The 541,073-nt window shown below is 53.3% G+C and overlaps 46 protein-coding genes and 3 long non-coding RNA genes across 80 annotated transcripts in view; 37 read left to right on the forward strand and 12 right to left on the reverse strand.

Moving 5' to 3' along the window:
• The first annotated feature begins 471 nt into the window (after positions 1-471).
• CAVIN1 (caveolae associated protein 1) lies at positions 472-29,346 on the forward strand. The gene is made up of 4 exons (XM_053964944.1): positions 472-1,822; positions 2,845-2,980; positions 14,431-14,881; positions 26,958-29,346. Exons 3-4 carry the CDS (start codon positions 14,462-14,464, stop codon positions 27,621-27,623), a joined length of 1,086 nt encoding a protein of 361 aa, XP_053820919.1. The 5' UTR covers positions 472-1,822; positions 2,845-2,980; positions 14,431-14,461; the 3' UTR covers positions 27,624-29,346.
• Positions 4,016-11,873, reverse strand: LOC128800062 (V-type proton ATPase 116 kDa subunit a 1-like). Of its 3 annotated transcripts, XR_008434904.1 has the most exons (8): positions 11,728-11,872; positions 10,752-10,837; positions 9,860-9,986; positions 8,289-8,371; positions 7,614-7,677; positions 5,336-5,486; positions 4,978-5,095; positions 4,016-4,173 (listed from the first exon to the last, which is right to left on the reverse strand). XR_008434904.1 is itself a non-coding variant. In XM_053964945.1 (7 exons), the coding sequence occupies exons 1-7, from the start codon at positions 11,749-11,751 to the stop codon at positions 5,453-5,455; spliced, it is 624 nt and encodes a 207-aa protein (XP_053820920.1). In that variant the 5' UTR covers positions 11,752-11,873; the 3' UTR covers positions 5,352-5,452. The 3 variants fall into 3 exon arrangements, 2 of the variants coding, with proteins under 2 accessions (XP_053820920.1, XP_053820921.1); XM_053964945.1 differs by lacking the exons at positions 4,016-4,173; positions 4,978-5,095 and adding an exon at positions 6,091-6,296 and having other exon boundaries at positions 5,352-5,486; positions 11,728-11,873; XM_053964946.1 differs by lacking the exons at positions 4,016-4,173; positions 4,978-5,095 and adding an exon at positions 6,091-6,296 and having other exon boundaries at positions 5,352-5,486; positions 10,752-10,834.
• Positions 29,347-30,081: 735 nt separating the features above from the next.
• Positions 30,082-43,097, forward strand: STAT3 (signal transducer and activator of transcription 3). 4 transcript variants are annotated; one of them, XM_053965512.1, is made up of 24 exons: positions 30,082-30,174; positions 33,860-34,006; positions 34,550-34,694; positions 34,842-34,940; positions 35,207-35,302; positions 35,386-35,467; positions 35,850-35,944; positions 36,153-36,304; positions 36,739-36,897; positions 36,997-37,089; positions 37,742-37,801; positions 38,075-38,104; positions 38,223-38,316; positions 38,399-38,446; positions 38,664-38,747; positions 38,838-38,936; positions 39,089-39,224; positions 39,454-39,506; positions 39,594-39,688; positions 39,961-40,100; positions 40,473-40,688; positions 40,915-40,957; positions 41,294-41,406; positions 41,485-43,097. In XM_053965512.1, the coding sequence occupies exons 2-24, from the start codon at positions 33,879-33,881 to the stop codon at positions 41,538-41,540; spliced, it is 2,316 nt and encodes a 771-aa protein (XP_053821487.1). In that variant the 5' UTR covers positions 30,082-30,174; positions 33,860-33,878; the 3' UTR covers positions 41,541-43,097. The 4 variants fall into 4 exon arrangements, with proteins under 4 accessions (XP_053821487.1, XP_053821488.1, XP_053821486.1 ...); XM_053965513.1 differs by lacking the exon at positions 30,082-30,174 and adding an exon at positions 30,233-30,447; XM_053965511.1 differs by lacking the exon at positions 30,082-30,174 and adding an exon at positions 30,956-31,223 and having other exon boundaries at positions 40,473-40,685.
• Positions 43,098-44,454: 1,357 nt separating this feature from the next.
• On the reverse strand, positions 44,455-49,179 carry LOC128800394 (uncharacterized). The gene is made up of 2 exons (XR_008434965.1): positions 47,436-49,179; positions 44,455-47,011 (listed from the first exon to the last, which is right to left on the reverse strand). It is a non-coding gene; the product is annotated as an uncharacterized LOC128800394 (long non-coding RNA).
• Positions 49,180-49,182: 3 nt separating this feature from the next.
• LOC128800392 (signal transducer and activator of transcription 5B) lies at positions 49,183-64,419 on the forward strand. Of its 2 annotated transcripts, none has more exons than XM_053965508.1 (19): positions 49,183-49,269; positions 58,825-58,962; positions 59,060-59,216; positions 59,299-59,388; positions 59,540-59,714; positions 59,783-59,913; positions 60,004-60,155; positions 60,226-60,381; positions 60,465-60,644; positions 60,781-60,868; positions 60,969-61,091; positions 61,241-61,333; positions 61,463-61,669; positions 61,832-61,926; positions 61,993-62,123; positions 62,784-62,954; positions 63,157-63,208; positions 63,388-63,495; positions 63,563-64,419. In XM_053965508.1, exons 2-19 carry the CDS (start codon positions 58,835-58,837, stop codon positions 63,687-63,689), a joined length of 2,364 nt encoding a protein of 787 aa, XP_053821483.1. In that variant the 5' UTR covers positions 49,183-49,269; positions 58,825-58,834; the 3' UTR covers positions 63,690-64,419. The 2 variants fall into 2 exon arrangements, with proteins under 2 accessions (XP_053821483.1, XP_053821484.1); XM_053965509.1 differs by having other exon boundaries at positions 62,784-62,939.
• A 527-nt stretch (positions 64,420-64,946) lies between these two features.
• Positions 64,947-68,019, forward strand: GHDC (GH3 domain containing). Its single transcript, XM_053965164.1, has 8 exons — positions 64,947-65,160; positions 65,245-65,375; positions 65,450-66,026; positions 66,285-66,468; positions 66,558-66,629; positions 66,738-66,871; positions 66,987-67,075; positions 67,177-68,019. The coding sequence occupies exons 1-8, from the start codon at positions 64,947-64,949 to the stop codon at positions 67,375-67,377; spliced, it is 1,602 nt and encodes a 533-aa protein (XP_053821139.1). The 3' UTR covers positions 67,378-68,019.
• Positions 68,020-69,118: 1,099 nt separating this feature from the next.
• On the forward strand, positions 69,119-78,936 carry LOC128800254 (inactive phospholipase C-like protein 2). The gene is made up of 6 exons (XM_053965330.1): positions 69,119-69,307; positions 73,538-76,027; positions 76,250-76,453; positions 77,048-77,123; positions 78,533-78,642; positions 78,739-78,936. Exons 1-6 carry the CDS (start codon positions 69,119-69,121, stop codon positions 78,922-78,924), a joined length of 3,255 nt encoding a protein of 1,084 aa, XP_053821305.1. The 3' UTR covers positions 78,925-78,936.
• Positions 78,937-80,103: 1,167 nt separating this feature from the next.
• Positions 80,104-81,344, forward strand: HCRT (hypocretin neuropeptide precursor). The gene is made up of 2 exons (XM_053965331.1): positions 80,104-80,185; positions 80,720-81,344. The coding sequence occupies exons 1-2, from the start codon at positions 80,117-80,119 to the stop codon at positions 81,161-81,163; spliced, it is 513 nt and encodes a 170-aa protein (XP_053821306.1). The 5' UTR covers positions 80,104-80,116; the 3' UTR covers positions 81,164-81,344.
• A 519-nt stretch (positions 81,345-81,863) lies between these two features.
• KCNH4 (potassium voltage-gated channel subfamily H member 4) lies at positions 81,864-91,620 on the forward strand. Of its 4 annotated transcripts, none has more exons than XM_053965100.1 (16): positions 81,864-81,939; positions 84,394-84,627; positions 84,759-84,890; positions 85,043-85,185; positions 86,075-86,318; positions 86,531-86,688; positions 86,985-87,192; positions 87,318-87,512; positions 87,703-87,902; positions 88,260-88,509; positions 88,613-88,827; positions 89,775-89,822; positions 89,908-90,275; positions 90,416-90,519; positions 90,605-90,702; positions 90,770-91,620. In XM_053965100.1, exons 1-16 carry the CDS (start codon positions 81,864-81,866, stop codon positions 91,229-91,231), a joined length of 3,135 nt encoding a protein of 1,044 aa, XP_053821075.1. In that variant the 3' UTR covers positions 91,232-91,620. The 4 variants fall into 4 exon arrangements, with proteins under 4 accessions (XP_053821075.1, XP_053821077.1, XP_053821076.1 ...); XM_053965102.1 differs by having other exon boundaries at positions 90,605-90,684; XM_053965101.1 differs by having other exon boundaries at positions 90,608-90,702.
• A 260-nt stretch (positions 91,621-91,880) lies between these two features.
• Positions 91,881-104,136, forward strand: RAB5C (RAB5C, member RAS oncogene family). The gene is made up of 6 exons (XM_053965104.1): positions 91,881-91,955; positions 99,919-100,163; positions 101,198-101,349; positions 101,634-101,756; positions 102,497-102,590; positions 102,988-104,136. The coding sequence occupies exons 2-6, from the start codon at positions 99,998-100,000 to the stop codon at positions 103,101-103,103; spliced, it is 651 nt and encodes a 216-aa protein (XP_053821079.1). The 5' UTR covers positions 91,881-91,955; positions 99,919-99,997; the 3' UTR covers positions 103,104-104,136.
• A 1,797-nt stretch (positions 104,137-105,933) lies between these two features.
• LOC128800087 (heat shock protein beta-11-like) lies at positions 105,934-106,820 on the reverse strand. Its single transcript, XM_053964989.1, has one exon. It carries the CDS (start codon positions 106,803-106,805, stop codon positions 106,083-106,085), a length of 723 nt encoding a protein of 240 aa, XP_053820964.1. The 5' UTR covers positions 106,806-106,820; the 3' UTR covers positions 105,934-106,082.
• Positions 106,821-107,369: 549 nt separating this feature from the next.
• Positions 107,370-108,455, forward strand: LOC128800088 (heat shock protein beta-11-like). Its single transcript, XM_053964991.1, has one exon. The coding sequence runs from the start codon at positions 107,708-107,710 to the stop codon at positions 108,314-108,316; it is 609 nt and encodes a 202-aa protein (XP_053820966.1). The 5' UTR covers positions 107,370-107,707; the 3' UTR covers positions 108,317-108,455.
• Positions 108,456-108,755: 300 nt separating this feature from the next.
• Positions 108,756-115,774, forward strand: KAT2A (lysine acetyltransferase 2A). Of its 2 annotated transcripts, XM_053964986.1 has the most exons (18): positions 108,763-109,570; positions 110,142-110,265; positions 110,344-110,489; positions 110,860-110,949; positions 111,097-111,278; positions 111,514-111,705; positions 111,790-111,896; positions 112,030-112,137; positions 112,224-112,360; positions 112,494-112,702; positions 112,773-112,899; positions 113,166-113,276; positions 113,352-113,495; positions 113,749-113,863; positions 113,958-113,994; positions 114,129-114,192; positions 114,396-114,480; positions 114,706-115,774. In XM_053964986.1, exons 1-18 carry the CDS (start codon positions 109,343-109,345, stop codon positions 114,897-114,899), a joined length of 2,400 nt encoding a protein of 799 aa, XP_053820961.1. In that variant the 5' UTR covers positions 108,763-109,342; the 3' UTR covers positions 114,900-115,774. The 2 variants fall into 2 exon arrangements, with proteins under 2 accessions (XP_053820962.1, XP_053820961.1); XM_053964987.1 differs by lacking the exon at positions 114,396-114,480 and having other exon boundaries at positions 108,756-109,570; positions 114,706-114,784.
• A 349-nt stretch (positions 115,775-116,123) lies between these two features.
• DHX58 (DExH-box helicase 58) lies at positions 116,124-120,442 on the forward strand. The gene is made up of 12 exons (XM_053964988.1): positions 116,124-116,404; positions 116,482-116,683; positions 116,782-116,972; positions 117,181-117,297; positions 117,514-117,640; positions 117,720-117,902; positions 117,986-118,242; positions 118,366-118,515; positions 118,754-118,915; positions 119,174-119,364; positions 119,551-119,647; positions 119,891-120,442. Exons 1-12 carry the CDS (start codon positions 116,237-116,239, stop codon positions 120,068-120,070), a joined length of 2,025 nt encoding a protein of 674 aa, XP_053820963.1. The 5' UTR covers positions 116,124-116,236; the 3' UTR covers positions 120,071-120,442.
• Positions 120,443-131,156: 10,714 nt separating this feature from the next.
• On the forward strand, positions 131,157-189,387 carry ZNF385C (zinc finger protein 385C). 4 transcript variants are annotated; one of them, XM_053965497.1, is made up of 8 exons: positions 131,157-131,228; positions 176,918-177,060; positions 181,546-181,656; positions 183,152-183,323; positions 183,775-184,104; positions 185,538-185,725; positions 185,890-186,003; positions 186,300-189,387. In XM_053965497.1, the coding sequence occupies exons 1-8, from the start codon at positions 131,192-131,194 to the stop codon at positions 186,522-186,524; spliced, it is 1,320 nt and encodes a 439-aa protein (XP_053821472.1). In that variant the 5' UTR covers positions 131,157-131,191; the 3' UTR covers positions 186,525-189,387. The 4 variants fall into 4 exon arrangements, with proteins under 4 accessions (XP_053821472.1, XP_053821470.1, XP_053821471.1 ...); XM_053965495.1 differs by lacking the exon at positions 131,157-131,228 and adding an exon at positions 148,967-149,213 and having other exon boundaries at positions 185,890-185,988; XM_053965496.1 differs by lacking the exon at positions 131,157-131,228 and adding an exon at positions 149,031-149,213.
• Positions 167,275-172,924, forward strand: C26H17orf113 (chromosome 26 C17orf113 homolog). Its single transcript, XM_053965491.1, has 3 exons — positions 167,275-167,372; positions 169,071-169,695; positions 170,666-172,924. Exons 2-3 carry the CDS (start codon positions 169,177-169,179, stop codon positions 172,196-172,198), a joined length of 2,052 nt encoding a protein of 683 aa, XP_053821466.1. The 5' UTR covers positions 167,275-167,372; positions 169,071-169,176; the 3' UTR covers positions 172,199-172,924.
• Positions 189,388-190,255: 868 nt separating the features above from the next.
• On the reverse strand, positions 190,256-191,117 carry NKIRAS2 (NFKB inhibitor interacting Ras like 2). Its single transcript, XM_053964890.1, has 2 exons — positions 190,884-191,117; positions 190,256-190,495 (listed from the first exon to the last, which is right to left on the reverse strand). Exons 1-2 carry the CDS (start codon positions 191,115-191,117, stop codon positions 190,256-190,258), a joined length of 474 nt encoding a protein of 157 aa, XP_053820865.1.
• A 213-nt stretch (positions 191,118-191,330) lies between these two features.
• DNAJC7 (DnaJ heat shock protein family (Hsp40) member C7) lies at positions 191,331-208,035 on the forward strand. Its single transcript, XM_053965492.1, is given in 15 exon segments — positions 191,331-191,710; positions 191,712-191,840; positions 199,247-199,335; positions 199,579-199,703; positions 199,790-199,903; positions 200,222-200,296; positions 201,791-201,909; positions 202,752-202,905; positions 203,643-203,807; positions 204,803-204,894; positions 205,968-206,041; positions 206,379-206,525; positions 206,725-206,877; positions 207,359-207,421; positions 207,738-208,035. Coding segments are annotated over 15 exon segments (1,887 nt in total). The 5' UTR covers positions 191,331-191,360; the 3' UTR covers positions 207,776-208,035.
• Positions 208,036-212,492: 4,457 nt separating this feature from the next.
• Positions 212,493-218,776, reverse strand: CNP (2',3'-cyclic nucleotide 3' phosphodiesterase). Its single transcript, XM_053965499.1, has 4 exons — positions 218,690-218,776; positions 215,968-216,637; positions 215,252-215,394; positions 212,493-214,714 (listed from the first exon to the last, which is right to left on the reverse strand). Exons 1-4 carry the CDS (start codon positions 218,690-218,692, stop codon positions 214,262-214,264), a joined length of 1,269 nt encoding a protein of 422 aa, XP_053821474.1. The 5' UTR covers positions 218,693-218,776; the 3' UTR covers positions 212,493-214,261.
• Positions 218,777-219,031: 255 nt separating this feature from the next.
• ODAD4 (outer dynein arm docking complex subunit 4) lies at positions 219,032-228,298 on the reverse strand. The gene is made up of 12 exons (XM_053965493.1): positions 228,139-228,298; positions 227,604-227,735; positions 227,181-227,334; positions 224,950-225,011; positions 224,119-224,275; positions 223,138-223,362; positions 222,610-222,817; positions 220,685-220,771; positions 220,293-220,489; positions 220,027-220,127; positions 219,739-219,817; positions 219,032-219,266 (listed from the first exon to the last, which is right to left on the reverse strand). The coding sequence occupies exons 1-12, from the start codon at positions 228,244-228,246 to the stop codon at positions 219,181-219,183; spliced, it is 1,596 nt and encodes a 531-aa protein (XP_053821468.1). The 5' UTR covers positions 228,247-228,298; the 3' UTR covers positions 219,032-219,180.
• Positions 228,299-230,411: 2,113 nt separating this feature from the next.
• ACLY (ATP citrate lyase) lies at positions 230,412-254,776 on the forward strand. Its single transcript, XM_053965490.1, has 28 exons — positions 230,412-230,501; positions 235,887-236,056; positions 237,240-237,362; positions 238,359-238,421; positions 238,980-239,170; positions 240,103-240,182; positions 240,627-240,761; positions 242,108-242,222; positions 242,716-242,852; positions 243,253-243,314; positions 243,486-243,603; positions 243,747-243,901; positions 244,280-244,370; positions 246,522-246,663; positions 248,388-248,556; positions 249,001-249,105; positions 249,350-249,546; positions 249,679-249,760; positions 250,108-250,218; positions 250,741-250,868; positions 251,042-251,135; positions 251,385-251,539; positions 251,889-252,039; positions 252,546-252,689; positions 252,869-252,982; positions 253,415-253,497; positions 253,732-253,808; positions 253,981-254,776. Exons 2-28 carry the CDS (start codon positions 235,898-235,900, stop codon positions 254,073-254,075), a joined length of 3,276 nt encoding a protein of 1,091 aa, XP_053821465.1. The 5' UTR covers positions 230,412-230,501; positions 235,887-235,897; the 3' UTR covers positions 254,076-254,776.
• An 803-nt stretch (positions 254,777-255,579) lies between these two features.
• On the forward strand, positions 255,580-261,765 carry KLHL11 (kelch like family member 11). The gene is made up of 2 exons (XM_053965500.1): positions 255,580-256,052; positions 256,266-261,765. The coding sequence occupies exons 1-2, from the start codon at positions 255,580-255,582 to the stop codon at positions 257,857-257,859; spliced, it is 2,067 nt and encodes a 688-aa protein (XP_053821475.1). The 3' UTR covers positions 257,860-261,765.
• A 203-nt stretch (positions 261,766-261,968) lies between these two features.
• On the reverse strand, positions 261,969-265,885 carry KLHL10 (kelch like family member 10). Of its 3 annotated transcripts, XM_053965502.1 has the most exons (6): positions 265,485-265,885; positions 264,563-264,750; positions 264,264-264,472; positions 263,553-264,170; positions 262,950-263,099; positions 261,969-262,434 (listed from the first exon to the last, which is right to left on the reverse strand). In XM_053965502.1, the coding sequence occupies exons 1-6, from the start codon at positions 265,784-265,786 to the stop codon at positions 262,063-262,065; spliced, it is 1,839 nt and encodes a 612-aa protein (XP_053821477.1). In that variant the 5' UTR covers positions 265,787-265,885; the 3' UTR covers positions 261,969-262,062. The 3 variants fall into 3 exon arrangements, with proteins under 3 accessions (XP_053821477.1, XP_053821478.1, XP_053821476.1); XM_053965503.1 differs by lacking the exon at positions 264,563-264,750 and having other exon boundaries at positions 264,264-264,510; XM_053965501.1 differs by having other exon boundaries at positions 264,264-264,750.
• Positions 265,886-265,942: 57 nt separating this feature from the next.
• Positions 265,943-271,529, forward strand: NT5C3B (5'-nucleotidase, cytosolic IIIB). 2 transcript variants are annotated; one of them, XM_053965506.1, is made up of 9 exons: positions 265,943-266,033; positions 266,785-266,883; positions 267,390-267,459; positions 267,868-267,914; positions 268,354-268,439; positions 268,627-268,716; positions 269,721-269,883; positions 270,018-270,218; positions 270,495-271,529. In XM_053965506.1, exons 3-9 carry the CDS (start codon positions 267,408-267,410, stop codon positions 270,603-270,605), a joined length of 750 nt encoding a protein of 249 aa, XP_053821481.1. In that variant the 5' UTR covers positions 265,943-266,033; positions 266,785-266,883; positions 267,390-267,407; the 3' UTR covers positions 270,606-271,529. The 2 variants fall into 2 exon arrangements, with proteins under 2 accessions (XP_053821481.1, XP_053821480.1); XM_053965505.1 differs by lacking the exon at positions 265,943-266,033 and adding an exon at positions 266,493-266,653.
• A 304-nt stretch (positions 271,530-271,833) lies between these two features.
• Positions 271,834-277,637, reverse strand: FKBP10 (FKBP prolyl isomerase 10). The gene is made up of 10 exons (XM_053965504.1): positions 277,350-277,637; positions 275,909-276,054; positions 275,354-275,543; positions 274,932-275,077; positions 274,638-274,827; positions 274,263-274,408; positions 273,958-274,147; positions 273,486-273,628; positions 273,179-273,342; positions 271,834-272,898 (listed from the first exon to the last, which is right to left on the reverse strand). The coding sequence occupies exons 1-10, from the start codon at positions 277,568-277,570 to the stop codon at positions 272,713-272,715; spliced, it is 1,722 nt and encodes a 573-aa protein (XP_053821479.1). The 5' UTR covers positions 277,571-277,637; the 3' UTR covers positions 271,834-272,712.
• A 1,511-nt stretch (positions 277,638-279,148) lies between these two features.
• Positions 279,149-283,227, forward strand: P3H4 (prolyl 3-hydroxylase family member 4 (inactive)). The gene is made up of 8 exons (XM_053965479.1): positions 279,149-279,655; positions 280,995-281,144; positions 281,260-281,431; positions 281,503-281,631; positions 281,736-281,881; positions 281,966-282,052; positions 282,225-282,366; positions 282,457-283,227. Exons 1-8 carry the CDS (start codon positions 279,149-279,151, stop codon positions 282,465-282,467), a joined length of 1,344 nt encoding a protein of 447 aa, XP_053821454.1. The 3' UTR covers positions 282,468-283,227.
• Positions 283,159-285,170, reverse strand: LOC128800372 (uncharacterized). The gene is made up of 2 exons (XR_008434964.1): positions 284,436-285,170; positions 283,159-283,293 (listed from the first exon to the last, which is right to left on the reverse strand). It is a non-coding gene; the product is annotated as an uncharacterized LOC128800372 (long non-coding RNA).
• Positions 285,171-285,471: 301 nt separating this feature from the next.
• Positions 285,472-302,982, forward strand: JUP (junction plakoglobin). 3 transcript variants are annotated; one of them, XM_053965274.1, is made up of 15 exons: positions 285,472-285,559; positions 294,934-295,166; positions 296,122-296,375; positions 296,587-296,825; positions 297,192-297,393; positions 297,803-297,947; positions 298,316-298,419; positions 299,393-299,731; positions 300,133-300,288; positions 300,433-300,552; positions 300,713-300,863; positions 300,982-301,103; positions 301,362-301,401; positions 301,743-301,910; positions 302,121-302,982. In XM_053965274.1, the coding sequence occupies exons 2-14, from the start codon at positions 294,941-294,943 to the stop codon at positions 301,886-301,888; spliced, it is 2,244 nt and encodes a 747-aa protein (XP_053821249.1). In that variant the 5' UTR covers positions 285,472-285,559; positions 294,934-294,940; the 3' UTR covers positions 301,889-301,910; positions 302,121-302,982. The 3 variants fall into 3 exon arrangements, with proteins under 3 accessions (XP_053821249.1, XP_053821253.1, XP_053821252.1); XM_053965278.1 differs by having other exon boundaries at positions 296,125-296,375; XM_053965277.1 differs by lacking the exon at positions 285,472-285,559 and adding an exon at positions 285,687-285,704.
• Positions 302,983-309,012: 6,030 nt separating this feature from the next.
• On the forward strand, positions 309,013-316,114 carry HAP1 (huntingtin associated protein 1). 2 transcript variants are annotated; one of them, XM_053965487.1, is made up of 15 exons: positions 309,013-309,120; positions 310,977-311,053; positions 311,140-311,256; positions 311,360-311,460; positions 311,701-311,809; positions 311,945-312,023; positions 312,134-312,264; positions 312,340-312,414; positions 312,500-312,637; positions 312,713-312,780; positions 312,858-313,025; positions 313,174-313,487; positions 313,573-313,791; positions 314,230-314,332; positions 315,100-316,114. In XM_053965487.1, exons 1-15 carry the CDS (start codon positions 309,024-309,026, stop codon positions 315,479-315,481), a joined length of 2,178 nt encoding a protein of 725 aa, XP_053821462.1. In that variant the 5' UTR covers positions 309,013-309,023; the 3' UTR covers positions 315,482-316,114. The 2 variants fall into 2 exon arrangements, with proteins under 2 accessions (XP_053821462.1, XP_053821463.1); XM_053965488.1 differs by lacking the exon at positions 314,230-314,332 and having other exon boundaries at positions 315,100-315,226.
• Positions 316,115-316,318: 204 nt separating this feature from the next.
• LOC128800003 (gastrin/cholecystokinin-like peptide) lies at positions 316,319-316,742 on the reverse strand. Its single transcript, XM_053964889.1, has 2 exons — positions 316,538-316,742; positions 316,319-316,455 (listed from the first exon to the last, which is right to left on the reverse strand). The coding sequence occupies exons 1-2, from the start codon at positions 316,731-316,733 to the stop codon at positions 316,331-316,333; spliced, it is 321 nt and encodes a 106-aa protein (XP_053820864.1). The 5' UTR covers positions 316,734-316,742; the 3' UTR covers positions 316,319-316,330.
• Positions 316,743-321,053: 4,311 nt separating this feature from the next.
• On the reverse strand, positions 321,054-322,178 carry EIF1 (eukaryotic translation initiation factor 1). Its single transcript, XM_053965483.1, has 4 exons — positions 322,056-322,178; positions 321,581-321,744; positions 321,393-321,494; positions 321,054-321,274 (listed from the first exon to the last, which is right to left on the reverse strand). Exons 1-4 carry the CDS (start codon positions 322,084-322,086, stop codon positions 321,230-321,232), a joined length of 342 nt encoding a protein of 113 aa, XP_053821458.1. The 5' UTR covers positions 322,087-322,178; the 3' UTR covers positions 321,054-321,229.
• Positions 322,179-339,102: 16,924 nt separating this feature from the next.
• Positions 339,103-344,029, forward strand: LOC128800123 (keratin, type I cytoskeletal 14-like). Its single transcript, XM_053965078.1, has 8 exons — positions 339,103-339,771; positions 340,918-341,000; positions 341,541-341,697; positions 342,197-342,358; positions 342,445-342,570; positions 342,662-342,882; positions 343,357-343,394; positions 343,743-344,029. Exons 1-8 carry the CDS (start codon positions 339,118-339,120, stop codon positions 343,838-343,840), a joined length of 1,539 nt encoding a protein of 512 aa, XP_053821053.1. The 5' UTR covers positions 339,103-339,117; the 3' UTR covers positions 343,841-344,029.
• A 4,363-nt stretch (positions 344,030-348,392) lies between these two features.
• Positions 348,393-352,744, forward strand: LOC128800138 (keratin, type I cytoskeletal 14). The gene is made up of 8 exons (XM_053965111.1): positions 348,393-348,910; positions 350,482-350,564; positions 350,840-350,996; positions 351,252-351,413; positions 351,500-351,625; positions 351,717-351,937; positions 352,243-352,292; positions 352,481-352,744. The coding sequence occupies exons 1-8, from the start codon at positions 348,425-348,427 to the stop codon at positions 352,576-352,578; spliced, it is 1,383 nt and encodes a 460-aa protein (XP_053821086.1). The 5' UTR covers positions 348,393-348,424; the 3' UTR covers positions 352,579-352,744.
• Positions 352,745-358,778: 6,034 nt separating this feature from the next.
• Positions 358,779-362,144, forward strand: LOC128800084 (keratin, type I cytoskeletal 19-like). Its single transcript, XM_053964985.1, has 7 exons — positions 358,779-359,303; positions 359,655-359,737; positions 359,979-360,135; positions 360,218-360,379; positions 360,677-360,802; positions 360,898-361,124; positions 362,057-362,144. Exons 1-7 carry the CDS (start codon positions 358,779-358,781, stop codon positions 362,142-362,144), a joined length of 1,368 nt encoding a protein of 455 aa, XP_053820960.1.
• A 6,774-nt stretch (positions 362,145-368,918) lies between these two features.
• Positions 368,919-373,822, forward strand: LOC128800256 (keratin, type I cytoskeletal 19-like). Its single transcript, XM_053965332.1, has 8 exons — positions 368,919-369,485; positions 370,398-370,480; positions 370,839-370,995; positions 371,202-371,363; positions 371,798-371,923; positions 372,028-372,254; positions 372,561-372,706; positions 373,474-373,822. The coding sequence occupies exons 1-8, from the start codon at positions 368,919-368,921 to the stop codon at positions 373,497-373,499; spliced, it is 1,494 nt and encodes a 497-aa protein (XP_053821307.1). The 3' UTR covers positions 373,500-373,822.
• A 4,551-nt stretch (positions 373,823-378,373) lies between these two features.
• LOC128800005 (keratin, type I cytoskeletal 9-like) lies at positions 378,374-395,646 on the forward strand. The gene is made up of 17 exons (XM_053964891.1): positions 378,374-378,939; positions 379,811-379,893; positions 380,399-380,555; positions 380,970-381,131; positions 381,571-381,696; positions 381,856-382,082; positions 382,537-382,652; positions 384,622-384,700; positions 390,488-391,145; positions 391,235-391,317; positions 391,946-392,102; positions 392,344-392,505; positions 392,783-392,908; positions 393,102-393,328; positions 393,634-393,935; positions 394,385-394,492; positions 395,328-395,646. The coding sequence occupies exons 1-17, from the start codon at positions 378,451-378,453 to the stop codon at positions 395,351-395,353; spliced, it is 3,288 nt and encodes a 1,095-aa protein (XP_053820866.1). The 5' UTR covers positions 378,374-378,450; the 3' UTR covers positions 395,354-395,646.
• Positions 395,647-402,238: 6,592 nt separating this feature from the next.
• On the forward strand, positions 402,239-408,029 carry LOC128800021 (keratin, type I cytoskeletal 10-like). The gene is made up of 8 exons (XM_053964905.1): positions 402,239-402,979; positions 403,760-403,842; positions 404,282-404,438; positions 405,046-405,207; positions 405,555-405,680; positions 405,897-406,123; positions 406,886-407,283; positions 407,725-408,029. Exons 1-8 carry the CDS (start codon positions 402,281-402,283, stop codon positions 407,748-407,750), a joined length of 1,878 nt encoding a protein of 625 aa, XP_053820880.1. The 5' UTR covers positions 402,239-402,280; the 3' UTR covers positions 407,751-408,029.
• A 2,850-nt stretch (positions 408,030-410,879) lies between these two features.
• On the forward strand, positions 410,880-414,613 carry LOC128800022 (keratin, type I cytoskeletal 16-like). The gene is made up of 8 exons (XM_053964906.1): positions 410,880-411,470; positions 412,263-412,345; positions 412,540-412,696; positions 412,896-413,057; positions 413,219-413,344; positions 413,437-413,663; positions 413,822-413,910; positions 414,329-414,613. The coding sequence occupies exons 1-8, from the start codon at positions 411,024-411,026 to the stop codon at positions 414,346-414,348; spliced, it is 1,311 nt and encodes a 436-aa protein (XP_053820881.1). The 5' UTR covers positions 410,880-411,023; the 3' UTR covers positions 414,349-414,613.
• A 4,912-nt stretch (positions 414,614-419,525) lies between these two features.
• LOC128800166 (keratin, type I cytoskeletal 15-like) lies at positions 419,526-423,517 on the forward strand. The gene is made up of 8 exons (XM_053965166.1): positions 419,526-420,077; positions 420,893-420,975; positions 421,129-421,285; positions 421,485-421,646; positions 421,808-421,933; positions 422,026-422,252; positions 422,805-422,890; positions 423,202-423,517. Exons 1-8 carry the CDS (start codon positions 419,631-419,633, stop codon positions 423,219-423,221), a joined length of 1,308 nt encoding a protein of 435 aa, XP_053821141.1. The 5' UTR covers positions 419,526-419,630; the 3' UTR covers positions 423,222-423,517.
• An 8,144-nt stretch (positions 423,518-431,661) lies between these two features.
• LOC128800365 (keratin, type I cytoskeletal 19) lies at positions 431,662-436,631 on the forward strand. Its single transcript, XM_053965472.1, has 8 exons — positions 431,662-432,174; positions 433,547-433,629; positions 433,945-434,101; positions 434,357-434,518; positions 434,652-434,777; positions 434,894-435,114; positions 435,841-435,869; positions 436,366-436,631. The coding sequence occupies exons 1-8, from the start codon at positions 431,734-431,736 to the stop codon at positions 436,383-436,385; spliced, it is 1,239 nt and encodes a 412-aa protein (XP_053821447.1). The 5' UTR covers positions 431,662-431,733; the 3' UTR covers positions 436,386-436,631.
• Positions 436,632-440,384: 3,753 nt separating this feature from the next.
• LOC128800364 (keratin, type I cytoskeletal 15-like) lies at positions 440,385-445,210 on the forward strand. The gene is made up of 8 exons (XM_053965471.1): positions 440,385-440,970; positions 441,455-441,537; positions 442,333-442,489; positions 442,776-442,937; positions 443,075-443,200; positions 443,338-443,558; positions 444,370-444,395; positions 444,893-445,210. Exons 1-8 carry the CDS (start codon positions 440,425-440,427, stop codon positions 444,970-444,972), a joined length of 1,401 nt encoding a protein of 466 aa, XP_053821446.1. The 5' UTR covers positions 440,385-440,424; the 3' UTR covers positions 444,973-445,210.
• A 3,339-nt stretch (positions 445,211-448,549) lies between these two features.
• Positions 448,550-458,903, forward strand: LOC128800363 (keratin, type I cytoskeletal 23-like). The gene is given in 8 exon segments (XM_053965470.1): positions 448,550-449,179; positions 452,658-452,740; positions 454,091-454,247; positions 455,699-455,860; positions 455,951-456,076; positions 456,824-457,044; positions 457,727-457,752; positions 458,401-458,903. Coding segments are annotated over 8 exon segments (1,509 nt in total). The 3' UTR covers positions 458,505-458,903.
• A 9,683-nt stretch (positions 458,904-468,586) lies between these two features.
• On the forward strand, positions 468,587-472,997 carry KRT20 (keratin 20). Its single transcript, XM_053965460.1, has 8 exons — positions 468,587-469,009; positions 469,789-469,871; positions 470,090-470,246; positions 470,753-470,914; positions 470,996-471,121; positions 471,286-471,506; positions 472,073-472,113; positions 472,791-472,997. The coding sequence occupies exons 1-8, from the start codon at positions 468,587-468,589 to the stop codon at positions 472,886-472,888; spliced, it is 1,311 nt and encodes a 436-aa protein (XP_053821435.1). The 3' UTR covers positions 472,889-472,997.
• Positions 472,998-474,764: 1,767 nt separating this feature from the next.
• LOC128800357 (keratin, type I cytoskeletal 12-like) lies at positions 474,765-478,422 on the forward strand. Its single transcript, XM_053965459.1, has 8 exons — positions 474,765-475,366; positions 475,716-475,798; positions 476,018-476,174; positions 476,448-476,609; positions 476,708-476,833; positions 477,182-477,399; positions 477,665-477,747; positions 477,956-478,422. Exons 1-8 carry the CDS (start codon positions 474,782-474,784, stop codon positions 478,051-478,053), a joined length of 1,512 nt encoding a protein of 503 aa, XP_053821434.1. The 5' UTR covers positions 474,765-474,781; the 3' UTR covers positions 478,054-478,422.
• A 1,644-nt stretch (positions 478,423-480,066) lies between these two features.
• On the forward strand, positions 480,067-486,931 carry KRT222 (keratin 222). Of its 2 annotated transcripts, none has more exons than XM_053965468.1 (6): positions 480,067-480,162; positions 481,806-481,934; positions 482,626-482,846; positions 483,377-483,453; positions 483,631-483,736; positions 485,030-486,931. In XM_053965468.1, exons 1-6 carry the CDS (start codon positions 480,067-480,069, stop codon positions 485,241-485,243), a joined length of 843 nt encoding a protein of 280 aa, XP_053821443.1. In that variant the 3' UTR covers positions 485,244-486,931. The 2 variants fall into 2 exon arrangements, with proteins under 2 accessions (XP_053821443.1, XP_053821444.1); XM_053965469.1 differs by having other exon boundaries at positions 480,132-480,244.
• Positions 486,932-489,790: 2,859 nt separating this feature from the next.
• SMARCE1 (SWI/SNF related, matrix associated, actin dependent regulator of chromatin, subfamily e, member 1) lies at positions 489,791-505,440 on the forward strand. 7 transcript variants are annotated; one of them, XM_053965461.1, is made up of 11 exons: positions 489,791-489,880; positions 490,614-490,664; positions 491,177-491,220; positions 494,137-494,241; positions 496,503-496,583; positions 497,693-497,824; positions 499,322-499,493; positions 501,133-501,305; positions 502,344-502,445; positions 502,964-503,174; positions 503,900-505,440. In XM_053965461.1, the coding sequence occupies exons 2-11, from the start codon at positions 490,658-490,660 to the stop codon at positions 504,109-504,111; spliced, it is 1,239 nt and encodes a 412-aa protein (XP_053821436.1). In that variant the 5' UTR covers positions 489,791-489,880; positions 490,614-490,657; the 3' UTR covers positions 504,112-505,440. The 7 variants fall into 7 exon arrangements, with proteins under 7 accessions (XP_053821436.1, XP_053821438.1, XP_053821440.1 ...); XM_053965463.1 differs by having other exon boundaries at positions 503,903-505,440; XM_053965462.1 differs by lacking the exon at positions 489,791-489,880 and adding an exon at positions 490,117-490,201.
• Positions 492,396-495,692, reverse strand: LOC128800362 (uncharacterized). 3 transcript variants are annotated; one of them, XR_008434960.1, is made up of 4 exons: positions 495,626-495,692; positions 495,459-495,537; positions 493,524-493,684; positions 492,396-492,572 (listed from the first exon to the last, which is right to left on the reverse strand). It is a non-coding gene; the product is annotated as an uncharacterized LOC128800362 (long non-coding RNA). The 3 variants fall into 3 exon arrangements; XR_008434961.1 differs by lacking the exon at positions 495,459-495,537; XR_008434959.1 differs by having other exon boundaries at positions 495,537-495,692.
• Positions 505,441-513,370: 7,930 nt separating the features above from the next.
• On the forward strand, positions 513,371-520,715 carry CCR7 (C-C motif chemokine receptor 7). Its single transcript, XM_053965475.1, has 3 exons — positions 513,371-513,380; positions 518,280-518,329; positions 519,651-520,715. The coding sequence occupies exons 1-3, from the start codon at positions 513,371-513,373 to the stop codon at positions 520,713-520,715; spliced, it is 1,125 nt and encodes a 374-aa protein (XP_053821450.1).
• Positions 520,716-540,113: 19,398 nt separating this feature from the next.
• Positions 540,114-541,073, forward strand: part of TNS4 (tensin 4) — a 17,544-nt gene continuing 16,584 nt past the window's right edge. For all 4 annotated transcript variants that reach the window (XM_053965522.1, XM_053965524.1, XM_053965523.1 and 1 more), the window contains exon 1: positions 540,114-540,192. The gene's annotated coding sequence lies outside the window, so the exon portion shown is untranslated. The remainder of the gene's footprint in view (positions 540,193-541,073) is intronic.

Raw genomic sequence — 541,073 nt, forward strand, 5'->3', positions numbered from 1 at the left:
CAAGGAGGCTGAGAGGCAGGGGCTGTCCTGAGGGACAAAGTGGGGGGTGCCTGAGGGTGACAGGTGAACCAGCCCTCACAGCACCCTTAACCTCACCCTTAAAACCACCCCTACAAGGGTGGAAAGTGCACGGTGGAGGTTAGGGGGCCACAGGACAGTGTCGGGGGGCTTGGGGTGACACACAGGCATTGCGGGCTGAGGGGCAAAAAGGGGGGGACTTGACAGGTGGAGAGCTGACCCTGAGGGTTAGGGGTACAAAGGACAGGGCACGGGGTACCAGGAAGGGTTAGGGTACACCAGCAGCCCTCACCCCAACCCTAAGCTCACCCCAACCCTAAGCTCACCCCTATGTTATGGTTTGATACTGGCGCAATGCCAGTGCTTTCATGAAAATGTACTTTCTTTAAATAAATGTTGTGAGATGTTATCAGGGACAGAGCAGAGCAGGCTTAAGCTTAATAACAAAGGAAAAAAACTTTATTAAACTACTACTAATACAGAAAACACATAAACTAAATTTAGGATGAAGACCTTTTAAAACTACACTTCCTCCTCTCAATTTTAAACACACCCAGTTATGAAACATTACCTGGGATTCTTGATCAAATTACTACCTTTCAGGTAATCTATGCTTAAACTATCAAGGGAGAGAGAAGTCTCTCTTGCACCACAGGCCCCCCAGGAAACACAGCTGCCTCCTTGTGTTTCCCTGTCACACATGGCAACTGCCCGGAAGAAAAATCTGCCAGTGTGACACTCTCCTTTCTATGTCACAGTGCTCTCACCACCGTGCATGGATAGACTGCTCATAGGGCTCTTTTAAGGATGCTTTGCTACGGACTTAAAGATATAAGTTCAGTTTTTTATCTTGGGACTACAGTCCCCCCTATTTTCCCCTGGGGCCGAGGGGTCTAAAAACAGGACTCATCTTCTTCCCGAAGACAGAGGGTATCACCATTCCCTCTTCAGCTCTCTTCGTTTCTCGCTATTCTTGTGCTGTTCGAAGCTGAAACAGGTCTCCCTGGGTCACTACTGCATCCCTCTAAAATGCAGTCTCTATTGCAGGAGATTTTGGTTCAGTCCATGGCTAACAAGAAAAGTCCAGCTAAAAAGCTACTTCATCATCTCCTCCTACCTAAATATTTCTTTTTCTAACATTTCAGGTCTCGGACTATCTCTTTTCTACTGTAAATTAAGGAGGAGTAATACTTTTAAAAAAGCTTTCATTCTCTCGAAAGGGTTAAAAGTTCAGACTCTCTGGACGGCCGATATCTCAGTCCTGCGTTCCGCCTCCCACGCTGGGCATTTCCCCCTCCCTTCTCCTTCTCTTCTGCCGGCAGATTTTCAGGTGCCGCCAGGCTCTCTGTCTCTTTCCCACCTGGGGGGGGCAAAGGTATCTCTGCTTCTCTCTATCCTTCCGTCCACAGGAGCTGGCTGGGTTCCAGACCCTCAGCTCCCTCGGCCTACCTGGACAAGGCCGCGTGGCTTCCCCTCCCCCACCCAGCCTAAGGCTGGGCAGGGGGGGAGTCTGCACTCTCTGACGACCAGAACTAAAAGAGAGAGTTCTCCTGGAAGTTCTTGCTTTTAACCCCCTGTGTTCTCAGAGGCGTGTCTATACTTTCAGTGGTCACTCCAGGTGCCAATATCTAAACCTGACCACTGATTGGTTTGACCCAACTTCCTGGAAAAAATTCACTTCCATGTCAAACCACGACACCCTAGAACACCAGTGTTCCTCAACAGCAGCTGCAGGCAGCAACCCTACTGCTGGGACAGCCCCAGAACCCTCCCAGCAGCTGCAGGCAGTGACCCTAATGAAAAGGTAGGGATGATGTTTGCTGGCTAGAGAGTGACTGGTAGAGGTTGGGGACTGAGCACTTTTTTAGGGGTTTTTTAGGGCTTTAAAATGATATTTTAGGGTTTTTTTTCACAGGAGCTTTTTAGGAATTTTCTGTGACTATTTAGGATACTTTTAGGACTTTTTTAGGGCTTTTAAAAGATTTTTTTTAGGGTATTTTCATGGCTTTCTTACTACTAATTAGAATTTTTATGGGTTTTTTTTGGGGTGTTCTTGGGGCTTTTTTAGGTCTATTGAGGGTATGTGGAGGACTCTTAGGACTAGGGTATTTTTAGGTCTTTTGAGGGAACTTTTCGGGTTTTTTAGGGTCTTATCAGGGCATTTTAAGTATTTTTGGGGTATTTTTAGAGCTCTTTTAGGAATATTGAGGGATTTCTTAAAGGTTTTTTAGGGATATTTAGGTGTGTTTTAGGGTTTTTTAAAAGTAGGGTATTTTTCTTGTATTTTAAGGGTATTCTGAGGCTATTTTTATGTTTTTGTGGGGCTTTTAGAACATTTTGAAGATGAGGGGTTTTTAGGGAAATTTTATGTTTTTTCATGGCACAGCACATAGAGGCTGAGGGCCACTGTGGGGGCTTGAGGGTGACAGAGGCTGGGAGCTGAGGGAGGCACAGGGAGAGGGGACAGTGGGTGACAGAGAGATGCTGAGGGGGGCAGGGGCAGCTGGAGCGTGACACGGAGAAGCTGGGGGCTGAGGGGCAAAGGAGAGGGATTAAGGGTGATGCACAGGAGCTGAGGGGCAGCTGAGAGGGGGCTTGAGGGGCAAAGGGGGGGCTCGAGGGTGACACACAGAGCCTGAGGGCTGGGGGGCAGAGGGAGAGGTTGAGGGGTAAAGGGCGAGGGCTTGAGGGCTGGACAGTGCAGTGGAGATCAGGGCTACAGGGTACAGCTTAGGAGGCAAGTTAGGGTACAGGAGCACCACCTCTCCCCCCAGCCCTAATCTCAGCCTAAGCAGCCCCGCTAACAAGAGCCTTTTCCCTTTTCAGCCCTGCCAGCAGCAGCACCACACAGCAACCCTAACAGCGAGAGCACACCGGAACGCTCCCGCTAGGACAAGGCAGTGACCCTCACACCAGGACAACGACAGAACCCTCAGAGGACAACGGGACCCCCTGGAGAAAGGTAGGGATGACATCTGTGGGCTAGAGAGCACCAGGAAGGGTTTGGAGGCTGAGCAGGTTTCCTTGAGTGTTTTTGCAGGACCATTAGGAATATTTAGGGGGTTTTGGAAGGCTTCTTAGGACTTGTCTGGTGTCTTTTAGGGCATTGTTACACCTTCCTAAGGGCTGTTTTAGAATTCCTTAGTGCATTTTCAGGGTCAGGATGAGGGTCAGACAGGCTGAACCACTGGAAATGCAGAGTATTACTGGAATCTAGTGTAATGCTTTGGAAAGGTGCCAGTGGAGGGCACATCCTTGCTTGTCGGGAATTTTTGGAGGTGTCCGGCCACTCAGGGCCACAGGCCCCTGGAGGCAAAGATCAGCCTTTTTCCTTGGGAAAGAAAAGTGGCCAGCCCAGGTTCCTGATGTCAGTTTGTAGGGTTCCCTGGGGACTGTCAGGGCAGCACAGGTTTGAGCTGGGGGCAGCTTGGGTCTGCGACACATCCTCGATCGTTTGGATTTTTGGAGGTGTCCAGCCACTTCAGGGCCACAGGCCCCTGGAGACAAAGATCAGCCTTTTTCCTGGGAAAGAAAAGTGGCCAGCCCAGGTTCCTGATGTCAGTTTGTAGGGTTCCCTAGGGACTGTCAGGGCAGCACAGGTTTGAGGTGGGGGCAGCTTGGGTCTGCGACACATCCTCAGTCGTTCGGATTTTGGGACGCAGCCAGCTACTGAGGGACAAAGGGTCCTGGAGACAAAGACCGGCCCTTTTTCCTGGGAAAGAAAAGTGGCCAGCCCAGGTTCCTGATGTCAGTTTGTAGGGTTCCCTTGGGACTGTCAGGGCAGCACAGCTTTGAGCTGGGGGCAGCTTGGGTCTGCGACACATCTTCGATCGTTTGGATTTTTGGAGGTGTCTGGGGACACAGGGCCACAGGCCCCTGGAGACAAGGACCGACCCTTTTCCCTGGGAAAGAAAAGTGGCCAGCCCAGGTTCCTGATGTCAGTTTGTAGGGTTGCCTTGGGACTGTCAGGGCATCACAGGTTTGAGGTGGGGGCAGCTTGGGTCTGCAACACATCCTTGTTTATTGGGATTTTTTGGAAGATTCCTGGATGTTGAGGGATTTGGAGAAGCAGTCGTTATAGATGAGGCCTGTGTACGTGGAGAACAGCCCCATCAGCAGGATGATGTATCGACCACTGAATACTGCGTAGAACATCTGGTGTAAAAACCCAAAAAGAACAAAACAATCCGTGAGAACAGGGAAAGTCCCTCCTAAAGCCAAACCAGGGAAATCAGTCTGTTGTAGGACAAACATTGGCCACATGGACCAAGAGCCCAAAATTTATTTCCCCTTGGCAGGGATTAAGGGTGCAAGAGGGAGCAGAGCAGCACAGATAATGAGGATAAAGGGGCACCGTGGATCTCCACAGAGGACCCAGGAGTAGCTGGAGAGGACAAACTGCACTGCACAGCCTGATGCAACTCCCAGCTGGCAGCACGAGTTTGGAACCAGGAGCACAGACACTGTCAGTCTCCTCCAGCCCTGCCAGTGTATCTTAACCCTGGTTCTGCTCCTGTCAGCCCTGAGCCAGCAAAACCAACCTTGAGCAGCAAATAGGAAAAATGTCAGGGATGGGATATATATGTACAGGAATTGGGAGTTTTGCAGTGGCTAAACCGCACTATGATCCAGCTAAATTTGAAGTGATTTTTTTACGCCAACTCACCTACTACACTTGATAATTTCCTTCAGACAAATTAAATTAATAATTTCCTATAAATATACAAAAGGAAAAATCAAGGGAACTCTATACTATTATGAAATTACACTACTCTGTGTGTGTGTGTGTGTGTGTGTGCGCGCGCGCGCGCTCTTCAGGCTTCCCAGCCTGTCCATGTGCTTCAAAAATTCCAAAGGAGGAGTAATGGGCATTGTCAATTCAATGGGAAAAGGATGGGAGTAAACCAAGCTGCAACTCTTTGTTTGAAATGCACAGCTCAGCATGATCTGCCACTTTACCTCATTGTCGCTCTTCCTCACCACCTGCAGAGTGCAATAAGAGTCATCAGGATTCCATGGCCAAAATCCCCAAACATCACAGCAAACAGGAATGGGAAGGTGATGATGGTATAGGGTGCTGTAAGGGAAAAGACAACATTTCCAGGTCACTGTGTGTTAGTCAGCCCAGATTCATCATGGTACAGTTCAGGCAATTTAGCAAATATAACTCCCTAGCTTCCCCTCTGTTACTGAAAGCTGATGAGTCTCTACTAGAATTCTCTAATAGAGATTTCCACACAGGACAGCCAATACAGATAAACATCACAACTAAAAAATTTGAGACAGAAGTCTTGGAGTTTTCTGCATCTGAATTTACCTGGATTTATTTCCCGTTATGTCCCAATGCCATAAGCATCAACAATGTTTTGAAAGCCAGAAGTAATCTTGTTAGTTTTGTTGTATGTGGGTGGGGTCTGATTGGTTTGCATCCTGTTTAAAATACATGGGACAGTGGATCCGCTGTGCTCCTGTTTGAGAAAAACAAAGAGAAGATCAGCAAACCCACCCTCAGAGCATTGGAGGACTAAGTCCAACACAGCTGTGCCATTGGCATTTGGAAAACTGCAAGCTTCAGTGCTTGCAGTGTGCTTGCACAATGAGACACTGGAGCAGCTGAGGAAGGCTGCCAGGATTCCACTGCTCTCCACTTTGTGTAGCAGGAGTAAAGGTGAACATTGTCTGTGTAGGACAGACAAGAAAACAAAAAGCAAGTGGAAGGACTTCAAGAAACCCAACTCTCTTGACTATCTCGGCAGAGGGTGAATTTGCCAACATCCTGGAGAGCTCCTCTATCCAGACACCAGGACTACAGAGCCCAGCCAGGGTAACTAAGCATACCAAAGGACTCACACACAGTAAACTCCTCACCATTCCAGCATTCACCTGAACTTTAACCTTCACTCAATGTATTTGTTACTTCTTTTATCTCTAAGTCATCATTCCTGCATGCTAAATAAGCTGTCCTCTGTGATTCCAACAGCCCAAGGGGATGGTGCTCAGAGGTTCACAATACAGAAAAGGCAATGAACCCACGTGGTGCTGCCTCAGCTGACTGGCACAGCATCTACTCACAGTGCCTCTCCTGAGAGCAAACTGGATGGAATCGAGGTCAGCAACAGGACACCAGCAATCAAGCACTTCTGTGTCACGTCGATGTTGCACAGGTTCAGGGTGTGGTAAATTGCCTTCATCTTCCGCACTTTGATGAACCACACGCGGATGTTTTTAGCAGCTGCCTGCAAAACCCTCTGGCGGTGATTCTCAGTTTGGTTCAGCACCTTTCAGAAGAGCAGCAGAAAGATGAGGCCAAATCATGGACCAAAGCTCAAGGTGCACCAACAAGAGAAGCCTTTCCCACAGAGGACTAACGACCAGCTTGCTCCCCCACCCAGGCACAGGCTGCCCCATGCCTGCGGTCTGTGATGTACCCCCAGAGTAATTAGCTCTGCTGAAAAGCTTAAGGGCTTTTTCCAGGGACACTTTCTGATAATTTTCCTCCTCCAGCTCCAAGGTCAGTGGTTGTTTCGAACAACGAACTGTGCCAAGATCACAGGGAACAGTTTTACCTCCACCCAGGTTAAAAGAGCAGAGAAGAGTTCTGCAAGTAAAGGGTGTGCTGCCTTGAAAAAACACACAAATTACCCTGGAAGACTTGTTTACTGAAGGGAAAAGGAGAAAGTGTTTCCTACTGAGGGCGTTTTCCAACTGGAACATATCAAACTCAGGCCAAGTCAGATTTCCAGAGTGGAAAGTCTTAGATTGCAGGGAAAGTGAGGACACAAGGCACATGCTGCCTATAGCAGTTACATTGCTTCTGAGTTCCTGTCTACTTTAAAATATACACAACTGCACAACTCCCCACTTGAGACAGTTTCTGTATCAAATAAGTAGGTCAAATTCAACCCTTTTTCCTTTTACTTTCTGAACCTTTTCTCAATTTTTGTTTTAAATCCCTTAAATCTTTCTAATTTATCACATACTGCCTTTCTTCCTTGAAGCAAGCACCAGGTATTTCAGAGGTGGCACCCACAAGATCTGGGTACTAATTACTTTTTACCAAGATTCAGGCTGCTGCACAAGAGATTAGCTGTAAAGCAGAAGCTCTTCAGGACAGCACAACATGAAAATATAAAGACAGGCAGAAAAAGGAAGAGCTAAATTAATGTTAGCATTGTTGTATCTCAGTTTGAAAAAAGCTTAAACATTTTCAAAGTACTTGCAGATGAAGCAGGCAGTTACACAACATGCTCTCAGAGTCAGAACCTACAGGATCTCCCTACATGAGTTCCTCTTTTCACTCTGGTGTGGAGTTCTCTGTAATTAGTTGTTTATAATGAATTGCTTAGCCCTACAGAAAGATCAAACCACCCATCCCAAATCCTGACACAGAAACAACTGAGCAGTCTCCAAACACCTCTCTTGCACTGCTGGTCTCAAGCTACCCGAAGCTGAAAATATGGTCATCTCATAGGGGTGAAAATCCTCCTGTTTGGACAGAATCTAAAGTTTCCAAATAGAGTTTTTAATCATATTATTAAAAAAAAAAAAAAAAAAAAAAACAAACTAAGAAAGTTCATTGGCTCCAGTTATTTTACCATCTGAAGATCATCCTTCTGCTCCTGAGGTGTTTCTGGGCATGGGTAGAGGGAGACCCAGAACCTGGAAGACAGGGAAGCACCTCAGTGACAGAGATGGAAAGAAGATCAATCAGTCGGGGGTGAGGCAGAGGCACCCTGAGAGAAGTTTCTGATCAGCAGAGACTGCCAAGCAGAGCTCCAGCCCCTACATCAAAGGGATGCAGAAGTGCTTTAGGCCAAAGCAGAAGTTCGAGTGCTAAAAAAAACAGAAGTGGGAGAGAATGCTCTGCTCCCTGTGCTGCCAGTGTCTCCAGGCACTGTCATGAGGCTGGTCAGCCATCCAGCTGAGGGGGAATGATGTCACACTAGTGCAACTGCTGATAGAAGCAGTCACTGTTGTCTCCACTGTGGAGAATGTCCCACTGATGTCCCATCAGGCCTGCCCCAGAAATCACCATTGCCTTGTTTTTTTGCATTCCCTAGCACAGCAGCTGTGTACTTTGAGCATTACAGGCTGGGGAGTGGCAAGTGTGACTGTAAAATGTGTTTCAGTTACTTATGGCACATTTCATTTGCTCTCTAAATATGTGCTCCTGCAGCCACTGTGAAACAGGGAGTTGAGAAATATCGATATAAAATAATGTCAGTGTGTTTCAAATAATTGAGATCTGCCCAGCTGTCAGACTTTCATACCCTTCACAGATCTTCTTGACTCTGTTCTTCAGCTGGTCACCTTGGAAGAAGATGATAAATACAGACTTGTGCACGTAATCCCCCTAGAACAAAGGAAAGAATTGTAGAAATTAGCATTGGCTAATTACCAGAATTCTAATTTTCCTTTCACTGAGTTTGTCCATCAGAGCTCAGATATGCAGAGCAGGTCAAGAAATGTACCTGATTAACACTGAAAAAGGAAAGCAATTTTATCACCTCAGTACAGAATACCTACACTGTAGTTGTGTTCACTGAAGCAAAATGCCCCAGGTTATCCATTATTGATTCTATAAAGTAAAGTAAATGGGAAAACCTGGTAAGAGCTCCAAAAATAATGATTTTGTCAGCACTTAGTTCAGTCAGCTCACCTACAGAATCAAGCCAAAAGAGTGAATGAAGATTAAAAAAAAAGTGGAGTTTAACCAGTGTGGCTCCCAGGGAGGCCAGAGGCACATTCCTTACACAGCTGTGTCCGTGGGGGCAGCCAGGGCCCCTTTCCTGCATTTGTTGACAAGTTATTGTTCTACCTTACTTAGGAAATTTTAACATAATGTTTCAAGAATAATTACATTAGGTGTAACCTCAATTTAAGGAAGTTCTGCACAATAAGAACAAAGTCTCTCCTAGCAGACAGATGATTCCACAGGTCAGCTACCAGTGGTTGGTGGGAGAAGGGAACACATCAGCCTCACATGAGAAAGAGAGGCCATTACTGAGCTTCACCTCCTGGGTCTGTGTTCCAGGGCAGCCCTTTACTAGGTAAGAGCAAGGGTGCCCCAAGTTTGGGCAGTGCCCACTGGTTTGAGCACAGAAGACACTGGATGTAAAACCAGGCCCAATCACAACATTTATTATTTGTTTCTATAGTAATGTGAACGATTCTGAGGTGGATGTTTAAACCACTGATTAGTGAATTATGAAAAAAATGAAAGGTTCAAGTTCAGAGAAATGAGCTTCAGATACTACACACCGCCCATGTCCCAAAGAGCATCTCCCACGAGGAATCACTCCTCATTGCAGTTTGGGCCAGAGAAATCCCAAGGCCCTGCTGCAGTCCATGTTTTGAGTTGTTTTCCCCCTTCCAACAGCACTCCCCATCCAGCCTCCTATTTTTGTTTTAATTAAACAGGAAAACATTTGTTTGCAGCTCAGAGGCTGCAACAGGTGCTGGGATGGACCTCACTGAGGAACAGTGTGGAAGAGGTTTTACAGTGACTTCTGTGAGCCAAAGAGAAGTCTGATAAGAGGATCCATGTTTAGCCTTGAAAGAAATTTCTACCAAGGTTGTTGACATAGAAACCAAGAAAGAAAGGATAAATAACCTGCAACTGCCTATTCCAATAAGAACTTTCTTTGTCTTTCCTGACCAATGAGTAAAGTGTAAACTTAGGAGTTTTGTAAGAATGTATAAAAAGCAAGCGTTTGAAGCCTTCTGAAAATGGAGTGTGTCGCTTTGTGCTGTCTCTGCCTCAACTACGACAGGACAGAGGCTTCTGTCTGAAGATCCCTTCTATGTTTAGATCCTGCTGCTGCAGCAGGAGCTCCGTTACCGTGACGGGGTCCTCCAGGGGGTTCTCGATCTCGGCCTGGCGCAGGAAGACGTTCCCGCGGCACACGCGCCACAGCATCCGCTCGAACGTGGGGATGCGCTCGCGGTTGATCACGCCAGCCACGAACCTGCAAGGGGACAGCACGGCCTGAGGGGCTGCACCTGAGCCACCCCACAGCCAGCACACCGTGGCACCTGGGGGTTGGCACCGCACCGAAAGCTGTCAAACCCTGTTTTGACATTAGTTCTTCAAGCAGAATGGAAGGTTCTCTAAATGCACACAGCAAAACAAGTGCACTATAGCAGAGGCTCTGTTTTTTAACAGAATGAAATATTATTTTAAAAATATATAACTCACTGCTTGTAGGAGAAACAAATGCATTTAGATATGCATTTTCTAGCCTTCATTCCCCTACATTCCTGGTACATTGGCTGCAAGGGTTACAGCAGCCATGGCTGCCAGTGAGTATGTCCTGGGCTCATACTTAGACCTCACTGGACCAAACCCCATGTCCAGATAAAGTATTACACATGTACAAGGAAGCCTGGAAGCAGCTGATAAAGAGGATGTAGAACTATACAGTTACTTCAGACCATTATGTGCCCACAGTAGTTACAACTTTCAACAAAGCTCTGAGATCTCAGAACATCTGAGGAAACAACCAGGCAGGCTTACACAGAATGAACTGGGTTAACTGTTTGGTGCAGAGAGAAATTTGTGAAGCACCAACGTGAACTGGGAAGTGAATATAGGCAAGAAAAGAGCAGAGAGCAACAGCCAGTTTTAGATCAGCTTTCATCTGCTTGGTGTGGAAAGTTCCACAACTGCACTCAAATCATTGCTGCTTCCATAGGCTGAGGATCCTAATCCAGCAATCCTGAACTGCAATTACCCGAGTCGGAGCGGGGCACCTCTTCCCATCTCGCTCGGCTCCAGCAGTGAAGAGGATTCCTCCAACAGGTCTGGATCTGCCATCTGCTGATGATGCAATTGCAATTCAGTCTGAATTCACAAATCAATTAATATCTAAGGAAACCAGTTAGTGGCATGGAGGGAATGAGGAGCCAGGAGATAGTTGTGGGAGACAAAGAAAGAAAAGAAGAAAGGAAAGGAAAGAAAAGGAAGAGCAAACATAAGACAGCAAAAAGAGGAACAAGATGACAGAAAAGACAGCAAGAATCACATATGGAAGGAGAAAAACAAGAGGAAAAATGGAATGGCTCAGCAGGGCTTCCATACAAGAAAGGCTTGAAGACTGTTGCAACAAAGGGCCTGGGACATATATAAGTCTGAAGAAAGACAGAATTAAAAAAAAAATTCAAGTTTTAAACACAAGTGATGTTCCCAATATCCATATTTGAAGGCACAAACCAGAGAAACACAACTGACTCATGTATTTCCCCAGATATTAAATTAATTTATCATTATTCACCGTATGGTTCACCATCAGTGACACAAACACTGCTCAGAGCAGGCCGGCAACGTGGCATGTCCTTTGGCCAGCAAGGCACTGAAACAGGACAGTTTTACACTGTCCTTCTTTGCAACCAATTTGCAGGCTAAAATTCTTAGGAATATGGCTTGTAAGTGTCAGAAATTCAGGTCAAGGATGCTCAAATCATATCCTCTTTTGCACCATCTTCACACTTGTTCAATCCCACCTCACACTTAGTTCTACCTCTGCAGCTTATAAAATGAAATGCCAAAGATTACACTTCTGAGCACAACCAGGGGGCCAAAGTCTACCCTCTGTGGAATGTAGGAGGTCTTTCCCACAAAGCCACCAAGGGAACTTGTTAAACCACACTGGAAGGCAGAGTTTGACCCACATCCACGCACACACACAGAGCACAGCCTTGCAAACCCACCCCATCGCATCGCGTCCCCATCATATCCAGCCCCGTTCCGTTCCGTTCCGTTCCGTTCCGTTCCGTTCCGTTCCGTTCCGTTCCCCGGCATTACCGGCCGCTGCCGCCGCCGGCGCCGCCTGACCCGAGCCGGCTCCCGTCCGCGCGTCATCGTCCGCGCGGGGCGGTGTCACGCGCGCGTCTCCTGGCGACCGCGCACGGCCCCGCCCCGGAAGTGATGAGAAGGGGAGGCCCCGCGCCGCCGTGAGTGACGTCATGAGCGGTGTGGTGACGGAGCTGTGACGTCACTGGGAGCGTGTCCTGGGCCCGGCCTGGTCTCGGTGAGGCCGCGGGTGCGGCCCCGTGCACGGCCCGGGGCAGCGACATGCGAGGAACAGGGAGAGCGAGGAGCAGCCCCAAGCGCAGCCCGGTGTTCCGCTGGGAGAGATCGGCTCCAGGCTGAGGCTCCCAAGGGGACGCTGCCGGTTCCCAGCCATGGGCTGCTCCTGGTGTGTCCCCGCCGCAGAAAAGGGGCTGAGCTGAAGTTAATCCAGACACAGAAAATGACTCGTGGTGTTCCAGCCCGTGGGAATTCCAGTCCAGGGCGATGGCTGTGGGCACAGGGGCACCAAGTGAGTCACTTGAGCTCACTGAGCCCCAGGAACAGATGTACATCCCTGGCCTGTGGGTTTGTCTGGTTCTATCCGCACTGACCTACTGACTCAGGCAGATTTTTTTTTTTATTATTCCCAAAGGCACAGAGATGTATTGGAGTCCTGTATGGCATGGATGTCGAACTCTTCAAATACTGGCTTTGTTCCACAACTAACCTCTGAAAGCTTCAGGCTTTGATCAAATGCTCAATTAATTAATTAATTAATTAATCAATCTATTACTTCAGTGGAATTTGTATTGTGACCCTGATGAGTCTCCACATAACACTTCAGAGGCTGAATTCATAAATTCAGAATTTCTGAAGAGAAATTCAAGGAGCTCTGGTCCGCGTGTGTCCTGTCCTGTACCTGAATCCCTACACGTTTACCTGTGGAAGCCCACCCTGGAGCAGGTGACCCCAGGGACAAACAGCTCTGGGGCCTTTTCGTGGAACTCTCAGCAGCAGCAAACACTGGAAATAAACGCTCTGGAAAAAGGTCCCTCTAGGAAAGAACAGTGTACAGAAAGCAGCCTGTTTTCACTACGTGACAGAATGGCTGCTGTGAGGGCACGTGGTACAATTCTGTGACCCCAGAGGCAGCAGGCCCAGCTCAGCGGGGACAGTGAGCAGTCACGGGGCAGGGATAGAGCAGGGAAAGTGCTGACTGCTGTGAGCATTGTGGATGAACAATGTCCCTCTGCAGCTGCAGGACACTGTCGGGCTTGCCCAGTGTGCAGCTGGGCTGGATCATTTCTCCAGCCTGCACCGAGGCAGCTGAGCTGGGAGGAACCCAGGGCTCTCCCTGCTGTTTGCCAGGCAGCGGCAAAGGCCGAGAGCAGACTTGGCCTTGGAGGTGCTGAGGATGAACACCCGTTGTCAAAGCTGTAGAATGAGGGAAGCTGCCTTCCCAGTGGAGCCCACAGCCTTCCCAAGTGGAGCTCTGTCCGTGGGCACCTGGTTCCCTCTGGCTGAGCAAATCCCAGAACCAGTGAAGGCTCTGGCCCAGGGTCACCCCCAAGATCTGAACTTTCCTTCTCCACATTCCTGGCATGTTCAGCTGGGTTGTTGCAAGGTCTGGTGGTGCCTCCCCCGTGTCTCCCTGTTTTGAACCATTTAGGGTTTTTACCACTAAGTCCACAAGTAATTTGGGCTATGCTTACAAGCAGTGTACACTGCAGTGTGTCCTGCATTTAAAGTCTGGTGACTGGACCTGCAGAAGGCTCAAGGATTGCAGAGCTGGGAGAGCTCCTTCAGGGGGAGTGCCCAGCTGCCTCACTTCAGCAGTGAATTATCCTTCTCTGAGTTAAATCTGTGTGGAGACATGTTGCACTCTGCATGTACTACGTGTGCCTCTTGTACATTCATGGGAGGGGGCATTCCTAACATACAGACTTGTATCTTAGAGAGATTCCAGCCCAGTTTTCATGCTGTGACTTCCTGAATTCAAATTGTAGCATTTCTTTAAGATACTGAAATTCATGCTCTCATAGACCTGGGAAAAAAAAAAAAAAAAAAAACAAAAACCCCAAACCTTATTATTGGCAAAAGGTCTGAACTTCCAGCTGAACTTCAGCATGTGCAGTTGTTTAAACCAGCCTTCAGTGCACACAGCTGTGCCCAGATAGGGCTGCTTGCTTCCCACTCTCTTCCCAGCAGCTTCCTGAGCCGTTTACTAAAGGATTTTGTTTTTTCTTCCTGTTACTTCAGTGCCTTTAGACTGAGAGTAAAGAAGGGGAGGCTGCAGTTCCAGGGCTTTGCATTCCTGGCTGAGCTGTGCTTGTGTTTGCATGCAGAGCCATCGTCTCCCCTCCAACTATTTTAATCATTTCAAAAGGGTGGGTCAGCAGGCATTTGGCAGCGGCTCCTTTTCTATGGCTGAGGTGGAGTCAGCCAATGACCTGCAAGCCTGGAAAATTTTGCAGGGCAGTTCCACTGGACGGCTGTGCAGAGCTGTGCCATTTGAATTTCAGCACAGACACTCACTCACTGCGCTCCCCATTCCTGGCGTGTCTCCCAGTGCGGAGTTTAGCTGAGGCTCGGGCTCAGTTTTCCCTGCTCTGTCCCTGCAGTGACAGCTTCTCCGGGTGAGCCTGAGCGACCATGGAGGACACCACCTTGCAAATCATCGAGCCACCCACTGTTTCTGAGACCTCGGAGGAGCAAGCGCCCGAGGAGCCCATCAAACCAGACCAGATCAACGGTGTGATGGTGCTGACCCTTCTGGACAAGATCATCGGAGCAGTGGATCAGATCCAGCTGACCCAAACACAGCTGGAGGAGAGACAGCAAGAGATGGATAGCGCAGTGACCAGCATCCAGGGAGAGCTGACCAAGCTGACCAAGGCACACACCACCACCAGCAACACGGTCAACAAAATGCTGGAGAAGGTGCGCAAGGTGAGCGTCAACGTGAAAACGGTGCGGCAGAACCTGGAGAAGCAAGCCGGGCAGATCAAGAAGCTGGAGGCCAACGAAGCAGAGCTCCTGAAACGCAGGAACTTCAAAGTCATGATCTATCAGGTAAGGAACTGTTTCATTATGTCTTTACATCCTGTTAGTGGGTGTTTTCTTTGCTGAGGGTCCTGTCACGATGCATGTTCAGCCCAGCCCTCTCCCAAACTCTCCAGATTGTCTGGCAGTCCAGACTGAGGTGGGTCCCTGGTCACCTCATTTGTGATTTAACATTTTCTGTGTGTCCTAAGACAAAGTTTGACACAGTTGTCCCATTTAACAGGAATTTTAATGCAGATAGGGAATGAGGCCCTAAGAACTCACTGCAATGGGCCAGAAGTATCAAAATAACCCGATTTAACTGCTTAGCTCGACAAAGAGCAATAGTGCTCTGGGATCTGGAAGGGGTTGTTGTAAATCCATCTGCCAATGTCTCTCCTACCAAGAGACACCATGTGTATGGCTATGTGGAGACCGATGATATTTTAAATTTGTGACATGCATCTGGTAACAAGTGATAGTAACCCCAGCCTCAGGGTTAATCTGTCCAGCCAGGGCAGATAGAGCTGTCAAAGAAAATCCAGCCCAGCCCCCTGAGCTTGGCAGTGCTCAGGGCAGCCTTTGCTGAGGGCTTGTACAATTCCCATCTTCTTTCTTCTGCATCCTGCAAGCCTTGCTGTTTGGTCTCAATAACAGCTTTGGTTTGCTTGATGTTCACCCCCTGCACGAAATGTTGGAATTTTCACTTAACATTAAACAAGGAGAGAGAGAGAGGAACGTGATTCTGTCAGGTTTCCTTCCTGGAGTTAGTTTTCCGCATCAGAGCAAACTCTTCTCTTGGGCCGGGGGAGAAAAGTGAGTGAAACAGTTAATGCTACAGTTGAAAGCCTCTGGGTTAATAATAGCCAGCGCTAGGAACAAATGGAGAAGCTTCGAGTGCTGATCATGGGAAGAAGAGCAGAATAAAAGGGAGAATGGTCCTTTCTGTGAGGTTTGAGGGCGAGTGGCTCATGACAGGCTCAGGGGTTGGACACGTACAGGGCCTGTGGGATTTCTTGGTTCAGAGCTTGAGCATTTGTTGTTTTCACGGCTGAAAGGCTGAAATACTTGAGCCTGTTCAGATCATACAGGAAACACAACCAGTTATAGCCAGATATATGTGTATGGATTTATTACAAGCTTTTTGCATCAATCTATCCATGGAAAAATAAAATAGAAGCAACAACTATTGCAAAATGAGAGGAGTGGAGGGAATTGTTTAATCATAACATTCCATGTCAGTTACAGAAATAGGTAGGAAGTTGGCAAGGTTCAAGGTCCTTGGGAAGCATCCCAAACATCTGCAGGTTAGTGTTTCATGAGCAGTTTGTTTTGGTTTGCTGTGGCTTATTGATATTGAGCAGTTTCTTTTCGAATGTGAAAAAGCGATCCTGCTTCTAAAGGCTTGGGGCCTGCCCTTGCTGCTGTGGTGAGGACAGAGCAGCCTCAGAAAGAATCGTTTGGCCAGGGGCTGTGCCAGGGACTTGAGGACTCATGGAGGCATTAGGGGAAGAAATTATGTGGGATTTGGGATAATTTCCCAGCATGGAATTTAGTGTGATTTGAATGTCACAGAGCACAGGTAAGGAATTCTCGAGGTTTGCACCATGTAAAATGGAGCCGTTTGTGCCCTCATGGACGTGCTGGCACTTCCATGGGAGTGGAGCAGACCCGGCCCCAGCGGGAAAGCATGCAGCGCTGGGGTCCACCCTGGGGGTCAACTGAGCAATTCACTGTGCTTTCCTAACCGTGTCTACAGTTACAACCAAATAATTGCAAAATAACTCTCATCTAATTCAGTGTCTCACTTCTCAGACCCCCACCTACCAAAGTGTCTGTTGGGTTTGTTACTGGTCATGAAATTATTTCTGCAGTGCTGAGCACATTATTGCTCCTCTCTGACTCAGGGAAAGCTACTTTCTCAAGCTGGGGATGACTCCTGTGTGTTTTCAGTTGCTGTGGCAAAAGGTCCAAAGATTTATTAGACTTTTGTTTTGGAAAACAAGAGAGAAACTCATCCTTAGAGATGTAAAATATTCCATAATCCCAGCGTGGCTGTTTTTGGGTGAAAGATCTGAGCAGAGCAAGAGTCCTGCTCTAATAAGGTTCCACATTGCACAGTTCTGCAGTTGGAAGAAATAAAAGAGGTAAAGATAAATGAGCTCTTTCCTGATTCTTGATGTTTGACTATTCTCTCAGCACTGAGTCCTGGGGCTTCAGCCATTGTGGAGGGATTATTTCGGGAGTGCAAATAAAACCTTTTGCACCTTGGAGGGAAGTCAGACTGCCTGTGAGAATTGTGTTTTGCTCACTGTAGATTAGGAGGAGATGAAAAGCAAATTTTTATCAGGGAAAGCCTGACCTGTGGCATGATCCTGAGCATATCTGCTGGGGTGGTTTCAAAATCTGGGGGAGAAAGTGCAGGGCTGGATATAACTCCCATGTCCTGGCTGAGGGGAGGTATTGAGCAGGACATTTACACTCATCACTCTCAGCTTGTGTTTTCTCACTTGCTTACCCTCTTTGAGCTGATTTTGCCAGGAGCTGGTCTGATTTCTCCAAGTTGAGTTTTTTTATAGACTTAATGTAGGGAATTAGATCAATTCTTTAGAATAAAACTTGAAAACAACCGTACCCCTCCAAATTGCCCCATCTTTCTCTTTTGAAAACTTGCCGAGCCAAAGCAGAGGTGACAGCTTTGACAGGCCACTGTGTACGAAGACGTTCAGTGCAGAACTTACCTTCCTAAAAAGTCTGATGTCAGTGAGTGCCTGCACTGCTCAGCAGCCCCTGGGAACAAAGCTCAGAGCTTCCTTTGTGTCTCTGTCCCAGGCTCCTGTCTTTCAGAGAAATCAGGACACCAAAAAATTCCGTGAGAGCGGTTGCTAATAAAAACAAACTAAAGTGACTTCATCCCAAATCTCCTGGGTTTAGGATCCTGAACATGGGGCTGGTTACTGCAGTTCATGGTTAAATAATGGATGTCCTGTGCAAGCAGCTACTGCTCTGAAACCAGACTTTGTGCCGTGTTCAGCTGGAGAGTGGCACGTGGCAGTTTATGTAAGCTTGGCATTTTCCTTCAAGCTGTTTTTGAAAATTAAACTTATTCCTGCAAATGCCTAAGGCTGATTTTGTTACAACCGGACAAACCCCTGCAGCACTCGGCATGCACACGGAGTATTGAATTTCCAAAGTGTGACGCTCTTTTATTTTGAGGCTCATGTGGGCGCTGAGCTCTGGGAGCTCTGGCTCGGGATGTGCAGTGTTTTTGTTGGGAAGAGCAGCCTTTGTCTGAGGGGTGTGGGTGAGTGCTCCCCACGCTGTCCTGTTGGGAGGCTCTCGTGGGGCTCATCTGCTCTTCAGGGGGCTTTGGTGGCCGCTCTGAGCTGTGTGAGATGTGAGTTTCCATGGGAAGGGCTGTGCTGTTGGGAGAGCAGGGTGGGACCTGGATCCCAGCCATGCAGTGTTGGGTGGGTAGGGCTGGGCAAGGAAATATAAATAGCCCTGCCTGACTTTGTGCTCGCATGGGCCTTATACGGATGGGAGATTGTACATCGAGAGAAGGAGGGGTAGATTTCAAACCCACCCATTAGTGTGACAGATTCAGAGGCCAGACCTGAACTGTCTCAGTTTTGGATCTCTGCTCCTCAAAAGAGTGTGGAAAAAGACATGAGCTCAGGGAGCTGAGGAGAAGTACAGGGCAGGGACCCCAGGGCATACAAACCCACTGCCCATGGGCTACAGCCTTTCTCCACTGCCCAGAGCTATGGTTTTGTTTCAAATTAATCATTCAGAAACTCATTCATGATGAGTTTAATGACAGTGGAACATTGACAAGAGCCAGCAAGATCCGTAGCCCTGAGGGACAGCCTGGATGGGTGACGTGCCTGCAGTTCAGTGCAGCTTGCCCAGCTACCAGCATTAAAAAGTAAATAGGAATTTCCAAAGCAATTTTGGTGACAGCACTGGGATAGTCACAGGCACCAGGTACCCACGGGGTGCTTTTCCTGCAAGACCAGCTGGCTCCACGTGGCTGAGAGCTCTCTGTGCTGGAACATCCATCCCTCTTCCCAGTGGGTCACAGCAGGGATTTGCATTGCAGCAGCCACTGTATTTATTTTCTGATAATACTTTAAAATAAAAAGTGGGTTTCACTTTCACTGCAAATCCAGTCTAAAGCAGCTCCTGTCAGTGCTGCCTCCATTGCAGGGGGACCACATGAATATCCCGATGTACAAAAATCTTGCATATTCTCTGCATATTATGGAACTATAAGAATTTCAGGATAATAATTCAGAGGAGACTGAGCCTTAAAAAGAGTCAGGCTGTTAATAGCTTTGACTCTGAGGATTTCTTTTAGTGCAGATTAACAGTCTACCAGTAGACAACTCTGGAGCATGGATTTCTCTGTTGCAGTCTAGTATCAACTGCATAAATATTTCATTGCTCAGCTATTATTTATAAGCAGTTGGTGCCATAAGTGTTTGCTTTGCTAAAATCCTTTCACCATTATACTTCCAGGCTGAGCTGTGCAGCCATAAATTGTCTCAGAGCAAAGGACCAGAGGCTGCCCAGCCATTGGGATAGGGTTAGATTGGATGAGTAGTGGCTCATGAAAACAAACCCAAGGTAATATCCCTCCTGTCACATATTCCTCCTTCAGGTCTCTCATGTGCACAACCCAGAAGACAAAGCAATGACTTATAAACTACTCAGCAACAGGCTTAGCCCTCTTTTTTCCCATTTGTGATTGTCCTCTTGATTCTGCAAGATCTCCTACAACTTACAGGGCAGCTGAAGAATTGTGGGTCCAATGTCCAGCTGCGAGATAGACAAAGAGCAGAAACAAAATGTGCAGTATCAGTAAAGGAAAATCAAATATTTAGAATAAAAAGTCTCAGGATGTTTAGTCTTCAGCTTTATGTGAGGATGCAAATGTCAGTGTCTGCAAACGATCTGTAATACAAACCCCGTCTTTGCTGCTTTGCTGTTCAGGAGCAGCTCCGGAGTCATCAATCAGCTGAGACAGAATTATCTGGGAGGAGTAGATCTGAGAACAAAGCCAGTGGTACAAACAGACTGATAATGGCATCAAAAAATTTTAATGCTGTCAGAGGGGGAAAAAGCTCCTTTTCACTCTCAATCTCTTTACTTCTCTGTTTCCTACAGCTCTTCTGAGTGAGTCTCTTCTGACTCACTAAAGGCAAAGCATTTTTCCAAGCACAGCCTCCTCCTCTCCCCACCCTCCCTCCCTTCCTTTGCACCAGCTCTGGTGCCTGTCCCAGGTGGCTGTTTCTCACAGCTCATGAAGCAGATCCAGCTTTTCAGACACAGCTTCCAGGACACAGGGTAACTGGATGTGCCTGATAGAAAGTGCCAGGCGGATTGCACAACACCCAGAATTATAGAGGCTGGGAGGACTCTACTACTCAGGGAGATGCTACTAGAAAATGAACTATTTAGCCCTCTAACATTTACCTAATCCCAACACGATTTGCTTTCTCCCCTCATATTTTAGATCTTTTTATCTCAGCAGTATTCCTTGGTGACTTCCAAAAGTCTCGTCTCTAAGGCTTGAGGCTTCTCTTTTCATGAACCTCTTGGCACTATTGGACACAAACTTTGTCCAACCCTTGGAACCCAGAGTCAAGGCCATGCCTGACTTTGATGTGTCACTGGGTGCAGAGATCTGGGAGCTGCTGGGAATTATCTGGCGCTGGTTTAGGGTAAGGTCAGTACGTGACAAAACCAGCAGATAGAGTTCTGGAGTTGCACCCGCCTGTTTCAATCTCTGCAGTCTCTGCCCTTGAATCAATAAACACAGGGGTTTAAAATCACCACCTTTTTTTTTCATGATCTTACACTTACAAGCAAACTCTGAGTTCAGCTACACCACAGCAAAGGGAGACATGTCCCCAACAGGTGACACTGAATCCCTGTGATTGTGAGCAGAGTCTGGCCCTGTGGCAGTGTCAGTGGGAATGTGCCTGAACCCACAGAAGGGATCCTGTGTCTCCTGGGGCCTTCTGAATCAGAGACGGACACTATTCCATCTCACAGATCTTTGCTGACTCTCTTTTCTGTCGAATTCTGCTTCCTGGCTTCTCCCTTTACTAAAACATACCCCTGTGCCTTTTCTCTCTACCTGTTCTCGTGCTAACCCGGATCACTGTTGTTCTTAATCAGATTCCTGGAAGGAACAGGTAAGTGTTTCCATTGTGCTTCCTTTCCCCGGCCATTGAAACGCAGTTTTCCTCATCTTAGCCCGAGAAGATGCCACGGGTATGCCTTGAGTCTTCGCCAGGGACTGCCCTCTGAGCCCACCCCGTGGAGACAGGCCCAGGGCAGCAGAAGACACGCGAGGAGGCAGCAGTTTAGGGCCTCGTCAGCGGCACCCCCTGAAGATCACTCTGAACCTCCTCGAAGCTCTGGGAGCTGCTGATTCCGAGCCTTTGCTTCTCGCCTGCTCGGGGCTGCCTCGGGCTCTCAGACCTCCAAGGCTGATCCTGCTGCTGACTAATGTGCTTGCTGCATGAGCGTGGGTGTGAGGAGCTGGGATTTTCTCTCAGGAGATCTGGGAGGGAGAAGCTGCTGGGTGGCTTGCATGAAGGGCAAGTGGCCAGGGGCAGTTGGCTCTGCTGCCATCTGCTGTGACTGGGCAAATCCCACCTGTTCTTTGAGCTGCCATTTCTTCCTGCAAAACACAGCCCTGGAACACCCACCTCCTCAGGCTTCTTGTGAGCATTACTTTGTGATTGTGATATGGTTTGAAGTTGTTGTTTTAAACAGGTAAAACAGGCAGAGACCACAAACTGTGACATAAACTTCCAGTGCCTCAGGCAGCCCCTGCAGCATCTCCCACTTCTGCCACAGCCCCTGGCGTTGCTTGCTCAGGTCCTCTACACCCTGACTTTAACTGCTGTTCATAAAACATTTTGGCCACAAGGCCACAGTGGCCTGTTGCCTTCCTGTCATTGTGCAGCTACTGGACAAAACACCCCAAGCTCCAGCTGCCCTTTGGGGGTCACCCAGCAGCGTGTGCAGCACTGTCCAGTGGGAATGGCCACTTGGGTGGACAGGACTATTCCAAGAGCCAGGTGAGGGTGAACCAAGTCCAGGAATTGTGATCTCTGGGCAAAGCTGACAGGGAAAATTTCTCCTTTTCAAGGAGAATGCCAGATGTAAGAAAAGCCTTTTTTTTTTTTTTTTTTCTTTTTTGATCTAGCAATAAAAGAAAAAAATCTAGCAATCTAGAAATTTCAGTCTCCACAGAAAAGGTCTGTTCTACCAAAGCTCTGGAGAAAAAAGCACAGTCCCCTCTGTGCAAGACACTCCTGAGCCCTGCTATGTTCAGGGTGCTTCTCAGGCATGCTGTTGTTACTCAGGAATAGCTGAATCCTCCTTCCCATGACACTTGGGAAGGTCAGCACAAAACAGCGTCCTCTGAGGCCTGGCACAGCAGAGCAGTTATCATGGAAACGCGAGAGCAGAACGTGTTCTCCTCTGGCACAATTTGACCTGACCTGGAGGGCTGTTTGCTGCCCAAGCTCCTCCTAATCCTCCCCAGGTCTCTCCGAGGCCAGGGCCAGGCTGTGCTGCCAGGAGTGGACAGAGGGAGGCTGGGGTGCAGGAGGGGCTACAGGCTCCAGCTCACCCAGCGTTGGGATCAGCCCGATTTGGTCATAGTGGAGCCCAGGAATGTGAGCTGGTCATTTTCTGCATGTTATGGCTGCAAACATCAACCAAACTCTCTGTTTGTGCTGTTGCAGTTGTGTAAAAATAACGGAGTGAAATGAATTGCAGATGTGATTTGCATGTGCATGTGAGAATCTTCCATTAAACCTTCCAACTGGAGACCAGAGTGGCTGGGAGTGCTGGGACTCTGTTTCTTACACACTGAGTGGGAATGCAGCTCAGCTCTGTGTCTCCTTGGCCTTTTATACGCCAGGGGAAGTGTTTACATGTGTTGTAGCAACCAGGCGGGTGTCCATGGCCGTGGGCTGCGGGTGACTCACTGCCAGGGAACTCGAAAACAATGTCAGATAAAAGCCCACTCAGGGGAGCCGAGGAGAGACTGCTGAGGATCCAATAGCAGGGAATTGTTTGAATAGGAGGACACAGAGCAGCTGGCAGCCAGCTGCCCTTGGGGCTGGCTGTGGGCACTGGGACCCCTCTGGGTGCCCACAAAGTCTACAGATGGACTGGCCCAGTGCCAGGGAGCTTCCCAAAGCACAGCTCATCCCAGGAGGTCTGTGTGGCAGGGATAATGCAGGCTCCCTGTCCCTGTCCTGCTGCTGGGTGCAGCTCTGCACTGTACACAGAGCAGGGCCAGAGTTTGCTGCTGCTGGTACCAAAATCTTCTGAAAAATGTTGTTTACCCGCTGTCCTTGTGCCAGTTGGATCCAAGCAGAGAGAACAGAACTGGTTTGCTTCTGCTGATTGGGAGTCAGGTTTTGAACACCCCAACAGGCAGGGATGCCAAGACCCAGGATTTTGGACTCACCCACTTCAGGATCAGTGTTTTCCAAGTAAAAATAGAATGCCTGGTGTTAAAAATGCGGCTTAACTAGATGAGTCATGAGTGAAATGAAGTGCAGAGAGCATAGTGCCTTGCTCGGACCGAGTAGGGACTTGTGCAGCAGCCAGCCTGGGATGGTTCTTGATTGTTCCAGTCATGTCCCATTATCCTCCACGCCTGTGTCTGCAGGCATGTCCTGCCCACACCAGGCAGTTCCCCTTCTCCTTCCCCACTGGAGAAACCTCCTGGGCAGGGAGGAGGAGACTCTTGGTGGCTTTTGGGCAGTGCCTGGGTACAGGGGGGAGGTACATGCAAGGGATGCTCAGTAGAACGTGCTGGTCCCCATTAAGATGTGCCAGAGCTGTGGATGTTCTTGCACCAGCTGTGCTGTACCTGAACGCACAGGAATAATCCCTGAATGCAGGTGAGCTTGGACTCCAGGGACTGTCCCTTAGCACACTGCTGAAAATCCTCCAGTGGTCCCCCGGCTGGTTATCTACTGATCAGATCAGCAATCAGTGAGGAAGAGGTGGGCTGAGGGTGGGAAACGCAGGAATTATACCATGCCTAGGAGAGAGAGAGGTCGGGAGCAGGACATGAAGGGTTTCCCAAACACAGCTGGAGAAAAGCTCTTGGAAAGAGTCCCAAGGGGGGAGGCTGGGATCCTCACGTATGAGAAGGGCTGTGCTCTCTCTGATCCATGGGTCTGATCCATAAGGTGCCTCCTGACAGAGGCAACAGCAGAGCTGTGAGTGCTGCGAGGCTGGGCTTGGGCTGTGGGGATGGAGCAGGGCCAGCAGAGTGGGAGAAGTGCCTGAGTGCAGCCCGTGGGATCATGGAGCTGGGCAGCTGCTGCTCTCCCTGTGAAGTGCAGGATTAGGGAGAGCTGCAGGCACCCCAAGAGGGGTTGCTCCCACTGTCCCATGTATCCAAAGCTGCTGCTGGCCATGTCTTTGTGGCTGTGAGGGAAGAGCTGCAGGATGCTGCTGAGGTTGGATGGGAGCGTTGCTGGTGCAGCCCATCCCATCCCATCAGAAAATTCAGTCAAGAGCTGGATATACTGGTGTAGTATGAGGAAAGGTTGTTATTTATGTGACAGACTGGAGTTTTTGAGGTGGTGTTTCTTTCTGCAAACACATATTCTGGAGCTCACAAGGGATGATAGGATCAGGGTTTGCAGGATATGGCCCATTTCCAGGGAAAACCCTGCCAGGCGAGAGGGGGATGCCTTTGTTCTGGCTCATTGTGTTGCCTCAGAGGGAAGGAAGTGGCTGGAGTTCCTGATGTTCTGCTGGCTGGGCAGGGTCCCTGGAATTTTCTGGGATTGCTCCGGCAGGTGTTGTTGTGGAGAACAGGATCCCTGCCTTCCCCATGGTGTGGGTTTGCCCTGGACTGACCTGGCCCTCTAGAGAACATGTGTATTGTTTTCTTGCTGAAGTGGCTCATCAAATGAAGAAAACACATGTTGGCCACTTCACCTTAATCTCCACAAAGTAGATGAGATCTGACCTGTGATCTGGAGGGTGAAGAACTTCACCCAGAACAGTTCTCTGCTCTGAAAAAAACCCAGAATGAAAGCTCTGCTCCAGCAAGCTCTGTGCTTTCACCACAGACACTGCAGCCTGTGCCATCCTCACTGAGCCCAGTGCTCCATGGAACTGGCTTTTCACTGCTCACAAAAGTTTCTCCAGATGCCCTTGTGCTTCCAGAACTTCAGCTGGCCCAAGGAACAGCACCTGTGCTTGGGAAAAAAATGAGAAAGCAGCTGAGAGCCTCTGGATTTCACGCAGGTGAAGCTGCGTATTCGGTGAATTGTGTCGCTTCTCCAGGGGTGCAAGGGAAGACAGGGCTGAGGACAGTGCAGAGGGCTGGGGACAGCACCCGTGTCTGCAGGGAGGGCATCTCCTCCAGCCTCTGTCCAGGAGCTCAGGCCAGAGCCACAGAGTGGCAGTGACCTTGGTCAGGCAGGGCAGTGGCGTGCGGTGGGACAGTGCTCAGGGTGAGGGCATGCACACACGCTGTCCCTTCCGGCGCTGAGCAGGGACCAGGATGTTCTGTCCCACAACAGCACCAGGAACACCCCTCCTCATGCCTGAGGGAATGACCATCCCCCGTGTCCTGGCTCTTGGCACCTGTGCAGCTCCTTCGTGCACAGCTGCAGTGGAGCAGTGGCAGCTGCTATGACACGCAGAGCATGGGAGGTGTCACAGCAAAGTCACCCTCCTGGGTCCCAGGGCACCTCCCCAAGCCGGGGCAGGCAAATCACTGCTGGTGTTCCAGGGTTTGCCATGCACTTCAAGCACTTGGGGTACACTAGGGACTGCCCCTTGATTTCCCTGGGCCTGGTTCCTGCCAGTGCAGATTAGGAATCCCATCCTTGCTCTGTTCTGCTGCTGCCTGCCCCAGGACTCAGAATGGCACCTGGCTGTCCTGCTGCCCAGGCTCTTCTCCAAACCTCAGCCCAGCAGCTCCGCATGCTGTGTGCCCGTTCCACACATTGCCCTTTGGCTGCTGCTGGATTTCTGACAGGCTGGTCCTGGCAGCTCCCACCTCTCCCACCCAGCTCTGTAGATTAAAACTGCTTGGGCAATAAATTTCTGAGCTTGAGCTGCAGCCCTGCAGTTGTGACACTCGGTACAGTGATGGGCTATTTCCAGCCTGTCCTGGGAACAGAGAGGTGAATCACTGCAGCAGGGACGCATGCTATGTGCTGCTCAGATGAAAACCAATCCCACTCCAGACCTGTGCCCCTCTCCCAGGAACATGCTTGTCCTCTGCCACTGGGATCAGGAACTTGGCTGCCTCAGGCTCATGGAGAAGCTGAATGAATCCCGCCCTGTCCCAAGCAGAGCTGTGTCTCCGTGCAGACCAGGCTGTGTGAGTTGGGACCACTGTCTCCACCATCTCCAGATATGGACCTGGGCAAATTCTCTAATTTATTCCCTAGTGGAGAAATAGGAAAAACAGGGCAGCCTGCTGCATCCCAAGAGATGTCCCAGCCCCACATCTGGATCCTGAGGCCTTGGGAAAGTCTGAGTGCAGCCTGGGGGCAGCCAGGACAGAGTGTGCACGCTGGTGCGGTGGCCAGACTCTCAGCTCTGGCTATGCCTCTGCAGCCTTGTGCTGTGCTCGGGGCCGCAGCTGGACCTGGCCAGGCTGGAGACCACTGAAAACCACTGTCCTGGTGGTCCACGTGTCCCTGGAGTGAGGGGCTGTGATGGCCAGGTCTGGGATAAAGATGAAACTGGAGGGCACAGGACTGTGACACGGGCAGAGGAAGAAGGGAAAAGCCTCCAGTTTCAGTGCTGGGCTGCCTTTCCCGTACTTCTGGCATCACAGATGAGTTTGGAGCCGGCCTAGGGTGAGCAGAGCTGGTGCCTGAGTCCTGGTACGGGAGAGTCCTAAGCAGATCCTCTTCACAATAACTTATCAGCTGCAGTAAGGGAGGATGAGCCCAGGCCTGAGGAACCTGGGTGTGTTTAGCTGGGTGGAGGCCGATGTCTCTGTGGCGCTGTGGGACGGAGGATGGGCTGGCTCCAGGGTTGCCGGTGTCTGTGTGTCTCACTGGCTCCGCTCTGTGTCTTGCAGGATGAAGTGAAGCTCCCATCTAAACTGAGCATCAGCAAGTCCCTAAAGGAAGGTGAAAAGCTGGAGAAGGAAGGTGAGGGTGAGGAGGTCCCTGTGGGTGAGGACCACACAGAGGAGGACCACATCCAGCTCTCCTCAGATGAGGAGGTGGAGATTGAAGAGATTATCGAAGAGTCACGGGCAGAACGCATCAAAAGGAGCGGCATGAAAAGGGTGGATGACTTTAAGAAGGCATTCTCAAAGGAGAAGATGGAAAAAACTAAGCTAAAGACCAAGGAAAACCTGGAGAAGACCCGTCACAACTTGGAGAAGACCCGCCACAACCTGGAGAAGAGGATGAACAAACTGGGCACTAAAATTGTGACTAACGAAAGGAGGGAGAAGATGAAGAGCTCTCGGGACAAACTGAGGAAGTCTTTCACCCCTGACCACACCATCTACGCCAGGTCCAAGACAGCCGTCTACAAAGTGCCACCCTTCACTTTTCATGTCAAGAAAATAAGAGAGGGTGAGGTGGAGGTGAAAGCAACCGAGCTGGTGGAGGTTGGTGGAGAGGAAGGAGAAAATTCAGATCTGATGCGTGGGGAAAGCCCCGACATGCACACCCTGCTGGAGATCACGGAGGAGACTGATGCGGTACTGGTGGACAAGAGTGACAGCGAGTAGGACGGGCTGCAGAGCACAAGGGTTGTGGATGACAGCTGAACACAATATCACTCACATTTCAAGCTCTCCCTGCCCTGGAGCCCCAGGGAAGTGTACACAATGCATCCTTCTTACCCTGCAGAGCCAATGCCGATCCCCTGCCTGCTTGTACAAGGTGTATTTTATATTTTAGTTTTAGCACATAAACATTAAGAACACGGAACTGTTTTTCTTACACTACTAAATCACCCTCAGAGATCATTCCTGCTGCAGCCTTCTTGCCCCACACCCAAAGATGTGCTTTGAGTGGCAGGGCCATGACCCAGCTGGAGAGTGCTGATCCCAAGAAGCTGTACAGCTGAAAGTTCAAGAGACCTCTATAAGAAAATCTCGGTGTCAAGAAACCTTCCTGCAAATAGTCCACCAGCCCACACCACCTGGCCCCTGTGCCAGGCTGTGCAGCCGCCCTGCAGGCAAGAAGATTCCCAGCACCCAAACCGGCTGCTCCTTCGGGGGACCAGAGGAACTGGGATGCAGCCGGTGCACGGGAGGGAAGAGCTGAGCAAATGCTGTTGTTGGGCAGCACATGGCAAAGCTGAGCTGGCGTGGGGCAGGTGGAGCTGCTCCTCTCTGCCCTCCGAAGGACTGGGTGACCTTTGCACGAAGCCACCCTGCAGCTGGGCCTGCCGTGGGTGCCTGTGGGGTGTCACACAGCTGGGGCCCACTGCTCCTCCCCGCTGTGCCCCGAGGCCATGGCAGGAACAGCGCAAGCTGCAGGCTTCCCACATGGGCCACGGATCTGCCAGAGATCCAGGGTCCATGGCGAGTCCCAGGGGCTGGAGTGCTGGATCTGCTCCCTCCACACCCACAGAGGTGGTGGCAGCAGGCAGTGGGGTCCACGCTTGCTGCCCTGGGAGAGGGGGACACCCAGGCAGCGATGCTGCAGCAGCTGCCCCAGCTAGGGACTTGTTTCCAGAGGGATGTGGGATGCACTGCTGCCATGTGAGGCTCTAGACCATCAGAAAGAGGCCTTGACACCTGTCTAGCACAGGACCTTGATCATTTCCGAGCATCTGCTTTCTGCAGGGGTCCTGGCACCGCTCAGGCTTATGCCCATGCCCACGTCCTGTGCTTTCCTCCCTGTGTCTTGCTTTCTGCAGCTTCACTCCATGCCCTGAGTGAGGCAGCACGAAGGCAGCACACGGTGGCTTGGGAGCTCTGCCTGGCTCAGCCCAGCTTGGCTCTTACATACTCAGCCCCCACTGCAAGCCCTAGCCCCGCATTCCCCATCCTGCTCCGCCAGCACAAGGCTGCTGCTGTTCACATAACCCAATATATAAACTTGCTTTACCTTTAAGAATTATTTTCCTTCAAATCGTCCAGTGCTGTCCCGGCCTCAGGGTCCTGCCACAGCTTCCCTCCCCACAGAAGGTGTGACCGGTCGGTTCCGTGTGCCGGCTGCAGGCAGCCCTGAGACACCGGTGGCCCCGAGGCTGCCTGTGTGGGGAGGCGCTGGGCACCGGCTCTTGGCTGCTGGTGGTTCCCAGCCCCGTGTGGGCCCCAGCCCGCAGGTCACCTGCCCTCACGGAGCCTCCTGCAGGCCCACAGCCAGTTTTCACGCGGGTTTTCTCTGAGTTGCGGGGCCGGGACAGCAGGGCCACGGCGGCAGAAGCCCGGGTGATCCTCGCCTGTCCCTGGCTGTGCCCAGGCAGCAGCGCAGCAATAAAGTCTCTTTTGTAAATCACCAGTGTGCGGCCTCTCCGTGGCACCGGGCGCTGGGGAGGAGCTGCCACACAGGCATTGATCCCCACAGCGCTGCGTGGGGCTGGCACTCAGAGCCCCACAGGGATCCATCGCCAGAGCTTCAAGGGGATCGAGCCCCACAGCCCTAGGGGCAGATCCTCACAGCCCCACAGGGATCCATCCCCACAGCCCCACGGGGGTGACCCTACAGTCCCATAGGGATCCATCCCCACAGCCCCACAGGGGTGATCTCTACAGTCCCACAGGGACCGATCCCTACAGCCCTAGAGGCTGATCCCCACAGTCCTATAGGATCGATCCCCACAGGGATCCATCCCCGTTTGCCTCACGGGGCCGATCCCCCTTTCCCCACGCGGGGGCGCTATTCCCAGCACGGCGCACGGGCCCGCCCGGCGTGGCCCCTTTAAGAGGCTGCGGTGGCGGCGACCGCGTGACGTCACGGCGCTGCCCGGAACTCAGCTGGGTTTCCCGCACGGCTGTTCCCGGCAGGCGCTCCCCCCCGGCTCCCTGCACCGCCTTTGCCTAGCGAAGCCCCGCGGCGGGAGGCGGTGCCATCCGGGAATAGCCGGAGGGGCAGCCCCCTCGCTGCGCGCCGTGACGCACCACGCGACGACCGCGCTGATTGGCTGTCGGAGGCCTGTCGGGGCGGGGCGGCAGGAGCACCGAGTCGCCATTGGCAGTAGGATGGTGACGTCACGACGGGGTGTGGCGGGGCCGGGCCGCGCCTCTGGAGGTCCGGTCCCTCGGCGCAGCCGGACGCGATCGCCGCCGTCACCGGGAGCCGCCGCCCCGCCCGCCGGGACCGCCGGTGAGCGCGGGAGGCGCGCGGGCGCTGCTCGTCGCCGGGAGCCGGTGTCCCCCGGGCCGGTTTGGGGCCGGGGCGGGAGCGGGGCCGGCATGGCGGGATAACGCGGGGGGGCCTGTCCCGGCTCCCCGTCACTGGAGGGCCGAGCCGCGGTGCGGAGCGGGGTCGGTGTGTGCGATCTTCCGGGCTGGCACCGCACACGGCCCGGCACGGGGACAGAACCCGAACCGGCTTCTTGGAGAGCGAAGAGCGTCGGTACCGGCAGGGCCAGAGGAGGTGCGGCCCGCCCGGGTCCAGCCGGGGCTGACACAGCCTCCGGGTTCCCGTGCGGAACGAGGCACGGGCTGGTGCGGCTCGTCGCAGCGCTGGTAGCATTGTGGTGATGGCAGGACTCAGAACCAGGATTGGGAGCCGAAAGGGTGGCCCGAGCACACCGGGGCTGAAGGACGCGGCTGGGATCTGCGGAGCTGCGAGCTCAGGGCTGTCACATGCCTCTTGGACTGCAGCAGCAGCTCGGGGCCTCCGGCCTGGACCGGTGACCTCGGGGCCTGGCCTCGGTGACAAGTCCCCGTGGGTGCTGGGTGTGACGAGCACAGCAGTCGGGTTGTGCAGCTGGGGAGAACGAGCCGCCCGAGAGCTCTGCGGGGGCCGACAGTGCTGCCCACCGCTCCTGCAGCCCGGCACTGCGCTGCCCGTGTGTGGGTGCCTCCTGTCCCACGGGCCATGGGACGCCCCCGCGATCCTGTCCCAGCAGCAGGACTGGCACTGCAGGTGGAGCTGGGAGGGTGGGCTGGCCTGGGCACGCCCCCTCTGCGCCTGCAGGGACCGGCCCTGCCTGGTGGGCACATCGGGGAGCAGACCCCGCTTCCACCGCAATCACTGTCACTCCCCCAGTCTTCTCCATCTGTTGGAGCTGCTGGAGCAGCGCTGGCAGAGCAGAGGAGGGGTGTGGGCTGGGTGTCCCGATGGTGACAGTGTCACTCACAGCTGCTGCAGTGGGAGTTCGGCTGGGATGGACCTTGGAGAGCTGTGATGAGGAACAGCAGGCTGTGGTATGTGGGGTGATCGGAAATCTGTGAGGTTGCCCAGAGCCATCTCCCTCCTCCTGTTGCAAATCTCTGCATCACTGTTTTCCACCTCCAAGGCTGGCTTTGAAATCGCTCCAAAGAAGCAGAGTCAAATTCTTCTAGCAGCCTTTCCAAACTGGCTCTTGTGCTGCCAGAGCTACTGGCTGCCATGTCGAGCAGTTTTCCATGGGCTGTTGATGGCTGTGTGGAAGAGGGGGCAGCGAGGTGCAGGGTGCCTGGTGCAGGGACTCTGTGAAGTGTTCTGTCATAACCCTGTGATGGCACCGTGATGATGTGGCCTGTGCAATGCTGTCAGTGACTGAGCTTCATCCTACTCCTGTCCCTGCAGGGGACATGGAGTCCCAGGGTCCTTCTAAGGCCCTTTCCAGTGACTCCCCCATACACATTGCCCTAGGGCTCGTTGCTTGTTCTAGGGGCACATGTGCAGAGTGTTCCCAGGTGTGTCCCAGAGATGAGAAGGCAGGCAGAAAGCAGTTGCAGGTTTGCTTCCAGGGCAGCCCCGTTCTGAGTGGGGTGGGTTGGAAGTGTGCAGAGCTGTCCCAGAGGCTGCGGGTGACACTATGCAGCTGGGCCTGACTCTTGTGCTCTGCCCTTGCAGGAAGATAAAGAAAGATGAACTTTAGCTCTTGAGCTACTTTTAGTAGCTCTGCTCTGAGCTCTGGACAGCATGTTTACCCGTGAGCTTGCATCATGCCGTGTTGGTCCTGGCCGTGTCGGCTGCTCTCTGGCTCCATTCCAGAGATGGAGGAGAGGCAGACCACAGAGATGGGCAAGCCCAATGAAATCAGAAAGGTTCAATCCTCAGATCTTTAACCGAGGCGAGGGTGGCTTCCCATTGGTGGGGCTGGCCAGGCAGAGGCTCCTGCATGGGGTTCCAGGGCTGGCAGGATCAGAGCTTCCCTGATAGTGGTGGCTGCTGCTGTGAGGAATGTCTTGGGGACCTTTTTCTCCAGGAATGTTGGAGTGCCTTGGGTGTATGCCAGGAGGAGCTGGAGTTTAGTGCTGCAAGCTGGCTTCTCCTGCAGCTGTTTGTGGCAGTGGGAAGTGGCTGAGTCCCGTCCAAGTGCTGCTGCCTCGTGGCAGCCTGGGAGCTTTGCTCTTGGCCCTTTGGTGCTCTCAGACTGGGGCTCCAGCACTGCTCTGAAATGCCGAGATTGTGGCTTTCAGGTGGAACATCTGCCTGGATCATGGGTCCGGATGTGGCATCTGGTTCAGTTTCTGCAGCCTGATGGGCAGGTCTGCCTGTGAGCCACTTGGCACCGGGCGCTGCAGGGGCTGCCCAGGTAACTGCTTCCTGTGCCATGCCGCTGCAGCACTGTCCTCCTCAGAGCTGGAAGCACGGCTCTGGCAGGAGCTGGGCTGGGGCAGCAGCTGCTGCTGTTTCCGGAGGGGCTGGTGCAGCCCCCCCGCCCCCGGGCCATGGCGCAATAGGAAGTGGTGGCTGAGCTCACCATCCAGGCAGGGCAATCCCTGCGGGACTGGTGGGCTTTCACTCTGGCCTGGCTTGTGCTTTTGTTGGGTTTCTCCCCGAGCAGCAGCACCACTCATGCAGCAGGAGTGGCCTCCAGGACTGAGTGGAAGGCTGGAGCCCTGCAGCTGTTGGAGCAGAGGGAGCATTCCCTGAGCTACAGCAGCTGAGAACTGGCCACAAAGGGCTGAAGCCCCTGTGGAATGGGGGCTCTGCTGTGCTGCCCCACACACAACCCTGGCCCACGGCTCACAGTCCAGCCCTTGGACTGCAGCATCACAGAGGCTCTGTCACATCAGCCAGGTCTGACTCCAGGGCTGTAGGAATCTGTTGTCTGCAGGACTTTGCATGGCCACTGGCTCTCTCCTTTTGTGTTCACTCGTTGCTCCATTGAAAGCAGGTTTGCTTCATGTGGACTTCTCTGAGGATTGCAGCAGCGGGTTGTAGTTCAAGGTTAATCTCCTGTGGAGGCTGCTCCTGCCTTTGGGGCTGTTCAGTGCTGTGAAGTACCAAAAACCTCTCTAACTCCCATGTCTGTGCCAATGTCTGTCCCCTCCTGGTGTCTCAGCCCACAGAGGATGTTTCCACTTTCTTTTTTCACATCTAGAGAAATGGGGAAAGAGTCCCTCAGGGGAGGAGACCACGTAGTGATGCTGCATCACTCAGCGCAGGGACCTTTGGGAAAAGCCAACCACTTTCTGCAGGGAAGTGACTGCTGGTGTCACGCAGAGCTGTGCCTTTATTTGCCAGCACAGCTGGAGTCCCCTTGTTAGTGTCAGTTTGATTTTCATTGATTCAAGTCGTGAACTTGAAAATTGCTCCTTCCTTGTTTCTGTAGCTTCCTGGCAGTCTCCGCCTTCCTCACTTACTGTAAGCTCCACAGCCACTTGCCTGCCTCCCAGCAGGGCCGACCAGGGGTGCCTTCGAGAACAAATTAAAGCCTCATTCCTACCTGTTGCCAGTGACCAGCCTGCCCGTGCCAGCTGTCCTGGAGCAGTGTGCCCTGGGCTCATTCCCTGGCGGTCTCTGGTTCAGGCCAGAGAACCCTTTTTAGGGCATTGCAGTAGTCACAGGGTCCTGGCAGGAGGGAGCCAGTAGCCAACTCTGAGCCACCTGTGTTGCCATCCCTCAGGTCTCTGGAGCTGGCCAGGATGGCGCAGTGGAACCAGCTACAGCAGCTCGACACGCGGTACCTGGAGCAGCTCCACCAGCTTTACAGCGACAGCTTCCCCATGGAGCTTCGGCAGTTCCTGGCCCCGTGGATTGAAAGCCAGGACTGGTAAGGCCTTTTGAAATGCCAGTGAGGGGACTTTGCTCATAACACCCATCTGCAGGGGCTCAAGTGGGCTGGAGGAGCTCTGTCACTTTCCCTGGGCCCCTGGTGATGGGACTGGCCTCTCTCTCTGGGGCTCATGTGGCATCAAGGGAAGCAGGACTGTGCATGGAGTAGCACTCTGTGCACTGTGTTAGATCCTAGGCCAGGAGCAGAGGTAGCTCTGAGGCAGGGGGATGTCCCCATCCAGGGCTGGCTAACATTGACCTCTATTGTAAAAGGGGCTGACACAGTGATTGCTGGATCCTGTCCATGAGCATGTGGGACATGCTCACAGACATCAGGTGCTGGTGTGCACTGTCTGCCTGGTCTACTTGACCAGATGGTGATTAGTCACAAGCTGGACTCAATCTTAGAGATCTTTTCCTTCCTAAATGATTCTGTAAGTTACACAGGGGATGGTGGGTGTGAGCAGAGCCCCCCTGCATGGTCCCCTGCTCTGCCCCTTGCCCCATGCCAGGCACTCAGGACTCTCCCTCCACTGAACAGGGCATACGCTGCCAGCAAGGAGTCGCACGCCACACTGGTGTTCCACAACCTGCTGGGGGAGATCGACCAGCAGTACAGCCGCTTTCTGCAGGAGTCCAACGTCCTGTACCAGCACAACCTGCGCCGCATCAAGCAGTTCCTGCAGGTGAGCTGGGAAGTGCCACCATGGTGGGGGAGCTGGTGAGAGTCCGAGCGATTCCTTGGCACAGCTCACCATCCACAGCCCTCAAGGATGTGGAGATCCTAGGGGTTGCCTTGTGTTGCTGACCGTGGGGTGTTTGACTCTTTACAGAGCAGATATTTGGAGAAGCCAATGGAGATAGCCCGCATTGTGGCTCGCTGCCTCTGGGAAGAGTCTCGGCTCCTCCAGACCGCTGCCACCGCAGCCCAGGTCAGTGGCCAGGTATCCCAGGGCCTCCATCCTGATTCCTGACAGCCAGGATGCAGCCTGGGTGTTCCGGGCGGGTGTGGTGAGCTGGGTGTCTCTGTCTTTCATCTCCTTGACCGTGTGACACCCTGGAACTGATGCTGAAGTGAGCAGCCATCTGCCACTGTGTGTTAGGGGTGGGCTGAGGACCCAGCAGAGCCTCCTCAGGCTGGAAGGGAGCATCCCCAGGTTACAGCCCTGTCCTTACACCCTTCTTGTCCCCTCTGCAGCAAGGGGGACAGGCAACACATCCAACAGCAGCTGTGGTGACAGAGAAGCAACAGATGCTGGAGCAGCACCTGCAGGATGTCAGGAAGAGGGTGCAGGTATGTGTCTGCCTGGGCACCTTTGGCTCGCCCCACCAAGGTTTTTGAGTGCTGTGAATGAAATCACATTTCTTGCCCTGAAGGATCTGGAGCAGAAGATGAAAGTGGTGGAGAATCTCCAGGATGACTTTGATTTTAACTACAAGACTTTGAAAAGCCAAGGAGGTAATGACAGTTCATTAGCATCTGCAAACCACAGTGTGTTCCTGCAAGGAAACTTGCTGGAGAGGTGTTCCAACCTCTCAGAGGGGATGTGCTCATTCTCAGGGCATTTCCATGGCAATTGGTTAAACCTGGTCTTCTGTTTCTGCCAGGGATGCTACTGTTGAGGGAGCTGAACTGAGCTTTGCTGTAAGCACAGCAGTGTGATGGGGAGGGATTTGCCTCTGTGGATGCAGGAGAGCCACAGAGGTGCTTGGAGGCTGTGCCAGATTCCTGCTTGGCTGTAGGGCGCCTGCACTTTTCTGTGAAAGTGTTGTGTTGTTGTGGCACTTGAGAAGGTGGGAAGAGTCCCTGTGTGTGGCTGAAGCTTCTCACCTCTGCACAGACATGCAGGACCTGAATGGGAACAACCAGTCAGTGACCCGGCAGAAGATGCAGCAGCTGGAGCAAATGCTGACAGCGCTGGACCAGATGCGCAGGGTAAGTGGGGCAGCTGGCTCTCCAGATTCACTCAGGTGCAGATCCCCCTTCTTCAGGGTCGGAGTTTGGTAGTTCCTGCATGGCCAGAACCAGGACCAGTGCAGCAAGCACAGCCCTGAGTGACTTCTTCCTTGCCTGTGAATGTGAAACTTGTGGGTCCGTGGGGGAAGTCACAGGGTGCTGAAGGTTCTGCTTTCTCTCTTGGCAGGGCATAGTGAGTGAGCTGGCTGGGCTGCTGTCAGCCATGGAGTATGTGCAGAAGATGCTGGCAGATGAGGAACTGGCAGACTGGAAGAGGCGGCAGCAGATTGCCTGCATTGGTGGCCCACCCAATATCTGCCTGGACCGGCTCGAGAACTGGTGAGAGCTGCCTGGGACTGTGTCAGTGCTCAGAGCAGTGGCATTCATACACCTGCTGTGGAAATGAGCTCTTGGTGTCTGGAAATGTCCTTGTAAAATGGTTTCTGATGCTTACACATGTGAATGTAGCCTGCAGCTTAGACTGAGCCAGGATGGTGGGCACTGTGCTGGAAAGGTGTCCCACTGTCCCCAGTTCCATGCCTGGGGGATTCTGAGGCTGCTGGAAAGTTTCTGGCCCTGGAGTCACCTGGGCACATCAGGTTTTGTTTGTAATGCATGGCCTAGAAAAATGCTCTGGGCTTGGAGCCACAGACACAGTTCTTGACTGGTTTGGCATGGAGAATGTGTTCTTGCATGGGAAGAGGAGGGCTCTGCAGGCTGGACAGTGCAGGCTTGGCAGCCAGAGCTAATGCTGGTTCTCCCTGCTCCCCTAGGATAACCTCCCTCGCTGAATCGCAGCTACAGACCCGACAGCAGATCAAGAAGTTGGAAGAACTGCAGCAAAAAGTATCCTATAAGGGTGACCCCATCGTCCAGCACCGGCCCATGTTGGAGGAGCGGATTGTGGAGCTGTTCAGGAACCTGATGAAAAGGTGCTGAAGGCAGGCGGGAGCTGCAGGCAATCCCAGTAATGGCTGTGGGTGGAGGGTGGGCAGTGAGGTCTGACTGTGGTCTCTGTGCTCTTCCTGCAGTGCTTTTGTTGTGGAGAGGCAGCCCTGCATGCCCATGCACCCCGACCGGCCCCTTGTCATCAAGACAGGTGTGCAGTTCACCACCAAAGTCAGGTGGGTCACCTCCTGTGCAGGTGAGGGAGGGGAGCTGAGCAGGGAGGGCAGCCTGGGATCACTCTCTGAAGATGCAGCCCCCAGCTTATCTGGGGAACACTGGTGCTGGGAATGGATGGATACCAGCAGGATAGATCCCAGAGGGATGATCCCAGTGGGCTGGAGTGCTGCCCACATGACTCAGTGCAGGGCTGGCTGGGGATCTGCCATGTTCCTGGAGGCAGCCGGGTTCTGGTAAATCCCGCTGTGGGGGTGGGAAGCATCAGCACATCCCTGGCCAGCTGCTGCTCAGCCTGGGCCATGTTCCCTGCCAGCCTCCATGGAGGGAGGCTGCTCTGACACCAGGCTCTGCCTGGAGCTTCCTTGCCCTTTCCCAGCTATGCCTCCCTGGCAGCCTCTGGCCCAGGGTAGTGTGGAGGGTGTTTGTTCAGAGCCTGGCATGGGCTGTCAGCAGCCCAAATGAGCTCCTTGGGATGCTCAGGGGAGTACCAGCACTTCCCTGGTTCTGGGGACAGGTGCCAGGACTAACATGTACCAGGCCCATGTGGAGGTGTGCCCAGGGCCACCAGAGGAGCTGGTCCATACTGCTGGCTGTGTGGAACAGGAGCAGTTTCTGTGCATGTTCATGCTCTGTGTCTGCTGATTCTTGCAGGTTGTTGGTCAAGTTTCCAGAGCTGAACTATCAGCTGAAAATCAAAGTCTGCATTGACAAGTGAGTCCCGTGCTTCTCTTCCAGTGGCACTTGGTGGGCTTACTGCTGCCCCTGGATTGGGCTCGATCTCCACAACAAGGGCCAGTGTGGCCCCCAGTTGAAAGGGAGGGTGCAGGGTGGTGCTGAGTCCTGAGGGTTCACCCCCATGTAGGGGGAAGGCCTGTGGGGCTCATGGGACTTGTGCTGGGATGCAGCTAGCACTGCACACCAGCTTGTCTGCATCAGGGTAGGAAGGCCACTGCCATGACCTGGTGTCTCTTTCCCGTTTTCTAGGGACTCTGGGGATGTTGCAGCACTTCGGGGGTAAGTACACTGTTTGCTTTGCTCCTTATTTCATGTTTCTGCTTTTCTTCCTGGCCAACATCCTACCCCGCATTCACTGCAAGACTGCCCTGTCAGCCACACTCTTTCCTCTTCCCAGGTCCCGGAAGTTTAATATCCTGGGGACCAACACCAAGGTCATGAACATGGAGGAGTCGAACAACGGCAGCCTCTCAGCAGAGTTCAAACACCTGGTGGGTACCATGAGCTCCTGGGCTGCTCCTGTACAGCCACGTGTCATTGTGGTGCTGCTGCAGCCTGTCCCTCTCTCTGCAGACCCTGCGGGAGCAGCGGTGTGGGAATGGAGGCCGGGCCAACTGTGATGTGAGTGTCAGGGGCCCTGGGTGGGTGACTGGCCACTGACAGGGGCAGCTGAGCTGGGGGGGGATGCAGGAGCCCTACCTTGAGGCAGGGGGTCCACCGGCACCAACTGGCACGTTGGCAGCTTTCCAGGCCAGCCCCAGCAGCCATGCTGGGTCTGGTGGTCGTGTGTTGGGCTGAGGGTGGGTGTCTTGTGCTCATGGTGTCCCCTTCTGCCCAGGCCTCGCTGATAGTCACCGAGGAGCTGCACCTCATCACTTTTGAGACAGAGGTGTATCACCAGGGGCTGAAGATCGACCTGGAGGTGAGGCACAGGTCACTGCCTTCCACTGCCGCGGGCCTGGGTAGAGCCCTGGGAGTTGTTCCAAATGATGGTGACATCCTCTCTTTGCAGACCCACTCGCTGCCTGTGGTGGTCATCTCCAACATCTGTCAGATGCCCAATGCCTGGGCGTCCATCCTGTGGTACAACATGCTGACCAACAACCCCAAGGTAGGGCTGGTGTGGGAAGGCAGCACGGCAGGTGTCAGGATGGGGGTGTCACGGTGAGAGAGGGAAACTGAGGCCAAGGAGCGAGGCTGAGGCAGTACCTGGCCCTGCTCCTGTCCCATGTCCTACTCAGGGCTGTGTGTTCCCTTGTGCAGAACGTGAACTTCTTCACCAAGCCACCCATTGGGACCTGGGACCAGGTGGCAGAGGTGCTGAGCTGGCAGTTCTCCTCCACCACAAAGCGCGGTCTCAGCATCGAGCAGCTGACCACGCTGGCAGAAAAACTGCTGGGTAAGTGTGGGGTGACGTGGTAGGGTGTCCTGCCCATCCCTGTTGTCCCCTGGTGTGATTCCCCACCTGTACATGTCATCCAAGAGTGAGGTCCTGTGTTTGGCCTGGGAGCTTTTGGCCTGAGTAATTTTCAGGTGCTTGGTTTTCTCCCAGATGGCACAAACCCTGGAGATGGTGTCTTTGGAAGGACAGCTCTATTTAAATGGTTGTGTTCTTTTTTCTCTTCTAGGACCAGGTGTGAATTACTCTGGCTGTCAGATCACCTGGGCCAAGTTCTGCAAGGTAGAATTTCCTTTCTTCCCTGAGCACGTTCCATTGGCTGTTCCCTTCTTCCAAGCTGTGCTAGCAGCCTCTCTGCCTTTTCCTCAGGAGAACATGGCTGGCAAAGGCTTCTCTTTCTGGGTCTGGCTGGACAACATCATTGACTTGGTGAAGAAGTACATCCTGGCGCTGTGGAACGAAGGGTGAGTGCCAGCCCAGAGCCGGAGGTTAGGCTGGGCCTTGGAAGGGGTCCCACGGGTTCCACCCTGATGGCGTGAGGTGCCTTGTCCATGTGCAGGTGTGCTGTCCTGGGATACTTTTTGCTGGTTCAGAGTGAAAACTCACCTGGGAATCCATAAAATGTCAGTGGCCAGGCTGTGTTCTGTTGTTGAGCAGAGCTGGCAGGACTTACATCCTGGAGGACCTGCTCCTGTGCCCTGACCCATATTTGTTGTTCTTGCTTCCTCCTGCCCAGGTACATCATGGGCTTCATCAGCAAGGAGCGGGAGCGAGCCATCCTGAGCACCAAGCCCCCAGGGACCTTTCTGCTGCGCTTCAGTGAGAGCAGCAAGGAAGGAGGCATCACCTTCACATGGGTGGAGAAGGACATCAGTGGTACGAGCTCCACCCTTGCTACCCTGGTAGCCTGGAATGCCTGCTTGGCATTCCAGGTTCCGGAGGGGTCTTGGATGCCCTGATAAGCACTTGTCCTTCGTCCTTGTCCCAACAAGCTGTCTTCATGGGTTAACCTCTGAGCCTGGCCGCCCTTAGCTGGTCTTTGCCTTCTGGGTGTCTGTGCCCATGTGCTGCCCATGGGGCAGTTTTCTATGGCACTGAACACAGTCAGGTCCCAGTCCTGCCCCGTGGTCTGCTGTGTGCCTGGTAGGGCTAAACACAGCCCCAGGCCCATCTTGTCCCTACTGCTCTGGGGGTGTCTGAAGGCAGCCCTGCCTTTGTTCTGTGCCAAAAATCTTCTTCCTTGTACAGGAAAGACACAGATCCAGTCAGTGGAGCCCTACACCAAGCAGCAGCTGAACAACATGTCGTTTGCGGAGATCATCATGGGCTACAAAATCATGGATGCCACCAACATCCTGGTGTCCCCACTGGTATACCTGTACCCAGACATCCCCAAGGAGGAGGCGTTTGGAAAGTACTGCCGCTCCGAGAGCCAGGAACACTCGGAAGCAACGGACTCAGGTAGTTGTTGACTTTCTGTGGCTCCTTTGTCACATGGAGGCTCTGGGGATAGCACTGTCTGTCACCAGCCAGGACCCTGTGCCATCCCTGGAGGGCACAGCCACAGTGTGGGACCAGCCATGGGGTCCCATTGAGTATGGGCAGAGGGTGGACACTGCCTGTGTTCTGGGGAGCAGAGAGAAAGATTCATCCTTGGGTGGCTGATGACAAAGCTTCTCCCTCCTTGCAGGTGCTGCTCCATACCTGAAGACCAAGTTCATCTGTGTCACCCCGTGAGTGTTCCTGGGGATTGTCTGCAGTGCTTGGGGGAAGTTTGTGTGCTCAGCCTTGTTTGAGGGAGAGGTTTCCTTCCTTTCTTTCCACCTCTCTCTGAGCTTTGCTTGGTTACTGTGGGGTTCCCAGCCTGGGGTGACAGTGGGGGCTGAGCTAGGCTCCGGCTGCTGCCCAAACCACAGCCCTCTTCTTCCCCTCCGGGGCCCCTTTCCTTTGGAGAGCTCTGGGGGCCGCTGGGCCATGCCCAGGGGCCCCTCAGCGGGTAGAGGGGGTGTTACATAGCTCTGGTCAGGCCCTGACTCCGGAGGTTTCTGTGCTTCTTCTCCCTCGGACAGCACCTCCTTCAGCAACACCATCGACCTGCCCATGTCCCCGCGCACCCTGGACTCGCTCATGCAGTTCGGCAACAGCAGCGAGGGCGCAGAGAGCAACGCGGGTGGGCAGTTCGGTGAGTCAGGGGGGGCTCCAGGGGGCCCTGGCTGCCACCCCGCACGGGCCCCGTAACCCTGGCTGTGTCTGCCCGCAGAGTCGCTGACCTTCGACATGGAGCTGACCCCAGAGTGTGCGTCCTCGCCCATGTGAGGGGCTGCGCCGGCGCGCGGGGCCCTCCCTGGGCTCAGCCTTCCCACCTCCAGAGCACTCCCCCGGATTTGTCCCACTCGGCTGCAGCTGCTCCGGGCCTGCCCTCAGGAACAGCTGGGGGCCAGGGTCCCTGAATGGGTTCAGGTCCTCACCTGACCCAACAGCGCAGCCCTTCTCTGGGGTGGTGCCGCTCATCTCTGGGGGAGGGGGATGAACCTTTTTCTATTTCCTTCCATAACAGTTTTCTATTATTTTTGCTCATTCAAGTGCCTATTTGCCTCCGATTGCAGCCACAGTTCCCACAAACGCTTCCACAGCCCCGGTCCCGCTGCTGGAAGCTGCTGCCCTGACTGCCTGCACCCAAACCCACAAGACCCTACAAGTCTGGAATTGCAGAGGGGATTGGCCACGTGGCAGGGTCTGCCCTGCTGCTCCCAGCACCTCCTAGAGCTTGCAGGGTGCTGGGGTGAGTCCCCTCTCTGCGCCTGCCTGGCCCTGGTTTTGGCCAGGATGACCAGTACAGGGCTTGGAGCTGCAGGTGGATGTATCCAGGTGCTCCCACCCTTGACTCTGAAGGCGCCCCTGCTGGACTCAGCTTAGGTTTGCTGGGATTCCAGCGGTTCAGGAGCTGCTTGTGCTTATCCCCATCTTCCTGCTTTGGGCACAGTGGTCATTTTGGGATGGCTGGTATCCCTGGGGTAGGGCAGTGCTGCTACCCAGTAATAGCACCTGTGTGTGAACAGCATTTGCAGCTGTGGCCCATTCTGGGAGCTGGGTGAAGCCACAGGGGCTGTCCTGTTTCCCTGTGGCCAGGCTGGTGCTGGGAGCTCGGTCTTGCTTCCAGCACTGTGCTGAGTTAGACCAGTTGGACCCTGGGGAATTGGGGGAACCAGCATGGCTGACAGTGGGGCACCTGGCCTGTCCCCTTCTCTCTGGGTTATGAGGGGCCAGGCATGGGGTCTGCAGCTTCTCGGGGGCTTCATGTGGCTGTTCTGTTGGAGGTTGGCCCTCACAGTTAAGGTGGGAAGGGGCAAGAGTTGAAGAGAGCAGGTGGATGTGAGGAGAGGAACATGCTGTGGGGAAGTGCAGGACAGTGACAGGGGTGTTGTGAAGGGCAGGTGTCCTGACTTTTGGGGGGTTGGTGGTTGTGGTCCTGCATTTAACAGAATTGGGGGAGCCCTCCTGCCCTTTCGATGCAGTGGGCAAACGGACACAGATGAGCAGTGGAGGGGTGGGGGAGGCAGTGGGAGAGCTGCTCCCCCTGAGTTGCATCACAGCTGGTAGGCAGGGAACCAGAGGGCAGGGGGGAAGATCCCCCTGGCTGTGGGGTCTGGGCAAGCCCCTCCAAGCTGTGTGGGAGCAGGATGGGGGGTCCGTGGCTGGCCCGGGGGATGCTCAGGGGCGATGAGGGCCCTTTGCCCCTCTGCTCGCTCACCATAGCTGCCTCCAGCCGCAGTCCCTGGCAGCATTCAATACTGTAAAAAAATTTATTTTTTGTATATTTTATTGCTGTATCTACAGGCTTTAACTTTCTCCAAAATAAAGGCCCTGAAGCGACGTGCTCTGGGGTGTGAGCTTGGCTCTGCCTGCGGCACCCGCCTGACCCTGCTCTGGGAACTGGGGCCTCTGTCAGCGCAATTCAGCCCCGGTGCCGCAGCTGCGGTTTGCTCGTGCGAACTGGCTCCAGCACCTGCCCGGCACGCGTGGGCAGCTGCCCCTTATCGGGGCCTGCGGGGCCCTTCCCCGGGCATGCGGGGGGCAGTCGCCGTGTCCCAGCCCACGGTTGCTCTCTCTGCCCCAGAGACGCGCCTGGGTCTCCTCCACTTGTGTAAAGGAAATGCCTGTGCCCGCGTGGGAGGACACGGCTGCATTGGGGCCCTGCTCTGGCTGCTCTCAGCCCGGGCTGTCTGGGGTTGCACTGGGGCCCCTGTGACTGCTTCTGCCCTGGGGTCGATGGACTGGGCTGGAGCTGGGGCTGGGGGCAGCAGGTCCCAGGCTCTGCAAGGCATGGCTGGATTGGGTGTATGAGTCTGGGGGCACTGGCTGGTGACAGTGACATGCTTTGCACACCCTAGCCTTCTGCAATACCATGGAGAACAAGATCATTCCGGGGTTTGTGCTCTGATGAGGCCTAGAGGGAGAGATTATTTCTCTGTCAGAGCAGGATTAGGGGGATTGTTCGTGCAGGTCATGTGGAACTGGCTGTGCTGCATCATTTGAAGCGCTGGTGGTGCACTGGAGCCTTCTCTGCCCTCTGTGTGCCCTGGAGCATCCTGCTCAGGTCTGAGCTGACCGTGTCCCTGCTTCAAGAACCAGCCTCACTCCAGGACCCCTCCATTTCACTGTCAAACCAAACCAGGGCTCTGCCCAGACCCCACCATCCCATTCCTGCTATTAAGGCAGCTGTGTTGGATCATTGTCTGTCTCAGTGGTGCAGCCCAGGGTGCTGCAGGTGGGGGGCAGTTCACAAAGGAACGAGGCCCAGCCCATCAGCAGGGACCCCCTTCTCCTGCCCTGGCAGCTGCAGGATGGAGTTGAGAACCCAGGACTAAGGAATTTTCTTACTCATCTGCAACCCTTGGGGTTGCCAGAACCATGTGGTGTCAGGAACACGGTGCTTCATTCCCTATTCCTGCAGATCAGGGGTTCCTTATCTCCCTGGGCCCACTGCATCCCAGTTGGCACCTGCCCCCTCAGCCAGAGGCCAGCCCTGAGTGGTGGGGTCAAGGGGCCACTGCTCCTAACTCTGAGTTCCTGCTGTGGGTAGCAGCAGGCTGGGAGCTCCTGGAGCCTGATGGGCAGCAGGAGAAAGTGCCCAGGGAAGGTCCCTGTGCTGGGCTGGAGAAAACCCTGCAGCACCAGCAGCAAGTGGGGCAAGGGACTCTTGCCAACATCCTGTCCCCCTCCTTCTGTCCCAGTCAGCCCCGCGGGGCTGCAGCCCTTGCTTTCTGCCTGTGCTGGGGCATAAGGTTGTTTGTGGCTCCAAAAGGAGGTCACGGGGTGGCTTTGCTCCTTGCCCAGGGCCGCAGCACAGTGGGGAGGAGTGGGGACAGTGTCTGAGCCAAGCGTGCAAACGGATTAGGGGTTTCCAAATGCAGATAATCCGCTTGGGATGTGGACACTTGCGTGACGGGTGCAGGGCGGCCCCATGGGGATGGGCAGCCACCTGCCAGGGCAGCCCTGGACCAGGGGCAGTCCAGAGCAGGCGCTCATGTAGGGTCCCACAGGTACCTGGGGTGTCTGAGCTGTGCAATATTAACAGGTCCTTGGGAATAAGGCAGCAGACAGGGATTAGAGAGGCCACAGCTTATCCCAGGGCCAAGCAACTGAATGAGCAGGGCTGCAGTGAGGGATGGGAGGCAGAGACCCCTGGGACTCAGTTGCCACCTGTCCAAGGACCTGTCTGAGGCTCGCCTCTGCCCTCCCAGGTGCTGGGTAGGATCTTCCCACAGCAACACATGTGGAGCTGCAGAGCACATGCCACTGCTGCCCAAGCCAAGAGCCATCCCAATCCCTGCTTCCAGTACTCAGAACACAACAGTCAAATAAATATTGCATCACACTCAGATAAATACACAGCAGAGAAGAACCAAGCAGTGGTGGCTTCTACTGCCACACGTGGCAGAGGTCAGACCCAGAGCTCCAGCACAGTGTGATCTCCAAAAACACCACCTCCTGCCTGTTTCCCTACAGGTGTCCCATCCTGGCTCAGAATGCAGCATCTGGCTGTGGTGGCACCAGCACCAAGGGCTCTGCTCACCCCGACATGGGGTGAAGGGCCCTGGCCCTGGTGCAGCCGCTGGACTGGGCTGACCTGTGGCTGCACGTTTGTGGCAGGAGTGGCTGGGACTGAGCGGTTACTGTGGCAACTGAGCTCTGCAAGGGAGAGCAGGGACGCAGGGAGAGGACAGGGATGCGTGGGGATGTGCAGAGATGTCGGGATGCACCAGCGTGGGGTGGGGGCCAAGGGTCAAGTGCTCTGCGTGTGCTCCTGATGCCCCCAGCCAGCCCCGGCACTGGGGTGGGCATGAAGTGATTGTGCCCTTGGTCCCAGCTGGGCTGTGGGTGCTGCAGGGCCCCCCGTGCCCCCTCAGGTGCAGAGATACTCACTGAGCTGATGGGGGGTTCTGGTGCCCTCTGCAGACCCAGTCGGGCTCTCGCTGTCCTGTCTTGGCTGTTTCAGTAGCAGAAACTGGATGTTCTTTCCTAGCTGGAGGAACTATGGAGGAAACAATGAGTCTTTGCCCAAGCAATGGCACTGCTTGGCTGCTGAGGCCAAATGTTTGCTGGGTTGTTCCCAGCCATATCCGAGTGGCTGGAAGCAGAGGTTTCCTGTGGAAATTCCCCCTTGGACAAAATGTCATTTCCAGTTTTTGCTGGAACAGATCATCCCCTCCCGCTGGCACTAGGCACCATCAGGCTGAGCCTGTGCCAGTGACAAGCATCTCTGGTGCCCCCCCTTTGCCCTGCCCATGGCTCCAAGTCGTGTGCTGTCCATGGGTGGCCGGGTTCTGGCAGGGTCTGTGCTGCTGCCCTGTCCCCTCGGCTGCTGGCCCCACTCTTCACAGGCTGCCTCTTGCACCAGCAGCAGGGCTGGAACCCCGCAGGGCCCATCCTCACTGGTTCTCCAGTGGGACCTTTGTGGGAAAATGTGAATCTGTGACTAATGTGGGGATTCATCTGTTTCACATTAGCTGGGCTGGATTATCACAACGGGGTTTTGTTTTGAGACCTGGGAGTGTGAGGGATGCAAAGCAGGGATGGGATGGGGCTGGGCTCCCCCATGAGATGTCCTGCTGCTTCCCAGGAAGCAGGAGGGGATGGAGCAGAGGCGAGGCGGTGTTCTTGCCCGCAGGTGACATGGTTGGGTGTTTGTGCTTTGCCCAAGCCCAGCACTCCGCACATCCCGGGAGCAGCAGGGAGGATTGCAGAGGAGCCTTGCATGCAGGATGTGCCCGGAGGGCAGTAGCCAAAAGCGTCAGGACCTCTCCAAAGCCGCCTAAATAAATGTTTCCACTCCTGAGAAATAATTAAGACCCTTGAGATGCCACTTAGGGAGGAAGGCTGTTCCGCCTGCACTCGTTGCACTCCTGCTCCAAACACAGAGGCAATTTTCTCGGAAATCCATTACGAAGCTCCAGACTCCCTCTGTCCCCGGAATGCGCAGCGTCATTCGGCATCCTGCTGAGCTCATGCGAGGTGGCCTTGCGTCCGGCTGCAGCTCAGCCTGGATAATGCTCACCTTCCCAGAGGCTTCCCGAGACTTTCTGAGGCCCAAAGAGAGCCAGGGCAGGGCTAAGATTGCTTTGGGGCATCGGTGGGATGGAGCTGGGGCAGTTCCAGGGCAGATCCAGGGGCAGCCTCTCCATTGGTCACTGCTTCAGTCACTGTTCCTCTGTTCTTTTCCTCTGGAAAGGAAGAATTTCTCCTGGTAACATCCCCACCAGCCAGCTTGGAGTTTTCCTTGGGACCTGGTGAAAACAAATTGTAATTGTGATTGGATTGGATTTTATTGGATTCCATTTGCCCTTTCAGCATGGAGCACTCTCCACTTTCTCTCCCAACACTAATTTATTTTTCCTTTTTTCCCCCTTTGTAGCAGAAGGGGAGGGAGAAAGGAGGGAAGTGAGAGGGAAAAGAGGGTGTTTTGCCTACATCTTCCAGCTCTCCCAAGCACATGTAGCTGTGCAGGTCTGGCACAGGGAGCGCTGTGTCCCTGGGATCCTCCAGATACCCCGGGATCTGTGGTGCCCAGACAGAGCCCCAGCAGCCACAGACATTGTGTGTGACCTTGTTTCTCTGGCCTGAGCAGCCAGTGCCCGCCTGGCTGACTGCACCAATGGGTTATGTGGGCCAGGGATTGTGAAAGCCGCATGTCCGCGTGATGCAACTCACCAGAGCAAGAGCGTCCCAGCCAAGCAGGGTGGGCAGGCACCAGGGCCCTGTGCTGCATTCTCCATTCCTTTTCTTCTGTTTCATTGCATACAGACAGTGTGGGAGCTGCTGGCTTCACCTTGGGTGCCTGTCCCCACTTGCCAGGGTCCTAGCTCACCTCTCTGTGAGGTCTGGAGTGCCCCAGGAGCACTGGGAACTGCAGCCAGGGCTCTGCTGGCAGTGGCTCAGCAGCGATGTGTCAGCCTTTGTGCGTGAGATTCTCCCAAGAGGGTGAGCACAGGCAGCAAAATATTTAGTGGGAGCTGAGGGCTGTTCGGGCTGGAGTCACTCATTCAGTCATTCACCAAGGCTGCTTCAGGCACGAAGTGGGGCTGGCAGTTGGAAAGCACCGTTTTGTGGCTGTTGTTTGCATGGAGCAGGTGCTGGGCTGGTGCCTGCCCAGCCCACAGGTATTTATCTCTTGGAAGCGTGGAGCTGGACGAGGCAGTGAGGAGTCTGAGCTGGAGCCAGAGGACTTTAGTTCAAGAGCAATAGATAAAAGGAGTAGAGAGGTGGGAACTTGGGGCTGTGCTCTGACACAGTGGCCAAGTGATTTGCAATTGCTGGTGCACCAGCTGTCTGAGAGCGATCCTGTTCCAGCACTGGCACAAGGAGAGACGAGCCCCTCCTTCCTGGATTCCCACCGGGGAAGGGTCACCTGTGCTTCTACCAGCCCGGAGCAGGAGAGGGACCTGTTTGCTGAATTTCCCTCCAGAGTTTTTTCAGGCCACAGAGGATGAGCTGGTAGCGAAAGTGAAAGCCCAGGAGATCCCATGCGGTGGGTGCAAGCGCTGGGGCAGAACGAGCACACCCAGTATTGCTTCCTGCCAGCACCTCTGCCCATCACCGCACAGCAGCCGCACCCCGGGTTGCCCATCACCTGGGCACCCCACTGCCCTGGGGTGACAGTGCTGCCAGGAGGAGTCTGCTGTGGGTGCCAGCTGTGCAAGAGCTCCTCAGGATGGTTTTCTTACGGCTGCTGTCAACTTTCCCTGTTTGAGCAACTGCAGAGGAGCTGGCAGTGCCTTGGGTCTCCTCACAGCTTGCAGGGGACGTGGCAGCTTGGAAGAAGGGGATGCAGCGTCTTGTCCCAGCAGGTGCTGGAGGCTGTGGCAGCACTGGGGATCTTGGCCTTGCACGTAGCTGCAAAGTGTCAGCCCAGGCCTGTGGTGGGAATGAGCACCACGCAGCCAGGGCTGCTTCACACAGAGGGCCCAGCACAAGGCAGCCCTGCAGCCACGTCTGTGGCCACCTGGTACTGATTTGGTCATTCCTACTCCCAGAACCAAGGCCTGGTGCTGCTTTGGGCTTCCCCGGTACTTACTGCTAAATTCTGGTGCTGGTTTCTGTCCTACCACAGCTGCTGGTGTTGAAGCCTCAAGCTGTTTTGAATTCTAGTGCCTGTGCCACTACTCACTTATGACACCCTGTGCCATTACCTCTTGCTGGTGCTGGTACTGGTGGCATTAACCTCTGCTGGTGTCCGGTACCTGTCACCCAGTGCCACTGCCTGATGCCATTATCCCGTGCCCGGTACCAGCACTGTTACCCGGTGCCTGGTGTCCGATGGCCAGTGCCGTTACTCAGTGCCATTACCTGGTGCTGTTGCCCAGTGACTGGTACCGCTCCGTTACCCGGTGCCGTTCCCGGTGTCGGCAGGGGCAGGCGGGGGCGGAGCCGTGGGGGGGCGGGGCCGCGCGGGGCGGACCGGGGCGCGGCGGGGGCAGAGCGGCGGCGGAGCTGAGCGCCGAGAGCCGCGGGAGCAGCGGAGCCGCAGCCGCCGCTGCGGCCGCAGGTGGGCGCGGGCGGGAGCGCGGAGCCATCATAGCCACCGGGGCCGGACCGGACCGGACCGAGCGGGCCTGGACCCCGTCCGCCTTCCTGACCGCAGGGCCGGGCGGGGTGCGGCGGGGCCGGGGCCGGGGCCCGGGCTCGGGCTCGGGCTCGGGGCGTTCCAGTCCGGTCCGGTCCGGTCCGGTCCGCGCTGTGGGTGTTTCGTAACCCCGGGCAGGCGCAGTTGGGCCGGGCGCGGGGCTCGGCGGGGGCCCGGCTGGGCCCGCGGTCTCTTGGGCGGGCGGAGGCGACAGTGGGGCCGCTCCGAGGGGGCAGCGGGTACGTCCCGGGCCCGTCCTGGTGCCGCGGCGCATCCCGGGGCGGGGGCGCTCCTCGCCCGGCGGAGCGGGGCCGGTTTTCGCACGCGGGCCCCGCCGGAGCGGCGGCCGCGGAGGGCGGCTCCGAGTCCCGGTCCCGGGCCGAGGGGAGGATCCGGGACAACGCGAGGCGTCCCGTGCGGTGCCGGGGGCGTCCCGCCGCAGGCAGCACACCGAACCGCGCTGGCGGGAGTGCGAGCCCGGTTGCTGTCGGTGGCGCACGCGGCTCGGCGCCGCGGGGCGGGTGGGATCGTTCCAAGGCGGGAGCGGCGACACCACGGGGACCGCAGCGCCCAGTGGCCTTTCACCCAACTCGGGCGCGGCCGGTGACTGGGAGCCCGCGGGAGCCGCGGCCACCTGTCCAGCGGGTTACGGAGCTGTCAGGGCTCCGTGCCCGGCCAGCCCCGGGCTCGTGCCAGGCCGGCCCCGGGCAGCTCCTGCCGAGCGGCTCCGTGCCTCCAATGCTCAGCTCGTACCGGCGCTGCTGAGCGCGCCCTGAGCTGCGCTGGCACCGCCGATGGGCCGGGGCTATTGGCTCGTTCAGTTCTCCGTGCGCCCTGCTGGGCACCCCGTGGCACCGGGCCGGTGACCAGCAGCAGTTTGGTGACAGTGCCTGGGGTGCGTTGCGGAGGGGAGACAGGGCTGGGCTCAGGGTAGCTCCGAGTGATTTACCCACAGCAGGGGCATGGCACACGATGTCCCTGTGGTGCAGGGCCCTTGGTTGGAGCAGGACATTCCTGGTTGAGGGCTGGCTCACTGAGCTGGCTGCCTGCGGCCAGCCCGGGTCCCTGCAGTGCTCGTGCCTGTGCCCAGAGCAGTGTGAGCCCCAGCAGTGGCATGCGAGGGGGCACTTAGTGCAGGCATAATGAGGTGCTCTGCAGAGCCTGACCACTGCCATGGACATCAGGATTCAGCCCTCCACGGTGGGAGCTCTGCCCTCCAGGTCTTGACTCTGGCCCAGGTCCTTGAGCTTCTGAAGCCATCAGGATTGTAGCCTGACCTGGTGTGGTTCCAAGGAGCTGGATGTGAAGATGGAGACTGTCTCCCTGGGTTTTATAACTGTTCCAGGGGAGCAGCTCATCCTTGGGGCTGGAGAGGGCTGTGCTGTGCCCTGCTGTGCTGTGGGTGCAGCATGAGCAGGAGGAGGAGCTCTGGTGAGGGCTGAGAGGTGCCAACAGCCTGTGTGCAGAGACATGGGAGAGCTGGGCTGGGAGCAGGGTGTGATGGGTGACTGTCACCCACTCTGTGTTTTGTGACACTTTGACAGTGCCCTGCTTTGGGGGTGTTGGGTCCCTACAGTTGTCACTAGAGCCACTTCACCGGGTCTGCTGCATCTGCCTTGTGCCAAGGCCAGTGCTCTGGGGCGGGATTAGGGATGCTCTCACCATACAGGGAGCTGCAGTTGGGGATGCTTAGCACAGGGCACACAGAGCCTCTGGAGGGACCTTCCCCTCTCGCAGCGGGGGAAGTGCTGACTCCAAAGTGACTGTGAAGGCTTTGCCATGGGGTTTCCCAGCTCTCTCTCGAGTGATAGCAAAACTCAGATACCCTGCTTGCAAAAAATCCCTGCTCCCTGCACTCTGCGACATCGTGGGTGGCGAGTGGCGACTGCTTTGGGCCGAGTACAGTGAAGCAGCCCCATCAGCTGGGAAATTACTTTCTAGTTTGCAAGGAATGACTGTAAGCTGGGCCGCACCCGACAGGCTTCACAGCAGCCCTGGGGAGCCAGTGGGAGCCCAGGCCCAGTGGGATGGCAGGTGGGGTGAATGGGACCTCCCTGCCATCAGCATCCCCTGGGTACCTGTGCTCCCTGCCATCAGCATCCCTCTGCCTGCCTGGCAGTGGTCACTCCCAGTGTCCCACACACTGTGAGTGCTGCCCTTGAAGCAGCCACTGCAGGGAAGCCAGGGCATGGCTAGGGTTAAGGTTAGGGTAAGAGTCCCCACCTTGCCAGGACGGGTCAGGACTCAGCCATGCAGGCAGCTCCAGCCTGGGAGGCTGTGCTGGCTCCGGGGCTCCGGCACGCTCCGGGAGAAGTAGCCTCGACAGCTGTAATGTTTCTGTGGCATGCCTTTCCTTTCATGGGGTGTCTATTTTGCAACCCCCAAGTGTTTTGACCCCGGGAGGAAGGGGGCGGGGGTGTTTACCCTGGCAGCACATGGCTGGTGCAGGGATCCAAGTGGTGCTGGGCATGCCTGAATTTCACATGCAGCAACAGTTCTAGCAACATCTGCTGGCTGATAAAAGGTAGGCTGCTGCATGCCGCTGCTCCCGCCGCGTTGGGAAACGTCAAGGGGGAGGGAGGCACACTGTGAACACGGCTTCCTGGCCGATAGGGCTGAGCTGGCTTGCTGATAAAGCAGAATCCACCCATCTGGCTGCACCAGAGGGGCCAGGAGCACGGGCTGCTCGCAGGAGCTTCATGCCCAGTGCTTCCCTGAGTGCTGGGTCCTGCTTCCCACTGTATCAGGAATGATGTGCCGCCAAGCTGGGACAGCCACAGGAGCATAGCTGAACCACAGCACAATCACAGCCCATTCCCGGTTCACACAGTCACTGGTGAGTTTTGCAATCCCCCCTTTCAGTGTAACTTTGTGTTATGAGCTGGTTTATAGCACAGCTCTGCTGGGGAGGGAACTGGGGAAAAGGCTGGTGCTGGAGAGCACTGCCTCAAAGAGCCAGAGCAGCAACCCAGCCCTGCCTGCCACGTGCTGGGTGCCCATTCTGTCTGGCCTCTCATCCCTATCACTCAGTGGCCCTGCAAAGCCTTTAGCAGAGGAAGAGGCTGCTCTTGCTGGCAGTTCTGAGTCCCTGCACCAGCAGCAACTGCTGTAAAATTATCTTTGTCCTCTCTGGTGTGAATACCCGACCCTGGTGCTGTTGAGCTGTGGGCCCAGGGGTGCAGCTTCTCTGGCCCTGCTTATGGTGGTGTGGTGAGGCTTACGGTGCAGCTCAGGGGTAGGGGCTCTGCTGCTGCTTCAGGGGCTGGAAAGCCCATCCCAGGGCCAGGAAAGCCAAAACCCACCTGGACATATTTGTGTGTGAATGGATGCACGCTGTGCTTCGCCCCCTCTCTCGATTTGACTGAGAATTTTGTTGCACAAACCACTGGTGTTTTGGTTGTTTTATTCTCTGACTAGTCCCCCTCCTGCCAGCACCCCTGGATGTCTGTGCATCCCCTCTTCCAAAGGCAGGGCTTTTCTCCTCTCCATCCTGCTCCGCTGGCTTGGTGCAAGAGCATCTCTGTGTGCAGAGCTGCTGCAGCTGCTGGGGATGAACTCTGGCAGTGGGGGGATGCAGGAGCTGCCCTGGTGTCCCTCTGGCTCTCCCTGCTCACCACACATCCAAAAAGCCTGTGCCGTGCCAGCTGGGCTGGCCCTGCAGGACAGCCGTGCCAAGGGTGAGGAGGCTCCTGCACCACGTCCCCAGCCCCAAGGAGAGCTGGAGCATGGCATCGATCTGAGGGGATGGATGCAGCCAGAGCAGTGCCGGTGGTGCCTGTGCTGCCCACATCTTCCCCAGCCCACCCGGGTCCTGCCCAGCAAATCCAGTCTGGCTGTGGGTGGATTAGTGCCATTGTGTGTGCTCACTGGAGCATGGGCAGAGAAAATGAAATTGTGTCTCCAGACCCCAATCGGGACTAATTCAATGCTGAAATGAGCTTAATCCTCCGGTCCTTCGCCCGGCCTGTCCCTCCTGGGCTGGAGCAGGTCTGAGCAGGGATTAGCACCGAGCCAGGGGCTGTGATGGATTTGGCCTCGGTGTAGGAGGCTGCTACAGAACCTGAGGGACCCCAGGGCTGTGCCCTCAGCGTGGCATTACAGGGACTTGGGGTTCGTCCTTATTAGTGTGAAGGGAAAATCCCTTCCTTGAGTGTCTTGGCACGGGGCAGCTGCACATCCCTGCTCGGGCAAGGCCAGAGTCTGGGATGCTGCAAGTGGCTTTGTGCCTGCCCTGGGATTCCCCCACCTAGCCAGGGGAAGCTCCAAAACAGTGAGTTGGCAATTCCCTGCTGTGCCAGCCTCAAAGCTAGTTAATTCAGCTGCTTGGCCCCAGGGAGCCAGGAGTAATTAAAGCTCTGCCCAGCCTCTCTAATCCTGTCTGGGGGTTTATGATGGGGGCAGCACCAGTGCTGGCAGGGACTGGGCTCCCCACGGTGCATGTCCTGCAGGAGCCACACTGGACTTGTGCCCATTGGGCTGGTTGGGCCCTGGGCTCTGCTGATGTGTCTGTACCATGTGTCCTGCCCACCAGTGCTGGTCCTGCTACATGCTCAGTGTCTGAAGGAATCCCACTGGTGCCCGGGCAGTGCCTGTATCTGGCTGTGCCTGCCCCAGGGTGGCTCTTGGTGCACTGAGGTTTTCTCGAGGTTCCAGCTGCTGGATTCAAGGGATTTTGCTGGGTATTTTGGTGGTTTTGGTTTGACGCGGGTTTCTGGGCCTCTCTGATTGGAAGAAATCTGAAGTGAGGAGGAAAACCTTTCCCAAGGGTGGCAAGTACTGGCAGGCAGAGAGCCTGGCCAGTGGTGTGAGATGAGCTGTCGGCAGCCCCCAGCACTGATGCCCCTGGAATCAGTCTCCAGCTGGGGCATCTCTGCCTGTGTGGGGCTGGTGTCCCCTCTGGGTAGCATCAGGTCATGCATGTGGTTTCCTTGTTCCTGTAACAGTGTGAATTCTCTGCTTTTGGCTCCCAGAGTTGCTGGGACACCTGGACAGTCCTGGTGCTACCACTTCCACCTCTGCCTACCTACTCTGCTGCTGTGGGGCCTGTCGCCTCTGCTCTTGAGGGGCACGTTGGATTACCAGAGCCAGCCATGCGTCTTCCATGAGTATCATGGTACCTGGCCCCAGATGTTTCCAGTGTGGGCTGAGTGGTTCAGCTGCCTCCTCCCTGATGCCACCAGGGCGAAGCCATCAGTTGCTGCCACTTTCTGTGGGAGACAAACAAACCCCATCAAAGCATGGAGCTTCTAGAAGGAGCTCGTTCCCGTGCCGGTGGGCGCTGCCACCTCCCAGCCAGAGCTGGAAACCACAGGCTGGTGTAAAACATGCGAGCAGCCCTTGGCTCTCTGTGCCAGCTCTACAGTGTGTCGGTGCCACAGCTCTGAGGAGCAGGGCTGGGGGCTGCTCACCATCACCCGGGTGCTCCTGCTGCAGGCTCTGCTCCAGGGCCGTGCGCTGGGGGCTGTGAGCGAAGCTGGGGGGTGCAGGTGAGCGGGTCCCGTCTCCCCGCATGCCGAACTCCTGCATGACTCCCTGGGGTCCCATCCCTGGCCCTCAGCCAGCCACGGGGGCTCAGTGCCACTGCCCTGCTGAGGACAGAGGCTGTGCCTGCTCTGGCTCGGGGCGGTGTGAGGGGCAGAGTGTGCCGGCCCCGCTGCCCGGCGGGCGCCCCGCGGGCAGCGTGGCAGAGGTGGCTGCAGCAGTCGGGGGCAGGCTGTCCCGCGCAGGCACCTGACATTTTGGAAGGAAATAGCTGCTCTCTGCTCCTTCCTGTAGTGCGCAGCCAGCGAAACGGCCGCCCGGGAGCCCGGCCGTGCCCGCCCCGAGCCGTAGCCGGGCTGTCCTGGGGCCGGACGCCAGAGCGGGGCCTGAGCGCGGTGAGTGCGGCTGCAGGACGGGGCACTCCACACCCGGCTCCAGCGGGGCCCTGGGGTGAGCTGGTGCGGACAGCCCTTCGCTGTGCCGAGCGGCCGCTCCCGGCTGTCGCCTCCACCGTGCCCGGGGCCCATCTGGGGGCCGGATCTTGCCCTGGAGGGGTCTTGCTTGGGGCCGCCCACCTTGGAGGGCTGCAGGACAGCTTCCCGCCGGGCCTGCCGGGGGCAGCGGCAGCGCTGGCTGGGGCAACACCGGAGCCCCTCGGCGGCACCACCGTAGGGTGCAGGGTCCGGCTCTGTGGCCACAAGCGGGGCCGGCTCTGACCTGGAAGCGATCGCGGGTTCCCGGAGGTGCCGAGAAACCACGTGTCCGTGTTTACTGCGGCGGGAGGCGCAGCGGCCGCCGGAGCCCAGCGCCGCGCCCCTGCGCCGGCAAGACACCGCTCCGGAAACCCCCGGGCTGCCGGAGCACCGGGCAAAGGGCAGTGCGGGAGCCGCCGCGGCGGAGGGACCGCGTGGGTCGAGGGAGTGGGGCGGGGGGTTACAGCCAGAGCCCGGCGGTCCCCCCCAGGCCTTTGCCTAGCCCTTGGCCCCTGCCTGGCCCTTCACGGCATGGGTCTGGGCAAGAGGCTGCTGTCGGGGGCTGTGCCAGCAGCAAGGCAGGGGTGTCCTGCTCACGAGGAGGTCTTCGGGCTGGCTCTGTGCGGGGAGCGTCCCGCGGCAGATTGCAGCGAGCATCCCGTGCAGGGCATGCTCCGGTGCCGGGGTAGCTGCTGCCTGTGCTTGGATGACACATGGGAAGCTGCTACTGCCGTCCTCATCCTGTGAGGCATTTCCCTCCTTTTGTCTGCCCACGGATGTGCTCTGGCTCTCCTGCAGTTTGGGACTTGCTGGTGCCTACTGCCACTGTGCCTTCGACCCTTCCTCAGTGTGATCACGTCAGTCCCTTGGTTGCCCCAAGCCCCAGCAGAGCTGCCACCTTTCCCATCTTCCCCTCTCCTCTCTGGCTGAGTGCCCTTTTTGAGTGGGTTTCTCCTGTTTTGCATTGGGTTTGGCAGTGCTTCCCCATCAGCAGTGGGCAGTGAGACCTTAAGAGGCAGAAATGATGTCTGCTGGCATCTCCCTCTCTCTGTTCGGTCCCTGTGTTGCTGGGGTCCCTCTCCACAGCTCTGGGGTCTGTCCTCAGCAGTGGTCCTACCCCGGGAAGCAGCTGCCTGTGCCCCTTCACAGGCAGCGTGTCTCTGGTGAGCGCGTTGCTGTGGCTTGTCGAGTGCTGCTGGTTAACCGAGCTGCAGTGACGGGTGGGTTCTAGCTCGCTGCCAGCAAGTAAATGCAAAGTAGCCTAAACCACGACAATTATCTGCCTCTTGCAGTTGTTGGAGTGCGCATGGGGCCGGTGGCTGCTGTGCATGGCTGACCCGTGGCAGTGCTTGAGGCTGCAGTGGCCCTGCTGGGGCTGGCCGGCTGGAGGCGGCACTGGGGTGGGTGAATGTCCCTGGACATGAGGGTGGATCCGTCCCTAGGTTCCCATCTCTCGGGCAGCTGGTGGTGCCACCGAGGAGTGTGATGCTGGAAAGTGATGTTAGCCATGGTCCAGGCCAGGGCAGTGGCTGCCAGCAGCAGCCAGGTGCAGGAGGCAGGGCTGCCTGGAAAAGCTCGCAGTGGCAGCTCCAGCTGTACGGTGGGACCATGCTGCTGCAGCTTATGCTGAAACAGAGTTGCTGCCCCAGCCGTGCTAAATCTCAGGGCCAAAAGTCTGCCCATGGCAGGTGACACTGGTTGCTTGTGCTGCGGTGGTCAGGGTACCCTGCAGCCCATGGGGAGGTTTGGTTTGTCCACAGGTGGGACACAGAGACAAAAATGAGACAAATTTCCCCGAGGAGAAATTGCATGTCCAGCTGCATTGACAATGTCTGTGGAGGTTGTGCTCAAGCCTGGTGCAAATGGTGTTTTGGGGCACACACCAGGTGAGCTCTGCCACCGTCAGCCACTGCACAGCCCCTTGTAGAGGCAGATATGATGCTGGTGCTCCTGTTCCCAGGCTGGCACTGGCCAAATGTGGTACCTGCCAGCTCACCACAGAGCAGCCAGAGACTTGTTGCTTAACAACATGCTAGAGTGGAGTAGGAAGTGTTTTGTCACTGTGAGATGGGAAGAGATCACCATTTTATCAACAGGCGGGGCAGTGTCTGTTTGCTCTGTGTCCATGCAGATGTCCCCACAGTACTGGGGACTTCGGTCACTTTGTGGTGCAGTGGCACTGGCATGGCTGTTCTTGGCTCTGCCCCTTATCAAGCGTCCGCAATTTCCAACAGCAGCATGTCCTGCTGTCGGCCATCCCACCTTCCCTTTCCTCCTTGCTGACGTTCTTCTGCCTCCCCAGGCCCCTCCTTGCCAGCAGCATTTCCAGCTTGGTGATTTCTGTGAATGTGGAAATGTTCCTCCCTTTTTACAGGGGAAAAATTCATTTTTAGCCAGCTCTTGGTTATTGTTCCTCTTCCTGTTCAGGGGCGGGTTTGCACAGCTCGGGGGCTCTGGCTGTGGCTGCTCCACTCGGACCTGCTGCCACTGTCCCCCAGCATGTCCCCCTGACTGTTCTTTTGGGGCCCCGTGGGCCGCTGGGTATTTCTGAGGCTGAACAAAATGCTTCAGGGAGAGGGGGAAGCACAGCCCTCACTGGCTCAGCCCCTCTGCTTGTCACCAGCCAGTGCAGTGATCGGGTTCTGGCCTGGTCACCTGGCCTGCCTGGCCCCTCTGTGTGGTGCCAAATCCCAGGTGGTTAGGGTGTGAGTGTATCTAAATGCTGTTTACTGTACTGCTGCCTCCTCACTCAGGGGGGGACCTTGAGCCCCCCAGACCCTCCTCTGTCACTCACCATTATATCACCCTCACACAGTCAGCTGCAGGTTGTTTCTCCAGCCCCCTCTAAGCACAGGTGACCCAGGGGGCACAATGATTTTAGTAGAGGTGCTGTTGCCACCATCTCATCCCTGCCTACCCCTGGGGGAGCCAAGGCTGTGTAGTGGGTGGAATCCCTGCATGGAGCCAGAATCACCCCAAAACTGCTTTGGGAAGGTCCATCATCTCCACCAGGACGTGGGGCACACAGTGGCCCTGGCACTGGGGACTTGTCAGGGACTGCGGTGCAACGTGGGCTCTTGGGGCTGGGGCTGCTCCTGCCTGCTGGCACTGCCAGGGTGTGGGCAGGAGCAGGGTGAATGCGGGGGGGGGGGCTCTGCTCTGCGTCACCCTGGATTTCTGGCCAGCCCTTCCTCCCCCTGGCTTGTTTCCTCATTTGCGTGGCCAGTGATGGCTGCGATCCCGTGGTGCCGTGAGGGGAAATGAGAACCATGTGGGGAAGCCACGCACAGGCACATCCCTGGCCCTGGGCACCCCCAGGGCTGTTCCTAGAAAAGAGGGGGTGATGCAGAGCCAGGGTCCTCTGCCCCAGCGTGCCCTTTCTTTCAGCAGCTGGAGACAGCGCTGGCAGCACCAGGGACTCCGGACACTCCTGCAGAGGGTGTGGGGACAGCCGGGGCCAGACCCCTTGCAGCACAGTGCCTGCCTGCGTCCCGCTGGTGCCCTGACAGTGCGTCTCCCGCAGGTGCTGAACCATGGCGGTGTGGATCCAGGCCCAGCAGCTCCAGGGCGAAGCCCTGCGGCAGATGCAGGCGCTCTATGGGCAGCACTTCCCCATCGAGGTGCGGCACTACCTGTCTCAGTGGATCGAGAGCCAGGCATGGTAGGTCAGGTTGTCCTCTTCCCAGGGGCCACCCTAGGGTACAGGTGGGTGCTCCCTGCTGCCAGGCTGCCCTGACACCACTCTGCTCCGCACGCAGGGACTCCATCGACCTTGACAACCCCCAGGAGAATGTGAAGGCGACACAGCTTCTGGAGGGGCTGATCCAGGAGCTGCAGAAGAAGGCAGACCACCAAGTGGGTGAGGATGGCTTCCTGCTGAAGATCAAGCTGGGGCACTACGCTACGCAGCTGCAGGCGAGTGGGGGACTGTGGGCAGGGGTGCAAGGCCAGGGGGGTCCCTGCCCTGTGCCTGGCTCAGGCCGTGCTCTCCCCACAGAACACGTATGACCGATGCCCCATGGAGCTGGTGCGCTGCATCCGGCACATCCTCTACCACGAGCAGCGGCTGGTGCGGGAGGCGAACAATGTGAGTGCGGGCTGGGAGGGGTGAGGAGAGGGTTCTGCAGGGGTGGGGGGATGCTCAGGGGCTCTTGACTCCATCATGATGGGAGCAGCGCTGAGGCAGGGAATGGGGAGCATCCCCTCACTGTGCTGAGCGCACCCTGTGCCCCGTGCAGAGCCCTTCCCCATCTGGCTCCCTGGTGGACGCCATGTCCCAGAAGCACCTGCAGATCAACCAGACCTTCGAGGAGCTGCGGCTCATCACTCAGGACTCAGAGAATGAGCTCAAAAAGCTGCAGCAGACACAGGAATACTTCATCATCCAGTACCAGGAGAACATGCGACTCCAAGGTGGGTGGGGGCCCGAGGGGCATGGGGCTGGGGTGCTGGCAGGACCTAACACCATGCCCTGTCCCCAGCCCAGTTCTCCCAGCTCTCCCAGCTGGGCCCCCAGGAGCGCATGTCGCGGGAGACGACGCTGCAGCAGAAGAAGGCATCGCTGGAGGCCTGGCTGCACCGTGAGGCCCAGACACTACAGCAGTACCGCGTCGTGAGTGATGCCGCCTGGTTCCCCGTGATGCTGTCCCCATGATGCCCTGTGACACTATCCCTGCGCCCCTGATGTTGTCCCACCTCACAGGACCTGGCTGAGAAGCACCAGAAGACGCTGCAGCTGCTGCGCAAGCAGCAAACAACCATCCTGGATGATGAGCTGATCCAGTGGAAGCGTCGGCAGCAGCTGGCAGGGAATGGGGGCCCACCTGAAGGCACCTTGGATGTGCTGCAGACCTGGTGAGTGCCTGGTTGGGTGGGATAGGATGGGGTGCTGAGCCCAGTGGGTGCTGAGCCCTGCTCCCCCCAGGTGTGAGAAGCTGGCAGAGATCATCTGGCAGAACCGGCAGCAGATCCGCCGTGCCGAGCACCTGTGCCAGCAGCTGCCAATCCCAGGCCCAGTGGAGGAGATGCTGTCAGAGCTGAACGGAACCATCACAGACATCATCTCTGCCCTGGTCACCAGGTACAAGTTGTGCCCAGCTGGGTGGGGGCCCAGGTTGGCCCTGCCCCCTTCCCAGCCCCCCTGATCCCCCTGTTCCCCCCCAGCACCTTCATCATCGAGAAGCAGCCCCCCCAGGTGCTGAAGACACAGACCAAGTTTGCAGCCACTGTGCGGCTCCTGGTGGGGGGGAAGCTGAATGTGCACATGAACCCCCCTCAAGTGAAGGCCACCATCATCAGCGAGCAGCAAGCCAAGGCCCTGCTGAAGAATGAGAGCACCCGCAAGTAATGCCAGGGGCTGGGGGTGTGTGGCTGGGGCTGCCAAGGCAATGGGAGCAGGGTGTGGGGCGGGGGGAAGGGCTGCACTTCGCACAGCTCCCAGTCCTGGTGTGCCCTGACTCCGTGTGCATTCCTGTGGCAGCGAGAGCAGCGGGGAGATCCTCAACAACTGCTGTGTGATGGAGTATCACCAGGCCACCGGCACACTCAGCGCCCACTTCCGCAACATGGTGAGTGCCCCTGGCTCCCTGTGCTGTCCCCTTGTGTCCCTCTGTGTTCACCCCGCTGTCCCCATCTATTCCTCCACGCTCACCCCTTGTGTCCCTGCAGTCCCTGAAGCGGATCAAGCGCTCGGATCGCCGCGGTGCAGAGTCAGTGACAGAGGAGAAATTCACCATCCTCTTCGAGTCACAGTTCAGTGTCGGTGGGAATGAGCTGGTCTTCCAGGTGAAGGTAAAGCTGCTATATCCCTTCTGCAGGCCCTAGGCAAGCCATGGGCACTATGCCCACAGGAGTGGGGCTGGGCTGGGGCCACATGGGTGCCCATGGGTGATGCTCCCTTGGTGCCCCACAGCCCATTCTGGTCTCCTTCCTCTCGGCAGACGCTGTCCCTGCCTGTGGTGGTGATTGTGCATGGGAGCCAGGACAACAATGCCACGGCCACCGTGCTTTGGGACAACGCCTTTGCTGAGCCTGTGAGTGCCAGTGCCGTGGGGGCAGGGCAGGCCCTATCTGCCTGGTGTGGGAGTAGGGCTCAGCCTCCCAGTGGGACATGCCTGGAAGCATCAGGCAGAGCTGGTGCTGACCACGCTCTCTGCCCCCAGGGCCGCGTGCCCTTCGCTGTGCCCGACAAGGTGCAGTGGCCACAGCTCTGCGAGGCACTCAACATGAAGTTCAAGGCAGAAGTGCAGAGCAGCCGCGGGCTGACCAAGGAGAACCTGGTGTTCCTGGCACAAAAGCTCTTCAACAGCACCAGCTCCCACCTGGAGGACTACAGCAGCACCACAGTGTCCTGGTCCCAGTTCAACCGGGTAAGTGGCCTGGACTCTGTCCAGAGGCCCCCCAGTGGGGTTGGATGGGGTGTACCCACCTGGGGGTCCCTGAGTTGCTGCTGCTGCACCCAATGTCTGTGCCGTGTCACAGAGGCTCAGAGGCTGGTGACAGGAGTGCTCATTATCTGAGGATTTCAACAGGAAAACCTGCCTGGGAGGAATTACACCTTCTGGCAGTGGTTTGACGGGGTCATGGAGGTGCTGAAGAAGCATTTGAAGCCGCACTGGAATGATGGGTAAGAGCCGCCCTGTCCTGTGCTGCCTGGCCCGAGCCCCAAGCCCTGACGCCCTACTCTGCCTAGGGCCATCCTGGGCTTTGTCAACAAGCAGCAGGCGCACGACCTGCTCATCAACAAGCCCGACGGGACCTTCCTCCTGCGCTTCAGCGACTCGGAGATCGGTGGCATCACCATAGCCTGGAAGTTCGACTCCTGTGAGTGTTTGCCAGGCACTGGCATCCCTGGACCGAGTGGCCCCAGCCAGGCCACCTCATGCCCTTGGTAGTGGCACTGCCACGGCAGGCACACTGGAGTTATCCTCAGGAAAGAGGCGAGCACCAGAGCCCCCAGAATGCCGTGGCTGTCCCATGGGGAGCGGTGCTGCCCTCGCTCACTGCAGCTGTGGCTGTGTCAGACCCGAATTGTGGCAGCAGCGGGGAGGAGGGACCAGGCTGAACCCTCCAACCCAGCCCTGGGGAATGATGTGGACTGTACAAAATCCAGTTACTCGGTGGTGCTCCCCAGTGCAGGGGTTGTATCCTGACCCCATGCAGGAGTCTGTTGCTGTTCACAAGAGCATCCTTTGGAGGGCCACATGACTGAGAAGCACCACAGAGCCCCATGGAGCCCCATGGTTGGGGAGCCAGCACCCCATGTGTCAGGATGAGGCCAGACCTGCCTTGGCTTCGCTGTACCTCCTACTTTATCCCATTTTCTGGTGACTTATGCTTTATCCTCAGCTGTTGCTGGGGGAGGGATGCAGTGTGGGACCTGCTGTTTGCTGCTTGATGTGACCTCGCAGCCCATGTGCAGAGCACAGCCAGGAGCTGCTGCAAACTCTGGGAGTCACCATGATCCTCACACTTGTCTTGCAGCTGAGAGGATGTTCTGGAACCTGATGCCTTTCACCACCAGGGACTTCTCCATCCGCTCCTTGGCTGACCGCCTCGGGGATCTCAGTTACCTCATCTACGTGTTCCCCGACCGGCCCAAGGACGAGGTGTTCTCCAAGTACTACACGCCGGTTCTCTGTGAGTCCACGCCAGGTAGCGCTGTCCCTTCATCCCACGTGTGTCCCCTCTTTTGTGCATCCAGCTGGGTGGAGCTGGTGTTCTCAGCAACCCCCACCCCGGGGCCACACTGGCCCCACAGGGGTTCTGCATCTGGCCACGTTTGAGCCCCCAGCACTGCCCGGGGTCGTGGCATGTGCTGGAGCTTGGGCCCTCAGTGCTGCTTCCTTCTCTCTAGCTAAAGCTGTGGATGGATATGTGAAGCCACAGATCAAGCAAGTGGTGCCAGAGTAAGTGTGACCCCGAAGGGAGGTCCTGGGCAGTGGTTGCCATGGGTTCCCAGCATTGAATTGGCTGGATTGGGTGGCTCAGGTCCACCACAGATGGCCACACTGGCGCTGAGCCTTGTGAGACATCTTGGTGACTTCACCCCCAGGGCACGCAGTGCTCATGAGACCCATCCCCACAGGTTTGTCAATGCATCAGGAGATTCTGCCCCTGGAGGGGCCACCTACATGGACCAGGCACCGTCACCTGCTGTCTGCTCCCAGCCTCATTACAACATGTACACCCAGAAGTGAGTATTGCACCCCTATCCCTATACTGCTGCAGCTGGTCCTCCCCTCACCGCCTGCCTCCCACAGCCCCGACCCTGTGCTGGACCCCGAGGGTGATTTTGACCTGGAAGACACGATGGATGTGGCAAGGCACGTTGAGGAGCTGCTGCGGCGCCCTGTGGACAGTCAGTGGATCCCCCACGCCCAGTCGTGACAGGCAGGCGCCTTGCCCCTGGCCCTGGCGCTGCGGGGACTGTGCTGTGTTTGTGTCTCTGTGCCAGGGGACAGCGGGTGGGCCCTGCCCCCAGGATTTGCTCTGTGCTGCCCCAAAACACAGGCTGGCGTCCAGCTCTTTAGTGTTTATGCCCTTGTATAAACAGCAGCGGATTTGTCGCATGGTTTTCTTGTATGTTCCTTTTAAGAGGCCCAGCTTCGGCTTTCCGCTTCTGCCAGCACTGGCCCTGCAGCCCCTCATTCCCCCGTGGGGCTGCTGGGGCGGGGGCCGCCAGCCCGGCCTCAGGTTCGCTTTCGCAGTCGTCACTAAGAATGTACATGTCGCCTTCTTGTTCTCCCCTGCAGCTCTGTTCCCAGGGGTGCGTGAGGGCAGAGGGCAGAGGAGGGGTTCTGCCAGGGCTCCCCTAGCCTGTGCTGGTGCTCTGCTCCACAGTGGCAGGGTCCCTGCACCTCATCTTCTCCTCTGCCCCCAAGGATGCAGGAGCCCCCCCTGGCTCCCGGCCTCGGTGTCCCCTCAGGAGCCGGTGCAGCATGAGGGTGGCAGGGTGCGAGGGCACCCAGAGAGGGCAGTCGGGTGGGCAGGGGATTTGGGGAAGCGGAGCCCTCTGCCCGCTGCTTCTCCCCTCGCCTGGGTGGGAAACTCGGGTCCTGGCCATGTTATTTTTCTATCACAGAGTAAATAAAGCACGGAATATTTTTGTAACACAAAAGCTCTGAGTGCCACGTGTGTCTTGGGACAGAGGTGGGTCCCTCTGAAGAGCTCCTCATCTCGGGTGCACCAGATGAATGCTGGGGCTGGGCCCGGTGTTCGGGGTTCCTATCCCCGAGGGCAGGGTGGTCCGACCTCCGTTAGCACAAACTGAGCGGATCCGGGCGGCTCTGTCCGGGCGGGAGGGCTGCTCTGAGGTGCAGGGACTGGGCTGGGGCTGGGGCCGTTTTTTCGGGCAAAAAGCAAGGTAAACCGGATCAATTGCCCTGTTTTTCCAACGAAGGAGCTTGCTTTTGATGGAGGGGTAGAGGGCGCTGGTACTCGGGGTTCAATTGCGGTTGAATTCCCCGCCGAGCGGGGGGCCCGGCGTGTGCTGTATAAAGATGAAAATGAAAATATAAGTGAAGCGGGGAGGGGGGCGGCGCCGGGCGCGATAAATCTCCGTCATTTCTGCCGGAGGCGGAATAGCCGGGTGGGCGAGGGGTGTCGGGCCGGATCCCTGCCCTGGGGCGGTGTCCGCATTCCGCGATGCTGCCGGCGGTGGCGGTGGTGGTGGCGGTGGTGGTGGCGGTGGTGGTGGCCGTGGCCGTCCCCGCCCTACGGCACCGCCTAGTCCGTTCCGCGCTGCGCCGCGCCGGGGGCCGGTACCGGCGGCGGCTGGAGGCTCTGGGCAGCGACGTGCGGCTGAGCCAGGAGCGGCGGCTGCGGCGCCTGCTGGGCACCGGCACCGGGACGGCCGGCGGTGAGCGCGGGGCTGCGGGAAGGGGGGCGGGAAGGGGTCGGTCCCATGGTTGCCATGGCTCTCAGCTTGTGACTCTCCCGGCAGGCTCGGAGGAGTTCCAGGAGCGGCATCCCCTGGGGCAGCCTTGTCGGGACGAAGCGCCGGGGTTTCCGGTTCCTCCGCTGCGGCTTTGGGCTCTGCTCCCCGGCTGCTGGGACACCGACCCCCGGCTGCAGGTACGGGGAGCGGCGGGCGGGGTGGGCGCGGATCCCCGCAGGCTCTGCCCTCCTGACCCGACCCTCCCCCGCAGGGGTCCCTGCTCTACCTGGATGCCCTCGGCGCCGCCTTTCCACGGGCATTGGTCCGCCGGGGCACGGCCGTGCTGCACTGGAGCCCCGGCTGTCCCCGCGCCCCGGCGGGGTGGCCGCTGCCCACCCTGTACTGCACCCCAGCCGCAGCGGCCGTCCTGCCCTCGCGGGCCGCTGCGCTGCGGGTGCAGCTGCTCTTTGCCCTGCGGCAGCGTGCGCTGCGTGTGCTGGAGGCCGGGCTGGCAGCCGAGCTGCACGACGCGCTGGTGGCCCTGCGCACTGAATGGCCCCGGCTGGCCCAGGAGCTGGAGCTGGGCAGGCTGAGCCCCCAGCCCGGGCTGCCCGAGGGGGTGCGGGACCAGCTGCAGGCACTGCTGACCCCCGGTGCTGCCCGGGCAGCCGAGCTCCGTGCTGAGTGCGCCCGCGGCTTCGAGGGCATCGTGTTGCGTCTGTGGCCCCAGCTGGAGGTGGTGGTGGTGAGGACGATGCATGGCACGGAGTGGCTCTACTGCAACTCCCTCCGCCAGGCGGACTGCCGGGGGCTGCCCTTCTACTACCCCTTCTACCAGGCAGCAGGAGGTGAGTGTCCTCCACACTGGCATGTCCCCATGGTCTGGCCTGGGTGCCCACAGGGAACTGCTGCCATATGGCAGCACAGATCTCCCTGCCCCAGCAGATGCTGGTGCATCTCTGTGCTGCATTCCCTTCCTGTGACCTGAAAACAGCTCAGTCCTGGCACCAGCAAAATTCTGCCCCTTGGAGAGGGGTGGGGCTTTCTGTGGGCAAGGATGGGGGGGGTCTGGGGAGCTCACATGGGCACTTGCTGCCTCTGCCCAGCCCTGCTTGGTGTAAACCTGTGGCCAGCGGAGCCAGTGCCCCGATTCCTGCTGTGCCCTGACTGGGCTTTCTGCGAGTTCCTGCCCTGCCTGGCCAGCAAGGAAACCGGGACGGTGCTGCTGGATGAGCTCTGGGAGGGCCGTGAGTACGGGCTGGTTGTGACAGCCCAGCCAGGAGAATACAGGTGCCTCCTCGCTGCTGTGTAGTCCTGGGCGGCTGCCTGCCCCAGCCCCATGCACCCATCTCCCCCTCACACTCTCCCTGCCCGTGCAGGTGCCGTACTGGGGAGGTGCTGAAGGTGACCGGCTTCCACAAGCAATGTCCCCTGGTGGAACCTGTGTACAGGTGGGGACACCCCAATGCCTGTCCCTCACCTTAGGGAGCTGGGCCCATTTACAGGCAGGGTCTTAACAGGAGGATGCCAGTGACCCACCCTGTGTCCCTGCACCGCAGGGAGAGCCAGACGCTGAGTGTGCGAGGTGAGAGCATCCCTGAGGAGCAGTTCTGCCAGAGCCTGTGCCACACCCTGAGGATGTGGCCGGGTGCTCGCCTGATTGACTACGTCTGTGTGGAGAGCAGCCTGCTGGGTGAGTTCCCCTGAGCTGTCCAAGTCCCCCTAAAAGTGTAGCTGGCACTGCATGGGGGTCTGCAGCTGCAGCACAGGAAGCTGGCAGCTTTAACATACTCACGGTGCTGCTCCAGGTGACTCTTCAGGGCCCTGTGCCCCCCACTACGAGGTGTTCATGGAGCTGCAGGGCCTGCGGGACCTGTCAGAGGGGCAGCGCTACAAGGTGAGCAGAACATGGGCTCTGCTCTGGGTCTGTGTGGGGTGGCTGAAGGACGCTGGTATGGCAGTGTGGGACCAGCACAGGCAGCTGCCCTCTCTTTGCAGCTGGACCAGTGTCTCCAGGAGGATTTCCCCATCTACAAATCCTTCCGCTTCAAGGGCAGCATTGGGCCCCTGCGCCTGCACCTGGTGAGGCCCAGGACCTTCACCCGGCTGCGGGAAGCACTGGGCTCCCCCATGCCCATGCCCCGGGTCCTGCGTGAAGAGCAGCTGCTGCGGCTCATCCAGGGATCAGTCATCTCCTAGGGCAGCCTAGGGGCCCAACAGCCCTTCCACCCCGGGGTTCACTTGGCATGCACCCTCTGAGGAGGGGCCGTGTCCCTGGGGTGGGAGGGTGTGGGGGCAAGGGTGCCCAGCCCAGAGGGTTTGGCTGAGTGGAGCAAATGGAGACAGTGAGCTTGACCGTGACCCGTGGCAGCAGCAGGCACCCGTGGGCACCACTCAGTGCTGCTGTGGAGATGGAGCAGGAGCTTGGGAGCTTCACGGGGCAGTGGGATCCTGCAGCTCCAGGTCCCACTCACTCAGTGCCTTGGCAGCACCTGCAGCCACAGTGGGATGGGTGCCTATGCTTTTCCCATTGTGCACCACAGCCCGTGGCTGATGCAGAGGGCTCAGTGGAAACCTGCAGGAGCAGGAGGAGCAGAAGAGCCGTGGCTCATCACTGAGCACTGGGTCCCTGTGGCATTTTGTCCCCTCGCAGGGACACTGCGGGCGGGGCTCAGGTGGCTGGTGGTGGTGGGTGTCACAGAGCAGCTCCAGCTGGGCTTCAGTGCATGTTCCACTGGTTTAAGAATAAGCTCCGGTGAGGGCTGCTTTTAATGTTTTAAAAACCAAATACAAAATAAAGGAGGATTATCTTTTAAAAATAAATAAAGGACTGCACTCCAGGATTGATTTTTTAGACTATTATTTTTAATCTTCATTAAAGAGATTGCTCAAGCAATCTGCTCTGGGGGCTGAGGAGTTGCTGCTGTTCTCAGGGGTCTTGGGGAAGGGGCAGGCATGAATATTTAACCAGCTGAGCACTCTGGGGACACTAGGCTCTTTGTGCCTTTGAGGCACATCAGGAGGGACTGGTCATTTCCCCTCCTGCTCATTAAGGGTTATTTCAAGGGCTGGTGAGGGCGTGTGGGGCACCTGCTGTGCCGCAGCTGCTGCTGGTGGGCGGCTGGGCCGTGGGCAGAAGATGATGTCTTGAACAAGATTCACACAAAGCAAAGCATTCCCCAGCACAGCCTAGACCCTCGCCAGGGATGAACCTGGCTGAGGCCTGCACTCCCATCCCTGCTGGAGAAACCTGGAGCAAAATTTCTGCTCCAGGTCGGGGAGAAGCTTTGCCTTGGGCTGGGAGCACCCTGAAACAAAAGCCTTGAGCCACCTGCGTGGCAGCGCGGGGCCGGGGCTGCACTAGGCAGCTCTGCTTGCACTGCCATGCCTGGGTACCACCCCGGTGGGAGGGGAGGTTGGTGGGGTGGAAACCGCTGGGCAGGGCCGGGCTGCTGAGTGCCTGCAGGGTGCAAGGTCGATTTGAGTGCCCGGCTGCAGGGTGCAGCTTGTTTTGGGTGCAGGCTCGTTTGTGCTGCTGATACCAAGGGTAGAGGGTGCGGATGCCCGGCTGAAGGGTGCCAGGCTGGGTTTGCGTGCCCGGCTGCAGGGTGTGGGCTCGGCCGGGGTCCCACCGGGATGGCGCGGCTGTCGGCCCCAGGCGCCGCAGTGCTGGGCGGAGGCCGGGGATGCCCCGGCGGCGGAAGGTGCCGGTGCCCGGTGCCCGTCCGCGCGCCACGCCGCTGCAGCCCGGGGCGAGGGAGCCGCGCCGTCCCCATCCCCATCCCCGCCACGTCTCCGCCCCCGGCCCGGCCCGTCCCCTCCTCCCGGCCGCGCCGCCTCCCGCCCGCTCCGCTACTGAGCCCGCAGCGGCGGCGGCGGCGGGCGCAGGCTCCGGGCGCCCCGGGGCCCCGCGGCGGCCGCTGCCCTGAGGCCGCGGGGGATGGCGGAGGGGCCCCGGGGCGCCCCGTCGCCGGGCTCGCCCCGCCCCGCCGCGCCGCTGCCCAACGGGCCCCGCGGCGGCGGCGGCGGCGGCGGCGGCAGCCCCGGCTCGGGCTCAGGCAGCAGCAGCCGCGAGGACTCGGCGGAGCGGAGCCCCGCGCCCGCCGCGCCCCGGGCCAGCATCATGAAGGTGAGAGCCCCGCACCGGCAACGCACCGGGCCGGCCCCCCCGCGCCCCGGGTCCGGCATCTGCGCAGCGCTGGGGTGCCGAGCCGTGTCCCCGCGCCGAGCCCCGCGTCCCGCCGCACCGCTTCTGTCCACCTCTCCTCGCTCCCCCTGTGCCCGTGCAGCGGCTCCGAGGAGCTGCAGAGCAGTCGCATCCCCGGGTGACCGAGGGTCGCCATCTGCCCGCGGTGCTGGTCACACCGGGACCGACAGGGCGTCCCCGCACCCTGCCGGGACCCAGGGTCCCCAAGGGCACAATCTGGCCCGGCCCGGCTCTGTGGAGTGTCCGTGGGTCGCCCTGTCAAGTGCCATGGCCACGCTGCAGCATCACCCGCTCCTGCTCAGGACACCCCCGGGCTCCCGTGAGAAGATGCCCGCTCCCGCCCCTCGAGCAGCTTCTGCTCTCCCGTGCTCTCTCCTGACAAGCACTGAGCCTCGGGCCTGGCCTGACCAGCTTGCAGTCTACTCCCAACACCTGGTGTTGGTGCTGCCGCGCCGTGGTGGGGCCGAAGTTCAGGGAGGGTCTCGGGGGTGTCCCACCTGGGTGGGCAGCGGATCACACGTGTGCTTCCCTAAATGAACGCCCCTGATTGTGCTGATGCCAGCGGTACTCACTGACACAATAGGTCGCGTCCGCCCGGGACTCGCCTCCTTGCTCCCGGCAGCCTATTTTAAGCTGGGATTGCTCCGGTGCTATTAATACCCCGTGAGGGGGCTGTTTCTGTGGTGGCCCAGCCCCACTCTTCCGTCCCCGGGATCCAGTTTTCTGGACAGCGGTGTCAGGACTCCAAGTTCCTGCCCGCGCCTGCCTGGGCTCTCGCTGCAAACTGTTGCGGGGGCGGCCGGGCTGTGCCCACGCGAGGACGGCACGGAGCCCTGCCGGTGCTCCCGTGCAGCCAGAGGCTGGTGCCAGTGCGCCGTCCGTGCCTAGTTTCCTTGGGGACCTTGCCAGGGTCTCCTGCTTCTCCCGGGAGGGACCAACATCTTTCCTTGCCCAGGGACCCTCTGTGGGCACCGCGGGCTGGGGGTGGTGAACCTCTCGCTTGCTCCCGGGCCGGGTACATCCCTGTCACCACCTGCGTCACCACGGGATTTGGCCTCACGTGAAGGTCGGGTGGCCCAGGGCCAGCGCTGGCACGGGAGGGTGCTGGCCCGGGGGAGGTCAGACCCGAGCAGTGTCCCCAGCTTGTGCTGATCCGTTGTGCATCTCCGAGTCCATCCGGGGCCCGAGAAGCAGTGGAGGCACATGTGGAAAGAGCTGCTGGCTCTGCTATTTTTTGGGATTTCCAGAAAAGGCTGGAGGAGTGAATCTGAAAGTGCAACTCACTGGCTGGTGGAGACAGGGGGCCCTGGGGCAGCGGGGTCCAGAGCTGTCCCCTGCAGTGTCCCTGTGCCCCGGCTAGAGGACCTGCTCCCTTCTTTCTTCTCAGATTGAAAGCAGAGGGGGCTGGTGGTCCTGTGGGCTGGGACGATGCTGGAGAGGGCATTGGATCTGTTCTTCCCTGCCGCAGGAGGTGTCCCCTGAGCCCCCTTCCCATCGTGCGCCAGCCCCAGGAGCTGTGTGGTGCCTCTGCCGGGATCTGACTCCATGGCCCCTCACCGGGGAGTGGCAGCTGGTGCCTCGGGGAGTGGATGTGTCAGTCGCTCTCTTCTTGGCAGGGAATAAACGACGGTAGAAAAGCCCTGACTGTGCCTGGTCTCCCACTGCCTCAGCTCCGGGGCTGCTGCCTGCCTGCACCCCTGCCCACGCTGCCCAGACTGGGATAGGGGTAGTGGGGAGACCCGGGACCTGGGGAATTCAGCTGCAGATGAATCACATCACGGCTAGATGGGGAGATAAAGGGAAGGGAGGAATGACTGATGGGCCCTTCTCCATCTCGTGCTTTGAGAGTGGGTTATGTGGCCGGTAACACGGTGGCTGTCACGTGGAGGCTGAGATTAGGGCATCAGCACTCACTAGGGCACTAATGCAGGAGATAATTGGCTGAAGAGGTGCTTAACACATGCTGCAGAGCTAGGCAGGACAGGCAGCTGGGCTGGAACGTGCCCTCCGTGTGAGCCCACGCTCACCACTGGCATCGTGGTGGGCATGGGCATCGTGGTCTGTGCTTTGCTCTGTGGAGCCCTGCCTACTCCCTGCCAGCTCGGTGGCACGGTGAGCAGGATTCCTGCTCCGGCCGGAGCTCTGCCCTCTGTCTGGGGGTGTTCCTTGCTGTCATGGCCATGGGCGCCGTGTCCTCCCGGCTCCACTGCTGCCTTACTCATCACCTGCCTGCGCTGCTCCTGCTGCGCCTCGCCCAGCACTTCGTGGGCTGTGCCTGGGGTTGAAGATCGCCTGGAAGAGCCTGCGAAGGGGCTGCCAGGGAGCAGAGACTCTTCCCTGCCGGTGCCCAGGCCGCACTGAGGAGTGTAGGGCAGCTGCAGACGGGAAACTCCTCGCATCCCCCGCTCGTTGCTTGCCCGTGCAGAGGGAGAAGCAGAGCCTGTGTGCTGCAGGGCGCTCTTGGGTCTGTGCCACACATCTGCACCCCAAAGTGCTGCAGCGGGCACCACGTCCCCTGTGTGAGCCTGGGAGGGTGGGAGTCTGCAGGACTTTCACCCCGAGCCGGGGTGGTCGGGGGACCGGCGGGGCTGGTGCCGTTGGGGTGTGTCTGGCTGCCTGCAGCGGGCACAGATGGAAGCAGGTCCCTGGCGCTGGGTGCACGCAGGCCCCCCGCCCGAGTTTCCTTTCCGGATGGATTTCCTGTTTTCAGCTGTGGGGCCCGGTGCGGAGCCCGCGCGGGGTGGGTGCGCCGGGCGGGGAGCGGGTCCGCAGAGAGGCGGGGGTCCTGCCGGGGGCAGGAGGTGCCCATCGGTGCCCATCGGCCCTCGGTGCCCATCGCCATGGGGCTGCCTGTCAGTGGGGCGCTCAGATTGCTGCGTGCAGGAAGCATCCGGCGTCGATTCCTTCCCCGCAGGGCTGGCCGATGGTGTGACCTGCCGCTGAGCGCCTGCCGACCCGGGACGGCTGGCACCGAAGCAGAGTCTTGGAGCTTGGCCAGCTCCCTGGAGCAATCTGGCAGCGAGAGGATGTGAACAGCCACCACATCCGAGCTCCAGGATAGTGGGATGTGCCTGGCTCTAACAAGGGGCTGAGGGCTGGTGCTGGTTCCTCCTTCCCTGGGCCTTTGTGTCCCGGGCATCCTTGGAGGTATTCCCCATTCCCTGAGGAAACCGTACCTCCATTTGTGCGACCTATCCCGAATGCCCTTGGCTGTGGCTGCCTTACCCCGTGGGGCAGATCCTGACCCTCCAGGGTCAGGCATGGGATGTGCTTGCCCAGGTGCAGCCCCGTGTGGGAGCTGTGGAAGCTCTCGGGGCACTGGAGGGGAGCAACCCCTCACCTCCAACCTGGGCAGCTGAGCAGGACCTGCCTCTGGCAGAGACACCACCAGATTAGAAGTGACTCACCATAATCTTGAAGAAGTGGATTAAATCTCCTCCTACTGTGCTACTTAATGAAATCCATCCCATAATACACTCCTAGCCCTGCTGTTTCCCCTTATCCCCTGCCCCTGCCAGCCCCGTGGCAGCTGGGTCCCCCCTCCCTGTAATGAGGCAGGGCAGAGTGTGGGCATGAGGTGCTGGCAGCAAACAGCCCATGCCGTCGTGACCCTGCGCTCTGTGGGACACAGCTGTGGCCGTGGTAGTCCCCAGCATGTGGCAATGGCAGGGGCTGTCCTGCCCCACTCCTTGCAGAAGAATGGAGGATCTCTCTTGGGCTCCCTAGGAGCAGCTCTGCTCGTGCATCACATGCCGGCTGTCTGTTTTCTTCTGGTCCCCAGGCCGAGGAGACAGGGGCTGTGCTGGGTTGCTGGCACATGGCTGTGCCTGTGAGGGTGAGCAAGCAGTGGGGAAGGATCCAGCTCAGGGCCAGGAGCAGGAAGGAAGGAAGGAAAACAGAGTTAAAATAAGCCAGGCAGTGAGCTGTGAGGGAATACAGGGCTGGAGCTGGCTCCCAGCCCCCAGAAGAGGGGCGGACTGGAGTGGACTGGGCTTAGCGTGGTGCTGGGGCACCTTGGGGCACCCTGGGGCAGTGCTATGCGCTGCTTTGGGCTGGGACAAGGAGACCATGGGGCAGGAGGATGCCGGGAACTGGTGGGGCATGTGCTGCCTGGCTGTCCCTGATGGCTCTGCCCCTTTCCCACCCTGGCAGGATGGCTCTCGGCAGCGGCCGCCACAGAAGAAGAAGACAGTGTCCTTCAGCTCCATGCCCAATGACCGCAAGATCAACAGCACAGCTGCCTGCATCTCCCTCATGCTGGAGGGCTGTGAGCTGAAGAAGGTGCGCTCCAACTCCCGCATGTACAGTCGCTTCTTCGTGCTGGACGCCGACATGCGCTCTGTGCGCTGGGAGCCCTCCAAGAAGGACTCGGAGAAGGCCAAGATTGAGATCAAATCAGTCAAAGAGGTGCGTGTGGGCAAGAAGACACCTGTCCTGCGCAGCAATGGCCTCTCCGACCAGTTCCCGGACGAGTGCGCCTTCTCCATCATCTATGGAGATAACTACGAGTCCCTGGACCTGGTGGCCAGCTCAGCAGATGTGGTGAGTGCCTGGGTGATGGGGCTGCGCTATCTGGTGTCCTATGGGAAGCACAGCCCTGAAGCGCCTGGGACTGGCCACCCCAGCCTCCGGACGTCCTGGATTTCCTCTGTCTTCGACCTGGCTGACCTGGAGAAGTCCGGCCGCATCCCTGTGTCCCGGGCTGTGCAGCTGATCAAAGCACTCAACCCTGGCATGAAGACCTCCACCATCGAGCTGAAGTTCAAGGAGCTGCAGAAGGCCAGTGAGCGTCCTGGCACGGAGGTGGCCTGCGACCTCTTCGTGGAGGCATACTGCGAGCTCTGCACCCGCCCTGAGATCTTTTTCCTGCTGGTCCAGTTCTCCAGCAACAAGGAATACCTGGGCGTGAAGGACCTGCTGATGTTCCTGGAGGTGGAGCAGGGCATGGAGGGGGTGACAGAGGAGAAGTGCTTGGAGATCGTCAGCAAGTACGAACCCTCTAAAGAGGGCCGGGAGAAGGGCTACCTGGCCATCGACGGCTTCACGCGTTACCTGCTCTCTGCTGACTGCTCCATCTTTGACCCGCAGCACCGCAAGGTCTGCCAGGACATGGCGCAGCCCCTCTCCCACTACTACATTAGCTCTGCCCACAGCGCCTGCCTGCTGGAGGACAACTTCTGGGGCCGCTCAGACATCACTGGCTACATCAGTGCCCTGGGCCTGGGCTGCCGCAGCATCGAGCTGGTGCTGTGGGATGGCCCTGAGGGTGAGCCCGTGGTCTACACCAGCCCCTCGGCTGCCTCCTGTGTGCCCTTCCGTGCCGTGGTGGGGCTGATTGACCAGCATGCCTTCACTGCCTCCGCCTACCCCCTCATCCTCTGCCTGGTGGTGCGCTGCTCGGCCCCCCAGCAGCGGCTCGCTGCCCAGTGCCTGCGCAAGACGCTGGGGGAGAAGCTGTACCTGGAGCCCCCCAACCCCATGGCGTCCTACCTGCCCTCCCCAGAGGAGCTCAAGGGCCGCATCCTCATCAAGGGCAAGAAGCTGCCACCCACCTGCGAGGACAGTGAGGGGGAGGTGTCGGACGAGGAGGAAGGCTGGGAGCTGGCGCGGCGACTGGGCCAGGAGGACCGGGAGGCACCAGAGGGAGGAGGACTGCGGCGGGTGCGCCTTAGCCGTGAGCTCTCGGAGCTGGTGAGCCTCTGCCAGGCAGTGCCCTTCCAGGACTTTGAGAGCTCGAGACGTGGGCAACGCTACTGGGAGATGTGCTCCTTCAGCGAGGTGGAGGCGGGACGCTTCGCCAATGAGTGTCCGGCTGAGCTGGTCAGCTACAACAAGCGGTTCCTCTCCCGCATCTACCCCAGCCCCATGCGCATTGACGCCAGCAACATGAACCCCCAGGATTTCTGGAAGTGCGGCTGCCAGATGGTGGCTATGAACTACCAGACACCGGGGCTCATGATGGACCTGAATGCGGGCTGGTTCCGGCAGAATGGGGCCTGTGGCTACGTCCTCCGCCCGGCCATCATGCGGGAGGAGGTCTCCTACTTCAGTGCCAATGCCAAGGACTCCCTGCCCGGGGTGCCTGCCCAGCTCCTACACCTCAAGGTCATCAGCGGGCAGAACCTGCCCAAGCCCAAGGGCTCGGGGGCCAAGGGGGAGGTTGTGGAGCCCTATGTCTGCGCTGAAATCCATGGCATCCCGGCCGACTGCGCCGAGCACCGCACCAAGACAGCCCTGCAGAGTGGGGACAACCCCATCTTCGACGAGAGCCTGGAGTTCCAGATCAACCTGCCGGAGCTGGCCGTCCTGCGCTTTGTTGTGCTGGATGATGACTACATTGGGGACGAGTTCATTGCCCAGTACACCATCCCCTTTGAGTGCCTGCAGCCTGGCTACCGCCATGTTCCCCTCCAGTCGCTGGCTGGGGAGCCCCTGCCCCACGCCACCCTCTTTGTGCATGTGGCCATCACTGACCGCCGTGGCGGGGGCAAGGGGCACCGCCGGGGGCTGGCAGGGCGCCGGGGCCGCCGAGTGCGGGAGTACACTTCCACCAAGGCCACTGGCATCAAAGCCATCGATGAAGTCTTCCGGACGGCCACCCAGCCGCTGCGGGAGGCCACTGACTTGCGGGAGAATGTACAGGTACGGCCTCGGCAGAGGCACCAGGAGACTTGGCTTCTTCAGGGCAGGATGGGGCTGGACTGAGAGTGGTGGGGAGCCAGGCTGTACCCCTTTTCCTGGGGGACATGAGCGAGGAGCCTTATCTGGAGCAGAGGGCTGTGGGAAATGGGGGTGTTCCTGTGCTGGGGGGCTCCTAGCGGTCCTCCCAGCTGAACTCCTGACACTGGACACTGGTCTCTGCAGAATGCGTTAGTCTCCTTCAAGGAGCTGTGTGGGCTGACACCCGCTGCCAATATGAAGCAATGCATCCTGACGGTGTCCACATGGCTGCTGCACAGTGACAGTGCACCCAGCGTCACCCTCAACCTGGCAGAGCAGTACCCCCCCATGGAGGCCCAGGGCCCCATCCCCGACCTGCTGCGCAAGGTCCTCACTGCCTACGAGACGGTAAGTGCTGTCCTGCTGGGGCTCAGCTCCCTGGGGAGGCTCCCTGGGATCAGTGGCACTGACACCAGCAGCCAGTGGTGGTGCAGGTTTTATGGGATGAACCTGAGTAGGTTTTGTGGGATGAACCCAGGCAGGTTTTGTGGGATGGATCAGAAGGTCCAAGGATGGGGAACCCTGAACTCACTGTACCCATCCTGGGACAGGGGAAGGTGCACGGCCAGGGGGCTGCATGAGGGCTGCCCAGGGAGGGGTCTTGCCAAGGCACAGGCTTGCCCTGATCAGTCCGACCCTCAGACACTGCAGCCCTACCCTGTGCCTGCACTCCTTGTCCCTTGCCCCGGTCCCACCAGGTGGGAGAAATCCCATTGATAGCCACAGCCAGAGCTGCTTCCTTCTTTTGTGTTGAAGGGAACCTGGCCATTGGCCACGTGCTGGTCACACCATACCCGGCCGTGTGTGGTGAGGTGGGAAGGGCCAGACCCCGGCACCGTGCTGGTGCAAGGAGCAGCCCCTGATGAGCTCTGTCTCCACATCCACTTGGCAAGGGGCACAGGGCCAGGGCTGCCCAGCTCCTAATGTTGCCCCTCTCCCTAGATGATCCAGACTAGCCGGACGCTGATAGAGTCTGCCGACGCGGTGTACGGGAAGCTCATCCAGGCACAGCAGGCAGGTGGGTCCTGGAGGGCAGCCCCAGCTCCACCTCAGCTCTGGCTGTGGACCCAGGCACATCCTGGGGGGCTCAGGGCTTCCTGCACTGGGGCAGGGTGTGGGTGGGTGGGCTGCAGAGCTGTGTGGTAGGAAGCAAGCAGAGTGGGGGAGGCTGATGAGGAAGCGGGGAAGAGTCATTAGTTGTCAAACGCCAGAACATAATTAGTGCCAGAAATAACAGGCTGGGGCTGATGGCAGAAATGGCAACTGAGTGTTAAGACTTCCCAAACACATGGCAGAACCCACACAGGCAGGTGCTGCCGCTGCCTGCCCTGGTCCTCCTCGCAGGTGCCCCCACTCTGGCAGCTGCCTGGGACCTCTGGCTCCACTCCAGGCCCCGATGTTGGCTGGGACCCCACAGGGATAGCCCCACCAGCTCCAGGGGCTTCTGTGGGCTCCCTGTGGGACTGTAAAAGTGTCAGGAGCTGGAGGGGCTTGGGAAGAAGGAGGGGGCCATGCTCTGCTGTCCCCGCCATGCCAGTCTGGCTGCCAGCAGCCGTGTTTGTTCCCTGCCTACATGGCAGACAGAAATCTCCCCAGACTCTTGGCTCAGCTCTGCCACTGCTGCAAACACTGGGGGAGTGGAGCAGTGGGGCACAAGCTGCAGGGCACAGATTGGTGCTGTGCCCTCCCGCTCTGCTCTGGCTGCTGCGCTGCAGTGCTGCAGAGCAGAGGGATTCTGGGGTGTGCAGCCCCTCGGGGTGGTGGTAGGAACCAATTTGGCAGCTGCAGCCCCCACGCCCATGCCTTGGTGCTCCCTGTCCCTGCTTTCACCCTGGCTGTGCTGTGGACAAGCCGCTGCGGTGCCAGCACAGCCGGTACCCGGCTGGCAGGATCAGGGGCTCCGGGGAGCTGCAGCGGGGGCGCGGGGCTGTGGGCGTGCTGATTGGCAGCGCGAGGGCGAGTGAGCTGCGTGGGAGCCCTCGCGTGGGCCCGGAGCCGCTGCTGCGTCAGGAGGGGTAAATATAGCACCCACTCATGGGGATGTCACGTGGGGCGCAGTGACGGGGCCTGCAGCGATGGCGGGGGGGTCTCGTGGCCCTGCTCTGACTCCCCCCCCATATGAGCCATGGAGTGCAAGTGTTGCCTCTGCCCAGGGTCCTCACTACCCTTCCGGACCTCATGGTGTCTGGGTCCAGAGGGCCACAGGCTGCAGCTGACCATGGGGCTGGGATGTTCAGAATTCCATTGGCCCGTCATTCGAGGCATGGAGGATTCTTGAGGCTGCTGGGGCAGTGGGGAGCCCACCCAGCCTGCATTCCCATGGTGGGCAAAGGGTATCCCTCTGGCTTGGTCCCTGTTGGTCGTGGGTGGTGGCTGTCCCTGCGCCAACATCCCTGCACACGCTGAGCACCTCTCCCGTCAATGCAGGGATGGATTTCCACAAGGAGCTGCACCGCATCGAGACCAAGGAGGGGCTGAGAGGCCACAAGCTGCAGAAGGCGCTGGAGAGCTTTGCCTGGAACATCACTGTCCTCAAGGTGAGGGGCAAGGGCTGCGCAGACACGCCTGCCCTGCCCTGCTCTGTCACCCTCTTCCTCCACCCTAACACACCTCCCGATGTCTCCTCCCCTCAGGGCCAGGCTGACCTCCTCAAGCATGCCAAGGCGGAGGCGCTGGACAATCTGTGGCAGATCCACAATGCGGGACAGTCCTGCGGCATCGGCAGGAATGGATCAGCCTCTCTGGAGCCCTCTCGGCTGCAAGCCCCACTGGAGCCAATCCCTGAGACAGATGGAGGCAGCGACACAGCGTCCTGCTGACCCCGGTCTGGGGCTCGGGGCCCAGACTCAGCACCCCTGGCCACAGGGGCCGGGAGCAGGGAGCCCCTAGCCTGCCTGGGGAGCGTGTGTGAGGCTGGGTGCCTGTGCTCTGCCATGTTGAGGGGCTTGCACCAGAATTCAGTGGAGAGGTAGGGGAGAGATGTCCCTGCTTCCCTCTTGCCTCGCCAAGCTCCCAGAGGACTCATCCATCCCCTCCATCTGCTTCTGGAGCCAGTACTCTGCCGAGGGGTCAGTGGGGATGCTGGTAGCCCAGTGCCCATGTGCATGTACCCCCACCCTGCTGTGGCAGATGCCACTTGGAAAAGCAGCCCCAGGTCTGGGCTCCTGCCCACCCTCTCCAGGGCTGCAGGTTTGACCTTCATCAGCCCTGGGGAAAACCTGACAGGAAGTATCTTGGCTGCTCCTGTCACCTCCACAGCATCTCTGGGGTCCCCACTATGCAGAGGGGCTGGGAGGCTCTCTGGTGCAGCAGATGTAGGGCCAAGGTGTCCCTGAACAGCAGATATGGCTTCTGGCATCAGGGAAATGTTTGGGTTCATCCCCAAAAGCAAGGAAGTTCAGCACAAGCAAAGGCTGGAGGTGGTCTGGGGTCAGGCTGGGGCTGTGGAGTGTTACAAAGAGTGCAAGACCCTCCCTGGTGCCCTGTGGCTCCCTCTGTTCCAGGCACAGGACCAGGATGGGACAGTGTCACCAAAGAGGATGGAGGGTGGCACCGGGTACGGGACCCTGGTGGCACTGTCCCTCCCTGGCACCAGCCAAGCGCAGGCTGACAGCTTCCCACGTCAGTCAGGGAGCTATACAGCTGCTGGCACCCCTTTGTTCAGGGGGTTAATTAGCCTAATGGGGCTCTGAGCAGTGGCCCCGCACACTGCGCTGCTGTCAGAACCGGCCAGCGCTGACCTTCAGCCCCTTTGTGCCAGCCCAGCAGCGCAGCCGTGGGCAATTACGGCCTCATTAGTGCCAGGCACCCCGTCCAGTGAGTACCCTCACAATGGGGAGCTGCAAATGAGGGGAAAGGCCTGGACGGTCTCCGGGCTACCAGCCACAGCGCTCCCACGTCTCCCAGACACCAGTTGCTCCCGCTGTCCCAGCGGTATTTTTGGCAGCACTATTGTGCTGGGCCCTATAAAGTGGCAGTGGCAGTGCAGGGTGCTGTGCTGTCAGCTGCCCGATGGGACATGCCCCAGAGCCGCTCGGCCACCTGAAGACCCCAGGAAGGATGGAGGTGCCCAACACCAAGGTGGGCCTGGGGAGCTGCAGCCCCTAGGGACAAGAGAACAGCTGTGGGTGGGAGGTCAGAATGTTGGGCTGGGGGTGTGGGAGGGCCTGGCCGGTTTCTTGGGAAGCTCCGAGTGTGCAGCAAATCCCCGGGTCTCTCTGACTGTAGCCAGCAGCTGATGAGGGAACTGCTTGGGAGGGAGCTGGGCATGCAATGCCTGCAGCATAGGTGCTTTCACTGCTTGTCCCGTGGCAATGGACAGCGAGAGGAGGGTGTTTGCCACAGCTGCTGTGTGCTGGAGCAGGGCAGGGGTGTGGTGAGGACACTCACATCTGGCTGCTGGCTGGGACACAGGTGAGGGTGTTGGCCGTTCCCCAGGGCAGCGAAGGGTGAGGCTCCAGGTGCGCCTCGGGTGTGGGGCTGGGCCCCTGCGGCAACAACCAGGGCAGGGGGGAGTTGAAACACCAGTGAGCACAGCAGAGAGGACAGTCCTGGGGCTGGGCAGTGCTCCCCCCCCTCTGCCCTGTCACTAACGCTGCCCCGTTGCTCCGGCAGCCCCGGCGAGCTGCCTGCCTCCTGCTCCTGCTCCTGCTCTGCTCCCTGGCTGCTGCCCGGCAGAGCCTGCCCCACTGCTGCCGGCAGAAGACCTGCCCCTGCCGTGTCTACGACCTCCTGCACGGCATGGGCAACCACGCTGCTGGCATCCTCACACTGGGCAAGAGGAAAAGCGTCCCCCTGGCCTTCCAGAGCCGGCTCTACCGCCTGCTCCATGGCTCCGGCAACCACGCTGCGGGCATCCTCACAATGGGCAAGCGAGGGCAGCACTCTGGCACCGTCTGCCACGACACGCTGGGCTGCCCTGCGGGCACGGTCGCCCAGCCGACAGCGGTGCCGCGAGGTGCCGCCACCAGCCATGGCGGCGCCAGGGAGTGCCAGGGACACTCAGGGAAGGACCTGAGCACGAGCCAGGCCCAGGGAGCTGCAAGGAGCTTTTACTGAATGGGATGGGGGCAGCGGGACAGAGAGAGGATCCCCGGCAGGATGGGCTCCGGGGACACACAGCCGGAGCTCAGTGTAAATAGCACTTTTAGATACCTCCTCCCAGCCCTGGCCCTGGCCCAGCCTGCTCAGGGCACCGCGGGCACCGCGGCGTTTTACAATAAATGGTAGCCTGATGTCAGCCGGCTCTGTTGTGTCTCTGGGGAGGGGTCGGGCGGGGGCAGCTCGGTGCGGGGCAGCTACCGGGGCAAGTGCCTTCCTCCGCGGGGCTGGGACTGGGCTCACCTGCGGCGCCTGCACTGGGGCGTGTGCGGGACCAGCTGCCTGGTGCACTACCAGCACAGAGGTCAACCGAGGGCGGCGCGTCCCGCTCTTTCTGCAGCTCCCGTGGGCCCGAGAGCGCCGGGGGCGAGCGGCTCCCGTGGCCCAGCGGGTCCCGGTGCCTCCCGGTACGGCGGCTCCAGCGCCGAGCGGGTCCTGGCGCCACCAACCCAGAGCCCCCCCGGCCGGATCGCCCTACCCGCGGGCGGGGGACGGTGCTCGACGGTGCCGAGGCCCCTCCCGGTGCCGGGGCGTGGCGGGGGCGGGGCGGGAGCCCCGGGCGGGCCGGGATCAGCCTGCGGTGCTGCGGAGGGGCCGGGGGCGGCGGAGGCAGCCCCGCCGCCGCAGCCGCGCGGCGGCCGGCCGGTCGGGCGGGACGATGCCGGTGATGAAGGGGCTGCTGGCGCCGCAGAACACCTTCCTGGACACCATCGCCACCCGCTTCGATGGCACACGTAGGACTGGGACGGGACCGGGGAGGGGCCGTGCCGGCGGCGTGGGGGGAAACCGGGTGGGGGAAGCCGATGCCCCGCAGGAGACGGCGAACGGGACAGTGCTCGGCCCGGCCCCGCAGACCCGGCGCCTCGGCCGGGTATGGCCACCCACGCGCTGTACGGGACCGTCCCGTACCTGGGCTCGGTGCTCCGGTACTCCCCGTGCGCGTGTCCCGGGCCGCCCCCGCGATGCTCTCCCCGCTGCCGGTGCCGCTCGGGGTCTCCGCAGCCGCGCTCAGCACCAGGGACAGATCCCAGTGTCTGCGGGAGGGGCGCGGGGCCCTGGGAGGGGCGATGGAGGTCCGGAGAGAGCACGGTCGGTCTCAATACGGCCGGGCTGACCTGGGATCCCCAGGCTCCCGCGCTGCTCTGTCCCGTGCCCGAGTGGTGCCGGTGTCACCGGCCGCTGAGTTGCTCTCCGTGTCCATGTGCTGGGGCCGGGATGGATTGAAGCCGGGATGGCTGATACCCATGAAGCCACCCGGGGATGGGCCGTGTTCACGACTGACCTCAGCTTCCCCTTAAAAACACCTGGAACAGGTGTCTCCCGGGCCAGCTGCCTGCATGGCCGAGCACCTCCTCCCTTGCTGGGTGTGACTGGCATGAAGATGGCACTGGGAGCCTGCAGCCACCTCCTAGGGCACTATCGAGGCACTTGGAGCACTCTGGAGCATGTGTTTGCTCCGAGCCTGGAGTGACACAGGGCAGCCCTGGTGGCACAGGGGGTCACTTGCCCAGGGAAGCTGAAATTTGGGATGTTACCCTTGGGGCTGCAATGTGCGAGAAATCTCTCTTCTCCAGTTCTGACTGAGCTGTGCCTGGAGGTGACAGGGCAGAGCCACACGTGCCTCATGATGGTGATCCCACTGTCCCTCCAGAGGGGCAGAGCTCCTGGATCAGACTATCCAAGGGAAGAATCCTCGGGGAAGCTGCCTGCAACACCATGACCAAAGCCTTGGGAATTTGCCCTGGAGAGCCTGGCCTTGCCTCCAGAGCTGTGGCAGTCCCTTGTCCAAAGCTGCCCAACCACCTCCACTGGGCACTTTTAAACAGTGTGGGGCTTTGTGGTTTGATGTGCCTCTTATCGGCTTTATCTGCCATGGAGAGGGGTTTAGGGCAGTGATACTCCGTGGGGAATTAACCCTGCCTCTCCCAGGCATCCACTGAGCCCTGGGCCCTGAGGCACCCGGCTGGGCACTCTGGCCACCATGGCTGGGGTCTGCCAAGCCTGCCAGGGTCACATCCTCCAGCTCAGTGAGCCACTCCCAAATGCAAACCCTTGTTTTCTGTTCTAATAACACATCCTGGATATCACCATAATCCCAGCTTCCCAGAGCCAAAATCTGGCCTTAGTCACAGTTCCAGGCTATTTTTGCTTCTCCGAGCTAATCCTGGGCTGAGCTGTGCTGTGGTGGCCCCACGGCACCTCCATCAGCCAGGGCTGCCTGTGGTTGCCTCCCTTCCCTCCTGCAGCCTCTTGCTGCGTTTGCCTTGCCCTGGCACCACTCTGCCCGTGGTGTGCGGGTGCTGGTATCACCGTGGGCTCCTTTCTTCTGTGAGAGGGGGCAGAGCACATCCACCTGATCCTGGATGTGTGGTGCAAGGCTCCTGTGCTGGGCATCCACCACCGCTGACCGTTTTGGGGCTGGGAATACCCTGGTGTGACCATGCTGTGTTCCACCACAGTCTGTGCCAGCTGCACACCCGCTTCCTTGGCACCCTGCTAACATGAGCCCCTCTGTCCCGCTGGCGCTGTGGGGCAGGGCTGGGGGCTGGGGGGCAGAACAGCTGTTCTGCGACTGGGCAGGGCATGGGGCTGGCAAGGATTTTCCTGCGGCTGGTGCCACCTCCTGCCGCCAGGGCTGGGTGATGCTGTGGAGGCTCTGTGCTGCTGAGAGGCTGAGGATGCTGCAGTTCATCCCTGGCTCATGGCACCTGCGTGCTGGCCCTTGACTTCCTGTGGGCTCATGGTGTTTCTCCCCCCCTCTCAGCTGGTGTCCCAGCACCCCACACCTCTGGGGATCTCAGCACCACAGCTGGGCACCTCTGGGCTGGATACGCCCAGCTGGGAGCTGCTGCTCCCACTAAGCTCCCTGAGCCCCGGCGGAGCGGGAGTGGCAGATGGTGAGGGGGAGGCGTGAGCTGCCTTGCGTGGGTGATGGGGACCAGGAGACGGATCCGGGCTCCTTCCCCTTCCAGAACCTGGGGCTGGGGTCCTGCCTGGGGCACTGGCTGGGGCAGTGGAGTAGGACAGGGGATGAGCAAGCTCTGGGAGCAGCTAGGGGCAGCCAGCAGCCACATGGAGATCTGGCTTCACTTCCCAGAGGGACACGTGGGGGGCTGGGAGGGCTGGGCTGCTGTTCGTGCCCCTTGAGGTGGTCCCAAGGCCTCGAGGGCAGCTGTGTCTCCTTTCAGACAGCAACTTCATCCTGGCAAATGCGCAAGGCCGCTGTGGCTTCCCCATCGTCTACTGCTCTGATGGCTTCTGTGACCTCACCGGCTTTGCCCGCACTGAGGTCATGCAGAAGAACTGCAGCTGCCGCTTCCTCTGCGGGGCTGAGACCAGCGAGCCCATCCTGCAGAGCATCGAGAAGGCGCTGGACAGCAGGCAGGAGTACCAGACTGAGGTCTGCTTCTACAAGAAGGGTGGTGAGTGGCACGTGGGGCTGGGTCCCTGGCCACAGCTCCAGCTGGGATTTGGCCCCGTCATGGCCTCATGACCTGGGGGTGAGGGAGCGGTGAGGGAGCCTGCCCTGCCTTCACCAAATCTCTCCACCCAGGAGCTGCCTTCTGGTGCCTGCTGGACATCATGCCCATCAAGAATGAAAAGGGGGAGGTGGTGCTCTTCCTCTTCTCCTTCAAGGACATCACAGAGAGCCGAGGCAGGAGCTACCCTGGTGACAAGAAGGAGGGTGAGCAAGCCATGGCTGTAGAATGGGGATGGGATTCGGGGAGCAGTGTGTGCAGTGGGCATGTGGCAAAGGGGCTCCCTGTTCCCTGGTGGGGAACACAAACACCCATGGCACAGCACTCTCACTAACTCAGCATGCCTCGTCCACTGCAGAGAAGCAGAGGAATGAGAAGCAGAGGAGCAAGAAGCCCGGGAACTCACACCTGAGGGCTGCACGGAGGCAGGGCCGGACCATGCTGCACCAGTTCAGCAACCAGTTTGTCCGGAGGGACCGTGGCAAGATGAAAATCAACCGTGTAAGGACCTGGGGGACACTCAGTTTTGCCCAGTGCCTCCCATGCTGGGGCTGTGGTGAACTGGCAGTGCAGCAGCTCTCCTGAGAGCAGCCCCCAGCAGAGCCCAGCCTCACTGGGATGCTGTTCCCATGCACGTCTCTCCCTGGCCTGCCAAATACTGAAATACCCCCCAGCTCTGGCAGCCATGCTGTAGCCAGGCTGCACTTGTGTTTGGTTGGCAGCAGGAGAACCCAGTCTGTGCCCAGAGCTTGTTGTTGAGACAGTAGACCTGGCAGCTCTGGCAGAGCTGTGCTTCTCATACACTCACTGTCAGGAAACCCCAGTGCTGGCTCTGAGCACAGCCGTACTGGCTCTGGGGAGTGCTGTTACCAGGGTGCTAGAGCTGTGGAGCTGCCAGATGGGGCAGGGACCAGAGTCAATCCTGTGCCAGCCCTTTGCATGGCTGCTGTGCCCAGTACAGGGCACGACCTGCAGTTTTGGGGCCAGAGAAAGGGTCTGAGAGCTGCTGGGTCCCAAAGTTCATAAGCAGGCAAAAGATATCAGTGCACCAGTCTTAAATTTTGGGAATTTGGGGGGAGATGGCCCTGGCTCTGCCCTCACCTCTCCCCTCCTCTGCTCTAGCATGTGAATTGAACCTGAGATGGTTCCAGGCAGCAGTTGGCATTGCCAGGGGATTACTGTTAATAGCAATGACAATGTGTTAATTGATGTGCTGTAATCGGGCCTTCTGTGCCCATCTCTGAGGGTGATCACAGTGCAGGAAAAGATGCCCCCTGGCATTGGGGGGTGCCAGCTGGTTGGCAGGACTCAGGAGAAGTGTGTGGCCTTCACCCCTCGTGTGGGATGGCCCCTGCACCACCCCCATCCCACCGCACTTTTGCTCCTGCAGAACGTGTTTGAGAACAAGCCGTCCATCCCCGAGTACAAGGTGGCCTCGGTACAGAAGTCCCGCTTCATCCTGCTCCACTACAGCATCTTCAAGGCACTCTGGGACTGGTTGATCCTGCTGGCCACTTTCTATGTGGCTATCACCGTCCCCTACAATGTCTGCTTCACGGGCACAGAGGACAGTCTCTCAGCTGCCCGCAGCACCATTGTCAGTGACATCGCCGTAGAGATGCTCTTCATCCTGGGTAGGTCTGTGTGTGGGGCTGAGCACTGATCCAGGATGTGGGACATGGTGGGGCAGGGATCAGGGGTGATGGAGAGGGGAGCTGGGATTGCTGTGCCCCTGCTGTTGGTCCTGGGCACACCAGAAATGAGACCAGTGTTGGCTGTGGACACTGGCTGAGCTCTACCAGCCACAGAAGGGGTGGTGAGGGCTGGTCCTGCTCTCCTGGGGTAGATATCATCCTCAACTTCCGGACAACATACGTGAGCCAGTCGGGCCAGGTTGTGTACGACCCTCGCTCCATCTGCATCCATTACGTGGCCACCTGGTTCTTCGTGGATCTGATCGCTGCTCTGCCCTTTGATCTGCTCTACATCTTCAACGTGACCGTGGTGAGTGCTGCTGGCACAAACGCAGCCCTCAACAGCAAAGCCGCTGCCCACCTGCCTGCCCCTCTCCAACACCCACATCTCCTGGGGATACTTGGTGCCCTGACAAGCCACAACCCTGGCTGCCTGCTGGGTGTTGGGCACAGGGGTGCAAGGCTGATTGGGGACGAGCTGCCTCTGGCTTGCCCTCCTGGCAGCTGTGGGGGTGACAAAGGGTTCCTGCACCAGGGGCGGTGTTGGGGTCCTTTCTTGTCCCTGCCTGCAGCTACACCAGGTTCCTTTTCCTTCCTGCCTCCCAGACCTCGCTGGTTCACCTGTTGAAGACAGTGCGGCTGCTGCGGCTGCTGCGGCTGCTGCAGAAGCTGGACCGGTACTCTCAGTACAGCGCCATGGTGCTCACACTGCTCATGTCCATGTTTGCCCTGCTGGCTCACTGGATGGCCTGCATCTGGTACGTCATTGGCCGCAAGGAGCTGGAGAGCAACGACCCCCGCACCTGGGACATCGGTGAGTGCGGGGCGGAGGCGTGCTAGGAGCACTGGGATCCCCCCTGTGCTGTAGGGCAGCAGTGCCGGGGGTGCAGCCCTCACAGCTGGCTCCTGCAAGTGCTAACCCCGGGCTGTGCTTGGCAGGCTGGCTGCACGAGCTGGGCAAGAGGCTGGAGGCTCCCTACATCAACAATTCGGTGGGGGGCCCCTCCATCCGCAGCGCCTACATCGCCTCCCTCTACTTCACCCTCAGCAGCCTGACCAGCGTGGGCTTCGGCAACGTCTGCGCCAACACTGACACCGAGAAGATCTTCTCCATCTGCACCATGCTCATTGGGGGTGAGGCGAGCAGTGGGGCTGGGCAGGGCGCTCACCTCGGGCTGCCAGAGCGTTGTGTCCCTGGCAGGGCGCTGGGGGAGGTGATAGGCATGTGAGACAGCCCTGTGAGACAGCCCTGGGCTGGGCTTTGGGGAGCAGTCCCCCCATGCTGTGCCCCCGGCCAGGCCTGACGCTGCCCTCCTGCCTGCAGCGCTGATGCACGCCGTTGTCTTTGGCAATGTCACGGCCATCATCCAGCGCATGTACTCCCGCCGCTCGCTCTACCACACCCGCATGAAGGATCTCAAGGACTTCATCCGCGTCCATCACCTGCCCCAGCAGCTCAAGCAGAGGATGTTGGAGTACTTCCAGACCACCTGGTCGGTGAACAACGGCATTGATGCTAATGAGGTAGGAGGTGTTGGTGGGGCTCAGCCAGCCCCCTCCAGCCCCGACCTGCACCTATCCTATCGGGGGAGCAATGGGGCTGGCAGGGCCAGCTCGGAGTGGTGCTGGAGGGACCAGGTGTGGGGCAAATTCCTGCCAGCACGGGGAGTGGGACGGGCATATGGAGCAGAGGCAGCTGATTACCACAGGGCCCGCCTCTGCCAGTTGGGACTGCTGAGCACTGCTGAGGCACCAGGGCAGCTCAACAGCGAGATTCCCCACTCCGGAGGGGGACCTGTCCCCTGGGGCTGCCGGGCTGCAGGAAAGCTGCTCCCTGCTCCCTGCCCCTCGTGCCCCGAGCCCCGGCTCCTCTGTCCCCAGCTGCTACACGACTTCCCTGATGAACTGCGTGCGGACGTGGCCATGCACCTCAACAAGGACATCCTGCAGCTGCCCATCTTTGAGACTGCCAGCCGGGGCTGCCTCCGCTCCCTCTCGCTCCACATCAAGACCTCGTTCTGTGCCCCGGGGGAGTATCTGCTGCGCCAGGGTGACGCGTTGCAGGCCAACTACTTTGTCTGCTCCGGCTCCCTCGAGGTGCTGAAGGACAACGTGGTCCTGGCCATCCTGGGTGAGGGCAGGTGGCGTGGGCTCTGCCCAGCCCTTCCTGCTGCCCGGCAGAGTGAGGGGCTCAGGGCTCGTGTCACTAGCCCAGCCCCGGTCCCCTCCTGCAGGCAAAGGGGATTTGATTGGAGCCGACCTGTGCAGAACGGACCAGGTGATCAAGACCAATGCGGACGTGAAGGCACTGACCTACTGCGACCTTCAGCACATCGGGCTGCGGGGGCTCTGTGAAGTGCTACAGCTCTATCCTGAGTATGCCAGCAAGTTCACAGCTGACATCCACCAGGACCTGACCTTCAACCTGCGGGAGGGCAGCGAGATGGAGGTGGGTGCGTGTCCTGCTCAGGCTCCTTCCTGTCCTCATGGCCCTGGGGCTGGGGCTGTGCACGGCCATGGAGAGGGAGTCCATGCACTCCCTGCCCGCAGTCCCCAGGCTCCAAGGTTGGGAAAGGGGCTGCAGCTCTGCCACCCTGGCACACAGGTATGTCCTGTCCTGGCTCTGTGCAACCCAGGGAATTGGCAGAGAGAGCCTTTGCAATGCAGGAGGCTGAGGTATATGGAAGGCCTGGGAATGGGGTTGGAGAGAACTGGGGGGTTACTGCAGGACAGATAGCCAGAGCAAAGCCCCCTGGAGTGCAGCACACAGCTGGGGGCTGTGGGTTTAGTCATGCTGATGGCTCCAGCATCCGGGGGGATGTTCTGCTGCAGAAATGGCTCTGCTGCACTTTCCCTCCCCTGGCTCTGCTGAGAGCGGCTTGGATCTCCTTTGGAGCATTTCCCTGGTACCCGTTTTCCCCCTGAGCCTGATGGAGGTGGTGTGGGAGGTCAGTCTCTAGGTCCCAAACAGCCCTACCAAGACCCACCATGTCCATAACACAGGAGGGGTGTAAACAAACCAAGAGAGGAGAATGCCAGGAGTGTGCACCAGGTTCTGCACCTGCGTCACCCTCCCACGCTGGCTGCATGCTCCAGACAGAGCTGGTGTTCTGACGGCTGAGTCGTGGCTGGGATTTGGGGTGCAGCCTCGGCTCTGCCTCAGGACACTCAGGCCGAGGTTGGGCAGCTCACCATTGACATGGCAGCAGCAGAGGAAGGAGTGGGTGAGGGGTTGTGGAGGCTGCTACTGCGGGTGATGTGTGGGGCTAGGGAAGGCTTGGTTGCCCAGGGGGGCACTGAGAGGCTGGGGGGGCTGCGGGCCCGTGACTGGTCCCCGTGGAGCTGTGCAGGGGCTCCCTCCTGCTGCTGAGCCGGTACCGTCTGCTCTCCCCGCAGGGGCTCTACCGCTACTCCCGGTCCCCGAGGCTGCCGCAGGCGCCACAGGTTCGTCCCTTGCCGAGGCGATGGGGGAGGACAGGGCAGGGATGGCTGTGGCTGGGACTAGTCCTGACCTCCTGCCCGCCTGCAGCCTCGTCCGGAGAGCGGTGCTGCCCCGGAGAAGCCCCTTCCCTCCATTGTGGAGGATGAGGAGGAGCCCGATGAGGTTTTCCAGCAGTCCCCTGCCAGCACCTCCCGCCGCAAGCTGCTGCTGCCCGCGCTGAGCAGCTCGGTGCGCCGCGGCTCCCTGAGCAGCCTCCTGGGCGATGAGCTGTGCCAGGTGTCAGCCCTGCGGCACAGCGGCCACTCGCCAGCCCGCGGCAGCCGCGGCCGCAGCCCCTCTCCGCAGCGCCGGAGGGACAACCGGCTCCCGGAGCGGGATGGTGGCGCGGGCAGGAGGCCGGCCAAGCTCCTCATCCCCTCCCTGCACTCGTACGGCCCGCCCGACCTCAGTCCCAGGTACGCTGGGATGTGCGGGCGGCTTATCTCGCTGCTGCGGGTTTGAGCCAGCCAGGCTGCGAGGGGCCCTGGGGGCTGCTCAGATGATGGCACAGAGGTGAGGGGGTGACGCGGGGCAACCCTCACCCCCTCCTGCTTAGAGTCGTGGATGGGATTGAAGACAACGGAGGGACTTCAGAGGCACAAACCTTCTGCTTCAGCATGGACCCGCTGCCGAGCGCGGCAAGGGACTCCCCCACCTCAGGTACTGCCAGCAGCCGCCGGGCAAGGCCACAGCGCTGGCCCTGGGGCTTGGCAGGGCATTCCACCGCCGTCTGTGTCCTCCCCAGCAGGGACTGACGCAGGTGGCCCAGCCCTGGTGATGGAGGCAGAGCAGATAAAGCAGAACATCAGCAGGCTCAACCAGGAGGTGTGGTGGGGACCAGAGGTGGGTGCATGTCCCCGAAAACCCCGGGGACATCGGCCGCTGCTCACTGCTGTCTGTCCTTTTCCAGATCAACCACCTCAACCAGGAGGTTTCTCACCTCAGCCGGGAGCTGCAGAGCATGATGGAGCTGCTCAAGGGCCACCTGGGCGCCCCGCAGCCCCCGGCCTGTCCCTCCCGTCTGCCTACCACCGTCTCGCCGCCTCCCCGGCTCTCTCCACCCGCTGCCCCGGTGCCCCCCTCGCCCCCGGTGCCCCCCAGTTCCCTCAGCTCCCCCACCGGCAGCCCCCGGGCCAAACGCTGCCCCGTCCGCAGCCGCTCTGCCCACGCCGCCGCCCTGCACCCCTGGGTGGGCGCCGAGGGGCCGCGCCCGCCGTGGGGGGACACCCCCGGCCCCGACCCTCGCCGGGGCTCGGACTCGCAGCCGCCCCCGCTGCCGCCCCGCTCCGCCCGGTCCTTCCCCGGCTGCTCGGCCGGGGCTTGGTGTCGCGCCCGCCCGCAGCCGCGATCCGGCTCCACCAGCTCCCACTGACCCCGCGGGCACCGGGGGCACCTTCCCCGGGGCTCTCCGCTGCAGGTGACCCTGCCCGGGGGGGCCGTGCCCCCGGCGTTCCCCGGGACTCGGAACACGCGCAGGGATTTTGATACGGTTTTATACTCTTCGCCCACGGGGCCTTTCCTACAGCCCGGTCGGGCCCGGCCGCCCCGCCCGGGGTCCCCCGCCTGTGCCTGGAGCCGGGGGACCCGCGGGGATCTGGCGGGGGAGCAGCCGGAGAGGATCCGTAGGGCTCTCCGGTGGGGTCACCGGCTTGCCCGGGGGTCACGGTCGCTGCCGCCCCTCCGCGGCTGTAGTTCGTGTTGTTCCGCCCCGCCTCTCCCACGCTCCCCGCAACACCGAGAAATAAAGGCTCTATTTTTGCAGCCCCGGCTCCGCTGAGTCTCCGTCCGCTACCGCCCCGCGCTGTCCGGGCCCCGCCCCGAGTCCCCCACGGGGCCGGTCGCGCCGGGGCGACCCCGGACCACAACTCCCAGCAGTCCCCGCGGGAGCGCCATGACGTCACGCACATCTTACCGGGGCGGGGTGCCTCAAGGGGCGGGGAAGGGGCGGGGCGGGAGCAGGTGATTGGCAGCTGTGTCTGCCTGTGGCCGGCGGGCGCGGGGCGGAAGGGGTGGTCGGGTCCGGAAGCGGAACGGGTAAAGGCGGAAGTGAGGGCCGGGGCCTGCGAGACGCACCGGCGGGAGCGGCGCTGCGGGCGGTGAGTGGGGCCGCGGCCGCTGCTTTCGCCCCGAGGTGGCCGAGCCCGGCCCGAGGGTGTGGACTCATTCCCCGGGTTCTCGCCCGACCGAGGGCGGCAGCCGGGCCCCGCCGTTTGGGAGGCCCCGTGGCGGGAGTGGAGCCGGGGCTCGGTGGCGCCGCTGTGCCGGGCGGGGCGATGCTGGGGCTGGACCAGACGGGCGCCGCCGCCGGCGGGGCGGGGGCTCTGGGCGGCCGGGTACCCTCCTCTCTCGCCGTGCGCCGGCCTAGCGGGCCCCTGCGTGTCGTGCGAGGCGGGGCAGCGGCGCTGCCGCGGGGCACCGGCAGCTCCGGCCTGGCGGCACCGGTGTGTGGTGAGCGGTAACGGGAGAGAGGAGCCACGCTGGTTGGGGGCAGCGGCACGGGCGAGGAGACGGTGCCTGGCTCAGGGCAGACGTCCCGGCGGCGCTGCGGGTGCTCGGGTCAGGCTCCTGTGAGCAGGAGCGGCTCTCGGGACAGTGGGAACGAGCCGGTACCGTGGGATTGTCCGGCAGCTGTGGCCCAGCTCCCGTCTCTCACAGCCGTGACTGACTGCAGGTTGAATGGGATTGGGGAAGCTGTGGCGCCGGGACAGAAGGGATTTTCATGGTGGGATCGTGTTTTGTAGTTGCTCAGCCTCTGAGGTGGGAATGGGAGCTCCAGGAGCTGGGGAGCCCAGCTGGGTTCCCGGGAACTGCTGAAGGGAGGGAGGTGACTTGATTTGCTGCAAATGGGCTCCAGAGGAGACTGTCCTGGGTCATTGCTGGTGCCAAGCACAGCCCTTGTGAAGGGAAACGCATGGTGCTGTAGGGCCCTGAGCAAGGCCCGTGGGCTGCAAGGACATTTTGTGGCTTGTCTGTAAGGGAATCTGGAACAAGGCTATCTTTGGATCTCTGTCACAGTGGGACAGACCCTGGTGTGTGAGCTGGGCGTGGGATGCTGGTGGGATTGCGCCAGGAGTGCAGGTGTGAGCGTGAGCAACACGCTTTTGCCCTGCTAAATCTTGGGGAAACTGCTCGGACCTTATTCCTGGTGATGCTCAGGGTGCTGAGAGAGCTCCTGGGGCTGGGCAGGATCTGGGAGTGGTGCTGGGACCTGCAGGGGGCCCAGCCCAGCTCTGACCCCGGCCCAGCTGACCTTTAGTTGCTGCCCTCGGATGTGGCTGTTGGAGCTCTGACCTTGGTTGTTTTCAATCCTGTAGGGAAGCTGGAGAGGAGAATATGTCGAGAGACTATTTTAAGTCTGCTGTGGAACAACGTGCATCTGCTATTCTTAGCTTTTTATGTGGAGGGTCAGCACACTTGAGCTGCCCTGTTTGCAGCCTGATGTTGGGCCTGTGCTCTGCTGGGCCTCCTGAGCCACCTCTGAGCCTTGGCTGGGGCCGAGAAAGCCAACTCAGTCCATTGTCTTGACATGCCATGCAGTCTGAGGGAGCTTCCTGGAAATGTCCACTGCTGTCCACTACTGCCTTGACTCTGAAAGTCTTTTACATTTATTTTCAGCTCACCTGGATAATAAGGTGAAAGATCTATGTCTGAAAAGGGCTAAGAATTCAGGATAGGACCTGTAGGCAGCTACAGGACAATGTTGATCTTGATGCATTCTTGGAGTGAGGCAAACAGGTAAAGCACAAGCCTGACTGGATCTGGGAGGTCAAGGACAGGAATGTTTCGGGTCATAGCTGGGTCTCAGTGTTGAAATCACCTCAGACCCCTCACGAGTCACAACAGTTTGCTGAAACAGTCAATACCTTCCGACCGAAAATCTCCTTCTGGGGTGACCTTCTCTCCTAAGATGCTCTGGCTGATTTAGCTGACATTTGATTGCAGGTTGTGCAGGCAGTGAGGGATCCCTGTAGGCTCTTTAAGTGGGTGCTGATGCCTCTTGAGGTGATGCATCAACCCAGGCACAGTGAGATGGACTCCTGGAGAGAGTTGAGTTACTGGAGAGCAGGAGGGAAAGGCTGGCTTGGCATGTGGATATGAATATAGCAAGCTAAAACACTTATCTGGTTTTGCATTAGTAGAGTACACTTTGCTTTCCTGTGAAACCAGTGATGTGTTGGTGTAGTGGTTTTGGTTTGCCAGTTTGAGATGTCACCAATTTTTAGATTTCCCAGCCAACTGGACAGTTGGGCAGTGTGTAAAGGAACTGTCTGGTGATGTGTGTGTGCTTGGCCAAACCTAATTGTTGTGCTGAGAGGTGGGATTATCTCCATCACAGCCAAGCTCTTCTGCATCTCAACAGGGATCAGCTTGAGGGTTGCTCTAGGCCTTGCCAGTCATCAGCTCTGGATCCAAACTTCTTCAGCTGTTGCACAGCTATGGATGGTGGTCATGGCATTTCCCTGAAGAGGAAGGGGGAAGGAATGCCAAGTGCTTTCAGACACAGGAAATTAAATGGGAACGCTTCTAATGAAGTGGGTGTAGCCCAGAGTATTCCTGTCAGCAGACTTAAAAGAGGATAGAATGTAGAAATGTTGGAGTCAGCTGTTTTCTTCCCTTGGGGTATGAAGTTTGCAGCCTCTTATGCAAGTCCTGAGAAGTTGTCGGAATAACACTGAAAACACTTAGACACTGGCCAGAAACAGGAAATCTTCCTGGATGTGACAGTATTGGGGAGGTATAAAATTCATCTGAGGTCTGGGGGAAATGCTGTCCTCCCCTGGAGCACAGGAATGAGCTACTGGAGCAACTCTGCATAAACAGATAAGAAAACACTGTTTTTCATGTTTGCTTTGGTTTGGTAGCACTCCAAATAAGGAGCTGCTTGAGGCAGGAGATCTTTGTGCAGTCTGGGAAAGATATTCTGAAGGTCACAGATTCTTTGCAGTGCAGGTGGCAGTTTGCTGCTTTGCATTGCTGATGTTGCCTTCCTGCTGTCTGAATAGTGGGTGCTATCCAAGGCATGTGTTGCTGAGTGTCTGGTCAAGTGAAGCTGTGTCTGTTGAGGGCATCTGAACAGGAGTTAAACAACCTTTGCTGAAGAATTAAAACCTTGATGCTTTTGTTCCATTTGAGTCAGTCCAGGCTGCATCCATGAGTTGATCCTCCAGCCTTGCTGTGCCAAGGATAACTGCAAGTAGGTGAGGGCTCCAAGAGGGAGCCACCGTGGGACAGGGAGCTAGTGGGCAGCTAATGGGAGATGAAGGTGTTGTAAAACTCTTCCACAGAAGTCTGTGCTGGAGGGATTGCCACAGCAGGATGGTGGCCTTGAAATCTCTGGGGATCTGAGTTGTTTTGGAAAAGCTGCTTTGGAAAACAGCTGGCTGCTGGAGCTGCTCCAGAGGCCATCGATGTGCAAATGTCAGGAAACAGATGTGTATCAACAGCATGAAAAGCAGATGGTACTAGTTCAGGTCTGTAGCTGAATGAGTAGTTCAGTTTTGGAATGGAAATCCTATTTACCTCTAAATTAAGGTGAGCATGTCAAAGTCTTTGTGAGTCTTGGATATGGGACTGCACAGAGAAGTTGTTACACTACCATAAGTTAGTCACAGCCATAGGAGTGCTGCTGAAACTGCTGTCTGAGCTGATTCGGGTCTGTGAATCTGCACTTTAGGGCTGTAGTGCACTCCTGCCGGCTGAAGTGGAGAGTGGCCCGGTTCAGAGCAGTTCCTGAACTCCAGACTGTGTCCTTTCTGATCAGGTCACTGAGGGCTCATTCTTTGAAGGGGGAGGAGGTAGGAAGGTAGAGTATTGAAACTTGTGAGACTTGATGGGACTGAGGTCTGTAGGTTGTGTGTTTCCTGGTTCTTCTCCTCTGTAACAGCTGGGTCTGTTCCTCCTTTCTCTGCAGCCTGGACCCCCCTGCAGTCAGGCTCAGGAAGTTTGTTCTGATTAATCATATTGATGAGTTGGAATATTAGGTTGACATTCCATCCTGTGCTAGCCTGGGCTAGTGTGGTTTGCATGTGGCTCTGGTGGGACCCACACTTTCTGCTGGTCCTGCTCCTGGAAGTCAGGAAGTTGCTCCTGACTCCGTGTCCTGAAGCTGACTCTGCCCCCTTGGGCTAGCTGCCCGTGCAGTGTGAGGTGAAGCAAAACCAGTGGGTAACTTCAGGGCTTCCTTTGCCAAGGAATTAATGTAATGCTGTCAGGTATTTAACGAGATAAATACTTCACTGGGGCTTTTGTCTTGAGTATTTTGGCTCTAAGCCAACAAATCACCAGTGAAGCAACTCCTTGCATAGCTAAGAGCAGCAGCAGTCCTTTGGGTAACCAGAGTCTTCAGGATTAGGTTTCTAAATATCCTCAGCTTTCAGAGTAGTTTTTGCTACTGGGTGAACACATGGCAAAAATACCAGATTCTCTAACTTCTGACACCTTAAATCAGCAGCTTCTCTGTGGTGGGGTGTCCTGCAGAGGTGAACATAGGAATCTGACAGTAATTCTCATGCAATGATTTGTGTTCTTGTCCTGGGTAGGTTTGTTTGAAATGGGCTCTGGTGCTATTCCCCAGCATCCTGAGGGTAATGGAGAATGGTCTTGCACTTGGGCAGGCAGGGAGTGCAGCAGCCATGGCATGTGCTTTCTCATTTAGGGCACTTAGATTCTTGAATTTAATATTCCTGGCTGTGTACAGCCCCCTCCAGCAAACCCTGGCAGGCAGGGGAGGGGTTGGAGGAGCACAAACTGCAGAAGTGATAGACCTGGACCTCACTTGTGGGACAGCATCAGGAATTGGTACTTGATTTTGATCTCAATGCAAATACAAAACTATGTTAAGAGTTCACAATAAAAAAAATCAGTGCTTTTGCTGTGGGATGCAGAGCTCCTGTGTGTGCTTCAGTGAGCAGGAGGTGGGTAGGGCAGGTAGACAAACCAGCATGAGCCTTTTCATGGGTCTTGTGATCTCCCAACTGCTGGGTTTCACTAGTTAAAAGGAAATAATAGGAAAATTAATGCCAATCAATCTTGATTACATGAGTACCCCACCATGCCCTTCCTTTTCATGGCCTTGACAACTTGAATTAGCATGGCAGGCTGGGACAAGCTGAGACTTCAGCTGCTTTCCCTTGTCTGTGTGCTACTGCTCTGATTATTTTGGTCTGCCTGACCTGTGGCTCGAGTGTCAGTGCTGGGGTTCTTGTGGGGAGCAGGGAGGAACCCAATCCTCTGCTGGAAGAGGTGGGAGGATGAACAGCTCCCCAAGCACCAGAAATGGCTTTATACAGCAGGAAGCAGTCCCTGTTTCTCAAGTCCACTGGTGGGTGTAGGCTGATCTAGCACAGGTTCAGGCTGTGTAGTTCAGCGCCTGCTGCCTCTGCAGAGCTGAGTTCTGTTTGACTGGAATCCTCAAACATCTTGGCATTGGCAGAAAGTTCCTGTCCTGCCACGGAGTCTGCAGCACTTCCTTTGCTTATTTGCTTCCTCCTGTGACCATCAGCTGGTTGTCCAGGTCTTGGGTAAGTCCTTAGCCCAAAGCCATCAGTGACCAGTTAGGGTCTCTAAATTCCACTCAAACACCTGAAAGATATGGCAACTTATCATGTGCACATGAAGCCATATACTCTTGTATCCAAGCATCAGACCACCCTTAGATAATGATCTGGTTCTCCACAATTGGAGCAGTTAAGGCTCTAGCTGCTGCTCTGCCTGCACTGACCAGTGGCTGTCCATGGTGAGTTCAATATAGATGTGCTCACCTAATTCTGTTGGAGTTCATGTAGCACAACCAGATGGCAAAATGCATCAAGATCTGTGAAATATAGGTCAGGCTAAGACTTGAGGATGTCAACAAGCTCATTTTCTTGTTTTGCTCTGGGAATGACCTCTATCAGATTTTGGGAGGCCGTAACTCAGACACACTGATTCACCCAGTGTTTGTGCAGAATGTTGGTCTGGAACAGCAGTGGAGCTGATAGACTGCCCAGGGAGTTATAAATACAAGGTTAAGCCAAAGCTGTTCCTTTGCAAGCTCTGTTTAGAGGGGAAACTCTAAAAGGTGAAGCCTCTTCAGGCTGGTAGAGATGCAGAGCTGGTGCTGAACCTCTTGAACCTGGTGGTCACCAAGCTGCTCCTGGCTAGAGCAACCAACGCTGTTCTCTCACTGTCCAGCAAAGCCAGTTGTTGGTCTGTTTCATATCAAGCTTTCTCATCCTGTCAAACAGTCTTTGTCCTTCCTCAGTAGAGGGAGGGGAGTCCTAACCGTGCTACTTGCAAGGACCCAGCTCTGAATTGCAGTATCTTCACTGCTTAACCCAAGACTGGGACTCAGAGCAATGACCCCACAGCACTCAGAAGTTTTACTTGTCGATTTCTGTCCTACCTGCCAGCTCTGGTGACTGGTACCATCTTAACAGCTGGTGTCTGACTGCCTCCTGGTCAGAGCAATTTGAGGTGAGATGTCTCTAGGTCAGCGTATGCTCAAGTGCTTTGTGTTGTGTAAACTGCTGGGCTCTCCAGCTGCTGGCACTCACAGGCTCCAGAGTGGCTCTGAAATGGCCAGAGGTTCCCTGTCAAACTGTGGGATTGTTTAAACTTGAGGCATCGTTAAAGTAACCTCAAGCAGTCACAGCTGGACAGGCCTTGGCCTGGAAAGCAGCTGTTTGAAACTCTTCTCTGTGCTGAGTAGGCTTGAGCTTTGCTCACAGGACACTCTGCTCCTGTTTGACTTGTTTTAAACTTCTTATTCATGGGAAAATGCAGGATGTACACAGAGTTTCTTTGGGGGTACTCTCCGGACAAGGAAAAATTGGCTTTTGGGGCATTTTCTTTCAACAAACAGCCTGTTTTAGGAGAGTAGAAGGGAGAGTGGTGATCCAGAGCAGATGCAATCAGCTGTAGCATTTATCATCCACAGGGAAGTGGGAGTTGTGAAGGGTACAGGAAATGTGCCTAAATCTGTAACTGTGTACTCAGAAAGCATTCCTGTTCTCTGCAGGCAGCAGAGCTTAGTGCTTACAGAGGCCCTGGGATTCACTTGTGGGTAACTCTGGATGCAAATCAGCTTGTCCTGCTGTTCCAACCTTGGTTTTGTGCTTCTGCACGACTCGGGAGGTTGGTGCTGGGGAGTGGCTGGCAGTGCTGATCCCAGGGGACGCTGTCTGTTCATGCTGGCTTTGAACAGTCCATGTGAGGAACGTGGTCAGTAGCCTGATGACCTGGAATGATGTGGGATAAGGGTGCTGAGGCAGTGGGGTGGGTGTGGGAAGCATTAGGTGCTGCCTGTTTGGATCAGGTTGGGTGGTGATTCCTGGTGTGCAGCAGGAATGGGAGGGGGGAGCTGCTGTCAGCTCCTGAGGGGACAGCCTGTGCCCAGAGAGCAGCTGCTGTCAGGTGCCTTTCTGAGGTGGGCACCTCCTCAGGTGCCCCCCCTGTGGCAGATCACCTGCCTGGCTCCAGGGCCATCCTTGGGCCCACTGGGAGATGCAGAATGTTGTGGTGTAAGTGCCTCAGGACAAACAGACAGCTCTAGAAATTCCTTTTGTCCAAGTGCCTTGTGACCTGCAGACTTGCCTCCTGCCACTGTGGCACTGGGATGGCTCTGTATAACATTGATAGTCTGAAGTTGCTTCCTTGTGAACTTGGGAAAGGAGGAAGGAGCTAAAGGTCAAGCTCAGTTACCTCTGTGAACTGAGTAATTGCTGTTTGAATAGACAAAGCTCTAGTAACACCCATTGTGTGCTGGGTGCTCCTTACCTACCTCACCCCAGTAAGGTGTGTGTAACATCCAGACAGGGTAAAAGTGCTGGAGGGCCCACTGGTGGGGAGGGGAGGTGTATTACCATTACCTCTTTTCCAGAGAGGCTCTGCAGACTGAGATCCTGCCGCAGGGATTGCTGCCTGGCAGGAACTGCTCTGTGGTGTTCACAGCCGATAACTTTGCGCTGTGGGAAGGAACCACCACCAGTCTGTGCTGATGGTGGCTGCAGATCAAACCACCCTCTAGAACTGGTGCAGCTGGTCCCTGAGCATCTCACTAACTCTGACCTCCTCTTCCAGTTGCAACCTGCCTACAGGTGGATCCCAGTGCAGAACCTGCAGCATCCTTAACTCTCAGCACTCCTGCACTTAGACCACAATGGCAGGTCGAGGTGGAGCTGCCCGACCGAATGGACCAGCTGCTGGGAACAAAATCTGCCAGTTTAAACTTGTTCTCTTGGGCGAGTCAGCGGTGGGGAAGTCCAGCCTGGTCCTGCGCTTTGTGAAGGGGCAGTTCCACGAATACCAGGAGAGCACAATTGGAGGTGAGTGCCAGCTCCAGATGCCTGTGGCCAGGAGGTGCTGACCTTGCTGGGGCAGTCTGGAGTGTCAGAAGCAAGACTGGCTATTTTAGGCTGGTCTGGGATTTTTGCTATAAATAGAGCCAAACAGTTAATGCTTTAACTCTTGGTTCACAATTTGTTTGTTGGTGTAATGATCAACACAGCAGAGAATAATGCTATGGCAACCCCACACTTTGCCTCTGAGGCTTTGTTTCCAGTGCCTCAGCTCTAGCTTCTAATTGGAACTGAGGCCTTCAGCTTGGTTTATAGCCCTTAATTATCTTTTCAGACGATGACCAGGGATTTTGGGGCTGTTTCTAGCCTGATTCTGTTAACTACTTTCACAGTGCTTTCAGGTGTTGTAGTTTATTAGCTTGAAATCATTAGCACGGTGTCATCAACCAAAGGCTGGTTAGCACATGGGTCTCTGAGCAACAATTCTGAGGGGTGTCCTGAGAAAAGGCTTGAGTTGTTCCTCTGTGACCTGTGCTGGAAGTAAGTACAGCTGAAAGTGTGGCTTGCTGGCAAGCAGGACCTAATGCCCCTCTGTGGAGGGCTGTGCTCTGCCTCAGTCTGTATCTGAGGCCTGTGCCTTTGTCCTGGGTGTAACACATGGTGTTAGACTCACTGGGACAACAACCAATTACTAAACTGGGGTGTGTGGTATAAGTGGGCTGAGTTGGTGCTGTTATTGGTGCTCCCCAGGTCAGATCCTGGTGGTGCCACAACTGGATTGCGTGATCCCTGTCAGGGGCTGCTGGGAGGGTCTGGCACTGTGGATGCTCCAGGGGCTGGATGCTGCTGGGCCCTCCGGGCCACCTTCCTGTCACTGTGTGATGGTTCTGGGTTCCTGTGAGCGGGGGGTGTGACACACAGAGCTGCAGCTGCCACAGCGAGTGGCACTGGCCTCTCCAGGGCTCAGCTCACTCCCATGTGGCAGCAGAGCTGCGCCGAGCTCCTGTGCTGGCTCTGGGCCCTGTCCTGCTGGAGCTGAGGCAAACCCCCTTCTCTTGCAGCTGCCTTCCTAACACAGACAGTGTGTCTGGATGACACAACAGTGAAGTTTGAGATCTGGGACACGGCGGGGCAGGAGCGATACCACAGCCTGGCCCCCATGTACTACCGGGGGGCTCAGGCAGCCATCGTGGTCTACGACATCACCAACACAGTGAGTGTGGGCAGGGCTGGGGGGCTGCCAGGAGGCTCCCGGCACTCTGGGAGCGTGTCCGGGTCAGAGCCCTGCAGGTACCTGGCTGGGGCTGCCAAGTTCTTGAAAACTGCTCACGGCCTCTTCCTCAGCTCCAGCCAAGGCTGTGAGCTGATAAAGGATCCTGCTGCCAAGTGCTGCAGAGGCAGGACACTTCTCACAGGAAAGCCTTGTTCTAATCATATCTGCCCTGAGGATTCCTGCATGGCTGCCCTTCCTGACTGCTGCCTCCTGTTTGCTTCCAGGACACATTTGTACGAGCCAAGAACTGGGTGAAAGAGTTGCAGAGGCAGGCTAGCCCCAATATTGTAATTGCACTAGCAGGAAACAAGGCAGACCTTGCTAACAAGAGAGCTGTGGACTTCCAGGTGAGTAGGAATCCAGAGAAGTTGTTACCCAAGCAGGTCAGGAAAGCATCTTTTTGCTTAAATGAGGGAGATGGCAGATATGTAAAATATGCTTTGAGGGAGAATGAAAGTGAAGTTTTGTGCTGAGGACTGCAGGATGCTACTGAGCAGGGTCTATGCCCTGCTCTTCCCTTGCTTCTGTCATAGCACATGTGGCCCTGGCTGGTGAAAGTCCTGGTGAGTGTGGAGGAGGAGGCCCACGTAGCACAAGCTTCTGTCCTCAGCCTCCTTTGCTGCATTATTCATCTGGGGATGTCTGCAGTGTGTGAAACAGCATCTTCTGGGTACGAGACACATGAGGAATCATTCCTAGCTTGTTCTCTGCTCTTCTCAGCTCTTACCTCATCTGGGCAAGCACTCAGGAGAGGTTCTTACCCAGCCCTTGCACAGGATTGCTTGTGGTGCCCTTGCAAGGGGTGGCACACTTCCAGCTGACCCAACTCCCAGGTGCTGTGTGTGCATGTGGCTCAGTCAGGCTGTGCCCCAGCCCAGCTGTGGGACACCGGCCATGCAGGGCTGCTGGTGGAGCGTGTCCCTGGGTTGTCCAGGCCAGGTGGGAGCAGGGACAGGGGAGGGAATTTCTGGCCCAAGGTGGAACGCAGCGTTTCTCTAGCAGTTAATGTGTTGACAAGTGAAGTGCATGAAGTCTGCTTGGGCCTCCTGCCAGGCTGCCTTTAGCACTCTGATGTGATTGTTTGTAGGATGCACAGACATATGCAGATGACAACAGCTTGCTGTTCATGGAGACATCAGCAAAGACAGCGATGAATGTGAATGAAATCTTCATGGCAATAGGTATGGCCTGTATGTAGGGCTGGAGTGGTTCTGAGCACCAGCACTGCAGCCCAAGAGGGTCCTGTGTCAGCCAGGGCTGGTGGCTCTTTCTGGGCCAGGTGTCCATTTTGCCACACTGGTGTGATTGGTCATTCCCTGAGTGTGTGGAGCCTTAGCCTTACAAAGCTGGTTCCCTGTCCCTGTGTCTGGGGTGGTGATGGAGATGGGAGCAGGTGTGATGCCAGCCAGGGCCAAGGATGGGTTGGTTTGGCATGCGGTGCAAACTGCATGTTTGTCCTGTCCCAAACTGTTGGCTGTGAGGGCTCAGGCCTGGAGCAGGCTGAACACAGCCTGGGGTGCACACTGGGAGGAGGTTGGCCTCTTTGGAGGACCCTGCTAACATCCTGTTTCTTTCTAGCCAAGAAACTGCCAAAAAATGAACCCCAGAATGCTCCTGGTGGCCCAGGCAGGAATCGGGTGGTGGACCTTCAGGAGAGCAGCCAGCCGAGCAGAAGCCAGTGCTGCAGCAACTGAGCAGCTGCTCCGGCCCACGAGCCCTTGGAGGACGTGACTGGAACCCACGCTAACGATCGCACTTACCGTAGGGTGGCTGCTGCCGGCGCCGCCGTGATTCTCCATCCCTTTCTGATCATAGGCTGGAGGGAGTTCTTCCACCTGCACCTTTCTGTACAAATACTAATTCAATTCTAAGTCTTAAGTCACTTTTTTAATATATGAACTTCTGCTCTTCCCTCTTCCTGGTGGTGGTGGATGCAGGACCTGGTGTCTGCCCAGCCAGTGTGGCCGTCCCGCAGGTGAGGCCAGCAGCACCCAGGTCCCACAACACTGTAGTTCACTATGGGAAACAAAGGGATATTGGGACACGTGTTTAAAATTCCCTGTCTGTAAGAGCTGAGGCTGATCCCGTATGATGCGCCCAGAACAACCACTAAACTGTAGCATTAGAGACAAACTCCGGCTCTTGGGCCACTTATTGACCAAATCAGTGATGAGTATTTGGGGTGGGGCAGAGGGAAGCAAAACTGGTTTCTTCTGTATTTTGTATTGTATGTTTCTCCATGTAACCAATCAGTATCTTGTCAATATAGTACATCCAACGAGCTGCCTGTTGTCTTTCTTTGTGTTGGACTCCAGCATGCCAACTCTTCTTTTCTCTTGGTTCTGTTGTAATGCACTAATCCTGTTGCAACTTTTGCAAAAAATCTTGTATAGAAATTTGTCCTTTTCTTGATGGTTGTGATGCCACTAATATTGTTAACCCTGCTCTGGTGGGAATACACAAGGTTTGCTGATGTACAGAGGTGGGGTGGGGGAAACCTTGGGTAACCTGTTGGTGGGAATGACATGTATTGCAAAAAGCCTGTAATTCCACAAAGAATGAAGGGAGGTATTAAATGGCTTCTGTTGCCAGACTCTAACTGATGTTGGCTGCTCCTAGTGCCTAATGCAGTGTCTTATGCATCCTGGTATTTAAGAGGAACTGTTGACTTAGTCTTCATCACAAACTTCAGTTTTGTGTGATTAAAACAAAATTTTTATAAACCTATCATAACAACCATGTTCATGTTTCTTAATGCAGCAGGGACTGGACCCGAGCACAACAGTTCTTGGTGGAGGCTGAGCTGTGCTGGGCTGCTCCTGGTGTGTCCCACATCTTGGTAGGGAAATGGGGCCCTTCCTTCCTGAGGAAGGAGAAATGGTGCTCTGAGCTTGGGCTGTGTGGCTGCTCGTGCACACTGCTCTCCTCACAGTGATGCTGCTGGTGTTTGCTTGGCTCCAGTGTGCACAAGGAAGCTTGAGGGAAATTGTGGGAATTATTCTTTGCTTGATACTTCTGGGGAAACTCTGCAATGCAAGATGGGCAGAGGTGGGGGAACAGTGTGTGGAAGAGCTCTGCTCTGCAGTGGAACAGGCTTGGGGATGGTGCTCCAGAATTCATGAACACAATGCCTCTGTCCCTGGAGCACGATGGCCTTGGAAGATGCTGCTCTCCTGTCACTGCTGCATGGACTATGAGACCCCAACACCCTGGGACCTGGAGTCAGTATGGAAGAAGGAGCAGCCCCTTGCAGCTCCATCCACACCACATGTGCTGCCAGCAGCACCATTTGTGCTCAGGAGAGGCTGAGGATGGAGATGTGCTGCATTTGGAACCCATTGTCCCCCCTCAGTTGAGGGGCTGCAAGAGGCTCGGTGACAGGAGAGCTGTGACTAGAGTTGTATGAACAGCCTTGGCTTGTGTGCCCTTCATCTGCTATCCAAGGTCTCAGTGTCTCTTCCTCATGCTGGATTTCCTTAAAATCCTGGAAGCAGGAAAGGTCTGGAGTGATTTGGTGATAGAGTGCCTGGGAATCATGCTGGAGCCTGGGCTGCCTGTGGGATATGGGCTTCGGTGGCCCCCACTACACCTCCTTGGTGTGGTGCTGTTTGTGCCTGGACTGCTGAGCTGCTGGAGGTGCTCAGGATCTTTGTGGGACCACCCAGTGCTTGCTGGTTTTCCCAGGCAGCCAGAGATGGACCAGTTTGGAGAAGAGCTTCCCTGATCCCTCTCAGAACAATTCAGGGAACACTGTATGCAGTGCTGTTGCCATCTGCTGGCTCCTCTCCCTAGGTGCCTGGTTTCTTCCTAGACCTGGGGTCTCTGTGAAAGCATCTGTGATGCCCTGAGGAGGGTGTTGCTGCTTGCAACAGGTGCTCAGGGGCTCAGTAGCGAGGCTGGGGACCTGCTGGTGTTCCTGGTGTGTCTGGGCAATGGGCTGTCTGATCTCAGGGCAGCTTTAGCACAAACAGGCGTTCCTGCCTGCATACCTGCTGCCTGCCCACACAGCTGCTGCCTGCCCGGGCCTGAGCGCGGGTGTTTGTGGTGGTTACACACCGCGCCCGGGGTTGAGCTTTTCCCTCCCTGCTGCTGGGAGCTCAGGGATGACTCCAGCAGCCCCTTGCCAAGCTGGGAAGGGGAAAGTGTGGCTACAACAGCCTCACACCACACCCTGCCAGTCAGCTTGATGTGGTTCCTTCCCTGTTGTGTGGGGATGGGTATTGGCTGAGGCTGTGGAGCTGGAGATGATGCTGGCAGCATTGTGAGGAAGGGGTGAGGGCACCCCAGCTGCTCCTGTACAGGTGAGTGGGACTGCCCTTCCTGCCTGCCTCCCTCCCTTAGCAGCACAGTGCTCCCAGATCCCCTCCCCTGCCGCAGAGAACCCTCTGGGTCTGCTGTCTGACCCCATTTTGTGCTGCCCTGAAAAGCAAGAGAGGTTCTTCCCTCTCTGTGCATCCCATTCCTCTGGCACCAAGAGCAGGGCGCAGCCTCCCCATCAATCAACACCCAGAGAACACAAGAAGATTCAATGCAAAAGTATTTTTATTGGATACAAAAACATTCCAGTTTAGTGAAAAAAAGTGACATCATTGCCGATGAAGCTTGTCTGGGCTTAAACCCGAGAATTGCTCCTGTCTGCTCCGGTCCTGCTGTGGCCACGGGGTCCCATCCTCTTACACCTGGGCTTTGTTGGTGGCTCCCTCCTCAGAAGCTGGTCCGGTCTGTGGGGCAGCAGGGCGGACCTGGATGGGCACACTCCTCTCAGGAGCGGCCGGCAGTGCCAGCTTGGGGGCCTCGATGCGGAGCTGCCCATCCTTGGACAGGGAGCAGGTCAGCGCTTCGGCGTCCACCTCCTCGGGCACGTCCCACTCCCGCTTCAGCACCTCGTACTTGTAGGAGAAGGAGCCCTTCTCATCGACATTCTGCGTCTCCTTCTGCCCCACCAGCACCACCTTCCTGCCCACCACCTTCACCGACAGCTCCTCAGGAGCGAAGTTCTTGACGTCCTGGCAGACAGAGAAGCCGTCCCCAGAGCTGTGGGTCAGGGTCATGCTGGTGCTCGGGGTGTGCTCCGTGGCGATGGCTCCGTGGTTGCTCAGGAGCTGCTCGAAGCTGCTCATGAACTCCCGAGCTTTCTCCATCTCCTGCTGCAGCTCGGTGAAGATGGTCTCTGCGTGTGGCCAGAGGGTCCTCACTGTGCCCAGCCGGCTGGCCAGGGAGCTGGAGGCGAATGGTGCGAGGTGCATCCGGCAAAGCATCGCTGCTGCTGCTGTTGCTGCTGCTATTGCTGCTGCTGCTTCTGTCCTCTTTCCAGTGGGCTGGAAGCGTTCTGCCCCGCTGCTGCCGTCGGAGGCTTTTATAGCCGTTCCCTGGAGGCGTGGCCTTGTCCCGCGCATTATGTCACCCTCTGGAGAAGAGCTCAGCTCTTTCCAGCCCGTTCCAGCTCATTCTTGTTACTCACCCGTGAGGAGTGGCACCGCTGACGTCGTGCCCGGCATACCTTCACCCTGACTCTTACAGCTCTGCTATCCTGGCTTATAATTAGCAGCATCACCTCAGCCTCCGAGCGAGATGCCTGAGCCACCCTTGCCAAAAATCTGTGCCCTTTGCTTTTCCCAGGCATGGAGTGAGTCTGGGCTCATCTCCTCCCTGCCTCCCCCCACCCTGCGCTGTGTTCCTTTTCCCCCCCATCTGTGCCCAGGAAGATCCCCTCAGGTGAGACCAGAAGTCAGTCCACGGCCACATGCCCAGGTGGGGTGCACAGTGAGGTGCTGAGGGGTCAGGACAGGATGGGGGTGGCCAACAGGGAGAGGGGTCCCAGAAAGTGAAAGGAGTGCCTGGCAGCAGATGACAGGGACATGTACTTTAGGGGTGGGACTAGTTCCTGTACTGGCAGAAGTGATGAGCTCCTGGCACAATGGAGCCTGCCTCCACCGACCCCCCCGGCGGGGGGGCCCAGGGAAGGGCTCTGTAGCCCCCCGGCCATGGCCCCATGGGCCCTGCTGCATCACGATGGCTCTGCAGAAACCTGAGCTCCCAGCAGTGACTGCGGCTCCCTATTTGTGGTATGTGACCTGTCCCCAGAAACAGGCGCTGCTATTTTGGCTGGTGGATAATCAGCCTCTCAAAAATAGGCGATGGCTCCAGGACGCTGCGTGGGGAGAGAGCGTTCTGGAAGGGACACACCCCTGGGCAGGGGAGAATAAAATCCGCTGCTCCCCTGCCCCAGCCCAACACGGCTCCAGCCCTTGCACCGAGCAGAGCTGCAGCACAACCAGGAGCACTCCTTGGAGCAGAGATGCTTTGCCGCCTGCACTTTATGCCGCCCATGTCCAGCTCGCTGTTCCCGTGGCTGGGACCCGTCCGCACCCTCTGGCCACATCCAGGCACCCTCTTCGCCGAGCTGGAGCGGGAGATGCGGCTGGAGATGGAGAGGGCTCGGGAGTTCATGAGCAGCGTCGAGCAGTACCTGAGCAGCGGGAGCAGCCCCGGGCGGCTTGGCATCGCCTCCGAGCACACGTCCAGCACCAGCACAGCCCTGACCCAGGGCTCTGGGGACGGCTTCTCTGTCTGCCAGGACGTGAAGGACTTTGCGCCCGAGCAGCTGTCGGTGAAGGTGGTGGGCAGGAAGGTGGTGCTGGTGGGGCAGAAGGAGACGCAGAGCACAGACGACAAGGGCTCCTTCTCCTACAAGTACGAGGTGCTGAAGCGGGAGTGGGACGTGCCCGAGGAGGTGGACGCCGAAGCGCTGACCTGCTCCCTGTCCAAGGAAGGGCAGCTCCGCATCGAGGCCCCCAAGCTGGCACTACCGGCTGTCCCGGAGAGGAACGTGCCCATCCAGATGGGGCCGGCGGTGGCACAGCCAGCTGGCAGCACTGAGGAGGGAGCCGAGCGGGCCAAGGCGTGAAGAGGAGCAACAGGGACCAGGCTGAGCCTGGCTACGGGGGCAGCTGCTGGCCGCAGAGCGGGACTGCGCGATGGCCCGGGGAGTGGTGTCTGCCCAAAACATGCGGCTTTTTTGATATGTAATAAATATTCCTAACTTTTATTTGTGTGGTTTTGGTGTTTCTGGTCTTGCCCAGCCCTGTGCTTTGCAATGCTCCTGCCTGTGCCCACGCAGCGAGATTGCAGGGTGGGAAACGGGGCTGTGCTGGCACCGGGAATGTCCCTGGCACCTCTCCCCAGCTCTGCCCTGGCAGAGGAGGTGGGGCGAGGGGCCATGTGCAGCACTGAGAATCCCCGGCAGGTCCTGAACATCCCCCTGGGTAGCCTTCGGACAACTGACTCCCATCTTTGGGATGGCGCTGGAACATTCCCGTGCGGTGCCCGCGTCCCCCGTGCCGTGCCCCCCCCCCGCTAGCACTGGCACCTTCCAGGCGCTGCCCGCAGCTCCGCGCACAGCCCGGCGCTAAGCCGCTGCCCCCGCGCTGACGGTGGCCGCGGCCTCTCATGAATGGCCCTGCGGGCGGAGCCGGCTCAGCGGTACCGGTCAGGAGGCGCGGCCACCCTCCACGCCGGCCGCTTGGCCGCACCCCGTGCCGGCTGCGAGCAGGCGGAGGGCGGGTCACACATCGCATTTGGAGAAGAGGGCGTGGCCATGCTCCATATTTGCTGGAGTCAGCGGAGTGCGGAGCGGTACCGGTTACCGGAGGGGTGGGAGGGCTCCTCCGGGCACCGACGGCTCAGCATCGCCCCGTGAGGGGCTGTCGCGATGGGTCGTCATGACCGGACCTCCATCCTCTCTGGACGGTTCACGCCACGCGCAGTCCCGAGTGGGAGCTCTGCTCCCGTTCGGGAGAGCGGGTGACGTGAACCGGCCCCGGGAGCGCCGTCCCGGGAGCACCGGCCCCACCTCCCCCGCCGCGGCGGACTACAGATCCCGGCGTTCCCGGCGCGCAGGCGCAGTGAGCGCGGGGCGCACGCCGGGCCCGGCATGGCGGAGCCGGAGGCCGCGCAGCCCGGGCGGCCTCCGCCGGGCCCCGGGACGGGAACGGCGGGGACGGCGGGGGCGAGCGGGGTGACGGCTGGAGGAGCGGGATCCAGCGACCCGGCACGGCCCGGGCTGAGCCAGCAGCAGCGGGCGAGCCAGCGCAAGGCGCAGGTGCGGGGGTTCCCCCGCGGGAAGAAGCTGGAGAAGCTGGGAGTCTTCTCGGCTTGCAAGGTGGGGGACAGCGGGACCGGGAGGGCAGGGAGGGCAGGAGGTGGGGTTCAAGGCTGTGCATGAGTGGGAGATGCAAGGACGGGCATGGGTGGGGGTGCAGGGGATACAGGAGTGGGGGTTCCATGCTGTGCATGGGTGGGGGATGAAGGACGAGGATGCTGACCTGAGTGGGGGATGCAGGAGGGTGTTGCAAGCACGTTTATGGGTGTAGGAGGGGAATTTAGGGATGCAGGAGGGTGAGTGCAAGGAATACATGGACAAAGGATGCGGGATTGGGATGTACACGGCGTGCAGGACGGGGGTGCTGGGCTGTGTGCAGGCGGGGGCTGCACGAAGGGAGTGCTGAGTTACCCAAGGGAGGTGCAGGGATGTCACCGGGCAGGGGCTGCAGAGTCCTGGGGCTGCACGGGGGAGTATTGGGGTGGTGGGTGGTGCAGGGTGGGGGCTGAGAAAAGCTGGGCTGGGTGAAAAGGAGTAGGTGGGAACCAGGGAAATCCTTTGGCCGCAGAAGGATGGCACGCATGTGGCAGCGCATGGGCCACTGCAATGAACGCTGCCTCCCTCTTCCCAGGCCAACGACGCCTGCAAGTGCAATGGCTGGAAGAACCCCAACCCCCCCACAGCCCCTCGAATGGACCTGCAGCAGCCGGTGACCAACCTGAGTGAACCGTGCCGGAGCTGTGGCCACGCACTGGGTAACTCCTGTGGCGCCTCTCGGGCAGGGCGAGGGCTGCTGATCCCTTGGTCTCACTGTGGCTTTCTCTCCGGCACAGCGGACCACGTGTCCCACCTGGAAAACGTCTCAGAGGAAGAGATCAACCGTCTGCTGGGCATGGTGGTGGATGTGGAGAACCTCTTCATGTCAGTGCACAAGGAGGAGGACACGGACACCAAGCAGGTGTATTTCTACCTGTTCAAGGTGCGTCTGGGGGTGTGCATGTCTCACTGCCCCACTCTGCACACTTGTGCAGAGTTTCTGGTCGTTGTGGGGGCTGCTGGCCCACTGTTTGTGTGCTCTGTTGGAGCTGGCACTGAAGCTGGGGCTGTGAACCATCCCACAGCCCAGAGACCTGGAACGCTGACCCTCTTCTGGAGTGACTGCTCTCCTGGCCTTGAATTCCCTAGGGGGGCAGTTCTAGGGGTGAATGGGTGTGCTCCAAGGGCAGCACCAGTGCCTTCCTGGCTGTAGAAATTGGAGCAGCCCCATGGTGGCATTCAGCCACTTCCACCATTCCTGGAGCATCTGGTTCCTGGGACTCTTTTGACCGTGTCTGTTGGTGTCTTTGTAGCTGCTGCGGAAGTGCATCCTGCAGATGAGCCAGCCTGTGGTCGAGGGGTCCCTGGGGAGCCCTCCCTTTGAGAAACCAAATATTGAGCAGGTGAGGCTGCTGTCAGGCTCATGCACTGCCCTGATGACTTGTCCTGTGTTCTGCTGCTCTTGTATGGTCCCCTCACTCTCTGGGAGGCAGCATGGAAGACCCCAGAGCAGCCCCTGGCACCCTCCCACTGTCCTGTCCTCTCCCCAGGGAGTCCTGAATTTTGTGCAGTACAAGTTCAGCCACTTGCCACCCAAGGAGCGCCAGACCATGTATGAGCTCTCCAAGATGTTCCTGCTGTGCCTCAACTACTGGAAGCTGGAGACACCGTCCCAGTTCCGTCAGCGCTCCCAGAATGATGATGTGGCCACCTACAAGGTCAACTACACCAGGTGAGGGCAGGGGGCCACTGAGCCAGCCACCCTGGGGCCCAACTCCCAGGACTCTCTCCAGCTCCCCCAGACTGTCAGTCCACTAGGAGAGCAGGCACCCAGTGGGGCCAGTGCTTCTAAATGTCATTGTGCCCTTCGTCCAGCCTGCTCCCAGCAGCATTGTCCCAGGAGGGATATGGTTGCTCTGGGGTCTCTGGTTCCAGCCCTGTCTCCAGAGCCCCTTCCTGTCCCACAGGTGGCTGTGCTACTGCCATGTGCCACAGAGCTGTGACAGCCTGCCCCGCTATGAGACCACCCACGTCTTCGGGCGCAGCCTCCTCAAGTCCATCTTCACAGTGACCCGCCGGCAGCTGCTGGAGAAGTTCCGGGTGGAGAAGGACAAGCTGGTGCCGGAGAAGCGGACACTGATCCTCACCCACTTCCCCAAGTAGGTGCCCAGTGTGGAGATGGCTGCTGGAGCATGAGGGATGCATTTGGGATGCTTGCATGCTGATGTGCCACTCCCTTCCAGGTTCCTCTCCATGCTGGAGGAGGAGATCTACGGTGAGAACTCTCCAATCTGGGAGGCTGATTTCACAGTGCCAGCTGCGGAGGGTGCCCAGCTGGTGTCTCGCCCAGGTATTTCAAGAAGCAGCTCCCCCTGTTTGGGGGCTGAGGGATAAAAGGTGAAGGTGTGGCAGAGCAGTGGCTGAGCTGCCATGGCGTGACGAGGCATTTTCCAGCGGTCACGGGCACCGTGGGTCTGTTGCAGCTGCAGTCAGCACCGTTGCCGTGCCCACCACTCCTCTCTTCAGCAAGAAGCTCAGCAGCAGCAGCTCGGCCACCAGCCTGGACGCCAGCACCCCAGAGCCCCTGCCAGGTAAGGTCACGTGAGCCCACACCAGGAAGCTAGAACTGTCCGTGGGCCATCCCAGCACTGGATGTGCTGCTCTGCTCCCATCCCAGGAGAGAAGCGGAAGCTACCTGAGAGCCTGACGCTGGAGGATGCCAAGCGGATCCGTGTCATGGGAGACATCCCCATGGAGCTGGTGAACGAGGTCATGCTGACCATCACGGACCCTGCTGCCATGCTGGGCCCTGAGGTATGGGCTGCGGATGCTGGGGTGCCTCTGGTCCTCTCCAGGTCCCACAGAGCTGCTTCCCCAGAGTGTCAGGGTGGAGTGGGGCTCTCCCAACAGAGGGTGTGCAGGGCCAGTGACCCCCCCATGCCCCCAGACCAGCCTGCTGTCGGCCAACGCGGCGCGGGATGAGACGGCGCGGCTGGAGGAGCGCCGCGGCATCATCGAGTTCCACGTCATCGGCAACTCGCTCTCGCAGAAATCCAACAAGAAGATCCTGATGTGGCTGGTGGGGCTGCAGAATGTCTTCTCTCACCAGCTGCCCCGCATGCCCAAGGAGTACATCACTCGCCTCGTCTTTGACCCGTGCGTGGCTGGGGGATGCAGGGGGGCCGGTGTGGGGGGCTCCCCTCACCCTCGGCCATGCTGCCCGCAGGAAGCACAAGACCCTGGCACTGATCAAGGATGGACGAGTGATCGGGGGCATCTGCTTCCGCATGTTCCCTACCCAAGGTTTCACAGAGATTGTCTTCTGCGCTGTCACCTCCAATGAGCAAGTGAAGGTGAGAGCAGAGAGAAGGGAGCTGGGCACACACGTGTGCCCCCCCAAAGCCTGGCGTGGGCAGGATGGTCTCTCTGTAGCTGGTGTAGGGCTGCTCCAGCCCCCTGGGCAGCCAAACCTGCTCGGCACTGGCCGGCCCCGAGCAGTGGTAGTTGCTCCAGGTCATCTTCCAGCTGCCATTTCCATGGGTGGGAGGGGGTTGTTTATCCCAGCTGGGGCTGCCTGGGGGGGGGGGGGGGGGTTCCTGTCTCACGGTACTTCCCAAAGGGCTATGGGACGCACCTGATGAACCACCTGAAGGAGTACCACATCAAGCACAACATCCTCTACTTCCTCACCTATGCAGATGAGTACGCCATTGGCTACTTCAAAAAGCAGGTGGGCTCCTTTCCCTGGGAATTGCTCCCAGCCCTGCTGCACACCTGCCTCCTCCCACCTGCCCCTCTCTCCTAGGGCTTTTCCAAGGACATCAAGGTCCCCAAGAGCCGCTACCTGGGATACATCAAGGACTATGAGGGGGCGACCCTGATGGAGTGTGAGCTGAACCCCCGCATCCCCTACACCGAGCTTTCACACATCATCAAGAAGCAGAAGGAGGTATGGCGCAGGGGTGGGCATGAGGGTAGGTGACTGCCAGCCACCCCCTTAAAGCAGAGGAGAGGTGTGGGGCTGTGCTGGCCCTGAGAGCAGACTTGCAGGGCAGCGAGGGGGTACTGCTGGCATTGACACTGGCTGGGGTTGTCTCTGGCCCTGCACGGTGGGTTTGTGGGGTCCCACATCACAGTGTGGCTCCCTGGAGCATCCTGCAGCCCCCACTCATCTGCTCCCTTCCAACCCCCATTCCTTGCAGATCATCAAGAAGCTGATCGAGAGGAAACAGGCGCAAATCCGCAAAGTCTACCCAGGCCTGACCTGCTTCAAGGAGGGTGTGCGGCAGATCCCCATTGAGAGCGTCCCTGGCATCCGTGAGTCCTGGCAGGGGGTCTGGCACGAGGCCTCTGTCCTCCCTCTGTCCATGGCTGCGGCGCAGACATGGTGACACTGACACTTGTCTTCCAGGAGAAACAGGATGGAAACCTCTGGGGAAGGAGAAGGGGTGAGTGCTGCATGGGGGTGGGGGTAGACCTGCAGCAGCAGGGCTGGGGGCTCAGCTCGCGCTGTGCCTCAGTCTTGGTGTTTTCCTGGCGGTGGAGTGGAGAGAGGCTGATGTGAACTGGCTTTGTCCTGCAGGAAGGAGCTGAAGGACCCGGACCAGCTCTACAACATGCTGAAGAACCTCCTGGCCCAGATCAAGGTGTGGGCAGGAAAGGACCCTCACTCTGGGGCGCCTGTCCACCTGACAGCCCTCAGAGCTCTCTCCCTTGGGATGGGCTGTACTGGGCTTTGCCCTTGGGGACTGCTGGGGTGACACAGGTGTGGGAGGAGCAGGACCCCTGGGTGCTGGAGCGGACAAGGGTTGTTTGTTCATTGCTCCAAGTGCCCCCCACTTCTCCCCAGACCCACCCCAGTGCATGGCCCTTCATGGAGCCGGTGAAGAAGTCAGAGGCACCAGACTACTATGAAATCATCCGCTTCCCCATTGGTAGGTTGCTGTATCCAGCCCCTCAGGACAGGATTGCAGAAGAGGGGGCTGAGGACCCCACATTAATTGTGGGGTCTGTGCTGGGGACTCGTGTTTAGGGTGGTGGGAGCCTCAGGATAGTCCAGAGTAAGAGAGGGATGAGTTGAGACCTGTGGCTGATGTCCAGCTCAGTGGTTGCAGGGGGGCAGAGGCCTGGGGAGGGGTCCTGACCTGTCCCACCTGCAGACCTGAAGACCATGACGGAGCGGCTGAAGAACCGCTACTACGTCACCAAGAAGCTGTTCATCGCCGACCTGCAGCGCATCATCACCAACTGCCGCGAGTACAACCCGCCCGACAGCGACTACTGCAAGTGTGCCAACACCCTCGAGAAGTTCTTCTACTTCAAGCTCAAGGAGGGAGGGCTCATCGACAAGTAGCGGGGGCCAGCCTGGACCTGCTGTGGCCACCGGCCCTCCCGTGGGAGGGACAGGGCTCCTGTGGGATCCAGCCCCACTCTCTCTGTTGCTAGGAGCTGCTGGAGGGATTGGTGCTGCTGAGCAGCCTGGGGAGCTGGGCTTTCCTTCTTGGGGAGCCCCAGGGGCTGAGGGTCTGGTGATTTTATCCCTGAGAGCTCAGGGCAGGTCTGGCTCCCTCTCCTAGGGAATGGGGGTGAGGCTGGAGCTGCCTCATCAGGATCTGCCCAGGGCAGGGAGAGCACTGAGCTCCTGCCTCTGCCTGAGGAGGGGGAGCCCCCTGAGCCCTGTGCATCCCCCTTACCTGGGATCGTGCCTTCTGCCCTGACTCCCTGTGACAGGGCAGGGGCACACAAGTGCTTTGGTTTCTGCTCCGTCCTCATTCAGGCAGCCCCCACCCCTCACACTGAATGTACAGCGGGGTCAGCCCTGCGCTGCCCGCAGTGGTGCTGCTCCTGGGCCAGGGTCCTGCTGGGCAGGGGGCCCTGCCCTGCACACCCAGCTCCTGCTGCCTCTGTCAGCTCTTCCCTCCCCCCGGGGCAGGTCTGCCTTCCCTGCCTGTACATCCTCCCTGCCTGCCCCTGTTGCCAGCTGGGGAGTGGGGGTCTGCCAGCCCCTGTCCTGCCTCTCTGAGTGCCAGGGAGGGTGGCTGCCTGGTGCTGTGCTGGTCTCTGCTCCCTGCTCTGCTCTGGCTGGCAGCCACCTCTGCTTGTCCCCCACCTTGCTCCCCGCTCCTTGTGCTCCCCACCCCTTTCCCTGCCCCCCACTCCCCCATTCCACTTGACTGGTGTTTTCGTTGGTTTGTTTGTTTTTTTAATAAATGTCCTTGTGCAGCCCCAGATCCGTCCTTGGAGCTCAGCCCCGCGTGGTAGGCGAGGGGGACCACCTGGGATGTTCAGGAAGCTGTTGGGGAGGGGAACAGGAACAGCTCGGGATGGGGAGAGAGTGAAGATCCCCGTGGATGGGCTGGGGCGCACTGGGCGGAATTGGGGTGCAGGGCTTGGTTGGGGTGTAGGGTGTTGACAGGCCGGGCGCAGGGGCGGTCTGGGTACGGGGAGGTTCTGTTGGAGCTTCACTCGGTTTTGGCTTTGGTTTCGGTTCCAGTTCGCAGCCGGGGCTCCAAGGGGATCTCCGGGCCGGGCGGGAGGCTCGGCTCGGCCCGGCTCGGCTCAGTTTGGCCCTAGCGCGGCCGGCGTGGCCCCCCCTTGCTGAGCCTTCCTCCTGCCCCGCCCGCCGGTCTCGGCGCCGCCTCCAGTTTCGTTTCCCGGCTGCGGCGGCTTCGGGACGCGGAGCGGCGGGGAATGGAGCTCCGGGAGTACCAGCGGGAGGCGGCGGCCCCGGCCCTGCGCGGCCGCAACAGCATCGTTTGGCTGCCCACGGGCGCCGGGAAGACCCGCGTGGCCGTCCATGTCTGCCGGCGGCACCTGGAGAGCCGGCGGGGCGCCAAGGTGGCCGTGCTTGTCAACAAGGTGCCGCCCTGCCCCGGGACCGCGGGAGACACCGGTGGTGGTCCTAACCGGTGCTGAGTGTGGTCCTGTGGGCACAGGTGCACCTGGTGGACCAGCACACCGAGAAGGAGTTCCACGCACTGCAGGACACCTTCAAGGTGACGTCCATCAGTGGGGACACCAGCCACAAAACCTTCTTCGCCGACCTGGTGAAGAAGAGCGACGTTGTCATCTGCACAGCCCAGATTCTGCAGAACGCCCTGGTCAGCACGGAGGAAGACGTGCACGTGGAGCTGACAGGTGGGCACCAGGCTACATATACTGCTGGCCCCGCAGCCCTGGCTGAGCCCCCAGCTGAGCAACCATCTCACCCTGCTCCCCTCCCTGGCCCGGAGCAGATTTCTCACTGCTGGTGATAGATGAGTGCCACCACACGCACAAGGACGCCGTCTACAACAAGATCATGCTGAGATACCTCCAGCGCAAGCTCAGTGGGGAGCAGGACCTGCCACAGGTCCTGGGGCTGACAGCATCCCCTGGCACTGGGGGGGCAACATCCTTTGAGGGGGCCGTAGAGCACATCCTACAGGTGCGTCCTGTGCCCCCTGTCCTGTTTCAGCACAGCTTCCCCTGGGGTTCAGCAGGGTGTCCCTCGGGATGAGGGTTGATGGTCCAGGTGTGTGGGTGATGGGCAGCCCGGAGGAGTCATCCATCCCCAAACTCACCAGGTGAGCACCACGTGCTGCATTGTCCTGGGCAACTGGGCTCAGGGTGGAAACAGGGTCTTTCCCTCTCAGATCTGTGCTAACCTGGACACTGAGAAGATCACATCGGTGCAGGATGAGTTGCAGCACCTGCAGAGCCACGTCCCCCAACCCAAGAAGCAGTATGACCTGTGCCAGGAGAGAGTCCAGGTGAGGGACAGCTGCTCAGAGCGCTGGGGCTGCTCACTGGGTGGAAGATGAGACCCCCCAAGCCCTGCTGGGTGAGGAGCCTTCATCTGCTTCGCTCAGGCCAGCGTGAAAAATCAGTTGACCCAGAGCCTTGGTGCTGGGGGATCCTGTAACTGTCTGGGTCCCACCATGCAAGCAGCCACAATTCCTGGATCCTGAGCTCCTCTCTGCTCCCAGGACCCCTTTGGTGAGCAGCTGAAGAAGGTGATGGTGCAGATCCAGCAGTTCATGGAGAAGCCGGATTTCCCACGGGACTTTGGCACGCAGATTTACGAGCAGCACATTGTGGAGCTGGAGAAAAGAGGTGAGGGTGTGGCAGTGTGGGTGTGGCAGGGCTGAGCCACGGGGACAGGCTGTGACTGCCATGTCCCCTGCCCTGCCAGCTGCAGAGATGTTTTGTCGCAAGACGCGGGTGTGCGCCCTGCACCTGCGCAAGTACAACGACGCTTTGCTGATCAATGACACCGTGAGGATGGTCGACGCCTTCCAGTGCCTCCAGCAGTTCTACAGTGCTGAGAGGGATAAGAAGGACCCCACTGAACAGTTCCTCACTGCCACTTTTGAGGGTAACAGAGGGGCCTGAAGGGGGGTGATGCTGGCTGCATTTGGGGTGCAGGGAGTATCCCTGACACCCTGCTCACCTTTGCAGAGAACAGGGCGAGCCTGCAGGCACTTGCTGGGGATCATCGCTATGAGAACCCCAGGCTGGCCAAGCTGGAGGGGATCCTGCGTGAACACTTTCAGCCCCTGGGCACTTCTCGTGGCATCGTCTTCACCAAGACAAGGCAGAGCGCCCACAGCCTGCTCAGCTGGCTGCAGACCACGGCCACGCTCCATGGGCAACACATCAGGGCCGCCGTCCTCACCGGCGCCGGCTACAGCAACCAGACCAGGCACATGACACAGGTGAGTGGAGGGTGGGCAGGAACTGGACCGACCCCACTTTGCACATTTTGGGAGTGCTGTGGGTGCTGCCTAGGTCTCAGAGCCCTACACAGCTGCTGAAGCATCACCCCCCTGTCTATCCAGAATGAGCAGCAGGATGTGATCAAGCAGTTCCGTCAGGGAGCCCTCAACCTGCTCTTCTCCACCAGTGTGGCCGAGGAGGGCCTGGACATCCCCGAGTGCAGCATCGTGGTCCGCTATGGGCTGATGACCAATGAGATCGCCATGATGCAGGTGCTGCCCAGACTCCCTCTGGCCCTGCCAGGATCCCCCAGAGCTGCGGGGGTGGGACATGGGGGCTCTTGCATTCCCCACAGGCAGCTCCTTGGGGATGAGCTCAGCTCCTGGCAGAACATCTCCTTGTGAAGGCACAGGGGATGGTGGAGGTAGCTCTGTCCTCAGAGGGTATAGCACAGAAGGGTTGACTTTGTCCCTCTTCTATTGACTGCAACATTTGGACCTTGCCCTGCAGGCCCGGGGCCGTGCCCGTGCTGAGAACAGTGTCTACTCTGTCCTTGCCAAAGCCAACACCAGAGAGGTGACCCGAGAGCTGCTCAACGAGGACCTGGTAGAACTCATGAAGAGGGCAATTCAGGCAGTGCAAGCCATGCCTGAGCAGGAGTACTGCCAAAAGGTGGGTGCTGCATGCTGCCATGGGCACTGGCAGGGCCTGGCAGTTCTTGCTGCCTGCTCTGTTTCAGAAAGCACCGGATCCTGGGATGGGGTTGTGTGAGGGGCCTGGGCCAGCGTGTGCCCATCCTGCCCTGCCCGTCCTGCTCTGTGCTTGTGCTCCTGGGATGATGCATCCCTCTGTAGTATGGCTCTTGCCGTGTCTGCCATCTGTCCTTGCCCACTGCCCTGTGCTGACCCCTGTCCTCCCCGTCCCCCACAGATCCAAGAGCTGCAGCGGGTGGCAGTGGCCAACTGGCTGACGAAGGAGGCCAGGATCAGCGAGCGGCGGCAGCTGCACGACCCAGCCGCCGTTCGCCTGTACTGTGTCAACTGCAACGTGGCCGTGTGCCGCGGCAGCGACATCCGCACGGTGGAGGGCATGCACCACGTCAACGTCAACCCCACATTTGGGTAGGACGCTCATGGGCAGGGCTGAACAGGCAGATGGGTAAGGGCAGCACCAGCCTGCTGCCAGCTCTTTCTCAGGGACCTTGGTACAGGGAGATTGCAGGAACTTTGACTACGGGAGCACCTGTGCTGCCCTGTTAGTGTCCCCTGGACCATCATCCTTACTGTCTGGTGGCGCCTTCCTTCCAGGTCGTATTACAGAGTTTCCTCTGGGAAAATACAGTTCCAGCGGACTTTCAAGGACTGGCAGCCCGGCTGCCGTATTTCCTGCAAAGACTGCAGCCAGGTGAGCACCACAATTCCCCTGTGTCTGCAGCCCAGTCAGAGCTGGAGGGACAGGAAGGGCTGTGCCTTGTGTCCCAGCTCACAGCTGCACATGCCTGTGTCATGTGTGTGCTGTGAGACACGGACACAGGCTGTCTCCAAAGGAGGGACATGCCTTGGGAGTAAGGAATTGTCCCGTCCCTGTGGTCCTGCACCCTGGAGACGCTGGGCATGCCTCGGGTAACTGTCCCCTCCCTGCCCACAGGAGTGGGGGATGGAGATGCTGTACCGGCAGGTGACGCTGCCTATCCTCTCCATCAAAAACTTTGTGGTGGAGACACCAGCTGAGAAGAGGAGGTACAAGAAGTGGGGCACTGTGACATTCCCCATCAAGGCATTTGACTATGTGGAGTACTGCTCTGGCATATACAGCCTGTCGCTCTAGCACAGGCTCTGTTCAGAAGAGGACTATTCATGGGGTACTTTCAGGTTGCTACATGAAAAGAGGAGGCTTCCTCGACCATCGGACCGAGAGCCATGGCTCTCTCCTCTCTTCCTTGCTGGTGTGAGCCCCAGCAACATGTCCCAAGCTGGAGCCCATGGCTGCTGAAGGAGTTTTGCTGCACCCATGTAGAAAGAATGAGATGCTGGGATTGAAAACCACCCAAACCCTTTCTTGCTCCCCATGCTGCTGCCTTCTCCTCCACAACCCTGCCAGGAGAACCATTTCTGTGTGTCCAGGACATAGCCCAGTGCTTCTCCACTCTGATTTATGAACTCGATGGGTCTTCATTAAAAGCACACATGCTAGACTGAAGGGGCAGGGTGGCTGCATCACTCGTGGCAAGAGCTGGTTGGGTACGGGAGGCTTTGAGGGGGGACATTGCCCCAGAGCCAGAACCCACTGTACCCTGTGCCAGCAAAACAGGGGTCTCCAGGGCTCAGTGGAGTCTGTGAGGCTGCCCTGGCCCTACCCCACCTGCAGACAGTGGCCTGAGCGACCCTTCTCACCCGCCCACCCATGACCGACCCTTCCTAACGCCCAGAATGAGCCTGAACCCCTCTGGGGCAGCCCCAGGTGTCTCTGCGGGGCTCTGAGCATCCCCTCGGTCTCAGCCGGCTTTGGCGCGGGGGATCCGGTGCCGAGGGGCGGGGGCCGGCTTTGGCGCGGGGATTCGGTACCGAGGGGCGGGGGCCGGCTTTGGCGCGGGGGATTCGGTACCGAGGGGCGGGGGCCGGCTTTGGCGCGGGGGATTCGGTACCGAGGGGCGGGGGCCGGCTTTGGCGCGGGGGATTCGGTACCGAGGGGCGGGGGCCGGCTTTGGCGCGGGGGATTCGGTACCGAGGGGCGGGGGCCGGCTTTGGCGCGGGGGATTCGGTACCGAGGGGCGGGGGCCGGCTTTGGCGCGGGGGATTCGGTACCGAGGGGCGGGGGCCGGCTTTGGCGCGGGGGATTCGGTACCGAGGGGCGCAGCTCCGCACCGCGCGTCCGCCTGTGCTGCCCCGCCACGGGCCGCTAGAGGGAGCCCCGGGCCGGGCTGGGGGATGCCCGGGGAACCGGGGAACGATCCGGGGGGACCGGAGGATGCCCGGGGAACCGGGGAACGATCCGGGGGGACCGGAGGATGCCCGGGAACCGGGGAACGATCCGGGGGGACGGCGGGATGCCCGGGAACCGGGGGATGCCCAGGGAACCGGGGGATGCCCGGGGAACCGGAAAATGATCCGAGGGGACGGCGAGATGCCCGGGAACCGGGGGATGCCCAGGGAACCGGGAAATGATCCACCAAGTACCGGGGGATTCACGGGGAACCGGGGGATGTTCGGGGAATTGGGGGATGATCCGGCGGGGGCCGGGGGATGCTCCGGCGAGTACAGGGCGCTGCAGCGCTCGCACCTGCCGCTCCACGCGTGTCCCTTCCCCGCGGGATCCTGCCACACGTGTTGGTGCTGGCCCGGGGACCCCCCACGCCAGTAAGCAGCGCGGATTCTCGGCAGGTCACGGGTGGGAGCTGCGGAAGGGCAAGGACATGTGCAGGAGACCAGGGGCTCCCGCAGTGTCAGGCACACATAGCCCGCTTTCAGGTGGACATGGCCCCAGGGAAACCAAACTCTTGTTCATCAGAAACTGGGTAATGAGGCCATTTGAGTTATTTGTAGCTCCTTGTGGGCTGGGATGGCCTCTCCTCCCTCTCCCTAGGCAGGATCCCTCCCGCAGGGACCCCAGAGCGTTTTGCTCAGCTCAAATTGCCCTGATTTGTGCTTGGAGAATTCAGGTTGTGAGTTAGCCCAGTGGGTGCCCACAGCACTGGGTGGTGCAATCTCTCACCAACCCAGGTAGATCTGTCTGTTCTTTTGGGACAGCCCCAAACCAGAATTTCTGCAACAAAACTTGCCCCTTTTTGAGGGGGTGCAGCTGACTTTATGGGATACGGGGCCAGGACAGCACTGTGAGTCTCTGGGTTTTGCAAGTGGGTCTGTATCCAGCTTCTGCTTATTCTTCCCTCTGCGTCCCTGCTTTAATGTCAGCTGCATCTGACTTCTCCTTCCCAGGGGCTCGGTCACCTTGGGCCTGGCGGCAGGGAGCAGCCGAGCTGCAGTGAGCGGTGCTGCGACCTTGCTTGGTGTCCTTCAGGGCTGGCATCCTCCTGAGCCTGCATCCTTCTGAGCCAGCATCCTTCAGGACTGGCATCCTTCAGAGCTGGCCTCCTGTGGCCAAATCCCCAGGCTGGAAGAAGTCTGTGGCTCGAAGCACCTTTGCTTATCTCAGCTCCCCAAAGCACTTATGTTCCAGCCATCGAGACTCGCTGCCTGTAAGCAGAGATGGGCACAGTTAGCCCCGCAGCAAACAGCTGCTGCAGCAAGTTCTGCTGGCAGAAGCACCCTGAAGGGGTTTGCCCCTTGCCCACAGGATGGGCACAGCCCCAGGAGCCCCTGTGACCTCCTGCCCCAGCACTCCCCATGCCCCCAGCAGCCGGGTGTGCTCACAGAGTCAGAGCAATGCAGCAATTTATTTTTCATAGCTCATTCCATTTGTCATCAGTGTGTCAGAAAGCACTGATTCCCTTCTCAGGGCACCAGCTGGAAAACCTCTGGCTCCTCCACCTGGCAGCGCCTCAGGTCAGCTCTTCCCCAGGATGGAGTTAGTGGGACTTAGTGCTCAGCCTGTTCGACTTATCGGGAAGGAGCCTGAGATGTGACTTGATTACAGCATGCAAGTGTCTTCCTGGGGAGAAAACTGCTGGGTATTAAAGGGCTCTTTAACTTGGCAGAGAGAGAAATAATGAGAACTGGGGCTGAAAGATGAAGTCAGGCAAATTGAACTTTGAAATCCAGGGCAGGTCTGCAGCAAGGAAGGCACAGAGCAGCTGAAGCAAACCTTCGCAAAAAGGTTCCCAAACCTTTATCAAAGAGATGCCTGGGGCTGGGGGTCCTGCCCCGCGGGTGGCTCCATCCTGCTTCGTGTTTCTGGCTCAGGCAGCAGCAGGATGACCAGCAGGAGTCCGGTGGCCTCCTGAGTGAGAGGGGAGGGGACTGAATTTTGCTTCCCAGGCACATCTGAAAGTCGGGTTATTGCACAGTATCTCTTCCAGAGCCCGGGAGCACATCAGACCCCGAGGTGACCTTTCCCGGGACAGCTGGAGTTTCCCTCTCTGTACCAGGGGAAATTCCGGTCTTCAGAAAAGTGCTTGCGGTGGAGGAATTCGATCCCAAAAACCAAAAGCCCTCTCCCCATTTTGTTCCTGCATCCTCTCTTCCCCGCTGCCGGGAGCGCATGGGAGCCTGCAAAGCGTGCGGGGGCGTCCCTGTCCTGCTGCAGCCCCGCCACCGACGGCCGCGTGTCCGGCGATTCCCGCAGGGAGTTAATCCTGACTGTTCGCATGTCAGGATGCTGGTGGATTAAACAAGGGGATTAGCATCAAACAATTTCCCTCGTGCCCCGACCGCGAGGCAGGAAATATAATCAGTGCAGGTTTATTCTGCTTAGGTTAAAACAGCTCCCTGGCATGTAGCGTGCGATGCCAGCTGAGCCAGTGGCACAGCGAGGCACCTGCCCAGGGCATTGCGGGAGCACCGGGATGAGGATGGCAAGACCAGGGGCTGCTCCTCCCAGGGGAATCAGGGAGGTGCCCCTGCTGTGTGGCACTCGGGTACCTGCTGAATCCTGTGCCTGGTGTGGATCCCACTTGCCCAGCCATGAAGTGCCAGTGCAGAGGAGCAATCCCAGCCTGGGGAAGGGGCTGCAGCCTTTCACTGGGTGTCCCTGGGAGGGTACAAAGCCAGAACTGGGGAGACTGGGGAGACCCACAGTCACTGAGCCCCCTGGCACTGTCCTTCTGGCTGCTCCTGCCAGCCTGGGCTCAGCTGTGGATGGCAGAGGATGGAACAGCCTCGCAGATGCAAAGGCTTTCCCCAACAGCTCGCAGATGCAAAGGCTTTCCCCAACAGCTCCTGGGTTCCTGAGCCAGAGAATGGTGATGCTGCTCTGATCTGATAGCAGCAGTGCTGCAGGCTGCCAGCTTTCATCCCAAACTTCATGCCCACCTGCGATCCCAGGCTCCCCTGTCCGCACTGGGGCACAACCCTGTGCTCTCAGCCACTCAGAAAAAGTAAAACAAACCCCCTAATCCCAGAGTTTTGATGGAACAAGTTCGTGCAGCACTGGCTGGAGCACAACAGTCCGATGCCTGGCAAAGAGACTTGACTTCTCTTTGGACCAAAGCACTGTGGGAGCAGCTGGACTCACATCCCCATGTCCTCACTGTCCCAGATCTTTTGGTCCCTGGAGGTTTCTTGGCTGCTTTCCTCTGAGGAACATTCCCAGGTCAGCCAAGTCCCTGGTCAGCTGAGAACAAGACCATCACACATGCCCACCTTGTTTTTCTAGGAAAGGGCTAAAAATACCATCCTAGGGCTGTGTGGAAAGGCCTGGGCAGATCCTCAGCTCCTGGGAGTCAAATGATTTACAGCCTGTGCATGACCCCAGCGACTGTACAGGGGCAGGGACAGTCCCTGGGCCAGAGCACATCTCTGTGAGGCAGAAGAGCAGGGGGACTGCAGGTCCTCCCTTCCTCAGCACTGCTTGGAGTGGCCACTCTCCTTCTTGGCATTTTTAGGTGACTCTGTTTGGGCTGGGCATTGGCAGGATGTGGCAGGGAGGGGACGCAGCACGGTGGGGTAAGACCCAGGCACAGCTGGCAGGTGCTGGCACAGTCTGGGGCCTGCGGGGACCCCTGGAACAAGCTGCAATATCCGAAAATTCCCAAACAAAATTTCATGCACTAAATCTTAGGGCTGCAATTCTGCTGAGACTTGGCTTTATAATTGGATCTGTCAGAAACCCGTCACACTTAATGTGCAGCTGCCAGCGTGCGTGCAACTCCTCAGCGACTGCGCTGGCTCTGCTGGGCAACGGGAAATCTGGTCCTGGGATTTTCCAGCTTGAGGAAAAGTCTAGTTTGTACCTACACCTCTAACCCTGGGAGGAGGGCAGCACAGGCCAGCCCTAGTTTTAACTCGAGGTGCCTCAGTTTCCCTCTGTGCCAGGGAAGGCAGTGGGACAGGGAGATGCTGGCGAGGCATGGGAGCCCAGTGTGAGTGTGTGTTCTTCACCTGAGTAATCAAACCAGTTATGCAGCATTTGATTAAAGGCCACAAAACATATTATCTTTGATTCTTCCACTTTATTTTTGTTGCCTTCATTTGTCCCTTGGAGATGAGAGTTGCGCTGGTACTTATTAGTCACAAAGCCCCAACCTCGCGCTGCGTTCCTGCTATCTGAGAAATGAATTATTAATGGTGCATTAAACAGAGACTGGAAAGGGGCCCTGGGACACTGATAATCAGGAGCTAATTGAGGAAGAAATGAGATACTGCTCCCATTGCAGAACAAGGACTGTGCAGCGCTGTGATACCAAAGGTGACCCTGCTAAAATCCCTGGGCCAACTGCGCCCGGCTCTGCCTGCTCAGCCCTCACAGGTGGGTCATGTGTGCACCTGGCTGGGATGTTCTCCCTGCCTGGGATGTTCTCCCTGCCTGGGATATTTTCCTTGGCTGGGATGTTCTCCTTGGCTGGGATGTTCTCCCTGCCTGGGATATTTTCCTTGGCTGGGATGTTCTCCTTGGCTGGGATGCTCTGCCCTGGCCAGGATGTTCTCTCTGACAGGGATGTTCTTCCTGACAGGGGTGTTCGGTCTCAGGCATCAGAAAGAAATCAGACAAATGCATTCACGGCCCTGGAAAGCTGCTGCATCCCAGATTTTGATGGCATGAAGCAGATCCTGGGGCTGGCCAGGAGTGTGGGCACAGGCAGCTCTCTGTGTCCCCAGGGATGATATCCCACCTCAGTGGTGGCTGATCAGGATGCTGGATCTTGCCTGGACCTCATCTGGACTCCTTCACAAGTGACTGGGGCTGAATAATTTCAAAAAATTTTGTTTGTTCTCCCTTACTGTTTTTCCATACAGCTTTCAGCTGGGGCCTGTCAGATTTCTCCTCTTCCACTCCGGCTGTATTAAAGGCTCACCCCAGCCCTGGCACCACGTGCCTCAGGGGTCCCGTGGGACATTGCCACAGGGCCTTGGGGGTGGAGAAAGATGGGAGCATGGAGGATTGTCACTGTCACTGGCCTCCCTGGGCTGCTCCCTGGCCGTGGGCTGCTGCTCTGACAATGTCAGGCTGACACGTGCCCAGAGTGTCCCATCACCTCCCCTCTCCAAACCCCAGTGGAGGGTCGGGTTTAGGGCTGTCCTGTTCCCCTCCTGGTGGGCTCAGCTTCCTCCCAATACCCAGCCAAGGTTCCCTGCTCCAGCTCTGCTCCGACGTCACACTGAAGCAGCCGCAGTTCACCCAGACTCCTTGCATAAATATTTATGCACTGATGCAACGCTTTTCTAAATATAAAGCTTTATCTGAAATTTCATTTAAACATTAAGTGTAGATAATTTATTTATAATTAATGTAGACATCAAGCCCCATCTCTGGAATGCCTGTGAGCTTTCATTTATAATTGGGAGGTAAGTCAGGAGCTAGAGGCTTGGCTCTTATCAGTTTCATTTTAATTTTCCTCCTACAGCAAATGAAGCTGGTGCAATTCATCTCTCATTAGGAGGAAGCACAAAACTCCCCTAAAATAACAGTTTTATGGGGAACAGGTAATAAACCCATCTTTGTTCGTCTTCTCACCTTTGATAAGGTTACTGGGGCTCAGAGATCCCTCCAAAGAGTTGCTCTTCCTTAAAAATAAGTCCATTAAAAATTAAAACCTCTTTCCTATATAATAAAATTTACTCCCTGCAATTATGCAGAGGGAGCAGTTATCGGCCTTCTGTAGATTTTAATTAAAAGTTACAATAGGAAGGAAATAACAAGGGCCATAAAATAACAGCCGCCTCTCCCCTAACAATGAATTATTGGTGCCTCTGTCACTCAGGTGCCTCTCGAAGTGATGCCCAATGCTGGTGAGAGGTGCTGGGGCCAGCAGGTTCCAGAGCAGTGCTGGGGGTCCCTCTTTTACTCCTGCAGCTGTGGGGAAGTTCCTGCACCCATGGGTGCCCAAATGGGCGCTCAGCTCAGCTCTGACCCACTTGTGCTCTTGTTTCTGCACCCCAGTTAGAGAATGGGGGTGTCCTGCCTGTGGTACCCGGTGCCAGGGTTGGGGTTAGGTGAGGGTTAGGGTTAGGGTTAGGGTTAGCATTGCCTTGCTGATGTGGCTGTGCAGATCCTGCGGTGCAAACCACAGTCCAGCTCTGTCAGGCTGGGGGGGCACAGCTTCTCCCCATTAAATCCCTCAGGGCACGTGGGTCCCAGCTGGGTTCATCCAGCATCTCCAAGTCCTTCCCTGCATCTGCCTGGCCCAGATATTTTACAGAGCTCATAGAGAGACCATCAAAGGCGCCTCACACTAAAAAGAGCAGGAGCCCGGGCTGGCACAGGGGCTGCTGGTGGGAACGCGGCTCCTCCATCCTGCAAACACCTGCTCATGTGGGAAGAGCTGCAGCAGTGGAAAATCTTATTCCATGTCTACAACTTCTCCAGAGTGCAAACCTTTGCTTTTGAGGACACCTTAGGCTTGTCTGAATTCAAACATGGGTGTTTGTGGGTTTGTGCCCCTCGCCCACACTGGCTGTGGTGTTGAACTTCCCAGCTGGCCATAGCTGGGTCACTGCTAATTGAGCTGATGAGAAGCAGGTGAGAGCCAAGACGCTGGGGCTGGTGCAGCTGCACTCCCCCCATGTCAGCTTTTTGCTCTCCTGGAGTCTGGAGCTGCTGTGGTGTCACATCCCAGCATCCCACAAGCCAGGTCAGCAGCGTGTCATGGCAATCAAGGTGAATTGAACCACCTGGAGCCCAGCTGGGCCCTTGCACCCAGGCTATGGGCTGGGGACCAGTCCTGCCCTGTGCAGGATGCAGGCAGGGGCAGTGCAGCCTGCCTCAGCTCCCCATGGGCTGGTGCTGCCCAGTGCCGTTGCTCCTTTAACCAGTTATGGCTGTCAAGTGTTCCACTTCTGGTCTCCTCATTGCCTTCCCTGGATTCTGGCTGTGAAGGTGCTAAACCCCCCCTGATCTGGCTCTGAAACGTTTATGAAATCTTTATGGCCTTTTGAAAAGATTTTAATTCCCTGACAGTGCTGCTTTCACTGGGAAAAAAATAAATTATGACTCAATGAGCAATTACAGCTCAACAGCTGCTGAATGGCCACGGCAGCTGCCGGAGCAGCTTGGCACGGCTCAGCACGGTGGCCGAGGAGCCAGTGAGCCTTCCTGGAAAGTGGTGCTGGGCCTGATCACCCCACATTCACCTTCCTCGGCTGGCTCAGCCCCTGAGCACAGCCCCTCCTCTGCCCCGCTGTCTCCCATGGCCCTCTGTACCCAGAAGCCTGAGTTCTGCCTGGTGCTAGCCCTGCCGTGCAGTGCCAAGGAAGGGGATAGCTCTAACTGCACCTGGAGAGCTGGGCACTGCAGCCAGCTGGTGTTGTGGGACCCCAGTGGGTGCTGCAGGAGGGATCCTCCTTCCCTGGGGTCTTGTGGTTCCACATTTGGGATTGGCAATGTCTCAATAGCATCACGTCTGGGACAGCTTGTCACCCCCACCCATCACCTGTCTCACTGGAGAGGTGCCACCACAGTGTCCCTGGGCAATGCCAGCACCTCCCTGTGTGGGGGCATGTCAGAGCTGCCAAAGGATGTAGAACATTGGTCTAATTGTAAAACTCCCTGTTTACTGAAAGCAGAGCTTCTGACCTCCAGAAACATGAAGAAAGAGGAAGTGTTGCCCTGACAGTACCCATTCCTTCCTGGCAGTGCCCACTCCCTTAGTTCCCTCCCTCCTGGCAGCACCCGATCCTGTCTCCTCAGAGGCTCATTTCTGCTTCTTCAAGTGTACAAAGTTGCTGTACAGAACTGAGAACGGGGTTGGGAGAATTTTTGTGAGGAACTACAGCGTGATGGAGGGGCTGGATGTGCTGTGCCTTCTGCTGCTCTGTCCCATGGCACTTCAGGGTGCTGCAGCTGGAGATGACCTTCTCTTTGTTTAGAGTTTTGTCTTCAGCTTTGGAGATATCTGCAACAAACCAAAATGTTTGAGGGTGACCGTGGTCTTGGCACAAACAGTGTCTCGGGGATGAAGGGCTGCCCTTGGAAGAGGGAAGCCAGAGTTCACATGGAGGGGAAGAAATTCATCCATGCTCCCCAGTGCTGGAATCCTGGGAGCTGTGGGTCAGCTCAGAGGCCTCATCCCTGCACTTCCTGATCCCCATGCCTGGAAGGAGAGTACAGTCCCTTCCCTGCATTGTGCTGGAGGCAGGAGGAGGCTGAAAGGGTTAAAGTAAATGAAAAATGTGTGGAGAAGCCCCAGCCCTGCCTCTGCTCCTTGGAGAAGAAGGCTATACCATCATCATCAGGCTCCTGATAGCCAAGGTACGGTAAAGTTTGAGATCCATTAGAGTGCCTGTAATTATTTATAGGGAGGAAAAAAACCATCCTACATTGTGAAAATCAGATGGCACAGCAAACAAATGCACTGAGCTTTGGCAAAAGGGCTCTGAAAACCCAAAGTGATTTATGATGAGCCAGGACAAGGCTCAGTGGTGCCACACTGCTGCTCCTGGGGACCTGACTCTGACAGCAGTGGGGAAAGGGACTTCTGGTGTGGACAGGTGGGATCTGCTGCTGCTGGGCCACCTGCTTGTGTTCCAGGATCTCTGGACCCAGAAGTAGCTCAGACTGGGACTCCCCACTCCTGGCTTCCCCCTCCCTAGCAGCTGGTGACCCTGGAGCCTCCTGCAGGTGTGGGCACCTGTGGGCTTGGAGGGGTTTGGAGCAGTGCGTCCTCTGCCCCCACTTCTGCAGCCTCCAGCCTCTGCCAGCAGCAGCACGGGGCCAATCACATCTCTGCCTCTTGGCACCAATTCTGTGTTTTAGTGGAGGCAAAGCAGTGAGCAGGCAATTGCTCTGGGAGACAGGAGCCCCTGGGTACCTGCTCCAGAGGAGAGCTCTTGGCCAGAGCACTTCCCTCCCAGCTGGGCTCCAAAGTTCAATTAGCAGTTTTGGGAAGTGCTTTGAGATCCTCTGCAAAGTGTCCTGGCGGAGGGCAAAATGTGATTATATAACGTGTCTAGACAGCGTATTCCTTGGGGCGGGCAGCAGGACGCTTTTATATCTCCTCTCCTGTGTCAGCACTGTGTGGCCCTGCTGAAAGGTTCTGGGAGCTGCTAAAATATTAACAATGATGACAGCGACAGGCCAGCTCAGACTTTTGCACTTAAAATTGTTGATCTTAGCACAAGGCTAAGCACGGCAGCAGAGGCGCTTTTGCCTGGCGGCACCTTGTGCTCCCGCTGCGATGACTGAGGAGCAAGTAGCATCTCCCTGCAGGCCCCCTCCCTCCATCCCGCCCCCGGCTCCTCTTCACCCTCTTGGAGCAGCCGGGCTGCCCGGGCATGGCCGAGGTTCTGTCCCTCCCTGCTGGGCCTGGGTCGGACCAGGGGCTCTGCCATCTGCAAAGAACTGCAGCCCCCGGCAATGCCACCTCCCTGGAGAGCCGCGCTGTCTGCTGCCACTCAGTGTGCGGCACTGGAGACCCTCGTCCTGGCGGGTCTGAGACCTGACCCGCCATTCTCCGGGAAGCTGGTCGCACACGGCATCTCAGTACCCCGAAATTCAGGTGCCCTCCCCGCAGCCCCGTGGTGTCACCCTGCTTTGCGCTCCTAGCCACACACCTTACCGACCCCCAAACCCCCTGGAAAGATCCTGGGGAGCCCCAGTGTTCCCTTCGTCCCAGCCCGGGGCAGCCGTGACCGAGAGGTTCGCGACGGGAGGATGCCCCCAAGCCCCTGGCGCCGCTGCGGGATGCAGCTGCGGGATGCAGCACCGGGATGCGCCGCCGCCGTTCCCCCTCCCACTCCGTGCGGGCGCGCGGCGCCGAGGGGGGGTTGGACCGCGGCGGCGCGCGAGCTGCCTTCATCCCCCCCCCCCCTTCCTCCTCCTCCTCCTCTTCCTCCTTCTCCTTCTCCTCCTCCTCCGAGAGCGCGCTCGCACGGCCGGGAGCGAGAAGCCGGCGGGAGGATGCTGCAGACGGCGGCGGAGCCGGGCGACTGGGCAGGTAGGGCGGGCGGGGGCGGCCGGGCTGCCGGCACCGGCGGCCGCGGGGCTGGGCTGTGGGCACGGGGAGTTGCAGGCTTAGGAAAGTTGTGGGAGGGGGGAGATGCGCTGGAAGGGCCCCGGGATTCGGGATCGGGGCCGGATGTTCGCCCGGGGCACGCGCCGCTCCCCGCGCTCCATCCCGGCGGCGCCGGGCAACGGGGCAGGGGCTGCGGGGATGGCGGAACCCCGGCCCCACTGACCACCCGGAGGGGTCAGGCTCGGAGGGAAACTTCTTGAGTGGAACTTTACCGAGGCCCCGGCGCAGCCCCTCTCCGGCGCGGAGCTGAGGTTCCCTCGCCGAGCGGGACCCGCTGGGTGCCGGTAACCCCGGCTCGTCCCCGCCGGGGTGCGCGCACTGTGGGGTGCACGTCGTGGGCCCCCCACGGGTGTGTGCTGGACCGGGGTCTGCGGCAGCGCCTGGCCGTGAGCGGCGTTGGCCCAGGTGTCGGGGTGTGCGGCCCAGCCGGGGCAGGGGGCGGTGGAGCGGTCCTTGGGCCCCTCTGGGCCCGGCTGTGCTGCTCGCTGTGCACAGCACACCCTGCGTGTCCCCTGGCTTGTTCGCAGGGTGCCTGGGGCTGCATGCGTCCATGGGATCGGGACTCGGAGAGTTGTGCTGGGAATGGAGCCGAGGCTCTGGCTCTTACGGAAAGGACCTTCAGAGAACTGTACAAAAGCGCTTTCTGTTGGCTGTGACTCCGGGTGCGAGCAGCGGGGTCCCCTGGTCCAGGAATGTGGAGACAGAAGCAGACTGACCGGTCTCCCCTGGCCATCACCAACAGACTTTGCTGTTAACTTAGTGCAGCAGTGAGTTATGGTGGAAGCTTTTAAGGAGTTTGCATCGGGGTGGGCAGGGCTGGGGCTTGCTCTGCCTCAGAGCAAACCCCACGGATCCCGGCACAGGGACGTGCCCGTGCCTGCCCTTGGCAGCGCCATGGCAGGGCGGTGAGCGCCGATCCTGCTGAATGGGCGTGTGGGAAAACAACATCTCGGCACAAGAGGCTGCGAATTGTTTTCGGAGCAAAATTTGCAGGTGCTGCTTAAATAGAAGAGATGATTCTGTGTGCAGGTGAGGCGTCTAGAGCCCGGAATTGCACTCCTGGAGGCTGTAAGGGGCTTCCAGGTTCATTCACCAGTGTGCAGGGATCAGCTCACTGGCACTTTGCTGCTGGAGCTGCCCCTGCGAGGGCTGGATGTGTCTGTGGGTCCCACGAAGTATGGCAACACCTCTGCCCCACAGGGACGAATTTTGGGTGAAAATGTCAGGCAGTAGCTGGTCCTGTCCTGCTCAGCACTGTGCACACATTGGCTTCACCCCCTGTTTACCTGGGATGTCTGACTGGGGAGTGGAGATGTTTGTGAGCTGCTGTGTCTGCATGTGGGGCACGGTGCCTGAAAATAGCACCAATGGGCAGTGCCACTGTGTGTGACAGCCTGTGGATAAATGAGGCTCTGTCCTGGAGCCAGCCTGGCTGGGAGTTTCTTCAGCCACCACCATCCAAATCCACCACCACTGACTTTTTTTAAAGTGACTGCAGGTGTTTTCCAATGGAGCATCCAGCCCAGAGGCTTTGCTGAATGATGTTTGTCACTTGGGTGGAAGGGCTCCGTGGGGATGGAGGAGCTGTGCTGGTCCCTTGGTAGCTGCCAGTGTGATTCTGTTAACCAGAAACTCTCCTGCCATATGCAGAGCTCAGGGCAGGGTGATGATACCGTGTGCTGTGGATTTCATGCTTGTTCTATAATCTGCCACGTGCATTGGAAAAAAAGGCTGGTGTGACCCTGGATGTGGCTCTGTCTGTGAATGCACAGAGCCAGGCTCTGCGTTAGCAGGGCTGTGACGTCATGCCAGGCTGTGACTTCCTGCTGCAAGTCTTGTACATGAGCATCCCTGAGCTCCCATCCCTGAGCTGGCACCCCTGAGTTCCTATCCCTGAGTTCCTATCCCTGAGCTCCCATCCCTGAGCTCCCATCCCTGAGCTCCCATCGTGCTTGGCTGGGGCTCCAGAGTAGCTGGTCTCGCTGCCCAAGTGCTGCTCGACTCTGACAGAGCAGCAGGCTCTGAATGGAGAATTCAGGAGGCTGGTTTAATAGTCCCAAGAGTAAGAAATATTTTTGGGGGCTGGTGCCTCACTGGCTTCAGGGCTTGGACCTCAGTGCTGGACTGTGGAGGACTGCATGTCCTGGCCATGGTAGGTTGGGGTCCGGCTGCTCAGGTGAGGAGGTACCATCCTGCTGGAGTGTGCACTGCCAGTGGGCTCAGAGCAGCCATCCCATCCCATCCCATCCCATCCCATCCCATCCCATCCCATCCCATCCCATCCCATCCCATCCCCCCCCCCTGCCTGGCTGACATTCTCTGCGCTGTTTATGGGGGCTCGTGTTCTGCCTAGCGTTCCCAGCTATCCCAGGACAAGGCTGCTGTCAAAGTGCCAGTGGGGACATGGACAGGGACATGGACAGAGCTGCCCCAGATCATTCTGCCTGCACCTGCCTGCTGTTCATCCCCATGGGCTGGCAGAAATGTGCAGAGCCTGGAGCGATGCTGTGGCCCAGCAGAGCGGCACCAGGAGCTCACCTGGCTGTGGCCATCTACAGCCATTCCAACCCAAAAATACTCCTTGAGCATTGCCCCAGCATCCTCAGACATCGGCTCGTAAAGGAACCCTGGTCTCTGGGCTCTTATTTGTTATATTTCTGGGGATCTTCCTCTTGTTTGGCTTTTCTCTAATGTTTCTGGGGAGATCGATGTATTTCTACGAGTGCACAACACAGGTTTGCTATTGACTGAACAAGGACCTTTGCACGGATGTTCCCAATCCAGCACTGGATATGTCAGTCACATCGCTTTACACTGGTAAATTTCCAGGGCTAAAAGGAAACCTGCCCTGGAAGCACTGGGCAGTCTCCAAAACGTGCCAGACTTACACATTAGAAGGGCAAAAATTCCCTTTCCGAGCCCTGCAGCCCTTCCAACTGCTTCTCCTCAGCTCAATCGGGACTGGAGTTTGAGTGTTCCAAAGCCAGAGCCCTCAGTTCTGCAGCTCTTTAATCATTTCTAGGGATGATAAAAATGCAAAAATGTGCTCCCAGAGCAGAATAATGAAGCCCATGAGGGTCTATTTGTCAATTTAGCAACGATATTGTGATGTACAAAGGCTGTTTCTTAGTATGATGTTCTAAGATTGCCTCCAAAATAGCGCCATAATTTCTGTGTCAGAAAGCCCCTGTCAGGAATTATGTCTGTGCTCTCAAGGAAACCCAGGCTGCAGCTGCAGTGTAACAACTGCTCCATTTCTCTTAGAAACACAACAATTTACTTGCCAGTCATCAAAGGGAACCTGCAGATTTAGGAGCCATGAGCCACCCCGCGAGCACGGGATGCCCCAGCTCCCACAGGAGCTTCCCCAGTGCTCCCCTGATGCAGGGGTTGGTGTTTCAGAGGCATCAGGATGCCCGTGTGCCCAGCCTGGCTGCACCCTGGCCATGGCAGCAGGGCTGGCACAGGCACACCAGGCTGGGGAGAACTTCGCTCTGCATGTCTGTGGGGCAGAGTGGGTGTTTCCCAAGCACTCCTGACTTCACAGGGGCTGAAGGCACAGAGAAACTCTTGCTGTCAGAGGGCCCTTTATGGTCATTTTTTTTTTAATAAAACCCACCACTTTTCCCCCTGCAGTGTAAACAGCCTTTTCCCCAGGATGAATTCCCGGCAGGGTGCCAGGGACAGGGGCTGGTGATGGGCTTGGGGCATGGGGCCCTGCAGGGGTGGGCCCAGGAGGAGTCCTGGTCATGGGGGAGGGTTCTGGGGGAACCTGGCTCTGTTGAGGGCTCTGAGCCCTTGATACTGAACTGATCTGTGCTGCTTTGAAATGGGAACGTTCCCGAGTCGTGATTTTCCCTGGCCTAATTATGGAAATTTTTTAATTAGTTGATAAGAAAGATCACTGGGAAATTGCAAAGGAAACATTTTGAGGTGAAGTCCTAATCTGTGCCTGGAGGCCTCCTGCCTGGAGTCAGGAGCTGCTCCAGCTGCTGGACCCTGGGCTCAGGGTGCTGAGGGAACTGGGCATCCCTGCTGCTTCCTTTGGTGAGGTTCTGGATTCCTCTGGCCAACAGGTTTGATCCTGGCGGCGTTGTGCCAGCTTTGCTCACTCCTCTCCCTGGTGCTCACCAGTCAGGGGATGAGCTGGGGCCTCTGTTGGGAATCAGGCTGATGCCACTCTGTCTCCACTTTGAGTATTTCTGCTTCTGACATCTGGCCACTGGCTCTTGCTCTGCATCAGGGGGATGAAGGAACTGGGGTGGGTTTTGCCTCTGTAAGATCATAGGGGGTTTTCATCTTCCTATCACCTCCCAGTTCTCTGAGAGCTCTGCTGCCTTGGAACTGGGAGAATTCTGCAGCCACTGCCCTGGGGACATCTTTGGTCACATCTTTGTAAAACCACATGGCAAAGATCTAAGAGCTTTTTGGAGGACATTTTCCCCTTTATCTGTTGAAGCAGGAGAGACGTGGAACCAATGACTTGCCTCTTGCCAATTGCCACTTAGCTCTTATTGGTGCCACTGTGATGCTGCCCTGGATGTCCCAGGACCAATGTGGCAGATATGCCAATGGCCACCACTGGTGGTGATTGGAAACCAGCAGAGCAGGACCCTAACCTCCTGTTTTTTGTGGATGTGGGTTATTTCTGGCAAATTTTGGGGGGCTTGGGGTTTTTTTTTTTTTTTCAAACTTTCTCTGTTACCGTGTGTGATTTGCTGCCCTTGGCCTCCTCGGCCACGTGCCCAGGGGATGTGGCGTCACTGCTGTTTGTCTTGGTCGGAAGCGCTGCTGCTCTGCATTCGTTTGAAGGGCTGAAGGCACAGAGCCGGTCTGTGAGCTGGGCTAGAGGCTCTTCTGAGGAGCCTGGAACGCTTGTAGGAAAAAAAAAAAAAAAAAAAACATTAAAAATCCCAAACAAGGGAAGCTTGTTATGGAGCCAGCAGGAGACTGGGAGTGGGCACAGAGCTGCTGCTGGCCGAGCTGGGGGGTAGAGCTGGGGTGGGGCAGCGGCTCCCCCCGGGGCAGGTTCCTCCACCTCAGAGCCCTCCCGCCCAGTGCTGGGTGTGCTTCGTCTCACGCAAGGCCAGAGCCTATAAATATCCCAACTCCAAATTTTCAAGAAGTATTAGGAACTCTCCAGGCTTATTTTTGAGGGCTGTTACGAAAGGGCTTTAGCGGATTAAAGCTCTCCCAGATTAATCTGTGCTCAGGAAGGCGGAGGGTGCAGGAAGGGCAGTGCTGGCACCCCAGGCGTGTGATGCAGGGGGTTCACCGTGACTCCTGGGCTCCCCACTCCCCACCTTGCTGGGAAATGGGGCAACAGCAGGGGGGGACACTTCCACAGAGCCATGTTTCCAGTCCCCCACTTCTCTAAACCCCACTGAGCCCCCCAGACCCGGCCATCATCTTTAGTGCTGCAGGTTTGCACAGGTCAATGTCAAATTTATGTGCCCTCTGGTTTGCAGAGGAGGTAATTAGCCAACAGGTGCAATAACAATTTAATAAGTGTGTCAAATAAGTGAGCCAGTTGTGGTGTAGAGCACACTGTACCTTTGGAGGAGTCTTCCAAGGGCTGGGGATATGCCAGATGGGAAAATAGCAATTCCCTTGTCCAGGCTGGGGTCTGCCCATCCTGGGTCTGTGCAGGAGTTCACTCCTGGCCAGGAGCTGCTGCAGAGCTTGAGGAGGGACCTGGGAATGGCACTGCAGGGTTCACACCTGTGCCAGAATCTCGCCTTCCTAGCCAGATGTGGAGGGAGATGATGACTTGTGTGCTCCATTACCACTGGAAGGCACAAAGCAGTGCCAGAATCTTGGGACAGGATGGGGACTGGCTGATGCTGACTTAGGCAGAGGATGAGACAAAGGGGTTTAGAGACACCTGGCAGCCACCTGCACCTCCAGTGCTGGCCTGCTCCCAGCACTGCTGCAGTGCCAGTGCTGCTCCCACGGGCATGGGGCTCTGGCCCAGGGAAGTGCCAAGGTGGGTTCTGGTGGCAGAAAACCAGCTCCAGCACCTGCTGGCTCTTGGCATCTGCTTGGTGTTGAGAAAGCTTTTCAGTTTGTCCTTGGAAGCACTTCTCCTAAGGACTTGGGCAACCCTCTGGCAAGAACGTGTGTGGCAGCAAGATGCTGGCAGGTGCCAGGATGCCCCTGAGCGCCCCAGGAGCAGCTCCCCACTGCCCACCCACCCCCAGCTGGCCTAGGAGCTTTTCCTTCTCCTGCCAGTGGTGGGAACCTAACCCCTCTGCAGCCCCCGCTGAGGGACGGCTGGCTATGGGAGTGACAGATAATGCAGGTAGGGCAGGATGCAGGATCCCTGGAGGGTCAGGGTGGTGTGATGCTGTGGTCCCAGGCAGGGTCCCTGGGGAGAGGCACTGCTTGGTGGTGAACTCCCTGCTGTATCACCGATAAACAGCTCCCCCTTCGCACAGCAAGCCTGTTTTGGCTGTGGGTGGAGCAAAGCGTGACCGATCCCGGGTGGCTCATGCAGATGGGGGGATGGGTCTGTTGGAAGGTGGTCTCAGGTCTTGAGGGGCTGCAGAGGGTTGTGAATGCCCCTGCTGGGACAGCGACTCTGCCCCCAGCACAGGGATCCTCATGTGGGCAGGGCAGGCAGGGTCACAAAGACACCTCTGTGGAGGATTTGGCCTCGCCCTGCCTGCCCTGGCTCCAGCAGAGCTTTGATGGGTGTAAATCAGTAACAGAGAGCAGGAAACCTTGCAGAACCCAGACCCAGCAGCGCAGGGCTCTCACCCTCTCACCACCAAGCCCCATCCTGCTGTGGGATCAGGCACTGGCTGCCCAGCACTGCTGGCTGTGCCCACTGCCAAGCTGTGTGCCAAAAATCCTGCCTTTCTTCACCTGCTGACAAGATGTTGGAAAAGGGAGAATTCTTTAAAACATAAAACAAATAAAATTAGGTCTTCTGGTAAGGGATTAAATGGGGGCCCTCGGCTTTATTTATAGAAGGTTCAAAAGTAAATCTGTTCCCAGACTGAATAAATATTTTGCTCAGGCAGGCACGATCTTCAGTTCATCTGTCTTGCAAAGACTTGAGTGAGAGGGGAATTGATTTTCTCCAGCCTGAACAAGGCAAGCGCCTCTCAGACCCAGATAGAGAGTGAAGTCCCATTATCGGCTGAAATGGGGAAGCAGCTGGGAAATCATTAAAGAGAAAGCAAAGACAAAGCTGCTTTAGGGAGGTGACAATTCGCTGTCCTCCGCGGTGGCTAAGGCTGCCACCCCTGACACTGCTTTGGGGCTGTGTCGCTCTGACCCCACGAGAGAGTTTGGTGGCACTGGGTGACCACTTGCCAGCATCAGCAGCAGCTGCCCGTGGGAGATGGGAGTGGCTGGCACCTGGCACTGGTTGTGTTGGTCACACCGGTTGTGTGACTGCACAGATCCGTGCCAAGGGATGGCATGGAGGAACCTGTGAGTGGCTCAGCTCACCCCCCTGGATGGAGGGGGATCCGTCCAGGTGCGGTGGCAGTGCCAAGGACATTGACCTCGTTCTCCACTCCTGCACGGATCACCTGGAGGTGCGGACATGCCGACAGCCAGGTCAGCGTTGCCGGACACGGAGTCCAGGGCTGGACCTGCTCTCACAGGTCGGGTTTCTGCACTAGTACGCCTGCCATGCTGTGGCTGCCCTGTCTGTAAGGATGAGAGGAAATTGCTGGCACATCCCTGTAACTGTTCCCAGCCTGCAGGATGCAGCCATTGGTCCTCGGGCTGATGCAGGTGGTCCGGGCAGAGGTTCCTCTGGCAGCGTTCACCCCAGCGCTGGGGTTACAGCACAATTCCAGCTCAAAGAGCTTCTTAATTCGGCACCTGGTGTTTGCAGACATTAGTTACCGACAAGACGAGAGCTCAGTGCTTTGCTCTTGATCAAGGCAGCTGCCGGGCCAGCGCCAGGGCGGTGTGAGCTGCGCAGCCGGGACTGCCGGGGCCGCCCAGCTCCCCGCGGCTGGAGCGCTCCCCTTGCCTTTTCCCAGGTCAGAAAGGAAACAATAAAAGGGAGAATGAAGAACAAGCCAAAGCCCATGGCAGTCTTTTCCAGCTTCTTCTCCCTGTTTTCCATGGCAGAACCACATAAAACAGAATACTTGCCTGCTAGAAGGTCCCCAGCCCCAGGTGGGTGCCTGGAGCTGGGACGCCGTGAGGGAGCGGTGGCGGTGCCTGGCGAGAGTTTGCTGTGTGAGCTCTGTCCGCCCCGCGCTAAAAAAAGGCACAAAATGAGCAAAATTATGCGCTGAGTCACTAATCGTTCACCCGCTGCTTTAGTCACCAGTGCTCCCACACCGGGGGACGTTTGCTGAGGGGGCACAAACTGAACTGTCACCGCGTTAAACGGATGTGGCCGAAAGCAGTGGAGAGCTCCTGCTGCACGCATAGCTTCTGACACCAGACAGACCATTGGGCTCCACGGCCACAGGAGCTGCTCAATTAATGACAACTCCCTGATGAATCCACTGATAAATCGTGGCCGTGTGCTGCGGCGCCGGGGCGTGCTGCGCGCGGAGGTGGCGGCATCGGAACAGCTGCCGCCGTGCCCCGTGACAGCCCGGGTGGCTGTCCTGGGCTCTGTCCTCCCACGGGCATCGCAGCTCCTGCCGAGGGACACGGGCTGCTGCTCCGCGGGTGCTGGTGCGGGGGTGGCACCCCCTCCTCAGGTGTGGTGGGCTGAGCCGGGGGGCTCTGTGCCTCAGTGTCCCGTCTGCCGGTGCTCTCCAGCGTCCCCCACCCGGCACCGGGCTGTTTTAGGCGTGTAACCCGCCGTGCCGGAGCCAAGTGTGTGTGAAAGAGCCTGTCTGAGCACAGGGAAGAGCCATAAAGGGCCTATTTATGGAGCTGGCTCCTCACAATGTTTTCAGACACAGCCCTCGCATGTTTTCATAACAGCAACGCCTCCACCTCTCGCCAGCTTCAGTGGCGCTGAGCCTCTCGCCGCTGTCCCCCGCCCGCCCCCGGGAGCTGGGAGCCTTGGCAATGGGCTGGCGACTGCGGGGCTTCCCGTTGGGATCCCGGCCCCGGTGCAGCCCCGAGGCAGCTCGTAGGGCCGTGCCTTGGCTGCCTCTCGCATCCTGGCGGCGACCTGGCACTATGCCCACGCAGGGACACGCTCGGACCCTTGGCACAGATGGGCTGCTTTGCGTGGCAAGAGACGGACTTGTCAGCAGCCCCTCTGCCTGGGCTGCCTCGCCACGATGTTTCCCATTGCCTGGAATTTGCTGGCGGGCAGCACGGAGCGCAGCTGGAGGAGCAGCAGCTGCCGGGCTTCACCCTGGGAACGCCCTAAGGACGGACCAGCCTCTGCCCCGGCCGTGGCCCCGCGCTGCTCACTGGTCAAATGTGCAGTCGATGTGAGCCATGCCCAGCCCGGCTCTGCTCTGCCCCCTGTGCCAGGTACCCTCTGGTGACAGCGTGGCAGCCGCTGCGTTGACAGCAGTGGCAGTGTCATGCACGTGTGGGAGGCAGGTGAGCAGAGAGGGAGTAGGGAGAGCTCTGCTGCTCAGCGCCAGTGAGCAGGAGGGAGCAGGAGTGGGGCTGTCTCCTGGCAGGGAGACAAGTAACTTTTCATTAGTCCAGTTTGGAATTCCTTTCAAACAGGAACGCTGACCCACCCGAGCTCGTTAAATAACGTCAGTGGTGCTGCCCAAATAAATACTCCAGCTGCCACCTGCACGTCCAGCCAACACTCGCTGCCCTCTGCCCTTCTGGGAGCAGAGGTTTCCCAGTCTAATTGGATACACGTGCTTCTCTCCTGACACCGGTGACCTCCAGCACAGCACAGGATTCTCACACTGCAGCAACTGGGTTCCAGCAGCTTCATCCCAGTGCTGCAGGAGCAAGGCAGTGAGTCCTGGGGCTGGCAGGAGCCGGGAGCTGGGAGAAGAGTGGAGAAACCAAACTGTGGTGAGAGGAGGGAATGAATCCAGGCCGTGTTTGTCACTGAACTGATTAAACCCGAGCTCTGAAACTCTTCTTCTGTCCTCTAGCCAGTGAGCAGTGTATAACTTCATTACTCCACATTCAGGAGACACTGAGGGATGTGGGCAATTCATTATCATCTGTCCCATCTCATTTCCCTGCCTGTCAGCTCTGGCATCCTAGTGTTCACAGACAAGTTAGGGTTTCAAGGTGTGAACTGAGGCTGAAGGCCAATGCTCCTGCAGCATGGTTCTGGACAGGACCCTTGCACCCCCATCACTCTTGGGGACCCCCCAGCAGCACCTCGGGGGGCTCAGGGATTTTGTGCCGCCCCTGGGTGTGGCACCACCATCACCAAGCTCAAGGCTTTAGGGGCTTGACTTCAGAGCTGCCACTGTCAGCAGGGACTGTCACTCAGGTGCTGGGCGTGCAGCGTCATTCTGGGGACCCCCAACCCTCAGCTGAGGGAATGCAGATGTGAGGGATGGTTTTAACCTGGTTTCTGATGCCTCTTCCTGATAGCTCTGGTGCCATTGTCCACCATCAGACAGGTCCTTCCTGTCCCCCCATGGCACACCAGGGAGCTCCTCCCCAACCCCAGGGCAGCAGCAGTGGGTCCTGCTTGCCTCAGATCCTGGTGACTAATTGCTCTGCAAAGAGCATTTCTCACAAGTTTCTTTCATAAGAAATGGTAACAAGGCTTTGATTTAGCTCTTCTTTTCCTTTCTTCCTGTCTTTTTTCTCCCTTCTTACCCCAAATGCAGAAGCCCCTTTGATCATGTGGGTTCAGGCTCTGTAATGAGCATCTCTGTTTGTGTCGGGGAGTTGTCAGCATGGTAACATGACAGCACAGTCTCCTTGTCACCTCACACACAATGAATTATTCCTTCCACTCTTTGCACCATCTCTGGGATAAATTACTGCTCCCAGATGGGCTTGTCACCCAGTAAAGCATCCTTAACCTCTGAGATGATCCCTGCCCAGCATGGAGTGCCGACCACTGTGGCTCACCCAAGGCTGCAGCAAAACGTCGGAGTGGGGAATTGTCAGCCTAGCTTGAAAGCAAATTGCTTTGCCAATTTATTTTCTTTCTTGTGTATGAACATATTTTTCTTAAAGGGATGCTGTCACATTAAATATGGAGCTGCCAACTGCAGGCATTAAAAAATCATGGGTCGTCCCATTTTCCTTCCTCCCACTCTATATTCTGAGAAAACAATAAATTCGGGGTTCTTTTTACTTGCCATCTGCCTTTCAGCTCGAGGTGCTTTTGCAAACTTTTCCCATCAGCTGGGAGGTTTGGGAGCTTCAGCACCATGGCAAGTGCCATGGAACTGGGGCAGATGGGGCTGGCCGTGGGGTGGCCCCTCAGCCACGTCGGGGTGTCCGGCTGTCCCTGGACCCATCTTTGCCAGAGCAGACCCAGAGCAGTCCTGGTGCTCAGGAGCCTCCCCTCCCACCACAGCTGATGGGACTGAGCCATGTGCTGGTAAGGAAATCTTCCCCAAATCTGTCCGTGAAGGGCATTCACTGTCAACAAGGTGCCTGGACACTGTGTCACTTTGTCACATCTCCTGTGACAGATGCAGAAAGTCCTTTTCAGCCTTTATGTTTCCAAGCCCTTTTTTAGGAAAGTAGTTGTGTTGCACATTGACAAAGTGTGTTTCCATGCAGCCTTGCTGAGCTGCGGAAGGGAATCGGGTGTTTGTCACACTGAGCAACTTCATGGCAGTTTTTGGAACGTGTGTCTGATGGATCTGGGATGGGAGCATGTCTGACCTGGTATCAGGTATCAGAAATCTCTCATTGAAAACAAGTTCCAGATGGGTCTGGGTCAGTGCTTTCCCTTTTTTCTGCTGCAGCAAATCTCCCTCCCACAGCTGCAGGTAGGGATAAGTCTCTTGCTACTCTTTAATTTTAAAGAAAAATCTCTTCCAAATCTGTACTGTACTGCAGCCTCACAGCTCAGCAGGGCTCAGCTGCCCCTCAGCCCCACCACGTGGGCTCCAGAGCCTCCCCCAGCAGGGTGTTTGATAACATTGATTTTAATAAAGCTCTGGGCTTGTTTTGATGGACGGATCCAAAGCACTACATGGATTTAAACAGATCCCGTTGCAAATATCTCTATCTGATACCCCTGGCGTGACCGGACTGCAAATGTCACTTGCTTAGCACTATCAAATATTTAATTTGCCTTGTAATAGAGGAGCCTTTGAGAGTTCCAGCTTAAGCTGGAGGTCTCCTGTTAGCCAGCAGCTCTCCACAAATTCACTTAAAAGCCAATTTCTGCCCTGAAAAGCTCCTGATGCAGATGTGGGAGTGAGGGGAGCTGGGAGGGAAGAGAGTGCCCACCTCTGCTGTGGGACCTGCTGGAACCCTGCTCATCACTGTAAGTGCTCGTGGTGGGTGTCCTCACCTTTGCCACGGGAACACGTGGGTGGGGGAAGGGGATTGGCAATGCCACCCCACAGTGCTTGTGCCGATGCTTGTGGCGTTGTGTGTCCAGTGGCACCGCTGCTGACCCAGCTGTCGGTGCCTGCAGTGGGGGTGGCAGCTCCCCAGGAGATGGCCTGGATCCCATTCTGGATCCTGCACTTGTGGAAAACCATCTTGTTTGAGAACTTCCCTGTGGCAGTTTTGGCGAACAGCAAGGGGAGCAGGAGGTGATGCCAGGGCTCAGAGGCTCCCTGTGCTTCACCTGCTTCTCTGTGTTTTATTTCCCAAGAGAACACAGTGGCTCCGTGAGACGTGGCTCTGCCCTCACTTTTGTGCTGACCACAAGAATCCTGAAGGATGATGTGATCTTGTCAGGTTCTCCTCTCTCCAGCAGAGAGGCTGGGGGTGCACGGCCAGTGGGGGTGATGAATCATGGAGCCTCAGTCCTTCCTCTCCCACTGCTCCCTGCGCCATGCTCACGCCGAGCCCTGGGACGGAATGTCTCACTCCCTGCCTCTGTTTGCTCTGCTGTTTCCCCTGCTGGAGTGAGAGCAGGTGGCACTGCCCAGGTTTTGCTTCCTAGAGAGGACAGGCACGTTCCCTGCCCCACTGCAGAGAAGCAGCATTGTTCTCTCCATGGTGTCTCCTTCAGCTGGGTTTCAGCTGTCCTCGCTGCCCGGGAGCAGGGCTGGGATCTGCTGATTCAGGGGACACGCAGCCCTGAATGCGGTGTTAATGATCTTGATGTGCAAAGGAGAGGACAGGCGCAGTGGCACCGTGCTCCGTGTGATGCTCCCTGCCCTCCCGGGAGGCTGCAAGATGTCCCACTGCCCTTCAGCCTGTGGGAACAGGGCTGAGGGGAACCCTAAGAGCATCTGAGGGTAAGAACTGGGCATTTGGGGGTTCAGAACTGAGGGCTGTGGATGGTCTGAGCCGTGTGTGCCCTGATCCCTGTGCCAGGAGCCAGCCTGCAGTCCAGAGCCCTTGAGGAGAGATGGCTCACAGTAATCCTTGCTCTGACAACGGATGGTTTATGGACTGATCCTAAAATGTGCCTCACTCCGGCATTAGCAGAGCATATGTCAGGGCTGGGGGCAGCTGGTTTGATGCAGTGTTATGAAATGCTGGGAGTGCTGCAGGCATGGCCAGGCCCTCCAAAACCTGCAGTCTGCCTGGATCTGCTCAGCTTTCAGGCCAGGACACTGAAGCATCTCCTGATGCTATAGCAGGTCCCATGGGCCACCTCCATGTCCAGGGCAGAGCCCCCTGTGCCCTTCCCATCCCTCCACCAGCCCGGTGCCTCTTTATGAAGTTACACAGGGAATTCTCTGGGCCCAGTCTTCGAGGCAGCCCGGAAAGCTGCCCCATTCCCCCATCTCCCCTGTCACTGAGAGCTGCTGTCAGGTGCATCCGCCTGCTCTTGGCTCAAGGTGGCTCCTCCAGTGCCACCCCCTGCCAGCTGGCGCCCGCTGCCCCGCGTGACGCTCTGGGCTCTTTGGGAACTTGCTGAGCCACAGGCACCAACTCGGACGTGCCGGCTCTCGTCCGGAGGCTGCTGATGAGGGCTGATTTAGTGGCGATCGAACCGCATTTGAAGTGCTCCTTGAAATACGAGACAAGTGTCTGCAGCTCTCCAGGCACAGGGGCGGCTGCGGTGCCCTGACGGCCGTGGCACAAGGGCAGGAGCCGGCTCAGCTCGGTGGTGCCAAGGGCAGGGCTCGGCGTTGTCTCCACCAGCACCAGGTAGGAGCCTCCTGTGCCAGGCTGGGGCACCAGGTGCTGCCTTGAGGAGGCGTTGCTGTATCCTGAGCCCAAATGGGTGGGTGGGCTGGAAATTGCCTGTGCCAGTGGTGAGGGGTCTGTGAGGAGGCAGGATGGTGGGGCTGCTGCTCCAGGGGGTCTGGGGCTCCCTGGTGGCTCTGGAGGGGGCACAGCCAGGGGCCCTGGTGCAAACAGGGATGGCAGTGGCAGGATCACAGAGCTGCTTAATGGTGCAAACCCTGAGGTGATGGGATGCAGTGATTTGAGTTGTGCTTGAGGTGTTGTGGCAGCTCTGGCTTTCCTGAGAGTCCTTGCAGGTGTGAACAGGGACCATGAAACTGGTCCTTACTCAGGGGGTTTGAGGGAATTTTGTGACAACTGTTGGTGGCCACTTTCATACCAACTTTCTTTTACTTCTGCTGCTTTTATTTACTGTTGTGTGCTCAGCTGGAGGCAAGGAAGGTGGACTCAGTAGAACATAACCTAGTGAACTCAAACAAGATTTTTTTTTTCCCCTTCAGATTTCTTGCTCTCTTATCAAGTTCATGCACTTTCTGTTCGGGTGATGTTTTCCCTGATCCCATATTGCTGAATGGAGAGATGTCTCAAATAGCTTTTGTCAGGTCCCCTCAGCTCTGTGGCAAAGGCAGTTTGAACTGGGGGGAGGTTCTAGTCCTGTGTGTTGGGTCTCTTGAATTCAGTCCAAATAAAAGTCCCATGGAACACAAACTGGTGCTGATGGCAGGAGGGAGCACGAGGGTCTCTGCTGGGGTAGGACACTGAGAGAACATCCCTGCACAGATGTTCAGGCTGCATGTGCATGGGAACCTCTGTCCAGGCTGGGATAACAGCACTCCCTGTGCCCAGGGTGGCCTTTATGGGTCTGCCTGAATAACCTCCAGGTTATTCAGAATACAGGAAATGTGGGAAAGGACCTGACCTGCATCAAACCTGCTCCTTCATCAGGATTTTGTAGCTTGGCCAGAACTCCACTGCCCTGCTGATGTATCTCATGCCCAGCCAGTGGCTTTTCTGGGATGCTGTGGGATACTGTGGGATGCTGTGGGATGCTGCGGGATGCTGTGGGATGCTGCTTCAGCACAGTGTGTGAGCATGGAGCCACTTGCAGTGACTGCAGCCTGTGCGGGAAGTTGTGGTTTCTGGAGTTTGCTTTGCATTCAGGAGCTGAGTAAAGGATGGCACACCATAGGTCTCCTTCAAAAAATCAGCAACCAAAGGGACATTCCCTGTGAGCCCTTGGCTCTGATGAAAGGGCAGCAAGAAGTGCAGGAGGTGTCATGGGGTCCTGGGAGGTGCTGTTGGTGCTGATCAGCAAGGTCAGATCTGGGCAGTGGTGGGTGAGTGGCAGCTCATCTGCCCCATCCAGGAGAACCCTTGGGAAGACTACCCAAAAATTTGCAACTGCTTGTGATCCTCCTGTATGGAGGAAACAAAACTTCATTGGTCCTGGGGTGGTGGAGCTGGGATGTGGTGACCCTGTGTTCTGAGCTGGGTTTGCCTCAGAGCCCCTGAGCCACCCTGGAGGTGTCACTCAACCTTCCCCTTGCCTTAGTTTCCCTCCTGTGAAAGGCAACAGCTCCCCATCCCCGGACCAAAAGTTCCTCAACACTTTGCTGAAAAGGTGAAATCTGCTCCAAAGCAGCCGTCAGTCAGGGCTTTGCCAGCCTGCACATGTGCCACGACCTGTCCCTGTGACCTGTCCCAACCACCGCCCCCGCTTTGTGGCCCTGACACCTGAGAAGCAGAACAGACGCAGAAGAAATTAAGTGAATGAGACAACAAGTGTGTGTGCAATTAGGACAGACCTTCAAACGCTGCCCCGGGAGCCGGGACAGGAGCTGCTGCCTAATCAGAGTAACAGCGGTGCCCGTTTTAAAGACGAGGGAGACTTTGGGGATACTTTGTCCACATAATGTTCCAATTTTAGCTCCGTGCCCTGGGATGTAATTGCATTAAAAATACCCGGGGAGGGGGAGGATGCCAAGGGCACCCGGCGACCTGCCTCGGCTGGCGTGTCCCCACCAGCGTGCCGCGTGTCCCGCTGAGTCCCTGAGGCCCCGTCTCACATTCCTGCTGCTGATCGTCTCCCAGATCTGCTTTCCGGTTGCTCTGTTAATGGTTATCCTGGGAAAGGCCTCCAGCTCTGATAGCAGCTAGTGGGAACACCTCCCGCTCCTTTGGGCTAACAGGACTATTGATGGAGACACTCGTGGCCGCCTCCGGGGTGCAGGAAAGCGCAGGATGGGGCCGAGACCCGCTGAGGAGAGGGGTGCTCACCCGGTGGGTGGGTGAGTGGCAGCGCACCCCTCCCTGGGACGGGGACCGCGCTGCCTTCTGTCCCCCCTGCTCCTTCTCCCTGTTGCCCCCCATCTCCGATGTCCCCCTGTCCCCGTTGTCCCCCCGTGCCCGCAGTTCCCCGGTCTCCGCCATCCCCGGTCACGGCTCGGGACCGGCGCGGAGCGGCGGCGCCACCGCGGGGCCGCGGCCGGGGCTGCAGCGAACCGAGCCCCCCCCGGACTCCCCGGTGGGCCCGAGGACCGAACCCTCGTAGCCTGCGGGGTGCTGAGCGCTGGGGCGCGGCCACGCCGGCACGACCAGCGGGGTTTTGGACAGCCTGAGCCGAAGCCCCCGGTGCGGTCCCTGCTGCCCGAGGAGCGTGCGGGCGACTGAGTCCCGCACGGGCCCCGGGCAGCCCTGCCGAGGATGCCAGGGACATCCCTGCAGGGCACCCTTGGGTCCTGCCCGGCCACCCACAGACGCCCTGGCCCCTGCCTTGGCCCCTTGCCGTGCCTGCGGGTATTTGTAAGCCGCAGCTGCCAGCTCCAAGGCGGTAACTGGATCACAGGGCTCGGGTGACCTTCGCGCCTCCGAGGCTGTTCTGGATGTCCCACCGATCCCCGGCTCGGGGTCAGGCAGCAGGAACAGAGTCCCTGCAAGGCAAAGGCCACTGGAGGGCTGTCCCCAACTGACCCCAGGCCCTCCATGGGCAGCTCTTCTCTGTGGTGTCGCTGTGTGGGTCTGGGGCTCCAGCTCATGATGCAAGTTGGTCCCGCAGAGCCCCATGTTCAGGACAGGCACCTGCTGGTGGCCAACGGTGCCAGTGCCAGTCGTTCTCCTGCCGTGGCTGGGACGGGCTCTGGGACACCCTCACCGCACACGAGTCCTGCCAGCCGAATCTCTTGCCTGCAGAGACCTGGTTCCATCCTAACTCTTGACTTGGGCCAACCCACAGTGCTGCCCACGAGTGAACAGAGAGACTGACCTGACACAAGGAGTATTGTCTAGAGCTGGAAACTTGGAAGAAGTGGGTTATTCTCTACTCCAGCACTCCTGGGAATGCTGCTGCTCATGTCGTCTTGCCCAAACGCTGTTGCACTTGCTCAGGGATCCCCCCAGATTCAGACAACCACAAGTGTGGGACCCGAGTTGGGCTCTCCTGCCTCACCTGGCAGCTGTTCCTGTCCCTCTGTCCTCACAGTGGGTCTGTCCTTCCTCCCGCAGGCATGAAGCGACCCCTGAGCCCATCCCACAGCCCCGAGAGCGCAGTGCAGCTGGTGGAGGAGGCCAGCTGCCCCCCCAGCCAGCCCGAGCAGCGCATGAAGCGGGAGAAGAAGCACCAGTCGTTCACACTTTGCGAGGTCTGCAATATCCAACTCAACTCGGCTGCACAGGCACAGATCCACTACAACGGCAAGTCCCACCAGAAGCGCCTCAAGCAGCTAAACAAGGGGAAGATGCCAGCGGCCCAAGGTAGGAGCCCACCCAGCAGGTCAAGGTTGCCCAAAGGCTGCCCTTGCTCTGGCACAGCTGCTCTGTTGGGCTCATGGAAAGTTTGGAAATGCTTGATTTTGTCCTTGGCATCTGTCACTTGCTGGAACTGCAGGGCTTTCAGTCCTCAAGTGGTTTTGGAGCCCAAGAGGCCACACTGCAGTGGCAGAGGGATGGATACATGTGGGTCTGTCCACGTGCAAGTGTGACTGTTGCTGCTCTGTCTTTGTGGGTGTCTCCTTGAGTTCTGTAGGTGGTTTGTGCCACGGGGACATGCGTGCCCAAGGCTGCCCATTGCTGGGCTACTGGATGCTGCTTTGCAGGTGCCAATCTGACTGTGTCCCTCCAGGCTCCTGCTGTGCACTTCTCCTGTATCTGTGCTGAGTTTGAGTCAAAATGCTGCTTAGATGTTGGTGCTGAGGCCCCTCACCCGCTGACTGCGTAGGGATGCCGGCACACGGAAGGAATGTTGGCACGTGCAGGTGCCGTGCTGCTGGGCAGGAGCTTGTGCAAGGGCAAGGACTCACTTGCCCTCTGTGCCATCTGCCAGCATTCACCTGGCTGGGCCCAGCTGGCTGCTGCAGATTTAATGCACAAAAGCAGGGAAATGTGCCCAGAAATGTCACCCTGTCACCATGGCTGACCTGCTCTGCCTGAGCCTTTGGCTGTGAGGGATTGTCATTAGCAGCAAACCAAGGGAATCGTGTAGAATCACAGAATGCCTTGGGATGAAAGGGACCTAAAAGATTAAATGGTTCCCTGCTCCTGCTCTTACTAGAGACTGGGCAGGCTGGAGCCATAAATTCCTAGCATGGCAATAGTCATCTGTGTGCCAAATCCTGCCCTGACTGGTGCTGGTTTTGTTTGGGTAAGGCCTGGGATATGCAAAGGACCAGGTCTCTTCATCAACATTACTGACAGATGGAAATATCGCCGGCTATTTTAATGGGGACAGGGCTCATAAATTCCAGCCTGCAGCTTCCAGCTTCTCCCCTCAATCTAGTTGTGCCCTGATGGGAGGCTGTCCAGGGATGCATTTCCTACTGAGCCAAAGAATCCTGGAGCATGCCAGTCTGCTCTTTGTGCTTCTGCACCATCCCTGACCTCTGCCAGTGTGGCACCCCTGGGGCCCCGTGCTGTTGGCCCCACGCGCTGCGCTCTGCCAGGCACGGCGCAGTCGCTCCTGCGTGTGCAGGGCTCTGATCTGCTCGTGCGGGGAAACTGCAGGCAGCAGCTGCTCCCTGTGCCTCCCTGTCCCTCCTGGTCCTGCCGGGGCTGACCTTTCCCTGCACTTTTGGATAAAAATGTCACTTCCAGCGTTGTCACTGTGAGCCTTTCCCAGCCTCCTGGGGCATGACCCTGGGAGGCTGGGAACTGACTGATGTGACTCCTGTGTCCCTTCTGCACCAGTCGTGCCACTGGCACTGGGGGTGCAAGTGCCACTGGCACTTGATGCCATGTACGTCCCCCCAAAATGCAAAGGGGACCAGCCCTGTCTTGAGGACAAGTGCAGGACAAGCTCCTGGCTGGGCTGCAGCGCATGGGCAGGGCTGGCAAGGCGATGGGGTGCTGGGGAGGCCCTGCCCTGCCTCATCACACTCCTCTAGGAGCCCTTCAGCGGCCAGACCTGCACCTTTGGGTGCTGAGAAAATGCATCTGCCTGCAGTCCTGGGAGCAGTCACCCCTTCTTGGGCAGCTGCCTGTGCTGGGGCTGGGCTCAGCCTGGCACAGCCCACAGACAGGAATGGCTAACACGGGTCTCCAGTGGTGTGGCAGTACTGGGGGAGTCTTGGGAGGTTAAAGACAGTGGATTAAATAAAGGAATTGAGTTCGACAAAGATGGGATGTTCCTCTGGGCTGGAATCTCTGTCTCATGCTGACATCTACAGCTACATCAAAGGCATCTTCCCAGCCACCACTCAGTCTCCCCGTTCCCCTCTGGCTCCTCGGATCTGTTCTTCTTGCACAGGCTGTGATTGCTGGCGTCTCGTGGAGCAAAGCTGCAGAGGAGCGGTGCTGGCAAACATGCTAATCAGTGTCATTACAATTCATTAGCTCTGTACCAGAAAGCCCCCAACTTAAAAACAAATTATTGCTTATTAGACATTTCATTTTGCAAGACAAATCCCAGATCCTTGTTGTCCTGTGTGGAATCATGGTGAAGGTGGTGATTAGATACAGAGTGGTCACAGATGAAAGACGTTTTCGTGCCGCAGATGCCAGTTCTAATCCAACTGGGTCACGAGTGATTTAATTACTGCCTGTGATTTCCCAGGGAGCCCAAGCGATCTCAGTTTGCTCTCAGAGTCCTCGGGAACCAAACCACTGTCTGGTGCTGAATGAGCAGGAAGAGCTGAGACACCCCAAATGGGGACCAGTGGCTGCAGGGGCATGGACAGGGGGCTGCTGCTTCCCCTCATCCTGGATCATGTCTGGGGCTCCCATCACAGGACAGGCTGAGCTGGAGCATTTCAAAACTTACACCCTGATCCATTGCTTTCCCCAAAAGTCCTTTCCACCAGTGTCTCAAAAAAGTAATGGGATTTAAAGAACAGCTCATGCACACTGCTACCAGGGCGTTGTGTCTGGGCTCTGCCAGCCCCCATGTCCCTGAAAGGCAGAGGGAAGCACTCTCCTTTGGAGCACGAGGCTCTGGTTTCCTGGCAAATCTGAGCTGACAGCAGCTCATACCCCTTTGGCCAGGGTCCGTGGGAAGGACACATTGTTCAGGCATCTCCTATGCCCAGGAGGCTTCACACAATCCCCGAGCCCAACTCAAACCACTTTTCTTGGCTTTGGAGGCTGCTGAGCTGCTCCCCCGAACCGAATGCCAAGGCAGGGCCAAAGCACCTGGAGGGAGCTGTGCCCTGGGGCTGATTTGTGTCACAAGCCCTTCCTCCTCTCCAATATCCCGTGGCATTACGTACCCTGACCTTCTCCCTGGCTTCCCAGTGCTGTCACCCTGCCTCACACTGGGGCTGCCTGGTGCTGTCCCCTCCCTTGGCAACACAGCCCTGGAACAACAGTTCTTTGCAAAGGGAAAGGTCCTGGTTTCCCAATTACCCGCTGAAATGTCTGTCCATGCGTGTTTGGGAGCAGAAAAGTTTGAGATGAGCAGAGAAATCGCTGTGACAGCTTCAGCATCGCTGGGCCTGCAGCAGAGAGCGGGGCCCCTGGCAGGGGGATCTGGGCCCCCGGGGGAGCCTGGGCTGCTCTGGGAGTCAGAGGGGGCTGGCAGCTGCTGGTGGGATTATCTTGGGTTTCAATGGGGGGTCCCAGATGAGCTCTCTGATTTTGGCAGCTGGCAGGGAACCCACTGGCCTTGAATGGCTCCTGCAGGGCTGGGGTGGCAGTGCCTGAGGCTGGGCTGTCGCCTGTTGCACTGACCAAGGAGCCCACGGTTGTTCTCTTGGCTGGTCTGGGAGAGCCCTGCTGAGAGACAACTCCTGAAAACCACCCAGAGCAGCAGAGGGAGGGGAACTGGTGGGTCTGACCATGGGCAGCCTGGCGGGTGTGTGATCCCATTTTATGCTGCTGCTCTGTGATCCTGGGCCATGTTCCTTTTCCATGACCCTGTTCTGTGTGCTCTGGCACCTCGTTCTCAGCTGCATTCCCTCCTCCTTCCCCCACTGCTCTCTGCTGTGGCAGCCTTTCAGCTGTTCATTACCCACCAGTCAGTTTCAGCCATGTTCAGTGGGGCTTTGTCTGCAATAATCCCAAGGTATTGATTTAAATAGTTTGCAAACATGTGGGATTAGGGTCTAATTGGGACTAATCGGGGTGCAGCAGTCATGTCACCGCTGAGCTGGGGCTGGGACATTCTCACATCTGCCCTCGATAGAGCTCCCAGCCGTGCCCAGCCTTGGTGCTGCCAGGGCCTGCTCCAGCAATGCCAGAGGAAATGCTCTTTCTTGCTTCCTCCTGCAGCAGTTTGCTGCTCTCCTGCTTTTGGGACTTTTTGGAGAAATTTGGCAGGGACAAGCCAGTACCTAGCCGGCATGGGAGCCACTTCACAGCGTCCATCACAGGTACACTGGCAGCACATTGGGCTCTCCCAAACTTCCCAATGGCAGATCCATGCCCAGCTTAAGTGTTAAAAGGAATTTAACATTTGGTTGGGACAGACCCTGCATCTGCCAGGTGCTGATCAATATCTTGTGCCCGAGCAGCACCAGGGTTCAGATTTTAAGCTTCTGTGAATTTATGAAGGACAAACATACGGAGTCCTCCTGCTCCATTGGCCTCGGCTGCTCCCTTCAGCTGTGAACAAAGATGAGCAAAAATAGCTTTTCAGATCAGATTTGAATAACCTGGAATCTCAGTGGGAGAAATATAATGGTTTTTTCATGTCTTAAAGATGCTGGCTGGGATCAGGAATAATTTGAAGAAGCTGAATTGGGTAATTGTACATTTTCCTTCCCTCTGCTCACTCCCAGGCTTCTCCCTTCCTGTTGGGGCATAGGGATGGGGTGCAGGGATGTCCCTTGAGGCTCCTGGGGGCAGGGCTGGGAGGGCTGAGAAGGGGAGGGATTTAGCCCTGCCACTGGGATCTGGCAGAAAAGCCCTGTTTCACTAAATGCTCTTTTTTTTTTTTTTTTTTTTTTTTACAAAAAAACCCTCCAGTTTCTGTGGGGGAAGGGACCTGGGGGTGCCGTGTGAGAGGCTGCACATGAGCCCAGACCCTGCACATCAACTTCGTGCTGGCCCATGAATCCAGAGCAAACTGCTCCCTTTCCAAATCCTCAGAAAATACCCCATTAGCTTGCTGTCCCTCTGAAACGCCCAGTTATTCAGCTTTCTGTGGATTAATAACTGTAGCATAATTAATCTCTGATTTTATTGAGTCAGTAGCTTCAAATAGAAAATGAATTGATCAGTGGTCAGCTTTGCCTTGAAGGTTTTTGTGGTGCAGAGCCTTCCCCACCAGGACTCTGACCTCTGGCTCTGCACCCCAGTTCTGGTCAGAGCTTCAGGGATATTTTTCCCTGACACACTTATTCTAAAAAGATCCTTTACATTTAAACTCTTGGCCATAAAATGACACAGAGAAGCTGCAGGGCTTTTCTTGTGCTGCTGGGGCATGAAGGAGGTGGGGGCCTCCCATGGCAGGGGCTTGGCTGCTCAGGTGGATCCTCCAGCTGCATCCATAGAAGGGGTTTGCCCTAAGAAATACAGAGATCAAGCCAAAATATATCAAGGTCGGATAATATAAATGAAGTATCATCTTTGTGTGGGCTGGTGGGGGCTGCCGGGCCATGGGAGTGTCAGGGTGCCACTGATGTGCTGGCAGAGGCTGTGCTGCACTGCTGGCAGTGGCGATTTTTCCCAAAAAAATCAGTAGGAAATTGTCTCGTGTTATTTTTAAGCCCTGCAGTTGTGAGCCATTCCTCTTGAATCGCGGATTTTGCTGTCACTTTCTTTCACTCGGTTTGCTGTCAAATTGCCTCAATAGTGTTTCACGGCCACTCAGCTCAGGGCTGAGACACACGTGACATTAATTAGAAGTGGATTAAGAACAACGAGGAACATGTAGCCATGGAATATTTCACGATTTCCCATGTAGCATCATCAGCTCAGCAGATTTGGAAGAGGAAACCTGGCATTTATTTTAAGCAGGGGAAAAAAGTGGTCAAAGCAGCAGCTAAACTGTGAGCATGCCCCAACTTGTCGGCACCCGCTGGTCCCCGTCCCGAGAGAGCTCTGAGCCTGAAGGGGCCTTTTCCAGAGCTCCATCGGCAGCTCTGAGCAGGGGTGGTGGGGTGATGTCCCCTAGGAAGGGTGCCCGGTGATGGGGATGCTCTAGGGTCGGGCTCCTGGCTCTTGTGGCCACCCCAGGCATCGGATCCAAACGCTTCCTGTTTGGAGGGCTTGGCTTTGCCCCCGAGCACTTGGGGGCTGCTGTGTCTTAAACATCCCCTGGGGGACCTCGGCACCCCCGGGGGGCTCTGCTGTTCTCAGGAGGAGGCAGCCACTGTCCTGCTCTGACACGGGAGAGAGGCGAGCATCCTGCTGCATCCCACAGCTGCATCCCGCAGCTGCATCCCGCAGCTTCCCGCTCCCCGGCTGTCACTGGGGATTAGAGGTGCTGGATGGAGCCGGTCGTGCCGGGCTGTGCGTGCGAGGGCTGCGCGGTCGCCCCGTGCCCCGGCGCGGTCCCAGAGCACCGGGACTGAACGGGGGGGACTGGAGAGGGGGTGACAGCCACGGGGAATTGACTTGTCCGCGTCTCAGTGATGGAAACGCAGCTCATTCCCCCCGGACTCCAGCCTCGGGCCCCTCTCCGTGCCCGCTGTGTCTCTGCGTGTGTGCGCACACGCGTGTGCTGCTCGCCCGGGGACACGGGAGGAGCGAGCGTTTGGAACCAGGCGAATGGGGAGAGGGGAGGCAGGTCGGGGGAGCTGGGGGAGGGCAAGCAGGGGGTTGTGGGTAGTGTAGAGCTGTCACTGTGATTTAGGGTCGGCTGCTTAAACTGTTTTATGTTCCCAGACAGTAAGTCGTAAGCAATATAAAATTTTCTCTGAAGAGATGATCTCCCTCCCCTCGTCATGCTTCTGCCTCTTTCCCAGAGTGAGCTCTCCTTTCCATAACCCCATGGTGTCAGGGCGGGTGTGCAGAGGGAGAAAATGGGATTCTGGCTTTTGGAGGCATGTCCACAGCCTGGAATTGGGGGTCCAAGGGGACCCAGGGCCCTGCTCTCTGATCCTGGTGCTGCTGGGAAAGCTGGTGACACTGGGAGCAGAGTGGTGCAGAGCTCTGGATGAGCTGGCTGTGAGGAACTGCTGTTCATAGCCGTGTGTCCTTCCAGCACAAGGACTGTGGCCTTTCCCTGCAGCCTCCCTGGGCTGCCCCAGCTCTGCTTTTGGAGTATGTGAGTAGGAGCTGTTGGAGCTGCTGGAGCGGTTGGAGCAGGGCTGCCTCTGCCTGCAGGCACTGCCTGCTCACCTCAAATTCAGTTCCCTTCCTTTTTCATGCTCCTGAGTTATCACTGCTTTTGGACAGCTTGCCCACAACACTGCTCCAGCTCACCTCTGGTATTTTCTGCAGCCACAGATTTATGAGGAACAGTTTCATTTATTTGGCCATTGCTGTGCCAGCCATAGGGTCTCGGTGTGGTCTGAGCTGTGGCACCAGAGCGTTTGCCCAGATGAGCTCCCTGGGCACCAGGAGCTCCTGAGGGGCCAAAGCTAAGCAGGAACCTGATGGGCAAGACCAGACACAGCATCACCCCATGCTAATTAAGCATCCAGAAGATTTTGGGTAGTTGGTTTCCATGCTAAACCCCAGTTGACTCCATATGGGCCCTGTGGTCCCCCAGGAAATCTGCACTGGGCTAGGGGGAACCGAAGTGTGGTGGCAAGGTGGAACCGTCTGCCCTGCCCCTTCCAGGAGGGCCCACGTCAATTAGATGGAAAATCTTACACTCTCTCTTTGAAACTATTTCCAGGTGTAATTTCCACCCCTTTTCTTGATAATTAAATATTTTTAGGTCATCCAGTTTCTCCACCCTATTCACAGACGTGTCCTGGATGCCTTTGTAATTAGCCTCCCTGGGAAAGATGATGAAGGCGGGAGGCACAGCCCATCGCCCCACTACCAAAGCCCTGCCCACCTTGGCTCATCCTTGGGGGTCAGAGCTGGGGGTGTGTGTCCCCCAGGATCGCCAGACCCCTCCACTGACACAAAGCTCCCAGGTTTGCTCCTTTTAAATGCATAAAAGCAGAAACCTGCAGGAAGGATTAATTAAAAAACTGAGGATTAATAAAAAAAAAAAAAAAAAAGGATCTGGGTGGGCACTGTGAACTCTGCAGTTTGGCAAGTGTCTGTTTATCAGGGGGGTCATGGGGGACTGTGAGCCACAAACCCCATTCTCTTTGTGTGGGAAGCCCCCTGGGGGAAGAGGATTCAGCCCTTAAAATATGTTACTTTAATCCTGAGCAAACTCAGGAGCAGGAAAGGTCAGCGCCTGCCTTCCTGGCCCGGCAGGGATGAACCGCCGGCGGCTGCTTCAGCCGGAGCCTTCTGCTTCTGATGGGGCTCAAGTTACAGAGCAGAAGAAAACCGATACACATCCTCCAGGTGTATCAGTCCTGATCCTATCTGGCGTCTTTCACCCCCAAATTATACCCTAAATCCTTGGTGAACAAAGTCAGCCAGAAAGGCTCTGGAAGGCTCAGCAGACTTGGGCAGGGGAGCAGTTCTGGCTGGGCTTTTATCCCTGTCTCCCTCCTCCTTTATTGATGTGTTCATTGCCCAGTTCTGGTCACTATTTGCCAGGTTGCCTCTGGAGTCTAAGGCTGAGAAGAGCCAGTCCTGGACGTCCCTCAGCCAGCAAAGAATTTAACACTGCCCTCAGCGGGGTTCGGAGTAATCCCTCTGTTGTGGTTCCTGGAGTCTGTTGTCACAAAGAACCCGGCGAATTGGTGACATTGGTGCCACAGCTGAGCCTGAGCACCCTCCCCTTCCTCCTGCCCTCCCTCGTCCTTTAAGCCACAGGCAGGATTCGAGCAGACCTGCCCAAGCAAGCCGGGCTTAATGCGTGTTTGGGATTTGCCTCTCCCGGGATGGGTGTGATGAGCTGCAGGCTGAGGGCTGGGGCCTGGGGCCATTTCACAAGAAATTCTCTGGCTCCATCCCCACACTCTTGGGATGTTCAGCCATCAGTGTCCCACACGTGGGCATCAACCTGTGTTGGAAAGTGGTGACCACGAGGGGCTGTGGCATCTGACCCGTGCTGGCTCTGGGGTTTTTTTAGTGCCTCCCACGGGAGGGTGGAGCTGGTTTTCATGGCCCCCGGGCACCCTTCTCAGCCACTCCGGGGTAGAAGCTTCAGCAGCTTCATCCCACAGAGGAGGTTTTGGGGAGCTGCAGCCACGGGCTTTGCTCCCTGGGATGGGGGCAGCTGGCAGCACCGCTGGGATGGGGATGTGGGTCTGGACCCTGTGGGAAGGTTTGTGCTGCTGCCCTAGGCCAGCTCTGGGGTACACGGACAAATATAGCAAGTTATGCACTGGACAGACCCACAGTGCAGAGTTGGGAAATTCCAGTGATGCGCTGGGCTGGGCTGGGAGGGCCGGAGGCGTTAATGGCAGGGGCTGTAATCAGCACCTGCAATTAGCCTCCGCTCCAGCTGGCCTCAAAGGCTCGGCCACAAAGTGCAGCATCCCACACCCCGTTCCTCCCTCCCACCCCTCCGTGTCACTCCAGCTCGAGCCCTTTCAGCCATGGCGAGGAGCTGCTCGCCTGGCTGGGATAAATGCAGCATGAACCACAGCTGGGAGAGGATTTATTGAGGGAATTGCTGGGTAGAACGGTCAGGGCTGGGTGTAAGTGGAGGATGCAGTGGGGGTCAGGGCTGCACATCCCGCCGGTCCTTGCCGGAGGTCAGGAGATGCCAGACTTGCTCAAGGCTTGTGGTTATCCCTGGGGAAAGGAGAACAGCCATCGTTCTGGGATGGAGGAGCCCCCTGCTCCTCCCAGTCTTTACATTTCCAGCTCCCTCTGCTCGACGCTCCTTGCAGTAACACCAAACTGTTGATGACATTAAACAAATTAATATCGGGTTTAAATAGCCTGCGGGAGGCCGGGCCAGGCGTGCGGGGCCAGCTGTCAATCCCGGATTAGCGAGTGCCCCGGCTAAACTTACTGCTGCTGTTAACGACCCTGACAGCAACACCCTGCCCGGGGCTCTGCCAGTGCTGCCCCGGTGCCAGCCAAGCCAGGGTGAAGTCTGGGAGAAAGACCCATGGTGTGCTGTAGCCCAGCAGCAGCGCCCAGAGGGGTCCTGATGGCTTTAGTGCTTTTCAGTGCACCAAAATTCCGTAACTTACCCCAAAAGTGCCTAGTCTGGCTGTGGCACACGGGAAGGGACTCAGGCATCTCATGGTTTAAAGATTAATTTTCACTCTGCTTATGGCCCAGCGGTTTCTGCCCAACTCCTTGTATTGTTTGACTTGAGAAAAATATTTAATTCCTTCCTTGTTCTTGTCTCCTATTCAGGGAGGCAGGGGAGGTGATTGTTTCCCCTTTTCACGAGCAAGTTTTTCATATCCCTGTTTAAAGGGCAGCAATGTAGGCAAGTAATGAGCCTCACCTCCTGAGAAGAAGCCAAAAATCAGCACAGAGAAGGTGCTGCCATGAGGAGCCCAGCTGCCACAGTCTTTGCTGATGAACTGATGGGGAGGGTAGTAGGCCCTGGGCTCATGAAAACCCCAATCATGGGGGACTGAGATGAGCACCCTACCCGGGCCAGGCTGCCCGTGTCCACTCCTGTCACCCCACAGGCTGATGACATGGTTGGGTCAGGCACTGTGTGCTTCCAGCACTCAGGGCTGGGGCTGAACGGAGCAGGGACCAGGCAGGGACACGTCCCTGCTGCCGGCGAGCCGCTCCTGGGGGTCGGGGTTGGTGGCAGCTGCTGAATCCTCTCTCTCCGAACAAACCTGGCAGCAGAGACCCACAAGGACATTTTGGCACGTGTCACCCCAAAGCAGTCACCTTAGGGGACTCTCCGGGAGAGCCCCGGGGGTGCAGCGGAGCCGTTGAGGGTTCCCTCCCCTCGCCCCAAGTTTCGGGGTTCGGGCAGCCCCAGCGCGGGGTCGGCTGTGCGGGGAGAGGGAGCGCCCGGTCCCCCCGCCCATTTCCACGCTGATACCCGGCACCTCCGGCAGCTTCTCCCCCCGCACTCCTGCGGGGCCGAGGCGGGGCCGGACGCGGGGCGAGGGGCGGCAGCGAGCGGGGTGCGCCCGCCCGGCCCTGCCCGCAGCTCTGCCCGGCGAGCGGGAGGCACCAGCAGCGCGGAGGCGACGCAGCCGCATCCAAAATGCTTCTAGGTGGGTAAACGCAACTTTCCCGCAGCCTCATCTCTCCCCGTCGCCCTCCATCTCTCTCCCCTCCATCGCTCCTTCATCCCCCGGCTCGCTGCTGGCGGAGTCGCTGTTCGGGGGTGCAGCGGGACCGGGGCAGCTGCGGAGCTCGGGGGCCGTGCGGGGGTCGGGGGGCCGGTGGGGCTCGCGGGGAGGGGGACCGGGGTATCGCCTCGCCGCGGTCCCGGAGCTACCGCTCCCCGCACGGCCCCGGCTTGAGCGCTCCCGTCTTCTGCCGGGTTCCTTCAGCTGGAGGAAAGGGCACTTTTTTCAGCGTCTGAGCTGTTCTTCATGGACAGAAACACACCGATGTGGTTATTTTGCTGGTAGCTCTGCGCAGACTGTGTGTGTGTGGGGGGGGGGGTCTCTTCTCCACTTTGGTCACTAACTTAACTCTAAATAGTGAAACAGTGAGGTGGGTTATTTAATGCCGGGAAAGAACCCCCGGAATAAGCGGTACTCAAGGAGTCCGGGCTCAGAGTGAGGGGCTGGGAATGGGCTCGGTATCACACTCAACTATTGATTCACCTGTGGGGTCCCCATCCTGTTCCCAGCAGGGCTCGGCACCCCAAATTATCCTCATGAGATTTTCCTGTTTCTAAGCAAATGATGTCGTTCCCATTCCTTATTGCCGTTCTGCCTGAAAACCCCGGTAAAGAGCTGCTCGTGTTATTTGCATCAGCTGAGGCTGTACCCTACACCCACAAAATGGTCCCTCCCCGCCCAACACAGAGGCAGCCTGTTCCCTCGGCTCCCAGCCTGCTAATCCTAATTACTTACGGGCTTCAAGCTGAGTTTGACTCACTGCATCTTATTGATTTCTCCCAGGGCTGCAAAAAGAGGAGGGAAAAGGTTGTGTGCTGACGGGGCTGGATTTTGCCCTTGCTCTTTGTCTGGGTGTCAGCTCCAACTTGTGTTTCTGCTGCACCTGCGACACAAACGTTCGATGCTGTTTGTGTGATATGAGGCTGGGGGAGAGTGACCAACAGTGTCCTTGTGAGGGTGGCCAGGTGGCCAGTGGTGGAGCTCCGTGACCAGGCTTGGCTGGCACGGACTGGAGAAGCGGAGCAGCGGCAGCAAAGAGAACATGATGCTGTTCTTGGCTTTGTGTGGATTCGGGGCTGGTAATTTTAGTGGTTTTGTTATAATCAGCGTTAACTTTGCGGCAGGTGCTGGGGAGGGAGCGTGGCCCCTGGCTGCTGGCAGTGATGGGTCTGGCACGTCCCTGTGGGCAGCGGTGCCGCTTCTCTGTGTGTGTGTGTGCCCGTGTGTGTGTTGTGCACATCTGTGTGGGCACGGGCACGTCTGCAGGCTGCCATGCACTCGCTTTCCTCTGGAAACGTGTGCTTGTGGGTGCCCATGGTTGCCCGAGGGCGACCAAGCCAGGAACATGGATGTTGTTAGCCTGCACATCAGTCAGGTGCCTGTGTTGGAGTGCCTGCCTCCCATGGATCAAGCTGGCCCCAGCTGTCTCCCGTAGATCAATTTAATTTTTCTAATAGTTTGAAACACAATCTTTTCTCTGAAATGTCTTTCCCTGTCTCTCTGGAACATGTAACACTACTCGGGATATTTATCTGGAGTACTCGTCAGGCAAAGCAGGCTTAAAAGACAAACTAAAGTCCAACCCCAGAGCTTGCTTTTCACTCTGTGGCTTCAGATATGGAGGAAATATTGAATAGCCACTAAAGCTTCAATTTTGACCCCGCAGTGTCTTGGGCTCACTGACGTTCCCCATGCCAGGACCATGTTGCTCCAGGGGGAAGAACGTGGTGGTCATAGTGCTTTCATGGTGATTCCAGCCCTCTTGGGACTTCTGGGGGTGGCAGTGTGGGGAGCCTGGTCCCACTGAGCTGCTGGGTTTGGGCTTTGGGGCTCCTTTGGCAGATGGTGGGACCAAGCTTTGCCTGTGCTTGTTTTGGGTGGATTTCCCTGTAAATGCAGCAGTTGTTTTTATTACTGGGGCTTGCTCCAAGCAATGTCCTGGGGGATGCATCTGTCCCCTGGTTTCAACCCTGAGCAACACTGGGGGGGGGCATGGGGGGCTCTGACCTCCTCCAACAGACTCAGCCTCCCCATTCAGAGTATTTTTAGACCAAGCTGTCATCTAATCTTGACCTCCAGGATGATGTGGGCTAAAAAATATCACTGCGTCTCCAGCATCAAGCCGAGGATATAATTCACAAATCTCTTTAGTCCATTTTTAATTATGCCTCACCTTGCTGCTAACTGCTAACTAGTATTTTGAGCAAATGTGAACTTTTTTTTTTAAGTTTCTCAGTGCTGATGCTCCTGGCAGGTGCTGGCGGCACTGAGGCTTTGATGGTTTGTTTCAGCACCCACCTGATGTCCCTGAGCTTGTAATGACTGCAGGGGCTGGGGATTTAGCAGATTGCTTTTTTTTGCCTTTCCTGAGCGGGATGTTGGAAGGAGTGGGCTGGCTGCTCCCACTCTCCTCCAGAGTGATTATATTAGCATGGCCTGGGTAGGAGTGGCGGAAATTACAATGAAATACTAGAGGTAGGAAATAAAAATCTAATTTAAAAATAATGACAGATGTGTGTCATCTCCCAAACCCTAGGCATGACCATCCTGGCCATGGGGCAGCCGTGGTTGCAGGGGGGGTTGTGTACTTCAGCTGTTGGGGAGCTGTGCTCAGGGAATAATGATGGGAGCAGAGAGCAGGCGAGGGGAGGCAAAAGGCTTTGGTCTCTCTAAAACTTGGGAGGGAAAATATGTGAGTGGATTAGGGTTTGAAAGCCCTCTTGGTCCCCCAGGACTTGCTCTCCTGAAGTCTGAGTTGGTGGGCGCCCTTGGGGCAATTCCCTTTTTCCCCCTACCCAAGCAAAGCTGGGACTGGCTGAAGCCCACATGGTTTCACTGCTTGGGGGGGTTTGGGGACAGCTGTGACACTGTCACATGCAGTGGTTTGGGTGTCACCATGGTGTGCAGTGCTCTGGCACGTCTGGGATGGCACTGTTGAGAGGGAGCAGCCCAACAGGGATGGCCACTGGCTGGAGCCTGGCTCTGCCGCTGCCCTACCAGGTGGCCCTGGCCATGTCACTTATCCTCTCTGAACCTGGCTGTCTTCTTCTGGGTCTTCTTGGCTCTCTGGGGGCTCTGTGCCAGCCCAGCCCCGGCTGTGTGAGGGAGGCACCTGCCTTCAGGTGCTTCAATAATAGAAATCATTAATTTTCACTGCTAATGGAAGAAATGCTGCACTATGAAAAATGTGCGTTGGCTTGGAGGCAATTCAAAAGGCTGGTGGAGACGGGAGCCCCTAATTTGTTCCAAATTGGTTATTTCACTGGAATGGTGAGAAAGCATCAATCTGAGGAGCTTTTCTCCCTTTTCATTTCTGTCAGCCGTTCCTCGGCTGTAATGAATTGGACTTGGCTGCAATTTTTACAATTTAAACAGTGTCCAGAATAAAGGCTGAACTGATCGGGGGCTCTGGTGCTCTCCTGAGCTCTCCATCTCTCCAGGGAGGACCCTGGCCTCTCCCCCACCACCCACGGAGGGGTGGGCAGGGCTGTGGGCAGTGGAGCCCATATCAGGGTTCAGTGCTTGCCACCTCCCTTCCACTGCCTCCAGTCAGGATGAGCCCAAATCCCTCCTGAGCCCCTCGGGACCTGTGGCAGAGGTTGGTGGGGTCTTGGCTGGGCTGCACTGGCCTGGCAGGACTGCTGGCTGTGACACAGAGGACACTGAGCTGATTGGGATCTCTGCTGCAGGAGGCATTCCTAAATGCTGCTTTTTTTCAGATCACTACCTGGCAAATGGGGAGCGTTGGGAATTAAAATCCAAAGGGAGTTGGGCTCAATGTTTGTGGACAAGGGAGGAAAGGATGCTCGATAGAGCAAGACTGATATCCAGTTTTGCTCCTCAGCAGCTGTTTTTGATATCAGTGCTGTGGGGTGAAGTTCCCTATAGCTCCTGGAGAGAAAGATAGAGCCAAGCTGCCTCCCAAGGACCAGGTGCATGGACTGGAGGAAGCCCAGGGAGCGAGATCACCCTGTCCCTGCTTCTGCTCCTTGACAAAAGGGCTTTGCCCTTCTCAGCTGCTGCTCAGAGGAGCCTCAGCCGGGAGCTGGGGTCGCCGGCGGGGAGAGATGAGCATGCTCCCCCTGTCCCCAGCCTGGCTCAGTAATCCTGTTGTGGCCATGTCCAGAGTTTGCAGGAATGTCATCTGAGTTTATTTCAAGGCTTGTTCCCTGCCAGCTGCAATCACGCAGCTGAAGGTTGTGACAAAGCTGTGCAGGGGAAAGAGGCACGAGGCTGCATCCTGCAAGCTGGCAGTGGGGTGTGTGTGGGGATCCCATGTCACCAAGCCGGGCGGCTGCTTCTCCAGTAGCACCCCATGGTTCCCTACCTATGGCCCACTGCCCATCCAAGCCCCTCCACCAGGTCCTGAGCGTGCTGGAGCCAGAGTCTTTGTGCCCACAGTGGTGCTGGAAGGGCAGCCCCAGCAGAGGAGGAACAGCCCCCTGAGTACCCTGAGCTGCAGGAGAGCTGGGACCCAGCTGGGAAACACTGAGGTCCCCCAGTGTGTGTCCCATCCCCTTCCCTGTGTGGGAACACCTTCTCTTCCCCACGTCCCTTCCAGTGTCTGCACATCCTGCAGGCCGTGTCCCTGCTAGATCCGCCCGTCCAGGCACCAGCCTGGGGGCTGCAGGAGTATTTTTAATTTGGCTGAGCTGACACGGTGCCGGGTGCTCTCTCCCACATGAGACAGCGGCTCCTCGCAGCCTTCCCCCTCCGCCACACACGGCAGAGATTGAACTGAGCTGTCACCACCTTCGGGTGCGAGGGATGCAGCCGGGCAGCTCCCATGAGTCCTCCCTCCCCTGCATGTTCCAGTTCATTTTGGGGGCTCTCACAGCTGGGGTTTTGGGTGCAGAGGGTGAGCAGGGACTTGCAGGGTGCTGGTTCTCTCCTACCCCGTGCCCTGTGATGGCCAGGGGTGAGAGGGCTGGTGGAGCCAGGCACAGCAAGGTGGGTGGGCAGGAGAACTGGGGGCTGAGCAGGGATGGGCTCCCTGGGGTCAGCAGCTCTGGAACACCAGCACCTCCCCTTCCCTGCGGGAAGAGTGTGCGTCATTTCCCAGAGCCTGACTGGCTTAGAGCAGGGATGGAAACAAAATCTCATAAATATCTTTGGACTCGGGGATGTAAAAAATTTTTGGGGTAATATTTCTGGGTTTGGTCTCTTCTGTTCAGCTTCTTATAGATGCAGTAAGAAACCCTCGGGGAACCCATCCATGGATGTGGGGCTGGAGTGCAGGAAGAGGTACCAGGGATCGACTTGGAGAATCCCAGTGGGGTCTGCTCTGGCTGCCAGAGGTGTGGGATGCCAATGGAAACTGGGACTCAGATGGAAACTGTGGCTCATGGCTGCTGCCTCCCTCGAGCCGAGGGGATGATGGATGTGCTGGTGCTCTGGGCACCTGCCCACCCAGCACGGCACAGTGGGGAAAAATAGCAACAATTGGCTCGAGCCAAGGCGGCTGCTGCTGCTGCATGGAGGTAAACAGGAGTATCTCCACTCCAGTTCCTTTAGGAAGGACGTCTGACATCCGGCAGTTATGTGAGGGCAGAGTGCTCGGCAGGGTCAGGGACATCCTGCAAATGCTGCCCAAAATTCCTGTTAAAGCTTGAGGCTTCCATCAGGAATGGGTTTGCAGGGGAGAAGGGGTCAGTGGTTTGAGCCTTGGCTCTTGCACGGGGCAGGCAGAACAAGGTGCTCTCGTCTGGAGTCCACTGGTCCCGTGGATTCCACTGCAGGGGAGGGGTCCCCATGGGAACTGGAGTTGGTTCTGGCCACTGCTAATTTGGGGTCGCTGACCGTTGCCGTCCTGCTCTGGGTGCTGGGAACCAGGGAATGGGACCGGGGGATGCAGCAGGCTCCTGCCTAAAAACTCATTTAAAAGGCTCAATCCTCTTTTCTCGCGGCATTAGCACAAGAATAAATCGGGTGTGTTTCACCCCAGGAGCCGGCTCTGGTTTCACCACCTCCTGCTCTCATTAACCCTGGGCTGACACTTCGGCAAGAATGTCCCCAGCGCAGGAAGAGCCTCTTGCCCCGGGATATGTGGAGGAGCCTAAAGAGAGGAATTAACCGGGGGCCGCCAGACCCCCCTGGTGCAGAGCCAGCCGGAGCCAGGTACAATGCAGCTCCTAATCCAGGCGAATTCCAGTGGGCCACGTCCCTCCTCATGGCCCAACTCCACACCGGGAGAAGGGCGAGTCTGGGTGGGAGCGTCCTTCAGGTCCCAGGCACAGGATATGTGCTGGGAAGCAAGGAGCCAGGTTCCCATCAGGGATCCCACGGGACACTGGTGCCCCTTGGGATTTCAGTGTTCAGGAGCCTTGTTCGGGGAAAGCAAAATTCTCTTTCTGGAAGTAGTCAAGAGGCTCTAAATTTCACCTGCATTTATTGCTGTAAGAAAGCTTTTTGGGATGTGAGGAACCCCTCTGCTCGTTAGGGAGCCCTGGGGCAAGGGGCTGGGTTTCTGCCCCAGTCCTGCAGCTATGGACCGGGAGTGCAGGTAAGCCTTGTGATCCTGCCGAAACTCCGTGTCCACGGCTGGGGGCTGCTCTGCCCACGGCTGCTTGCAGAACACTTCCAAAACCCAGAAACACCCGTCCTGGCTGGCTGCAAACTCCTGCAGCTCACCCTGCTGTGAGCCGAGGGACCCAGGCTAGCAGTCCCCGGGCCACCTGATGCCCACCGTTCCTTGCAGCCTGGGGGAAGGGGTCCCGGCAGGTGAGCATGCGGCAGGCACAGGGCACGGCTCCGTGGGCTCCCCCTCCCCAGGGGCCGGTGCGGCCACCATGTCCGCTGTCCCCGTGGCCCGGCCACGGCCGCGCGGCCTTCCCCATCCCGGCCGCCGCTAGTGGCCACTGCCGCCGTGGGCTGCCGAGAGCAGCCGTGCGGCAGCCAGCCCTCGCAGCAAGATGGCTGCTCCCGTGCTCCGGTGAGCGCGGGCGGCCGCAGGCTTTGTTCCCGCAGCCGCCGCGCTCGGGGCCGCGGGGGCTGCGGGGCGGGGGGTGGTGCCGCCTCCCCAACGCCCCGCTGCTTTTTGTTTTATTTTTGGCTTTGCGTTGTTTGGCTGGGTTTGGTTTTGGTTTGGTTTGGGTTTTTTTTTTTTTTTTTTTTTTTTTGTGTGTGTGGGTTTTTTTTTTTTTTTTTTTTAATTAGATGATTTTTTTTTTTTCCTATTTAAAATCTGGGAAGTTTGCAAGCCCCCCAGCCCAAAGCTTATGGCAGCCTTTCCATGGTACGTATGTAGGGGCGGGTGAGCGGGGTGGGCACGCTGGGCTGGGCGCTGGGGCTGCTCCGCTCACCCTCTCGGGCACGGCGAGACCGCAGCCAGGGCTGATGCGCCAGGGACAAGGCTCAGGGCAGGACTTGTCCTCTCACAAGTAAATCCTGATCCTGCCCAAACTTGCTGGCGGGGAGAGAAGCAGCTGCTGGGGGGACCGGAGTGTGACCCCCATCCCGAGCTGCTGCCGAGTCCGCCACGATGCGCAGTGCTGCTCTTGCCCGTGGGCAGCAGCAGTGAGGGGTGGGAGCCCCGCGGGTGCTGCGGGAATGGGTGCTGTGGGAAGAGGTGCCACGGCGCTCTGCTCCATCCCAACCCCCGCCCCGGCCTCGTGCATCCCACACACTAATTGCTGCTCTTTTTTCTTTTCTTTTCAAGGCAGCAGCTTCTGCTGGAGCAAGTGCTAGTGGGGGGCTGTGGGGATGGCTTGGGAGCGAATGGGGTCAGTGACAGGCAAAGAGCACAGGAATGCTCCCCCTGGGGCCATTGCAGCCAGGAGCTCGGTGCCTGCCCGGCGCAGGGATGGATGGGGTCGCTGTGCCAGGTCACTCCAGGGCCACCTGCCAGCGCTGTCCAGGGCACCCCGTGGGGAGCACTGGCTCGGTGGGGGTGGGCTTTTGCAGCGCTGGGAGTCGTAGTGTTGTTCTAACTCCTGAAATGTGAGGGTTCATTCCCCCTGCTCCCACAGTGCTGTGGCAATGGCTCTGGTTTGGGGGCTTGATCTTCAGAAAAACCCCAAGTTCATCATCGGTGTCTCAGCAAGTCACGTGGACTGATGGTATTCCCCAGTTTTCCTGCTGCTCAGTGTCCGTGTTCTTTCTTTTTCCCTCTGCATTTTGGTTCTCCCCCTTCCCCATGCAGTGCTGGATTCTTCCCCCTCCTGTCACCAACACCTTTATCAAGGCTCAGTTTGGATTTTCAGTCCGGTTCATGGAGAAATGCGAGTTCAGACTGAGCAGGCCTGAAGTGTAGGGAGGAGGTCAAGTGAATGCTTAAACCCTTCAAGTCCCGGTTTGGTTACATGCTTAAGTGCTTTGCAGCCTCTAGCTCAGTAGATATTTGGGAGCTTGGCCTGGAGTGGATCCAGTGTGTCTCCCCCTGGGGGGGACACTGGGATGCCACTGAATGTGCAAAGCATGGCTCTGCTGCCGTGGGACCTGCCACGGCTTCGGCAATTCCCTGGAGGAGGGACAAGCCAGGCAGGACTGAGAGCACACAAGCACGTGTGTCTGAGCTAGCTGCCAGTCACCCTTGTTCTGCTCCAGGGCCCTGGCACTCACTGCCAGCCGCGGGTGCTGCTCCTCTAGGGCTGAACGCTCTTTTTTGGGTGTTTCAGCCAGTGCTGAGCCTTCCTCACCTTCCCACTGCCAGCAGAGTGGGGAAGGCTGCTCTGAGGGGAAGCATGTGGGTGTTCCTGTGCTGATGGGAGCATTTGTGTGTGCGCCAGTCCCACCAGTGACACCAAGAGCTTCTGGTGGTGCCGATGAGGTGCTTGATGGGATCCCCTCATGTGGTGCTGGGGCTGTTGCACAGCCTGACCTGCCCTCAGCACCGCTGTCACCGTGCCACTGTCGCTTGTGCCACCACAGCCGAGCCCTGGCTGAGGTTTGCAGGGCCCTAATCCCATTTCCCTTGTGTCTCTTTCATCTCCAGTCGGACCAGGAGAGTGGTAATAGACCTTCTTACTAAATTAAATGTGCACGCTGCTCCTCAAGGCACGGTGTGGTTCAGCCGTGGTTGATTTCCCAGCCACAGCAGTATGGTGCCTCCAGGGAAAAAGCCAGCTGGGGAAACTTCCAATTCCAATAAAAAGTGTAAACGCTATTTCAATGAGCACTGGAAGGAAGAATTTACCTGGCTGGAGTTTGACTATGAGAGGAAACTCATGTTTTGCATAGAGTGTCGGCAGGCACTGGTGAAGAACAAGCACGGTAAAGCGGAAAACGCCTTTACCGTGGGCACGGACAACTTCCAGCGCCACGCGCTGCTGCGGCACGTCACCTCCGGCGCGCACCGCCAGGCGCTGGCGGTGAACCGGGAGCAGCTGGCCTTCGAGACCCGCGTCCACGGCCACCCCGAGCTGCGCTCGGTCATCAAGGTGGAGGTGAACCCGGCGAAGGTGGCCGTCCTCACCACCGTCTACTGGATGGCCAAGGAAGAGATCCCGGATGAGAAGTGCTCCTCCCTGCTCAACTTCCAGAAGTTCAACCTGTGCCAGGCGCTGCTGGCCTCGGAGCACAGCGAGCACTACCACCCTGGCAGCGTCAGGGAGATGCAGGTGTGTACGGGGGGCTGGGGGGCTGCACCTGGGTGGCCGCTGTGGTGCGTGGCCGCTGTGCCTGGCAGGGCAGGGACGGTGCCCGCGCCCACCGGCCGTGCGGGAGCTCCCCGAGCCTGCCCGGCTGCTTTGCAGGATGAAAGCTAATTGTCTCAGGAGTTCAATTAGCACATGAGCACTGTGGGTTTTGCCTCTTTTGCCCTAAACTGAGTGATCAGAAAGATCAAGTAGCTGGAGAGTTTAAGAGGGATTTCTGAATTTTATGAACGCTTCATTCCTGCTAAAATCAAATTAAAATTTTAGTGAGTTTTGGCTGTTTTCCAGGCTTTTCAGCTCTCTGTAGAGCTTTATTTTGCTACAGATAGACTAAACTCACTAATTAAGTTTCCTAGCCTGTGGAGATCCTTGCAGCACTCACACACAGAGGAAGTTTTCCCTCCGAACTGGGGAGTTTGCCTGAAATGGGGGGAGTGTAAATAAATGAGTAAAGATAGAAAAAATGTTGCTATTTTATTGCTGCTCCTGCCCCTGCTGGGCCAGTGAAGTGGAACTGTTGGAGTTGAATGGGGCAGGTGGGTTCCTGGTATCCTGCCTCACTGCCAGCATAGGTGGGGGCTTGGGAACGGGATTCTGGCGGCTTGAGGGGTCAGTGCTGCTGGTGGTGCTGTGTCCTGCTGCATCTGTGGGGCTCTGACCCCAAGCTCAGGACAAAAAGCTCTCAGCAGCTTCCCATGGTGCTTGAGCTGCCAAACGGGAGCAGGAGGAGAAAGCTTATTAGGGAAAAAGAAAGCGATTTCCAGCCTCTGTGTGTGCAACTAGTGTAAGGGCTTTTCCCTGGCTCGGGGCTCATGCCCTGCGGGGTGGGAGCCCACCCGCTCACTCTGTGCCCAGTGCTGCCCATCTCCCACTGCCTCTGAATCTCATTTGTGTTTCTCTCTCCCTCCCTGCACTCCTCCTTCAACTGGCCCAGGCAGCCATTGCCAAAGTCCTCCACAACGAGGACAGGCACAGGATCAAAGCCTCGCCGTTCATTGGGCTGGTGGTGGACGAGACGGTGGACGTCCTGGAGCACCGCAGCCTCGCCATGTTCACCACCACTGTCTCCCCCTGCAACGGGCAGACCTCCACCACCTTCCTGGGCAGCTTCGAGCTGCCTGCCGGGGAGGCCTCCACCGTGGCAGGCAAGGTGGGTGAGGTGATGCGCTCCTTCGGCATCCCCACCATGAAGCTCACCTGGCTCAGCGCTGGCAGTGCCTCACTGGTGGCCGAGTGGCTGAGCGGGGTGGGGACGGCGCTGACCTCGCTCTGCCCGCTCCTCACTGAGGTGCACTGCCTGTCCCACGGCACCTCCCTGCTGCTGGCCGAGAGCATCAGCACCATTGAATACCTCCAGAAGTATGAGACCACCGTGGATGCCGTGTATAGGCTCTACTCCAGCTTCCAGGGAGAAGGCGATAGCCTGCAGGAGCTGCGGAGAGTCCTGGACCTCTGTGAGATAGACCTCGGGAGCCCCAAAGCCATCCACTGGACTTCTATCTTCCCAGCTGTAGAAGCCATCGACTCCTCGTGGCCCACACTGGTGCTGCTGCTGGAGAGGGAGGCGGAGCGCTCACCCGTGGCCCGTGGCCTCTGCGAAGAGCTCAAGAAATTCCAGTTTGTGGCCTTCACCAAGATCCTCCTGGATGTTCTCCCCATCTTCCAGAAGCTCAGTCGCTTCTTCCAGATCGAGGACTTTGACCTCTCCATCTTGAAGCCCATAGTCTCAGCCACAGCCACCACTCTGCAGGCCCAGCAGAGCACCAGTGGCCAGAACCTCCGGGAGTTCCTCAGCGAGATGAACAAGCACCCGCAGGACGGCCGGGAGGGCGAGAGCCGCCTCTACTACAAGGGTGTTGAGCTGGCCAACTGCTCCCAGGTGCACCTGAAACACTTTGAGCACCTGAAGGACAGCTACCTGGAGAGGGTGCGGGGCAACCTGCTGGACAGGTTCCCCAGCAGCGTCCTGGAGGCCATCAGCTCCTTCTCTGCCATCTTCAACCCCAAGTGCTACCCCCAGTCTCTGGAGGACATTGGCAGCTATGGGGTCAGCGAGCTGAATTTCCTGCTGCAGGTGTACTCGCGCGTGGTGGTGAGTGAGAGGGCCCTGAGTGACTTTCCCCTCTTCAAGCGCATCGTCTTCAGCCTCAGCCAGCTCTCCTTCAAGGACCTCTGTGTCAAGCTGGTCTACAGCAGCTCTGAGATGCATGAACTCTTCCCAGACTTCGCTGTCCTGGCAGCTATTGCCCTGGCCTTGCCGCTGGGCTCGGCCCTTGCCGAGAAGATCAGCCGGGGCCGCGAGCTGCTGAAGCGCGGCCGGTCGCGCCTTGCGAAGGACGAGGGGCTCTCTGACCTCATGAAGATCGCCATCGACGGGCCAGCCATCAGCGAGTTTAACTTTGCGTTGGCCATCGAGTACTATGAGAGCATGAGGGAGTCTGGGTTCATCGTGGCACAGGTGAAGTGAGCGTGGCTGGTGAGGGCCGAGCCCTTGGGCAGGAGCCGGGGCCTGCGGGCAGCCCCCAGGGCCAGCTCAACGCAGCCCTTCCACATCACTGCTCACTGCTGGGGCCGGGCAGCCGCAGTGGATGGTGACCTGCTCTGTGCTGGGAAGAGAAAACAGGATCCTTTGCAAAGCCATGCTGGTCCCATGACCACCCCTCCCTCATGCCCCAAACCTCTGTTTGAATCGCTCAGAGTTCAGAATCCTGGGGCCACCTGAGATCCCAAATTGCAATGAGTTTTTTCTAAGGGTTTGTCATTACTTTGTTTTAGGGAGATGAAGGCAAAGCTCTTGAGCTCAAATGTCACATTGCCTTTGCACAAAGATACCCAGCAGCTTTTGCTTAATGCTCTGCAAAAATATGGGATTTCTGTTATTCTGGAGCCTGGAGAGTGAATGCAGAAAAGGCAGTGCATCCTCCGAGCTCTGCGCCGACCCCAACATGCCTGGCGGTGTCGTGTTGGTGTTCCTTGCACACAGCACAGCGTATTTTTAGTAGTGGCATCAAGTCACGATCATTTCAAGAGCAAGAGATTTAGGGAATGATATTGTAATGGCTGAGGAAATAGTAACTTTAAATGCATCATTGTGTACATATGTGTATGTGTGTATATATATATAAATATACATATATAAATATCTATATTTAAAAGGTCTATCTTAATTTTCCTAAAGTTTAAAGATATCTAAAAGGACTTTTTTTTTTTTTTTTTTTTTTTTTTTTGCAAGGACAGAATAAATTATGAGCAGGGGTCCAAAACCAATCAATAGCTAATTCTTGTTCTTTCCAAAACATCCTCACCTCCCCGAGCTCCCTTTGCACCCTGAGCTCTTGGCAACCTGCAGTCTGGGAGAAAGTCCTTCAACACCTGCTTTTGTGACCAGCTGGAGGTGTTCATCCTGTAGTTCTGCTCTGAAGTGTTACTCTTGATCCCAAGGTGGGCAGAGCTGTTGGTGCCTGCAGCAGCCAGGAGCTCAGGGCCCTCTGCCCACGGGTCTGGCAGTCCCAGCAGGGCTGGGGTGCTGCTGGTGTGTTCCAGTGTGGTGGGGCTTTGCTGGTTTTGACTTGGAGGGCTGTTTCCTTCACTTCAGAATTATTCTAATCAGCGATAAACCCAGTACAGCAGCATGAAGCATTATCTCAGTTGAATCCTGAGCACCAGGTCCTCTGCTGGGGCTGCCAAAAGCTGGAAATGGGAGGATGTCGCAGATCTGCTGCCCCACAGTCCAGGTCTGGTTGCTCTGGGAGTCCAGTGCAGTGCAATCTGTTTGTTACTAGTCCAGATTCCAGAGGTGCTGGGGCTGCACTGGTGCTGCCATCATGGTACAGCGTTGTGACTGGGGGTTGCTCCTCTTCTCTGGCCATCAGCCTTTGGCATTGGGGAGCCTCCTGGAAACATGCTTGGCCAGAGAAGTAAGGGTAAGGATTTAGAGACACCATCAAAAATTGCTGAGAATATCTCCCAAGCAGGAGGGAGCCTCCGTGTGAATAAACAGCTCCGACTCCATCTGGCCTGGGCAGACTCTGCACCAGATGCTCGCTGAGGCAGCGGCGTCTGCGGAGATGGGTCCTTGGCAGACTCGTGTTGGCATGAGAAACCTGCAGCTCGGGGAGGTTCACACAGGCAGGTGACAGAGCACAACAGTTGCTCTGCTCTGCCTCACAGGGACCAGGAGGAAAACCTGCTGCAGGTGTGTGTCCAGTGGCTGTGTTGGGTGAAGGGGTGGGGGACAGGCTTGGGGGGACAGCCAGACACAGTTGGGGTGAGTTTGGTTAAATGTAGGGCTGAAAATTCCTTTAAATTCCAAGGGACCCCTACAAAAGTCACTCATCTGTGGAACAGGAACTGGGCTGAGCTCCGGAGGGCTGGGAAGGGGCTGAGCCCCAGGTAGAGAATGTGCAGGCTCTGATGTCTCTGGCTGAGCCCCGAGCAGGGGACATGCAACACCACACCAGGGACATTGTGGCTTTGCCATCTCTTGGTCAGGCCTGGACTGTACCTGTGGAACTGGGGGGGAGGGGCACAGAGACAACCCCCCCAAACTGCAGCAGGTGCTCACGCCATGAACACGTGGGTCCTGTGCTCCTCTCCTTGTACCAGCCCCTTGGAATGCTCTGCAGAGCCTGGAGCGTGTCCTGTCCAGGAGGACCAGCAGTGCCAGAGCAGCAGCATTCGCTGTGGAGGTGGGGGCTCCTCTGCCAAAGCGGGGGGAGACAGAGCAGGGGCTGTGACAAAAAGCTGAACCACTGGGGGCCTGTTCACCAGCACAGCCCCACCTGCTGCTGGCCATGCCTGTCACCTTGCCTAAGGTTGTGTCATTCTATACAGACCTGGGACCCTGCCACTCTCCCAAAAGCAAATCTCCTTAATTGAGTGTCTAATTAATACCTAAAAATACTGCCCTCAGCTGCTGCTGGAATCTGCCCTGCAGCAAAGGTAAGGCAGGACCCGCAATGCCATGGCCCTGTAACCTTGGAAAGGTGCCCCAAGAGCATCCTGTGGGTGCCCAGCAGGATGTTGTGACATGCTGGGGAGCTTCACTGGGATGGCCTGAGCCCTCTTCCTGCTCCTCGGGGTCTTGTCTGCTTCAGGGACAAAGCCAAGTGAGAAAAGACCTGCCCATCTGCAGGGTCTCACGGGGGTTTCTGAGCTCTCTCTAACTGCCTGGTTTATCCCAGTCCAGAAATGTGTTTAATCCACAGATTTGAGCTCAAGGATGTGCCAAAGAGGTTGACATATCTTCTCTGTACCATTGGTGGGCAGCAGCCGCTGCAGGTGGTGGCTGATCCTGGGAGTCTGTGTCCCCTCAGCACTCATCCTGTGCCTGCCCAGTGCAGGAGCTGCTCCCCAGGGAGTGAACCCTTCAGCCCAAGCATTAGTTGAGCTGCAGCATCCCTTCTTGTAGTCACTGATTTTGGGGATAAGGTGATCACGCACCTCTTGTTCCTTCCATATAAATATATATAAAAATGTCTATATATACATATATTTTTTTTTACATGTGTATTTTATGTTTTTAAGGCCAGTGCAGTCTGTGCAAATCGCACTGGCTGTGACGAGTGCCACCCCTCATGATCCAGCCCCAAATGCCTTCGCTGCTCTCGCGTGGGGCCCCGGCTGCGTGTGCTGGGGGGTCCCAGGGCAGCTCCTCTGGCGCCAGCCCAGCCGTCTCAAATGATTTGATGTAGAAACGCTGTTTCACGCCTCAGAAGGTTAATTATGCACCCCTCACCCAGTCCTGCTCGCTGCTGCTGCGATGTTATTTATTTATTTTTAAGCGGTTTCACAGATTTCCCTTCTGGGCGACTCTGGAATTAACTCGATCAGTGCATGCCTGATGAAGCAAACTGTAATTCCTCCCCGGAGTCAGGCCTGGCTTGGGGATGGCTCTGGCGCCGTGGCAGAGCTTCTGTGTGCGCTCGCCCAGAAAGAGGTGCCCGTGGGGCTGGCGATGAACACTCGCTGCTCAAATCCAGGGAATCTCTCAAACTTTGAATTTCGGATGCGTGTCTCACATCCTGCACCAGGCAGGATCGGCGCGGGGCGGGTGTGGAGCAGAGTGAGGAGCAGCACCAGCCTGGGATCCTCGTTCTGCATAGCTGGCGTCAGGGTGTGGGGGCTGGAGGGGGCTCAGGCTCGGTGCTGTCACAAGAGGTGCTGGTGGAGAGTGTTTCTGCTGTGGGAGTGGGGACTGGCCAGCCAGCCTCCCACAAGAGTATTCTCATCTCCCGGGGGGTGGTGCAATGGGGCTCTGCTGTGCCGGGTCAAGGGATCCATGATGCCTTTCAGGTGGAAAAGGACCCAAACCTCAAAAAAATCCAAAGGACTGAGGAACATTGACCTTGTCCTTGCTGTAGGAAAAGGGGGCTGTGGGTGGGTTGGAGGGGTTGTGAAGCCATGTGGGTTGTGAATGGGCTCTTCTGGCTCACTGCACTCTGAAATAGTTTCTTATTTGTTGTGTTTGCTTAGTTAATTTTTTAATTTTAGCTTTCCCCCCTCCTTGCTCCCAGAGCTGGGCAGGGACTCCCCTCTGTCACTTGCAGGATGCCTTCCTGTGCTCATCATCTGTGATGAGTCCGAGTTGGGATGGGGAGCAAGCTGGAGACAGGTCTCTGCTTGGCCTTCCTTCCCTCCTCCCCTCTGTCCCACGGGTGTTTTCTATTGAAACAGAACATTATTAATAACTCTAGGCTATTTTTAAATCTCACGCTGGAGCGCGTGGTTCATTTGCAGGGGACGGGGAGTGGCGGCTGTGCCGCAGGAGTGTGGGCAGCTCAGCCTCTGCCCCCAGTCCTTTGGCTGCTGCTGGCAGCCAAAACCTCACCAGCCCTGGTGAGGAGCCCTGGGGGTGCTGGTGTGGGGGAGCCCAGGGCTGTGTGGCTCCATGGTGAAGCCCAGGGGAAGAGCTGCTTCCCTGGGGGAGGTTTGGACACCTTTTGAGGCTTCGGAGTCGTCCACGCTGTGATGCGGAGGCGGCTGCATCCAGCTTCAAACTGGGGTGCTGGTTTGGAGCCTGGAAAGCCAAGGGGTGCCCAGAGACACCTTGGACTGGGGGCTCTCCCTGGGGGGGTTCTGTAGTCCATGGCAGATGTCCCCGTGTGCCATGTCTGGTGTGCTCTGTCCTCCTGCTGCGAGCAGGGGTCACCAGTGCTAACTCTGCTCTCTCCCTCTGCCTGCCCAGGTCCCTCTGGACACAGCAGCCCCCTCTTAGCATCATTGCCCATCCCTGGCCGGCCTCTTCATCCCCCCTTGGACATCAAGCACTTTCTGACCTTCAGGCTCAACGGGACATCACCGCTCAACCTCTTCCCCAACTTCAACACGGTGAGTCCCCAGGGAGGATGGGCATCGGCTGCTGGATCCCTCCTCCCCTACAGCAGTCCATTGTCTGCATGGCACTACTCCTTGAACCCTACCAGGTAGTTTCTGGTTTAATTCCTGGGGTCTTTGGACGCCAGTTCAACATGCCCACTTTGCCCTTCACTCAGAGAGGTTCCTGCCCAGCCAGCGCCTGTCAGTACCAGAATTAAAAACATGGCTCATTTTAACCAAGATCAATTGGATTTTGCCCCTGGAATCAATACTAATAAAGTAGCTCTGGAGAGGAGTTCATTAGTAGAAAATTAAATAAGGAAAAGAAAAGAAAGAGAGAGAATGTACTACAGATATGAGGAATGTAGCCGGTGCTGTGGATGTTGGGGGAGTCAGAGTGCTGGGAGGCTGCTCCCACCCCCCATTTGGGCTCCAGGTCCTGACCTTGGACCACCAAGCCAGGTGCCTGGAGTGGGCAATGACACACATCTTTAGAGATGTTCCATTAGACAATTGAACTGCCATGGATGTGACCAAGGACACACCACCATGTTGGGTGTGAAGTGGTTTTCTCCCCATGCTGCACCGCTCCCCCAGGCTGGTCCCAGCCCCGTGGGGGTCTCTGTAACCCCTGGGTGCTGCCTAGAATTGTTGTGGAGCAGGCTGTGCTCTGGGAAGGGCAGCGAGCCCGGGGGCTGCCCCCCATCTCTGCCCCAGAGGCACTGCATGCCAGTGTTTTGGGGTTCAGTCAATGCCCATTGTTTTCTCTCATGAGCCTGGAAATGGGACTTTCCTGAGCCCCCTCCCCGCCCACTGGCCTTTTGTGAGTAGCTTTGAGCTTAAACTTGCTCGGAAGGTACAAATTATCACGTCGATCCTCAAAGACAGTTCAGAAATTAGGCGAAGGATTCCTGTTGCTGTTGAATGGGATTCAGGCTCTGAGTTCTTTAAGCTCTTTTGAAGCCCCAGCCTCTCCCAGGGCTAATGAGCTGGAACACAGGACAGGAGTGGTTTTGATGCCATTATAGTTCCTGCTTTTTGTCTGGACTCTTTTTTTAGTCGCTGGAGTCAGGAGTGAACTTGACCCAATGCCTGTTGTCTTCTCCTCTTGGCTCCCACCTGCCACTGCCTCAGTGCATGTTCACCCACGGTTGTTGCTTTAAAAAAATCAGTAACTTAGAAAATGAATCTGCTACTTGCTGGAGCCACGCAGTGTCACACGGCTGCTGTGCTCCATCTGGGCTCCTGCCACAGAGGATGGGTCAGATATGGACAGAGATGCTAGGGGAGGCTGTCCCAGCCATCTGGGGACCTGGAGTCAACCACTCTGAGCTCAGACCTGAGCCCGGTATGTGCTGCTGGCTGACGGGCCGGGGGCAGGAGCTGCCCTTTGGGGTGTGTCTGTGCTGGAGATGTGGCTGAAGGAGGCTGGGTGAGGTTCAGGGTGTGCCGAGCTGGTGGCTCTGGAGGAGCCAGAGCAGAGCTTCCCTCCCTCAGGATGTAGGACTGGAACATCCCTGCGATCTGAGCCAGGCTGGTCAGGCTCCACTTGAGCCTCAGTGTGGGGAGAGGGATGGAGCAGTCAGGGTCTGCCCCTTGCTGAGGTCACTGCCACATTGCAGCTGCTCTGCAGCAGGATCTGGGGGTTCCCCTTTTGCGCCCTGCATCGCTGGTGATGCTGTGAGGGCTCAGCAATGCCCTGTGGAGCGGGAGCTGTTTGCACTGCCCAGCAGAACACTCTGCACTCTGAGCAGGTCACAGGGCTCCCATGAACCCAGCAGATGTTTTACTCCGGAGCCAACAAAACCCTTCCAAGCTGCCTCCTGTCACTTAGAGCAACAAACGGGAAAAAACCCTTAACCGCACTGGAGACACGTTCCTTGCTCCAAAGGCCCTTCCCTTAGCTTGGGATGTTGCAAATCCCCAGGACCCAGCAGCGCCTCGTAAAACTCAAGTCAGCAGTCACGATCTGAAGGGATGCTGCATCCCTGTGAATTCCTGCCCCTGACCTCAGCGGCCGCAGGGAGCTTGGCACAGGGATCACTATTTATATCAGCAGGAACATCCAGGGATAAATAAAGTAATGTGAGTCAATACGAATTGACTATAAAGCTGGGATCTTTATTCCCCAAGACTGTGGTGCCCAAAGCCACCTCTGTTGCTGGCTCCATTCTTTCGGAATCCACCAGGAAGAGCCTCAATCCCTGGCTGCAGGCACTGGTAGGTACAGCTGCAGCACAGCCCCCTGCCAGCCCCGTGGGAGCTGGGGGTACTTTTCCATATCCGAGAGAGCTGTAAGGGCATGAGGCAGGGAGGGATAAAGGGATGTTTGTGTTGGTTCTCGGGGAGAAGCACAAGGGCTCTCAGGTGGCACCAGGCTTCAGATATGCTTAGTGTGGGCTGGAGCTGGGCTGGGCTTCTGGCAAAGCACCTGGGACCATGTGAGCTCCCATGGGGGTGGGCAGCTTGAGTCAGTGCTTGTGTTCGCTTTGGGACAGCGGGAGCAGCAATGGCCACCACGTGCCGTGGCTGGGATGCCTGGGGCTGGGGTGAGGAGCCAGGTCTGAGTGTGCTGGCCAGCCCAGCCCCTGGGAGCTCGTCAGTCCTGTGCCTGCCCAGAGCAGTAGCAGGTGCTCTGGTGGACACAACTCCTTGCTGTGCCACAGGGTGGAGCAGGGTGGACGTGGCAAAAGCACAGGGAGTGAAAAGACCCAGGCTCGTGCCATCACCCTGGCATAACCCCAGGAGGATGAGAAGACCCTGTACTGGGACTGTTCAGCACCACCACTGTGTAGTTGAGGCTCAGATGTGGCCCTGCTGCCACTGGCTTCACTGGCAGGTTTGGGATGAGGCCAAGACTGTCCCTGACCTCATTTGTGTCCTTGTGCCAGCATCTCCCTTTCCTCTGCATCCTCCTCTGATCTCCACCCTGCTCAGGGTGCAGATGAGCCCATGGGAGCTGGCAGTGCTCGGTGGGTGCCAGTGTTGTTTGGTGGGAGCTGGTGGGAGCAGCCAGCTGGAGCCTGGTGGCTGAGACCGCTGGGAAGGTTGGAGCCATTTTTCTTTTCTGCATGGAAAGGTGGATGTTTCTCTGGAAAACAAGTACTGACCCAGCAGCCCAGCAACACGGGGGTGCTGCCAGCAGCAGGTTGCAATGTTTGTTGTCAGGCGTGGAGCAGCATCTTGGCCATCTGTAGCTTCCTCCAGGTCTCTGCCGAACCCCAAATGCCTCTTCATTTATATGCCAGATAAGTGAGTAAAATTTCATAGCGAACAGGCACTTCATTAATCACCTGCTCTTACCATTCTGCTCACTCCTGGAAAGGAATTTGGGGTCTTGATAATGGTGCTGTTGTCCAGGCATGTGCCTCGAAGACTGATGCACCTGTCTCGGCAGTGAAATAGCTTTGCAAAGAAATACGATCGCTGAAAACCCCGGGCTCTCCTGACAGCAGGACTCAGATAAGATAATCTCCCTGTGCCACAGGGTAGGGAACAATACTTGCATTATAGATTGGAGCCACGCTCAGACAAAGAGGTTATTCTTATGTTTTCTTCCTTAATAAATGCATTTTGTTAAAAACAATTATGGCTTTTGGAAGCAGTTTGGTGCTTGGGCTGTGGAATGAGGCCGAGCCCTGAGGCGAGACAGAAGGGACAGGGCCTGGCACCAGCCACATGCTTGGCCCCACCACAGCCCTGGGCGGGCTGGAGGACAGACATGGCTCCTGGCAGGTCACTGAAGTGGTTCTGTGTGTGCCCAGCCTGGTGACCGAGTTGTCATTGCTGGGTTTGAGCGGGTGAAAAGCACATCTGGGCAGCAGTGGGGCAGCCCAGAGGGGCTTTTGTGGGCAGTGTGTCTTGGTTGAGCTGTGCCTGTGGCAGCCAGCACTGGTGTCCCTCCTGCCCTGGCACCCATGTGGGGTGTCAGCGTCCTGTGGTCTGGCACACATGGCCCTGCTCATGCCTTTGGCATTGCATGGGGACATCCCAACTCTCTGGCGAGGAGCACATGGAGAATGAATGGCCAGATGCTTGTTTTGGCCACCTCTGTCCCCCATTTTGGTAGTTTCTGCTCCTGCTGAGGTTAAGGGGAGCCACTGAGGTTCAAACAGAAACTGGTAATTTGCCACCTGTGACACAAATGTCTATGTGGGGGGAGAGGGGACTTGGGCACACATTGGTGCAGATGGGGTCTCATCCCTTCTGCCGGACCACAGCTGACATTGGGACCTGGTGGATTTGATGGGTTCAGGTATGGTTTAAGCAGGACAGGAGCCAGTGTTGACTCAGCACGTTGCCCTGTGCAGGGGAGCCTCCATGGCCACAGGGCTCCTCGGCAGATGCAGCCCCTTGCTCCTTCCAGCCACCCACTGTGAGTTCTGTGGCATTGGCAGTGGCTCCTTGGGAGTGTGACAGGCGTGGGGGTTACCAGGTCATGGTGCCACGCTGGGGCAGCCATCAGGATACAGCAGCCAGCCTTTCCTCCCCTTCCAGATGGACCCGGTGCAGAAGGCGGTGATCAGCCACACCTTCGGTGTGCCGGCCCCGCTCAAGAAGAAGCAGTTCATCTCCTGCAACATCTGCCACCTGCGCTTCAACTCTGCCGTAAGTGGGGCCACACATGGGGCTGGGAGTGAGGAGGGGGCGCAGGGCCAGCCCCTGGCAGGGGCATCCCCAGCGATGGGTCAGTCTCATCCACCGGTGCTGCCGGTGCTCGGTGTCCGGCAGCACGGGGGCTGTGGGCTACTGGAGCTGCTCTTGCCTGCAGAGGAGCCCTCCCAGCCTGGCCATGCTGGATCTGCAGTGCCTGGGGCTGATGCTGCTCTGCCAGCAAAAATCCCTGGTTCTGGGCTTCATGATTCCGCTCCATGGCCGGCCAAGCAGCTCAGAAAAAGCATTGCTTCCTTCATTGCTCATTGCCTCCCTGTTTCAGGCTGCTTCCCAGCTAGAGGTGCTGTGCCAGGAGGGTCGGTCCCACAACGTGCTCCCAGTGCCCCCACGAGCACCCAGTGCCCCCATTCCCACTCTGCCCATGTCCCTCCAGGTCCCCCGGGCTGGCCCAGACCCTCACAGCCCGCGGGTGTTCCAGCATGGAGGCTGTGACCTACTTTGACTGCACCCAGCCCCGTTCCAGCCCTGTTATCCAGGGGGAGTTTATTGTCTTTGCTAATGAGGCATCACGCTTGGACTCGCCCTTTGCTTTCCCACATACCAGCCACAGCCCCAGCTCCCATTCCCAGCCCTTAGAAAGCCACGGGGAGAGGGAAAGGAAGGGATGGGGTAGGATGCTTCCCCCTCCTGAGGCCAGGAATCCTCAGCTGGCCCCCAGGAATGCTGTGCAAATTAATCTGTCCTACTCAGGGGTACAGTGTCTAATTCATACTGGGGTTCCACTCTATAAATTGCCAAAACGGGGTTGTTTTGGGGGACAATGCAGCATTGTCCCTGTTGGGAGGACACCAGTGTTCAGGGGATTTTTTTCTGTGGTCATTTTTATCAGTTTGTTGCAGACATGAATCCATCAGAGTCATGCTTCATTATCCAGTGTTCACTGAGAGAGAGGAGCTGGGGACGTGAACCATGTGTTGGACACCCCTTAGGATACAGTGGGTGATGTGTCCTCCCCACCAAAAAAACCTCTTTATTTCATTTTTACAGCAACAATTCATTGTATGTTTCTGGAGTCATAAATTTTGCCTGAAAGCTGCTTTTAGGAGTGACTTGATGCATTTAATCAGAGCAGGGTCCTTATCTCACCAAGCAAGCAATGTGGTGATGTCTTAGAGAGTGATACCTTGGCCTCAATATGTTGGTGTCAGAGCAGGCTGGGGAGAGGAGGGAAATGACTCTGTGCTACACCAAACTGCCAAAACCCCTCTGTGCTACACCTCAGTCCAGCACCCGTCTGTGCTACACCCCATTGCCAACACCCCTTTGCAGTGGTTCTACCCTGGGGGTGGATGCCACCAGGTAAGGTGGCTGCACTAGAAACATGCCTGAGTGGCCACATCCCGGGTCTGAGCCCATGCCCTGCCCTCCCCATGTCCATCTGTCTGTCTGGCCACAGCAGTGACTCGGCCATCCCGCTCTCTCCCCCCAGAACCAGGCTGAAGCCCACTACAAGGGCCACAAGCACGCGCGGAGGCTGAAGGCCATCGAGGCCATGAAGAACAAGCAGAAGGTGGTGGGGGCTGCAGTGGGGACCCCTGGCCAGGACAGCACGGCCGAGCTGGCCCCCAGCCCTGTGGGCAGTGGGGAGCTGGGCAGCACAGGTACGAGGAGGGGGCGTGTGGCTGAGGAGGCTGCAGTCGGGGTGGCAGAGGTGCCACCTGAGCTCCCGTGCTCGTGGGGGAACGGGGGGTGTTTTCCCTGTGATTTGGTGTCTCTGGGAGGTGTTTCGTATGGGAGTGAGCCCTGTCCCGCAGATCCCCAGGGCTCTGCCACATGCAGGGATGGGGCTGGTAGGAGCTGTGGCAGCACTTGGATGCCAGAGGGGTTTTGAGCTGAGCCCAGCTTCCATGCACTGCAGGTAACAGCTGAAATAGGAGAGACCTGGGGAAGAGCCGTCCTTGGCAGGGATGGATGCATGCACACGTTGTCTGGGATGGTCTTGGGGAAAAGGGGGGTGCTCCCTGAAATCCAGAAAACCTGTTCAGGCACAGAGAACTTTCTGCCCATTTCTTTCTCTTTTCCTCTTTCCCCTTTTCTTTCTCCTCCCGCCAGCTGATGCCAGTAGCCCACAGGAGTCGGAGGGCGAGGGCAGCAGCCTGGGGCTGGTGCCCAGCACTGAGGAATCACCCGTGGAGCTGCCAGGCAGCGTTGCCCCGCTGGGCTCCCCGCCGGCCTCCGAGCTGTCGGAGGGCACCTCGGATGCCACCAGCGTGGCCTCCTCGTCTGCCCAGGCAGCTGAGGCACAGGCAGCAGAGTCAGGCAGCAGCATCAGCTCAGCCCCTGAGAGTGAGAAAGAGGGGAAAAAGAGCAAACAGCACCTGTATTGTCCCACCTGCAAAGTGACCGTCAACTCCCTGTCCCAGCTGGAGGCTCACAACACTGGTAAGGACATTATGGGGGGGCAGGGGCGTGGGCCCCATGCCACTTCATTGGGACTCTGAGCAAAGCCCAGCCATGCCCCATAACCAAGCAGCCTTGCAATGAAGTAGCAAGCATTAATGAGTGTTGCTGTAATTAAAAAATGTTCATTAAAATGACCTGCACAAGTAAGCCATGGGGTTTTACCTGGGCTGCAGCTTCTAGGGTGAATTTTTGCCAGGTCACTCATACTGTCCATGTCTCAATTAAGGACATTTCATCAAGTGATTGAGGCTACTTTATTTTCCATTTAGCTTGAAGCTGATAGCCAGGGCTTGCTCCAAACCCAGAATAATACTTCCCAAAGCAGCTTGGTGGTTTGGGCTTGTGGCGCTATGGGGAAGACCCCTGGGAATGCAGCAAGCCGTGGAGCCCCATAGCCCAAAATGACTGCTGGGCTGTGCAGGGCAGCCCTTTGGGGTGGGCTGCTGTGGAAGCTGCTGCGGTCCCCCAGGGTGGTAGCAGGGGGTGGCAGCCATGGTACAGGGGTCCCCAGTGGGGTCTGTGGGCCCTAAAGTTCCAGCTCCTGGCTCGCCCCTTTCTCTAGAGGGTGCTTAAGTTGGGTACCCAACTTTAAATGGAAGGTCCTTTTCTCCCCCTGCTCAGCAAATACTGGGAACCAATTCCTCCCACCCCACTGCCTGCTGGGGCAGCAGCAGCTGCCATGTGCAGGGTTGGCTCAGGACACTGCTCTGGCTTAGCTGCAGACGTGTCCTTTTGCTTTTGTCAGCTCCAGTTACAAATTCAGGAGCTGATTTGGGGAAAAAGAACAAACAAACAAACAAGCATTTGCGGGCTGGCGCTGCTCTGTGGCTGTCACACAGCTCCTTGCTTCACGCCTTAAAAAATAGAATGAATTAGCAGGGGCTTAAATTACTTGCTCCCCATGCACCCTCGCCATCCCGGCGCTGGCAGGGACAGGACAGCGTGCCCTGTCCCCAGGTGTGTAGGGATCTTGGGTTCCTCCTTCCCCACCTGCTGTGACCCCGCTGTGCTATTCCTGGCTCCATGGCCGGCTCTGCTCTGACCTTGGGCATGGCTCAGATGCTGCAGCGCGGCGAGCGACGCGCGCCCGACTCCGCAGACGGTGCTAACGCCCGGGGACAGGCGACAGGCTCCAGCGCACGCTCAAAATAGCAGCTTCTCCAAAGCTGGCACATGGAGGGAGGGTCTTTGGGAAGATGAGCATCTCTGCTCTGCCTGCGACGTGCAGTTTGGCAGGGTTTGGGAATGGGTTGCACAGCAATGGTAAAAGTCTGGGGTCCCAGGCAGCTCCCTGTCCCCTCTGCCTGCAAGTGCTGCTGGGCACGGGTTGGTGCTGTTGGAGGGCACTGTTCCTGCTGCTGTGGCACTGGCATGGGGCTGGGCTGGGTTTGCTGAGTATCCCCTCTCGCCAGGCGCCAAGCACAAGTCAATGCTGGAAGGTCACGGCACCCAACTGCGGCGAGGCCGGGGCAAGCTGCTCTCCCGGGCAGGGCACAAGTCCAAGCGGATCGGGAACAAGGGCAGCATCAACATCCAGAATAAGGCATTTCACTGCCAAGTGTGCGAGATCTACGTCAACTCCGAGACCCAGCTCAAGCAGGTGACAATGCCCTGGGAGTGCCTTGGCACTGGGTGTGGGCATGCAGGGACTCAGGGTGTGGGTACCTGATGGCCCCTGCAGGGTGATGGGTGTCCCCACAGACCTGAGCCACACCGTACCCCGGCTGTCCTGGCTCCCAGTGATCCAGCTGTTTTCCTCCCCAGCACATGAGCAGCCGGAGGCACAAAGACAGGCTGGCAGGGAAGCCACCCAAGCCCAAGTACAGCCCCTACAACAAGCTGCAGAAGAATGCTGCCCTCGCAGTGAGTATTCTCAAGGTACCTGTCTCCCTGCACAGCACTCGCTCAGCTTGCTCGCAGAGCCTCCCTCGCCATCAGCCATCCTTTCAGTGAGTTACAGGAGCTGCTGCTCTTAAACCTTGGTTTCCATCACCACAGCTCAGCTTCTCCCCTCAAGGAGGGTGAGCTGTGGTGGTGGGTTTTGAGTCTATTCCTGGGAAGGCCAGCACGGGGATAACTTGGGAGTGCTTTGGCAGCAGCATTCGCGATAGCAGCACTTGTGATTCCTCCACCTCTTCTGCAATCTCATGTTGTCTCCTCCTCCCTCCCTGCAGTCCAAGTTGGCTTTGCAGAAGCACCTCACCAAAACCCTGGCAACCCGTTTCCTGCCGAGCCCGCTCACCGCCGCCGCTGTCTGCGCCATGCCTGGACCCCTTGCCTTGCGACCAGCAGCTGCCACCACCCTGTTCCAAGCCCCGATCCTCGGACCAGCCCTTTTCCGAACGCCGCCGGCCCATGTCCGCCCCACGCCGGGTCCCATTGTCTTCGCACCCTACTAGAGCCGCTGGCCCACCGAGGGTCTGTCCACCGCGGCTGGGCTGGGCTGCGGGGGCTGCGCGCTGGGGGCAGCGCTCCTGGTACCTGCTCTCCTGGCTGGTGGGAAAACATAGTCATAGACATCAACCCCAGCTTCTCCTTTGCTTGGAGAGGGCTCCCACTGGAGAGAGGTGCCCCAACAGAGCCTGGCCAGCCCCGCCGCGCATCCCCACCGCTCCCCCAGCCTGTGCTGGCCCCCTGCTCAGCAGATGAGCCCAGGCAGTGCACGGAAGAGGACAGTGTCCAAATCAGCAGGACCATCTCATGGCCAGAGCCTGCCTGTCCTTGGCCTGCTGGCTGTTTCTTCATTGCCCTCCCAGTTACCAGACTGGAAAGAGAGGAGCTGGCTGGTATCTGGGACAAGGAGCATCCCTCTGGTCCCTGCCAGCCCAGTGGGAAGGGAACTGTGAGGGGAATCTCAGCCCAGCTCTTTCTGGGAGAAACAATCCTGGCACAAGTGGGAAGCTGGCAGTTTCTCTCTCAGCCTGGGCTGGCTGTGCCCTTGCCAGCCCTGCACCTGCCTGTGCTGGCAGGGGGTTTCTGTGCCACCCACCAGACCCCCATCCCCACGATTCCCTATGTCCCACCAGCCAAAGATCCCCTGCGGTGGCAGGCACTGGCCACACTGACCGTATCCTCACTCCGAGAGCAATAGCTGACCCCAGGGCCAGCGCCTCCTCCCTCCAAAGCACACGGGCCCTGCCCTGGCCCCAGAAGCACACGATGGGCATGTGGCCAAGCTGGGCCCCACTCATGCCCAGCAAGGCCGGGAGCGCCAGGCTTGTCTGGTGCTGGCTCCCCGAGGAGGTGACCCTGTGCTTGGCACCCGTCCTTGTTTCTGTCCCACCGCAGGGACAGCCCTGCCCCTACCTCCCGGGAGATGCTGTGAGGCTGAGTGAATGTCCGTAAAGCACTTTCAGTTCTCCAGTGAAAGGCAATGCTGCTTCTCACCTGCCGTGCACAGCCCTCCAATCCCATCCCAGTTAGGAGCTTCCAGGAAGTTACTGATGATTCCTGAAATCAAAGGTGTCTTCAGCAGCCTGGACAATCAGGTGGCAGGTGCACCCACAGCCTGCAGAGTGCCAGGCTCTGGAGGGACCCCGAGGCCATAGCTCTGCATTTCACTGTGCTCACACAGCCCAACCATGACCTGTCTGGGACTGTCACTGCGGCGCTCTGGGGGCCCAGCACGCTGCTGTACATAGAGAGAGTTGCATCCCAAGTGGACCTTTCGCTGGAGGAACACCCCACCCCGATCTATGCAATCCAGGGGGCAGCTCACCCGCCGCATTGGCCGCCTGCGATTCCCTTTGGTGCTGATGCATCCCTGCAGCCTGAGCAGTGGTGGCAGCAGAAGAACCAACGTGACACTGAGCTCTGTCCCGTCCCCGGCCCAGGGTGCTGGTTCAGACCTCTGCTGTGACTCCCATTCCCTCCCAGCCCTCGGGATGAGGCGGGTTGATGTGTGCACCTGGGAATCCACACGCACAAGCACACATACCTGACGTCTTGGCCATACGCAGCGCCTGGATTTCAGAAGGATTTTGCCCAGCGTGCTCCACCGATGCTCAGGATGGGTCCTGGCATGGGGAGGTGAACAGGAAGTGGCCAATGGGTGTCTCAGATGGCTGAAACATATCTGCTTCCCAGGGCTGGAGCCTTGTCAGGGCAGGAAAGCTGCAGGAATGAGCACACACCTGCAGGGTCTCTGGGCAGCACCAACTGTGGAGCCACCACTGCGCTCCTGCCACAGAGACAGGAGAGTGAGGGAGCCCCTGGGTATGAATTCACCTACTTAGGGCACCCCTTCCCCAGGGAAGGAGAGTGGAGAGGGGGCACCAGGAGAAGACTGAGCAGCTGTGCATGGAGACAATGGAAAGGTCTTGCAGCAGTGGTGGGATATGTGGCTTGGAGCGCAGCTGAGGGAAGCAAGGCTCCCAGCAGAAACGGCTTTGCCAGGGATAGGGAGATGGTCCCACAGCCCAGGGGACACGTAGGGACCCCACATCCCAGGGGACAGGAGCCTGTGCTGGTGGGGCCCCACGGGACAGGAGGGACGCTGTCCCCGTTCCCCAGTGCCAAGCAGCCCATGGCCGGTGTGTCCCCAGCCATCCCTGCCCGTCTCACTGTGCCCTTCCCAGGCCCTTGGGGTCACCCCCAGTCCAGCCACTGCAGCAGGACAATGGGGTCCCCTCCTGTGCCATGAGCCCCTGGTGCTGTGCCCAGCCCCTCGGAGGCTTGGGGAGCCTGGAGCAGCTGGGCTCCAGCTTGCAGAGCCGCGTGGCACCAGTGGGCCTGTTCCCCTCCATTGTTCCAAAAAGCCTGTGCTGGAGCCATGGCTGCTCCTTGCCCCTCACCAGTGGAGTCCTGAGCACTCCTGTTCTTGGCACTTTAACCCTGTGAAAGCCATTCCTTCTAGTAACAATAATACTGCAACGAGCTGCGTAAGAAACCCCCGTTATGGCATCCCCCCAAATCCCCTCCTGCTCTCCAAAGCATTTACTGCCTTTGACTTAGCACATGCTGTACTAGGAGTAGGGATAGTCCATAGCGCTCGGTAATGTGTGCCCCTCTGTAAATAACCTTGGAGTGATGTGAAATTTGATTCAAAACACCAGAAAAAAAAAAAAAAAAACCCAAAAAATACCAATCCCAAAATGGAATATCCAGACTCTAGGGACTTGGCCAGTACCCTCCTGTAATGTTCATTGTATATTTTTTGATGTACTATAACTGTTGGGAAAAAAAAAAGGAAAATATTTTGATAACCGAATCTCATCGCTTTATTGCGTTACTCGGTAAATAAAAGGAACAAGTATAAACACAGTGGGGCTTTTCATCAGTTCTTTTCCTACATCCAGACTACCTGAAGGGAACGAGTGTTGCTGGGTAGGGCTGGGACACCTGTGCCTTGTCTTATGGTGGTTCTGAGAAGAGGCAGCATTGTGACAGGTGGGCAGGGAGAGCTGCCATAGCCCAAAGCGTCTGGGGTGTGCAGGGTAAGTACAGTCCCAGCTCCTCCAAGGATCTAGGTATGCAGGTGAAGCACAACCCCATCTCCTCCAAGCTCATGGCTGAGTCTGCACTCAGGAAGAGGGCTGGAATGGTGGATTTGGGCACCCTGCCCTCAGGAACAGCACCTGCCCTGCCCTAGGCATTCCCTGGTGCAGCATGTCTGGATATTCCAGTGCATAAAGGAGCAGTGGACACTGCCAGGGTTAAGGGACAAGCTGCCAGGGAGCAGCACAGAGCCAGCTGGGGCAGGGCAAGGAGAGCTGCTTGGCTGGAGGCAGGGCCAGCAAACAGGCTCTGCCCACATGTTATCAGGAAATAGAAAAAGAGGGAGTTGTTCCCTCCAGATGTGGAACTGATGCCCATGTTCCAGCCAGCCTGTGCTGTGCCTCTGTTCCACTCTCCCAGCCTGCACCTGAGAGCAGAGGGGGTCACTGAGGGAATCCTGACCTTCCTGTAGCACCCCTGACAGCTGCAGGGGCTGGGCAGGGAGAGGAGTGGCTCCTGTCCCTCTGCCTCTCTCATCTGCCAGGACCATCCCTAACCCTGGGATGATTGTTCCTCCTGCCACCTGCTTCCCACAGGCTCCGTGACACCAGACAGGACTCAGCAGGAGGTGGGTGCAAGGGAAGCAGGAAGGTGAGGAAGAGGAGGTGGCAATGGAAGGGAAGGGGAAGCAGGCTCATCCGTCCATGGATCCGCTGCCCTTGTTCTTGCGGCTCAGGGGAAACGCAGACTTGCTCTGTGGCTGTGTCATCTTGCTGGCCAGGTAGATGAAGGGCTCGATCAGCGTGCGCCGGTCAGCCACGGACACCTCCCACAGCTTCACCTTCTCGCCCTTGGCCCAGTGCTGGGCTGCATCGTGGTCCACCCGCCGCTGCTCCTGCAGGTCACACTTGTTGCCCAAAACCACAATGGTGACCTGTTCCAAAAGGGTGAGAAGGGCCCCTGATGACCAACCACACAGCTGCAGGGAGACCCTGCATGCCATCTCTGCCATGGAGACCCTCAGTGCTGGGCCTGGCCCTGCCACTGATTCCCCGTCCATGTCAAGGCCTTTTGAAATCCAATGATCTCAGTGCTCCCTTCCCCTCCTGCTAGGGTCTGTGTGTCCCAAACCAGCCAAAGTGGAAGGAGCTTTTGAGCACCTGTAAGCTCAGAGAGCATCCCAGGAGACAGCCTGTTACTGTTGGGAGTCTCACAGATCAGGGACCCATCAGTATCTTGTGACAGGCTGGAGAAACCAAAGGTGAGAACCTGCCCCAGGGGAGCAGATCCCACTTCGCAGCCCCTCCTCCCGGGGGACTCACCTCCTTCTTGTCCTTGGACTTGTCGATCTCCTTCTTGAGCAGCTCGACACGCTTGAAGGACTCCTTGCTGTCGGTGCTGTAGACCAGCACGTAGCCGTCGGTGCAGGAGAAGCAGTGCTTGGGCAGCTCCAGCCCGTCCCGCAGTCCCCGCGTGTCGTAGAAGCGCACCTGCTCCCGCACGCCCCGGTCCGTCTCGATGGAGCCCACGTAAATGTCCTCCTGGGTCTCGATCATCTCCGAGCCTGCCGGGGGCGGGCAGCGGACACTGGGAACGCTGCCGGGGGCCTGGCCCTGGCACAGCGCGGGGAGCTGCCCCGCCGGGCGCGCTGTGCGCTCCCCGCGCCCGGCCGGTGTTTGGGGCCGGCCAGGGACAGCCCTGCCCAGGGGGATCCCCAGAGCCAGCACTGCCCGGGCCCGACCTGCCCGCTACCCCCGCACTCACCGACCACATGGTTCCCGTAGAGCAGCTGCTCCAGGATGGAGGTTTTCCCGACCGAGGCCTGCCCGCACACCACCACCTTGCAGCTCTTGCCCATCCCGCCTCACCCGGGCGGGGGCGGCCGAGCCTCGCCGCCGGCGGCGGGAGGGACGCGGCGGCACCACAGCGCCTCCCTGTGGGCGGGCGGACCGCGAGAGCCAGCGCCGCCCTGTGGCGGGAGGGGGCGTGGTCGACATGAGCCCCGCCTACCACCGGGTCAAGTCCCGCCCTCCTCCCGGTACCGGCCCCTCCCGATGCCGCCGCCCGGCTCCTCCGCGGGCGCCCCCTGCCGGTCGGGCCCCGCCCCGCCCCACCGGCGGAGGCCCCGCCCGTTCCGGCCCTCGCCCCGCCCCGCCCCGGTCCGGCCCAGCCCCGCGCGGTAAGATGGCGGCGGCGGCGGCGGCTGAGGCCGAGTGCGATGTGGTCATGGCGGCGCCCGACGGGCCCGGCGAGACCGACAGCGACGAGGAGGCGCGCAGGTAGAGCGGCGGCCCGGGCGGGGAAAGGGCGGCCCCTGTCCCTCCCGGTGGGCGGGCCGCGGCCCGGCGAGGCAGCGAGTGCCGCAGGGCCCGGGGCCGCGGTGCAGGGCGGCCGCCGGTGCTCGGCAGGGCCGGGAGCGCGCCCGGGGACTGCGGTCGGTCCTTGCCCAGGCGGACCCCGCGGGCAAAGTCCTGTGTGCAGGCCGGCCGCGAGCGGCGGCGCCCCGGGGCTCCGCGGCGGGGCCCGGCGGGCGCTGACAGCCGCGGGCCGCACGCGGCCGGGCCCGGGAGCCGCTGGATTTGGGATGCGGTGCCGGTGCGTCCCGGTGCGCTCCCGCCGCCGCCGTGTGCTCCGGGATTAGAACGTCCACCCGTTAGCGGGGCGTCCCAGAATGCAGCTCACACCCTGTGTCCCGAGGCCACACACCCTCACCGGTGTCGGGGAGCTGGAGAGGGAAGGATTAAACTCGTGGGAAGAGGAAGCTCCAAACTCCTGAACCCTTTGCTGCTTCGTCACCCCATTCCCCTGGTTCTGGTCGATTTTGAAACCTGCCCAGAGTGGGTTGCACTCCGTCCTGCCGTGCTGTGGGTAACGGGAAAGACCCCTTGGGCAGAGCGCTGCTCTGGGAATGCTCCATCATCCCGGAGCTCCCGGTTTGTTTGTGCCCTGCTCTGGTGCACCGTGCCCGGGGGAGCTGCCAGTGTCACCTGAGGCAGGGTAAGGTGGGATCCCCACCTCTCCCGCACATTTTCCCCCCAGGAGTGAGTGAGCTGTGGGAAGGTCCTGGAAACTCCACTGGTTTTCCATAGTGGCGGGTGCTGGATTCGTATCCCAGGCAGCTGGAAGGAAAGAGCTGTTCCTGGAGGGGCTGAGGCTTTTGCTCTGGAAGATGATTCAGTGGAATGAAGAAGAAACAAAACCAAAAGTGGCCTCTGAGGAATGCTGTTTTCAGACTCCCATTGATGGCTCAAGGGATTCTATGGAACTGAGGCCTGAGGAGCAGCTCCCTGGGGAGATCCTGCTGAGCAGGAAAGGCGGAGCTGCTGAAGAGGCACTTGGGGCTCGCAGAGCACCGGCATCGCCCAGCCTGTGGGGCTGGGACAGGCCTGTGTGGGCACATCACTCCTGCCCCCTGGGCAAGTGAAATGTGTTGTTTGAAATGTGGAAATTCGCTGAGGTAGAACCCTGGCTGAGGGCACAGGTGTCTGCAGGTGGTGACCTCCAGCTCCTTTCTTCATTCCTGAGGCTGTGCTGTGCACCGCTTTCATTAGGTGCCTTCCCTTTTCGTGTTCTTTTGGGAACGTTACACCTTTCCCTTGCTAAAATGGACCCATATGGGCAGGAGCTGATCCCTTGGTGTTGCTCTGAAGGAGCCAGCCCTGCACATCCTGATTTCCCTGCAGTTCTGTGCATTAACCTCTCCCTGCCCCAGCCCTTCCTGTTTCACTGTGGTAGCTCAGTTGCTCTCGTGGAAATCAGAACAATAAGTGCTGCACTGGGGAGTGGAGTTGGAGCCTCAGAAGGTGTCAGGTGTTAGTGAAACATCCCAGGCCAGGTAAAAGCTGGGTGCATTCCGCATGGGACACACTGATTTGGTGCAGCCTTTGGGCTGTATCTGCGTTCATTTCCGTAAAAATCAGCAAAATTAAGGAGAAACCTTTTCAGAATCCTTATGATAACTCAGCAATGAGGGTTCCATGTTCTGTTGTTTCCATTTAGGGATTACAGTACAGCAGAATATGGATACTTTGCTCAAGGATTCACCTTATTCAAATGCATGATTCTGTTCTCTGTGGCTTAATAAAACTGGAAAGTTAGACAACAAGCAAAAGGGGAGATCTGCATTTCAGAATGGCTGTAACTAATGCCCTGAAGCAGCTGCAGACATGCCAGAGGGCTCCCAGGGTGTCCAGGGCACAGGAATGGAGTGTGGTCACAGGATAATTATTGTCTGCTGCTGCCTCATGGATGGTTGGGGTCCTGGCAGAAAGTGTTGATGTAATTGTGTTAATTTTATCTGTTGGTACACCAGTGCAGAGCAGCTGATGAGCAGGACTGGGCCACCCCTAAAACTTCACTTGTTTCTTCATTAATTTTAAATGTTTCTCACCCATGGGAACAGTTTTTCCCTGCTCCCAGCTGCTTTATGAGCTTGGGCCCCTGGAGCTTTGCCAGGGAGAATTTCTTTGTCATCTTCCTGGCACCTCTGTGTTCTGGCTCCCGTGCATGCTCCAGGCTGGATCTTTCTCCTCCTTCTTCAGTACTGGAACATGTGGAAGCTTTCTCTTCTTAAAAAGAAATACCTCCAGCTGTTGGGAAAATACTGTTAGGAGATTGCAGAGGCCCTGCTGCAGGTTTGGGATGTGTTGGTGCCTCTCTGGGGACATTGACATTTCCCACAGCAAAGCGACAAGCACGGAGTGGCCCACACAAGAGCCCTGGAGGTTCTGGGCCTGGCCAGGCTGTGGGTCACTGGCCAGGTCTGCAGGTGTTGCCTGGAGCTTGTCAGATGTTGGTGAGCACCAAGAGGTTTTTCCAGTGCATGGAGTGAGGTGCATCTCGGTGAGGCTCCTCCAGAATAGTTGTCATTGCTCACCAGCTTTGGGGCAGCACTGGCAGGAGGGGGGTGAGCCATCTGAGGGGCACCAGGTCCTTCTGGGATAACCTGGAGAAGGCTCTCCTAGTCCTGTTCTGCCTGTAAATGGGCACTTGGACTTCCCAGGTGATAAACCAGCCCATTTTACTCATCTGGAATTATTTTATGATCTCATGATCATACCAGAAACAGCAGAAGGTACTCGAGTCGTTGTTTGCTTCCCCGTGAATCTGCAGAGTGTTTGAATATCTAAGTTAGGCAGTTGCTTTATCCAGTAGGGAAAGGTGATCCATACCTACAGTTTCAACCTATTTCCTTAACACGAAATGTGCTTTTTTGACGTGAATCATAATGTAGATGCAGTTGTTTTCCCATGGAATTCTTAAGCTGGTTGGCTTCCTTCATTCAAAAGGAATTGCTTCCTTCAAAAAAAGCAGTCTCAGGCTGATTCTAGACCCTTCCATGGGGTTTCACAAAAGTTACACTGTGGCCCTGGCAGGCGGGATGGGGCCATTGCTGGGAATTAGGTTAATTCTGAGCTCCGGGAATTACATAACAGCACAATTAAAGCTGGGGCTCGGCTGCTGTTCTCACTCATGGCTGCAGGGAAGGTTTGGGTCAGTTCTTGGATTTCTTGTGGCATATTTTGGTTCTTGTGGCTCTTTTGGCCTTCATGTTTGCCCTCAGTTATGAGGAACGTTCTGAGGGTTTGATCACCTTGTGTGTTCAGGTTCAGCTCTGCTCTTGGGAAGGCTCGAGGCAGCCCTTTGGGTGAGTCCTTGGCCCATCCGTGTAGATGCTTGCGTGTCCAGACTGTGATTTCCCGGGCTGGGGGACGCGTTGAGCTTCTGCCGTGGTGTGTGTGCCGCTCCCGCCGGGAGCGCGTTGGGGGGAGCTGATGTGCCGGGAATCGGCTCCGCTCTGCCCTCGGCGGGTCAGCGCTGCCCAGCAGGGCACAGGAGCCTGTCCCAGTGTCCACACACCCTCTGGGGGACGCACCTGTTCCTAAAATCCATCCTAACCCTCCCTCACCCAGCTCCAGCCATTCCCTGGGGTCACCAGAGAGAAGAGCTCAGTGCTTGCCCCTCTGCAGTCCATCATGAGGAAGTTGTAAATATATATTCCCTTATGCCTAAATCCTCACTCATTGTCAAATCTCACCTGAGGACCAGTTTCTAATGTGCACCCTGTGTATCTTTCTGGCACACGGAGTGTTTTGTTTCTCTTCCAAGTCCTGAAAGAAGGGTGGGGAGAGTATTGTATGTCCAGGGGCAAACATGATGGCTAATTTTAAGCTCTAGACATCTGCCTGCTGTAAACTGAATTGAGATCACCCAACTTATTTTACCCCAGCGGCTGAGTCACATCTGACAGCTGAGAATCTGGGTGGGATTTCACCCCCAAAAATGCCTGATAAAGGCACCATATCCTATTGATGGAAAAACCTCTGCAAGAACTGCACAAAATTGCCAGAGCATAACAGGAAAGATTACTTGGTCAGGACAGGATTTTGGATCCGTCCTTAAAACCTGGCTATTTTAGGGTTTTGCCACCGTTTCATAATGGAGGCTGGCAGTGAAGTGGGAGTGAGGGTCAGGAGAGCTGGGAGATAGTGACTCTGCCACCTGCTTAGGTGTTGGATTTCTGTCACTGCTGGTATTGCCTTGGCACATCCCTGCCCAGGGGCTGTGCCAGCACACCTGGATCAAGAGCTGCTGGGTTACAGATCCCTGAAGGTTCCCATGACAGAAAATCAGGTGTCTTCGGGAGTCTCATTGGGAGCTGGAGTGGGAGGTGGAAGCCACGATCGGCACTCGAGCGGGGGCAGCGTGTGGAAGCTCTGAGGAGGAGGCAGGAGCTGTTAGGCAAGCGTGGGATTGTGTCACTGTGTGCAGGATGGCTTCTCCGAGAGCTGCTGTGCTGAGAACGAGCAGGGGCTGAGCTTTCACAGGGCACGGGGAGGAGAAGGAGCCTTGTGCTGGTTCCTCTCTCCCCAGGCAGGCAGCGATCTCCATCGTCAGAGCTTGAGTGTGCGAGGGAATGTCAGCGCACACAGCTGCTGCTTGTGTCTTCAGCTGTGCCAGAAGAGGTTTGGGTTGGACGTCAGGTGGAATTTCTTCACAGAAAGAGTTGTCAGGGAGCAGTTGGAGTCCCCATCCCTGGAGATGTTCAAGGAGTGACTGGACATGACACTCACTGCTCTCTGGTCTGGTTGACAAGGTGATCATCGGTGTTGAGGCTCAAAGATCTCGGAGGTTTTTCCAACCCAAATGATTCCATGGTGGCAGGTTCTCTGGGGTGACTGGGACCAAAGTATTTCAAGTATTAGAGATGCTGAGAAATACCATAAAAGAGAAAAAAATAATTGCCTCGCTTGCAAGAAGAATCACTCCCACCAGCCCCTCCTGTGCCTGTGGTGCATGTGAGTGATGAAAGACAAGCTTCTTACCCAGCTCCTTGGTGCAGCTCTTCTCCATTTCTGTGTCCAGCATGGAGCAGCCCAGTGAAGACACCGACCCCGTCACAAAGCCACCCATTCAGCCGGGGGCGTATTTTAGCAAAGCACGATTCTTCTTCAGTGTCAAAAGTAGCAAGTGGGGAGTGCAGGCCCCAGCAGCGCAGGAGGCAGAATGAGCTCATTCAGGCCACAGCATCTGTTGGGGTGAAACAATCCCCAGTGAGATCAGGGGCTGCAGTTCTCCTTGTTGGAGCCAGAGCCATGGTAAACAAGGGCTGTGTGCTCTGTATGTCATCAGGGCACAACAGGGCAGAGCTGCTTCTGTCCTGGTGCTGGAGTCGAGCCCAGCCTGACAGCTCCAGCAGGTCCTTTGCCTTCGTGCTGTGGAGGTGATTTGCTTTCACAATCTTCATCTTAAGCCTTAGGCCATGTGAGCAGCAGAAATACCTGCGCTCTCCTTTCTGCTAGTGTCACCTGAGGCACTGTGACTTGTTGATACGTTGATTTGTATTAAAATGCTTAAAAGGAAAACAGACCAATAAAAAAGAGTAGAAAACAGTAATCTTTGTGTGGGAGTGTTTCTCTGGCATCTCAAAGCGTCGGTGCTTTCTGAAAATTGGTTTTGCTGGGGTTATGTTTTCTTTCTCCCATCTTCCAGCAGTTTGTGGCAGATGGGATGCTCTGGCAGACAGCCTTTAGCTGTGTTTATTAGATAGTAATTCCTCATGACAGGACAGGTAAAATGGCTAAAAGACTTGTGATTCAGCCCACTGTGCTGGACAGGTTCTGGTGGTGGCTCATGTGAGTCCTGCCACTAAGACTATTCACCCATTTCTTTAGACTGTACAACAAAGACCTGAGGGAAGGAATTTTCATAGGATCTGTGATTTTCTTTTCTATTTGTGATTACAGAAACAAGAGAACAGTGAAACTCTTTACTGCCCAGGTTCCAAAAGTGCAGAAGTGCTGAGTAGTTTTTTTCACTGTATTTAGATATTTGATCTGTAATATTCAAAAAAGGTGGTTGTGTTTGGAAACATTTTAATCATGCAGAGTTTGCATCCTCATGCTTGTGATATGGATCCATTCCACAGGTGTGTCCTTGTTGCACATCAGTGTAGCTGGGAGAGTGCAGAGCTCCTGGGACTCTGGTGGGTACTGGCTCCTGAGGAAAAGCCAGGCTGCAGCACCTGCCTCAGCTGTGATGCTGGGAGGGCTGTGGCAGAGGAGGGGTGACAGTTTCCCATCTCCAATGGGCCAGTTCATCATTTTCTGGAGCTGACCCAAGAGCCAGGACAAGGCCCTTGGGGCACAGTGGGTGTGTGCTACCCCTTGCTCTGCCACAGTTCTTACCCATCTCATCTCCTCCCAGGGTTTAACTCCCTCAGGGCTGTGGCTGGACTTGGCTGGGATGAAGCAAAACTTAAAACTGAAAGTGAAGAGCACACTTCCCAGCTCCCAGTGTCCATTGTTCTGCCAGCTGGGAAATCTGTGATGGCTCTGTGAAAACAACCCCTGCATGAGCTGCTTGTGTGGGAATGGCCAATGGCAGCCTGAGCAAGGCTGAAAACATGGGAACTTGTTCCAACACAATTCCCTTTGTTCTCTCCCAGGTCAGCCTGCTGAGCACTGCTCGCATTCGCTGTTCCATCACCGTGATGTGCTCTCCCTCTTGCCCTGTGCAGGTGAAAGGCTGAAGGGAGATGGGGGAAGAGAAGGGTTTTGGTTTCCCTCAGGGGAAGCTTTGCTTTCGAGAGTTTAAGGGAAGCTGCTTTAAACCATATGTTGTGTGTTTTTAAATGTCCCAAACTGTCTCTGCAAATGCTTGCTCTTGAGTGTGAGGACTATTTCTAGACCTGTTGCCAAGGCAGTGCCAGGCTTCTGTTGCAGGCTTGTACCCATATTTCTCTTTGATTTAGCTGTCTTTTGAATGTGGAAATTGTTCTTGGCTCTGGTTCGTAAGTATGTGGGACTCCTGAAAGAGCCAGCACTATCTCTTTTGCTCTGAGGTGCAGTACCTTGCAGGAGGGGGCTGTTGGATTAACTCCATACCAGGGTGTTCTACTGGACTCTGAGGGGACTCAAAGGGGGCTTTAGGTTTCTCTTGCATTCCTGTAAAATTTGGCCATATTTGGAAATATCACTGAGTATCCCGGGTAAAGCGCTGGAGTACCTGGGAGCCAGCAGGAAATGGGGTGTGCTGGGCAGTGTGTGCTGAGGAGATCTCACAAGAACCAGCTTAAATTTGGAGCATTAAACAGTTATACTGCTTGGGAGTCAAATGCTCATCATGGTCACAACCTGTCTGGTGCTCAGTTCTTCTGAAAATGTGGTGTTTTGCTTCCTTTCAGAGAAGCAGAAGCATTCAAGGAGCAGGGAAACGCATACTATGCCAAGAAAGATTACAACGAAGCGTTCAACTACTACACAAAAGCCATAGGTGAGAACAGCTGATAATATCAATCTTTACTGAATATCATGTCTAAAATTGGCGCTGGTTGCTGATTTCAAACACACCAGTGGGGTTTCTGACAGCACATGCTGAATGAAAACCTCTTGCCTGCTTTAACTACCTTGGGAAATGTCACCAGATCGATAATGCCAGTCAGGGCCAATGTTCTTAAGTGCCACGAGTTGTGCAGCTGCTGCATTACGCTGATAGCGAGTCTTGCATTGTCTCCAGATACATGTCCCAATAATGCCAGTTATTATGGGAACAGAGCTGCCACACTCATGATGTTGGGGAGGTTCCGAGAAGCCCTGGAGGACGCTCAGCAGTCAGTCAGGTTGGACGACAGCTTTATACGGGTACGTGGAGAACTTCAGGCACCTCATTCAGTCCCTTGTCTGCACCTGCTACAGCTCTTGCAGCTCCCTTTTCCCTGTGTTCCCAGGGCCATCTCCGGGAAGGGAAGTGCCACCTTTCCCTAGGGAATGCCATGGCTGCCAGCCGCTGCTTTCAACGAGTTTTAGAACTGGATCATAAGAATACCCAGGCACAACAGGAGGTAAGAGGGTCTTCAGATTTTACTATCCCCAGTAGATGCTGAGGAGACTGAGCTGGCCAAAGGAGAAATGGAGAGCAGTGTAAGGCAGTTGCCACTGTTGTGTCTCTTTCACAGGGTACATTTTCCTGGACTCTCAGTTCAGTCACTTTATTTCAAACTGATTTTAATGCTGGCAAAAGTGTTCATGTCATCTGCATTATTGGTCCATGGTCTGCAGTAGTTTTGGCTCTGACATTCAGGGATTGGCTGTTCAAATGCTGATTGGTGGCATTTCAGAGCAGAGACTGTCCTGCAGCACTTGTGTGTTCTGTCTTTCAGCTGAAGAATGCCACGACTGTGCTTGAGTATGAAAAAATAGCTGAAGTGGATTTTGAGAAACGGGATTTCAGGAAGGTGAGATTAACTTGTTTGGTGTGGTCTTTTATAAGAACAGTTGGTTTGACATGGCCTAGGCAGGTGTGTGGCTGGTTTCCTGGCTGGGTATTTGGGAGGTCCTGTGCCACATCTGTTGGAGCAGGGCTGACTGGTGAATTGTGTCAGCTCTGAAAGTGGCAGAGCTCGTGCTCCCTGAGCACTGACCGAATGACAAATGAGGAGGTGACTGGCTCAGGCCAACCCTCTGTCACTGTTTGCTTTGCAGGGTGAGTGGAGTCATGATTGAGCTGTTTGAGACAGATTTTGTTAGCAGCAGCATTTGATCACATTTCTCTCCTGAAATGCATATCCAGAATTCTTCTTTCTCAACTCTTTGAAAGAAAAAAAAAAAAATTTAAAAAGGCGTGCTGTGTGCCAGTGAGGGTCATGCAAGGAGGAATGCAGATCTGCATGGGACATTCACCTTACAGCTTCCAAATCTTTCTTCCCAAGGATTGTAACAGGATGCAGCTGGTACTGACCTGATAGAACAGGAAATGACAGCATGAAATCTGAAAGGCACCAAGCACTTCTCATGCAACTGTTTCTGTGCAGTGGATGCATGTAAGGCTCAGATTTATCCCAGAAAATAAATTGTCTGGTACATTGAGCTCATTGTTCAGGTCACTCTTAGGCTAAGCTCAAGATTTTGGAAGGGTAAATCCCAGCTTTGTATCACCTCTTTCTGAGGAGCAAATGGGATGTGTGATCAATCTGAATTTCCTGTGTAGGAATTGCCCTGCCTGTATTGCACGTCCTGGGCATCTGTATCTGTCCCTCACTTCCCCAGTCCTACTTCACTGGGGAGCCTAATATGAAACGTGATCTTTGTTTCTGGAGAGCTGCTCCTGCCTCACCCAGGAGCCCTTGGCTCTGGAGCACAGTGCTTCCCACAGCAGGGCCCCGTGATGTCACGGGCTGAGGAGCAGATGAACCTTGGGGAACAATGCCCCGTTCTTGCACAGATGTCCCCACCAGAGTGCAGGGATGGAAAAGACCCATTAGCTCACCCTGCCCATGGCTGTCAGGCCAGTGGAAGATCAGTCCTTGCACTGTACTTTTTTGTGTTTTGTCCAGTCCAAACTGTCTCAATCTATTGAATTTCTGTCCCTCCCACATGGCTTTATACTGCAGGAAACAGGGCCAGGATTGTCCTTCTTGGCCCTTTCTTTAGGGCTTGCAGTTTAGAAGAGTAGTTAAAGGGATGGACCTCCTACAGGTGTCCCTTGAGTCTTGTGTAGTGCTCTGTCGCAGTAACGCAGCAGATGCCTCAGACCTTGGCGCACAAAGCCCTTTGAAAAGCACAACCTGCATATGAGGAAAATTTTCCAATGCAACGTGTCTCCAGCAGTGGAGGTGGGTGTCTGCACGCTCGCCTTTCTGGTCAAACACAAACCTCAAGCGTGGGCCAGCTGTTCAGACCAGCCCCTTGGCTCTTAGCTGGGCTCACGACTGTGGTTTCTCCCACCCCAGGTTGTGTTTTGCATGGATCGTGCTTTGGAGTTTGCTCCCGCGTGTCACCGGTTCAAAATCCTCAAGGCTGAGTGTTTGGCGCTGCTGGGCCGGTACCCCGAGGCACAGTCTGTGGCCAGGTGAGTGTCCGAGGGCTGGGGCTGAGGAGCACCTGCTGGGGTGTCCTGGCTGCTGCCTGTGCTCCATGCCTGGAATAAGTGAAGGAATAGAAAATACAAATGTTCCTTAATGCATGTTGTGGTGAGGAGGGGAGTGAGTGAATTCATCCCCATTCATCTTCCTGGGAAGCTGCATCCAGACTCCATTCACAACCAGCCATCCTGCTTGAGGAGGCTTCTGTCCTTTTGCCTTATCTGTACCACAGACTTGTTAAAATAACTGGGTACCTCAGTGGAGGAAGATGCTTGTGGAGGTCAGAACTGTGTCCAGTTCTGGGCCCCTCAGTTTAGGAAGGACATTGAGACACTTGAGCGCGTCCAGAGGAGGCTACAAGGCTGGAGAGGGGCTTGGAACACAAGCCCTATGAGGAATGTTTGAAGGAGCTGGGGTTGTTCAGCCTGGAGAAGGGGAGGCTTAGAGGTAACCTTATTGCTCTCCACAACTCCCTGAAGGGAGGTGCAGACAGGTGGGGTCAGTCTCTTCCACCAGGCAGCACTGACAGAACAAGAGGACACAGCCTCAAGCTACGTCAGAGAAGGTACAGGTTGGATATTAGGAAGAAATTTTTCACCGAAAGAATAATAAAATACTGGAATTGTCTTCCCAGGGAGGTGGTGAAATCACCATCTCTGGATGTGTTTAAAAAAAGACTGGACGTGGCACTTGGTGCTACAGTCTAGTTGAGGTGTTGGGGCATAGGTTGGACTTGATGATCTTAGAGGTCTCTTCCAACCTCATGATTCTGTGATTCCGAGAAGGAAGTGGGAACAGGGAAGATGCCCTTTGTTGCTGTGTGTTGCAGCGATATCCTGCGGATGGACTCGACGAACGCCGACGCGCTGTACGTGCGCGGGCTGTGCCTGTACTACGAGGACTGCATCGAGAAGGCCGTGCAGTTCTTCGTGCAGGCCCTCAGGATGGCCCCCGACCACGAGAAGGCCTGTCTTGCCTGCCGGGTAAGTGGTGGAGATGGGGCTGCAAAATCACCGGGATTTGGGGTTTTTTAAACCCAACACATAGCTTGGTTCTGCTGGATCAATCCCTTCTCCCTCCCTCATCATTGCCTTTCCCAGATCTCCAGGAACAGGCAGTTTGTGCAACCCTTCCCAAAGACAATCAGCTGCTGCCTCAGATAAAACCAAGCTCCCAGAAACTGTTTCTCAGCAGATTGTGATTCTTTGAAGGAGCCTTCCCTTCACTCTTATTTGTTCCCTGGTCAGATAGAGGAGCAATAAAACCAGATATACTGGTTTTAAGGGAACTCCTGACTTTCAGGTCCAATATCCAGGCCAATACCCTGATTTTCATTTAACACTGTTCCTTCGTGTTGCTCCTTCCTTGGTGTGGTTCTTCAACTGACTTTAAATTTGTTCCTGTGCTCTCAAAAAGTGAGCTCCCTCCTCCTTTTATTTTAATCTATAAATTTGCTGCACTGTCATGTTCTCTTCTTAAAAATTAGGCAGCCTTTTTCCTATAGAGGATGCCTGGAACTGGCACTGGCTTTTCCTTAGTGCTTCTCTTGGAGGAAAGGCAAAGTGAGATCATTTCAGCTGCTGGAGGAAGGCTGTGACTTGTATCCTGCAGCCGTGTGTGAAACCAGATTAGAACTGTTGTGTCTGAGGACCCTTGTCTGGCTGAACAAGGCGCTTGGCCCCCTGACCTCATGTCCTTACCCAGGTGTGTTTCCTTTCAGAATGCCAAAGCACTTAAAGCGAAGAAGGAAGACGGGAATAAAGCATTCAAGAAAGGCAACTACAAACTAGCGTATGAACTGTACACAGAGGCACTAGGAATAGACCCAAATAATATCAAAACAAATGCCAAACTCTACTGCAACAGGGGGACGGTTAATTCAAAGGTAAGGGACGTTCACCTGGCAGGTATCTGTCACCATATCCCTCACCATGGCAGTGATAAACTGCAGATCAGTTATTCTGGAAAGCACAGGCTCCCTTGGCTGCTGGGCAGCTGCATCTCTGAGGCCATGGGCAGTGTTTTAGGGTTTTGTGCTTGCACAACACTTGGATCAGTTCCCAACAGCCAGCAGTCAACTCTTGCAGGAGCAAAACTCAAATACTTGGGCTGCACAGAGTGGGAGGGAGAGGAGGGACGTGCTTTAACCTTATCTTAGTCAGCAAAAAGCACTCCTGTCTCTGTTTGTTTCCTTCCCAGGAATGAACAGATTTATTTTCTTATTCTTGAAAATCATGTCTTGCTTTGTGTTTTTATGTTAAAAAAAAAAATAATTTAAAGCCCCAGTTCTTCAGTTTTCTGTTGAATTTTAGTCCTGCACTATCCAGAGAAACAGCCAGTCATGTGACAGTGCTCCCAATTCCCACCCTGTGTCCTCTGGGCACTTTTCTTCCTCGGCTGTCCCAGTGTTGATGCTGCTTCCCCAGACACCCCCACCTGGTCGAGAGACACAGGCTGTTCCCAAAACCTGGGAAGTGGGAGGAGCTGGAGGCCACATAATGGATGTCTTACGTGTTTGTGTCTGAAAACAAACAATGGTTTTTCTAAAAAAGATTTCTTTTCAATATTTTTAGGTTTATCTTCCTGCCCAGGAATTAGTTTGGACACAGAATTGGGACTGTTATCAGGAAGGCCCTTGGTTTGAGTGCATTTCTTACACAGAAGCACCATATAGCTCTGTCATGTCACTGGCCAAGCCTCTGAATTTTTTTCCCAGACAACAAAAGCTCTGTGTTTGGGGGAAATTGGAAAAAAATCCTAGACAGAGACACAGAAAACAGTGAGATTTTCCCAGATTCTTCACACCTTTCATTAGCCTAAAGTCATGGTGCAGAATTTGTTCTCTGTGTGGGGTTCACTCACTTGTGTCTGATGTTGTAGCTTAGGAAACTTGAAGAAGCAATTGACGACTGCACGAATGCAGTGAAGCTGGACGACACGTACGTCAAAGCCTACCTGAGGAGGGCACAGTGGTGAGTGCACCTTGGATCGGGCTCCTGGGCAGGAGTGTGGGCAGGAGTGTCCTCCTGGCAGCTCTGAGGCACAGGATCGCTAATCTGGAGCTTGACTGAATAGCAGGGGTGGGGCCCTGAGTTTATTCCTCTTCCTTATGGTGCTGAGGAGATGAGGGTAGCGCTCTGTGGCCTCTCCTGTGCCTGCCTGGATCTGGCACTGCCTCTTGATGGTGTATTTATAGCATCATTTGGGTTGGAAAAGACCTCCAAAATCATTGGCACCAACCTTTGGCCAATTACTGTCTTGTCAAGTAGACCAGAGCACTGAGTACCACATCCAGTTGTTCCTTGAACAGCTCCTGGCATGGTGGCTCCACCACCCCCCTAGGCAACCAGTTTGAATGCCTGACCACCCTTCCAGTGAAAGAATTATTCCTCATGTCCAATCTGAACAGGATTTAGGGAGGATTTGTTCTAAGACTTAACTCAACTTACTGTGTTTATAGACGCTGACTATTTATAGGTGTTCTGTCCCAGAGAGCCCCTCTCTCTCCATGTCTGCAATTGCAAATTTACAGTGATTGGAAAAGAGATTGAAAAAGACCTCCAAGATCAATCTTTTCCAACCTCCCAGCTCTGTAATTGCTACGTTACAGTGAGTAGATAATGTGTGAGTAAGGCTGAGGGGCAAAAGACAGATAGTGTCCCTAAGAGGTGCCAGGATTGTCACTCCTGACCAGCACTGCCAGTGTGAAGCTCTGTGCCAGCTCTGACCCTGCACCAGCTTCCTGGAGCTCAAGCTGGCTGGGATCAGTTCCTGCAGCTGCATATTGGAATTATCAGGTTGTTAAAGCAGAACTCGTGCTGCCAAAGGAGGTTACAGTGTCCCCTTGGAGCCCAGAGTGCAGGGTCCTGTGACAGGGTTTCCCACAAGTGTCAGGGCTCCCAGCAGTAGCCCTCTGTGGGTGGCTCTGAGGTCTGCTGCAGTCCAGAGCTCTTCTCTTAATCCACATCCGCCCAGACAGCCTGTACTGAACCTCTTCTGATGTTCTGTGAAGGACACCTTGGCCACCAGTGTTTTCTTTCCACAGTTACATGGACACAGAGCAATATGAAGATGCTGTAAGAGACTATGAGAAGGTTTATCAGACAGAGAAAACAAAAGGTGAGCACAAAGGCACTCTGACTGTGCACAAGTTTCCCTGAACTGGCATTATTTTTGTTGTTCCTTTTATCCCCCACAATATGTTGTGATTTGCAGCCTAATACCCCAGCAGGACAATATGGAGGAGCCCTCAGAAGCACTGGAAATCCCTGTCTCTGGTCTGGATTCTCTCCCAGCTCTGAATGCTGAGGTGATAATTCAGCTTGTGTCTGAGGCAGTGCACTGGGTTCAGAATGTCTGGTTTTGGTTCTTGTGTTGACAGTCCCCTTGCTTTTTGAGTGGCCTGAAGTGGAAGGGCCGGAGTAACTCCTCCCTCTGGTGTTGTGCTCCTTTCCAGAACACAAGCAGCTCCTAAAGAATGCACAAGTGGAACTGAAAAAGAGCAAACGGAAAGACTACTACAAAATCCTGGGGGTGAACAAAAACGCCTCTGAAGATGAGATCAAGAAGGCTTACAGGAAACGAGCACTAATGCACCATCCAGGTACCCACAGCAGTCCTTATGTGCCCTGTGAAGCCATCACTGCGGCAGAAATGCGTGTGGAAGAAGGAATTTCTGGGAATTAGCAGCTCTGACCCCACAGATCTGGAGCATGTTCTGTGACTGGAGCTTGGGAGTGTTTAACATTATCCATTTGCACTAGAAATTAAAAGCTTTTTCCTGCTTGTTTGTATACCCCCAGACCGACACAGTGGAGCAAGTGCAGAAGTACAGAAGGAAGAAGAGAAGAAATTTAAGGAGGTTGGTGAAGCCTTTACCATCCTGTCAGATCCCAAGAAGAAGGCCCGCTATGACAGTGGGCAGGATTTGGAAGAGGACGGATTAAACATGGGAGGTCAGTGTTCTTTACAATACTCTGCCATGGCAGCCTTTAACAAGATCAGACCCTTTAGAGTCTGCCTAAAGCAAGCCTGCTGTTGGGAATGGTCCCATGAATAGACTTGATTTAACATTGGGATGGCAGGGCTGCACTGAGAGGTTCTAGTTGGGAGCAGGCTGGGACACGGGCGGGTGTTGGCTCAGCTGGTGCGCACTAGCTGCCCCTGGACAGAAATCTGTCACAGGATGTGGTAAACAATGTAATTGTGAGTCCCTAAATGGTGCTTATCCAGATCCTTAGGCTGCCCCGTGGCTGGTTCTCTCTGGGACAGCTGCTTTACCTGTTTGTGGTCACTACATGGCCCCAGGTGCTGGGAGCCAGCCCTGTGTCCCTTTCTGAGACACTCTCTGGAGCCTCAGTGAGCTGACAGCTTCTGAACTGTGGGAATGCGATGGCTGTTTTGCTGCAGCTCATTAATTCCTTCTCTTCCCTGTAGAATTTGATCCAAATAACATCTTCAAGGCCTTCTTCAGTGGGCCAGGAGGCTTCAGCTTCGAAGGTAGGTGAGATGTTCTCCTCCCAGCTGTGGAATCGTAAGTACACAGATCCCCTGGCAGGGCAGCTGGGGCTCCCAGTGGATGTGCTGCTTGAGGAGAGCATTTGGCTGTTGCACAAATCTAAGAGCTATTTCCAAGTTCTGTCTGCACAGTGTCAGCTGGTGGCTGGTTCTGGTTCTTCTGGGTTCCAAAGCCACAAACTTGGGGACTCCTCATTCTGGAGCTGTATGTGGGCTGGGCCATCCATGTGCTGCTTAGGATTGCACTAAACCAATTTGGATTTGAAAAGTCCTGATTATCTTCCATTTTCTTTTTCAGCTTCTGGGCCTGGAAATTTCTTTTTCCAGTTTGGCTAAGAAGCAAACAAACACAAATCAAACCACACATACCTGATCTGCTTCTTTTAACCTCGAATACGGACAGCCCCAGACTCCTCCTCCATCACGTCTCGTTGTCCTTAGAGCAGTTTCATTTCTGGGTTGGAGCCTCTGTTTGTGTGTTGTGTGTGTGAAGAGGAAACCAGCTCGGGAGGGGAAGGCTTGTGAACTTTGTTTTACTGTTAACTTTATTAAAAAAAAAAAAAAAAAATAAAGCTTTGAATCTTTTGGTCCCTTCATGCTGGCCCGTGCTTTCAGCTGCTTCTGCCCCTCAACACAGAGGATTTCTTGGAATCTTCCCAGAATCTCCACATGTGTGAGGGAGAAAGAATTCCTGGTTTGTTCTGGTTGCTTCCAAAGCAGCATGTCCAGGGTTTGGAGTAACTTGTAAGTTATCTTAATCTTTTGGAAATACTGCCAAGGCTCAATCCAGTTTTGTACAATCACATTTCACCTGTAAGCCTGGCTTCTTGGCTCTTTTTATTTCTTTTTTTTTTCCCCACAGTTCTCCCAGCAAGGCCCAGTTGGGCATTAAACTTCTGTGATAACATGTGAGCTTACAATTCTGTATCAGAGAAACGCTGCTTAGAGTTTAAAGAGCAGCTTATGTGAGAATTCCCTGTGATGCAGCTGGAATTAAGGGCTTTGTGTTCCCAAGATTGTCCTGTTTAAGGGAATATTGAATTTGCTCTGGGCTGAATACCTTCACTGTACTTTTTTAAATTAATCCACTTGAATATTTTATATTTGTGCTAAACTTGATTTTGTTGAGCTTGATGTGTGATTTCCTGTTACTGATCCATGACATGGGTGAGTCTTTCAATGCCAGCTGAATTCCAGGCAGGGATCATGGGTGGTTTGGGATGTGCAGCAGCTGTGTGTTTAGTTAACCTGGTTGTGAGTGGTTTTCCTCTGGCAGTGATTTACTCCTCCAAAGCAGCAAGAAAATGCAAAGTCCAGCTGTGAACTGACAGTCTGTACTTCTCTTGTGCAGTGTCAGGACAGGAGCTGGAGGGATGGACGAGCTTCCAGCCTGGAGCTGTGTCCTGGTGGGTTTGGTGTGGGGTACTGCCTGTTAGCAGTTTGATTTTCACCTAAAAGGTGGTGTTACAGCAGAGTCTCAGCTGGGAGAGACCTCTGCTTCTGGAATTCCCCTTTTCTCTACAGCATGGACAGCACCTTTTTGTCCAGGTGCCCTGTGTGAGCTCCTGTCTGGTGAGTTCTGGAGCCTGGTGCTGTCAGGCCCAGTCCAGGGAGGTTGTGCTCAGCCTGGGATGTGAGAGGAGCAATGGGGCCATGGCTGGGGGTCGTGGGTTGGTGCTCAGTGAGGGGCAGAGGGGCTGTGGCCAGGGTCCTGGGCTGACACTGGCAGTGTGGGGCTGTTGGAGTCTGGAGTTTGCTCAGAGAATGGGTGTTTGTGCACACAGGCTGGGCTGTGCTGAAAGAGAACCTCCCAGTGACTCTGTGTAACACCTGCTTTGCCTTCCCGCGGCAGAACAAACACTGCAGGGAGCTCACTGCACGAGGTGATCACTCGGAATGCCAGGTCTTTGTCTTCCTCCCTCCTGAGGGCCGGGTGTGCCCTCCAGCAGGACAGGGACTGGTGCAGGGCCACGAGATCCCACGGTGTCCTGGTCCTGCTGTGGTGTTTGGTCAGGATTCTTGACAATCTGCTTTCTTAGAGGGAAAATTTAAGGGCTTTAAATTTTAGCACTGCAGAATAGAGTATTTTACAACTCGTTTGAAACTTAGCTTTCTAAGTGAACCAGTGCTGGCTGAGTAATACTTTCAAAACCTGACTCTCCCACGTTTGTTCCGAGGTCCTTCACATCGGTGTGAGGGATGGACCCACGCAGGTGCACCAAGAGCAGTTGGGTCCTGGCACTTTTCAGGCTCTGAAATGGTGAATACGTGGGCAACTGAAATACTGGTCTATGCACACTGATGCTTCCCCAGCTTTCCTGGCACTGTAATCAGAGTTTACAAGAGTTTAGTGGCATTTTGGTTCCATGACATCTCGTCCTGTGTGTGTGTTGATGTCCCTGTACAGTTTGGGCTGTTCTCAGTGTCCTGTTGCTGAGCAGAGCCATGTTCTGTGTCTGTCATTGGGTTTATTCTCATTTTCCCCTGCCCTAGGGAAGTGTGACCAGCTTCCTTCCTCCCTTCCTTCTCTCCAGGCTGAGTGAGCCCGTTCCTTGGAGCACAGGAGTGGAATGGCTCTGCTTCTGGGAGAGAAAATGTATACAGCAGCTATTTATAACCTGTACATGAATGCATGATTTAATGTAGTTAAATATTCATATGGTGAGTGCCAAGATTTTCTACAGCGCGTTGTTATGTGAATCAAGGTGAAGGCAAATGTATGGAACCATGGAATGGATTGGGCTGGAAAACCTTTAAAGGCTGTCAAGTCCAACCCCCTGCCATGGGCAGGGACACCTTCCACTAGCCCAGAGTGCCCCGGGCCCTGTGCAGTCCCTGTTCCCCCAGCACAGAGCAGGGCTGAGCAGGGCTTGGTGGCACCTGGCACCTCAGGGCAGCAGCAGTGCCCAGTGGCACTGTGACCTCCACCGTGTCCCAGCACGGCCTGGGGAGACAAAACTCTGCTTCTTTCCAAAAAATGGACTCAGCTGTGCATTGCTTGGAGTGTTGCCTCCGCACATGGTGGTTCCAGGACATTGTCCATGGGCTGTGGTTGGGTGTAGCTACAGGGAAGCTGAGTGCCAGTGCTCCAGCCACTCACAGCCCTCCCGTGTGTCCTGCAGCCCCACGGGAGCCACCAGCCCCATGGGGGCCACCAGCCAGAGGGATTTGCCACAGAGACCACAAATGAGCATCTTCAAGCAATGCTGTGCCTGCGCTGTTCTCAGAAGGACAAAGAGCACACGGAGGTGCAGGAGGTGGTGCTGTGGGAGCTGCCCAAGGCACAGGCGTGGTGGCATCTGGTATGACTCTCAGCCTGGCAACTCCTGCCTGGGGTCTCCAGGGGGGAATGGCTGGTGCTGTGAGAGCTGCTGCCAACAAGAAGGGCCTGGAAAGAGCAGAGCTGCTGTGGCTGAGAGCCAGACCAGGCTGGTGTGTCAGGGGGCGTCTTCCACCAGCTGAGTTGGGAGTAGATGCTCTGAACAGCTCGAGAGCTGGCGAGTGGCTGTCAGCTTCTCTGGGAAAGTTGTGAAGAGAAGTGTGTGAGGAGTGTGGCTGTGGGCAGAGCTGGCATGTGAGGGCTCTGCTGTAGGACTGCAGTTTTGGCAGGGAGATCAGGAATTGGTGTGGCTGTTAGGCTTTGCCGTGGATGTGTTTTTTTCTGGCCGTGCTCAGAGAATCATGGAATAGTTTGGGTTGGAAAGCTGTGAAGTCCATTCATAGGTTCTGGCCACCCTCTTAAGGTTCCTCATTGCTTTGGCTGCACAGAAACGTACCTGATTTATTCTGATCCTGAGAGTGTTCAGTGAGCAGGATCCCTAGTGCTGCTGGCAGTTATAAATGCAGAAATGCAAGTTGGAAAATGGGAGAAAGACAAGTTGTTCAGGTACAAGAGTATTATCCATGGAATAGTGGGCCCCTCCACTCTCTGTATCTGCTGAGATACAGAGTGGACGCTGCTGTGGTGTGTCTGACGTGGAGGCTGGTGCCAGTCCCTGTCCAGCCACACTGGCCCTGGATCTGCAGCCATCAAACAGCCACGGGGTTGGGCCATGTGCTGCTTTGCCATTTCCAAATGACCTCCTCAGTTTCAGTAATAACTCCAGATATTCTCTTATTTCTAATGGATGGTTTTCATCCTGTTTAAATTCGTGCCTTGTCCTTTCCCCTCCTCTTCCCTAGGGAACAGGACAACTGTGTGCTGCAGCCACCCGTGTCCCTGGAGCAGTGCTAGTCCCTGGGCAGCTGTGGCAGGGGTAGGTAGCAATAGCTGGTGGCTGTCCCTGCCCTTGGCTCTGTGGGGCCATTCTGGTCCCTGCATGACTGTGGGAGCTGATGTGAAATGCTTTGGCCTTCCTGGCCAGGCCCAGCTCTCCCCACTTCCACCATCATGGATGGGGTTATCCCTTCTTGGAGCAGTGCTGGGCATTTTCCCTTACCCAGATCCGAGTTTGGAGGGACAGCTCTGGTCTGTTGCTGGGAGCTGGGACACTGCACCCGAGCTGGAGCTCAGGGCTGGCCCAGGAGGGCAGGGTCAGTGGGGAGCGCAGCGGGACGAGCAGCCCAGCTGCCATCCCAGCCTGTCTGACTGCCCAGCCCTGTCCCCACTGTCCCCTAATGGCTCATGTGAACAGAGTGTGGTGTGAGGCAGCATCTGAGGGGCCACAGGGGAGCACCCAGAGCCCCACAGTGCACGTGTGTCACAACATTATGGAACAGTCAGGACAAATCCAGGCACCGATGCGAAGCCACTTGGAGAGGAGCTTGTCCCTGTGCTGCCGTATTTATCTGAATTGGAATTCGGAATGTTTACCTCAGTGTACATAGCTCAACCTTTCCCTGGGAGGAAAGGGGAATTGCATGGAGCAATCGCTGTCCCATTGCTTTGCCAAACTCCTCATCCTCTCCCAGCCGGGCTCCGCATCGGTACCAACTGTCCCTCTTGGACCTTTCTAGGATGTGAATGGTAAAAATGTGAATATTTGTTGTTTACTTCCTTAGCAGAACTCCTGATGCCGTGTTTGTATGGGAAATCAGCCTGAGCAGACCCATATGCAATCGGTTTTACTTTATTATAAACTGTATATGATGTACAAACTAATAAAAACTCAAACGACGACAATGTCACTGTTGTTCTTGAACAGGCAGATGAAGGAGATATTCCAGCTGTGTATTCTGGTGCTGGAGTGATCTGGGTGCTGGGGGTGTGGGCTCAGCCAGGTGCTGGCAAATACCTTGTAAAGCTTTGGTGGAACAAACCCTTGAGGTTGTGTCAGGAGAGGCCCTGGCTGAGCATTGGGCACTCAGCTGCTGCCAGTGCGGAAGCTTGGAGGGGTTTCTCCATGAAGGGTCACAGGTGCTCTGGGTGGGTTTATAGCTCACTATTTTATGGTATAATGAGAATTTATTCTTATCCTTTGCTTCTGATCAGCAGGAAGTATTTTGCTTTCATGGCAGAGTGTTTGGTACCAGAAAAGCACCAAAGCTCTCCCTGCTTTTGGCCTCAACAGTCAGAGAGAAATGCTCCTTGCCCCAGCAACATTGGACTCAGGGTGAGCTGTGCCCAGCACCAGCCCCAGCCCAGCCCACGCCTCAAACACAGTCAGTATTTACAGTGTTAGTGTGGGTTAATGTCACTCTGCTGCTCCCCAGACCCTGAGCCAGAGCAGGAGGTCAAGCTGGGACCTTACCTGGGGCTGTTAGTGGAGCTTTATGTTAAACAATGCCCAGGAGCCACCGCCTTGCTGAGCCAGGGCCTGGCAGAGCACAAACCCAAGTTTCAATAAAACAGATTTAATGACACAAGTGCTGGGTCAGTAACTTCCAGCTGGGGTTTAGGTTCGAGCAGACATGAGTTACATGGTTACAGTGCCTCCACTTCCTACACTACGGGGTTACTCCAGCCTAACTCTTAACATTCAAGTGCATTAGAGGAAGGGAGTAAAATCTTGCATGAAGTCAAGTTGTGTACTTCAGACATGATTTTAGTTTCTTTCAAAGATGGAAAAGATGTTAGTTCATCTCTTCCACTCCCTGCCAAGGCAGGATTGTTTCCTACAGGACACAGGATGGTGCTTGGTCCAGCCCAGGTGGAGGGAAGTGGCTGGAGCTGCTTTGCAGGAATTGGCTCCCTGTCCTGGTGTTTCACTTGATTTTGCCAAAGTTCATGGTTGGTGTCTTTAAGACATCACCTGGCACTGTGCCCTCCTCCTGGCTGTCCCCAGAGCATCTCTGCTGTGAGGGACAGGAGGTGGGATGGATCCCACTGGGCAGCTGTGATTAGGGCTGCCAGGACCCACTGCCCTCAGCAAGGTCTGTCCTTAGGGGCCAAACCCTTAGTAAGGGCAGGACTCCTGACAGGAGTGACCCACGCCTGGGTCTCACTAGTTCTGACCCTGTAATCAGCTGCCAAAATGGCCAATGTCAGTCCCCAGGTGTGGGAGGGGAGGGATATCCTGCAGTTCCCTTGGCTTCAGACCAGCGACTGGCAGGCTTTGGTCAGTGCCAACAGGTAAAGATCGAACGATTGTGGTTCAGAGGGAAGCAATAAAAGCCCCAGAGCTGATCTTTCTCCAAGGAAGAAAACAAGCAGGACACCCCAGCAGGTTCCCTCCAAAACTCACATTAAAATCCGTGACAGTTTCAGTCAGGAGTTGCTTGTTTTCTTCCTTTTCTGAGGCCGATAACTCCCCAGAGGCTTCATGCTGGGGTGGGCAGGAGGGTTGACTTTAGTAAAGGTAGAATTATTTCTCTTTACATTTTTAAGGTTACAGGAGTTACTTGCCTTTTAAAAACAAACCAAGGAGCTGCCCTGCCTGTGTTCTAGATGATGGTGCAGGAGCTAAAGGCAGCGCCCCGTTTGTTGGTGCTCTGCGTTGGCACGAGTTTTCCCTTCCCATAATATCCCGAGAATATTGCCCTCACATCAATCTTTTTAGACAGGACAAGCATCCACATACCATTATCAAAATACAGCAGTTTCCCTCCTCCAATTTCCCCCACTTGCTCCCCTTTGTTCCCTGCCTTTTCCAGCTTCACAAACTCCAGCAGGTCGAGCCCTGTCTGGACGGCTTCGACGCCGTTGGCGCAGCCGAGGGTGATGTGGGCCCGGCTGCCCCGAGGGAGGTTGTCCGTGGGCAGGATCTTGTCAGCATCCCCGGGCCAGAGCAGCAGCTGCTGCTCGCTCAGCTCGATGCGAGCCCCGACAGTCTTTGTGGTGATGAACAGCGCCGAGATGGAGAGGGTGAAGCCTTTGCCGTAGGAAGCCTTCACGGCCTGGAGGAGAGGGACCCGCACAGGGGACAGCGTTAGTGCCTGTGCGTGGTGCTGCACTGGGGTCCCCAGGCTCGGGGACAGCATGGCTGCTCGTGGCAGCTCTTGCTGTGACACGGTCAAAACACCCAGAGCAAGGAGAAGGTCAGTGCCTGATGTCCCAGCTCGTGGATTCAGAGCTGGTAACGTCTTTGTCCTTACAATATTTAATCTGGGCTTATGTGCTCTGAAATAATCGATAAATAATAATCTAAATACCTCAATTCATCATCATTCAGCTCAAGCTGTCAGAGATGATGCTGGAAGTCATGTGGGATTGGGGAACGTGAAAGTATTTTGTTTGGAAATAGGAAACAATCACCATGTCCACAATTTGGAGTTTTCTCTGCACAGGCCACATGGACGTAGTTCCTGTCCCTATATTTGGCCTCTTGGGTCACAGCAAAGCCCATCCCCAACCCTCTCCCAGGTTCATGGACACCCCACTGGGGAGGGAGGGGACATGGGGCTGTGGGGAGGAGGTTGGACCCCAACACTCACTTCCTGCTGCGCATATTCCTCAGCTCCGGCCGCTTTTCCAAACTCAGTGTATTTCGTGGTGCAGTGCAGGACCCCAGGTGGCCTCTTCACAAAGTAGCTGGTGAGATCTATTTTTATTTTGGGATCTTCGATAGCAGAAGGAACTGCAGATACAGGTAAACAATGTCACTGCCACAAAGTGATCCCCCTGATGTCAACCCACAGGCCCTGGTCCCATCTCAGCTCCCTTCCCTATCCCACCTGTCACATCTCCTGTCTCTGGCTGCTGGGGAGCACTGGGTAGGAAACCAAACCCCTCTCTCCTCCCAGGCTCACTGCAGATGGAGCCAGAGAACAGAAAGAAGCTCCTGTGCATCATCATGGCTCATCTCACACCTGATGATGTGAGAGTCCCCTAAGGGAAGGGATTGTTCAGCCTTTCCCATTTCTCTCTCCTTGCCTTTTTCCCACCCAACCCCCTGGAATCAGGGGACACCCAGGATCCCATGTCCTGCTGCTGCCACCTGAGCTCAGTGCCCTGTGTGGCCAGACCTAAACAGACTTGGGAAAAGCTCTTTAATTTATTTTTACTTAACAAAGCAACTTTGTCAACTATGAAGACCAGGTTAGTAGCTTTAAAAAGCTTTTCTTGTTGACAGTATTAGAAATTTACTTTAGAAGCTAATCAGACTTGTTAACATCAACAGCATCAGTGGTAAGACAGCATCAATACGTACAGTATTTACTCTCCTTTTTGAAGGCTTTGAGACTCCCTAGCTCATCCAAGAATGCCTGGCCAGCCTTCCTCAGGATCTCTGAACTTCTTTTGCTCAAAAACCACCCAAAATACATGGGGAGGAATTCCTTCTCTAAGCTTGGCTTCATCTTCTTCAGCTCTTCCACAGATAGTTTCCATTGATTCTTGTCCTTTAGCTGGGGACAATCCAAGCGCCACGGGGTTTTGGGCTCAGCGAAGATGACTTTGTACCGGTACTTGTCAGCAATGTCAAAGAGCTGGTCCAGCCGTTCCCGCTCATGGTGAGTGTCATCCAACACAATGACGCTGACCTCCCGTTTGCAATAGTCAACTAGATCCTCATCCACCTTGGAGTACTCTTCGGGAATGGAGCTTCTTATTAATGGTGTAATTTTATAGTGATCAACAGAGATGACCTTGCAGGCATCTTTGTACCGATCGTGGATGGCCTGGGCGAGGGTGGACTTCCCACTGCCAGGCAGGCCCCGGAGGATGAAAAAGGTTTTGGATTCTTTGAGCGTGGAGATGGTGTCTTCGTCGTCCAGGAATGGGAAATGCAAACTCTCGGGTCTCTCTTTCGCTGATTGAGTAGACATTTTTCTAAATATTTTAGGCAGGAAAGTGTGACTCTTCTTGGAGAAGCCTCTGTTCTGAAATGGAAGGAGAAAACACTTTGCAGGGCAGGAATCCCAGACACAATGTGGCCTTGCTGAGATATTTAATGGAAAGGATGGGGCAAGGGAGCATCTCCCCCACACTCCCTCACTTGGGTGCCCTGCTCAGCTGACACCTTCTCCCACAGCTGCTCTGGCTGGTCGCACAGCAGGGTTCCACTGCATCCCAACCAAGGGCTGAATGTTCAGCCCTGCTCCCCATTCTGGCCTCAGCAGCTGCAGTCCTGCCCCACTAGGAAGGGTTTCTCAGGCACCATGAGCTGCCACAAAGCCCCAGCCCGGGCAGAGCTCCTCGTGTGGCACATTTAGTCTGAACACTTGAACTAACACCTGTGGCTGCCGGACGCGAGGGGCAGTGACCCATGGAGGAGCCCAACGGGAACTGAAAGTCCCAGCAGGTTGAGAGCTGCCACACTCCTGTCCCTTCACCTGAATCACAAACTCTATTCCCAGGGAAGAGGCTGTTTCCTAGAGCAGCCCACAAGGATTGTGCTGTCTCTCTCTGAGCAGCACTGAGGATCAGCAGCTGAGCACCTGACAGGAGGGAATTTGGGCTCCTCTTGGGAAGAGCGACTGCCACAGCTTCCAGGAAAGCCAAACCCCGCCCAGCAGCAGCTGCAAGGCAGAACTCGAAAGTGAAACCTCGAGTGCTGGAAGAAATGAAACGCTCGTGGTTGGCAGCAGTGAGCGGGAGATGCCGCTGGGAGCTGGCAGGGCTGTCCCTCCCCTCCTGCCAGCAGCTCCGGTTAGCGGAATCCCAGATTAATTCCCAGTAGGACCCGGGAAAACACGGGACTGAAAGGAAACGTGGGGTTTCTTCAGCTGTGAGAGTCCTCAATAGCATCAACAAGGCAGACGTTTGTTGGGTCAATACATGAACTTTCCACCCCCCCAGCTGCCTGTGGGCCAGGCCAGCCTGCGATCCACTGGACCGTGGGAGGGATGTCCAAGAAGTGAGTTTTGCCTTTAATGCAAAAATTGAGAAGTTTTACAAAAACATAACTGCTCTGCCTGGGCCAGAAAAATGTATTTCCAGTTCACAGTTTTCAAAATAAACGTTTCAGATGTTGATTTCCCCATTTCTTTATTCCAGAAGGTGCAGATGGATTTTGGTTCCAAATGCCCTGGGAGCAGAAGGACCCCACATTTCCCACGGGCACTGCCTGCCCTGGGCTCAGCTGCGGCATCACACCCAGACGGGGACAAACGAGCCCCTGAGAGCAGCAGGCACCTACGGGCTCCCCGGCGACCCCCGTGCCGCTTTCCCCGCGGACTCGGGGCTCAAAGTGCTCGCACAGGAGGAAGCCGGTGAGTTTCCTGGAGCGCTGCTCCTTCTCGCAGCACAGGTGCTCCGCTTGCCAGGGGGTCGCACAGCCAGAGCTGGTGCTGCGGCGGCCCAGGGCCGAGCTGTCCCCGCACCGGGCTGTCCCCGCACCGGGCTGTCCCCGCACCGGGCTGTCCCGCGGGCGGGGACCGGGGCCGCTGTTCTGCCGCGGCAGCTGCTGAGGGGACTGAGGCGCTTTTCAGCCCCGTGAACAAAGGAACAATCGCGGCCCCCCCGGGCCATTGTTCGCCGCCGGCTCGGGGACAACGGGCGCCTTCACGGGCCGGGCCGGGTGGACAAAGGCCCCGCAGAGCCCGGGGGAGCGGGGTCTCGCCGGACAATCTCCCATTGAGCCGGGCCCGGCCCCCCCCGCCGCCCCCACAAAGCTGCCGCTTGTCTCCTGCTCCCCATGGAACAGGGGCTCGCGCGGAGGGACCGATCGCTCCCGGTCCCGGGCTGCCCGTGCCCCGGCAGCCCCCAGAGTGTCCCGGGACCCCCGAGACGGAGCCACGGGCCCCCGGGGCCGTTCTCGGGGCCCGGCGGCTTCCGCGCCCCCCACCCAAACCCAGCGCCCACGTGTCGGCAACGCCGCCAGCGCTTCCGCCTTTCTGGGAATCGCAACCTTTGCCGGGCGGAGCGGCAGCGGCAGCCCCGATCCCGATGCTCGTCCCGATGCTAGTCCCCATCCCGCCGGCCCCGCTTACCATGGTGAGGGCAGCGGCTCCGGGGCGGCCGCCGGTGCGGAGCGGCGCGGCGGGGAAGCGGCTCTGGGGCGGATGCGGCCGCAGCTCCTTTCATAGCCCCGGGGCCCCCCCGCCGCCCCGGGGAGGGTTCGGCCCGGCCCTCGGGGGCGGGCGGGCCCCGGGCTCAGCCCTCCGCCCCCCCGGCCGCGGAGGAGCCGGTCTCGGGGATGCTGCCGGGACAGTCCCGTGCCGCGGCGGGGCCGGGGCCGCGAGAGCGGGTACGGGGCCGGGGGAGGCAGCGCTCCGAGAACGGCGGCGGCTCGGGCCAGCTCCTTCCCTGCCAGGGAGACACCAGTCCAGTGCTGGGTACGACGCTTGCTCAATATTTATTTCAACTTCCCGCCTAGGGTCTACTTTACCCCACTGCTGTCCTTTATTTCCTTGTCCGTTTCCCCCCTTCCATCTGCTTACGTATCGTTTCTGTCTGTTTATATATCGTTTCTGGCTTCCTCTTATGGCTTTTGATCTCGATTCCTTTGCTCCTCCTCTTCCACATTCTCGGTGGTGGTTTTTATCTTTTCACTGCTGAAGAGGCGATCTGAGAAGGGAAAAGGAAACTTAAGCCAAGTCCTAGAACTCAGCAGTTGGGCACAAGAAAGGCCTCCGGGCTCCCTTACCCTCACCAGGAATCTCTCACTCCCGTCCAGGTCCTGGGACGGCAGGTGCTGGGCTGCACGGCCTGAGGGGAGCAGCCCCGGGGGCTGCGGGCACAGCGCCCTGCCAGGACCCTCCCCCGAACCCCAGGAGCGGCGGGGCAGCGCCGGGCTGTCGGTGACACCGACCGGGCCAGCCTGCAGGGGACACTCAGGGAGCGCTGCTGTCTCTTAAGCTGGGCACGGCCAGACCTGGGAGCGCAGCTGAAGCAATCCTGGACTTCCACCAAGATTTTTATTCAATAGTCGCAAGGAAATGGGTGCTGTGGGAATTCTAAGGTGCTGCTGATGTGCAGCAACAACAGGAGAGTGGGGATTTTTCCCATTTCTGGGTGCAGAGGTGTGAATGACAAGTACCTTCACGTGAGTGAACCGTGCTGTCTTTGTGGTCTTTGTTCAGCTCTGCAATGAAGCTTTTGCTCACGTTATCTAAGGCCTGAAAGGGATGAAATTCTTAATAAAAGCCCCAGAAATGCAGCTACATACCCAACATTTTCCTGTTTTCTTTTGCTGGCTGCTATCATTACCAAATCCTTTCCTACTGTAAAGCTGCATTTAGTACTACTAGCTGGAGTATCCCAGTTGGGATAACAGCTACTCACAGAGGCTGCCCAGAGCTCCTCCTCCCCTCAGCAGCCCCCTTACCGCAATGATGCCATTTTGAGCAGCTTCACTGGGAACAAGCTTTGCCTTCTCCAGAGCCCTTTCAAAATTCAGGATTGCAGACCGGTAATCTTTCAGTTTCACTGGAACAGACAAGGATAGCAGCTGGTTTAGCCCAGGATCAGGAGAACACTAAGAAGTAATCATGCCAGTCTTGATCTGAGCAGTTGCTTTGGCTGTTAAATCCTAGAGATGTTTTCAGACCGGCTTCTCCACCCTAAGAGCAAAACCTGTGCCCACATCTTTACCTTGCGCCTGTGCCACCAGCACAGTGGCGTGGAGCTGCCACTCCACATCTCCCTCTTCATCTGCTGACTGCAGGGACTTCTGGCCATAATCTTGGGCTACTTCAGCTTTATCCAGCTCAAGGTAGCACCGCCCAATTTCATGGAACAGCCAGGCCTTCTCCAGGCTCGATTGGGCCAGTGGAATCTTCTCCTCCCAGCTTCAAGCAGAGTAAGACAGACAAACCTTTACCAACCTTCACTGGGTACAGTTACAACTCAAACACTGATTTGACAGCAAAGCATTCAGGTGTGAAAATTTCCCCAGGCCTGGCTGCAGCGAGAACACACAAGTGAAAAACCCCCACCTGGGTCACTCCAACCCCCTGATGCCTTTGCTGCTGGGCTGTACGTACGTGTTGATGGCCTGCTGGAACTTGCTGATTCGGGCGTACACGTGGCCGATGTTGTCCAGGGCCCGGGACACGGCGTCTGTCAGAGCGCTGAGACAGGGAGACAAAGGGATTGTGGCACTGACATCCTCCTGTTCCTCACTCACTCTGGATTTCTTCAGCCTCATGGTCCCTTTGGGGTTCCCCATGCCCTCAGAAAAGTGTTGGGAAGTAAAGGGCCCAGGTCAGACTGGAAGTCGTGAAATCAAGGTTGATTTTTGATTTCATCTACAGCTCCAGCAGCTGACCCCATGAGACATAGGGGAAATGGTTTAGCTTTGTCTTTGATTACTGTTAATTTTTGTGCAAATCTGACAGTCCTTGGAAAAGTCTTTCCACTTTTCTTTGCTTCCCTATGTGTCCCTGACACTCATGTATGATTTCTGTCTTTCAAAGCAAAGATGCAGAAAGGTGCCTGCAGTGTGTCTGCAGACCCCTGACACCAGCCCTGACCCTGTGCTTGGACCGAGCTTTGCTCCATGCTACGGGCAGCTCTTTCTGTAATAACAGACCCTGTGGGTTTTTATTTTTTTTTCTTAATTATCCTCGTTCTCATCTTCAGAAGCAGCTTTGCCTACCCTTACCCTAGAGATGGAAAGGCCTGTGCGAGGAGCATATAAATGCGATGGGACTCATGGAATCACAGACCGCTTTGGGTGGGAAAGGACCGAGCTCGAACCCCCGTCAGGGGCTCATTAACGCGAGTCATTAACGAGTCATTAGCGGCGTCTCCAGCTGCAGCCGCCGGAGGGCGCAGCCCGCCCGTCCTTCCCGGCGCCTCGGCGTTCAGCGAGCCCCCAAACCCGGGCACCTCCTCCCCCTCTCCTGCCAATTCCTGCCTTTACCTGGCCTGCTCGGGGAGTGCGATCACCAGGAGAGAGGCAGCCTTTTCCTAAACCAACATCCATTTCCGAAAGGATTTTTGAAAATGAGAAACTGTGGTTGCAGCTCTCTAGCTACAGAGAGTGGCACACAACTTTCCCAGATATTGTCCTAAGGAAGGTTGTGAGAAGATTAGAGAAAAGAATGAGAAACAATTCTTATTTTCACTTGTTGTACTTGTTGTGAACATGTGGAATGTGTTATGGAGATTTGTTTACTAAAGGATGATTTTTTTAATTAGCTAATAATGATAGTGTTTTAAATTCAAGGATTAATCTAGTCTGTTTGTATTGGACTGTCTGCAAGGGCGATGAGTTTCTTAATAAGTGTAGTATAGTATAATAAAACAATTGATCAGCCTTCTAGAATCATGGAGTCAATGCTAATTATCACCACATCGGGGACACCCTACTCAGATAAGAAACAACCAGTCAGTGACATTTGAAAAGCTCAGTGCACTACTGCAAAACACAAATCACTTCAAGCCACTGGTGCATGATTTCCGCTATGCTTTGCAAACTCTTGCTAAATCTAAGACTACATTTTGCTCCACTGTGGTTCAGCTGGAAGAGCCGTGGGATGTGTGTGGTGCAGATAGGTAAGTGCTCCTGGAAGAGACCTTTATTTCAAGCCATGCTTAATAGTCTCTATGAAAAGAAGTTTAAGACAAAATGTAGCAGAAAACAGGAGCAATTTCACCCCCGATCTTCCTGAGAAGAAAGTACCTACTCAAGATTAAAGTGCTGAAACTGGGACTTGTGTTCTTTTGCTTTGCTACAGAAGAGGTTTTGATATGCCCTGTGCTGTGGGCCCTTAAAAATCTGCTTCAGGCACCTTGTTTTGAAATAGTGAAGATAAAAAGTCACCACAGACCCTAATACTCGGGCAGAGCTGAATGTGTAACCCTGTTAAACGCCCCCAGGTGAGAATTACATTATCTAATGCTAAAACACCCCCGCAGAGGCATTTTCCCCTTTCTCCACCCACCTGAACTTCCCAGAACTTACTTCTGCCTGGCACAATTCAGATCCATCTTATGGCTGCGCAAAGCTGCCTCCATCTGTCCCATTGCCAACTGGGCATTCCCAATGCAGCTGTGGAGGTTCCCAATCAGTTCATTCTTGTTGGGAACTTCATTCTCTGACCACGCTTGTATCTTTTTCAGCATACGCTCAGCTTTCCTGCAGCTTTCCTCAGCGGAACCTCTGGCCAGCACTGGGGACAGGGAGCAGAGTTTGACACTGGGGTGTGACACAGAGACATTGGGAAGCTGTGAATTCCCCATCCCTGGAAGTGTTCCAGACCAGGCTGGATGGGGCTTGGAGCAACCTGGGATAGTGGAAGGTGTCACTGCCCATGGTAGGAGGGGTGGAACGGGATGAACTTCAAGGTCCCTTGCAACCCAAACCATCTTGGGATTCTGTGATACTTGGGAATTGTGACCTGGTGAAGTGGCTAACCCTCAGACAAAGCTCAGGAATAGTTAGAGCCCCCCACAGCAGTGGGAGGCCCTCAGCTGGCAGCCAGGAACCTACACAGCTCAATATCCTCCATATTCTTTGCGATGGATCTGGCAATGTCGGACGGTTTCTGTTTCTTGTCGTGCATCCGGCCCTGCCGCAGGACCTTGCGCTCGTACACCCGGGCGTAAATCGGCTTCTGCTGCTGCCAGAAGTCCCGCCGCTGGTTCAGGTAGGAGATGCCACTCAAAACCAGGTCCATGACTTTGATCCCCTGCCTTGTGCTGCTCTGCATCAAGTCTGGAAATAAGATAAGGTAGAACGCAGGTGAGAATGAACAGACCTGAGCTGCAGCTCAGCGGGGAATTGATTTGGAACGTTTTTCTGTTCTGACACAGACAGTCCTGGAAAGTGTCCCGTGCTCCTCAGAGCTGAGGTGATGGGGGAGCTAACAATAAACTCTGTTACCCATGTGGTTCAGTGAGCTGAGCTGGTGTTCCAGCCTCATATCTGCTGCCTTCTCTGCTGACTAAAGCCAGTAAGTGGGGCCAGCTGTGCTGAGCACCTGTCACTGGGACAGAACATCTGTATGGCACATCTGTATTGACAGAGCATTTTGAACAGTGCTGTGGATCAGGCTGGCAGATGGAAACTGAGAGGGCTTTTACCTGCCTGCAAACCAGACCGCCCACATGTGTAATTAGTGCTGGCAACACTGTAAAACCTGTGAGCAAACCAAACCTTAACCACTTCTTTATTTCTGGGCGAAAACTTCCCTAGAAATATAAAGGAGCATCATCTTTGTGCCTTTTTCTAAAATAAGATACTTCTCCAATTCCTGCATCTTGACCTTAACAGCATTTATAACAAACCCACAGAGGAGTCACAGCCCCGTGAGCAGACATCTGCCTGTGTCCCCACCACTATGAGCACCATGTGCAACGTGAGCTCTGGTACAACTAACAAAGAGTCACAGGGACTTAAAAGGAGAAAAGAAATAAAGATGAATAAAAAAGGGATGAAAGAAAAATGGAATCTGCTGAGAAGGAGAAACACCTTCATCCTTGAGCAACTTCTCCAGGTATGCCTTGTCAGCATAAAGCTGTCCCAGAAGCTGTCGCTCTGTTTTTGGACTCTGCTTCTTTGTCTGTTTTTGATCCTTTTGATCCTTTGGTTTGTTTTGCTGTTTCTGGTTGGCTTTTTTGCTCTGCAGCTAGAAAAAAAAAACAAAAGGAGGTGGGGGACGTCAGTGGGGAGCACTGGAATGAGCAGAATTCTGTTTATACTCCATATAAGACAACTTTTTTTTTTAAATAAAAGCAGAAAGTGTCTCACCAGCTGCTTTGGCCATGAGCAACTGAAATTCTGCAGCCAGTTGTGCTCCCTGGGGACCACAAGGGTGTTACAGAAAGGGAAGAACTAGCTCTGGCTTCTCAGGGGAACAAGACACTACTGCAACCGAGCATCCAAAAGTGAAGCAATAAAGAAAGTGTCCATTATCAAAACCGTGACCCTTAAACATCAGGTAAACCCAAAGTCAATATTGGAGCTCACTGTGCCCTCTATGACCTCTGGGATTACTCATTAGATGGGTGGCTGGCAACACCCCAGACATGGGCTGGAGGAGAAATTCCAGGTTTTGTTCCTGCATGGTGGCTCTTCCTGCCCTTCTGCCTTCCCCTTTAAATTCTGGGTGGCTTGAGCCAGACCTGCATTAGAAGCAGGTGACAAATACTCTCAGGCCAGTGTGTTTTAATGCTCAAGAGGCCCTTCAGCAGGCCCACTGCTCCCACAGCCATGTCCCTGCAGGGACTGTCACTCCTCTGGTGCCCCTTTCAGCATTACAACAACTCCAGAAGCTTCTTCAGCAAGAGCCCCGTGCTGTACCTCTGCCTGCCTGCTCACAAAGCACAGCTCCTCCTTGCTCTCCAGCTTCACCGAGGATGGATCTGCAGACACACAGGAGTCTGTGTTAGTGCTGCACAGCAGCCATGCAGGCTGTTGTGAGTAAAATGCCCATAAATATGACAAGCCCAAAACGTTCAGTTTCAACCAAAGATTTTCTAATCCTTTCCCATGGAATAGGAGGTGTTGGTGTGTTCTGGGAGCAGGGAATGCAGCTCATCCACCAGCTCCTCTTGGGATTTCAATTCACACAGCACCAGGGGGCTCCTGTTGCAATATTCCTACAGACAGGGTACATCCTGCATGGAAACTGAAGGGGAAGGATGCAGATTCTTCTGGGGGATCACAGCTGGAGCATGAAATGGAAGGAAAGGTATTTAAAAGGTGCACGGATTAGGGCAAAAGGCCCATTGTGTTTTCACTTGACCCCCAGTACCACCATCTGTCTGCACCCTGGGAAGGAAGGGTGAGGAAGAGCTCTTTGTTTGGTCTGAGCGAAGGACAGAGCTTCTGAGGCTGCTGCAGAATTCCCTTTGGCAGCCCTGGGGCCCAGACCAGCAGCACAAACACAGGCAGGTCACAGGGGCAGGTGTTCCCATCCATCCAGGGGAAGCAGCCTGGGGATGTACCCTGTCAATGTGTGTGCGTTTCCCAACTGTTCAAACATCCAGATCCATGCTGGCGTGTTTCCACGCTTCCCTGCATCTCGCAGCTATTTGACTGATTTAAAATTAGAGTTTTCTATTTTTTAAATTAATTTTTTGTGCCTGCAGCCCAGGGGGTCCAAAGGTGGTTAGAGCTCTTGGGATATTGAGCTGGGAAGATTTAATCTGGAGCTTGTGATACTATCTGAGCATTGTGCTAAGCTCAGGAAGCAGCAGGAATGGAGGAAAGCAAGCCAGATCTGGAAAGCTTCCCTGTTTTTTAAATAACTATCCCATATGAAAGTGCTGCAGGCTCTGGTGCCACTGGCACGTGTTAAACCCTGGCACTGGGGGAGGGCTGAAGTTTTGAAATTTTGGGAGAGGGAGGCCCTGGCCTGCCTGGGAAGCTGTGTAGGGTGTGAGAGGGGTGTGCCAGGTGCTGGGCAGGGACAGGCTCCAACCCACCCCACAGGTTTGGCAGCCCCAGAGGAGCCCTGCACACGTGTTCCACTCACATGTCAGCGGTGGCAGCCCCAGGTGAGGTGTGTCTGTGCCCCACAGTGGGACACGTCCTGTCCATGCCTGCTGGCAGGGCTGAGAGAAAAACTAAGTGAAAAGGGTTTTCTGTTTGCTTTAAAACCCACGAGGTCCTTGGCCTTTCTTGTCTCTCCAGGACCTGCTCGGTGATCTGAGCCAGGAATGGTGAAAGCAGAGCTCGTTACAAAAGTCAACAGTTTCACTGCTCTTTTGCAATGAAAATTGGAGGAGAGTCAGGATTTCAGGAGGCCAGTCTGAGGTAGCATGGCACATTGCATTCCAAGCTTTGAATACAGGGATAAAGGTCTCAAAATGGATTCTGTAATTAGTGCTGGAAGTAGATCATAGAATCATGAAATCCCAGAATGGTTTAGATTGGAAGGGACTTTAGAGCTCATGCAGTTCCATCCCCTGGAATTGCACTTCCCATGGGCAGGGACATCTTCCACTATCCCGGGGTGCTCCAGCCCCATCCAACCTGGCCCTGGACACTTCCAGGGATGGGGCAGCCACGGCTTCTCTGGGCCTCCCCACCCTCATGGGGGAGAATTTCTCCCCAATATCCCATCCAACTCTGCCCTCTGGCAGTGGGAAACCACTCCCCCTTGTTCTGGCACTCCAGGCCCTTGTAAATAGTGTCTCCAACTTCCTTGTCAGCTCCCCTCATGTACTGGGAGGCCACAAGCAGCTCATGGATTAGATGAGCTGCTCTGGTCTGTATTCTCTGGAAAGTTTCCATGATGATTTTGGAAACTGGAGTGTCAGGATTTACCTACAGAACTCAAGGGATCAGGCACTGTGTGTGAACAGGTGTTCAGGGGAGAAAGAAAGAACAAAAGGAAAAAAGAGCAGGGTTGGCTCTTTGTGGTGCTTGCTGGTGCTCTGGATTTATCTGCCACAAGGAGCACAAACCCAGAAGCAGAGAGGCTCTGCTGTGGGGCTCTTGGGTCACTTGCAGAGCTGATTTGCCATCAGCTGTGCCCTGAACAGCGTTGTCCGGGCTCATGGGGGCCAGAGAGTGCCACTTCTTACTCCCAATGCAGTTGATAATGGCCTCCTCAGCCTTGTTGATGCCGAGCTGGAACTTGTGCAGGTCGGGGCGGAGCCTTCGGCCTCGGTGGTAAAACACCAGAGCAAACTCAAAGTCCCCCATGGTGTACAGCGTCTCTGCTTTCTGGTAAAGGCCCTAAAACCACATTTGGGGAAAGAAACTGGTAAAATGAGGGAAACTTTTGCTGGATCTCAAGTAACTCCTGTCAGGCACACTTGAGAGCCCAGGGCTGTAACAACTTGGGTACATTAAACCCCAGACTTGGAGGTGCCTGAGCACCTCAACAGCTCTGAGAGCAGCAGAACTCTCAGGAGTGACTGGAGTTTCCTCACAGCTCTGCCTCAGACCCCGCAGGATCCAGGCCAGCCCTTGGCCAACCCCCTCCTACCCCTTCAGCTGGTTACCTCGGAGAATGCATTGTCAATTTGGAGCGAGGCTTCAGCATCTTTCAGGGAGTTTTCTGTGTCTCCAAGTTTCAGAAAGCACTTGGAGCGGGTGATGAGGCAGTGCTTGTCTCCTGCTCTCAGCTTCAGTGCCTGCAACCACAGATACAGACTCGTCACCAGTGCTGGACGTGTCACCACACACGGGTATGTCACCTGTGCTGGCTCAACACCGCAAACACACAAGTGCAGGTATTTGATGCCACGGTTCCCACGTGGACCTTGATGATGGATGAGGATAAAACCACAAGGATTTTACTGAAGAGTCTTCTCTCGTTTTTCACGTGTTCTCTGTGCTGCAGGCGCTGCCCCGTCCCTGAACTGCCCCGTCTGGGTCACCCCTCGTGCCGAGACCTCCCGGGACACGTCCCTCCGTGTCCCCCCCTCTTGCAGCGGGGTCCCCCCGCTGCCTCTTCCCCCGCCTGAACCGAACCACATCCCGTGGGGGCGGCTGCCCCCGAGGCCCCTCCCGCCGTGGGCAGCTCGGCGCCCTCACGTCATTGAAGCAGCCCAGAGCCTTGTCGTGCTGGCCGCGCCGGCTCAGGATCGTCCCCTCGGTCATGAGGCTCCCGAAGGAGACCACGGGCAGGTCCTCGTCCGCCATGGCTGCGCTGCGGCGCCGTTGCCAAGCAACGGCTACAGGGCAACGCCCACTTCCGGTGGCCTGCCCCGCCCCGGAAGTGACGGGCGGCCCCGGCCGGTGCCCGCGTGCGGTGCCGCTGTCCCGCGCGGCCCGGCCCCGCTCCGCTGCCGGCGGGCGCCGTGCCTCTGACACCCGCCCCGGGCCTCTGAGCCGCCCCGAGCCCGAGCCCGTGGGGTTCTCTTCTCCCACCCGCGTTCCCGGAGCCCTGCGCGGCCGGGAGGAGCGGGAGCGCGGCCGCTCCGCACAGCCGCTGTGCCACGGCGGCCGCCGAGCACCGGGCAGAGCGGGTTCCTCGGCCCCAGCGGGCAATGGCCCGTGTGTTCCGCAGGGCAGCACGAGGGCAGCCACCGCCTCCCTACTCCCTGTCGGTTATTCGGTGCCGCTTTGGTGCTCGCCGCTGGCCCCGGTAGCGGTTTCACCGCTGTAATCCCGGCCAGATCAGTGACGAGCGGCAAGCGCCGCCGCTTCGCTCCCGTCAGCACTCCGGCCTTTATTCGGGCGCGGGCTCAGACTGCGCCAAGGTCTGCGCTGGAAACGCTTGGTCCCTGCCACGAGGCCCGGAGGGAGGGCGGGGGCAGGGCAGCAGTCCCGCTCGGAACCGGCGGCGTTCGGCGGCACCGCCGGGCGCTGCCGCTGGCCCGGCGCCGCCGGGGCGGGAGGCGGGCCGGGGTCACGCCAGCGTGGGGAGACGCGCACCGCCGAGCTCCGCAGTGGCGGCCGAGCCGCCACACCCCGTCCGCAGGGAGCGGGGCCGGGGACTGCGGCTTGGGCTCGGTGACTCCTGCCCGGAGAGTTTCCCCCGCCGGCACCGCCGCCCCCGGCTGCCATGGCGGGGGCTGCGGCGGCTCTGTGCCCGGCCCGGTGACGCTGCCGTGGGGACACCTCCGCCACCACGTCGGGACTGTGGAAAATGCCTGTTAGATCATTGGCTCTTCGCAAATATCAAAATGAATGCTATATGTGTTATGTTGGAGAGTTGTGCTGTATTAATCTTTTATAAGTTATGTGGTAAATATAGTTTTAAGCTATAGCGTAATATTAAAATAGAAACTGTGTGATGTAAGATACTTTTTGCAACTAGCTCAAGGAATGGATATGATAATTAAGAAATTAATAGATAACAGCAACAAGACACTTAAGATCTGAAGGAAAGAATTATTGCCTCCTTATCAAGACCTAGACTTCAAAGGACCAACACAATTGATTTACAAGATGAAGGAGGGAGTTGAAACTAAGCAGAAGAAATCTTTTGTTCGAAAAGAATTTTTGAATCATGTATGACATAAATGAATATGCAACAGGCTATTACTTTTAAGGATTAATCCTTTGTTAGCAAGGCACGTTTCTGTGGCAGAGTGCCACACACCCGGACGTCAGTAATTCTTCGCTTTTTATTGTCCTAACTCTAACTGTCCAAACTCTTATTGCTCTAATTTTTATTACTATTTTAATGAGTATTTTATTACTATGAAACTTTTAACATTTAAAAACAAGCGATTGGCGTTTTTCACAGGGACGAGGCCGCCCGTTCGCCGCGCCGGGCGCTCCCGCAGCGCCGCCGGTGACCGCCGGTGCCGGGGAAAAGCGAGCGTGGGTGGCTGTTCCCGGGAAGCCGGGGAGCCGTGGCGGCCGCCCCGAGACTCAGGAAACGGAGCAGCGAAGAGGCGGGACGCTCCCGGTGCTGCGGGAGGGTGCGTGAGCATCACGGCGGTCTCGCCCCGCCGCCCGCGTCCCCGCGGATCGCGGCACCGGCGACCCGGCTCCGGCAACGCCGCCGCTCCCCACGTGGGCACCACGGGGCACCGCCCGTGGGAGGTTTCTCGGCATGGCCCGGCGCTGGGGACGGAGCCCCCGTTCCCGCCGCCGGTGCCGTCGGGCGGTGGGCCTGGTGACGTCATCGTGGTCGGTGACGTCAGAGGCGGCGGGTCCGGAGCGGGGGGTCACGGCCGCGGGCGCCGCCGGGGGCGGGGCGAGGGTGCCGGAACTACGACTCCCACAAGGCTACGCGCGCGCACCCCACCGGCGGCGGCCAATGGGTGCGCTGCGGGCGCTCAGGCAACGCGCACGTGGTGGCGGCGGCGGCCAATGGGCGGCGGCGGCGGCCGTAGCCCGATGGGCCGGGGAGGCCGCGCTCCGCGAACAAAAGGCGGCGGCGGCGGCGCGAGCGGGGCCGGAGCGGCAGCGGAGCGGGGCGGGAGCGGCCGAGCGGGGCCCAGGTGAGTGCTGGGGCGGCTGCAGCGCCGGGCCCCGCCTGGCCCGTGGCGGGGCCTCGCGCGGCCCCCTCTGCCGGCGCTGCCGCGGCGCCCACGCGTCTGGGGCGGGAGCCGCGCTGGTTCGGGCCGGCCCCGGCCCCCACGGCTCGCGGCAGGGCGGGCGAGCCCCGGGAGCGGCCCGCAGCCCGCGGGAGCGCCGCGGGCTCGCTCAAGTAGCGGGTGTGCCGGCGGGAGCGGCCGTGCCGGTGCGGTCCGGAGGGAGCCCCTCGCTCCCGCCGCCGGGGCCGCCCCTGGCCTTGCGGGCGCCGCCGCTGCGCCGGGGGCTCCTGGCAGCGGTGCTGAAGCCCCGCTGGGTCCCGGTGGCCGGGGCGGCTCTGGGGCACGGACGGTGTGCGGTGGTCACAGCGCGGAGATTACCGCGGGGCTGGCAAAGCGGTCCGGCTTGACGCATTTTTCGCCAAGGGGACCTTGGACTTGCCTCCCCTGCCGCGAGGAAAAAAATCCTTTCGTGGCCATCCTGGCGGAGCAGCCCCGCGTCGGGATCGCGCTGCTCCCGCACCAGCAGCAGTGTGCCCTGCCCATGTGTTGCTCCCTTCCCAGGGCAGTCGGCTGTGTTCCAGCTGTCCTGTTTGCTGCTTGCAAACACCTCCTGTTTGTCTTGCTGCTTTCGAAATTCTCATCCCGCTCTGCAGACTGTTCCTTCTCTCTGTTGAACAGTTCGTTGTCTGCAGGCTGAAAACTGAGCTGCACCCTGGCTGTCCTGTTTGTAGGTGTCTGTACTCTCTCTGGTCCCTAACTGGGTTTGGAGCTCAGAGTATCAGCCCTGCTGATAGTGTCCAGTGCTGCTGCCCAAACCCCGCTGGGTTTCCTGCATGTGAGACTCTGCAGCTCTCTCCAGGTATCAGGGCTCTTCCCACGGTTCCCAAACAAGGGCAGCCACAGTTGGAAGTCCTGCCGAGCCATGGTGGCCAGGGAGCCCTTTGCTGCCATACGCTGTGCAAGTGATTTAAGGAATAAGCTTGTTAAGGAGCTGCAGAAGAAGAAGATCTTTAATGACAGGATTCCCAAATCCGTCCCTTGTGGTGCCCACCAGGTGTGGGGAGCCTGTGCGCTGCTCTCCGTTAGCCACAGGTCCGTGGCCCCTGCTCCTCCCTGGCTGCCGTGTTTCTCTCAGAGATTCTGGGTGTGCAGGGAGCCTCCCCCAGAGCTGGGCATGCAGCACCTGTTTGCATCACCCCGTACAGCATTTCCCAACCCCAACTGGGGGACCATGACCTCACGTTGGCTGCAGCACCGAGCCCTCACCATCCTCTGACGAAACACACAGGTCTGCCAGGTGGGAGCTGATGTAACTTTTTATGCTGCCATGGGCTGAAAATACTGGCTTAGCCTGAAGTGTGTTAATAAATTACCCAGAATGGAGGGGAGAGGCTGCTCTATGGTGTGGGTTTGTTGACACAGTTCTTGGGAGAGTGGGCGTCAAGTCTTCACTGGAGAGGGAGTCCTTTCCTCCTCGTCTGAAGTGTTGTTCAGGTACAACTGGAGCACGGTGCCATCGGGATCTCAGAGAATTCCATGTGTGAGCACCACGTTCTGTGTGAATGCAGATTGGTGAAGCTGAGTTACACCTCTTCTTCTGGTTAGAAGGAAAGCAAACTAAATCAATGTCTGTAATACTTTTTCTCCCCTTGCAGAGCAGACCATGTCGCACTGAGCAGTGCCACATCACTGATCTCCTGGGAGTCAGGGAGACTTCACCTGAGTTCTGTGTCAGGAGTGCCTCCCTGTTTCTCCATCTGTGTTTCCTTTGGATTTGTTGCATGCACCCTTCACTTGGTTGCTTATGTTGGGACAGATGTATCAGTTGTGTCACAGCAAACACAACATCCAGCTCGAGGACTCTTGCCTGCCTCGCCACCATCCTGCTGATTTTCTCTGTCAATACATTCAGGAAACTTTCCCCAAGCATCAACTTATTTGCATGTATTTGATAGGTGATGTTTTGAGGGAATAAGTGCTGCTGAATTCCTGAAAATATGATCTAATCCATGTCTCTTACTTGCTAGCAAAGGAATTCAGCTCTTTTTGAGTTGGTGGGTATGGGTGATGAGAGAAAGGTCTCTGAGGTGTTGCAGGGAAGTTTTTTGTGTTGGAGCCTCACTAAATGAACACAAATAATATATGGAAATCTGTGCCACTTGTCCTGCTGACATGAATCTACCCTTATGTGTGGTGGGTGCAAGGTCTGGGGCCTGAAGTGCTGAGAAAATTGCAGCTCAGTCTTGGCTAATGAATGCTGAACAGAGCAGTGGCAGAGAACATTGTTATCCCACAGCTTGTGTTTTGGGCAGAGAAAGGGACATTTTCCTTGAGTTTATCTTCAGAGGTGCAGCCACTGCTCTCCCCAGCTCTGCAAGTGCTAAACACGCCTGAAAAGAAGATTAATTCTGACAGATGAGAGTTTGAACCTGTCTCATTCCTGGGAAACTGAGGAGATTCAGTTCCTTTGCCTCTGTAGTGACATGAGTCTGTGCCCCTGCTTGGTGTTAGCAGAACAGATGCAATGAGTTAATGGACCTGCAAGAGCACACACAGCCAGGAATTGCTGATGCCCTATGGATTATTTTCCTGCTGATCTCTTAGTTTAACAGTTCAGCAGACTGAAGCAATAGCTTTGCGCTCTCTGTCCCATGAGAAAGGCAGGGTTAGAACGGTGGAAAAACTGAGTGAGGGGTGTGATTAAAGACTTGCTAATGCAGATAAGGTCAGAACAGCATCATTCCTGCTGTTCTGTTGCCATGACACAGGGATGTTATTTTTCATCTACTGCTATTGTAAGAATTCTGTGGTTTCCTTTCTTTACCCCAGTAGTGTTACTGCAAAAATGAGGTGATGAAGTTGTGAGGGAAACCAGGGGAGCAGCAGAATGGAGCAACATATAAAAGACCAGAAATGGTTCTGAGAGGGGAACAGCTCTGCTTTGTGTCCCTCAGGTTTAAGGAATCCCATGCATGTCACTTGTTCCCACTGAGGTTTTTTTACAGGACTATTCTTAACAAGACCTGAGGGACACTCTGGCTCAGTGTCCTGCAGTTGCAGGGTATTCGCTGGCATAACCAGCATCAGCCTGAGTGGTTTCATTTCTAATTGTGGACTGAAGTTCTGCAGTGCTGTTCAGAGGCTCTGTGACACCCTGGAGAAAGGACAAATACTTAGATTTCTTAAAGAAATATGTTTGCCATTTTCTTTTACCCATCTGCTTCTGCTGCAGTGAGATGTGACACTTTCTCTGAGACAGGCCCTGAGCAGATTGTGGAGTTGATGGATTTCGAAGGGGTTTGAAGCAGGAATATTGCAGCTCCCTCTCAGGCAGAACAAATGGTGGCTGCAGGTATTGTGGGAGCAGGTTTGCTCTCAGAAATAGCTCGCTTAAAGTACTAATTCCAGTGGAAAGTTTTGGGCTGCAGCACAGATGAGATGTGTGTGTGCAGCTGTGAGGCCGGGCAGGGGTGTGGTGCTTGTGGGAGCGTGTCTGTGTGTGCCTGCAGGATCAGGCTGGGGGCTTGGTTTGGGGTTTGGTGTCCTCTGGCTGCTCACAAGAGCTCCTCTCTTCTCAGGCCACCTTGGCTTTGCCACCAGGCTAATAACGAACAGGAGCTGTTTCAGTAGGCAGCGAGGGGCAAGTGTTTCTGGTGGCAGGGTGGGGGTTGAGTCTGATGAAAGATGGGGTGCTGCAGAAACATTGCCCGATCCTGTTTTGAAACAGGATTGAATTGGAAGTTGTGCTGCAATCCCGTTCAGGTTTTACATAAGAACTCTTTGAAAATGGGCCTGCTGTTCTTTGTCTTTGGCCTTTGTGATTTTCAACCCTGGAATTGCATTTGAAAAGATGGCAGTGGCAAAGTTGACTGCTGGTCCTTAAGCACAGTTATCAGCTTTCAGTAATAGCACTTAGTCTAACCTCTTTGGTTTTGGAAGCTCAGGGAATGCAACCTGCCTCCTACTATGGAGTAGGAGTTGGGATGGACCCACCTCCTCCTTTCTGCTCTAGGGAGAAGGGTTCTTTACTTCTAATTATGGCTAGTATTGCTGCCTATTCTGTGTTTGCTTATAGGATGAATAGCCCAGCTGACTACTAATGGTTATTACAAGAAATAGCTGGAATTTGTTAACTGTTTCCCTCTGTGGCTCTGAAGTGGGGTATGTGTTTTGTGAGGGCCGGTAGTCTTACTGAGCAGTTCTAGTACTCGGCTGTCCAGGTGCTCAGATGGAATCTGAACTCCTCTTTTTTTGTCTTGGTGCACCTCTGCTTTGCAGCTCTCCCTGAATCCATCCCAAAGGTGCTTTTGCTTCCTGCCACACTGGCAGTGCTTGGGGAACAGTGACATGACCCTGGTCACTCAAAATGCAGGAGGAGCTGCTGCTTGAGCCTCCCTGTCAGCAGTCTGACCTCCCCAGACAAACCAAACCTGCTGGCTGATCACAGCACTCAGTTCTGATGTGTGACACATGCAGACAGGGTCACTGGGATGAAGTATTCTTTTAAAAAGTGTCTATGGCAGCTAAAAATAAATGGATCTTTGACACCTATGACTCTTTTGCTGCATATCAGAAAGAATAGTTACACTCTTGAGGCCAAAAATCATTTGCTTACATCAGTTTGGAATATACTCGAAAAGAGAAGAAAACTATCCATAGGAAAGGGACAGAATTAGGATTTTTTCTTAAAAAAAACAAAAACAAAACAAACTGTCTAAACTTAATCTTTGTTGTTGTCTTGAGCATCTTGTTCTGGTAGATATAAAGCTCTTTCCAAGAAACCTGGTTCTGAAACAAGAAAAACAGTGATGTAAACCTATTCTAGTTTTGGTAATCCTGGCAGTGTTTTATTTTCCCATTAGAAAAGGGATGGGGATTGCTGACATGCCCACAGTCAGGCCTGTCTGGGACTATGGGATGCCTTAGAGAAGTGAGTAGGAGGGAGAGGATCCCTCCCTGGAAGTGCAGCAGAAAAAGGGGTAGGTGGGGTGCACCAGGAGCAATCCTGGGGTGCTGCAGCATTGGAGAGAGCTGGGCACTGCCCTGGATGGGAGGGGATGCTCCAAGCTCTGGGTTTGGGAAAGGCTTGGTGGTGGCTGGGACAAGCTGCAGGGATTCTGCCTTTCCCTGCAGACAGGGCTGGATGAAAATAGTGAGCATGGCAGGGGAACAGGGTAGAAGTTTTAAGCAATGTGAGTGGTTCTTGCTTATCAGGGTAGTTTTATGATCTCGCATGTAATGAGGAGACCTTGGTTTGCTTTGGGTTTGTGTTGAGCTGAGTGATGCAGAGTTCTTTGCCAGAACAGGGCTCCATTCGTGATGGATTTTTGGTTTTTTTCCCCCATCCAGACTAGGTAGCCATGTCAGCCAAAGCCATCTCTGAGCAGACGGGGAAGGAGTTCTTGTACAAGTACATCTGCGTGTCCTCTGCCATCCAGAACCGCTTCAAGTATGCCCGGGTCACCCCAGCCACGGACTGGGCACGGCTCACCCAGGACCACCCGTGGCTCCTGAGCGAGGTAAGGGCAGGGACAGCAGGATTTGCCTCCCTGGAGCACCTGAGCACTGCTCCAGACCCTTCCTCAAGGTCCAGTTGCTGCTGCTGCTCCACCACAGTCACTCCCAACCCTGATGAAGAAACAAGCCTTGCTTCAAGGCTCAGTATCACCTCATGGGGGGCTGATTACTCCTTTAAGACTGTGAAATACAGGAGCAGAGATAGCTGTGAACCAGTTGCTCATAACTGCACAGAAGGTAAAGGAGGTTGATTCAGACAGAGATGTCAGTCCCTATTCTCAAAGCTTTGCTTTCTGAAATAAGGGAGTGCTCTCTCCATGTCTGGCTTTAATGTCAAGTGAGGACACTGCTTAGTTTTCTTGAATCCAAGCAAAATGTCAGGGAAAACTACCTTTTTTAAATTTTTCAGTGCAAAATCATTTATCTCTGTGTCTCATATCCTCACGCTTTCTCTAGAGGAAAGCATACCCAGAGCTTTTTTTTTTTTATTAGCTGTCCAAGATGGCTCTTTTCCAGTGGTTAATTATATTAAGTCATTGGCTGGAGAACATGAATGTCTCATAGTCCTTGACTGAGTGACTGATAGAAGCCCTGCACTAATTAGATGTTCCATGCTCAAGTGCCTGAATGAACTGCAGGAAGAGATCAGCAATGCTTCTGCAAGCCTTGCAGGAAGCCAGAAGGGAACAAGGTTGTTCTCAGGCCTTTAGGGCAGGTTCTGTGAGGCTGGAAAGGGCTGCAGGGTCCAGCAGCAAGACCATGCACTGTACTGCAGCACAGTGTGTTCTGACTTGTAAGTTGCTGAAGTTCCAGTACATATCAGTGGTACAGGAGAATGACACTCGGTTCTAGTTTGGTTCTTTAAAAAGGTATTTGCAAGCTAGAGATGTGTGTAACCCAGGAGCAGCTATCCGTGGGTATATTACAAGCTATCACCTCAGCCTCTGATGTCTGCTTACAGCTGAGTGGAAACAAGGCAGCTTTTCTCAAAGTACAGTGTAAGAAAAGCCAAATTTGCAGGCATATTGTACCAGGAGCTTGATTTGCCAAGATTAAAGGAATTTTGCAGGGATGGGTGCTGTGCGTTACTGATTTAAGTTTTCACTTCACTATCTGCAGAGAACTGCTTGACCAAAGTCAATTTCTAATCCTTCTCCCTTTAAATCTCTTGCCCAACCTCTGTAGCGTTTAGTGGTGAAGCCAGATCAGCTCATTAAGAGACGTGGGAAGCTTGGACTGGTTGGGATTAACCTCACTCTGGATCAGGTGAAGGCTTGGCTCAAGCAGCGCCTGGGCCAGGAAACCACGGTGAGTGCTTCACTTCTGTTCCCAGGACAGGATAAAAGCTGTACAACCACTGGTCCTCCACTGCAGCCAGCCTGTGTGTTTTGGCTGGTGATTGAGTGTTACTTCAGGCCCTTATTTTAACTCAGTGCTGCCATGTAATATTTATTTTCCTGGGAATGACAGTGCAGTGCTAATGATAATGAAGTGCCTGCCATCCCTGCTGCTGTGTGCTGGGAGCTGATGGACTTGTGCTGCCTCAAGGAATTTATGCCTTTGGCCCTGCTGGGATTGATTTGGCTCTGGCTCTGAGCCGGTGCAGCAAGAATTGGGAAATAGCAGGAGCAGCATTGTGAGTGTTCCCCGTTGGGAAAACCATGGGTTTGGAAATTACTCCTTTAGCACAACACAACAACCATATCAAAAGCAAGGACTGGGCCACAGACTTGGGACCACTGGTGTCCTCAGAAGCAGGGAGTGTCCCCCAGTGTCTCTTGAGCCTGGAAACATGGGTTTGGATAACAGGAAAGTGCCTACACAGAACAGTTCCTGGACCCATAAGAAGAGGCTAAAGGACTCTCTTGCTCTTCTGTGCTCCCTGATACCATTTCAGGGTGAACACTACTCTGAGGCCTCTGCTCCTGCCACTAGCTCAGGAATTCCTCACTTCTGAATTTTCCACTACTCCAAGAGCCTCTCAAGCTCTTGTGTCTCACTGTGCTGAGCAGGGCCCAGTGACAGTGCTGTCTCTGGGACAGGAGAGGAGAGCAGCTGTCCTGGTGTAATTCTGATACCCCTCTGTCCTGTTAGGAATGGGAAAGGTGACCGACTCCTGTAACCAGATATCCTGAGGTGACAGTGCTGAATGCTGTGCTGGAGAGGAGGAGTGGTTCCCCAGGAGGCACGGTGGAGAGGGAGCAGTTTTAGAGCAGAGCTGATTAATTCTCAAAGCTTTCCCCATGCTGTCACAAATATGCTGGACAAGTGGTTACGGGTGTTTATCTTGTTTTCTGTCCCCAGATTGCTAATGCAAAGGGAATCCTAAAGAACTTTCTGATTGAACCCTTCGTCCCTCACAAGCAGGTTAGTACACCATTAAAGCAGACTTTTAAATCTCTTTGGACTTGCATGCTTAACTGGATTGTTACAGTGGAGAAAGCAGAAGTTTGGGAGTGTGCTGTTGAGCTGACAGTGTTGCTGCACACCCTGGGCAAAAACATCTTCTTTATTTCCATACTGAAATTTTAAGTAGAAAAGAAATTAATACACCTTTATATTCCTTATAATTTTTGATCAGTTTGCCAATGCAGTGAAAACTCCTAAGAGATACATCATAGCAAGGCCACTACAAAACAAATAAAACTGCAATTATAACAGAAGAAGGGCCTGCCAGACAGTTCTGCACACAGATCTTTTTGTTAATTATGGTCTTTGCTGAGATAATATCACTGTTTCCTTTTCCTGATCCAAATAAAAATGACTGGCAAGTCTTCCTCAGTGTCAGGGCCACTCCAGCACTGCTGCTCCTTGGGAAGTTTGACTTTGGGCTCAGCTGCCCCAGTGCCAGCACTGGCACAAAAGCCTCTCCAGGGTCTTCTCTGGGAGTCACTGCTAAATGCTTGTCCCTGCTCTGTGGCACAGGAGGAAGAGTTCTATGTGTGCATATACGCTGCCCGTGAGGGGGACTATGTGCTCTTCCACCACGAAGGGGGTGTGGATGTGGGAGATGTGGATGCCAAGGCTCAGAAGCTGCTCGTGGCAGTGGATGAGAAGCTCAGTGAATCGGATGTGAAGAAGCATCTCCTGCAGCATGCACCAGCTGACAAGAAGGAGTAAGTAGAGATGCAGTTCTGGGTAGGACCAGCCATGCAGCAGCTGCTCTCTTTTATCTCAGTGCCACATCCCTCTATTTTCTTAACTCTGAAGCTCACTCCCCTGCCCTTCTTGCTGCTCTCCAGAATATGCCATGCATCCTGAATCGAAGCTCTCTGACCTTATCTCAGCTGCCTGTAAAACCCAAAAATAAGGTTTCCTAGTGCTGAGCCTTTACTTGGCAGCAGCACTTGTCAGCCTGCTTAGGTCTCAACCTGAGACTGGAGACACGTGCTGAATTCTGATCCTTTGTGCCAGCACAGAAGATTCTTTTGTTTAGTGAACTGGTGATGAGATGTGGCTCTGACTGCTAATTCAGAACTTCCCTTTCCCTTGCTCTGGCCTGATCTCCAAAGTTATTCTCCTATTCTTCCTTCTGCAGTCTTATCTCAAGGCTTCTGCATCTCCCTCAATTAGATGCCCATACCTAGGTAGCCTAATATGAGTCATGATTTTTCCAAACACAGCTTAATCCTTGCTGACATTGTGCAGTACTGAAGGGTGAAGGAGCCTGTCACTCCACCAGTTCACTGCAGCCTCCTCCCCATCACAGCTAACGAAGCTCAGATCTGACAAAGATGGGTATCAGCAGGGAGGCAGCGATGTGCTTCTGTCTTGTAGGGAGATAAATCAGACTGCACAGCTCTGACAGTTGTGAGCAACTGTGTCCTCAGCAGAGTTTGGTGGAGGGTAATTAAGATGAGTCATCAAGGTCTTCCTTCCCTTGAGTCATCCATCACCCAGGCTCCATCCAGAGAAGATGAATGAGAATGAAAAAAATTGATGCCAAGTAGATTTACAGATTGCCACTAATACCAATGAACAGAGCAAACTGTACTTGGATTTGGCTTCTTTCATTAACTTGTGTTAATTTTTTTCTTTTTTTTTACAGCATCTTGGCCAACTTCATCTCTGGCCTGTTCAACCTTTATGAAGATCTGTATTTTACGTACCTCGAGATCAATCCATTAGGTAATGAATATTTTTGGAAGCAGAACTTTCTGCTCTGAAATACTGAAATGTGTTCTTGATCCTTCCTTTGGTTCTGTAATTCACAACAGCACCAGGTGCCATGTGCAGAAGTATGGAAGTGGCAGTGATCCATCTTTGAGCTGTTCATTCAGTGAATTAAAAGTGAGGAAATGAAAAATTCCCTTGAAGGGAATGTTAAGGCAGAACTGAAGAATGTAAAAATTGCACTGAACAGAATAGCCCCTGAGACAGAGCCTGGACCATGGCCACAGTTACTGCTTAATTCCTCAGGGAACTTGCTGGGGCTGGTCAATACTGCCCAGTGCCAGGGGAAACAGCAGCCACCCAGCTTTTGCAACGATCCTGTGTGGTACCAGCTGTTGCAGGAAATCTGTAATATGTCTTGGTACAACCCAGAGCTAATTGTGATGTTTTTCACTGCAGTGGTGACTAAGGATGGTGTTTACATCCTCGATCTGGCTGCGAAGATTGATGCGACGGCTGATTACATCTGCAAAGTGAAGTGGGGGGATGTGGAGTTCCCCCCTCCTTTTGGCAGGGAAGCTTACCCTGAGGCAAGTGACAGCTGGAATTCCTTCAGTGTGTCCTGAATTTATCATTGCTTGTGTGCCCATGGCATTGCTGTTTTCAGTGGTTTTGTTGCTGTGTCTCAAGCCCCTTGGCAGTGCTGTCCATGAGAACCTGTGCATGGGTAGCTGTAGTCCTAGGACTGCTCAGAATCACACTCTGAACTGCAGTTGCTTCCCAGCTCTGTTTGGTCATTTCTTTAATTCAGAATTGGCTTTTTTTAATGAAGGCTGATATTTAACTTCTGTCAGCTGTGTGCCAGAGCTCTGTGCCTGTGCAGAGCTTCCTTTTGTGGTTCCTGCCCACGTTGCTCCCCTCAGCATCACTGTTTTTCTCTTGGAGCAGTGGTTACTGGGAGCCCTGTGGACATTCCCTCAGTATTTCAGTGACAGTTCTGAGAGCAGAGCAGCAGCTGTGTGTAAATGCTGCATCCAAGCGTGAATCCAGAGAAAATAATCACCATTTCTGGAACTTATAAGTAAGAAGATGTTAATACACCTATTTTTTCCAAAAAGTGAGGACAATTTACAATGAGCACTTTATTGTAAAGCTAGCAGTGCCTGTTCCCTCTTCAAATTCCCTGGGTCTGTACTGCTGGATGCACAAGCACTGCTCCAGACACAGGTCCCTGCAGCTTCAGAGGCTGTTGGAAGTAGACCTCTCTCCTTAATTATTCTGTTACTTATTTCAGGGGTCTGTTCTTCTCTCTCCAAAAAGATTTCTGTCCTGACTTTTTCATTTTAATGATTATAATTATGCTTCAGTTTGAAGGTTTTTGTACTGTGGCCAGGAAATCCATTTAGCTGTTCCTTTCCATGTAGCTTGCTGGATGCCAACACTCAACTCAGTTTGCTCTTAAAAGGATTAGTTCAGTTTTTGTCTCTGAATCATCTCTCTCTGAGTCCCTGGGAAGGTTGTTATGGCAGAATCTTTGCTGGGAATGTTAATGAGCTCTGATGAAGTGCTGCTCAGCAGCCTGGCACACTGGGCAGCAAGGGCACCACGTTGAGCCAAATTACAGCTCTCAGTGATTATGTTCCTGGCTCCAGCACAGCCAGAGTGGTCACCATGGGTGAGATGATTTTTAGATTTGCTCAGGTCTCAGTCTCGGAGAAGGCCAGAACGGACTTTGCAGTTCTGTTCAGATTTTGTGCCTGTTGTGTGATGGAGGGATGGAGCTGGGCCTCTGTCCCTGTCAAATGCTGAGTTTGTAGCCCTGCTGTCCCTGAGGTGTGATTGCTCCGTTTGTCCAAATGCACCCAGCACTAGGAACCCTTGGGATGGAAGAGGCAGGTGCAGGAGGAAGCTGAGGTTGTTGCTGCTCTCTCTGTAGGAAGCCTACATTGCTGACCTGGATGCCAAGAGTGGGGCCAGCCTGAAGCTTACCATCCTGAACCCCAAAGGCAGGATCTGGACCATGGTGGCTGGTGGTGGTGCTTCAGTGGTGTACAGGTAATGGAAGCGAGGTTCCCAGAGGGGAAGGACTACAAGTGCTGGGAGGACATAATTGCTGCAGCCTCTGGAAAGTAGACTCTCCTAAAGCCATTTTTCCTGTACTGTGACTGTTTGGGATTGCTTCAGAATCAAGATGCTGTGCAGATTTTTCACCAGGCTATGGAGCATACTACGGATTTAATTTTGGAAGGGTTAGGGTTAGATACAGTTTCTTACAGAGATACAGTTCCGTTCTGACTTACAAAGAAACAAGCTGGCTGGAGGCTGTTGAGGGTAATATGATTGTTGTAGTGGTCGCTGAGTTTGCATCTGGGGAGCATGACAAGATTAATCGTGGCTGGCACCAAGATGAGAGCAGCTTTGTTTTCAGCAGACAGCACTGTCCCTCTGTTAAGAGTCCCACTTCCCCAGGGATTTGGAATACTTTAGGAACTTCATAGTGACTTAAATAATAGCTAATCTCATAAATAACTGCTTTTTGTGTTGTTAGTGACACCATTTGTGACCTGGGGGGTGTGAATGAACTGGCGAACTACGGGGAGTACTCAGGAGCCCCGAGCGAGCAGCAGACCTATGACTATGCTAAAACCATCCTCTCCCTCATGACCCGAGAGAAGCACCCGGAAGGTAAGGGAGATGCTGCAATGCCAAAGCTGTGAACCTGTCTGGCAGAAAAGCCTGGATAAATCTGGGTTGTTACTATGCTTAGCCTTCCCTGGCAGAGCTGTCAATGTACTTCTGCCTTCTGAACAAACCAGGGCTGGATTTCTGTCAGCTCTTGCTTCTAAGAGAGGACTTGTGGTTTTTCATGGGGCCTGAGAGATCCTTATCAGACATTCTTGCTTGGTACAAAGCTCTTATCTTCCAGGCTCTACTAAACTCAACTGCTTTAGGGTTTTTTTTTTTTTTCTACTAAACACAGCTGGTTACTCTGCAACTTTGTTTGACTTTATGTCCTTAACTGCTTCCTGATCTAGGAGTACTCTGCTCTTGAGATGGTTGTACTTACCTGTGTTTCTTCCCTCAGGGAAGATCCTGATTATCGGAGGCAGCATTGCAAACTTCACCAATGTAGCAGCCACCTTTAAAGTAAGTGACCAGTCTCAAACATCAGCAAACATGGAGTTGTCAGCCCCCAGTCCTTCTTCTCAATTCCATGTTTGGCTGAGGCTCATAGTCCATCTCTTCCAAGAGTTTGAGATGATGGGACAGGGTAAATGTCTGGCTGCCTGGGTCACCTGTCCTGTGTGTTTCTTTTAGGGCATTGTGAGAGCAATTAAGGATTACCAAGGCCCTCTGAAGGAGCATGAGGTGAGGATCTTCGTACGAAGAGGAGGCCCGAACTACCAGGAAGGGTTACGTGTCATGGGAGAAGTTGGTAAGGATCAAGCTTGTCCTTAAGATTTATTCTTGCATCTTGTTTCTTCCACTTGCTTTCTGCTGAGCTTTCCCAAGGTGAAACACTTCACTTTGGTAGAGCTTTCCCCTGAGGGTGCTGACTGCTCTTGTGTACTTCCACAGGGAAGACCACGGGCATCCCCATCCACGTGTTTGGCACGGAGACCCACATGACTGCCATCGTGGGCATGGCGCTGGGCCACCGGCCCATCCCCAACCAGCCGCCCGCCGCAGCCCACACGGCCAACTTCCTCCTCAACGCCAGCGGCAGCCCCTCGGTGAGCTCCTTCCCCACCCTCAGAGGAGACACGGTGAGGAGCCTCGTGAAGGCAGCTGCCCATACAAACAGGCTGGAAAGACATTTTGGCCACTAGTGCATTTGTAGGAAGCTTTAGGAAAACAAACATGGCTCCACTGGTGCAGTTTATCAGGAGAGGTCACCCCAATGCCCATGTCAGTCATGCAGAAAATGTGGCCTCTCAAAGCTGAACCTACTGGGTCATTCCATTTTCTGTCGCTTGACTGAAATGGTCCTATCTGAAAACTCATTTTCTTTGTAGTGACCAGTGTAGCCAAAGCGAGGCCACCTCCTCCTCTGTGCTCCAGGCCATACCTGGAGCACTGCCCCTCACTGACTTGGCTTCTGAATCTTTCAGACTCCAGCACCAAGCAGAACCGCCTCCTTCTCCGAGTCCAAACCAGATGGCATTGCTCCAGCTAAGAAGGCAAAACCAACAGCACCTCTTGGTAAGTCCAGCCCTGGGAGTGCTGCTGGCAATGCTGTGCTGTTCCCAAAGGCAGGGTGGGCATGAGACAAATGCTTTTTTTCTTCTGGACGTAAAGGGAAGGAGTTTTGTGGTACCTGCTTATCTTTGTTTTGAGTGTAGCTAAGTGATTTAGCAGCTCACTTGTGCCATGAGCTCATACACACAGCAAGTCAAGAGTTGTCCTGATCTGGGATGTTCAGGAACAGCACAACGAGAGGAAGTACGGTGAGAGGGCTCCAGTCTGCTTGTCTTTTAACAAGAGCAAACCCAAAAGCCCTGAGTGCTGTGGAGAGGAGAGGAGGACTGCTGCAGCACCTGCCTGGGTGCCTGGCCAGTGGGCTGGCAGCACTCAGCTTTGTCATACCATTGCATGAGTGATTCTCTCTTTAACAGATTCAATCCCAGCCTTGAGACCTGGTTCAGGTAGGACCTGTGTGACCTGCTGAATGTGCCTGGCCTCGCTGGCAGCTGAATTTAGTTCTTAGTTTTGTTGCTATTTTTTCTCTCCAAACGTTTGCTGTGTTGTCTGGTCCCTTCCTCCTGCCCAGCATATTTAGCTGTCACCATGTGAACTTCTTATCAGTTTTTTCAAGTGCAGATCACATATGCCTCTGCACAAATCCTTCCTATTTCTGAGGGAGAGAGGACCAGGTCTCAAACTTCATTTTTTCTCCCTTCCCCCACACAGCCATCACAGAGAAGAACAGCCTGAGGCACATAGTGAAAAGCTCTGTTCTCTTTGCTTTCCAAAAGGAGGAGTGACCAATAACTGGTATCTTGTTTCAAAGGGAAACAAGATAGTGCAGGGGCCCTGGTTATCAGGTTTGGAAAGTGCAGAAAAGTCACAAATTGAATAAATGTTGCCTTAACAGTCCAGCAAACTACTAAAGCTTGTGCTCAGTGAAGTTAGTTTATAGGGACTTTAAAGCTCTAGTGGGCTCTATGCTGTGTGAGAATAAACTGCTGAACTAGAGGCAAAGTAGAGCTTCAAGTCACCTCCCTTATCATGAGGAGGGACATTCTTGGGAATGAAGGGGAATTCTTGGATTGTTGCTTGCTTGCTCTCAGACAAACATCATTGCCTCTCTGGGTCTGCATTTTGGTGTTCCTGGGAATGCTCATGGTACCCCCTTGCAGGCACCTGCGAGATAAACAGAATTTTCAGTTCCCTAATAACAACTCATGTTTCAGTGAATCTGAGCTGTGAGTGAGTGTTTAAGGCTGGAGAGCAAGGACTGATTCTTCGTTGAAGCCAGAGGAACAGTGTCCTGTTTAACCCCTAATGCTGTTTACCTTTGATCCAAATCCAGGAAGAACTCAGCCGTAGCCCAAGTTGGTATCAGCAGATGGATCAGCTCTGAGTTTTTAAGAGTTTTAAAATTAATTCTGCTTGGAGTCAGAAAGAGAGACTCAATGTTGTGCTGTGACAAGTGGTGTAAATAGACTTTAAACCAACAGTCCATCCTCAGTGGCTGAACTGTTGCTTTTCCTGTGACTCTGTCCCCTGAAGCCAAGTTTTGGGCCATATATAAATTCTTGGAGCCATCAAGTTTGTGTTGGATTCTGAGCATTAAAAAAAAAAAAAAAAAAAAAACCCAAGTATGTTGAGCTCCTTTATTTTCTTTGTCCCCCTGCCATTTCCTGCCCTTTTTTTTTTAAGTTTCCTTCATTCTACTATAGTGCCCTGACCAGCCTCCCATGGTTTGCCCAGACTGTGGGCTACATGCAAATAAATACATGAAATTCAAAATTCTCTTCAGCTTTGCATAAGAAAACTGGTAGAAATATGAAAGGCTCAGGAGAGGAGAGGCAGAGGCAGTTTTTACTTCTCTCCTATACCAGCTCCCTCCTGTGATTCACTTGCCCATTTAGTGAACCCCAGAACCTGCCTGTTGTGTTCAGAGTCCAGGGAAGGGGTTGCTGGTTCATCTACACTTTCTTCCTTAATTTGCACAGTGTGGCTACTCCATCCTGCAAAGTGCAGTTCATCTCCTGGGTTCAGTTTGGAGCTGGGGGCATACACCCATCCAGGAGCCTTTCAGCAGGCATTTGGCAAGGTTGCAGTTTGTGTCTTGCTCAGGTGTAGAGTTTGAAGATGGTTTGGTGTTTTTTTTCCCCTCTTTCTGAGCAGGTAAAGCCACAACACTGTTCAGCCGCCACACCAAGGCAATCGTGTGGGGGATGCAGACCCGGGCTGTCCAAGGAATGCTGGACTTTGATTATATTTGCTCCCGGGATGAACCCTCAGTGGCTGCCATGGTTTATCCGTTCACGTAAGTAGCCTGTGACTGCATCGCTTTTCCATTTCCCTCCAACTCTTCTGTGACCTTCCTCCTCTCTCAGTCTCTGTGGTTCTTTAGTGGGGCTCTGCCCTGGTCTCTATCCCTGCTGAACACCTTCTCCTCTGCTCCCTTCCACCCCTGGATTGGCTTTGTAGGCTGCTTCAACCATTGATTTTTGGGCTGCGCTGTTGAAACAGCTGAGTGTTCACCACAGAACTGAAGTTCCACTTCATGTGTTTTTAAAAGATGTCCAAGTTCTGTTCTTCACTCAGTGAGGAAGGCTACCTGGGCTTTCTTTCCAGCCCTCTGTCTCAGCAAAGGCAGGCAGGCTCTGTAAGGCTTCTTCCACTCACTGCTGTTGGCTGTGTGCTTATCTAAGACACCTTGATTTGTGCCTGCAGCAGCAGAAATTATCCCTCCAAATATTATTCAGAATCATAGCAGCTCTGTTGACAAACCAAAGCAGGTATGTAGCCAAACAAAATCGAAAAAAAATAAAATCTTGTTCATATTCTTTCCAATAGCAGCAAGGATTTCTTAGCAGGCAGGAAGCCTGTGGATCCTTAAGTGGGATAGAGAGTTCCCTTGTGGTGTTTACCCTCTTTTACTCATGCCTACAGGGACGAGAAGGGCTATTGGGTGTGCATGAGCTGTTTTATTGTACCCCCTCAGTGGGGGGGGTCTCCCTGTGGGACAGGGCAAGTAGGGAGAAGGGAAACAGCAGATGTTGTTTCCAGTACAGTGAGGTGGGAGCCCAGAGCCAGGCAGGAGCTTTGGTTCATTCCTGTGGTATTTACAGACATCCTGGAGAGCTGATGTCTAATCAGCCTCTGTCCTACAGAGAATTTCTCCTCTTGACAATTAAGACCTTGCGCTGTTATTCTGCAGCTCTGATGGTAATTGCAACTCTGTAAATAACTTCTCAGCAAGTGCAAACCTCGGGGTACTGAGTGCAGGCACACCCATGTCCGTAGGTGAGTGGCAGCCTCTGGCAGTGTTGCGCTTGATTAAGGAGGAAAAAGCAATAGGGATTGAAGTTTAAGGCTACCTGTAGTTATCTGATTCTGCTTGACCTTTTGGAGGGAGCCAGGCTGGCAAAACCTGGAATGTTATGTCACAAAGGTATTGGTATGGGAGCACAGCCAGTATCCGCACACTTAAATGACTGCAGCAATGAGTCAGAGCATCTACTGTGTATGAAATACCAACAGTAAAACCTTCCCAGGTGCTTCCCCTGCAGTGCCTGTGGGATGGACAGAATCCCACTGTAGCAGGATTGGGAAGCTGACTGGCCCTCCCATTGCTGTCCTGGCTGTTCACTACAGATATTATATATACAGTCCAATGTTAGCACCAGCCCAGTGACACAGCCGTGCACACATCTCATTCATTACTCTTTCTGTGCCTCATTCTGTCTTCCAGCTTGGAGTAGAGTTAAGGCTCTGGTAACTTCACTGTGGGAGAGCTCATTCATCTTGCTGGATGCCTCTGTCCCCATTAGCCTGTCTCCTTCCATACGCTGCTCTGTCCTATTCTCTGAAGAACCTTCTGCTGTCATAAGGTCCCTCCCCAGACATGCTCACGTGCTCATGAGTGTCTCAGTCAGTCTCAGGGCTGAGAATGGGGTTTGTAAAACTCCTCTGTCTGCATGCGCTGTGTCCCCTTGCCTTTCCAGCAGCCTTCAGGTCAGGGCATTTCCCTCTTCTCTCCCACAGTGGTGACCACAGGCAGAAGTTCTACTGGGGCCACAAAGAAATCCTGATCCCAGTCTACAAGAACATGTCAGATGCCATGAGGAAGCACCCAGAGGTGGATGTTCTCATCAACTTTGCGTCCCTGCGCTCTGCCTATGACAGCACTGTTGAAACCATGAATTATCCTCAGGTGAGTGCAGGATTCAGAAGAAAGAAGACCCTGTCAGCAGGGTACTGGTGTTTTTTAAACCATGATGGCATTAGCAAATTGTCTTGGTTTTCTGACTTAGCAGATAACCCCCAATTCTAACCCTTTACAGAATGTAAGGAGGATGCTGGGGGTCCCTGGCAAATCCTAATGCTGGACTTGCAATTCGATTTAAGAGGAACTTGGTGCTTCTTGGTTAGCAGTAACTACTTCAGGCTGACTATAATACAGTGCTGCTCTGATGTGTGAGAGGGAGAAAATTCCCTGACCAGAGCATTGAACCTGTTGTGAAGATCATGACAGCGTGCAGATTCATGCATTGGGCCTTCCTGGATGAGAGTGCACATGCTCCCGTGCATGACCTCCCAGGGCTCTGACAAGAGGCAGCTTTGCAGGGTACCAGTGGTTTTCTTTCTCTCATGGCAGATCCGTACCATTGCCATTATTGCTGAGGGCATTCCGGAGGCCCTGACACGCAAACTGATCAAGACAGCTGATAAAAAGGGAGTCACCATCATTGGGCCTGCAACTGTAAGTACTGATGGCCACCTTCTCCTGTCTTTCTTAACCTTCAGATCAGCTTTCTCCAATGGATGAAGCGTATCCTACAATTCACTTTTTGTCTTTAGTCTCAGGAAGCGTGTGCTAATCTCTCATCTTAAAGTCATTGCCATCCTCCCTTCTCTATACAAATGCTGGCAATGCTGCCTTACACAAATGCTCCTCAGTTTCATGATTGTAAAGGGCTTTACACCTTTCTCTTATTCTCTTATAGGTTGGTGGGATCAAGCCAGGTTGCTTTAAAATAGGCAACACAGGAGGCATGCTGGATAACATCTTGGCATCGAAGCTGTACCGCCCTGGCAGCGTGGCCTACGTGTCCCGCTCTGGAGGGATGTCCAATGAGCTCAACAACATCATCTCCCGGACCACTGACGGGGTCTATGAGGGGGTGGCCATCGGAGGAGACAGGTACGAGTTGGCACCTTCAGTAAGCAGAGGAATTGTTGGTAATTTGGAGAAGGAAGAGCAGGTTGGGTGTTAATTTTTGTTTCAGAAAAGTATATGAAATAAATTTCTGCCATTTCCCCTGATTGCACACAGATATCCTGGTTCAACTTTTATGGATCATGTCTTGCGTTATCAGGATACTCCAGGAGTGAAGATGATTGTAGTACTGGGAGAGGTGAGTGAGACCACTTACCTATCTGAGAAATAGCTGTGTGTGGTTTTTGTTTTGAGAGCATCTGACCTGGTTGTAAGAATGCTAAATAGGAGCTTCTATTGTTCTTGAATATTCAAAATTTTATTTCTTGCTGCTTTTGTCAAAAGAAATTGAATGTATTCCACAGGCAAGCATAGTCTTCCCTATTTAAAATAAATAAAAGAAAAAGAAAAACCAGGAGGTTTTGTTCTGACACTTCAGACATTATTCTGTGAAAAAGGAGAAAAACTCCCAGCAGTGCTTCTTTGTATGTCTTGGAGCTGGTTTTATCAAAAGTGCAGCTCGGAACCATCTCTCTCTCCCTGCAGATCGGAGGCACAGAAGAGTACAAGATCTGCAGGGGCGTTAAAGAAGGCCGGATCACCAAGCCAGTGGTGTGCTGGTGCATTGGTACCTGTGCCACCATGTTCTCCTCAGAGGTATGTGCAAAAATGGGGGCAAATGCATAAAATAGGAATATATCCACAACAGGAAGAAAACCACAATTTCACTCATTGTACCTAAACCTTCCGGAACTGGCAGTAATAACTTTAATGTGCAAAAGTTCATAAATACAAATTATAAAGATATCTTGTGCTTCTATAGTTCTGTCACAGGAAATTTCCAGGGGATTCTGCTTACTTGTGAAGGGAGCCCAAAGATGCCAGGGAAAGCAACAAATTCCAATAGCTGCCTGTTTCTGGAGTAGGGATGGCGAAGATCTATGTTAAGCAGCTCTGAAGTGAGGCAGTTTAGGGAGGCAGAAAGTGAATGAGCCGGGAGGGATTCCAGATCAGAACATCCCTGTGATTGCCCTGTTGGCTCTGACTGCAACCAGGAGTTTTGGTAGCCCAGAGGAGACAGATGTGCAGCCACTGGTGTTCCCAGGCAGGGCTCTGTTCTGTTGCACTCTCTGCAGGTAACAGTCTGTATTCCTTAGTGCTCTCTTTTCCTCTTTGTAGGTGCAGTTTGGCCATGCAGGAGCTTGTGCTAACCAGGCCTCCGAAACTGCCGTAGCGAAGAACCAAGCCTTAAAGGAAGCTGGAGTGTTTGTTCCCCGGAGTTTTGATGAGCTGGGAGAGGTCATTCAGTAAGTCACAGTCACAAGGGCACCTTCAGCAGTGGACAAAAGCTGTCAGGACACAGATTCTGGCCTGATTTCTGCCTAAGGAAAGCAGATTCTTCTTATTGTGGGGTTTTAAGGTCCAGGTGAGATCACCTCTCTTGGAATGACCAAAGTTACTGAATGGATTCTCTCCCTAGGTCTGTGTACCAGGATCTTGTGGCCAAAAGAGTGATTGAACCAGCTGAGGAAGTGCCTCCTCCAACTGTGCCAATGGACTACTCCTGGGCAAGGGTGAGCTGTGCTGGTTTAGCTGCTTTTGGGTTTCTTGGAATCAGACAGGGCATTGGCTGTGATTCTGGATGCCACGTTGGGGTTACACCTTGTGCTTTGTAGTGTTACTTGTGAGCTGTGCTGGTTCTGGGCTGTGGAAGCTGCTCTGAGGGCAAGCCTGAGGTATTGCTGTTTGCCCACTCTGCCTTGTGCTGCCCCTCTCTGCTGGTGTGGGGTGTTTAACATCCTGTCTTTATGCTGCAATTCCAGGAGTTGGGACTGATTCGCAAACCAGCTTCCTTCATGACCAGCATCTGTGACGAGCGAGGACAGGAGCTGATCTATGCTGGGATGCCCATCACCGAGGTCTTCAAAGAGGAGATGGGAATTGGAGGGGTTCTAGGCCTGCTCTGGTTTCAGAGGAGGTGAGGCGGTTCTTGCAGATTCTTTGGAGTTTTTCTTGTTTATTAATAGACTTTTAAGAAAAAAAAAAAAAAAAAGTAACTCCAGGATTCCTTTGTGAAGGTAGATTCACTGGAATGCCATCTCTGTATTTCCTCCATGACATTCTATCAGCACTTTGGGTTGCATACAGTGTGTTTAAATCTCAGGATGAAGTTTTCCATGAGTCTTGTGGTACATTGAGGAAACTTCTGTATTCTAGGCCTGATTCACACTCTGACTGCGTGTGTCACCTCCACTCTGAAGAGGCTGGGGACTTTACAATCCTTGCATTTGTGTTCTGTTCCTGACTGATGTGGTGTCTGTGCCCAGGTTACCCAGGTACGCCTGCCAGTTCATTGAGATGTGCCTGATGGTGACAGCAGACCACGGGCCAGCCGTGTCCGGAGCCCACAACACCATTGTCTGTGCCAGGGCTGGCAAAGATCTGGTTTCAAGCCTCACTTCAGGCCTTCTTACTATTGTGAGTACCTGATATTCAGGAGGTTTCGTTTTGTTACTCATTACTCTTCTAGGTTTTATTACTACTATTTTTTGGATTAGCTGCAGACTCACAGACTGGTGGTGTCTGTCCACTCGCACTTTGAATTTCAACTCTAACAGTTTGGTGCTCCCTGTTTCAAATCTGGTCCATTTTTCCAGTAAGTCAGGCTAGTTTCTCTCCTTTGAGTATAGAAATATTTTGTAGCAGCCAAATTGCTGTCAATGTTGACTCTGGTTGCCTGAACTCTGACAAGAGTTACTAAAACAGACACTGGATTGCATTTTCCCCCACGTTTTCTCTAGCAGAGATGCACTGGCTCCAAATTTGCATTCGTGTGAGAGATAAGCAGATGCTTTCTTTCAGGTGCCTGCCCAACTCTAATGTCATGAATGCCAGAGACCAGGAGGGTGGATGGGGGAGATAATCTTGAGTTTGTATCTTAATTGTGGAGTGCTTTGATGTAATTGCCTTTGTTCTGCACCCAGGGTGACCGGTTTGGGGGAGCACTTGATGCTGCAGCCAAAATGTTCAGCAAAGCTTTTGACAGTGGGATTATCCCCATGGAATTTGTGAATAAGATGAAGAAAGAAGGGAAGCTGATCATGGGCATTGGACACCGAGTGAAATCAGTAAGAAAACTGCATTAGGACAAACTGGAGGGATTTTTAGGGATGGGTGCGGGAGAGCAAAAACAAAGGAAAGAAAATCAGCAAGTTTCAGAGGCAGCTATTGACCAAATTCTCCCAAATCGACAAAGAGTGTCAGTAAGAGGCAACATCACTGACTGTCGTGTGCTCTGAACTTGCAGATAAACAACCCTGACATGAGAGTTCAGATTCTCAAGGACTACGTGAAGCAGCACTTCCCAGCCACTCCACTGCTGGACTATGCTCTTGAAGTAGAAAAAATCACAACTTCCAAGGTGAAAGGCGACAGCACTGAACTGCTCTGGGCACTGCTTCTCATGGGAGGGAAAGTGACTGGGCCTTAGCTGTATTTTCAGTGCAGTGCTTCATAAATTGCTGCTGGGGATTGTGTCTGGGGTAGAATTGAAGCCAAGTACAGCTGCAGTTTGGGAAGGCTGAAGGCATTTGGCTATCAGGAGAATGCTGAACAAGCCAAAGCTTTGTCTGTGTGGCCACTGTCCACAGTAGCAGTGCTGGGTGTAAATCCCAGGCTGTTGGCACATGTGCTGGCCCATGGCAGGGAACCTCTGGGGGCTGACTCTTGTTTTGGGTTGATTTTCCAGTGTGTCCCCAGCTACAGGCAGCCCTCAAATCACCAGTGGAAGGTGCCAGGTGAACACCATTTGCACTGTTGACGTCTTTATTGGGGTGTGTTATATTTCCTGCAGAAACCAAACCTTATCCTGAACGTAGATGGCTTTATTGGAGTGGCTTTTGTTGACGTGCTCAGGAATTGTGGCTCTTTCACACGGTGAGTGAGGGAAAGCTGTTCTTGCATCATGGTCCTATGAAGCTGCACTGCCAGCTCCTGAGGGGCAGAATTCCATGATGCTGGGAAGGAAACAGCCTGGCCTGGCTTTTGGGGGCAGACAGCTGTCAGGGGAATTTGTATGGCTTCTGGCACTACAGCAGGTGGCAGCCCATCTGAGATTGATTCCTTAAATAGATGATTACCAGGAGCCATTTATTTTCCTTTGTTTTGCAGGGAAGAAGCAGATGAATATATTGATATAGGAGCTCTCAATGGCATCTTTGTACTGGGCAGGAGTATGGGATTCATTGGTGAGTTTGCCACGTCCTCCCTGCCCCTTCCCTCCTCCTGGGGCTGCCCTGCCTCAGGAACACCAGACAAACCTGAAACCCAGCAGGATTCAATGCACCCCAGAAATCCAGCTCGAGACAAAGACTAAGAGGAGGGGTGGGAATTTTGTAACATAAACCACTCTCCTTTCAGGACACTACCTGGACCAGAAGAGATTGAAGCAGGGTCTGTACCGTCACCCCTGGGATGACATATCCTATGTCCTACCAGAGCACATGACCATGTGAGAAGCTGGTGTTGCTTGGAGTGCACCAGGACAGAAGCCTGTCCAGGGGACAGCCACAGTGGGACTGTGATGTATAAAGATGATTATTGGGACAGAGATGTCGAGCTGCCTGGTCAAACTGTGCAAAGCGACTGTTTTATAAGGATAGAAACTTACTCTAATAAAACCAAAACTTGTGCTATTCCCTCTGTTACCTGCTGTATTTAATACTGTCTCTCACACTTTTATTTTTTCTATTCTCATTTCATTTTGTTTCCAGAAGTGATTTAGGGTTTGGGGGGAAGAATTTGGCTCATAGGTATGCCTTGCTGAACTCTGGTAACAAGCTGTACCTTTCCCATAAGCCAGCAGTTTGGATTTTTTTTTTTTTTTTGTCTGTTGTTTTTCAATTTGTTTATCATGTTCTTATCCTTGGTCTGACTGTACCTGAATCCTGGGACCACTGCTAAAGTATAACCAATGTTAGTCAAGCTGGTGTAGTAATTTAAAGTGTAAAGTTGTAACATACTGCTGTGAAAACTGTGAAATCCCTGTACTCCAGTGTCTGTATTTATGCAAACAAGTTCTCCTTTCCTCTGACTGCTGCTCTGTGCACTGTCACTCATGTAATCTGCAGCTGCAAAAATACCTCAGTAATAATTTCAGTGTCCTCCTTGTCTGTGTACTGTAACCAAATGCAAATAAATACACGTTACTAATTTATTCTTTTTCCATGTGTGACTTCTGCGAGTTGTCCCTAAGCAGTGTCTAAGGGGATGTGTGACAAGTTGTCATTTTACAAAATAACCTTCAAAGCAATTACTCCTCAGGGTCTGTTTCAGGTGATTTAAAAGGGGAGAAATAAAAATCAAACTGCATATATACTTCAACTTGCCTGTTTCAGGTCAAAAAGATAAAATTTAGTAAAGTAGAGAATAAACAGAAGGATACAAACTAGCTATGATACAGCATTGTACAAGAGTTAGGGAACTGCACTCTGTGTATAGAAAACATGAAATAACCACCCATAGAGCTCACTGCGTTCTAATTAAAAACCCCACGTACCATGGAGCGAGAGAATTCCTAATTGCTCAGGTGCAGCATGGCAGGGCCCCGGGAAGAAGAAAATGATGAGGAGTGTCTGAGGCCGCGAGTGCAACGGGGCCCGGCTCTGCTCCGTGCCACACGAGGCACCGGGAGCTGGGCGGGCCCGGGGGCTCCGGGCTGAGGGGATGGAGGGTCCCGGCCTGAGGGGACGGGGGACAGGGGGCAGTCCCGAGGGGTCTGGGGCGAGGGGCCGCGATGCGCCGGGAGGTCCCGGGCGCTCGCGGGCTGCGGGGATGGGGACGCACGGGGGTCCCGAGTTGAGGGGAGGCGGGCTCTGGTGGGGTGCCGGGCCGAGGGGCCGCGGGGTCTCGGCGGGTCCCGGGCGCTGCGCTGGCCGCGGCTCCCCTCACGGCGCCGCCGTCACCGCCCTGCAGTGCCGCTCTCCCTCCGCCAGGGCGCGGCGCCGCGCCCCGCCCGCCATGTCGGACAAGATGGCGGCGGCCGCGGCCTGTCCGCAGCCGCAGCCCGGCCCCGGCCCGGGCCCGGGCCCGCCTGAGGCGGATCGCGGGGCCCCGCGGGGCAGCGCGGCGGACGGGGAGGCTGAGGCGGAGGAGTTCGGGTGCCCGGCGCACTGCTCCGACCTGGCCTGGCGGCAGAACGAGCAGCGCCGCCACGGCCTGTACTGCGACATCACGCTGGCTTTCGGCGGCGCGGGCATGGCCCGCGAGTACCGGGCGCACCGGTCCGTCCTGGCCGCCGCCACCGAATACTTCACGCCACTGCTCTCGGGCGGGTTCGCGGAGTCGCGCTCGGGTCGCGTGGAGCTGCAGAAGTGGAGCTCGGAGGGCGGCCCCGACCCCGACACGGTGGAGGCCGTTATCGGTTTCATGTACACGGGCACCATCCGCGTCAGCCCCGGCAACGTCCATGAGGTGCTGGAGATGGCGGACAGGTAAGTGCGGCCCTGGCGGGGGCTGGCGGGGACCGGGTCACAGCATTAGAGGATCACAGACTGGTTTGGGCTGCAAGGGACCTTAGAAGTTCATCGCATTCCACCCCCTGCCACGGGCAGGGACACGTTCCACTATCCCAGGTTGCTCCAAGCCCCATCCAACCTGGCCTAGAACACCTCCAGGGATGTATAACTCCCTTGTTTGTCCTGCAGGTTTCTGCTCACGCGGTTGAAGGACTTCTGTGGAGAGTTTCTGAAGAAGAAACTGAACCTCTCCAACTGTGTGGCGGTTCACAGCTTGGCCCACATGTATTCCCTGAATCAGCTGGCCCTCAAAGCGCAGGATATGATCAGGAGAAATTTCCACAAAGTCATCCAAGATGAGGAGTTCTACACTTTGCCATTTCACCTTGTTCGAGACTGGCTCTCAGACTCTGAGATCACGGTGGACTCTGAAGAAATCCTCTTTGAGACTGTTTTGAAGTGGGTTCAGAAAAATCCTGAGGAAAGAGAGAGGTACTTTGAAGATCTCTTTAAGCTGCTAAGATTATCTCAGATGAAACCCACGTACCTGACTCGCCACGTCAAATCCGAGCGGCTGGTGTCGAGCAACGAGACCTGTGTGAAGTTGGTGTCCGAGGCCGTGGAGAGCCACGCCCTGCGCTCTGAGAACCTGCAGTCCGGGAACCTGCAGCATTCCGCCTGTCCCGCCGCGCTGCTGCCGCGCTTTGGCCAGAACATGGACGTCATCATGGTCATCGGCGGCGTGTCCGAGGGCGGTGACTACCTCAGCGAGTGCGTGGGCTACTTCATCGACGAGGACAGGTGGGTCAACCTGCCTCACATCCACAACCACCTGGACGGGCATGCCGTGGCCGTGACAGAGTCCTACGTGTATGTGGCTGGCTCCATGGAACCGGGGTTTGCCAAGACTGTGGAAAGGTACAATCCAAACAGAAATATCTGGGAGCAGGTTTCAAACCTAATCACCAGGAAGCATTCCTTTGGCCTTACTGAAGTGAAAGGCAACTTGTACAGTATTGGTGGACACGGCAATTTCAGTCCAGGCTTTAAAGATGTGGCCATTTATAATCCTGAGCAGGACAAATGGCTGAACCTGGAGTCGGCACCAAAGATCCTGCGGGATGTCAAGGCTGTCTCCGTGGAGGACCGGTATGTGTATGTGGCCGCCCGCACCCCGGTTGACAGTGACAGCGAGGACGGGCTGAGGGCTGTTATTATCAGATACGATGCTGAAACCAGGCAGTGGCAGGACGTGGAGTCCCTGCCCCTCATCGACAACTACTGCTCTTTCCAGATGTCTGTTGCCAGCACCAACTTCTACCACACGGCATCGTGCTGCCCCAAGAGTTACCCCATAGACAACGAGGAGGCCAAGGGAAAGATCTCCAGCAGGGCCTCGGATGAAATCCTGGAATCCTTGCCCCCCGAGGTCCTGAGCATTGAAGGAGCAGCTATTTGTTACTACAAAGATGACGTGTTTATCATTGGGGGGTGGAAGAACAGCGATGACATTGACAAGCAGTACAGGAAGGAGGCCTATCGCTACTGCGCCGAGCGGAAGCGCTGGATGCTCCTGCCCCCAATGCCACAGCCCCGCTGCAGAGCCACTGCCTGCCATGTGAGAATCCCCTTCAGGTGCCTGCAGGGAACACAGAGGTACCCCATGCCACAAAATCTTATGTGGCAAAAAGATAGAATAAGGCAAATGCAGGAAAGGCAGATGCAGGAGATACGATACTCCCTGAGCTTACGGAGGATGCCACGCTCCCAGATCGAGTGCTAGGGTCTGCAATATCACTCCTGATGAGCCTAGGAAATAAACCCATTTGTTAGGCTTGATGTGTCTTTATAAGACATGAGGGTGTGGATTTGATTTGATGCATAAAACCAGCATCTGTTGTGTACTGAAAATTCAGAAGCTCAGAAGTTGAGGGTGGGTGGGAATTGAGACACTCCGTGAATCCAGCAGTATTCCTTAATGATACCCAGGGAAAAGCTGTAGCCTGTATCGGGCTGTGAAATGTCTCTGGGAGCATTAAGCCTGTTACTTCTTTCCTCAGATCTTTGGTTCCATGGATTTCTGTAGAGTTAGTCTCTATCAGTTCTACTTGGAAAATCAAAGATCTCTCTCTTAATAATTTAGTGGTTATATTTGTGTGCGCTTGAAAGCACCTGTTTCATTTGCACTTATCTCTTGACATTCCTTTGATTCTCTCCTCAGTGACTAAACTTCACAGGATTGGTGTTGGTGTACTTGGCTTTCCCAAGCTGGAGGCAAGTGCAATAGTTCTGTATGAAACAAAAGCACAATCTTTCTTTATGAAATTACTTCAGGATGTTTCTATGTGTATTAAATATTTTTTATTTGTGTGTTGTAGAGAGGCTGCAGAGTTTGTTTATAAGTGGATGATTGGTTGGACACAAGACACTTGCTAAAAGAGAGCTTGAGGCAGTGGATTTTTTTTCAGGTGTACTTGCAGGTTTGAGTCTGTCTCTGACTCAACCTTAAGAACTTGGGTCAAGAGCCTGAACGAAGGAGTGACACCCAGCGATGAGCCACCCACCCACACTGGTTGTTCAGTTCTGTCAGAGTGGATCAGTGAGAGTGGATTATTTCATGGGAATAGAGTGAAACCTGAGCTACTCGTAGGTCTTTTCTCAAATGTTGCACGTTTTAATTCTAGTGAAAAGTGATGAAAGAGCCCCTGTTGTTCCCAGCCTCTCTCTGACAATCAGAAGCCTTTGCCCTCCTGTGCTGTCCCAAGGGACTCCCAGCAGCTGTGCTGCAGCTCTGTACTGAGCTGGCACATGTGCTCCTGCAGGGGGGAGAGCTGGGCTTTCAGAGTCTCCAACTATCTGAATTTCCCCAGTTGCTGTGGGGGCGAGATTTAAGCTCATTTAAACACCTTTTGGCATTTTGAGGTGGCTGTACATGCAAGTGCCCTGGTTGGCTCTAGATGGTTCCTGCTGCACTCCCAGGGAACAGAATGTGGGATAGTCTCTTTGGAGTATCCCTGCCTCTCTGTCCCACTGAGCACTCCTTCTCCCCAGTCCAAGAAGCTCCAGGACCCTTTCATTTACCTACAGTTTCAGTGCATACTTCCTACCTCCTTTTCTCCCCATCCTTCCCTTTTGAATGTTCCAGGTTTTTCCATGCAGTCTTAACTCAGGATCTTAGGGAAGGGAATGGGAGGAGTAACCTGGGTATTACAAAATTTGTGTAGACAAAACCTTTCTGGAAAATCTGTTACTGTTCTTGGTTTGTTAATGATTTGCTGATGGTTTTGATGTGGGTGACTTCTTTGCAAAGAACTTTTAACCAATTTGGGGTTTGTTTTGGTCTTAATTGTTTTGCTTCCTGAGCTGCTCATTCTCCTTTTCCAGTTCAACAGGCAGCCCAGATCATATCTGAAACTTGGGGTAAGTCTTTCCACCACTCAGTGTGTAAAGGTTTCTCTGATGTGTACGTCCCTTAATGCTCCACTTTGTGGTTCGTGGGCCACTTCGGTATCAACAGCTTGTCTGTTTGTGAGAGAGTCTCCAGCCTTAGTTAAAAAAAACACCAAACTTGAAATTCTGAACAGTTTGTCTTGGTTTACTCCTCTGTGGTAACCATGTTTTATTTTCTTTGCCTGTTTGGTTGTTGGGGCAGGTGAAGTCTATGCTACTGGCTTCATGCAAGAGGAAATAGGTGAGTTTAAGGTGATGTTTGCAGGTGACTGTTCCCAAACAGCTGCTGCAGGCTTGTAAGCTGGGGGTTGATCCATGGAGTCTTGCTCATGGACTCTTGCAGGTCTGGCTGGAGTAGGGGCAGAATTGCTGCTTCTGCAGCAGTTTGTGATAAAGTGCAAATGCCTCTGGTCTGAATCCATCGATGTTACAGCAATTTGTGGGAGCTGATTTTAAGATGCTTTCCCAGACTTTGCACCAAAACAACGGAGAGGAGTTCATGTCCTCCACCCTGCTGAGTCAGCTGGAGGGATTTAACAGGCAGTTGGAGAGTGGTAGGTCACCACCACAGCTCCCTCCAAGCTCTCTTGTAGACTGTCATCAAATACAGACAATTTGTAGGGAGAAACACCAAGATGGTTCTTTCAGTTGGAATAGGAGCTGAATATTTAATGCATGGCGCTGTGCAATAAAGAGGTGAGAACAAACCTTGCAGTCTTGCTTTTTCTAAGCAGAATTGATACTGCACTTCCCAGGAGGACTTTGGGCTGACAGACAAGCTGTGGGGTTTACTAAAGGCACTCCCCTGAGAGGCAGTGTAAGTCCAGCCCCATCCCTGGACAGGTAACCCGTGTGTGCCAGCCGCATGCTGTGTGTGCCTTGCTGTCCCTCCATGTGCTCTGGCCGGGGGCCTGGCAGCAGCACGGGCTGCTCTTAGTGTTTGCTCTGCCAGTTCAGGGATAGCTTTAAGCAGTTGGGGTTTTTTAGCCTTGAATCCCAGAGGACCAGTGGCACTGATGTGGTTTGTAACTGATAGGTCAAATGATCCATTGCATCACGTGAGGTGTTGGGAGAATTGCATTCATGGCTCTGGCTGCAGTTTAGCCCACAAGCCTGTGAATCCATAACAATTTCTTTTGCCCTTGACCACCATAGCTTGCTGGGTGTTTATCAAATGATCCCATAAACAAAAGCCTGGGAACTCCTCCGTGTGTTTCTAGAGGCAGGTCAGCGGTCAGCAGGATCCCAGTGTGTGTTCAGTAAGGGTGAGAAGGCTGACTGCTGGCCTCACTGAGGGAAAAGGACGTTGGGAGGAGTTTTCCTCCTCCTTAGGACAATCACACCTCTGCACCTGTCCTGATACCTGCCACCAAACACGTGTCATGTCCTGGCTTTCTGCTCAAAGTACCAGTGGCACCTGCCAGGTACTAGTGGTCACTTTAGTAACTCCCAGGGGCCATATGTGTACATAATATTTTATAACTACCTGGATACTCCATTAGTAGCCAGGGGTTGTGTTTTTAATGACTCCCTTGCACATAGTGGGAGTCCATTCCAGAGATGAAGCAAACAGCCCGATGTTACGTGTGCTGTGAACAACTGTACCCAGCATTCTGCTTGACTATTGCAATTACATTTTTCTCTATTACAGTAAATATTAAAATCTAAACTCTTGGCTCATCTTGTGTGTTGTGGAATACCCTGGTGGCTGACAACAAACCCAGTCCCAAAGAATTAGAACTTTTTATGTTCTTAATACAGCCTTGTAACAGGATGTTGTAACATCCAATGGGCTTTGAAAAGCAAGTGTAAAGAAAGTGGTTTGGGGCTTGGATTTATTTTCAGCTCTGTCCACCTTAGGCTGGGGTACAAGGCATCTCCCATTTGACAGTCTTGGGTGAAATCTGATAAAAAAGGTGCTCTTGAGGATCTAACCCTGTTACTAATATGAATGTAGAGTGTGGAACTAACGAGCTGTTTGATGACCATTAATAGTCAGATTCTCCTCATGGGTCCATGTCACCGTGGGTTGCAGCAGCTCTGCTCTCCTGGCTTATTAACATAGGGACAGCAGTTTCCTGGGGAGCAGCACTCCTGTCCTTACCTGTGAGGTAAAGTAGTGTGTGTCATAGGCCCTTTGAAACAGATCCCGCTGTCCTGTTCTTGACCTTAAATACACTGTACTAAAGTTTATTGTAAGAGGTGAATTAATGAAAATAAACCTTTTATTTCTCTAGCATTCTGTTGTGCTTTTGATTTTTTTTAAGTTGATGTATAGGGTGTGGCTGATACCCATGCTGGGTAGTGCTGTTGAGTGAAAATTTGAAATCCTAATGATCCTTTTGGCCTGTTATGATTCTATTTTAGAACAAGAGAAATTCTCCCTTGCTGTCATGGGGACTTTATTACCTAAAGAGAACTATTTACACAGGCATCCAGTGATGGGATGCTCAGAAGACTTTATTAGATACGCAGAACTATTTACACAAGCATCCACTGATGGCTGATCACAGCACTCCTAGCTAAGGGGAACTATTTACAACGGCGAGCTCCGAGTTGAGCTGGTGAACAAGATATCCAGGGAGGAGCTGTGCTGGTAGTAGTGTTGCCTGGTGATGTATTCCATGACATTGGAGAGTCCTGGCACCACGCAGCAGCTGACGGCGCTGCGGGTGATGCCCATGCTGTGGGCGTCGTACCACTCGTTGGTGTCCTCCTCGTAGCACTCGGTGGCAACGGTGGTGCTGAACCCATTGAAGCCCCCGACCACGAACAACAGGCCGTCCATCACCTCAATGCCAAAGTTGCTGCGTGGATTTAGCATGGAGGACACGGCGTGCCAGGCGTCGGCGATAGGGTTGTACGCTTCCACACTCTGGAGCCGGCTGTTCCCATCAAACCCTCCAACCTGTGAATGCCAAAGGCACAGAGCTTGAAAGGGGCCTTTCCTCAGGCAGATCCTGGCATGCACAGTGAGGTGGGAACTGCTCCTGCCTCCCTGGCTGTATTCTGAGCATGGCGGAGAGCATGAGATCTCCGAACATGGCTCTTGCTTATTGCTCCCTGCTCTCTGAGGAGCTTTCCAAAGCACTTCATGCAACTGTCAATTTTGACAGTTCTCCAGAGGTTGGATGCATTCCATAGAGAGGATAAACAATGGATGAACAGGCCCAAGTCCCTGCTGTGTGCTGCTGACACTGCTGGCAGCACCAGAAATTACGTTCTTTGCTGCAGCTGCTTAGACATTGCCAAACACCCGTTTTCATACTCAAAAGCGTGTAATGGGTGATAACATTCTCAGGAAGTGAATCACCCATTCTGGTTCTGACTTCCCTAAAGCTCACGTAAACACATGGCCACCCTGGAGGTCTGGGAACTGCAGCCACCCAAAGGACTGCAGTGCCGGGTGGTGTTGGCCCTTACCGCATACACCTGGTTCCCGTACGCCATCACCCCAACTCCACTTCTCCTGCTGCTCATTGGAGCGATCAGGGACCACTGGTTTGTGGAGGGGTTGAACACTTCAGCTGAACTGAGGCACTGATCGCCATCAAACCCACCACAGATGTACACCTGGGGACAGGAGAGGTGGGAAAGTGTGAATGGGGTGGTTAGACCCTTGTGAGGAAACATGTTGAAGAGAAAATGAATGGTGTAGCAGGATTTTTGGGATGTTTTGTTTTAGAATGGGAATGGTCTTGTCATCCTGGGTTCGAAGTAGCAGCAGTGCAAAGAGTTGATGCCAGCAAGATTTCGACTCTTGATTTTCCAAGCTGCATGAAGCAGACAGGCCTGGTACTGCACCTATGGCCAGGAAAAGGGCTGTTGGACACCAGGTCGGCAGCAGCTCTGGAAGAGTTTTTGTACTCCTGGTCGCATTTCTGCCACACCAGGCAGGCTGCTTTATATCTGTAGCTCCAGGATTTAGTGAACTGTTATGCATTTAAGTGTTACAAATTTAGTGAAGGTTTATGTGAACTTTCTTCATGCTGCAACCCCAACTTCTCTTAATTGGGGTTAGTTTACCTTTCCATTCAGTGTGGTTGCACTGGCGTCGCTCCTCTGCTCGTGCATGGGGGTGATCAGGGTCCACTGGTTGGTGTCTGGGTCATACCGCTCTGCTGTGTTGAGCCGCATGTACCCATCAAACCCTCCCATGGCATAGATGAAGTTGTCCACAACGGTGACGCTGACATAGCAGCGCCGTGAGTGCATGGGTGCTACCTGCTGCCATGTCTTCTGGAGTGGATCAAACCGTTTGACAATGTTGAAATAATCTGTGCCATCGAATCCACCGATAACATAGACGTGGCCTTTCAAATAAGCTGAGCCATGATAGGCAACAGGGCTCTCCTGCTCCCAGGGGATGTTCAGCCACTTGTCAGTGCGGCCGTCGTAGGTCTCGATGGCGCTGGTCGCGCCGCCCCCGCTCCAGCCCCCGATGGCAAAGAGGATGGCGTAGGGCAGGCGCGGCCGGGTGAGTGGGTTGGCATTGACTGAGGAACTCTGGCCGTAGGAGTTCAGGTCGTAGATTTCGGACAGGGCACTGATGATGAGATCTTTGCAGTTGGCATTGTCTTTCACGTACTCGTGAGCTTTGACGTTGTTCATGAAGTAGTCGGATTGTAGGAGTGCCAGTCGAACCTAAAACAGGCAAGGAGGAGTTTGGAGTACTAATACTGGTGGTTTCCCCCTCGGTAGCCTTTGGGGACAGCTCCAAACCTGTGCTGCACCCACCTTGCTGAGCAAGCAGGCGATGTGCTGCCTCCTGTTCTGCGGGTCATGAGCAATCCACCTCAGCACAGCCTCAAACACGGCTTCTTCTCGCCGCACGTTAAGCTCATCCTTCTCAATGATGTGTGCCAGCTCCTCGGCAGAGAGGTCTAGGAACTCCTCGGACACCTGGGACACCTCCTCAAAGTGATGCAGGATGTACACGCAGGCAGCTGCGCGCAGGTCGGGGCAGTGGTAATAGTCAGTGAGTCTGCAAATGCCAATGCAATTCTCAAAGCACAGCCTGGAACTGAGGAACTCACAGCACAGGCTGACGATGCCCATGACATTGAACTGATCTGCTGCAGCCAGCAAACTCTCAACATTGTCCTCTGTGATCGGTACTGTCCCGGTGTAGGCGTAATTGATGATGAGACCCATCATTTCAGCTGAAATGCCAGGGATTTGATAGACTATCTTGTCTGCGCTGTCCCAGTTGGTAAACAGAGTCCTGAAAACATGGTGTTGCTGTGTTAAACCCTGCCCCTGAATCCCTTGTGCTCTCCCTGCCTCCAGGGCAACACTTTTGGCACTGGTAGGAGGCATTCTGGGAAGCTCCATGGTTTATTGATTAATGTTTTACTTGCTGGTTGTTTGAAAAAGGAGACACAGCCTCTGGAGCATATCAGAGCTGGAGGCGGCAGGGCAGGGGGTTTCACCTGAGAGGAGCAGAGGGGCAGAATCCCCCCATTGCCTGCGGCCCACACTGTGGGGATAAGCCCAGGACAGTGGGGGGTTTCTGGGAGCCAGTGCACACAGCCAGGGCATGTTCAGCCTCTCACCCACCAGCACCCCAAGTCCTTCTCCCCAAGGCTGCTCTCAATCCATTCATCCCCCAACCCAGACTGACACTGGGGTGGGGTTGCCTCAACCCAGGTGCAGCACCAACACTTGGTCTTGCCCCCCAGAGAGGCACAGGGTGTGGGGAAGGCAAAGCTGCCCTGTGGCAGCTGGGCCAGGCTGGCCAGGCTCCAGCCTTGCACTGTGTCTGGGGCTCCTCTGACACCACTGCCAAGAGCCACTGATACGTGGATTAATCCTGGTGTTCAGGGAGGTGTGAGGACTATGGGGAAACACTTGGTGAGAGGTTCAGGGCAGGTGGAAGTCCTGGAGGAGTGCTGAGGTGTGGTGACCTCAATCAAGGCATACTGTTTGTCCCCATCCCCTTGTGTTTCAACTACTGACCTGAAGTAGATACTGCAGCAAGAGAGGATGAGCTTGTGAGCCTTGAATTCTACCCCATCTACACTGATGATCACATCACAGAATCTCCCTTCCAGGCGGAGTTCATTGGAGATGCTGCAACTCCTGTCGCTCATCTTCCTCTCCATGTTGGAGGATGAATATTTGGTAGGTGCCAAGCTATCCCGCACGTTGGGGCCAGAGGCAGTGGACCTTGCTGAGGTGTGTGGAGCACTCTGGTGTTGTCCCCAAACATCCAGCACTGAACCCCCTTGCTGGTTCTGGATTGTGCCCCATAATGACATCACAGATGCAGGGGTGACCCAGGCCCAGCATTCTGTGGTTGCCCCCAGCCTTTGCTTCCCTACAGCCCGGGGTTATGCTGGGTCCTGGAGCTGCACAGTGTTGAGGGCTGCTTGGAGCAAAACCAGCCATGTGATCGATCCCCTGGCAACCCTTCAGTAATATTTCACTGGGGTGTAACAGCCCCCAAATGTGGGCATGAACGACTGCTGAAGTGTCTTGTGCCACCTCGCCCAGGAGGAAGCTGAGGTACAGTCCAGCTCATGTCGGTCACACACACTGTCCCTGCTGCTTTGTCACTGACGTGCCAGGAGAGGTTTAGGCTGTATAGTGGAAATGTTGGGGATTTTTTTCCCGAATGGCCTGTTTAGCCCTGGCACAGGCTGCCGAGGGCAGTAGCGGTGGATCCTCATCCCTGGAGGGGTTTAAAAGTCTTGTGGATGTGGCACGTAGGGACATCGGTTAGTGGTGGCCTTGGCAATGCTGGGGGATGGTTCTTTGAGGGCTTCTCCCGCCAGCGTTCTGTGACTCAGCGCTCTCAGTGTTCCCGGGGCTGCGGAGTGGTTCAGTGCCGGGAGCCCTGCGAGCACGAACGCCCCGGCCGGCATTTTTTTTTTTTTTTTTTTTTAAATTAAAAAACCAAAAAATTATTTTTACTATATCTCGCCTTCCCGGCTCGTCGCGACGGAAACGGAGCTGCTGCGGGCGCGGGGCGGAGCGCGGGAGGATTCTCCGGCTCTCCGGCCGCAGCAGCCCCGGAACGCTCCCCGAGCCCCGCCCGGCCCCGCCGGGCCCCGCGGCCGCGTTCCGGTCCCGCCCCACGGCTGCGCGGCCCGGGGCGAGCGGAGCGGAGCGGAGCGGGCGAGATGGTGAGCGGGGCTGCGCGCCGGGAGCGCGGCCAGGACCGAGGGACAGAGGGGCCCGGAGGGTCTCGGTCCCCCCGGAGCTGGCTGCGGGGGGGGGGACCCGGGGCGGCACCGAGCGGGGTCTCTGCCTGCAGGTTCCCGAGCTGGAGAAAGCTACGGTCCGGATCCGGCAGCCGGAGCGTGTGCGGGGGATCATCCAGTCTCTCCGGGAGCAGGGGGTGGCCAAACTGCAGGTACCGGCCCCGCGGGGCTCGGCGGGGGAGGGGGCGCATCGCCCGTGCTCTGTCCTTTCCTCAGCTGCCCCTTCCTCGTCTCCCGGCCCCGGCCCGGCTTCTCCCAGCCCCGCGGGGAGGCACCTGCGGCCAGCGTGCAGCTGCAGAAGGAGAAGCCCCAGAGGAGAGGGAGTACGGGGCTGGTGGCTCCCTCCGGACGGGCCTTTTGGCTCCCGGTTATGAAGCATTAACCGTGCGGCAGTCCCCAGACCCCTGCTCCGCCCAGGCAGGATGAAGCCGCTATTCGGTGGCGATAAGAGCTCCGGGGTGGGAGGGTGAGGACATCGTCTGCCTCTGGTAGCCATCTGCGGCTGGTAGGAGTGGCCACGTCGTCACTGCCGGTCTGTGCCCACGGGAGATTAGTGGTGCTGGGTGCACGTTTCACAGGTGACAGCACCTTGGGCTCCCTCTGGCCAGTGCAGATAGCACTGGGTCACACAGGGATTTGGTTTTCTCCCTTCTTCCAGGTCATTTCTGACTTTGACATGACGCTGAGCAGGTTTGGTTGCAATGGCAGGCGCTGCCCCACATCTCACAGTGAGTGGAAGATGTTGTTTTTACTGTCGCTAGTTCTGTTTGGTTTCTGTGTTTATATTTGATGTGGTTCCTGTCATCCCCTGTGCCCTCCTCTGCCAAGCCTGGCTGCTCTGTCCTTCCCCACGCAGGTCTGGGCCTCACTGCCTGGTGCCAGGAGCTGCAGGAGCCAGGAGCCAGCTCCTGGGCTGGCTGCCTTCATCCCACTGCCCACGGGCACCGAGGCTGCTGCCTGGCTGAGCCAGGGGGCTCAGAGAGGGAGCCACTGCGTTGGGACCCCACAGAGAGCCTGTGCTCAGGCCACAGTGTCACCACGGCTTGTATTGGGAAGAGCCAGCACTGAGATGCTGGGGAGTTGCTTTAGAAAGTCTGTTTATGATTCTCTGCTACATCGTTTTATTTTCTTTGCAGACATCCTTGATACCAGCCGCGTTATCAGTGAGGATGGCAAGAAGAAGGTGGGTGCTGTGTGTAAGGCTTGGTGGCTGTTGTACCTGTCACCCGTCATCGGGAGGTCACACTGGCTGCTGAGGCAGCTCTCCCCGCTCTGGAGGCTGGCAGGATGGAGTGAGAAAGTGTCCAGGCTGTGTTTCAGCCAACAGTGACAGAGGAGAAGTTAAAAAGGGAACTCAAATTTGCATGTGCAGCTGTGGGTGTTTCAGTTTGATAAGAGGAGGAAGGGGAAGGCTGTCTGTACCTGCAGCATTTGGAGTGAGGTGAGGGCCAGCCAGGCTGCTGAGAGTTCCAGGTATGCTCAGAGGGAAGCCACTCAGTGACAAGGTTTTGGTTGTGTTTAGGAAGAGCAATGCTTTGGAGAACTTCAGAAATGCTAGTTTTGTTTAGTCTCTTCAGACCTGAGGTTCACTTTGTTCTTTTTCCCTCTGTGTGACACTCCAGCTGAAGGATCTACTCCACTATTACTATCCCATTGAAATAGATCCCAACCGGACCCTGGAAGAGAAACGTCCCCTCATGGTGGAGTGGTGAGTGCTGTTTGTGGTGATCTTGACCTTGTCCTGACAACCTGTTGTCCCTGAGGACTACAGGACATGAGGTTTGAATTATCCCTGGGCTTGGCAGCGATCCCACAAGGTTTAGTTGTTGTTTCAGACTGCTGAGGGCCTCTGCCTGGCAGCTCTGTCACTGCTGCCCTTCCCACATCACATACAGGTGGACCAAGGCCCATGAGCTGCTGGTGCAGCAGAAGATCCACAAAAGTGACATAGCCCAGATCGTCAGAGAGTCAGAAGCGATGCTCAGGTACGGGCACAGGATCTGATGCTGAGGTTTGGGCACGGGGATGTGATGCTGAGGTACAGGCTGGGGGATGTGATGCTGAGGTATGGCTTGGCTGCCCACAGCCCTTCTCTCCTGCCCATGTAGCCAGGGCTTTGCTCACTGGTTTCCAGCCATGTGACCAGTGCCAGCCTCCCTTCCTCGCTCCCTGGGGCTGAGTTCTAACGAAGTCAGAACACGAGACACAGCCTGAGCTCACTCCTTGGTTGCAGGCTGCTCCCGTCCTGCTCTGAAACCACTGCCCCTCTCTTGGGCCCTGGCAAGGAGCACTGAGGGGCTGGTGCTGGGCACAGCTCCCCATTTGCAGGGCAGGATGCAGAGGCAGCGTGCAGCTCCCTCCTTCCAGCAGAGCTGTGTTCTTTGCACTGGAACTGCCAAGCCTTATGCAGGCCCTTGGCTCAGCAGCAGATTTCACCCACAGCACAAAAATGTTGTGCTAGAACTTGCTGCTAAAGCTGATCTGGCAGCTGTGGCCCTGAGGCTGGCTCGGGGAGCTGGGCTCTGCCAGGCTGCTGCCAGGCTCAGGGAGGAGGTTGCTTTTCATGAGCCCAAGTTCCACTTCTACATGGAATTGTGTCCTGGCAGACTGGGTTGTTCTGATCATCCTCCCAGGCAGTCCGACCTATTGCACATCTCCACTCGCGTGGGTGTGTGTGGGCAGGCTGTGCCCTGTGCCCTGCTGAGCAGCTGATGTGCTCAGGAGATGCCAGGCAAAAGGCTGGGGTGCTCCATGCTCCCACAAGCACCCACCCAGGTGCAGCACCCAGAGCTCTGGGGTTCTGCACGGGGAAGGCCACGGGTGTGCTGGTGCCACAGAGAGCTCGTGCTGTTTGCAGAGATTACCTGTGTGTTTCTGTTTGGGAAGTGGTGGGCAGGAACAGGAGCTGGGCTGAGCCTGCTGCCAGCACAGGGCACCAGGCACCACGCTGGGGGCTGGTAACAGCCCTGTGCAAACACTCCTGCTCTAGGGATGGCTTCAAGGAGTTCTTTGATCAGCTGCATAAGAGCAACATCCCTCTGTTCATCTTCTCCGCTGGCATTGGTGATATCCTGGAAGAGATTATCCGTCAGGCCAACGTCTTCTACTCCAATGTCAATGTGGTGTCCAACTACATGGGCTTCAATGATGATGTGAGTTCTTGCCTTGCATCCGTGTGGTGAGTGTGTGAGGGGAGTGGTGTGGGGCTGGGACTGAGGACTGGGACATGATTAACAGCAACACCACTGGGTTAAGAGCTGTCTGCCTGTCTGTCCCATGTGCTCAGGGAGTCCTCACGCACTTCAAGGGACCCCTCATCCACACCTACAACAAGAACAACACCGTGCTGCAGGGCACAGGGTACTTCCAGCAGCTGAGCACAAGGACGAGCATCATCCTGCTGGGGGACTCCATGGGTGACCTGACAATGGCAGATGGTGTTCCCAACGTGGAGAACATCCTCAAGATTGGCTTTCTCAATGACAAGGTGGGTGAGAGGAGCAGTTTAGTGCTTCCCTCCCAGCCTTCCCCAGGTGCCAGGCCTGGGGACAGCAGGGAGGGGCAGCAGGCTGTCCCAGTGATTTGGGCATGTAAGAGATTTGTACGAGCTCCCGTGGGGTGTGTGGAGGGACCTGGGGGTGTCTGCTGAGCTCCTGCCGTGTCTGGGAAACGGTCAGGATAGTTATTGACCCCCTTTTTGGTAATGAGGGCTGTGGGTGGAACATCCTGACCCTCAGCTTTTGGTTGTTCACGGTCCTGGCAGGTGGAAGAGAGGAGGAGGAAGTACCTGGATTCCTATGACATTGTGCTGGAGAGCGACGAGACGCTGGACGTGGTGAACGGGATTCTGCGGTACATCCTGACTGAGACATGAGCTGGGGACATGCTGTCCCAGCTCCAGCCACACAGTGGGCACTGGGCAGGGAATGTCCTTCCCAGAGCTGGAGGGGACTGCTGGTTCTGGCTGGGCTCCATCCTGACCTCACAAATGCCTTCAGCCAGCCCTGGAGCAGGAGAGGTGAGGTGGAGGAAGCTTCTCCTTTCCCTTTACCCCAACTCTGCCTGGCTCTGCAATTTCCCACCCAGACTGACTCTATCTTGCTCGGACTTCATCCCACTGGGAATTCACCCCTGCCACTTCCTGAGGCTACAGCAAACCATTCTGTGTTTCAGACAGAGATGTTCTGCACTTGCTTCAGTAGCTGAGGGTGGAATGGAGACAGTTTACAGTGGGCTGAGGACAGACCCAGTTTAGATGTGTCACTGTGTTCCTGGCTAAGAAAACAAGTCTTTCTCTCGTCCTGTTTTCTGTGCGCTTCAAAGCTCCGGGGCTGACTCTGGTGCTAGTGTAGCCACTGGGCTGGTGTGGCCCTGCTGGCCATCACATCACCCAGCCCCATTCCCCATGAAAACCAGCAGCTCTCTGGCCTCGTGTCTCAGCTCACCTGTCCCTCTTGCACCAGTATAGCTCTTACTGTGAAAAAAAACCAACTTTTTCCAACCGTCCCTGAAGGCTCTGGAGCTTGGCTGCTGCTGCTGCCCAAGGCCAGAAGTAGGTTTGTCTGCCAGGGATCAGAGGAGGAGGGGTGGCAATGGGGGAGGAGAGGCCAATGGCAGAATTTTGAGTTTTAAGCAATGTTTACCTGACTGTGTTTGTGTACTAAATTTCTGGGCTGATCTTGGGCTCTCAGAACAGCAATAGGAAAAGAGCATTTTATTACTGTATAACTTCTGGTTATATGGGACTTTGGGAAGAGCAGATTTGTTCTGTTCTGGAATAAAAACACAATTGGCTAAAGCTGGGTCACGGATGATTTGTACCCAGCACTGAGGGGCTGGAGCTGCTCTGTTCCCTTGGCTGACGCTGGCAGCTGCCTCTTCTCCCCAACTCCCCATTCCACCAGAGCCCCCCAGCCCTCTCTGGGTGCTGGACCTAAAGCCCTCTTGGCTTTAGGATCCCAGGTGGGAATTTTGGTTTCTCCTGCCAGGCCCAGTGGATGTTGGAGCCTGGAATCCCCCTGGGCCCTGGTGAAGCTGGTCCCTGTGCTGCTACCCCAACACATGGGAACGTTTCACAGCAAAGTAACCAAACACAGTCAAACTCCTTGGAAACCTGGAGGAATTATTTATTTGGTGCAAGGCAGAGTCCCTGTTTGAGGGGTTCACTCTGCACTGCTGTGCTCCTGCATTCCTTCTGTCCCTGTCCAGGACAGACTGCAGAGGTTTTGGGAGCTGGCAGGTGCCAGAGCTGTGCTGGTCCCAGCAGGAGGACCTGAGCACTCCAAGGCTGTGACCTGCATTTAGGCATTGAAATTAAACGGGTCTGATTTGTCTCAATCACTGGGGGCTGGGAGGTGGGGAGGGTGTGAAAGGGGACAGTGCTGCTCCCTGAGGGCTGGGGGATGAGGGTCTGTTTCCCTTCACCCAGCTGATGAGGGGTTTGCCAGGTCCCACAGTTCCAGGGGGCCCAGACTTTTGTAACAGTAGATGACTGCCGAGTTCACCCTGGGAACCTGAGCCCTTTCAGCCTCTTGTCCCAGGGAGGATGGCAACAGGGGCAGAGGAGGGACCAGGACAAAGGCCTTCTCTTTCTTCTCTCTAAAGAATTTTAAGTGTATATATAAAAAACTCAATCCCCAGTCCTAAACTACAAAATGCTGTGGTGGAGGTGAGGGGGATCCCCCCCCTACATCCTGCCTGCACCACAGACAGGTGAGGGGGCTGGAGCTGGACCTGCAGTCACTGGTGGAGGAGGATGGGGCTTAGGGAGGGGGGACATCTTCTTGTCTGTGTTTATTAACTGGGAGCTGAGTTTTCCTGCTCGGGAGAACACATCAAAATACCCTCAGCTAATAAGAAGTGAAAATCAAATCCCGGCCCCCTGCAGGACTGGGGAGGGGCAGGGGCAGGTTCCCAGGGTGGGAGACCGGCCATGACATGGCGAGGATGAGTCCTGTCTCCAGAACTGCGGGGACTGCTCCTCAGAGCTCCTCATGAATCTTCTCCTGGTCCTCGTCCGACTTGAGCTTCAGCTCGTCGGGTGTGATCTTCCCGTCCTGGTTGCGGTCCTGGTTCTGGAACATGTCAGCAATGACTTTCTCTGGGTCGGAGCTGGGCATGAGGCGGCCTTTCCCCTCCGCCACCTGGGTCTTGATGAAGGTGGAGAACTGGAGAGGGGAGAGGGAAGAGATGCTGCTTGGCTCCGTGCAGCCAGCACCGGGCAGGGCAGGGAGACCACGGCCCATGCCAAGGACAGGCAGGGCAGGGAGCAGTGGTGGCCCTCGGGGACAGTGCCCACAGCCAGCAGCAATGCTTTGGCTGGGGTGTTCTTCCTGCACAGCTCTGCAGGCTCCCAGAGCCAGCAGTGCCCTTCAAGTGCTGCTGCCCAGGGTGGGGTCCCCTGCGCCCCCATTTCCTCCCACACCCAACCATTTGGGACGCACTCACCTCTTCAGCAGGGATCCCCCCATCCTTGTTGAGGTCCATCTGCTCATACAGGTTGGCCGGTGGGTCCCCGTGCCAGATGAAGAGGTAGCCCTCGGGAACCCCCTCCTCCATGGAGATCAGCTCCACCTCGAAGCGGAGCACGGCGCTGCCAGGTACCCCCCGGGCTGGAAACACAGCAAAGGCTGCAGCACCACGGGGAGCAAGGCAAAGCCTGAGCCCCACAGCCCTGCCAGGGTGAGGGGCGATGGAACAGGGGCCCAGCAAGGCTGAACCACCCGGTTTGCTTTGCACACATCAGCTCCCCTACCTCCGCTCTCCCCGTGGCCCAGGTGTGGGGGGACGATGAGCACCCGCCTCTCCCCTGCACACATGTCCAGGAGGCCACTGTTCAGCCCCTCGATCACCTTGTTGGCCCCCAGAGTTACCTCCTGGGGCTTCTCGTAGTCATGGCTGCAGGAGGCACAGAGGAAACAGCGCAGGTGAGAAAAGTCCCTCGGATCTAGTGGGCAGCCCTGAAATCCCAACCCCCTCCATCCCACCATGGGCCAGAATCCCACATCCACCATCCTGCTATGCCATGAAGTTCCACACCCTCCGTGCCACAGCCATGTCCATCCCACTGTGTCCCTTGAACCCTCCTCCCTGCTGCCCCATCCTGGCGGCCGATGCTCCAGCACTGCTTGTTGCAGGTGCCGGTGCTGCGCGGTGCCTGCCCACGCCCAGCTCAGTGCCAGCCAGGGCTTGGCCCCGGGAAGGACGGGAACGCTCAGGGCACGCACGAGGAGAAGAGCCGGGTGCCATCCAGCAAGGAGCAGTTGTAGTGGTAGCGCACAAAGTCCCGGTTGCGGGTGGTGACATTGCAGCCCTCGGGCCGGAACACGGTCTCAATCTCCACCGGGTCCGCAGGGTTGTGGAAGTCGATGACGTGGACATCAAAGACGAGCACAGCTGAGCCGGGAATTTTATCTCCTGGAAGAGGAGGATGAGGAGAGCTGCTGGAGCGCTGCAAGGCCAGTGAAGCCTTTCCCTGCTTCTTCCCACACCCCTTGATGTGCCTGTCCCTCAGAGCCCTCTGCACATTTACCTGCACCGTTCTCCCCGTAAGCCAGGTGTGGGGGGATGACCACTCGTCGGTGCTCTCCGACGCAGACCCCCTGCAGCCCCTGATCCATGCCAGGGATGATGTAGCCCTTCCCAATGTAGGTGTTGTAGGTCTGATTGCGGGAGTAACTGCAGCAAGAGAGCCCTCAGCACCATCCATCCCCCCAGCCCCTACACCCCAACCCACACCCCTTCTCCCAGCCTCTCCTGCTTCCCCAGGAACCAAACCTTGCTCCGAGAGATGCAACAAACAGATATTTTCCTCTTTAGCTTATTGCATGCCCATTGTCCCCTCTCCAGCCTTTCCTTGCAGCCGTGGCATCAGGGGCTCTCCCTGCACGGCCACTTCCTTCCACACCTGGAGTCAAAGAGTGTCCCATCCATGAGTGTCCCGTTGTAGTGGTAGCGCACAAAGTCCCCGGTCACAGCCCGGCGCTTGCAGGACTCCGGCACCTCCAGGTGCTCCAGAAAGACACCATCCTTGGGATTGTGGAAATCCACCAGCAGCACGCTGAACACCAGCGATGCCTGCGGTGGGATCACCGTCCCTGGGAGAGGACACGGGTCAGCCTGAAGGAGGGTGCTACACCAGGGGGCTCTGGTCAGAGCTGGCAGGGAAGGGGCTGGCAGGATGGGGTGGTGCCTGGCTCACCATAGCCCTTCTCCCCATAGGCCAGGAACGGGGGGATGATGATGCTCCTCTTCTCCCCAGCGCACATTCCCAGCAGCCCCTGGTCCATGCCCTTGATCAGCCACCCAGTGCCCACGTAGGTGTCATAGGTGCTGCCCTTGCTGTAGCTGGTGGTGGAGAATGAGGGTGGAGATGGCTCTGGGGACACACCAGCAGCCCCAGCCAGAGCACTGCTGTGCCAGAGGCTGTTTTGGGGGGTCATGGAGCTGCACCAGCCCTGCTGGGGAGCAGGGAGGAGGATGGGGTGAGGCTGCTCCGACTGCGTGCCCAGGCTGGTGTTCCCGGGTCCCAGCCACCCCTAGCTGCTCAGTGTCGAGGCAGAGGGTGCATCCCAGCCCCACAGCCCCCTGCCCTGAGGCCAGGTGCATCCCAGTGGCCCATACCTAGAGTCAAAGGGGGTCCCATCCAGCAGCGTGCCGTTGTAGTGGTACCGCACAAAGTCCGAGTTCTCCACCGTGCGGTTGCAGCGCTCGGGTTTGGACAGGGTGGTGATCTGCAGCTTGTCGTTCTTGTTCCAGATGTCCAGCATGACAACATCGAAGTACAGGGTGGCATCTGGGGGGATCAGCCCCGCTAAAGGGGCAGCAGCAAGGACAGAGCACCTTAAGCAGGACCAACACTGAGCCCAGGCCAGCCATGGGCTCTGCGCCCTGAAGCCTCCTCTGAACCCACCACTGCTCAGGGCTGCTGGAGACCCATGGCAGCCCCTGTGTTCTTTGCACTGGAAGTGCCAAGCCTTTTGGAGGCCCTTGGCTCAGCACAGTCCAGCTGGGGGCAGGACCCCTCATTCCCAGGGAAGCCCCACTTCAGCACCACTCGCCCTGGCCATGGAGCCACCAGTAGGCCACATCTGCCAGGAGGGCACTGGAGCCCTGTCCCTGCTAACGCCAGCCCTGGGGGCTTTGCTCCCTCAGCCCTCCCGTGCCAGGGCCCCTTACCCACGCCGATGCTGCCGTAGCCCAGGTGGGGCGGCACGATGAGGTGACGCCGCTCGTTGACGCACATGCCCTGCAGCCCCCGGTCCATGCCCGTGATCAGCCGCCCAACGCCCACCACACCGGCCACCGTGGCCCCTCGGTCGTAGCTGGGGCAAAGGGACAGACCCATCAGAGCTGAGAAAAAGGATGAAGCTCCCAAAGCTGCCAGTGCTGGTGGGGCAGAGCAGAGGGACAGCGTGCGGGTCTCGCATGCTGAGTCCCTGTGTTGCAGGCAGAGCCCTTAGCTCAAAAACGTGGATCCTAGCGGGCTCAATCCCATGCTGCTGGAGGGCAGCTGGCCCCTGGGGCACTGGTCAGGACTTCAGCCTGACCATCCAGCCCCAGAAGCCATACACACCCTCCCCAGATCTCACCCACTGAGCTGGGCTGGAGGCCAGCAGCTCTGGGGCTTCCTGCTGCTTCCAAATCATTTTGTATATGGCACATCGGAGCTTTACGCAGTGATGAGGAAAGACGACGTCCCGGCCTCATTTTTAAACTGCAAATTTGTTTTTATTTTTAAACCTTAAAATACTCCAAGAAACTACTGGGGCAGCAGATGTCCTCCTGACAGAGAATTCTTTTAGCAGTGAGTGTCCCCAAGCTCCCACTGCATTAATTTCTCCCCCATGGATGCTCACAAGAAAGATAAGACATATCAAACTGTGAATCCCTTTGATTTCTAGAGCTCCAAAAAATACCTGCCTGGGAAATTTTGATTGCTATGTGGCTTCAGTTATTTCTGTGTCCCCAGTGCTCCTTCCTTCACATGGTGCTGCAAACCAGGGGCTGCCCCAACCCTGATTCCCAGGCAGCATGAGCAGAGCAGGGACAATGGAAGGGCCAAGGAACTCTGAGGCCAGCAGAGCAAAGCCTCTGGTATAATGAAGGGTTTCACCGCTGCCACGTCTCAAAGTGCTTTAAGCATTTTCCTGCCTGTGCAGCACATGCAGATACGTGCTCCTGCGTGCAGAGCGTGCCAATTAGGGCCAAATCCTGCCTGTGCCCTGGGCAGGCTATCCCACAGCTCTGTAGAGCTGCAGAGGTGCAGGCTCCCTGAAGGGCTGGGAGCTTCTGCGGGACCAGGCGGGGCAGCCCAGGTTGGGGGGCTGCAGCCTGGGCTGGGGGTTCGCTTCAGGCTGACACGTGTACAGGGCTCCCGTGTTACCCCAGCACCCACCAAAAGCCCTCCTCGGTTCAAAGCCGGGGGCACTGGGCGTTGTCGGGCGCAGGCAGCCGCCCGCTCTGGCCCGGCTGCCCCTGCCCCGGGGCTGGGGGAGGCATGCGGGGTCCCCGCAGCTGCCCGCCTGCCCCGGCATGCGGGCTGGGGGCTGGGGGAGGCATGCAGGGTCCCGCCGCAGCTGCCCCCCGCATGCAGCCGGCACAGAGCCGCGGGCGATACCTGGAGTCAAACTTTTTGCCATCTTTAAAGGTCCCATTGTAGTGGTAGCGAATGAAATCCCCCATCTGCGCCTCCCGCAGGCAGATTTTGGGAATATAGTATCTGTCTATCACCACGTCTTCCAAGGGGCCGGGGTCGCCCAGCGCCGGGGCCCCCAAGGCGCTCAGGAGGAGGAGGAGGAGGAGGAGGAGGCAGCGGCGGCTGCCCCGGGCCATGGCCATGGCGCTGGGGCTGAGGCGGCGGAAGGGCCCGGCTGGGGGAAGGAGGAGGGCGGGGGGTTCAGGACGCCCCTTTCCTGCCCGGGACGCCCCTTGCCTTCGCCTTCCCGTGCCTTCCCCTCCGCCCGCCCAGCCCGGCCCTCTTGGAATTTCTGTAGACGTGTCCGGGCCCCGCCGCGCTCCCCCCGCCGCGCCGGGAACTGACACCGCGGCACAGAGCGATCCACGGCGGGAGGGGTTATTCTTCTTCCCTCTTTTGTTTTTCCTCTTCGTTTTTTCCCCTCCTTTATTTATTTCTCTTCTTCCCCCTTTCCCCCTTTTCCTCTTTTTTTACTTTCGTATTTTTTTTCTCCCCCCTCATTATTTACTCTCTCTCTCTTTTTTTTTTCTTTTTTTTCTTTCTTTTTTTTTTTTTTTTAATTTTTTTTTCTTTTCTCCAAAAGAAAAGCTGACGGAGGTATTGGGGAGCGGCTGTGCGGCTGCAGGCCCAGCCCGGCCCTGCCCTGCCCGGCCCCAGGTCCTAGCGCTGCTGTGCCTCCTCCTCCTCCTTCTCTTCTTCCTTCTGCTGCTGCCAGCTCATTGCACCCGGCCCAAGATGCTGCTGCTCAGTCCCAGCAGCTCGGGAGAGTAAATAAAAGGAATTAAGTGTTTTAATAACAAGTCTGCTGCTGGCAGAGCCTTTACTGAATAGAGATGATGAAAAATGTGAAAATCTCCCAGCAGTCCTTCCCAGACAAACACGGCCTCAAACGCTCATGGAGGCGTTGCCCTCACATCCCTGCTCCCCCAAATCCAGCGGCAAGAAACAGGTCCCGTGGCAAGAGCCTTTGGCGAGTGCCAGGTGGGAAATGCAACAGGCTGTGAACCCAAACCCAAATCCCAACCCAGCTCCTCTGAGGCTCGGTGCTACCCGTGAGAGCAACAGCTCCAGCAAAGCACCCTCAGCTCCCCCAGCTCAGCCCCGGGGTGCTGTGCAGCCCCCCAACACACACCACACCGGGCCGAGCGCCTTCAGCACTGCTCGGAGCAGCCTGGGGGGACACGTGGCTCTCCCGATGGCGCTGGGCACGGCCTCACTGCGCCAGTGAGTGCTGACACGGGTGGTGGCACCACAGCCGTGTGTGGCACTGGGCACGGCCAGCAGCCTCTGGTCCGCAGGGAGAAACCTCAGCGGCGTCCTGGCTCCTGCCCCGCGCTGTGACACCCCTCGGTGCCACCGTCCAGACAGCGACACAGCGTTGGGTTTGGGCCGGGGCCAGTGTGGCCGTGCCGAGGCCTGGCACGGGACAGCTCTGGGGCCGAGCCCTGGCACGGCACAGGGCGTGTGGCCTCGGGCTTGGCACCGGCCAGCGGCGGGGACACCTCGGGGCACCGCCGGCCTGGAGAGCCCGCCCGCGCGCGGTGCTGCTGAGGCTCCGTGGTGCGCACCCCGCGCAGCCCTGCGCGCCCCGCGGGGCCGGCGGAGCCGCACTAAGACCCTGCGCGGCCTCACGCACCGCCCGCCCCCGCGCCCGCCCCCTGCGCGGGGCCCGGCGCGGAGCGCTGCGCGGGGCGGTGCGCGGGCAGTGCGCGGCGGCGGGCATGGGCGGCGCGGTGCCGGTGCCGGTACCGCGGCCTCTGCCGGCGGTGCTGCTGGCGGTGCTGGCGGCGGGGCTGTGCGCGGCGCAGTACGAGCAGTACAGCGTGCGCGGGTTCCCCGCGGCCGCGCTGGAGCCGCTGCAGAGCGCCTACGAGCGGGCGCTGGAGCAGTACGCGGACGCGCAATGGGCGGAGAGCGCTCAGGGGCTGGAGGCCAGTCTGCGGCTCCACAGGCTGCTGCGGGACAGCGAGGCGCATTGCCACCGCCGCTGCGCCGGGGAGCCCCCCGCGGGGGAGGATCGGGCCGAGGAGCCCCGCGGGGAGCGGGACCCCGCGTGGGAGTGGGAGCGGGAGCTGCGGCTCTTCGGGCGGCTGCTGCTCCGCGCCGGCTGCCTGCGCGCCTGCAAGCGGGAGCTGCCCGTGTTCCAGCTGCGCTACCCGCCGGCGCAGACCCTGCGCGACTTCCAGCGCCGCCAGCCCTACCAGTACCTGCACTACGCGCTCTTCAAGGTGAGGCGGTGCAAATGGCAGGGGTCAGGGGTGGGGGGGGTCTTGCTCTTCTATCCTGCACCACTGATCTTTCCCCTCCATCCTGCACCCCTCCACTCTGCCCCCTGATTGTTCACACCCCTTCCCGTGTGTCTCATCCCGTGCCACTCATACTATCGGTCCTCTTTGACACCCCCATTCTGCATCCCCATCCTGTGCCCTCATCCTGCACTGTCAGCCTGCACCCTCTGATCTGCTCACCGTGAACACCACTCCCGTTTATCTCTGCGCTCCCTGAACCCTGCCCCAGTCCATCCTGCACCCTGCTGTCAGGTGCTTCCCCTTTCCTTCACTCCCCATCTGGTTTCCCCCGCCAGCTCCTCCATACTGCCCCTGAGCCGTGGCACGTCAGCATCATCTGGGACACATCAGGCAGGACAACTGGGGGGCCCCCTGTGGTTGCGTCCCTCTCCCCCACCTTGTCTTGCCCCGGTGCCCCAAGGTCTCCCTGGACAGGAAGAGCATTGCCTGGAGAGAGCACACAGGGAGTGGAGAGCCCCAGCTTGAGGGTCCTGAGCTGGAGGGTCCAGTGCCTCTGTGATTGTGATGGGACACGTGTCTGGATGCTCCATAAGAAAGAAGGACTTGCTCAGCTTCACAGTGCAGACGTGGAGGGACGTTTTGTGGAGGGAGGTTTCATCCCCCTCGGGTGCCCAAGTGTTGGCCAGCGTGCCTCAGGCAGGGGACAGTCCTCTGGTCAGGGTGCTGGTCCCTGGCCACCTGCCACTGCGGGTGCTGTTTTAGCGCTCAGCGCTGCAGCCCAACTCACCTGGCAGTGACCAGGACTGCCTGGCTTCATCCTTAATGCCTTTTCCTCTTGCTGCTCTGGCCCAAACCCATTTCATGGATGGGTCGTTCAAACCACCCTCCCTCCCTGCTCACTCCCCTGAAGCTGCAACCTGAGAGCCCATAAAGCAGCAGGGGCGGCAGCCAGGTCTGATGGCAGTGCTGGAGAAGAGCGGATGTGAGGGTCAAACCCACACCACGTGGACACCACGTGGATCACTCCTGGTTGGATGTGAGGGTCATGAGAGGCTGAGCTGTCCCTGTGCCCACCATGGGCACAGCCAGGAGGTTGGCGTGGCTGGAGTTACCAGCAATGTCCATGTTCCCAGACCCTGTCTGTTCATCACTGCTAGTGGACGATTGTGCAGCATGGGTTCAGGGCTGTTCCCCACAAGGATCACCCCTCTGTCCTGCAGCCCAGGGGTCTGGCTGGGTGCTGAGGCCCCCTTGGCTGCAGCGTTGGCTCAGGCTGCCCTGCAGCAGGTCTCTGCACCGGCTCCTCCTCCCTCCACAGTCAAATAAGATTGAGAAAGCGGTGTCTGCTGCCCACACCTTCCTCCAGAAGAACCCCAAGCATGAGATGACCTTGAGGTACCTGAACTACTACAGGACGCTGCTGGATGTGGATGAATACCTGGTCGACCTGGAAGCTCAGCCCTATGAGGTAAGGAGGGGATGGGGCTGGGGCAGGAGAGGGGCTCCCCAGGGCTCGAAGCACACCTGGTGCTGCCAAGCCCCGAGGGAAGCAGCTCTCCCTCACTAAGCAGTGGTCCTCGCAGCCGATATTTGTGCGGTCAGTGAAGCTGTACAACAGCGGGGATTTCCGGAGCAGTGCAGCCGACATGGAGCGGGCACTGGCCGAGTACTACAAGGCGTACGAAGATTGTCTGGCCGGCTGCGAGGGCGCCTATGAGCTCCAGGAGTTCAAGGACTTCTACCCTGCCATCGCAGGTAGTGGAGGGCTGGGGGACGGCAGACTTGGGGAGGTGATCAGGGGTGCAACACCCGGCATCTCCCCCCAGACCACTTTGTCAGCGTGCTGCAATGCAAGGTGGACTGCGAGACCGAGCTCACACCTAACGTGGGTGGCTACTTCGTGGAGAAGTTTGTGGCCACCATGTACCACTACCTGCAGTTCGCTTACTACAAGCGTGAGTGCCGGTGGGAGCGGGGGGCTGTGCCCTGGGGCACCCTGGGGTGCTGTGGGCCCGGGGAGGGGTGTCACCCCCGTGTCAGCCGGCGCTGCTCCCCGCAGTGAACGATGTGCAGGACGCGGTGCGCAGCGTCTCCAGCTACATGCTCTTCGACCCGGGCGACACCGTGATGCAGCAGAACCTGGTCTACTACCGCTTCCACCGCGAGCGCTGGCGCCTGCGCGAGGAGGACTTCGAGCCGCGGCCGGTGAGGACCCCCCAGCCCCCCGTCCTGTGGCCCTGCGCCGCCCAGAGAGGAGCTGACCCAGCCCCTCTCTCCCGCTGTGCCCAGGAGGCCGTGCGCTACCAGAACCAGACGGCCGCTCAGAAGAAGATGCTGGAATTCGCCCGGCAGTACCTGCAGGATGATGATGATGAGGTACCTGACACGGGGTGCAGATGGTGCTTTTGGGGGTGCTGGGTGGTGTGTGTGGGTGCTGCAGGGACCTTCCTGAGACTGGGGGGTCTGACCCCCCAAAGCTGCCCTGGAGCAGAGACTGCAGGTGAGGCTGCCGAGCCCCTGTGCCTCCTCCTGCCCTCCTGTGCTGCAGATGGAGGTGGATGGTGGCGAGGGGCCAGAAGTGCTGGACCTGCCCTCCGATGGCGAATTCGAGGGCGAAGGTGACTACGAGGAGGGCTTCTTCGCAGAGTGGTGGCAGGAACCCAAGACCAAAGGAGACAAAGATGACCAAGGTTCCTGATACCAGGGCTGGGGGTTGTGCTGTAGGGTCAGAGGCTCTGCTGCCCACACCCCTGGTGCCACCAAACTCTCCTTGTTTGCAGAGATCCTATGATGAGCCAGGTGAAGGGGGAGCCAGCACCAACTGAGCTGGATGGTGGTGGCTCTGTGATGCCATCTTGGGGACATCGGGCTTTGAGCTCCTCCCAGCCACCGGTAGAAACTCAGACTCATGGGGAGGGGCCAGTCCTGCCTAGCATCCTGCAGCAGGGCTGCTGTTGCCACCTGGATGTCTGCTGTCCTGGCACAGCCCAATTCCCATCCGTGGAACACCAGCATCCCTGAACATCCCTGCCTGCCCAGGAGCCTGGGCTACCCCCACCCCCAATGCCCCAGGAGCCCTGACCAGCAGTGATGCCCCACAGCACTGGGGTTTCCTGTGTCCCTCAGCTGCTCCCCAGAATCTGTGGATGATGCACCAGGATCGACCCCTATGTTGTCTTGAGGGGCTTGAAGGGCTACCCCTACTTTGGGAGCAAGGCACAATGCTGCTGGAGCTGGTCCTGCCCCTTCCTGAGGCTCCCAAGGCTCCTGCTCCTGTTCCTCAAGCCTCCCAAGCAATCTGCCAGCTCCCATAGCCCAGGTCCCCTTGGACTGGTGCCACAGGGGGCTCCCGGTGTGCCACGTCCCTGTGTCACTGCAGCCTGCTGAGGTGGTGCCCATTCCCTGCCCGTGCCTTGAATTTTTGCCACACCAGCCCTTTTGCCACACCAGCCTTAAGCTCCATTAATTTAAGATTCCCCCTCTTGCACAGTTGCTCTTTTTATATATTTACTGGTGCTGAACTTTTAATAAAATCCAGACTGGTCTTTTCATGGCTGCCTCCACCGTCCATGTACTGCTGCTGTGGGATCCAGGAGCTCAGGGTAGGAGAGGCCCTGCTGTGGGAGAGGAAGGGATGGCTTCAGGCCTGGATGTCCCCAGAGATGACCTGGGGGAACTTGTGGGGCTGGGGACCTATGGAGGCCACGAGGGCAGCCAGGCTCCTGTGAGGCTCTGGGTTCCATGAGGGGGACCCCAAATGGGATCCATGACCCCCTCATTGAGGCTGTCAGGTGAGGTGTGAGGGGGAGCTGCAGGGGGCTGGAGGGCAGCATGTCCTACCCCATGTGGGTCTTTGGGATGTAATATCCACGAGCTGATGGTTGTTTTGGGGTGCAACACTGTGACACTGCTCCTGGATCGGAGGGTGCAGCCTGCATCCCCCGATGAAGGTGGGGATGGCAGGGTGGGATGACCTCCTCCTGCCTGCATCAGGGCGTTTTGGGGCCCACCGGGGGTCTCTGTTGGTGCTGACAAACCTGTGCCAGTCCTAGGCACGAGGCGTCGGGCAGAGTGTGGCCGCTCACTCCTCCCTGCCGCGGTCCCTCCCGCTCCGCATGGAAATTGGCTACGAGGACTGAAACTGAGAGGCTGAATCACAGCGTTGGCCCCGGGGGAGGGAAGGGATGGGAATGGAAGGAAAAGGGTGGCAAGAGGCTGCCAGCACCCCACCCTGCCCCGCCTGGAGCCCCTGTTCACCGAGGCTTTTCCAGCTCTGCAGGGCACTGGGCGGGGGGCAGGGGCTGAGCCCCCAGACCCGTGGGCAAAGCTCAGGGCTCGGGGAGGCAGTGCTGGGAGGGAGCACCCACTGCACCCCTGCGCCGGGACTGGGCTGTCCTGTCACTTGGGAGGAGTTGGGTTTGTCACGGATGGGTCACAGCCACCTCGGGAGGGGAGTCCCAGCCTGGTGGGGTGTGGCCAGCGGCACTCGCGAACGGATGAGCGGAGAGCACTCAGCCCAGCGCTGGCACCGCAGCCTAGGGGACAAAGGCCTGCGGATCTTCCCAACAGCTGGGCGAGGGTGGCACTGGGCCCACGGGGCCTCCGCCCCGCTCTGACACACACCTGGGCACCGTGTCCCCTCCCCAGCCCCACACGCACGGGGAGAAGACAGCTCCTTGCTCCCACTGATCTACTGGCACCAGGCAAAGCTCCTTGCAGCTGTGAGCTGGGGTGCCCGGGGTCCCTTCCCTGCTCCCACCTGAGCCGCTGGATGTGCAGGCTGCATCCATCACGCCTGGGAGTGCGGGGCAGTGCCAGGGCTGCAGAGGTGGGATGCAGAGTGACTGGCTGGGGACATGGAGGTGGGATGCAGGAGCGAGGCTGCAGGAAGCGATGGGTTACATGGTGGAGGCATCGTCGCGCTTCCCTCGACCTTGACCGAGAGGGGAGCGTGAATGAGATTTCTGGCTGACGCCTCAGCCGCGCTCTGCCCTGCCCTGCCATGTCGTGCCGTGCTGTGCCGTGCGCCCATTTCCTTGTGCCGAGAGCTCTCTCGCTGCGCTCCGGATCTCCCGCTCGGCGCTCAGCCATGAATTCCCTTCTTCTTGCAGGGGCGGTGGAAGCTCTGTCTCTCACCTCCCTTCGGAGCTGAGAATCCCCGCCTGGCAGCGCTCGCTGCCAGACGTAGCAGGGAACCGTGCGGGCAGCGGGGGTGCAGGATGCTCCCTCCTCATCCTCACCGGGGCAGAATCCTCCTGCTCCCCACACCTGGGGGTCCCGAGGTGGGCTGGGACGTATCCCATGGATGACTCGGGCACTGGGTGACGGCGGCTTCGCCCGGGACGCGGCAGCAGCACCCGGCCGGACCGGTCCGGCGGGGACCGGGCTGACGCAGCGCCAGCAGCCCCGAGCCCTTCCCGAACGCCGCTTCCTGTCGCCCCCGCGCTCCTGCACGGCCCGGGGGACCCCGCACGGCCCGGGGGGTCCCCGCACGGCCCGGGGGGGTCCCCGCGCCCCCTGCCCAGGGGCGGGTCCCGGCCCCACCTGGCCGCGCCCACTGACGTCACCCAGGTGGTCCCCTCGTGGTCGCGCCCCGCCCGCCCCGCCCCGCTGTCCAATCACCTGCGGGCGGGGGGCGGGGCGGCCGCGCCCCCGCCAATGGGGAGAGAATAAACACGTTCGGCGGGGGCGGGGCCCGGCGGGCCCAGGGCTTGATGGGCGTGCGGGGCATCCAATGGCGGAGGGGCGGCGCGGGGGCGGGGCCTGCGGCGGGCGGGGCGGTGCGCGGGGCGCTGCTCGCCTTTTGTTCGGGCAGGAGCGGCCGGGCGGCGGAGAGCGGCGGTGAGCGGGGCCGGGACACCGGGCGGGCGGCGGAGAGCGGCGGTGAGCGGGGCCGGGACACCGGGCACGGGCGGGCAGCGACGGCGAGCGGGGCCGGGGCACCGGGCACGGGCAGCGAGCGGAACTGGCGCACCGGGCACGGGGAGCGACGGTGAGCGGGGCGGGGCACCGGGCACGGGGAGCGACGGTGAGTGGAGCCGAGTCAGGGAGCATCGGGCATGGGGGAGCGGCGGTGGGCGGCAATAGGCCGGCTGAACCGGGCAGGGGTCACTCCGGTGAGCGGAGACGGGTCCGGAGGACCGGGCTGGCGGAGGTCGCGGCGGGGAGCGGGCCGGTGAGCAGAGTTGGGGCGGCCGGGACGGGGCCAGGTCCGTGGCCGTCCGTCGTTCCGGGCTGGGCTGCACCGGAGCCGTGGGGACTCCGCCGTGCGGCGCTGGGGAGCGGCCGCTCTCGGGGCGGGGAGGACCTGCGTCCGGGCCGGGCAGCACCGGGCGTCCCGGCTCGGCCCCGCTGCCGTCGTCTGGGGCAGGGCTCCCCGTGTGCTGCCTGTGAGCTCGGCCGGTCCTGCGCGGCACCAGCTGGGCGGGTCCCCGAGGCTTCCCCCATGGGCAGCCGGGCTGTCCCGGCCCCTTCCCAGTGTCGCGGGAGCCAGTTTTGGGAGTCGCGGCTCCGCGCTCCTGTGCGAGGCGGTGACTCTGTCCCCGGCCCCGCCCGGAGCTGCCGCTGAGCGGGCGAGGCCCTGGCACGGCTCTTACGCAAACCGGGCTGCTCCGTGCCCAGAGTCACACCTGGGGACACCGCGTGCTGCTCTCGAGGCCGCCTCGGATCGCTTGGACATCGCCGTCCCTACCCGCGGGGCTGGGGCTGCCCTTCGCCCGCCACCTGGCCTGTGAGGGCTGGGGGCTGAGACGGATGCGGGTGACCTGACATCACCCAGACAGCCCCCCGCGGGTGAGGGGTGCTGGGCACAGTGCTCACGGGGGGGTCCCAGCTGAGCCCCTGCCAGCGGACATCCGCACCGCGAATTGGCGGGGGGAGCGAAACTTGGCTGTTTGTCTGATGTTTAGAGAGGAGAGAGCGCTCTAATTGCGTTAGCTGAGTGATTAGCTTAATTAATCAGGTTTACAGCACAGATGAAAGGATAACGCTGAAATGTTGCTGGGAGTTGCCCGGAGAAGGCAAACGTGGGCTGTCATACGAGCAACGTGGGGCGACGTATGCTGGGAGAGGAGCGTGAACGCTCAGGAGGGCTCGGCTGCTGCTGGGGCTGGGACAGGGTGACCTGCGCCACCGTTGTGCCTGCCCGAGTGTGAGGGCATCAGCCTGCACCCTCTCCAGCCAGGCTGAAAGTTCCTGCACCCCCGGCTTCCCTGTAACCCCAACAGGGGTGCCTGGGTGAGTCCTGTGTCTGGTTTCATGTTCCCTTGTCAGCTTCCCCATACCAGAAGGGTGGTGGGGGCTGGGGACGCCCCGTGACACAGCCCCTCAGTCCCTTCACCTCCTGCTCCAGCCCACGTCGTGCTGGTTTTGGCGCTGGTGCCAGCCCCGAGCAGCTCGCGGCTCTGGTGTCCGTGTGCCATCGGCTGGTGGGGAGCCGGGGGCGCAGCGTGTCCCTGCCAGCTGCCGCGGGGATGGGGCTGGAGCGGTGCCGGGGGCGTTTGCTCCGGGCTGTCAGCCGCATCCAGGGCAGGTGCAGTGTCTGCGGGGGCTGCTCCAGGCTCCGCTCTCGGAGTGTCCGGCCCAGCCGGAAACAGGGATGAGAAAATTACAGGGGTTCATTTCTGCCTGTGTCCTTGTCGGTGTCGGAGGTGGCTGGAAGGGTGCAGGGCACCAACTGGAACTGCGTTTGCACATCTGAAGCCTGTTATCACTCATTGTTTTGGAGGATTTCCATGAAGTGTCATGAAAAACCCATTTTACTGCTAATTTGGCTTAAACAAGTTGGCCATCAGGACGGGGACGCACAGAGCTCCTGGCAGCGGTGGCTGAGGATTGTGCTCCCTCCTTGCGCTGTGGCTGCCGTGCGGGAGCAGGGACAGACGTGGGTCCCCGGGGCTCAGGGCGCTGGGGAAAGGTGGGGCGGCCGTGCGGGGCCCTCCCTCAGACAATGGCGTTTGTCTATTGTCTGGGCGATGTGCCGTGTCCTTGCCGGCTCCAGGAAGAGCGCTCATCCCCGGGAGGGGGTGGGGGGCCGAGCTGGGCTGCTGGGAGGGGTCTCCTGGGGCCGGGTGTGCGAGTAGTTTGTGCACCGTGCCTGGAGCCTCCGGGGCAGCGCGGCTGAATCGTGGCCGGGCTGCAGCCGGGGGCCATGGGGGGGATGTCCCCTCTGGTCCTGGTGCCGCATTTCAGAGTATCATTCGGCGCTGCCCTAATCCCATTAACTCACCCCTTTGTTTCCCCCACCTGAAACCCTTACTCAGCCCTCGCGGCCGGGCAGGCACTGCGGTACAGCTGCACGGCTCCTGCAGCTCAGCCCGTTCCTGGGAGGACGGCTTCCCTTCAAGACTGTGGTTTGGTGTGGGAGCGCTTGATGGGATTTGGCTTTTTATCACACTTCCAGATCTCCGGGATTTAAGACGGCGCTTTTGCCGGGCGCGCTGCCGCTCGCAGATGGCAGAGCCTGGGAGCGAAGCTGCCCTTGGCCCCGCTCCGCAGGCTGGGGGAGCAGAGCCTCTGCAGAGAAAACTTGAAGAACTTTAATTGCAGCATCTGTACCGACGCTTGTGCTGGTTTTGAAGGTTTAAATTATACTGCCTTCTAATTAACAGGAGTTAAAAAGAAATGTAGTATCTATTACAGCAGTACAAGTCTACCTCCGAGTTCAGTTGGTGCTTCCCTACCTAGACAGGGTGTGTGGGCACCAGCATCGCCCAGGGCTGGGGGTAGGTGGTCAGTCTTAGTCCCGTGGGGTGTCTCAGGTGGGTCTTTTTGAATGGAAATGGCTGGGGATGGCAGCTCGGGAGGACACCGGGGCTGCATTGGTGCCTTGAATCGTGTTCTCTGCTCTGGGGGGGTTGTTTTTATCCCTCTTTGCTCATGGACATACTTGACCAAGTGGTGGACAAGGGCGTGGGAAGGTGCAGGTACTCCTACTCCAAAAAGGCTTAAAACTTGACCTCAACACCATGTCTGTGCTTAAACAGAGCTGCCTTTGCAGCCACACCCGGTTTGTCGATGGCTGCGCGGAGCTGGGGGGGAGGTGAAGATGTTTCTATTTAAGCAGAGGTTTGAAATACCCTTCTAAATCCACCATCCGCGATGGATTCTGCGGCGGCTGCTGGTGGGGGCCTGGAGGCATCCTGGCACGCCTTAGGACTCTCGGCTCCGGAATCGCTTTGGAAACAGGGCAGGATCCTCGTACCGCGGCTGCCGGGGCTTGTCGGGCAGCCCGTGACATCTGCGCTGTCTGTTCCCGGCGAGTCGTCAGCCTCCTTCCCAGAGCCGGAGCTTCTGGCGGGGTGGAGGCGGAATGCTCGGTGTTTGCCCAATATCCCACGCTTGGCTGGTCAGACCTGGCTGGGGCTGACGGTGGCCGTGCCCTCCCGGGGGGCTGCCCCGGTGCTGGGGCACAGACCCCGTGTGTGAGTGCGCTGGGGTCCCGTGTGGCTTTTGGGGGTAGGTCTGGATGAAAAGCGTGTTCCTCTGTGTGGGGGGAGAGACCTTTGGCTGCTGGCAGAGCCTGCCGTAATCGCGGTGACGCGCGGGCAGAGCCCTGGTGACAAATCATTAACTTGCTCCGACAGGCCGGGTGCTGACGGCTGTTGGTGATAATTTCTTGTGAAGCGTCTGAACTTTGCAGCTGTAATGCAACTGGATGGAGAAATTAAGCCGGGGCTCAGCACCTCTGTGCCCCTCCTCACTGCCCCAGCTCCTCTGTCAGGGCGAGGTGGCAAACCCTGTGTCCTGGACACCGTGGCTGGAGCTGGGGGCAGCCAGCAAGGTCCGGAGCCTGCAATTACAGTGTTCTTAAAGAACAACTTGTTCTTTGTGCTCATTGAAAAAATATAATGATTTTTGATTTTTTTTTTTATCCAGATGGAGTAATTGTGATTAATCTCACCATGCCAGTTCTCATTTCCATGGACAAGTGGCAAATTCCTATCTTTCCTGGACATGATTCTAATGAGATCAGCAAACTCTGAGGAGGGGATGAGCCCATGTGGGTCCTCCTGATCCTGGTGCCTCTGCAGGTGGAGGTGTCTGTGTCAACAGCTAGTGGTGTGGAGGGGTGGATGCGCTGCCAGAGACCCCACAGCGGGTCTTTGGCAGGTGGCTGTCCCTGGGAAAGCCTTCCCTGGGCTGAGGGTCCTGCTGTGGGCCGTGCCCCTGCACAGGAGCGGGGGGTGGTGTCAGGCTCAGTGCTGTGCATGCACTTGCAGCGGGAGAGCACTTGATGGATAATACTGTGTCGGTTTGTGATGTGAAGTGCCAAAACATCACAGCCTGGGCCTGGCATGTGCTGGAGCTGTCAGGAGCTGTTAATTCAGGTGCAGGCGAGGCATTTCGGGGACACGGTCTGTGTTGATGGAGAGCATCAGCTGAGCGCAGCAGGTCGTGGCAGAGTTGCTGCGTTCTGGGGCCGCTCTGCTGCCGGAGCCTGGTCTGGTGCTCAGGGGGATGCAGCATCCCCAGCAAGAGGAGCTGGAGCTTTGCATGAGGCATTCAGCAGCTCAAATGTAGCAAAATCATGGTGGCTGAAATATGAAAATGGTTTGGAGCCCCCTCCAGTGAAGGAGCCTGAATCTGAAGCTCCCCACACCCCACTGAGTGCCCTGAAGTTGTCAGAGCTGGTGGGGCAGCTGGGAGCCCTTCTGGACCATACAAAAAGGCCATGGGCTCCTTTGTGTGCAAGGCCAGGCCAGTGGTTTTGCCTGCTCTAACGAGAGGCTGATCCCCCGCCGCTGTCTCCTCCTCATTAAACTTCAAGCTGCTCTCGTTCCCCTTTGAATTCTTCCACTCATCTTCCCTGTAAAGCCCCATTGAAAGGGCTCCTGGTGCTGGGATCTAACTCGAACGCTTCCCATTGATGCTGGTGAGGTCTTGACAAGCTCCTTTCTCTGCCTGCTCCCGCTGCGTGTTCCTGAGGATGCTCTTCAAAACCACTGAAGCTTTTGTTCAGCGTCTGCGGGGCCTTCGTTAGCGGCTGCCCCAGCTTCGTCAGCCCTTGGTGTCACTTCAGAGCACCTTTGGGCAGGGGTTGTGGGTGTTGGGGGACTTGGAGGTGCGGCTCTGCAGGGTGCACAGAGCTCTGGGTGTCCTTGTCTGTGGGAAGACTCTGTGCTGTGGCTGTCCAGGCCAGGGCTGTCTGAGCGGGCAGTTGCTAATCCCCGGCTGCTCCAGGAAGGGGGGGACCGGAGATGGCTTGTGTGTAGTGTAAGTGCTTCTAAAATAGAGTCTTTTCTTGTGCTGCATTTATTGAATTGCCTTAACTGCCTCTTCCCTTTCCTTAAAAGCCTTGGCGACTGTAATTGCAGCCACTCGCACGCTCCCACCGCTGAGCTCAGCCCCTCACAGGCTGTGGCTGCATGAGGGGCCCCCCAGCGCTGTTGCCCTTTGCTCCTGGAGGATGTGAGTGAGGGTGGGGCTCTGGGGGGCTCTGGCAGCCCCCTGCTGGCACCCACACTGCTCCATGCTAGGCTGAGGGCAGGCTGGACCTGCATGTGATGAGCTCAGGCTGCCCCCTCACACCCACTGACCCTGAGACCTGGTGTCTGGTCTAGTGTAGCCCCTGCCTGGGGCTTGTGAGGGTGCCCTGTGCTCCCCACCTACTCCCCTTGGGGTGACTCCACACTGGGGATCACTGCTGCTCACCCCAGGGATTGCTGCTGCTCCTGAGCAGTAGATATTTCTGCTCCCCAAGAAGCTCCTGAGCAGAAGATATTTCTGCATGAAGCAGCACTCGCTGCTTTCCTGCCGCTGATCCGGGCAGCTCAGCCGTGTCTGCTGGCTGTGTCCTGCCTGGTGAGGCTGAAGGCTTCACAGCAGCTGGTGAGAAGGGCTAGTCAGGCCTGGGGCTGCATGTTTGCCAGAGACTTCCTCCGCAGACGGTGTCCCGGGGGGCCGGTGCTGCTTGGACGCTGATCAAATGGCTCCGGGGGCGGATGAGCTGCTGGCCGGTGCCCGACAGCCTGCGGGAGCTTCCTCTGCCTTCCTGGCTGAGGGAAGTGGTGGGAGAGGGATTAACCTTTTCCTGGCACTGCCCTGCTTGGGTGAATGAGGACTCTGCCCGTCCTGCATCCCATGGCTGAAGCCCCTCAGGTGTCTTGGCCCCTTCCCCATTGTGGTGCAGGAGCAGGCTGGAGGTTCTCCCCAAACCTGCTGTCCCCTCTGAACAGTCCCCCACAGCTGCCTCACTGTTTCCTGGGGGATTTCTCACTGTTCCCAAGAGCAAGTCTTGTTTCCCTGGGGTCTAGGTTTGTGTGGAGTGGGGCTCAGGTGAGGCCTGGTGGCACGGTTCTGCCCTCGCTGTTCTCCCCTTCCCACTCCACCAGCTTGGTGGGGGAAGGTAAGGGCTGGGCTCAGCAGCAATCATCCTGCCCACAGGCCTCATGTGGAGCCCATCCAGACGTGCCCCATGCTTGTGGCTGACCCTTCAGTGTGGGTATTTTCACATGTGCCCCAAACAACACCCTGCTTCTCCCTCCTGCGTGAGGGTCCTTTCCTACAGCACTTCCCTGGAAACATTGCCAGGAAATGGCTCCTGGTAAGGTGAACCCAGGTGTAACCAGCACCCTGCTGCCCCTCTCCTGCTGATCCTGCTGAGGAGGAGAGAGGACACCTGAGGACAGAGCCAGGCTGTGGAGGACGGAGGAGAAGCTTGTCAGTGTCTGCCCTTCACAGAGTGATGAGCAGGGCACGCTTGACACAGGGTTCAGAAAATGTCACTGCTCACTGTAGGAGCGTCTGGCATTTGCTCCACTGGCCCTGTCACCTCAGGTGCTGTTGGCCTCGCTGGCCCCTGTGGCCATGAGCAGATGCTGTTGGGGGGATGCTCAGAGGAAGGACAGGTGCCCATGTCCCTTCTGTGGGGCTCCTGGTCCTGCTCTCCTGCTTGGAGCTCGTCTGGGGCCGATCACCAGAGCTCGTGTCTGAGCTCGAGGAGCTGTGCTGGCTTTTGATGTCCCTGGGTGCTGTGGTGCAGACAGAAGGGGTGGCTCATGCATAATGCAGGGCTCTGTACGGTGTCTGAGCCCAGCTCCTGGAGGTTTGGAAAATTAAGTGCCTGTCTGATGCCTCTAAATTGTGGAGTGGATGTCACTGCTCAACAGTGGTGCAGCAGCATCAGCCCCTGCCAGATCTGTCTTGCCCTGGCCCTGGTCGTTGATCTGTACTGCCCTCAGCTCTGCTCTCCCCCTGCCCACCTTGTCCAGGGCAGCTTTCCAGTGTTTGCGTGGGGTGTTGGGGCCCTGCTGCCAGGGGTGGGATGGGTGCCAGCTCACCCAGCGCCACGGTGACGTGCCCTGCCGGTGCCACAGAGCCCTCTCCTGCCTACCACTTCCACACTTTGTAAGGCATGACTATTGCTGCTCTTGAGTTTCCCAACACAATTTGGAGACTCTCCCACCGCGGCCAGGATGACCCAGCTAAAGGACTTGCCCTCCCAAATACCGACGCAGCAGCGCCCAAGTGCGGGTGTGCGGCCCCGCGGCACTCCCAGCTCGGCTCCGGGGCTCTCACGGCCCATCCCTGCTGCGACGCGGGGTGGGGAGCAGAGCTGTCTCTCCTCTCGCCGCTGGCACCGTGTGTCACACACTGTCCTGCCCCAGTGATCCGACATCCCAGCTCCTACCCGCCCTGGGAAGGCTCTGCCTCCACCGTCCTCCGTTGCCTGACCACCGTGCATTATGCACAACCCATTATAGCTGCTCTGGGTCTGCCAGCGCTGCTTGACAGCTCAAAAAAAATCGGATTGGCAGGAGCAGCGCCCTGCCGCGGCTCCGGGAAGGCGGCTGGGGCTGGGGCTGGGGCTGGGCGCGGGGGCTGCGGGATGCCCCCAGCCGGGGGGACCAGCGTGGCCGGCTCCTGTTTCCCGCTGCTCCCGGGAATGAGGGCTTGGGATTCCTCCCTGCGAGCGCCGGGCTGTGCAGCTGGCAGGGGCTCGGCCGCTCCTTGGGAACGGCCGGCAGCGGTGGGACGAGCCGCGCCGAGCCCGTGCGCGCCGTGCCCCGCCGGGATGCCCCGCGGAGCCGCGTCCTCGGCCACCACCCGACGCCCTGACTCAGCCGCCGGCCTGGCGGGGGGCTCAACTCCGTGTCCTCGCTGCCCCAGGAGGGTGCTGGGGCCCGAGGCTGCCGCCCCTGCCCGGCCGGTCCCTGCGGGTCCCGCGCTGTGCTGGCGGCTGGAGCGGGGCCAGGGGTGCGCGGCCGCCCCGGTCCAGCCCGGCGCAGGAATCGGGGCCGGTGCAGGTGGTAATTAGGCTGTTTGGAAATGGGTGCTGCTGCGCCCAGGTATGCCGGGCGGCAGCTGCTCCCTTCGCTGCTTATCGCCTCTGAAACTCTGACTCATTCCACTCCTGCGCGGCCGGGAAGGGATAGGAATTCTGGCTGATGGCTCAGCGGAGGGCTGGGCGGGTGCTGTCTCCATCCCTCCTTCCCTGCCTGCCTGCAACCCTCCCTCCCCTCCTGCCTCCGTCCCTCCTGGTCCTGCCGGGGGCCTGGATGCAGGGCTGGTGACTCACAGCCCTGAGTGAGCTCAGGCATTAATCCATGAGCCATCCTCCCTCCCCCTGTATCTCCAAATTAAAGACAAGGAAATCCCAGCCCTGCTCCCAGCAACCTTGGCTGGTTTGTCCTGAGTGTTGGGATGTGCCGGGCTGCCCTGTCCTGGCACTGAGTGGGGAGTGCCCAGCCCCACACCACACCGTGGGCGCCTGTGGTGCTGAGCACTCATGGGAGAGCTGAGCCAGTGGCTTTGCCTGCTTATTTTTAGGTGTTTTAGGAGTGTCCCGGGAAGCTTCTAAAAAGGTTCATTTTATGCTTGACGCTCCAGCCATATGGAGCTTGGAGCTCCTGGCAGGTCCCCAGCTCTTTGCAGGTTGTGTCTCTGGAAAGGGTCTTAAAAAAGCTCATGGGCAGCCAGGGACCCTGGAGCTTGTGGTGTCCCAGTGTGCGGGGCAGAGCCTGCCCGCACCTTGGCCGTGGCAGTGGTGAGACACAGCGCTGCGAGACGCAGCCGCGGTTCATGTCTGAACACGAGCAACAAAGTGCTGAGCTTTGGGTTCGTCATCCCGGTGCCGCCTTTCATCTCCAGTGGGGGAGGAGGGCAGATAGGGATCGGCTCCTTCTGCTCGTGGGCTGCGCGGGGCCGGCTGCAGCGCGGGGCCTGCTGTGCCATTCAGGGGCAGGAGAGGAGCAGGAGGGTCCTGCGGCTACCTGGGCTCTCCTGGAGGTGTAACGTCTGCCCTGCCCACCCTGCAGAGCAGCCATGGAGGTGATGAACATGATGGAGCAGCCGATCAAGGTGACGGAGTGGCAGCAGACCTACACCTACGACTCCGGAATCCACTCCGGCGTCAACACGCAGGTGCCCTCCGTCAGCAGCAAGTGCCTCGGGGATGATGATGAGGTGTATGGGAAGCAGTACACCATCAAGAAGACAACCACCACGAGTTACTGCCAGGGAGGGAGCCAGGCCCAGAGCCAAGCGCAAGGTAAGGGGCTGTGAGGCCCGGCACATCCGCAGGCTCAGCTGCTCAGCTCCTGCCTTCCTCTTCCTCCCCCGCAGCCACGCTGCTTCTGGTTACTCCTCCATGCTGGCTTCCACACCCCGGGAGTTGTTGCTGCCTAAAATATGCTCCCTCCTGTCCTCCCCAGCGCCGAGAGGCTCTTGTGCGGGGGCGGCGCGCGGTCAGCCTGCGCTGGTGCTGAGCTGCGCACACATCCGAGCGCGCCAGGGGGTTGGCTTGGGAAGGGAACAGCTGATCCCGGATCTGCCACCTGCTCTACTGCCTGTCTGCCTGCTGGGAAACCTGTCCCAGCGTGGCTGCCAGAGCTGCCAGCGTGTGCCATAACACCGTGCCAGTGCCACGGCTTCTCCTGCTGAGGCGAGGACGATGCGGAGCCGCAGCCTGGAGCAGCCTGGAGTGAAGGAGATGCTTCTCCCAGCTTTATCCCCTCAAAGGGGGCTGGTTTGCTCTGCTTGCCTCTGCAGTTCCCTGCCAGCAGTAGGCTCTGGAAGGTTTATTGGCAGCTCCCATGGGGATCAGAACTCCCTACAGGACCCTGTGTAGTCCTTGTGCTGCAAAGGTGGGGACCATGGGTAGCCACTGCAATATCACACCTCAGCATGTTCGATAGGGAAGGCCTCAGTGTTCTCCTCTTTTCCAGTGCCAGCTAGTCCTAAGTTGCAAATATCCTTAATTTTTTAATTAATGGGCCTTGTGTGACAACTACCCCATCATGCTGCCTAATTGAGTGTTGTCTTATCTCTGTGCTGCTGGATCTGTTTACGCTTTGAAGCTCCAGCTCTGTGCAGAGTGTGCGGGGACTGCTGACGTGGCTGGTGCTGCTGTGCTAAGCTCTTGCTCATCTCGTTGGGTTTGGGAAGCAGGGCTGGGAGCGCTCCTTGGTGGGAGCCTTACGCTGCCTCCCTGTCCCCCCCTGCAGCAGACATGGAGGCTCAGCTGGCCATGACCCGTGCCCAGCGTGTGCGGGCCGCCATGTACCCCGAGACGGTGGAGGACCGCTCACTTCTCATCACCACCCAGCTGGAGGGGCAGCAGACCAATGTGCAGCGCCTGGCAGAGCCCTCCCAGATGCTGAAGTCAGCCATCGTGCACCTTATCAACTACCAGGATGACGCCGAGCTGGCCACACGTGCCATCCCAGAGCTCACCAAGCTGCTCAATGATGAGGACCCGGTAAGGAGCTATGTTTGCTGTGCTTGTCTCTGCTGCACCGATGGGCTCCTGTCCCTGTGCGGTTCTGTGGCCACGTCTCCTTCCTCTTGGCCAAACTCCCGGTTGCCTCCGCCCTGCCCCAGGACAGAGCCCACCCCTGCCCAGCCATGTCACCTCACATCCTGTCCTTGCTGCGGGACCCCTTCCCGGACGCCGGCTCCTCTCCCTCCAGGTGGTTGTCAGCAAGGCAGCCATGATCGTCAACCAGCTCTCCAAGAAGGAGGCGTCGCGCCGCGCACTGATGCAGTCGCCGCAGATCGTGGCGGCCGTGGTCCGCACCATGCAGAGCACCAGCGACCTGGACACCGCCCGCTGCACCACCAGCATCCTGCACAACCTCTCGCACCACCGCGAGGGCCTGCTCTCCATCTTCAAGTCTGGTGGCATCCCGGCCCTCGTCAGGATGCTGAGGTACACGGTGGTGGGGACTCCGGGGGGATGGCAGAGCCTGGCAGCCCCTCCTGGGCTGGGGGCAGAGGAGGGGAGGGCTCCTGCTGCCCTCAGTGTGGGTCCTCCTGCTCACCAAAGCAATGGGAGACTGTGAAGCTGTGAAAACCCCTGGGGTTTGCTGTGTATGGAGCCTGCGTGGGGGCAGGAGGAGGGGAGTGGCTACCTCACCCACACTGCCCTGGCCACAGAGATGGGGCTCAGGCTCTGAGGTGTCCGTTCCCTGGGGCCATGCTGAAGGGTGCTGGGCTTGGGGCAGCCCCAGGGGCTCTACTGCAGCCAGGTGAGTGCAGTTCCTGCCCTGACGTGGTGTGTGCTGCCCTCCCACAGCTCACCCGTCGAGTCCGTTCTCTTCTACGCCATCACCACCCTGCACAACCTGCTGCTGTACCAGGAGGGGGCCAAGATGGCCGTGCGTTTGGCCGACGGGCTGCAGAAGATGGTTCCCCTGCTGAACAAGAACAACCCCAAGTTCCTGGCCATCACCACTGACTGCCTCCAGCTCCTGGCTTATGGGAACCAGGAAAGCAAGGTGGGCTGGGGATCCCAGACTGACAGAGACGTGGGGAAGGCAGGAGCGGGGCGGTTGCCCAACGTTGCACCTCACAGGTGTGCAGGAGGCAGCAGTGGAGACCCCACCATCTCGTGTGTCCCTGGTGATGTGACCAGAGCATTCCTGCATGCTAAGGGGCTGGAGCTCCTGCTGGCTTGTGTCTTGGCATGAGCTGGGGAATCTGAAAGGGGGTCCCAGCAGCCCAGGGCTGCCACACCCCAACTCTACATTTTTAATGCCCCATCCCTGAAAGTGTTCAGGATCAGGTTGGACAGGGCTTGGAGCCACCTTGTCTAGTGGAATGTGCTGCTGCCTGTGGTGGAGGGTGGAACTGGATGGTGTTTAAGGTCCGTTCCAACCCAAACCATTCTGGGATTCTGTCTTGCAGCTGATTATTTTGGCCAACGGAGGACCCCAGGCCCTGGTGCAGATCATGCGCAGCTACAACTACGAGAAGCTGCTCTGGACCACGAGCCGCGTGCTCAAGGTGCTGTCGGTGTGTCCCAGCAACAAACCTGCCATCGTTGAGGCTGGTAAGAGAGGCTGGGGCAGAGCCACAGGAGGAGGATGAATGGTGGTGTCAGGGTGATAGGGGTGAGGGCACGTCCTCCCACAAGTCTGTGAGACGGGCAGAGGTCTGCACAGCCAAGTGAAGCCTGTGCTGGCCTGGATTCCTGCTCTGAAGGCCACTTAGGCATGTTCCTGGCACTGTGTGTGGGCAGGATCCATCCTGGCTGTCCAAGAGCTCTTCACACACCACATTTGGCCTCTGCTGAGCCATGAGGCTGCTCTGTGTGCAGGAGCATTGGCCGATGCCCAGCCCACACAGCCCTGCTGCTGCTCACTTCTTCCCCTGCTGGCATGGCCAGGGCTACTCACAGGACTGTCCCCTTCCCTGCAGGTGGCATGCAGGCACTGGGCAAGCACCTGACCAGCTCCAGCCCCAGGTTGGTCCAGAACTGCCTGTGGACCCTGAGGAACCTTTCTGACGTGGCAACCAAACAGGTGAGTCTGCAGGACCCCTGTTTGTGCTTCAGTGCCACGTTTTGGAGCCGTGTCCGTGCCAGGTGCTGGGTGGCTCATGCCAGGCTGAGCCCAAAGCCTCGTGTTCCCTGTTCCCTGAGCTGCAGCAGTGCTTGTGCCTGGCAGGGTGAGGGGATGCCCTGCTGTGCCCCAGTTACCCAGCAGCAGGGCTTGCCCTGCATCCCGGGGTGCTGCTCACTGCCTGTGGCCTTGCCCATGCCAGCTGGCTGCCAGCACTCCTGCGTGTCCCCAGTGCTGGGCCGAGGCCACCGCGGTCACTCAGCGGGTGCCACCAGAGTTTGCTCTGGCTCGGGAGCCCCATCAGCCTGTCCTGGGCTGGCTGCCCGCCCCGCTCCTGGGGGAGCTGCTGGCAGAGCTGCTGCCAAGGCTGTTGTGCCCCGCAGCCGGTGCAGAGGTGACCCCAGCCCTGCTCTGGGTCTGCTCTCCCAGCCCTTTGCTGCCTCCTGATGAGTTTCCCCATCTGCTGGGGCTGCTCCATGCGGATTAGCTCTGATGCAGCCTGGAAACTATTTTGGCTGTCATGGAACCGTCCCTGGCTCTGATGACTGAAGGGTTGAAGGAGGATGTGGCCATGGTGCTTTAACTCCTTCCTGACCCGCTGCTGGCTGCTGGCCAGCACAGCCAGGACTGGGGTCACTCCATCACCGTGTGGGGAGTGCTGGCAGGGGCATCGGAAGTGTGATTCCAGCAGGAGACATTAAACTCTGAGTGAAACTGCACATGTTAGAGTGGCTGGGGCTCACCGTGGAGGAGCAGCTCCAGCTGTGGGGGATGGAAAAGGGGCCGTGGGGGAATGGAAGAGGAGCTGTGTGGGAGTCAGGAACACAGTGGCCCCCTCATCACTGCCTGCTAGGGGCATGTGGGGCTGAATGTGGCACTGGAACTTGGGTCTGGCTGTGTGTGCTGCTCCCACCTCCCATCCCCACTCCTGCAGGAGGGCCTGGACGGCGTCCTCAAGATCCTGGTGAACCAGCTGAGCTCTGATGATGTGAATGTGCTGACCTGTGCCACTGGCACCCTCTCCAACCTGACCTGCAACAACAGCAAGAACAAGACACTGGTGACGCAGTCAAACGGGGTGGAGGCCCTGATCCACACTATTCTGCGGGCGGGTGACAAGGAGGACATCACCGAGCCGGCCGTCTGCGCCCTGCGGCACCTCACCAGCCGGCACCCCGAGGCCGAGATGGCCCAGAACTCGGTGCGCCTCAACTACGGCATCCCCGCCATTGTCAAGCTCCTCAACCAGCCCAACCAGTGGCCACTGGTTAAGGTAAGGGGCCAGAGGGGCCTTGTGGGCAGGAGGAGGCCGGTGCTCGGGCTGGAGCGAGCTCCTGCCTGCTGTTCTGTGGTGGGATGGGCTGCTGAGAACGTCAGCAGCTGGTGCTGTGCACAGAGTGATGGTGGCTGCTGCTGCCACAGCCCTGCTCCTGTTGGGTCATGTCCTTGACAGCAGCTGATGAGGGAAGAGGCTCATGCCTGCTGCTCATTGGAATTGAAGCTCAGCTTGGGGAGAGGATGGATCCAGGGCAGGGGGAGCTGAGTCAGTGTGCACAACAGAAGGGATGGGGTGGGACACATGGGGAGGGGTGCAGCCAGTGGGTCTCTTGTGGAACACATGCTGTTCTGATCCACAGTTGAGACAAATGGCTCCTTCCTCCTCCCCTCCTCCAGGCTACCATAGGCCTGATCCGCAACCTGGCCCTGTGTCCGGCCAACCACGCCCCGCTGCAGGAGGCCGCCGTCATCCCCCGCCTGGTCCAGCTGCTGGTCAAGGCTCACCAGGACGCCCAGCGACACGCGGCCGCTGGCACACAACAGCCCTACACGGTGAGTCCCCACCCCTTTGCCCTGCTCCCAGCACAGCCTGGCACCCCAGAACCCACCCTGCCCCTGGGGGTTCCCTGTGCCCACACTTCAGGTGGCCGTGCCCCGGTGTGTGAGGGCCCTGGCTGAGCTCTTGTTCCCTGGCAGGATGGAGTGAAGATGGAAGAGATTGTGGAGGGTTGCACGGGTGCACTGCACATCCTGGCCCGGGACCCCATGAACCGCATGGAGATCTTCCGCCTCAACACCATCCCTCTCTTCGTGCAGGTCAGGGCTGTGGGGACACAGGGGCTGCTCTGGGCCACCTCCTGCCCAGCCTGCACGGGCTGCTGCAGCCCTGGGCTGGTGGCCCCATGCATCAGGACATGCCCAGAGCACAGGGGCTCCTTGCTGGCTGCTTCACACGGCCGCTGATCTCTCCTGACAGCTCCTGTACTCGCCGGTGGAGAACATCCAGCGCGTGGCAGCCGGCGTGCTGTGCGAGCTGGCCCAGGACAAGGAGGCAGCAGATGCCATCGATGCCGAGGGGGCCTCGGCTCCCCTGATGGAGCTGCTGCACTCCCGGAATGAGGGGACAGGTGAGTGCTGCCACGCCGGGGGCTGTGCTGGGGACTCTCCTGGCACTGTCCCAGCTGGGGCTTCTGGGGCTCTGATGCTGCACGGCAGCAGGAGCTGAGGCTGCTGCCATCCCTACAGCCACCTACGCGGCCGCCGTGCTCTTCCGCATCTCGGAGGACAAGAATCCTGACTACAGGAAACGTGTCTCCGTGGAGCTCACCAACTCCCTCTTCAAGCATGACCCGGCAGCCTGGGAAGCGGTGAGCATCCCAAGCAGATCTTTTCCCTGGGGAAACCAGGGCATCAGGGGATGGCTCTATGCTGCTTCCAAAAGCTGTTGCCAGCACCTCCAACCAGAGCTCAGACGGGAGCGACTGTCAGACAGTGGGAGGTGGGAGGCAGATGGGCTGTGGCCTCAGCTCCTGGGTCATGGCACCACCTGGGACAGGGCTTGCCACCCCATGGCCCCTGAGCATCGTGAACATCAATCCCTTCAATTGTGCCATCTTCTTCCCTAGGCTCAGAGCATGATCCCCATCAACGAGCCCTACTCAGATGGTGAGTATGGCACCAGCCCTCCTTGCAGGGTCCCCATGGGCTGGGTTCTGGAGGGGCACTTGCCTCGTGTCACTAAGCCAGGCTGGTTTTAAAGCCTTTTTCAGGTGGCTGTCAGTCAAGTGCCAGCCCAGCCTTGTGGGGATTGGGGGTGCACAGTGAGCACACACAGCTCTCAGGGAGCACACACAGCTCTCAGGGAGCACACACACCTCGTGCCCTTGGGCTAGGGGACGGTGGGGCCCTTTTACAGCACCACCGTGTCACGTGTTGCCCTGGATGGGGGGACAAGGAGGCGGCTGAGATCTGATGGGAGCTGAGGTTGCCACATCCCTTCCCTGCAGAGCTGGACCCTGGTTACCGCCCCATGTACTCGGGTGACATCCCCCTGGACCCCATGGACATGCACATGGACATGGACGGGGACTACCCCATGGATGCCTACAGCGACGGCGTCCGAGCGCCCTTCGCTGACCACATGCTCGCCTAACCCGCCTGCAGCCCCACACCAGGTACCTGCCAGCACACCTGGCACGTGGGCTCCGGGGAGGCAGGGCTGGCTGGTGGCACCTGCCGTGCTGGGGGGTCCCTGGTGCCACCACGGGGTCCCTGGAGCTGCCATGGATCAATGTCACCGTCAGCTGTGGGCCCAGGGTGTCCTGCACTCTGGTCTCTTCCCAAGTCTCCCCTCGGTGGATGACAGGAGTTCTCTGCCATTGCAGGTGTTCTCTCCATGCAGAAGAAGGTGGCCCCAGAGCTGAGCATTCGTGAGAAGGACTTGGGAGACAGAAGTGCCTGAGAAGACAAAACTTTTCCATTCCCACGAGAGGTTTTATTTTTCGATTTGTTTTCTTCGCTGTGGGTCTGTGGAGAAGGTCCTTCCTCCTGGGACTGCTTCGAGCACCTACTGCCACATCCAGCATCCAAGATACTGTTTCTGAAGCTTTAAAACACAAACCTTGCACCGTTAGTGATCTTTCATTGGCAAAATAGTCTTTTCTATGAATATATATTTCTTTTTTATTTTTAATATGGTGCCAACGGCTTTTGCCGTCTTTAAGTTTGTGCTTTCTAACTTCCCCACGATTTGTTCTGCGTGTTAGTGTTCTAGGAGAGGAATCTGACATGGAAAAACCCTTTGCTTCCTGCAAACTCCAACTGAATCAGGCCAATCCAGAGTTTGCTGAAAACAAAGGGTCCATGTCTCAGGACCTTCGGGGTGTCTGAGGTTTAATTCTTTCCCATCAGCCGCTGGGAGCTGACTTTGTGTCCCTGTCCTGCCAGTCCCCATAGAGGAGTGATTCCAGCATTAGGAACTGTGTCCTTGTACTGATCTTTGTTGCACATTTTAACCCATTTCCCTTCTCTTTGGTGAGTGGTGTGTTTCCGTCCCCTCCTCCCTTATCTAACGCATTTTTTAAAAGAGGCTTTAGATCTGATGGTGGTTTAACACTCCGGCTGGAAAGGGATGGACAGTTACTGGAGTGTGGGTCAGGAATGGAAGATTTTATTATTTCTGTAAGTTGTTTTTGTATAGACCAAAGCAAAGAATAAAGTAACCCCTGCAGCCCCGTGCTGCCCTGAGCCTGTTCTTGTGTCGGCTGGGGACGGTCCCTGGGGCAGCCGGGGGAAGGCGCAGCCCTCGCCCTCTGTGAGCCCATGGCGAGTCCCTCCATGGGGCAGAGTGATCCTGGGGAGCTCATTCCCATGCTTGGCACCTGCTTTGCCTGGACGTGGGCCCAGGCTGCCACAGAGCACGGCAGGATACTGAGGTTCATGTGCCATGCTCGGGACAGGAGCAAGCGGGGACAAAGCAGCAGGAGCTGGCCTGGGAAGCGGGACTGGGGGGGACATCCTGCCTGAGCTCGGCGCTGTGGCCGCAGCCAACCCCGGTGCTCAGGGAAATGGATCTGCTTCCTGCCACAGCCCGTGCCAGGACCAGCAACGAGCAAAACAACAGCTGCTTTCCGGGCAGCCCCAGCAGAACCCGGTGCACTTCCCGAGGGCAATGGGGCTGGGGTGGCTCATGGGTTGAGGCTGGGGGCCACAGAGTCCCCAGCCTGCTGCAGCTGCTGCCAGAGCAGGAGACAATCAGTGACAGGCCTTGGCTCCAGCCCCGTGCCTAGGATGGGGGTTTGGCTGTGCTGAGCCTGGACACCACATCGTGGCTCCCAGTCAGATCTGCTGCGGGTCACAGGAATGTTCCTGCTGTCAGATCTGGCTGTCCCCAAAGTGCCAGTGGGTGTGGAGATATCCCAGAGCATCTGCCCTAGGAGGGGTGGGATCCTGCAGCCATCCTGGAGCCATGGGCAGGGGTGTGCCCCCCGCACATGATGGGGCAGGAAGGCACATCCTGAGATCCCCAGTCCCCCTGGGCAGAGCTGCCAGGGGCACGTGCGGGATTTTGGGGGAGAAGTGGAGCCAGAGGACGCCTGGACCAGAGCAACCGGAGGTGCTTGCGGGGTCCTCAGGGAGCGGCGGGACGGACTGCGGTTCCCGGCATCCTCGGCTGCTCTCCGCACCTGCCGGGAGCGGCGTTCGTTGTCGGCGGGGGCCGGGAGCGATGTCCGATGGCTCCGCAGCCACCGCCGCGCCGGGAGCAGCGCCCAGCGCGTGTGCGGATCTCCCTCCCCGGGACCGCCTGCTGCACCCAAACCCGGCAATTCCCGCACTCCCGTGTGCACCGAGCCCTGGGCTCCCGCGGCGTCCCACTCCATCTCCGGGCCACACCCGGTGCCCGCGTCCCCCAGTCTGCCTTCGGGCACCCCAAATCCCCGGGCAGCTCCCGCGGGCGAGCCCCGGGCTGTGCCCAGCTGGTCCCCTCCGTTTCCTTGGGGTTGTCACAGACAGCGGCTGCCCCGCAGCCGCGGGAGAATTTCCCTCGTCTCTCCCCTTCTCACGGCACTCGGCCGCTCCTCGGGAGGTGCCCGGGCAGGAGGTGCTGGACGGCATCGGGCAGGGCAGGGAGCAGCAGGCGCGAGTCTGCACAGGTACCTGGGGAGGTCTGAGCCAGGACCTTGCTCCTCCTGGCCCGTGTCCCACCGCTGCCCGGGACCACCGTCCTGCCCTCGCCCAGCTCCCGGGGCAGGTTCCCGGCTCATCAAACGCTGGTGGAGCGGGGACAGTGGCATCGGGGGGCAATGGGAGCGGGGGGCGGTGGGAGCAGCGGGCGATGGGAGCTGTTCGGCACGTGTCTGAACAAGGCTCCCCCGGGGAGAGTAAATGTACGTGCAGGAGCTGGGCCAAAAGCAGACGCAGGGCTGGCAGTCCCGGCTGAGCTGACTCACCGGCCGGGCTCCCGCCCCGGAGCCAGCGGCAGCGCGGCACCTCCGCACGGTGGGTCCCTGTCCTTCCCTGGGGAGAAGAGGGTCTGAGGGCTTGGGGCTGGGGAGCTGCTTTCTGGGCGGCACGGTGCAGGATTGGGCCCCGAGGTCTGGCGGTCCCTGTGCCAGGGGGCACAGGACTGGGGAAGGCTGTGGGTGTGCTTTGGGCTCTGAGTGTTGCCTTGTGCTGTCTCTGTGTGCCAGGGGGAGCAGGGTGGCCTGGCTGGGTGCTGCGCATGTGGTAGTGACCCTGAGCATGTGCCAGGAGAGAGGGCAGTCGTGCCCTGGCACGAGCCGGGGACGAGGGGCTGCTTGTGCCACAGCCCCACAATGGTGGAGGTGGGAGCAGGGCTAGAGACTCGTGCAGAGGCTCCTGCCTTGCAGGGCAGAAGGGCAGCAGTGTGGTTGCAGCCCGAGCCGGAGCCACTGGAGGTGGCCAGAGAGCAGGGATGTGCTGGATTTATGGCCCGTCTCATGATGTGTTTACGATTGGGATGAGGTGGCTGCAGATGCTGCCCGGCCCTGCCCTGCACGGCACAGCCGGTCCCTGCTCTGCATCCTGGTGCCCACAGGGTGGAGGTTCACAGGTGGACTTTGCTCTTCGAGGTGGAGCTCCCCAGGGCTCTCCCTGGCACCGCTGCCGTGTCTGCTCACTGCCGGGCAACTCGACAGCTCCTCCCTGTTTGCTCCACAGGCAGCGACCCAGCAGGGACCCTCTGGGGGGCAGGGTCCTGTCCTGTCCTGTCCGGTCCTGTCCAGCTCTGGCGCTGATTTGGTGCTGAGCCCCCCGCGTCACGTAGCAGCCAGCGCAGAGCAGGTACGCTGACCCCTTGCCTCTGCCAAACCTGCCCCATATTCAGGGGTGGAGCTGAGCTGGAGTCTGTTCCCACAGCTCTCCTGTGCCGTCGGCAGGGAGCAGGAACACCTGAGCCCTGGCTATGCCGTCCGGGCCCTGGACTGGCAGATGTTGCCTCCAGGAAGGTGTTTGTCCTGCGGCAGGATGCTGGGGATTTGGGGGTTCAGGATGTGTCCCTGGTCCCTCGAGCATCACCTGAACAGCTCTTTCCCTGCAGGCAGGGGACAGAGAAGGGACTCTGCTGCCCGCCAGCGCCGCTCCAGGGAGCCAGAGCGGACTCTCCTCATGGCAGCCAGGCCCCCACGTAACACCAGCCAAACTGGACACCCCGGTCCCACGAGAGACCCTCCCCAGCCAGAGCCAACCCGTCTGCCACCTCCAGCCCAGCCCGGACTCACCTGTCACTGCCTGTCCCCACACCAGCCCAGTGTCCCACCAGTCAGACACGGGCACACGCCGCGATGCCGTGACCATCACCGGTGGGTAGAGCTGAGGGTGGTGACAGCGGGCCCCTTGGGGGAACTGAGGTGAGGGGGGTGAGGATCTGGGCCTCCTTTGGGCTGTTCCTTCATCCTGTCACCGTTCTGTGGCCGGAGATGAACCATTGTCCCGGCATCCTTCACACCACGCTGCATCCCACGCCTGCTGTCCCCAGCGCCGCTCGGCCGGGCAGAGCGTGGCCAGGAGATGGCAGCAGGACCCTGACAGTGGGGCGATGCGGGGGGAGCAGGACAGAGCTGGGGAAGGGTCCCTGAGTGCCACCCTGCGGGGGACCCCCCAGTCCCTACAGTCGGGGCTCCGGGAACAGAGCCAGCTGGTGGCACCAGCCCCAAACCCCCAGGGGCCAGAGTGAGCTGAGGGGTGCAGGATGCACAGGGGCGCTCCCTGTGCAGCCCACTCCCCGCATATGTCCCCCACCCTGGGCTGACACCGTGTCCCTCTGTCCCCAGAGCTGTGCAGCGAGGATGTCCCCGAGGTGGAGATCGTCACCCTGCTGGGCGAGCAGCTGCCCCGCTACACGCTGCGGGCTGACACCGTGTTTGGCTATGACCATGGCGACTGGCTGCGAGCCCCCAGCGGCCCCCCGCAGCCTGTAGCCCCCCTCACCCCCCAGCAGATAGAGGAGACCCTGCAGTATTTCCGTGAGTGCCCGTGGGCGGCGGGGTTGGTGAGGGTGGTGGGCGCAGGTCCAGCGTCTGTGTGGGGTCGGGACAGTGAAGACAGCCTGGGCACTAATCACTGCTAATGGGATTGACAGGCTGGATTTCCTCACCCAGAACATCCCGGGCTAATTCTGGGAGCAGCTTCTGCTGAGCCAAGCCGGATGCTGGGAGAGAGCCCCCATCATTTCCCGGGACCCCCTGCACGTCCCTGCTCCCCTGTGCTATGCCGTGGCTCACAGGGCTGGGATGCTGGTGGGCTTGGCAAGATGTGCCAGCGAATCCCAGGGCTGCTGCTCCCCCAGACGTGACAGCCTGGAGCAGAGCTCAGGGCCCCTGCTGCCAGCAAAGCCCCCAGAGCTGTGAGGATCCCAGGGGGAGATCCCTGCAGCCCCTGTGGCCAGGCAGGGGCAATGCCCATGGCACTGTGACGTGGCCCATTCCTGGCACGACGTCGGGGTTCAGCGGGGGGCACAGACAGATTATCTCTGCTTTGTTTGTGCCTTCGGCCTGCGGGGACAGGATTAGAGCAAGGGGCTGGGGGATGGATGTGGGGCAGTGGGAGACAGATGGGGCTGAGGCCTCCACGCACCTGCTCACACCAGGCTGGGCTGGGGGTAAATCCTCACCATGCCTTGCGTCTGCTTGCAGCCTTCCCCTTCTGGCTGCTCCCCTCTCTGCTCAGCAGGTGGTGACCATCAGCACTGACCCCTGCAGTGGCAGTACAAGGGATTGGGCCCTAAACCCTGTCACTGTGCCATGGGGTAGGGAGCATGCAGCACCATAGGGCCCCAGCAGCCCAGTCTTGCTCCGTGGGGCCTGTGGTTCTCAGTCCCAGACTCCTGCAGGTCACAGATACCCAGGCCTCCAGTGCTGCTGGCACGTGCTGGAAGGGGCCCATGGCGTCATTCCTTTACTCAAACCTTTAAGCTGCCGTCAGAAATAGCCCCCTGTAATCTGCTTGTGCAGGCACAGGGAACCTGCCCAGAGGAGCAAATCCTGGGGCAGGGGATTAGGAAGAAGCAGTTCCCGCCTGTCCATGCTGAGACGCGTGCTTGAGTCCTTGGGGTCCCTGGAGGGTGGGTGCCCAGTTGGTGGCTGTGTCACCCCAGACCTTACCAAGGGAAACTCCAGCTCCAGGAGCAGGGAGAGGCTGGGACTGAAGGCACCTGCTCCAGCCCTCACTCCAGAGGGGACTGGTGGTTATGGCAGGATGTAGCTGGGGTCAGGATCCCAATGGGTAGGAGTCAAGCAGGCAAAGGTGTGCGATGCTGAGGGGCAGCTTCAGCTGCATCCATTCACTGATTATTTGGGTGCTAACAAGGACGGGCATTGGGGCAGGTGACAAGGACAGAGCAGGTTGGCATCACCAGCGTCACACCCACGTGGCCTGTGCTACGTGCCTGCCAGCTCCTCCATAATTCAGCACACCATGATTTATTCAGTTTTCCTGCTTCTGTGCTGCTTCTGCACCAGGGTGGTTGTGGGGACGAGAGGGTGCCAGCCAGGGAGTGTGGGGCATCCTGAGTGGGGCTGGGGTGGTGAAAGGAGAGGTTGGAGTGGGATGGAAAGGCCCTGATCAGGGACCTGGCAGGTCCCAGCACTGCAATGGGCGCTGCAGGGGCAGGGTTTGTGATGTGGATGATGACAGGGGGTCCAGCCCTGGGGTGGCAGAGCAGGGCTGGCCAGAAAAATGTACTCTGACCCATATGGGGACCCCAGTCCTGCACGGTCATAGCTTTGTGTGAAGGGCCCAAAATCTCTCCCTGTCCTTCCCAAGGGGCAAAAGCTCCTGTCTGTGCGTGACCCAAGCATCAACACTGCCGAGCTGCTGCTCAGGGACCCCCAGTGTCCCTCAGCAGTCATCACCACCCGTGGGTGTGTGATGTGCCCGGGCTTCCCGGGCTATGAGTTGGGACAAGAGGTGGGACACCTGCACCAGCCCCCAGGGCTGGGCAGGGTTTTCCTGGTGGGTTCCCCAACAAGGAGCCCAGTCCTAGGGTGCCTGATGGGGATCTTGTCCCTGGGGTGGCCCGGGAAAACGGGGGGAATGGGCAGCCCCGACCCCCGCATCGCCCCCGTTCTGCTCCCGTCCGGCCCCGCCCCCGTCCCGGTCCTGGCCCTGGCCCCGCCGCCGGGGGATGCGCCGGGCAGGTGCGCGGGGACCGGGCGATCCTATAAATAGGGGCGGGAGCGGCCGCAGCGGCTCCGCTCAGCGTGGCGGGGCTGGGCTGGGCACGGCTGGGTGGGCACAGCGGGCTGGGCGGCTGCGGTGGGCTCGGCGCGATGGAGATCTGGAGCAGCCCCGCCGCCTACGATGAGTTGAACGGGAAGGCGGAGCGCGGCGGCGGCGCGGACCCCATCGCCCGGGAGCTGGAGGAAGGTGAGGGCGGCGCGGGTGGTCCCGCCCCGGGGATGGGGATGGGGATGCGGATGCGGCTGCAGCAGAGCTGGGCTCCCCACGGGGTTGGTCTGGAGCGGCGGGGGCCGGGGTCTCCCCGGGGCCGGGGCTGGTCCGGAGCGGTCACGGCCGGGGTCTTCCCTCGAGAGGCGCCGTCTGCTCCCCACCTGTGCGTTCCCAAAACCCCGGTCTCCCTCGCCGCCCTCTGGCCCGGGGTTGCCGCCGCCCGGTCCCTTGGGGACCCCCTGGCTCACCCCGACCCTAAGGAGACCTGTCCCCACGCCGGGAGTGGCGGGGAGAGGACGGAGGGACGGGGAGAGGGGCCCTGGCAGGTCTGCGTGTGCCCGTGAGGAAGGGCGTCCCTCCTGCCGTGGGAATGGGGTCCTCCCTGCCGCACCCCCCCGGATCGGGCCCGTGGATGGATGTTTACATGTTCGCCAGCGCTGCAGCCCCCGTCTCCCAGGGCCAGCCGCTCGCTCCAACCGTAACGATGCTCATGCTCTAATTATTTCCAATTAATGGCTCAGAGGCCTGACGAGGTGCAGTTGGGGACCCCCGCGGGGAGCGGGTCCTGTCGGGGTGCAGAGAGGGGGGTGAGGCTGGGGCTGGCCCTTCTCCCCATGGCCGCGTTTGGGGTACGTGCCCTCTGGGGCGTGGGGCAGCACCCGGGCACTGAGGACTGGACAGGAGCGGGGTGGCGAGTGGGGGCATTGCCATGACAACACACTCACCATTACACAACCCCAGCTGGGGAGGCCTAATGGGATTTGCGTGGCTGAGCTTCCCCGTTAACCCACTTCCTCTGCACGACTGCGGGGTGGCTGTGACTGGGGACGCGGGTGGGGGCCCTGAGCGCAGCCAGCGCTGCTCTGCCAGGGGAAACTGAGGCACACACCCTCGGGGCAGCAGAGCACCAGAAAGGGCATGGGGAGTGCTGTGTGCTGTGGGCAGGGTACAGGCAGGTCCCGGGCTGTAAGCAGGGTCTGGGGCGCGGGCAGGGCTCGGGGCTTTGCGCCTGCTCCCGGCTCCCTCCGGCCGCACGGCTCCAGCGCCGCCGTCTGGGTGCGTGCCCGGCGCTGCCTGGCAGCGCCTGCGGCCGCAGTTGGCAGGATCCGCACCGGGGGGACCGACGTCTCCATGCTTGCACCTCCTCTCCCTGCCAGGGACCCAGGGAGCGGCGGGGGGAGGCAGAGCTGTCGCTGGGGCCCGGCCTGACGCGGTGGCGCTGCCGTGGGGGGCAGCTGCCCATTCCCGCGGCGTCCCGTCCGCAGCTGCCCCTGTGGGCTGTGGTGTGCAGCTGCACGGGCGTCGGGTGGGCGCGGGCTGCAGCATCCCCTCCCCCAGAGAGAAATTAGGGCAGGGGGGATCTGGGGGAGGGGGGCTGGGGACAGATTGGAGGGGACGCCGCCTGTGAGCCCGGCTCGGCACGGTGCCACCCACAGCTATTTATACTGGAGCTCCAGCCTGCTTTCTGCTGGAGATGTCACCTCCGATCCCGTCTCCACTGCTGCCCTTCCCTGTTCCCCCTTTCTGTCTGCGAGTCCTGCAGTGGGGCTGGCGCTGTCCCTGTGCTGAGGTCGTGGGGTCAGCAAGGGGGGCCAGCATTTTTCTTGCCACCCCAAGGTGCGGGCAGGGTTGGGGGTGAGGTGTGAGCCCCCCATTTCCCATGGTGCTGTCCCAGCTGTGGGGTTCTCTGCCCGGCACTGCGTGAGGTGCCACCCAGCAGACAAAAGGTCCTTTTTAGAGAACAGCCTGGGGCAGCCTTGGGGGGACAGTGCTGAGCCCCTGGGTCCGTGCTCCCACAGTGTGGGGGTTCACCTTCTGGCCCTCTCCCCCAGTCCTGTGTGCTGAGCGGGTGGTCAGGATCACGAAGACCTACCACGATATTGACGCCGTCACCAACCTGCTGGATGAGGTATGTTGGAGATCCCACCTGTGTGAGGGCTGGTGGGACCCTGGGGAAGGGATGAGTCCCAGCTGAGGCAGACCTGCCCCTTGCAGAAAGAGCGGGACCTGGAGTTAGCAGCACGCATTGGGCAGTCCCTGTTGAAGCAGAACCGGAGCCTGACTGAGCGCAATGAGCTCCTGGAGGAGCAGCTGGAATTGGCCAAAGAGGAGGTAACGGCTCCTGGGCACAGGTCTGGGCCTTGGCCCCCTGTGTGCCCCCCTGGGGGCAGCTGTGGTCCCCTCGGCCGTGTCCTGAAGCGCTTTGTCTGTCCAGATTGCGCAGCTGCGCCATGAGGTCTCCATGCGGGATGACCTTCTCCACTTCTACACCACCACGACGGAGGAGAGCGAGCCCACCACCACCACCTCCACACCGTGAGTGGGGGTCCCTGTCCTGCCACTCACCTGGGGCAGAACTGCTCCTGTGGGTTGGGCAGGAGCCATCCCTAGGGTAGCACTGGCCACATCCCCTCCCTCCCTTGGTGGCCGTGGGTCCAACCCCACAGAGCTTGGTCCCTGCAGACGCCTGGGAGCTGGGGGAGCGGGCAGGGGTCTGAGTGGGCAGCCCCGCCCTGCCTGCACTGCGGGTGCTCAGGCCATCCCTGCTGTCCCCAGGCTGCGCAGGCACGAGTCCTCGCTGTCCTTGCAGCAGTACTTCCAGTACGACACCTTGCAGCAGAAACTCAAGTGCCTGGAGGAGGAGAACCAGAAGCTCCGTATGGAGGTGAGCAGAGCCAGCCGGCAGATGCCCCTCGCTGCCCACCTGTGCCCTGCTCTCTATGGGGGGACCCGAGCTGCCCCTTCGGGGAGACAGGAGGTCCTGCCTGTCACACTCAGCCCCTCCAACCCTCTCCCCCAGGCCACCAACATCGCCACTGAGACCTGTCAGTACGAGGACCAGGAGCAGCAGCTGATGATTGACTGCGTGGAGCAGTTTTGTACGTAGGGCTCGGGGGTCTGCAGGCACTGCCCAGCGGGCACTGCCCAGCTGCGTGGGCTGGGGCCGGGGACCGTGCCCCGGCGGTGACGGACCCCGGCCCTCCCGCAGCCGAAGCGAGCCAGCAGGTCGTTCACCTGTCGGAGGAGCTGGCGCACAGGGCGGAGGACGCGGCGCGGCAGCAGGAGGAGATCACCCAGCTCCTGGCGCAGGTGGCGGACCTGCAGCAGAAGTGTCGCACGGTGAGGGTCCCCTGCCCGTGCCGGGGGGAGGGGGGTGCGGGCACAGCGCCCTGACCCGGCCGCTGCTGCCCGCAGTACGGCTCCGAGGTGGAGGAGCTCCAGCAGCACCTGAGCGCGGCCAAGGAGGTGCAGCAGCAGCTCCGGATGGAGGTGAGCCCGGGGGAAGCCGGGGGAGCCCGGCCTGGTGGGGGTCCTGCCCCGGGGCCATGCTCCAGCTGTGCCCCCGTCCTCGCAGCTGCGGGATCTGCAGGAGAAGTACGCGGAGTGCGGCGGGATGCTGCAGGAGGCCCGGGAGGAGGTGAAGAGCCTGCGGAGCCGCAGCCTGCCCAACAGCACCGTCAGCCGCTACAGCGCGGCCAGTCTCCTGCCCGTGGTGAGCGCGGGGGCCGGGCGGCGGGGGGGTCCCCGCTGTCCCCCCAGTACTGACACCGCGAACCCCGGTCCCCAGGACTCGCTGGCGGCTGAGATCAAGGGGATGATGAGGAAGAGGACAGACAGCTCCTCCTCAGACTACAAGTGAGTGCTGTCACCGGTGGCTCGTGCTGTGCCGTGGGACAGGGCTCCGGCTCAGCCTGAGCTCTTCCTGCCCACAGGAGCTACCAGCGCGTCTTTGAGACGGTGAAGGCCGTGAACCAGGCAGCCAAAGCCAAGTCCTGCTCTGAGTCTCCCCACCATGTTCCAGGCTCCAAGCAGTTGTCCACTGCCCACTCTGGGGGGGCCAGCACCCCCCACACCGACTGCTCCGGCTCGGAGGGTGCCCAGTGAGTGCTGGGGTGGGGGGGAACGGGGCCAGGTGGGACGGCGGCGGCTCCTGCACAGGAGCTGGGGTGCAGGGAGGGTCTGGCTGGGGCCCAGCACAGCCGGAGGTGCAGGGTAGCACTGCAGCCCTAACCCCGTGCCCGCCAGCAGGGCCGAAGGGGCCAGCGAGGAGTCCCGGGCAGCCCCGGGCCGGCGGGACCTGGAGGCGGCGGTGCAGCGGCTGTCGGCGCGGCAGCAGAGCCACGTCTCCGAGGAGCGCTCCTTCTTCGAGGCCGAGCGGGAACGCAAGCTCTGGCGGCTGAGAGATGGGGCGAGCTCCAGTGGCTTCCTCACCCCCGAGGGCAGCGTCGTTTCCACTGGGACCAACTACTCGGGGGGCTCGGAGCTCACCGCTGGCTCCAGCTTCTCCCTGGGCTCCCTCACCTACTTACCCGACAAACTGCAGATCGTGAAGCCACTGGAAGGTGAGGGGCAGGGGGGGTGCAGAGCTGCAGGTGCTCTGAGGGTCCAACACCCCCGCCTGAGTTCACCCCGGCCGTGTCCCCCCAGGCTCTGTGACACTCCACCACTGGCAGCAGCTGGCACAGCCCAACCTGGGTGGCATCCTGGTGCCCCGTCCCGGGGTGCTCACCAAAGACTTCAGGCAGCTGGACATCGACCTGGAGGAGGTCTACAGCCTCAATGACCTGGAGGAGGATGATGTGGACGCCAGCTCCTTCCAGCTGCTCCCTACCTCAACACCCGCCAAAGCCAAGGAGCACCCCAGGGGTGAGTGGAGGGTGAGGGGACAGAGGGGACACAGCCCCCGGGGTGCCCCTGCCCTTCTGTCTCGGCTGGCCCTCGCCTCCCCCCGTGCTCTCCCCTCTTGCAGCAGCCTGTCCCTGCCACCCGGCTGTCCCCACGGGGATGCTCCACCTGCAGCTGCGCAAGGGCCATTCTCGGGCAGCTGCCCCGGCGGGAGGAGCCCTCGCCATCGCCCTGGCGAGCCCCTGCTGCCCCCCGGCTGCCTGGAAGGGGCCGGTCTGGGACAAACGGCATCTCCTGGTCCCAGCTGTGCTGGCTGCCCCCTCTGAGCAGGCACCAGACGCAGTTGCTGCTGGAGCTGTGCCCCGTGCAAGGAGCTTCCAGCCCAGCTTTGGCCGTCCCGCCTGCCCTCTGCCGTGCCCTCCACCTGTGTCCTGACCCCTTGTCTCCTGTCCCTTCCAGTGTTCCTCTCTGTTAACAACCTCCCCCAGACCCCGTCTACCTTCACCATCACCACCTGCCACATCCTCCACCCCACCACTGCGATCACCACGGTGACACCCAGGTAAGGCGCGTGGCCCCCGCCGCCTGCGCTGCCTGCACCAGCCCCGGCCCCGCCGTGCCCCCCGAGCTCTCTCCTCCTCCTCCCGCCATGCCTGGCTCCCTGCAGCTCGAGAAAGGGGCAGGCCGGGGGGCACCTGCAGCCCCTGATGCTCTGAGAGGTGCCAGCACTAGAAATATCCCCAAATCTGGCTGCTGGGGTGTCTTTGTGCCCGGGGCTGGCACCCCGAGGGCGACTGGGACCAGCCCCCCTCCTCTGCACTGCAGCACCCCGATGGATGGAGAGCCTTCCTCGGGTGGGCTCGCCCAGGGGAGCAGCATCCCGGGCACGGAGCAGCGAGTGCTCCTGGCACTCTGGGCAACCGACACAGCTTTCCTCCCTCCACACTTGGGCAGCAGCCAGGAACTTTTCGCAGCCGGCTGCTGGGCTGTCCCTTCATTAGTGAGCACCGGTGATTAGCCCTAATGAGCCCCCCTAAGGCTCGTTGGGGGTTGGTGTGAGCTGGAGTTCACTGTTAGACAAAACCCTGGTGTCTGGAAATTGCTTGTGGAGCAGTGACTGTGTCCCAGTCTCTCCTGGCTGCTGAGGAGCAGCCCCCAGCACTCCTCTGTGAGCTTTGGGGCGCAGCACGGGGGTCTCCTGCAGCCCAAGGCTCTTTAGGTGAAGAAGGGGGTCCTGCTCTGCCTGCAGCCCTGCCTGGCCCCTTCAGCAGCATCCCCCAGGACAGGGCCCCCAGCTGATCCCCACTTCTGCTCTCTCTTCCCCTCCAGTCTGTATCATGCCGTCGTGCCTTCTTGTGGGCCCTTTGAGGGGCTGAGCCTCAGCAGCCCCTCACCAGAACAGACTCCCCCCACACTGGCGCTTGGCCCTGGACCCCCGAGCACCCCCCTGGGACTCTTCAGGCTCTTGCTGGGGCGAGATTCCCACTTGGCACCAGGGACTGGATCACGGTGGGCCCCCTCACTCTACCCTCAGCATTCTGAGCCACAGCCCTCCCCTGTGTCCAGGGGTCAGGATGGACCCAGGAGCAGCACCTTCAGCTGGAACCTGGTGGAGAAGCTGCAGCGCCTGGGGCTGGACAAGGTGGTGGCCAGAGGGGAGACGTCCTGTGCCCGGCCAGGGCCCAGAGGGGCCTGGGGCACCCAGAAGTGACACTGCTGCAGAGCCCCCAGGCTCAGGGTGAGACATGTCCTCTTCCTCATGCATCCATGGCGAAATGGAGACAGGACAAGCTTCAGGCTCAGCTCCTGGTGCTGCCCCGGCTCCATCAGCGCTCCTGGCACCAGCATGGGGGGGCTTTGCCCTGGCTGCAAGGACAGAACCCAGCACTGCTCCCCATGTATGGGGGGTACAGGGGGTGCTGGCTGACCCTGTCCCTGCTGGGGCAGTATGGACCCTTCACAGGAGCCAGTTTCTGGCAATAAAAACTGTTCCTGCTTCTGCTGAGCCTGTCTGCGGAGCGAGGGGCAGCTTGGCCCATTTGGGGCTGTCCAGATGCTGCAGCGAAGGGCGACGCCCAGTCTGAGCTCGGGTGTGTCCTGGGGCAACCTGCTGGGGCCAGGGGGAGACCCCTGCACCCTGGGCTGGACCCCTGGCCCGCACCTGGACCGGACTGGCTTTTAAAGGGAACGGTGATTTAGCTCTTTCCTGCTCACTGAATAGCAATAGTAGCAGCACCCACAGCTTGGGATGTTTCTGGGGGTGCATCTGTTGCTCCCCCCAGCTGTGTCCCTCCCTCCAAGCTGTGCCCCATGCCCTGGCAAATAAATGTGAATTCACAGAGCAGCTGCTGCGTGCTGTGTCTGCTGCCACGTTCTCTGTGTGCTGCCGTGCACGGTTCGGTCTCTGCCCTGTGCATCCCTCCGGGGCTGGGGGCAAATCCCCTCTGCCCGTCCTCCCAGGCTCTCCCCAGCACAGCCAGGCCGTAGTGCCAGAGTTTTATTGAGGGAAGGGCTCGCACTGAGTGTGGCAGTGCTCTGCCTGGCCAGTCCAGCCCAGCAGCTACGCAGCACCAGCCTCGTCCTCAGCACTGCGGCGGCCGAAGTCCATCCAGTCGGGGTAGTAGCGGTCGTGCAAAGCCTCCATCCCCTCATCCTCGTGCACAAAGGCCTTGTGCTTGTTCAGCTCTGCCAGGGCAAAGGCAGCACTTAGAGCTGGCACGGGGGGCAGGCTGTGCCCCGAGGGCTGCCCACCCTGAGCTCCCAGTACCTGTGAGGACGTGGGGCAGGAACTGGGACAAGAGGTGCTGCTGCTCCTGGGACAGGTACTCGGGCCAGTCCCGCCGGGCCAGGCTGGGGGGGTGCTGGTGGGGGTCCCCCCTGGCAGCTGCCTCTGCTGCTGGCCGGCTCAGGCAGGCAGCCACGGCGAGGGCGAGGACGAGCCCGAGGCACAGCGTCACCTTCATGGCTGCGGAGAGACCGAACGGGGTGGGGAAGTCCCCGAACTGGGACATGCTCAGCCTGTGGTGAGGGTGGCCTGGGCACTCAGCCCCAGCCCATGGACAGTCCACAGTCTCCTCTGGCCTTCCCTTTGTGCCCCCAAGTCCCTTCCATCTCTTTTCAGAGTCAAGGCAGGACCCGTAAGGATCAAGTCCCACTCCTGGCTCCTTGCAAGGATGCTGAAAACTACAGCACATTGCTAAGAGCATCACCCAGCTCCTCCTTGAACTCTAACAGCTGGGGAGCTGGGTGCTCCTCCCCAGGGCATGGCCAGGCCCCAGACCTCCTCTGTTCCTCTTAGTGGGTCTCTGAGTTGCTTTGTCCCTCCCATCTGCTCCTCAGGCTTTCTCCATCCCTCTCTCCCAGCTGATCCCCAAGTCACCTGCAGACAGTGCCAGAGCCCTGTGAGACTCACCTGTGGGTTCTGAGGCTCACAGGGTGTCCTGCTGGGTGTCCTGCTGGGTGTCCCAGTGGAGTGCCCTGCTGGGTCTCAGGGGGTGTCTCTCTCCAAGATCACCCCAGCTCAGTCCTGCTTTTAAAGGCCCTGCTGGGGCTGCCACACCCCAGGGTGGCTCCACACACATCCACCCACCCCCGGGGGGGCCCGCGGGCATCTGTGTGTGCTCACAGCCACACAGACACAAAGACACACAGCCAGACACACAGCCACACAGCCACACAGCCACACAGCCACACAGCCACACAGCCACACAGCCAGACACACAGACACACAGGGCACTGTGCCTCGGCTGCACATTTGTGCACAACAGTAGAGCTCTGTGTGCAGCTGAACATGCTCATGCATTATTATGATATAATTATAATAATTATAATAATTAATAAATTATAATAATAATTAACATTAGAATAATTATTATATAATTATTACATAATAGCAATTATACAGTATAATAAAGTATAGCACACTGCAATGGTGTATATATATATTTATATAAATACAGTATAAAATATAAGATTTTGTACAGTATAAAAAATATACATACATACATACATACATACATACATACATACATATATATATATATAAATGTGTTCATTTCTAATAGATAGCATAGGTGACGCATCCATGTAAATACATTCAGGTATCCATACATACACATGGGCACAGACTCACAGCCATAGGCATGGACACACGTGTGCACATGTGTGTGTTTGCATGGATGATGACTACATGAGGTAATTAATTGCACATCATGGAGTGATGGAGGGTGTGTGCAGTGGGATGGATGCATAAGGAATACCATGACATATCTCCATATATGTATCCCCACATACATGCACTTATATATTTATCTATGTATGTATAGGAACACATATATATGTATAAATAAATATGAATACTTACATAAATATACATATATACACACATATGTTTATAGGTATGTCTATATATGTGTGTATATACATGTATATACATGTATACATAAATTTATACATACATATACATATACATATACATATACGTATACGTATACGTATATGTATGTGTATATGTATGTATATATATGCATATGTATATGTATATGTATGTATGTATACACACACACATGTTGGACTCCATGACTTTTGGAGGTCTTCCCTAACCGAAATGATTCTGGGATTATGTATATATATGTATATTTGTACACATATATCTAAATGTGTACACATTAATACATACATGCACATGCATACATATCTACATTTATAAATAACAACATATGTGCATACATCTGTATAAACACACACATGTATATATGTGTGCACAGGATGATGTGTGTGTACACACGTGTATTCTCACACGTGTGTCTGTGTGTCTGTACACACACACACACACACACACACAGGTGTCCCCCCAGCCTGACACCCAGGTGTGTGCCGGTTTATTGCGTGTGCTGTGCCACGGCTCTCAGGGGCTCCGTGCCCCTGGGGCTGGGGGCTGTGCAGACATGGGGGCTGTGTCTGTGAGTGCGTGTGAGGCCCCTGACCAGGACACGGGCCCCAGAGCCGCCCATTCTGCAGCTCTGGATCTCTCCCTGCACCTCGAGAAGCTCTGGGCTGCTGTGGCAGGAGAGGGCCCCACTCACTCTCAGAGCCCCCTGAAGATCCTTGTCTGCTGCCACCCACGCCCCCACTGGATATTGATGGCTCCTGCTGCCTGTATTGACCCCCCATCAGTGTATTTGTAGAGACCATTTGTCTCCCTCCCTCAATAAACCCTGTGAGAGACATCCTGGGCTGGGGCCCGTCACTGTCCCACGTCCCGGTGTCCCTAATGAGCCGTGTCGCTGCTCCTCAAACACCCCCAAAACAAATGGGCTTTGGATGGCCGGGAGGCAGCGGCGCCCAGCACCCCGCGGCCATCGATCGCTCGCTCCACCGAGCACGTTGCACAAGGAACAAACAAATTGTTTTCCAATTTCTGGCTTTTAATGGCTCAATCTGGACCAAATGAGCCGGCAGGGTGACGGGGACACGGCGACCGCTCCCTCCAGGGCCACGGGCTCGGCATCACCCTGACGCAGGTTTGTTACCAGGCCTGTGGGCGTTCAGGCTGGACCCTTCTCCAAGGCTGAGCTGGAGGATGGACCGAGCTCCCCTCTCCCCTGCCTGGCTGGGGGTAGCTGTCCTGGCAGTGGCCAAATCTGCCGGCAGCCTGGCAAGTCCACCAGGGAGGAATCCGGGCTGGACGTGCTCGGACACACGAGGGGCACGGGAATTCTTGGTGCAGCAGAGCAGAGACTGGGCTGTGTCAGGTTGTGGGCACAAACGCACACCCTGGAGTGAATGCTGGCCTTGGAACTATCAGCACCTGCTCTTGAGTGCAGGGCTGGCCAGGTGTCTGCCAGCACCTGCTCCCCGAGGGACGGGCAGGGCTGGAGGTCACTCCAAGGCATGGGCAGGGCTGGAGGTCACTCTGAGGTACAGGCAGGGCAGGTCACCTCAAGGGATGGGCAGGAATGGAGGTCACCCTCTGTGCACTCACAGCTGTTTTGCATAATTGCAGCAATTTGGTTTCCAAGAGCAAAGTCTCCCAGGAAAGCGGCAGTGAACTCAGTGCTCGTGAGCAGCACATGGGAGATGGGGGTCGTTGTGGCTGTGGGTGAAGAGCCAGGACCTGCTCTGGGGGGCTGCCAGGAGCAGGTGAGCAGGGTGGGAGCAGCATCCCAGGACACCCCCGGCCTCCCTGCTGCAGGACGGATGGGCTGGGGGCAATGGGAGAGAAACCCAGGACTCCCCGTGCACTCTGAGGCATTTCAGGGCACCTCCGAATGCTCTTGTGCCAGCGGCACCTGCCAGCCCCCAGAACTGCTGCTGCCCTCAGCCAGTGCATTCTACTGAGGTGTCATTCTTGCTTGTTGAGCTTGAGCTCAGAAAATAAAGAGAGCACTCAGCCCCTGACCTGTGGCAGAGCCTGACCCGGGTGGCAGCACCTCCTCCTCCTCCCCAGAGCAATTTCTGGGAAGCAGAAGTGCTGACCCTGCCCACGGGACTGACAGAGCACAAGGAGCACAGGAGCCGGGCAGGGAATGACCCAGCAGCCACCCCCTCCTCTCCTCGGCCCTCCCTCAGCTCCCAGCAGGAGCAGCAGACACAGCACCAAGGGAACTTCCTCCTCCTGCAGCGGGCCAGAGTGGGGGGCAACCCCCAGGGCAGGGAATGCCACCAGGCCCCTGAGCACCGAGGCTGCGCCACTGCTGGCAAGAGGAGAAGGTGCTCTGGTCCCTGGGAGCAACGGAACCCACCACGCACGGGCTTCTGAAAACCAGTTTTATTTCAGTAACTTTAAACACATTACAAAAAAAGATTAGAAATTACTCCAAAGCCATGGTACTGCACAGGGTGCGAGGCAGCAGCCACAAGGCTCTGCAGCTCCAGCTCCAGGGATGCTCCTTACGTTAGTCCAACACCCAGCCCTTGTGGCGAGTTTTACCCATGGGACAGCTCCTCCATGTACCTGGTACCTCAGGGCTCGCAGGTAGCGGCACCTGAGCTGCAGCCATCGTGCCACCAGGTCACTCTTCTGGCACTCCTTCCAAGCCAGGCTTGCCCAGATCCCTCTGCCTCTGGGAGCCAGCAGTGCCCAGAGGGATGGCGCCGTGTCCTGGTGCCACCGGGCAGGACACGGCTCCCCTCTGGCAGGACGGAAGCACAGCTGGACTGAGGAGCCATCGGGACAGGCCGAGTCCCTGCGCTTAGCTGGGAACAGCTGGAACTTTTGGCTTCAGGCTGGATGGTGCCGGCGCCCGCGCTACCCCTGGGAAATGAGGGACAGCCAGACGAGATAGCATGGGCTCGTGTCAGTTTATTACATCACCAATTACAACAGTCCAGACTCAACGGTGGACCCAAGATCGTTACATTACACAAACCGGCTGGTTTTAAACTTATGACAAGGGACAGGTGGGAATTTCATGGTAAGGATATCTTCTTGCATAAAGCTCCAGTGGACCACAGGCACTTAAAACCCGTGGACTTTCAGCTGGTCGTCCTTAGCCAGTCCAATCTGCAAGACAGAAAACGCATTGACAGCACGGGGCGACGCCTCTGCACATCCCACGCCCAGGGACCCGTGTGCATTTAACGAACTCGTGCTGATTTCAGCGAGGCTGGAGCTGTCCTACCTCCACAAGGAACTGGCAGATGTTCTTGCGCTGGTCACCCTGCAACTGAATCACTTCTCCATACTCGGGGTGCTCAATTACAGTACCATTGCAGGCAAATTTCTGCAGCAAGGACACAAAAGCTTCCTTAGCACCATGAACATCCCTGCCGGGCGTGGCTGCTGCCCCCCCCACCCCCCGAGCCCCACCTTCTTGAAGGCCTTCACCAGTTTCTTTTTATCGTAGTCATCCGCGATGCCCTGGACTGTGGTGAGGGTCTTCCTGCCGTTGCGCTGCTGGATCCTTATATGGATGTAGTCCTCAGTGCCGGCCGGGAGCAGGTCATCACCCTTACTTGCATCCGCAAAGGGGTCTGCGGGGAGCGCCGTCAGGCCCCGCCCCGCCGCCGCCCCATTGGCCGCCCCGCCCGCCCATCACGCGCGGAGCACCCCCCATTGGCCGCCGCGCCCGCCCGTCAAGCCCCGGCCCCGCCCCCCGCCCGTCACGCGGAGCTCCCGCCCCCGCCCCCACCCCATTGGCCGCCGCACCCGCCCGTCAGGCTCGGGCCCCGCCCCCGCCCCCCCGCGGCTGACGCAACCGGGCCCGGAATAGCAACTGCGCCACGGGGCGGGGCCGGGGCGGGGCCCGCGCGCTCCCCCGGCCCCGCCGCACAAAGGGCCTCACCGAAGGGCTGGAGGTTCTGGATAGCGGACATACGATACGCTTCCCTTCCCTCGGCGGAGGCGGCGGCGGCGGCGGCGGGGGCGGCTGTGGCGGCGGGAGCGGCTCTGGGCGGAGGATGCTCTCGCGGCGGCGGCTCGAGGCGCTGTCAGGGGGGCGGGACTGTCGCCGACGGCTTATATATCGCCCCTCCGTGACGTCATCGCGCACGGCGAACGAGGGCGATGATTGGCCGCCGCGCGGGGGCGTCAGGACGTACGGGGCGAACGCGGCCGCGCCCCGGCTGGCGGGGGGAGCGGGGCGCATGCGCAGGAGCAGGGCCCGGCAGCGCGCGGGGCGGCGCGTGCGCAGTGCGGGGCCTGGGCCGGGGCCGGGACCCCCGGGACCCCCGATCCCCCTCAGGGTCGCTTCCGCCGCCCCCGAGACCCCCGGGGGCCCCAAAATCCTCCCGGGACCCTCCAAATCCTCCTGAGGCACCCACCCTCCTCCCCGAGACCCACAAAACACCCCCATGAACCACAGAACGCTCCCCGCGACCGCTCCAACACCTCCAGATCCCCTTGGGACTCCCATCCAAAGAACACGGTACGCCCCGAAGCCCTCACGGCGGTCCCAAATCCCCTCCAGCCCTCGCAGATTTTCTTGGGGCCCTCCAGCTCTCCGTGAAACACCCCTTGTTGTGCCCCCCAGAACCGCTCTGGGACCCCCGAACTTCCCTGGGAGTCCCAGAATCCCCCAACCCCTCCTCCACTTCCCTAAAATCTCCTCGGGGCCCTCTAACTCCCTGCAGTATCCCCTTGGGACCCTCAAAAGACTGATCCCCTTTCCTAGTGGCCCCTCACTGGCCACCCACTGTCCAGCCGAGGTGACCATCTCCCTGGCGCGGCTGCAGGAGCCGGGGGCAGTTTGCCCATTCCCAACCCTGCGTCCGTCACATCCGTGCAGCACGGCTGCCCAGGGGGCTTCTGTGGCCACTCCAGGTGTTTCACTGGCCACCAACACGTGTGGAGAGGCCCCGGGTGCTGCCTGCCCGGAGCTTCATCTCCCGGTGTCAGGAGCACACCGAGATCCCGCAGCCCAGCCTGGGTTGCCACGGCCGTGCCCGGCCCAGGGTGGTCGTGCCCGGCCCAGGGCGGTCGTGCCCGGCCCAGGGTGGCCTCGCTGGGCCTGGCTCAGCCTGGTCACCCCCCTGTGCCCGCAGTGCTCCGGGCACGGCGCTGTCCTGGGTCTCCTGGTGCTGGAGGCGCAGCCCGGGAACGCTCGGAGCCGGGGCTGTGCGTTTCCTGCCGGGGTTTGTCACCGGCTGTCCCCCGCTGGCACCTGCAGCACACGGGGAGGTGCTGGCAGAGAGGAGGGTGCTGTGCCCGGGCTGCTGGCACGGAGATGCTCACACAGTTCTGGAGCGGGCCTGGGGCTCTGCTGCCAAAGGGAAGCGCTGGAGGTGTCACCAGAATCCGACAGGAAAGGAAGGTTTTGCTCTTTAAACCAGGGTCAGCGGGAGCTGGTGATCTCAGCTTTAATCCTGTTCCTGACTCCTAATTTTAGGGCCTGCAGCCTGGCTCGCAGTGTTAGGACTGAGCTGCTAAACACGGCCATTCCGTGGCTTTCCCAGTGCTGCCGTGGATAAACCCCCAAACTGGAGGGCGTGTCCCTGCCGTGGCTCAGCCAGCACGGGGGCTGCTGCCACAGGAACATCACATCCCGCTCGGAGACGTGGCACAGGTGCTAAAAATACCCCGAGACTCCAGATACGAGGAGCAGTAAATCTCTGACAATTAACGGGGTCAAAAGGCACGTAGATCCAGCCAGAGCCTGAGCTCTCCTCTGGGAGCGGGTCAGAGCTGCACATGGAGCAGGAACATCACCCCGGGGAGGCCTGGGCCTGCTGGGCTGAGGACCTGTGTCTGGAGCTCCTCACTGCCCTTGGATCCCCTGCAGCCCCAGCTCCCTGTCTAGGTGCTCCTGCCCTGCTTCGGAGCCATCCCTGAGGCACGACGTGGGTTTGACAGGTTACTGGCAGCTGGCTGTGCTGCCATCTGCGGCTCTGGCAGACGCCACATGGGTCGGATGTTGCATCATTCTTGGGGGTTTTTATTTAAGATAAAGGCAAATGATTTCTCTTGCACCGGGCAGAGGGAATTGTTTGCGTTGCTGTATTTGTGTGTCTCTGTGTCTCTGGTGTTTCTGAAGCATCTGTCTCTTCTGTGTGTGACAGATCAGCTGGAGAACTGTCTGAAATTTTCATAAGAATATGAATTTGGTCCATGACCACCATAAACAAGCAGATGGTTCTTCCCTCTCCTCTTTTTCTGATCAGATTTTCCTCCTCTCCCAGAGAAGGAGCCATCTCTAGCTGCCGCATGGTGGAGTAGCCAGACAGGAGAAGCAATTAGAGGTTTGCACTCCGTCTTTCTGCTGGAGGCATTTCCAACTCCTCACTGCAGCCAAAGGGCTGCTCTTCATATTCTACATCAAACACTCGAGCAGAGCCATCAGTACCTTCAGTCTGATGTCAGCTCTGGGCAGACTGGCCCCACTGCTGAGCCGGGATACCCCAGAGAGTCGATTTGTCACTGTCACTTCTGATTTGCACAGTCCACACAACACATCCTGAATGTCCTCACCACTGGGCCCCCAGAGCCTTTGGTGAAGGCCAGAAGAGGCGAGTGTGTGTCAGACCCCAGAGCTGAACCCATCACTGGTGAGGGCTGAGAGCTCTCAGGGAAGTGTTAACATCCCAGTTTTGCTGTGAGCAGGATTCAGAGCTGGCACCTGCGGTCATGAGTGGCTTCGGCTGGGCCCCGCGGCTGAGCCCCTGCGCCCTCCTCCTCTCTGCCCGTCTTTGCGCGCTGGTCCCGACCTGTCCTGCCCGAGGAGGTGCCGCTCCTGTCTGTAATTTGGGCTCCCCACGAGGTGGCAATGCCGGTCTCCTGCAGGAGCAGCTCGGCAGGCAGCTCCGAGCTGCTGCCGTCTCCTCGGACCCAGCGCCTGGCAGACAACGCAGTCTGTCCCCCCGGGCTGTGCGGGGCTCCGTGCGCCGCAGCCCCGGTGCCGGGGGCCGTGCCAGGGGAGCTGGCAGAGGCTGTTCAGGGGCAGCTGGAGGAGCACAGGGAGCGCAGAGCCGCCTGTGTCCTGTGACACCCGTGCTGTCACTGCTCGCTGGACGGCATCTGGGGGTGCTCCTGGGGACCACTGTGCTCTTGGCAGCGAGTGGCGCTAGCGGCCCTGCGACAAGGAAACGTCCCGGTGGTGAGGGCAGGGTCTAGCCAGCAGCGGTGCCCCTGCCAGTCCCGGGCATCTCACGGGGAAAAGCTCCCTTGTACCCCTGCGTGTGTGCAGGCAGACCCGGAGACCCAGGGTGATTGTGAGAGACTGTGGGGGCCCTGCAGCAGCGGCCCTGGGGCTCTTGGTGGGTGACCAGCCTGTGCTTACTGCAGGTCTCTCTCCTTGTGGGCTCCTGCAAGGCCATTTCACCTCTCAGGTGCTCTCAGGTGGGGGGTCTTGGTGCCACCCCCAGTCCACCCGGGAAGTGCAGCAGAATGGAAGGATTCATCCTGGCATTCAGCTTTACTGCTTCTCAGCAATGCCCTCCGGGTTGGGACATTCCTAGAAACCAGCTTTTCTCCTCCAACATCCTTCCTGCAGCCTCTGTGTGACTGCAGGACGGGGATTCGGGATGAGCTGGATGTTTGACGGATATTTGATCCCATTAATCAGTGCGGGCAGCACTGACAGGCGTCAGCCCTGGTGATTAACCTGCTCCTGGAAAGAGCAGCAGGGTGAGCCCGGCTGTCACAGGGCCAGAGGCAGTGCGGGGATTCCCTGATCAAGTCCTACGTTCCCTTTCTTTACACAGCTATTCCTGGCATTCACATCCCAGGTTTGCAGACCCTGGGGTGCTGTTGAACTGACCGCTGCCCCCCCCACAGTCGGTGCCTGCGGGATGCTCGCAGTGGTCCCAGCTGTGGGACGCTCGGGACACCACTGGATGTGGTGTGACACACATTCAGAGGGACAGCAAGGGCCGGCCGTGGGCACATCCTGATTCCTGTCAACCCAGTGACCTGCAGGCACCGACGTGGCCCCGAGTGTGTTACGATCGCTGCGTTTAAGGGTATTTATTCACCCTCCCTCGCACTGCTCAGCTCCTGCTTCCCCTGGCAGGGCCCCCACCCTCCCTCCCTCCTGTGACACCGCTGCTCTCCGCGAGGTGCCAGGAGAGCTCCAAGCACAGGCTGAGCCCGCCCGTGCTGCTGGTGCGGCTGAGCAGGAACAGACCTGGGACAGGTGAGCGGGCAGGGACCTGGCTCAGCCCGCGCAGCCGCTCCTGCCGGCTCCTGTGCAGGAGCACGGAGCAGTGCCTCCAGGCCGGTGCTGGGGAATTCTCTCAGCGAGGTTCTCCAGGATCTTGGAGATGCCATGGGTTTTCCCCCACTGCAGCCCCGGCCAGTTCCTGGGTCATTCCCATGGACTCTCTCCTCCACCCATGAGGATTTCCCTGTCCAGGGTCGATGCCCTGTGCAGACATCACTCGGTGCTCACATGCCAGGGAATGTATCAAATAAACATCCACCTTGTGGGGGTCACTGGGTCTGAAAGCCCCAGCCCTCAGCTGGGGCCTTGGCATCAGCCTGGAGCAAACCTGACGTGGGAACAGGGATCACAAAGACCAGGAAGGGTGGGAGCAGCTCAGGGCAATGACTCTGCTCTCCATCAGCCACCCTCAGAACCCCTGGGAAGCACTTGCCCCTGCTGAGTGACAGGCAGCAGGTCCAGAGGGTTTTCTGCAGTGGCAGGGCCCAGACCAGGCATTGAGGGCAGCTTGAGCAGCTGGGAGAGATACAGGCACAGCCATGACAGGATTTTCATTCTGACTCCTGATGGATTCAGGAGCTGTCGGCACCAGGCACAGCCAGGGCTGACTCAGAGCCTCGGCATGGGGCTGTGCTGTGAGCACGGACAATCCCTGCACAGCAGCTCTGCCTGTCGGCCCCACACAGCCTGTTTGCACATGCCAGACACATCTTGCTTTGCTGTGGTTTGTCACACTTGGGCCATGGCATGCAGAACTGCTCCAGTGCCACAGAAAGTGGCAAAGGTACCAGGCTCAGCTCCCACAGCTCCCAAATACTGCAGCAAATCCAGTCAGCCAGCACAGCCAAGGAGCAGGCTGGGACACGGGGTCTAGCTGGAGACACAACTCATCTCCCACTGCTGCCCTGCACGGCTCCAGCCCTGCTCCATCCATTCTCAGTGCTCCATTCCTGGAAGTGTTCAAGGCCAGGTTGAATGGGGCTTAGAGCAGCCACATCTAGTGGAAGGCGTCCCTGCCCATGGCAGGGGGTGGAACTGGATGAGCTTCCCTTCCAACCAAAACCCCTCTGGGATTCCATGATTTTGTGATCTCTCTCGGCAGGGCAATGCAGTTTCCTGCCCTGCTGCCCCCTGCTTTCATCTTTCCCTTCCACTCTGCCTGAGTCAGGCAAGTACTCTCCATTCTGTAGGGAATTCCCTGCACCATGCCAGGGAGAGAATTTGGGCCATGGAGAGACCCTGGGATGAACCTTTGCTGGAATCTTGTGCCAGGCAGGGCCCTTCTGAGCTGGGCTCCTGGCATGTGCCAGCTCCAGCCATCAGCAGTGCCAGCACTGGCAATGTCTTTGGACAGAGGATGGGTGCATCTGGGCCCTTTCCTGCCGTGGTAGGTGCCCAGCAATGGGAACAAGCTGCATGCACTGGGAAGCACAGTGACACACACCTCGTGCTGCCAGTGCTGCCTGGCACAATGGGGATCACAGCAGAGTCCCCTGTCCTGGCACAGCGAGGGCAGAGGGGACAAGCCTTTCTGAGCAGCTCTCCATGTCCAGGGGCTGCGAGGCCCATGAGAGGAGCAGCCCCTGCCCCGCCTGGAGAATCAGTGCCCACTGTGCACTGCCCTGTGCCCCGCAGCTCCAGCCAGGGGAGGAACCAGCCTGGCTGCCAAACAGCTCAGCCGTTTGATCCTGCCCTGGTGGGACAGGGGATGGACACCAGGCTGAATCCAGCTCTTGCTGATCGGGGGGTAAGGGCCAGGAGATTTTTGGGGTAACAGCAGCAGGAATGATGAGCACAGGGCAGAGCTGTCCCCACTCTGCTGACTCGAGCAGAGAGAGGGGCAGGTCAGGCCAAACACCTTGGTCAGCACCTGCCTCACTCCAGCTCGTATTTCACTTACGAGGCAAAACCTGTGCGGGGTGTGAGCACATCCCCACGCAGCTCCAGCCGCAGCCCGGCCCCTTCCCTGCCCCGCGGGCGGGCACACTCATCCCTGCCTACACCAACTCCCCGAGGGCCAAACACTGGCCGCGGGCCAGCGCTCCTTCCTGCACGCTGCCAGCCCCAGCCCAGCCCCAGCTGCCCGTCCTGGCATGATGCTGGCACTGCAGGGATTTGCCTCTTACAAAACACTTGGCCATGGCACTCCCTTGCCAGGTCGGGAGTTGGAGCTGGGAGCAGGGGTGGGATGGCCACACTCCGGGGTCCCCGTGGCCCCGTTCCCAAAGCCCAGGCAGGCACTGGCACAGGCTGGCCCGGGAAGGGCACAGGTTGCCGTGGCAGAGGACACTCAAGGGGACATCAGCCCCTAGGGTGCTCAAGGTCCTTCAGAGGCACAGCTCATGTTTGCTGCCATGCTGTGCAGCTGCCCAGCCCCCTGTGCCTGTGCACACTCCTGGGGCTCCCCTGGCACCCTGAAGGTGCAGGAGCAGTGTGTTTATCCCACAGCTGCCTGGTCACCTTATCTCAGTAACCAGCAAGTGCCAGCCTGGCAGGGGGACAGGGAAACCTCAGCAGGCACTGCCTTGGGGCTGCAGCTGTAAAATCACTCGTCAACAGCCCCTGCTTTTGGTTGTGAGATGGCAGGGACCCCTAAGCAAAGGCATTTCCATGGAACAGCACTGCTCAGCTGCCGTGTTCGTGGCCTTCCCGGCAGCCACTGCACTCACCCCCTGGCATGCAGCTTCCTTGGAAAACCAGGTCAAGATGGAGCCTTTCAGCCTGCTGCAGATTTTGCTGTGCTTGTGCCACAGGCTCAGTCCTGCACTTGCCAGAGACAGAGCCACAGTGATTGAACCGGCGTGGGGCAGGAAGGGCTGGCAGATCAAGTGGATTTTGGGGGCACAGGGAAACCCAGAATTGGGGTGCCAAGGCTAATATTGTCCCTGAACCTCCCAACCCTACAGCAGGTTCTTGCCAGGCTGGGCCAGGTGTTCAAACCCTGTAGGGTTGAGATCAGAAGTGGGCACTGCCTGGCTCCCCAACTGTCCCCCTGCTCCAGGGCAGACTCTGGTTGTATTTCTCTTTTTTCCTTCACTCCTGAACCAGAAGCAGGAATAAACTCCCCACCACAGCCTCCCCTGCACAGGGGCTCTTCCTGAGCCTGCCAGCCTGGCTGGAAACAAACACGGCACAGGGAACAGGGGCTGCCCAGCGGCCCCCAGCACGCAGCCCCAGGCCAGGAGACCCCCGGGCTGGGGGTGCTGGGCTGAGCTGCAGGCGTGTCACCGGCGTTGTTTTGGCTGCCGGGGCCGCGTCCCTGCCACGGCTTGTCCCCACGCCCAGCTCTGGGCTGTGATTAGCGAGGCGGGTCCTGCCCGCGTTCCCATCCCCGCGTCAGCGCCGCCGCCCTCGCGGGCGCTGCCAGGCGGTGCCCGCAGCCAGGTGTGCCCCAGCCAGGTGTGCCCCAGCCAGGTGTGCCGCTCCGCCGCCGCCGTGCCAAATAAGGAAACCACCCGCGCCCTTCTGCTTGCAAAACACTTTGGACTTGGTGCTCTGCTGACGCCGGCTGTTCCCAGCAGCTCCTGGGGTGTGCTGGAGGCTGAAATGGCCCCTCTTCCCTTGCTGGGCTGCAGCTGAGAGCCCCGGGACCCTGCAAAGACAATGCTCTGAACCCCCACAGGGCTGGTGTGCCAGTGCCCCGTCAGCAGTGCAAGGGACACGGAGAGGGGACACAGGCAGGGACCCACAGTGTGAATGTGGGGCAGCCCTGGCCATAGGACTCACACCCCGCGCGTGGAGCTCGACTCCCAGGCCCAGGACATGAAGCAGCTGCTGCCTGGCTGGCAGTGCCACACTGTGCCGTGTGCCACACTGGCCTGGCTGGGGTCACCCGTGTCCCTGGTGCTGCCAATGAGCCACGGCACCAGGCACAGAGCTGCAGAGGTCAGGGCTCACATCCCTGCCACAGCTGCTGCAGCACAGCTGGGCCAGGGCCAGTGGCAGGAGGGCAGTTCCAGCCTCCCAGTGATCCCACAGGGGGGTCACCGGCACAGGGTGGGAAACACAGCGGCGGCTGGAGGAGGAGGCAGGAGGCTCTAGCAAAGCTGGTTCAGGAGCTGCCTGTGTCTCTCCATGTTCATGGGCAACAGGGAGAGGCTCAGCAACGGGGGGATCTCAGGTCTTTCCCAACTGGTTAAGCATCTGGGATGAACAGAATGTGTCCAAAGGGCTCAGTGGGTCCAGTCCTGTCTGTAATTTGGGAAAGATGTGTGTTGCCTGGGGGTGACAGAAATGCCCTGAGCAGATATGTCCCCTCACCCAGTGAGTCTCATGTGTCCCCCCAAGTCCCCCAATTCCTCAAAATGACCTGGGTCGAAGCCCTGGGACCCAGGCAGTCACTGGGGAGCCGTCCCTAGCCAAAGCAAAGGTGAAGGCACTCCTGACAAAGCACTAATTGAAGGGCCTGACTGGCCACCCATGTGGCTGCAATCTCTTGGGGACACTGGTGCAATCCCCCCCCACACCCCCAGCTTCCAGTCACCACAACCAGCCGCTCTGACCCCCAGGGAAGGGTGGTCAGACCCCATCCATGCTGGGCACTGAGCTGCACCAACCCCACACAGGGAAAGAAGGCACCAGCACCCTGGCCTGCAGGAGCTCTGGGAACAGCAGGAGGGAGTTTGGGGCTCTCTGCAGAGAGACAAAGCCAAAATGGGGCTGGCAAGAGCCCCCCAGACCCACTGGGCTCCCTGGGCAGGGCTGTGGCTGGGCCACGCAGGTGGAAAGTTATTTCTCAGGAACTGGCTGATGGTGAAAGTTCTTTCCCAGGTGTGGCCAAAAAGGAATGTAAATCCTCTGAAGTCCTCATCTCCCCTGTAATTATTGTCAGACAAGTTTCAGCTTGGAGCTGGGCCGCCCCGGCCCCAGGCATGGGAGCGAGGGGATGACGCACTGGCCTGTCCCTGCAGTGCACATGTCCCCTCCTGCCCCAGGAATGCATCCCATGACTCACGGGCACCGCGGGGACAGTGAGGCGGATGATGTGGAGGGGAGCACCCGCAGTCAGGGTGCTGGGTGGGTGCACACCACTGGGCTCATGCCCCAGGTGTTCTGCAGCCTGGACATGCCATGGGGTGACTGACGGCCAGACACTGCTCTCGCCAGGGGACACAGCCTTGCCTTCATCCCAGCAGTGTCCCAGTCCCAGGAGAAAGGTGCCTCCCTGGCTCTGTGAGGGGTCCGAGCATGCAGGGCACTGCTGGTCTGGTCTGTGCCCCTGCTGTCCCTCACCCTGACCAATTCCACAGGCATCATCCCTGGGACATCATCACATATTCCTGGCAGCTGTGGGCCAGTAGATTCTGAAGAGTCTTGGCTCATGGGGCTATCAAAACTGAGAGCCATTGCACAGGACTGACAGAGTCCGACCCATCTCCGGGGAGCCTGTGCAGGCGGAGCTGGAGCAGGAGCTGGAGATGGAGCAGTGCTCAGTGGCATCTCGGGGCCAGGGGCTCGGGGTGAGCCTGCTGGGGCATCCCCAGGGGAATCGCTCGGGAAGGAGCCCTGCGCAGTTCCCTCATGCCACGGCCGGGCTCTCACCCTTGTGCTGTGCTCCTGGGGGTCGGTCACAGGCACGGGGCTGGAGCAGAGCAGAGTCTACACTGCCAAGTGGGGGTCGGTCACAGGCACGGGGCTGGAGCAGAGCAGAGTCTACACTGCCAAGGCCGTGTTCCCCGGCAGTGCCCGGTGCCAGAGGGGCTCCCCCCGTAGCCTGTGTGTGCGGAGCAGCCTCGAGTGCGCATCAGAACTGCGCACGCCAGGCGAGCACGCGAATGTGCTCACCTTACACACCTTACACACCTGCTCACGCTCCTCTCCTCCCCGCCCCGCCCGGCTCAGCACCCGCCCCGGCCGTGCGGCCGCTCCGACCGCGGGCACGGCTCTGCGGCACCGGCACCGGGGGGCCGAGGGGGCTGAGGAACTGCTGGGGCAGCCAGCGGGGCAGCGCGGGCAGGGATCGGCTGCCCACAGGGCACCTTTGCACAGCCCAGTACCCCCGCACACCCCTGCACACATTAGTATCCCCCTGAGCACCCCAGATGTGCCCCACACTCCCATCCCCGTCCCCTTCCCCGTCCCCGTCCCCGTCCCCGTCCCCGTTCCCGTTCCCGTTCCCGTTCCCGTTCCCGTTCCCGTCCCCGTCCCCGTCCCCGTCCCCGTTCCCGTTCCCGTTCCCGTTCCCGTTCCCCGTTCCCCGTTCCCGTTCCCGTTCCTTCCCCGCCGCGCTCCGCCCCGTCCCGCCGGCCCCGCCGCTGCCAGCAGGGGGCGCCCGTGCGCAGCGCTCGCGGCCCCGGCGCGGCCCGGCGCTACCGGCCGGTGTTTGCTGCTGTCCCGCCCGCTCCTCCCGGCCCCACGGGGCACCCTCCAGTCCTCCCGCTCCCACCGGGTACCCCCGATCCCAGCCTGTCCCATTGGGTAGCTCCGGGACCCTCGGATCCTCCCGGCCCCACCGGTCTCCCTGTCTCACCGGGTCCCCCCGGATCCCCCCCCGCTCCCCGGAGGTCCCACCGGGTCCCACTGTCCCGGCCCACAGCCCAGAGCGGGATCCCAGCACCGTTCCTCAGGGCAGGTCCCAGCCCAGGTGCCCAGCTGCAGTCCGAGCACACCCGGGGCTCCCGCGGGGTGAGGGGCACCAGCATCACTGGGGCATTGGGACCACCAGCACCAGCGGGACACCGGGACTACTGAGCCACCAGGGCATGGGAACCATTGGGACCGTAGGTACCACCAGAACCATCAGGACACCGGGACCACCAGGACACTGGGGCATGGGAACTTCTGGAACCATCGGCACCACCAGGATCAGTGGGACACTGGGGCACGAGGACCACCAGGACCATTGGCACCACCAGGGCTCCCAGCTTTCGGTTCTGCCCAAGAGTCCCAGCCCAGCCCTGGAGGTGCAGAAACGCACCCATGTACTGAGCAGAGGACGGAGTTTATCCCAAGCATCCGCTGGTCCTGCAGCACTGGGCTGAGCCAGGGGTTCGGATTAACAGAATAATAACAGAGGCAAAGCTGCTTAGGGAGCTGCAGCAGGTAATTACTGTTACGTATCGGACAATCCGCCGTGCTCCGGGCGAGAGCAGGGCCAGCGTGTGCCAGGCCCAGGCAAGCCATCGCCTCCTGCCAGACACGGCTGATGGGCCTTGGCTCTGCACTCCCAACTCGTGTTCAGAAAATCATTAGTGTCATTAGAGCTCCAGGGTGGAGCAGGGGACCTTGGCCAGGAGTGCCGTGGGCATGGCGAGGCAGCGGGAGTGGGAACGGGGTCCCGACAGGGGCTTTAGCGGGGCTGAGGGTGGGGCTCAGGTCCCTGGGGGGAGCCAGGGAGGGATGGGGCAGGTTTATTGCCAGGGGCCTCTGGTAGGCACTGACTGTTTGAGTCTTGTTAATGACTTCATAAAACTTCCTGCCAAGCACAGATTAATGAGCAGCCAAGTCATTACCATCATGTGGGAAGTGACAGCGCAGCCCGGTTCCAGGACTGCTCTGGGGTGCATCTCCTGAGCACAAGGGCTGGGCAGCCCCTTCCCCTCCCAGCAGCTGTGGCGGCCTCCTGGGAGCATGGCCCTGTTGTCCCTTGAAGTGCACAAGGTGACAAGGCCCTGCTGCACCAAGGCCAAGGCAACACCTGCCACAACCATCAGCCCTCGAGGGGCAAGGGAGACAGAGGGCAGGAGGGATGCAGAACACACAGCATGTCCTACCTGAGGGGCCAGGCCACAGACCTCTTCCAGAGGGGGCTGAGACCAGAGCTGGGGTCCCAGCGAGGAGAGAGCTTCCCTGAGGGAAAATCACAGTCTGTGGGGGCTGGAAATCACAGTCTGTGGGGGCTGGAAATCACAGTCTGTCGGGGCTGTTCCCATTGCTCCTGCCCATCCTCTTGGTTGTCAGGGCTGTGCTGCTGGGAAGGGTCTGCATGGGGCCAGGACAAGGCCTGGATGCAGGAGGACACTTAATGCCACCAGAGGCTCCTGTGGAGGAGTCACAGGGCTGGTGGAGTCCCTGTTACCACCATCAGGTTTGTCACATCCCCCTGGGGTCTTTTGGTGTGACTGGCCTCACCCCAGAGCGGGGTTTAAATGACGATTCCCTTCTGTGAGCACAAGTGTCCCCAGGCCAATGCTGATACCTGCCTCACCCCACCACCAACGTCACAGGTGTCCCAAGCTGGGATTCCCACCTGGATGAAGACCTTGCCCTGGGGGTGCAGGATGAATGTGGGAGCCGCTGTTTGTTGCCCACAGTCAGCAGAATGTTCATGTGGCTCCCTGCCAGCTCTGCCGTGCTCAGTGAGGGGAGAAGAATGAGCAGACAGGGTGTGATTGTATTGCCACACCGAAGAATGAGACATGAGAAAATGCAAGAGCTGCTGCTACCTGGAAGACAGATGCTGAAAAGCTAACGTGGGAAACTCCGAAGGTTGGAGTTTGTCATGGGGATAGAGCTCAAGCAATTCCTGGTGGCTTGAGACTTTGGCTCTGCTCAGACATAAAAATATTCTTCTGTCTGAGTAAAGTGAGCCCTGAGGTGTGTCCATCTGTCTTTCTTCTGCCTGCCAGAGTGACTCTGGTCCCACTTCTGCAGCTGGGGGAACCCCATTGCCCCACGCTGCCTGGCCACTTGGATGAGCAGCAGAGCTGTGGACTGGCTGTGTCAGCAGTGCTGACTCCTCGGGAATCATTCCGTGAGGGGATCTCCTTGGCACACCCTGTGCCGAAACAGGCAGAGCGGGGCTCTGCTGAGGAGCAGGTCTGTGCCCTCGTGGCCCTCACTGGTGGAGGTGGCTCATGAAGCATCAATGACTCAGGGCTGGGATCTCACCTGATCCTCTGCAAACCACTCAGGACCTGGGCCAAATGGAGGAACATCACCCTCTTCCACGGAGAGGAGAGGAGAGGAGAGGAGAGGAGAGGAGAGGAGAGGAGAGGAGAGGAGAGGAGAGGAGAGGAGAGGAGAGGAGAGGAGAGGAGAGGAGAGGAGAGGAGAGGAGAGGAGAGGAGAGGAGAGGAGAGGAGAGGAGAGGAGAGGAGAGGAGAGGAGAGGAGAGGAGAGGAGAGGAGAGGAGAGGAGAGGAGAGGAGAGGAGAGGAGAGGAGAGGAGAGGAGAGGAGAGGAGAGGAGAGGAGAGGAGAGGAGAGGAGAGGAGAGGAGAGGAGAGGAGAGGAGAGGAGAGGTCGTCAGTAGCCCAGAGTGGCCCTGATATGGGGCCACCAATGGGGCAGCTGGAGGGTCCCACTGGCACAGCAATATCTGACTTCACTGCTCCAGTTTGGAGCCTGGAGAATGACAATACAGAGTCACTCCCCTTGTCCTTCCCTTTGCCCAGCTGCCTCCATTGCCACCTCTTCCCCTCTGCAGTGGCTGGGCTGGGCTGTGCTGTCCATCTCTCAGTGTCTTGGTGTGGGAAGGAGGGGATGAAATGGGGTGGCATCACCCCCACCCTGCAGCTCGGGCAGCCGGGGCTCGGGCTCGCTGGCTCTTGGCAATGTGCCCTGGGCGGCCCAGAGGGAGTTTCCATTGCACAAACAACCACTGTTTCCTTTCATGGTAATAGGATCTGGGATGGCTTTTTTCAGATAATGTGGGGGGGCCGTCAGGACACGTTCTGGCAGATGGTAACGAATCGACAGCTGAGATAGAAACAAAGACATCATATGTCACTCCACACCTTGATATATTTGTTACCTATTTTGTGTTGTTTAGACTTACAGAGAAAGCCCATCAGCAAGGGTAGAGCCTGTGCCTGCCATTTCTCACACGCAGGAGAGTGTTCCTTTCCCAGGCCTGCAACCCTCAGTGAGTTTCCACTGAGCTGGGAATTGCTGTGGAAGGCACCTGGGAGAAGCTGGCCCACAGGGGATATGCAATGACTCCTAATTAGCTCTTATTCATGACATTAAAAGCACAATTAGGTGTTACTGTTTGAGGTAAATGCAACACACTGACCGTGGCTGTTTCACACCAGCCCTCTCCACTCTGGGCACTGCCTGTGCAGTGTGGTCACCCCAACAGGTAATGTCACCTTCCCTCCAATGCAAACCCAGGTCAGTTCTTTCCTCCCTGCTGCAGCACATGAGGCAGAGATAGCATCTCCAGCGTGCTTCTTGCTGGAACAGACTCCAATACCATCTCCTGAACTTTAAGATGTGTTCTTTTTTTCTTTTATCTCAAGGGAATTTTTTGTGGGTGAGTGCTTCAGGAAAGCCTGGGAGATTGAATTCTTCTGGTAACATGAAATAGCTGAAGCAGTACTTCTCCTCTGTAACCTGATGTCCCATCAACAGCCAGCACAGGGGAGCTCAGTGCTGAGGGTTCCTGATGTCAGAGTGGGGCTGGTGTGGGATTGTTGTTCAGGATCTCAGTCAGGGGCCAGGGCAGCAGCTGACCAGCAAGAGCACTGGTCAGAAAAGCCCAGGGAAAAGCTGATATTGCAGGACAATTTCCAGATTGTCTGTGTGACATCTGCCACACGTGGTAAAAGAACTGAAACCTGGGCTGAGGTTGTGGTAGTATTCAAGAAAAGCTGTAAGGCCAGGTGTCCCCTTCCTGTGGGCTGTGGAAGGGCTTTGCCTCGTGTTAGGGCAGTTGTCATCTTCAGGCAACTTGTAACTTGGCCAAAAATGTGAGGGTGACCTGAGGGGGGTCAGACCTCACAGCACAGGTTTTAGCCCATGTGGGAGGCTCAGGGCCAATGTGGGAATTGCCTGGAGCAGGAGGGTGTTTGCTGGAGCAAACGTGAGCAGAGTGAGCACATTTGGAAGAGCTGGGAGCAGGGGTGGCCCAGGATGGCTCTGGAGCACAGCTCTCACACGACGGCTGTTGGGTAATCCTGTACCCCCCACTGCAGAGGGAAACGGGCCAGGAGCAGCTGATCTTGGCCCTGCCAGGTTGCACCAGGATGGTGCTGGAAGCTGAGCACTGTCCTCTGCCCACTCTGCCCTTTGCCAGTGTTGGGCTGTGCCCAGGTCCCCTCCTTCCCCAGCTCTCTGAGGCATTCCAGCCTCACAGTTTTTGCTGCTTGGGGAGTCAAAATTCCAGATCTGAAGCCCACGGATGTGAGGCAGTGCTGCCCAGAGAGCAGAGCCCTTGGATGAGAGGATCCAGAGTCTCTTTCTTGTTCAGCTGTTTCCGAGGTGTCTGCCCAGAAAGTCACCCCACACCCTGGAGCTGCTAAAGAGAGCGTGACTGCTGTGAAGTCCTGAGATTTAACAGGAGGCAGACAAATCCTTGTTACTGTGTCCTTCGGGGAACATGAAAGAAAGGAGGCACCATGAATTACCGAGGGTGAGGCTCTGGGAACATCTGAGCACCTCCAAAATCAGTTAGTGCATTATAATGTGAAAACAGCCGGAGGGGGCTGGGAAGGAAGGAGATCACAATGTGAGTGAGAACACAAAAGGGTTCCTAATCCCTATAACTCCTTCACTACCTCACAGGCACCTCTGCGAAAAGCAAAAAACAACTTCTTTTATTGAGAATGCCATGGCTGGAGCCAGGCAGGCCGGGCTGGATGTGCAATTTTCCACTGTGCACAACAAGAGCTGGCGTCACACCAGTGAAGGGCTTTTTTTCCAAGAAAGAATAAAACAGTGCAGTGCCACATTTCCTGCTTATTTTTTCACGCCAATACCTGTCCAGCTGTGTTATTGTAATCATTCTGCTCAGTCCTTCAGTAGCCTGGGGCAGGTGTGACCAGCACTGTCCCTCCCCTCTGTGCTGCCGTGGTCAAGCCCTTGGTGTTTGCAGGGTCCTCACCCCCAGTGCTGGATGTGCTGGGCTTTGGCCATCAGCACTTTCGACAGAGGTGATGCTGCTCCTGCTGTCATTGGCATCGCTGTCTTCAGCTGCAAATCTGTAGGAAAAAGCCTACAGCACAAACACTGATAAGGATTGATCATACTCTTCCTAGGAAGAGTAAAGATAAAGACTGATCACGCTCTTCCCATTGATAAGGATTGATCCTTCTCTTCTGATCAGGAATTGCAGGTAACCTGCCCTGGCTGTGGGTGTCTGATTTTCAGTCCTTCTCCTCTGATTTAGAATGTTTAAGCATTAAACCCTGCCTCAGTGTTGAGAGAGCAGAAATTGTGGCATGGGATTTTTTAGCTTCTACACGTTTTTTAGAAGTTACAAGCAGTTTCTGTGGGATTTGGGAAAGGTGATGGAGCAAAGCAGGTACTGCTGGGAAACATTACTCATCTGCTCTTTAAACTGACTGAAACCCCACCGCTGTAGGGACTTTCCAGTCTCTGTAGGGAGATTCAGACCAGGCTGGTACATAGCAGAAATTGCTGGAGTTTATTCTCTTTTGAGCTATAAGATTTCTGCCAAATCCTGTATCAGTACACAAATCCTGCCAGGTCTGTGCTTGTCCTGCAATAAAGGTCCTGACAGGAAAGTTTCCATTTGGTTTGGCTTGGCCCATATAAAGAATATGGATGTGCAGAGCTCTTAAGTAGCAGCTTTCCTTGGCTTTAGACTCTTTAAAAAAGCCAAATCAACAGATTTGTAAATTTTTGCACTGGTACTTGCAGGTGACTTGGCGGATGACAGAGGATTCACTTGCGTTACCTCATGAGGGATCAGCGGGTGGAGCAGGAATGGACACTGGGAATGTCAAAACACAGCCCCGAGCAGGGACCTGGATCACGCCAGGTGCTGGGAATCAAAGAGAAGGAAGGTCCCATGTGAGCCACAGTGTTGCTGGTGGATGTGACAAAAGATGTGAAATCAAGGAGAGGAAAATGATGATTCTGGAATTTGGCTTCGGCTGTCAGGGGTGTCGAAAGGCGCCGGCAACGCCTCCTGGCCGGGCTATAAAGGGCCCCGAGGCAGGGGAGCGAGCACTCGCTGCTGCTGCTGCGCTGCCGAGCCGCCTCTCTCCAGCTCCAGCCTCCAGCATGAGCACCACTGTCAGGCAGTACTCGTCCTCCACCTCCCTGAAGGGATTCGGGAGCCTGGGGGGAGGCTCCAGCAGGCTCTCCTCCGTGCGAGCCGGGGGAGGAGGGTACCGGGCCCCCAGCGTGCACGGGGGCTCTGGCAGCTACTCCGTCTCTTCCCGCGTGGTCTCGGGGCTCGGCAGTGGCTTTGGGGGCAGCTACTGCAGCAGCGCAGGAGGGGCCCTCGGCGGGGGCTTTGGGGGCAGCTATGGGGCCGGCTTTGGGGCCGGCTTTGGGGCCGGCTTTGGAGGCGGTGACGGCATCCTGCCGGCGGGGGAGAAGGAGACCATGCAGAACCTCAACGACCGCCTGGCCGCCTACCTGGACAAGGTGCGGGCCCTGGAGGAGGCCAACACCGACCTGGAGGTGAAGATCAGGGAGTGGTACAAGAAGCAGGGCCCTGGTCCTGACCGTGACTACAGCCCCTACTACAGGACTATCGAGGAGCTCAGGAACCAGGTAGGATGCTGGGAATATCACAGTGGGATGCTGTGTGTCAGAGAGGAAGCAGAAACAATGACTGTTACCTCTGTAATTAGTCAGCAGTAGTTATGTCGTAAAAAGTGTCCCCGTGGCATGTGTGCCTGGCTGGAAATTAGAGATGTCTCAATGTCAGTTTTTGGTTACATCCTCCTGAGTGGGACAAGCGGCAGCTTTCACTGGCAGGAACAGATCTAAGAGGACGTAACACAAAAGTGAAGAAAACAGACAAGTCTGCACTGATCATGTGTGTTCTTGGGAGTTTAAAATTAAGGTGCAAGGAAATTTGCAGCTGTGGGCAAACTGTGAAACACTGATATCATATTTGGAAACATTCAGGCAAAGAATTTGCAAACTTGTTTCAGCTCCTCCTGTTGAGGAGATTTAGATGATAAAAAGATGGACCTGACCAATAACGAGTTTTTTGCCTCTTTTGGCATTTGCTGCCCCAGGGCTGGAATTGGTACAAAGTTCCCAGCCCAGGCAGCTTGAGGGGGATTCCTCTCTGTTTGATTTGAGTCCCAGCATACAATTTTGGAGGAAATGCTCGAGTTTACATTGCTTTCTGTTACTTCCCATGTATGAATTGCCCCCAGGGATCCCAGAAGCTGTGGACAGCTGGAGCTGCAGGAGTGCTGGCAAAGGATGCAGGGAGCTCATTTCCCCCCCTCTCCTCAGCAGAGTTCTCCTCCCAGTAAGGGTTATTTGCTCCTGCTTTGGTAATATGAAAATCAGAATCTGTAGGCACCTGCTCACTGCCTTTTGCTCCATTTCTGCTGCCAACCAATTAAAACCGTCCCAGAACAAGGTGTGCCAAGCACAGACACCCCACTGGTCCCTCTGACCCTTCCACAAACAGCACCTGCCCTGAAGGATAGGAGCAAAGGCCACCATCAAATCTCACACATCTCATGTGGCCTCACTCTGCCTTTTGAAACACCTACTGATGGATTTTTGGAAAGGGAGGTCATGGAGTAACCAGCAGTCAGTCTCAGCTGCATCTCACTTGTCCTGATTCCAGACACACTTCTGCTAAGGAAATGCCAAACTTCCCCAAAAGTGTTGTTCCTGTCCCAACACTCAGCCAGGAGGAATTCCTGACACTCTTTATCTTTCACTGCCCAGGTGTTGGTGGTCACAGTGGAAAATTCCAACCTCCTGCTGCAGATTGACAATGCCAGGCTGACAGCAGATGACTTCAGGACTAAGTAAGACACATTTTCTGGAAAAAATGGAGCAAAGTGTGCAGGGAAGTTTGATGAAATGAGGAGAAAATCCCATCCAAACCCCAGAAAGGCGTTATGGAAGCAAAGCCTTCAAAAACAGGGCTTTCCAAAGCAGATGGTTCTCTCAGTCGTACAGGCACCCAGGGATTATGTTGCTTCCATTCAAACCCACTATTTTATTCCTGTTGCTTCTTTATCTCTGGTACAGCCTCTCCTGTGCAGAGACCTTGCCCTGTGCCTCGCTGTGCCCTTAATGTGTGTGTGCAACTCCACAGAGCCCAGGGCCAGTACCAAGGCCTGGTGGTCTCAGGAGCAGGGTGATGTTATGGACTCAGGTGGACAGTTTTTCATCAGTTTTCCCCCCACTTAGCTCAGAATTTCCCTAGGAAAGTTGTCAGTGGGGCCATGTAGTACTGCCACAATGCCAACAGCAGGGTGGAGGCACCAAACAGCAAAGCCAGGTGCTCTGGGCCCAGCTGGCAGGGGCTCGTGCAGCATTCCTGACTGTGTGTGTGTCCCCAGGTTTGAGTCGGAGCAGGCTCTGCGCATGAGCGTGGAGGCCGACATCAACGGCCTGCGCCGGGTCCTGGACGAGCTGACCCTGTCCAGAGCCGACCTGGAGATGCAGATTGAGAACCTGAAGGAGGAGCTGGCTTATCTGAAGAAGAACCACGAGGAGGTGAGCACAGAGTCGGGCTCTAAAAAGGCCACCCCAGGCACTGATATTTGAGTTCTGGTCCGGCCTTTAAGGCTACGCTGAGTTCTGAACTAGAGAGGAGGTGAGAAGTGCTGGTGAGGCAGCAGAGGGGATACACTCCGGACAGCAGCACATCCTCCCTGGAGCCTGTGGAACTCCCATTCACCACTTGCCACGTTAGTAATAACCTCTGTGGCTGTTAGAGGTTTGCTAACAACCCTTGCAGCTTGTGGCTGGGAAGGTCTGCTCCCTGAGAAATGAACCAGCTACGTGCATTGTTTATTACCTGGAGAATTAACTCCAGTGGGGATTTCACAAGAATTTTAATTATTTTATTTGTGGTCATGGAGCAAATACCCCAATTTGCTCTCTTTTGATCAGCCCCCAAATGCTCGCTTTCCTGAAGAACTCTCTCTCAAGAGGAACATTTTCTATGCTGGTTCTTGGATTGCATAATGATGTGTTTCTCTTTTTGTGTCAGGAAATGACTGCCCTGCGCGGGCAGGTGGGTGGGGAGATCAGCGTGGAGATGGACGCTGCTCCTGGCATCGACCTCACCAAGATCCTGGCGGACATGCGGGAGCAGTACGAGAGCCTGGCGGAGAAGAACCGCAGGGACGCCGAGCAGTGGTTCTTCAGCAAGGTGAGAGCTGGCGGCGAGCAGCGGGCACGGGGCCGGGGCCGGGGCCGCTGCCGGGGCTCTGAGGGCACGGCTTTGCCTCGCTGCAGACGGAAGAGCTGAACCGGGAGGTGGCCATCAACACGGAGCAGCTGCAGAGCGGCAAGACGGAGATCACGGAGCTGCGGCGCACGATCCAGAGCCTGGAGATCGACCTGCAGTCGCAGCTCAGCACGGTAGGAGGGCCGGGCTGCCGGCGGGGCGGGGGATGCAGGGCTGTGCCCACCCGGCTGTCCCCCTGAGCCCGGCCCCGTGCCCGTCCCGCAGAAAGCGGCGCTGGAGGGCACCCTGGCCGACACCGAGGCGCGCTACGGCACCCAGCTGGCCCAGCTGCAGATGCTGATCACGGGCGTGGAGGAGCAGCTGGCCGAGCTGCGCTGCGACATGGAGCGCCAGAACCACGAGTACAGGGTCCTGCTGGACGTCAAGTGCCGCCTGGAGCAGGAGATCGCCACGTACCGCCGGCTCCTGGAGGGCGAGGACGCCCAGTGCGTGAGGGGCTTCGCTGGGAGGGCGGCTGGGAGGAGATGGGTCATAGCCAAGGAAACAGAAAATGAACCACCTGCATCCCCTGTAGCATTCTCTCAGCCCATTCCCTGATCCATTGCATGCAACCGTGTCTCCCTTTTCAGTCCCACCAGTCCACAACAGCCCAGTGGTTGTAACACCCCTGCAGCATCCCTGGGTTCCACCTCCCATCCTTCCATGTCTCTGTGATCCCAGGCAGGGAGCAGGTCCTGGCTGCTTGTTGCACTGGTGTCTGAATTCCTGTGTCACACACCCATCCATAACAGTTTCTTCCTTCAATTGCTTCACTGGCAGTTTCCAGAAGAATTTGAATCATCTATTGGTACAAATAAAAAAAAAAAAAAAAAAGGCAGGGTTTAAATAATGATTTTGGTTTGGAGATTACTCACGTTTTTCCTGTTTCTCACCTCCTTTTCCTTGTTCTCCTCCCATAGCATGTCTTCCCACTACGCCTCGCAGCCTGTCAAAGAAGGTAAGAATAGGTCTTGGCTGAAGCTTTGTTTACACACAGCTCTCATACCCTCACCCACCTTCTTAGCATAGATTCCTTTTACTTTTCTATTAAAGTTACTATTTTATTATATTTCCAAAATTTGAACTTGTATACAAAAGTTTACGATACAACAAATTTATTATATACAAAACGTGTCAAAAATTATCTGAACAGACTGAATCTGCACAATTTAGCAGTGGGAATGTGGTGCTATATTGGGTTTCTGATGTGATGAGTGTAGTAACAAAACTCAAAGATCTTTAAGATCTTTAAGACACTTCCTCCTTGCTGCCCTGGAAATAACGGCTCCTTCTTTCCGCATTGCAGGACCAGTAACCACCCGCCAGATCCGCACCATCTTCGAGGAGGTCCAGGATGGGAAGGTGATCTCCTCCCGGGAGCAGATCACCCAGGCTGCCCACTGAGGCACTGCCTGTTTTGCTGCAAACCTCACCCAGCACAGCGAAGCAGATCCCAGCTGACGTGTTCTTGCCATACGGATGATCAAAAGCACCTTCTCCCACTATCACCCCCTCCTTGCCCTCTCTCACCCTTCTCTCAGCTCTGTGCCACACACAGAACTCAAATAAAGCTTCTCTTTGCAGTCCTGCAAACCAAGGTCTGGTCTCGATGCTCTTGGGCTGTCCCACCCCTGCAGCTGTGGGACAAAGCTCCTCCCTGGAAGGAGCGACATTCTCCATCCTTGGTATTACCCTGATGGTGGGGCACATCTGTAACTCCTGAGACCTGGCAGCTTCAGGGGAGAGGCTGTGGGGGGAGTCTAGAAAGGAGCTGATGCCACAGGTGGTGGGAGGTGAAGCCTGTGAGAATCCCTGCATTTCACAGGTTGGACAAAGAGCTGCTCCCCTGCTGCAATGCCCAGCAACTGCAATACTGAAGCTTCAACCCAGAGAGGCCAGGCAAGTGAACAAAGCCCAAGTGATACAGACAGGACCCTGCAAATGCCACGCCCCAGCTCTGCCCCAGCAACTGCTCCCCATTCTGGATCCCAAGCTTTGGGGTGAAATGGTCTGAAGCTGCAGGCAGGACAGGGATCTGTCAGGAGGGTTGCTGTCCCTCCAGACAGGCACACTCAGCTCAGTTGGGTTCCTGCTTCCAAAGGCACCACTGAATGGTGAGGAAAACAGTGATGGGAAGAGGAGGGTATGGTCTGTGCAAGCAAAAGTATTAAAATTCTTCTGGGAGTTCTTGTGGCACTCCCCGGCTGCCAGTGGCTGCTCCTGACACAGCAGTTCCCACTGCGTCAGCCGGCCCAGCATTCCTGGAAAGCCAGTTCAGACACATTCTTGGCTGCATTCTGACACATTTATTACTTTGTAAATCCAGCTTCTAACTCAATGAAATGAATCAGAGCAGCACGACTAAGTGAGAGTGAGAGCAGAGCTGGCCATACAGCTTTATGACCCTTCTCCAGAAATCTGTCTGGAATGTAGGAGGAGATAAGAGAGAATTCTTTATTTTCCCCAAACACTGGAATGATGCCTGCAGCCCATTATCTTCCCCACAGCCAGGTTAGCAGGGCTCCATGGTTTCGAGGCCCCCCAGCCCCCTGCCCTGCAGCTCTGCCCAGTGCCTGGGCTGTGTCCCCCCTGTCCCCTTGGAGCACATCCCTGTGACCCTCGTGGGGCATTGGCTGCCCCAAGCATCCCCAGCATCCACCGGCCAGAGGAGACACGGTTCTGGTTTGAAGTTTAATGCTGATGATCAGTGAGCTCATCAGTGGGGTTGGGAGGAAGGCTGCTGCACGTCCTCGTGGAGTGTCATGGACGATCCACAAGTCAGCAGCAGCACAATTCCCAACCCTCCCAACCCGAGGCACTTCCAGCCCCAGCACCTCCACGGTCCTGCAGACTGTGCTCCCTCCACTCCCACAGCCTTGAGGGAGCCCGGAGTAACCCAGGGACTCTCTCTGGGGAAATTCATGTCCCAGAGCTGGGTAAAGACAGCGTTGAATCACTCAAGATCAGATGCCTGACACACCCCCCCCATTCCAGGTCACCTCTTGGGGACCCTGCTGCCCCCTTGGGTGGTGCAGGGACCACCAACACATCTTGCAGCTCCTCTGAGGCCCTGCCATGCCTGTGCCCCTCTGACTGCTGCCCTTGCAACACCCAGTGCAGGGATGCTGAGGTGCCTTGCTGGAATTCACCCTTGCTTTATATTTTCCTCCTGCAAAAGCCTTGGCACACCTGTGTTCCTATAGAAACAACAAATAACACTTTGCTAATGAGATTCCCTGCTTTAATTATTCCTGCTACTTTACAGTGTGAGGGAGGTGTGGAAAACAGATGTCAATTTTCTCCTGCCTTGAGCATTAATAATTAGCCCTGACCTTAGGAAACCCCACCAAGGAGGGAGCTGCAGGGGTGGCTCACGCTGACAGGCAGCGGCAGCTTGAGGCAGGTCTCAGAAAGAATTTAGTCCAGAAAGATGGTTTGACTTCTCAGGCAACACTGAATTCCTCTGACAGAAAAGACCATTTTAGAAACAGACATTAATGTGTTGTTTCCAGTTCATTTTAGGGAACTTTTCTGTGATAATTTAATTCTAGGGCAAACTTTATAAACATTTAAAAAGAGGAAAGTGGTTTTATCCAGGTAGTATCTGCATCTGCTGATTTGTAACTTCACCTCCATTTTCCCCCCAAAGTAAGACCGAATTGTATGTTTAAACACCATTGTGCTACCATGAAGCTGCTGTCATGTAAAACTGGGATTCTGATTTTGAAATATATTAAAAATGGGCTCACCGTGTGCACGTGCACAAGGAGAGAGGCAGGATCTGGTTTAATACTCAGCCTTTTACTTCAAAGGGTGTGATAGAAACAACATGCAGTCCTTGTGGTTGTGTTCAATGGGAGGTCATGGAAACAACGTCCTTGAGTGGTTAATGTAGTTTTAAGTCTTAATTAATGCTCATGATTTTAATTGCTGCCCCGTGGCATTACCAAAGTATCACAGATATTCTGGGCAATGGGTGTTTTTGTGACATAGCAATTCAATGGCAAACAAAAGATGAAAGAAAAGGCAATTCCCCGTACAGGAAGAACCGTGAATCACCTGTGTGACACATAGGGTGATGCGGTGTGACAGTGTGACACCTGTGCCACTCTGAGGGGCTTTGCTCAGGGCAAGGCTGAGCGTTTGGACTCACACAGGGGCTCTGTACCGTTTTTTTCTCTGACATTCCCCTTTCCCCACATCACCGCTGCAATCAGAGAGGACAAACCGCGGCGTTGCCCAGGCGAAGGTGAGGAGATGAAGATGGGGACGAAGCACATTCCTGGGAGCGACACGTCCCGGCCACCCCCGCGCTGCTGCACCTTTTCCATCTGCACCTGGGGAGGACGAGCAGCGAGTGGGCGTCCCTGGCCCCGTGCCCGGCGCTCACACGACACCAACACGCTGACTCCAGGAGACAGAGACGGCCAGAGCCAGCACGGCGGAGACTCCGATCCTCCAGCTCTCCGAGTTGCACGGACTTGTCTCCATCCACCAATGGCAAATGGGAAGATAGGGAGCCACTTCTCCATAGCAGCCAACTCCTGATATTCCAAGGACACATCCCACTTCTGTACTGTCTCCAGCTTTCTGCAGATGGAGGGGAGGGAGGGAGTTGTACCCTTTGAGCTCCTCAGCAATGTGCCTTTGTTCTTCCTTCCATACCCTTTCTCCCCTCCTTTGGCAAATGATCTAAGGAAGAACTTGGCTGTTGGGAAGGGGCTGTTGGGGCCTGTCTGCAGAGGCAGCCCAACAATTCATCGTGTGCACACATGAGCAATCCCTTCCCCTCCACACCCCGCAGGATGAGCCAGGCACACTCGGATTGGTGGGTTCTGCCCGTGCTGTGGGTCAGCAGGGCCTGGCCACACCACTGCACTCGGTTCTGGAGCCTTTTTTCTTGCCAGAGACAATCACTGTCTCTCCTGAAGCTCCGTTTATGTGGGAGCTGTAAACTCCAAACTCACATTGAAGCTGTCCTGCCTGGTCACAACTGATAGAAAAACATCACAGAAAACACCGCTGGCATCAGTTGCTGAGCTGTGCTCCTGTCAGCTTTGTGCTCCTGTTCACAGGGCTTACACACCATAAGGCTTTTCCTTATGTCCTTCATCTACTTTATGTTATTCCACATTTTCCTTGGAGACCTCATAATTTCTAGCTACTGGCCATACCCTGTCCTTTTGGGATGGTTTGCTAGTGCTTGTTCACAGAGAAAACAAACAATCCTTTCCACAGTCCCCCACTCTTGGGTGGTCTCTGAAGAGAAGACTCCAGTGAGCCCTGGAGCACGAATTCCCTTTTTATTGCTTTTTCACTACTGATAATCCCTCTCCCTGCAGATAAAAGAGCGGACTTGCATTTCCAGGATTGGGAGCCAAGTTCCTTCCAGCACCATTGTACTTGTGGGGCTTTGGAGGTGCATTCAGGGCCTTACAAAACGCCTGCTGTCCCTGCAGGTGTGTGTGTGCAGCCCAAGCAGGGACAGGAAACTGTAGCTGGGACAAAAAGCCACAGTAAGAGATGCTGAGCTATTCCCTCAAATGCTGCCTGCACCGCTCTGTTTCAAAGCTCACAGTGCAGAGGGAATTAAATCATAGCCCTGAGCAAGGAGCCTCCTCCTTTTAATCACACCTGACAATTTACTTGGAAACGGAAGAAGCATAAAGATGCCCTTTGTAAGAGAAAAAGCTTCAAGTGGAATATGACAAAAAGCATGACTAGGACAAAGGCAAAAATGACGATTCTGGAAGTTGGCTCAGGTTTTATGAGTGATGAAAATCGTCGGGAATGCAACCAAAAAAAAAAAAAAAAAAAAAAAAAAAAAAAAAAAAAGAAAAGGAAAGGAAAGGAAAAAAAAACAAAAGAAAAAAAAAAAGTGTGGCAACGCCTCCTGGCCGGGCTATAAAGGGCCCCGAGGCAGGGGAGCGAGCACTCGCTGCTGCTGCTGCGCTGCCGAGCCGCCTCTCTCCAGCTCCAGCCTCCAGCATGAGCACCACTGTCAGGCAGTACTCGTCCTCCACCTCCCTGAAGGGATTCGGGAGCCTGGGGGGAGGCTCCAGCAGGCTCTCCTCCGTGCGAGCCGGGGGAGGAGGGTACCGGGCCCCCAGCGTGCACGGGGGCTCTGGCAGCTACTCCGTCTCTTCCCGCGTGGTCTCGGGGCTCGGCAGTGGCTTTGGGGGCAGCTACTGCAGCAGCGCAGGAGGGGCCCTCGGCGGGGGCTTTGGGGGCAGCTATGGGGCCGGCTTTGGGGCCGGCTTTGGAGGCGGTGACGGCATCCTGCCGGCGGGGGAGAAGGAGACCATGCAGAACCTCAACGACCGCCTGGCCGCCTACCTGGACAAGGTGCGGGCCCTGGAGGAGGCCAACACCGACCTGGAGGTGAAGATCAGGGAGTGGTACAAGAAGCAGGGCCCTGGTCCTGACCGTGACTACAGCCCCTACTACAGGACTATCGAGGAGCTCAGGAACAAGGTAGGATGCTGGGATTAATGTGACATCTTCATCAAAGCCACTTGTAAAGAGATGACCTTGTTCCCAACAGCTAGAGGGGAGAGGCTTATCAAATAGCAGGTAATTAGTCTGAAATGAAAACCAGAGCTTTGGAATAACAGTCACTATGAACAGCAGATCACCCACTACCAGAATGGGGTTTTTGTTGACTGTTCCAGTGCAGGGAGAAAGATGGGGCAGGAAAGGAGTCAGATAGATTCAGGTTATCTGGTGATACTTGCTGACAGACTGTCACCTCCTGCCTTCCTTCTTACTACTTGTGCCCCCTTGTTGCTCCCTGTTAGGCTCCTGATGGAGCTCTCAGCAGGCAGGGACTTGTTATCTCCTGGCCCTATTCACTGCTGAGTGATATGCAGATGGAGATGAATAATCATTCTCACAAATATCCTACAAATCAGATTTTTCCCCCTACCCTTCTAGGAGTCTAAAGGCAGAAGTTAAAATAGGAAGAAACTGTCCTATGGGATGGTTGTTCTTTGAGAGTTGCAGACACAGAGTCCAGTCCAGGGTTGGTACACACTGGGCTGTTGTAGGTGCTGAAATCAGGTGTGTGCCCTGCTCTAAAATGTAGCAGATGAAATCATGGCCAAAGTAATTTCTTTATTCTTAGCAGTTCCCTGGATGATTTTAACCAAAAGCCCTTCAGCCAAAACACCAGAATCTGCCCATCCCTCCCTGCCCTGCCATTGCTTGCCCCTCTCAGGCCTTATCACTCATCCTGAGTGAGCTCAGTTCACTGAGGGAATGAGGCGTGGGCGGTTGGGCAATGTCATACCTGGTCTGTAAGAATGAATTCCTGGGGAATGGGGCAGGGTCAGCCCCTGGGGGGAACTCACATTCCTAAAATTTCTTGGGCTTCACCTTGGGAGGAAAGAACTTGCCTTGATGCAGGAGGCTCCTGTGCAGATTTCAGCATGTTGGTACTCTGATGGAGCACAGAAACATCTGGAGACAGGAGCTGTCTCTGGATTTGAGTAATGAAGTGCTGGGTCTCACAGAAACCTGCTCCTGATCCAGGGGAAGGCAGATCCTTCCCTCCCTCTCCCCCCTCAGCTGGGAAATGACCACATCAATATTCCTGGATTATTCCTTGGATATCCCTGGAAGCAGGAGAATTTACAGCTCTTCATTAGCTTGTGGCTACAGAAATTCCTGCTCACTAAATGGCCAATCATTTTCATAATGCCAGAGCAAATACTTACACCTCAGGTGTAATTATGAAAGCCAAATGAGGTAGGCACAAGGCACTCCTTCCTTCCTCAATCCTTTTTTCCTTCTTAGTTGGGCTGCTCCCATTCCCAAAGCCTGGAGTGCTGCCAGGGCTCAGCATGGTGTGAGCACCTGGAGGTGCCACCTGGGCAGGGCAACATGCCCATGGCAGTGTTCCCAGGGGACCGAGCACCCCGTCTCCCTCTTTGCAGAGCCCACATGGAAGTCCAGACCCATAGCCCAGTGCTGCTCCAGTCCTTCTGTGGATGGGATCACTCAGTGTTTGAAATGACTTTTTAACTCTTTCACTTATCTCCCATCAGATTCTTTCTGCAACTGTTGAAAATGCCAACATCGTCCTGCAGATCGACAATGCCAGGCTGGCAGCAGATGACTTCAGAACCAAGTGAGTCCAATTCCTCCAAGGGCTTTTGTGAAAAAGTGGGGAAAGCCTGGCTGTTCAAGATGCTTTTTTTCTGCACCTGGGGTTGCTCCACTGGAGTGGGACATTTGGGAGTAATTTATCTCTTCCGGGGCACAGCACTGATATTTCTGCAGTGTGAGAGCTGTGCACACACACTGAATGAAATATTCTTGTCAAAAATAAACTGAGCTGGGGAAGAAAAAGACAAGAAAAATGCTCTATCAGGTGGGTATATGCAACTGTGTGTGTGTCCCCAGGTTTGAGTCGGAGCAGGCTCTGCGCATGAGCGTGGAGGCCGACATCAACGGCCTGCGCCGGGTCCTGGACGAGCTGACCCTGTCCAGAGCCGACCTGGAGATGCAGATTGAGAACCTGAAGGAGGAGCTGGCTTATCTGAAGAAGAACCACGAGGAGGTGAGCACAGAGTTGGGCTCAGATTGGGACCTACAAACATTCCTGTGCACCAGGGAAATAGTCAGCCCAAACACACAGGAGTTTCTGCAGTTAGGACTGCCAGGAGACACTTGAGCAGGAAGGGGGAGAGAAGTAATGCCTTCAGGCAGGACCTCCAGGAAGTCTGTGGGGTTCCTGTGCTGGGTGCAAACAAGAAATTTCTCACCATGGGAACACGCCATGTCACCCTGACGTGTGTTTGTCTTTTTGTGTCAGGAAATGACTGCCCTGCGCGGGCAGGTGGGTGGGGAGATCAGCGTGGAGATGGACGCTGCTCCTGGCATCGACCTCACCAAGATCCTGGCGGACATGCGGGAGCAGTACGAGAGCCTGGCGGAGAAGAACCGCAGGGACGCCGAGCAGTGGTTCTTCAGCAAGGTGAGAGCTGGCGGCGAGCAGCGGGCACGGGGCTGGGGCCGGGGCCGCTGCCGGGGCTCTGAGGGCACGGCTTTGCCTCGCTGCAGACGGAAGAGCTGAACCGGGAGGTGGCCATCAACACGGAGCAGCTGCAGAGCGGCAAGACGGAGATCACGGAGCTGCGGCGCACGATCCAGAGCCTGGAGATCGACCTGCAGTCGCAGCTCAGCACGGTAGGAGGGCCGGGCTGCCGGCGGGGCGGGGGATGCAGGGCTGTGCCCACCCGGCTGTCCCCCTGAGCCCGGCCCCGTGCCCGTCCCGCAGAAAGCGGCGCTGGAGGGCACCCTGGCCGACACCGAGGCGCGCTACGGCACCCAGCTGGCCCAGCTGCAGATGCTGATCACGGGCGTGGAGGAGCAGCTGGCCGAGCTGCGCTGCGACATGGAGCGCCAGAACCACGAGTACAGGGTCCTGCTGGACGTCAAGTGCCGCCTGGAGCAGGAGATCGCCACGTACCGCCGGCTCCTGGAGGGCGAGGACGCCCAGTGCGTGAGGGGCTTCGCTGGGAGGGTGGCTGGGAGGAGATGGGTCATAGACACAAAGTGCCTAGGGCCTCAGCCCTGTCATAGCTTTCTGGGCTGGTTTCTCTGTTCACACCAGCTGTGGATGCCCAGTGCTCTGTCCCTGGTGTGTGGATGTAGTGGGATGTTGCCGTGCCATCCCTCAGGGGAGGCCAAGTGGAGCAACACTTTTATCTCCTGTTTTTTTCCTGTCTGAACACAGAGCCTGTGTTGCAGCAATAACCTATGTTTGTCCCTAACATCTCTTTGGTTTTGTGCTTCTCTTGTAGCATCTCCTCCCAGTACTCCTCCGCCATGTCCTCACACTCTGGCAGAGATGGTAAGAATCCACCTTTCCGCTCTGCCTGGTTCTTTCCCCTTCCCAGTCAAAGCAGGGCTGTTTAAAGCAGCATTTTCCACTCCCTTGTGGAGTTTCCACCAGCTCTTGAAGAATGTGCAATATCTGATAATGTTTTAAGAAATTTCTCTCCTTCCTGCCATGAATAATTGTTTCTGTTTCCTTTGCAGTCATGACATCGTCCCGCCAGGTGCGCACGATCGTCGAGGAGGTGCAGGATGGGAAGGTGGTCTCCTCCAGGGAGCAGGTCGCACTCACCACTCGCTAGGACAGCCCCTGGCTCAGGAGAGCATCGAACTGAGCCAAGAAGTGCCTGAGGCCACAGGTTGTGTCCCCAAATGCTCCCTTCACCTGCTCTTCCTCATGTGTTGCCCTCATTCCATGCAGGTGTCTCTGGACACACTTAATAAAGCTTTTTCCTCTTGCTCCTGCAACTGCAGACTTGTCTGTCACTGACACATGATCCTCAAAGCCTCTGGGTTCTGTGTTCATGCCAGGGAAAGTCCTAAGAAACCACAAGAAGCCAGTGAGAGGAGGGGAATGGAGGGACATGGGTTCCACCTGGAGGGACAGGGGCTCTGCCTGGAGACAGCTTTTTCTAATGAACTCAGTGCTTGTAAATACATGGGACTGGCTAAGACAAAAACCGTGTGAGTGATGCAAAATGAAGGCAGTTACGGAACAATGAGGTTTGAGGTCAATGTGCCATTTGACTGATAATTAAAGCCAACAAAATAGAGCTCAGTTCTCTAACTCTTAGGATCATAAAAAGTCACTTTCTCCTGTAAGCAGAACTTCGATGGCTTCAGAAAGACTGCTGCTGTCAGGTGTTCTCTCTGAGACATGAGCCCAGCACCTGCCTCGTTGGCAAACCTCATCCCTACAGGCCTGCTGTCTCTTTTGACTGTCTTTAAGTCACACTATCAGGCACAAAAACTTTTACCGGGCTATTCATGCTGCCCCAGGGCTGCACTTGAGGAATTAAAGTAACCATTGCTTAATCTGCACGGGGATGAGTAGCAATAATTTCTATCACTGTCGTGTGTAACAGATCACTGCTAAAACCCTTCCTGAAACATGCGAGGTAGAAATGACGCCTGAGGCTGAGCTGCTGCTCAGGATTAGTGACTCAGTTGGGCAGCAGCAGGTTCCGGCTGTGCCTGTGCCCACTTGCCTGCTGGAGAGCAACCAAGGGAGGGCCAGAGAGGAGAGGAAATTGTTTCGAGCCAAAAGCCTGATGGAATCACTTTGATCCAACTTCATGCTTTCTAGTCTGTGGTAGCTGGGAGCCCTGTGCATCGGCTTATGTTCCTCCCACACCTCAAGGACACAGATCTGGGGCTCAGACCAAAGTGAGAGGGAACAGTTTGCATTAAATCAGCTTCCCTTATAACAATGGACATGAGGCTCCTGCAGCTGAGGCTCAGCTCGCTCATCCTTCGGGTGTCAGTGGTTCATTCATCCTCCCTCAGTCTCCCCACAGCATTACTGTCCCACTGAGCACTCCCCAGGGTGCTCCCTGGCCCCAGCAGGTTTGGAAAGAGCTGATGATGTCACACTGGGCATGACAGGACAGGCAAAGGAGAGGAAGGGAGATTGAAGAAGTGGGGAGCCTGCCAGGTCTTTCCAGAGAAGGGAGTGTGAGATATTATCATTCTGTATCATCATTCAGCAATTACAGAAAAGGGCAGGAAACGAGACACAGCAGAGTGCAGAGTTCATGGACTGTATTGTGCCTCTCCCTTTGCTGGAATGACAGACCTTCCTTGGAGAAAGTCTTCCAGACCAGGCAAACCAAAACTATCTCAAAAATGAAAACCAGATCAAGGAAAAATGTACCTGAGCCTCAAGCTGTCTCAGACTCTCTGGCAGCGGGCAAAACTGCAGGCTGGAAATCCTGAGCAAACTGTTAATGTGTGGGGTTTTTTTTGTCATCAGAAGAGAGTTGTTATACTTTAGTTGTAAATGGCTTTTTAAGTCTTGAACCTTCTGCAGAATGCCCCAAGTGTGTGAACACAGAAAAGCTTTCTGCAAACCACAAATATAACTGATTAAATATTAGTAGGAGGCTAAAAGGAGACGTCAGTCCAAGAGTAATTGGCTCTGCTGGCAGCACAGAGAGATGTGGCCCCTTCTGCAGTCAAAAGGGCACGGGGGAGAGATTGATCCAGCAGAACACTCAGTCATCTCTGGTATCTGTCACCCCGTGCTGAGATGTTTACATCAGTCAGCAGAAGCAGCCTGAGATGAAATCCTGAGGAGAGCTGGCAGAACAGCTGGGAGAGCTGATGGAAGAGTCTGGTTTGTAATCAGTGGATTCAGTTCCCCTGGGAGGATCTTATCAGGGGATATTCATGAACATATATTTGCATCAATGAAAAAGGCTTTAATTCTGCATACAGCTCAGCGTAACCCTGTTATCACAGGCAAGAGCAAAGTCCAAGCTCAGCACAAATGATCTCTGTGTGACATTATAGTGCTCTAAAGAAGGAAAATACCACAGAACTATAAGGTAACTTAACTGCTTGTTATTTACTCTTTGCTACACACATTTGTATCTGTGAAACAGGGACAAATTGTTTCTCCAAGAGGTGGACAAACACTGGTTTTGGAGAGCATTTTACAGATTTGCTACAAGCTGCAAGTACAAGAAGAAAAGCCTTTTTAGGATTCAGCTGGGAATTACAGAGGCAAGACCTCAGTGAATGATGGCGAAACTTTATGGACAACAAAATGAAAAATGGAAACTATGAACATCCTTTAAAGGTATTTCATGATGGAGACATAGAAAGAAATAGATGGGATGTGCATGTGTCAAGAGTAATATAAAATATCAAGAACACTGACAATGAATAATACTGAATTAAGTGTCATCTTTCCAATCTCTAAAGCCCCATGTGCTCCTCAGACAGCTGTTTTTACAACGCCCTCGAGGAGGAGGATAGTTGTTATTGTTGTTTCCATCCTACAAAGCATGAAATTGAGACTTGTAGGAGCTGAATGATTTGCCTGGAGTGACTTGCAAAGCTGGGATCAGACCCTGGAGCACCTGGTGTCACCAGCAAGATGGAGATCAGCATCAGTACAGCCAATAGCAGGCTGACAGAAAGTGGCATGACAGGTACATCACCAGGCAAATAAGCAAATACTTTGTAAATACTTTGTAAATTGAGAACACCAGGATTTTCCATAGGTGTAACATGGAAATTCAGCTGACAGTGAGCAGAGAGGAGCTCAGATGAGCCTTTCCCTGGCCAGGCTGGTGGGTGATGGCAGTGCCTGGCTCCAGCTCCTCTCCTGGCCCTCCTGTGTCTGGGCACCAGCAGGGACTGGGGGTTTGGTGCTGTGTCTGAATCATTGAGTCCCCAGGTCCTCTTGGACTCACCAGATGTTTTCACAGGTGGTGATTCACAAAGTATTTGTAGTAACATGAAATGCTGGATCTCCTTCTTGGGGGCACATTAAACTTCCTCTGCGTTAGCCTAAGACATGGTCTTAAGCCTTAAAAAAATATCCTGAGACTCCCAAAGGATTTCCCTCCAGGGAAATCTAATCCTTTTCTTTTCCATTACCCTCTTGAGTCTGATAATTCTGCTGTAGAGGACTCTTGGGAATAACTCCAGCACGTCCATCCTCTGCCACCACCCCACTCTCTGTCTCACAGCCCAGGACACTGATGGAAACCTGAAATATAAACCCTTCCTTTCTATTTTTTACAAAGCTCATTACGTGGGAGCAACACCTTTGCCTGGGGGAGGTTCTTCTCATTTGTTACTTGAAGTAGTAATTTTTCCTGGTCAGACCTGCGCTGCTGTTCCTGAAATGCCCACGGGAGATCCTCATGCGCCGTCATTCCTCTGCTCCCCTGTCATTCCTCTGCTCCTCTGTCATTCCTCTGCTCCCCTGTCATTCCTCTGCTCCTCTTCCTCCCTTGGGGCACAGCATTGCCTGCAAGGGGCTCCCAAGTCAGCCAAGGACAGCTCATCAGAGCATCGCCCCTGGCTGCCTGCAAGGATGTGGGGAGCAAATTTCCGTCTGCAGACTCCAGCCAGGAAGTCAGTCAAAGCTAATTCTGGAAAGAGCCTTCCATTAGGCATGGAGATCCCATCATTAGCAGATCTCCTCATCACAAAGTGAAAATCGCTTTAATAAAATGAGGGTTGGCACTGCTGGCAGGGCTTGAGGTTTGTTCTCATGTAAAAGCAAGAGCTGGTTTTAAAGAAAATTTTGAATTTTGGAAAGGAAAAAAGTTGCCATGAAGAACACACAATTCCAAGAAAATAATTATAAATTACTGTTCTCCTTTACAAAAGCTGTAGAAATTCTAATCACCTTTGGTAAGGTCTGAAGTTCAAAAGAAAAGAAAAGAAAAGAAAAGAAAAGAAAAGAAAAGAAAAGAAAAGAAAAGAAAAGAAAAGAAAGAAAAGAAAAGAAAAGAAAAGAAGAAAGAGAGAAAAAGAAAGAAAGATAGAAAGATGAAAGAAAGAAAGAAAGAAAGAAAGAAAGAAAGAAAGAAAGAAAGAAAGAAAGAAAGAAAGAAAGAAAGAAAGAAAGAAAGAAAGAAAGAAAGAAAGAAAGAAAGAAAGAAAGAAAGAAAGAAAGAAAGAAAGAAAGAAAGAAAGAAAGAAAGAAAGAAAGAAAGAAAGAAAGAAAGAAAGAAAGAAAGAAAGAAAGAAAGAAAGAAAGAAGAAAGAAAGAAAGAAAGAAAGAAAGAAAGAAAGAAAGAAAGAAAGAAGAAAGAAAGAAAGAAAGAAAGAGAGAGAAGATGGACATCTCTGCTTAGTTTGCAGTAATTTTAAAAAACCCTCTACTCATGGTGGGTGTTTTCCTCATTGAAGAAATCAGTCAGGATGGTTTGGGTTGGGAGGGACCTTAAAGACCACCTCATTCCACCCCCTGCCACGGGCAGGGACACCTCCCACTGGACCAGGTTGCTCCAAGCCCCATCCAATCTGGCCTTGAAAAATGAAGGACCATATAAATCTCGATTAAATGAAATTAAATGTTTACTCAGCAGTAATTTTATAATTCTTTGGTAGAAAAAAGACCAATTGTGACCAGGCTGCAGGTGGGCTCCTTCTGCCTGACCCTGATCCTGGTTCCAGTCAGGGTCTGGCCATCACTGTGGCACCAGAGCAGCCTGGCTTCACTTCCTGAGGATGGCTCTAACAAAGGATGGGCACCCACAGAACCACCCCACAGTTCAGGAGAGCTGGATTTGCAGTGTCAAGATAAAATTGAGCTTAATGAACTTGCCCAAATGGCAGAAGCAATATTTGTGAGCCAGGCTGCACCACGTGTTCAGGTGACCTGGATGCCAAACCCAAAGCTGAACCACACGTGGGTGAGAGCCAGCCAATATTAGCATTGCTATATTAATGTTATTAATAAAATGAAAGATTCAGATGACAAAACATTTTAATTATTTCCCTTCTTCCTCAATTCAGCATTCCAGAACTAAAAAATTAGTTTAATAAACTTTTAAAAATATCTTTTCTATTGTCCTTTCTAAATTTAACACCTGGATTGTATTGGAGAGTTTTCATGGTGCCGGTTAGAACTGGATCAGACTTCTGTAGAGTCATGCATCTCCTGAAATTCTCCACATTACTGTTTCAGAAATCTTATGAAACATCCTGTGTGGCACTGAATATTCAGTGGACTGCATGTTTGGTGTCCAGGAAATATCCTTTCATATTTTGAATAAATACTTGACTATTTTGTCTACCCTTGAAAGCAGCAAAACAACCCAGACCTCTGCAAGGCGATGTTTTGATGGATGTAGAATAAAGAGAAGGGATAAAGCAGCCCTGGTACATTCCAGTGCAATATTCCTCTGTGCTCTCCTGAGGTCTAAAGACCCAGACCAGGGGCTCACTCCACCAACAGCCACATGGAATGGAACAGGCCCTCGCTGCAGGCCCAGGGTGGTCTGCAGGCCCTGGTCCCAGGGACTGAGGCCAGCTGAGTGAGGGGACACCCTCGCTTCTGGTCACAAAGGGGTGGAACAGGCTCTGTCAGATAGGATGCCTTTCCCACAGCTTTCACTTTCCGGGTAGACTCGCCCACGCCGGGGATGGGTAATTGCTGTGGTGCTTCATTCCCCGGGCACTCTTGGGTATCGTCGGGTTTTTGTGTCACTGTTGTTGAGTTGTCATCACAAGTCAGACCTGATGATTCAGGAAGTAACATTTTTGATGTAGTTTTGAAACACGCTTCTGTTAACCAAAGCATCTTTCTGTTGTGGGATTTCTGGAGACAAACGCCTTTGGGGAATTATTTCCGGCTGAAAAAAAAAGAAAACACCTCCTGGCCAGGTCACAAGGAGGAAGAATAAACAGCCCTTCTCCAATGGCACGATCCACAGGGACTGGTATAAATAGAGGACCAGGGGACAGAGGTATCACAGTTGGATCCTGCAGCGACCCGAGCACTTGCCTTGGGCTCTCTTGGCTCCGCATCCACACCATGAGCTGTACTGTCAGGCAGGTCGTCACCACCTGCACCCAGGGCAGGGGCAGCACAGGCAGCAGCGCGGCTGGCACTGGCAGGAGGGTCTCCTCTGCCTCCTCGGGGAGACACGCTGCCTATGACTTGGGTGCTGTGGTTGGCAGCTTCTCGGGTGGCAGCGTAAGCGAGGGATTACTCGGGAAGCAGCTGAGCGCTGGCAGCGCGGCCGGTGGGAGCTTCGGAGCCACCCAGAGGGCTTGTTCTGCCCTGGGATTCAGCGGAGGAGGCGTCTGCACTCGAGGTGGCTTCCCCAGGGCTGGCGCTGGCTGTGGGGATGGGATCCTGTTTGCTAACAACGAGAAGGCGACGATGCAGAACCTCAACGACCGCTTGGCCTCGTACCTGGACAAGGTGCGGCTCCTGGAGGGGGACAATGCTGACCTGGAGTGCAAGATCAGAGAGTGGTACGCCAAGGTGGGGCCCATCTGTGAGCCACGGGACTACAGCTGCTACCACAAGGAAATCGAAGACCTTCAGAACCAGGTAAACCCTTGTTTGTCAAGAAAATCCTAATATTTCTTTAGGCTTTGCTTTCACATGTGCACAGAGCCCTGTCAAAGGGCAGAGGCAGTGGCTCTGGAGGGGCAGCTGAAGCAATGGTTTATGAAATAATCTGTGGGAGGGGGATTCTGCATTTACTGAGCACTGATGCTTCAGCAAGGCCATGTCCACCAGCTGGCACATGGGTTTCTCTGCTGTGATGCTACATAAGTGATTAATAACCCAAATATATGGAATAATTATAATATACCCCAGGTAGGTGTTTCCTCCAGGGTCTTCTGGAGGCAGAGGAAGCTGCCAGCCCACATATTCTTCTTACGATTTCTTTTCCAGATCCTGTGTGCAGCCATGGAGACTAACAAAATCCTTCTGAACATTGATAACAACAGGATGACTGCTGATGACTTCAGAGTGAAGTGAGTATAGTCCCCTGCTGGCCCATGGAAGGGCAGGTGAAGGGTGGTGATAGGGAGATCCCAAACCTCTGCCTGTCACACTGCACAGTAAAACAGATCTCTGATACCACTGGCAATGTTCATGGCACTGCATGTCTGAAGTGAAAGAGCTTGATCCTAATCTTTTTTCCCCCAACCTCAACTGAAGGCCTTGGCCTGCTTTGCTGACATGCTGATCTTTGTTTGCTGCCTGTGGTTTAAGGTATGAGACCGAGTGTGGTCTCCGGCAGAACGTGGATGCTGACATTAGCAACCTCCGGCCCGTCCTGGACCAGCTGGCCAGCTGCAAGACCGACCTGCAACTGCAGTGTGAGGCTCTGACAGAGGAGATGTGCTGCCTAAAGACCAACCACGAGGAGGTCAGCTCTCTCAGGGAATTGAGAAGGAAAGTCTCCCCAAGGGTGGATGGATATTGCTGATACAGTCACATATTTCCTGCAGGAAATGAGCTGTCTGAGGAAACAGGCAACTGGGGATGTGAGCGTGGAGGTCAATGCCTGCCCTGGCCCAGACCTCAGGAAGATCCTGGAGGATCTGCGGTGCCAGTACGAGACGCTGATGGAGCGCAACCGCAAAGAGACGGAGCAGTGGTACGCCTGCAAGGTACCTCGTCCCCCCAGAGCTGCAGCCAGCTCTGCCCCAAGGGGGAAAGGGAAAAATGAGGGAGTAGGAAGTGTCCTAATAACAACAAGTGTGTCACAGATGTGCTCAGATCTAACTGTACTGCCTGATTTCTGTGTTCCATCCATGGTGGGTCAGATGGTGTCACTGGGTCAGAATGGAATAAACAAGGTGTCAGCCTTGCTCGTGCTCGGGGCACTGCGGGGTGTGGCGAGGTCCTGGACACCATGAGATGCAGTGGGGAGGTGAGGAAAGGGCTGCTCTTTTCTGATCTTGCAGGTGGAGGAGGTGAATCTGGAAGTTGTCACAAGCAGCCAGGAGATAGAGTCGAGCAACAAGCAGGTCACTGAGCTGAGACGTCAGCTGCAGGCCCTGGAAATCAATGTACAAGCCCAGCTCACTATGGTAGGTGATGCCACAGGGATTCACAGCTCCAGCTCTCGTGAGCAGGGCTGTACCTGTGTCAAACCCAGGTACCTGTGTGTTTGTTCTATTCTCAGAAAGAAAACCTGGAATCCTCTTTGACGGAGACTGAATGTCGCTACAACAAATACCTGGCTGAGCTGCAGAACCAGATCTCCTGCGTGGAGCAGCGGCTGGCTGAGATCCGAGCGGAAATGGAGTGCCAGAACCAGGAATACAAGACCCTTCTGGACGTCAAGTGTCGCTTGGAGCAGGAGATCCAGACCTACCACTGCCTGCTGGAGGGTGGCCAACATGACATCATGTATGCAAACAGAGCTGGGCACCCTAAAATCTCTGTGCTTTGCCTTACAGGGATATGAAAATTTGTGATCCTGGTAGGAAAAAACAACACTGTGGTGAGGAACCAGTGCTGACCTGTTTCCAGACAGGGCTGATTAGAAAACCATGAGGCATCTGAGGATTTGGCTCTGATAAATGTCCAGGGGGCACACCAAAGCCCATTCTTGGGCCGGGGAATGGGCTGGGAGAGCCCCCAGAGCTGTCCCAGCCCCTGGCACAGCAGCTTCAGCAGCTCTTTAAGGGCAACTTCATCAGGAGCTGGACAAGCAGTCATTAACTGAGTTCTATTGGCTTGCCAGAATGAGACAGGATTAGGGACTAGCAGCTAAATTAACTGAAAGGATGAATTATCTAAACATTTTCAGTTTCACACAACAAGTTTAATTAAAGTTTGACAGTTTAATTTGTATGCAAAGCAGTAGCCTCTGCCCTGCCTTCCATTGGCTGAGGTTTTAAAACAGCCAGGCTGTTAATTCCAGACATGGCTGCACACACACAAAACTGCCCTGAGCACCCACCAACTCTTTTTGTTTTGTTGGGAGAGGAGGCTTTGGAATGGAATGGTGGTGCCCTGACTTGGGCTCCTCTGGACTCTCCAGTCCTAAATTATTTCCACAAAAAGTCAGTTTTTGTTCCAAAATGCCTATTGCAAGGGCTGAAGTGGCACTGTTAGTCCCAGGGTAATCCTGAGTGCCAGATGGAAAAGCATCATGTGCCAAAAGACAGGGGGGACAGACAGAGGTGGATGGTGGCTGCAGCTGACCTCGGGGCTGGGAGGGGGAACCGCGGCTGTGACTGAAAAGAGACGGAGCTACAGCCAGTGAGGAGGGCAGGGGGAGATCTCCAGGCTGGCAGTGCCGGGGCCTGGGTGTCCAGAGCTGTCTTTTTCCACAGAGGGTCGGCAGGAAGAGGAGTCGGTGCCACGCCAGCTGGGAGAAGCGCGGGGCTGAAAGCCAGCCTGTGCCAGCCCTGCCTGCCCTGAGCCCCCCGGGCCAGGGTCTGTCAGGTGAGGGGACCTCCGGGGAACTGGCACCATGAACTGCTTCTTTAGTGCTGGGTACCAGTGGAACAGGAGGATGAGAGGTCTCCAGGCTTTTCTGGGTGATGAAGAGAGGCTGGAGGGGGTTTTCCCTGGAGAGAGGCTGGGCTGGAGTCAGACGCTCGGGATCACAGCTGTGGTAGGGCACTGGGATTAACTGGGCTGTGGTGGGAAGCAGTGATAAGGGATGCAGCTATGGGATATTTATTTATAAACCTCTGCACAGAAATTGTGTTTGACACTGGGGGTTGCCCAGCAGTAAATGTGTGTTTAAACAAGGCTTTCAGCACAATGTGGGAATGAGGAACTGGCAGGGGAATCAGTCAATCACAAGTTTTTCAACAAGGATAAAATTTAGCAAAGCTGGGGAGAAGAGGGAAAGAGAAAGGTCGGTACAAAAGCAAAGGGGTGTGAGAGAAAGGCACAGGATGCAGACTCCCCTGAAAAAAATGATTCTCCTCATTCTCCTTCAGGTCAGTGCAGACCAGAGTGTCCCCGCCAGCCCCACTGCACATCCCCTGAGGAGCTTTCTGAAGAAAAAGTCTTTTGGAAAAAAAAGGGCAAAACTAACCTGGGAGTTCTCAGTTGTGCTCCAGCAGCAGTCAAAGGGACTCTGCAGGATGGCACCTCCTGGCCACCCCGCTCTGATCCCACCACTGCCCCTCACTCAGGCTCCCCTGGGTTGTGGCCATTCTCTAACAGCGACCAAGGCTTGCCTCCAATAAAACTCTGCTCCTGCTGATACAGCCTTGAACCTGAGAAATAATTTCTACAAGTAAATCAATATACAAGTATCTTAAAAAAATATATTATGAATCCACCTTCAGTCTCCAACCACACAGCAATCACTACAGGAAAAAAGGAAAACAAGTCATGTTCCCATCAGTGCTCCAGCTGAACTCAGAGGCTGAGGATGGGGATGGAGGGTGGAGGAGAAGGACCAGCCGATGTTGTGGAAAGGGATATTTGCTACCAGAGGAGGAAGCATGGGCAAGACATGAAGCAGAAGGTGGTGAGGAAAGAAACACCCAGAGAGACTGGGCAGGGGGCAGGGAGGGAGTCTCAGACTGTCTGACTGACAGTCTGCTACCGAGAGACACCTCGCAAAGAAAAGGGAGTCTTCACTTCAGCAGACATATGCTAATATAATATAATATAATATAATATAATATAATATATAATATCACATAGTATAATGTAATAGACAACACCTTTGAGTTATTACAGATGTGCACTAACAGGATAAAATCAAAACCAACAAGTTTTCTCAAATAATACCAAAGTAGGAAATTTGAAAGCCAGGCTCTGCTGGACTCTCCACACCTTTCTGGTGGAGGAAAGCAATTCCCAGAGAAAACACTAAATAAAGAACCTCTAAATGGATTTGTAAAAAAGGCAAACAGGAAGAACCAGCTGGCAACATGTGGGAAGATAAAAGGGTGAGACAAATTAATATGTGGGAGAGAATTTTTTTAAAAGTGAGACACAATAAACAGACAGAAAAACAAGCTGCTGGCATTTTATTAGCCCAGAGAAAGGAATGACAAACACATTTAGGAACACAACTGCATTTTGCTGCATGTGCAAGCCAAGACTCAGGATCCAGCCTGTCCCTCCTTGCTGGCAGCAGTGTCCAAGCAATGGGTCGGATGGGCTGGGAGTGGTGGCACAACCCCTGTTCCTCACTGTGGGGCTCTGGCAGCCTTTCTCCCATGAAATGTTGGATGGGGTTTGATGACTGACCTTAGACAGAGGCCTGACATGAAGGCTTCTAACAACAAGGCTGTGGAGGATACAGCTCTGGAACGGCCTCTTCCTGGGCTCTGTCCAGGACACTTGTTAGCCCTGTGGAGTAATTGCTCTAATGAGCTCCTGGACAAGCTCTGTGCTACTTTCCCTGCTTGGTCCTGCATCTCCCATTCCTGCAGCAGTAAATCATGCTGAGCATTTTGGGGTGATTTAACCCACCTCGGTGCTGACACAGCACCTCTGAGGTCACTGCATTGCATCTGTGCAGAAATACAGCTCTGCCCTCACTGCCCAGTGTTTATAACCTGGACAGCGATGGGAAATGGTGACAGCTGTGGAGACAGCACAGGGGGAGACAGGGAAGGGAAGATAAATGAAATGGGGAGGACACAGTGCATAGAACAACAGAAAAGGAGTGACCTGGAACCTGGAGCACAGCAGCTCACGGGTCGTGCGGCTCATCGGAGCTTGTTCTGTTCTCTTGTAACATTCAAATCTTGCAAAGCAAGAACAAACGAGTATCTCCAAGACAGAGAGACTTGGGCTGAAGGTACAGGGCAGAGACAGGAACCCGAGGATACAAAGAGCAAAGGATACAAAGGGGCAGATGCCCCTGAGAGAGGCAGGGGTGATATCAGCACTCGGGCTGGTAAGCAGACAATGAAATGCACTGTGACAGCTCCTGCAGATGTGTCTGTGTTGTAAGAGAGCAGGAACGTGGGAATTACACCACCATCAGGAAAAACTCCTGAGGAATTAGCACACCAGAAGTTTAAAGGATTAGTGAAGAAATGGGAAGAAAACAAATAGTTTTGTAAATTACCAGTGCTGGAAATCAGCCACGAGTTCCAGACTGCATGACACAGACAATTATCTCTGATTACAGGCACAGTGCATTTGGAAAAGCAGGCCATATTCTGCTGTGATGCGTAAACTGTAATTTCTCTACAAAAGTCTGTTTCATAGAGTATACAGACAGGTACAGACTAACACCCACAGTAACTATTTATGAGGTTTCGATTTTTCTTTATTGGCTTATGTAACATTTATAAAGAATTACAAGAGATAGGCAAACTGCTGCTGTAGCCCAACAGGAGATTTCTCAGTGAATTTTCACTGAATTCTCACTGAATAATAGAATCTAAACTGCCAGTATGAGCCACATAATTGAAGTGTATTGAAATTAAGAGACTTTTTAGCACAAGTATCATATGAAGATAAAAGAAGACATTCTGGGGAGCTCTGGCTGCCCTGCACCTTTTCCTGCCTGGCTCCGTTGCACCACTGGACAGTGCCTGAGTGCAGGAAGCACCTGAACACTCCAGGCTGTCAGGCTGTGACCTGGTCCTGTGGCTCTGCAGCAGAGACCACAGGCTGAAGCCCTGGTTTCCCTCCCATCCTGCACTGTGCTCAGCTCTCCATGCAGAATGAAATTGCTGCAGTTTCATCACCCATCACTATTGCCATATATCCTAAGGAATTCTCCAGGACTCTCTTCTGCTGTGATAACCTGCAGTGCCACCAGAGATGCACCTGCTGGAGGTCTGACTGCACTGTCAGCACCTGGCAGGTTCTGGAAGGATCTAATACTCCTCATCAAGTGAATCAGGGGAGACTGGACTTCGGTAGGAAGAAACCTGGTTGTGTCCACTTCCATGTCCTGCTGAACTTCTCCTTTGGGAGTGGAAATGCTCAGAGTCTGCACATGTGAACACTCAGCAAGAAAGAAGCTGAAACAGAGTAATGCTCTCGGTCTCCAAGGCGTATTTAAGCCTGTGCTGTTACCAAACCCACTGCGGTAATTATTTCAGTTGCCTTACAGGATTTCTCTAAACATGGTGGTATAAACCAGTGAGTCACTAGCCAGGAAAAAGTCGTGGTCTGCATTTGAAAGATGGGAGTATGGGGCCTGGAGCCGGCTCAGTATCACATCAAAGAAGTGTTTAATAAGTGATGCCTAATGGCCATTATGCAAATTATTAATGGTAATTACAAGTGACAAGATAAAATCATATTCCAGTGTGGTTGCACAAACATCACTGAGGCAATGCTTATGAAAGCAAAGTTCTGTTGAAGCAGACACACCTTTCTTGTAGTTGACACAAGAAAACATTATCAGCTTTGATAAGCGAAGCGAGGTGAGCATGTGGAGCCGGGCTGGGCACGGCGACAGCCACAGCTCCCACAGGACCAGACTGTCCTGCCCACAGCACCCCTTGGGAATGTGGCATCCCCCTGCCTCCTCCATGCTTGTGCACCAATATTCACCCTTATCCCCTCTTCCTCCCCTTTCACTCTCTCTTCTCGTCCAGCAAGCCCACAAGACTCAGCAGCACTGGCACTGACGTTGTCCTGGGCGAGGGCCTGTTGTGGCTTCCTGCACCTGAAACCAATTGTTTCCTCCAGTCCTACACTGAGGTTGTAAATCCTTTAGGGACACGTTTATGTCTTAGACTTGCATAGTCCCTTCCCTGTGTTCTGCCCCAAGGCTGTGTCCCAAGGCTACAAGAATGCAGTCATAACAAAAGTGGAGGTAAAGAAATCTGTTTAGTGGGGAAAAAACCCAGTTCTGAGGGAACACAGCCTGTGCCTGTCTTGGTGCTGAGCCCCGGAGCCCTGACAAGGCCATGAGGACAGAGACAACACCACAGTTTGTTTTTAAGATACAACCAGGTTAGCCAGGGACTGGCTTCTGGGTGCATTTGCTGTATCAAACACATATTCCATGTCCCAGTGAAATTGGCAGGAGCCCAGAAAAACTCCAAAGAATGCAACTGCATCCCAAATATGAGTTCTTCGGAAGAATTGTATGGTCATGTGTAATCTTCACTGCTGAATTGGGATTTGAGAGTCTATGGACCATTCCACCAAGACACGAGTGAAAGGTTGTATAGTGCTGCTGCTGCTGCTGTTTTGTGGAACAAGACCTGTTACTTCATCCCATCAGAGAACTGCTGAAGGAAGCAGGGCTGCGTGCTCCATGCCCACCAGTAGAGAAATGTCCAACATCTGCAGTGTCTCCTCCTGAACCCAACACTCTGCAAGGGAAAGAAAGGCACCACCAGCCCTGTCTCTGCAGGTTGCTCTTGGGTAACTCCTGAAAACCTCCCCAGCAGAAGCAAAGCTCCAAGCAAGCATTATATTAATTTCTGTTGGCTCCAACAGCCACACCCTGTCTTCAATTATATTCCTCAAAATGACGGATGAAAGCCAGATTTGCTCCCTCTCCTCCTTTTTGCTCATGATTTTCCCGACTGTGAGTCTAGGTCGTGTGGGGAGCACAGAGGCTGTGTCTTGGGGGAGGATGGACTTGTATTTCAGGCACTGCAGTCTCAGCGAGGAATCCGAGCTCCGACAGACTTCAGCTTTGTCCTTAAGCAAGTTATTTCCCTGCACCATATGAATAATGAATATTCCTGGATGCCGCCAGCCTTGGGTAGGCGGCTTTTTATCATTTTTGATCTAAGTAAAGAAATAAATTATCCCACTGGAGAGTGGAAAGCTTTAACTCATGCTGGTGTGAAGACGATTCTATCTAAACATGCTTGGGGACACTCTCCTACCATGGTGACAGCAGTCACCAGCTTCTCATGAGTAAAAGTGGCTGAGGGTACGAGCGTTGGTTTTCTCCACTCTTCCTCCCAGAGGTGACGCTGCTCTCAGAGCTCCTTCAGTGTCACCCTCACTGCCAGCAGGGATCTATCACAACTGCTCCTGTACATATGGACATCCTCGAGTCAAAGGCTGCTTTGTGAGTAAGAGCTGCGTGGAAATTCCACGCTGTAGGGACCAGAAGCCATCGTCCCCCGGAGAGCAGAATATCCTCTCATTACAGAGGCGGCTGGAGAAGGACACTGGCACTGGTGGAGCCAGTTCTCTGAATTCTCCCTTGGCTATTGCCTGCCTGGCTGGGAGGTTGTGCTCCTCTGACCAGCCAGGCTGTGCTGACGCCTGCTACTGCTCCGACAAACTCCATAAGAAATGTAGAAAGCTTTTCTCCTTCTTATTCAGTGCACAACACAATCTTCATATTGGCAAAGACCTGCAGAGTCCCATCTGAGTCCAGGGATCTGGATATATCACCTGTGGATACTCCCTTTCCTGTCATCTCTGTCTTTATCTATCATCACCACAAACTGAGAAAGCATGGACAGCAATTAAAACAATTGCAAAATAATTCAGCAAGGTCCTTCATACACTGCAGTTGACATCAACCTGTGTGTCACTCACACACAGGGGACTCTGAGCAGGCCTGAGCTTCGCAGTGTGAGCAACTTGACTTCTTGTGTTTGCACAACTAACGACATTTAAGCTATAAATAGGCAACTAAAACTATGGGGGATTAACCTCAGTGATTTTGGAAATCTCACAGTAAAGCAGGTATTAGAGCTGTGCCAGGTGACCAACATCCACACCACAGTGTCTGTGGTCCGTTCTCTACAACAGTCACAACTGTTCACACCTTTCAGAAGTGAGAAATTCTATTAGTTTTCCATTTTTTGTTTCACAAGCTCTACCTTAGCATATGATATAAAAATGGTTATTGGACTAAGAATAAATACAAATTAATAAAAGATAAAAGGCACTTTGATGTTATAAATACCAATGGTTCTTCTTTGTACATAATCTAGGGCAACTTTTTTTCTTGACTTGTTGCAAAGTTTGCATCATACAAAAAGCTGATGACTCATAAAACACTATTTTACTTTTTGGAATAAGCTGCTGACATGTAAAGTATCTTCCTTGTGAACTGGGATTTCTAGAGGGAAACTGCCTATGGGCTATTTAATCTTGGCATAAACAGCCAGACTAGCCAGCCCCGTGGGAAGAAGAAACACCCCACAGGTGACACCCCCTTTGGAAGGTATAAATGGAGACCTGCAGCAGCCGCCAGCCTGCAGTCGGACTCAGTATCACGCTCTGCATCTTGCTTTGGGCTGTGGGTTGGCGCTGCAGCTGGGCCTCGCCATGAGCTGTAGTATTAAGCAGACAACTGGCTCTCTCAGGGGCAGGACCAGCGGTGGCAGCTGTGTGATCGGTGGTGGTGGTGGCGGAGCGCGGATCTCCTCGGTCTCCTCTGGAAGATACACGACCTGCGGGATAGGCGGTAGCCGAGGGTTTTCTGGGAGAAGCTACTGTGGTGGTGTGAATTACGGAGGAGGACTGAGCACCGGCAGTTTGGTCGGTGGAAACTATGGAGGTGGCTTAGGAGCCACTGTCCTGGGAGGATGTCCAGGCATGGGATTCAGTGGTGGCAGCGCTCGCTTTGGCGGTGGCATGGGAGGTGGCATGGGTATGGGTCTTGGTGGAGGTGGTTTTGCTGGTGATGGCATTCTTCTTTCTGGTGACGAGAAAGTCACCATGCAAAATCTGAATGACCGCCTGGCTTCTTACCTGGACAAGGTGAGATGCCTGGAACAAGAGAATGCTGACCTGGAGTGCAGGATCAGGGAGTGGTATGCCAAGCAGGGCCCTTTTTGTGAGCCACGGGACTACAGCTGCTATTACAAAGAAATAGAAGATCTTCAGAACCAGGTAACATCCCCTCTCAGCTGCTTTGTCCCTTGCAAGGCTCTCTCTGGTGCTGGTTTGTAACTTGGTCCATTATCGGAAGTAACAAATCGTTGTTGTAAAATGCCTTTTGCAAACAGCTGTTACAACTTCTGCCTGTGGAAAGCCCAGAGCTCAGAGATAAAACTGAAGAGTTTGGGCTGTCTCTGTTGCTGTTATTCATCAGACATATTGAAGGGGGAAATGTTACTTCATGGAATGCATCTGGATGGGCTCAGTAGTCTTTTTGAATTTAGTTTGTGCCAAGGTGGTCAAATAGATATGCAGTAAGAAAAGAACTAAGAGATAAATAAATAATGGATCACATTAATTTGCCTGAATTTATATTATTGTCATCAGTCTTGCAGAATTCCAGATAAACTTTAATTAACTGAAATTAACTTTAATTAATTTACTTCCAGTTAAACATCTAATTAAAACTAAGAAAAAAGAGAACGTTGCCATAACAGATTTAGAATGGGCAATTTTAAATTCAAAACCTTTGCTAAGTGTTTGGCAAAGATTTAGGATGTCAATGCACAAAGAATAAAGAGAAAAGAATCCAGGAAAGGGACTGAATAAGATAGGTTCATCATTAATTCTTGAAATAAAACTTTAACTCTCATAAGATTTAGATTTAAGAGGCTGAGGTGGATTGCAGCAGGTGCTGGACAGTAATTACACCTCCCGGGCTCTCTGCACCTGAATCATGAATTTTATCATTTTAATGATTTCACTGCCCTTCCCTGAACATCCTTGTGAGTGCTGCACCCCTCAGGTCCTCATCCCTAATACCCAGGATTTAAAAAAAAAGAGAGGGAGAAAGAGGGTCTAGTTGCACCAGGCAATGGGTGCAACAAATGAACAAATGCAAAAGAACAAATGTTCTTTTTCCAGATTGTCTGTGCAACCATAGACAACAACAAGATCATTCTGAACATCGATAACAGCAGGATGACAGCTGATGACTTCCGAGTGAAGTGAGTACCTGGGGCTGTCCCCTCCTCTGTCACTGCCTTCAGGGCTCTCAGCTGCTCTCCTGTGACCCAGGACAGGCTGGAGGCTGTGCAGAAGAATTCTCTCATCCATTGTCTCTAGACCTGCCCTAATTAGGGGCAGTTCCAGGAGGGGAAGTTTGGGATGACAAGCTGATTTCAAGTAGAGATTGAAGGAAGCAGAAGGGATCTGCAGATTGGGAGCAGTGAGGGTTCAGCCAAGCTGCTGTTCCAGCATGTGCTGTCTTTCAGAGGAGAAGGCTTTGTTTTTTCGTGTCAGAGCTCAGAAATGCTGGTGGTGTCAGACACTGACTGCTCTTTCTTTCTGCTTCCTCCCTCGCAGGTACGAGACGGAGCTGGCCCTGCGCCAGAGCGTGGAGGCCGACATCAACGGGCTGCGCCAGGTGCTGGACCAGCTGACGCTGTGCAGGTCTGACCTGGAGGCACAGCTGGAGTCGCTGCGGGAGGAGCTCTGCTGCCTGAAGAAGAACCACGAGGAGGTAGGTCCTGCCCTCTCCTGTACAAAGCATTCACTCCTGTGGGATCCATCACCCCGGGGTGCTGCTGTGGAGGGCAGTGGTTGATGGAGACCATTGTGTAACCCAGGAGCTGTCAAGGTCCATCAGAGAGGGGCTCTGCAGGGCTCTGCTCCCTGTGAGTTCTTTCTTTTGTTTTAAACCTGACCTGATCTGGATGGTGTTTCCAGGAAATGTGCTGTCTGAGGAAGCAATCGACTGGGGATGTGAGCGTGGAGGTCAATGCCTGCCCTGGCCCAGACCTCAGGAAGATCCTGGAGGAGATGAGGTGCCAGTATGAGACGCTGATTGAACGCAACCGCAAAGAAGTTGAGGATTGGTACGAGTGCAAGGTGAGTAAATTCCTACAGCTCTGACTTTCCCTGGCTAACACCCAGGCAATCGTCCCACAGGGATTTGTTGCATGTAAAAACCACACAAAAGACTGTAAGAACATTTAGCATTTGTTGATACTGACCAAGTGACACAAGGGAGGGACACTGCCACCCTGTGACCTTGTCATGGGCTAAAGGAAGTGCTGCATGTTGGTGGGACTTGAGGTACGAATTTTCTACAAAGTAGTAAGTGGTGAGAAGAACTGGAAGCAGCACTATTAGAAGAGCAAGAGGAATGCCCAGCCAGGTTTACACTACCATTAGGATGAGAGTTTTCACCCAAACCTTTCTCATTTCATGTCTTTGCTAAGTTCTTTGCTCTTTCCTTAATACTTGATCCAATTTATACTGCACATTCCCTGAAGCTCTTTATCCTGGATTGGTGATTTCAGATTGAGGAGGTGAATCGGGAGGTTATTACAAGTGGTCAGGAGGTGGAGACGTGCAACAACCAGGTGACTGAACTGAGACGCCAATTGCAAACCCTGGAAATCGATCTCCAAGCTCAGCTCAGCCAGGTGGGTGATGAGCTGGTGCAAACCTCATCCATCTCACAGAAGTCATAGCTAAATGCAGTGTTTCTCCTGCCTGTATTTGTCTTATGTCCCATGTCGCTCCTCAGAGGGACAATCTGGAGTCCTCGCTGGCGGAGACAGAGTGTCGCTACAACAACCACCTGGCTGAGCTGCAGAGCCAGATCACCTGCGTGGAGCAGCAGCTGGCTGACCTGCGGGCAGAGATGGAGTGCCAGAACCAAGAGTACAAGATCCTGCTGGACGTTAAGTGCCGCCTGGAGCAGGAGATCCACACGTACCGCTGCCTGCTGGAGGGCGGCCAGCAGGACCTTATGTAAGTGGGCCTGGGACACCAAAAAAATACAACAAAATACCTGTGTCCTGGTTATTTCAACATTAAGAGCAAAGCGAAGGACCTGCTGAACTCATTCTCCCCTAGTGACCTATTTGGCCTGCCTGGTGTCATGGTGGTGACCTGCTTCCTCTCCTGTGCTTTTGGTGCCACAAGGAAAACTGCAATATTTTGCCATTTTTCTGCCAAAAAGAGAAGCAGACTGAGAGCAGCAGGGACACTGACAATCTGTAACTCCAGCTTATCTGTCATTTCCATCACTAAAATGTTATTTTCCTTTCTCCTCAGTCAGCAAGGAGGAATTGGTCAGTCTTCAAGTCTAGGAGGAGGAGTTGCAAGAAGCAGTGGGATAGGAGGAGGAGGCATCATTAGGACAAGCCACACTTACACTTCGTCTGCCCAGATCCCATCCTGTGCAGCTGCGGAGATCCAAGGTAAGAACTGTTCCACTCTAAACATTTCCACAGTCTTCTCTGCTCTAATGCAACACTGATGGGCTGGAAGACAGATCTTTCCCATGTAGCTTACAGGTGCTACTTGAATGTTTTATTGTGGGGCCCCTGGGAAATACAGGAAAGGAGCCACAGAGCAGTGGCTGAGAGGAGAGCTTTTGGGAGCTGGGACTCTGCTGAGATGCATGAGAATTGCCAGAGGGAAGAGGAATAGAAGGGAGAGGGACAGAGCCAGCAGGCAGGCAAGCCATGGAGAACATGGAGAAAGGACTGATCTGAAATGTGGGATAAAGGAAAGAGGAGGAGAAAGAAAAGTATTCAGAAATCAGGTGGGCAAAAAAAAAAGGTAGGAATCATGGGAATACTGGCAGATAACTACTAGCCCTAATTCAAAAGGAAACATCCAGCCAAACTGAAAGAAGGAAATATAGTGACAGTTGGTCCAGAAGAATGATGTGAGCAGGGGCATTGATCTAGCATGGACCCCAATGCCATTCCCTCATCCAGATCGCTGCTGGAGCAGTGTCTGCAGCTTCCACCTTTTGGCATTTGATGCAGCCTGTGCTGCAGCCAGTGACAGATCCATCTGCCAGGCTGGCAGGAGCCATCAGATCTTCCCAGGAAGGGGTAGTATTTATCTGAAATTCTAATTGAATTGGCTTGTGAAACGATCACGTGTAGGGAATGACAGTGTGGGAAAGAATCTATTTTTGCTATAAACACAGTAATGTTTCCTTTGATCTCTCCAGTGCCTTGCCGAAGGATTTGTGATTAAACAGAGAAACGAGAATATCCAACAAGAGAAGCCTGAAGCAGAGCTACAGATGAAGAGAGAGAATATTTAGTGCATGTGTCTGCAGAGAGCACGGGGCGTGCTCGTCTGTGTCGCTCAGCAGTGCTAAGCAATGTGTCAGAGGGATGAGCAGAGCATTCAGCCACATTCTGCTTTATTTTGCTATTTGCTTTTCAGTCTGTGCTGCTGTGTGTGGCCCAGCACCACGACTATTGCTGTAGTCAGCCAGGGCTATGATCACTTATGTACCTGCTGGTGAAAAATGTCTCTAATAAAATTTTGCTTCTGCCTAATGCAATCAAGAACCTGTGTCTGAAACTGAGTTCCTTTTGAACACCAGATGTGATGCATGAGCAAGGGGCACCTAAACTGGTCAGGATCATCCTGCACTGGGAACAAAGCTGCTTTGCCAGCAGGAGAGAGTGGCCTTGCTGACCTGGAAGGTCTTGTCCAGCTCCTCCCTGTTGTCACAGCCTGAGGCAGATGTTGCCCATTCCTGTGTGGCACCTGCCCTGACCCCCATGGACAGGCAGGTCAGGCAGAGGCCTGTGTCCTTCCCACACAGCACTGGGCTGAAACACACTTCTAGAATCATTTTGAAAGTCAGTGATGGAACATCTGGAGACAGTTTGCCTTGGTCCCAGTCTAGTGCTGACAGATCTGGGCTGAGCTCTCTCATGCTCCATTCCCCAGCCTGGGAACTGTTGAGGATGAAATCCTGGTCTCCACAACTGATTCAATTTCTGCTGACATAGCTTATATTCAAACCCATCCCTTTCATTCTATGGGAATCTTCTATGGGAAAAGGACTGCAGGCAAAAAGTTTATCTCTTCTCTTTTCACACAGTGACTGAGTCATTTACTGGTCATCCTCTGATGGCCAAGAGTTTCAACCTGAACATCAAGAGTGGTTGAAAGATCATCTTTGCGTTAAACACACCTTGTCTGGGGAGCTGCAGAGGGCAGAGTGGGAACTGAAAAAGTGCAGCTTATCAGAGAATAGGATTGAGAAAAAAGCCAGCTAGGGCCTTTGGACATACAGAGGCACCCAGTTGTCACACACCAGGCAGGTCAGTCCCTCCCTGGCCTTGACCAGCAGCTGTGTAGCTGGTGCTGAGCTGGTTTGGTCCTGGCTCTGACCTGCCAGAGCAGCCATGAGCCACAGTGAGCTGGGAGAGTCACTCTGGGTTTGGAGAACTGGCAGTTCAAAGTATTATGAGAGTGTTGTGAGGATTGAACTGTTGGTCCAGAAAGCCAAGCAGTGGTGGTTTTGGCAGCGGTGTGGCTGTTACAGGGTCACATTCACCTGTGAGATGACCCAGTAAAGCAAAACTCCTGGTTATTCCTTTTCCATCAAAGGCTGGAGGTTATGGAACAGCCAGACTCAGGACAGGAGGAGAACAGGTACTAAGAGAAAATCACTTCAGGACTGGACATACAGTATACAGTATACAGTATAGTGTGGCACACTTTTCTATTGCCAGTTCTTTTATAAAGACATCAATTTCTCTGATGAAACAGAAATAGACTTAACATGGTAACAAGTGCCAGAAGAAATTCAACCACTGATGTCTCAGGGAGCAGGTGAAAGGTGCCCTTCTCCTGTTGTGAAAGGCCATAGATGTTTCAGTGGTATTTTTTTATTTCATCTACTAGACACTGATAGTATCCAAGGGCAAGACAAGATAATGCAGCACTAGAACACCTGCAAGGACTCATAGGAGTGGCCAAAGGTAGAACGAAGACTAAATTAAGCCTTATTTGAAGTTCAGTTCCAGCCCTACATGAAGTCCCAGATTTGGTGCAGAATTCTTTCAGTTGACACGTATGGCCAGTGCTTCACAAGAGATCAAAAGAAATTCAAATTGTGGCTATAATGGGAAATTTCCTTGTGTTGGACTCCAGTGGATATCCCAGTTGTTCTCAGAACTCTGGCTGAGAAGCTGAAAAGCAAATCTTTCCCTTTCTATTCTCATTGTCTCCTCCTGCCTTGTTCAGTGCAAAGATAGACAGTGAGATAACCCACTGCTGCCCTTTTTGACCTCAATCCTTCCCCATCTGAGTCCTCACACTCTTGTTTCTAGAAATATAAAGACACTGCACTGAGATTCTTCAGTTTCCAGTCTTCTGGAAACTCCTGGCTACCTATGGTATGTAAAAGCTTCCCAGTCTCTCCTGCCAGCCCCAGCTGATTCCCACCAGCTGTGGGCTGGTTCCTCCTCTTGCGAACTGCTACTGACATCTAGCTGCTCCTCCAGGTTCCCTGGGGTCATATCAAAGACCTTCCCACCCTTTCCACCACATCCAGCAGGTCCAAAGTATGCACTTTCATAAAGGAGCTGTCCTGAATTCCTGAGAGGTGAAAGAGACCTAATGACACAGCCAGAAAGACGTGAATGATCCAGAAATTATGAATATGCCTCTGGAAAGCCCCTGGGGGGTACAGCCTCAGCTCCTGGGACGCTGTGATGTTGTTTGTGGACCTACAAGTTGGGATGAGTGTGGAAGGCAGCTCAGGAGAGGCAGGTTGTGATTAACAGTTCCCCAGCAGAAAACACCCTGGAAACACTCCATTTATTAAAGAGCTGCAAATTATAGAGCTGCAAACGTTGGAAGCTACATTTCCATAAGATTTCTTTGTGCTGGTGAGACAGACCCAGGAAGCTCATGAGTTCAAATAACTGAATGAAAACATGAGGGAAATCTTAATTTAATTTTTTAAGGTCTTGGAACAACTACTTAGTTTTGTCTTAGTTTATCTAGTGCCCTCATTTCCTGGAGATAAACAGGAAAAATAAGACAGAGGGAAGTGTGTGCAGAGCGAAGCTCCTGGGCACAGGGGGCTGCTGCAGGCACACGGAGCTGTGAGGGGCAGAGGGGACCGAGGTGTCTCAGAGGAGCAGGAGCGTCCCCAGCCTGCAGACACCCTCCACTCCCACGGAGTACAAGTCATGCCGTGTTTCTGCCTGCTCTACACTGATGTGCCCGTGTGATAACTGTGGGGCTGGGGAAGGAATGTGTGCTCACTCAGGAGATGCTTGCTGCACGCAGCTGTTGGGAAACTCCTGAGGAATCATCCGCAGACCAGGCGAAGCTTCCAGCGACGCAGCTTACAGCAGTTTCGGGTTGCTCCTACCACCACACCCTGACTCCCAATTATGTTCTCCAGTCCTAGGAATGAAATCCGGTGATTCCTTCCTATACACAATAACTTTATTAGAGCTTTTACCTATTCTGAGCTTTATTTCTGTGGGTTTTGGGCCACAGGGAGGCCCAGTGTGCCAGGGAGGGCAGGCTGACATGCAGGCACTGTGTCTGGGTCCAGGTGCAGCTCGGCCAGCGGCGAGTGCTTTGTCTTGGAGTAAATCACTTAGGGAATCCTCTCCACACCTGGCTCCAGCCTGCTGGAGAGATCACTGGAATGCTTCTGCCTTTCATGGCATGGATAAGGAACATCCAAGGAGGCAAAGAAAAGGGGAGATATCTTTTCAACAGAAATAAGAATAAGAGCAATAAAACGATAGGTAAATTCATGAATACTGGGATAAATCAGTCCTTAAGTAAAGAGATCATTTACCTACCGTAACAATAGCTATTCCAATCCACAATCCTGACACTGAGTGAGGATTTCAGCAAGAGTTTGAATGCACTTTTCCCTGGCGAAGGGGATTTGGAGAATTTCTTACAAGGAACAGTTGGGTTCAGAAAGCCATGGAATGTCACCCCTTGCTCCATGGCCACTGGACAGGGGCTCCCTAGGGAGAAGGCCAGTGCTCTGGAGCCTCAGCAAAACATCTCATTCAAAGAAGCTCAGCCTGAATCTTGATTACAAAATTGTGAAAGGATTCTCACTTTTTATTTTCCTTGCTTAATTAAGATTTGGAAACATTACTGATAGAGAGCCTCTAGTTTGTACCAAATCCAGCTTCTCCAGCCCAGGTAGAACTGCACAGGGCAGTGACTGCTCTGCAGCTCTATCAGCAATTCTGTCTTTATATGTCCCAGGACAGCAAACTCAAAGTTCTGATTAAAATGAAGCATGTATTGACAGAGAAATTTGCCATAGGATGTTTCTACTCCCATCCACTGTTTCAAAACCACCCTTTCCCAGCAACAATTACAATCCATAATGAGGAGAAGTGCAGAAATTATCTTTCACTGAACAACAGGAAATACTTAAAGTACTTTTACCTTCCTTTACACTCTCCACATAATGAAACAAATCCTTTGCGAATTACTGGAGAGCCACAATCATGTATGAAGAACCTTTCATCCATGTCCATTACAAGATCCCTCCTTAGTCCCACTTGTCTTACAGCAGAGTGTTTCAGATTTGTCATCTTGGCAGAGGAGAGATTTAAAGGTTAATCTCTGTGTCTCTGATCTTTCCAGAGTTCTTACATCATTCTTCATACATCATTCGAAAAGCAAACTTAGTATTTCTTCTTTCTTTTTCATCTTACATATTCCAACCTCAGCACCTTGCATGAAAACTGCTTATTCAACTCAAAATAAAATGAAAATAAATTAATGAGAGATAAAGACCTCTTTGATGCAATAACCTTTAATGATTTCTTCCTGGTATGTAATTTAGGACAGTGTTTTTCCTGGCTTAATGCTGTAAGTTTGCATCATAAACAAAAAGCTGATGATTCATAAAACATTATTGCTAATGTATTTTTGTAATTAGCAAGAGACATGTAAAGTATATTCCCTGTCTACCAGGCTTCTTGAAAGGAAACTTCCCTTTGAGAAATTATTCTTGGCACCAATGGCTGGAGTAGCCAGCCTTATGGGAAGAAGAAGCAGTGGTGACACCCACTGTGGAAGGTATAAATAGGGATGGGCAGCCACGGCCAGCTTGCAGTCTGATTTCGTATCAAGCTGTGCATCTTGCTTTGGGCTTCTGCTTGCATTTCCAACCGCTGTCGCCATGAGTTGCAACATTAAGGAGACTATTACTGTGTCTAGCAAAGGCAGGAGCAGCGGTGGCAGCTGTATCATTGGTGGTGGTGGTGGAGCACGGATTTCTTCCTTTGGCATGGGCAGTGGCAGAGGTTTTTCTGGAAGGAGTTACTGCGGTGGAGTGAATTATGGAGGGGGAATAAGTGTTGGTAGCTTGGCTGGTGGGAGCTATGGAGGTGGCAACTGCTACGGCAATGGCCTCGGGTTTGGCCTCGGAGGCGGTGTGGTTGTTGGGGGTCTTGGTGGCGACTGCTTGCTTTCATCCTGCGATGAGAAGGTCACCATGCAAAACCTCAATGACCGCCTGGCTTCCTACCTGGACAAGGTGAAGTGCTTGGAGAAGGAGAATGCTGAGCTGGAGTGCAGGATCAGAGAGTGGTATGCAACACAGGGCCTCTCCTGTGAGCCCCGCGACTACAGCTGCTACTACAAAGAGATTGAAGATCTTCAGAACCAGGTAATCCCCCGCTGGACTGTTCCTCCCCTTTTGAAAGCTTATTCCTGAATTTGTGTTTAGAACCTCCTGTAGCTGTTGAAGGGAACTTTGGTGCTTGTGAATGTCTTTGCAAATGGAAATTTTGGCAAATTCCCCTATGACATTGCTGAGTGTGGGGGCATATCAAGGACAGGTGCTGCAAGGTGGGAGAATGCTCTGAAAGAGGAAAAGGATGCTTTGGTATATTGTATTTGACTATCCAATTGTAAATGTAATATTATCAATGTACTCTGAGGAAATGTAGTGGTGTCAGCCACAGGAAGAGCAAAGCAAACTAGGGAACAATCAAAAACATACACTTTGGATGCTTTATCAAATGAAACATTATAGATCTCTAAGTGAGAAAAGCTGAAAATTGAAACTGGTTGTCACAGTGACACAAACACCCTGATATTAATAAGTCCACTGTGAAAGTTATGGCTGATCCTAAGGCTTAAAGACACCTTCCCACCGTGTTCCCTGAAGGTCCTTAAATCTGAATCCCAGAACATGCCAGCTTGAATGTCAGTGTTGAGCTTTAGTATCTTAAGGAAGGTTGTTTAGGTTTATTTTTTTGAAGCATCTTTGGAATTGGCCTTCAGATCTTGAAAGTGGGAAGTCCCATCCCATAGCTCTTTAATTCCCAGCTCTATGTGGCTGATCTCCTTTCTTCTGTGAGTGAAGGAGGCAAAGCCACCTCCTTCCATTTCTCTGCTTAAGGGACGAGGTTACTTAGGTAAGAAGGTAACAGAAAAAGGGAAATGTGAAGAGTTACTACCTAATTGCAAGGCAGAAAAACCTACAGAGTAGAACAGGAGAGAGGAGACATCTCTAACGATTTGTTGTTTTCCAGATTGTCTGTGCAACCATTGATAACAACAAGATCATCCTGGACATTGATAACAGCAGGATGGCGGCTGATGACTTCCGTGTGAAGTGAGTGCCCCTCCATGAACCTCTTGCTTCCCCCCTGCTCCTTCCCACCTCCCTGGGAGGCTCAGCACTAATTACAGAGGCTCCAGACACATCTCCCCACACCACTTCGGTAGGGCAGGATGATTAAAGGCATTTTGCTCCTGGTCACCAGCCCTCCCTTAATTAGTGTTCTTGGGTAGAACAGGGTTTGTGGTGAGGCTGGGGACAGGCACCTCAGGGAGTGGCCCATTTTCACCCCAGACCATTGCAAATGGGATCAACAAAGCAGAAATGCAGCTGAATAAGTGATACCAAATATACAGTGAGCAGGAGCAGGGAAAAAACATGAGGAAGAAAAGCTTTCATGTAACAGACATGAAACAGTGCAGAAATCCAAGGCATGGTGCATTCACCTTGGACAGCAAAATGCAGGTCAAAGCATGGAGCTGGGGAAGGAGATTCTGGCACAAACAGAACCCATGTGGGACATCCCCATCATGAATCTGTGCTTTCTGACACAACCCAGGTACGAGACGGAGCTGGCCCTGCGCCAGAGCGTGGAGGCCGACATCAACGGGCTGCGCCAGGTGCTGGACCAGCTGACGCTGTGCAGGTCTGACCTGGAGGCACAGCTGGAGTCGCTGCGGGAGGAGCTCTGCTGCCTGAAGAAGAACCACGAGGAGGTAGGTCCTGCCCAGACCCTACGAGCATCATGGCCCTGGTAGAAAGCTTTGCCACTGTGCTTGGAATTTAAAAGATTATCCACTTCCAGGCCACAGCTTTCCCCCCAAACTTTCTGGGGCTCAGACCACTCTGCCTCAGAAGGGAAGGGAGCTCTGGCTGGGGCAGTGCTGCTCCTGGGGCTGTGCTCACACTGGGAGTGCCAGAGTGGGGAACGCTGCTGCTGACTCCAGTGGATGAAGAAACAAATTAGCCAACAGATTCCTTGGGAAAACACTTGCACCATCCTCCAGTGTCTTTCTCAGCCACAGCAGGGAGGAAGGTCTTGCAGGAAGGGCAGTTCTTGGCCACTGAGCTTTGCTCTTCTGTGCTGCCTTCCAAAAGCCAGTGTGATCTGATCTGGGATTTATTTCCAGGAGATGAGTTGCCTGAGGAAACAATCAACTGGAGATGTGAGTGTGGAGGTCAATGCCTGCCCGGGACCAGATCTCAGGCAAATCTTGGAGGATTTGAGATGCCAGTATGAAACACTGATAGCGCGCAACCGCAAGGAAGTTGAGGATTGGTACGAGTGCAAGGTAAGCAACACTTGTGCTGCAAACCAGATTGACACACGCAGCCCCGGGCCCAGGAGCCTTTCAGAAACCAGACATGGAGACAATAAGCAGTTCTTCCTTCCCAGTGAAGCCCAAGAGCAGCACTTATTATACCCTGTGTTCCACAGGAGCCACAGGCCTGTCTGACCAGTTTTTTATGTCCCATCTGGAACAGCAGCATTTGCCACAAGGCCTTGTGGTGTGTTGTTGGAACAGAGATATTCCACATTTGGATTAAAGAGATTTAATAGCCACGAGGTTAATGGGATTTGTAAAATGAACAAGCAGTGGAGCTGGTAGGGAACACCCTGTGCACAGAGAACCTGCCCTGCTCCCTGTTTCCTTTTGATGAACACTCACCATGTTCTGCTCCTGTAAAAACAAATCCCCAAAGCTCTTTATCCTGGATTGGTGATTTCAGATTGAGGAGGTGAATCGGGAGGTTATTACAAGCGGTCAGGAGGTGGAGACGTGCAACAACCAGGTGACTGAACTGAGACGCCAATTGCAAACCCTGGAAATCGATCTCCAAGCTCAGCTCAGCCAGGTGGGTGATGAGCTGACTCACAGCTCCAGCTGGTCACTGCTGGGTTTCTTAGCATGAACAGCCAGACCCACCAACCAGCACAGTGGCGGTGGTGAATGGCTCGTTCATTTTTGGACTTGAGGGTGACACTAAAATGATTGTTGTTTTTTTGCTTATCAGAGAAATAACTTGGAATCATCTCTGGCTGAAACTGAGTGCCAGTACAACACTCTCCTCAGTGAGCTACAGAACCAGATCACGTGTGTGGAGCAGCAGTTGGCTGAAATAAGAGCAGAAATAGAGTGCCAGAACCAAGAGTACAAGACCTTACTGGACGTCAAGTGCCGCCTGGAGCAGGAGATCCAGACCTACCGGTGCTTGTTGGAAGGAGGACAGCAGGACCTCATGTAAGTACCTCTCTAGATCCACTAGAGAATAAATGAAAATGTCAGGGATCTGCATTACAGATTGGGTATCCAGCCTGATCTTCAGTCCTTCCTTAAGGCTTTCTCTGAGATAAAAAATTGTCTCATGAATAACTTCCTTGTGATGAACTAAATGTCAGTCCTTGGGATCTGCAAAGTAGAACACCAAATCTGTTAGCTGCTGGTGACAACACTGTCATTCCTGGGATTATGTCAGCATTGGTGACAGTTCCTTTTTTATAGTGAGATGGGTGAGAACTGTCCAAGTCAAGGGGGAGCACAAATGTAAAGCAACTCTGAAAGAGAAAGAAAATGTAATGTAATACTCTAATACCTATAAAGGCCATAGTTTGAGACTTTGTGTCATGTAGTCAGTCAGCAGTGACATGTAAAGTTCTAAAATTCTCTATTTCTCTCACCAAATGTATCCCACTAGTCACGGAGGAGGAATTGGAACTGGTGGAGGGGTCATTAGGACGAGCCACACCTACACAACTTCAGCTGCCCACTGCCAGGCCCAGGTCCCACCCTGCAAGACCGGAGACATACAAGGTGAGCAGTGTGTTTTCACAAAAGGAAAACTGGCTCTGTTCATTTCCTCTGCGCTAAGGCCAGGAGACAGCACATTCCTAGGATGTGTCAGAGGCATCCACTCAGAGTCACTGTGCTGCAGGGGGGATCTGATACAGTGGTGGTGTCACTGAGAAATGGGTTTAAAGAGAGCTTGGACTGAATATGGGGTAGAGGAAGCAAATGGGAGACAAAAAGGAGCAGCAGAATACAGAGGAGAAGACCAGGGAGATAGGGGGATTCTGGAAGAAGAAGTGAAGAAGACAACAGGCAAAGCTTAGCAAAAGAGTCTGGAAAGAGTGAAAAAAAGAGTAAACCTATAATTTTACAAGTGAAAATTCCCATTAAAGCAAATTATTTAGGGAATTTCTGGAGCTTCCTGTGTTGCTGCCAGCTGCACCAGCTTAGCAGTACATTCCAGAAACAAGGGCACCACCAGGATCTGGTATCTGTTATGTGAAGGATTTTACTTGAGTTCCAATCAAATAACGCTGCTGTGTTTTCTTTCCAGTGACCTGCAGGAGAATTTGTGATTAAGGAGAAATGGACTGGAAGGTGACAGGGAAACCACAGACAACCCGAGAACAGTCCCTGTTCACTGCACCCTCTGTGCAGAGAAAGTAGAAGTAACTCAGCGACGCTTGGCCACGTAGCTAAAGGGGGTGTCAGGAGCCACCTCCTCTGTTCTGCTCTTCTGTTCTGCAATGCTGTAACCTCTAGAAGTTACCTGAGTTAGTCAGGTCACTTACGTACCTGCTGGTGAAAAATGTCTCTAATAAAACTTTGCTTCTGCCTAATGCAATCAAGAACCTGTGTCTGAAACTGAGTTCCTTTTGAACACCAGATGTGATCCATGAGCAAGGGGCACCTAAAGTGGTCAGGATCATCCTGCACTGGGAACAAAGCTGCTTTGCCAGCAGGAGAGAGTGGCCTTGCTGACCTGGCAGGTCTTGTCCAGCTCCTCCCTGTTGTCACAGCCTGAGGCAGATGTTGCCCATTCCTGTGTGGCACAGGAGGAATCAGACAGGCCAGCAGAGCTGGAGCTCATCAGTGAAAGAACAGTGACAGACATTTCCAAGGCTCAGGCAGGTGTGTGTCCACACAGGTGCCACCTGAGCAGCCATCTCTGATGCATATCTCCAGCTGCTCTCCAGATGTGTCAGGTTTTAAACTGGGAGATGTGCTGGTGTTGGGGGCATGGCGTCTGTCACACACATCTCAGCAGGTGTCTCCTGGCCCTGCCCTTGTGGGACAAGTCTCCTGGACTTGTGCAGTGTGAGCATGTCCGAGTAGGGTGCTGCCCCTCGGCAGAGCAGCCCCACCTCTTCTGTGTCAAACCACTGCCCGGGGAGGGGGACCCTGCGAGGACAGTGCCCCTTCTGGGTGCCTGGCAGCAGGGCAGCAGGTGCTGAGATGGCAGACGTTCCCAGCTCCTCTGCTCCTCAGACAGCCAAGGGCTGGTTGGACATCCACAGCTGCGCAGAGACACCCACAGGACGGAAAGAGCTGATGGCCTGGAAGCTGTTTTTGTACCTTATGTGACACGGTACAAAGATTTCTCACACCTAAACACGTATAGAATATTCTGGACTCCTTTGTTGAGAAATTAAAAAACGTTTGAAACAAAAAGGCAAATTCATTTCCCCAAGTCCTGCTCCTGACTGTGCCAGACGCGTGCAAAAGAGCATTTCTGCGTCTGCTCCGGCCGGTTCCTGCGCTGCAATAAGCCGGGAGCAGAGAAGCGGCAAAAGGAGGGCGGAATTTTGGCTGTGAGGGAGCGGAGAAGGGACAAGAGTGATCCCTGGCGGCCGGGAGGCGGCGGGGACGGGCGCTCCCGGCGGCCGCACCGCCCCAGAGATGCTCATCCCGGCAGCGGGGAGGAACCGGGGCTCCTGTCGGCAGCACTGCACCTTCGTGGCGCCGGGCCGGGGTCTCCCCCTGCTCTTCCCAGACTCGAATTTCTCCCTGCAGCTGCCCAAAACCTTGAACAACGCCCCGGAGCTGCTGCCCGCTCCTCCCAGCAGAACAGCGTGAATCAGATCCTCCGTGAGCGAGAGGCAGATTCTCATCGAAACTAAAATCCTGGGAATTTGGCATCTGACTTTTCACCTTCTGCTCCATCGGCACTGCCCCTCTTGTACCACAGAATGAAATACCAGCTTGAAGCACCTGTGAAAATATTTACGCTGGGTTGGGTTTGGTTGTTTTTCCCAGAGGAAAGAGAAATTTAAAATACCTATACTGGGTTGGATTTGTTTTATTTTATTTGTTTTCCCGTAGGACAGAGACATTGGGCATGCCTGAGAATTCAGGGCAAAACTGGCCAATCCAAAAACTGTCCAATTTGGACTGAGTCTGAAGCAGAGATTTGCCATTAACACTGTACTTCTGTATTTAAAGTCACGTAAAATTTAGGAGCAGCTGGAATAATTAGTAATCCTGACTGACGTGCAAATACTTCTTGTGCTGAAAAACAAGGAAATGGAGAAAGTGCCTGGGGAATCCTGGCACTTCCCAGCTCTCCCCATCAGGTGTCAGCTGTTCCCAGCTGGCAGATCCCAAGGAAACACTGACCTGTCAGTGTCCTGGTCCCGAGCCCTGTCCTGTCCCCAGCCTGTCCGGTCCCTGCTCTGCCCCAGGTGTGCAAACACTGAGAGCAAGGTCTGAGACTCTGCTTAAAGCCCAGCTTACATTTTCCAAAGGGGCCAGAGACGCTAAGCTAATTGAGAGCTAATCTTGACTGTGGCTAAGTGGAAGTAGTTGCTGTTAGCCTATCCAACAGAAGTACAATAATATGTGATTTAAATGCTATAAAATGAATTGATCCACAATCTGCAGCTCTGTCCAGTCCCCCTGCCCTGCAGTGGGGTGGGCAGCGCTCCCTCTGTGCCATCGATCCCACCGCGCCGAGGGATCCCGACACATTCTACGTTTCAGCACACGGGATATTTGGAGATTATTTGGAGATGCAGGATGAACGCTCCCCGGCCCTGCGCTGCAGGTGCTCTCTAGAGGGCACTCGGCTCCCACCGAGCTGCCCAAGGGCAGAGGCGAGCGGCAAAGCCAGCGCTGGGGGCCCGGCTCGTCCCCTCCCAGCAGAGCCAGCCGGGTGAAGCGGCGTCCGCGGGATGTGCAGGGGACAGCCCAGTGCCCAAAACACGGAATGCGCTACCAGCCCTGGCATCCCGCTCCAGCTCCGCCGGAATTTAATGGTCACACTCTTAGTGTGTGACCCGGTTTTGCATGTGACTTCAGAGATGGTGCAGGTGTCCCCCTGGCTCCCACAGATCCCAGGTGTTCCCGGTGTGGGGGTGCGTGGGACGGGCGCCAGACTGAAACTCGCTCACCAGTTTGCTAATACCTGTTTGTTTCCAAACGGCACTGGAGTATTTTGCATTGTGTTGTTAGGTGGGAGCACAGTGAAAGCCAGGGTCTCCTCAGGGGTTGCAAACGTGCTGTAATGACCCTTTGCTAATGAGGGTCTTGCCGGTGGAGCAGCAGCTGAGACCCCAGAGAGACAGCTGGGCCGGGGGCTGTTTAGACCCACAAAGGAGCAGCTCCAAACCAAAGGGTTTGTGCTTCTGAAAGTCTCTTACAGCTCTGACTCACCTAATTCCTGCTCCTATCACAACCACCATCGCTCTGTTGGGTGGTGGAGCTTTTGAAGGTGCTCTTTAATGTTTCATCACTGCTCAGCTCTGCAATAGTGAATGAGTAACAGACCCGGTAGAATGTAGGCAGGAATTATGCTTTTCCTAAAGGAGGGATGTTTGCTGGGTTGACTCTCCTGACTGCCCTTCCCGGAGGGCAGCAGGTCACCTGTCCATGCCAAGTCCTTTAACTGACCAGTGGGTGAATGTGCTGCATTAGGACCACTGGACACAACAGGACAGATTCCAGGGATATTCCCTTTGACCACACACCTTGGAGTGTGGGTGGACACCAACATTACACCCTGTCTTGCAGAATAGTTCGGGAGAGGCGGGGACTTTCTCACTTCAAAACAGGTATTTTAAAACCCTTTGCTTAAAAAGATCCTAAATAGCTTTTGGCATAAGGGAATCACAGAATCATTTAGGTTGGAAAGTCCCTCTAAGATCCTCGAGTCCAGCCCTCCACCCAGCACTGCCAAGGCCACCACTTGCAGATTATTTTCACAGAGTATCACTGAGATCTAAAACAATACTTTGTGGTTTGGGTTGTGGGAACAAACCCAAGCACACCGGTGAGGAGCCCCATGCCTGGAGAAGAATGAGGCACCATCTTTTTGACAGAATTATTTCTAATTACAAAAATACATTTATAGAAAATCACACTTTTCACGGGAAATTGTTGGAACTGAGCATTTTCAACCTCAAATATTTCTGGATGGAACTGCTGCCAGGCACTCACAGCTGTGTTAGTGGGGGGACAAAAGATTCTAAACACATTGTACTCTCACTACAGAGTGAACAAATATGAATTGTTGGGCAAAAATTACTTTTTGCTTAGAACTCTCAGTTAATCCACTATTGAGACAATAAATGTGATTGAGCCCTAATGCATTACAACTGATCTAAATCAGATTTTTCCATTTTCAAACATCTAGCTTTTTATTGGTTAAGAAAAAGATCCTCATAATTTAGATTTTAATGGAGAACAGCTTAATGCTAAGTGTCAGGCAGCTGAAGCTCACTGGAATGAAGAGCAGAGTACAAACAAGAATGATATTCACCCTCCAACACAGTCACACTGCACGGCCTGGCTTTCTTTTCTACTATGGAGAAATCCTATGGGATTATCTGGTGTTAATAAAATTGTCTGATGATCATATAATGGGAGTTATTTTATAACATATAATTATGAGAATGAGTCATATTCCCCAGGTAAATATTTCATAGTTTTTCTCTGTGTAGCAATGTACAAGAATTGAGTTTTCCCACAAGACCTGACCAGAAGGATGGAAAAGGATCCCAGTGAAGCACCAAAAAGGGGGACAACAGTCCAGTTGTGACCCCACAAACGTGCTCAGCAGCCTTGGCAGTTTCTCCCAAACACAACAGCGTGGGGAGGGTGTGGAGCTGGGGAAGGTGGTCCTGGGGGCTGAGAGGAGCCGGCGTGTGCTCAGCCACAGCCCCAGCCTGAGCCATGCCCCAGCCCCTTCCCCTTTTCCCAAGGAAAAGGGCTTCATTCTCTCGCAGCCTCTGCTTCAGCCAATGCACATCTGGGCCGTGCAGAGCACCCGGGAACCCTGCCATTGAGATGCTGAGTGAATTCCTGCCCATCCTGGGAGAATTTCTGCCAGCGCTGGGTGAGCCGTTCAGGCTTAAATAGTGCATCCTCCTCTTTGGGCAGGAGCTCGTAGCAGTTTCATCACAGGAAAAGGGAGAGGCCTCATTGCAAACAACTGTGGAGCCACGTGCCTCCTCCTTCTCCTCCACACCCCTCAAACCCCCCATCCCCCCATCCCAGTTTGGCCCTGCCCAGTTTTTGGCTCTGCTGCAGTGAGCAGCACCAGCCCCAGATTCCGTAACATTTCACTGTCCCTCTCACAGGTACTGCTGGGGATCCTTCCAGTTCCTGAAGTTTGTTGCAACCACTTTTATGTGAAGGTTTCCCAGCCCTCCAGCTGCACTTCAGCAGCATCTCTGGATTTTGCTGCAAACATTATCTAAGATCACCCAAGAAACTCAGTGTGTTGCAAGGGCCTAGACAATACAATGAAACAGAAGTGCAGATAAAATTACCACCTCATAAACCAGCTTCCACCTTACAGCAGCTCTGAAATAAAACGTTCCTTTCAGGAACCATTTGTTCTGTAACTTCTGTCTCTGATCCTGGCCAGGATTTCCAGACATGATGAATCTGCCAGGCTTCTTCAGTTTTAAGGAGCTAAGTTTCACTCTTGAAGTACATTGCCTGCACAAGTTCTAGGGGGGAAATGATATTCAATCTTCCTTTCACGTATTAAAAATGAAGCTATGAAGTTGCACACAAGCATCCTCAACGATATTCAAACCATCTAAAAATGTTTTTTTTTTGTTACGGGAAGGCAGGAAGGTTTGGTTTTCCTAAAAGGAATTACTGACACAGCAGATGTAATAAACTTCTTTCCAGGTAAAAAAACTAACAAACAAAACCTTTCTGCAGAAATTTACAGAACAACATTGATCTGTCCCCATGTCTCTGTATCAGGGGTGTCAAAGCAACAGTTAAATGGGACATAACCCAGGTGCTTCTTGAGCCAAAGTAGCTGGAAGCATAGAAGAGAACTTCATTCCCCCTGGGAGAAAAGGATTTCTCACTGGACAATATTATCCCCCAGAGTCCACTGAGTGGAGGTGAACCACTGAAATTCTGAGGGAGACCTTGCTCCCTCAGATGTTTCAGAGATGAAGTGGAGCAGCAGGTGGAACGTGAGGCATGTCCTCTGCGTGGGCCAGGGTGTGCTGGGAGGGGCCTCTACCAAAAGCTGTTTCCATAAACAGTTGCTGTAACAAACAAAACTTAATTAGCAACAACCACCACCACAAAGGCTGAGCGAGAAACCAGTAATATCCCAAATCAATATAGGAAACTGGGTATCACACCAGTTCCACCTACAAGGTGCGACAGGTAACAGACTGGGATTTGCTAAGGATCAGGTACCTGGGCAGGGGGAGAGGGGTGAGAGGTACCCAGGGGAGAAATGTCACAGTCTGAGGCTCAGGGTGCTGTGAGAGCTCACAGGGCAGATGTACAGCTGAACTATCCACTGCATTGGGCAAAATTACTATCTTAAAAGAAGAAAATGGAAGATAACAAATATTTCCTATTTTTGGTCATGCTGCGTCTGTGAATGGAAACCAAATCTGAAGGAAAAATGCTGTTTTGATGTAGTTTATTGATTTAATCCCCAAACCAGGAATTTTACCTTTCTCTTCCAAGTATTGTATTTGTGCTGCATAGGGAAAGCATCCTGATAAAATCCTGAATCCCCTTCAGGAACATGATCAATGACATTCCCATCCATGTCAGGAGAGACCAGCCCCAAGCCTCAAAAACCTTTCCCAGGTCTCTCAACCATCCTGTACCTGCACTTGCTCCAAGCAAGGGTTTTTCCCTGCAACAACTTGCCACACTTCCTTCCCTCAGCCTGACACACACCAGTTCTGCAGTTGTTGTGATACCATTTTTCATAATTAATTTGTTATTTATAAAACACGATTATAGAGGTGTGATTGAAATAATTGCTGACACGTGATATTTGCCATTGTTCACTGAGTTTTTATGAGATATTACAAGTAAGTCAGAGTGGTTCTGTGTACCTACAACATGCATCCTGCAGTGGGCTTTCCAAAGGCATAAAGCAATAAAGGATTGCAAATAAGGAGCATAGAGCATAGGATAATGATAAACCTATGAAAATCTCAGTTTAAAAAAATCAGCCAGAATTCCTTGACAAATAACTGAGCATTAGAAGTGAGGTAGGAACATCCATTGCTGTCCTGTATTGTGGCAATGTGGTGTTGTGAGAGGGCTGTGACCAGGACGAGGCGAGTGGGATGAGTTTGTTTCGGATGACTGTAAGCCAGTGCACCAGATCTCAACAGAGATCTCCCTAATTCAGAGCCACCCAACAGAAATTACATGTTTTATGTTAATAAACAAATGGTCACAAACACTTAGAGGAAGGGTTAAGCTTCCTGCCACCGCCAAGCATCTCCCTTTGGCAAATTAGGGCTTGCAACCACACATGGAAAGCGGGTACTCCCTTCCACGGTGACACCCACTGTCTCAGGTATAAATGCAGAGGAGGCTGGCTGGAACTTGGAGCTATGATTCCAGAACAACTGTAGGACCAGCTTTGACTTTTCACCTGAGTTATTTGCTGCTGCCACTATGAGCTGTGGCTCCAAGCAGCCCCTGAAGAGCTGCCTGCGGGGGAGCAGCGGTGGAGGGGGTGGAGGGGGCAGCTCGCGTTCCTCGGCCTCCTCGAGGACACTCACTTCCAGGACAAGTGGTGGTGGCAGGTTTTCTGGCAGCAGTTGTGGCGGAGGAAGCTCCCGGAGCAGCTGTGGTGGAGGAAGTGGTTATGGCAGGCGCGGTAGCTATGGAGGAGGAATGAGCAGCAGCAGCTGTGGAGGGAGACTGGGTGGTGCGTGTTACGGAGGGGGAATGGGCCACAGCAGCGTGGGAACGGGCTTCAGGCCTGGGAGCAGCTTTGGGGGCGCTTATGGAGGAGGCTTTGGTGGAGGAATGGCTGGTTTCAGTGGTGGCAGCTTTGGCAGTGGTGGCTTTCATGGAGGGAATGTGGGAATTCTCTCCTATGATGAAAAGCTGACCATGCAGAGCCTTAATGAACGCCTGGCTTCCTACATGGAGACAGTCAGGAATTTGGAAAAGGAAAATGCTCAGCTTGAACAGTTAATCAGGGAGTGGTACCAGAAGCAAGGTCCTATTGGCCCAAAGGACTACAGCCACTATTATGGACAAATTGAAGAACTTCAAAAGCAGGTAGGATGTTCTTTGCCGGAGAAGCTGAAGCACTGACAGACTGAGAGATTCACAGGGAATGTTTTCCTAACATGTTCTGTCTCTTCTAGATTGTGGCTGCAGCTGTGGAAACCCACAAGGTACTTTTGGACCTGGATAATACAAAGATGACTGCAGAAGACTTTAGAATAAAGTAAATATATATTGCTCTTTTACAGACACTGACTTCCTTCCTCCTGCTTTCCTGAACTTAGTTTCATAGATTCATTCCATAAACAAATATCAATCCACAGGGACTTGGCTTTCCCCTGCTTCCATGGCAGCACAACTGAAATAATTTATGAAACTTCAACATTTTCAGTATTCCTAGAGTGATCTTTGATGGGAATGCTGCCTATGGTTGCGGAGCCAGAGCTTACAAAAGGTTTAATTTTTAAGAAAATAAAAATTGGGATTTTCTGTCACTGAAAGTTAGGTTAACCAGATAGATGGAATCTGCAAAAAGTTGTAGTAGGAAGAGATAATGAAAAAGACCACAGAACACATTTTAATATTAAAGTTTGATATTAATATTAAACTTTGTATTTATTTAGTATAAAGAATAATAACTTTATGTTATTAAGTAGTATTATTAATTAAATGTTAAGTATTGGCTGATGATTTCCTAATTCTGATGGCTGAGAGATGCTGCAAGCTCCAAAGTACAGACACAAAAGCAGACACTGATTCTGGAACAGGTGAATTTTCCATAAATAATGTCAGTTTGGAGGAGGGCTGAGGTGCCAGGAGCAGGGCTGACCTCTGCACTGTGCCTGGCACAGGTACGAGATGGAGAGCGGGCTCCGGCAGAACGTGGAGGGCGACCTCAACAGCCTGCGGCCCCTGCTGGATAACCTGACCCTGACCAAGGCTGACCTGGAAATGCAGTTTGAGTCTCTGAAGGAGGAGATCATCGACCTCAAGAAGAACCACGAGGAGGTAAGAGCCAGATCCTTGAAACGCACACGGGAGATGTGGGAAGCTGACATCCAGCACCGACCAAGGGGCACGGCCAGGCTGCTCCAGGGTGCCCCTGAGCTCAGCCCCCTCAACAAGCAGTGTCTGGAAAGTCAAGGCTAAATACTTGCAACACAAACCCTCCAAATATATATATATATATATATGTTGTTGAAAGGCTCCATTTGTGTTCATTGTCCTTGGGCCTGGGTTTTCTCTGCAGGAAATGAAACTGCTGCAATCCCAGACCAATGGGGATGTGAATGTGCAGATAAACACTGCTCCAGGAGAGGATCTGCTGAAAAAACTGAATGAGATGAGGCAAGAATATGAAGCTATTATTCAGAAAAACCGTGCAGAGGTTGAGAAGTGGTATGAAAGCAAGGTAAATGGTGACAGTTCTTGGTAACAACTTCCTGTAGAGGAATGACACAACATCCATTGCTTTTACAAAATAACGGTAGAGTCCCTTTGGTCAAAATGAAGTAAATCACAGGTGGGCTTGAGTTGCTCTGGCAGAGCCACACAAGCAAGTTTAACAGCCCCATTCTACCAGTGGCCCTTCTGCAAATTGTTGTGTTCCAGATGGTCCCATGATAAACTGCCATGTTGGCACTGTAAGTAAAACTCAGAAACTGCAATTCCCTACATTAATTTTTCAGATGGAGGAAGTGAGTCAACAAGTCCAGTCAAGTAGCCAGGAAATAGACTCAAGCAACCAACAGATCTCTGTGCTGAGACGTCAATTTCAGAGCCTGGAAATTGAGCTGCAGTCGCAGATCAGTCTGGTAGGTAACGACTGCTCCTCATCCCCTGATATGCAAAGAACTCAGGAGCTGCTGGAATGCTAGGATGTCAGCTGTGACAGCCACTGATCCTTGGCACATCTGACACCATGTGGGACTTCTCTCATGTTGGGCATGAGAACGGTCTAATCCTGCCACATTCCCATAAACACTGCATTTTGCCTTCCCTTTGCAGATAGACTCTCTGCAATCCAACCTGGAAGACACGGAGCGTCGTTACAACATGCAGCTGCAGCAGATCCAGGCCATGATCGGGCCCTTGGAGGAGGAGCTGGCCAGCATCCGCTGCGAGATGGAGAGCCAGAACGAGGAGTACAAGATGCTGCTGGGCATCAAGACCCGCCTGGAGCAGGAGATCCAGCAGTACCGGGCACTGCTGCATGAGGGGCAGCAGGGCATTAGGTACAGACATCAGTTAATTAACTTTCTGCCTGAGCAATCAGGGAAAGAGGACAGTGGCAATATTTGTATTAGCAACTGGTGCAAGGGATTAATCAACAACACATCTACTACAAGCACAAGAATTCACATGGAATCTAAATCTTAGCTGGCAGCATGCAAAGCTGTACTCTTACAAAAGTGTTTAGAATTGTAATTTGCCATTTCTTCCCCTAAGTACCATCAGGAAGCGATGGCACATCAGGAAGTGCCATTATTTGGGAAAATGAAAGGTAAGAAGGAAATAACACACCCCTTCCTCCTTACAGCACTTCACAGGGAGGAGCTGGTGCTGGATCTTCTGGAGGAGGAGGTCATGGAGGAAGTAGTGGAGGAGGAAGCTGTTGGTCCTCAGGTGGAGGAAGCAGTGGAGGAAAAACTGGAGGATCCTATGGAAGATCTTCCTCTTCTGAAAGTGGAGGAGGAGGGAGTGGAGGAAGAACAGGAGGTGGAACCTGTGGTAAAACTTCAGGTGGAGGAGGTGGCAGTGGTGGAGGAGGAGGGGGTAAATCCTGCCTCTCCCGCTCTTCATCTTCCCAGTCCCAGCCTGGCGACTCTTGTGAAAGCCCAGGTAAAAATGGAATTTAAAAATATATCCTGCAATCCACAATTCTCTCTGAATAGCAGGAAAGGATACAACAACTTCCTTCCTGGAAATATTTTTTGCTATTTTTTTCCCAGTCTTGTTTTAAGGCCAGTCTGACATTTGTTCTTAGACAGTGACAAATCCACATGAGCAGCATGAAGGATGGCAAGAAGAGTTGTGTCAGAGGATGGGTGAAAATAGGAAATGGAGGGGGGAAAGGGAAAATGGTGCCAAATCCAAAATATGCAGGGAACTAGGAAAGTCAGAAGTTAGAAATGTGACTGGCATCAAGCAGGGGTTGTTTAAAGCAGGGTAGAATAATTGGAACACTCAAGACATTTAAAATATAAGGGGCATTGGCTGCAAAATACTGAAGCAGCAAAAGATGGAGAATGACCAAAGGGTCTGATCCATATCTGACTTCCTGGCTCTAGTTCCAGGAAGTGCTGAAAACATGAAGCTCTGCCTGGAAGGAAATAAAACATTGGAGAGAGGAGCAACCATGGAGGAAGTGTCTGAAGCCATAAAACACATGAGACGGGGTAAGGGTCCAGGTCCAGGCAACACCTCAGACAAAAGCCTGAAAATGGTGAAAATGAGCAGGAAGGTGTAATTTTTAGAAAGATTCAATTCCACTTTTGACTTTTTATGGAAAGATGGAAAATGGTCCTGCTTTGAGGTTTCCATTTACTCCTTATAATGACCAGGTTCAGTCAGGCTCTGTCCCAAACAGTTTCTGATGCAGACTGACTGACAGTCATGACATGAGAGTTGCCTCTCACCCAAAGGGCCTGAAGCCATCAGTGCAAAGGCTAGGAACACTGCACAGATGCTTCTGATGCTGAAAACAAGGAGGATTTTGTGTCATGACTGTTTGGTACAATTTGGTGGAGATGAGCTCTAGTTTTTAAAAAATTCCTACATCAGCTTTGCAAACTCCTCTGCAAAAATTGATTCCTCTGATCAAACATCTCTGCCCTGCAACACTCCAATATATATTAATGCTTTGTAGGCAAGATTAAAGCATATTATGTGCCATCTCTCTTTAACTTATAGAAGTCTATTGTAAATATCCATACAGACACAAATGCAGATTCTAAGTTCACCTGTATTTGGTTTGTACTGCTGCAGCCACACTAAATTAAAGTGATTTGCACTGCCATGGCTGAGAACAGAAGCAGATCCATGTAGTTAATTGCTAAATCTGCACACACACTCTACAAATTCAGGTCTGACACTGTCTGGACCTTTCCAGAAGGCTGGGAACAACCCTGGTGCACTGAGAACTGCACAGGTGATATTTAGAAAGTACAATGAGGTTTAAAATTCTGAATTCTTAAAAAAAAAAAAATCTTGCTTTCCTCCATCTTTCAACAGGGAGTTTTAGAAAGGCTGAGGAGTGATCAGCAAGACCAGCATCTTCCACTGCACGACCTCCAGTGAGGCCTTTGGACCAAGCAAGACTCTACTGAGCACGGCTGAACATCCCCTGCCACGAGCAGGAGCGAACACTTGTCCAACTTACTCAACACTGCTCACGCCAGGGGCTTGTCAGAGCTCTCTGCATGTCCTGTCTGCTTCTTCCATCTGTGCTTCTGCTCCAAATCACTGTTACCTGAGTTAATCTCTGCCGTGATTGGTGTTCCTGTGGAATAAATGCTAATAAATCTGTGCTTCTCTCTGATGCAACCAGAAAGCTGTGTCTAGTGCAGGTTCCTTTAGCAGAGATTTTTGTTTGAATCAGTTACAAATATCAAGCCCTACCTGTGGAATACACAATGACATGTTAGACTACCCATAAGACCCAAAGTTTTCAGTGACATATTCACCATTTCACTGGGCAAAACTTGGAAGTCTTCACCGCCAGGAACAATGCTCTACTGGTCCCTGTGATGGGAAAAATCAGTCAGAACCCTTCTGCTACTGACTTCCATCAGGGACAAAAGGGTGGGTTTAAGGAAGTGACTATTCCCTATAAAACCTGTTGAAAAATGAGGTCTGTTGGGAATTTCACTTGAAAACAACCCAGGGGGTTTCTCACACGACACCTGCTCACAGATACATCCTTTCTCCTGTGCACTGCTCCCCTCACCTGCTTAAGCCAATGAGAACAATCACTCTATGAGTCTTTCTCTCTCAGTTTTACAACCACGAGGTTTGTTTTGTCCCTCTGAGGAAGGCATCACCCATGGGAGAATGTTGGGAAACACAGACTGAGTGGGAGACCGTGGGAATGGGAATCCTAAACTCCTGAGTTCCAGGCAGATCTGTGCCAGTGATTCACAGTGTTGCCTTATGCCAGGCTCTCAGCCATGAATTAGTGTTGGAAAACAAAAAAAAAAAAAAAAAAAAAAAAATCAGATTTTTTTTTTCCTGACCAGTGTCTCTCTAGGGTCTGGAGGAACCAGCTCACCTGCACGAAGGACTCCTGCACACACAAGCACATGCCAATGCACCTGGCCTGACACCACAGCGATGGTGGGGATTCTTTGCCAGGATACCCCCAACTCCCACCTGTTGCAAAATCACCTTCTTCATTTTTAGCCCCTTGCACATCACATCACACTTGTCTCTGTTTTGCTATCTGTACCCTGAACCTACTTTCTCCAATTTCTCTGCTCGTTTTCCACCTCTGGCAGATGGTGACAGCTGTTTCTCAGACCTGTCTGTTCAGGGTACTCAACTTGCAGCCCAAATTAAGGAATACTCCCAATCTGGGAGCCCTGCTTCTCATACCTCCCCTACGAGCCTGCCAAGTTAACCTCAAAAATGTTCCTGCTCAGTGCCTGCTTCCTGGCTGTCCCAGGGTGATTTACAGGCCATCACCTGGCCTCTGGCCTCACAGTGACACCCAGGAGGCTCTTGGGGTGGTTGGATATGATTTACTCAGAGGAGCAGCCTGTCCATGCTGGAGTTCACTGCTCTCTGCCACTGTGGGACCATTGACACCTCTTGCTCCTGTCCTTCTTTCCAAAAATATAACTTACTTTTAGTATTTTACTGCCAGTTATCAGGCATCTCTGCATTTAACCCTGCAGAAGAAATTCTCCTGAATTGAAACCTGGGGGAGCAAAGCAGAAACTGGAATTTGGAGCGTGGGAAGGGCAGTGAGGCAGTTCAGGGGCTGAGAACCCAGTGCTGAGCACAGACACGTACGAGGGCGCAGCGTGTTGCAATACTCAGTGCAGTTCTGCTGCTGATTTAAATGCTTATTTTGGTATGTTATAATAAGTAACAATTTCTGAGCCATATGGATAAATAATATACTACTACTTTTGCTACTCAGCATTGATTGTACTTTCTTTTCTTTATCTAAAATCTGTGGCTTTCTTAACAGGATGTTTTTAGAATGTTTATACATTCAATGAGTTTGCATCTTATACAATGTAAATCAGCTTCATAATATGGTTTATTTCATGCTAGGGTATGTGACAAAATACCTATACCAAACCACTAATAAACTCACAAAACTTACTTAATCAAGGCATTAGCACTCATTACAGACAAAAAGCAGACTAAAATGAGATGGTTTCTTACCAGACCCCAGTAGAAAAAGCCAGTTTTAAGGATTCATTCCTTTTTACATTTTACATTACAAAATCTGCACCTGGGTTATCACTGGGACTTGCTTACTGAGAAAACAGGCTTGCATGGAGGAACACAGCTGGAAAACTCAAACCATTGCAAAGAGGAGTAAAAAATACAAACATTGTAGTGTCAGGTGTCAAAGCTTAGGGCAGGCTCAAAGTGGGACAGCAGCAATACTGAGGAGTGAGGAGAACTTTGCACTTTTTATTTGCATGCATCCCATTAGTCATTAATCAACATAATAAGCTTTAATTTTATGAGCACAAAGTGTTGCAATTCGGATACTTATCTGGTGCTCCTATTAGTGCTCTGAGACGGTAATTGCAGTGCGTGTTGGAACAAGACCTTCAGAGCAACCTTAGGCAAAAAGCAATGTGCACACACTGCTGCGTGTTTGGCTTCAGAGCTCCCAAGCAATCCATGTGTCTATTTGAAAGCACAGATGTCATTTCCAAATTGCCTGTGTGTATATTGTGCTGATGTCTCTTTTGTTGAGCATTCATTGTCAGCCCTGTTCATTGCCAAATGCTACCCAGGCCATCTTCACGGGCTGCAGAATGAGTGCAGCAAGTACATCATGTCGCTGGGCTGTGGGAGAAGGCAGAGCCCACCTGGGCTGTCCCCGAGTGTGTAAATCCTCTGCAGAGTTCAACCCAGCAGGACCTTCCTCCCTTGCTATGCTGCAAGGAGAGCAGATGCCATGGATGTCCTCCTTCCCCACCCCACACGAGCTGCAGTAGCAGAACGTGCCACAGCGGTGCCTCCGCATGGATCCCACCCTCCATGTGCCGTCTCACAGGACCCTGCACTGGCCAGAGCCACCCAGGTGTGGGTGCCCACAGCTCTGAGGGGCTCTGAGGCTGCACAGCCCTAATGGACTGAGGTATCTGAACCTCAGAGAGAGGCAGGAACCTTGGCAGGTGTTCTGACCGTGCCCTCCGGCCGTTCTCTTTTGGTACCAACAAAAGGAATTATTCCAATCTAATTGCCTTCACTCTGTAGGAGACTGGGGAAATGACAGTGGGACCACTCTGATTGTGGCTCAAAACTGCTAGAAACGCTGACAGGAGGGAATTAGCAGCCTGCAAAGTGTCCCCAGCTGTGGGGCACATGCCCTGACCCACAGCTCTCACAGCTACATGGCAAAGCCCACGTGTGCATTTTTAGGATCTGAGGAACAGCTGTTCTTCCCATCAGCCTCCTTGCATAGAAGGTCCAGGTTATCCTGCACAAAAGGTTGTGCTGGGAGAGTGCTGGAAGTTTTAAACTTCACAGGCAAGCCCACTGCTGCCTTCGGGGTTCTTGTTTGCTTTGCTGGGTCTAATTTAAATTTCTTCAGAAATGACAGTGATTTCACTAGAATATTCTGAGCTGAAGCAGGAATGAGGAGTGAGCACCATCTCTGAGGTGCTCTCTTCTTATAAAAATTTCTGGTAAGAGTGATGGGAAGAGGTCACTGAATAGATGAAAAGAAACTCTAGTAGTTGCCTGAGGCAGCAGAATGACATTGAATTAACGGGAAACATTTCAATTTTTCAGCACATAGGCACAAAAGGGAAAACACATTTTCTCCAGGTCTGTTTGGAATGCAGCAGCTCCAGCCTGTTGGAAAAGTCTCTCAGTTCTGCAGCATGGGCTGCTCCCAGGGTTTGTCATCACTCTGGTGATTGGAAGTCACTTCTTTGATACGGATCATGGAGGCCAGATTAAAAGGAGAACAATAACAGAGCGAGAGTGAAGGAACACGGCTGGGCTGAGCCCGAGCAGAGGCCGCGCGCGCTCGGAACATTCCGGGCTCTGCTGCTGCCTGGAGTAACAAAGGTCCTCACCCTGCTCCCACTGGGAAACAGCAATGTTATATAAGGTATGGATGCTGCATCGACACAGAAACATTAATGATTCAACTGTGCATCACATATGGGAAAGAGATGAGAGATGGTCCTAAACCTGATGGTTCCTTTTTAGGTAATTCCATACATTTACAGCATCCATATAATATATTAGCAAAAAGTATCAGAGAACAAAAATCTTTAAAGAATCTTCTAATGAGCTCAGAAATAAAAAAATTCATTCTGTCCACAGAACAGATCTTCTCTGGTTTACAAGTATTTGCACAGTCAAATATTTAATAATCAAAAAATGTTTCGAAATCAGCCAGGAGGGAATTCAGTGTGTGCAGCTTTAGAGGAGGATGAAGTATTCGTAGTTCACCTGTATTATTCAGGCACTTCAGTGTCCTATTCCAAAGAGCCACAAAGTGACTGTGACAGAAACCAGCATCCCAAGGGCAGTTCTCAGTCCCAGGAATACACAGGAATATGGTCTCATGGCCGACAGGGTTCCTATAAACCAAGGTGTTCCACACCAAGGTGGAACTACTAACAAAAATGAAATAGCAGCAATGCTAAAGACAAAACAGGAACATCCTATGAGCATGTGGCTTAAAAGTTACCTTATAGGCAAAATCTGTCATTTATGATCCTCCTTTATATACAAAGAGTGGTAACAATACAAAGCTAAAATGAAATGTCGAAGTGAGTGAAAATTCTCCACCCTTAGTGGTTTGAATCTTTCTTTCCTTTCATTGCTGTTATTTTTTAAAGTATTTTCCAAGCCTGAAATAAAACTTGCCCTTATCAGAAGAACTCTTCCGTATGTACAAATCCCTTCTATGAATAGTTATATATGGAAAAAGACACCAGTAAATAAAATAGGAAATAATGTGGGTTGTTAGAAGATAAATAAACAGATTAAGGTATTATTTTGGCAATTTTTCTACTCCTTCTTTAATCATTCCAGGGAATTTTGTGTTTACTATCACTAACAAACCCACAGATCTTCTATCTTGGCTATGAAATACATGTCTAAGGAATATCCCTGGAATCACTGATGGGAATTGGAACATGATAATCAATTTTACTCACCACAGCAGAGTTTGTGACAAAGGGTCCCACTGAGCAAAGCAGCATTACCCAGACCCAGAGGCAAAACAGCATGAAAAAAGAAAAACCTTTTTGCCTATAGCAAACTCCCTCTTTCTGCACCAATAACAGACTGTGCTAAAGCCCAGAAACTGTTTATGCTGCTGTGGTGTCACTACCAGCCTACAGCTGAGAATCAGGACAAATTATTCCATCACCAAACTGCTCGGAATCTTTCATCATCTTTCAGCCATTGAGAGATCAAATAGCAAGATAAAATCGGGAGGTTTTGAAAGCAATTGCATAAGCTGCAATACAGCAATGCTGGCACAGACATAGCACAAAGGCCAGGACAAAGGATGCGGTCGGCAAATGTTAAAAAATCCTGAATTTACAATCAACATTCCACCAAGGTGGCCTTTGGAAAGCAAAGACTGTGCTGCATTGTCATCTCCAAGAGGTCTTGGCCGGGACAAGGACAGCAGAGCACCAATGGCAGTTCCTCAGGCGAGCCCTCTGCTCCTGCACCTGAGGTTTAGGGGAGATTGCTACATTTCATAACTCCCTACAGCCATTAAAGGCTCCATAACCCCACAGAGAGGAGGGCAGGTGATGAAGACATTTCAGAAAGAATACAACTGTCACTGGGAAACTGTGCACATTCTCCTGGGCAAACTGGGGACAGTTTGGGTCCATCTATAGCAAGACAAAAATGCTGGTGTTGTGCTGTTATTTGCACATCTGCCTTCAGACACTCGGCTTTGGCATCCAACCTACCTAGTGAGGATGGAAACTGAGGATGGGGATCAGGGCAACACTGAAGTCTGGGGTCATTTCTTTTGTGGTCTCAACAGTCTTGATTTCTACTGATTTGTGTAAAAAGTCTTTCAGCTTTTGTCTCAGGATGCTATTTTAATCTCAAGGATCTTTGCTTTAAGAACAATAGATATAATTATCACCTACAATATATGACACATTAACAATAGAGAGAGTGAGCTGCTTTATATTAAATGATAAAAAGTCTTCCCACACACTAGTTTTTAAATCATTGTCTGAAATAAAACAACTTCTAATTGGGATACAATTGACTTTATAATACAATTAACACTTCCTTGATCTTCCTTCTATTTAAGATCAACAGTGCTTTGTTGAAAAAAGTTTGGTATTATTTTTCTTTTTGAATTCTAGGACTTGTGTGGTTGTGTGCTGCCCTAGCGCTTTCTTCACAAAGGAGGGATTTTGATTTTTAAACAAGAATCCCTCTGCATGGCTTGAAATAGCCTGCTCATATTTAATAAGATGATCTCTAAGTGCTGGCAGGGATACACAAGTACAATCTTTACAGACAAGTCACACAATCCTATTAATAAAACTCTTGCAGTAGCACATATGGTGAGAAAAGGAACATAAGTTGTGTAGAAAATCTGAAATGCACAAAGTTGGAAAGAGCAAAGGAGAACAAACAGTCTTTAGCAATAGCAGCTACAAAGCCTTAGCAGAGAAAGCACCTACTCCAGAAAGCACTAAATGAAAAGAAAGTCACCCAAAAGAAGTGAGATGTTCAACCTCAATCAAGCCTCAGAAGCCCAGCTGTGGGCTGGATTGCCTGAGATAGCTGCACAAAAGTACTGTTCAGCAAATTATTCTTGGCACAAACAAGAAATTTGGTAAATGCCCTGGGAGAAGGAAACACCCTGATGGTGACACCCAGTGTCAAATGTATAAATAGAGAGAGCTGGGGATGAACATTTGCAGTCCTGAAGCTTATCAGGCTGTGCAGCTAAATTTGGGGCTGTGGTTTGACTCTTGCCTGCTGTCACCATGAGCTGTGGCACCAAATCTTCGACCAGTACCATTAGAATTAGCAGTGGAGGAGGAGGTGGTGGTGGTGGTGGAAGATGCAGTGGTGGAGGTGGTGGAGGTGGTGGAGGGGGTAGGTCTGGAGGATACTCCTCCATGTCCTCGAGAAAATACACCTCTTCTGGAGGCAGCGGGGGCTTTTCTGGGAGAAGTTTTGGTGGAGGAGGCTCCAGGAGCAGCTATGGGGGAGGCTTTAGCAGTGGCAGCTGTGGCAGGATCAGCCGCAGCAGCTATGGGGGGAGAATGAGTGGTGGCAGTTATGGAGGAGGAATGAGCTGTGGAAGTATGGGAGGAGGACTTGGATCAGGAGGAGGTGGATTCGGGGGAATGGGAGGTGGTTATGGAGGTGGTGGATACGGCGGAGGTGGATTCAGTGGCTTCGGGGGTAGTGGTGGCTTTGGTGGTGGTGGCAGCTATGGCGGAGGCAGTTTTGGTGGCATGGGCTTTGGGGAGGAGTCTGGCTTGCTCTCCACAAATGAGAAGTTGACCATGCAGAACCTCAACGATCGCCTGGCGTCGTACATGGATAAAGTGCGACGCTTGGAAGAAGAAAATTCCCAACTTGAGCAGCTGATCAGGGAGTGGTACAAAAATCAAGCTCCCTCTCAGAGCAAGGATTACAGCCAATATTACAGGACAATTGAAGAGCTGCAAAACCAGGTATGACGTACTTTGACTAAATTGGAACAGGCTCCTACTGGAATGGCACTTTCCTCATGCAGCACAAGGCCCCTGTTTGGGGTGATATTCCCCTTCCTGTGCTTTAGCCAGGAAGCAGAGTCGTGTGGGGACCAGCTGCTGTCCACGTGTTCTGCCACACGTGTACTTGGTGCAGGAAGCATTGCTGGGTGCAGTGGCAGATCAGCACCAGTGCCCCATCACACAGCCTGCGCCGTGCTCCCTGCAATGCTGGGCTGCTGCTCGCTCGTTCTTCACTCTTGAACAGCAGGCTTAATCCTTGCTTGTGTCGTGCTATTATTGCCATATTCACTGGATGGTTTTGGAAATATACAGGATGAGCCAGCATGTGCAGCTAGTCTCATTCCAGCCCTCAGCCATTTAATAGTCATGCATCTCTTGTGTGAACGTGGCTGTTTTCAAAAGTAAAGGTAATTCTGTTTTCCCACTGTTTTTGTTGGTTGGGTTGGGGTTTCTTGTTTGTTTGTTTTTTTCTTTTTTGAATAGGAGGAGTTCATTTGGTTATTCTTTCCAACAAGGTATTTTTAATGGATATTTGTTAAACAAAAATAACAGTAAGGGTACTTTATCTGGAAGCAATAAACTCATCTCTTTCAATAGCTCCTGCAGCTCTAGTCAGGCTTGAAGGCTTGACATTGCCATAAAGCCCTTCTGCAAGGTGTTTGTGCCATAGGTGTTGCTTGTCTCTGTTGTGGGACTGAAAAGACAACTGACTGAATAACACCTGCCCTCTCCCTTTAGATTGTTGGTGCTAATGTGGACCTTAACAGGATGCTTCTTGACATGGACAACACCAGAATGACTGTGGATGATTTCAGACTGAAGTGAGTCACTCCCTTCTTGGCTCCATCCACTTTGCCTCCCTTTATCCCCACAAGTTTCCATTGCCAATTAATCTTTGTAGAAGCTGGAGACTTTTAGCTACAATCACAGAATAGAGAATTGCTGGGAAAAGCATTCTGAGAAGGATTGCTTTGTGTTTTCATTATTATGTTTCTCCAGACAGCTTCTTAAAGAGACACATTTAAGGGACTCCATTCTAAGTTTCTCCATCCTTGCATGTAGATTTCTAAGCATAATCCTCATGGTATAAATCTCACAGAGAGAAACTGTACTGAAATCAAACACAGATACTGGAGACAGAAAGAGATGGGGTCCTTTCTAAGAATTGACCAGAGATGTAAGATGGGAACTGTCCATAACTGAGATTCCAAACAAAGAGGTCTGGCAGCACTTTTACTCTTTTTTTTGTCTGTCATTCAGGTATGAGACTGAATATACCCTCCACCAGAGTGTGGCAAGTGATATCAATGGATTACGCCCACTTTTGGATCAACTGACTCTGTCCAGATCTGACTTGGAGACACAGTTTGAGTCCCTGAAAGAGGAGCTGATATTCCTGAAGAAGAACCATGAAGAGGTAAGTTTCTTCACACTTCAATAATTAAAGGCAACACAATACTCAAAGAATTTCCTCTCACTTTTTCCACCAGCAGCAATCAGGTTTTGGCCACTGGTTTTGATCATCCAATTTGACACAAGCCAGCTTTGCTGTTGAGGAGTGTGTAGAGGCCACAGCTGGCCACAGCTGGTGTCATGAGACACCAGGAACACGTGAGACCAGGGGCATGAATGGCTTTCAGTATGAACTACAGTTTGCTTGCTGAACTCATGGAAGGAAAATTGGATAGGCTATATGGAGGAGTCAAAAGAAAGCATTTTTACTCTCTTCAGTGAGATTTCCCAGTGAGAAGAAAAGATTCCCACAAAGAGTACACTGCATAGAATTCCTTGCAACCCTGTGGAGACAGTGCCTGGGTCACCATGCATGCAGTGCCTGGCTGTGAGCACTGGAGCCTTGGGAATATCAGAATTGTTCCATGGCAAGGGCAGGCAAGGCCCTTTTGCTGGAGTCGGGAGCTGTGTGAGGATCCATGTCCTTTTCCTTCCCTTTATTTGAACTGATGCCATTCCTCCTTACCTTCACCCTTTGAGAACCTCATGGGGTTTTTGTGATCTTTTTTCAGGAAATGAGAGGACTGCAAGGCCAGTCTGGTGGAGATGTCAATGTGGAGGTCAATGCTACTCCTGGCATTAACTTAATGGAAAAATTAAATGAAATGCGCTGCGAGTACGAGAGGCTCATTGAGAACAACCGGAAGGAGGTGGAAAGCTGGTATGAAACCAAGGTAAAGCACAGGCAGGCTTTGGTCATTAAATCCTTCACAAAGTATTGGACCTGTTTACAGCTGGTGAAAGGCAATTTATCATGTGTTATTTAAGGGACAATAACTTTAAATTACTTTAGGCAGTTTCCTGCAACAGGTCAGTCCTGGAATATCAGTTATGTGGTAAAACAGGTAGAGTTCTAGCAGTCAGTGAATTACCAGGGTGTTGGCAGAGTGGCTTGTGGGAAATAAACAGTCTGAATGGCATCTTTATTAATATTAATCAATTTCCTGATGCTTTTATGACAAACTCACAATGTTTTCTAATTATTAAAAAATGCTTCAATTTTTGGATGTTAATTTTTCAGATGGAAGAAGTTAATCAACAAGTCCATTCCAGTGGCCAGGAGATACAATCAAGCAACCAGCAGATCTCTGAGCTGAGGCGTGAATATCAGAGTCTGGAAATTGAGCTGCAGTCACAGATCAGCATGGTAAGGAAAGGCATTTGCTTCACCCATGACACAGTCTGCATGTGAGAAGAGCTACAGCCAGCAAGTAATCCATCCAAGGAGAATGGGATATTGGATTACTTACCTTCAATGATACACTTTTTTCCTGAGGATTTGTGAAGATCCCCTGTTCTCCCACAAAAATAAATTAAAATCACCACATTCCCATAAACACTGCATTTTGCCTTCCCTTTGCAGATAGACTCTCTGCAATCCAACCTGGAAGACACGGAGCGTCGTTACAACATGCAGCTGCAGCAGATCCAGGCCATGATCGGGCCCTTGGAGGAGGAGCTGGCCAGCATCCGCTGCGAGATGGAGAGCCAGAACGAGGAGTACAAGATGCTGCTGGGCATCAAGACCCGCCTGGAGCAGGAGATCCAGCAGTACCGGGCACTGCTGGAGGAGGGGCAGCAGGACCTTGTGTACGTACTGACAGAACACAGCACCGTGTGACACCCAGCTGCTGGTCAGTCACCGGCAGGAAATGTAACAGTGGAGATGTGCAAAACTGATTTTGTACTGAAATGAGGCTGATGCAGCTGTCTTGGCCAGTCACCTCACAGGTGTGAGATATCTCATTCTGTTCAGAATGTAACTCGTGTGAAGAAAAATTAATGCAGAAATTCTGAACTACCAGTTTGGGTCTGGACAAGGAAAACCATGTAAGAGAGCCTGGTTCTAGGAAAGACAGGAACTGAAAAGGCAGGAAAAGACTGTAAGAAAAAAAAACCAAAAAAACAAAAAAAACAAACAAACAAACAAACAAACAAAAAAAACTAAAAAACCAAACCAACCAAAGTTTTCCAAACCTTTATAGAAGTTTTTGAAAGTTCATGCTACTTCAGCCTCACTTTTGCAGTGTGCCAGCTTATTCTTGGAAATGGTGCCTGAAACAGCAGCTAAAGTTTCAGTCTCTTCTTTCTGATTTTGAGCCATACACTGATGTATATGCTAAATATTGCAAGGAATCCCTAGGCAGAATGTGGGAAAAGCAAAAGCTCTTGCAATCACGTTGAAGTTGAAAGAGGGGATAATTTCTGGCACTGCCTCAGCTGTTTTGCTGTGCAGTGCTGGGTCCTAACCAGCAGTACAGCCCAGAGAGGCGCTGGCTGTAGCTCAATGGCCTTCAGATGGCAAAGTGCTATTTATTAACTTTGTTTTCCCTTCTTTCTCTCTCTTTGCAGAATCCCAGCAGGAGGAATGGGAGGAGGCATGGGAGGAGGCATGGGAGGTGGTAGAATTGGAGGTGGTGGTTATTCCGGAGGAGGAAGAGGAGGAGGTGGTGGCATGAGTGGTGGATATGGAGGTGGTGGCAGCGGAATGGGAGGAGGAATGGGAGGAGGAAGTTGTGGAGGAGGAATAGGAGGAGGAAGTGGTGGAGGAGGAATGGGAGGAGGAAGTGGAGGAATGGGAGGAGGAAGTGGAGGAATGGGAGGGGGAAGTGGAGGAATGGGAGGGGGAAGTGGTGGTGGATGCATTGGAGGAGGAGGAGGAGGAAGAACCTCAGGAGGCATCAGCAGTTCCCACTCCTACTCTTCATCTTCCCAATCCCAGTCCTGCAGGAGTGGCGGCGAAAGCCAAGGTGAGAACTATGGTATGGGCATACTGCTCTCTCAGCCACATCCTGACTAATTTATGCACTAATTTATACCAACATACTCTTCCAGAGGCAAACAGTACTGAGGATAAACGAAAATTTCTGGGAAGTATGAGATTTACCGTTACTAACAATTCTTTCCTCTTTGTGTGCAAAGGCTTCCAGACCACACAGTCCATTTCTATTCCATTTTGTAGGTGATATCAGCTGATCTTGTAGTTTAACCTCAGCTGGTTTTTTTCATCTGTCTCATTCTTTGCAGAATCTCATAAATCCTGCAGCCTTTGTGCCATGCAGGAGTTTTCCTTTTTGCTTTTGGAATGCTTATGGCCACTCCCACATAATCCTAATGTCTGGGGGATACTGGTATCTTGGATGTGCAGTGCCAGGACTGATGAAGTTTGTGCTTGTTTTGTCTCTAAACAGGATATGGAAGAAAATCTTTTGACTAAGAATTTACATCAAAGATCCTCTAGCACAAGACCTTTCAAAAAGAAACCGGCCCAAATCCACTGCATTCCCCACACTCTCAAGGAATGATGATGCTCTGAACAGTTCCTGGGAGTTGCAGATGCCACCTCTCCCCCTGCCCTGCATGCTCTGTGCTGCTTCTGCCCCCAAAGCTCTGCAGCTTTGGTCATTGGCACTCAAACTGCTGCTTTACACATCCAACCTGTTTGGTGCTCAGGTTGTCTCTAATAAAATTTAATTTCTGTCTGATGCAACCAGAATCTTGTATGGGGTTTTTCTTTCCTTCTATAGGTGTAAACACTTAGAAAACACGAAGTCATGCCAAGACACACCTCCAGGTAGAGAGGCTGATAATACACTCCAGTAGCTGATAACAGAATTTAGAGGTAAAACACAATTTCTGAGCAGTAGAGGCAGATCAGAATCTTCTTGGGCTGTGCCTTTGTTTTTTTATAATGTGTCAGATATTCCCAGGAGCTGAGTTTTGAGACCCAACAGATGAATATCAGCCTTAAAAGGACTGCAGAACCTCAGAGCTCAGTGACTCTAATGGTGCTGGCAGCACGTGAGTGTCTGCAAAGGAACACCAATGATTACAGAGCTGTGGTTGTAAAATGAAACTAATGTTTCAATTCACAAAACCTTGATGGGTACTCCTTGGTTTAACCTGGAAATGCTCAGAGAAGGGATCTTGTTTTGAAATGATAAGAAGTGAAAGGGAAATATAGTTTACAGGAACTTTATAAAATTCATTTCCATAAAATGTTAATATTGACAGCAATTGCCTTCGACCTCTGAGAAATTTAGTACATGTAAAAGGGCCTGGAATGTTCACTTCTGTATATAGCTACCAATGTATCCCAGCACCTGAGGGGCCAAAATTCCAGTGAGGCTGCCCAAGGGGAGGGTACATCTCACCTGCACACAACCTTGCAGGCTGAGCTGCGGGTGCAGGGCCGCACGCAAGGCAGGGGCCTCTGGGGTTCAGTGGAGAGTGAAACAAAATGTGAGTTCCACAGAACTGCTGAGTAACACAACAGATGCATGTAAGTACAGATTGAGAGAACAGACCCAAAACTGATTTCCAGAAATACACATCACACTGCCATCTCAGCACTTGGAAACCATTCAGGGAAACAGAAACACTTGACTTACACCAAGCCGAAGTGTGCTGGCATTGTGCTGGCATGAATGAGCCTTTGCAGGCTGGTTAAACAGAGTTTGTGCTGCATAAATGCTGCCAAGGACATGGAACAGGAACAGTGATATTCTACTAATGCTAATTTCTCTTTCTTTGGTTTAGAAACTTTTACTACACACACCATCCAGAAAGAGCCATGGTGTTCTTGATAAATGGTCTGAGGTTTAAGAATTGTGGGTATTCCAGAGCCCTCTAAGGGAGGGAATTGCATTGTCATCTCCTACAGGTGCAGGGAGAGGGACAGGGACCTCCACTGATGTGAGACCATGCTTTAAACTAATTTTGGAAGAGCATTTATTTCCCTGACTCCTAATTACTTTGCTGCCCAACAGGCACTAAGTGCTACGCACCACACAGTGAAGTCCAGAAGGTGTTAAAACAGAATGAAGACAGCTGCTACTGAGAGACCCAGGTGGAAGGAAGGAAGGACTTCCAAGATTGTTTTACATCCATAAGGCACAGTATTGGGTTTGTGTGGCAAGGTTTGGGTAGCAGGGGATACAGGGGGATTTCTGTGAGAAGCTGCCAGAAGTTCCCCGTGTCCAAGAGCCCCAGTGCCAGCCCAGGACAGCCCCAGTGCCAGCCCAGGACAGCCCCAGTGCCAGCCAGGGCAGGGCCCCTCAGCGATGGTGGCAGCACCTCGGGCCAACAGAGCTACAAGGGTGAGCAAATCTGCATAACTACAGCCAGAGAGAGAAGTGGGCTTATTTATTCTTCTGTAATATGGAACCTCTTCCTAGAACACCTCTAGGTTGAAGCCATCCTCCCTCTCTGTGGATAATCTGATTTTGAGGCAATTCACAGCAGGTCCCACCAGCTCCTTGTGCTTCCTTTGCACAGCCCAGTGACTCTTCCGTAGGAGCTGCAATGCTGATATTTAGTGCACAGCTGGAAATCTGAAAATTTCTTTCTATTCAAGGCTTTTCTCAGTTTCACAGGAGCTTGATTAGTAAAGATGGAAAAAGCAGCTCACTGCCATTCCCTATTGCACGGGCAGTGGAAAAAAGTACACAAGTATTTCTCACTCTCTGTTGGGTGGTGCAAGGTATTCTGTTGTGGTTGCAAAACACCCTTCACTGTAATGAGCTCAGGTAATGATGATATTTTTTCAGATCTAATCTTCGGCTGTTTTAATCAAACTTATTTTTTCATTATATTATATAATTCAAGGATGTATTCTGAGAAATTACTATTTAAATACAGTGATGAAAATATGCAAAGTAAAATATTTCTCTTCACAATTTCCTCTGAGTTCATTTAAAACCATTACAATAAAATTCGGAGCTCTTTGATAGGAAAAGATTTAATATCTTTTCCCTTGCACAATATTACTTTTGTGGCTGTTACACAGAGTTTTCTTCAAAAAGAAAAAAGACTGTGATCCACATGCTGTATGTTCAGAGAAACTGAATGCCAGCAGGACCTTATTCAACAGAGTAAAAAATTCATAGTCAAGTTTTCTTCTATAAAAGACATGGGAATGCAGTCTTAAAATTTTTAATTTTGACGCATTAAAGTAGATTTCTATAAAGCTGATGTAATTTGAAATAAATCAATGAATGAAGAGTCCCTTGGAGGCTGCTGGTGTTACGAATCATGTCTGTGATCTCAGGTGGAAGACTAAAGCTGAGCTACTGAGTTTCAAAACCTAAAGGATTACGGACACAGACAATGAACCAGAAACTTCATTAGCTGCTGTTACCAGTGAGATATTGCCAGATTAAAAGAAACTGAGGGATACAACATTGTTCAGCAAAATATCCAACAAAGAGCCACCCACATAAAATTATAGTGCAGCTAGGTGTGAATCAACTAAGAACATATTTGCACTGAAGGGTAATGCCTTTTACTTACCTCAGACAAAATTCCCCTTAGCACATCATTTTCAGCATGAGCACTGTGGCTGGCAAATCCCATGGGAAGCTGGACTGCCTGGCAGGTGACACCCACCTGGGCAGGTATAAATAGCCACCAGCAAGGACGGCCTGCTGCACTTTGATTTCCTGTATCTCGCTGTGCAGAGCTTCGCATCTGAATATCTGATCCCTTGACCATGAGCTGCAGCATCAAGAGAACATCCAGCACCTCGTACAGGAGCGGAGGAGGAGGTGGAGGCGCCTGCGGCGGCAGCAGCGGCCGCAGCTCCTCCGTGTCCTGCCGGCGCTACGCCTCCTCCGTCATCGGCGGCGGCAGCTACGGCGGGGCAGCCTGCGGGGGCTACGGGGGCGGCCTGAGCATGGGCAGCCTTGCCGGGGGCTTCGGCGGGGGCTTTGCGGGCATCTGCGGCCCTGGGGGGGACCTGCTGCTCAGCGGCAATGAGAAGGTCACCATGCAGAACCTCAACGACCGCCTGGCCTCTTACCTGGACAAGGTGCGAAGGCTGGAGGAGGAGAACGCTCAGCTCGAGCACCACATCCGGGAGTGGTACAGGAAACAAGCTCCCAGCGTTTCCAAGGACTACAGCTCCTACTACCAGACCATCGAACAACTCCAGAATCAGGTAGGATCATCCCGGCACACGTGCCTCCATCTCCCACGTGCTCCTCTCTCCTCTAAGGCCTTCCTCTTTCCTCTTTGCTTCTTCCTCCTCCTTCTGTCCCCAGCAGCGGGCTCTACCACCCGCGGCACGGCCGTGCTGGTGGTACCGCAGGCACAAACCTGCTGAGCTGCACCTCCCGTCCCCTGGCTGAGCGAACCCTCACAGCAGCCCACGGGCAGCAGGGCACGGCCCGAGGCACCGGGAGCCCCAGCAGCCACAGACACGCTGGCTCACGCAATGTACATCCCACGCTGTGCAGGTGGCTCCAAACCAGACCTGTGTGGTGTGCAGTGCTTCCCTCTGCTCCCAGCCACATCAGCTGCATGGAGTGCAAAGCCAAAGCACCGGCATGGCAGGATCTGAGCTCCCTTTGTGCCTTCACGCTCCTGCAGACACCACGTGGAAGGACTGAGGTCTTCCATTACAATCCAGTCACACCAAAAAAACAGTTTAAACAGACACCATGAAGAAGCACTTTGTATAGAAAGGGCTGCAAACACTCTTTGGGACTCACGGGGGCTGTCCCTAACCTGAGAAATGGAAGATCACGGATTTGGCAGGATGGTCTGTGATAGCACAAGCTTCCCTGAAAAGTAAATCTGAATCGTTACCCTTCCTTTTGGCCCCTGCACTACTGCAAGAAACAATTCTAAAGTCCCTCAATAACACCCTTCCAAAGTTTTCTGTCTTCTTTCTGCTTGTCCTGGAAATCTAGAACAAAGAAGGACTCCTCTCCACCTTCCCTTTTTGCAGATTATTTCTGCCACTGTGGACAATAACAAAATGCTTCTGGACATCGATAACAGCAAGATGACTGCTGAAGACTTCAGAATGAAGTGAGTAGCTCCCTGTGAACCTTGCATGTCTGTCAAATCCCTCTCATCACCATCTAAGAAGACAAGGGAGGACTGCCCAGGGTGGTATTACTGAGTCATCCTCTTTTACTGGAATACTGATCTTAAAAGGATGTGTACTATTGACTGTCAGCATCTCATTTCCCCATTTCTCTGTCTCTGTGTGTGTGACATAGGTATGAGAATGAGCTGGTCATCCGTCAGACTGTGGAGGCTGACATCAATGGCCTGAGAAATCTCATGGATGACCTGACTCTGGTTAGATCTTCACTGGAATCCGAGCTGGAGTCCCTGAAGGATGAGCTGATTGCTCTCAAGAGAAACCATGAGGAGGTACAATCCAATGATAAATAGCAAAGCCAAATACACAATCCGTTGATTCTTCATGGCTCCCACCATCACATACCAAGTGAATTTCACCTTATGCCATGGGATTGTCATTCCTTTGTACCTTGGTAGAGCTTTGCCCACAGGCCCCAGCACAACAAATGACCTGTGTGTGCTCTTGTATCTCTCTCTGGACTCCCTGCAGGAAATGAGGCAGCTCCAGTCCCAAACTGGTGGCGACGTGAGCGTGGAGGTCAATGCTGCCCCTGGAGAAGACTTGACAAAGATCCTGAATGACCTGAGAGATGAATATGAGCAGATCATTGAGAAGAACCGCAGGGAGGTGGAGCAGTGGTATGAGGTCAAGGTATGTAGCAATGCCCAGAGTGGAGTCTCCTTTGGTGGCATAGCCCAGACACCCTGGTACCAGGGCTGGCTGAAAGGGAGAGGCTCCCTGGAGATGTGAGCTCTCATTCAGCAAATCTGCTCCCTTGGGGCTCACAAAGTGTCTGGGGTTTGACTCTGCAGATCCAAGAAGTCAACCAGCAGGTCACTTCCAGCAGCCAGGACATCCAGACAAGCAGCCACCAGCTCACGGAGCTGAGGCGCGAGATGCAGAACCTGGAGATCGAACTGCAGGCACAGCTCAGCACGGTACGTGGGCAGGATCTGCGGGCCCTTCCCTCCTTGGCACGGGCAGGGAGCCGTAGAACTCTGCTCCTCAACTCCTGTGTTTGTCTTTCCAGAAAAGCTCTCTGGAGAACTCCCTGGCAGAAACCGAGTCTCGCTACAGCTTCCTGCTGCAACAAATCCAGGGACAGATCAACTGCATCGAGGAGGAGCTGGCCAGCATCCGCTGTGAGATGGAGGGTCAGAGCCAGGAGTACAAGATGCTGCTGGGTATAAAAACCCGCCTGGAGCAGGAGATCCAGCAGTACCGGGCGCTGCTGCAGGAGGGGCAGCAGGATCTTGTGTATGTATTTCATATTATAGTAAGGGAGTAAAAAGAAATCCTCATGTACTTATTTACCAGTAGAGACTTTTTGTCCCTGAAGCTACATCAACATGTATTTCAACTGAATAGCCAGTGTTAGTAGTTTTTGATGAATTCTCTCTTTTTTTTTTTTACAGTTCCTCCCAGGGAGCTTTCCAAGGAGGTGGAAAATCCTCCCAGTCATATTCTGCTTCCTACTCTCATTCCCAGTGTGGAGACATGTCAGGTAAGTCAACACTTTGTAAGCATGTTATTATTAGTGGGTTACATCTGCCCCAATGGCTGCAATTTATTTGATCAGAAAAAAGCTTTTTAGTTTGGGTTGGGAAAGATTCCTAGGTCCATTTGCCTGGGAGTGAAAAACCTCATTACTCTGTTGCAGCAGAATCAGGGGTTAAAATACAGCAAGTGTTGCTCTTCCCTCTGCCTAAATATAAAATACAGTTTATAAACTTTATGGGATGGGAAATACTTCTTTGCTTACTGTAACAATAAAAAAATACAGTTCTGAGAAAGCACTCAGGGTGCTGCTGGGCATGGAGCCTCTGTGCCTCTGCTGCTAACACTGACAGGTGTAAGAATTCCACTCAGCAGGAGTGCTCAGACTGCCCCTCAAGGCAGTGATTTGCTCTGTGCTCACACAGGGCAGTCAAGAGTGTGCTAGAGCAGCAGGAGAGACCCTGGCACTGTCCAGCTGAGATGCATCGACCGTGGGCAGCGAGAGACACCCGAGAGTTTCTGCAGCACGGCCGAGGCAGTGGCAAGGGTTTGGAAGATGAGCCTGGTCACCTGCCCCAGCACCCCCTCCTCCTCCCTGCAATGCTTGGCTTACTCAACTTGTCTTTGGCAATTCATTCTTTGTTAAAGGGCTCACACTCTGCTGGTAACTCTGCTCTAATAAACCTTTATGTCTGCAATTCAAATCACAACATGTCTGAGAAAATAAATTTAATCAACCTCACGCGGGTACTTATCCAGATCATCCACCAAACATGGGCTGTGTGGTTGTATGGGGTACATGATCTCAGGACAGTCCCTTTTGCACTAGGAGAATGGACATGGTGCTGGGATAGAACCACTGAGTGAAAGGAAATATCAGGAATTGTGACCATGGCTGTGTGACGTGAGACAACAGCCAGCCTCTGCCTAGGGGAACTGCTGGCTGAGGCTTTCAGAACTCTCTCTTCACAAGCAAGAGGTATAAGGTTGAAAATAGAAATCTTGTTATCAGTTCTTGACACAATTTTTCTCCTTCCTGAGATGTTAAAAATCATTTACCGTTTTGTTTTTTAATGGTCACTAAGGGATTGCTTTCTGGCCCCTTGCCTTGCCACTTGTACTAAAGAGAATGAATTATGTGAGTGAAAGGAGAAAGAAAATACAAATGATGGGTAACTTCAGGAGATTAACTGTTAATTTACTAAACTGTGCCCCATGGTACTACTATGAGTTATCTGAGTCCATTAATCTCATCACAGCCCAAGTACTGTGGGAAGGAAGGTGTGACTCAGGAGAGGTTGTTCCAGTATGAAGGGTCTTTCTACACCTTTTGTTGCGCAGAGAATGACATATTGCTGACTTCTGTTGGGAGAAACAGACAGCAAGAAAATGGATCTGTTCCCTTCAGTGTCATTCACCAAAAACACTCCAGTGTTTTATGATAGAAATTTCAATTTAAATACTGATTTAATACCAAGAACTCAATTTCTGTTAGTGCACACAGCTGGCTGATACTCTGCCTTAAGAGAAATGAGAGACACATTCCTTTCACTGCAGGTATTTTCTATATTTTACTGCTTAAGAATATAAAATATGCAACAAAATTAGAGATGAGAGAGCAATACTAAATTAGGGCAGCTCCTTTAGATGCATTTTGCTTTCTGAAGATCACAGTGAAGCCCCTTTTCAGTCTCTGACTGTTGTGCACCAGATACACGAAATCAGCCATGTATCACTTACAGGTTCCTCCTGTTTGTCCCTTCCCCACTGATTAAACCTGGTTTCTAGTATTTCCCATTTCATTTCAGACTGAAGGACTGATTTCTTAGGGTAATGCTATTAAACACTTTCTCATCACAAACGACTTAGAAGAGTTTGATTTTGTTTAGGTCTTCTCTCAGTAACCACATGCCTTGGCTGTGCCAGCACAGCACCCTGACTGCAGCCTGCAGTGAGTGTCCACAAAGAATACACTTTCTACACCTGTTGAAAAACTGACTTTTATCAGTCCAGCATCAAGAATTTGTGTGAATAAAAGCCTGTCTACAATGAATAAAAAACTCACTTCAGGTTTTAACTGTATAGAAAGTGATGTAAAGCAAATGCAAACATGACTTTTGTCTCTAGAGGCTGCCAGAGCTCACTCAGGTCTCAGCTGTATTTACTGTAGCCAAAGCAGCTGAAGGAGACATCTCTTTTAAGGCCAGATTATGGAACCTTAAATTACAGTTAATGTATATAAGTAAAGAACTGCAAGGTTCTTTTACTTCCTTCTAATGTTCCAGAAACACAGAGAAGCATCAGAATGACCAAAAATGCAGTCCTCGCCCAGAGAACTCCTGGGAACTCCAGAGCTGCAGTGTCTGTCCCCATTTCTGAGCTGATTTGGGAGTGTGAGGTCTTGGTGCAGTGGGTGGCACTGGGGAAAGTCCTCAGGAGTCTCTACAGCAGGATCAGCTCACTGTGGAGTCCTGCTGCTGACAGCACAATGCCCTCCACACATTCCTGCTGGTCCACGGGGCACTAACACCCACCAAGGGATGGGCCAAGGCCTGTCCTAGGGACAACACACACCACAGGTGTGCCAAAGGCACAACAAGACACACAGCTTCCATCTAAGGCTGGCAGGCGCTCCAGAAAACGTGTGCTATTTCCATGGTCAGGTATCCTGACACCACTGCCTGCTCCCAGTGCTCACTTCACTCATCCATGTTCTTAGAAAAAGCCATACACCTGCTTAGTGTTCTGAAAAGATCTACAGGACAGGAAAAAAAGGCTTTGGCAGGGAGGAATTTAGAATTCAATTAGTGGTCATCATGGATAACAGGAGCGCATGGAAGCAGGTAGAGAGAGAACAGGAAAGGATCCCTCTGCTGTAAAAGCTGAATTTCCCTTGGGAAGTATCTCCAAATTTGTCCTTTTTCAGTGGTAGGAAGGGCTATGAGTAATGATTTAGATCAGCTTCGGAATTGAAGTAGCTCACATTTAATAAGATTTTCTGTAGGTCTACACATATGCAAGTTTATGAGCCCACCCCATAGGGTGACATAAGAGAAAGATGAGCACAGAAGGGGGCGTTGTGGAAATCCTGCAGCTCTGAATGAACCGAATAAATGCACAGGTTGAGTGATGCTGCAGGACAATGACGGATGAGGAATGCACAAATGGAGATCCTGACGAAACTCTTGGGAGTAGCACCCTTCTTACCAAGACCACATTTGACTCATTTACTGCAGAACAATTAATTACCAGTAATTGTATCTAGGATTGTCCTCTCCTTCTAGTGTGACTGAAGACATACATCCAGTAATGGCATCACAGCCTCTGTGGAAACCACAGGCTGCTTTTGGTTCTTCTGCCAATTTGGAGCATCCAAATTCACCAGTGAGTAAACAGCACTGGAAAGGATTCACAGCAGTCCTCCTTCAAACAAATGTCTGACTTGCAGAGGTCCATGGGGCGCACTATGAGCAAAAGGTCTGCCAGGGGAAAATGTGATTTCAAAGCTCTTACAGTGTGTTTGAATGGCTGAGGAGCCTCAACATCTTCTACAGCAGAACATGTCTGACCTCCTTCTGTCATCGTGAAAGGTAATGGCTCCTGAACAGTCTTGGCTCTTTTGGCTTATGAAGTAGCAGGTCCAAACTCACTCACAACAGCCAACTCAGGCCAAGAGCCATGTCCACAGGACAGTGGCCAGAAATGCACATGGAGACAAGGAAATACCCCCAAGTTACAGAACAGCCTAGAGATGAAATGTTTGGGATGCAGTTATGGCAGTAAGGATGATTAGCTCTCCTATCCAAAAAAGAAGAGAGGAACAGAGAGACAGACAAAAGGCACCTGGTGACAGTATGAAATTACAGCATTGGGAAATGTCAGAAATTGTTGGGCCAGGTGCTGTGATGCAATGATGCCGAGAAGGAGATATAAAATCAACACCTCTGGCACTACCACCAATCAGCAATAAACTTCTCATAGAGGAGAATAAAAGTGCATTTCAACAATCTAATGAGGAAAATATGACTAAGGAATCACACCCTGTGAGAAAATAATTTTTATTTTTTAATAATGATGACTCAGTCTCAATAACATATGCAAAGCACCTGGTTCTGACGTGCGGATAATTAGAGAGCTACCAATAAAACAACAATCATAATTATGCAGATCAAAGGATCTGTGATATGGGGGTGGTGGTGTGTCAAGAAAGAGGGTGAATGGTTTTCCATGATCCTTCAGTCAGTCATAACACACATTAGTAACTTTATGGATCCCATAATCACTGTGGCTAAGAAAGAAAATCCTGCTTGAGCCACAACTGCAGGGTGTGTATAAGTTACAGCATAAATGGAGAAACCAACAACAAAAAAATGGGCAAATTATAACTTCCAAGTAGAGATGGATTCCATTGAAGTTCAACACTCACATAATGAGGCCCTTTGTCTTTCAGGTTTAAAATTCACATTTTCCAGAAGTTATTTAAAGGCAAAATTTCCTTTCCAAAGGGCTTATCACAATCTGCCCCCTTACCAAAATGGTGCAGTGGTGCAGCACCAAGGGACAAAAGACTGAAGGTAAAGGGGACCTAGAGGGTCATCACAGCTACCTCTGTTACACAAGGATACAATCCCCAACATCAATTGACTGAGATCAGATTTGAAACTCTCTCTTCCATCCACAGCTACTGCGATGGAAACTCTTCGAGATCCTTCTGCTTCCCATAGTTAAAAATGTCCCCTTAGTTTCCAGCCCAAACACACTCAAATCCAGACTGTGTCCTTTTCTGCATGGACAACAGGATTGTTCTGTATTTCAAACAGCCCTGGTACCGCCTTCCTCAAGAGCCAGCTGATAACAATCTCAACCTTCATCTGGCCAAGCCAAATCCTTTCTTTCCTCTCCCAGGATAGAGCCAATGCAGCCATATAGATTTCACATACATATTTCAGTTTAAGATAACCTCTAAGTGATTGGAAATATGCACAAAAATGTTTAAAAATTCACAACTTTAAAAAGGCATCACTGCATGCATGCCAGAGCGTGAGACAGGAGGATTTCCTGTAAGTGATACCACCAGAGTTTGGTGAGAACAGAAATAACATCGCTTCTGTTAAGCTCATTCTACTGTGATTTACCACTAAATACTCTGAGAGACAGTACCCACAGAAAGCTTTCTTCTCTAGGGAAAAGAAATTCTAAACCTAAACTCTGGATTCTGACCTAAAACTCTTAAGTTCTGAGGCAAATTTGAACCAGCCTCACACAAAGTGTGCTTGAGTTCACACTTCCCAAAATCTGAAATTAAAGCAGAGTGATTAGGTGGTGCTTTCACCACCTGTTTTCAGGACAAAAGAAAACTACTCCAAAGAACAAAGAACAACTATTAAAATGAGTCTCACTCACTAAGTAGCCAGCAACAAACTATCTCCAGCAAAATCTAACTCACAGCCACCCACCCGAAATTGCAGTGCAGGCTTGGTGTGAATCAGCACGCAAACCCAGTACCTGGGGGGAGGGCTGTCCCAAGCCCCAGAAGAAATTCCCCTTAGCACATCACTTTCAGCATGAGCACTGTGGCTGGCAAATCCCATGGGAAGCTGGACTGCCTGGCAGGTGACACCCACCTGGGCAGGTATAAATAGCCACCAGCAAGGACGGCCTGCTGCACTTTGATTTCCTGTATCTCGCTGTGCAGAGCTTCGCATCTGAATATCTGATCCCTTGACCATGAGCTGCAGCATCAAGAGAACATCCAGCACCTCGTACAGGAGCGGAGGAGGAGGTGGAGGCGCCTGCGGCGGCAGCAGCGGCCGCAGCTCCTCCGTGTCCTGCCGGCGCTACGCCTCCTCCGTCATCGGCGGCGGCAGCTACGGCGGGGCAGCCTGCGGGGGCTACGGGGGCGGCCTGAGCATGGGCAGCCTTGCCGGGGGCTTCGGCGGGGGCTTTGCGGGCATCTGCGGCCCTGGGGGGGACCTGCTGCTCAGCGGCAATGAGAAGGTCACCATGCAGAACCTCAACGACCGCCTGGCCTCTTACCTGGACAAGGTGCGAAGGCTGGAGGAGGAGAACGCTCAGCTCGAGCACCACATCCGGGAGTGGTACAGGAAACAAGCTCCCAGCGTTTCCAAGGACTACAGCTCCTACTACCAGACCATCGAACAACTCCAGAATCAGGTAGGATCATCCCGGCACACGTGCCTCCATCTCCCACGTGCTCCTCTCTCCTCTAAGGCCTTCCTCTTTCCTCTTTGCTTCTTCCTCCTCCTTCTGTCCCCAGCAGCGGGCTCTACCACCCGCGGCACGGCCGTGCTGGTGGTACCGCAGGCACAAACCTGCTGAGCTGCACCTCCCGTCCCCTGGCTGAGCGAACCCTCACAGCAGCCCACGGGCAGCAGGGCACGGCCCGAGGCACCGGGAGCCCCAGCAGCCACAGACACGCTGGCTCACGCAATGTACATCCCACGCTGTGCAGGTGGCTCCAAACCAGACCTGTGTGGTGTGCAGTGCTTCCCTCTGCTCCCAGCCACATCAGCTGCATGGAGTGCAAAGCCAAAGCACCGGCATGGCAGGATCTGAGCTCCCTTTGTGCCTTCACGCTCCTGCAGACACCACGTGGAAGGACTGAGGTCTTCCATTACAATCAGCCTTTTTCATAATGACATGACTTACAGCATCAGGGGCAAAGCCCACACTGTCTCCTACACCTAGATTGCAGAACCCCATGGGGCTTGGCCATTTCCCAAAATAAATGTTCTTCTGTTCTTTCCCCCATCAATATATTCTTTCATCAAAAATTTTGGAAGGCCAAAACCTTGCTCTCACCAGTCCCTGTGCTATGGCAATTCAGGAACTTTCTGTGGCCCCTGCACTGCTCCATAAAACAATTCCAAGACCAGCAGTAACACTCGACCAAAGTTTTGTGTCTTCTTTCTGCTTGTCCTGGAAATCTAGAACACAGAAAGACACCTGTCCACCTTCCCTTTTTGCAGATTATTTCTGCCACTGTGGACAACAACAGGATGACTCTGGACATCGATAACAGCAAGATGACTGCTGATGACTTCCGAATGAAGTGAGTAGCTCTCTGTGAACCTTGCCTGTTTTGATTCAGAAAGTTTATAAGACTCATCAATGCAGATGGATGAAGTCCTGTCTAAAGTGGTATGATCAAGCCTACACATCGTAATGAAGTGAGTGTGTAATGCTTGGCTTTCCTATGGTACAGGTATGAGAACGAGCTGGTCATCCGTCAGACTGTGGAGGGTGACATCAATGGCCTGAGAAACATCCTGGATGGTCTCACTACCACTCGGTCTTCCCTGGAATCTGAGCTGGAGTCCTTGAGGGATGAGCTGATTGCTCTCAAGAGAAACCATGAGGAGGTACAATCCAATGATAAATAGCAAAGCCAAATACACAATCCGTTGATTCTTCATGGCTCCCACCATCACATACCAAGTGAATTTCACCTTATGCCATGGGATTGTCATTCCTTTGTACCTTGGTAGAGCTTTGCCCACAGGCCCCAGCACAACAAATGACCTGTGTGTGCTCTTGTATCTCTCTCTGGACTCCCTGCAGGAAATGAGGCAGCTCCAGTCCCAAACTGGTGGCGACGTGAGCGTGGAGGTCAATGCTGCCCCTGGAGAAGACTTGACAAAGATCCTGAATGACCTGAGAGATGAATATGAGCAGATCATTGAGAAGAACCGCAGGGAGGTGGAGCAGTGGTATGAGGTCAAGGTATGTAGCAATGCCCAGAGTGGGGTCTCCTTTGGTGGCATAGCCCAGACACCCTGGTACCAGGACTGGCTGAAAGGGAGAGGCTCCCTGGAGATGTGAGCTCTCATTCAGCAAATCTGCTCCCTTGGGGCTCACAAAGTGTCTGGGGTTTGACTCTGCAGATCCAAGAAGTCAACCAGCAGGTCACTTCCAGCAGCCAGGACATCCAGACAAGCAGCCACCAGCTCACGGAGCTGAGGCGCGAGATGCAGAACCTGGAGATCGAACTGCAGGCACAGCTCAGCACGGTACGTGGGCAGGATCTGCGGGCCCTTCCCTCCTTGGCACGGGCAGGGAGCCGTAGAACTCTGCTCCTCAACTCCTGTGTTTGTCTTTCCAGAAAAGCTCTCTGGAGAACTCCCTGGCAGAAACCGAGTCTCGCTATGGCCGCATGCTCCAACAAATCCAGGCGCAGATCAACTGCATCGAGGAGGAGCTGGCCAGCATCCGCTGTGAGATGGAGGGTCAGAGCCAGGAGTACAAGATGCTCCTGGGCATCAAGATGCGCCTGGAGCAGGAGATCCAGCAGTACCGGGCGCTGCTGCAGGAGGGGCAGCAGGATCTTGTGTACGTTCTCTGTTTGCAAATAAGTGCTCAAATTTTATCACAAGCTTTTCTCTCTTGCCACTCATGGAAGACAGAGCAGAATATTTTATTTATCTCTAGCTGAAATCTAAGTTCAGCAACTTTTTTTCACAGCATCTGCATTGAAATGTGTCTATCAAAAACCTCATAAGCAGATCAAACATCAAAGGAAACACAGAGCAGATTTTTACTGCCAGGTTTTGAGTTAATCAGTTCCTCTTGACCTGTTTGCATGGAGTGAATTCCATGAGAGGAATCACCGTGCCAAACCAAATTGTAATGAAGTTCCTTCTGTCAGCAGACGAACAAGCACAGCTGGATTGTGAGAGTACAAGAATTATACTGCAACAGTCTCTTGCTGTCTCTGCTTTTACAATTTTCTAGGAAAATACAGCTGAATGGAATGAAATGAAAAGAAATATATAAAAATATATTTGCAAGATCCAGGAATAAAAATTGAGCTGTTACATGCACTGCACATGATGTCAGTATGCATTTATTGCTCCCTTCATTAAATCTCCTTTCCTTTTACAGATCGTGTCAAGGAGCTCTCCAAGGAGGAGGAATGTCCTCCCACTCTTCTAGTTCTTACTGTCATGGTCAATCTAGTGACAAGGCAGGTAAGAAATATCTTTCAAAGAGCATCCAAACTTAACGGCTTTCACATTTTTTGTTTCATCCCTTTTTCTGTTAATACCAACCTTATGCTATGGCTTCCACATCTGCAATTGCAGCAGGGATTAAACCATTTACAATCAAAGCTCTTAATTTCAAAGAGATTTGGCTCCAATGCCAGAGACAGGCTAAGTTCCTTTTCCATGCTTTTGCTAACAAATGGATATTTAAATAGTGGATGCATCTGAAATGTCATTACTGCAAAGAGACTCTTGGTTTCCCTATCAGAGCAATGGTTTGTTCTTTCTTTCCACAGGGCAGTCAAGAGTGTGTTAAGGCCCCACCGACGTGTTGGGCTTCCCTGCTGCAGTCAGTGCCGTGGGAGCAGCCGGCCCGCAGCGCGGTAACGCGCAGCCCGCACGCGCTGTGACCTCCCCACGCCCACACTGCTCTCCAAGTGCTCTTCATGAAATCAAAACTAATAACTACTAGGCTTTTCCTAAAATTATCTACTCCTCCCTTTCCATGCTGTCCATCACTGTGATCACTGTGCTCACACACAGGGCTCTGCAGTGCACTTGGTTCTCTACTGAACAAGAGATCCCTCAAATAAAGCTTTACCTTTCTGCAATGCAAAGAAAACTCTGTGTCCAGCAGTCTATTTGGGATATTATCATTCTATTTACATTTAGGTGTAACAAGTCAGGTACACAAAGAAATTAAGGTTGCGTGAATTATGTAATACGGCTCCAAAGAAATACATGAATTCTAAATCATGTGATGACTGGATAAAATTCTGGAGATGAATAAACACATCCACAGTAAACTCAAGGGTGACACCTATGGGGAACAGAAAGGGGTGGGTGAACCCCTTTCTCATAGCATATGTTGCAAGAGGTGTGCAAGTAGTTCATTTCCCAAGTCAGCAGCTGAAGTGAAAAATTAGGGTTAATTAACCCCAACATTTCATGAAAATTTTGTCAAATCAAAACCACTTTTCTCTAGTACCTGAACAAGAAATCAATCCTATTCATGCAGCCCTTTCCCATCTTCTGGGTAAGAGCTCTGTCTAATCTTGTTCGATTAAAGCAAAGGGTTAGATCAGGAAATGAGTGAGGACTACGAAAGTTCTACTAACCCAACACTCAGTTATTGGGATTATTCCTCCTGACATGTTGGAAAAGCTGAGTTCAGGTCTTCTATCTGGAAATTCCACAAGGAAGAGTGTGCTCCTACATTCCATAGGGTCATTCCCAGATCCGTGCTGTGTGGAACTCTGGATGGAGAATGGCACGGTGCAGGCAAGGCTCAAGCTTTGTTACTAAGCCTGCCCCACTTCATAACTTTGTGTACCACACTCAGCTTATTTGGGCTCAACAGAGGAAGAAAACGGGTGAAATATCTCAGTAATTTCAAACGGAAAAATCTGCATTTCAGTGTTTGGTTTGCAGGGCTAAGGAAGCTGCTGAACAGGGTCAGCCACATAGCAGGGGAGTGACTCCACTGCTGCCCTGCCCCAGACCCTGGGTGGGTCTCAGAGGCTTCATTGTTCCCTGAACACCTCCTAAATCACATTTCTTATCCTGTCATGCAGCTTTACACTTACACTATGCTTTGCAAAGAGAGTCAGGACAGGTAAAACATCATAATTTTGGATAACAAAGTATTATTTTAAAATACATCAAATTGTTCCATGTTACAATCCAGGCTGAATTCTCAGCACAGCAGGAAAGGGATGAGTCAGAGAAACTATTTCTATGGGAAACAAAGGTTTGTAAAGCCCTAGCAGATCTGCCTCTCCTTGGAGTCACAACAGGACTCTTCGGCTCTGTGGAAGTAAACAGATTCTTCTGCCTTATGATCCCTTTTACTCCTCTCTCCTATCAAGCAATGCTGACTATCCCAAAACCCCTCAGCACTAGCCAGCTATAATGGACTTTGGGATCAAACACCTTCTTTAGGCACTGTTTAACTAGGAAGACTGTCTGTAATCCCAGAAAGGAGCCATTTGTGCTCTAGGCTGCCTGTTGGGAACATTCCCGAGTTTCATGCTTCCCTTCTGCTCTCTTTTAGGTGGGACACGTTTGCAGTGCCAGCATGAGGGAATGCTGTGGTTGATCCTTATCCTGCTCCAATGGCGTGTCCCACAGCTCCGTACGAGGGACAGGATTTACCTGTGGGTGACAGACATTGTGTCCATCCATTCGGGTCGGCTCCCTGGCATCCTCTGATGGCAATTAAAGAAATAACAAGTAGGATTTGTGATACAAACTGCTCAAAACACTCTCAAAATTAAACTAAAGCGTCAGGCCTGGGACACGGCTCGTACAAGGAAAGAACAGATTCATTAATACGACAATCGGCACGTTTTTATTTTTATTTCGTGCCTTGGAGTCGATGGCTGTGCTTAACAGCCGGGCCTGCAGGGGGCGCTCTGTGCTGCTCCCGCTTCCCAAGGCCCCAAATCCCGTGGGTGGATCAATTCTGGAAATTAATCATCTCCAGATGGACAATCCAACATTGTCAGGAGGTTTGATGAAGATAAGAGGGTGAAATGGCTGTATGGACAGAAATCCAAGACAAGAACCAGAATTGAGTGGACCGGGTTCTCCAAGGGGCTTCGCTCTGGATCAGGAGTGTGACACTCCTGCAGGATTTAGAGCCACAGCAATGCCTCCGTTTGCAAGGGCAGCTGTCAGGTATGGACAGGTACAGCAGCCCACTGCTACTCCTGGTGCCTTTGTGCACAGTCCTGCCAGGCTCTGGCACTCCTGGCTGCAAGGAAATGGAACCACAGAGGTGACAAGGCACATCTCCCTCTCGGCCCACCACCAACTCAAGAAATGAGAAAAGAAACTCTGACTCACTGTGCCTGTAACAAAAAAGCAAGAGGAAAGGAGCTCCTGTGATATTTCTGACATTTACCAGCCTGCCATAACCAAGAAAAATAGCAGCAGCCAAGTTAAGTAAGTATGAGAATTCATGCAGGAAAATCCTTTCTCTCTGTAAAAATTCTGTTAGGTTTCACATCATATATAACACTTTGGAGTGCTAATCCCAACAAACCTCGGAATTTCTTTAAGTATTTCCACATTGTGCCTGCCCTGGAAGTGTTCATGACCCGGATCATCCTGTTCTAGTGGAAGGTGTCCCTGCCGGTGGCAGAGGGTGGGACTGGATGAGCTCTGAGGTCCCTTCCCACCCAAAGCATTCCATGATTTCATGGTAAAGGACAAGTGACAGTGAACACGTAGACTCAGGCGCACTGGAGCTGACTCTCAGAGCTGTTTAGCACTGCCTAGAGAGAGGTTTCTGCACGCTGCAATTACTCCTAATAGCACTTTGGGAGCCCACGCTCCCGCGGCTCCGCCAAGCCTGGCTCCAGGGAACACCTTTCCCTGCACACACCTGTGCTCCAGCCCGCGCAGGGCTGGGATCAAAGCTACCACAGCCTCAGCAAGCAACATTTTCTGACAGCATTCCCAATTCAGTTCAGTTATTTCCCACAGCCTGATGTCAGACTATCGAAAATCACAGCTGTACCCAAAAGTTCACAGCGCTCACACACACACAAAGATTTTAAATAAATTCCAACAACTCCTTCCTGTCAAAAATGCTGTTAGAAAACATGACACCAGATTTTTATCAGTTATTAAAGCTGAATCCATTAGGAAAGCATGAAAAGTCACTCAGAGAGCACTTCAGTCGCTTGCTTTGCTGGCTGTGGGCTGCCCAAAACACAGACAGTTGGCACAAACCTCAGTTTTTAATAAAAGGAAGATATAAAGCTGAATATGGGTGTGAAAGTCTGGTGGAAAACCACAGCTCTTAGTTAAGGTAACAGCCAGGACTGCCCAGGAAGGGACTTTCCTGGTACACACAAACATGGGTAACACAGTCCTTTATGAAAGTGGCACAAACTGTCCAAAGCAGTGAGAAATCCCCTTTTGTTCCCTTGAAGTTGTGTGACCAGCCAGGGCAGGCAGAAGCAGGGCTCCAAAGGGGTTTCCATGGGCTGAGAGTTGCCATGAGGAACAAGAGTTAAAAACGCCTCCCTGGCAGCAGCTCCACAAACAGAGGCTGCAGGGCTTGCCCTCACAGAGCAACAGTTGGATTTTCTCACTGAGCCCAACCAGAGATGTTCAGGCTCTGAGAATTCCTGTCAAGAAAAACTGAGTATGAAGCCACCAGTAGGATCAGGAAAACCCAAATACAAAGATCCACCAGGAGGGTACTAAGGGAGCTCCTTGTTTTCTAATTAGATCCAGAACTAATGTTTAGACTAATGTTTAAAGCTTGCACAGTCAAATCTTTGCCCTTACTGGAAGCTGTGGCTTACCTCTATGATCAGAATATATTCTTACAAAATTAACAAGAGAAATAATAATATACAAGTCTATAAATACAAGTATATGCATGTAAATATATGAGCACATAGATATAAATAGTAGACATACAAATGCTTTACTGATGGGAACAGAATAAAACAGCTCAGCTCTGGGCTATGAGCCCCATCTACCCTGTGTCCCTCCCAAGTCTAGGGTTTATTTTTGAGCAGGAATTTTCCATGGGGTGTATGGGAAGATCCCTGTGGATAGCCCCAGGCCTGCTCCCTCAGTGCAGCGTGCAGAGGCCATGGCAAGTGTCCAACAGCCACCGCTCCCGAGCCTGGGACAGGTTCAGTCCCTTGGGCTTTGGCAGAGGCCCCTGCGCTGCCTTTGCTGCTGCCTGCAGAAACCTGACTTTTGGAACACATCCTCCTGTCAGTTGGATGTTTGACTCTCAAATAATAGTTTCCAGCCCAATCATACCTTGCTGAGATTTACCAGCCAGATAACAGGTTAAAGGAAGTGTGAAAACACATCCAGTGAGTTGACTTGCACTCCCTAGGGCTTGGTGCCCCAACTGAGCCTTTCTTCCCACACAATTTTAAATCACATTATAAGAAAATTTGGTTTCTTTTCCTGTCTCAGGTACTTTACTCCCTGATTTGCTTTATCGTTAGAGTTCTGGAATGATGGAGGAGTCAGGAGTTTAAAGCTAGTTATGTTTCTAGGGAAACAAGGACAATAATGAAGCATTTCCACACCACAGCCAGTTTCAAGGATTTGCGAAGTATTTACACTGCTCCCAGTTAAAGTGCTTGAGCTCTTCAGGAGGATCTTTTATTTATTTTCCTCATACCAATCTGTTTAAATGTTCTATAAATGGCAATCATTGAGAAATTAAATTCTGTGCCCCAAGAGCACTGCAGCTTGGGCAGGAATGATTCCAGTTCAGCTCAAATCATTGATCCATCATTTCTGTCCTGCTATGAACAAACCAGAGCCCTGGACAGAAGTGTCTTGTCCTGTGTCTTACTCTCACAATTTCTGTTAACACAAAACCCTTACACAACCTTGTTTCTCACCTCTTTCAGTGCAGAAACTACACATTCCCTTCACCACAATCCCTCTGCTTTGCAAAAACAGTAATTTTGAGCAAATTCCCAGTGTTGCTCTGCTCTTCCCAAACCTCTTCTCCAGCCACACACAGCTGTGTGTGCATGTGCTGGGACCTGCCTCTTCAGCACAGCAGCATTCTTGTCTCACAATCTATTGGCACATTCAGGGAATATATGGCAATGCCAGGTTTTAAAGGTTTAAAAAAAAAAAATATGATGGGCTGTAAAAGCCAAACAGCTGAGAATTGTATCTTGGGCAAACCATAACTGCAGTTACCTTGCTACCAGCTGCAAATCAGAGCTTGTTGTCACTAGTTCTTCCCACAAGGAAGTTTAAAAGAAAAAATAGAAAATTTTGTGCTTGAATTAATGACCTGCAAATACTTCATGTCTCTGGTCTTCAAAAGGGGAGAAAAACATCCCAAGCTGTGTTCTTAAGAGGGCCCGTGACACGATCGGTGGGGAGGGTGGAAAAAGTTCATATGAGCAAGAGAAGAGATGGAGACTCAAAATATGCACGTGAAAAAGCAGCACATTTTCATTGATGGAAGCAAAGACAGAAAGGAAGAATTACCAAAAGGGACAAACAGTTAAAATTGAAAAGGTAAATCCGGAATAATAAATTGGCTTTGCTCATTTACCCATAGATGCATCCATGGAACTGCAGGCACCAACACAGTTGCTTAAAATGTTCAGTAGGTTCATTAAAGTGTAACTGCATTAGCTATCCCTGGAAGCAAATTCAGCAGGATGTGAAAAGAGAGGAGGATATACCAATGTCCTCAAGGGCAAGGAAAAAAAGGGTTTACAGGACAATTAATAAAGCTACCCTGAAATAATATGAATGGTTTTATAAAGCAGCAGTGACTGGCAAAGCAGAGAAGATAAAAGTAAAGCAGATCCAGGTCTTAGCCAGGAGCTTGGGTGTGTCTGGATGACTCTGCTTGAAAAAATGTGTCTCCCTTCCCCTCTGATAAGGTGCAGATAAGGGAAATTCCCTGTGCTGACCATTCCTTATTGGGAAAAAGCTGACCCTACCATAAATTAGGTCGATAGTACTGGGAGAAAAAGAGACTTACACTGAATGCTAACAGCACCTTCTTCAGCTTGCCATACTGAAGGCTTTTGCAAGCATTTAAATATACATTCTCACCTTAAGGAGTCCCTACCAAAACAAACACATGCAACCATTAAGGTAAAACTGAAATGAAAAGTTTAAATATTTAGAATTAAGTTTTAGCAAAAATGCCATGTGAGGGATTGATTTGGTACTAGAGGCTTATGCTGTATTTGGTGTTATAAATCAGAGTAATCCATTTGACTGTGTGTTCCAAGCCTTTCTTCTTCCTGACATTTCAGCTGTACTGCCAAACTGCCACTAAGAATTGAAATTCATTCTTTGGGAGATTCTTCCCTGTAAGCCCATGCAAACCCAAACCTGCCTGCAGTACCAGATCAATATTCTGACAGTGTAATATATTGTGATTGATGCTTTTACTCAAGATATTGCAGAGGGCATCCAGAAGCCTTCCAGATCCCAATTTTCATGAGCTGGATCATAAAATATTATGCAGCATCACAGATGAGCTTTTTATTATGCAAAACCCAAAAATACACTGCACTGAGGTCCTGATATGGGAATCCAGGGAATGCTGAAGGAGTACCTGGAGGGACAGATGTTCATCACTCCTTGCACCAGGAGATAGATCTCAAACAGAACATGCTGGTATTTATTGTCCTCTCAGCTTCTTGCTTTTCTGCTCAGTGAAGAAAAGCACATGCACTGGTGCTCTTTACACTCTAACTATGGACTTTAATATCTAACAAAAAAATAACTGTTCTCCAGTTGCTTTCTCTCATCACCTCCTGACACCACTATTTCATCTGTTCACAGCCCTTGGAGCAGTTACTGGCTGGGCAGGTTTGTCCCACCCAGGGCTGAACAGGACATTCAGGTCTCCAGAAGGAACTGGCGTGTCTCTGGCAGCAGGAGCATCCCTGGGCCTGTGAGGAAAGGCTGCACAGCCCTGCAGTGCAGGATGGAGAGCTGTGGAAGGCAAAGTCTGCACAGAGAGGGAAGAGCTCTGCTGTGGTGTCCCGGGGCTGAAGCGTGGTACATATCCTGTGTGTATCCAGTGATATATCCCACACCTGAGTACTGCAGAATTCCTCCTTCTGATACAGCCTCCTCATTACCTGGTGATACAGGTGCCTTGGCTGGCCGCCCATTTGCTGTTTGCTCTTTCCCTCCCTGAATTTGCCCCGCAGTTTGACACCTCTGTACACAGAGAGTGCAGCTCATTGTGTAGCCTGAAACACCTGGAGCATTTTTCATGGGTATAGAAAGGCCTGTCTGCTCCCAGGAGCTGCAAGTGCTGCCAGGCCAGAACTTCCTTCCTCCAAAACACTTCTGAGAAGTTCCACAGAATTCGGAGGGAATGAGAAAGAAAGAGAATGGAAGGAAAGCTCTGAGTATCCCCATGTGTGTTAGGGATGTTCAGGGAAGAGCTCACAGTAATAAAAGTTTTTGAAAATCTGTCTTGGATAATAGAGGACCTGAAAATTTTAGAAATAACATTTTCATGACTCTCAAAGACCAGAAGACTAAGTGATTCTGTTTCTCCTCTTTGCTTCTCTCTTTCAGTAGCAATCAAAGGACTCAGTGTGTAATCAGACACTTGTTTCTGCTCACTCCCCAGGTACTCAGGGATGTCACTGCTTTTCTCTAATACAGGTACAGCCATGGAGGATTCTTGTATTTGTAGAAAACCAGACTCTCAGACACAGCACATTCTCTGTTAGCCCAAATGGAACCGAGAGTAAAGACAGAAAGAGTGAAAACTTCCTTTCTGAAAGAAGACATTTTCACAAGGGTAATGAGGGAAACAGAGGGGTGGGAACGTGGAGGTCCACACACATTGTTCACCATTTGGACTCCTTACAAGCTCTGTTATCAGGCTGAATCACTCTGTTAAAACAAGGCTTTGTGTGACTCCGCTCTGACCGCGGCGTTGGCTGCAGTGGGTGCGCTCCTAACCCCTTGTTTCCACGTAGGTAAACTCTAACCCGGTTTAGGAACGCTTCCCTCGGTAGGGAGCCGCCTCCTCCAAATCCCACCTTTTGCTTCAAGCGGCAGCGGTCCGGGGGAGGGGATCGCCTCCCGCGTGTGGAGGTACTGGGGAAGGAAACAGCCCACTCCACAGCCACTGACCAATACGGGGAACCGCCGTGTTGGCAGAAGGCTTAGGGCTGATAAATTCCATGGGTCTCAGATAACACATTCTGGAGACAACTCCCATTGTCACCGGCATAAAAGCGGTGCGGTGGGGGAGCAGGGCACTCTCCTGCCTCGGGATCACGAATCACTGAGGTGCAGCTTAGGTTGGGTCCTTGCTCTTCCTCCCCATGGCCAGTTACAGCTTCAGGCAAACCAGCTCCTCTGTGGTGGGGGGGCCCGGCGCCTCCTCCCTCCGCTTCGGTGGCAGCTTCAGGGCCCCCAGCATCCACGGGGGCTCTGGTGGCAGAGGTGTGTCCGTGTCCTCTGCCAGGTTCGTCTCCTCTGGCCTGGGAAGCGGCCTGGGCAGTGGCTATGGTGGAGGCAGCTTCAGCAGCGGCTTTAGCTATGCGGGTGGCCTGGGCGGCGATGGCCTCCTCTCGGGAAATGAAAAGGCAACCATGCAAAGCCTGAACGATCGCCTGGCCTCCTACCTGGAGAAAGTGCGTGCGCTCGAAGAGGCAAACTCTGACCTTGAAACCAAAATCCGAAACTGGTACCAAAAACAAGGACCAAGCCCAGCTCGGGACTACAGTCCTTATTTCAAGACTATTGAAGACCTTCGAGACAAGGTAGGTGTTAATATTTATCAAAAGTCATCTTAGATTTCCACTTACAAAGGAAGCATAAAAACTCAAAAAGTTCCTTAGGGAACCCCTACAAAGCATTGCAGGTCCTGGGAAGGAGAGGGAGATGAGATGTAAGTGCAAGGAATGGGTGGGAGGATAAAGTAAATGTCAATATGGAATTATCTACTTTTCTAAATGCTAGCCAAGGGGAGGTAAAAACCAGTCACTGGGGGATGGCCGAGTACTGAAGTCTGATAACGTTTGCTTTTAACAAAGCATATGTTTATACACATGCTGCTCATGCACACACATATGACCAGTTAATGTATGTACGACCCTATATAAACTAATATGTAATGACAGCCAAGCAGTGACAGCAACCTGCTGGTCTCTGCAACCTCTCACCTGCCACAGAGCTTGAAAACCCTCAGAGGCCCAGACATACTGCTTTAACAATGAAAATAAAAACGGGTTTAGAGTAATTTCTTTTTCACATTTCCCATACTTAGCCTTGGAATTAAGTGAACTGAAACATTTGGCTTAGGAAAAAAGGAAACAGCAGATATGAAGTAATCAATCCCATATATAAATGCAGGATTTGCCCCAAGAGCCCATGGGTACCTGATAACAGATTGCTGAGGTGATACACACCCTGCATAACACAGGGAGTAGCTGATTAACTATGTAAATAAAAGAAAGAAAACTTGAGGTTTGGTTTTCTGAGTTCAGCCTGGAGTTCATGACCGCTCCCACACAGGTTGCTTCTCCTTGCTACAACCTATCCACATTTGCTCCTGATTCAAAATCTGAGCTCTGCTGATGGCAGAACTGGCAATGGGATTTCCTCCTGCCAGTATTCTTTTCCCTTCTTTCTTTTGCTCCCCTTAGTTAGGGGTGGGAAACCATACAGCTGATTTGTGGATGACCTTTTGAGTTTTAGAAGTGGCAGGCATAGAATACGTGCTTTCCAGGTAAAACTGAACAGAGATTCCTTCTAAATAAAATTTCCTTCAGAGGCTTTCCTCACGTATTAAAATAATCAATAAACACTATCCTGGGTTTCTAGGAAATAAAAATGTGATCAAAGATGGTCTCTCAAAGTTCTCTCCCTCTCAGCCAGCATGTAGTTTTGTCTCACTGTGGAACTTCAGCATAAAGCCACTTCATACACCAGACACGAGGATGTGTCCAAAACAGAATCCTGGCAGAAGTATGTGATAAATCTGTGTGATGTGTTTGCTGTAGATCATTGATCCTGCCCTATGTCTCTATTTTCTGTAGCTACAGATGAAATAGACTCTTCACTCTTATCTGCACAGCAGGGAAGCTGATAACAGTTGTTTCAGCCTCAGTAATGAGCTCTCATTGTTTGCAGATCCTTGATGCCACCATTGATAACGCCAGGATTGTGCTGCAGATTGACAATGCCAGGCTGGCTGCCGATGACTTCAAAACCAAGTAATTTCTAAGAGGGAGAAGATCTCATGAGTAGACAAAATCCTTGTCGAGCCAAAGGGCAATGAAACAGGAATGGAATGCCCCTAAAACCCCTGTCTGAATATTGGTTTGATCCTGTGCTTGCAGTTCAACCCTTCATGTCCTTGCTGAGAGCACCACTGAAAATTTTGCATGATGTGGAATATGGGGAGAAAGGTTTAATGCTTGATGACATTTGCTACACCATAAATCCTACAAACCCAGATAGATTCATACTGTGTTTCTTGTGGGCTGGGTAATCAGTGAACCTGAATGGGTTCATTTTGCTTTTTTAAGGTTTGAGACTGAGCAAGGTCTGCGCATGAGCGTGGAGGCCGACATCAACGGCCTGCGCCGTGTCCTGGATGAGCTGACCCTGTCCAGAGCCGACCTGGAGCTGCAGATTGAAGGATTAAAGGAGGAACTGGCCTACCTAAAGAAAAACCATGAGGAGGTAAGCCCCAAGAAACACATTTGAAAGTGGCACTAGAAAAACAGCCTGCGGAGATGTGGAGTCCCTCAGGATTGCCCTGGGCTCTCCAACAGAGAGGAAAAGATTCCTGTGTAGACTGGGATCCCTCCTGCCAGTATCTCAGGGGATTCAGTCAGCCTTAGCCCTTGAAGAAAGGACAGAAGGTTCATAATGTTTTACAATTTGGCTACAGTTTACAATTGTACCCACTTTTGTCTCCTCTGCCTTTCCCCACAGGAGCTGAGTACCCTGAGAGGGCAAGTAGCCGGTCAAGTCAGCGTTGAACTGGACTCTGCTCCAGGCATTGACCTGTCCAAGATCCTGGCAGATATGAGGGACCAGTATGAACACATGGCTGAGAAGAACAGGAAGGATGCTGAGGCCTGGTTCCACAGCAAGGTAAAGCCCCTCTGTATTGTACAAACACTAACCAAAAAAATCCATGACAGAAATGACTATAAAAACACACAGAAAAATGCTGTGCCGGCCTTACGCCCCCCACATTTCTCACGTACGGTTTTCCCTGTCTCAGACTGAAGAGCTGAACCGTGAGGTCGCTGTTAACACCGAACAACTGCAGAGCAGCAAGTCCGAGGTCACTGACCTCAGACGCACCCTGCAAGGGCTGGAGATCGAGCTGCAGTCCCAGCTCAGCATGGTATGTCAGAATTTGCACTGCCTGACAACCCCTCACTGAAAAGGACCCACATTTCCTTCCCTACACGGAGTCCTGCACTGGCAGCAACCTCTCCTGTCTGTGGTTTGCCCTGACAGAAAGCGGCGCTGGAAGGCACCTTGGCCGACACGGAAGCGCGTTATGGCGCGCAGCTGGCACAGATCCAGGGGCTGGTTGGCAGCATCGAGGCACAGCTGGCTGAGCTCCGAGCTGACATGGAGCGCCAGAACACCGAGTACAAGATCCTCATGGATATCAAGACTCGGCTGGAGCAAGAGATCGCTACGTACCGACAGCTCCTGGAAGGCCAGGAGTCCCAGTAAGAACCTTTTGCTCAGCCTAAGTCTGACCACGTCATGGTGCTCATTTGCCACAGCACCTTGGTAAACACAATTAAATGCTCCTGGAGTTCTACAATTTTTAACAAACTAATTTTTCTGAACCATGGTGGAGCTAGACATGTTACAGTTGCCATTTACATGAAGTGCGACCTCAAAGAGATTCCAAAGAGGAAGGGGAACTGACACTCAGCACAGTAGATTAATTGCAACTAACAGTTGAAGTGATCAGCTACATCACAGTCAGGAAAAGTGCAGTTAATAATGTTTTACAGAATATAAAAATTAATACCAAATTCCCATAAACTCCCTGTTACCAGGTGGAGAACTCTTACCCAACAGGAATCGGTGTGGGAGGAAATACTGGGAAGAGAAGTGAAGGCAGTCACTGAGTGATTCCCACATGGGAGCACAGCTCAATCTCATCTCACAATCTTCCTCAAGGAGGAAAAAAATTATGCAGGGTTGAAAGGTTTTTGTTTCCTCTGTTACTTCTTCTCCATAATGTCTTTTCCCATGCAGTTTAAAAATATATTTCCTACCACAGCTCCCTGTCCTTTGCTGAGAAGGAGGGCAGGGAGATGGGCATCTCTTCCCTGACTGCACACAGTGTACCTGATTGATAGACAATTTGCTTTCATCCATCCTCATCTCATGCAGCATTTGATGTATTAACTCTCCTTTTAATTGTTCTCTTTATTCCACAGGATGTTTGGCTCCCTTTCAGGAACTGCCGGTAAGAATTCTTTCTCTTTCAGAAGAAGTTTTATTTTCTACAACCACATAACTGGTAGTTGTGTCTGTTCTAGAAACTGGTGTCTGCATAATTTGTCACCGAAAAAAAAAAAGTAGCAAATGGTGTCTCTAGTTAGAATGGAACAAATTTCAGCAATTAATATATGTCAGATATCAGAAAAACATCTCAGACTCTGCTACAGTAAAGGCTAAGTAAAGCACAAAACAATTAATCATTTCCCCAGATGAAAGGACACGGGAACTGAAGCTTGGCCAGCTCGGGGGAATTGCAGGAACATGCCAGTAAAACCTGCCTTGAGCTGTTAGAGGTCAGCAGTGTCATAAAAGGGATGAGTCAAATCCAGGCGATGGAGAGGAAAAGTTCTGAGAGAAGGGAATGAGAGAAGAGGCCCCAGCCAAGCTCAGCGCCCCTCACAGAGTGGTCTGTGTGAGCTGGGCTTAAATAATTGCTGTTCTTTCTCTCCATGTTACTGCAGACAAAAGAGACAAGCACTGAAGGTCCTTCAAAGGTCATCTGCAAACAGAAAAAGCAGATAACACATGTGGATTGAGATGGAGAAATCACTCTGAACTGCTGGAAATGACTGTTGAAGCACAGAAGGTTCTTGGCCACACAAAGTTTAGGCAGATTAAGTCACTTAGTGATGATTAAGATGCGAATTGGGTTAGCTTTACAATTAGTGCTAGGTTTTGCATGTATTGAATCGCTGCATCTACTCAAATAAAGATGATATTCTTGCAATCTTTGCTTCTTTGTGAAAATTCACTGAAGTTTGGCTTTACTCAGGCAGGAATTAGCCAGCCAACCTCCCTGAGAGTGCTCTCAGTGTGGGGAGCCTGGGCTTCATCCTGATTCTTGCTGGCTCCTCTTGCTGGGAGGAGCTTGGCATACAGAGGCAGTGGCATCCCCAGCCCCTCGGAGGGGGACACAAGAGTGACCTGGGTTTCTCAGTACGATGCTGTGCACTCTGCAGAGCAGGGGCAGTGGGATGGGAAGTGGTTCTGGAGAGCAGCAGGAGCTGGGAGATGTTTCATAGGGTAAAATCCAAAGTAAAATACTGGCTTGTAGATAATTCCTGCAGGAGCACACAGGGGTGAGCCACAGTTGGGAGAATTCTTCACTTCCATTCCCCATTCACACAGAGCTTACAAACCTTTAGCACCAATTTCAGCCCACGTACCTCCCATGCCATTGCAAGGATATTATCCTAGCTGAAATTCCAAGTGGAACCACTTTTAGTTCCAATGCCCAGAAATCACTGATATTATTTGCTACCAAACTGACAGCCATGGAAAATTCAGGGATCGTGCTAAAAGCAAACCATGGCTCCAGCCCAACCAGCACCTTCCCAGCTCCTGCTGTTACCAGAGGCACACTTTGCTCCACAGCTCGGGGGGAATGAAAACAGGGATATGCCCAGACTGAAAGTATCCCAACACTGCTCTCCCCCAGAGTGGATCAGTTTGCTAGTCTGTCTTTCCAGAAGACATCATAAAATCCTTCAGCACTTCTCTCCTTGGCCCTGGGGAATGTCCATGATCCCTTGTTCACAACTAGATGTTCACAACAGATCAACAGAGTGTTCTCATGGCTCGGAGCACCCCAAGCTCTGGACCTCCTCTCTCAAGGTGGGGCAATCCTCTTCAATCCAAGGGTGCTGGTGCGTGGGTTTGGTTCAGCCGTGACTCAGGTGACCTGTCAACATCAGCTGTCATTACTGCCACCGACAATCCCAGCTCAGCCTCTGGAATGAAGTATGGTGGCATTAAGCAGTGGCTTCACTCTGACAGGGGAAAACTGTGACAGGAGAGAAGAACAGTCAAAAAGACATAGACAAAGGGACAAGATGGGGAGAACAGGGAGAAAGATGGGCAGAATCAAAGGGAACAGTGGCCCGAGAGGCACATGGGGAGAAAGGGATCCTTCAGGAGCTCACCCATTTTGTGGGGTTCACTTCTGGAAGAGCCAGGAGAAGAAGATCTTGTGCAATTCAGTACAGGCAGTTGCTGACTGCAGACACATTAACAGATGCTTTGTACCAAAGTTATTCCCTACAACACCGAGACCTGGAAACCTCCCTACATGAAAGAACAAACAGCTCCAGGTTTGTTTTTTAATCTTAACAAATCCCATTCCCTGATAGCGATTTCTTGTGACAAAACCAGTCAGGGTGGGAGCTCACTGTTGCAGATTTCTGGTATTATCCAGCTGCAAATGTGCAAGTCTGACAAGAAATTCTCATGCTTCAAGAATGCAAGCTATAAAAATCCTGAATTCTTGTTTTTGTAGCTTAGTTCTAGTCTTATTTTATAATTTTATCTTATAATTTTACTATTTTTTTCCTGTATCTGTAAGGCAATGAAGGATTTTTGGTAAAATGTTTGATATAAATCACTCAGACACTATAATTTTAGCGTCTGGTTCAGGAAAAAAAGTGTTTTCTAAAGGCATGTCATATCTCCATTGAGTGATGGTTTTATCACTCATAGAGTGATCACTGAGATGACAAACAAGCTGCTGCTTGACTGGAACTTGCTGTCCCGAGAGGAGGGGCTGGACTGTGTCAGCTCCGTTAATCCCACAGCAGAGGAAACAAAAGAGTTTGTGCAGCACAGACATGTCAGGGAACGTCTTCCAGGAAAGCTCTGTGGAAGATGACAAACCAAGAAGTTCAGGTACCACAGAGACAATTCTTAGACTGTGCAAAGGGTGAGTCCGTGTGTCATTGGATAAGGAACCTCTGAGCAAAGGTAGCTAGACCAGAATAGAGGAATGAGCTTGAAAGAGCCTTTTTTTTTTTTTTTTTTTTTTCCTTCTTTTTTCACTTCAGCAAGTGATTGGCTTCTATTTCCCTGTACAGCCTGTAAGGAGAAAATGCTGTAGAAATCGTTGTCTAAATTATGTTATGGGCCATGATCTGTACTGGCTGCTTGATTTATTTTGTTTCCCAATGGTAAATATTCAACAGAAAGAAACAGCTTTAATCTGCTATCTGGTTTTTGAAAGCGTTCATCTGATACTGATCCAGCATGACGCCTGGGGCATGTTAGAAAGCAGCAAAGTGTGTTTCACCATTGACCTTCCAAAGGAGTTATCACACCTGAGTGAAAGAAGACTCAATGAAAACTCCCCAAAGTTTCCGACTCAATTTTGTGGTGTTTTGTTGCTTGGGTTTTTTAAGGGAATATGATTTGCTATTGTGAGCTCTATCGGTTGAACAGCCCCTGGCAGTGCACACACTTCAGGGCATTGATTACAGGGGTCTTTAAGACAATTTTTTTATCTTCAGGAGGGCTTGTCTGAACTTGTTTCGTGAGCCACCAACCCTTGGAGACACAGGGATCTGGCAAGGTACACAGACCATTAATCTGCCCAGCAGCAAAACTGAAGGGCTGTGGCAAAGGGCCAGGTTCAGTTTGAAACATGTTTCCAGAGCAGTGAACACCCACCCGTGTGCTCTGCTCAGCCTGGAGTGAGTGGCCGTGCCCAGAGCCAGCCTGCGAGCCTCCTCACACACCGCCCAAATCTGCCTGCCCTGCAGGGTGAGCAGGGCTGGATGACTGAATTCCTGAATTTCACTGGCAATTTATTAGCTCAATAATGTGTTTCTGTTTCAGACTCCTGCCTTAAATGAAGGATTAAGGTCCCTCTTCTGAGTGCTTCTCAAGCCTTATTTTCAAATACTACTCCATTTCCTTGTGCACACTGGCATTAAACGCATGTATTGCTATCAGAACAGTGTTATCTTAAACCCATTCTCTTTACATTTTCCAATGTGACAATGACAATTAGTCCTCCCACATTTACTCTTTTAACTGAGTTGTTTCAATCTGCATTACCTTTCTGGACTATTTCACAATGACTAATAAATTTACTGTTTCCACTCTCCCTTGCACACCGATGGATGTTGATTGTTCCTCACAATGCTTTTTGTAATAAAAATTCAGACTCCAAAATCTAAATATTAGTTCAAAGAAAAAAATCACGAATAAGAACATTTCTAATTCAATTCCAAAATTTTAAAGGGAAAAAAATACAGATAGAAAATAAGGAATAACAGTGAGATGAAGAGACGATTGTACATTTTTCAATGAAAGGAGAATTTTATTTAAGCCTCAATTTTAGAAAAAGTTGATTTTCTGAAGGTAGCCATGGTGAGCATTGTAAATAGGTAAGTGGGTGGGGCTGAACTCACTTTGTTTTTCCATTCTTAAATGTCAGAGAAGTAAACTCCAAGTTTCAGAACTATAGCCTGAAGAAAAAATATCATCTGATTCATGCCTTTTGTTTAATTAAAAAAAGAAACCCCAAGCCCAAGCCCCTGCGATGTGCTGCCAGCACTGCTTGTCAGGAATGTCATCACAGTTGGCCTCACCTCTAGGGAGGAGGAATTTTGGAGGGAGGGCTGCAGTGGGGTTTGTCTCCCAACACCCGATCATGAGGATATAAAAGAGGCACCGGGGCAGTGAAGGCACAGGCTGTCTTCTCTTGCCAGGCTGCATAACTGACCTTTGCTCCTTCTCTTGCCTCAGCCATGGCCACTTCCTTCGTGAGCTCTTCCTCCACCTACGGGGGTGGCTTTGGGGGCGCCGGGGCCAGCAGCTCTCGCCTGTCCTCGGTGCGCGTCGGGGGCACCCGCCGGGCCCCGAGCATCCACGGCGGCTCCGGCGGCCGGGGTGTCTCCATCTCCTCGGCCAGGTACGTCTCCTCTTCAGGAGGAGCCTGCGGCTTTGGTGGGGGCTATGGAGGAGGCTTTGGGGGGGGGGCAGTCTGCGGCTTTGGAGGGGGCTCAGGCTTTGGAGGGGGCTCTGGCTTTGGCGGCGGCGCTGGCTTTGGTGGAGGATTTGACTTTGGTGGTGGCTTTGTTGGCGGCGATGGCCTCCTCTCTGGCAATGAGAAGATAACTATGCAGAACCTGAATGACCGGCTGGCTTCGTACCTGGACAAGGTACGAGCCCTGGAAGAGGCCAATTCAGATTTAGAAGTGAAAATCCGAGACTGGTATAAGAAACAAGCTCCCACCAGCCCCGCCCGTGACTACAGCAATTACTACAAGATAATTGAAGATCTCCGAGACAAGGTATGACATTCATATGTAGAGGAATTATAAGAAGGCAAGAGAATTATGGAACTGCATGTTCCATGTCTTCAAAATAATTACAAAAGAAGTAGTTAATTCCTCATCCCAAATACATTGAGGTCCTGAGCGTTCTAGCAGAATAGAGTAGCCTCTTCTCAATTTAAACAACAAATATCTTGTCCTGACAATGTGATGTTTGTTGAAATTAAAATGACTGCAGTAAAAGTTAGCAAAATGTGTTTAGAATTATCAATATATTTATTCAGGAATCAAATAGTAAAGAATGTGACAGGTAGGCCTCAAAGGCTGGAAAGATAATTCACCTGGCTGCAGATAAGATCAGGTGTAGTACAAACACATTTCCCTATTATGGTTCTAATCCATGTTGCACAGAGTATCACAGCCCTCTGGTTTGCTCATGGAATGTGGATCAGATATTTTACCATTATTCACAGGAATTTTTCTCCATGTTTCCAATTGCCAGATCCTTGCTGCTACCATTGACAATTCCCGGGTCATTTTGGAGATTGACAACGCCAGGCTGGCTGCTGATGACTTTAGACTGAAGTAAGTTCACCTGGAGCACATTTGTCTTCACTCTACTTGTCACTCTCTCAAAACAGTTTTTTCTTTAGTAACTTCAGATACAAAACATCCTGGCAAGCAGAATCCATTGATGAAGGACCAATTCAGAGCATAAACCTGACAGAACACAGCATTCAGATCACTGAGCTGTTTGCATGATCAGTTATAGCCCGTGTCTTCATTTTTTGGTGACACTCAAATATTTTTACTAGTCTGAATCACAGGGGAAAGAAGACAGGAATAGGTGGGATTTTCATGTAGAAGGAACTGAGTGGCAGGAAGAGATTGCTGTGGGGCTTCAGCATTCCTCTGCTGGAGTCCGAAATTTAGAGTCAGGTGGGGCTTTTCCAGGCTCAGCAGTACATCAGATGATAAAGGTCCATGTGCAGCTGCCTTCCCTGCAGCAATGCACCTGCAGGTTTCTGTTTTCCCTCCTGCATCCCCGGCAGCCCTGCCCCACCTGTGCTTTCCTGTACAAATCTGGGAGGACACTGCAAAACTCCTGTCCTGTGTGACAATGTTTCTATTGATGCTGATAGTCAGTATTAGGTTCTGCAAGGTGAAATGTCGTGTCCTCCTCAAGAACAAAATCATACGGCTTTGTCTGTGCTTCCTTATGCCATAGCTGGATATTGGAAAAAAACAGCTTTACTGCTTTTACACTTCTAAATCGGTATCATCTACAGTCCACTGTTCCTCCCATATGTGATCATTTTATAGCTCTATCGAATACAAACTCGGAGACGTTCCAGTGCTTGTTTCTCCCTTGAACTGCAGGTATGAGAATGAGCTGTTCCTGCGCCAGAGCGTGGAGTCCGACATCAACGGCCTGCGCCGGGTCCTGGACGAGCTGACCCTGTCCAGAGCCGACCTGGAGATGCAGATTGAGAACCTGAAGGAGGAGCTGGCTTATCTGAAGAAGAACCACGAGGAGGTGAGAGTCCTGGCAGTGCACAGAGATCACTCCCCTTTGGAATTTATCTCTTGTAAATGAAACATACTTGTAAGTTACATGTAAATACGTGTGTCCTTTATGAGTACACAGAGATAGGGAAGCTGTTGCAACGAGAGAGTAAATGTGATAAATGTTTTATGTGTGTTCCATCTGTGATACTTGATAGCACAGGTACTGTGTACCACAGCAGGGATTGCTGGGGGCAGGAGCAGTGTGAGATGAGAGAGGCTGATCATTTTGTGTCCTCTCTCTGCTGCCCACGCAGGAAATGAAAGAGTACTCGAACCAGCTGAGTGGAACAGTCAACGTGGAAATGGATGCTGCTCCTGGCATCGACCTGACCAGAGTTCTCGCTGAGATGAGGGAACAGTATGAAGCTCTGGCTGAGAAGAACCGTAAGGATGCTGAGGCTTGGTTCTTCACTCAGGTACGGTCACACCAATGAACAGCACAGCAATGCACTGCCTCAGCATTACTGCCCTGGCAGGTCCCTACCTCCCTTTCTCAAAATTATTGATTTTTTTATACATTTGTATGTGATTTTACAGTTGTTTTTCCTTTCAGACTGATGAGCTGAACCGTGAAGTTGCCACCCACACCCAGCAGATACAGACTGGCAAGACAGAGATCACAGAACTGCGCCGCACCCTGCAGGGCCTGGAGATCGAGCTCCAGTCGCAGCTCAGCATGGTATGGAGCTGCCCCAAGCACACCATGAGGCACTGCCTCACACTGTCCCCTTCCTCCCTCGCTGTCTCACCTCTCCTCGACTCCCCCTCCGTGGGACAAACTTCATTCTGACCTGTTCTGACATTACTGCACTTTAGAAAGCTGGGCTGGAGGCCAACCTGCGGGACACGGAAGGCCGATACTGCGCACAGCTGGCTCAGATCCAGGTCCTCATCACGGGCGTGGAGGAGCAGCTGGCCGAACTGCGCTGCGACATGGAGCGCCAGAACCAGGAGTACAAAATGCTCATGGACATCAAGAGCCGCCTGGAGCAGGAGATCGCCACGTACCGACACCTGCTGGAGGGCCAGGACTCGCAGTACGTCACTGTCGCCCCCGAGGAGCAGTAGGGGTAAAACCACACAGCGGCAGCTGGGGCGGCCGGGCTGGCTCCGGAGTGCTCAGTCACGCTCCCTGCACACGCAGCCTTTGGAGCACTGGCAAAGCAGGTGCCCGGCAAAGCCCCCGGCACTGCCATAACTCCAACTAAATCTGTACATTGGTGGTGTGGAGGATTTGAAAATACATATGTCACCATTTTGACCGTGATGAATTACAAAAGGCATCAGGCCCCATATATATATCTCACTTAATCCTCTGGTTGCACTGGAATTAGAGCCTTCAGCCTGAGACAACCTATAAAAACCTGCTCCCAGTATTTCCTGGTTTTCTCCATTTGTGCACAGAGGTGAAAATATTCATCCTCACACACCAGTATCCCCAGCTAGAAAAGAGCCTGGAACTGACTCCAGCTTACTTCAGTAAAATCTACATTTTCATGCCCATTTCTCATATCTGATCTATACATTGAATTACTTTTGATTTCTGAGGAGGAATCAGCTCTTTATGTAGTTTCTAGAAGAGGCATTTTGAGGAGAGGAGCAGTATAAGGAGACACCTCAGGACAAGGAACTGGTCTGACCACTGTTCCCATTCCCTTTCAAGTACATAGGGGTGGATTTCAAAGCTGAAAGCACCTTAGCACCACCTCTAGTAACAACACACCTCAGAACCAGCCATTGAGAGCAGCTGTGTGAAATCCTGGCTATCCACATAAATTCCTAAATGGTTCAATAGTTTCAGGGAACAGGGTCAGGAACAGTCATTAATCAAATATTTCTTTTCTACAGGTTGTCAGGACTGAACCCCAAGGATGGTAAGAAATATTTTTATTTAATGAGGGGCTGAAATGAATAGGCAAAATAGGATTAAATAAACCTTTTAGGTTCAGATTTCTTCTTACTACCACAGATTCCATTCTCCCCACAATGAGCATGTTCTGTGTCATGTAGAGATAAAAATATAGTACTTTATTTTATGTGCATTTTTGAAACCAGTAGATTTCCAAAATGATTGCATGAACTCCTCATGGGATTCTAAAATACCCAAATGTCCCAAAGAGTCATTCCTCTGCTGATTCACATAACATACAAGATGCTTCCAAATCCATGTCTGATGTGCACTCCTAAGGTTTTCTGGATGAGGACCAGGAGGGAAAGTGGATAAGATGTAAAGGCAGTTCTGCCTTTGATATGTAAAAGATCTTGTGAGGAAACAAACAAACACGACCTCATAGTTCAGCTCCTCAGGGTCTTGGCAGGGCCTTAGTGGTTTTTTGTTCCCTATTTAATTTTTTTATTCCCCCTACAACAGCATTTGGGAGCAGTGGAAGAGGTCGCTCTGGCGCGGAAGAAGATGCAAGATCTGGTTCTACCCGTGACAAGAGATTCTAATAAAGAAATACCAAAGCTCCATGTGGACCCTGTGCAGCCTCCACACTGGCCAATGCTGAGATAAAGAGCCTTTCACTTTCCCAAATCACAAGAATGTATCCAAGAATGTCTTTCCTTAGATTTGCTCTGCCTTTGTACATGAGCATTGGCTCGCTGGGTCAGAGATGCCAAGCCTGTTTTCTGCTGGTGCTCTATTGTATCCTAACAATAAAGTTTCTGTTCTGCTTCTGCAAATAAATTCAGTCTAATGGTGTTATTTGAAGCCATTGTGCCACACAGCCCACAGGCCCTCCCAGCATGGCCTGCTGGAACCCAGCCAGGGGATACTCTGGGAATAACAACAGCAATAACAATAATAACCTTAAAAATAATAATAAAGATGGTGATGACTGGACAGATAAAGTGCCATTAGATTCTGCCAGCCACCTGGAGCTGATATCAGTTAAAAACAGAGAAGATAACATAAAAAATCCTTAAGATCTTTGTTCTTAATTCCAAGAGCACAACAGGGCTACAATCCATGCACAAATAAAATGCATCTCTGAAAAAACTGCATATATTTGTGTTCCTGTACTGCCTGCAGCACCAACGCAAATTCCTTCAGCTCCTAAGGAAGCATCAGGCACAGTCCAGGTGAAATGAATTGCTCAGAGTTTGCTGCAACTACTTTGGTTTTCATCCATCAGGAAGAACATCCCCAGCCCGTGTCACTGCTGTGCCTGCAGTTTTAGCCACACCACCTTCCCCCAGCTACAAATCCCCCACCAGTGGAACTGAAGAGATGCTGATAAATCTTTAAGAGCCTGGTGAATCCTAGAAGCACAAAAAAGCAGCTACCTAAGCACTGTACTTTGCTCACATAACATGTTTGAAAAAGGTGTCCTTAGCCCCATCACTGGACATTCAATCCACATTATAGTACCTGCAAAAATGATATAATTTCTAGAATAACATCCAAGCTCCTTAGAGACACTATTTTTGTGTCTTCTATTTTCTGACATTTAAGAAAAAGAAAGATACACTGCTGGCATCACCAGTTTGGCCATGAGATTATTGGTGCTGCTGGTAAGAAATGCACATCCTGCTGGCATTCCCAGTGGAAGGAGTTTGGAAGAGGTTCTGGTAAACTGCAGCAAAGTGACTTCACAATCCACTAGGGAGGAAAACTGAATTGCATAAATGATATTTTTTCCTGACCCAAAACCTAGGTTGTTTGTATCACTCTATTGCTTGTATCATTCAAACAGCAAGAGAGGGAATTCCTACAGCACAGGCAGCTCTCCATCCATTTGTATTCCAGATGGAGTTGAATCAGTCAGTGATTGTTGCAGGACACTGACCTGTACAATGTAGTTGTCAAATTATTCTGCCTGTATTTAAACTGCAGCCTCGAAATTCAGCTCAGTTCGCTTCCCATGTTCCAATTCAGTAAGACACCCACAATTCCCAGATGAAGCAATCCGGGACTGCAGAGCAGCACGCATCTCCCAGGGAGCAGAGCAGGCCCCATCCAAGGCTGCCATCTGCTGACAACAGTTTCTTTCCTTACTCCGAGTGTCACTTCCGTTCCCTGCTCTGGATTAAAGAAGTGACTAAAGCCAAATTCAGCACTGCAGCCTGACAAAGAGTCACGTCAGATTTTGAAGTAAGTTCTTTGGTCTTTTTCATCGATCCTCAACATGTGTGGGTCAAAACTGTGTGGCACCTTTTTCAGTTTGGAAAGGCTGAGCTTCAGGAGAAGCATGTCCCAGATCACCTGTACTTTGGATTAATTGCAAGAGAAAATACAATTCTGGTTTTCATTATGTGCTAATTCCATTATATTCTCAGGACTGAGACTCTGTGGTCTCCCACATTGCCAGCCTCTCTGCCAGGCAGGGTGGGAATGCCATGGAGAATTTCAGGTGAAACAGAGAATTCATTTTTTTTCACATTCTATTCTGTACATCCCTGTGTAATTCCATCTCAGTGTGATGGGTCATAGACCACCAGCTTGGCAACCTGAAAATTCAATCTGAAATTGATCTCTGGTGAGATCTGCAGGATGTCATCAGTGCTATTATAATTTGGATTTTTTTTTCAAGTTAGACCCTCAGTTTTTGTCTGATGCTTCAAGCTCATCCCCTTCCCCAGCAGCAGGACTGACTCCAGACCGCAGCTATGGATAGTGGCTATAACCAGAATATCTGGGGAGAGCCAAACCTTGTACTAACTGGAAAACCCAATTTTCAGTGATTTCTTTTCACAAATAGTTAGGAATGACAGGATTTCTACAGAAGGAAGTATCTGAAGAAGGAAGAAGAGTGTGTGTTCAATGTACAGGGAGCTGGGGAAAAGGAAAGGAGCAGGTGCTGAGCAGAGCCAAGCCCGAGCCGCAAGGAGGAGCCCGAATCCTGCTCCGTCAGGAATGAGGCCAGGAGGTACCAGGGAAGCTGGAGTGCAACAATTCCTTATTGCTGCAGCGTTCCAAATGAAACAAACAGGGAAAAACACATCCCTTCCTGTTTCTCCCAGAACAGTTTAACTCTGCTCCATGCGGTCTCCCTGAGCTCACTAGTCAGGACGAGCAGCAGGGCCAGGACAGACCCTGGGGAAGGGGTTTAGCCTTCACCTAGGTAAGGAAGCCAGCTGCAGCTCTCTGGGAGAGCCTGTTCCCACTCAGCTTCATGCCTCTTCCCAAATCTTCCTCCTTTATCTCATCCCTCAGTCATGGACTAGAACAAGACAAGGCAAACCCACTAAACCCCCCAGTTGCCAGAGGACCACTCCCCAGTCTACGCCCCTTACCAGCATGAAGAATAGGACAATCTGCAACAGCCACACTGCGCCTTTCCCTGGTGGATGACACAGTTTGGCAGAAAGTTACTGAGACTTTTGAGAAAGACTATTCCTGCATGACTGCCAGTTCAATTTTTAGGGCTGGTAGCTTTAAATAATCATTTGAATCTTTTGAGTGCTGTTACAAACTCATAGTGTAAGTATGTTCTATAGCTAAGATAAATATCTTAATAGTATTAATGCTGGGAACAGCAAGACATCTTTGCACTGCTGCCTATTGAGACAAAACCACTGAAACAGGACTGCACCTCAAATTATTAGAAAATCAGTATAAAGGTATCTAATTCTCATATATTTCCCCTGGAAATGGGCAGCTGAAGGGAACAGCTGGGCACTACTGACTGTGGACTGGAGGGGTTTTTTTAGTTTAGAATCTGGATGACTTCATGAAAGTCTCATGTCTCCCACAGGCTGAAGTTGTTTGGTCACTAAGCTGTTTGACGGCTGATAGGACACACTGCACTTGAGAATCCACAGGTTTGAGGATCCACGGGCTGCTGTAATTCTACAGCCTGAGAATTACCACAGAAAGTATCTGCATAGCCCCATCCCTGCCCCAGCTTCCCATTTATTCCCTTCATGAGCAGGAAAACATAACATACTAACTACAGGGTTAGAGAGAAGTCTGAGGCAGAGCTGATCCTGTTCCACACCTACGGATTTTGGCCACACCTCACTATTATCATATGAAAAGAAAAAGAAAAAAAAAACCAAACAAGCAAAAGGAAAGCAACCCAGTATGTAGCTGATTCCAAACAACAACAGCATGCAGGCTCATAAACGCTTCAGAATTGACCAAGAGGAAGCACGTTTCGTGATGACACAATCTTGTTGCTGTAGTCATTCATCGAAGGGAAACTCCCACAGGAAAAGGCATAAAGCTGCTCAGGGAAGGCGAAGAGGCTGCTCAGTGCTAGGCAGACAAACCTGGGGTTCGATTCATACAGAGCTAAGCATGAGCACGAGCCAAGGCCCTTTCCAGCTTTTTTCTGGGTCCCTCAGGGGTAGTTCAGGGTGTGGTTTGGCCCAGCAAGGAACTTCTTACAGAGCATCAAGTGCAGATGGTGGTGCCAGCAGCACACATCCCTCCTTCTCCTCCGCCAGACCCTTCTGGCTGGCTGCAGGAGGGGCACCCTGGGGAGGCTTCGGCGAGCACTATGGGGAAAGCATCTTCCTGGGTGGGAATGAGAAACAGACTATGCAGAACCTGAATGAGCGCTTGGCTGCCTACCTGGACAAGGTCCGTGCCTTAGAAGCAGCCAATGCTCAGCTGGAGAGCTGCATCCTAGAGTGGCACAGGACAAAGTCTCATGGAAAGAGGCATGACTTCAACCAGTACGAGCAAAACGTCACTGACATGCAAAGACAGGTAAGTCAGAGCTGGGACTGTGTCATTCTGTACTCCTCTAAGGAATTGGGGTTCTCCTTTATGCTGATGGCTTTCCTTTAAAGAAGTTAAATAAAACCTTTGAAATGTTAGAAATCCTCAGGAAGGTAGTTCCAGGACCTGGGCATAAACATTCTTTGTGTTCACAAGGAGGAGACTGGGCACAAGAAAGGCTGGAAGGGGGCGAGGGGGATTCTGCAGAGAGTGGCAGAATAAAGAGATCCGTGTGCTGCCAAGTGTTCCTTTCTGTACTGAAACTGGGGTTTGAGTAACTGCGGCTGGCAGAACTTGGTCTTTTTGACTGCACAGGTCTTGAGCAAATTACAAAGCAGGAGGAGTGCAGAGCCTGCCCCTCTCCTGCCGCTGTCTCCAGACAGACTGGGACATTCCAGCTCTTTGATTCCTGTGGTAGCAGACAATGAAACTACAGGAGTTTTAGGACCAATGAGCTTATGTAATCAGATGGAAAAATACTTCATTGTAATTAAGAAAATAGCAGTGACAAATTCCTTGTGGATGTTTTCACTATAATTAAAAGGAGAATTTCTGGTTCCTGCCAGTAGTTAATATTAATGTTCAACAGTAACTCTTTCAATCTCCCAAACTCACGTGTCTTCAAATTTAAGCATAATATTAATCTGTATTCATAATGAACATCCTTAGCACTGTAACAATCTGTGTGACTAATCAGTGTAATTAACTTTACATACCCATATGGGGCAAAACCCAAAGCTCTTCCAAAAGCAATGTTGTCGTTTTTCCTCCACTTTTTATAATACAATTACTTGGCATTCTCATGATCCTGAAAAATTCTTTTAAAAAAGGTTTGGAAATTGTATTCCTTCACATCTCTACTGATTGGGGCCAAGGACTTAATCAAACTCCATGCTCACAGCTAAAAGTGTTGCCTCCAGGCAGTAGGTGAGGTGCTCGGACCACAGCCTGTGTATGGAGAGCCAGAAGTGTCATCACCCGTTTATGTTTTAAGGATAAAGAAAGGTCACCATCCCCAGACCGGGCACTTGGGCACTTTCCTTTTTAACAGAAAGAGACATAAAAACTTGCTCATCAAGAACATATATGTGTTCAGGTTGACTTGCAATTAGCAAATCAGAAAGATTTAGGAAGACAGGAAGCATAAAACCGTGATGTTGATTGGGGTGAAGCCTTCACTTTTGAGAAGGTTGTACCTAAACCGCTTATTTTTAACACTCACCCCTTAAACAGCTGTCCCTGGCCACAGACACCTGGAGGCTGGTGGCTGTCCTGGATGTGGAATGAAAGGCCAGGAAAGGATCATTTACAAGTGACAATTCAGTGACTGAACCTAGAATTTTTACTTTCTCTATAAAATATTGCAATTAGCAGCATGTCTGCCAGTAAAATGAGTGAAAATATAGCATCTAATTATTAACCATAATTAAATTAATTAAATGTTAATTTAAAGGGCAAAACTAATGTAGCACCTGCAATAAAATTTAGACTAAATTTAGGGTCCTATATCCAATAACCCAGAATGTCTATGATATGCTGCCTGTCTGAACTTGGAGGTATATAATCATTTAGGTTCTACATTTTTAACCACACTCTCCTGGACACCTGAATTCAGGATGAATGCCTGATGGAGCAACAAGTTTTGGGAAAAGCCTTGCTCCAGCCTGACTCCATCCTAACCCAGATACACAATGAAACAGCACCTGTTCTTCAAGTAACTGTCTCATTCAAACACCCTGTGCTGCTAAATAAGTAAAGTGATCTACAGAGCATTCCAGGAGATGGGACAAAGGACATGAGACATGAGAGGTAAAGTCAGTGCAGGAAGCCTTCTTGGAAAATCCCTGTTTTGAGAAGGAATTGGGAGTGTATTTCCTATACAATAATGTGTGAGTTCTTAATGAAGCTGGCAGTTTGCAGACTGGTACTAGAGACACAGCAGTAAGAATTCCATGTGGCTGTTAAGAGATAAGTGGCACATGTAAGATCCCTTCTGGCTGCAGAGTGACTGGGGCCACACAGCAGTGGGCAAAGCACTGACCAGTGCTCAGATTGCACAGAGTCTCACAGCAATTCTGTACACGGCACAAAGCTGAAGAACTCATGTTGTTTTCTCGTTGCCTTGTACATTCTATAAGGCTGCATTCACGAATTGCCTCTTCTTTGTCACCAAATTCCAGGCAGCCACGCATTCAGGGCATTGCTATAGCTCTTGAGCTGGCCTTGATCGTGTCCCAGGGCAGTATCCGAGGTGCGGATAATTGCGCAGGAATGCACAGTCTGTTAGCAGATTAGTTAAACATTCCACAGCACCTTCTTCTTCACTGCAGAGGTGAACCTTTGACACTTGAGGAGAATTTTGTCATTTCCTTGTTTTTTTGTGATTCATTGAGGTGTGGGAAATTTACTCCAAGGTGTTGAGAGCTCTGTAAATGACTTTTGTATATCCAGAGTGTCCCTTGGTCCCTTGGTTTGCTCTGTGGATGCTGAGGGAAGGTAGCTGGTGGGATGGCAACCACACTTCTCTTTCCTCTGTGTTAGAAAAGGACACGATGCCCTGCATTTATGATTTCCTGATAATTATGTATGAGTTCCTATTGGAGTTCTTTCAAAGATTTGGCACGGAATACTGAACTTTTTGCATTCAGATCCATAGTTAAAAGCTATTCTATGTTATCAGGGACATATGAGCCTTTCCAGTAAGTGCTGAGTGCACCAGAGGAATGAGATTGTGCTTCACCCTTCACATTTTAGGGCAATTTTCAAATCCCAAAGCTAAATCAGACACCTGAATCAATCACTGCATGCTGCTGGTCAATTGAGAGCTGTTATAGGTGCATAACTGAATGGACCACAACAACCAGATGCTAGTGGTATTGTGCATGCAACTCCAGGCTGAAGCCTGTGGTGAGTTGAGGGTCCTGCCAGTGAGTGGCTGCCACCATCACCACAGTGCATCACAACACCAGCTCAGCAGGGTGTTCATGCACAGGCAGCTTTTTAGCATAACATTAACTCCAGTATTTTGATTATACTCAGACACAGCTTAATGGTTCTTACTGAAATTTGCCCTAAAGATGCCCAAAGCAGCTTTGTCAGCAATGCTGAACAGGATCAGAATCCAGTCACAAAACCAGAGGAAGGCAGTGACTGTTATTCTATAATAGACCATGAAGTTTGTGTAATGAAATTCATATCCTCTACCTGGCCAGGAATAGGATGATGCCTCCTGGTTCATACTCTCAAAAAAAGTAAGAAAAAGAGTAAAGTAAGATAACAGGCAAAACTTGCAAAGCACCTAGGTGAATAAGGAAACTGAAATGCTTTTATTCCTATGGTCTCCTTAGCATGGGAATTCCACTATTTAGATGGTTCCTTTGAGCAGCAAAGAGGCTAAACCAGCACAGATTATTTACTGTCACCCCATGGCAACACCAACTCTCCTATTGGATTCTCTGTTTTCCAGATTGAGGATAGCAAGATCACCAATGCCAGCATCCTTTTACAAATCGATAATGCTAACATGGCAACTGAAGACTTCAGGCTCAAGTAAGCTCTTCTTTGGTTAAAGAGGATTAAACTAAACATTACCTTTTCTTGTTAATCCAATAGGGAAGTGATTTTACTGAGGTTTTCTGTTGATATTGGATTAATAAAAACAATGTATAATAGGGGGGAAAAAACCAAAAGCATGTAAAACCCACAAATGATTGCTGAAGAACCTTGAGTCACCCTGTTTATGATACTTAGTGCAGGTCCTGACGAGCAGGTTTGACAGCAGGCACTTGATACTAGTGACAAAAGGCACTTAAAACTGTCATCTGGGATTACAAATTATCCCCTCTAAGCATTGCACTTCCCAGTCCAGCCCTAATCTATTTCCTGGATTTATCACCTCTTCTGTCCAGCTCTGCAGGGAACACCTGTCCTTGTGTAGCTTCTGCTTTGGAGTCCCGTGTGTTGAGCACAGTAACTGAGCCGGTGCATCACTGACTCCCAGCAGAGTCTGATTTTCAGTACATTGAAAAAGAGTTCTCAGATCAACTAAAAAGACAAAATGTTTGTACAGAACACATTCAGGCAGGTCTTTCCAAATGAAAGGGTTTGGCACTTCTGTAAGTAAGACTTCTTAGGAATCAGGAAGATTTTCTTATTTCTAGCAGTTGGTGATCAGCTATAAAAAATATCTCAGCTTTTGGTAATATTGTGACAAATTTGGATATCCTGAGCACTGCCAGCATTTCATTATCAGTCAATAGTGTCACAAAAGGAATCCATGGAGCTACTTTGAGGGATGGGACTCAGACTGAGTTTATTGGGTGAATGGAGAAGCACCAATAGAGCCCACAAAACACTGATTAAAGGGAGAAATGCTAAGGTGTGAAAGTGCTTCCCATGCCCAAGGGAAGACACAGCAGCATCTCCCTTCCTTTGGCTCACTACAGACACTGCAAGAGGTTAGAGAGGAATGTTAGTAACTGGCTTCCATCACATTTTTCTTGTTTTTCTGCAGGACTCAAAAGTTACCATTTTGGAAAAACTAAAGCAATCAGTGCTTGCTGATAGTGTTTTCAGAGACTTGTATGCTCAAAGCTTCCACAACCAGGTGAATGTTAACATGCAAAAAGGGAAGTGAAATAAAGAAACTTTATTTCCTACCATAGAGGAGAAGTTACAAGGGAGAGAGGAAAGTGAAATTCCAAACTAATAAAACTCATTTTATTGCTAAGACTATTTAAAAATATCTAAATAACATATGTTAGAAACAGAATTGGTTCCTTTGGTTGTTTGTCCTGTCCAGTTCCCTACACAGACTCAGCAAGTCTATTTCTCCTTATACAAGAGCCTGAATCGGGCAGTTCTCAACATGCACGTGGTGTCTTCTCTTTCCTCATAAAGATACGAAGCCGAGAAGTGTCGCAGGCAGGGAGTGCAGCTGGATGTGGAGAACCTGCGGAAGGAGCTCGATGGCATGACCATTATTACCACAGATCTGGAAATGGAAATTGAAGGCTTGAGAGAAGAACACATCCTCAGGAGGAAAGACCATGAGGAGGTAGAAAACGTTCCACTTGGTAAAATCCTGTTGCACCAATCTTTACTACCATGTAATTAACTGAGTAAAACCCACAATCTCTAAGTGGGATTGATGATTCAGGACCTAATCCTGTTTCTGAGGCACCAATGAGAGTCAGGTGAAGCAAAAAGCCTGTGTCTGCTTTACCAATTACACTGGGGTTTCAGAGAGAACAGATTGCTGGAGTCTCTCCCACCCATCTGTCATACACAGCTAATAATAACTGACATATTGGACAGAAGTGTTCTCAGAAAGACTTAGATATAAATACACAGAGTGCTGCCGGGTTTTAGTCACCACTTTTTCCTCAGATACTTTTTCCTCAGTTCTGAATATATAATTTCCCATACTCACAGAAACAAGGAGGGGTTGAAGGTTGGAAGGGATCTCTTTAGGCTCCTTTGTCCACCCCCCTAAAGTCAAGCAAGGTAACCCATAACAACCTGACCTGAGCAAAACAGATCTCAAATTCTTGAAGGATCAAAATTAAAAAGAATGGTTGGTGAAGTCAGGCAAAATTACTCATTCTTGCATAATCCTAAACATAGTAATTAGATAATTCTCAAAAGCCACACTACTCTGAATTCTCCAAAGCTATACTCAGTGCTCTCTTATTCCCACATTTATAATTCCACTGCTTGAAACATGCTGGTTTCGCTTGATCTGGTGTTGTTTGCAGTTATTACCCAACACCGGACCAAACATCCTGCTCAGTGTCTGTGCGTTTTTAAAGCGCAGAGTAAAACACAGGGGGCACACAGTGGTAGGTGCAGCTGCCTTTGGCTGACCCCCTCCAGCCCAGGAGAGTTCTTGGACACAGGGGACCAGCAGAGCCATCCCTGTGTCCAGCTGATCTGCATTCCATGATGTCATACCCCGAAAGGCTCCTTTGCCTGGGTGCTTTGAAAATGGTACCAGGCACAGAAGGTTGTGCTACACTGAAAGGAATGTTACCCTACCTGCCCGACTGGTCCTGTAATTATGTTGTTTACACAGTAATTATATGCTTTAATCCAATTATTCCTTTAACAATTACATAGAACTTTTACATTACTCTCCTGTAAACTTAGTTATAGTTCCATAAATATTAACATAAAGGGTAAGAAAGATGGAATTACTGTTAGATTTTCATCAAGGTCTTGGGTTTCTAATAGATAAATAAATAAAAAATGTCAGTGCTTCTTCATTGAGTCCATTTCTTCCAGAAACATTCTATGAAAAGATCTTTTTGAGTGTTTTTTATTGAGTTCTGCCACAGAAGCAACTATGTCATTGGATTAAGTAATATCAGAGTATTATCAATATATAAATTTTAAAAATAATGTTAACTTAATGTATATATAACAATTACCCCCCTAAACCTCTCTGGGTTTCTGTGGCTCTACTTCCATAAATGAGTTTGCTTGTTCCCTCTGCTAACACATGAACAGGATATGGAAGCCAATCGCTCCTCACAAGACTTCAAAGTCAATGTAAAAGTAAACGCAGCCCCTCCTGCAGACTTAGGCAAGATTCTGGCAGAAATAAGAGAAGATTATGAGGCTATAATTGAAAAGAATCGTCAAAGCCTGGACAACTGGTACAAAGAACAGGTAACAGCTAGTCCCTGCTCATTTCCAAGCCCCCTGTGGCTGTACCTGCCTGACCAGAGTCTGAGCTTTTCTCTTGCTTCTGCTCCACAGAGTGCAGCAATGTCCCTGGCAGCAACCCCTAATCCCGAGCAGATCCAGTGCAACGAGAACGAGATCAAGGAGCTAAGGAGAACTTTGCAGACCCTGGACATTGAGCTGCAGGCACAGATTAGTAAGGTATCTGCTGCAGACATCTTGGGCTGCTCACTAACTCCCTGTATTCTCAGAAGTTGTCATGGACCAATTGTCCATTTAAATCCACAGCCCAGCATAACTTTGTTGCAGTTGTTAAAGCATGACGGAAAGTGGAATTCAGATCATGCTCGACTTTGCCAAAATATGCAAAATAGATTCATCAACCATCACCAGAAAGTGAAAAATGTCTCTTCTTATGACAAAATATGAGAAGAAGAAGAAGGGATAGCTGACTCCAAGTCTAGAAAGAAAATGTGTCCAGAAGACAGACAGTAACACAAAGAATGCAAAGTTCATATTTACAAGCCCTGTTATCAGGCATGAATTACAAAAAGTGTGAAAAATATTGGTGGGGAGCTTTCACAACTATTACATAACCTTACACAGGTTAAAGCTCGCATCCCAGAGACCTGGAGACTTTGGAGCAATTCTGGACAGCTCATGCAGAACGGGCAGGACAGACAGCAGTGTCAGGAGCAGAGCTTCGAGCAGAACGGATATGGCAGGGATAAATGACTCAGTTTTGCCTTTCATGAACACCATGCACACATGGCACAGCTTTGTGGTTCTGCTGCCTTCACAAGAATAGTTATGCAAATGCATAAGTGTTTAAATTACCACAGCCTTAATTTTGCAATCTTCTAGCTAGAGACCAAATTTGCTGGTATTTCTGTGTTGTATCTACCACATAAATAATAATCATAGTCTTGGTATTATCTGCCCCATCAGAAACACATGCTGGAAGACACCTTGGCTGACACACGGAATTATTACGCTGCTGCGCTTCAAAACATGCAGCAGATCATCTCCAGGTGTGAGGAGGAGCTGAGCCAGGTTCGTCACGACATGAAGCAGCAGAATAACCAATATAAGGTTCTTCTTGGGATCAAAACACGCCTGGAAAAGGAAATTTCCACATACCGCCTGCTGCTGGAAGGGAATGCTGACGGGTAAGGCAGAGCTGCCCCGACTGGAACAGATGAGAGTCCTCATATTTGGATTATTTATTTGTTTGTTTGTTTATGCTTAATCAAAGCTTGTGAGTCCCATACTACATCAAGGGTTGGTATTTTAATGTGATGGATCATAATAAAAAGCCGGAGCCACTTAGAGTACAGAGACACTGGTACCCATGTAATTTGGATTACCTGAATTAATATAACTTTTTATTTAAAAGAGAATAAAATTCTCCACTCCCACTGCATGGCCATCTCAGCATAGGAGAACACTGGCCTTATTTTTATTCTCTCATCTGATTTGTATGAAGTCAAAAAAGGAAGATCAGCAGCCTTTAGCACTGAAACTCTCAGGCAGGCAGGACAGAGTGGCCTCAAGTGTGAGGGTATTTGTCACAAACCAAATTGGGATCAACCTGAGCAACTCCAAATACATGAGAACCAATGCACCTGTCCCTGGGAGCGGTAGTGAATGTGCCCAGGGATGTTTCCAGTGAGAGTATATACCAAAAGGAAAGCTCACATGGTATAAAAGCATCATTCTTTATCCTTCTTCTTTTTTTTTTTTTTAATTTTATTTCATAGTGGGATAAGGTCTCCTTAGAAACAGTGAGAAGGGGATAAATAACTTTTTTAAATCAGTGTAACATTATTTTCTATTTCATTATCTTCACAGGACAGCAAGAAAATCTGAAACTAAAGGTAAAAGTTCCTTACTTTGTTCTCTGTAGTGACTCTTAATTACTGTCATTTCCAATCAAATTTTACTCAGAGCAATTTTCATCGCACCTGAGTGAACTGTGGAAGGTGTGCATAGCAGGCTCACACAGGCCTTTGAGAAGCATTTCAGTGGTTCCTGGCTGCTGTGAAGGGCTCACTGCAGAGCCCACTGGGCTGTGCCTGCCCATGGGCTGCCTGAGCCCCAGCCCTGTCAGTCACATGGTGGCCACAGCTCAGGCTCCAGACTAAAGCTTTCCTGGGACATGAGGAGGCAAGGAGACTCCACTGGGTGACTAAAACAGTGTTTGCTTGAGAGCAAACTGAAAATCTGCATGTCTGGAAACTCATATTCTGGCATGGCCATGACCTGCAGACATCCAGGATAATCTGCTGGATTTGCATTGGCTGGGCTCTCCCTGTGTTATTCATTTGCCCTGACCTGGACCAGTCCCAGGGTGACTTTCTGGCAGCAGATTTCACACAGAGCAGTAACAAATATTGACTTGAAGGAAAACATGTAGAGAAAACTTTGTTGAGGAGGCAGCAGGCAAATGACTGTAAATGAGGCTTTCCCTGCATCACCTTGTCTCAGCATTGCTCCTTGGCTAATTAAACTTTCTTTTCTTTCAGAACATTCTGGGCTGAGCAACCGAAAGCTCAAAGCGATTGTCCACGACAGCGTGAACGGGGAGGTGGTGTCCTCCACCATCAACGAGCTCCCCCCACAAGCCTGAAGGAAAGCTCTGCCAACCAGCAGCTTTCCCAGCAGCAGTTCCCACGGCCCCTCTGGGAACAGTGTGCCGTGGGCTGACTCCCGTGTGCCGAACAGGGATCCTGTAGTGAACGCGCCTAACACTGCAAAGTGCCACACAGAGCTGGGTATAGCTGGCATTGGTAGTTTAAAGAGCTTTTAGTCACCAAAATGCTGGAAAAAAGCTGTTGAATTAAAGTGACTGACTGAGCTAGTGGCAGATGTCTTCTGCACATCTCCCCAGGGCGGGAATATCCATCTGGGATTCAGTTATCGCTCTGCAAATTAGCTATAATTTAAGGGGAATAATCTCTCAACTTTTTTCCTGGTCTTATGCCTCTCATCATATACCTCACTGCAGCCAATAAATTTTTACGCATTATTTTTCCGGTCTTTGGAATATCTGATTTTGCTTTCCCTTACATATGCCCAGTCCACTGTGGCAGCGTCACTGACATGGCTCAGGACAGCCAACGCCTCATTGTTTCAGGAGGGACAATACTGGAAGACCACAAAAAAGAAAAGAGGAGACACAAATTACAGGTGACATTTACATGAGCAAAACTATTCAACTTCCATATACACAACTTATCAATGTCACCATTTGAAACAGCATTATGAGTAGGAGTGTTGCAAAGTCACTTTAGTAAAAATAGTCCCCCAGAAACATTTCTTTATTTTTCAGTTTGAGAGAAATTTTCTAGCACTGTCTTTACACACTTTCCCTCAGAGCCTCTAAGTACTTTTCCAGACACTCATTCTTTCTTGATGACCTAGGTAATTAAAAAAACCATCTCAGTTATTTGGTCTCAAATTAATGTCACTGTCTCTGTCGAAGGGTTCTGCAGTCAGGCCAGACTGGCGTTTACAGTGCATGCTAAGGTCAGGGAGAGCTGAGGGCCTTAGCCAAACTCAGGTTTCCTCAATTTCTCAGCTCAGCCCAATGCCCGAGTCAGCAGCAGACCCTGACAGCAATAGAGCTATGCAAAGATAAAATCTGGACAAGGAAAAGAGAAATACCATTAGGATGTGTAGATGAGGAAGAGTGTAAGGCAGAAGGAAGAGAGACCAAATGGAACATAATGAGTGTGTCAGGGATTTGCATTCCAAAGTCACCATCTGCGTGTCCAGGGCAGTCTCGCATTCATGAGTGACATTGTCATCATGTCCTGTCATCCCCACGCACCATGGACTCTCACAAAAGGGCTCCTGTTACCTGCCTTGCTTTGAAACAGGGCTCACAAAGGAAAGGGGAAATCTCAAAGGAAATGCAGATTAAACTGAACAAAGTCCACTTCTGTTGTATGATGTTCTGCTACTGGCATGTTCCAACCAGATCCTGATCCCCCTTTGCCCCCTGCACCCCAACTCTCCACCCTTGTTGCACAAAGAGATCCCAAAAGCATTGGATGGATTACCTAATGGTTTCTTTAAACTGGGTAAAACTTGTAATACAGGATTAGTAACTCCTGGCTAATTAAGAGTGTCCTTCCGTATGGCTTACCAGATCTAACAAGCCAGGCCTGGTGTTTGCAGCATCTGGACAAAATGTGCCCAGGTCTTCTTGAACAAATTTCTGTGTTATTTAAAGATATGCCCATTTATCAGATTTACATAGCAGAGCCACAAATAATTTACATCGCTGTTACACAAATAATTATAAAAACTTCTAAGTAGCCCCTTATTTCTACATCAAAGGGAAGTATGTGCTTTGTGTTGGGTTATTGTGCTGAACTACAAGAAAGAAAGAAAGAAGAAGGAAAAGCAAATAATTGAAGTGCCTTATGGAACACGCCTGTCTTTATTTCACATTCCTGAGCAATGCTCTGGCTTTACTCTGCCCTGGTGTCCCCTCATGCAGAGGTGAGATGTGCTCCCTGTGCCCTGTGTCACACTCAACTGTGGGCCGAGTGGTGCTGGAGAAGAGGCAGCAGAATTCCTGTTAAGAGGCAGCAGAATTCCTGTACTTTCCTGCTAAGAGGTAGCAGAAATTCCTGTTCTCCTCTGCTGAAAGGCAGCAGAATTCCCACACCACTCCACCACTCTGATGATTTTAACCTTCTCTTACACCTGTGCTGCTGCACTCTGCACAGGTCAGACCAGTACAGTTCATAGCACCATCCTCACAGCTCACTCCATTATTGACACCATCATGCACTGAGGGCTCAGCCATTCAAGTGTCTTTTACTAAGTGGAGTAAACCAATTAGTCCTTAAACATACAAATAGGCATTACACCACATTCTGTTTGTTTCTGGGAAAAATTGCTTATTTCTGGAGATTCTTTCAGAGCTTCAGAATGCTCTGTAGAACTGCAGGTCTTTCTGTTGAATAGCTTGTGACACTGTGTCACCAGACGTGTGCCCTGTATCTGGTGGTTACTCATTACCTCTGAATTTGTGCTCTGGTAGATAAGCTATGCATTCCTAAATGTATTTAGGGTGGGTCTGCACCCTAAATAATAAATAATGATGCTAATACTTACCACTTGCATGCACTGTTAACATCACGTTCTCACACCACGTTGAGAGATGAAGTCAGGGAGATAATGAATGGGGGCAGTATTATCATTCCCATTTTATTGCCTGAGAAATTGGAAAAAGAGATGACACAACTCGCTCAAGGCTGCAAAGAAAGTCACTGAGAGCCACTAAATTAGAATCCATCACTTCACAGCTTCTACTTAGCCCAGCTATTAGATAATACAACTTCCTGAAGAGCCATTCCCCACTCACAGCAATCCTGTCAGTGTCTGATGCCTCGGAAGAGATAATGCCCTTCATTCATTCCAAGTGTTTATGGCTGGTCAGGACCCTGCATATACTCTGATGATGTTCTTCAATGCACCTGTGCCAACAGCCCACTGAAATGAGTCCTGTACAGAACCCTGTGCTGGTGGCTCTGGCGGCTTTGTAGTATTTGGGAGACTTTAGGAGCACAGGTAGTGCTGCTTCTGATTTCAGAGCAGTGGCTTGAAGGGAAGGAAATATTCAGGACTGTGATAATGTATGGCTTGAAAAATTATTTTGTTAGTTCATTGTATTGAAACTGATTGAACTCTGCCAGCTCCTATTTGTTCTTCTTCAGTATCCCATACACACAGAAGTGCCATTTTGCCATCAAGAAAGTGACAGACCCAGGCACAAAGAAAGTGCAATTTGAAAAATATTAAGTATTACTAAAAACAACACTCTCCAAGTGAATAAATTCTATTTCCCATAAATGGAAAAGGATAGCAAAGAAACATGAGCAGGAGAGAAGAGCATTTGTCAGTCTAAGTGAATGATGCAACAATACTTCTGCAAACCAACAAGATACAGGAACTCAGCCTATAAAAGGAGGCTGAAACCATCAGCGTTCACAGCTGGCTCCTTGCAGTTTCACCTGCCATTTAAGGCAGTCCTGCATGGAATAATCCTCAGTACGATTTCCAAGAGCCTTGACTGCACTCCAGCCTGGGCATGAGTCACAGCTCATTTCACTTGTAGAAATGTTAAAACTTATTAAGGTGTATTACAATAGGCAGCTTTGGTAAGTGAAGTGTTGATCCCCTGGAAGAAGTGTGCGATGAGGTAATGCAGTCATGGTTTGTGCTATTAATCACACATTCTTCTGGGGAGCTGGCCCCACACTGCTGGGGTTCAGCCTTATTTATCAACAGCCACATCTGTACAATGAAAATTTTTGCTTTCTGCTTTCCTGGTTAATGTGGATGCAAAATTAACAAAGTCATTTCAGAAAGAGAAGAAAAGAAATCTCGTCTTTGTAGCACTGCTAAACCCATGGGTTCTATGGATTACTGAAGCAGAGAGAATAGGTAGAAGAGCCGGTAAAACATTTCACAATGTCCACACCCTGACCTATAAAGGTTTCTAAAGTTCTGCTAGGAGATGCCTGTTCCTGTGTATGAATCATTTAGAAAAAGGATGAATATATAAACAGGGAAGTAAGGAAAGAATAATGCTGGAGAGGCTGCGCTCCCTGTCCCCCCATGTCCTGCATTATACCGCAAAAGCATCTTAATTATTGACTCTACCTGGATGTTTGGCTTGGTGAAATCCTAACTAAAGTTTTACCATGTGTTGTTTCCTCATCATTCCTCCCTCTCTAAAATTTTTTATTCTTTTCAAGCTGTACTTTTATGATATCCTTAATTGTGTGACTATATTGAAATTACCTACTTGAGCCCCTGACCTAGGACTGGCACAAACCAATTGTCTGAAAAAATATTCCATGAAACAGAAGTGTCAGTGTTGGACAGTTTGGAGTGTCCCTATGGCAGGAGCTCCCAGTGTGAGACATGACCTAATGGTGAGGCAGGTGCAGGGCTGCTTCTTCTGGACATGTTAATTTGCTTTTTAAATGTTTGAATATGCATCAGAAGCTTAAAGGCATAAAATCATAACATCAGCTGTGGTAAAGATACTTTCAATAACTATATAGACTTCGGGGGTAAATTTCTTGGCTTTCCAATGTCCTAAGGACAAGTCCAAAGGAGTCGATGTGACGGGCTGTAATTAGGTCTATAGAACGCAACAAAAATGAGGAATATAATTTGGAAAAATGTGTTTCAATTAAGAGGCATAATTACCTGGAGCAGGCAGGGAAATGGAGAAACAAACAGGATGAAGTAGCAACAAACTACAGTTCTTCCTTAGAACAGAAGTTAAAGGTGTGCTGCCTTTAGAGAAGTACCGGCTTTGGCTCAGCTCTGCACCCCCGAACAACGTATGACAAAATAAAAGATCAAATGCATCAAACAAAAAACTGGGAGTGACTCTCACCAGAATAATTTCAAAGCAGGAAATCTGTAACGTTGCTGCAAGCAGACAGAAATTGTGATCATAAAGTTACTTGTGCAGGAAAGAGAACACATCCTTATGTCTTATTAATGAGAAAGATTAGTAATTTTTGAAAGCCATTCCAGCACCCAGGCTCTGCTTCTAGGTTAATCTCACAAAAGACAGTTTCAAGACATTCTGAGAGTGTATCTCTGTTACTGTAGAGAACAAAAACCTTAAAAACACAAACAAAAAAACCCTTTTCTTTAATGTCTACAGCCTAACGCTACCTAAAAATTGAGATACTCAAGCATCAGTCATATAAAAGGGTGTAATTCAAAAGGATAATGAACACTCCCTGTCCTCAAAGACTTACATGTCAGAATTTAGAAAGATAGCCCATTCTTCTTGCCATTGCTTCCAAACCTATTCCATGCACAGCACTGAACTCCATAATTATGGCTGGTGGCTCTGAAGAGAAATACTCGTCTAAACGTTTGGCCACAGGAGCGATGCAACTAAATTTCCTGTGGATATAGGGCCAGGAAAGTGGATAATAGGAGACATTTTCTTATGTAATCCGTAAGTTTTATTCCGTCGTTCAAGTTCCGCACGGATTCTCCCGCGGTGCTCAGCACGGGGAGGGCTGGAAGCAACTCCGTTCCGAAGGCCGGTGGTGGCCTCTAGTGACAACCAGGGAGATCCGCACGGAGCCCGCTGCCCGTCCCTGCTCCTGCCGCTCCTCCGGGGCTCCTGCGGCTGGGGAACAGCTTCTGCCGGGAAATTTCTGCTGCAGTATTTGTGCAATGAACGTTATTAACAGTGCCAGACTTCCTCCAGGGGAGTATGGAGACGGATTTTCGGCCTGTTTCCTTTATTTTGATTTTTTGGTATCTGCTTTCCTGACACAGATCTTGATGCTGGGAGGGTATTTTGGATTCCAAGCAGCCCATAGCTTGCTCCTGGTTGTACAAACCCCGGGAGCGGGGATGCCGTGGGATCGCTGGGATGCACTGAAAGGATGATATTCCAGAGCAGTCCCCAGCCAAAAAGCTGCAGCTGGGCCTCTGCCCAGGCACCTCCTGGCATTATGAATGCAATTTTACCCTGGGGAAAAAATTGAGTTTTTCTTCTGATTTGGGGGCTCCAGGTGTGACACAAGTGAGATCCCCAGAACCAGAAGAATTTTTTTTTAACTTAGCAAAAAATCTACACAGATATGAACACATGCAACACAGTGTGTTTGTACGTATCTTTTACAGTGTATAATCAGTGTGTACCTATTTGCACGGAGCCACGAAAATTGTATTTGCCTCCTGAATAGCAGAATATGCAATATTTTTCATGGATACTGAACTACTCCAGCATTATGGAACTGAGAGAGTCAGTAGGCTGGAATTCTCTCCAGTTCACTGGTTTTCTCATTCCCTTGACACTTCAGTTGCACAGGGTTTTTCCAAGGGAGAGAGATCTGCCAGCAGTCCTGTGTTGGAGCTGATCTTAATGGCACTTTAGAGGAAGAAAAAAAGAGAAGGTTCGTTTGTGTGGCCTGGAGCTGTTTTTGTTGGCACTGAGATCTGATTCTGTTCAAGGAGAGCAGCTGAGACAGGAAAGGCAGCTCCTGACTTTCATTTTCCACCTGTGGCTGGGGAGGGATGGAACCCACACACTGCCTCCATGCACCACTCCAGGAGCTGGAACACCTCTCTAAGTACCATAAATATGTAATGTTTTAACTTACCCCTCTGGTCAAAGCTCCAAGCAGAAAGAAATAAGATGCAGTGGTTTGATGATTGAGATATTTTCATTGGACAAAAGATGAAAAGGAGAGGGAAATGAGGGGAAAAAAATACGTGAGGCAGACAGTGTAAGATCTTGAACTGCAAATGTTCAGGGCCTAGGTGAATCCAGATGAGTTGGTGACATCATCCAGAACCTTCTCTCCTCTGATCCCATTCAGCAAAGCACAAAATACCTTGTTTTGCTCTTTGGAGAGACAGGCTTCACAGCCATTGGCATTAACAGGAGATGGAAAGGTAGTTAAGAAAAGAAGGAGGGGAATATCTCAGACCCAGAAATCTTGAATGCTGGGATAAGGCTGGAACACCAAAAACGGAATGCATCTCTTTTGAATGCACTTTGCACAACAATGTCCTTTCAGGACTGTAGTGTAGCTCTTTCAGAATCAAACTCTTATAATACTGAACTCAAACACAGGGATCAACAGGGACCAGCAAAAGGGTGTTGGATTTCACTCCTAGAATGGATCATCTCTACAGACTGAACTAGAAGGCTTTGCTTTATTTCAGTCTCTATGTCAGCCAAAAGAAAAGCATCTGTTCCACCTAAAGGCAGCAAAAACGCAGACCCACAGCTGGGTGTGTCTTTTTTCCTTGAACTCTCCAGACTGGTTGCCCATGGCTGGTTAACACAGGTGAGTCAAATGGAATGGCATCCACATTATCAAAGCCCTGCAGAACTTATCTCCATGGCCCTCTAATGCACATTAAACTTCTGTCACACAGGTGACATTTCTTCATGAAATCAAACAAATCGTTAGTGTTGCTATAAATGTTTTATTACGTTTATAGGCAATCCACTCTGACCAAGCACAGCGCTGAAGGGAAGTGCTACCTGTGAACCCACAGATTGTCCTCTACAGCTCTCACAACTGAGTCTGGAGCTGACACTGCTCTGCTGAGCCAAGCACCAGCAAACTGTCACAGCACTTCTTCAATGCTGACCAAAACTGCAGGACTGGACAATGGATTTTTAGGTTGCCCAACATCTATTTAGATAATTTACTCTTACAACCAATAAAATAAAAAAAATAAAAATAAAAATGAGGCAGCCCATGTTCTTGCAGATAATTCCTGGGCATAGTCCAGGGGTGGAGGATGCTGAGGCCACTCCCAGCTGACGCCTTGAGGGGCCCCTCGCCCTCCAGCCCGGCTGGGACCTCACCCTCCTCTCACTGCCATGGCTGCAGCTTCAGGGCTCCCTCTGCCACTTTCAACTGACTGATACAACCAGTCAAGATATGTCTCATGGAAATAGTGTACTGAACCAAAACCAGGAGCAAACCCCACCTCTGATGTGAATCTATCTTGATCCTAGCAAGTATTCTTGCAAATATTCTAGCTTGGGTTTTCATGATGCCATTGCTCCTTGCTTCCTCTTGCATACATCTTGGATGCTTCTGCTGAGTAATCTAGAGGAAATTAATTGCTGAAGGTTCAGCTTGAACAAAAGCAGCAGAGCCATAACACAAGGCAAATGTCTGACCTAAGCCTGATGCTCACCTTCATTCAGATCACTGACTTCTTTTTTCATTTGCTCACATAATAAAATAATAGAACCTCCAAATGATGTTTAAAAAAATATCTCCAGGTAACATGGAAACTAATTTTAATACTGAGAAGACAAAGCAGAATGTTTGCTCTTAAACAGACTGCCACACAATCCTGCAGAGATCTAGGCAGTGAGATATAGAGCCAAGGGATGTAAGACCAGCAGGATCTCTTCTGTACTCCCCTTACAGTCTAAAGGTGTAGAGTCTGCTCTACTGAAATGAGCGATTCTTACTCAAACTGAATTTCAGTGGACAAAAGACAACCCACCCTGAGTCTTTGTAGTGACACACCAAATGTCATGGCCAGTGTACTTTGGTTTCACATCTCATAAAGGCTTTTTTATTACAAGTTACACCCAAAGAAGTTCAAGGTCCAAAGACACTCCACAGCATCCTCTTGGAACGAAAAATCCTGCCCTGCACACTGATTGCTTAGGTTTGAAAGCTGTGTTTCCAGAACAGCCAAGTACAAGAGTTTAACTCTCTGCCTTGAGCCAAGACCAGTTAGATTAATCCCTGGCACAGTAACTTAAAAACTTGGCAGTACTGATTCCCTAATATATTGGGTATTCCCTAATACCCAACTGTTCTGGGTTGGGTGCTCTCCAATACACGCTTCAGGGCCTCCAAAGCTCCGTGTCTCACCAATTTCTTTGCCCCAAGCTGGGAGATCAGTATGTGCAGCAGCTGCTCTCACTAACACAAGCCATGTGTGTTCATTGTTCTACCTGAAAACGTCAGTAACACACATAAGCACTGTCACTGCAATGCCTCAGGAGCTGCACCTCCACACTGTACCAACACACACCTGCCACCCACTCTCCTGCACCACTAACAACCCCTCAGCAATCAGGTTCTTGCCTTGCTTTACAAATTCTCCATGCACTTTCTGTATCAAGTGTACAGCACAGTCAGCCCAGAAGCATCCTCCACATGATCAGTAGGATGGTTGAGTCTCTTCATGCCATGAAAGGCAGCTGGTTTCCTGTTAATGACTACAGACCCTGGGCTGGGGACAGACCCCCCAGCATGGCACTTATTAGCTGGTGGTCTCTGATGAGGCAGGAGGGAAACTTGTTTTGCTTAAATTTCAGTCACACTGGAGGGCTGGAGGGTCATTCTGCTGGAAGCTGGAACTCAAACCCTTCTGCCACTCTATGAACCTCAGCATCTCACATGTGAAACACAGTGGGCTGTGAAGGTTTCCAATATTCTCATTCCTCCTACCTTACTTATGGACAAAGAAATACCCTTTCCACTCAATCTCAGCTGTACTGAAAGCTCAAATTCAACTTGCAATGGTTTTCTTATACCAGATGAATGCATTTTAAATCCAAGCTGATGGCAACAGTCTCCACTCTTCACTGGCAGTGCAGATGTTGGTTTGTGCTCACTATGAAATGAATTCACATGGTAGTACAGCCTCCTTTCTAATAATTTATACACTGTCCTAGACTGTCCTGAGGCCCAAGTTATTGCTTACTCAACAGAAATATAAATATTTTAAGTCTCTTGTCACATATAAGCAACTCTCATTTTAAATTCATGCACTGCACAGGGGGCTAAGAACCTACTCATTTGTTCCAAAGGGCTACAGAGAGGGTTGGCTGCAGGTACATGGTTATAAATGATTCAACAGATCATTTTTTGTTTATCTATTATACAAAATAACAAAGCAAGCAAACTACCCAGGGAGTGTTCCTCAAACACAAACGAACAGATGAGAAACCCTTCAAATTATGGGGAGGGGGGGGCAATATCCTGTGTGCTCTTTGTGCTGATACCAGTGACACTCTGCGTCAGCATAGGTGGGGTTTCCAGCCACTGCGCTTCCTCTTGGACCTGTATAAAGGTGCACAGTGCACACTCAGCTCCTCACTGGCATCTCTCTGTGCTGATTTACCTGCTTCAGTCCAGCAGACAAAGAGCACAAATGGCATTCTCCACCCGCAGCACCCAGTGGAGTACAAGCAGCCGTGTCCAGCCCTCTGCACCCAGTGTCAGTAGTCTGACCTCCAGGAAAATGTCCATCCAGAAGATCCAGGCACCCAGTGTCTACGGGGGAGCCGGGGGCTACGGCACCCGCATATCAACCAGCACCAGCTCTGGCCAAGGCCTCGGAGGGAGCCTCCAGCTAAGCATCACTGGGAGCGATGTGCTGCTCGCTGGCAATGAAAAATCAACGATGCAAAACCTGAACGATCGCTTGGCTGCGTACCTGGAAAGAGTGCGCTCACTGGAGAAGTCAAACTCCCTGATTGAGAAGCAGATCAGGGAATGGTATGAAAAGAACACCACAAGCATAGGGCAGGACTACAGCTCCTACTTCAAAACAATTGATGAACTCCGAAATAAGGTAAGAGATCATAAAGCCCTCCATAAATACAGGAATTGTAATTATCAGTGAGATAGAGAATAATCTGTTGTAGAAAATGTACTTTTCCAAATTGTAATTGGCCTAGCTGGGAAGAAGAAGTTTATTTTTGATCAGCTACATATTAGTGACAGATTTTAGATCATTTGTAATACCTGTAATCATTTGTAATATGCCTGCAGTTGTGAGTAATCTCATATCTGAAAAATTTGTGACTCAAAACTAACTAGTTCTATGATATTTGCCTCAGGTGGCTTTAATTAGAGAAAGTACTAATGGTAATCTACATATTTAAATATAGTTTAGCAACAGTCTATTTCAAAGAGGTTTGTTAGAAAAGAAGGGCAAGCACTCAGAAAAAAATTAAAGACCACTACTTAAAACAGCAAATTACCACTGGAAACAATGAAATATTCCCAACAATCGACTGACAGGTTTGTCAAATCATGTTTCCAGAACTTCCTTCAGTCTTTTCCCTTTTATTTTTTATCAGTTCTACTTCCCAGCATTTAAAAGCAGATCCCTTCAGAAAACAGTTCATCCCAACTATTCAATACACTTATTTTATAGCAAGACAATTTGTCTTTTGGACATCCCTAATTCCTTTCATGCACTTCAGATGGAACTTAGCTTAAAGCCAGCTGACCAACAGACAGCTGAAGTGAAGGAGGATGAAGCCCACTTACAGTATTCATTCCCAGGAAAGGATCAAGTATGAATTTCTGTGCAAAGTTTCATTGCTTGTCCACCATTCCCTTTAGATTTCTGCTGCCCACATGGAAAATTCCAGACTTGTCCTGCAGATCGACAATGCCAAGCTGGCTGCTGATGACTTTAGGCTGAAGTAAGTTCCATGATTTTATATCAATTCTCTTTCATGCTCCTCTTATTTAGGAAAGCTTCCACTTAGAATCAGTGACAAGAAGTGAACATTTTCCAACTTTAAGTTTAATGATAATTTCACAATTACTGTGGTTACTGATTCTAGAATCAGTTACTGATTCTAACATTTACTTCAAATTGTTGCATCCCAATGATGACAAAAGGCACTGTATTGTACAGGTTTGAGAATGAACACCTGCTCAGGCAGAGTGTGGAGAGCGACATCACCGGACTGCTCCGTGTCCGTGACGACCTGACTCTGACCAAAGCTGACCTGGAGTCCCAGATTGAGAGTATAACTGAGGAGCTCGTTTTCCTTAGGAAGAACCACGAGGAGGTGAGAGCAGCTGACCACTGCCAGGGAGAGGGGCTTTGAGTGGCAAACACAAACAAGCTCACTAGGAAGAATTTCTATCCTTCCTGGAAGCAGCATAACCATGTGTGACCTAAGGGACATTCAAGCTGTCAGGGATCAAAGCCTGAACACTTCTCCATTCCAGGAATGAAGGAGTAAAGGTTTTTTCTAAGAAAAATTTATGGTTCAGGAATTGCTACCCCAAAAAATACAAAAATGGGAGCCATGACTTCTGCCCTCATTCCACAGATCCGGTTCTGAGGAAATCATTTTTATGATACATTTATCTATGGTATAACATTTATTGCTATCAACTAAGTGAACTGTTCTATAAGGTGCACTAAACAGTATTTGCAAGGTGATTAAGTTGTCTGGCCCCAAGGTACTATTAAGGATTAGCCCTATGTGTGTAGATGTTGAGTTTGTGTCCAATGCCCAGGAGTGACAGCTCCCTGCAGCTGGTGCTAACACAGTCCCCATTGCTGCAGGACCGTGACAGGCTGCGCAAAGAGGCGAGCGGCTCTGTGAACGTGGCGGTGGATGCTGCTCCCGGCATTGATCTCGCAGCTATTATGGAAAACATGAGAAAGCAATATGAAGAAATGGCAGAAAAGAACCGCCAAGAAGCCAAAGAACATTTTGAAAAGCAGGTAAAGTCCACTGCTTAAACACCAGCAAGAACCTCGGTCATGCCTGGCTGCAGTTCACAGTCCCTCCATTCCTCATTCCAGACAGCAGAACTGAACCAGGAAGTTGCCCTCAATGTTGAGCGGCTGGAGGTCCAAAGGAAAGAGATCACGGAACGGAGACAGGTCTTCCAGAACCTGGAGCTGGAATTACAGTCCCTGCTGACCATGGTAAATAACAAAAAGCAAGAATAGGACTGTGGATAGCAGAGAGTTACACAGAGGTGTAATAAATAGAGGATAAAAAGATAAATAGAGAAATCAATCAAAATGCTATTTTAACAGAAAAATGTATCCTCTGAATAATATGTCACTGTTCTTCCCATGCACTATAGAAACAGACCCTGGAAGGCACTCTGGCTGAAACGGAAGCACGGTACAGTTACCAGCTTGACCAGATACAGAGAGCAATTTCCAGTCTGGAGGCTCAGCTGAGGCAGCTGCGAGCTGACATGGAGGCTCAGAACAATGAGTACAGCATCCTGCTGGATGTCAAGACTCGCTTGGAGATGGAGATCGCCACATACCGCCGGCTGCTGGAGGGAGAGGAAAGCGGGTGAGCACACACATGGCTTTGTGTGTTGGTTTGGGTTTTATGTCAAATCTGCCTCTCTCCAACTGCTTTGGGGTGGGGAAGTCCCACTGTCCAGTTCTCAGCCAGAGAATCAGAGCAGGCTGCCATTCAGACTGGGCTACTGAAGCTGCTGTAGAATTTTGAGGTGGCTCTCCCAGCCTACAGACTCACTCTGTGAGCTGGGGAGTTGGGTAGATGTTCACATGCCAGGAACACCAGTAATGCAGTTTTTTATCAACTTGTCCATGTGGGTTAAGCAGAAAGTGGAACTTCCCCCCAGGTTCTACCTGTTAAGGCTCAGGAAGTAGATCGGGTGTACCTGCGTGACCTGAAGTCCTGGCATTGCAGAGATGAGTCTGCAGATTAACTGTACCTACAGCTTATGCCTAGCAAGTTTCACTTCAACTGAGAGAACTCGTTTTACTGAGTTATCCTCTGATTCAATGTCTTGATGAAAGGGGATTAGCTGTCCTGATCAAACACATAGGAAATGCTTCTTCAATACGAGTTGCCATATATTTACATTTTCTAATTTACAATTTGAACAGGCATTTAGAAGAGATATCGTTGGCAGTAGAGGCTGAAAAAGGTATGTCCCACCAACTTTCTGTTTTGATGGCAGCCTGTTGAAATGTTATGGAATTAAGCAGCCTGATATAAAACAACAGCTTCAGAGCATTTGCTCTGAATCAGCCAGTGGAATCTCATATCAAGAAAGCAATCAACTGTATGGTTACACTATAAGGACTATACAAACCTGGGTTTATATACAATTCAGGTGCCCAGGGTAAAATCACAGGCTCACCTTACCCATTCTGTGATTCTGTGAGTCCTCAGAGAGCCAAGATAACAACAGAGAGCTACTGAATTCCCCTCTGGAGAACTGCAGAAGCATCTGCTTCTCCCTGCTAGCTGCACAGGGAGACTGAGACTTCCAAGTAACATACTCAGTTTCATAGCAAAAATTTCCAATTTGGTGTAAGTCTACTCCAAGGTTTTAGGTCTACAAGTCTGTGATAAACTGAAGCAAAACTATCAAGAGCACTAGAGAGTTATTGAACCCAGTATCCACTACAGTCTATGGGCAACATACTCAATATCCAAAAGAGGAGAAGCCACACCCCACACACTGCAAAAGTTTACCTCAAGGACCTGTGGATTGAAGATGCTTTTTGATATTTCCTCATCGACTGCTACTACCACAGCAATATTACTCTGTCAATGTACATTTCATTAAATTACTTCTCTTTTCAATTTCCTTAACAGAATCAAGTAAGTTTAAGAAGATCAAGACAATAGTTGAGGAGGTGGTTGATGGCAAAGTTGTCTCCTCTGAGGTCAGAGAATTTGAAGAGAAGATGTAAATGGCACCATCAGAAAAGATGCCTCTGAGTTCCCTGGAGCTGATGCCAAAACGAAAAGGTTTATAAAGAATCTGATCTAATTCACACTAAACCCCAGAAGGATTAAAAAATGCCAAAATCTCAAATCCTTTGTTGTTGTTGTTTTTGTGGGGGAGCATTAATAAAAATCGGTAAGTCACAACATAGAAGACTTTTGGTTTACTTACGTAGTGACTGAGTACCCTGATGGAAAGAAATCAAATCAGCCTGGTAGGAATATATCATTACTTCCAACATAGATACAAATGGAAGTATTAGGTTTTTAAAATGCATTAAGGCATGAGTTCAGCACACCTTTTCTGAATGTGAACTCCCACTCAAACATAAAGCAGCTTCACTGCATTAAAACATGGTTTTCACATAAATAAGAAGTGTCAATTTGCTTTTCATAATACATTAACATGAAAAAATAAATTGAAGAAGCCTATTTGATATTTTTCACGTTCTGTGAATGATTATGTCACCAGGGACTATGGCAAGCCAAGATATTTTATGGATAAAAACATAATTGAAATTATCTCCCACTCTCTCAAACCTTTCTGTGCCAATAATGTTCCCTGTCCCATAGGGAGGCCCCTGTGCCACACCTGGATTCTCAGTCCCAGGAGTTTACATTTTCCTCTTGAGAACATAAACACACAAAGCTCTTCCCTATGAAACCTCACCTGTCCAGAGCTATGTACTGTACATAAACAGCTGCCAAAGAACTAATCCTCTGCTTTCACTGCCCCGAGTCACTGAGACCAGGATATCAGCCCATTTCCACAGAAATGCTTTACTTACACCTTTGATCTTCCGCTCTTTTCTGCCCCAAAAGCACCCCATGCTCTTGAGTGCGGATAAATCAAAAATTAACACATTTCAGTTGACAAATCCAATTATATAATTAAGCCAGGACAAAGGAAAAACTATTTTCCATTTATCAAAATAACTTCAAAAGAAAAATATACTGGCTTGGGAGGGTTCCCATGCCCAAACCTGCACCCAGAAGCGCTACATTTGATCTTCAGATTTGTATTATAAAAAGCACCAAATACAGAAATGGGATTTCTTATTTTGAGATAACAGCAAACTATTTAGCAGAGAGAATGGTCAGTTCCCAGCTCCAAAGTACAAATTCTAATATGCTATAGACTATATGCTATAGACTATAAGTGTATCACTCTGAGGTATTTCAGTGATGAAAGGGCTAGGGCATAAACCCAATTCCAAATCCTATTTGGTATATTTATATTTTCATATTAATGATCACCCTGCAGTTCACTGAACATCCATGTGCCCTTGGACACCTGATGGTCACTTTTCTTACATCCTATCAGCATCCAGAAGCATTAATCCAGGAGCAAAGGCTCCTGGCTGAAGAGCATTATGAAAAGAGAGACATTCCTGCCACACAGACTGAGAAGCAGGGATAAAGGGATCACTCTGCTGACTTAGCAAACTCCTGTAAGAACAGCTCCAATTGCAGGAAGAGCTGCATCTGCAATGACAAAACAATTATTTAGAAGGGATTTAAATGCAAAAAGAACTTTTTGTGCTTCATTGCATATGGCAGAACACAATTGTGATGTCTCAGCTCCACTCCACCCATTTCTCCTCATACAAATACCTGGAGGGCACCAGATTTCCACTCCCATTGGCAATTTCGGTTGGCACATATCATTTCGGTTGGTCAGAACATACTAAACTGACATCCCCTCCAAACAGGAGGGAGAGAGAGAGTGAAAGCTCTCCCCAGGAGGTGGGGACTCCTCCTGAAACACCCACTGCTGTCCCTATAAAGCTGACCCTGCGCCTGCTCTGCCTGCTCTCTGTTGTATCCTCCACAGGGCAGATCCAGGCACCTCGAGCACCATGGCCCTTTCCGTGCGCACAAGCGGCGGGCCCCGGCAATTCTCCTCTCGGAGTGGATTTGGAGGGGGATCTCTGAGGATGTCCAGTTCCAGTGGTGGAGGAGGCTTTGGTGGCAGTGGGCTTGGCTTTGGTGGGGGGTCTGGTGGAGGGTTTGGTGCAGCTTCTCTGTTGGGTTCAAGCTCTGGCTTTGGTGGGGGCTTTGGAGGTGGTTTGGGTGGTAGCTATGGAAGTGGCTTAGGCAGTGGGTTTGGGGGAGGTTTGGGAAGTGGTTTTGGCAGCAGTTCAGGTGCTGCTTTTGGAAGTGGCTTTGGTGGTGGCTTAGGGACTGGTTTTGGAGGTGGGTTTGGCCCTGCTGGTGCTGGCGATGGTGGCATTCTTTCTGGCTCAAAAAAAGAGACTATGCAGAACCTCAATGACCGTCTGGCTGCGTATCTGGACAAAGTGAGATCTCTGGAGGATGCCAACACCGAGCTGGAGCGCAAAATCCGTGAATGGTACGAGAAAAATGGCCCTGGCACTGGCACCCCTGGATCTGGGAATGACTACAGTAAATTCTACCCCCTCATTGAAGATCTTCGAAACAAGGTAGCAAAGCAATGTATTTAACGTATCTTTATATTTGCGACTCACTTAATAGTATTAATGAAAATAAGAAATTTCTTTCAGCAAACAAGAGCACATTTATCCTTTGGTACTGACGCTTGCAGTGACCTCTGTCACCTTGCACTGGTGACATGTGGTGAATTTTTCCTGTACATTAAAGCAGTTCTGTAGCTGTGTCACAGCTGTGTGATTTCTCTAATCTGAATAAAGGAGAAGGCAGTGATGGAATGCAGTTCTACAAACCCTTGCAGAACACAAAGTTTAAAGCCATTACAAAGCCATGAAGCCTTTGGGCTGTAACATCATTTTCTGAACACTGTTTGTATTCTAGATCATCAATGCAACCATCGACAACGCGAGGATTATTCTGCAGGTCGATAATGCCAGACTGGCTGCTGATGACTTCAGACTGAAGTAAGGATTTCTTAATGCTATAAAAACTCCTTAAGGAAAAAATTATTTTGTACTAAAAATCTCTTTCCTTGTAGAATACTTGTAGTATAATTATTAAACAGCATTATAATAATTATGTGTATTAAATTTTCAAATTAAAGCTAAAATAAAACATATTAAGAATTTCCATTTGACCTCATGGGCCATGGAAAAAATAATATTTAATCCCTTTATGCATAGATATGAGAATGAAGTGGCTCTTCGGCAGAGTGTGGAGGCTGACATCAATGGTCTGCGCAGAGTCCTGGATGAACTGACCATGACCAGGGCAGATCTAGAAATGCAGATTGAAAGCCTGAATGAAGAACTGGCTTATCTCAAGAAGAATCATGAAGAGGTAATTTTTTTCCTATGTGAATTCATAACAAAACACATGAAATTGTGAAACATCAAATTACTCCCTTATTTAAGCCAGTGGGAGTTCCTGGGTTTCATTATGGGTTTTGTTTGCTGTTATTTTTTGAGTTTGCTAAGTGAAAGAGTGCAACAAACAATCTACAGATCCTTGTTGAAACAGAATTTATATCATATATATTTCTTTACATATATTTTGGTATAACGATTTTGTCTTTTATTGACAGAACCTTCTCTTTATTTTCAATCTCTCCAGGAGCTTCAGGGCATCCAAAGCAGTGAATTTGGCCAAGTCAGTGTGGAAATGGATGCTGCTCCAGGGACTGACCTGACCAAGCTTTTGAATGATATGAGGGGACAGTATGAAGTCATTGCCGAGCAAAACCGTAAAGAGGCCGAGGCGTGGTTCAATGAAAAAGTAACAACCAGAGAGAACAAACTCAGCAAAATGCATGGGAAAATGAGTTCAATACTTGGAACAGTAAAATTACATCCCATTCTTCCTTGTCATTTCAGAGCGGAGAGCTGAAAAGGGAAATCTCCACCCATACTGAGCAGCTCCAGTCAGGAAAGAGCGAGATCACAGATTTAAAAAGGACTCTCCAGAGCTTGGAAATAGAGCTGCAGTCTCAGCTCGCCATGGTATGTTCTGGGAAGCTGCTGACTTCTCAGAGCCAATTCAGTAACTTCAAAAGTCTTTTTAGACCTAATCCTATTCCATAGAATTGAGGATTTGCAGTTCTTTCTGATTAATTCCTATATTCTTTTAGTTCCTAAACAGCAGTAATATATCTAACTGGATTTCAAAGAGCATGTCACAAAGCAGATGAGCTTTTACATCACATTTAGGGAAGTGACAAGGGACAGTTTTCAAAAAGAAAATAAAACGTTCTGAGTAATACAGCTGTGCTCGCTCCCTTAAACTACTTCAGCTGATTTTGTAAAGAGGTTTTTTTCCTTAACCAGAGATTTTTTAATATCCTTTCACAGAAAAAATCCCTGGAAGACACTTTAGCAGAAACGGAAGGTGGTTACTGCGCTCAGCTGTCACAAATCCAAATGCAGATCGGGAATCTGGAGTCCCAGCTTTTCCAGGTCAGGGCTGACATGGAGCGCCAGAACGCAGAGTACCAACAGCTCCTGGACATCAAGACTCGTCTGGAAATGGAGATTGAAACCTACCGGCGCCTGCTGGATGGCGAGTTTGTGTAAGGAACTGGTTGACACAAAATATCTCCTTGTGTTTATTTTCTGTACCAAAATCCTTTCCAGGAAAAAAAAGAGGTAAAATAAGTGGAACATTCTCCAAGAGACAGTAAGGCACATACAGTGATCTGAAATATCACTGTGACTGAGGAGAGTGAGTCATTCTGCTCACTATTTAAATAACCTATCAATGTCACCATGAAAAGGGAATTTGTCCTGATCCTATCGGACATCCTGCAATAGTGCATGTCTCTGATTCCCTTTTAGGGGTGCTGGACAGGCAGCTACATTTGAAAGCTCATCCCTGACAGGGTCCAAATCTCAAACACAATCACTGGACTCTTCTCAAGGTAGGCAGAACTTGATTGAATAAAATTTTGTTTCTAAAGTCATTCTTACAAATCAAATTTTACCTGTTATCCTATTTAATTACATCATAGAGTTCATTAAAATCAGAAGCCAATTGGAAAGGAAAAGGGAGTACCTGTTCATGTGCTGCTTTGGTTTATCATTTTTAACACATTGATAAATATTTTTTGTTTTGTTCATGATGTCTAGATCCAACCAAAACTAGAAAGATCAAGACAATTGTCGAAGAAGTGGTAGATGGAAAAGTAGTTGCATCCCACGTTAAGGAAGTTGAAGAGAAGATATGAGGCATAATCTGATGTGGCAAAGGATCCATTTGCTCCAAGCCAAAATGGATAAATAACTTTATTCTTTTGTATGAAGTGATAAAACATTTGGCTTTGTACTAAGAATCTTTTAGATAAGACAAAGTTGGCACTTTCATTCCTTGCAGACATAAAATACATTTCCTGCTTTACTCTATCAGCATTACCTGTATGATTTCCATGGTGTTCTTTAAAAATATCATCTAATCTCTGTTCAATAACCAGAAATATGAAGCACACATTTAATCAGATTTGCCTTTTTATAATCTTTAGCAATCAATAGATAAAATAATTTTGCTGTTCTAATCGCATTTTCCAGTTTTGATGCCTAATAAAAAGGACTCAACAAGCTTTAAGGTATTAGTGACCTTTTATTCTCCATGACCCCCTTCAGCTGTGTGGTGAGCCAGCAATAAAATATGAACATTGAAAGCAGCTAGAATTCAAAGTTCCATAAGTCCTAGGAAAGATGCACTTGCTTTCACCTACCTATCTTTAACCTTCAGAAATCTCATAGCCAGGTGTTCCCTTTATACCTGAAAAAAAGGTAGAAAAGGAAAGCATTCGTTTATACCATCCCAAGTGCAATACCTTGTGTTTGTCTGATGCATTCCTAATTGTTTTCTTATGTAACTGCTCTCATCCTGTCAATGACAAACACTGACAATATTTTGGGTTTAGACCTACACAGAACAAGGATAATTGAGACACTTGTAGAAAAGAGAGCGGACAACGAAACCTTTCCATCTCAGTCCAGGTCAACTGGAAGACAGTCAGCTAAGGAAAAGAAAATCCAAACACAGGATCCTTTCACATGTGCCAACAGACACAGCCAAGAATGGGGAAGCCTTTTTACACCAGGAGACTTTTAAGTGGTACAATACTTTGACTTCTAAAAAGATGTGTGTCTGTGAAAGTTTACTGCCTGTTTTATCATTTCATTGATGTATATTCTCATTTAGAGCCAAAAAAATGCATTTATCTCTTTGCTAAATTTTAAATTTCTATTGAAATTGGAAATTTTTTTTACTGCATATCTGGTATTATGCACTACTGGAAAAAAAATTAAATAAGCAAGAGGTAAAATGAAATAGGTAAGAGCCATTCTTAGCAGACAAGATCATCAGGATCACACAGTGCTCCAGTGAGCAGGAAATGAAGAAGCACAGCACACCAGACAAGCTGTGCTGGACCTGCCTGGAAGTTGTCAGGAAAGGGGTAAGAACCCCACATACATTGTGTGTTGTGTGTACTGAGCGCACCAACACCTGGCACAGGTTCTGAAACACCATCAGAGACAACCCAGACCCTTTTCCTGACAGCAGTGATGTGTCTGAAGTGTACACTCACCAGAACTTTGTCCTCTGCAGGAGAGGAGCCAAAGCCCTTACCACAAGTTGCACCAGCACTGCTCACCACCAGTAGTGCTGGCTCCTCTCCCTCCTTGTTGTGTTTCTGCCCATAAAAGAAGATGCCCAGGAGCCCAGCTCGTTTCTGAAACGGGACAGTGCTCAACAGTGGGTCAGGTCAGACACCCGAGGCTTCATCTCGTTGAGTCTCAAATACCTCCAGGGATGGAAATTCTGAAAACAGTGGTGGAGGCACCTGCCAGCGGCACTGCCAGCAACCCAGCTATGCTGCTGGGAGGCTCTGTCTGTCCATGTCCTCTTGCCAGAGCACTTCATGCTGGGCAGCTGCAACTTTATCCTTTGCTTTCTATTACCCTCACGTTTCTGAGGTTATAAAACCCCACAGTTACAGAGTAACAAAAACATAAAGACATTGATATATTCATTTCGGCACACGATTTATGAATAGTTATTGTAGTGCTATCCTTTGCTGCATTAACCTGCTGCCAGGATGGGCTGAAGGCTGTGAGCCCCCCGCGCTCCCCGAAATGAGCCGCTGCCGCTTTAACGGCCCCGCGGCCGCAGCCCCGCACCGCCGGCAGCGGAGCCGGGAGCCGGGGAGGATGGGAGGAGGAGGAGGAGGAGGATGGAGCCGGCTCGGCTCCGCCGAGAGATCAGGGCAAAGTATGAATCGCTCATCACCCGAAATCAGATAAAGACCGTCAGCTCAGCAAAGACGCAGGTAATGCCTCCTCACAGCCACACACCTTGCAGAGTACGGAGCCATTCCCTGGCCGTACAGTTCCTCCCGCAGCCTCTATGAGGTACAGTAATTCCTTTCAATGCAGCAGTTTTTTTGGGGAAGGGACGTGGATTTTACCGCAGTAAGATGTGAACTAGAAAAATCGGAAATAGATTTTGTCAAGGGTATGGATTCACGCTGAACGAATGCTGTGTAATTCATCAGGATACTTTTCTGTCCCTGCAGCCGGGCTATTGCTGGGATTTAAAGGATGATGACATAGGCTGTAACAGGGTAACCTCTAGCTCCATGTAGTTATTTCAGAGGAAAAAAGAATCCTGAAGAGAATTCTTTTATATGCAGCAATCTTTGCCATTTTTAGCCCTCTAGTAAAGTACACTGTACCTTTGCAGAAACAATTTTCTATTGTTCACAGTAAAAACTATGTTTTGCTCTTCAGCAAATATCAGTTGCTCTCTCATACAGCTTGATTAAATGTTACCAACACACAATGCTGCTGTTAGGGATTTACATACAAACAGCTCTAAACCCAACTGAAATCAAATGGCAAAACAATTTTGAGCCATCAAATGTAAATAAATTCAGGGGGGAATCAGGTATTCTGTCACCTTGTAATCAGGTATTGCAGGAATCCCAGAGGTTTGTTTTAAGGACAGGCCAGCCTCTGCTGCAGCCTGGCTGATCCACCAGCAGTGCCAGACACACGGCAGCTGCACACCCGACAGGGAAGCCAAGTTTATCTTTGTGTTGGCACAGAGCAGCCAATGCACATTGGTTTGATCCTGTCACACAAATTCTGCAGCACCCAGACAAGAAAGAGGAAGCAAGAAACATTTGGGGTTCACTTGTGGATGAGAAAAACCTAGATTTTTCACAAAAATTATCATCTGGTAAAGTGGCAATAAGTCAGTATGTACAGGGGAACAAAACCCTTATTTTTTTTAGTTCATAAGACCTGAAATAAAGAGATTATTTTCTTAAAGTCAATGTCATCATAAGAACATGCATAAAGCAGTAAAATATGCAAAAGATCAAGTACTGTTTCAAGGGCTTAGGGCATCTTCACCACTTGTACGGAAACTCAGAATCAAAAATGAAAAATAACTTCTGTAAGCCAAGCAATTGTTCTGGAAGTTACATGCAGGAACATACTATTGAAATCAAAGACAAGTCTAAATCTAAAATGACCCCACACGTGATCAGGAGTGGTTTTAAAAAACTACTTTTAACAGGATAAAAAGAAAAAAACCCAAAACCCTGAAATCAAAAGTGCATTAAAATCAAAGCACTTTATTCAAACTTGGAAGCTTGAACCATCTGCACGTTCTCTAAGCCCCCTTACACCAGAGGTGAGTAAGGTCTCAATACAATTGGGTAATTTGTATGAGAATTCCTCTAGGACAAAGGTGCCAGGGATAGAGATGTGGCCAACCACTTCCCATCAAACACAGTGGAATAAGGGCTTTCCCTCTACATAATACAGAAAACATTAACTCCTCACTGTGAGCTTTCACATATTTATACAACTCCAACAAGAATTCCAAGCAGACATTTTTATGTGCCAATTTATTACCGTTATTCAAATATTTTTAATATTGTTATCTTTTGTATGTCCCCTGTAGTTAGAAGAAGGTACAAGTAAAAGAATGGACAAAGATGCAGAAGCACTAAAGGCAGCCAGAGCAGAACTGTGTGAAGCCCGACGGCAATGGCACCACATGCAGATCGAAATCGAGTCTCTCCACGCTGTGGTAAGAGTCTGAAATTAAACTTGAATTTGCACGGAAAAAAGAAGTCTTGTCCTTGATGCAAACTATCCCAGAGTCAATTTCTGTGACAGTCACAGCCACCATACTGCAGAAATCCATCACAGGAACACTCACAGAGCCCTCACTCACACACACTGAGCCAGCACATGTTCTGGAGCAGTATCTGCCTCTCCAGACGCGGTGTCCTGTTTTCATACCTCCCAATCACATATTTGCATGATACTCCCTCACCAAACTCCTGGTCATTCTGCCTTTCCAATTCACCACATGTTTATGATCTTTTTTAATGTGTGGACCAGATTCATCAATTCATTTGTGACAAAACGTCAGCTTTTGCTCAATTCAGCAGTAAAGGAAAGCTCTAAGAGCACACAGACACTTCATACAGCATTGAGCTGGACATTGTTTAACTGTAAAATCAGAGATCTGTAAACTCAAGGCAGTAGACTGCTGTGCAAGATGTGGCTACACTTTCACCTGATTTTAAATTACCACAGATTTTACTGGAAAATTTCTCAGCCAAAGTATTACCTTGAAAGCTTTACTCCTGTTCTTAAAGAATAATCTTACAAGAACTGATAAAAAAATACAGTTTGTTAATGAAACCATGTATGTCTGTAACATCTTTGCACACAAACTTTCCAAATCTTAAAATATGACTTCAATTTCACAGGAAAAGGGTTTGGAACGTTCACTGCGGGCCACGGAGCAGCAGTACCACATGCAGCTACAAAATTTGGAAGGTGAGATTGAATGCTTGGAGAAAGAGTTGTTGGAAGTGAGAAGAGGAATTGAGAAACAGCTTAGAGAGCATGAAATTCTCCTGAACACGAGGATGAAGCTGGAGGAGGAGATAGCGACATATCGCAGTCTGTTGGAGCAAGAAGAGAGCAGGTACTTGCTGCTTAGAGAAAAAGATCTCAAATTTGTCTTCCATTTCTGAAGGTCTCAAATAATCAGAATTGCAAATACATGAACAAAACATTTAAGAATTACATACAATCTTAGAAAAGGTTTCATTATAAGGTAGGTTCACTGACTGGGCACTTTGTGGTGCTCAGTGTCTCTCACACGTTGCAAAGAGCAGCTCAGTCACTGCAGCCTCACTGAGGCACTGTGGGTCACTGGGGTCCTGGGGCCCCTCGGGTGTCACAGCGCATGAGGCCAGTCCACACTGGTGAAGGGCTGGGCAGGGAGTTCATGTCTCACACCAGGACAGACCCCTGCAGGGAACTGCACAGATATTGGCAGAAACTTCCTCCAGTTCTGGGCTCAGAATGAGAAATCCCAACAAATAGTTACCACGATCAAACAGAACTTCTCACATTTTTAAGTTTCTCACAGCTGTTCATACAACAAGTTAGGAATTAAAGTAATTCAATACTACTAGATGCCTGTAATTTTTTTTTTTTTTTTTTTGGTAGGTTCCGTTGCTCAACACCTGCCCAGAAGGATGACAAAAAACCCAGCACTAGCAAGATCACATTTATGCTGCCTTCAGGTGAGTTTCAGGTATCTTCTCCTTAAGGGATTTTGGTCCTGACTGTTCATGACTACTGACAAGCTCCTGAATATTTAAAAAGGACCTTTTCCAATGTATGGGAAATACCTCCAGGTCCTGTGTACTGCCCTTGCCTTTCTGCATACCTGCACTGTATACCTGCATATTCTTTTACAGAGAGTGTAAAGAAGCACAAACCAAAGAAGGTGGAACTGATGACAAAACAAGCAATCCTAGATGGAAATATCATGAAGGAAAGTGCTGAAGCTCATGGCACTGTACAGTAAGATAAACAGGAATTTCACAAAATAACAATTGGAAGTAAAGGGTGGAGGTTATGTTTCAGTAGCTTTGAATTTTCCGTTATTTGGTATCTGTTATATCGTGCCCACATAGCCCAGGAGTTCCAGAAGCACAGTGAGAGCTCCTGAAGGTGCACTGAATGGCAGTGTTTAACAATACATTACATTTAAAAGTTCTTTTTATTAGCATTGGCTTCATAAGCAAACAATACCATGCTGGTGCTTCTGATTTGTACTTTCTATCTCTGTTAAGAATGAAACTATGAATAATTCATCTCGCTAAGGCTGAAAGCAAAGAGCCCAGACCGAATTTGGGAAGTCCCTCTGGGGCATATTTATGCACATAAATTCAGGCTCAGCTGCTCCAACTTGCTCCCTGGAAACTCCTACGTTTCCCCAAACAGGGGAGGGAGAACCTGGCTCCCAAGTAGGCATGTGAAAGTCTGTAAGGATATGTTATTCACCTGAAATTACTTTAATAGTATTGGATTGCCTCAATTTTTTCCCCCTCCTGCTCTTTAAGCTTTTTTGTAGACTAATTTAATATTACCTTTAAACACACTGTGGTGGGCCATTCCTAGCACTGAACCATAACTAGCTGCTGAAAAAAATTAATGTCATCATAAGGTCCATCAGACATACCCTGTAGATGACGTTTATTTTTGTGCACGAGCTTTGTTCATCAGACACTCAGATCTGCATGGAGCTACTCTGCTGGGTGAGGCCCCAGAGCCTGACTTTCAGATCTGAATTCTGACACACACTTAGAGAATTGAATCAACAGGAATTGGGTGCCTCAATATTCCTGGATCAGCTGGCTTTTCAATTCTCCCTATTTTACTTCTGCCCTTTTTAATTAATATAGCTTCACATTCTGAGGTTTGAGTCTAAACTAGATTTTCTCCTCCCTATTCTGAAGGTTTTCAGATGCAGGAATTCTGTCCTGCCCACTACAGTACTGAGGTTTCTTGCAAAATTTTTGAGCTTGGATTCCAAACTTTCTCCTTGGAAACAAACTGCCTAAAGTATTTGGAGCAATGGTTTTGTAGCCATGTCTACCTAAAAGTACAAAAACAAGAACATAATGAACCCTCACACTTTATTTAGCTTCTCTGGAGAATGAACCTGGAAAAAAAAGACACCTCTGGTATCTCAGTACCACATAAAATAACTTGACTATGATGCCATTTGTCTCTCTGTTTCAAAAGCAGTTCTGAAGATAGGTAACTAATATAGCCTAATAAATCATAAATATATTTTCTTTATTGTTTCAGGACAGAAAAAGTGGATGAAGTTATTAAGGAATGGGAAGGTTCTTTCTTTAAGGACAACCCTCGCTTAAGGAAAAAGTCCGTTTCCTTGCGTTTTGATCTCCACCTGGCAGCCACAGAGGAAGGGTGTTTGCACACAAAAAAGAAAACCCTCCCCGACATTGAAGTCAGGCTGGTGATGAGGAGATCCTGCAGCATCCCATCCATCAAACCTTAACCTCAGCCAATTCCCTCAAAGTGCATCCACAATGGGCTCCGGAAATAAACTGTAGATGGACTCCCACGGCTGCTGTCTGCTACAACCACAACATCTTACCAAGCACTTGGATCAATACAATAAAACCATTTAAGTCCTTTAAAAGAAAGGGTGAACAGCAAGGGGGTTCCGATTCCAAGAAACCCAACTTCTACTGGTTTTATATTCTGGGTGCAGCCCTTTCATATTCTCATTGTTGTTGTTTTGTAGATTTTCACCAAATATTACAAAAATTAAACTAGAACTTTATAGTTTGACATATTCTGCCTTTGTAAAAGAGAACTTGTTTTCTCTTTCCAAAAATGAGAAATGCCTATTTGCTTCTCTTAATTATTCAATATTCCATTCATATAATGACTGGTGAATCCCTGCAATAATTTATATCACAGCTGTCATACTTCTAGAAATATATTTTAAAATAATACTTTCTAACAGCAAAAATTACATATGAAAATGCTCTTAAAATACATGAACTATTAACAAAGAGTTTTCTTTTAAAAGTGGCTAGTATTTTTAAATTCCCTTTTTTCAGGCAACAACTGAGCAAAAATGTCTTTCCTCTACATCCCTATACATTCATTTTAAAAGTGTTGCTACAATCCAGTAACATTTTAGCCATATTGTTCAGCTGATTTTGAAGCAGTAATTTCCCCTGAAAAATCAATCATTTTCTTATGTGTCCACTACAAGTCTCTTAGCCAAGGCAAATGAAATTACTCTCTAATTGTTCAAATGGGAGGAATCAAACAACCATTTGAATGCTGGTATTCCTTTTTTTTTTTTTTTTATAACAATGTGCATTAAAATATCTTCAACAAATTTCTCTTCTGACAAACACTACAGGCAAGTGATACTGTTGATCTAGTCCATGTGACAAGTCACTGTTACACCAGGGTACAACTGTTACTACTTCAAATTGACTGGGAAAAATAAGGGCTACAAATTCAAAGTACAATTCAACCAGACCCCTTAAGTACCCCCCACTCCTACCCAAAGTAGCTGTGGGCAAACACAAACCCCAACAGAAACCCTGCACCAGTACACAGAGGAACAGCCATCCTTCTTTAAAACCTTACAGGACAAATTTCAAACAAAGACTCAAACAAGACTGTATGAAGACAAGAATGATTATTTGTGAGGATTCGGAAGAGGATGGATGTCACAGCTCCCACTGAAACACCGGGACTGCTGGGGCTCAGAGTCTGGAGGATCCACACAGAGGATTTGCTGGATTACAGCAGCATGTAAAGGATTGATTTCAGTGTCACTATCTGCCTTATTACTTATGGCATGTGTACAAAAGTGATACTGCAGATCCTTTCAGAGTTAATTTATGCTTCTATCCTTTGTTCATGGTAAGAACAATGCATCAATATTGCCCTGACCTGTCTGTACTGTATCAAACTCGCTAATTATCCTTAACCTGAATCATGAGCTGATGTTGTTACCACTTGAGTACTTGGCATCCTGAATGTATCAGCCTGCTCCAGTATTTTCACTATGCAGCTTTTTTTTGTGCTTAGATTCTGTACATTTTACAATACTTGAATTTAAACTAAGTTTTAATTGCTTCAAGGCACTTTAAACAGGGATACGAATTTACCAAAGTAAATGATAGTACTACAATAAAAAAAAGTATTAAAATGGAATTTGTCTATGCATATTTTGTGTGTGTCAATGTCTTCTCCTTAAGTGGAAAGGAGTAAAAGAAAAATGCAAAATGAAAGTTGCAGATAGGAAAATCTGTAGCACTGTAACAAGCATTTTCTAAGATCCTCTCTGCAATTAGAAGGACACAAATTCCCTCAGAATCGTTACCATAACATGTGAGTGTCCCTCTGCTACAAAACTTACTCTTTTTTCCTGGTAAATCCAGTCACCCTGGCTATTTTCTTCACGTGTGACTTCCTGCTACTGACTTCAGTAGCTTCTCCTACTCTAGGCCTGGTTCAAGTGGGCATTCTGGTTTTAACTAAGTTTTCACCTCATTCAGTAAGTATCTATTTTTGCATTATTCACAGATTCCATCTCTCAAAATGTAAAGAACTCTCTTTTGTTCACAAAGTAGTTGACTTCCACAAGTATCAGTGTGAACTCCACATAGGCATCAAAATAATAACATCTCTCCCTCATTTTTAGGTCACTTCAAAGCTGAATTCTAAAAAAAATAACACTGAAGCTTAATACTGTGGCAGAGAATTCTTAATTTCTGTGGTTCTAATTAAATCCAGACCAGCTGAGCCTCTGCCAACCAGCACCTGCAAACAGCTGATGTAAAAACAAGTTTTATTGTCTCAATCTACTTCCCAGTGAATGTCTGTCCTCATTCCAGAGCTTATGAAACTGCTGGTAATTAAAACAGTTGGGTAAGAATTAGTTTTTACATTCCCCCCTGGTGAGCATGGTGCAGTGTAAACAATTCCATTAAATCAGTAAAACTACTTATATATTGTACAGGATATTAAAATGTGTACGCTGGCAAAACCTTTCACTATCACAAGATGGAATTGAGGCAAAGAGCATAGTAAGAAAAAAAGGGGAATAAAACAAAGTAGGAAATACACTGATGGCTTTGAAAACATAATGATTTAGAACGATTAGTATGGAATGTGAGTTTCCATAAATGTACTTGAACACCACAATAAATAATTCAGTTTTAAAAAGAAACACATTTGCAATAATTCAAATTTTAAGATTAAAGTTAAATTTTAAAATAATTAATATCTATTTTAAATTTTCAATTTTTAATTTAACATTAAATGCAATTTACACTATCAGCAAAACCATGTTATTAATAAACTAGAAGTGAATGTATGAAACTAGGGGGAACCTAGTCAAAAGCAGGGGGAAAACCAGGTTGTTTTTCATCTCTTACATGTATTACATGTATTTTCTCACCTTTTCTTTACTTTTTCCTGCCCCAGTGAAGCTGGTGAACTAGTGTGACATATTTTGCTGGCTGAGGAATCTTTTCAACTCATGCTTTAATATGAAATTGAAGTCACAGATTATTCTGCTGCATGGCAACAAATGTCCATTTTGGGTACAGTCAGCAGAATCTAAGCAGATGAGGGCAGAGCTCCTGTCTCTTTATTTGTTCATAAAAATAAGTTTATTTAAGCATGAAAACAAACTGAGCCACTGGAACTGCAGGCATCAAGAAAAATGGACCCAACTTGCAGCAACTCGAGTTAGTTTTTCTTCTTTTCACCTTCTATCATCCTTTTGGGTTAGGCAGGTACCATCCCCGTTGGCTTTCCTTCAGATCCACCCAAATTCTCCCTCATGAATGTCTAGAAATACATCTTATTGGCCATGTGAGAACATTTCAATGTCAAACATTCCATTTCAACATCAAACTTTCAATTTCAAGTTTCACTGCCAAAGTTTTCATATTTCATTCAGTCAGTTTGACAATTTTCAGTGTAAAGGGCTCTTAAAGCTGAATTCTGAGGTCTGGAACTTTTCATCCTCCTCACACCCTCAGAGCCACATGCTTCACCTTGTTTGATATTTGTGAGGGTTTTACCTATGTGTGATAAATGTGTGATTTCTGCAAGGAATTGTGGGCAATTCCACTGCTCCCAGACTACTGGGTAATTTATAATCCTGTCTGATTCAGCAGCAGAGTGTTTTGAGTTGGTCAGGCTGATTTAGTTGACAATTATCATATATTATCATATTTATTACCCGGGGTCCATCTCGCTGCCTTCACAGCCGTCTCTAACGCCTTCCCCTTCCTCTGACATTATCCCACACACCGGCACCTTCCCGCTGCCCTCAGAGCCCATCCTGCTCCACTCAGCCGCCTCTGGAAGCGCTGCCATCCCAAACAGCCCTTTCCGCACCACACTCTGCACAGACCAGGATCCCGCAGCACTGACGGACAGTTCACCTGACTCCATCGCTGCTTTTATGGGATATTATTCGGGCTCGGACACGACTCCGCAGCGTTCTCCGCGGACTGACGGCAGCCCAGGGGCCAGGGCGTTTCAGGGGCCGCGCGCAGCCCGTGAGGGGGAAAAGGCGCCAAAATCGCCTCAGGGGCCGCGCGCAGCCCGTGAGGGGGAAAAGGCGCCAAAATCGCCTCAGGGGCCGCGCGCAGCCCGTGAGGGGGAAAAGGCGCTAAAGCGCAGCGGGCGCGAAGCGTGCGCAGGCCGTCCCTGCGCGCCCGTTCTGCGCCGCAGATTCGCCACCGGCAGCCAGCACTCGGGGCACCGGGGTTCCCGGCGCGGGGGAAGGGTTCGAGCGCGGTGTTTGGGCACTAAGGGTCTAGGGGCGCCTCGGGAGCCCTTGTGACACCCCGCGAGGCAACGCCTCCGTGCCGCTAATGGCGGGCGGTGCCGCCGCTCGCGCGGCGCTCGGGTTGCAGCCCGCAGATTCGCCACGGCCCCTGGAATCGCCGCCGTCCCGGAGGGTGCGGGGACGACCTTGGCCCCTCGGCGGGGCGCGGGGCAACCGAACAGGTCCCCCCATAGTGAGCAGGGAGTCACCGGCTGGCCGCGGCCACCGCGTCGAAAGTGCGGAGCGGAGTGCGCAGGCGCCGTCGCCGCCGCCCCGGCCCGTGGGAACAAAGGGAGCGCGGCCGCGCCGAGCGGGTGAGTCCGGGGGGCCCGGCGGGGCTGAGCGGGGGGCTCGGGACGGCCCCGGCCCCTCTCCGGCAGTGCTGCGGGGCTCGGGAGGGCCCTTGAGCCCGGGGAGGGAGCGGCGGGGCCGAGGGACCCCGCCGGTGGCCGCCTTGGGCCCGCTCAGGCTCTGCTCCATCTCCGCGAGCCAGCCCCGTGTGCGAGCCCGGTGCACGTCGTTTGTAAGGGATTCTGAAGGAGGTTGCAGCTGCCGTGGCGTGATTTGGAGAGAAACGGCGAAAAACCACTTTGTTACAGCGCTGTTTGACGCGCTCCCGGGTTCGGTGCTAAAAGGTTAAGAATTGCCTGTCAGACCGCAGCTGCGGGGTTCGGTGGTTGTTATGTACTCTGTAAAGGAAATACATCATTTGGTCATTTACGTATTAATATCAGATTTCTGAATCAGTGAGTGTAAAATAGTGGGGTATGTTCTTTTTATTCCTGAGAGCACAAAATATATTTAGACCCTTTAATATGAAGGTGACCTAAACCTGTGTGCTCTTACACAGCTATTTAAGGTTAGATTCCTTGGAAAATCCATTAATTTTTCAAAGAGATAACAGCTTGGTTTCTGAAAATGCTTTTGTCTGTATTCCAAAACTGACGAACTTTGATAATCACTGGTATCGATCACAATCGAAGCTTCAAATATCTGGTGGGGGGAAAGGCGCAACACTTACTAGCGTGATATTCTTTTGTCTTGCAGAAGTACAAATATAATGTCAGGTGGCTGAAAATTTGACTATCAAAATGTCAAGTAAGTTTTTTTTTTAAGATTTTTCTTTCTTTAACTTTGATGTTTTACAGATCTGGTTCCGCAGAACCTATTTGTGAGATGATGCCATTATTCCTGGCATTAAAAGAAATTAGCAAGTGTACTGACTAAACTCATGGCCTTAATTCCTGCTGTGGCTGATTCCTGGCATATTGTTTTTGTAGGAAATCCAGATATCACAGCTTCTGAATCCTGTTGGACTGCATTTTTGCTTTCCCTCCATGTAATTGATGTGCATATAAATGAATTTCATATTCTTCAGTCTTGTGCTTGAATAAAAGGCTGGGACTAGAATAATGGGGGGATTTAGATTTTTCTTCCTTTAGTTTTTCTAGTGTTGGTTTTTGCTGTTCAGTGGCAAAACACAAAGTCTTTCAGAGTAGAATTTGCTTGTTTTTGTAAAATCATTTAAAAATACTGGCCATAGCAGATGCCTTAAGAATTCGTTCAGATTTTCAAGAAAAAAAAATGTGCTTACATTTCTGTCTTAACAGAAAGGCCATCCTATGCCCCACCTCCCACCCCAGCTCCTGCAACTGTAAGTATAGTGATTTTTCTCATTAACACAAGGCCTTTAGTAACTTCCTAGAACAATAATTACGGAGTTGCATCACCTTCCAATATGGGAAACACGATATTAATGCAATATGAATTGTTTAAATTAATATAATCCTTTTTTGAGAAGTTTGGGAAAGAGAAGCTGAATAAACTTGTTTTGCCTCTAAGGCTGGATCTCGCAGACTCTGAGTTTTCTGTGAGCAGTCACTTGTCTCAAGTGACTCACGGTGGGTTGCAGCAGTACTGGAATAGTTAACAATCAACTGGTATATTTGATTGTAAAATGTCCTACTCAGCCTGTGCCCAGATCATGGGCAGACAGTGCATTTTTCCCAATTTCAGATGCACTGAGGTGCTTTTTTTTTTGCATTTGAGTGGAATGTAGGATTATGAAACATCCTGTTATATTGGATCAGAATAATGAAACGCTCCTGATGCTAGTCTTGCATTCCTCGAAATCACTGGTATTTCGGAGTCTAGGGCATGGGAAATATTTTATTTTCTAGTAAAGTGGCCTGCCCTGACACTGAGGAAAACATGAACAGGAGCTTTGAATCCCACCCAGTGACGTTCCTGGATGATGTACAAAGGTGCTGCAGTACCAGTGTGCTGTGGGCAGGAACTGTTTGAAAGTAAATGCTCATCTTTGGTCACATTTGTGGATAGTTTGAGTTTTAGGACAAATCCTTTGTGCAGAAGATTGAGCAAAGATTCTACAGTGATTTTTTTTTACCAAAGGGAATTGGAAGACTGTTACCCAGTAGTGTGTCCTTGATCTCTGCAGAATGGGAGTTAGAAGGAATGTGATCCTTCCAATTTTTTGTGCCATATTTTACAGGAAGAGGCTTGAAAATTATATAGTACATAAATACAAGTTATGTTTTTATAAGTTTATATAAATAAAACTTGATTTTCATAGTTTGCTCAGAGTTTTCATTTTGCACACAGTGAAATAGATCTGTGGCAGTGTTAGAAGGAACATGATGGATCCACTCTGACCACTGGATTCCTGCATCGAAAGCTGTGCATACACATGTGATTCCTTTGGGATATAGTATGGATACAGATGTTTAATGGTTCATGTTGATGTGGTACAGTCCTTCAGAAGAGTACATGAAGCACATGCCAGAACTGCAACCAGTGACATGCATTGCCTGTTTTTCAAGCATATTTTATTTTGTATTATATTTTATACAGTCCTTCACATGATGGTCTGTGCTCTGTTAATGCAAGTCACAAAGTAGCCAAATAACCTTGCTTGTTCTTCCACAGCCAGTTCCAGGTGCTGCAGTCAACAAAATCCCAGTAATTCTCAAAACTGCAGTACTGTACCTGAAATAAAAATTCTCCATGCAATTCTCCATGATGTAAGGTAGATCCTGGTAACATTTAAATCCTGTCTTGCAGAAATAAAGAATTAAGCAGACGGAGATTACAATTGTCACCTGGTTTTATTGAAGAGGTGTAGTTCAACATATTCAAAGCCTGTTGTTATGGTAATACAAAGAACTGTAGTAAAACAGTGCCTTATGAAGTAGTGAATGTGTATGTCATGAGCCCAGGCATACAGATGAGCACATCAGCTGCTGTGACTGAGTTAAAAAGCTTGGCAATAAAATCTCTATTGAAGACTGACTGTTAAAGGATAATTTTCCTCTGCACTTGTGTGTTTAGAAATAAACTCTTGCAGTGTGTCTGCATTGACCTGAAACCTTCCTAGTTACTTTTAGTCAGTTCCTAAAACACTTCTGTTCAGTGTTTGTACGTGTCATACCTTGGTTCTTAAGAGTCCTGAACCTACTTGTCAAATTTTTATAACTGTAATTTGGAAGAGGTCCAGTCAGCGAATCCCTGTGAAAGATTGCTTGGAATGTGTATTAGGGCTGCTGGAGAGTGGGACACTGTGGGAATGACATTTAAATGTCCAGAAACACTCCAGGCTCTTGTGAATCCTCATGGAATCATAGAACCACCACAGTCAGGACTTAATCACAATTGCCATTAAACAGCTGATTTATTTTTCCAACAAAATCTGACTGGGAAAGGGATGATAATGGAAAAAATAAATTTATTTGAGGAGGGGAATACAGGTAACCTGATGAAACTTGAGTGTCCATTGTAAATGAGAAGGGAATGCAAAGAAACAAGATTTTTTTTTTTCTGTGTGTCTGAGGTGAGAACAAATCAATCCACTTTCATGAATGAATGAAGATGTATTAATTAACTTCTGAATTATCTTGGATTTGGAGATCTGTTCAGACTAGTTTAAAGTTTTTAACTTACAGGTCTTACTGCAGATGTAGAGTTCCTCAGCTCTGTCAGTCTACAGCCTGCCTTATAACAGAGAGATGTCTCTGGGAATTGTCTTCAGCCACTGCCAGTGGAGCACAAATGGTGCTTTGAGAGATTTCCTCCCCTGCTCTATTTGTTGCGAAGGCAGAATTCTGGGAAGAAAAGCAGGCAGGGATTTTCATTGGTGTAATAAATGTGGGTACTGGGGATTTCTGCCCCATCATTGGGTGCTGTGTTGCCCAGCTTTCACCCTTGGGAGACAAGAGTCTTCTGAATTCCTTGGTGGCTTATGTTGGGAAACTTTATTAGCCAAGACCTGAATTTACAGAGTACTTGTTTAAATGAGTTACACAGTTAATAGAAATAAAATCACCAATTTCAGACAGAAATTTGTAGTGACACATTTGCTTAAAAGTCCTGTTTCCTTACTAGGTTTATACTGGAGTAAGTTGTGTGTGTTGGGAAGACACCAACTGCTACACCTCATTGCTTGTTTGAATTCTGGTTGCTTTTGCATGCCATATTGCAGTTCATTTTCATTTCTGTGTTCTCCTCGTTTGAGCTCATTTCTCATTCGTGTTTTTGTCTCATTTGTTTCCATCAGCAAATGCCCAGCACCCCAGGGTTTGTGGGATACAATCCATACAGCCATCTGGCCTACAACAACTACAGGCTGGGAGGGAACCCGGGCACCAACAGCCGGGTCACGGTAGGAGAATCAACTATTACATCCTCCAGCAAACACCAGGAGCTGACCAGAAATGGCTTTAGGGTTAGGTTCTTCGGCGTCTTGGCTGCTGCCACTTCTTTATAAAAAAAACCAAAACCAACTTCTGATTCTTACTCCTCACCTTCCCCCCCTTCCCTTTCACTCTGAAACCTTTTGCAGGAAAATGGGTTTTTACTCAACAGGGAAAACTGGTAATGGCGTATGATGCAGACATCCAAAAAGACAGACTTTGGTCTTCAGTGACCACTGCATGAATAGGAAAAGCTTCTGTAGCTGGGTATGAATTTTTGGAGGGAGGGAACTGCTCTTTTTGGTGAGGTTCATTGGTACAAAAGTAAGGAAGAACATTTTGCAAACTGAAGATCATTGATAGTCGTTGCATCATCCTGTTGAGCCATGCAAGAGGTACAGCCCTTTATTTTTCTTTCTAGTCTTACTCTGGTAATAACTGCACAGTCCCAAGTTCAGTCATTATTTTTTCAACAAAAGTGTGATGTTGATAATAGAAGAGAATCCTTTCAGCTCATATATGTGTCAGTGTGGGGGAAATGGATGCTACATTCATTTTTCATGGAGTAAACAAAGTGAGATGGAGACAAGTGATGAGGGAGGTGACAGCTTCTTTCAAACATGAATCAAGTCCTAGCACTGTATGCAGTTAGGAAAAAAAATAGACAGTGGGAATGTAACACTTTCATAACACAACAGAAACAGAGTAAATTCCTGATATTTTCTTAAATATCTCACAACTTTAAGAATTTTCTTTGTAGAACTTTGTACCTCAAAACTTTTGATCAGTTTGGAAGGTGATACAAAAATTTCTCAAGGACCAAATACATGGTGCTTTTAAAGAAGTGTAGTCTTTTTATGCCTCTCATACAAACCTTCTTTCAAACTTAATATATGAAGTTCATCCAATTTGTTAAAGCATTTACAGAAAGGACCTTCCTCTAAAAGCTGGAATTGACTGTCTGAATGGATACTTTCCTTATACAAGACTAAGTCAGGTTTTGTCTGAGAACTTCCATTGTTTCTGTATGTCACAAGCATACACAGCCTGGTCTGCCATGCATATCCCAGTATATGGATGGTTTCTTTAAACCCCTCTTAATTTAAAAGCATTAAACAGTTTCCGTTAATGTTTTTCCAACCCATCTGTATGTGTATCTATGTATACATTTTGGTAATGCATATACCTCATGCACATTATTTATACACAGTTCTGTATGCATTGTTCATAGAGCTCCATAAATTCAGCAAACAAAAAAACAAACCCTGTCAGGAGGAAAACAGTATTGAACATGAGCCTTTTGGGCTACACCCAAATATTGATCTACAGCCACAGCCCTGAAAGATCTTGAACCTGCTGTATATTTCCATGTAAATGCTCCCACTTTATAGAACTCCTGGCATGTGGAAGTGCTGGAAAAGTGGAGGGTTTCAGACCCTGCAGTTGACAGGGGCTGTGATGTCACTGCACTGTTTCAGGAGCAAGCCCTGTCAGAAGTTCTGTGGGTTGAGGGGATGCAAGGAGACTCAGCAGCTTTCCAGCAGCAGCATTTAAGCTCAGTAGCCTTTTGTGTGGTGCCAGCACTCTGTCTGGCAGCATAAAGCCAAAGGAAGACAGAGCACAGAAGCATATTCCAGGCTAATTGGGACAATTCATTACAGCTTGGCTACAAGTAGAGCACATATTTACCTTTTAGCTGCATAGAGTTGTTTTCTTTTCATAAAGAGTCTGTTAATTGGCTCCAAATTACCAATGACAAATTTTGCAGAAAAATAGTTACTAAAATTATTTGATAATGTCTCTAACTTAATGTTTTTAAACTTTCTTCATATCTTTTTAAATCTGTACAGTAGCCACATTAAATTTGTCAAAACAGATAAATAAAATCAGTCATCAGAAGTGAGAAAAAACAACCTGCTGGGATTAGTGTTTCCATGTCAGTTCCTAAGCTATATAGTTCAGTTTTCAGAACATGGAGCCCTTTTGAGGATTTATCTAGTTACTGCTCTGTAAACTTTCAGAGAAAAGGACAAACTTACATTATTCCTGTGAGGACCAGCTCTAGCTAGTGCTTGTTCACTTACAGACTGGGTAATTTTTCTGGTGATGTTGCTTGCTTCTCTTGGTGGGGGTGTGTGAATGCACAAGAATAAGTGTTTTCCAGAACTAGTGCGTGTAGAAGCTGTTCAGCGATCCCATTAACGAATGGATTTATCCGGTTCTTTTATAGGCTTCCTCTGGTATTACCATTCCAAAGCCCCCCAAACCCCCAGACAAGCCCCTGATGCCCTACATGAGGTACAGCCGGAAGGTGGGTATTACAGTGTCCATCAGTAATAAAGTCAGTGTTCATTTGTGCTAACAATTAATTGCTATGATCTTAGTTTCAGCTTCTAAACGTTGACTCCTAACAGCCTGCGCTCTCTTAAGGGGAAGTAAAGTACAGAGTCTGCCCTGCAGAACAAAGGCAGCAGTAGTCTGGTCACACAGTTGCCAATTTCTGGGGGGAAAAATTGCTAAAATGCTAATTCCTACCACTGTCTGCTGACAAGGATCCACCCCGCCACATTCAGAAGTTCCTGTGACTTACTGACAGAACTTTTTTATATAAAGGAAGTATTCCTTGCGTTTTCTGGGCTTGGTGCAGTGCTGTAGCTGGACTGAAGAGTAGCAATGAGTGGACTTTGCATGTTCTCCTTCACCACCTTAGCCCGTGGCAACGTTTGCTTCGCTATTCTGTGAACTGTTTGACAGAAAGTAGGAGAGAGACTCTTGTGGAGTCTGGAATCTGATGGGGCATGGGGAGGGCATGGCAGCCTGGCTGAAGCAGGTGAGCCAGAAGGAATTTCTTCCACTTCTGGTAAAGTATCTTTACCAGCATGACTGTCTTAGGCCAAAAAACATCAACACACACAAAAAAAAAAAAAAAAAAGTCAAGTGGCGCAGCAAGAAATTACACTGGCAGCTCTCCTTTTTTTTTTTTCCCTATAAAGTTAGAAACCTTTTTGGTGGAGTCAGAACTTGTTGGAACTCAGATTGATCAGCAAGACTGAAATATTGTGAAATGTTACATTCTGATCTGAAAAGCTCAGTCTCTTTGTCATAATCTACTGCTGGATGTGTTTACTCAGTAGCATTTTTTTCCCCGAGATGCAGCGATGTTCATTTAAGAAGAGAATTGAGAGGGTTAAAGGCAATATTCCCATGAGACCAAAGCCACTCAGCAATTGCCTGGTTCAGTAGCTGGCTTCCTACTGACTTCCTGCCCCAGAAAATAATCCAGATAGTTTAGCCAGACTCATTCTAACTTTATCCTGTTTTTCATGGTGATTCCAGAAAGAACACTGAGATGACAATATAAAATGTTTAATTTGGAAGTATTTAGATATCATTAGTAAAGCTCCAGCTGTTTCTGTTAAGGTCTGGGACCAAGTGAAGGCGTCCAATCCTGATTTGAAGTTATGGGAAATTGGCAAGATTATTGGAGGAATGTGGCGAGATCTCACTGATGAAGAGAAGCAAGAGTATTTGAATGAATATGAAGCTGAAAAGGTAAATGGAAGAAATCTGGGATGTTTATTACAGCTGATTCTTCTAGGAACTGGTCTGAGAAGAAAAATTCATCTTCCCCATGCAGGGGTGTTTGAGGCATTCACGAGAGCCCTGTATGTAACTTAAATGGAAGTTTGTCCTGACACGTCTCTTAGATTTTTTAAATAACTGTGCATCAACTGTGACTGGTCAGTTTTTAGACCCAATTCAAAATGAAGTATTTATAATTGAGTGTCGATTTTAACTGTGTAATGAATGGATTTGATTGTACAACATCAGTATTGAAAAGATTGTCTCAACACCAAAATCCTCTTTCAAAACTGGTGCTCTGCAACTACTGCTGTTGTTATGAACGTGTTCCTAAGAGACTTCCAGTCACGTGGGGTTTGGTTTTCCTGGTGGAACTCCACGCTGTGGCATTAATGTTTCGTTTCTTAATAGAAAATGTTACCACTTGTAGGGTTTTCTTGTGCTTTTGTTTTGGTTTTATTGATCTTAACGACAAGAGATGACAGCTGCCTCGTGTCTAGGTTGGTAAGTGTTGAGCACTTGTACAAGACTGTTCTTGTGATTCTCAGGTACAAAGGGAGAATTGTCCAGCTGATGTGTTGTGCTTACACCTGGCAGGCACCTGAGGCTCTGGCTACCTGGTCAAATCTCAGCTGGTTTTACTCCAAGGCAATAGAGAAGTTCTGCAAAACTCAGCGCTAAAATCTAGGAATTCTATTTTTACCTTGGTAATGATGTTTAGATTGTAAGCTCCTTGGGGCAGGGGCCAGCTGGTTTCTGTTGTGCCAAGGCAGAAGGATTCTGGTCCTGATCATAAACAAACATTTTAGGTACCTTTAACGATATCATAGATTATATCCATTTTTTCATTGGAAATATCTCAAATCACTGTACAAAATCTTAAAAATGAGATTAAAGAAAGCAATTCAAAGAGAAAAGGTATTTCAAAGAAAGTGAAAATAGTGCTGCTGTCTGCTGTCAGGAGGAGACAGGAGTCTGGCTGCGGCTTTCTGTGCCATCCCAGAGCAGGGATGGGTCAAAGAATGGACAAATCTTAAGTGATTTTGGAAAGTGGTTCATGACATACTGGCATAAGGAAAGATAAGAAGTCAGAATCACAGATTTAGTTAGAACTCCAAAGAATTACTGACAATATTTTGTGTTCGCTAATTTCATCTTACCAGAACTTGATCATAAATGTTCTGAGGTGTTTGAATTTGCAATCTCAGAAAACAAAGCTATCATAATACTTCCAGTAGTAAAACTGAAAAGGACCTAAAAACCAGCTGTGTTTTTAAAACACGAACTACTGTAGAAGTTCTAATTTGTAAAAAAGAAAGACTGAGAGAATCTGGTCATTTGTATCTCAGCCAGACGATTCAGATTCAGCTTTGTCTGTGTAACCGCACTGTGCGTTACACAGAGCGCAGTTGTGGCAAGGTGGGAATCACCCAGTGGTGCAATCAAACCGTGTTGGTCACTTTTCAGATCGAGTACAACGAGTCCATGAAGGCCTACCACAACTCCCCTGCCTACCTGGCCTACATCAACGCCAAGAGCCGCGCCGAGGCGGCGCTGGAAGAGGAGAGCCGGCAGCGGCAGTCGCGCATGGAGAAGGGGGAGCCCTACATGAGCATCCAGCCCGCGGAGGATCCCGATGGTAAGGAGCTTCTGTGCACTCCCAGTGGGACACTCATGGCAGGACAGGCCATCGAGATACAGAAAATCACCCGTGTGCACCTTCCGCAGCGCTTCACGTGGCTTCGTGTCTGCGTTGGTGCTTCAATGCCGATTTTCATTACCACGTTTTACTCCATACAGCTGACTTTGTTCCCAAAAGTAAGGTGGCACCCGTGGCAAAAGTTATTCAAACCCTTCTTAATTAAGTGTGAAGTAATGCTTAATAGTTCAAACCAAATCAGTCTGCTTACCACTCCATAATGGCTTTAGCACATGCTTTAGAAAAGGCTTAGATGCCTGATTTAATCCGGCTTGGATGGAATGTTGTGCTTTATTACCAGAAGCACATAAATTTGACAGGCAGAGTTCTGGTGTGATTAAGAGCACCTGAACTTTGAATGTGTTCAACAACTGTCATTTGAGATTGTTTGGTGAGTGAGGTGCCCTTGCTGCTGACAAGTTGATGAGAAAATTCTAAAAGTTTATTTGACTGCAAGGAAATGCACCCCACCCAGTGGGAAAAGTCAGCCTCACACACCTCATGGCTGCTTTTAAATTCATCACCAAATACTTGTTGAAACCTGAGGGTGAAAAATGTGCTCAGTTACACCCTTTTTTTTCCTTCCCCCTTGTGAAAGCACACCCCTGAGATAAATCTCATAGCAAACAGCACTTTCCCCCGTGTGAGGTAATTGCAAAATTTATGTAAATACATTTCATGCCGGTATAGCTGGAACCTGGGGAGTTGAGATTCTGTTCTGTGCCACCAGAGCAAAGTAGACTTGGGCAGAACCAGCCATTACCTCATTTTTGCTTTGTTTAATCAGATACCTAAATGAGATACAATATAACACTTTGAAATAAGGAAACTTTCATTTAACTAGTTCTCTTCTTTGGTAGTATCTCCTGGCCTGGTGTTCAGCTTCTTAAGATTTCTGTGAATAGTTGGGATAGTCATCTCTAGTAGGAATGCTTAATGTAAAGCAAAATTAGACCTCTGGACTTCTCTAGGTGGGAAGATATCTCTCTGTTCTGGGAGATAATTCATACTCGTTGTTTAACTGGTTTCTCTTTATAGAAATGCACTTAGTAATAAATAATCAAATACTTTTAATACATAACTGTGAATTTTCAGTGATGAGTAAATGTCTCGCTGCTTCCTGCTTTCAGTCCTCAGCGTTTTAAAAAAATAAGTGGTTTTGATCTGTTATACAACGGTTATTTATAGAGGAGTCACTATCCTGCTGGCATTTTGTTCTGGAAACATGATTAATCAGGAATGGGTCTTTTATTTGGTGTATTAATAGTCCCTCTTACTGTGGAAGTATGGAAAGCAAAAGAGTGAATAACTAGGTCAGTCCCAATTTCAGCTCTGGGAAATGCCTGTGAAATCAGCTGTTAGAGCTGTGCCAGGTAAATGCTGCCCTGGCCACACTTTGTCTCCGTTTGTGATTTCCTGATGCTCTGTGTGTGTTACTGTGAACTTTGTGACATGACAACTACTGGTGGTAGGGCTCATGTTTTGGTTTTTGTGAGTGGTAATGTGGGTACAGTGTCATTAGACTTGGCTCCCGTTTTGTGGGATCAAAGCAGTTACCCTGCTCCTGATCCTGTTCCAGATTACGACGATGGGTTCTCCATGAAGCACACGGCCACGGCTCGGTTCCAGAGGAACCACCGGCTCATCAGCGAGATCCTGAGCGAGAGCGTGGTGCCCGATGTCCGCTCCGTGGTCACCACAGCCAGAATGCAAGTCCTGAAACGCCAGGTTCAGTCCTTAATGGTTCATCAGGTAAAAAGAAAGGATGTGGATGCAGCTAAAAACACCGTGGGCTTGGGCTGGACTCCAAGTCTTTGGACCGTTCGATTACCTACATGACTGTTCTTGCTGGGTGTCAATGTTCTGTGTGCTCCAGGAGCTAATCCCTGGCATTTCTTGGGAGCTGCAGAACGTGAGACTTCACCTTCTGTGCTGTTTTGTTCCAGAGGACCATGCTAAGCTGTGTTTTGTTCTTTGGGATGTCCTAAGTGTTAGTTCCAAAGTTCTTCATTATTACACACAACCTTCTGTATGTAGTTTTTAAAGTCTGCTGGTTAATAAGTACTGGTAGTGTTGTGGTTTCGCATACCTGACAACTCATCTTGTTTGTAATGGTTCTTTTTTTGCAGTAAATTGTCCCTATTCTAACATTTTTTCACTGAAAGTTAAATTTATACAAAATATGTGGTGAAGTCACACCTTCATGTTTCACCCAGCTTTGGGCACATGCCTGCGTTTTCCAAGCACTCATGTTACCAAAAGAACCCTTTCAGCATGGTCAGTGTGGGTGTGGGTGAAGCGAGACCAGAATTAGGTAGAGATTTTGTTTTTTGTTTTTTTTTTTAATTACAGAAGATTTGGAGGGTGGAGGGGGTGGTTGTCCTTCTTTCCTGTGAATTGTGGTCTTTCTGTGTTAGAGACTATAATTGATGTGGAGGGTGTGTCTATACCTGTGAGCTGTGTATATACAGATCTGTGGGATATGTATACACAGACCTGGGGGTGCAGAACAGGAAAGAAATGTGCAGATTTGATGCTGGAAGCTTCACCTCAGGTGCACAGTGTTTCATTTACAGTATGCTTGGAAGTGCTGCACAGACCCACGTACTGTTCCTACTTTTCAGTATGAACTTCTGCGCTAATGGGTATCAGAGGCAGGCAGAAGGATGTTTACGTATTAGACCGATATTTAAAAATAAACCCATATGAAAATTTGTATGCTTAGCTGTACCTTTGCCCAGTTTTTAAGTGACTGCACAGTGAGGTTCTTGCTGTTTGTTTCACTTCCAGCGTAAACTCGAAGCTGAGCTGCTGCAAATTGAGGAGCGTCACCAAGAAAAGAAGAGGAAGTTTTTGGAAAGCACAGAATCTTTCAACAACGAGCTTAAAAGGGTACAATTATTTTTTCTCACTTAACTCTGAGGAAGCTGCTGGTTCCACAGTGGTGCAAGTGCTTCAGTTCTCTGTTCAGTTTGCCCAGCTGCTGGGGCAGTGCCCTGGTGTGAGTGGTACAAAGCACAGGATGATTTCCTGCTCCTTCAGTGACCTTTAGGGGCACATTGGGCCAGTACAGTTTAGAAGTGCCTCCAGGCTGGGCTGGGTGAATTCACTCAGAGCAGCTGGAGGAAGGTGGCCTGAAGTCACTGTGGAGGGCGCATTGCTCTCCTTGACTGCATTCAAACAACAAGTTTTAGGTTGTTTGTTTATTCCCTCTCCCCTTTTTTTCCTTAATATGCCTGTATCTCCCTCCGTAGTTACTTTTAATATAAGCTTTGTAAAATGACAAGGGACTGTGCTGCATGTAGAAATAATGAACTCATCATTGGGGTTCACTGATGATTTATTTCTCAGGGTAACTGAGGTAGTAAAAGAGCTAAAGAGTTTTCCTTTGTTTTGTTTTTAATTGCTAGTTATGCAGTTTGAAGGTGGAAGTGGATATGGAAAAAATTGCAGCTGAAATTGCTCAAGCTGAGGAACAGGCTCGCAAGAGACAGGAGGAAAGAGAAAAGGAAGCAGCTGAGCAAGCCGAGCGCAGTCAGAACAGCCTGGCAGCTGAGGAGGAGCAGGCAGCCAGCAAGGGGGAGGAGAAGAAGGAAGAGGAGAGCACTCCAATGGAGACAGGTAACTGCATCTGAGCATCTGCTGCAGAGTCCTCCAAGGATCAACAGTAAAGGGTCTCTGAGGAGAACAGTTCACTGCGTCTTGGTCAACACAGGCATTTGTTTGCTTCTCATTAAATTACTCTTTTTTTAAAAGAGGAGAGGATAGGTTACCACAGAGCCCTATGTCATGCTTTGTGTGTGATGTACCCAGGGGAAAAAAATAGTAAACCTGAAGTTAGACTTTGGTTAACTGGGAGTGTTTCCTTGTCCCATTGTCAGTGTCCAGCCAGGATGATGCAACAGCAATGCTTCCTATGCAGCACTCAGGCAAATTTTCCGGCTGCTTTGTGCTCTGGACAGTGGCAGTAATAAATGGTGCTGGATTCAGGAGTCCCAGTGACTAGTACATCAGTGAGTCACTGCTGCAACAGCAGGAGCATAAAGAAAGAGGGGCCAAGGAGTTTGAATTCCAGTGCTTCTGCTTTAACAAGGAGCATGGCTTTCTTATGGCTGGAATTCTGAGGTCAGGCAGCTGTGGCTGATATCAGGATGCTGTGGCAGGACCACATGTGTCCTTAGCACTGAGATCCCTGAGCTGTGCCTGTCCCTGCATGTTCTAAGTGACAGAAGTGACTGCTATGGAATACTTGGATTTATTATAGTTTCTGTTTCTTCCTAAATCCTAATTGCACAATCTAAATAAATATTGGCATGTAAATGACACTGAGAAATACATTTTTCCAGAAGAGCCTCACCCAGAAGAGAGTACAGAGAACCAGCAGAACGGTGAAGAAGGAACCTCCACCCCAGAGGACAAGGAGAGTGGGCAGGAAGGGGTGGACAGCACAGCTGAGGAGGGAACCAGCGACAGCAACACCGGCTCAGAGAGCAACAGTGCAACAGTGGAGGAGCCGCCCGCAGACCCCATCGCCGAGGAGGGCGAGAAGAAAGAATAATCAGACTCAGCTCCTGTGTCTCTGTAATGAAGTACTGTTTGATTTCAGAACGTGCTCTGCGCCTGTTGTACCTTCTCTGCCTCTGTCACTTGTCTCCAAAGGATGCCAGGGCTTGATGGCGTGTCAGGTTATCAGCGTAGCAATGTGAAGGGGCCTGTAGAGGTACAGGGTGTCCTGCAGCAGGCAGAAAAGGAACCTCATGTGTCTAAACACAGATATTACACTGTGGAGAGGTGCTTATATCACTTGATTTCTTCCCTAGAAAGACACCGCTGGTTTTGGTTTCTGTATGAGAAATCAGGTCTTCTCCCTTTGTTCTGGTGCCGTGGACACAGTGGCACTTTTCACCAAAGGCCCTTCCTGCCCCTTTGTGGTGCAGGTGTCTCACCTGAGCTGCAATCCTGGCCTGACTGCATGAGGGATCTGCTCCTGGCAGTGGCACTGGCTTTCTGGGGAGGCTGGAGTGTGGCTGAAGCATTCAGACCTGTTCTTACTATGGAGCAAAGACCTGATGCCTCCCCAGGGTGTCCCCTGGAGCTTCTCCTTATCTAACAACTCCAAAAGTCCCCTGTGTCCCACAAATACTGCACTGCATGTCAACAAGGGCAATTTCTGCTGCAGCCTCCCCTTTCTGTGCTTTTAAAGAAAGCCCTCAGTCCTCAGGAGCAGCTCCAGAGTGAGGCTGAAAGTCTGGAGTTCAGGGGTTTTTGGTGTAACTTGTTTTTCTAGAGTGACAACTCTGCTGTGGTGGAAACTTGCCCATGGTCTGTGTGTGGCATGTCAGGAGATCCAGTTCCAAAGGGCTCAGTGTAGTCTTGCAGGAAATGACACATCATGAGGGATTTTTTTTTTTCTGTGGTGCAGGATTCTTTTCAACAAGCCTTTGCTTTTCTTTCCCAGTTAACTCCTTTATTTGCTACCAAGAGACCCTGGTGTGGCCTCAGCCAGAGACCTGGCACAGAACAGAGCAGGAGAGCGTTTAGACACGCACATGTTCTCTGAGCAGACAGTCACTGATATGGCACAAATGGTAAAAAATAGTAGTTTTGCTTGTCATGAGCTTTCAGAACCTCTGGAGACTCTACAAATGTATTGAAAAGGCCATAATTTGCCCTATATAAGCAAAACCCCACAAATAAATACACTGAATTGTGGCAACAGCCAGGGGCCACTTCTTCACTTAACAACTGAGGGAACACATAATGTTTCAATGAACTGATGTGTATTTGCAGAGCAGTGGGTCTATCAGATGGTGTTTTTTAAATCTTTTTTTTTTTTTTAATGGTCTGAAAATAATAAAATCCAACATGTTTGTTTTTTTTAAACTCACAGTGGTCTGTTGTCTTTTAAGGTAGTGCCAATGTTTGGTTCAGGTCTTTCATCAGCTCTTCTCCATCTCAAGCCATAGGAAAATAAGCACACAGGATTTTATTTCTTACACAGTACCAGCTGCTGGCTGGACTGGAGCCCCCCTCCCTCCCCCAGCCCTGTGGGGCCCAGGTGGGGTTCCACACCTGAGGTGCTGCAAACCCTTGTTGTGCAACAGCTTTTATCTGCAGCAGCCCTGGGTTCTGTAGGCCGGGGATGCTTTTCATCTGCTCCAGATTCTCAAGGTGTCTGTAAATAACTAATTATTGGCAAAGACGGGTGTGTGCAGCTCAGGGTGTGTATGTGAAGGAGTGGGTGTTGTCTTCACGAGTGAAATAACTTGTCCAAGCACATGAGAACGTGGAGAAATGCCCATGGGCAGCACTGGAGCACTGGCCAGCCCCATGGTGCCTGGCAGAGGTGCCTACAAGGTTCAGGAGCATCAGGGACCCAGCAAAGGAGAGGGACAGGCCTCAGGAGAAACCTGGCTCCTGCAGCAGCCCTTCCTCAGAGCAACCTGGAGCTTCTGGTGGGCCCTGTGTCCTACAGGTCCTCATGGGATGTTCTTGAGGGACCCTGTGGCCACCTGCAGGACCCCAGCAGGGCCAGGAACCCTTCCTCCCATGAGGAAGAGCCCTCAGGCTGGTCCTGCTGGAGCTGCTCTGTTCCTGGGTGCCCTGTGTGGCAATTGGTGGGTGCAGGCTGGAGGTCTGAGGTGCAGCTATCCCCCATGGGGTTCTGAGAGCTGCTGAGTCCCTCACACTCCCAGGGGACCGAAGCAAAAAGGCAAATCCAAGCCCTGCATCGTGCGAGGGAGTTGTTTTCTTTGGTTTGTTTTTCTCTTCAAGAAAAACCGGGGGTTTTCAAGTCTGACTCAGGCATTGTGACCTCTGACATCACCATGGTGCTGCTTCTGGTTTGCTCTGCAGGCAAAGGTTCTTGTCTGTGTTGGGTTGTTGTCAAAAATATGCTTTTATCTCACCACAAAAACACACTCAGTAAAAGCTTTAAGAAGCTTGGGTTAAAAAAAGAACAGATCTCAAAGTTTTTTTCTTGGTTTGGGGGTTTGTTGGGGTAGTTTATTTTTTGCATTTATGTAATTATTAGATTTTATCACCCCAAAAATCTTCTAACCTACAAAGCTGGTACAGAGTAACGGGTACATAGCACAAAGCAGGCCCAAAGGGTAAGTTTGGAAAGGGATTTAGATGTTAGAATATGAACCAGGCACCTTATGAGGTTGTTCAGAAATTATTCACCAGGTGAAATGAACCCAGAGCCCAGGCCTCCGAGAGCTTCATGCACCCAAATCCCTTCCAAGCCCCTCACCTACACACAGGACTGAGCTTGGCTTCCCAGAAAGAAAGAAGCCTCATGTTTGTGCAGTAGCTGAACTTTCAGAGAAGAAAAAAATGACTGACAGAGAAACAAACAAGGTTGGGTTTTTTTAAAAAAAATTGTAAGAAATCACCTGTGTATAACCTGGACAAGTCTTGCCAAGTTGCTCTGCCTGGAGCCAAACGAGCTGCAGACGCTGCTCACAAGAGAGGATTATGCTGGTGACAGAAAGAAATAAAACAGATTAAAGGAGCTTTACAGGAATAAAATATCAAAGCAAATCCAAACCTTGGCACAAAGGGGTGGCTGGGGCAGCTCGTGTGTGTCAGGGAACCAGAGCCTGTTCAGAGCCTTGTGCTGCAGCAGCACAGCTCAGGGCAGGAGGGGAGAGACCCTGAGCCCTGACCTCGGGAGGCTTGGGGGAGCAGGTCCAGAGCCCCTGATGGGTGATCCCACATCCACACCTGTGTGGTGATAAACTGAGGGTGAGGAGGCTCCTGAGAAGGGGAGGTGTGGGTGGGCAGCACACAGGGAGCGGGGTCAGACCCTCGCTCTGCTCAGGCCTTTGCTGAGGTCCCTCCTCCATCCCAGGATGTGCTTTTCCATTTCTCACCAGCTCCAAGTGCAGCCTCTGTGCCTGCCCTGTCCCAAGGAGCCAGCGATGGTTTATTTCTCCTTGTCTTGCCCCAGGTTTTGCCCTGAACCTCCAGCCAGGCAGGCTTTGCTGTTCAGTTTTTTTTAAAAAGCTATTTCAGATTTTTTCCCTCAGTTTATCAAAAGCTACTCAAAGCACGTTTGATCAGCCACCAATCCAACCCCTGCCAGATGTGCCACTGCCATCAAAACGACAGTGTGCTGTCCTTGCTCCTGTGTGACCTCCCTTCATCCCCTTAGCTGACAAGAGTTCCCAGCAGTCCCAAGTGCTGGAATACTGGCGAAAATCACCTCTCATGGCCGACTGGAGATGGAACTGGGGCAGGACATGTGCTGGCAGAGGTGTGCGAGCTGCAGCAGGCACTGCCACCAGGAGTCCCCATCAACCTGCCCGAAGGACACAGCCCCAGCCTTGGCTGTAAACGTGAGCAGTGCTTTTCTTGTACAGCAGCTCAAGCTCAGGGCTTGACAGAAGTTACCGACTTCTGGAGTCACAAGTGAAGCTTTACATGATGATTTACAACAAAATAAAAGGGTTTCAACTCCCCTCACCCTGAGAGCTGCTGGTTGTACCAGCTCAGAGTGAGATGCAATTATACCAACTCACAGTGTGAGGCATTTGTACCAATTTGCCAAATCAGGGTGAGATGCTGACAGGTCACTCACCTGCAGCTTTGAGCTGGATATGAACTGCAGGTGCTGCACTGCAGAAGTGGGGGTTAATCATGCCAGGTACTCAGAGAGGCTGGAATTCCATGTGTTCTCCCAGGCAGGCACCCAGCAAGTTCCAGCTTCATCCTGGACTCTTACAGCCAAGACTGTTCGTGCCTCCAAGGAGTTGCAACACCTGCTCAAGGCTTTGAATCCAGGGCTTGGATCCCTGGCTTTGAAATCCCCGTGCATGCAGAGTGTTACTGACAGTGACTGGCACACCTCTCCCAGCAGGACCTGATGACCAAGTGGGATCAGGCACTTGAACCTGAAAGCCCAGATCCTGCTTCAGGTCTGTCTTGCTATTTGTGCTCTCAGTTCCCTTCTTTCACTTTGACGTTTTTTTCCACAATCTTCGAGGGGTTTTTTGAAGTGGTTTTGCGCGTATCAGGCTGGTGTCTTATTTTGTTATAAATCATCACGTAAAGCTTCACTTGTGACTCCAGAAGTCAGTAATTTCTGTCAACAACCAGTTTAAATTTGCTTTTATCACCCGATTCTGAAAAAACGTCAAGAAAAAGCCATTTTAGATCTGGCACCAGTTTCAGGGTGGGGAAAACCAAACCAGAACACAGAAACCAAGTGAAAAATCACATTATCATGGGTTTATTACAATCTTTTTAACCCCAGGGATAAGAAATGCCAGATCTGTAACAGAGAGGGCTGGATGAGCTCTTCTTGGAGCAAACACTGATGGGATTATTTCCAGTTTCTAGATCCAGTTTTCATCCAAAGGCAGCAGCAGATTGGTGTTAAACCTTCTACCTTTTGAACAAGGGAACACAGCTTGCAGGAGTGACATTTGCTGGATGGTCAGGGACACTTCAACTCTCAATTATTTTTAAGGGTCATAATGCTTTATCTCTTTAATCAATACCCTTTTATCTCCCTAAATCATATCTTGTTATGTCTCTAAATGATTCACTGCTCACTAGTGTTTGATATCCTATGGGAATTGCCCAGCAGTTTCAACAAACCATCTCTAGACACAGCTGGTGTTCATATGCCCCCCCACAACATAGTTTTTGTAATATCCCAGGAGCTTTTCTTCCCATTTTCAGTCACCCCTCCTTTCCCACCCATCATTTTGAGATGACCACTGTCTCCTTCATGTTCAGGCCAGAAAGGATCTGTTTGTTCATCACAGCTCCTCTGCATACAGCCCGGGCAGTGTGGGCAGACAGGATTGCAGATGCCATTGGAAGCTGCCCAGCCCTGCCCTGAGGGACACAGGGACCTGCAGTGCACACGGTCAGTGGGGATCACCCGGATTGCCCTTCCCACCCCGTCCCTGCCAGCCTGGCCCCTCCCCACTGGCATCTCCAGGTCTGTTTCTCTCCTCACCTCTCAATTCCTGGGCTCCAGGATGAGGAAGCTGCTTTCATGGAAGAGAATCAAAGAGTCATTTAGGTTGGAAAATACCTCCAAGGCCACCAAGTCCAACCTGTGACCAATCCCCACCTTAACAACCAGACCAGAGCACTGAATGCCACATCCAGTCATTCCCTGAACACCTCCTGGGATGGGAACTCCAGCGCCTCCCTGGGCAGCCCCTTCCAAGCCTGACCACCCTGCCCATGAAGAAATTCTCACTGATGTACAAATGTTTAGTGCCAGGCAGATGCCAATTTGGCAAATCTTTTATTTTTCCTCAAAAAAAGAACTGGAGAGGCAGGCCATCCCCTAGGACATGATGTGGGCACAAAGCAGTGAATTCCCAGTGACTCTGGGTGTGCCTTTCTTTTCTGTGGCTGACACCATGGGCAGCTGTGCATCCCAATCAGCCTGGCACTGCACAGATTGCTTCCTCCCTCCAGAAGATAAGGATCTGTTAATAACCTGGTGGTGAGATCACAATCATGAGATGTTTCTCAGGGCACCCCCTACATCTGCTCAGAGAACTCTGCTGGGTGAGGAATCCCAGCTTGGTGCCACTCTTAAGGTCAGGAATTTACTCATGATTTCACTTCTGCTATTTTATATTTGCCTGAAGAACAACAACGTCAGCACCCCCCTGGAATGACCCTGCTGACTTCCACCACAAACCCCCCTGGATGTCCCCAGGTGTCAGAGGAGGGGTCTGGGCAGGGGCAAGGCCAGAGCTGGGAGATCCCGGGCACCTCGGGCTGGCATTGCCAGGCAGAGGGAGCAGCAGGACAGATGTCAGGGCCCCTCCCTGACGTCACTGCAAGGATGGGACTGGGAAGTACAGCTGGGAAAGGGCCACCTGAACTCACCAACGCTTCTGTCTGGGCACCCCTGGCTTCCTCCAGCCACGGGGACAAACCTTCCCATGGCTCACGTCAGCCAGAGGGCAGAACAGGGGGACAGAGCTGGTGTTTCCATCTCAAATCACCTAAAGCAAAACTGGTGGGGAATACAAAAAAGTTTTGAATCCAGGATGTAAGAACATTCCCTGTTGTGCTTCTCTCAGACCGAACTCCATCTCCTTAGGCAAAGCCCTGAGTTCTGATTTCCAAGGTCCCCCATCTTGGGAAGCCTCTCTTGGAGCTCTGGGATATTTCCCACCTCAGGATGTCTGTGCTGGGACATCCCACAGGAATTCCAGTTTTACACACAGGCCCGGGATGTGAAACACAGAGCTAACTTCCTTGTGATGTTCTGTTGCTGAGTGAGTTGCAACTTAGTGTCAGGACAATTCAAGATTACACAGTTCAATTCAGTTCAACTCAATATTTCAGTTCAAGTGGAACCAATGGGAACTGAACCAAAATTTCTCTGAGAAACTTCCTGTGGAATTTATCAGGAGCTGCATTTTCATTGAGAAGTTTATGGATGAAAGCTGCCACCCAGCTCCTGCTGCAGCCTGGGCAGCAGGTTTAAATCACTGACTTCCACTCTCCTGGGTGCTGGAGGGGAGCAGAGGGACCCAGAGACTGGAATACCTGGTAATTTGATTATTTTATGCAGTTAATTAACTTTGGAATAACAAATAGGTTCTAGTAGCACGGTGCAATGTCTTTCATGGGCACAGCTCAGGCCTGGCACTGTCTGAGTCCGGTCTGTCTGCTCACACAGGATCACAGTTTTGTGAAAAGCAGCTCATGGGGCACCCAGGGTCAGGCACTGTGTCAAAGAGATGGAATCACTCAGGCAATAAGCTGCAAATATACACAATCAAATTAAGCAAAGACTTAATAAATGTTCAGAGAACTCCCTGGGTATAAAACACGACTGTACAAGTTCAGTGTCATACACACACAGAAAACTGTTTATTTTAAATATTCTCATTTTAAATATTCCCATTCTTTTTAAGAAAAACAGTTTGCTTGAATGGGCTCTAACAACACAGAATTTGATATGTACCAAAACTTTGAAGCTGAATCTTGGGACCATGTGCAGAAAACAAGCTGCAAACCACCTGCCTTCCTCCCCTCTCTCACCTTTGGGGATGGATCCACCAGAACACTGCCTGGTGCCTCTCCCTGGAGCAGGGTGAGCACAGAGCACCCCAAGGGGCCCATGCCCCCCCTGCACATCCACGGCTCCCCAGGCAGAGCTGTGACCTTGTGTGGAGCCTCTGTTGCACCCCTTGATTCCGGGTATTCTGCTGGTACCCAAGGGAAGTCTTTCATCTCAGGTCCTCCTTGGAGGAAGTGGTTACGAGATAAAGCTCTCGAGGCAGCGTACCTGCCTGGATACCTGATGAGCAAACAGAGCAATAAATAGCTGCAGAGATGTGAACAGCACCTGCTGGCTGAGATAAGTGCCAGGCGAGGCGCGGAGGAGTCGGCGCCGCGCGCTCAGAGAGGGTCACCTTGTGTGAGCAGAGGAAAACTGTCACAGGGCTCCTGCCCCAGCACCCTGCCCCCCAAAACCCCAGAATCCTGGCCCTGAGTACCCCAGCACCCTGTTCCCTGAGCACCCCAGAACAGGCTCAGAGACACACCAGCACTGGTCCACTGAGAGGGAAGGATTTTGAGTCAGGCTGGGACCATGTGGAAGGAGGGCTTGAAACTGGATCTGAGTCTTCATAAAGGACTTAAGACAACCCACAGGAGCCTCAAAACTACCCTCAGCTTCCAATATATTTAATTTGGGCTGGGATTCCATCCTGTGGTGCCCCATTTTTCCACCTGGCTGCAGTAACAGAGAGGATAAGATGTCAAAGGCATCAGTTGTAGAGGAGCCTGGCTCAGGAAAAAAGCGAGTTTGTGAGGAGCTGGAGACATTTCTGTCTGAGAAATAACCCCTCTGTCTGAGGGGTCTGTTCCAAGAGCAGAACCCTCTTTGACACCCACCAAACAAAAGCCACTGGTTTGCCTTGGGGGAAGGCATGACAGTGACAAAGTGCAGAGCCTTTTGGGGAAGACAAAAATACCCAGAAAAAGAAAGGAGGGAAGTCACTGAGCTGCTGACAGTGTAGGGAGGGAGAAGGACAAAGGGGCTGTTGGTCATGGGCAGTCCTGTGCACTGAGACTTTTCATCCTGAACACCCTCCCCAAAACAGGTCTGGTAGGTGGGATGGGACGGGACGGGACGGGGTGGGATGGGATGGGATGGGATGGGATGGGATGGGATGGGATGGGGTGGGATGGGATGGGATGGGATGGGATGGGATGGGATGGGACGGGGTGGGATGGGATGGGATGGGATGGGATGGGATGGGATGGGATGGGATGGGATGGGATGGGGTGGGATGGGATGGGATGGGATGGGATGGGATGGGATGGGACGGGGTGGGATGGGATGGGATGGGATGGGATGGGATGGGATGGGATGGGATGGGATGGGTTTGGATCCTCTGTTTCCTCCAGCACTGAGGGCTACACAGATGAAGCAGGATTTGCTGGAGTGGGGAGGTAAGAAAGAGGCTCCTTCCCCTGTTTCTTTCACCACAGACCATTCCTCATGTGTCAGTCCAAAAGCAGAGCCCTCTTCACTTCCCTGAGTGTCACTAACAGCTCTGGGTGTGCGGAGCACGCCGAGGCAGCACCTGAGCACCCCGAGAGCTCAGCACAGCTCTGAACACATGAGAAGGAGGAGGAGGAGGAGGAGGGTCTACTAAATGCCAGTGACATCAGGGTGCCGTGAGCTCCTCACAGGGGTGCAGGAAGTATAAAAGCAGAGTTCCCCGAGGAGGGTCCCTGGCAGGAGCTGGGGAGGCGGCGCTGGAGCGGGTGATGCTCTCACCACCTCTGTGACTGGATCCTGCTGGAACCACACCATGGATGGGGGTGAGTACCTGGGTTACAGCCTTGGGCTGTGTCTTCAGCTTTATTAATGATGCCCAGTCCCTGCCCTGTGATACAGGAGTGGAGCACTTCTGTTAGAGTATTTAAACAGTATAAAAGACTTTCATCTTCCTCATTTTAACTATTAAAAAAAAAAAAAAAAAAAAAAAAAAAGCATGGTTCTGTTTTAGAAGCTCAAAAACCTCAAATGACTTCAGAAACAAACACAAAAAAAAGGTTGGGAGGCAATTATCTTGCATAGTTCACACCTTTTCTTCTGTGTTCTTAATTTTAAAAAAATAGAGAGAGAACACTCTCCTGACAACATTTTAATTCAGTGAATCAATCGAGGAATTGGGTGCAAGAAGAGCTGAGTCCATTCACTAAGTCCATCCAGTCTTTTGCAAGTTTTTTCTATTTTAAAATATCTGCAGGAACACCGGGGGAAGCAGGATGCATTGGAGATGCAGGAGGTTCTGGGGATGGTCAGAGGGATGGATGCAAGAAGTTCTGGGGAATAAAGGAAGCTCTGGGGATGCTCCAGGGATGCAGGAAGCCCTGGGGGATGCAGGGAAAAGAGGGGCCGGGTCCCACAGGACACTCCAGGCAGGAGCAGAGAATGAGTCGAGGGAGTTTTCTTTCTCCTGGATGTCTCCTCTCTGTCAATCAGTGGCTTAGAAATTGCTGGATTTTGGAATCCCTGCATCCAAACAAACACCAAACTGGACCTGCCCACCACACATCATTCCTCTTGTTTAAACTTTTGGCCTCTGCATCATCCTGTGGGTGCTCTGTGGGCTGCTTGTTCCAAGGGGTTCAGTGTCTGGGGGCAGCTGAACTTAGCTCCTGGGAAAGGTTAATCAGGACAGGGAAGAGAAAGAGTTAGTGAGAATGTGACCAGATTTTGATAATGTTCCTGTTTGGTTTTTTTGTTCTACTATTGTAATTCAGAGGAATATTTCATTTTCCTGGAAGATGAGCCACCGTGGTGCTTTCTTGAAAACACACCTGGCTCACTTCTGCAGGAAAAATTTTACTTGCTTCTCTCTGCTTATCTTGTCTTTTGATTCACAGTTTCCTGAAAGGAGTGGAGGTAGATAATAACTTTCTTCTGTGATAGATCAGTGAACACATGAAATAAGAGCATGATGGGTTTCACTGGGTCCACTCACTCTTGAGATGACAGTGTCTTTCCTCTGCCAGTTGTGAGGAGGGGAAGGGGGGAGAACAGGCTGTTAACGGCCAGTAGTCATTCGATCAAAAGTATGATTAACTTTTCTCAGAAATATCTGGGTCTTGCCCCAAAAGCCTCCAGTATTGCTGGAGAAGGGGCATCAGAAGCTGGCACATGTATAACATACAGAGAGCAGGGTGATCACTGCCTACATGTGTGCTGAGGCCAGAACTTTTGCTTTGCAATTCCAGGTGGCCAAAACACATTCTTTCACCACGAGGGTTTGGCCAGAGCAGGTTTGCTCAACTTTGCCAATGCTCCCTAAAGCATTCCCAGCTCCTGCTTTGCTCTCGTGCATCCCTCAGCTGTAGCAGCAGCCAGACCCTCATGGCCTGCCCTGGTCGTTTGTGGGATCTGATTAACCACCCTCAGGGCTGTGTCTCTCTCCTCTTCCAGGCAGATGTCCTGACACCAAATACTTCCACTCTCAGAGACCTTTCTGGGTGCACCTGACGGGATTCACTGCTCCTGCAGCTGCTCTTACCTCGCTGACATCCAGTAGCTGGTGCTGAGGGAGATCCAGATAAGCTGGGAGGGATCTGCCTGTCCAAATTCACCCACCCTTCTGCCACAGCACAGCCTGAGCTGTGCCCACCCCAGGTGCCCACCCCAGGTGCCCACCCCAGGCACCTGAACTGGGGCTTAGAAACACCTGTTTCTTTCCCTTTGCTATTGTGGGAGCCTGAACAGCTCAACAGCTGTCAAGGGATGAATCCTGCCCCTTGGGCTTAGTCTGTGGAGGAAGATTGTAAAACTGAGGGGTTCCATTCCCCTGTCATGAACAGACCCCTTCCTTCCTTCACTCCCATGGAGCAATTCCCCTTTCCACCTGTTTCCAGGTCCTTCAGGACAAGAATGGCCCCAAACCAGCACCTCCCAGGCTGACACACAGGGGCTGCCACGGGGCTTTAGGGCCAGGCTGACTCATTTGCTGTGGTGGGGTTTTGATGTACTCTTATAAATGAGGTTTCTAGTGCAACTGGTTGCAGGGACTTTTGAGAGGGTTTTTTTTTTTTCCTCAATATTTTGAGGAACAAAGCTTTAAAAACTTTTAAGAAAATACCCACAGCAGCCAACTGCCAGGAGGTGTAAAAAGGAAAGAAAAAGTAAAGAAATGTACCTAAACTGCCCGATAAACTGCAGAGCAACAGTCGTGTCATGATAATTACTTCTGCCCACTGCCCCAGACCACACGACAAGCTGGGGAGATGCAAGTCCTGTCCAGTCTGACTGAAACCAGTGACACAAACGTGCTCAAACTGGCACAGAGGGAGCAGGAGGCAGCAGGGCCTCTCTGGTCATGCTTTTGCAAATGTGTAATCTGAGGTGGGGGCACAGAAGAGGGGCAGAAACAGCACAGGCTTTCTTCATATTGAAAAGTCATTTGACATTTAAGACAGTTGAAACGGCGACTGAGAAGGGGGAGAAAAAAGAAACCTATGATGATCTTCAAAGGAATGATATCAGCTGAACTGTTTCAGGAGTTGGTTGAGTCACGTTCTCAGTCCTGTTTTTCTAGACCTTCACAGGGTGATAAGAAAACAGAACAGAGTAAAGGAGCCCTCACCAGGGCTGGGGCTGGGACTGGTCAGGTGAAGTCAGGGCTGGACTTGGAGTTTGCAAACCAAGCCCCAGAAAGCTGATGAAGTCTGGTTTATGTGGGTGCTTTTCCTCCATGGAATGAGGGTGGTTCTTCTCTGCCTCTTATCCAGCAGCCACTGGGGTAATTTCCTGGTGGGGCTGAGCTACCAGGCACTCATCCCCCATCCACAGGCAGCCAGGAGCACCAGCTCCAGGAGTCCCAGGGAAAGCAGGCTATTCAGAAAGTGCAACAGAAGGCTAAAGGCTGCCGTGGTGTTTGCAGAGTCAGGGATCCCGTGCCTCTATGCCAGGCAGGAAGGGCAGTTACAGCTTGCTTAAACCCACCTAGTGGGTCTCATTCCTTGGGGCTTTTAGTGTATTTCCTGTACCATATGCAAAAGCCAGGGCAGCAGTTGGAAGGGGTGACAACCACAGCAGACACCAAACCTCTTCCTGCAGTCTGCAACTGATCAGAGTGGACAGAACAGCCAGAAGCTTCACTTCACCCTCAGTCCCTGCCTTGCACTCCTGCACTCCTGAGTCACCTGCACTAAGGGTTCCATGGGAACCCCTCAGATACCCCCAGGAGGGTTTGGAGAAGGTGAGGGGAGGATGAACACAACTGAGCACACAGCTGCATGAGCATAAAAGATGAAAATAAGGGGGGAAGGTGAGACAGAGCTTCTAGGAGGCCTCAGGGGAGGCGCTCACACAGGCCTGGGGATGAGCACTACGAGTTTTCGCACGTGGCTGAGGATCTCTCACCCACACATCACCCACACATCACCCACACATCATGTATTAAAAACATCCCCACTCACAGGTAACTCTATCTGATATTAGTGAAGCTGTTGCATGTGACTTAACACTGGGACTTGGTGCAGTGGGTGCAGTTACCTGTAGTGGAAGTTCATCATCCTGGTGCAGTGCAACACGAGCAGGAGCCTGGCACAAAACTGAAACCAAGCAGAAACCAAGCACAGCTGAGTCCAGCAGACACTAAGCACAGGAATCAGTCACATTCATGAACAGGACATGAGGAGCAAGGCACAGTTCCAGGAGGAACAGGCAGCTGAAAGCCAAAGGTATCTCCTTGCTGAGTGCCCCCAGAGCAGAAAACCCAGAGGGAGTGAGGGGCTGCAGGGACCACCCAGTGCCTGGAGGCACATCCTGGGCCAAGGCACCTCTCAGGGAGGGACACATCTCCTCCTCACACCAGAATGGAGCTCGGGGCTGTCTCACTGCCACCTTCCAGCTGAGCAACTTTCAGTGGCAACTGCCTGAGGTAGATGCTGGTACGAGCTGTAAAAGCAGCGAGGAGAAAGCTTTCCCTGGCCCCTGCCCTGCTAACCACAGCAGGAAGAGCTGCTGGGCTGAGATTGCTCTCACCATCACACCTGGCTCTGAATTCAGTTTTTCCTCCCAGCTGTCAGCATCCTATATTTTCACATCCCAAGGCAGCAGAAACCAACTCTTGACATTTAGAGACAAGCAATAAATTTCAGCCAGTTCCAGTTCTATCTGTCCCATGGGGAGCTGAGCTCTCCTCTCCACAGCCCAGGCACCACACGGGCACAGCTGGGCCAGATTTATGACCCTCACAGCTGGGTATTTTCACATGGATTAAGCTGCACCCTCACTGCTCAGACACAAGGGAACAGGCTGCTGGCTGCCTGCAGGGAAAAGTAATAAATAAAATCAAAATGGGTGCACTGTGCCCAGGTTTAGTCCTCATCTCTCAGCCTTCGCTGCACGGGGTCGTGGGCAACCTGGTCTAGGTGAAGACATCCCTGCTCACTGCAGGGGGTTGGACTGAATGACCTTTAGAGGCCCCTTCCAACCCAAACTGTTCCATGAATCCGTGACTCCAGAGGGGCCAGACTCCTGAGACTCCACCAGTGCTCTGACAGTAACGCTCATGACCCTGGGTTATCTTGCTGCATCTTCCCCACGTTCTGGTTTCCTCAGCAGTGAGGGTTCTGCAGGGTTCACAGTGCCATGGACAACATTACCCACTGCCTTTTCAAAGTAAGAACCATGTGGAAACCCCCACTCAGCCACTAACACAGCATCTCCTTCTTCCCTAGGCAAGCAGCTAAAGGTCACCCTTGTTTTCAGCCTGCCGCTTGTTTTTCAGGTAAGATGTTTTCAACAACATTTTTGAAATCCAACTGCTTTGTGTTGTGGGTAGAGGGAGATCTCAAAAACTCAGAGCAGCCACCCACAGTCCCAGAAATGTGTGGGGACACATCTGCTCACCCCAGGATCCAGCTGTGGGAGGTGGGAGGTGAGAGCAGAGCCCAGCTACAGGAAAACAAACCAGAGAAACAAAACGAAGCAGAGAAAAATGGTGGAAAATGCAGTGATTTTCAGATGGCCTGGGCTGTGCGAGTCCCCTCTTAGCCCCAAAATGAGCATTTCCAGGACAGACAGGAGTGCACCACGTTGATTGCAGGGAGCAGCTGGTTCCTGCTCCCTGCAAATTCCTGGTAGAGACGCTGGACTCTGACCAAGCCCAGAGCTGGAGAGGGATGCGCCCGAGGAGGAAGAGTTCAGCACCTTCCCCTGCTCGTTGCTCAGCGTGCCCTGGCCCTGCAAGGAGGACCCCAAGCACGGAGCTGTGCCACGACCTGCTCCCAAACCCAGGGCCTGGTCATGGTGCCCACAGTCCCTTGGCCACAGTGGCCACCCCCCAGCCCGTGGGGCTCCCAGGGCTCAGCCCCTGGGCAGAGCCGAGCAGTCCGTGCTTTTCCCTTTCACTGCTGGCAGCCTGGCAGGATGTGGTGAAAGCCAAACCTGCTGAGATGGAGAGCACCGAGATGCTCTCTGATAAAGGGTGGGGGTATCCAGGGGAAACCTTTTATGTCTGTGCTATGGGGAGAAGGTTCTGGAGACTAATAAGTCACAAAAAGCAGGGCACGGATGCCGCAGGGACTGCGTGCCCCGCGGGTTATGGCAGTGTAGGAAGATGAAACAAGAATAATCAGAACTGAAATCAGGGGCCTGAATGAGATGCCGGCCCGACACGGAAACAGCTTCCTGCTGCACTCACTGCGCTTCCTCACGGTCTCACCGACACCTTCGTTGATTTTTAATTTAGCTGGAGGGTGTTTTATTTCTCACATTTTATCTGACAGCCAGCTGTGCACACACAGCTGGAGGCAGGTGCTGGAACACTGGAAAGCTGCCACACATCTGAGGGTTTGCAGGTGTTACTTTGGCTGAGCACGAAACATTTCTGGTGCAATTCCCACTTGGAGCCCCCCAAAAAGCCCCAAACCTCACATATTTATGGGAAACACTTCCAGCCACAAGGTTGTGTCAGCTCTGTTTATGATGTTGGCATGAGACAGCACTTGGGAACTCCCTGGACTTCTCTCCAGGCTCCTTTGCTTGCATGGCCACGCAGGCAACACAGTCCTTGTCCCAACACACTCTTCTTCTCTTTCCTGTTCTAGGTCTGTGCTGGGGACAATGTCACTGATTACTACGACTCCAACAGCACCATCGACTACAGCATGTTCGAGTCCCTGTGTGAGAAGGAGGAGGTCCGTAACTTCCGTGCTGCCTTCCTCCCAGCCATGTACAGCCTCATCTGCTTCTTGGGGCTGCTGGGGAACGGGCTGGTCATGCTCACCTACATCTACTTCAAGAGGCTGAAGACCATGACAGACATCTACTTGCTGAACCTGGCTCTGGCAGACATCCTCTTCCTGCTGACCCTTCCCTTCTGGGCCACGAGTGCAGCCACACACTGGCTTTTTGGGAGCTTTGCCTGCAAAGCTGTCTACTGCATCTGCAAAATGAGTTTCTTCAGTGGGATGCTGCTCCTCCTGTCCATCAGCATCGACAGGTACTTCGCCATCGTCCAGGCAGCCTCAGCCCATCGCCTGCGTCCCCGGATGATATTCATCAGCAAGGTGACCTGCATCCTCATCTGGCTCCTGGCCTTCCTCCTCTCCATCCCTGAGCTGGTTCACAGTGGTGTGAACAACCTGGAGAGCAATCCCCGTTGTTCCATCATTGTGGATGACTTGCAGACCTTCAACACTGGCATCAAAGTGTCCCAAATGGTGTTTGGCTTCTTAATTCCCCTCCTGGTCATGTCTTTCTGCTACCTCATCATCATCAAAACGTTACTCCAGGCCCGCAACTTTGAGAAGAACAAAGCCATCAAGGTCATCATCGCCGTGGTCATCGTCTTCGTCGTCTTCCAGCTGCCCTACAACGGCGTCATGCTGGCCAAGACCATCTCAGCCTTCAACCAGACCAGCTCGTGCGAGGAGAGCAAGAAGCTGGACGTGGCGGATGACGTGACCTACACCCTGGCCTGCTTCCGATGCTGCCTCAACCCGTTCCTCTACGCCTTCATTGGCGTCAAATTCCGCACCGACCTCTTCAAGCTGCTGAAGGAGCTGGGCTGCCTGAGCCAGGAGCGCCTCTGGCAGCTCACCTCCTGCCGCGACAGCAAGAGGACCTCCTTCGCCATGGAGACAGAGACAACCACCACCTTCTCCCCGTGAGCCAAGCTCCAGGCACACTTTGGTCAAGCTGAAATGGTTTTGGACATTTTCTCTAGTCTGAACTCCTGGCAGAGCAAGACCTGCCACACCGCAGAGAAGTCGAGGGGAAAATCCAGAAGCCTTCTCCTATTTCAAGCAGCAAGGGCTGCTGGCCAATGTACCACGGGTGGGGAGACTTTACAACAGAGTTGTCACTAACAGCAAAGCAAGGGAGAGGTGGTGAGTCTACAATTCCTCCTGTCATTTCACCTTCAGCTTAGTCTTTCCCTGTCAAAATGAGAAACGCTCAAAATAGAACATTTACCCTAAAAGCGACAAGTACCAAGAGAAAACAGTTGGTGCAGCAGAACTGTCCGGGAGCATCACCCTTGCTTTGGATGTTGCTTTTAACAAGACAAGAGCTCTGCCAGCCCACAGAAATGCCCTTGCACTGAGTCAGTCCGAGGCCAAGCCGCGCCCGCAGCCTGGGGCTCGACCCGACACACAACCCCAGCTGTGGAGTATCCGAGCACACGACTGCTCTGCCTTCCCCCATGAAATGTGAGACATGTCCACAGCTCATGCAAAATCCATACAAACTCTAGCCATCATTTCAATTACTTTGTATAATACTGTAGCCACTCATAGCTCTCTCAGGAAAAGTACAAGTTCTACTTTACTTCTGCCTGTATCCTGTTTCTGGGCTATCACCTGCTGACCTTGAGATAAATATGAATGTGGATTTTCTCCTCCCTTCCCAGTCCTTCTAGCAGGACTTCAGCTGCCTTTGAAGTCAGATCTGTGTTTCACTCATAAGCTACTGGGCCGTGTTTTGCACCAGTGCTGTCGGCACCAACAAAGACATGGCTCGCTGAGGTTTGATCTGGAAGAAGTCCCACCTCTGCCAGGGCCATGGCAGCTGAACAGCAAATTATTGTCATGGGAAGTCAGACCTTGGAGGAGCCCAGACTGTAATTCCAGTGGGTGCTTTTACAGGAAGAGCTGAGATTCCTGATGACAGATGAACACTCTGGGAACCGCTGTCATGGGACAGCTGAACGTCAGCTGGGAGGAGCTGCTGCACAGCCTGTGCAGCTGTCCCTGTCCTTGTCCTGTGCTCCTGTCCCTGTCCTTGTCCTGTGCTCTGATCCCACAGCACCCAGCTCTTCCAGAGCCATCGCCAGTGGAGAGAAATCTCAGCCTGGAGCTGCTCCCAGGGCTGACAGGGGAGACACGTCCATGTTCCTCTGAACACACAGAGTCATGAGCAGCAAAAACAGCAAAACACTCACTAAACTGACATTTATCCTTTTTTTCAACACCTGGATCCATCAGGAGTGACACAGAGAACTCTCTGGTTCATGGGTTGGAGAGCATTGCTTTAGAGATTTGAGGATTAAAATCAGCCTCCCAAGACACTGGCTGGGTCTGAGACAGCACTGACAGTTATTTACCTGGCTGCCATCAAATCTAAATAAATCCTCCATAAACCATTTACCCCTGGTGTATGGGTTTGTCAAGGGCTGGGATTCAGGAAGAGAGGACATTCTGCTTTGTGTTATCTATCTGTGCTCAACTGTTGAACTCATTTTCGTTTACAGTGCCCAGGTAACTGTACAGAAGTGCTGCTTCTCTGTCACATGAAACAGGGGGTGACAACTGACACTGAACAGCTATTTCTCATGCTTATTTGGGCAAGACACAGCTATCATGATCTTGGCCAGAGCCAGGGATGCCCCCAGCACAGGGTATTTGCGGTTTTCCTCATCAGTAACAATACATTGTCAATATATATTCAATATGTAAAGCTGCTTTACACAAAGTTCAATCTGCTGATGAATGTACCCCGAGAATACTCTGCTTCCATGGGACCTTTTTATGCAGAACCCATTCACCTTATTCCAGCCAGGAAACTTCTCCACCAGCACATGGAGCTCTACTTGTGTCCTGTAGATAAAAGCTATTTCCCTCCTGCAAATGAAGAAGTCTTCAGGTCCTTATGGACCAGAGGAATCCCAAATAGGATCACACACAGTTGCTTCCAGAAACGAGATGCAGAAGCGCCCTCTGGGACAGCTGCAGCTGTGCCTCAGCGAGGCAGTGGTGGTCAGAGTGCCTGGCTCTCCCTGGTTAAATTTAACGGACAGAATAAATTTGCATCTAATTTAGATGAGTCATGTTAACGTTGGCCTAAGATCCCAACCCGAGGTTCTCCACTCATGTCTAAAAACTGACTGTATTTTGCTACTTGAGAAAAATAAATTATAACGATTTAAACAAAGTACTTCTGGTTTTCCATTGCATTTTCTCCATCCTTGTACAGTCCTTGTCAATCCTTCTGTCCTCTCAGGTCAGCTCAGCTTCATACCAGTGCTGCCCTGCAGGAAACAGAGTGTGGAAAATAAACTAACTAGAAAAATGTTGGTTTACTTCATCTGCTGATGGATTATAAAAGAAACAAGTCAGCAGCACGTTAAGGAGCTTTTATTTTAACTATTAACCCACCTGTCTTGATGCTGCTCCACAGCTGGATGTACCTAATGGCCACTCACCAACCTTTAAGTGAAAATTCTTTGAGCTGTAGCATTTTATTGTTCACGTTTAATTAAAATCCAGTAATAATCCACCACGTTGGTGTGGGAATTGCTCACAGGGAGAGGCAGCAGCTCTGGGCACTACAACCCCCACCCACATCCAGGGTGAGAGTAGGAACTGCAAGTAAAACAATGAACACAGTGCTTCTGCCTGACCTCCCCAGTTAATTTGTGCCTCAAAGCACACAGGGGAGAGCGAGGGGGGACCCATATCCCTCACAAAAAGTGCCTTGTAATGGTAACCACGGAATCAAAGAGGAAGAAACTCAAAGAACACAGGAGACAGAAGCCTGACGCGAGTGCCAGAGCTAATTTCTGCTTTCACTGAGTGACGAAAGTCTCATGTTTTCTCCCAGAAGAGAAAGGACAAGGTGAGTTTCAGCATCTGGCCCAGACACTCAAGAAGCACCTCCAGACTAGAGCACAACACAACTTCAGGTGCAAAACCCCAAACCCAGGGATCCTTCAATAAACACTGGGTCTCACCACGGTGAGGTCCTCAACTGCCCCAAGAGCTCGTTTGTGCACAAGGCTGAGCAGTTTTGGAGCAAGAACTGGGGATCTGCAGAGAGCCACAGCACTTTTAACCATTCCCCCTGCTCCTCTGAGCTGACTGTGAGCCAAACTCTTAATGTTCAGGAACTTTCTTGATTAAGAAAACAGACTCTACCTTAAAACCCTAACTTAAACCAGTAAAACTTACCCACCAAGCAACCACAAAAAACCACAACTTGGGCCACAGATACTGCAGCCAAGTCACACAGAACTTGTTACCAAAAAAAAAGAGTGTATTGCTCAGATGGATTTAACCTATTTTAGTACTTTTCACAGCTAGAGCTGCCTATTTCCTTCCACGGTTCCAAATCTTCTTTAAAAAGCCAGTAAAAAACCTGGCCCTCATTAGAGAAGGGGAAAGTTCTCCAGGCAGGGCTGTGGTTTCTCGCGTGCCACCTGGGCAGCTGCGTGAGGGAAGTCCTTGTCACCGTAAAAAAGAATGAGCTGGAACCGAGTGAGGTAAACAAACCCTAAAAATAATGCCCGTGGGTGATGGGGAAGGGTGGGGGCACATTGCACCACTCAGAACAGCTGAGAGCAGGCCCTGGCTTCCTCCTCACGGCTTCTTTTGTAGGGAAAAAACCCCAAACTCCTGTTCTGGGGGTGGAGGTGTCACATCTCAGGGGAGAACCTCTTGTACAGCCAGCTGTCCTTGCTGGCAGAGCTGCCTTGCCTGGGGCCCTCCCCAGGGGCACAGTGGGGTTTTATCCATCCCTGGGCCACTGTAAGAGGGACCTGGGGAAACTGAGACAGCTGAGACGTCACCTGCCCTTTGCTGGTGTCATCACAAGCAGCTTCATGACCTCAAAGTGAATCAAAGAGTCTGACCAGGACTTTTTATGGATGGCAGGATGAGCTCAGAGCCAACTGCTGGCACCAAGCAGGGGACAACATATAAGGAAAAATAACCAGATAAGCAGCATCCTGCTGCAGTCAGTGACAGCAGCACAATCCCCTGCTAGTGGGGGTCATGTCCCCAGCCCTCCTCCTCACGGAGCCCAGCCCATCCTGCTCCTTCCCCAGGCACTAAAACCAGGCAGAATATCCCTGGCTCTGTGCTCATCCCACACATGGGAGCCCTCACAGCCTCTGGCTGAAATGAGCACAATTCCACACGTTCCGATTTAGCAGAAATCGCCACTTTTCAAGCCCAGCTGTCGGTGGCAGCCACCGACCTGCCCAAAATGAAAGTTATTTTTTCACTTTCACTAAGACCCCAGTTCTGCAGAGCTGAGTATTGATACTAAACCAGCAGAAAGTCAAGTGCTGATGTTCAATCACCACCTGTCACTGCCCCAGCTTGTTGTAGAAACCTTACTCAGGTCTGAACAGATAAGGAGCCTTCTGGCTCCACGTGCAGGGCAGCTGCAAAGCCAGCTCAGGCATTCGTCACTGCTGAGCCCCTGAAGACTCCTCATGTGCAGGAACTGAAACTTCCCTTCCTGCTGCTTTGTTTTTAATTCAATTGTCTTAAAAAAAAAAAAAAATTAAACCAAACAAGCAGAAAGCTACTTTCCTTTCTGTGCTGCTGAGTGCTGGCACTGAAATTATTGTCAAGCGATCAGGGGCTTTATTGGGAAATTTTTGTGACTGAAGGAGAACCCTAATGTCCAGAATCATCCTGCAGGAGAGGAAATGGCCACGTAATTTCCAGTGAAATAAACAAAAAGGCCTTCCAGGATTTGGAGTCTGTGTATGCTGCTCTGTACCAAAATCAGAATTTCACCAGTTCCAGCTCCTGGATCCTGCAGGTTTTGCATGGCTTTGTCTTCTCATCAGGGAACATCCCACCTCCACGAGAAGCTCAGTGAGCGCACACACACACACACACACACACACACACACACGTGTCCCAGCAGCCCTGGTTTCACTCCAGGGCAATCACAGCAGAATCCAACCCCACTGGGGCAAAACCCGGCTGTTAGGGCTGCACAGAGAGAAACTCCTGTTTTCAGGGCAGAGGTGACTGATTCCCTGGGAGATAATGTGTTCCTTCTAAGTTTTGGCCACACCAAGCAGCGAGAAAGAGCTTCAACCCCTGTGCCAGGGCGGGGAGTGGGAGAGGAACAAAACAAAGCCCTTTATGGATGACTAACCCAGGCTCAGCTCCTCGGCTGCCTTGCATGAGTCCCTTTGAAGAGTTTCACACTTTTGCAGGTCCTGGTTCTGCCTCGCCAGGGGGACACAGGTGGGAACAAAGCTCCTGCCCAAACGTCACCCCCGGACTGTGGGCAGAGGGGGAGCACAGCAGAGCTGGGCCCCCACGGACGTGGCTTCCACCAGGCTCTGGAGGGTTGCAGCAGGGCTGGAAAGGCATCAGATCTGTACAAGACTCATCCAGCTGTGCTGCCAGCAGCTCCTGGCAGGCCCCCATACCCTCCCCTCACGTGCCAGCGCTGCCTGCGCAGCCCCAGCAGCCGGAGGCGTGAGGCTGTTTTGGAGCTGCAGAGAACAACCAACAGAAAAGGTCTGCACAACACCACAGAGAAGCCCTGAGAAGCTGCCAGAGCCTCCTGCCTCCACTGGGCAGAATGTTCCAGGCTCTGCCCAGGCTGCAGCTGCTGACCAGACAAGGTCACCATGGAATCATGGAATGGTTTGGGTTGGAGGGAGCTCAGGATGGGGAGTGATGCCTTGTGAAGGCTGACCTAGAACAGAGACTGGAGGAGCTAAAGAATAAAGTAGGGATTTATAAGGAGGCCTCAATGGATCCACCTTGGGCAGCACAAGAGCCCAGCCAGGGCTACACCCCAGGTGAACTCAGAATGGCCACAAAAATGGACAACTGGTCATGAGGTCTCTCACTGGGATCAGCTCTGCTCCATTTGCACCTTGCAGTTCATTGTCCCATTCCAGCTTTAGCCCAGGCACTCCCATCCTGCTTGTTTTTCTCTCTCCAGCCCACGCTGTTTGTGCTCCTGGGCTGGGATTTGGATCATTTGTCCTTGGTGCCCAGCTGGAGAAGGAATTGTTTTATCTCCCTACTCTGTGAACAGAGCTCACCATCCCATAATATGAAGCTCAGACGCACACACTGAAGCAGCGCAGAATCTGAGAAATAGAAAAGCTCAAAGCCGAGGCATCAGGAGCAGCCCCACAGCTGTGCCACAGGGCCTGTCCCAGCTGCCCCAGGGCCAGGGCATGGAGGTGATGCTCTCGTGAGGCAGCAGCTCTGCACAAAGCTCTCCCTCCCAGGGGACTTCTGGGACACGTTCCAGCCCCACCGAGGACCTGCTCCTGAGCTCCAGCAGGGAAATGAGCCCCCTTTAAACCACCCGTGCAGAAAGAGCCTTCCCTCACAGGGCGTTTCCTCCTGCAGCCCTGGAGGCACACGGCCTGAAACACACCATGAGATGGAGCTCCAGTGACCAAGATGGGAATACTTCTGACTTTTCCCTGACATCTGAGATTACAGGAAAAGCCAGCACTGAAAGAACCTCCCAAAGTACTGTTGACCTCCCCTGAGTGACAGCCTCAGGAATGACAGGACAGCCCAGACAGGCTCTGAGTGACCCACAGCACATCCACACGAGCCTGTGGTCACCATCCCCCTTTGGCTGCGGCCATCCTGGGAGCCAGCAGAGACAGAAAGCTGGGACGGGGGAGAGCAGGGACATGGTCTCCTCCTCCTTCCCTCAGAGCCACTCTCCTCTGCTCTTGCCTTGGGTCAGGAGTTCCCTGTTCCTGGGAGAGGGCTCCCAGCCAAACCTCGGAACTCCCCAGAGGGACAGGAGCGAGCACAGCGCTCTCCTTGAGAGCTGCTGACACCATGTGGGAACGGCTGGGAAGTGATCCACACACACCTCCCGCCCTCCGAGCCAGGACTCGGGGAAAACTCGGGAAAACCTACCCTGAAGTAAAGGTGTGGGTTCAGATTGTATCACTGATCTCATATGGAATCCCTGTCGGCAATCAGGCTAAAAAAGTGGAGTTGCTCTCCTTTGGTTTCATTTAAATCTATTGGAAGTGATTTTGAATGGCTTTGATTCACTTGACTTTTCCCTCTGGATCAGCCCATGCCTCTCCCATGTGACTTCAATACTCCATTCTCAGTGCTAAACTCCATCCTGTTTCCTACATCTTCCCATAAAAATTACATCTCCCACAGAGCACCTTCCGCTGGCTTTGTACCCAAATTTCCTAGACAGCTCTGAAAAGCATAAATGGCCTTTTCCAGCCACCTCCCAGCACGTGGGCCCCTGTGGGGAACTCCAGTGCAGCTGCTCTGGAAAAATCCCAGCCTGGAAAATGGGATTTGTCAGGCAGCAGAAGATGCTTTTTTTCAAGCAAGCTTTACAAACACACCCTCTTCCCGACGAGGCCTCGTTGTGCTTTTCAATCTCTCACCACACAAGAACGAGTGGCTTCAGCTTCTGAATTTGCAGATGAACTGAGAAAAACACTGTCACTTCAGCGATCAGTGACTCGAAGGTTTTTCACCGCTATGCAGGTGACAACGAACTTTGCAGAGGTGTGAATTTTGCACCGAGGTGAAGCTACAGCTGGCAGAGGCTGGGACAGAAACTCTGACAGTAAAAGGTCCCTCTGCTGAGAGGTTCTGTCACCTTAAAACCCCGCCGTGCAAGCAGATGGCTCTGGAGGAATTCCTGTAGAAGATAAAGATCTAGAGCTGTTTGAGAGCATCCAAAGGGGGCTGTGAGGATGGTGAAGGACCTGGAGGGGAAGGGAGTGGAGGAGCAGCTCAGGGCACTGGGCTCTTCAACATCCTCCAGGTGGGCAGCTCTGATCTCTGCTCTGGTGACCAGAGGGAACAGCTGGAGCTGTGTCTGGGACAGTTACACTGGATATTTCTTTATTTCACTGGAAATTACTGGATATCAGGGAAAGTTCTTACCCCAGAGGGTGCTCAGGCACTGAACAGACTCCCCAGGGAATGGGCACAGCCCCAAGGCTGACACAGCTCCGGGAGTGTTTGGACAACACTCTCAGCACAGGGTGGGATTGCTGGGGTGTCCTGTGCAGGGACAAGATGTGGAGTGGAAGATCCTTGTGGGTCCCTTCCAGCTCAGGATAGTCCCTGATTCTGTCTTTGCCAGCAAAGATGCACATGAAAATTAACAGCCTTTAGTGCAGAAACATGCCGATTTCAGGCTCATTTTCCAGGGGGTGCCCAAACCCCTCAGACGCTCTCCCAGCCCCTCTGAGCCCCTCCCGTTTGTGAGGAACAACTGAACCCTCCCATTTCAACCCTCCCATTTCCCCCCAAACCCACTCCCTGCAAACTGAAACCTCCCCGGCTCTGCACGCATTTATCCACTCGCGTTTTGCCTTTTCCCCCTTGTTTGCATAGAAAAAAAAAAGAAAAAAAAAAAAGTCCTTTTTTGTGGCTTCTGCAGAAGACAAACGAACAAAAACAACCCCGCTCGCCCCACCTATGCGACTGGCTTTTATCTGCGGGGGCCAGAGCCCACCCCCTCAGGACTTATGGAAATAAACACTCGGTGACAGCAAATCTGTTTTCAAGGAAAGGTTCCCACACCCCCTTACAGAACACTTCAGGATTATTTTCCCCCAAATGCTGTCCGTGTGTCTGCCCTGCACGGCACAGCACGGGCACCAGGTAGGGAACCCTGCCCTGCCTCGCCGCTGTGTTCGCCCATCCCCTCCTGACCCGCCGTGCTCACCTGGCCCCACCTGTGCCCGCTCTCTGCTGCCCCCACCTGCCCTCACCTGTCCCCACCTGCCCTCACCTGTCCCCACCTGTCCCCACCTGCCCTCACCTGTCCCCACCTGCCCTCACCTGTCCCCACCTGTCCCCACCTGCCCTCACCTGTCCCCACCTGTCCCCACCTGGTCCCGTCCCTCTCTCCTGTCCCCACCTGTCCCCACCTGTCCCCACCTGCCCTCACCTGGCCCCAACTGTCCCCACCTGTCCCCACCTGGCCCCGTCCCTCTCTCCTGTCCTCACCTGTCCCCACCTGTCCCCACCTGTCCCCACCTGCCCTCACCTGTCCCCACCTGTCCTCACCTGTCCCCACCTGTCCCCACCTGCCCTCACCTGTCCCCACCTGTCCCCACCTGGCCCCCCCACCTGCGCACGCGCACTCCCGCGCTCCCCGCGCGCGCCCTGGCCCCGCCCCCCCGGCCTGCACCCACAGCGCCCCCTGGCGGCCCCGAGCCGAGCGCGGCCCCCGCCGCCGCTGGGGGGAACCGGAGACCGCGGGATCCACCGGGAGAACCGGGCCCGCCGGAGACCCCCGAGCCACCGCATCCACCGGGAGAACCGGGCCCGCCGGAGACCCCCGAGCCACCACAGCCACCACAGCCACCGGGAGAACCGGGCCCGCCGGAGACCCCCGAGCCACCGCATCCACCGGGAGAACCGGGAGACCCGGGCCCGCCGGAGACCCCCGAGCCACCGCATCCACCGGGAGAACCGGGCCCGCCGGAGACCCCCGAGCCACCACAGCCACCAGCAGAACCCCCCCGGCACAGGGTGCCCAGAGCAGCCGTGGCTGCCCCATCCCTGGAAGAGCCCAAGGCCAGGCTGGACGGAGCACCCTGGGATAGTGGAAGGTGTCCCTGCCCATGGCAGGGGTGGGACAGGACAGGTGTTAAGGTTCCTTGCAACCCAAATTATTCCATGAGTGTGTGATTTTATGAACACGGTTGTCACTGTGGGACAGTAGTGCCAGGAGTGGAACTGCAGCAGGATGCAGGAGCTGCAGATGCCACCAGGATCAAGCCTCAATTAACCTTGTATGTTTATTCTGCCCTGTATCATCTCCCAGGAAAGTTCCTGAATCTGTCTCAGAGCTGTGTGCTGTGTCACTCTGGGGCAAGGGGAGCAGTTGGTGCCTCTCAGTATTTTCATTAAGGGTCCAAAAGCTCCGTTTGGTGCTCAGATTTGCTCGTGCCTCCCAAGCAGATGCTATTCTCACTTCCCTTCTCATCACTACCACAGGGAGCAGGTGATGCCCAGGAAATCCACAAAAAATATTCCTGGCTGCAGCTGGCAGCTTCTCCTTCCAGCACAGCCTCACACCAGGTAAATCCTGGTGTCCCTGTCAGTGGCCACCGAGCACAATTCCCATTCCTCCAGATCTTGAACAACACAGTGGCAAAGCCCAGCTGGAAACCAGGCAGGAGAACCACACTTTGCTCTGGTACCTCCTGAGGGTCTCAGGGCCCTTTGGAGATGGGAACCAAGCTCCCAGTGTGTGTCACAGAGGGAGAGAAACGAGCCCAAAGTGATGCTCGGGCTGCGAGCAGACCAATGTCACGAGTTCGTTCCCGGTCCCGTTTTGCTGGCACAGTCCGTGGCACTGGAATTCGCAGGGCTGGAGGAAGCAGCACTGCAGCACTCGGGTATGGAAATGAGCCGATAAATAGAGCATGACCCGCCTGCGGAGCACGGGAAGGGCACTGCAGCGGTCGCTTCCCGGAGAAAGTCTGGGAGCTGATCCCTTCCTCATGCCGAGCCGTGACACCGTGTTGATCCCCGGGGAGAGATGGAGGGAGCACAGGTGCAACTCACAAACACGCAGGACAGCAACAAAACCAGGGGCAAACAGTCTTGTTCTTGTAAATTCTTTTTGGTTTGCTCTGTTTTCCCACGGCACATTTTCTGTCATGAGAAAAATCTTGAAAATTCCTAATGGCAAAAGAGAAATGAAAGAGGCCGGCGTGGCACTCCTGGCACTGGGTCAGGCTCATCCCTGTGCTCAGGATCCAGCCCCGGCACTATTTCCTTCACCTGAGAGCTCCTCGGAGGAGGATGCCGGTGTTACCTGGCGGGAATGGGATGCTGCTGAGGCAGAGCGTGAGATCCCCAAAATCCCCCGCAGCAGTGGCACTGGCCTCCGATTTCCCAACCCACCTGCCTCCGTGCTTTGCCTGGAGCTGCAGATCTTCCTCTGCCCTAATCTGCTGAAGCTGTAACCCCGAGGGATGTGTGAGAGCGACAGCCAGAGCAGCCGTGGAGGTGCGAGTGAGCTGTTCGCCGCTTTTCTCGCTCCAGGACAGCTCGGCTGCCTCCCGGGAGGATCCTCCCAGCTCCATTAGCGCCCATTAGCAGCTTCCTCTCCTTTGCCCGGCAGTGAGTGCGGTCCTGTGGAAGTTGTCATCGTGGTGGTCCCGGGGGCTGCTGGAGCGGGCGAGCGGGGCCAGCGCAGCCCAGCGGCCCCGGCCGGCCCCGGCTCCGGGCAGGAAGGAACCGCGGGGGCCTCCGCTCCTTCCTTTTCCTGCAGGCTCGGACAATAGCAGGGCAGGGGCTGGAAAGAGATGAAGCAATGGGTTCCCCAAAAGAAAGTTTTAATAAAGAGGCACCTCTTTTTTTTTTTTTTTTTTGTCCCGTGGAGGGGTTTCAGGGTGCTGGTTCTTTCCTGTGAGCTGTCCCTGCTATCAGGTTATTACGGGTTGTTGTTATTATTATGGATAAAGTGGGCAAGGATGGTGAGATAGGTGAGGATCACTCAGTGCTGGAGGGCTGCCAGGGGCTGTGAGTGGGACAGGGAGGTGCAGCTCCCTCTCTGCAGCTTTGCAGGGACAGGCACATGCACGTTTCCATCTTACAGTGGCTCAGCACCACCGAAATCTGTAGCAGCCTTTGAGGGGCTGAGGATCAAGCACTCTCCCAGCAGCTGTTCCCAGATTTTCCCATGCCATGGCCTTACCATCCCATCGGAGAGCCCTTTGCATCCCTGGGCAAAGGGCAAAGGCTGCAAAGGAAGAATTCGGGACTGTGTGGGACAGGAATGGATGGACTTGTGTGGGAGAGCTTCGGCCAGGACAAAGCTGCCTCTTCACGGGGAAGTGGCCCAGCCCGGAGGCCGGGGGGGATCCAGGTGCCCTTCCCATCCTGCTGCCCTGGCAGCAGCCGGGCCAGGCCGCTGCGGGCTGGGCTGAGGGCGGGGAAGGCGGGAGCCTTTGGCCCCGCTGTGCCCGCACTGCGGCTGGAAACAGCCTCCATAAATACCAAAATGCTTTCAGTGTGACAAGTGTCAGCAGCTGTGAGTCAGCCCTTGGCACTGCCTGCAGTCACCAACCATGCTCCCATTGTCCGGGGTCCCCTGGAATGTGAGCCCACACCGGCAGTGCCGCTGCCCCCCCGGGCTGCAGACACGGGTGGAGCAGCACCTTGGGACTCCCAGTGCGGTGCTGCCCGGGCTACAGGGATCTGAGGGAAGGTGCCACTTCCCAAGAAGCACTGGACCACTTTGTGCACAGCCAGTGTGGGATTCAGTGGGGAAAACGGATCCTGAGAGCTTGTCCCAAGCACTTCTCCCAGGAAAAATCTGGGAACAGCTGCTGGGAGAGTGCTTGATCCTCAGTCCTTCAAAGGCTGCTACAGATTTCAGTGGGGCTGAGCCATTCTAAGATGGAAACGTGCATGTGCCTGCCCCTGCAGAGCTGCAGAGGGGGAGCTGCAGCCCTCAGCACTTCCCTGTCCCACTCACAGCCCCTGGCAGCCCTCCAGCACTGAATGATCCTCACCATCCTTGCCCACTTTATCCCAGTAAAGCCAGAATAATCAGCCTATTCTTCTCCAGCCCTTTGTTGCTGCACCCATCCGGAGGCCCCCAGCACACCTTGGCTCTACCTTTCCCCTTCCTGCCGTCCCTGCTCATTCCTCCTCACCCCTGCTATTAGCAATAAGAGGTGTAATTAACATTCTGGCTGTGCCCAGAATCCTCTCCCTTCCCTCCTCGCAGGGTTTACGGGTTTTCCGTTGAACAAATATGGGAGCAATTCCCCTGAATTGCCAATCCCTATCAGTGCTGGTGTGGGGCACCGCAGCTAGAGCAAACAGAGCTGATTGTGGAGGGGAAAAGTGAGTGTGGAAAGCAATTGTTCTCCTTGAGTTCACCTTGATAACAGAGACGCCAGCTCCAAGACAAAAGCTGTTTCAAGATTCCATGCCCTGGGGTTGCAGGAGTCTCACTCCTGAAAAAGGAAAAACTGATGGTATTAGTTAAAAACATAGTTCAGAGGTGGGAAAGAGAGGAGGCAGAGAGAGAAGAGCTGGGCTTCATTTCTTTTTCTTCTTCCACCACCGTGAAACCTCCAGCAACTCTCCTACCCTGGAGAAGAGAACTTTACCAGGATTATTTGTTTGGAAGCTGTCAGCAGCTATAGTTCAGAGGTTAATGTCTCTCCCATCGCCGTGCTGTCAGCGTCTGCAGAAATGCTTCTGCTGAGAGGTCACTGGAGCGCAAACAAGGACAGGTGTGATGGCTCCATCTCAGCCCATCCCCACCTGCGCTGTGAGCCCAGCTGCCAGCTGGGTTTAGGGCCAGCACGCCAGGTTTCTTTATGGCAGGAGCAGCAGGAACAGCCCAGCCTTGCGCTGATGGGAAACAAACCCCTGAGGATCTCACTCTGCAGAAGAGAAGCCTCTTTATCTGTGGGTACACACAAACACAAACACCTCCAGGATTTCTCCTCCTGCATTGCTCCTCCAGGAGAGCTCCCCATTGCTGAGGAACTCTGGAGGCTTCTCCCAGCACTCAGCTCCCTGGGATAGCCAGTGGCCAGCGAGTCTGAGCCAGCTTATGGATTCAATGATGAAACTGTTGCTGGCTTACTGGGTTGGGCAAGTCCTGCTGCCCGGCAGCTCAGCCTGGGAGTGACCAGGACAGTCTCCTCTGAAAATCCCTTGGATTTAGTGCTGATAGTTCCTGGAAGGGCTCCAAGTGTGGGTTTTTTTCAGGCAGCATCTCCACAGCCTGTGTCACTGATCACGTACAGGAGTGTGGAAGTGCTCACTGATCCATGGCTAACGTGCTCTTTGGAGGTGTCCGAGGTGTTCTGGCTCTGCCTGGCTGGGAGCAGAGCCTGAGGCAGTGCCTGGAGACCAGAGGATAGAGAAACAGCTCCCAGAGGCTCAACCACAGCAGCAGGAGTGCTGCTGCTCCCCTGGAAACACTTCCCAGCTGGATGGCCCCAGGGCCTGTGCCTTCACACCACGCTGTCCTTGTGGAGCTGTTTGAGGGGCCTGGAGCAGGCACTGGGGAGATCCCCTGGTTCCTGAGAACCCCAGTTTGCAAAGCCCCCTCAAACAACCCAGCTGAGGGTCCTCAGGGCTCTGCTGGCAGAGGTGGCTCCAGGGGGACTGTGGTGACTCTCTGCAAGGGGATGGTGTCACTTGGCACAGGCTGAAATATGTCTGTGGTGGGGAGCCAGGAGGTTTCGTGATTCATTCACTGCCTGACTTCAATGGGGGATGGCTCATGGATGGATCCAGGGTGGATCCTGGAAGCATCTTTCTAAGGAAAGTTTTGGACAATGACGTCCCAGCTTCTGACGATGGATGATGCCATGTGGGACAACCTGTGCTGCCTTTTCCTGCCTTCCCACAGCAACAGGGAGGCAGGTACTCCCCATGTGAGGTTTCCTCACTGGAAATGATCCAGCAAAAGCTGCTACAGGGAAAGGGCTTGCTGCTAAGGAAAGAAGAGCTCAGTCTCTAATTCTTTGAGGTTTTGAGAGCAAAATGCACCGGCAGATGCAGGCTGTGGACAGCTATGCTGTGCTTCTTTGCTTGCTTTAAAATTCTGGGAAGTTTAAATCCACAATCCAGAGAAATCCAAGGCGTTGATCCTGGGGGACAGCTCCTCAGGACAGTTGTGTGCTGAGCATCAACAACATCCCTGGGGCAGGGAGCCTCGGGGTGCCAGTTTGCTTTTGGGCTTGTCTGTAGCTCTTTGGCACATGGTCAACTACCAGTGCCACACAGCACTCTCCACAGCAGGGCTTTTCTCCGTGCCCCACCTCCACAGCCAGGTAACTCCTCGTGGGAGGCAGCAGGAACCAGCTGGTGCTGCCCCCTCGGCTCTGCCCGTGCAGGGCAGCAGCGGGGCCCCATCCTGTGTCCTTGACGTCAGTGGTTTTCCCCTGGCAGCGCCCGGCGTGTGCAGGCTCAGACCTGGAGCTGTGCTCAGCCCTGCCCACGCCTCTGGCACGTTCCGGGCCAGCACCGCTGCTCTTCCATCTTCCATTCCCTCCCGCACAGCCACAGCCGCCAGCCCCACCGCAGGGCGTGGAGACACGGAGCTTTCCCCGTCCTTTCCCTGCTCCCCACCGGCTCTGACGGTCACCGATGTTTCCAAGCATGATGCGACTTCCCTGGAGCCTTGCACTTTCAGACCGTGAAAATCGTAACTGTGAGGTCTAGAAAACAAAAGGCCCTTTCTCACTGAGAGGAGGCTGATTAACACCCCCTCAGGGGAACCGAAGGGCCTCGTCACCCTCCTGAGTAAATATGTTTTGTTATTCCATGAAAAGGGTGACTTACCTGGCGAGGAAGCCTGAGGTCCCTGCAGCCGCACGTGGCTGTTCCAGGAGCCCCGGGGAGGGTCCGGGGGAGGTGTGAGGGGCTGTCCCTCGGGTCTCTCGGGCTGTCCCAACCTCTCCTCGGGTCCCCAAACGCCGAGGAGCACAACCCCCCCCAGTGCTGAGTGCCGAGCAGTGCTGGACACGGTGCCCAGCAGCTCCCACACCCGAGGAAGGGGCTGGTTTGGCTGGGGGAGTCTCTGGGGGTGTTTGGACACGGCAACAGGACCCACTTAGAGACCCTTGGGGGTTTGGGATCTTCTCTCCTGCCCTGTGCCACTGGTGGGGTACAAGGCACGTCAGGAACCCCTCGGAGGGTTCCCTGAGAGCTGCCCTGGCCTGCTCTGTACCAGCTGTGCCATCAATCCCCAGAATGCCATAGCCCTCTGTGGAAGGAGGAAGGCTACAGGAGGGTGAAGAGGAGAAGGAAGGAGGAAAACAGAAGCAGTTTGCTTTCTGCACAGATTTACTGCTCAATCAACTTCCCATGGCACTTCTGGGGTGCTTTTCACGGTGTCACTTTGTTTCACCTGTGTCAGACTTCTGGAAGGTTTTCCAGAGCTGGTAGCAGGAGAGAGTTGGTGTCAGTGGCAGCTCAGGACACGGGGCAGAGCAGCTGCTTGGGCCAATTCACGCGTTTTATTTGTTCTTTTTTTAGCTGTCAGGTTAATACTTTGTCCTTTATGAGCAAATCCTGGGTAGGGCCGTGCCTGGAGAAATCTGCTCTGCACAGACAGGTCGGGTTTAGCCAAGAAGAGGAGGTACCTTCAGAGGGGTCACAGACAACTCTGCCACGGCCGCTGCCAAGAGAGGCTCCCACAGTGAAGAAGGACCTGGAGGACAATCCCTTGTTCCAGCCCTTCTGCATGGCCAAAACATTTCAGGTGCAAGGCCTCCCACCTTGCCCACCCCCATCCTGCAGCCCCTGGATCACCTCCCCTCCCAGGAACCAAACCCTCAGTTCCAAGAAGAGGTGACAAAGAGAGGGATGTTTCATCCTTTTCTCCTCGTTTGCACAGGTGCATTCCAGGGAAGCACTCCCAAGTCTTATTCATAACCAATATTTGTTCCTCTGGAAATGTTCTTTTATGTTGGGTCCCTCGTTGGTGTCTGGGTGTTTATTCTGCTCAAATCCCAGAAGCAAGGAACCACACATTTGGTACCCTGCAGGAGGGACTCTGTGGCTCTTTGCCTCTCTTGTTCTTCCCCCAGCCTGTCCTGTGGCCACTCCAGTTTTCCTTGGCCATCTCCAGCTGTGAGCAGAGTGCTCTCCTCTCGTCAGTCTCTCACTCCTCCCCATTTCCCTCTGCTTCCTCCTGGAAACAGAAAAGTGGCATTAACTTGCTGCTGACCACCCCATCCCATCCATGCCACCATGGTCTTGCCCACTTGCCCACCTGTATCACCATTTATAAAGTTTAGGGATGTGTTGTTTGTTAGTAATGTTTAGGGCCTTCAGGGTGGGAAAATCCAGGATGATGCAGAGGCTTGTTCCTGGTGGGATTTTCACTGCACAGGTGAACTGACTGGCATGTGGTTCTCACAGGCATTGCTGCTTCAATCCAAAACCTCTGCAGTAAATTCAGTGCTGGGGTTCTACTTGGGGTAACAAAGCCCTGATGTAATATTTTTACACCTGTCTGACACAGATTCAGGGGTAGGGCAGAACACCCTGCTGCGTGGACAACCCTCCCTGCACCCCATTAATTTTTCCCTGCTGATCTTCTGTGGATACAGAGAGCACAAAGAAAATGTAACAGCTTGGCCAAAGAGCTACTGAACTCCTTGGCCTCACTGCAGAACCAGCAACGTCAAAGCCAGAGGTAAATGATGTTTTTTTCTGAGGGGTCTTGTGATACCTCTGCATTTGCTTCAGCACTGGGGAGGAGTTTGACAGCCCTGCTACAAACAAACCATTTTCTATAGCAGCTGCTCCCCCAGGCTATATCCTCATGCCTTGCACAACGCAGACGGAAAAGCAGAGAGGAAAGACAGAAAAGCAACGTTAGGGCAGAACAAGATTTGCAATTTGGCTTCCTAAGTGCCAATAGCAGTAACAGCCCACTGCCTCGACAGAGAATTGCATCACTCCAGGACACACAGAGGCCTCTTCAGCCTGGGGCCAACCCTGGATGTGAACACACAGCAAAGAGCTTTGCACTGATTTCTCAGTTGCTGAGCATGTTGATGTCAGCAGAAGGTGACAGTGGAGGTGTCAGTGGAAGGTGACAGTGGAGGTGTCAGTGCCTACCTTTGGGGAGGCCACTCTGGCTCCCCAGGTGAGCCAGGTGCTGGCTGGAGCTGGGCACTGGGATGGGGTGGCACAGCACAGGGTCACTTTGGGGTGATTTTTCCAAAGAAGGTGCCTAGCCCTGAACATATTTTATCCTTCTGAGCTTCCCAGGGCTGTGAACAGTCAAAGCCTGTTCTCAGAGCTGGCTGCAAATGGGACCAGAGCATGGAGACCCCTTGTTCTACAGCCAAAACCTTCCTCTTCCCCCAGCCTCGGTGCTTCCCTGTCCTTTAAAACCACCCGAGAACCCCAGGACAGAGAAGATGCTCAGCTTGAGGGACCCAACCCAACTTTACTCCCCTTTGGCCCCCTCCAGCTGGAGTCAGGCTGATGTGTGTGTGATACTGAATGTCCTCAGGTTAGAAATTCCATCTGTCAAGGATGTCATCCAGGTGAATTTTACCAGCCAGGAAAAGGAAAGCTGCCAGGAAATCACTCCTGCTGCAATCCCACAGCCGTCACAGATGGCAAGGGGCTGTGCTGGCCATGTCAAACTGTTTGCCCAGGGATGTAAGGACAGGAAAAAACAATGGCTGGTAATAAATGAAATGCTGGAAAGATTGTAAAGTGAGATGAAGGAATTTAAGGCAGGGAGTTTATATGGCCTATTTCCTGATAAAATCAGACGTTCCAAAGTGTCCCTTCACAGTGTGGCAAGACTGCAGAGAGCCCAAGGCATTTATGGGCAGCAGAATAGGCAGTTTCCTTGAAAAGGGATATTTCAGAGACATGGTTTTAAAGGTTGCTCCACGGCTCTGTGCCCACTGACACTGGAAGAAACCCTTGAGCCAAAATGTACAGCAATCCAGAAGGATGCTTGGGGTTTATTTGTTATCCCCTGTTCCCAATGTAGGAGTGCTGAGTGCAGCAGTCAGGCCTGTCTGCTCTGGGCTGGACACTGCAAACACATGTTTGAGACATGGTTACCTTTCAATAGGTTTTTCAATCTTCTCCCTGTAATATACCAGGGGTAGCAGTGCAGTGGTGACGGCGTGGCAGACCCTTGGCGACAGATGCCCTTTAACCAGACTGATAATGGCTTTCCCTTTGAACCAATCTCCCTCCTCCAGGCAGCACCTTTGCCACGAGGCAGTGACACAGGACAGGCTGTCCCCAAGTCTACTGCTCCTCCCAGAAATGTCTCTGTGCTGCCTGCAGCACTCAGGAGCAGCTGGTACCCCTGGAAAGAAGCAGGAAGAACTCAACGCCAATGCTCCAGCTGGAGAGGAGTCCGTGCTTGATGCTCCCTCTTCATTTATTGTCAGAGCTGACAGCCGAGATTCGGACAGGCTGAAGCACAGTCCCCACCAGTCCTGCCCCACCGACAGTGCCATGGCTGAGGGCTGGGATGGGGCTGCTGCTGCCCGGGGATGCAGGGGCAGGCACAGCCCTGTAGCACCGACTCCTCACCTGCCCCAAGCGGGTTACCTCGCTCTGCTCCAGCTGCAAGCCGTGCCTGGCCGGCAGCTCTGCCTGCAGCCCTCCCGTGCCGGCTGCTCGGGGCAGCCTGGCCCCTGGCAGCCCCGCGCTGCCCCGGCTCCCACCCCGAACCCCGCGCCTGGCTCTTCCCTCTCGCACCACACCTGGGGCACGGAGGGGCGGTGAAGCTCGGCCCAGGTGGGAGGGACCGGGCTCCCGTTAAATCCAAGCTCCCGGAGAAGCCGGTCCTTGCACAGACCCACCCTTGTGGTTTATGAGCTCCAGGAGCTGGAGGTGCTGCAGCGGAGCCGCGCAGGAGGGGGGACGAGCCGCTGCAGCCCAGGTACCTCCGAGTGCTGATTCCCAGGGCCGTCTCTGCCTTTGCCATGCCTCTTCCAAGTCCTTCTTTTCTTTCAGTTCTCATGCTAATGCTGCGTGCAGTTCGTATCAGTTCTTCCCTTCCATCACTCCTCCTGCTGCTGCTTTGCATTTAGCTGGGAGTTATTCTCCTGCCTTGGGAGGAATCTGCCTCGGGGATCTCAAATAAGATAAGACATGGTTGCTCCTGCCCCAGCAGTGCTGCCAGGGGGCACAAACTGAGGGGTGGTGATCCAGGGTGGGGAAGGCTGCTGGGTAATGCTGGGAGCAGTGGTGTGGAATTATGCATATTGCTCTAGCTGAGGTTCTGAGGTTTTCTCAGTAGTCAATGGGGTTTATGACATGAGCAATTACCTTTCTTATCCTTTTGAAGCCTATTTAAGATTTCCAGTGGTGTTTGTTGTCTGTGCATGTGTCCAAGTGCATGTTTCCTCCACTGCCTCAAGTGAGCTCAGCTGAGGTGAAGTGGCTGGGATTGTGTGCTCCAGTGTCTCCATCCTCCCTGTGGGAGGCTGTGGTGTGGGAATTGTGGAGAGTTCAAGGCAATAAAAGTGCCACGTGGGGGCAGAGGTTTGTGTGGGGCTCTGAGTTACTCAGGGCATTGTGGTACCACTGAACCTTCTTAAGCCACAGCCAGCCAGGAAGGTCAAAGCACTGGGAATGGGGTCAGTAGCTGTGAAACCAAAACCAGGTTCTGGGCCTCCATGCTTGTGTCAGAGGAGAGGGATTATCGGCAGGATGGCACGGAAGCTGTACAGCCAGGGCTCCAGGTGGGAGTGCCTGGATCTGCTGCTGCTGTAGGTAGATGTATTGGGAGGAAAATAGAGTCTGGGGAGGGGGGAAAAT

The sequence above is a fragment of the Vidua chalybeata genome, chromosome 26 (genome assembly GCF_026979565.1).
Source record: "Vidua chalybeata isolate OUT-0048 chromosome 26, bVidCha1 merged haplotype, whole genome shotgun sequence".
NCBI lineage: Eukaryota > Metazoa > Chordata > Aves > Passeriformes > Viduidae > Vidua > Vidua chalybeata.

Coding starts and splice junctions, on each gene's coding strand:
- LOC128800062 (XM_053964945.1), bottom strand. CDS start 11,751: ATGATGGGGACGCGATGCGATGGG. Junction 9,987..10,751: donor GGTGCCCCGCTCCGACTCGG/GTAATTGCAGTT, acceptor GTCCCCTTGCAG/GTTCGTGGCTGGCGTGATCA. Junction 7,678..8,288: donor GTCAAGAAGATCTGTGAAGG/GTATGAAAGTCT, acceptor CCTGTCTTCCAG/GTTCTGGGTCTCCCTCTACC.
- CAVIN1 (XM_053964944.1), top strand. CDS start 14,462: ATGGAGGACACCACCTTGCAAATCATCGAGCCACCCACTGTTTCTGAG. Junction 14,882..26,957: donor TCAAAGTCATGATCTATCAG/GTAAGGAACTGT, acceptor TGTGTCTTGCAG/GATGAAGTGAAGCTCCCATC.
- STAT3 (XM_053965510.1), top strand. CDS start 31,204: ATGAGGAACAGCAGGCTGTG. Junction 34,941..35,206: donor CCGCTGCCACCGCAGCCCAG/GTCAGTGGCCAG, acceptor TCCCCTCTGCAG/CAAGGGGGACAGGCAACACA. Junction 35,303..35,385: donor ATGTCAGGAAGAGGGTGCAG/GTATGTGTCTGC, acceptor CTTGCCCTGAAG/GATCTGGAGCAGAAGATGAA.
- LOC128800392 (XM_053965508.1), top strand. CDS start 58,835: ATGGCGGTGTGGATCCAGGCCCAGCAGCTCCAGGGCGAAGCCCTGCGG. Junction 59,217..59,298: donor ACTACGCTACGCAGCTGCAG/GCGAGTGGGGGA, acceptor CTCTCCCCACAG/AACACGTATGACCGATGCCC. Junction 62,955..63,156: donor TCTCTGTGAGTCCACGCCAG/GTAGCGCTGTCC, acceptor CCTTCTCTCTAG/CTAAAGCTGTGGATGGATAT.
- GHDC (XM_053965164.1), top strand. CDS start 64,947: ATGCTGCCGGCGGTGGCGGTGGTGGTGGCGGTGGTGGTGGCGGTGGTG. Junction 66,630..66,737: donor CTGGTGGAACCTGTGTACAG/GTGGGGACACCC, acceptor CCTGCACCGCAG/GGAGAGCCAGACGCTGAGTG. Junction 67,076..67,176: donor CAGAGGGGCAGCGCTACAAG/GTGAGCAGAACA, acceptor CTCTCTTTGCAG/CTGGACCAGTGTCTCCAGGA.
- LOC128800254 (XM_053965330.1), top strand. CDS start 69,119: ATGGCGGAGGGGCCCCGGGGCGCCCCGTCGCCGGGCTCGCCCCGCCCC. Junction 76,454..77,047: donor TCCTCACTGCCTACGAGACG/GTAAGTGCTGTC, acceptor CCCTCTCCCTAG/ATGATCCAGACTAGCCGGAC. Junction 77,124..78,532: donor CATCCAGGCACAGCAGGCAG/GTGGGTCCTGGA, acceptor CCGTCAATGCAG/GGATGGATTTCCACAAGGAG.
- HCRT (XM_053965331.1), top strand. CDS start 80,117: ATGGGACATGCCCCAGAGCCGCTCGGCCACCTGAAGACCCCAGGAAGG. Junction 80,186..80,719: donor TGGAGGTGCCCAACACCAAG/GTGGGCCTGGGG, acceptor TTGCTCCGGCAG/CCCCGGCGAGCTGCCTGCCT.
- KCNH4 (XM_053965100.1), top strand. CDS start 81,864: ATGCCGGTGATGAAGGGGCTGCTGGCGCCGCAGAACACCTTCCTGGAC. Junction 87,193..87,317: donor CCCCCGCACCTGGGACATCG/GTGAGTGCGGGG, acceptor TGTGCTTGGCAG/GCTGGCTGCACGAGCTGGGC. Junction 90,520..90,604: donor AAGGGACTCCCCCACCTCAG/GTACTGCCAGCA, acceptor TGTCCTCCCCAG/CAGGGACTGACGCAGGTGGC.
- RAB5C (XM_053965104.1), top strand. CDS start 99,998: ATGGCAGGTCGAGGTGGAGCTGCCCGACCGAATGGACCAGCTGCTGGG. Junction 100,164..101,197: donor CCAGGAGAGCACAATTGGAG/GTGAGTGCCAGC, acceptor CTTCTCTTGCAG/CTGCCTTCCTAACACAGACA. Junction 102,591..102,987: donor TGAAATCTTCATGGCAATAG/GTATGGCCTGTA, acceptor GTTTCTTTCTAG/CCAAGAAACTGCCAAAAAAT.
- LOC128800087 (XM_053964989.1), bottom strand. CDS start 106,805: ATGCGCGGGACAAGGCCACGCCTCCAGGGAACGGCTATAAAAGCCTCC.
- LOC128800088 (XM_053964991.1), top strand. CDS start 107,708: ATGCTTTGCCGCCTGCACTTTATGCCGCCCATGTCCAGCTCGCTGTTC.
- KAT2A (XM_053964986.1), top strand. CDS start 109,343: ATGGCGGAGCCGGAGGCCGCGCAGCCCGGGCGGCCTCCGCCGGGCCCC. Junction 112,138..112,223: donor CACCCCAGAGCCCCTGCCAG/GTAAGGTCACGT, acceptor CTCCCATCCCAG/GAGAGAAGCGGAAGCTACCT. Junction 113,995..114,128: donor CCTCTGGGGAAGGAGAAGGG/GTGAGTGCTGCA, acceptor TTTGTCCTGCAG/GAAGGAGCTGAAGGACCCGG.
- DHX58 (XM_053964988.1), top strand. CDS start 116,237: ATGGAGCTCCGGGAGTACCAGCGGGAGGCGGCGGCCCCGGCCCTGCGC. Junction 116,405..116,481: donor TGGCCGTGCTTGTCAACAAG/GTGCCGCCCTGC, acceptor CTGTGGGCACAG/GTGCACCTGGTGGACCAGCA. Junction 118,916..119,173: donor AGCAGGAGTACTGCCAAAAG/GTGGGTGCTGCA, acceptor CGTCCCCCACAG/ATCCAAGAGCTGCAGCGGGT.
- ZNF385C (XM_053965495.1), top strand. CDS start 148,967: ATGAAGCGACCCCTGAGCCCATCCCACAGCCCCGAGAGCGCAGTGCAG. Junction 181,657..183,151: donor ACCTGCGCTTCAACTCTGCC/GTAAGTGGGGCC, acceptor CTCTCCCCCCAG/AACCAGGCTGAAGCCCACTA. Junction 183,324..183,774: donor TGGGGAGCTGGGCAGCACAG/GTACGAGGAGGG, acceptor TCCTCCCGCCAG/CTGATGCCAGTAGCCCACAG.
- C26H17orf113 (XM_053965491.1), top strand. CDS start 169,177: ATGGTGCCTCCAGGGAAAAAGCCAGCTGGGGAAACTTCCAATTCCAAT. Junction 169,696..170,665: donor GCAGCGTCAGGGAGATGCAG/GTGTGTACGGGG, acceptor CAACTGGCCCAG/GCAGCCATTGCCAAAGTCCT.
- NKIRAS2 (XM_053964890.1), bottom strand. CDS start 191,117: ATGATCGAGACCCAGGAGGACATTTACGTGGGCTCCATCGAGACGGAC. Junction 190,496..190,883: donor AGTCCAAGGACAAGAAGGAG/GTGAGTCCCCCG, acceptor CTTTTGGAACAG/GTCACCATTGTGGTTTTGGG.
- CNP (XM_053965499.1), bottom strand. Junction 215,395..215,967: donor CAAAAAGGAGAGTAAATACT/GTACGTATTGAT, acceptor CTGTATCTGCAG/TTCCTTCTGCTATCGAAGAT. Junction 214,715..215,251: donor AGGAATATGCGCAGCAGGAA/GTGAGTGTTGGG, acceptor CCTCTCCTCCAG/GCCGTGAAGGCTTCCTACGG.
- ODAD4 (XM_053965493.1), bottom strand. CDS start 228,246: ATGGCGGACGAGGACCTGCCCGTGGTCTCCTTCGGGAGCCTCATGACC. Junction 220,490..220,684: donor TTCCAGCAGGCCATCAACAC/GTACGTACAGCC, acceptor CTCTGCTTGAAG/CTGGGAGGAGAAGATTCCAC. Junction 219,818..220,026: donor CTCAAAATGGCATCATTGCG/GTAAGGGGGCTG, acceptor CATCCCTTTCAG/GCCTTAGATAACGTGAGCAA.
- ACLY (XM_053965490.1), top strand. CDS start 235,898: ATGTCAGCCAAAGCCATCTCTGAGCAGACGGGGAAGGAGTTCTTGTAC. Junction 236,057..237,239: donor ACCCGTGGCTCCTGAGCGAG/GTAAGGGCAGGG, acceptor CAACCTCTGTAG/CGTTTAGTGGTGAAGCCAGA. Junction 252,040..252,545: donor CTTCAGGCCTTCTTACTATT/GTGAGTACCTGA, acceptor TTCTGCACCCAG/GGTGACCGGTTTGGGGGAGC.
- KLHL11 (XM_053965500.1), top strand. CDS start 255,580: ATGTCGGACAAGATGGCGGCGGCCGCGGCCTGTCCGCAGCCGCAGCCC. Junction 256,053..256,265: donor GTGCTGGAGATGGCGGACAG/GTAAGTGCGGCC, acceptor TTTGTCCTGCAG/GTTTCTGCTCACGCGGTTGA.
- KLHL10 (XM_053965501.1), bottom strand. CDS start 265,786: ATGTCATTATGGGGCACAATCCAGAACCAGCAAGGGGGTTCAGTGCTG. Junction 264,171..264,263: donor TCGCCTGCTTGCTCAGCAAG/GTGGGTGCAGCA, acceptor TGCCTGTTTTAG/GTTCGACTGGCACTCCTACA. Junction 263,100..263,552: donor CAACCACACTGAATGGAAAG/GTAAACTAACCC, acceptor TCCTGTCCCCAG/GTGTACATCTGTGGTGGGTT.
- NT5C3B (XM_053965505.1), top strand. Junction 266,884..267,389: donor AGGGGGTGGCCAAACTGCAG/GTACCGGCCCCG, acceptor CCCTTCTTCCAG/GTCATTTCTGACTTTGACAT. Junction 270,219..270,494: donor TTGGCTTTCTCAATGACAAG/GTGGGTGAGAGG, acceptor CGGTCCTGGCAG/GTGGAAGAGAGGAGGAGGAA.
- FKBP10 (XM_053965504.1), bottom strand. CDS start 277,570: ATGGCCATGGCCCGGGGCAGCCGCCGCTGCCTCCTCCTCCTCCTCCTC. Junction 274,828..274,931: donor CTATGGGGAGAAGGGCTATG/GTGAGCCAGGCA, acceptor GTCCTCTCCCAG/GGACGGTGATCCCACCGCAG. Junction 273,343..273,485: donor GGGCCACGGGGAGAGCGGAG/GTAGGGGAGCTG, acceptor CTGTGTTTCCAG/CCCGGGGGGTACCTGGCAGC.
- P3H4 (XM_053965479.1), top strand. CDS start 279,149: ATGGGCGGCGCGGTGCCGGTGCCGGTACCGCGGCCTCTGCCGGCGGTG. Junction 279,656..280,994: donor TGCACTACGCGCTCTTCAAG/GTGAGGCGGTGC, acceptor CTCCCTCCACAG/TCAAATAAGATTGAGAAAGC. Junction 281,145..281,259: donor TGGAAGCTCAGCCCTATGAG/GTAAGGAGGGGA, acceptor TGGTCCTCGCAG/CCGATATTTGTGCGGTCAGT.
- JUP (XM_053965274.1), top strand. CDS start 294,941: ATGGAGGTGATGAACATGATGGAGCAGCCGATCAAGGTGACGGAGTGG. Junction 296,826..297,191: donor GCCCTCGTCAGGATGCTGAG/GTACACGGTGGT, acceptor GCCCTCCCACAG/CTCACCCGTCGAGTCCGTTC. Junction 301,402..301,742: donor CAACGAGCCCTACTCAGATG/GTGAGTATGGCA, acceptor CCTTCCCTGCAG/AGCTGGACCCTGGTTACCGC.
- HAP1 (XM_053965487.1), top strand. CDS start 309,024: ATGGAGATCTGGAGCAGCCCCGCCGCCTACGATGAGTTGAACGGGAAG. Junction 311,054..311,139: donor TCACCAACCTGCTGGATGAG/GTATGTTGGAGA, acceptor TGCCCCTTGCAG/AAAGAGCGGGACCTGGAGTT. Junction 312,781..312,857: donor AGCTCCTCCTCAGACTACAA/GTGAGTGCTGTC, acceptor TCCTGCCCACAG/GAGCTACCAGCGCGTCTTTG.
- LOC128800003 (XM_053964889.1), bottom strand. CDS start 316,733: ATGAAGGTGACGCTGTGCCTCGGGCTCGTCCTCGCCCTCGCCGTGGCT. Junction 316,456..316,537: donor CCTGCCCCACGTCCTCACAG/GTACTGGGAGCT, acceptor TTGCCCTGGCAG/AGCTGAACAAGCACAAGGCC.
- EIF1 (XM_053965483.1), bottom strand. CDS start 322,086: ATGTCCGCTATCCAGAACCTCCAGCCCTTCG. Junction 321,745..322,055: donor CCAGAACCTCCAGCCCTTCG/GTGAGGCCCTTT, acceptor CGCTCCCCGCAG/ACCCCTTTGCGGATGCAAGT. Junction 321,275..321,392: donor TCTGCCAGTTCCTTGTGGAG/GTAGGACAGCTC, acceptor TCTGTCTTGCAG/ATTGGACTGGCTAAGGACGA.
- LOC128800123 (XM_053965078.1), top strand. CDS start 339,118: ATGATGATTCTGGAATTTGGCTTCGGCTGTCAGGGGTGTCGAAAGGCG. Junction 342,571..342,661: donor TGCAGTCGCAGCTCAGCACG/GTAGGAGGGCCG, acceptor CCCGTCCCGCAG/AAAGCGGCGCTGGAGGGCAC. Junction 343,395..343,742: donor CTCGCAGCCTGTCAAAGAAG/GTAAGAATAGGT, acceptor TCCGCATTGCAG/GACCAGTAACCACCCGCCAG.
- LOC128800138 (XM_053965111.1), top strand. CDS start 348,425: ATGAGCACCACTGTCAGGCAGTACTCGTCCTCCACCTCCCTGAAGGGA. Junction 350,997..351,251: donor TGAAGAAGAACCACGAGGAG/GTGAGCACAGAG, acceptor TTTTTGTGTCAG/GAAATGACTGCCCTGCGCGG. Junction 351,626..351,716: donor TGCAGTCGCAGCTCAGCACG/GTAGGAGGGCCG, acceptor CCCGTCCCGCAG/AAAGCGGCGCTGGAGGGCAC.
- LOC128800084 (XM_053964985.1), top strand. CDS start 358,779: ATGAGCTGTACTGTCAGGCAGGTCGTCACCACCTGCACCCAGGGCAGG. Junction 360,380..360,676: donor AGCAGTGGTACGCCTGCAAG/GTACCTCGTCCC, acceptor CTGATCTTGCAG/GTGGAGGAGGTGAATCTGGA. Junction 361,125..362,056: donor GGTGGCCAACATGACATCAT/GTATGCAAACAG, acceptor CTTTTTCCACAG/AGGGTCGGCAGGAAGAGGAG.
- LOC128800256 (XM_053965332.1), top strand. CDS start 368,919: ATGAGCTGTAGTATTAAGCAGACAACTGGCTCTCTCAGGGGCAGGACC. Junction 369,486..370,397: donor TAGAAGATCTTCAGAACCAG/GTAACATCCCCT, acceptor TTCTTTTTCCAG/ATTGTCTGTGCAACCATAGA. Junction 370,996..371,201: donor TGAAGAAGAACCACGAGGAG/GTAGGTCCTGCC, acceptor TGGTGTTTCCAG/GAAATGTGCTGTCTGAGGAA.
- LOC128800005 (XM_053964891.1), top strand. CDS start 378,451: ATGAGTTGCAACATTAAGGAGACTATTACTGTGTCTAGCAAAGGCAGG. Junction 382,083..382,536: donor GGAGGACAGCAGGACCTCAT/GTAAGTACCTCT, acceptor GTATCCCACTAG/TCACGGAGGAGGAATTGGAA. Junction 394,493..395,327: donor CATAAAACACATGAGACGGG/GTAAGGGTCCAG, acceptor ATCTTTCAACAG/GGAGTTTTAGAAAGGCTGAG.
- LOC128800021 (XM_053964905.1), top strand. CDS start 402,281: ATGAGCTGTGGCACCAAATCTTCGACCAGTACCATTAGAATTAGCAGT. Junction 405,681..405,896: donor TGCAGTCACAGATCAGCATG/GTAAGGAAAGGC, acceptor TTCCCTTTGCAG/ATAGACTCTCTGCAATCCAA. Junction 407,284..407,724: donor GAGTGGCGGCGAAAGCCAAG/GTGAGAACTATG, acceptor GTCTCTAAACAG/GATATGGAAGAAAATCTTTT.
- LOC128800022 (XM_053964906.1), top strand. CDS start 411,024: ATGAGCTGCAGCATCAAGAGAACATCCAGCACCTCGTACAGGAGCGGA. Junction 412,346..412,539: donor GCTGAAGACTTCAGAATGAA/GTGAGTAGCTCC, acceptor TGTGTGACATAG/GTATGAGAATGAGCTGGTCA. Junction 413,058..413,218: donor AGCAGTGGTATGAGGTCAAG/GTATGTAGCAAT, acceptor TTGACTCTGCAG/ATCCAAGAAGTCAACCAGCA.
- LOC128800166 (XM_053965166.1), top strand. CDS start 419,631: ATGAGCTGCAGCATCAAGAGAACATCCAGCACCTCGTACAGGAGCGGA. Junction 421,934..422,025: donor TGCAGGCACAGCTCAGCACG/GTACGTGGGCAG, acceptor TTGTCTTTCCAG/AAAAGCTCTCTGGAGAACTC. Junction 422,891..423,201: donor TCAATCTAGTGACAAGGCAG/GTAAGAAATATC, acceptor TTCTTTCCACAG/GGCAGTCAAGAGTGTGTTAA.
- LOC128800365 (XM_053965472.1), top strand. CDS start 431,734: ATGGCCAGTTACAGCTTCAGGCAAACCAGCTCCTCTGTGGTGGGGGGG. Junction 432,175..433,546: donor TTGAAGACCTTCGAGACAAG/GTAGGTGTTAAT, acceptor CATTGTTTGCAG/ATCCTTGATGCCACCATTGA. Junction 434,102..434,356: donor TAAAGAAAAACCATGAGGAG/GTAAGCCCCAAG, acceptor CTTTCCCCACAG/GAGCTGAGTACCCTGAGAGG.
- LOC128800364 (XM_053965471.1), top strand. CDS start 440,425: ATGGCCACTTCCTTCGTGAGCTCTTCCTCCACCTACGGGGGTGGCTTT. Junction 443,201..443,337: donor TCCAGTCGCAGCTCAGCATG/GTATGGAGCTGC, acceptor ACTGCACTTTAG/AAAGCTGGGCTGGAGGCCAA. Junction 443,559..444,369: donor CTGGAGGGCCAGGACTCGCA/GTACGTCACTGT, acceptor TCTTTTCTACAG/GTTGTCAGGACTGAACCCCA.
- KRT20 (XM_053965460.1), top strand. CDS start 468,587: ATGGCATTCTCCACCCGCAGCACCCAGTGGAGTACAAGCAGCCGTGTC. Junction 470,247..470,752: donor TTAGGAAGAACCACGAGGAG/GTGAGAGCAGCT, acceptor CCATTGCTGCAG/GACCGTGACAGGCTGCGCAA. Junction 471,507..472,072: donor CTGGAGGGAGAGGAAAGCGG/GTGAGCACACAC, acceptor CAATTTGAACAG/GCATTTAGAAGAGATATCGT.
- LOC128800357 (XM_053965459.1), top strand. CDS start 474,782: ATGGCCCTTTCCGTGCGCACAAGCGGCGGGCCCCGGCAATTCTCCTCT. Junction 475,367..475,715: donor TTGAAGATCTTCGAAACAAG/GTAGCAAAGCAA, acceptor TTTGTATTCTAG/ATCATCAATGCAACCATCGA. Junction 475,799..476,017: donor GCTGATGACTTCAGACTGAA/GTAAGGATTTCT, acceptor CTTTATGCATAG/ATATGAGAATGAAGTGGCTC.
- KRT222 (XM_053965468.1), top strand. CDS start 480,067: ATGGAGCCGGCTCGGCTCCGCCGAGAGATCAGGGCAAAGTATGAATCG. Junction 480,163..481,805: donor TCAGCTCAGCAAAGACGCAG/GTAATGCCTCCT, acceptor TGTCCCCTGTAG/TTAGAAGAAGGTACAAGTAA. Junction 481,935..482,625: donor TCGAGTCTCTCCACGCTGTG/GTAAGAGTCTGA, acceptor TCAATTTCACAG/GAAAAGGGTTTGGAACGTTC.
- SMARCE1 (XM_053965461.1), top strand. Junction 494,242..496,502: donor GCACCAACAGCCGGGTCACG/GTAGGAGAATCA, acceptor GTTCTTTTATAG/GCTTCCTCTGGTATTACCAT. Junction 497,825..499,321: donor ATGAATATGAAGCTGAAAAG/GTAAATGGAAGA, acceptor GTCACTTTTCAG/ATCGAGTACAACGAGTCCAT.
- CCR7 (XM_053965475.1), top strand. Junction 518,330..519,650: donor GCCTGCCGCTTGTTTTTCAG/GTAAGATGTTTT, acceptor TTCCTGTTCTAG/GTCTGTGCTGGGGACAATGT.